This window comes from Numenius arquata, chromosome 3, assembly GCF_964106895.1.
Source record: "Numenius arquata chromosome 3, bNumArq3.hap1.1, whole genome shotgun sequence".
Taxonomy (NCBI): domain Eukaryota; kingdom Metazoa; phylum Chordata; class Aves; order Charadriiformes; family Scolopacidae; genus Numenius; species Numenius arquata.
This window is the reverse complement of record NC_133578.1, coordinates 41679789-42248740: the sequence shown is the minus strand read 5'-3', so window position 1 is coordinate 42248740 and position 568952 is coordinate 41679789. Positions and strand designations below refer to the sequence as shown.

The following is a 568952-nucleotide window of genomic DNA, read 5'->3' as shown; positions in this document are numbered from 1 at the left end:
TTAAAGATCTGCCATTGAAAACACAACTGTTAAAAACAACCTGAACGTTTTTGAGATTTTGTTGATGGTCAAAAGCTCCCAGTGCTATTTCTTGGTAATCAGGAGCATCTCCAGACTGTGCAAACGCATTCTAAAGTGTGATCTGAGAGCATCCAGACCAAAGAACCTGCTGACATAGTCTGGGCTCTCTCCACTCACCCAGCTCCAGGCTGTTCTCTCCTTGGAAGCCAAACAGAGGGAATGATGCACAGAGGAATCAGTTCCCAGCATGCAGTCAGTGGACTAGGACAGATCACAGAATAACATGGGGTTGGAAGGGACCTCTGGAGATCATCTAGTCCAACTCCTCTGCCAAAGCAGGTCCACCCAGAGCAGGTTGCACAGGAACATGTCCAGGTGGGTTTGGAATGTCTCCAGAGAAGGAGACTCCACCACCTCCCTGGGCAGCCTCTCCCAGGGCTCTGCCACCCTCACAGGAAAGAAGTTCCTCCTCAAGTTTAGGTGGAACTTCTTCTAATCAAGTTTGTGCCCATTTCCTCTTGTCCTGTCCCTGGGCACCACTGAAAAAAGACTGGCCCCATCCTCCTGACACCCACCCTTGAAGTATTTATAAGCATCGATCAGATACCCCCTCAGCCTTCTCTTCTCCAGACTAAAAAGACCCAAGGCCCTCAGCCTCTCCTCATAAGAGAGATGCTCCAGGCCCCTCATCATCTTTGTAGCCCCCTGCTGTACCCTCTCCAGCAGTTCGCTGTCCTTCTTGAACTGAGGAGCCCAGAACTGGACCCAGTGCTCCAGATGGGGCCTCACCAGGGCAGAGCAGAGGGGCAGGATGACCTCCCTCGACCTGCTGGCCACACTCTTCCTGATGACCCCCAGGATGCCATTGGCCTTCTTGGCCACAAGGGCACATTGCTGGCTCAGATAACTGGATAACCACCAAAAAAAAGCTCAGCAAAAGTACTTCTGCAGCTTTTGCAAGAGGAGTGAGAAGTCTCAGGTGCACTCTTCTCTCCAGTCACTGTGAGACAGGTACTGCAAGCCTGCAAGGACCTGCAGCACGAAGAGCCTAACCAGCTTGGCCAAGTCATTTTGCCAAAAGGCACTGGCAGAGGGAACAGAGATTGATTTTTCCAGCCAGCAGTCTGGCCTCAGACCGATCTTCTGTGACGGTGATAGCTTTGTTTACCTTAAATCTCCCGTTATCTTGGCCTATATACATCTACAATGGTAAGAGTTTTCACTTAGGGGCTCAACTTTACGCTGCAGCACCCAACAGCTCTGTGTCTGCCCTACGATACACACCAGCAACTAACAACTTATGGACAGGCAGCTACGACGTACTTCATTGCTCCATTTTCTTTCCTTCTTGGCTTGGTTATCCAATTGGTTCAACTAGGAAGTAGCAAACGGACTGAAGAAGCTTTGCCATTAAATGTTACTAGGATCACAAAATGATAACCACACAGAACTAAGTCTTAACTAAAGCCATAGCACCCGCAGTTTCATACACCTCTCTCCACCTCCCCTGTTGTGTCAGAGCCATTACCACACAAAGCCCACCTTAAGCTGACAGTAAAAAGTGGTTAAGAGTTTAAACCACTGGAGGCACGTAATCAACATTACTGAAGTACTGAACATGAATCTTTATGGTCTTTCATGGTTTATACCTGCAGTAAGCCCCTTAGTCACTGCCCTGTGAAACCACTCGGGCTGATAACTCTCAAGAAAGGAAACTAATGAGGACATAAATGGGGAGCTCAATCGTACCTTTAAAAAAAGCAGGGGCAGTGTTGGGGTTCTGTCTGGTCCTATTCCACATAGCAAACCTGGAGAGCAGACTTTGGGAGCCACTATACGGTTCTCAAGTGTAGCAAATCCCCCTCCCAATACCTCAAGTGAGAGAGTGGGCACCCCAACCATAAGTCAATGATGCTCTCTCAATGTGTCCGCAAGTTTTTAGTCTAGCTGAACAAAGATGATCAATATTTTCCAAAGACAAGAGCTCCTCCATTGGCAATAATTCACACTTCCCAGCATTCCTGAATTCTTGGTCTGAGAATACATGTGTAAGTATTCCAAACCTACAATAATTATACAAAAGTGATAGCAAATACACAAAGAGTTACCGTATTCTAGCAAAATGAGGTCTCTATCTCCAGGAGAGAGATTTCAGTGAGAATTTGCCAAACTCCAGAGAATTTGCTGGTTTTCCCAATTCATAGAAAGTATATAAACACCAGATTTGGATTAAATCGAGGTATTTGTGAACCATAGGTGCTACTATGGATTTCTCTTTCACATTCTGGCCAAAGAGCTATGTTTCTATGATCAATTAATTAAGAGCCTTCTTGCTCAGGATTAGCATTCAGACCACCAATGTCATTACCTGTTCAGGAATCAAAATACAGCAAGCACTTGTATTACTAAGAAATGGAAATGAAAACATTTTCTATTGTACTGAGCAGCAGAGACTGTAAGGAAGAAAGATGCTTCTGCACATGATTGAACCTTATGATCCCTTAAAAAATAAAGTATAATACAAGAGAGCAGGATTTAAGGCAAATAGTGCCTGAAGAGCTACAGGAATTTTCTGAACCCTGCAACCTCTGCTGTGGAGAAAGCCAGATGCTACGGGAATCATTTCAGTGGTTGGCAGTAAATCACTTTCTATCCCAGGACTTATAAGAGCTTAAGAAAAGGGCTTTTTATTGGTGAACGCAGAACGGATAGTCTACCCATGAAGTTAACCAATATATTAATTCTCTTGTAAAGTTTGTTTGGGTTTTTTTGGTTTGTTTGGGGATTTTTGTTAGGGTTGGTTTGTTTGGTTTGTGTTTGGTTTATTTTTAAACTAGTTTCACTTCACCACACGATGGATTAAAATTTTTAATGCTAATTAGACTTTCATGGGCTGACAGCACTAAAATCACCACTACCAGCCATGAAATTCTTTTTTAGAAACAAGGTTGTTTTGGCTAAGCTTTGAGCCACGCATTATTAGAAAAATCTTTAAAAGACAATGTCTTACTGGAGGTTTGTGTATGGGGTTTCACAGCATAGCCACCACAGAATTCAATGCCTGAAAGTATTCTTGGATCGCCTGTTCCCATCTGAAACTCAGAGAAGAGGCCAAGCGAAAACACAGATGCCTTTTGCAGCATTATCAAAACATGATGGATCAAACGGGCAAAAAATGTGAAATACTTATTCTGTTGAGTGTTAATCATCATCCTTCCTAGTCTAAATTCTCCCCATACATCACCAGAGAGAACAAAATGCCAAATACTGTCGTGGAACAGCCAGGGCTCTTACTAATTACAGAAGTTAAAACAACGTGTTACAGGGAGATTCACAAAGGACATTTCTATCACAGAAATCCCTCTGGATTTATTTTGCTTTGGATACAAGCTGTTAACGCTGTTCCTCTTTCCGAGCAGGGAACAGGGGCTTGTGCAATTGCACGGAGAAGCTCGTTTACTGTGTATGACCAGCCTTCTGCATCCCCCTCTACTGCTTGCCGTAACGACCCACTTCTCCCCTTTTTATCCAAAATGCAGAAACACACCTTGAGCAGGGGTAACAGCTTGTGTGGCTTCTTACCCTTTTTATGTTGTGATTTTGGATTCATAACCACTGGGGAGAACAAAGCTGTTTCATCATGTTTGCAGCTCAGATACTGCATTTCTCAGCAGTGTTAGGAGGGGGAGAAGGCAATGAAAATTATTAAATGTGAGCTACGAGATAATCCTTTAGCACTTCTCATCCTCAAAAGCACCTCGGTCGAAATTAGCATGAGCACAACAAGCCTGGGAAGAAATAAAGATAATTATCTGCCATTTCAACTCCATGCCCTTTGTCTCTCTACCTCACCTGGCTCCTTAAATGCCCAGATATTCTCAGCAAAGGTAAGAAGTTCCCTGCTTGTGTCTTTAACCATTTCCCAACTCTGGCTAGAGAAAACATCTTAAACTGCTACACGGATGGCAGGTCAATCCTCTAGCAACAGGCACCCCACAAAAGTGTTGAGATAAAGCAGAGGAAACTCTACAAATCAACCAAAAGGACAAGGACGGACGTCACACCCCCCCCCCCCCCCCTACCTTTTTTTCTTTTAGCAAAGAGAGATCCGACTTCTATTTCTGTGCATGTGTGGACCACTAGGATGCACCTACCAGCCACTACAATAAGTCTCTTTCATATAATACAGGTGATCTGTTGGCTTAACTTCTGGGTTACATTAAAGCTTAGAAAAATGAGCATCTGCAGAAGGTATTCTTAATTCCAAGAAAGGTCAATGAAACTATTCAAACTATACCAGAGTCCTACCCAAAGCATAGGTATGATAAGTCCCATTACAGTACAACTTTGGTAACAAAACCACAGATAGCAAAGCTTCTTTGGGGTTTGGGTCTCTAAGGATCTTGCAAAAGACTAAAGAGCACTTTTCTGTGGAGAAAACTGCTCAAGAGGCATGGTTCTGTGAACAGGCAACACTTCCCGGCTACTCGTTTCTTCCCATATTCGGGAAAGCAGGTGCACTGCTGGAAATAAACGAAGTTTCAGAAAAGATACCCAGCTCCAGGGATTCTTACTCATTTTGAATGGAAAACCTTGTAGAATGGCATCTTTCTGGCTGGCTGCTCAAGCCACAGGGATTCAATATTAATTACTGAAAGCAATTTTGAGTTTGCTAGCCATTTGCCTTTCCAAGGTATGTAACAGAACATCCTATCAAGTCTACAACGACACACTAAATGGCGCACTAAAGAGAACATAACATATTCAAAAGGGCAATATTTTGGCAATTATAGATATTCAAACTGTTCAAAAAGGGATTATTGACAGAGTTCAAATCTATTAGAAGTGCATCTGATTAATCCGAGCATCCAGCTAGTCTCACTTAAAGAGGACAGTCTCCTAGAGATTGCAAAAATACAGAGACCACATGTCACGGGACCTTGACAGCTGGGTTATGACAACAGAAAGCAGTGGTCCTACTCTCTCTTACTACATATACTGCTGTTTCACAAGCATTTAAAATCCTTTTTAACAATTTAGATTCCTAAATGCAGACACTTGTATTTACTTTAAGAGTGAGAGTGCATTGCACTTGGAGAACAATGGGTGAAATCATTCCTGATATGCATGTTAGCCCAGAAAGCTTTAAAAGTGCATTTTGGTGTGAAATATTAATAGATATGAACAGAACACTGACAGATTCTTTCTGTAAAAGCCTTAAAAATAAAAGAAATCCACCAAAAATAATTATGTAATTTTCAGCTTATGAATGTTTATAGAGTGACTAGCAATTGTGCACCTCAGGCTTTTATGCACTTAATTTGATGGAAATGTTCTGAGAAAGTGTTCATCAGTCTTCAAAAATTAGAAGAGAGGGAGGAGAGGAGAGGAGAGGAAGAGCTTAATACACTTTAGATCAGCTGAAAAAAAAAAAAAAACCCACCAAAAAAAAAAACAAACAACCACCCAACAAGTGAGCCCCTGACCTCAGACACATGAGTCAATTGAAGGCTCACTCCCACCAGTTTCAATGAAGGAGGCTCACAAGCTTAGCTTCGCTACGGCTACAGGAATTTCTTTGAATTTAGCAAGCACCAAAATAAAAATGTGCATTAATCCGGAATAATCTTGTGACATTGTTGCAAGATTCAGAAAATTATCTTTAGTAATAACAGGTATCACTCACTGTTGTAAAGTTCATAACTGAGACATCCTAGACAATATTGGTTTCCATTCTGAAGCTTTTTTATGCATAATATTCTTACGCCTATTTTGCATGCACCGAGATTGCATACATAAATCAAAGCTATATGGCACAAAGACAAGAGGTAACACTGAAGAGAAAGCTTTCACAAATTTTAATTTAATCAAAAGAAACTGCTCCAGTGAAGAAGTACATCTGTTTTTACAGAGACATATTACTAAAATATGTTGTCAAATTCATCTAATCATTTCATTCAGTCAAAAGGAACATATGCTTGTGACTATTTCACTCTCCATTCTCTGGAAACTGGGTGTAACATGAAAACATTGTACAACTACTCAAATTTCACACCACTATGCAGATAATAGTGTGCATCAGCAGTAGGCATTTGATTATTCCGCCCTATAAAAGGTACACTTCATCAAATATCCAAATACAGTATCTTAGGTAAAATGCCTTTAATCCATGGAAACCACAGAATCATAGAATGGTTTGGGTCGGAAAGAACCTTTAAAAGTAATCTAGTTCAACCCCTCTGCAATGACCAGGGATATCTTCAACTAGATCAGGTCGCTCAGAGCCCCATCCAACCTGACCTTGAATGTTTCCAGGGATGGGGCATCTACCATCTCTCCAGACAACCTGTTCCAGTGTTTCACCACCCTCATCATAAAAAATTTCTTCCTTATATCTAGTCTAAACCTCCCCTTTTCTAGTTTAAAACCATTAACCTATCACAAATGGCCTACTACAAAGTTTGTCCCCATCTTTCTTATAAGCCCCCTTTAAGTACTGAAAGGCCACAGTAAGGTGTCCTCAGAGCCTTCTCCTTCATGCTGAACAACCCCAACCCTCTCCTGTGGGGACAGGCTGAAAGGTGTTCCATCCCTCTGATCATTTTTGTGGCTCTCCTCTGGACCCGTTCCAACAGGTCCATGTCTTTCCTGTGCTAAGGACCCCAGAGCTGGATGCAGTACTCCAGATGGGGTCTCATGAGGGCAGAGTAGAGGGGTAGAATCACCACCCTTGACCTACTGGCCACGCTTCTTTTGATGTAGCCCAGGATACACTTGGCTTTCTGGGCTGCAAGTGCACATGCCGAGTCATGTAAGTGGGACAGTATCTCTACAGGTCCAGGAAAATCAGAACTGAATTGCACACAGCTCAGTTTCTCAAAGAGCATAAATCCCACAATCTCTTGAGACCCTTTTTCTAGTGTTTGACGACTCTAAGGCTGATTTTTTTTTCCCTACTATCTACTTACAATTTCTTTTGTTCCAACTTGTGTCCATTGCCCTATTCCTGCATACCTCTGAGAAGTCTGGATATATTTTCTCTATACTCTCCCATGTTAGGCAGTTACAGATACCATTAAGATCCCCCTGCAGCTTCTCATGCATTATGTGCTCAAGCCCCAACCCACCTTGGTGGCCTCTACTTTGACTCACTTCAGTACATCCAGGTCTTTTTTGTACTGATGAACCTCAAACCAGACACAGCACTCCAGATGTGATCTCAAAAATGCTGAATGGAGAGGAAGGATCACTTTGCTGGACCTGCTGGCCATATTCTTGCCAATACAGCCCAGGATGTCCAGCGACCTCTTTTGCTGCCACGGAACACTGTGAACATATTCAGCCTTTTGTCTCCCAGATCTTTCCATCCCCAGATGCAGCTAATGACATTTTATTAACCTAGAAAAGGATTTACCAGAGAGGGGACCAAAAGCATGCAGTCAGGCAATTACATACCACTAGCTAACCTGCATACAAACTTGGCAGCTTTTAGGAACCTACTGCCCATTACCAGTCCCTGACCAGGTGACAGGCTGACCAGAAAGAACTTGTCCAAGTCCTATTGCTCTCTGCTTCTGTTTGCCTGCTGCCACAGAACAAAAAGGAACAGCGATCATCAATCCCATAGAGGTAATGTAAGAAAAGTGCCAGAAGAATTGTTCAGCTGGAAAGTGTGGTTGGAAATGCAGGTCATCTAGAGTGGCAAATTTGTGAAAATTGCACTTCTGGCAGCAGATTCTGGATGCTCCAACAGCACAGAACAGATGTGAGCACAGGCTAAATTCACTGATGAGTCTGCAGTGGCTGGTGGAAACAGCCCAGGTGCAAATGCAGCTGTTGTAAAAGAGCAGGACTGTTAAAGACACTGATACTAGGTGGGAATGTTGATCTGCTTGAGGGTCGGCAGGCTCTACAGAGGGATCTGGACAGGTTGGATCAATGGGCCAAGGCCAATGGGATGAGGTTCAACAAGGCCAAGTGCTGAGTCCTGCATTTCGGTCACAACAACCCCCTGCAGCGCTCCAGGCTTGGGGCAGAGTGGCTGGAGCTGCCCGGCAGAAAAGGACCTGGGGGTGTTGGTCGACTGTGGGCTGAACATGAGCCAGCAGTGTGCCCAGGTGGCCAAGGAGGCCACCAGCATCCTGGCCTGTATCAGGAACAGCGTGGGGAGTAGGACTCGGGAGGTGATGGTCCCCCTGGACTGGGCACTGGTGAGGCCCCACCTCGAGGGCTGTGTCCAGTTTTGGGCCCCTCACCACAAAAAAGACCTTGAGGGGCTGGAGTGTGTCCAGAGAAGGGCAACGGAGCTGGTGAGGGGTCTGGAGAACAAGTCATACGAGGAGAGGCTGAGGGAACTGGGCATGTTCAGTTTGGAGAAGAGGAGGCTGAGGGGGGACCTCATTGCCCTCTACAACTCCCTGAAAGGAGGGTGTAGAGAGGTGGGTGTTGGCCTCTTCTCCCAAGGGAATAATGACAGGACCAGAGGAAATGGTCTGAAGTTGGGGGCAGGGGAGGTTTAGATTAGATATTAGGAAGAATGACTTTACTGAGAGAGTGGTCAGGCACTGGAACAGCCTGCCCAGGGAGGTGGTGGAGTCACCATCCCTGAAGGTATTTAAGAAATGTGTAGACATGGCACTTCAGGGCATGGCCTAGTGCCCGAGATCGTAGGGGTCTTTTGTGTGTGTATGGTTGGACTTGATGATCTCAGAGGTCCTTTCCAACCATGAAGATCCTGTGATTCTCTGATTTCATATTCATTTTTTCTCAATTCAGCCACTGTCTGGAAGAACCCTAACTTGCATCCTTCTCAAGCCCTTCTGTATAATAACACAATTCCATGGTACGTTTTGTGGGAAGCTGTAACCTGCCCCAAGAAGATGCTCTCAGATTCCAATAACCAGAAGGACAACACAGGCAAGAAGCTGGATTTATAGTCAGCCTGAGGCTGATATGCACAGGAGAGAAAGAACAACATTAGGCCAAGGATACCTTACATCTTGCAACAGAAAAGCTGGATTCAATCAAACGTGCTGAAATAGGAAATAATGAAAAAGTAGGTGGCAGGGAACACAGAATACAAGAACAGAACTCTTGCAAAGCCCACAGAACCAAAAATAAACCAAAAAAAAAAAAAAAAGCCAACTCCAGGCTTGAGGTGGGAAAACCTGGCTGAGTTATTCAGTTTGGGTGGTCTTAACACAGAAGGCCTGACCCTTTGAGCCTTCCAAAATGCTTCGCATTACTTAGTATTTTGTTCTCAGCACAACTGCTGCTGGAAAGGCAGTTTGAGAAAAGTAGGAGGATGGGAAGAGACTACTTCCAAGAAATTTAGCTCAGGTCAAAGTCAGCAAGAACTGCCCACCAAGACGGGAATGTTCAGAAAAGTTCTGAGCTAAAGAGAGTCTTAAAATAAGAAGCACTAAAGGCAACATTAATAGAGCTAGCAGCTCTGACAAGAATTTCAGCACGCAGGGAGAAGTGAGGAGGAAGAGATACAGTCAATGGAAAAAAAATCCCCTGGAGGCTGAGGTCAGACTGATTAAGACGCTGTTTCAGTCAATATCCGCTGAAAACCATAGTTGAAAGCAAACAAACACTAAATATACTTTTTGAGTCTTACAAGGAAAAGACTCTCATGGAAAATGCATGAAGAAGCTTCCTAGTAATTATAGATTAGCAAAGGTATATTTCTTTCATTGACCATTATTTTAATTATTAATCAGCTGCCGCTGTCAAGCCTATGTGCTTGAAAACACTTAGCAGTCTGTTCTTCATAGACGTACTTTATAAATTTGATTTTACGTCCATCATGCAGCATTATAATGAAAGATAAGCATTTTAGAGCAAACCATGACATTTGATCCACTCACTTATACATTTAATTGTTTTCCAAAGACCATAGGGAGCTTGGTGTCTGGGGAGGTGGGTGGCTTTGACAGATTTTAAGGGCAAGAACAGTACAAGTCTAAGGTCAGGCACACAGATGAAGTGCACAACCTGTCTGTAGTTACGCTTCTGGAGATATTGCTGCTTCTGAGACATCTCCTGGATGTCACATGCAGGGGTGGAGAAGAATACGAAGCATCACTCTCACCAAAACCAGAGTCTCTAGCTGCAGTCACAACCAGCAGCAATAAGAGGACCAGAAACACCCCTCTTACTCTCCCCAGTCTGAACAGATACCATTGATTCTAACAATAAATGACTCTCTAGAACACACTGGCATTGCATACAGAGCACACATTTCTCCAAGTCTGGTCCACACTTGCCTTTCTTCCAGTACGTCTTTAGCAAGTAAGCAATAGAAAGCATTCACTCTTTCTTCCTCCAATACGCTATAGTCACAAGCTTAAAAGATGACTCAGAGTCCCAGGACTGGAAATTTCCTATTAAGGAGAGCAAGTAAGTTTAAGCATGCTATAGTCTGGTGCTGTATTTATTCAGTGCTATATCTATCCTGATCTACTGGTAACTTGTAGTGAACCTAGGAAGAGCTCTCTGGCTTCTCCTGAGACCCCACCTGGAGTATTGCTTCTGGCTCTGGAGCCCCCAACAAAAGAAGGACATGAACCTGTTGGAACGGGTCCAGAGGAGGGCCATGAAGATGATGAGAGGGCTGGAGCACCTCTCCTACGAAGACAGGCTGAGATAGTTGGAGTTGTTCAGCCTGGAGAAGAGAAGGATCCAGGGAGACTTTAGAGCAGCCTTCCAGTATCTGAAGGGCACATGCAAGAAAGATGGGGAGGGACTTTTTACAAGGGCACGTAGTTAAAGGACAAGGGATAATGGCTTCAAACTGGAAGGGGGTAGATTTAGATTAGATATCAGGAAGAAATTTTTCTCTATGAGGGTGGTGAGGCACTGGAACAGGTTGCCCAGAGAAGTTGTGGAGGCCCCATCCCTGGAAGTTTTTAAGGCCAGGCTGAACAGGGCTTTGAGCAACCTGCTCTGGTGGAGGTGTCCCTGCCCATGGCAGGGGGGTTGGACCTTGATCTTTAAGGTCCCTTCCAACCCAAACCATTCTATGATTCTACGCTCCTGACAACCTTGGTCCCAGCTAGAAGCGTTCCCTAAGGAAAGAAGTTTCACAAAACAGCCACAATACTTGAAGAAGGTATCATCTTAGGGCAATCAACAGTGCTGAAAAAAGGCAAATATCCCCACAGTTAATACAAATCCCACAGTCACTTGTCAGCTATGTCCTCAGGGGCAAAGCAGTTCCCATCGATGCTCTCCTGATTTTTATCATTATAATTACTTCTACAACTAGAACAGACCTTAACAGAAAAGGTTCACCACCCTCAAAGTTGAACACGAGCCAAATGTGCCTTCAAGCTAAGGATCCAGGCCACCTGAATGACTACAGAGTTCTGGGGGCAGCAGTCAGGGACGTGGGGACGCAGGTGCTGTTCTCCATCCTGCTGCTGAGGAGAAAGGGCACGACAAGGGGGACACTGATATGCAGGTCAACAATTGTTTGCAGAGATAGTGTTGGCTGGTGTTGGTTTTGGTTTCTATGACCACAGGAGACCATCTGCAGATCAGCTTCTGCGTGGGAGAGATGGGATCCAACACTAAGTGTGGAAAGAATATTTTTGCCAGTAGGGTGGGAGAATTGATAGAGAGGACTTTGAACTAAGAATGACCAGGGAGGGAGAGAATTACCAGCAGCACTGTGAGGGAGTGATGGACAGAGTTGAGCAGACGAGCAAAAGTTAAAAAATAAAAAAATTTTAAAAAGTGAGCAAACCTGGTCAGACACACCAATTGATGAGGACATGTGAGAGTATGAGAATGTTTACTCCAGTGAAGTTATCTGATTGGGGAACCTGTTAATTGGAAAACCAAAGGAAAAAGAGGAAAGCCTGAAACAAAATGCACAGACCTGACAAAACCACCACGGAGTCAATGACAAGAAACTAACCTCACCAGTCCCGCTAATTGATGTGCTGGCCAGAAACCACAGGCACCACTTCCAGCAAGGTCAGCATGAAGCAGGAATGATGTGCGTCCCAAAAACCAGCTACTGGGGGGTGGACCAGTGTGAGTGATGAGAGTCAGAAAACTGGTGCAGAGGAACAGGCAGAAACAAAGCACAGGGGAAAGAAGTTTGCTGGGATTAACCTCCCTGCTTGCAATACCAAGCATTAAGACCTTTAGGCCTGTCCTTGGTCTGCCCAAGGGCAGACTTGGTCTGTAGGTAAATAAGCCAGTTGATTTAGTTACCTTCCAGGCCATTAAACTCTAAAGTAATTCTGTGAACTAAAAAATACTTTAAAATAAAGATAGGACAAGGCTGAAGTTCTCTGGATTCTTTAAGCCAGAGAGATAGTTTAAATGGGCGTTTACCAAATTCTGCAGAAGTAGCTGTGATTCCTAATGCACAGCTAATATCAAGAACTGTAAAATTACATAATGCCAGTTCTGGACTAGTATTTTATAACTATTTCTGAATAAGAGTAAGGGTATTAAAATGGACCCTTTTTACAACTGCATATCTTGCAAAGATTGCAAAATTTTCCAAGGTTCAGTGGGTTCCTGCCATTACACCCAGGTGTCTCACGCTCCCATTGCCCTGTGGACACTTAAGACCAAAGCCATACTTTGGCTGCTTCGCTGCAATTACCACCAAACACCCCATCCTTGTGATTCTCACCACCACTACATAAAGTTTGAACATCCAGTTCTCCATTGATTGAAGTCTGAGGACCTCAAAGTGGCTGTGGAGTCTTTGTCTGGTTCATGCCGAGAGCTGTGTGCTGTGAAAACTTTTTAAAGATAAAGCCTATAATTGGGCATTATAGACCATTTGGGAAAGCCTACATCAGGTAGCCATTTCTCACAGATCCTGTGGCAAGCAGAGCTTTATAGCAACCCTCCACAAAATGCTGAATTAAGGGCAAAGCATCCTGATACATTGCATAGACAAAAATAACCTAAGCATATCAAACAGCAGAATGGCTCCATTTATTCAACCTCCAAAGGTAACTGAGAGTATCACAAAATCCACTACCTCTATCAAAGTGCAGCAACCACCCCGTCTCTTGCTGAAGTGTCCTGATCCATCACGTCACCAACAAGCCTAGCAGTCCCGAGCGAAAACTTATTTCTACCTGCTACAGGACAAAGGTGATCATAAACAAGCAAAACCTCCTGTCCAGTCTCACAATGGAGAATCTCCAAAGGATGGAAGGACCACCCAGCTGCAGCAGCAAACGCCTATTACCTTTTCTTCCTCCTTCCCTCCAATTATCTACTTGCTTGCCACTGATGCTCTAGGCTCTAAGGGGAAGGGAGTAATTGTAAACAGGGAATGAGAAACTAGTGCAAAGCGGAAACTGCAGCGGATGTTAAGATGAGTCAAGTCAAGCACACCCCTGAATCAAACTCTCGCAGGTATGAACTCCTGTACTTCTCTGAACAGTGCTAAGTCTTGGAGTGAGTTATAATAGCATTAATCTTTCAAAGATTTGCAAGTCTTCAAGCTATCGGCACTGGTAACATTTCTTTGGTCCCAGACTCTCAGCAGAACATGCACACCCCAAAGACATGGCCCTAAATTTGATGAACGACTGCAATTATTGGTAATTAATAGGCCTTTGGGAATCATAGAAAAAGAAAGGCTGTGAGTAATGAACTAACAGACAAGGACCATTGAGACGTTTCACACAGATCTGTGGAAGGAAGGAAATGAAAAAGGTAATAAATACTGTTAAAGTATGAAACAGACATTAAAGTGACTTCAGATACCTAGATTATAAATGCGTATACCATCTGCTAGCAATTTTTTGCATCTCAAGAAGAGTCTCAATCAAGTCAGCATCATTCAGCTTTTCACACTGCAAGTGGCGGTATTAGAAAGACTCTTTCTAAACTTTCACATCATCTTCAGCTCTCCAGCTTCTCCAGTCTACCAGATGGCTGAAACCACAAAAATAAAGCATGTGTTTGGAGCTGCCGCTCCCTAATTTGTGAGAGAATGCACTCTTGATCAATTGAAAAAATAATGAAAACGTTTATGATTTCCAGCTTCTCTGAAACTCCAGAGAAAGGTTTTCACTCTAACAACTTGTATTAGCTAGCCTGGAATCTGCAAGCAGCAACATTTAAAAAGTAATTTGAAACTGAAAGAGTACTTTTAGGGAAAGTGTCTCAAATGTCAGACAGATCTATTAAAACAGCTCTTGACAGACTAATCCATAAGCCCTTCTTTTTTAGTGTGATATTTGTATTGATTTTTAAAATAGCAATCCCATTACTACACATTAACAGCATGGATAAGCATCTCTCCAAGAGTATTTAGTATTGCAACAGGACAAAGACAGAACACGAGGGCAGTAATTTTCCATCACATAGAAGGTGAGGTTAAATGGTGAAAGGACCAGCTTAACACTTGGTATCCAAAAATCAAGTCTATCTCTAAAGCAAGTTTGCAGCACAGCAGCAGCTGTGCCGACTTTTTTTGTTATCCAAACCCACTCCATACATGCCACTCTGCTCCCTTCCCATCAGTCAGCTCCAACATCCCTCTTTCTTTATTTTCTGTAAAGAAAGACTTTTCTGTCTTTCTGTACTGCCTCTCCTGCTGTCAGTCATGGAAATTCCCTTTCTAATGCATCCAACTGTCACAATTTTAGGGGCAATGGAGGAAAACCAGGAGCAAGTATACAAATACATGGGGCTGAATCAGTATGAATGTTGTAAAAGAGAAACCCTAGGGGATTTCCCTTCATAGAAGTTTGGATTTCCAGGGCCAGAAAGACCGGTTCCTCCTCTCAGGGAGCCCATAAGCTGCTCTACGGACTCGTCCCAGTCATCAGAACTGTGAGTCTGACAAAATCCCAACAGCACTGTCGTTACAGCCAAAATAAGTGTATGCTACTGCATTAAATCCTGCTGTTCTCCAGACCAGAAATTTCTTGAGCCAGCCCTTAGCATGCTTGTGCATGCGATAGCCTCAGAGTAGATACACGCTGTCTCCACCAGTTGTCAGAGTTGTGTAAGGACAACTTACCCCGGATTCCAGATATTTTTGTGTGATATGACCTGTCATATGGACAATTGGTAAAACCAGTCCAGTTAATATGACAAAATTTAAGAACTCTACCATTGAAGTTGTTGTTCAGAAACGTCTGCCTAATTTTTGTAATGAGGCAAATCAATAAAAACCATCCAAGTCAGCTCGGCTACCACTCTCACCCTAGGAAGTCACTTCAGTTATTAATGATACCTCTCTAATCAAGCAACAAAACACCCGGTGAGTCCATTGCAGCCTCTATCACAGTGCTTTCTCCTCTGTGGGCTCACAGTCTTGCACAAACCCCAGGCACAGGCAAATCAGCTGCATAAGTGACAGTGACACACCAGCAACATGACGAGGGTGCTTAAGGTTTCATGGGACTAGATTCCGTTTTTGAAGAAGATTCAGTAGAGCGAATAAGAGCTGCTTGTCAGAATTGTGCTTCAAATGCAACTTCCGACTGAATGCTATCAGATAGCAAGGAGATGCTGCCAGCAGAAATATGCATAACTAGGATTAGTAAGCTCCTAAGGTTCCCCTCTCAAAAACCAGCGTCCAAGTTATTATGTCATTCATACAGGCTTTCCCCAGTACATAGAATCATAGAATCGTTCAGGTTGGAAAAGACCATTGGGAACATCGAGTCCAACCATCTACCCCACTCTACAAAGTTCTCCCCTACACCATATCTCCCAACACCACATCTAAGCAACTCTTAAACTCATCCAGGGATGGTGACTCAACCACCTCCCTGGGCAGCCTGTTCCAGTGTCTGACCACTCTTTCTGTGGAGAATTGTTTCCTAATGTTCAGTCTAAACCTACCCTGTTGCAGCTTGAAGCCGTTCCCTCTTGTTCTGTCATTAATTACCTGTGAGAAGAGACCAGCACCAACCTCTCTACAGCATCCTCTCAAGTAGTTGTAGAGAGTGAGCATGTGCATCCAGAGCTCATTTTCAAACAATGCTTCATAACCGTAGTTTGGAAAGTCTTAAAATACAGAACAGCACCAGGTCTGGGAAATACAAGACGCAGACTTATCCAGTTCCTGGATACCAGCACATTGACAATGGAAGGATGTTCAGAGGGCTGCAACACATCTTAAACTCATTCAAACTTTAGCCTTTCAGCAACCAGAGATGTGGCATACCAGTCACCTGCAGAACCTGAATCCACCATCCACTGCTACCATTTATTGTGCACCATCATAATGGGGAGGTGCAGTCATGGGCTACTATCTCTTCAGACTGATGAACTATTGAGGGGAAGGGATTATCCAAGCACAAAGAAAGTGCTGACGATACTTTCTGCATGACAACTTGAATGGCCACGATCTCACAAGCAAACAGCAGAAGACAACTATAAGAAGGGTGAAGCCTTTTGATGGACTTTCAAAAAGAAAGAACAGCCTAAGGGAAGTACAAGGAGCAGGCCTGAAAGCTTCAACAACTGGGAAAAGTGCAACCTGACAGACTGCAGAGATTTTCTCTCTATAGAAAGATGGCTACTGAAAGATGGACAACCTGGGAAGCTATTGAGATCCACAAGAGACTTCTAGCAGATACTTTTACAGAGAAGCCCATGGAGGTCTGTGGAGGAGGGATGCTACTTTATCCAGGCAATTGTGTGACAAGATTGCCTCTGAAACATGAAAGCAGAAGACAAGCCAACCCCTCTGTGTAAAGAGAAACCTGTCTTTTATCCTAGTTTTACTACGGATAACACAGAGGCAACAGTCCAATTATAAAGGGAAGAAATACTTGGTCCAAAGGGTTCTCCAGGAAAAGCATTCCCTCCTTTTTTCAGAAGATGCAACAATACTATATGATTTATGTTTCTGTGTGACAAATCTGAATTCAAGTCCGCCTTCACATCATCTGGAAATGCCAGCAGATGATTTGTCGGGTGCACCACAGCCATGCAGTTTGGAGGTCACATCTCACAACAGAGGGCACCCAAGCTTGCCAGGCAGTCATGGAGCACGATAGCTGTGCTGCACCAGGTTGGGCCCACCCACCCTGGCTGCACACACACCTTTCCACCACCACCAATTACATTGACTGCAACTCAACATTTTACCACCAGGATGAAAAAAAGCTGCCATTCCCTACGTAGTTCCCCAGCTGAGCATGGATCACCAAACTGCGCAAGTATCAGGAAGACACCTAGTGAGGTAGTACTGCCTGGCACTGCTCCCACCAGATCTCAGCCTACATCCCTGCTCCTACAAGCCTGTTGCCTCCCAGGAACACCTCTTTCCTACATGCAGTATCCTCCCTTTCCCCTCAGACGACCTCTGCTCACATCCTGCAATTGCTTTCTCAAAGTCCACTCTTACAGAGCTGGAAAAGAGTAACACGAATGGACCTGCTTAATTATTGACCCAACTTCTCTTGGGTGGCAAACACCTTTGAATATCAAGGTAGAGACAGACAGCTTCACACACAGACATCCTGCCTGGCACAGCTGCAGCACCTTCCACCTTGTTCCTGCACAGGTTAGCAACCAGTGAGAATGCAGCTGGAGTGGCTGGATAGCCTCAAAGCCACTGGGATGGAGTTAATTTCCTCAAGAGCAGTTCACATGCTGCTGTCTTCTGAATTTGTGACTATATCAGTGTTGACAACACACCAGTGTTTTGGATATTGCTGAGCAGTGCTTGTACAACTCTTTTTTTCCCCGCACTGCCACCCTCAACGAGTAGGTCGGATATTCACAATAAACTGGCAGAGGACGCAACCAGGACAACTGACCTGTACTGACCGAAGGGATAGCCCATGCTATGTAGCATTGTGCTCAGCCAAGAAAAAGAAGGGGAATCTTCTTCTCTTCCTATTTTGTTCCCCATGCTGCTGGGGGAGAGAGGGAGTGTGTGCCTGTGTAGAGCTTAGATGCCTACTGGGGTTAAACCACAAGAGATCATCATTGGGCTCCCAGATCTCCCATCCTCTCTGAAGAAGCTGCCTACCATCTAAACGCACGTCAGCCCGCATTCAGGGGTGTTGTGCGGCATGTGCTGGTTGCAAGAGGAAGAGCCATGACCTTCTTGAGACTTCGAAGTGCAGAGACCTACTGACAGAGCACAGAAATGCTCAGAGAATTTTCAGCTAATCTTTCCATTAGGGCCCTGTTATATAAAGCTCCAAAACTTAGGGTCAGAGGAATATCAATTTGCTTTCTAAATGGATTCTGTGCCCTTAAGGCTACAGAACATAATGGGAAAAAAAAGAAAAAACCTTCAAACAGGTCACATACTAGAAAGGTGATAAAAACCACACCATTAAAGTAGAGATTTAAAGGCAGTCATATTATTCTACAGATCTGATTATGCTATGAAATATCCAAGGCTATTACGGAAGTTCAGATTAGCCCTTCCAACTCCATCGAAGAAGACAGCTTGCATGAGATTCGCTAAGAAGGGTAAAGAGTTAAAGAACAAAGAGAAAAAAAAAGAGAAGAAAAAAAAGGTTCCATTCAAATATGGAATTCAAATATATAGAAATAGAAAATATATCCATTCAAATATATAGGAAGTTCCATTCAAATATGAGGAAAAACTTCTTTCCGGTGAGGGTGGCAGAGCCCTGGAGCAGGCTGCCCAGGGAGGTGGTGGAGTCTCCTTCTCTGGAGATCTTCAAGACCCTCCTGGATGCAGTCCTGAGTGATGTGCTCTGGGCAACCCTGCTTTAGCAGGGGAGTTGGACTAGATGATCTCTAGAGATCCCTTCCAACTCTGACAATTCCCTGACTCCGTGAAAAAAAAAAAAAAAAAAAAGGGAAGAACATTCCCCTGTTTCCACAATTTTTCTTACAGAGCCATAGGAAAGAAGCGGAGCAGCTGAACGATACCCAGGAAAATTCTTGCTGTGCAAGCTCCCTGCCATGCAGAACCCAGAGCCGCTGTCTTTTAGAACACACCTCTTGTGTCCGTTTTTTGGACTGCACTACACCTCTCCCAGGCCTGGAGAGAGGAAAAGAGAACAGAAAAAGGGAGCTGTCCCATCTCATGTCATACCCATTTCACTGCATTTCACTGAATTTTTAGAGTCGGAAGGGACCATAAAGATCATCTAGTCCAACTCCCCTGCCGAAGCAGGATTGCCCAGAGCATGTCAGAGCATGTTACTCAGGACTGCATCCAGGCGGGTCTTGAAAATCTCCAGAGAAGGGGACTCCACACCCTCCCTGGGCAGCCTGTTCCAGGGCTCTGTCACCCTCACCGGAAAGAAGTTTCTTCTCATATTTGAGTGGAACCTCCCATGTTCCAGCTTGTGCCCGTTGCCCCTCGTCCTCTCACTGGCAACCACTGAAAAGAGTCTGGCTCCCTCCTCCTTCAACCCACCCTTCAGATACTTATAAGCATTGATATAAGCATTAAAAGCCCGAGCTGCTTTCTGCAGAGGCACTCCCGGTGATACCTTGAATATCCTGCAAGTATAGCAAGACTTGGGAAAAAGAGAGCTTTTCCTGCCCCTTGCTACTCACCTGCATTCCCACGAGGCTTACAGCCATGCACTCGGACATACAGTCTGCTCGGGCCGCTGAGGAGCCCCACATCTGCTTGTAGACACTCATGTGGGTTACATCTGAGAGAAACGTAAAATTTTACATTTTATTATGTAAAATAAAAGGTATAAACGGCTTCTGGAAGGAGCAGCTGGGTGTCATAAATGCAACAGAGCTAAGCTGGAACAAAGACCAATCTTGTTGCATTAAAATTGTTTCAGCGAGTCTTGAAGCTATTTCTCAACAGGGCAGCACTAACAAAAACAAGTTACAGTTTGTCCTGGCTGATTCCACACAAACTGCGTTTGTGACTAAGAGCTCAAACTGTTTTCAGATATCAACATATTGAAACCACACAGAATCACAGAATCACTTGGGGATGGAAGGGACCTCTAGAGATCATCTAGTCCAAACCCCCCTGCCAAAGCAGGTCCACCCAGAGCAGGTCCCACAGGAACGTGTCCAGGCGGGGTTTGGATGTCTCCAGAGAAGGAGACTCCACCACCTCCCTGGGCAGCCTCTTCCAGGGTTCTGCCACCCTCACAGGAAAGAAGTTCCTCCTCATGTTTAGGTGGAACTTCTTCTATTCAAGTTTGTGCCCTTTTCCTCTTGTCCTGTCCCTGGGCACCGCTGAAAAAAGACCAGCCCCATCCTCTTGACACCCTCCCTTTAAGTATTTATAAGCATTGATCAGATCCCCCCTCAGTCTTCTCTTCTCTAGACTATTGTGTCTCTAGACACAATTCTTTCAGCCTTAGAAATCAACATGCAGACAAAAATCGGGTTTCAGTGCCCTGTTTTTAAGCAGGTATCACTTTTCTAAATACCATTTTGACTTCCAAGATACCAATCTCCTTTCCGCCACTAGATGTCCCACAAGTAAGAGGAGAAACCCCGATGGGGAGCACTGTGAGCACGGACACTCCGCAAATATTATCTACAGCAGTAATAACCATGCAGGGAAACATGCTGCTGTGTTTACATTACCTGAATAATTAGTGGCTCAGACACGGCGGCAATGGCATAGATACAGAATACAGGATAGGAAATCCTCGCTATGGAAATCCTCGCGTGCGTGCAATTGGAGATCGTCAAACCGATCTTCCCAAACACGTAGCAAACTCCAATGAGCTGCATTTCTTAAAAACATAGCCTTTTCTAGGGTATGTATGTTTGTTTGTTGGTTTTGATTTTGTGTGTGTGTGCTTGGGTTTTTTGGTTTTTTAGATGTTTGGGAGCTTGTTTTGGGGTTGGATTTTTTGTTGTTGTTTTTAAATGCCCTGTATCTGTCTGGACTGCAATGCATATATACATTTAAGGAGCTATTCTACGGGAGCAACAGAATAGCCAAGCAGTATGCTAATTGTAATTTATGTGTTCGGTCAAGCTGCTTTGTATTTAGAGACATTATTTAGCTCAGGGAAAAGGTTTACTCAAATATAGGCAAATACAACAAAAGGAAAAACATATTAAGACTCTTGCAGCATTGATATATCCATTTGACAGCCATTTTGGTGGTATAATATTAGATATTAATTCCGTATTCAGGTTGTGTCTACTTTTTCATTATGTAAGTTTTAAATACAGTGCTAGCAGGGATGCATTATAATGAAGGTATTTCCCCCACGGGAACAGGGTGTTTGGGGGATTTTTGCTTCAACATTAAAATGAATTGTCAGGTCTAGACCTGCAAGTTATCTTTAAAGAAGTTATTTATTAGATCTAACACTATAAGGAGAGAATACTATAATCATATGACTCTTCTCCACTGTGACCGCAACTGCTCTAGCCTTCTTTTAAAAGCCTCTCCCATACCTCATGGCCATGACTACATACATAGAATTTGTTGGTTTGGGTCCTTTTCTAGACCATACTTTGAAAGAGAAACACTGCGCTGCAGCATATCTTGCACCTCATTCCCTGCAAGGTGCCAGCCCCTTTCAACCTTTCTGAAAAGTCTGGGGAGAAGACACAGACATTTTTGATGTATTACCTTTTAACATATTTCCTCTATCGGGGTTGCTTTTGACAGCAGGGGATGTAGATGAGATGTTTCTATGCCTAATTTCACTACTCTGATATGACTGGGCGGAACCTCCTTCTTGATGTGATGGACTTTAGAGATCATGCTGATCATAAAGCCAAGAGAGCTCTTTGCTCTGGAAGTGTAATGAGAACAAGAAAACACAGATCAGAGCACTGGGAATCTGCCCTGTAAGACTGCCGTGCTGTATTTCCTTGTGGACTTTAGTGGAGCTGCACCTCCTGGAACTGTGCAACAGCATTTCTAGCACAAAGACCTTGCTCCGCACTCGGTTCCTTCCACACACCTTCCTGCCATCCAGGGCCACAACAGGAACTCCAATTTAAAAACAAATAATTGTTCAAGCAGAATTCAGAAATCAGGACTACAGCTTAGTCAGAACAGACACTAGAACATACCCACCAGGTTTTCTCTAATACACAAAATGCAGTTTTGCACTGAGGAATGAGCGGCTCCCCAGCATTTCAAAAGGACTTTTGTGCTCTTCTATCTTTTCAAAAAGCAGAGGGATCTTAAATTGTGCACCTTGCCAAATCCACAGACTTATTTATTATTTATTCTTAATTATGAAAAGAGACATTATACTTACATAGCTTTGGCTCTACTAAAGTTCCTGGAGAAAACACCACTGTTTTCACAGGCAATCACAACATCATTATGGTCAGAGAACCATAAACAAATAAAACGATGGGGGAATGGGGACAGTTTCTGGCACAGATGTCTGCAAATACCCTTGGCACAGCCAAGGTCTGAGCCCAGGGAGCTCCCAGGAAAGAGGATGATGCTGCCCAGACCTGGGACTGCAGACTGGGCTGTCCTAAATGGGCAAGCTGGAAGCTTGTGACTTCTGGCAACAGGAGAGGTTCCCACCCTACATGCAGCTGCAGAGTAGACACAGTACCCTAGGCACAGGTAAGGATCAGCAAGACACGTCCCCATTACTGCTGGGGAGCTGCTGGTTTGCTCCAACTGCAAGAAATGGCCCCTCTGCTGGCAGTAGGGCTATTGGTTGTGGCTTAGTAAGGTCAAGCTCCAAGGTTAGTGGAAGGTTTGCAGAGAGACACGAATGGTCCACGCAGCTCTTCATATTGCTTTTGTTGACCATCAGAGTCTTCATCAGCCATAGCCACAGCAACCGGTTCCTTCCTCATATTCCCCACATCCCTCCATGTGCCTTTTGGTGCCCCCATAGTAATCCTTTTGCCCCTGGACTCCCTCAGTGCCTTCCCAGTCTTGGTGTAAAGCACAGGTTTGGGGTTGCTCTAAGGGCTTTGCATCCACAGGCAGGAGGGGGATCTGCCGTTCTGCCCTGCCCGAGTCCTTTCCCTCATTTTCAGGCTGGCAGCACCCTGTGGTTCCAACAGCAGCATCACCTTCTTGTGCATCAAGGGCAGCTGATGGTACCTGCCCCGCATCCAGCCTTCTCTTCTGCAACCCTCAGAGCCCCCACATGGCCTTACCCCTCCCAGCCGAGTCCAGGGACAGTGCTCAGCAACAACAGGAACAGCCAGCCAGATCCTGCTTTCACTGCAGACCCCTAAGAAGAGAAGGATCACCTTCCTCAACCTGTTGACGGCACTCCTCCTAGGGCACCCCCGGAGGGCTGCTGGCTTTCTTTGCTGTGAAAGCACATTGCTGACTCACGATCAGCTTATTATCCAGCAGGACTCCTTGGTCCTTCTCTGCAGAGCTGCTTTCCAGCCAGTTAGCCCCCACTGCAGGGGCAGGACTTCGCATTTCCTTTTGTTGAACTGAAATTCCTCCCTGCCCAATTCTCCAGCCTGTCAAGATCCCTTTGAATGGCAGCAAGCCCATCTGGTATACCACTTATTCCTCCCAGTTTTTTGCTGTCTGCAAATGTCTGAGGACATGCTGTGTCCCATCATCTAGGTAATTAATGACACTACTGAACAGTAGAGGACCCAGTATCCATCCCTGGGGAACCTCAGCAATGACTAGCCTCCAGCTGGTCTTTGTGCCACTGATCATCACCCTCTGGGCCTGGCCATTCAGGCAATTTTCCATCTACCTCACTGGCCACCTAGCAAAGCTGTATTTCAGAGGCCTGTCTATTAGGATGTTGTGGGAGACACTGTCAAAAGCTTTACTAAAGTTAAGGCAACCACTACTCACTGTTCTCCCCTCATCCGCCACCTTGTCACCCCATTGTGGAAAGCTATCAGATCGGTTAAACAAAATTTCCCCTGCATAAATACAGGTAGACTACTCCCAATCATTTTCTTGTCCTTCATGTGCCTGGAAATGGTTTCCAGGATTAGTTCCATCACTTTCCCAAGGATCCTCCTTCCTGAAGATGGGAGTGATGATTACTCTTTTCCAGTCTTCAGGAAGGTCTCCCAGTCACCATGACCTTCCAAAGGCAACCAAGAGTGGCCTCGCAATGACATCAGCCAGCTCCCTCAGCACTCGTGGGCGCATCCCTTCAAGCCCCATTGATTTATGTATGTCTAGTTTAAGTGCTCCCTACCCCAGTCCTCCTCAAGTGAGGGTGTTTTCCTTGGTGGGGAATGGCAGTGCCCCTGTCCAGGCAAGAAGCTGCCTGGCTAGCATCCCTGAGGCCTCTGTGTGTCTTTCAGTGGATGCCAGGGGCCACACATAAGAGAAAGGACAGAAAAGACAGTCCAAATGACAGCAGAAAGCTCAACTTCAACTCAATCCACAAAAGACTAGGAACAGATGAAGCTTGACTTGAACCGGTCAGCCCGTTACAAGGCAGCGTCGTTGCATCTCCCAGCCCTGCACGCAACAGATATTTTCTGCTACAACAGGTGCATCATTTCAGTCCAGTGTGAACACCAAACATTTTGACAGCCATAGAAATAAAACCTTCTTTTATTTCACCGAACAGTCTCCTGATTTCGCATCTGTCACTGCTCATGTCTCAGCGCAGAAAACGTATAAATAAAACAAGGAAGGAAATATTTTATTCATGAGCACAAAGCCCAGCTGAATTCTGAGAAAGCTTACTGTTGCTTTTAAGCTGTCTCAACTCAGGGCATTAAGATGTGCAGTACATCACATGGAAAGTGTCAGAAGTCCCCAGCACAATAAACTTGGCAGAAGATACACAGCCAACCACCAGTGTCTGAGTAGAGACTTCCGAGATCTATTGTCAGGCTGGAATTTTGTCTCAACTCTGTCTTTTGTGTGCTCTAGCTATTTGATCCAACTATAAGAGATGACCAGCTAAGGATGAGATGAGAAGGTAGCCAAGGAAGTGAGCTTTAGGCCAGGACTCGGCTGACACATGCCAAATTACATAGTACAATTCACTCAGTAAACCTGGATTTATTTCTGCAATAATTCTCTTCAGCCTGAGAGTCCTAGCCATGATAAACAACACAAAAGCATCTTCAGCTAATGAGCTTTGCACTCAAAAGACTATCTACTGTCAAAACACAGTTAAGCTCAGAGAAATCTCAGACTTCATTAAATTGGGGTGCTGACCTATGTAAGCAACGAAAAGCCTGCCTGTTATATTTTGTCTTTGATTTTCCAAGTGATACTGAGAACCATGCTTGAACGTGGAAAGTCAGAAACCAGGACTTCATTGCCTAATGAATATTCACCTGCAAAAACATTTCCCATTCTTACAAGCCTGGGGAGCAGCAAGCTTTACAGGTAATATCAGCATAGGGAAAAGTCAATGAAGATGCCATTGAAAGGAAGAGGTCGGCTGAGAACCTCAGAGATCAGCGTGCTACAAACTAGCAGGACCCTGATGGTACCAATAGGCCCTAATTGCCCTGAGAAGCCTCATCAGGGGCCCCAACCTGAAGTCCATGCCCAAGGAAGGGGCTGTCTTTCAGCTGAGCACTGGGCACCCAGTCTTGGCCTGAGCTATGTGGTAGGTGAGCCTGTCTCCAGCCCTGCCTCTGGCCCCATCTCTCAGGTGACCCCTTGGACCCTCGCTGCAACCTTGCCTGCCTACAGCCCCAACTCCTGCTGCTCCTGTCTGGACCCCTGGGTGGCCCACCCCCTCACTTTGCCTGGGGCTTTCCATAGACCCTGTCACCTGCATCCCCATGGGCCCCCGCACAGCCCACAGAGGAAAGGCATAGCGGGATGCTGTTCCAAAGCTTATGCATCTGTGACAGCCAGACGAACACCCAGCCCTAGCAGCCTGTTAATCCAAATTTCCCCTGGGCCCACCTAAGAGCTACTAACAGGGGATCTGGCCAACAGCTGGAGCTCCTACAGCATGCTGGAGACCAGCTCCATATTTGCTATAAGAAAACTGGCTGGGTTTATTAGCACTGCACACAGTATCACAGAATCTTCATGGTTGGAAGGAACCTTTGAGATCATCAAGTCCAACCATACACACACACAAAAAAAAACCCAACTCAACAATCTCGGGCACTAGAGCACGCCCTGAAGTGCCACGTCTACACATTTCTTAAATACCTCCAGGGATGGCGACTCCACCACCTCCCTGGGCAGGCTGTTCCAGTGCCTGACCACCCTCTCTGTAAAGTCATTCTTCCTGATATCTAATCTAAACCTCCCCTGCCCCAACTTCAGACCATTTCCTCTGGTCCTGTCATTATTCCCTTGGGAGAAGAGGCCAACACCCATCTCTCTACAGCCTCTTTTCAGGTAGTTGTAGAGGGCAATGAGGTCCCCCCTCAGCCTCCTCTTCTCCAAACTAAACATGTCCAGTTCCCTCAGCCTCTCCTCCTATGACTTGTTCTCCAGACCCCTCACCAGCTTGGTGGCTCTCCTCTGGACACGCTCCAGCACTTCATTGTCCTTCCATGTCCTTCAGTAGCGTATGTAAGTACCAGATCAATGCCTTACAGACAGAATAAAAGCACTGTACAGGGTAATAAGAGCAGATTGAATACATATTTCAGTCTCTCTTGCCTAGATATATGCCGGTTCTACAAGTTGAATGGAGAAGCAGGCAATGAATATTTTGATAAATATTCTAAAGGTTGTACCAACAGAACCTGATGGAACACATTTAAATAGGACAAGTCTGTATTTTGCATTATTGCCTCCTTATGAATTACTACAATAAAGAGGACCACAGATTTTCTAATTGAACTCTTTTGAATAGTGTGATTTACATTAAGTGCTTTATGGTTAGAGTACTAAAAGCTTGGTGGTCTCACATACATTTAGCTGTCCCCCCACATGCATACACTTTTTATTATAACAAAAACTGTAATTTCTTATGTGGATTATTTTGCCTTCAAAGATAGCACTATGTGTCAGGGAAGGTCACTGGTTTGGCAGTCGTTAAGCTTAACTCAGTTTAACCCACAAGCTCCAAACCTTGTTTTTCTGATTTGTTCAACGTCTGATCTGGCTGAAGGTGGAGCTATTTGGGTACATGCGCTATCTGGCCTGTGAAGCAGATGGCATTTTTCTTCCCCAGCTGAGACAAAAGGCATTCCCCTTCCCAGAACAGTAAATGCAAACCCTTTACACTGCCACCCTCTGGCAAAAAATGCATTTGCAATATTAATGATAGCTATTTTTGTCTTGTGACACATTCAGTCCTAGAAGAATAGTGTCAATCTTTTCCTAGTTATTGAAAATCTTTTCTCAAAAAAAAAAAAAAAGTGCTGTAAGCTAAGCAAAAACTCCAGTAAATTTGACCAAAATAGAAAGAAGAGGGGTGTTCCCCCCTGCTCAAGGTGCATGTTTCTAGTATTACTTTTATGAAGATCAACATATAATTATCTATACAGAGGTAACTTACCTTTATAACCACATATCTAAGGCAAACAATATTAGAACATGTGTTTTGCAAGCTCAAAAGTTACAGGGAAAAAAAAAAAACCTATCAAAGCAGAAAGTTTATATAGCAAGGAGTTTGCTTTAGGGATGTCTGACTAGAGCCAAATCCAGCATCTACATATACAACTCATCGGTCTGGGGGGTCTCTGTCCTGCACAAGAATGAGAAGCACCTCCGGACCTGCTTGAATTTGCTATAAACTGTATAAATACAGTTACCTGAATTAAGTGGACTAAAATGAGATCCTGTGGCTAGGTGGCATTGCCGGCTGGAGTTCCAGCTTTAATCCAGGTTGCCAGCAGAAATGCTAGCAGATCTCACCTGTGGAACGCGTTGCCTCAATCACAAATAACTAAGCAACAGGGTTTTCTGTAAAGCCAGCTACAGCAAACATACATTAAGCAATACTACACCGTCACTCTCGATTGCTCCGCTTGCTTTTAAGAAAACAAAACATGAGCTTAAACGTATGAACCAGCAGTGGAGTTAACAGCTGACAAGCGTGACGCTGCATAGACATTATGTCAGCAGAAAACCAGTCTCTTCCTCCCAGCTGAAGAGCCACTGGGGGGAAATAAGAGCTTCACATGAAACCAATTACAGTGAGCCCCTCCAGCTGCGAGCTCCCGTGTTCAGTCACGAGGAATCACTAGCCCTACCACGCTATACCATGTCTAGCACGGTGGCATGCCCGTATTTCAGAGCCATATGCTCAGCTGCCCTACCTAGGAGCACTCCCCAAGAAGCTGTCTGAGGGTAAGCATAGCAGAAGAGAAGGAAACAAGCTAAATGCAGAGCAATTCATTTGCTAAATTTGCTATAAAATGAGGAAGTCCGTGGCTTTCTCAAAGTAACCTCACACAATCAGTTCAGAAAGCTCCAGTTTCCATCTCAACATTGGGTATCGTTTCTGTTACGGCAGATATCCCACTGGATCTTCCCTAGCAGCCACAAAAACCTTTATAGCCACTTCAGCCTCCCCCCTCCCGAATCCGTTCTCCACCAAGGAAAGCACGAAGCTTGCAGCAACTGCTAGAAATCCGTCTCTTTCAGCTCAGAAGCTGAAAGGTTTTGGGAGAGAGGTTTCGGGAAGCCTGCCCAGGGGGCCAGACCAGGAAAGCAGTTAGGTTTCACAACTTGCTTCAGCTATTGACAGCTCACACATATTCCTATTTCTTAACACTATGTGGGCTTCCTGAAGAGCTGCACGAAAGCATTCCTGCTGAACTAGGAGCAGCAATGACAAGCACACCCTCCAAGTAGGGGAAAAAGGCAAGATAACAGACATACAGGTGTCAAAAAAGCACTGTTTTTTTCCTATAGGAAACTCAGGCTGAAGAAAGGTTTAGCTTTGTCCTACAGGCAATCGTGGCTTGAGTAATAAACGCCCTGTGTCCCTACGGAGCTATTTTTCAGTCCCTTTAACTCTCCCAGTTTACCCCACGAGAAAGCGCTTCTTGAAATACCAGCCCTTATGGTCATATATTAGGCTTTGAAAATGCAACGAGATCCTTTCTGAGACACTCTAACAAGTGCCCTGATAGAGATGCTTTTCCAACGCACAAAAAGCAGTTTGACAACTGCCTCCCATCTGCACTTCTTAAACATGAGGGAATTCCCACACACGTAGAGCAATAACTAAGCAGGGAAAAAACACATAGAAAGAACCTGAATAATAATAGTCATGTCTTCTGTTTAGCATCCTCCCTTCAAATTTAAAACTAGACACTTGCCAGTCCACTTCCACTTCTGAAGGGCAAAAGGGATCTCTGCAAAGCTTTCTTGTGAGGTCCCTCACGGTGAGGGATTTTCAGCTTTTTAATTTTTTTTATTCCAGAAAGAGAAAGAAAATTTAAGTATACATAGCCATATTATTTTCTCAGGAGTATTTTCACTACCCAATGGCAATATGATGTTATCAGAGGACAAAACAGAAACCAGATGCCAGTCGCGCCTACTTCCTTTGAAACTGATGTTACAGCTACTCACGTTAGGAGCCTAACGGTCTGAGATAAAAACAAAAGCAGATCTCGGAGCCAGAAGCCTCCACCCAGCATTAGGGGCTTCTTCAGTCACACGGGGTCAGTTCACCCTGTTCTGTGTCATCAGAGGCAAAACCATTTTCATCCGCCCATCATAAGATGCCATGGAACTGGGTCTCTCTTGAATCAGCATCTCCTGGCCAGCTCAGGAGGATTAAGCAGGTGTACAGTTACCTTCTGAGAGACTTTGGTCATCTCAATCTCAAAGACGGATGGACCACACTCAAGCAATATATATATACTGTTTCCGATTCTAAAAATAAAGCTTTCTTTCCAGAGGGAATCCTCTCACACATCCCTGCGCACAGAGCTCCTCTCTGACAAAGGAAGCCTTACACAGTCAGCACAAAATAGTCCAGAGCCCCAGTCAGCTGAGCTAGTAATTGCACACAAAATGCATGCCGTTCAAGACCAAACCCCTTAAAAAAAAAAATTAAAAAAAAATCATCTCACCTATATCAACCTTCACTCAGGTTCCCTGACAGTAGCCAGAGAAACACTTGCAAATATCTCCTGGAATAGTAAGGACACGACAGGCAATAAAATTAATTGTCACTGCTAGCCTGCTTTTTTACATTCTTTACACTGTTTTTTTTAATTCTTTTTCACAGATAACTCATAAATACATGGATGTATATTCTGACTTAACTAAAACATGAGCAAGCTATATCTTTTCACTTGCATTTAGGACAAATCTCATTTTTCAGGATTTGAACTACCACCTCATACCAGCTTCCACTTACCTGGATTAGATCCACTGCATCCAAAGCCCTCAGGGATCTGTAATGATACATATAGTGGTATATGTACCACTATATATATCCTGGTATATATCCACTATATATCCTGGTACCTACAGGAAAGCAATCTGGGCATTCAGCATTATCAGAATTAATTTCTTCGAATGAGAACAAGTTGCTTCATGCTTTCCGTTCAAAAAGTCTTGGTGCCTGTGCCCAGCTGCATCCTAGAGACATAGGTACCTCAATTCTAACACATGTTCTCCCATTAGCTTGCCAGGAGACATTTCAGCAATTAAAGTCCTAGTTCAATCATAATTTAAGTCTGATTACACATATGCAATGCAGAAAGTACATTCCACTCTGGAGCCCTCGTGTTAAGAAATTCTGGCAGGCACCGCTGTAATGAAAATAAATTTCCTCCAGGACTATGTCCAGGCGATGCTCTCCGCTATGGACCTCAGCCACAAAAGGAACATGGAGCCTACATCAGCAAATGAGAAAATAGACCAGAGCCGTGATCATACAGCAAGAATTGTAAAAGCGGCTTCCTTCCTGCCATAAGCCAAATAATCCTTGGTAGACAATAGCAAGCACACACTGAGACCTTGTTCTAGGATTAAAAGCTCTAACACCTGCTAGGCTTTAAGTAACACGTAGTAAGTAATAACCCAGGTACTACAGGAAGAACAAATATGCACAAAACAGGGATGTGGTCCAAACAGCTTATGCAAAGGTATAGTGTAGTGCTTGCCTTCTCGTTAACTCTTGGGTCTCACACTCTGCCAAAATTCAGGAGCAGTCTGTTTGCACTCCCCTCCTGACATCTCAAGGCTGTGAACCTCGGTAAGCTGCATAAACAGGCTGACAAAGAGCAACTCCAGGGGTCTGGACCAATTTAAAGCCACAAGATGTATAATTTACACAGCCAGAGTCGCACTGTGACAGCAATGTGTGCGTCCACTTCTGCACGGGTCTGGTGCAACAGAAGCAATTCACGTTCTCTTTGGGGGAGAAGAGAAATCCAGAAGCATGCCACCAAATCTCAACGTAGAGTCTAATTATACCTCTGTCTTCTAGCTCGTGTACGAACCCACTTGCAAATACAGTTTTCATCCTAGGATTGCATGTACTAGATAAAGCCAGAGGACTATTCAGGGAAGCGTGGACCCCCACACTTCAGAGTGCACAGTACCAACTTGCAAATTTAGTTACATTCAAGAGCTGAGACCTTAATTTGGCATTTAAGTCTGCTGCATTCACTTTAGTAGTTTTCTTATTACTGTGGTGAATAGTGTCTGTGCTCCTACATAATTAAGAGCAGCATAATGCCTACTGAGTGTTTCTAATTTGCTAGGCTGCTTTTTCATGCAAGTGAAAAAAATGTAACCAGACATTAGCAAGCAAGAGGCAGAACACCACACAGGCTGCTGGGGCTAGCGATCTTTAAGTTCTGCTTTGAGCAAAGACGTGAAATGATTAGCAAACTGCTTCACTGTTCGGCTGTGAAGCACCTTTAGTAATCTCAACTCAAATTACACTTTGTTTTACACATTTCCAGTCCAGTATCAAGAAAAGACCAATTAGCTGATTCAGGACACAAAGTTTCAAAACACCCTCTCCTCTCCACCAAAATAGTCTACAAAGACCCAACCGATATCAAGTTCAGAAAAACATGTACATGAAAGTATATATATTCTCCCTATATTCTTTATAAAAATTGCTTACATCAAAGGATTTCCTTGCACTGAAAGATGAGTCCATGCTCCTACGGTAAGAGACCATGAGTGTGGTCTAGCCTTCAGTTTTGAGACTGTACCATTTATAATGTGAGTTGCAGACAGATGTCCCATGGATGTCAGATGTCCCATGTGTCCCCTTTCGCCCCACAAAGGTCTCCCTGGCACTGTCCAGTGTCTACTGCTAGTACAGCCACTGTAGAAATTCCTGCTTCCCCGAATTATAGAAAGAATGCCCAGATTCAATGTCCCAGTCCCAGGGCTGCTCTTTCCTTTCAGGTGGCTATGCCGGTCTTCCCCAAGCACTCCACTCCTCATACAAATTCTCCCATGAGGCAATCTCCTCTTATTCTCCTTCCTGCTTGAACCTCTTTAATAAGCCATTCGCTTTTACGAGAATCCTTTTTCTGTATCTTTCTTCACTTTTTTTTTTTGTCCACCTCTTCATCCTTTCCCCCCCCTTTTTTTTTTTTTACTGTCAAAGAAAGTTTTCACCTAGAGTTAAGGCTTCACTAGTGCAGCTGCATTTAACTAATGATTTTGAATTCTGCAAGATGCTCTTGCTTGCTGTGGACAGCGTACCAAACCAAGACTTAAAAAAACAACTAGAAGCAGGATGCTGACAGTACTATAAAATCAGAACCATGCACACAGACCCTATATACACACTGCCTGAAATAATTCACATGCACTAGCTAAGAAAGCTAATGTTTTGTTGCAGCAGTGACATTTTCCCTTAGTCTAGGAATGGAAAGCAGCTACTGCTGTGTGTTTATCTTTTGGCAAATGTTCATTCCCTTCAGTATCAAGCGTGCCTCTTTTTATCTTCCCTGATAACAAGTACATTGTTTACAGCAAACATTTGCACAGAAGAATTTAGCTTGCACTGGAGGTCAGACTCTCATAGATGTTTATTAACACAACTGAAAACAGTCGAAGGGATGTACAGCAGGTAATTCTGGCTCTATTTTTCTCTGGTATGAAGCAAGCAATACAGAACTATATAGATTCTTATATGCAAGGTTTGATGTTGCTCCCTATAAAAGTGAGTTTTATCTGTTAAAAAAAAAAAATTAAGAAAAACGACTGCTCAAAATACTTCCAGCTTCATTTGTTTTACCAAGGAAATAGATCTTCCAAGAAATGAAAGAAACCTGGCACCAGTCTTGTGACTTGCACAGCAGCCTGACAAGCAGCTCCTGTCAGGAAATGGAAACCCAGGGTTCACCAACAGAGGAACCCCAGGGGGTCGGACAAGATGACCTCCAAAGGTCCCTTCCAACCTCAACCAGTCTATGATTACTTTTGTATGGAGATAACGCTGTATCAGGTGAAGGAAATGCTGCATGCTCAAGGAAAACAAAATAAGGAATGTATTCACTACTCCCTGTCAGCAGGCAGATGTTCAGCCACCTCCTCCTACTTTCCTTTAGCTTTTATTGCTAAGCACAACATCACACAGCAGGGAATATCCCTTTGGTTGGTTCAGGTCGGATGTCCTGGCTGTGACACCTCTCAATTTCTTGCCCATCGCAGCCTGCAGAGTGTGGAAAAAGAAAGCCTCAACACTGTTGCAAGCACTGCTCAGCAACAGCCAAAATGCTGCTGTTTTATTGTAACTGCATTAGTTACAAATCCAAAACACAACACCATAGAGGCTGCTGCGAAGAAAATGAACTCCATCTCCTCCAGACCCAGTACAGCAAGACAGGCATCATTCCTTTCCTTTTACATCCTTTACATGTTTGGGGTTTTTTTTAAGTAAAGACAGTCTAGTTTTGCCATTACTTTTATATTTTATCCCTGACCTTTCCAAATGACTACTGCTACCACAGGCGCTGAAAAAATTCCAGCCCAGAATTATTTTTTTTTTTAACATTAGATATTAAATGTCTTTAGCACTGATTTTCAAGATCAATCCAGCTGCAGTAGAGATTCCCCTGCATGTCAGTGCTTTTGTGCTGCACCTTTGGCAATTAGCCTATTCCTGAAGAATTAATACTGCCGTACATACCAGCAATAGCCACCTTCCTCACTTGATGGAGGTCCATTAACCTCATAGGGATGAGCATTTAGTTCAGTGTCAGTCCTCGATTGCCCTGAGTAGCCCCACCTGGGACTTCAACCCACAGGCCATTATCTCCACTCAAACCAGGGCACATAGTCCTGGCCTGAGTTATAGCAAAGGTGTGTGCCCGTCTCCAATACCTCTCCTGGATGAACCTCTTGGACCCACACTGGCACTTTGTCTCCAGCCCTGCCTCTGACCCCATCTCCTGCTGCTTCTGGCTTGACCCAGTTCATCTCCTCACCTTGTCTAAGGCTGTCAGTAGACCCTGTTTTAGCAGGTAGCACCCTACCACGTTCAGAGGCTGCAGGACCACAGCCTGGGAGTGAGGGCACTGCCTCACTTGGGTCCCCCCCCCTGGCTTCTGGTTTATCCCCTGCTCCCACTACTCACTGACACGAGTTTTTCAACCTCAGCATGCTTCAGTTAGAGTTTTTTTAGTTTGAGCTGCAGTTTAGAATAGAGGAATTGCCTCAGACCACGCCTAAGTTAAACCCTTTTATTTGCCAGAGACAGCCATGCTTAGACTAAAGCATCATTTCCATCTGAGAAACCCTGGTCCCTGCTGCCACCATCTCCACACATGTTGTTCAGAGGCTGATGGGGCCAAAAGCTCAGGAATGCTTCTTAAGGCGCTCTTCCCAGGAAGTGTTTTAGCTCCTGAAGGGAGTGCAGAGTGAGGCTGCGTTAGCATGCCTTCATGAGACAATCTCACAGGATGAACTGCTGAACTCTCTAGCTCACAGTGATCGATCTCGCCTGACAGCCACTCTGGTGCAACAAGCCAATTAAATCCCCAGGGCAGTGCTTCTTCTGGCTAGGGTCAGCTGTCGGGCAACCTGCCAGCCTTGCAGGGATTTGCCTTAATATCTTCCCCTCCCACTAATGTAATGGTTGTGAAGCACGAGGGGATGTGCCAGGGATGGCTCCAATAGATTCAGTGCAAAGCTTCTCAAAGTACATCTGACAGTAGGCAACAAAAGAAGGACCTTCAATCACTAGAGTGAAATAGAGCCCTCTTCAATGTGATTTCTTCAGCCACCCCCAAATCTTATTATAATAGCTCTTTAACTATAAACCCAGCTATACACCCTTCCTTCTCTAGCAGGCTGAATTCTCCTCTACACTACAGACCAAATCTGAGCAAAATTAAATTCCGTTTGAGTAAAAATAGCCACAAAACTACCCTCCTCCAGTAAACAGCAGCACCATTCAGTATGTCCATCACAGTTCTGACAGCAGCTTTGTCTTCTGGATAAACATGCATTTTAACAAATGTATAAAGGCACGTACATTTGAAGCGAGGCCACCGCACAACATTCACCCCTGGGACGAGGATGAAAGAACAAACAGCATGTGACAGATGTTACTCACGTCACCTAACACGTTGCTGGGATGGCGCTGGGATACTGCAGTAGCAAGCACAGCCCAGGAATGCATGAAACAAGCAGTTTTGCTGTTTTCTTTCCATTTCCTTCCCACGCTGCAGAAAAGACATCAGGATCTCCAGGACTTGAATGGTTCCCTGCAGCAAAACGTGACAAGATCAGGTACTTTGCTGGCCAAGCAATTACAACGATCCCCCAAAGTCAAATTGTACGTTCAGCCACTGCGTTTAGTCACTCAGCATGCGTGACACCAAATGTTCAACTAGGTAATTAGGACTCAATCTTTTATGTTACAGGGAAAACAATCCCCCTCCCCTGTCAAGCTAACAAGCTTCCTCAGCCAAATATGCCTGAACTCTTAATTATAGTTTGAAAGTGCCGAGGGCACAGCTTTAGATACTCCTCCTCAGGCTCTGAAGTGATGGCATACCTTTTTTCACCATTAAGTGTCTACATTTACAAACAAATCCAGTGCAGAGCTTTGGAGCCTGCCCTTTTAAGCCTTTCCCCTGTAGTCAAACAGATGAATCAAAAAGGATATTAGCACCTTGGTTTAACAAAGCCCAACTACAAATCGGCTGACAACACTGCTGTCAGCAGACTCATCGTAGTTAAGAGTGGAGGAAGCAAGTCTATTTTCGTAAACTACAGCGACATACTAGAGATAGGCTTGAGTGAGGACTGAAGAAAGATAAAAAGGACTGCAGCTTAAGGAAAACTGCCACTCCAGCTAGAGTGCAGCCTGGTACTTCCCGTGATGCTCCACTGCAAAAACACAGCTCTGTCTCCAAGATGTTGTATTTGCATGGATGATCTCTTGTCTACTTTGGAAACACTAAGAGTTTTAACGTATTCCAATAATAAATGCAGCTTTCAAAAAAGATGCTTTTAAGCCTAGATTTGGCACCAGCTGTAGAAATGGGAATTTAAAACTGCGTTGTTAGCCGTCCTTCCAGAGAGTTTCCTCCGCAGGACAAGACATAGCACACTGCATTGGCACCTCAGAAGCCCAGGCCCCTCCAGGTGCATCAAATCTGCCATTTGATTCCTACCTTCATTTTCTACTACCTGGCAAGTCATTGGCATCCTCCCCTTAACTTGCTCAGTAGCTTAGACTCAACTGACAAGAGCCTACAACTACAGAGTACTTGCACTTTTCTGGGATCCTGAAGCTTCCCATGTCATTTACCTCACCAAAGTTAAGAGGCAGAGGGTGTTCCCAGCAGAAGACAGTATTTCAGTCTGGAAAAGGGAGCTTTTAGGCTCAGAGCTATTCAACATTGGCATCTCTGTCAGTGGGTCACATCCTCAGAGCCTGCCTCTGTTGAGATAGTAACAGAGCCTAACACATTCTGGGCAGCTGTTTGCTCACGTACCATCACACTCCAGCACCAGGCAGGCCTGAATTCCTCATCCAGATCAGTCTGTGCTTGTTCTTACCCTGCTTGCTTCACACAGTTGCCATTATCTTTGATTTCCTTCACTGAGTCCCTGCTATTTTAGCCAGTCTTTTCAATGCTTTTGGTAAACTGTCTCACGTGTCTGCCTTGAGAAGGAGCAAGTCATCATCACCTATGCAAACATGCCTACTGCTTGAATGAACCTGCCAATGAAGCATTGCCAGCAGCCACTTCCGAAAGCTCTTGCAATGTTTTCTTCTCCACTGAGATCAGTCTAAGCTTTCTGGTCCAGAACAATAATTCCCACCTAGAAAAATGCTTACCTTCTAGGTCCTAAATCCTGAGTCAAGGCTGTTTAACTAGTCCTGAAAGAGAACTAACCCCTTTGTGTCTTCACCTGGACTGCCTCCAGTATCCCCTTGCAACATAATGCCAGAATTATCTCCCAGATAGGCTTCCTTTGCTTCCCTTATGCTCTGCCTTCCTTGGAAATCCAATTACATTTTTCCTTTTAAATGGCAAGAGCACCAAATGAAAGTCACAACAAATCTGTATGAGAAACACTTGGAAATCTTTCTAATCTTCTGTTTTTTTCTTAGCCTTTTGGAGGACATGCTCAACAGATTGCTAGATGTTTCACCAGATGCACGCCACTCTGGCCAGCCAGCTCAGCTGATCTAGTCGGCAGCAGGATCTCCCTTCTCACAGTTTTCCAAGACAGAAATATCCATGTTTCATTACTGTACAGTTTCTTGATGGTGTAGCCTTCCAGCTGCTTAGGATACACACTGCAAGGAAGGCGCTCACAGGGGCACTGACTGAGAGAACTTCCTTTGTCCAGAGTTTTTTGGACAATCTGTGATAAGCCACAAGAATCGTATTCCCTACAGCTGCAACTGTATAGCTCTAAGCGAAGCACATTACTAGATCCTGGTTCTATTTAAACTGCCTCTGTAGGCAAGGGTAAAAACATTTCAAGTCCCTTCCACTTCAGCACGTTTAAGCTTCCTGCTTTAACTATTAAACATTTACACTCATTAAGAGATGGGAATCATGCACACATGCAGAAGAGCAAGTTCCCCAGCGTTTCAGCTACAAGCTCAAAAAGCAGCTCATATGAAAGAACAAGACCAAACAGCAGAGATCCCAGAAAGATGGATGTGGGTTATCACATTTCATCACTATCATAGTAATTAAAAACTACGACAACACAGCAGACCAGCGCCCCAACCCTCCCAGAATGCCACTGACTTACATCTGCACAGTGCAAGTGAAAAAAATCCCTCACCTCTTCACTTAAAAAAAGGATTGGAAACTCATGAGGAAGGGAGTTTACCACCATCTTACAAAGGAGAGTCACCCAGTTCCAGGCAGCGGGACTAGCGGTGCATTCCATCACAGTTTAGCCACTGGAGTTCTTCCTTACAGCCAAGCTCCCAGTCGCCTTTGAATGTAAGACATCAAGCCCATCAACGGCAAGTCCAGCTTGCACAGCGATTACTTGGCAGAGTAATCAGAAGCAGTTATTTGTGCATAGCCACACTTAGGCACACTGCTGGTGCGTGCCACGGCAGACTAATTTAGAGTTTGGCATACTTGTCATATCTGTGTGCTCTGGCTGAAGCGCCAAGTTAAACTCAGTCTCTCCTCCTACAGAAAAATACATTAAGCCAGATAGTTCATTCACATTTAAAAAAAAAAAAAAAAAAAAAGAAGAAAGAAAAAAGATCCACCTTAAATCCCAGGAACTGAGTAAATGGACAGAGGCTACAATAGATACAGCGAAGCTATTGCCTATGTTGAAGTACAACAAACTCCATTGCGTGTGATCAGTGGTGACCATAGGATGGCTGGGCAGTGCAAAATGCAGCTTTTTTTTTATTTATTTTTTTAAAACTTTTACTTTTTTTTTTTTTTCTCTAGCCACATATTAGAGTCACACTGAATACCCCTATCTGCAGGCTAAAGGATGGTATCCAATGTATATCAGGGAAAGAAGGTAAGCAACTGTGGTGTGAAGGTTTGGTTTTTTTTAACTGTGCCCTGAAACATGAATGTGTAAGAACCAAAGCTGCATCTGCTTTTCACGTCTAAAAGCAGATTAAAAGTCTCTTCTTCCCTCAGGCTTGGGCATAGCACTACTCAGAGACCAGTCCCCCCACCTCCTTTATTACCCATTAGTGCCTGTAAAAGAAAAAACGCTCAGCTTGGCTACTATTATTTATAACAATTCAGGCCCATAGGAGATAAAAAAGAGGATTTATGCCTGCCTGGGTATAGAGGTTAAGTGATATAGTACTGAGCCCTACTCAAAACATATCTGACACAGGGCTTCATATATTTCTTAGTAATGAGCTCCAAATTTTGAGCTGTGCCAGCATTGTCAAAATCCTCCTAAACCAGTTGGTCCTCAGTAGAAGCCAGTCTCTAGATTTACCACAGGGACAAAAAGTTGACCCAGTAAGGAATTTCACATACACTGGGCTGCAGAAGTACTTTTGCCTAACTTGGCCCAGACATCATTAAAACAAGATCTGTTCAAATATTAGATGTATGTTTAAATCCTCAAGCAACACTGTACTGGAAGATGAGAGCCAAGGCAGACAGGGTTAGTCAGTGCCCTTTCCTCTGCCACCAGGAGCATGAGCTCCCCTGCCCACCTCCCTTTGCTCTACAGTAAGCATTGTGACCTCAAACTCAGCATATATACATTGAGATGAGAATATTCAAACCTCATCATAGCTGGCTTCCTCCTTCAACACACAGCACTCCCACTGCAGTTGCCCATTTTAGCTGTTCACCAACCTAGGTTTTATGCTATGAGAAAACGTCCACGAAATCCCCAAAGACCATGCACTAACAACAAACCATAGGGGTCTAAACATGAGGAGGAACTTCTTTCCTGTGAGGGTGGTAGAGCACTGGAACAGGCTGCCCAGGGAGGTGGTGGAGTCTCCTTCTCTGGAGACATTCCAAACCCACCTGGACACATTCCTGTGCAACCTGCTGTAGGTGGACCTGCTTTGGCAGGGGGGGTTGGACTAGATGATCTCCAGAGGTCCCACTCATATGGGTCCAACACCATATGATTCTATGATTCACAAACTGGTTGCCACAAGTTGAAGTGAAGAACCCATATGGGTTAAAAAAAAAAAAAAGGCAGCACAAAATAATCAAATAATTACATCCTAACAGGGAAAGCTGATATAGCTTAGTCTCGTTTATACTGCTGAACAATGAAAGCCTCAGCCTTTCCTGCTGATCTGCTGATTCTGACTTAAAATCCACTTAAATGAATACAATTCTAACGAGACTACTGGGCGGACTCTGTGAGGTTCAGTCAATACTTGCAACTTCTATTTAAATAGAATGCTCCTACCAGTTTGACCAAACAGCTCGCTCAAGTCAATTAATTGACGTGCCCGTTATCACACTGTCAGCTAAGCTACATTATATTGGCTATTTAAAAGAAAACTACTAGTTTGCTGTCATTTGGGGTGTAGTACAATAGAACAGTTTCTCTTGCTAGGTTTACGCTGCTCATTGCAGAGTTACGGGATGCAGCGCTAATGGTGCAAAGGGCTGCTCAGAGCCTACTGAGCCGGACCCTGTGAGATGGTCCTGCTTGAGAAGGTCTCGCTTCAAACCCCTAGCCAAGCACCCAGCCTAATCCAGAAGCACAGTAACTGCATGCTCTGCAATTCAATTAAAGTGCAGCTACTTTTGCTGAAAAATCCTATATATCAGCTCATAAATTCTGTAGATTTGGTTGTTTTGGTTTTGTTTTTTTTTTTGATAAATCGCTTATCTAGATATACAGCCTAAGGACAACACTTTTCGTTAAAGGATCTGTATTGAGTTAATCTTTCTCATTCTCAGGTAAAGAAAAAAAATAAATATTTCCAGAAGCCTAATTGAGCTGTATTAACCTCAAATTGTGAACTGCTTCAGATCACTATTTGTCTGCAGGCATGTCATCAACAAAGAGTTATCATCAAGATTTTGTTTCCTGTCAGCCTGAAAAAAGCCCTACTCAGTTGAACTAGATTGTCAGTGCTTCCCAGGAAGGTCTAAACTAATTATTTTTGAAGGTGAGAGGCAACAAACAACAAAACTACCATATTTTAGTGTCAAATACACACGCACCCTGACTCAAAACCAACTCGCCTCCAGGGAGCAGATCCCTGTGAATGTGGCAAGACCTAGTTTTCAAATTCACTCCATCAGCAGCTTCTGTTCTGAGCCCAGAAAACAGAAACCCGTTTGCAGGAAAACACATAGCCGAGCTCTGTTTCAGTATTTCAATGATTTCTGAACAACACCTGCAGACTCATCGGCTGGGTGCCATACGAATTGCAAATAACTGGAAAAGGGGGAGCAATATAAAATCCAGCTATATGTTTCATACGTGTACAACTTCAACTCACACTGAAGGCTTATAAAAATTGTTCGATTCAACTGCGCATGACCTATTTGGCATATTTAATTTTAATATTTGGGACTGGAAAGGAGATGGCATCAGAGCCGATAGAAACACACGTGTCCCAAATATAAAGGGGGATCTTTAGATGCTCAAAACAAAGTTTATTTTCTATACAGTATATCTAACAAAAGCAGCAATTGCAGTAGAAGCAAGGCCAGGTTGTTCTCTCCGTCGGAATCTCCCATAGGATGAGCTGATGCAAGGATACTCCGTAGCTGCCAAAGGAGATCTGGGCCAAATCACTCCCCTCTGCACTTTGTGGAAATGTGACCATACAGTAAAAAAACTCCAAAGCACAAAGTACCACGAAAGTTCAGTTTTGAAGTGCAGCCTCTTTGCTGCAGAGATGCAGACAGACAAATCCATCATGAGCATCACAGAGCATGCACCAGAAAACAAAGACATACACAAAGAGCCAGAGACGTGACTCTGAAAGGTTGTCTTCACCCCGCAGGTAGATAACTGCGTGCAGACACGGATGTGGAAAAGTCACTCCAGCCCACAGTGACGCAACTAGGGAGGACTTGCGGAAGCAGCATCTCCACTGCAAACACAGTAGGTAAGGACAGGTCTAGGACATGCAAGATAACCAAGCGACTCCTGTTTATCTGCTGTCAAATTCCACATGGAGCCTTACTGTCCCTGATGGTTTCACTGTGAAGCAACCACACTGAATTTCCAAGAGTTAGATACTTAAGGCATGCCATAGTGGACCACCACCATCTTCCTAAAAGGATATTGTTGGAACTTTTAGATACTAAGAAAGCAATCAAACCTTGTGACTTGAAAGCAACCTTGTGAATGTGAAGACACAACTGCATCACTTACCATACGGAAGACATGCAAGAATAAATTGTGAAGGTTAGAAAGGTGTAGTTCTACAGATGCATACTATTACACCGATATAAACTACAGCAACCAGAAACTGCAACATGCAATTAAGAAGAGTAGAGGTAAAAAAAGCTCACATAAACATGAACAAATATTTACAAACTATGTGGAAAGTTTATTGAAATAACCTGTATAAGTGGATCTGAGAGATACTTGTATTGGAGGCGGGGGGTTAAATCATAATGAGCAGCAGGATGCAAGGATCAAAATGAGCACATGTGTAAAGCCAACAGCTGTTTCTTTCTTGCTCCTCTCATCTTTATTTTTATTTCCATGACAGAAGATTGAGATCACACTGTAAACAGGAGATCAGTGGTACTAGCAACAAGCACCACAGGCTAGAGTCTTGTTTAAGGACAACTGACCAGAACAGTGAAATCCCTGCCATCACACTCATCTCTGAAGATACTACTTTTCACAGCATAGTATTTGCTACAGCAAACATGTTGGGGGGGAGGGATGCTATTTAAACGAAGTATTCAGTTTCTAGAGGGGACAGACGCATGATTATTTGGAAAATGCTATTTACCCCCTCTTCCCACCAGTTTCATCTCTGTGTGAAAACACCCTTTTTCATCAACTTGAGCCCACCACTAAGACTTCTTGACACTGCAGCTGAATGGATCGCCTCATATTAAATAGCTGCTATTTTCTGCCACTCCTACACAAACTGACATAATCACAGCACAGAAAACAGTCATAGAACCCATGACTGCCCCACTGCTGGCAGAACATCCAGTCTACAAAGATAGAGAGATGACTATAGAAGAGATGATCACTTCTCAGCTAGAAGTACATAGAACTAGAGGTGCAGGGTGCTTGTGCAAGTCGAAACTCAAAGTGCTCTTTGCCTTAAAGATGTCACTTTAGTCACTTACGGTATGCAGCCATAGTTAATTGTGACCAGTGCAGATGCCAGTGAGTGTAAATGAGCCTTCACAGAATCACAGAATGACACGGGGTTGGAAGGGACCTCTGGAGACCATCTAGTCCAACCCCCCTGCCAAAGCAGGTCCACCCAGAGCAGGTCCCACAGGAACGTGTCCAGGTGGGTTTGGAACGTCTCCAGAGAAGGAGACTCCACCACCTCCCTGGGCAGCCTCTTCCAGGGCTCTGCCACCCTCACAGGAAAGAAGTTCCTCCTCGTGTTTAGGTGGAACTTCTTCTATTCAAGTTTGTGCCCATTTCCTCTTGTCCTAGCTTCTTAGCAGCACTTCACGCTCTTCAGACTACTAGCTTAGCATCAGTGGTAGAAGAGGAGTAAAACATTGTATGTGGAGATTAGTGGTTTATTCAGACCTTGGGGAGAGCCTCATGTTTTCTGATTGTTAGTAAAGGGAAAAAAAGAAGAAAAAAAGAAAAACTGTTTCCCCATAGCTTTTGAAGGGGGACCATGGGGGCATGGGTTTAGTTTTATTACTACGCTACTCTATTTTTCATTGGCAATAAATTAATCTTCCCCAAGTCAAGTCTGTTTTGCCCATGACTAATCAGTGAATGATCTCCCTATCCTTATCTAGACCCACAAGCTTTTTTATCTTATTTTCTCCCCCAATCATGCTGAGGAGGGGAAGTGAAAGAGCAGCTTCTTAGGCACCTGGTGGCCAGCCAAGGTTAATCGACCACAGGTGAGAATGATGTTCTAGCCAGAAATGGAGACAGCAGATATTTTGCTTGATGAACAGCTTGCAGGAAAGTTGTTCTCCCCAGGGAAGAAGGTTTGCTAAAGACCTTAAAAAGTAAGAGGTACTAGAAGAAACAGCCACTCTGGGGTTTTATTCTGCCCAGGAGAGGAGCAATGATACTGTGTACATATAACTGAGCACAAAGGGTAGCTGGTACACTGGTTTATCAGCCAAATGGGCATCGCTGCTACATCCCTAAGGGACTACCTGCCCTTGTTCTCAAAGGGAAGCACATTGCACGAGGGAGTGGTTTGGCTAAACATACAAAAGCACCTACTTCTGCAGCCTTAGGGGAAATACTTGGCTACACTAGCAGCTCAGCATCCTACAAGGCTCAGTTCCTCTCTACCACAAAACTTGCGCAAGAGATGTTGGCTTCGCAAACTGTGGGGGCTTGTCTGTTGTTACTGGCACACAGCAAGGGAGTCACACAGTAAGTTATGAGTAAACATCCCGAAGCAGAAAAAAAACCACACCCCACCACAAACACCTTCTTTAAATCTTGATCCAAGGTTAGGGTTAGCACTGTACAAATTGTTATGCTTCCAAATTTCCATCTGCAAGCAACTGGACGCTACCCTGCTCAGCACATTCGACCATCGCTAGCTTTTAATCCACATCATGTCTGTACCTAACAGTTTCTGGGGTCACAAGGCCACATGCATAGAATCATAGAATCATAGAATCATAGAATGGCTAGAGTTGGAAAGGACCTTAAAGATCATCTAGTTCCAACCCCCCTGCCATGGGCAGGGACACCTCTCACTAGAGCAGGTTGCTCAAAGCCCCATCCAGCCTGGCCTTGAACACTTCCAGGGATGGGGCATCCACAACTTCCCTGGGCAACCTGTTCCAGTGCCTCACCACCCTCACTGTAAAGAATTTCTTCCTTATATCTAATCTAAATCTCTTCTCTTCCAATTTAAAACCATTGCCCCTTGTCCTGTCACCACTCTTCCTGACAAAGAGTCCCTCTTCAGCTCTTCTGTAGGCTCCCTTCAGGTATTGATAGGCTGTTATAAGGCCTCCCCGGAGCCTTCTCTTCTCCAGGCTGAACAACCCCAGCTCTCTCAGTCTGTCTTCATAGGAGAGGTGCTCCATCCCTCTGATCATCCTCGTGGCCCTCCGCTGGACCCGTTCCAACAGGTCCATGTCCTTTCTGTGTTGAGGACTCCAAAGCTGGACACAGTACTCCAGGAGGGGTCTCACGAGCGCAGAGTAGAGGGGCAGAATCACCTCGCGAGACCTGCTGGCCACACTTCTCCTGATGCAGCCCAGGACACGGTTGGCTCTCTGGGCTGCCAGTGCACACTGCCTGCTCATGTTGAGCTTCTCATCCATAAGCACTCCCAAGTCCTTCTCCTCGGGGCTGCTCTCCAGCCATTCTCCACCCAACTTGTATTTGTGCCTGGGGTTGCCACGTCCCAGGTGCAGGACCCTGCACTTGGCTTGGTTGAACTTCATGCAATTTGCACGAGCCCACCTCTCCAGCCTGTCTAGGTCCCTCTGGATGGCATCCCTTCCCTCCAGCGTGTCAACTGCGCCACCGAGCTTGGTGTCATCAGCAAACTTGCTGAGGGTGCACTCTATCCCACTGTCCATGTCACCGACAAAGATGTTAAACAGTACTGGTCCCAGTACCGACCCCTGCGGAACACCACTCGTTACTGGCCGCCACCTGGACATTGAGCCATTGATTGTAACCCTTTGGATGCGGCCATCCAGCCAGTTCCCTATCCACCGAGTGGTCCATCCATCGAATCCATGAGTTTCCAATTTTGAGACCAGGATGTCGTGCGGGACAGTGTCAAATGCTTTGCATAAGTCCAGGTAAATGACGTCAGTCGCTCTGCCCTTGTCTACCAAGTCTGTGGCAGTATTGTAAAAGGCCACCAAATTTGTCAGGCACGATTTGCCCTTGGTGAAGCCATGTTGGCTGTTTCCAATCACTTCTTTATTCTCCATGTGCCTTAGCAAGGATTTCAGGAGGATCTGCTCCATGATCTTGCCAGGCACAGAGGTGAGACTGACCGGCCTGTAGTTTCCCGGGTCTTCTTTGTTTCCTTTTTTGAATATTGGAGTTATGTTCCCTTTTTTCCAGTCAGTGGGAACTTCACCAGACTGCCACGATTTCTCAAATATGATGGAGAGGGGCTTAGCAACTTCGTCCGCCAGTTCTCTCAGGACCCGTGGATGGATTTCATCAGGTCCCATGGACTTATGCACCTTCAGGTTCTTTAAGAGGTCTCGAACCTCGTCTTCTTGTACTGTGGGTGCTTCTTCATTCCCAGAGCCCCTGTTCTTGCCCTCCGTGACTTGGGCAGTGTGGTTAGGGCCCTTGCCAGTGAAGACTGAGGCAAAGAAGTCATTCAGTAGCTCAGCCTTATCCACATCCTGGGTGACCAGGTCTCCCGTTTCCTTTCGGAGGGGACCCACAGCTTCCCTCGTCTTATTTTTATCCCTGATATATCTATAGAAGTTCTTCTTGTTATTTTTCACATCCCTGGCTAGATTTAGTTCTGCCTGGGCTTTCGCTTGCCTGATCAGGTTTCTGGTGACTCGGACAGCTTCTCTGTATTCTTCCCAGTCTACCTTTCCCTGCTTCCACCCTCTATAGGCCTCCTTTTTGGTCCTGAGTTTGTCCAGCAGTTCCTTGTTCATCCACGCCGGCCTACTGGCTATTTTGCCCGATTTCTTCTTTTTTGGGATGCACCTCTCCTGAGCTTGGAGGAGGCAATCCTTAAATACCACCCAGCTTTTTTGGGCCCCTCTCCCTTCCAGTTCTTTTTCCCACGCTACCTTACCAATCAGATCTCTCAGGAGATCAAAGTCTGCTCTTTTGAAGTCCAGGGTAGCCAGCTTGCTGCGCACCCTCCTTGCTGCCTTATGAATCTTGAATTCTATCATCATCTACCGCATCTGTTACGGTAAAGGATTTAAGACCTTTTCTGTTGCCCCTTTGGGGTCACCACCTACTTATGAAAGTAATTCATGCAAAGGTAATCTCCAAGAGGTACTTTGTCCTTTTAGGGTAAATTTAATTTTCAAAAGTGTCCTGGCAAAGATATCATGTAAGCTAACAGAAGGAAAGGATTATATAAGGAGTCACTACTGTTGTGTGCACAGGGGAAGTGCTAACCTGTCCTTTGAACCTTTCAGCAATGGGATTACTAACCAGTCCTTTTTTTAACCAACACACACTAAGCACCCTGAAGCACACATCAATACCAAAATACTCCTGCTAGAAGTCATAGGTTCATAGAATCGTAGAATGGTTTGGGTTGGAAGGGACCTTAAAGGTCATCTAGGTTCCAACCCCCCTGCCATGGGCAGGGACACCTCCTGCCAGACCAGGTTGCTCAAAGGCCCATCCAGCCTGGCCTCGAGCACTTGCAGGGACAGGGCTTCCACAACTTCCATGGACAACCTGTTCCAGTGTCTCACTATCCTCATAGTGAAAAATTTCTTCCTGATATCTAAATCTACCTGACTGTGGGTGAACTCAATCCCACTGTCCATGTCACCCAGAAAGACGTTAAACAGCACTGGTCCTAGTACCAACCCCTGAGGAACGTCACTGGTCACCACTTGGGCATCCAGCCGTTGATGACAACCCTTTGAGCGCGACCATCCAGCCAATTCCTTATCCACCGAGTGGTCCATCCACCAAATCCATGTTCTCCAATTTAGAGACCAGGATTTCATGTTGGACAGTGTCAAATGCTTTGCATGAGTCCAGGCAGATGACATGAGTTGCTCTTCCCTTATCCAACAACACTGTAATGCCATCATAGAAGGCCAACAAATTTGTCAGGCATGACTTGCCCTGAGTGAAGCCATGTTGGCTGTCAGCAATCACCATCTTATTTTTCTTGTGCCTAAGCATGGTTTCCAGGAGGACCTGCTCCATGATGTTTCTGGGCACAGAGGTGGGACTGGCCAGCCTGTAGCTCCCTGGGTCTTCCTTTTTTCCTTTTTTTAAAAATGGGGGTTGTGTTTCCCCTTTTTCCAGTCAGCAGGAACTTCACTAGACTGCCACAACTTCTCAAATATGAATAGTGGCTTGACAACTTTATCTGCCAACTCCCTCAGCACATGTGGATGCATTTCATCAGGCTCCACGGATTTGTGCACTTTCAGGTTCCTTAGATGGTCTTGAACCAGATCTTCTCCTACAGTGGATGGTTTTTCATTCTCTCAGTCACTGCTTTTGCCTTCTGCAACTTGGGCAGTGTGGCTAGACCACTTGCCAGTGAAGACCAAGGCAAAAGAGTCATTGAGTACCTCAGCCCTCTCCATGTCCCAGGTAACCAGATCTCCTGTTACCTTCCTGAGAGTGCCCACATTTTAGTTTTTCTTTTGACACTGACATACCTATAAAAGCTTTTCTTGTTGCCCTTGATGTCCATGGCCACATTTAACTCTATCTGGGCTTTAGCTTTCCTAATTTGATCCCTGGCCACTCAGACAATTTCTCTGTATTCCTCCCAGGCTACCTGTCCTTGCTTCCATCCTCTGTAGGCTTCTTTTTTGTGTTTGAGTTTGTCCATGTGTTCCTTGTTCATCCATGGAGGCCTCCTGGGATTTTTGCCTGACTGTCTTTGTTGGGACAGCCCTGCAGGCATGCAAACATCTCCTACTCCTCTTGTTTATTCCCCATACTACATATGTTTGTACAGAGGCATTCAAGTCGGCCCCCCAATGAAGCTTACTACTTGGAATTCCTTGGTGCTGCACTCCAGGTGCTCTCCTTCTGACCTGTGACCCTTCTGTGGGCTCTGAGCATCTATTGCTGACACTGGCATCAAACTGGTAGGAGTGGGATGGATTGAAGTTCCCCTTCCCCAGCAACTTTAGTTTAAAGCCCTATTCATGAGCTTGACAAGCCTATCACCAAAGATGATACGCTTTTCCCCTTCTCTGACAGACGGACCCCAGCAGCCCCCAGTAGACCAGGGTTCTCAAAGCAAGTCCCATGGTCTAAGTAGCCAAACCCCTGCCTGTGGCACCAGTCCTGTAGCCATTTGTTGATTTGCCAGATTCAACCGGCCCTATCAACCCCCTCCCCTTTGACTGCGAGGACTGATGAAAAAACTACCTGCCCTCCAGAGTCCCTGACCGCTGCTCCAAGGGCTCTATCGTCCTTCTTGATATTCCTCAGGCTGCTCCTGGCTGTATCACTGGTACCCACGTGAAACAACAGCAGCAGATAATAGTCAGAGGACTGTACGAGGCTCTTGGTCGTCCCTCGGTGACATCCCCGACACAAGCCCCTGGTAAGCAGCACACCCCTCTAGAAAGGGCATCAGGTTGGCAAATGGGTGCTTCCGGACCTCTCGGAGGGGAGAGTTGTCTACTACAATCAGCTGTCTTCTTTTCTTAGTTGCACCGGTCGTTACACGGGGAGCAGATCGGGCTCCAGTGTCTCTCCTGGTGCAACGGGTCTTTCCTCTTCACTCTGCAGGGCAGTGAAGCAGTTCTGCAAGGGCACCTCGGGCTTCAGGAGAAGTCTCTTCCTGCTGCTGCTCTTTGCCCTTGCAAGCTTCCATTCTTCTGCATTACTGGCCTCCCTGCCTTCTGTGTGTGACAGTGGAGGAGTTTTTGGTTGTTTGGCTGTGGTCTGTGGGACCACCGCAGATTGCGCTTGGAACCAGCTATCTACCTCCTCAGGTTCCCTGATGCTACGCAGCCTCCTCGCCACCTCCTGCAGGAGGTCCCCCACCTGGGCAGGTCCCCCACCTATACCTGCCCCCAGCGAAAGGTGGAGGCACCTCCTGCAGTCTGAGGTCTCCACTGGAGCCTCTCAAGTCCTTCAACCTGTTTATCAGTATGCTTGATTTATTTCTGCACTAGCAAATTTTTTTTTTATTTTGCAAGCATGATGAGGATTAGATACCTCACCACAACCAGCCAGTGTAATTTCCAAAATATTCACTGCATGATGAAGTAGTATTATTAGAGGAGATCTTAAACAGAGCAAAATTAAAACACTGGATTAGCAGTGGAAGACCACTGACATTAAAGGGCTTAGCAACCCTGTGTAAAGAACATCTCTAACACTTTTTAAATATGCTTGCATTCCATAAATCACTGCCCCACAATAATACATGCACATTATATTCATAACAGTGTAATTACATGGCAATTACCATACAACAGTAATTAAGGGAAAACCCAGCGTGCCATCCAACGCAGTGCCTTTCAAATGGACTAAGTATACACAAGAAATATAATTAAGCAACAGAAGGTGAGTTGTTTCCTGACAATAATTACATTACTGGGTGTATTTTCAAGTAGGTCACTTCTAAAACAACAGATTAGGTCAGGGGAAACTGAACTCATTCAGGATTCTGATGTCCACATGAATCTGCCACACAGTGTTTGTAGCAGTGAGGGCCCAGGTGGTCGTGGATTTCCCTGCCAATCTCATTTATAAGCTTTAAGGGCAAGAAGTAGCTTTTGCTCCTTGGCAGACTTTTGGGCAGCTGCGTAATTTCTATAATAGAGAGAGAGACTAACAGAGACTTCAGAGCCTTTCTAACAGAGACTTCAGCCAAAAGTAGGACTTGTTCCACATTTCTGAAGAAAACATTCAGCTTGGGAGAGTTGAAGAGTAAACATTTTTTCCACCTGAAACAAAAGCTTGCAAAGGTGAGCTGTAGCTAGCCAAATTTCTATACATCTTGGCAGAGCTTTGGCAAATAAAACAGCCTGAAAAGTAAACCGCAGGCACGGTGAACAGCTACCAATAACATATTTAACCCAGCAGCCATCAGAGGAGAGGGGAAGGTATAGGAAAGGGTGCGCAGTGCTCGCTGCCACTCAGTAGCTCCTGGAGCCAAAGAAGGGGTTTACGCACACAGCTCAAGCTGTGAGGATCCGCTAGCTGGGGACGTGAAACTGGCTTGGGAACCACAGCTGAGGTCTCCCACGCTGCCATCAGAGGCGCTGAAGAATTTAAGGACACCATTTAGGACAACTCATTTAAATGCCTCAGACTCCAAGGACCAGCCTAGAGGTGGGGGAATGGAGTCATGAACCTGATTTCCCAGGTCACTTCTATTACAGAAGGATTTTAACCTCTTTGGAGAAGCTGCACCAACTGACTTCAAACTTCAAAGCTGACCTTACAGCCATATGCTGTTACGGCTAGAGAAGGTTGGCTATTTTTATGTGTTCCTGGAAAAAGCCATATTTTCACAAACAAGTTCGGCTAGAGGAATCGCTCATTCTTTGCTGCCTCAAAGGGTGCAGCTTCTAGGATCCACCCTACGGAAAGCTACAGCGAAGCACAGATGTATGAACCTGGATTTACCCTTCCCCAGGCTGAGTCAGTAAGTTAGTTGTTCTCATCAGTATTATCACCTAATAGGTCACAGATGGCATAAAACATTATTGCATCCTAAATTTTGTGCTCATTCACACCACTGATTTTTTTTTTTTTTTAATAATTTCAAAGGCTGCAAAACCCTGCTTTTCTCACAATCACCTTTTCACCTTCTCACCATCTGCTGTTTGAGCCCTCACAGGCAAGTAAACGCGAGTCCCCGTCTCAGCTGCAACTCACTGAATTGCATAAAATTCCAAATCCTCCAGCACAAAATGTACCTCCTTGCTACTGATCCCTCTAGAAGAGGCATCGCTTCACTCTGTCCTATCCAGCATTATCAGGACCACTGCGAAGACAGGCCAAGGTCTGTAGCCTTGGCTTCAGTCCACCTATCATGAAGCCTCATCCAGCACAATCATCTTTTTTTTTTTTTAAAAATCAGCCAAGCCTGCCAATGTCCATTATCACCTGCATGCTCCACCCAGCCTACTCTTCTTTGCTTTCTATGGCATCAAAGAAATACAAAGCCACAAGAGACATCACAAACATCCAATCCAGACTCACCTGATCCACTGGCTCCTAAAACCTCATCAGGCAAGCTGATTTATTCCCCATTTCTCATTTGCCAGCAAGGATGCTCTATTGTTTTAAAAATCAATTAATCCCATTTATTTCAGGCCTTTGCAACTCAAAGAATTGCTGAGAATTCTCATCTGGCCTCCAAAAGTTTTTGTATGCTGGTTAGGCTAAAAGAGAGACATTTGTTACATGCTAAATAAACAGAAAAAGGGATGAAAGAGGAGGCCACAGTCCAGATTCCAGCAGAGAACATGCCATACGCAGCCTTTTCTGTACAAAAAGCCCAGATAAAACCAAAAATCTGATTATGTAGATTATTCTCTCACATCACACTTTTGATACTTTTATGCATTTTAAGGTTTCTAATTTTCTCCCTTTCAGAGGGCTGGGCTTTCAAGAGTCTCCTCAAGGGAGAGCTAGGAAGGGAACAAAAAAAAAAAAAAGTAGATTTATTCTATAATTCGGAAAGCCACCACAACCACAGCAGGAAGCTGGGGGAGCCTGGCATTCTGCCAGAAGACAAAGCAGAAAGCAAGCTGAAGCCAGCCACGCTGAAAATAAGCCTACAATTTCGGTACGCTGAAACCTGCTCTTCCAGCTGAGTCGCTATACTCCTAGAGACCTACTACACACGGGCTTCGAGAGGCGAGAAGAGAGTAGTATGTGTGGGCTTATTGTGTCTACCGCCCCCCCCAAACAGAGAAATCACGGTAAACAGCAAGTTTTTCTGAAAGTAGAGCTCATCATCAAAAAGGGAAAAATATAAAGCTGTATTAAAGCTGACTAAGGAATGGTGCTGTCTCATTTTGATCACGCAGAGCCCCACGTACGCACTCCTCAGTGTTCTCCAGCTGGCAGCTTCAGGGGTCTGGAGTCAAGCTCCCAGGACCAAGTTCTTACACCCTTCTCAAGTTCTACCAGCAGTTATCAGTAGACTTGGGGACAGCTGAAAAGCCAGGACCCTTCTTCCAAAACAATATTACACTCATCAGCTTCACAAACACTGCTTCGTTTAACAGTCCAGTACTTTTGACTTCTAAGCACCAACCCCGTCTTTCTCCACTCCTCAGTAAAAACGAGCAAAGCAGGAACAGTGATGCTTGCCCCTTTCCTATTAACACCTTAGCAGGACTCTGCTGGCAGAACACAATAATTCAGAGGCACACTAAATTCTTAAAATCCTTAGAAGAAAGTTTTGTGTTTTTTCCAGTGAGTCACTGGTCTGTCACCATTGCCAAAGGAAAGAAGGGGTAAGCCAAAGCCCTGCGGTTACCCAGGACTACCAAAACAGTTGTGGGTTTGGTAACCAGGGGTAGATACGGCTGGACTGGAGGGGCTGCGCTCACAGCTGCTCTGCAGCACAGCAAGAAAATGGCTCTGTTCCTCTGACCACCCTCTTCAAACTACCCCTCAACCCCAAACCCTATTACCAGCCTCGCAGATCTCGGATAAAAGTAACGTCTTTGTGGTAAGATGCTGGCTGGGGCACAGGACCCCGCACTAAGTACCTACTTCAACCACCGTGGAAAAGCTGAACAAGCCACTTCTGTGCTGCGCTTCCTTCTAGTTCAAAAGGGGGGGAATACTCTCTTACTGTAAGGTAAGAGCCATTAGCAATTGCAGGGGACTGATTACACATATAGCAGCAGCACTTCTGACAAAATGGGATTGCAGACTAGCTATTGCTTTACCCTAGAAGGTATAAACAGGGTTTTCCCTTGATTTTGTTTACTTTTGTACATACTTTCAACTCCCTCCAAGCCATCGAAGCTACAGTCAAGTCACTTGCAGCAGTTCAAAGTGACCTTTGAGACTGACTACTTTTACTCAGTACATTTAAGATTCTGATTTATTTACCTCAAGCTGCCTAAAGTCTGTGGAATTCAACTTGAATGTGCTAGACTTGGCTAAAAGCCGCACTCTTCTCTATTGAAGCCAGGAGTGCTATAGAAAGTAAGAAAGTAAATGTCATCCTATTGTCTCCAGGTTTCTGCTGGTCTCATCTTACCAAAAAAAAAAAAAAAAAAAAAAGGGTTAACAAAGGAAAAGAAAAAAAAAGAAATTGTATTTGCCGGTTTCTTTTTTACTGTGAAAGACCATAACACTCAGGCTGCACTAAGGCTTAAAACAAGTACTGCCAGCAACACCTTAGAACACAGAATTACACAACCAAAATAAGAATATAGTGAAATAGAAGTGTCATGCCTACAGTATTCTCACATGCCTGTTTGTTTTTCTTTGCTTTCTGCATTACGCCAAAAAGATTTTAGAGTGTCTTCCCATTTCACAGTCCTTGTTTGTTAAAGACTCATATTTTAACTGGAATTTGGCACTGATTTTACTCACTTCCTCTTTGCCCCTCTTACCTTTTTCCTTTGATTGTTATTCCAGAAAGAAAAGGGAGTGTAATCCCTGCCTTTTCACTGAGTGCGTTCAGTCTTTAAACTCCTTGGTCCTCCCCTCTATTCAGACCTTGCTCTGCAGAGCTCACCCACACAGAGATTCAAGCATCAATCTCTTTGCTTCTGCTTTCTCATCTTCCCACGCTGCGGGCTGCTATTGCATTTAGGTGGCTAACTCCACCTCTCCTCTTCTCACTCTCTTTCCTCTTAGATTCACTTCAAGGCCAACTTCCCATCCTTGCTGCTGGGCTGACACAGCTGGTAGCGTAGAAAAGCAGGGGGAGGGTAGCAGAGCAGGGAGCTTTTATTCAGCAACGCTTCCTTAACCGAGCAGCTGCTTTGAAGCCCCAAGGTCCAATTTCAACTGCTGGAGTTGCTAGTAATAAAAAACAGCTAAATATAACACCGCTTTCAAATGGCAGTTTCGAGATAGTAGACTACCATTAAAGCTCCTCGTCTGAAACACAATAAGGAGCTGTAAATAGACGAACCATGCCAACTTCTATGTACCAGCTAATAAGCACTTGCTAGGACACGTATCTGCAAGAGGAATTAAGTCACAGTCCTCAGCCCACCAGGACTCCCACCACTTTTTCCTGCTGTCCTCTAAGCCATATGCAAAGTGCTCCTGCTTGGACCTGCCGGCCCATCACTGGCTGCTCACCTGCAGATGGTACACAGGTCTGCAGCAGGGAGAGGCACGCCAAACAGCACGGACAGCTTTGCTCACAAAAGCCTGCGCATACACCCTCCTGAAAGCCAACACGGTGTGATTTCACCTTCAGTCCTCCATCCGAATGGGATTTACGCTGCATTCACAGTAGCCACTATTGATATTATTTCATTTGAAGTTCATAATATACAAACGCTTTGGTCTTGGAGGCAGAATTGTAGTAACATCATTCTCTGATTCCTCTTTCAGTGGCACTGCAGGTCATTTAATGTTTTCATAGAATCATAGAATCATAGAATCGTCTAGGTTGGAAAAGACCCTTGGGATCATCGAGTCCAACCATCTGCCCTACTCTACACCCCCAACACCACATCTAAACGACTCTTAAACACATCCAGGGATGGTGACTCAACCACCTCCCTGGGCAGCCTGTTCCAATGCCCGACCACTCGTTCTGTGAAAAATTCTTTCCTAATGTTCAGTCCAAACCTACCCTGCTGGAGCTTGAAGCCATTCCCTCTCGTTGTCATTAATTTTATCATGCTTTCCCTCGGTGTTTTCTAGTGTCATTTGGTAGTCAACAAAGGGAAACAAAAAAAAGTAAATCACAAACCCACTTGTCAATATATGACTCTAAAAATTTCATCAGAAGCCACTTATTTCAAAGGAGAGTACACCACTTGTGGCTGGGCAGCAGTCACAACAGAGTAGCTAAAGAGAAATTAAAGCCCTGAGGGATGCCAATGTACATCAACACCCCAGAGGTGACAGGTTAAACTGACAGGAGAAGAGAGCTTTGGCAAGTAAAGTTTCTGTTCCCTGCATTAAAAAAAAAAGTGTTGATGATCATCCTTTGATCTTGATAGTTTATTTGGGCACATAGCACTTTCCTGTAGGAAAGCCTGAAAGGCAGTGTTGAGAGGAAATAGGATGGGTGGCACAAGCAGAAAACTATACCAGTGCTACCGTCACTGCAAGGACCAGACTTACAGTTATGGGGGGGTATTACATTTGCAAACGGAACCCTCAAAACAACCTCACCTGGGGTGAATTTTGCACCTTTGGTTTGGGGAACATGGAGATAAAAGAGGGAAGGCTGGCTAGTTAAATACTGGGAAGGCGCATTCCAAGGGCCATTTGCCTTTTCTTCACAGGATCAGCACAACCACTCTGCTCAGTGACCACACATGAAGCTGACTTGGCAGCTGCTCACCTTTGCTGCTATGCCTTCCTGAAGCATGACCACAGTCATCACTACATGTGTGATTAACATCAGCAGGAGCTGCTGGTACTCAAACCTCTTCAGTGAAAGTTTCAGAGTGTGGCCTCCCAGGAACACAGGATTAACTTGACAACACCAGGTTGGGTGGGAGTGTTGACCTGCTGGAGGGTAGCAAGGCATTACAGAGGGATGTGGACAGGCTGGATCCATGGGCGGAAGCCCATGGCATGAGGTTCAACAAGGCCATGTGCCAGGTCCTGCACTTGGGTCACAACAACCCCTTGCAGTGAGACAAGCTTGGGGCAGAGTGGCTGGAGCTGCCCGGCAGAAAAGGACCCAGGGGCATTGGTCAACAGTCAGCTGAACATGAGCCAACAGTGTGCCCAGGTGGCCAAGAAACAGGCCAGGATGCTGTTGGCCATCAGGACTCAGGAGGTGATCATCCCCCCATACTCAGCACCGGTGAGGCCCCACCTCGAGGGCTGTCTCCAGTTTTGGGCCCTTCACTACAAGAAAGACATTGAGGTGCTGAAGTTTTTCCTAAAAAAAGGGCAATGAAGCTGGTGAGGGGTCTGGAGAACAAGTCTTCTGAGGAGCAGCTAAGGGAGCTGGGGGTGTTCAGCCTGGAGGCTGAGGGGAGACCTTCTCGCTCTCTACAACTACCCGAAAGGAGGGCGTAGCGAGGTGGGGGTCGGTCTCTTCTCCCAAGTAAGAAGTGATAGGACATAAGAGGAAAGGATCTCAAGTTGCAGCAGGGGAGGTTTAAGGTGGATATTAGGAAAAATTCCCTCACTGAAAGGGTTGTCAAGCATTGGAACAGGCTGCCCAGGGAAGTGGTTGAGGCACCATCCCTGGTGGTATTTAAAAGACAGGTAGACATAGTGCTTAGAGACATGGTTTAGTGATGGTTTTGTCAGAGTTAGCTTGATGGTTGGACTAGATGATCTGAAAGGTCCCTTCCAACCTCGGCGATTCTATGATTCTATTTACCATCTTGAGTTAGTGAAGATATGAACTATTGGAGAAGAACATCTATAGCAGCAGGGTTTTGTGAATGTCATCACAGATACAGTTTTGATGGGAAAAAAACAGAGATACTCACATCCCCGGTGTTTTTTTTTTTGAAAACCTAATCTCTGTTTTCCCCAGGTTTGTCAGCTCTCAGGTGCTGTATACTGGAGTTTGGTCATAGGCCTAAGTTGTGGCCAATTGTCAGGTAAAGTCCTTCTTTCCCTGAAAACCTGGCAGCTAGTCTCACGAACTTCATCTCTGCACTGCAAAGAAAGGTTGACTGCCAGGTCTTCTACACCTCCAGCAATTCACATCTCCAATTCACTAGACTCAAAATAACCCACTTAAATAGGAATAGCAAGTCCAAAAATGGCAACCTCCGAGTTTACAGTTGTGGACAAATGGCATTTTCCACCCATTTATTTAGCCAGAACAAGTTCGCACCCTTCCCACTATCTGGATTTACAATTCCTTGTGTCTATTTATTCATCCAACACTCATTTTACTCACTGTCCTTTATCTAGCTATTTCTTTGTAAAACAAACGCATTTTGCCCCCCTACAGCCCATCACTGGAACTCACATCACTCACAAAACCTATAGTCAGTATTTTTCTCTCTCTCCCTTCCATTACACGTATTTCTTTTCAGATACAAGAAGTCTAGCTTCATGCAGGCAACAAATAGTCTCATAAGACACGAGGCTAAGAGAGCTGGCACTGCTCAGCCTCAAGAGAAGGCTCAGGGATGACGGTATCAATGTGCATAAGTACCTGATGGGAGGGAATGAAAAGGAGGCAGGCTCTTCTCACTAGTGCCCATTGATGGGACAAGAGGCAACGGGCACACACTGACACATGTGAAAATCCACCTGAAAACAAGAAAACACTTCTTTGACTGCAAGAGTGATCAAATACTGGAACAGCTTATCAGACAGGTTGTGGAGTCTCCACCTGTGTGGATGTTCAAACCCCAACTGGACACAGTCCTGGGCAACCTGGTGACCCCGCTTCAGCTGGAGGTTTGGATTAGATTATCCCTTTCAACCTAAACAATACTGTAATTCAGAGTGAGTATGTCTGTGACATTAGGCAAAACATATATAAGTGATACTGCCCCACCAGTTATCAAAAAGGCCCCAAGCTAGGACCAGGGCTGGATTCTAGCTCATGCAGGAAACACTTCTGCAGCCCATGCCTCCTTCATGCACTGACCAGGGAGCAGCTGGAAAATCTCATCCAAACTCTCACCCAGTCCTCTCTGTGACTGGAAATGCCAATTACATGGAATTTATCTTTTCCTCACTGGACAGGAACGCTGATTGTCTGCAGCTTTTGATGTGCATTTCTCAGAGCCCAAATACATACCTCCCTGAAGAGCCGGGCGAAAGAGATAAATCAGCTTGCCTTGAGCAGCATCTGGTTCAGCTTTGGACACTTGTGTGCGGACAACAGCAGAGACGGTGTTACACATTGACTCCACTTATAAAAAAAAAAAAGAGTTCTGATGAAATGGCTATGGTTCAAACAGATGCTAGCCACTAACACACCCTTGTTTGAAGAATGAAGATTTGATAGGTCTGAAGGACAGATCCTTTTCTACTCCTATTTGTTTCTAAATGCTACCTGTGGCTGGTTCACAGTTCTTCAGTTAAGCAATAACGGATATATGCCAAGTGTCACAGCAAGCAAACTTACCTCCTGTCTTAACTGCAACTTCCTTAATTGCCTAACACAGGAGAGACCATCCAGTACTTCCAGAGGTTTTGGTTTTATTTCATAAATCTTAACCTGCAAGTCCCGACTAGTGGCCTTGACTATCGTCAGCCAAGTAAACTGCTCCGTTCTCACACAAGTTAGTGCATACCTTGAGTCAGTAGAGCTAACTACGCTCCTTTTAAAAGCTGGACAGACAGTGCATAAAAAAAAAAAAAACACTTTTTATTGGGAGTTGAAATTAAAGGCATTCATCACGTAGTCAACAAAATGTAGTTAACTGATTGACAGTTGAGTGGAAAAAAAATAAAATCAGATTTGGTTTCAAACCACACTTCAAAATTCCCTAGGAAAAGTTTAAAAATACAAAAATTGAACTAATATTACATCATAAAATCCCAAGGTAAGTAAAAGTTTAATTATTAAGAAAGTCATACGCATTATACAGAAAAAAGTTACCTTTTCTTCTGCCAGATGCCTCCCCTCATAGTGCGTGACCAAGCCAAAGCCTGACAACACCAACCTGCCAAAGGTGATTCCTCTTCACAACTCTTACAAAAGCATTATAAATCCAAATTATTAATTGCATCCAGAAACTAACACTGATGTTATCAGGGCCATCATGTGGAGCAGCAGAAGAGAGGAACCTGCGGAAAAGCACTCATGCTATCTGAAAAGCACACAACATGCAAAATGCTGTGTCTAAGTACCTGAAACAACTTGTGTAAACCCTAGTGAGCCCAAGCATACTCCATCCCATTGTACTGACCGCAGCTGCTCATGGCTGGGTGGCAGTCAAGTCACAGGTTGCACCTTGCTCTTCCCATGCTGAACTGAAGTGCTCGCTGCACCTGGGCTTCACCCTCCAGGGCTCTTCCGTGGCACTTCCCCAGGCCGCTTGAGCCAGCGCAAGCAGATATTTAGATCGCAACTGCAGAGACATCTGCACTGCATCCCTTAACAGCTGATGGCCTGGGAACCAGCCAGACAGTTTTGCAGCCCATGACCTTTCCCATTTGGGCTAAACTCCCCATGTGCTCTGAAGCAGCCTTTTCTTTCAGAGCTGGTTCTGGGGCCAGCTCTCCTCCACCTCCTCCTTCGCTCAAGGCAAGTCCTTTCACACCACCCCTCATCTTTGGAGCAGGAATTTACCTTTTCTTATACACCAATATGCACAGCACAAACACCTTCATTGCTACAAGGCATCTGGATAAGCAAGCCATGTGAAAGGGATAAATGCTACCAGCCATGAGCTCATTCACCTATCAGGAGACCACAAGCACAGACATCTTTGGGCTCAAAGCTCTTGAAGATGTCATGGTATAAAAACACATCCCTTTTCAGCTAGGAAGGGCGAAGAGTAGTCTCAGAGCAACACCAGCCAGAAGCTTACCTGTACATAAAGCTTCTGTAGGAGGCCCTGGCAAGAGGGGCAGTGAGGGCAATTATATTACAGAAAATGGGTTGAGTGTCAAATGGATGCCCCCAAGAAGGATTCGGCCAGGACCAAGTTAAACCTCTGTACACAGACTGCCACTTAAATTCATACCAGTTGAGCTCAAATACACTAGAGCTAAAGCTGTCCCTTTAGGGGCATAACAATGTTATTTTGCTGGGAAAGGATAGAAAACCACCTTTTGTCACACTGCAAGCAGTAGCCAGTCTTAAAGCCTTGATATGTTGTTGAGCCTAGAAATAGGAAATTCAGTTTGCCTTCTGTTCCTGTTTCTGCACGGAGCTTGAAAGATTTATTCTGTGCAATAATGAACAGAACTACAGTCCTAACTTCTTTCTTGGCAGGTTTATTAAAACATTGCATTGCTTGATTAAGTTGAACTATTTCATTTCAAGATTTACATCAACCCTAAAATAAGTCATTTTGCTATGTATGACACTTTTCTACTGAGTTTGGGGGAAATGTTCTCCAATCTCTACACATATCTGCAGTTAAGAGCTCATTGCTCATAGCCTCTGAAAAACAAAGGCTTGGCAGCCCCAAGCCATGGCTGCATTTAGGAATCTGGAAAACCCATGTCATAACAGATTTATTTCTAAAAAGAATATCTGACAAATAGAGTGACAGCTTCCCAACTTGGCTCTCTTCAGCTGAGCCCTGTTCCCTACTCGTTCCTGCCCAGCTCCACTAACAGCGTAGCAATACCACAGCCTCCAGACAGGCACACCAAATGTCTCAAAGTGTCCAGTTCAGGAAAAACAAGAAATTGCCAATGCTTAATGCCCTACCTCTCGTACTGGCATTTGAAACCAGTGCAAACAGAGGAAGATACAAAATTACTGCACATTTCATAGAATCATAGAATGGTTAGAGTTGGAAGGGACCTTAAAGATAATCGAGCTCCAACCCCCCTGCCATGGGCAGGGACACCTCCACTAGAGCAGGTTGCTCAAAGCCCCATCCAGCCTGGCCTTGAACACTTCCAGGGATGGGGCATCCACAAATTCCCTGGGCATTTTCTCATCTTATGAGATGTCCTCAAGTCTCACACCAGCTTCCTCTTTCATACCCGGTTGACTCTTGAATTTCCCCTTGCTTCTTCTTGAATGAAACACAGAATTTCACCACTAATCCAGCCTTTGAACAGACAAAGCACTTCACACCTGGGTTTGTGTCTAGTACTTCAATCTCACCCATCTGTTTACCAGAGAGATTATCTATTACCCACTGTACACACTCTTGCCTCTAAGATGTCCATTTCTATCCACAGCAGACCAAGTCCAACCAAGTTTTTTGACTCAGGAAGATCCTGGAATTCTTTGTTAGGCTAATTTAAACCTATTTCCTAAGGCAAGAAAAAGGAAAGCTCTAACGGGACATTCCAAGTACCCGAAAGTCAAGCATTGCCAGCTGGCACTTTGCTCCTCTCTGCATCAAAGGAACCAGCAAAGCAAGAAGCTGATGGCCAGCTCAAAGACAACAGACAACGTATTATTAGAACTTGTTAGATTATTGCAGTGCCAATCCCTTGAGTTTCTACGTGATTATTTTACAAGCTGAAACACACAGGGGTAGTGACAGACAGGCAGCAATAATTCTCAAAAAACAAACAGAGGAGCCTAGACTCAGCATGAGGAAATGACTTTTCTTAAACGGTTTTTAAAGGCACATTTCACCTCTTGCAAGGATTTTTCCCCTCGCTACGTAAAACTCCCTACGTGTGCATAGTTTGCATACATCTCTGCTCAAGACTTTCCAGGACACTTTACACATAGCAAGATTTTATTCCCTCCATAAAACAGGGAAACAAGGCTTTGAAATTATAGATGAAAAACATGGGTTAAAGACACCTGAAATTTTACTGAGCAAAGAAATTTACAATAAAGCAAGCAATAATCACGAAAATAAGTCAGTGATTAACTTATTCAAAAGACAGAGGAGCTTTGATCACCCACAGAGTATCTTCCAGACCAAGAAACATAAGGAACTTATGTTGGTCCATTTTCATTGCAGAATGCCAGCATGGGGCCAGAACACCACAAATGAGGCTGAAGCACCTCTCGCCATCCTTTCCAAGTTATGGACATCGCAAAGCTGTAAGACCTGGGTAGCTACTCAACTTACTTTCAGAGACAAAAAGTCCGCTATGGTATCTACATTCAACTCTTTGCCTTGGTGCGCTGATTAAACATTTGAGACTTATCTGCTGCAGTTGTTTTATCACTTCAGCAATGCCACACTCATAGCAGTGGAAAAGCTGTGGAATCACAGAAGGAAATCACAGCTCCTGGTGCTGTGGCCAATTTCCTCAGGTTTAAACACTGCAGGAGGTGCAGTGCCTCTCACAGGAGCGCGTTCCTGACCAAAGCAGGCAAAAACAAACCACAGACTTCAATAAAACAGACTAAACCCCTAAAGTGTATTTTGTAATCTTACAGCACATAGGGATCCCACTTGTGGTGGGATGTGTACCTGTCTTCACATTCAGGTCTAAACCAGAAATATTAAAGCATCTTATAGCAGAGCCTGTGGATCATCACAAAAGCCTGGAGTCCTTCAGCTCTCCCAACAGCACAGAGACCCAGGGAGTCCAATATCTGGCCAGGGGGATCCTCCAGGACACCAGGGACATGAAACTCATACTCCTGCGTGGCACAGAAGGTAGACCAGAACACAGAAAGTCAGGAGTAGGTTTCAGGGCCAGGGGCTTCCCCTTCCTCTCTCCTTATCCCTACCTACCCACCCCTGTTACAGCCGGCATACAGCCTTTCAACCTCATTTATAGCCTTGTGAAAAACGAGACACAGCTGGGGCAGAGCCTGAGTCTTCACAGCCACTTAAACCCAAATAGCTGCACCTGAAGGATCGTTTCAATCACATGAATAGCCATTATGCTCATTATGACTCCAACAGGGAACTACCAAGAGATAATGACAGCTTAATAGGCATAGCACCCACCACCACCATTACAAAGAGACCCAGGGTAACCTTGGGCTGGTTATTTCATTTGAGCCTGTAGTTACCCAGCTGTAAAATAGTCTACCAGTATTGACGTACAAGCTTTGTGAGGAAAAAACAGATCAGTGATCAGCACCCAAATTCCATCATAAAAAAAGATAATTCTGCCTTTCAGATCTAATCTGCCTTTAACACAACAACTTCCTAGCTTAATTTTTTGATAGCTTGGGTTCCAAGAAGAGTACGTAAAGAGATATCCTTGGGATTATACTGAGCTCTGGTAATAACTTTTATTTATTAAATTCCCAGTGAGCAGTCCTACTGCAAGTTTCTTTTTATAGCTGTTCAAATTAAACATGTATGACCTGTCACTTCTGTAGTCAGCAACAGTGTTATCTCTTTGCAGAGAAATACAATAGAGAACAACAACATTCTCTCTTTGGCAGCCAAATAATTTTTAACCACATTAGCCACAGGACCCCTATTGGTAATCTTTCCTCTGGGCCCTCCCAGTTCTTAAAGCAGAGCCTGATGGAGAATTCAATTAATGTGCCCCCTAAGGATTGCACGTTCAATCACAGTAAATGAGGAAAAGCATGTTCAGATGCAAAAGAAATTGCAGCCCCAAATTCCCAGTAGAAAGCCTTTGTCCCCATAGGCAGAATACCATTAGTCTCATGAAGTAAGGAAAGGCTTCGGGTCTTTGCCTTGTCAAAAAAAAGACCTGATTTTGCAGGGCTTTGTTGTTGCTGAGTTTTTTCCCTCTTAGGATGACCTTCCATCTTAATCCAGGGAAGCCCAAAGGAGTTCTCAGGGTCAAACCTTCAGAAGATCAGTGTTGGGTCTGTTGCGCTGATTCAGTTTTCACCATCTGTACAGCTAACAGTTGAAGAATATGTAAATCCTATATGCCACCACTTCTACTGCTCGGGTTGCCAGAGCCTAAAACATTATCCAGTCAGCACAAAACAAGCATGGATTAAATTCCAACCCTTTTTGAAGGGCACATAAATAGATTCTCAAAGGAAAACTAAGGCTTTTCCTAGTCGGAATTTTCTCCTGTAGTAAGACATCTAGCTCAGCTTCACCACATCATCTTCACACAGAAAACTGTATCCAAGTTACAAGCTCTGTGAGAGTTGCCATCCCCCAAGAGCAGATGACGAGACCTAGTCACGTAGACCTTGAACAAAGACAACCGTTAGCTCACTCATGCAGGGTAGAGTGCCCAACCAGAGCGGATGAGCATTCATGGAGATGGATGCCACATAGTAAGAGAAGAAATTAAGAAGAAGAAATTAAACTGGCCTTAACTAAGCATTCAGATTGCACAGGCACAACATCAGAGAAGCGCTAACACTCTGACAGAGGAAGCTGGTGGCTGATTTGCCTTCTGATTTGAATGAAGACCCCAGCAAGTGCTGCCCACCTTGAGGAACACAATGGCAGCATGCCGTGGAGCTAGGGGACACATCCTATTCCAGATACGAGCAGCTGAACTCTAAGGTTGTCACAGCCTCCTGAGCACCAGCAGTACTTGACTGACCCCACATTGACATGGCACGTTTTGCAAGGACTACGAAAACATCACTGTTCAGAGCTGACCTTTCCTGAAGAATCTGCAAACTACCTTCATCTCTCACGCCCCACACATGTTCAAAACCAACCCAAACACAGAACAAATCTGCAGCTCTTAACAGATTTAGTCCCCATATCACACAGCCTCTCTTCCTCTCCTTGTTTTCACTAGAGCAGAAGGCATTCTGCAACTCAAGAGGAGTAAGGCTTTAATAACATACATTTAAAATACGTTTTCCACATATCCTGTCACACCAAGCTAAAATATGCAGGCACCGGGTAGAAACACAGCATCCCAAACCATCCTGCTGTCAGCAGCTCGAACGCTGCATAAACATATCCAGGGACGACCGCTGAGTCACAGCAGCAGCGTCTCCCAGCCGCACAAGATTATCCAAGGTTTGAGAAAACCGGATTTCAGAACAGAAACCACTGCCATTGCTGTCAGTTAGCAGCAAAACAAAAAACAGCATTGAGAGGGAAAAAAAAAAAAAAAAAGAAAAAATGAAAACAAAGCTAAACTGTTGGCTATGTTGGGTAACTTTTCTAGTCCTCCCCGCTTGTGATAGTGGCAGATGGCCCAGTCCGTAAATTAGCAGCTACCAGATGGGCCCCCTAAGTAGCTTACTGCAGTAAATTGATTTGTTCGTGGATTTGGTATTAAAATGCCCTTCACTGTCTGGGTACTCTTTGGCCACAGAGCTGCAAATTCCAGTTGATTGTAATGAAGGCCAAAACCCCAAGCATTCCCATTGGGCAGCTACTCCTGCAGCACGTGACGACTATGGGAGAACCTTCCCATTCCCCAGTCGGGTAGGTGTACAGTAGATACAGCAGTACAGGTATGCAGCGAAAACAGATGACGGGACTTAATTCCATGGATGACAAATACAGAAAACTTCCCAGCGAGTAGCTGGGGCAGGACACTCTGACCTAGAGAAATATCTGTTGGGTTGATACAGGACAAAGTCCTTGTTACTGTGGCTGCAAACGTCAATGGGGAAGGAGTTCAGCTTATCTGATACTTCAGTGCCATCCCTCTACCTCTTTCCTTCTTCCTTCTATACCCTTCCCCCCTTCTCCAACCACTTGGCCCCCAGCTCTTCTGCTGAAGTTGCTTATGAATTGCATTTGCAGAGTTTTGGCCCTTTTCTGTATATTTTGCTGTTGAGTTTCTGTGCAGGAAGCACCCCCTGGCAATATGTGCTATGTTGTTATTCAGGGTGAACTTTAGCCTCTGAAAGGTTAAGGCACTTTTATTTTCTACTACTAACCAGATTTCTACTCCTGTGTCAATATCTCAAAGATGATGGGATTACTGGAAAGAAAAAAACATCGATATGTTTTTTTTTCCTCCAGTTCATGACAGAGGCTAATAGCCAACATTTTCTAGCTTGGTTGTTACCCTCCCAGACTTCTGCTCAAGTAAGAGGAAATTGTCTCAGCGGTAGTGAGCTGGAAGCCAGAGACTGACATTTATTGAAGTGAAATACTCCACATTCCTTACATTTCTTAATAAACCCACAAGCATTTCCATCTTCCTAGAGCTTCTTTGGCATGTCCTGGCATGATATCCTGTAAGTCTCAGGCCTAAAAGCCTTTGCCTACATTTTAGTTTGTATCAAAGATTGGCAAATCATGACTTAATCCTCCCAACGGCACTCTGCAACTGCAAAGGCTATAAAGCCACCAGAGAAGACTGGCAAGCAAAAAGAAACTACTCAAATTTCTATAAGAGTGCTGTCGTGCGATGTTTTATATTTCTAATATCTAGATAGCTGGCAAAACAAATCAAGCAGCCTTCCTTCTAAAGCCTAGATAGTTAAATTATTTGTCAGCCTGAAAGCTCAGATTTCCTCGTGTTACATTGCTGTCAACAACCGAATGGGCAATGGAGCCTTGTTCCATCTCCCCTTCTCCTCCAGATAACCTTTTTGAAACAAAAAGATTGTTACCTAGCAGGAAGTACAATGGCCTTCTAAGTAAAATCTAACTGCCAAAGGATTTGAAAAAGAGAACAATCTCTCCCATTTTTTCAAAAGAACTGTAAGGTAGATTCCTACCATAGGTGTAAGTATATATTACAGTTCCTAATTATTATTAAATTTGCTCAAACATCTTCACATGCCAAACTTGGTCCTTAAATTAACACTGAGTGAACAAAACCTAATCCACCAAACACAGGGAAAGAGCAGCGATGGCTGGCCATCAGTCTCTATAGACAAAAAGACTTTTTGTCTTAGTACCTTTGAATACATGTAGTACTGAGCCAGGCAGCATCCGAAAACACATGCTATAAACCATTGCTGCTGAATCTTGGGTTTTTCTGCAGCAAGTGAGGCAACAAGGTCATCTCTGAACAAAGTTTTTACACGGGGAATGTGCGGCTTAAAGGGCTCCATGCTCCAGCTGACGAGACTGTTAAAATTCAGTGAGCCATAACTATTATACACAAAATAACACATAGCTATTATTCTCAAAAAAAGCATTATGTTACACCAGTATCAGTCCAAGGAAACCACAGGCTGTGAGGACTGCTACATCAAGAGATGAAGCAAGTAAACCTTGGTCTCAAGGGAGCACTGGGAACTACAAGCAGCTCTCTCCCTCTTCTTCTGCAGTTTCATGACTCCTCTTCTATAGCAAGTGTTGTCATTCTCAGTGCAGATAGGGATAGTTCCCAGCTGGCATACAATTTGCCTTTGCGTGAAGTAGACTCTGTTCTCTCCATCACACCTCTCATGCAGTGGAGAAAGTTGCAGAAACGGGCTCTAGCCCTAGCTCAGTGCAAGGGCACAGGACAGTGCATATGTTTTTAGGGTCCGTATGGAGTCATTTGTCATTCCATATCTTTAGTTCAATCTAAATTTCATGTTTTTTTAAATCTGGCTTCAGCAGGAAGAGCGCAGCACTTCACCCAGCATCTGGACATTTGGCACATCACATTTCCCCCAGAGAATTAGTTGTTTCTTTACTGTCCTACCAAATGGAGTCCTACCCTGAGAACCAAGGCAGATATTCCTACTGGAATGACAAACAATCTGGCATTTTTCAGGATAAGGTTTATTGTTGTAGCTTCATTTCCTGTTGGTCATTCTTCCTTCTCCAACTCTTCTCCGCTGAATCTCAGTTTGCCTTCAGATTTTACCCATGACCTGGTCTGACCTGCCTTCTAACCTCTGTCTCTCAAACTGCTTTATAGTCATGTCATCCTGTTCAAAAAACTCAGATCTCTTGGCAGTGAAGCATACAAATTTGCATGTAACAAATTAAATAGCGGGAACAGAAGTCCACGTGACAGGAAATCTGTTTCTGCTGCTTGGGGCCCTGTCCGTCATCCTCACACAGATGAGTTTCTGCCTGTACTTCTCCTCCAGCTACGCCTCGTCTTTCTGCTACCTCCCATACCATCAACATGTTTTCCATGGAAGCCTGAACTGATTTTTCTAGATACTTCTGTTAGTCAAACGGCTTACTAGTGTGCTCTTACCAACTAGCTCACCTACCCTGGAGCTGCGTAGAGCAACCAGTAAGGGAACATGTTCCAGACCCTCTTCATTGAAATGGAATTCTGTTTTTTCGATAAGTAACTGATATGCAATGAAAATAATCAATTATTGTTCAAAAAGAAAAGTCTACTCTTTAAACCTGATCTGCTCGCTCCAATGCTAGTTATCCTACCTCACTACTAGCAACTATCTGTTCTTTTGTCCCACTTCCCAGACACCAAAATCACAGTATGCCCTTTTTATCTGTTTTCAGAGTCATTAATACCTCCTGATTCAAGTCCTTCCTGAAGAGACAGAAGCAAAAACTTGCTGTTAAGATTGCAGTCCAACCTGAGCACTCAGTTTAGTCTCATGTTGGAATCTTCCCTCCATTAACCATCCATTCCACTTCGTTAGTGGGATGGTAACTTCACTTTTGCACCTCCCATGACTGGTTCATGTTTGAGATCCTGGATAGTCTGTCTTGAGAGCAAGAACAATACTTTTATTCTTCTGTTCCCTGTTTTATTCTTGGCAAAAGCCTTTCTCTCTGCATGCTGCACCATACAGTGCTATGGGACATTAGCCCCTTAGCTGACTCAAAAGATTTGCTTGGATGGTTTAAGTCCCTAGAAGTACTTTCACTGGAAATCCATAAAGGCAATCCTTTATACACATTCCCAGGATGCACAGACTTGCATTGGAAAGTTGCACTTCACTGTTTCTTGCACTTATAAGTGCTAAATTGTAAAAGCAAAAGTTCTAAAGACAAAACCATCTCAGCTTAGAGCATGGCTAAGTCATTTGCTTCCAGAATGACCTTTACACTTGATTGCCACATCCTTTCTTGTTCTCCCAGCTGCAATGCACACTGTTGGTCCTGTATTATCTTAGAGAAGCCATGTAGCCCAGCTATTCTCCTTTTTAGAGGGCAGTAGTGATCTAATATGTTCCTTCTCCTATCTGCTGTCATCATCCTCCACCACACTCCTCCTTCCCCGTCTTACTTATTTCTCTTTTTAAAGGGTAATATCCACAACAACCTGGAAAAGTCAAAGCTGGGGATACTGCAAGCTGATTAATTTAGGTAGTAGCAAACAGCATCTCCTCTCCCACCAGGCATGCAGAGCTTCCCAGCAAACATTTCTGCCCTAGTTTTGCCATGAGGCAAACAGTACCAAGGGATCCTCAAACTGTACCAAGAAGGTACACATGTATGTGTTGTCTTCTTTATACTTCATCCTCCTGCAGCAGGTACTGGAAAGCAAGCTTCAGCTTTTCCTAGCTTTTCTGCATGTTCTTTCCCTCCGAGTAAAACTGACATTTTTGCACCACACAAATCAGGAAATAATTATTTAACAGTTTTTGAAATCACATATATCAACTTCAAGCGAGCAAGCTATCAACAGTTACAAGAAGCTTAAGCGACTACTCAAGAATCTATGTATTTTCACCATTTTATCAAATTTATGCAGTGAACCAGTATTCAACTGCCAACAGGCCCTCAGCGCCTGCACCTGCCTCATCGCCACTCAGGTCAAGCACATGAACAGCTTTTGGACTGTTACTTATGTCAGCCAGCATAGACTGTACGGACTCGTGCAGTAAATACACTTGACTGATAAACTGCATTGCCAGAGCATGTTACACAAGTACACCGAGAAAGCCACAGACTTCGCACAGATGGGCAACGAGATAAAAATAGCCTAAACATTGGGAACGTGAACTGTAACACTAGGGTCACCTTAACCTGAATTGTTCCTGGCTCAGTGGCTTCTTTGAACGCCATTCAGAGAGCTTGAGCTATAACAAAAAGCTTTCTATGATACAGCAGCAGTCAGCAGTACTGCGTGCTCAGCGAGTCCTTCCTTCAATGCAATCGTGACAGTTGGATACGTTGCTTTAACTGCCGTCAGCTTTTATAGGGTCCCTCACACAATCTGAATTGACAATAAAAGGCTTTTTCCTCTTCCCAGGCCGTAAGCTCAAAACTACTTCAAACTTCAGGACAAACAGTTTTATTTGCTTATACTTTCTATGGCAGTGGTTGAAGCCGCTGGTGCCCGTGAGGCTGGAAGCTCGCCAGCTGCAGCCAGTCACATTGCCCCACAGTGTCCTAACCTTTGGCGCAGCTTTGTCCTGTGTGGCATTAGCGTCACTTCCAGTTGTGCAAATGCTGGAGCTTATGCAGAATTATGCATAAGCTTATGCAGAATCGATCACATTTATACATTAAGTATTCATCAACTCACAGTGCGTAGGAGTGCTTAGCTATCAGAGCATTTGAAAATAAAGTACAATAACCAAGTTACTTATTCTTTTCCTGCGCAGTCTACAAACTGCGTAACTGCTTGATTCTGTTATCTTAATGGCAAAAAAAAAAAAAAAAAGAGAGAAAATGTACATCAGTAAATTTCCCCTTTGCAGAGGAAAGGGACAAACCATGAGTTATGAAAGTTATGATGAAGTTTGTAAGTTTGTAGAGCTCCATCCTAAGCACTCCGGCTAAATAGCTCGACTGTTCACAGCTACACTTCAGCCAAGTTTAGTGAACCCTTTTTTTTTTTAAACAGTGAACCAATCAAGACTTGAATACGGCCTGGTCCCATGCTGAACTGATTCCCAGAGCAGAACTATTTCACTTCACTCTTAGGCCAGGCATGAATTTGGCTCTGTTCTGTGGTACGGCACCGGGAGCTGTGTCTCAGCCTCCAAACCAGTGGTATATACACACCGTTGCGGAAAGAGGTCTTTGCAGGCGAAAGGAAAGGAAGCTGCTGTGGAATAATATTGGCAAGTACATACCCACACAAAGAGATAGTGGCAACAGATCATCACGTAAGCACAACTGAGTACGGATCTGTCTTGCTGTCAATAAGCTATGATTGTCAGAAAACCGATACACTTCAGATGGCTCAATACATTCTCCCAGCTGCAGATCATTTTGAGACTTTTCAGTATAGGATTCTTAGATACTCAGCTTTGCACATCAAAGGTTATTACTGATAATTGAGAAACACTTACTTAAAGCCTTCCTTCTTTTCACTGAAGTGACATTTGCATGTCAGCTTTCCCTTTTAAGAACGAAATTTTCTACACTGACCTTCCCTCAGACTACAAATCTGCAACTGAGAGTCAAAAAGTCGAGTTGAGATCCTCGGAGATTGAGAGAGGAATGCAAACCCTTAGCCACGAACACATGGCAAGCCCTGCTCAGAGAAAGGAGAAGCGCCTCTACAAAGCAGTTCTGGGGCTTAGTTCTCAGCTGGCTCACAGGAAAGCGTGCCTTTATGTGAGGATCAGAGAGTGAGAGACAGGAGGCTAGGTCTTTAAAAACTTCAAGATAAGAGTTCTGCAGTTAAATCAATACTTCCAAGCCTGGTGTACTGATAGTCACTTCTGCCAAGAAAACTATTCAAGCAAAGTACTGCAAGGGACTCAAATGTTAACCCTTGAGGAACTATGCATGCACTTCAGGGGTTCACACTACATTTAGTCACAAGTTTCTTATTTCTTCAAGTACCCCCGCCAGGGGAGCCACATGGGGGAAAGCTGCACAGCCAGGATTACAAAAGGGTACTAAAGGTTTACGCTGCTAAGTCCAAGTAGGGTAAACTTCTTATACCAGCTCATGCATTTGTGAAAAGTCCTGCCATCGGGGTGAAACACACGCTGACTTCAAACCAGCACCCTCTGCCACAGAGGTGGAGGAAGGGTCCTGACTCTGATGACTTGGCTGGAAGCAGCAAGCAGTCTTTAGTTAATGACTAGTTTTACTGGCACCCATGAAACAGTTTTTATTCACATTCTTTGTCCAGTTTAGCTTCTGTGCATGCTTAGACAAAAGTTCAAATTGAAACACCAACTCAGTCCCCTTGTAGTAGAAAATACTATTTCCCTACTGTTTTCTTCCAGCCTATAAACAGTTAAGATCCAATTTTATTAGTTTGCCATTACCACCTGAACTGTTACTTTGGCTTTTGGAGAGCCCAACTCCATTCCTTAAGCCATCAGCTAAGCAAACAATTACCTCTCTTCCTCAAAATATTGGGGAAAGGCTCAGGCAGTGCCCTGTTGCAGCACACACCATTTTCTTCCATAGCACTTAAAAGCCAAACAACTTCTGCAGGAAAAAAAGGGGACAAACCTCAGACTACATTTCCAATTCCAACCAAAACCCGAGCAAAAGGACATTAAAGTGTGGAATAGCAGAGAAGAATATTTTTTCCTTTCAGTGCATCTGATAAGATTTGGACAAGCAGAAGTTCCATACTGCTATCTATTTCCAGAGGCATGTGATTGTCTGTAATATCAAACATTCAATATCGTAAAGCTAACAAGTTACTTAACCTCTCAGGCATTTATAAGCAGGTTTTTAATTCATACTTGGTAATAGTTACAAAACATCGGCTGTTAGTACAAGCCTGCTCCTTTAGATTGACTGATAACCAAGTAGTTGCCCTTTAGCCAGATAGATATTCCTCTCCTGGCAAGTAACAGCATGCAAGAGAGGAGCACTTGACATTTGTGCCCTAACTCCTCCTGCTTTGCGCAACTTGCACAAACGGCTTTGCACAACTTGTGCATTGCACAAATGAAAGGGTTAGCACCCTCCGGAGGCTTTGACCGGACAGATCTCGGAAGCTACTGTATATCCACTTTCACTTAAAGCTTTAAGTTCTCTTGGAAAACAAAATTATGAATTGTCTGATGTTTCCTGCCCCAGGGTGCTCCACATGCATCTTCACTGTTATTCAGCAAGGGAACATTTCGTAGCTTCCTCTTCTGAGGAAATAAACATCGCTGCCATTCTTCTGCATGCGTATAGAGTCCTGCTCTGTTTAGCTGAGGGTTAAACGGGTCAAAGAATGGTAGCTGTCTAAAGGCAACACTGAGAAGTTTCTCCTCTGCAGAAGGCCACTAAAGTTTGGATTTACATTTAGTGACACTGTTTTTCATTAAAAACTCAAATGAGTCTTAGATTTCTTCTGTCAGATTAGGTAAGAAACACCCATTGCTTCCTACAGGCAAAGCAGTCACGCTGCCAGATCTAAGCTTTTCTTAATCTTCTCAGGGAATGAATTATACTGAGGAACCACTCGAGCTCCTCTGAAACGACAATTTCCTTGAGTGGCAAGCAGCCCAATTCTATAAAAAGTATCAGTATAGAGACAAATGTATTTGATGAAGGCTTCTTCTGTCAACAAGAGACATCAGCAAGGCTGAGGGGTCAAAACCTGCATGTGCAACTAGAAATAAAGCTGGTTCCATGTGAGATGAGAGTAAAAAACTGTGAAATACTGCCAGCTCCTGAGTCCTATTTGCATCATTTTAGTTTTCCACCTAAGGCATCGACATGCTTCATTTCAAAGTGGTTTATAGCAGCATTAAAAATTTGTCACTGCCTTGTTTTGTTTGGAATGTTGCCTCTTCATTATCAGGGTTGCCAAAGCATGTTTGTTGTGGATTGGCAGACTTCTCCCCACATTTAGGATACGGAGATGGAGATGTTTGGGAACACACATTCCTATGGTAGCAAGTTTCTTCTGGTCTTGAAAGAAAGAAGCATCATCAGGAATAACATCAAGGAGATAAATGAAGGTTAGGAGTCTTATTTCTCAGGCTGACCATCAAAGCAATGGCTTAGCAGATCATGTTTTGCTGGAGTCAAGGACCCATCAGTACAGGCATCCCATAAAAGATCGGCCTGTGACAAGGCTTATTAGTGGCAGTCTGTGCTTCCAGCTGACCTTTCAGCTGTAAAGTCGTCTGCAGCTCCAGTTCTCCCTCTTGCTACAATAAGACTGATTCTCCGTTAAGTCTCACGAACGTTTAAGGTAGCAGACAGCCTTCAGTCTATGTCAAAACCCAAAATAAATCTGTCAAAAAATGATGTTTTACAGCCCAGCAATCTGGCAGCGGGGTTTGCAGACCTTTCTGAACTTTTCAGTGAAAGCCACTGCAAATGGAGATGTTAGCACTGGAGTATTTCAAGTTCATGAACCACATTTTGAGAGCCTTGATGGCATAAAACTCAGGCACTGCAGGGCAAGCTTTAGTTGAACTGCTGCGGTTTTATGAATCACAGTCCTGCCTCACCAAGAACTCAAGTCAACCTCACCTTCCCGAAGGGTTGTCTAGAATGCCATTTAGCATATTTAATAAAGGAAAAATATACCCCCAGGGATATGAGCAACAGTTAATAACACCCAGTGACAGTAAATGAGTGGCATTGTAGAGTTTTTGGTAAAGGAGCTCAACTAATGGCTTTAACCACAGTAGACAGAGGCTGCTAGGAGCTGGATTTGAGGGGAACCTGATATTGCAATCTTCATTGATTCTGCGATTGCTAAGGCAGCCTAAGCACTGAGTGATAAACTCTCTAAATGCAAACAGCTGAGTCAGTGTTTATAGCTCCCTGTATGAGAGGGAAAAAAAGACACACAGTAAATCACCCTTGCTTTGACAATGATGAATGATGCAGTAACATCCTAAACCTTATCAACAGAAACCCTTCTACCTGAAGTTCAACATGTTTCTTGACTTCAGCTTTGGGTAGAAGAGTTTCTGTTGATAATCTGCCAGTGCCCTAAGGGTACCAATAGGTCCTAATTGCCCTGCATGGTGGGTCTATACCTGAACCCCTTCCTTTGGGTCAGGGGCTCATCCTTGTGTGCCTAGTCCTGGCCTGAGCACCTCTCTCCAGCATGCAGATAGCTTGTCTCCAGCACTGTCTCTGGCCCCATGGTTGGATTCCATCCCTGGTCCATCACCTCACCTTGCCTTAGGCTTTGGCCAGAGCCTGCTCCTGGCACATGGGCTGCTGCAGTGTTTAGCCCCTGTGGGACTGCTTCCCTTTGTTTAAGATTACTTCTTGTGCTGGGGGTTACCTGGGTTCCCAGCTTGTCCTGGCTATAGCCTGGGGTTTTTCTGTGGCAAGGGCACTCTAGCACATTGCCACTGACAGCACACTTGGACACCAACATCATTTGACCTCATGGAAACGCTACACAGACCTACACCTACATTCCCCATTTTCCATAATGGGCTTCAACACTTCAATTTCACTTTTACTCTTCTGCTATAATTAAAGTCAATCTAGTTTGAAACCCTCTTCGTCATGACCTTCAGTGACTAGGAAGTCACAAATACTGACGTTGTGCACCTTGTGAAAAGAACGAGTAACTTCTTCCATTCAGTAAAACAGCAATGAATACTACTGGTGCTCAAAATAAAACCTCAACTTTCTTGATATGCTGGTACTGAAAGCTGCTCTAGAAGGGTAGTGGGTCACTGAGGCAATGCTTGATCTTAAGGCCTTCCTCTAAGCCAAACCTCCGAAAAACCTAAAAAAAGCCTGCAGAAGGCACATATGAGTGGGGTGCCAAAACCAGAATTAAGATGGAAGAATCAAGTTTTATTTATTCACAAATGCTACCCAGGCTCGATCCTTCATTTTCCTCATTTCTCACTTTCTCTCCTCCCTCCCCCTTTGCCAGTCCCTGAAGGGCATTATCAGACTGCGAATAGCATAAACCATCCTATCAACCGAGCTGCAGCTGCCGCTTGCAGGCTAGCGTGGGTGCATTCCAGCAGTAGCAATGGAGCCAGATCCACACCAAGAGCTCCAACTGGGAGAAAGGGGTACAGCTTCTTCAGACACGACTTGCCACAGAAAGATGCTTGCAAAACCAGCCGAAAGATTCATGTCCCGGAACTGGGGCGGTGGCAACAAACCGGGAAGTTCTGCACGGCCATACACCCAATAAAATCCATCCGGGCGTAAGTTCGTATTTATTAGCATACCCAGTCAACAATCGTATTTAATTCCCTGATGGCTAGCAGGCTGCTGCATCTCACCGATGCATAAGCAGGCTTTCTGCTGCTATTATAAAACAAATTACCTCATGCATGAATGGCCTTAATATCAGTTCACGCTCCAAGCTGTTCTACTGTGCTGACATATGTACACCCCGTTCACCCTGCGCTGCAAAAGGCATATTTGCTTCAGAAACCACTGATCGGATAAAGCAGTAAATGGATGAAAAAATAACATGTACAACATTAGCACTGATATATTTCCCATTATTCCACTCCTTTTGCCATGGGAACCCCTGTTTGGCTGCTCAGCGTAAATACAGGGTTACTGGACAAGTAATAGGGCTTCAACATCTCTCTCTCCGCTTCCATCCCACCCTCACATAGTATGTGTTCCTCTACCTTTCACGGTTGCATAGCTCTTTCCCCATTAAGACAGTTACGTCTAAAGGAATAAATTTTGGCCTGAGCAGTACTGGACACCTCAACTAGTAAATAATCACGTCATAGAAGCACCAGGTACTGAAATGAGAATATTATAAATAGAAATATTCCCTATAAGCGGCTTGTGACTAAGCTCACTTTTGAGCTAATAACTTCCCATGGAGATAAACTCTGCAGGAAAGCTCACAGAGCTATAAATACTCAGAATTCATTAACAGATCTTTTTGTTGAAAAAATTCTTTTCCGGCTGCGCATCATGACACTGGTGCTCCCAACCCATTCTCTTTTCAAAAGCTGCAATTGTTTAACCTCCAGATCCAGCTGCTCTCAGAAATCCACAGGAAGAAAACATCGGGGCAGTTTTGAATGTTACAACCTTATTCTAGTGCCAAAAAAAAAAAAAAAAGAAAAGAAAAAGGAAAAGACCACAAGAAACATATACTATGTCATGAGCATGTCTAAAGCTTCTTACTCTTCATAAGTTTTAACATTTTGCTAATCTACCACTGGTTTTGAAGAAAAAAGAATATTTTTTAAAGACATACGATTTTATTCTATGGGTACTGAGGTAATGACACTTGTGGATTTATACTCAATCCCTGTATCTACTGCCTGCCCCGATCTGTTTCCTAGCACTGCTCTGCTGAAGTGTATGAACGTTCACTGGTTGGGATCACTGGAGTGACAGATCCTATGCTGAGATATTTTTGCTTCCATGCAGTTACCCAGCATCAGAGCTGCACACCAACATTTCACTTTTTAAAAGACACTTGTGAATCACCGCATTATTTGCATCAAAATAATTTCTCCCTTGAAGGTGTTCTCTTGCATCAACACAGAGATGCTCCCTTGAGCAAGTTTAGTTTATGCTAGTCCAGATTAAATCCTTTTAATTTTTTCACATAGACACAACCCACGAGAGCCTAAGATTTATTTTCTTGTGTTGCAAGCCAAAAGCAGAGCAGGCCATCTTTTCACCTCTCTATCTAACCACTGTTCAAAGTCACATCTCTTACTGGAAAGCTACACCTAGCATTATTTTTTTTTTTTTTTGCTCATGCTTATTTCTATAATTCACTTAACTTACTGAAGGTTAGCACTGAGACCTCGTCCTGTCGCTCTTGTTGCCATGTAGGTGTTAGGTGACAGCCTCCGCACAGGGATTGCAGTGTAATATTAATGAGTACTTTATCATTCAACTATAAAATCAGGACCTTCATGGTTGCTTGCCAGCAGGGCAAATTCTGCTCTTGCTTCACCCCTAAGAATAGTGCTGGTACAAGGGGAAGGCAAGAGCTGAACATAGAGTTCAGCTATGCAAGCCAAACTACAAGTCGGTCTTATGGCATCCTAATATTTGCCCTTTTGCTGCACAGCAAAATGTTTCCTACAGCTGTCTGCTCCAGACAAGGCTAGCAGCTGTGGCTTGGCCATTTTCTCAGCTCAAGGAAACAACCTCGACTCTGTCTTGTCCCAGACTCTTTTTCTAGTCAGCTGGGCTTTTTCCAGCCAGCTCCATTTGTGACTTCTAAATTTTAGTTCAGAAATGCCAGTGCCACAGAATTTTAATTTGATCACTTCAGTTTGATCGGGCAGCACTTCAGTACAGTCTACTAGCACCTAAACATAAGGACAGACTTCCAGATATCAGGCTAATTTTCAGGCATCTTCACTCCTATTAAATAGGACATGTGCCATAACATGAGCTTTAAGACACGAATACTGACAGTGCAAATGCATTAGCCAGTCCCAAGGCTGACAACCAGGAGTATATTGAAATGGGGCAGAAGAGTAAATCACAGCTAGGATAGTCAGCAGCACGCTGTAATGTACTGCTTGGCTGAGCTATTACCCTCCAAGGAAAGGGCATAATTATTTTTATAGGCTTTCATGAAGTGAAAGCCAGATTCTTCAAGCTTATCTAATGGCTCATGCCTGTAATGTAACACAAATACAGAGACTACCAGACCTCTCTACCCTGTAAGGCCTCTACCTTTCACATACATAAGTTACTTCAAGATCATCAGTGCTGAGTACTGCCTGTGATTGCGTACCATTGTGTATGTCTGTGCGCACAACCGGAGAACTTGCAGTGTAGCATCTACCCTGTGCTCTCTTTACGGAGGACTATCTTCTCATTTAATTTCAAAGCGCCTTCCTGCTGCTGTCACGGTTTTCCTCCTTGCCCCCAAGGGGTCCGCACATGGCATGTTGCTCTGCTCCAGTGGCTGTTACAGCCCTATGGCCGCTTCGCTGTTGGTTGCGGCTCCTGTGCAACAGCTCCTTCACCTTGCACACTCTGCTGTGGTTCCTACTCTTCTGTCAGTGCCCAGGCTTGTAGCAGTTGTGCACGGGGCAGGTGCCTTGGCAGCTATATCCCTGAAATTGGCCATAGCTTGTCCTCCAGCCTCTAACCTGCCCTAACATCTTTGAATAAAACCAGCTTTTCCTCCTCCAGGAAAAGGAAGGAAAAAAGGTCTGTGCAAACAATCTGCTATTGGAACAGCTAATTTTCAACAGTACTCTGGATCAGCTCTACAAAATTACCTAAGGCTCATGCGCCTCTTCATGTCCCCTACGATTATATTTATATTCATTTTATATCCTGTCTTCGTCAGCGTCCAGTTGGTGGTATAACACACATGATTATCCCGATGTCTTCTGGTAATTCTTTCAGCAAATGTATCTTAAGTACATATACTACATATATATATCTACTACATGTATATATACTACAAGTTTGGAGATGCTACAATTTAATTTGGACTATACAATCACTCCTCACAAGATCTACTGTCTTGTTTGCATTATTCCACCTGCTGAGCGTACAAACTGCAGTTCAGAAAACAGGGGGGGGACAGTAGAGAGTCGACTGTCTCAGCTGCTAAAGATGTTTTTTTTTCTAAAATCTGACCAAGTGCAGCTATGGGCAACTGCAAGACCACCTGCAGCATCAGGCCATCTTTAGAAGAATGTCGAAGTACACATCTAACAAATGTCCTGCTGTTGGCTTTAGGTAAAGCTCATGGCTAAATTCCTACTCACTGGTTCAGAACTACTTCAGAGCTGGTGGTAGTCAACCCAACCGATTCATAGTTAACTGACACCATCCCACTTTGTCATCTATTCTTTTTGACCCTTGGCTGAAGTTATTGAGGTGTCACTACTTCAATACTGGTTTTACTAAAAATCGCTGCCACTTCCAATAGCTCTTCAGTTCAGAGACAGTGCCTAGCTCCAGCTATTGGCAACCTTTCCGTGTTAAATTCAATTTGTCTATGCTTTTCAGACACTCAAGATTTCACTTCTTGGATCATGCTTGGCACCAGGGATAAGAGGATTTTACAGACATTTCTCATCGAAGGTTTAAGTTCAACAAAAGCCCCAATTCTTTCCATCTCTAATCAGGTTTTTGAAAACTATCTTTCAGGAGCTAGAAGCAGCTCTTTGAATTATCTTTTTTATAAGGATGAAGTTAATGAAAGTCCAAAATGTTCCCACTCATTTCATTATCGAAGACTTCATTTACATTCCATTTAGCTGAATCATAACTAAGCCTTACACCCACACTGGGCATGCAGCCTCCACTATTTACATGTGTGTTGGTAAAAGGTGAAAAAAGCTTTGCCAGACAATTTTCCTAATTCATTTATTATAATCTCTTCCCCAAGTGTCCAGTTTTTACTGTGGCATGCTAAAGGTAAAGGCTAGTTTAGAATTACATCTCACAAAGACTCAGGTTAATGCAGTCAAACCTGGCTTTTTCATTATTACTGTGTTTTTCTGGGAAAATAAGCATCTTTACCCACTACAGTTTTTCAATCAAGTATGGAAACACTTCACAAAAATGGTCATCTAACTCTGCATGCCTTTGTACATTTAATTCTCCTCCAGTGACATCATTCCAAGAGGGCAATGATTACTTAGCTACAGTTTTCCTACCCAATTTAAGTACCCGACATGGTTAGCTGTGATTCACAGCTCTGCACGCAGCATCTCAGATCCAATATTACAGAGGCAACAGCTGTCTCCAAATCCTATGCAGAACATATTCCCACATAAATAGTTGTCTGATAGCACAAATAATATCAAGCAGCTTATGTTATTTATTTCTGGCTTCTGACTAAAATCTGTCAATGACTACCAGGCTAGACTTAGGAGATGAAGGTCTCAGTAAGATGTAAGAATGAATTTTATCTGCACTCTTTCCTGTACAAGTAACCAAAAATACTGGCTTAAACAACTGCTAGACAACCAAGACAGAAGTGAACTCATTGGGAAGTCTCAAGCAATGTCCTTTTCCAGCTAGGAATCTGAGGATCCAAAAAAAAAATTAACGTATGGCAATCAGAACCCAAAGCAGACATTTGGGCAAGTTACCTGCTTCGCATTCACATCTGCTGCTGAACAAGCGTTTCCAGACCTCTGTCCACACTACTTCAATGGTCTTCATCTTAACCAAACCCCTCCTCTCCATTGTTATCTCCTCTACCTCCAGACTCCTCACAGCCTAGAAGTCCTTCTATATGCCTTATATAAATATACATGGATAGCAGCCAACTGGACTGTTAAATGAACAGATAGTAATTGAGGTGAGCCACTTTTGAGATGTACCAGTTCCAGTACAGTCTAAGAGAAATCTTTAAATTTTTTTCTGGAGATTTTATTCATGCTGTTGCATCCCATTCCAATTTGTACAGCTTGAGCATCCCTTAACTTAGTTTGCAAAATGACAATTCTTGAAAATGGTCATCAGCAAAGGATTTCAATCTTTCAATTTTTGAGCTTAGTCATGCAAAATCTGAAGGATATATAAGGAGAAATTTGTCAGGAAAATAGGCAGGATTTGTAGGGACTCCCGAGGATCTATTTATGGATCTGGATTAGAAACAGGTGCTTGTCACACATTACATTGCACCCGATATGTAAATCCCAACAGATCAAACTTCCCTTTTTCCTTACAAGTTTAGCAATGCCCTTAAGGAGACAGAAGCATGACCGACACCAAGGGCAGGATAGCTCCGTGTCACATCAACTGGGAAAATGAAGCAACCTACAGTTTATGGCTCCTAAAAGTATCCTCCATCTTCCCAAATTAACCACCATTGGACTAAATAGCTATAAGAGTCAGCTGTCAACTACGGTCGAAAATTGAGCAAGAATTTTATCTTCTTCATTGGCTTTCACTCTTTACTGCTAAATATCTGCCTGGTGGTTTTAGTACATTAAGTTTTCCAATAGCATCTGCCCCCTGAGCTGTGCAACAAGGCTTTCCGCACCCAGGTCTGGAAAGCCCTTTCAGTCAGGGCTTGCTCTCTGGACCACTCGTTATTTACAAGCTGCCGATGCCTTGTGCAGAGGTTACTAAAGGCCATCTGCCTAAAGAATTTTTGTTTATATTCCCCTTGTTTTATCCTTAGGAAAAACAGTTGCATAAAGGGAGAGGTATTTAAAGCTTGACCCATCCTCCCTTGTCCTGCTGGAAGCTATAATCTGTCTGTGCTATCTCAACTGATATTTGTGTTCCTGATTATTTCATCCAAACAAGGGATTATGATTCTGGTTTGGGGAGTAAGCAGCATGAACAGAGGACGTCTGAAGGGACAAGCATTTTTTTGTTCCAAGTAAGATTCCTTGAACAAAAGGGAGAGAGAAGAAATGCATCTTGCATAAAGAGCAATTGTTTCCCAATGGAACATTTCATGTTTTTCCATTAAGCATGAGCTGCTCTGGCTGTTATGGAATATTTTATTAGCAGGTCTGCTAATGCCATGCCCAGCTCCAGCACTGACTGCACGAGGAGAACAAAGCCAACACAAGCCATCCTTCTGTCTTTTGATTTTCTCCTTTCACACACAGAGGATTAATCAGAATACTATCTTTTAGTTTTTATGGATATTGGATGAATATTCCTGTCTTTTGCATAAAAGACAATTCCTCATACTTACTTCTCGATTTCTTCATGTCAATAAAGGGCAGAATGTGCCAGACTTGGCTTCCTGGGCATTCACCCAAGGAATACATTTGGTCCATGACACAACCTTTGTCACACAGCTTTCAAGTTCTTTAGAAGACCAGACAGAATCAGGGAAACAACTGCACAATATGTCTCGCAGGATAATTAAGATGCAAGATAAACAAGCTCTGGACATTTTACCTGAGGGTCTGGCCAACTGAAGAGAGCTGTCGTCATCCATGGCATGTTTTAAACCATTCAGTTCGAGCAAGGACAAGCCATGCTATTCATACAGGCAAGAACACCAAGTTACTTTTGGGCTGCATAAAGCCAAGCATGCAGTCTGCCTCCACAACTCTTTGTCATGTGCCAGGCCTCTGAAGACCATAAGTAGGATCTCTGCCCGAGGACAAGCTTTCTCTTCCTATAAAGCAGGAAGGATAGGGAACATGCTAGTTCTTTATAAAATGACATGACATTTATTGTATTTTACAACACAGGAGGTGGAAGGCATCACAGGAAACAAGCAGTTTCAATGAAAACTGAAGGCAGCAGCTATCAGGACAGACAAGCTGTAGAACACTTTGCTCCAAGATGTTATGGGCAACAGAAGTTTATAGATGTTCAAAAAAGACAGTGGACAAATTCACAGAAGATAATTGAAACACGAAGGGCTACTACATACATACCCATACATCTGGTTCAGGAAGCCCCACCTGCCACAGATAGACATGAGGAATATGACAATCATAGGTTACTTTAGGGCAGCAAGGACCTTTGGAGGCCACCTGGTCCAAGAACCTCCACTCCTTGCCCAAGACAAGGCTAATTTCAAAGCTAGATCAGACTGCTCAGGAATTTATCTAGTTTGAATTCTGAGTATCTCCCTGGATGGAAATTTCACAGCCACTCTCAGAAAGCTGTTTAAAGCTTTGACCACTCTCTTTATGAAGAACTTATTTCTTTTTCCTATCCTTATACTCTTCTTTATAATTCCCAGCCGCCAATGTCATGTTGAGCTGTACGACTCTTAACTATAGAATTTCTAAAGTACTACACCATTTTAGTGAGGCACCTCTGTTTGCTCCCAGGAAGGAGATAGTTACGATTTGACTTTTGTAACGATGCCAGAAGATTTCATGCTGGAGTCTTTTAATGCCCGGTGTGTATACCAGCAAAATATTCAGAATACTTGCCGTAGGAATCTGTGAACGAGACTTTTGACTCATTAAATCTGTTCAGTAAGTTAGATGGTGCAAGTTAGCCTGACAAGCTAAAGTGGAATTCTTACAAAAGCATTTCTCTCAAGGTTCACATTACATGATAGCTGATCCCATATCTGTTAGAGAATAAAAGCTATGTTTAAGATGTAATAATTTTTCACCTTGAATGTTAATTAGTCCTTTTATAGACATAGTAGCTCCAAACTAACAGCAGAGTCTGTCTCCACCAAGAAGTTCAGTGCAAACTCACGCTGTCTCTTCAGTCAGCTGCTGGAATTGCTCCCCCATTGCTTGGGGCATTATCGTAACCTCCAAACTATCGGCTATGGCTACAAAAGCTATTTTTCATGGCTTTTCAATCTACAACTCTTGGTCAGAGGGTAGAGCGCTCAAGAAGCCATCTCTCAGCTCTGCAAATGGACTGATTTAGGTCTATTAATGGCCGACTCTGATTCTAGGAGGGACAAACCCATTTCAGGTTTAACCTTGCTGAAACTAAAGTACTTTTGGTACATAGTATAGCTACTAAAAGAGATTATGCCTCATGTCTGTTGAGAACAGCCTGGTACATTACATGTGATGTGCTAGTGACTGAGTCTGTCCCATGCACAACCTGATGGGTTCACATTCTGAAGAACTGAAGTGCCCATTTAGCTTATCCAGTGAGAGGAGGAAGGAAACTTTGCAATGTGTTAAAGTGTGAAAGAAGCACAACCGTACAGAAAACTAATCAGACTGTCCTGTTGAACCAGATAAGAAGCAAAATGAACAATGCTATTTGGTTAGGTACATTTTTAAGTTCCTTCTGAGAGCGAAATTGCACAGTTGGAATACAAGAAAATAATTTGAGAGAAGTATTTGATGTCAGTTCTAGACGGCGACAGCATGCTGAGATAGGCTGGATTCCTAACCATTTTTATAGAATCAGGATCCTGTAAACTTTTAATCAGGATGAAGGTGTTTTTTAACAGGACTGTGCCTTGCTGCTCATGTCAAGGACTAAAGCAGAATGCCAGTAGTGCTACGCAAGACAAGCTAGACATTATTCCTGGAGTAAATTCTTATACAATCTACAGGTTTTAAAACATCTACTTTCCACCAAGGAAAGCTTTTAAAAGCTCACAAAAGCTTTTCTTTCACAATACTGGGCTGCAAGAAATATAAGGCTCACCACAACAGCTTGAATAATTAATTTCTTGTATGCATTTCTAATAGGACGACAGACAGTGCACTACATTCCAGTTAGAAGGACGAAACATGAAAGTCATGGCAAGCTATTGCCCAAATCCACTGCATTAGTCACAATTGATACCTAAATGTAAGTAAAATCAGGCTAATCAGAGTGGAACCGGTGGCGCTATTACTGCCAGCCCCCTCTGGCTTGATCTTTTCTTGGGGTTTTTTTTCTGTTTTTTAATCAATCAGTAGCACACTGATCTCAAAGAAGCTGCACAATTTTTTGCTGCCTTCAGCTAGATACACACTTCATGAGCTGCAGGGCTTCAGAGCTCATTTGACAGTGTTTCTGCTTCCAAGAAGCCACTTGCAATGTTGAGCTTCCTGTGCTAATACAACAGGCATCCAGCTCAACTCAAGGAAGAGATGCTTCCTAACTGCACAGTGTACGAAACGCTGGATATGGACTGCACACCTTGATTCTTTCAAACATTTGGATTAATTTTTCAGAGTCCCAAATAATTTGTCTCCTAAAGCATTCATTCTCCTAAAGCATACTGCAATTTAAAGGACAAGGGCAGTGGCTATGCTGCCCCAGAAACCAAATCATTAGTATGTTTGAGCTGTACTATTAGAAAACTGAGCAAGACATTTGCACTGGAGATTGAAGACATTGCAGCTGTGGAGACAAGCATTCAAAAGTGCATATTTGTCTGGAGATTTGAGATTCTGCCTTGTGCAGAGCACCCAGCATCAGCGTAATCCACCTAAACACAGTTAAGTGGTTGAGCTCTCCACTGGAAGTATCAACTCTCCACCACAAAGTATTAACTCAGTGCCTGAAATCTGATCAAATGAATTACCAGCCCAATGCTACATCACTTTATTTCCTCTTTTTTAGACTTTCCCATGTTGTTGATTTCATAGAATTTGTCTAATAAGCTTGTGTCATGCTTCAGTCTCACAGAATTGCAACAGAATAATTCATTGTCAGCCAGATCTAACCTTCCAGATAAAGTTAATGTCAAGGAAATATAAAGGTTCCTTTAGTAAACTGTTTCTGTGGAAGGGTCTTGGCTCTAATCTAGACTCAAATCAGTTCTCCTTGCCACTTAATTTTATTCTAGAACAAATGCTTTCTTCATCTTTGAGCTCAGGCTATAATAAGAGAGAGAGGAAACAGTGGAGCACAGGCCGGTATTAGTACTTTGTGAATATAATTTGGACACCACAGTTGATAATATTGTGGAAAAATACAGCAATAGGTTCAACGAAGCTCAGCGCGAGGAATGAAATGAAAGGCATCCACCCATTTCTAATACAGGCATTAGACTGCCCAGATGGCTACTTGGCCATGACTTCCTAGCATGTTTGATGAAGCAAGCTTTATAGGGAAAGGCAATTTCTTACCACTATATCTAGTAAATTGGAAAAGTGGCATGCAAAACTTTTGCCTGCCAAGTGGGGAGAGAAGACTGCAGGGAACACTATGAGACAGGTTGGCAAAGCACAGGGAGAAACTTGTTTGGCCTTGTGCTTCACCATATGCTCAGCCTCCCAGAATAACAAAAAATCAGCTGCTCCTTTTTAGCCAGTAGTGTTCCCACAAGCCACATTTCAAATGTCACTACAACCACCTTTCCCACAGGAAAAGAGCTGTTCTCATGTAATTGCAGATACCAGGCTTTGTACAGCAGCCTAGCATTATGCAACTTTTATTAGAAATCTCACAGGCTGGCTTCAATAAATCAAGCACTGAAGTTATCACAAGACTCAATCTGGCAATTATAGTAGATGCAGTTGAAAAGATTTGAGCAGATATGACTGTGCTTTTCCACTCCAAATGTCACAGTCAGGAATACAGAGGAAGGCTTTAGTGAATGCTCAAGGCTCAAAAATATTAGTTGCGCTCCCAAAGCAAACTTGCTCCGGCTCCATGGACCTGAAATTGTAATATGAAGTTCAAATAAACAGTTTACCACGTCCCTGTTTGCTAGTGGCACTTAAAATGCAGCAGGGAAAACTGGGACAGAGACAGTGTTATCTTCTTTTAAATAATTTCTTAGACAAAGGATGAGCAGTAGATTGTGAGATGTACAAATTATCTGGCTGCAACAGCTTTGAGTGGGAATCCCCTCCTAGAGCTTAGAGAAGGGAAGGTAATCCCCTATTAGCAATTACCAAGCTGTTAGGCCTTGCCTCTGTTATTCCCAAGATACTCTAAATCTTGTTTACTACAATGGTCAAAAAAACTCATCTGTCCTAACTGCCAGTAGTATATGGCAAATGTTGGCGATGACCTAGGGTCTATTATGGGAAATACTGTTCCATTGCTTGGTTAGAGACCATTAAGTTCTATTTCCTGTAATACCAGCAAAAAAAGACTTCTGTTAGTAGAAATGATTGAAGCTGTTGCCTGGGAAAGAGAGGACAAGAAAAGTCTGATTTTGAAGTAGTTTCAACACAAGATCGAAATGCACAACTGCCAGAAATTCATCATTAATGACGTACGTTTTAGCTGTGTTTTTCTGCAGATACATCTACAAAGGTAGTTATTCAACATTTTCATTATCTATATAGTACTAACAGAGGTACTAACACAACTGAAATGGCAGTTTCTTACACCTTTTCTCCAAAGAATTTAACTAGTTGAAGGCTTCCTGATATGACCAATTGAAAGCTTGAACATCTGAACCGCTATTCATAATTCTGTGTCTGATGGATCAAGTCTTTCTTGCTCTTACCTGATGTTTATTCCAGACAAGCATACATCTATTCCAGAAATAATCACTTCGTTAAGACTGAACTTTCAGAAGCAGAATCATCCCAAATAGCAGTCAATTACAAAAAAGGTTGTTGATACTGGCTTAGCAGAAATATAACAATGGGCATCTTATAAGAATGAGCAGTCTCCCAACCTTTTCAACAACAGATATAGTCACTAATTTGCTGCTGAGCTGGCTTTGATGCTTCACTAATGCATATGTATCAGTTATATATTTAATGGTTACTATAGAAGAGATACACGAAGCTATGACTTTCCTGCAGTCAAGCAAAGGCTTTACTCACTAAAGAAATACAACACTCATACTGAAGCTAATCTACAAATACATTTCAATCAAAGTTAAAGCTTAATTATTAATTCTTTTTTCATTGCAGCCCCATCACATCTATCCTTACCTTTATCATCTTATGTATCTTAATTACTGTAAGGCCACATAGGGTTCAAACTCCTGGAGTATGTGCAAGTAGTGGAACAGACTTGTCAGATATTGCCGTAAAAAGTTTGAAGTCTGCTCGGCCACAGCAGGACACCAAGAAAGAGAGAAGTATCCTGCTAGTGTCACAGCCAGAACTGAGACTCAGCCTGATGCCAGGTGAATTCACTCACTGCTAGGGCACCATGCTTGCAGAGGCAGGTCTGGTCCAGCACGTGGACATACCAGGTTACAAGCTGCCTGCCTCACTTCCAAAGTCCTCACGTGTTCTGCTCTGGCTGCTTTACTGTATATTAACTCATATTTTCTCCCTCACCTACTTCTCCTGCTTGTTGCTCCCTTAATGTTAACACACATAATTCTTGAACCTTCCAGACACTCACTTGGGCCCTCTTGAAGTCCCAATTTTTACTTTTCTCAAGAACAATCTGCATGCAGACAACATGCTGCACCCTGACTTCACTTCAATGCTCAGGTAGCCCTGAGGATCAAGGGAACGGGGCAGGGAAAGCTCACATCCTGCTTACTAAAACATGCTTTGGAAAGTCATCGGCATCTTCACTTTGGAGGGAAATTGCCACTTCGGCCCGAATTTCATTATTTTGCTTGGTGCCATGATATATGTGTATATGATTGCATCATAGCATAAGGGGAGCTGGAAAACTCAGCGTTGTCATGAGGAGTGAACAGCAACATCCCACAAGCTCACAAGACCGTATCCCATCCAGAAGGCAACAGGAAGGAGTGGGCAGAGGAATTTCTTTGTGATGACGGACGACACTGAACTTACTGTTTGTGGAGTATGTTGTCTTTCGAAGTCCATAACCTCAGGCTGCGCTTCCTGCAGCTTCCCAGGGCCATAATGCTGAGATTCATGAGCTATAAGAAAGTAACAGTATTTATGATAATCAGTCGAAAGTATGACACCTTGATACATCTGCTTTTTAAGCACCAACCAGTAACATCAAAGCAAACCGATTTTTCTAGTATGCCGGTATTTCCATATGAAGATGGACAGTATATTCTTTTTAATTAAGTCTCAAGAGAAAAGCTGGTAAGCAACTCCAAGCACAGCTGAAGAGCAGCACTGCTATTTCACTTCTAAAAATCATCATCCATCATGTTGTTCCTCCATGTAAAAGCATTATGCTCAGCCATATCTAAAGTCATAAAATCCTCAATAGAATCAGCACAAAATGCATTTTGCCGTTGGAGAGAATTCCTTTTTTAGTCTAATCAGTTCGGTTTGCTTATTCTTAAATTTAAGTTTCAAGAATGCATTTATTTTGCCCTATGTATTTGAATCTAGCTGCAAAATACCATGCCCAGAACTTTGTAAAGCTCATCGACTTCAAACATTAAAGAAACCTTATTATATAGAAACTAAATTAGTGTTGCTTTTCTCTAATCAATACTAGCTTTGTGGGAGGAGTAGCTGTCTCTAATAGTTCGGTCCACTATTCACAGAGCTCAGAGAAGACAGCTATAGTACAACACGCCTACTATGTAATATATTCTTAGAAACCTCCTGCTGCCACCACAACTACCACTGCTAGAATATTCCTTTCCTGTACACGCAGCACTTAACACCAACACTTAGTGTTAGTCTGACCTGAAAACCAGCATATGAAGCTGGATATTCAGGGAAGTTTGTGTGAAAGAGTGAAAGAAAATATGGAATGAGTTGACTTACAAAATTATTTGCATTTTGGCATAATGGCATTTCCCTTCCTCACATCAGCTATAAACTCATCAGTCAGGGTGGGATGGTGCAAATTTGGAAGAAGGGCTCTTCCGATGTGAGGGTCACATAACAAACATATGCCGGATGAGATAAAAATATTAAATGACTTCTCTCTGCCTCAAGCCTCTGATATGGTGGCTAAAGCTTAGCTATTGCCACAGTGCTCAGAGCAGTATTATCATACTGCCTTTCAAAAATGAGATGGAGCCATAAGAAACAACTAGATAGTAATAGACCCAGGGAACTATGATGCATTTGACTTCCTACATTTGAACCATCATTACCAAAATTATGCAGTAGTTTCCATCATTAATCAAAGACAAGAATCCTACTGGTTTTGCCAGAAGCTTATTTCGGTTTTCTTCTGAAGCTTCTTTTTTGCATTTCTCCACATGCTCTAGCCTTTTAGTAATTTTATTTCTCAGAAAGCAGCTTGCGTTTTTTCTGATCATGTAACTAGTCTGTGGCGATTGTATTTTCCAGGATAATACATGGCAAGCTTCTCATCTGCCAGTGGAAATGAAAGCCCACTGAGAATAGAGGTTAAATCCTCATGACAACCATATGGTTGTGGGAAATGAATTAGAAGTGTGTGAAGAGCAGTGAACAGATTTCATGGGCAGGGCTGTCAGCTGCGATGGTCGCATTCGGAGAGGAGTCACCGAATCTGAGACAAGTAAAAAGACAATACTCAGGATTTCAGGGGAAAACAGCTGGAAAAGACAGAATTTTGTCCTTCTATTCCCAAGTCCACCAAAACTCAGTCCATTTCATTCAAAAAGTGTCTTTTTGCTGCAATCTGAGTAAAGTCTGGCAAAGTTGTGACTGAATAACTGGTAGCCATGAATCGCTCTTTTGGTGTACAGTTAGACAGAAGCTGGCAGGTCCATTGTCAACAAAGTTTGTTAGAAACAGGTATTGCCAAAATCCAGAAGAAAGAGGCAACTGCAGTTGGACCGACTGGCCCACCAATGCGTATAACAGACGTGCTCTTGAAACACAGCCATTTCTCAGAAAGTTTTGAGTGCTTGAATCCACCCTTAGTAGTTTTACTTGCTAATCCATCTTAAAAAAGGGAAGGAAACTAGTCATGTGTTTATGAGACAGGCCTGCTAGCCAGGTTTAAGCTATGTTGACTATCACCATAGCATTCCCATACAGTAGATTAGACTCCCTGCTCACATCTCTCAAGTATCTTTACGAAAGATAAAGCTGTTTCCTGATGCCTGAGAAGAAACATTATTTCACTCCATACAAGTAAATTCCTGGCTGTCATTGAAGCCAGGGCAGACTGCTATTTGGGATGTTATCTCTTCATTGATTATTTAGCAATGAACTTCTGAGGTCTCCCCAAGCAAGTCCCTCCTGCTGAAAAAGCACGGCTGTACAAGTCAGCTTTTCCAGCACATAGCTGTTATTAGCAGTTAAAGGAACACAACAGCAGTCAAAACTCAAGCAAAAATGCAAACTAGGCACCCTAAAGAGAATGGAAGTAAGCAAAAGGGTCAGAGGTTGAAGGAACGCATGTCTGAACATAAAGTAATAGAGATGTGGCCACTCACTAGCAAAGTCTGCTGGCATCTCACATAACAGACACTTAGCACTGAGCTTATGTAAGGAAATTGATAGAAAATTTAAACGGAAACATATACAGACCAGACTACACTGGAGCACTAATGAGTGTTGGCTGCAGAAAAGATTACATGACAAGCTTTTCAGCCCACCATGTCATTTCATTCTGGTCATTCTACTATGTTCCTATACTTCACCTACCTGGACTTATGCAAAGTATTTGACACTGTCCCACATGACATCCTGGTCTCAAAATTGGAAAGTCATGGATTCAATGGATGGACCACTCGGTGGATAAGGAACTGGCTGGATGGCCACACACAAAGGGTTGTGGTCAACAGCTCAATGTCCAAGTGGAAGCCAGTGATGAGTGGAGTTCCTCAGGGGTCAGTACTGGGACCAGTGCTATTTAACATCTTTGTCGGAGACATGGACAGTGGGATAGAGTGCACCCTCAGCCAGTTTGCTGACGACACCAAGCTCGGTGGCACAGTCGACCCGCTGGAGGGAAGGGATGCCATCCAGAGGGACCTGGACAGGCGGACCTGTGCAAACCGCATGAAGTTCAACCAGGCCAAGTGCAGGGTCCTGCACCTGGGACGTGGCAATCCCAGGCACAAATACAGGTTGGGCAGAGAATGGCTGGAGAGCAGCCCTGAGGAGAAGGACTTGGGGGTGTTGGTGGATGAGAAGCTCAACATGAGCCGGCAATGTGCACTGGCAGCCCAGAAAGCCAACCATATCCTGGGCTGCATCAAGAGAAGGGTGGCCAGCAGGTCGCGGGAGGTGATTCTACCCCTCTACTCTGCGCTCATGAGACCCCACCTGGAATACTGTGTCCAGCCTTGGAGTCCTCAACACAGGAAGGACAGGGACCTGTTGGAATGGGTCCAGCAGAGGGCCATGAAGATGATCAGAGGGCTGGAGCAGCTCTCCCATGAAGACAGGCTGAGAGACTTGGGGTCTCCTGGAGGAGAGACGACTCCGGGGAGACCTCATAGCAGCCTTCCAGTACCTAAAGAGGGCCTACAGGAGAGATGGGGAGGGACTTTGTCAGGGAGTAGAGCAATCGGATGAGGGGTAACAGTTTTAAACTGAAAGAGGGGAGATTTAGATTAGATATTAGGAGAAATTCTTTCCTTTGAGGGTGGTGAGACACTGGAACAGGTTGCCCAGGGAAGTTGTGGATGCCCCATCCCTGGAAGTGTTTAAGGCCAGGCTGGATGGGGCTTTGAGCAACCTGCTCTAGTGGAGGTGTCCCTGCCCATGGCAGGGGGGTTGGAACTCGATGATCTTTAAGGTCCCTTCCAACTCAAACCATTCTATGATTCTAGTGCTCTATGCTAATAAATAAAGTTACATTCACAGTTACTTTCGCTGCAGTAAAGTACTGGTTTTCTTTTTGTGTAAGGGTAGTGGAGTGGTTTTGCTTGAACAGTGAAAACAAATTTTGAGTATAACATAAAAGCCGATCAGCTGATTATTTCCAGCACACTGTATCCAGTTTCATCTTCCAATTTGATGCTTCAACAAACCATAACTGGTGCTCCCTCTCATACCAAACCTGGGCGCTGTCATTATTTATGCTGCTGAATGTGTAAAAGACTGTGCTTTACTGCTTCCCTACAGAGATGAACTACCCAAGGGGGAAATCTTCTGGTGCCGATCTGATCTCTAACGTTCAAGATGCAATAATGTATCATATCTAAGTCTTCTTTAATTCTTGAAAGGGTAAGGGCACAGAATACAGTCTGGGACTCACGGCAGCTGCTAGGGAAGCATCTTTGCTGCTTCTGCAGCAGGCCATAAAGCAGTTTCAGCTGTTACACTCCAAGGTTGGGCAACAAACCACTGACAGAGCACATTTAAATTTTGCTTATGGACTCTGCGGGGGTAACAATCCCAGCTACATCAAAGGAATGTCACACCCAGGTTTCTGTCTGGTACATGGCAGGTCATGCCCCACATTAGGAATTACGATGCAGCTCCATTGTGCTCTCTCAGTGTGGCAGATGGCTTCATACGAAGTGGTGGATAGCAAGATCTCTGTAAGAGCTATCATTATGAACCATTATAAGCTTTCCTTCCCTTTTTGTGAACAGCTTTTTAAGATTCTGCTTGACAGCAAGTGTTAATCATACACCGTACGAATTTCCATAGGTCTGATGCGAGCAACTGCTCGGGGCCACAAGCTTGTTATCCATCATATGTCTACAGTGCCGTTGCCTCCTGCTCGATAATATTGTGCCAAATGCCATTGTTCAGTCCAAACATAACACTGTCATGCAAAGCAGCATGGACTACACTGGGGTTTTGTTCTGAAAAGGTTTTCCCCAGCAGCCACCTTTTGAATTTCACATACCACGACTCCGGTCCGGCCTTGGTGGAGTCTGTCAGAGGCAGAAACTAAGGCCTAAATAAGACTGCAGCCTTCGCTAGCTGCAGCAGGGCATCAAAGCAACAGACACAAGGCACAGAGAAACATATTGGTGAAGTCTGGTGTTTGCTCTCACACCTAGAAAACACTTCTTCATGCACCAGATTGGAGAAGATTGACATCAACAGCAGAATTGGGAGGGAGAAGGGTGAGACAGTTGAGTGAGTTGCTCAGCTATGAGAGTATACCCATGTTTCTGTATACTCTCACTTCAGATGTAGTACGTTTATACTTTAATCTTGAGTATTACAATTTTTCTGAACTCTCCTACTGCTTCACTTCTAAGTTTTAAGTCTGAGAACACTTGTAGTAGTACGAGGAGATCTGGACATACAGCTGTCATTCTGACCAATCTGTTCAAAGGTTTCATTGCTCCTATATTATCTTCACAACCTCAGCCTCCTTTGTATTTCATTCATCAACTTAAAAACATACCAAACTCACTATAAGCTTCGACGGGAATATTTTTTACTTTATCAAGTGATATAACCTTGAAAAAACCTTCTAGTCTGTTGAATATAGGATCAATAACTGCCAGACAATCTGAGTAGATTGCACTCATGATCAAGGATGAAGTGTTAAAACATCTTGCAGTCAGGGTCTTGAAAAATTAACCTGGCATTTGGCTAGCTGTCTAGACAGCTGGAACAACTACAACAACAACAAAAGATTAGCCATTTCCATATAGTAATCCTCCATCTCCTTTTTGCATTTGGCCTTTCTGTGAGAGCTAATAATGGCCAGGGTGCTGGATAAATTTTACTTTATTATTGCACTACTTTCTCACTTTGGGAGTTCAATTTTCATCACTGTTAGCATAATGAGGCCTCTAACATCACTGTAGTACAATTAAAGCTACTTAGAAGCTGCACTAGGGGCTCAGTGGCTCAATCTGGTCTGCGTATCAGAGACAGTGTGGTGACAGGGACATGCAACTAGATCTATCAATTACTGATTAGGTTTCTGCTCACTTAACGTCATGCTCATTTAGAAATCACTTAAAGCTTCATCTGGAGCATGGAGGACCTATATCGACTTACAAGATAAAGCTAACATGATTAATTCCTAGCAAACTTCTGCAAACATTTTGCAGCATTCTTACATTCATGTTGATCTCTTGCAAGGCTGTGTTATTACACTATCCCACTTTCTGTCAGAGCAATGGGTGGCTGATTGCATTTAAGAACATCATTTTACTGCATTCATTCACCCAGCTCAGATCATAATTATTGAGCTGTCCCAGTCAAAAAGAACAAGATAATTAGGAACTAGAGGCCCAGTTCTTAAAGAGACTTGAGAACAAGCAAGTATGTTTCTCGGACACCACCTAATTAAACTCCTATAGAGATCTTCATGTACAGATTACTGTTTCCTCAGGGACCTTTTTTAAGAAGCAGGTTATTAAACTGAGCCACGCTCTCAGTGAGGCATTAAGAGCTGATTACTGTTTCTTCTCAGTTTGCTGTTACCTGGACAGCATTAGACCTGTGCTGAGCCTGCTGCCTTCTTCAAGCCTGGTATAGGGCAGTCTCATTAAATGAGATGCAGAGTTTAGTTAAGCACAAAAGCCACACACCCTTTTCCACATTCAGGGCAGTGTTATTTAAATCAGGACCAAATTAGGGGATCTTCTAGAAGCAACTCCACTATTTGGACAGTAGGATCCAGACAGGTGCACTCTCAAGCTGCAGTGGCCCATGGCATGTTAAGGAATGCAGTCAGCTACTGGCCTTCTGGTATGGGGGAATCCTTGCTCTTTAGGGCTAAACCACAGTATTCACACTAAATCACTTTCAGAGAGCCGTGCTAAGGTGTGGCAGCTTGACAGAAATTGGATATCAGTTTGGAAAAGCACCTGTACTGGATTCAGGTACCAAGAAGCATTACATCCCTGCAAGCATTCAACAGAAGGACAGATTTTTCTCTACAAATATCAGGCCATCCAGCAAATTAAAAGGATGAGTCATACTGACCTCCTACCCAGCATATGAAATATGTTCAGTCAGAGACTGAAAGTACATTTATTTTATCCATTCACCCCTCCAGCTGACAAGGGCAGTCAAATGTTACTGTATGCTTAATCAGCCAGAATGAGTTTATCAGAGTGCTAGAGACTTCGTATATATTTTTTTATATAGTGCATACTTTTCCGTTTGGATGCGGTTAGAGTTCTGTTTTCAGAAAATTAATATGTCCATATGATGGCAAGCTGCTTGTTGCCAAGTTTTAAATAGGCATGGCTGTCCATTTCCCTGACCAACCCAAGTTAGTCAATGTCCAACCTAACACTAAGATTGGGAAATAGTCATTGTCTTATAACCCCTTAGAATTGCCCAGCAGTATTTCACTGCATCACTAACCACCTTGCCAGATCACAGGAAAGGTTAGTTCAGTCTACCAGCCTATTTTGGTACAGCCAAAAGAAGTTGCCTAGTGAAGAACATAAAAGGAATCACATCGTGACTCCTTCAGCCCCAACCAGCTTCAGCTCAGATAAGGCTTTTTGTATTTAGTAATTTACCTAAGAATGCCCAACTAAAAAAAAAAAATTAGAAGCATATCTATAGCTACACTTACCCTTCTGAGCTCTTTCCATTCCTGCTGTTAGATGCCACATGCAGTATTTAAATGCACATGTAGTACGGATTTATGCATAATGTTCTTTTCAATTCCCTTTTTGTCCTTGGTTGCCACAGAGCTCATGTTTCCATAGAACTAATGAAAAGCTCATTTCAGAATGCTAAATCGTCTGAAGAGAGCTCATTACACATGAAAATTAAGAGTGAGTAAATACAGGAGGTGACCACACTGAATTGCTTCTGCTGTTTTCCTGTCTAGGCAGCATGGCTGCAACCCTAGTGGTTCAACCGCTCAGCCTCAGTCGTCACTTCCCAGGCCTCAAACAAGTGATTTGGAACAAGGTAAAAAAAATATGGTGACAAACTTCATTGACATCACTAAGTTCTTCACTGAAAGCACTGAAAATTAACCAGGCTAGCTTCTTGTTTTACATGTGTCATAAAGCTTTAACAGGAAAGAGTACTGAGCCAGATTTGAAAAACAGAATAATCCGTGCAATGGAATGGGTTTTTCCTAGTGTGGTCCTGCCAGGCTCTTACCAGGGGACACCAACGAGTCCAAATGGTCAGACACATTTCTGGCAATGAAGCAGGTCCGAGGCCAAGCTGGGAAGTCAAGCCATAGGTCAGGGTGGGGCCTAATGAGGATCTGAGCATCAGACACAGCCTAGTGACCACCAGGCTGGTTCATAGCGACAAGATAGGCCCAAGGTCAAGCAAGAAAGTCAGTCAAAATGTTGGGGTTAAGATCACAAGGATACATAGTCAGTCACAGACCTTGGCACAGAAATGGATGGGCTGGAGAGCTGGGCAGAGAGGAACCTGATGAACTTCAACAAAGGCAAGTGTAGGGTGCTGCACCTGGGGAGAAATAACCCCCTGCACCAGGACAGGTTGGGGGCTGACCTGCTGGAGAGCAGCTCTGAGGAGAAAGACCTGGGAGTCCTGGTGGACAACAGGATGACCATGAGCCAGCAATGTGCCCTTGTGGCCAAGAAGGCCAACGGCATCCTGGGGTGCATCAGGAAGAGTGTGACCAGTAGGTGGAGGGAGGTCATCCTCCCCCTCTGCTCTGCCCTGGGGAGGCCCCATCTGGAGCACTGTGTCCAGTTCTGGGCTCCCCAGTTCAAGAAGGACAGGGAACCGCTGGAGAGGGTACAGCAGAGGGCTACAAAGATGATGAGGGGCCTGGAGCATCTCTCTTACAAGGAGAGGCTGAGGCACTTGGTTCTTTTTAGTCTGGAGAAAAGAAGGCTGAGGGGGGATCTGATCAATGCTTATAAATACTTAAAGGGAGGGCGTCAAGAGGATGGGGCCGGTCTTTTTTCAGTGGTGCCCAGGGACAGGACAAGAGGAAATGGGCACAAACTTGAATAGAAGAAGTTCCACCTAAAGATGAGGAGGAACTTCTTTCCTGTGGGGGTGGCAGAGCCCTGGAAGAGGCTGCCCAGGGAGGTGGTGGAGTCTCCTTCTTTGGAGACATTCAAAACGCGCCTGGACACGTTCCTGTGGGACCTGCTCTGGGTGGACCTGCTTTGGCAGGGGGTTGGACTAGATAATCTCCAGAGGTCCCTTCCAACCCCATACCATTCTGTGATTCTGTGATTCTATGGCTGAGCTGGAGACCAGCACTCTACCAATGGTGCTCGGGAAGTGAGCAAAGGCCCTGGCCTGAGCTTGAATGGGCTCCCAGGTCACAGCCAGGGGTGTGGGAGAGGAGGCCCTAGTGAGGCTGGTCAAAACCACCAAGGACTGTTAAAACCCTCGGGGCCCTGATAGCACTACCCTGTGCAAGATGAAAAGTTGACAGGTTGATTAAGAATAGCATAGGTTCCTATTTTACCAGCCAATTACCTAGTGCCAACATGAACCAAGCGCACCTTTTCATTTCTGGCAAAACACTGGGTTTTCTCCAGTAGCCTTGCAGGAAATACGCAATTGGGTTGTAGCTGTACAGCTGCCAGTGCTAAGTGGGTAAAATATAATGCCTGAAGTTAAAACCAAGGAGAACCTTCACTGACTAAGTTTAGGCCATGTTTACAGAAAGCTTTCTCTGGCAAAGTTTTAGTATTCTCCGAATCCATTGTTTTCAGGCTTAAAATTGTGTCCTCACAACAGACTTTCCTGCAAGAAAATCTACTCATAAAAAAGCATCTAAGGATGTGGAAGTCCTAAATAGCTTCTCCAGTTATTTTGTTTCCTTTTTTATCTTTGCAAGGACATTGTACACTAGACTGTAGTATGCAAGCAATTTACACGAGACGAGAAACTGTTCCAGAGCAAGAGCTGGGATGTTTTCTTTCTTTCAGTTGAGAGTTGAAGTCTAAAGTCTAATTCATGGAGATGACTATTCGCTTCCAAGAGTTCATCATTAGCTTGCCTAGAACTGATCCAGTTAACTTTTAACCCATTTTAACGGTATATTGCAATCAGACAAATGCTGAAGTGAGCATCACCATCAGGACTCTTCAGAAGGCAGCGTGCTGACTAGACACCCAAGCTTCTGCTGGAACTGAACTCCAGTGTCTTCTTACTTCAAACAGCAAGTTAAAGAGATAGAAAGAGCCAGGCAAGACACAGAAAGTGTTCTTCTATCATATGTATTATGCCAGATTATTACAATTTTCCGGATAATAGTCTGAGATCTCTGACAAATTAATAATTTCATTAAAGCTTATTGCATCATGGTTAAAAGCGGGACTAAAAATTGACCATTACTTTAATGCTAGCATTAGTTACAAAAAACCCACGAGATCTCTGTTAGCCTCTGTTGCCAGATAGCCAGTAACTTCTTATTGGAGAATCAACCTCTCGAGGGCCAAAAAATCGTGCTAAACCATGTGCATACTGAATTATTCCTCATGTTGCACTTCTTCAGCACCTTTCTTTACATTATACTCAGTACCAAGCACAATTCGACAATTGCTGGGCTGATTTTCTTTGCAATGGTACTCTGTTTCTACTGCTGTTACACAGGTACTTTGAAGCAGCTGAGAGAAGCTTAGAGCACTTTTAGAAGGTTCCCAGTTAATTTCTTTCAGGTTATGCTGATTTACAACACCCATGTGCCATAAAATTTGAATGTTGAGCCCTTCATACATATCCAGGCAAGCATTTGATTAATTATTTCCAGACAATCTGTCCCAGGAGACTGGGGTGGAAGCAGGATGCAAGCCTGTTGGTATCTCCTACTTGGAAAAAAACCCAAGTTTGTTTCATTCCTTACATTGCCCACACTGTTGTTTCAATATAGATAAGATATGATTAATGATATTTAACATGACTGCAACCTGTCCTGCAACCTATACAGTTCAGCAACAAGACAGATGCACTTCCATCTGATAGACATGTCAGATTTGGCTATCATTACATTTTGAAGCAAGTGGCTTACAAGTGGTTTCAGTATTCCTTTTTTACACTGAAAAAAAAAAACCTACTTGCTGTCACCCAGCTGTCTAGCAAAAGCAGACAACTCAACTTCCAAAGGCAAATGCTAGCCCAGTGCTCTGTGCCAGTGGCCACAACAGGCCAGATGCCTTTCCCAGTGCATTCATGTGCCAGGTGATCCATAAAGTGTGCATTGCAGTTGAAGATTCATAACCACTGGAACACTGCAAGTTCATGTGTGCCACATTTTGTCCTCACAGGTCCAGAACTGACCCATCTATTACATAGCTTGCACATCTGTTTTGCTCTGAATGCTTCCCACAGATTATATATAAACACTCAAGCAGAATTTTGGATCAAGTTTCAAATGTCTCTTCAGAGCAGTTACGGGGTCACAACCAGAAGGTGGTCATATACAGCCCCTGGAGTCTCCTGCAGAAACATAGTGTTACTGACTGCCCTTTATCGGTCCTGTTACAAAGATAGCCATTGGACAAATGTGATCAATTCTTGTATTTAACTGCTCCATTTCCCACTAAATACTACACTTCCGAGTTGATCCTGGTTTTTCTTCCAGTATCAGAGGCAGTGGTGATTGCCTCTACTGCTATGCAATGAAAAATCCCTTTGAAAGGTTTCTATGCAGACTGTTTAGAGGAACCAACAACTCTATATCACATCTTTGTCTTGGTTACTGTGATAGGGAAGCTCCAAGTCACTCCAGGACTGCTCAGTCTTGCCATAGGAAATGAACTGACTGTTACAGAGGGAAATTTTACTGGGAAGTGAATCTTCACTTCCCCGTATTTCTCTGCAATTCTGTAAAGCTGTTTTGGTTATGAAGTTGCTTCACTTTACTCTGTCCTTCCCAGTGGTTTCCCCATTTTCACACAGAGGCACACTTCCTCTTGGTATTGTTTTCACAAGATCTAAGATGCAGAGTTGCTGCTTCATGCTTTCTGCTTGCGATTAGGCACCCAAGAAAGAACAGGCTACTACAAGTATTGTAACATTCGATGGATTCCAGCCATAACCCTAGAGAAAAGACTAGGTCCTCCACTCTGCCAGGAACAGTTGATCTACTCAAAGAATGCAGTACTAGCATGCAATTGTAATCACTATTGAAGCTGTGCTCTTCACTGTTTTTCTATCCACTAGCAGACCTCGATACCTTACAGTGATCCTTGGTGACTAACCTGGCTCCTAGAGCAGTAACCAGCGTGAGTATTTGCGTAACAGTGAGCCTCCTAAGCTTTACAACCCAAGAGACCACTGGTCCACTGCACCCACTCCAGCTAGAACTTTGACCCCTGTCCCCCAAAGGTGGGGTCTCAGGCCATGAAATCAATTGTTTCCATCCACATAAGCTATTCAGATTGGCATCAGACAAACAGGTTTACTCCTTGGAGTACGTTCTTAAGGAAAGTCAAAAGTTTATTACAAGTTACAAGGGGGATCTTACAGTAGGCATCTGCTACCGACCTCCAAACCAAGATGAAAAGACCAATGAAGCATTATGTGGGTCACTTAAGCAAGCTTCGGGTCAACAGAACCTGGTTCTTACGAGTGACTTCAACTACCCAGACATTTGTTGGAAGAACAATACAACAGCTCACATGACATCCATCAGGCTACTGGAATGTGTAGAGGACTGCCTCCTTATACAAATATTAGACATGCCAACCAGGAAGGAGGCACTGCTGGACTTGCTACTCACAAACCAAGGAAACCTGCTTTGTAATATCTCGGTTAGTGATAGCCTTGGCTGCAGAGGTCACAATATTGTGGAGTTTGGGATCCTGCTGAGCATGCTGACGGTTAGTACAAAGACAAAGGTCTTAGATTTTCACTGAATTTCACTGAATTTTTTTTAGAGTTGGAAGGGACCATAAAGATCACCTAGTCCAACTCCCCTGCTGAAGCAGGATTGCTTAGAGAATGCTACTCAGGACTGCATCCAGGCGGGTCTTGAAAATCTCCAAAGAAGGGAACTCCACAACCTCCCTGGGCAGCCTGTTCCATTTTCGAAGAGCAAACTTCAGCTTGCTCAGAGGTCAGCTCAGAGGGATTCTGTGGGAAGCTTCCATGGAGGATAAAGGAGCTTGCAGGTGCTGAGAGTTTTTCAAGAACGCTCTCCTGGAAGGACAAAACCAGTTCATTCCCTTTATAGGTAAGGGAAGTAGGCAGAGCAAGAGACTCCCTTGGCTTAAAAGTGAGCTTCTGAGTCTGCTCAAAACCAAAAGAGAAGTGTACCAGAGATGGAAAAGCAGTCAAATACAAGTTGAGAACTGCAAGGGCATTACCTTTGCTTGAGATTTTACCTCTGTTAATTCCAACAGGCCATGACTTGCACCTAGAGGACCTATGCTATTCCTAAAAAACAGTTACATTTTTTGTCCTTTTGAGCACGATATGTCTAGCATAAGTATTACCTTCCAATTAAACCTATTTCTCTTAAAGAACTAAGTATAGAGCTGAAATTAGCTTTTGAGACTTCTGCCAAATATTTCCTGTTAGACAACCATTCTCCATCCAGATTTCATGTTCTACAAGGCAATAGCAATTCCAGGTCTATTTAGCATGCATAGCTCCAGCAGATGTGCACATGTGTTTGTCAGCTGTACAAGGAATGAGTTTTCTATCCCATTTTCCAGTCTAAGAAATAGAATCACTGCCGCAATAGTTTATCTCAGCTTCAAGAGCCCTCTATCCTGTGTTACATGTAGCTTACCACTACTTTAAATCTTTCTGTTGCGATGAAGACTTTGCAGCCTTGTGTGGAGCACTGAGCAGTCTGTAGTGGCAGCTTTAAACACTCCCCACACAGGTCATCAAAATTCAGCTGAGGGCCCAAGGATAATGAGACAATCATACTTGTGACAGCTCAGATGATTGAAAAGGAGCAAGTAAGAATCCATGGCATACTTTCATCTTACTTCATCCATCCCACTGTTTGGAAAACTAGTGCCAAAACTCCTCTGGTTTTTGACCCTTGAGATCTGGGTCAATAGCAGTCTGTTGCATTATGTATTGAACTAGGGACAAAGAGTAGACAGATGTCTGCATACTAGCCCCCTGCCTGCAAAATGCAAGTCCATCATGTCTGTAGTTTCCTCAAGTCAGCTGAGTTCAAGGAGACCTAAGTCTACATTTTATCTTGTATTTCAAAGTAGTGACACAAGTTGAAACTGTAGACGACAAGATAAGATGAGGCTAAACTTTGAGGTGTTTCAGTTTTGTGTGCTTTGAAAGCAACCGATTCCACACTGCAGCCGTGGTATTTTTGCAACTACTTTCAGGGACATGACAGTGCTTTTAGGACCTGTCCTAAAAGTAACAACTTAACTTTCTTTGAAGGGTGTAACAATTCAGTTTTTGGATTATAAATGAAGTGTTGTGGTTAAAATACCCAAGACCTCTTTCAAAAGCTACTGCACCACACTTGACCTCTCCTTTTAACACACTGTCCACCTTCAGATATTGGCCAAGCAGACCAGCCCTTCCCTCTTGGTGTGTCATGAAAGCTAAGGCAAACATTGCAAATAACTCAAAGGCAGGAGAGGGGATCTAAGCAGCCTCTACGAAGTAGAGGAAATGTTTTCCAGCAGACAAAATACATCTGAGCCCATACCTCTGTGTCCTGACATCAGTCTTCAACTGATCACTGTGGCAGTTACAGAAACAGCACCTATGAGCAACGTCCAGCTCTGAGAAGCTTCCCTTTTCAATGTAGAGCTGATGGCAGTGTTTTTGATCGCTAACATTTCCGTAAGGCCCTGATCCTACTTATTTTTCAAACTCCTCTATTCCTCTTCACTTCCAGTGAGTTTGTCTTGCTTTAACATGCAATACAACCCAAGCACAATATATTCCTTCTCCCCCTAAGCACACTAGCAAGGTCATCTGTATTATCTGCCTTCCCTACTAGCAGACCGTTAGTAAGACAATTCCTTTTATGCAGGACTTCTCTGCTGAAAGATCCATTTCTGGTGCCTCTGATCACTCCGCAGTGGAAGGCTGTGGGGTCAGGGATCAGACCCTCTCAACAAAAAAGCTCTATTAATCTTTTGTAACCTTAGGCTTTAAAATCTCATCCTCCAGCTTCCTTCAATAGTTGCACAAGAGATAATGAGCAACAAGTAATGCTGCTGAGAGGCTAGAACTGCACATAAATTATGCAATTTTTTTTTTTGAAGAAGGGGATATAAATTATACAGGGGAGCATTCATTGTAACTTCTAAAGTAGTCACTTCCATCCTAGTCACTTCCATCCATGCGAAGAAGCACTCCTTATACAGGAGTTCTGGCCTTTGCCGCAAACTATGTTGACTGAGTGATATCAAACATATGCCTCAGGTTGTGCACCTTGACTAGGAGCAACTTACCCTTCCCAAACTGTAGCATTTCAGAAAACCTTTCCTCATCAGGGCAGGGACCCAGCAGCTCCCAGTTTGAAATCCGTACGAGCTCGTGGCGTTAGCTCCATGCTTCTCAGTAAGCTGGAAGCAAGTGCAGCTGACACAGTCCAGGTCCAGGAAATCTCAAAGGAACCATCACAGGAACTGTAATGCTAGGAGAACGTTCCTCTACCATTCACTTAGTCAGTAGGTAATTTAAGCACATGAATGTTTTTTTCCAGGGAAATGAAAACCTCTTGGTTTTTATAATGCAGTAGAATCAATAGGATTTACAGTAGTCTCCTGCTCTCTCTGTTGCAGATGTGTGTACTAAATGGCACACTGGACAGAGTTCAACTATTAAGGGGAATCAGACACTACGTTTTGAGTTGCAGGTTGCATATTCCTAACAGCAAGCAGAAGAAGGAAACATGCATTTTAAACTGTAAGAGCTAGGGAAGCTTTGAAAGTTTAGGACCTGAGGTCCCTTGTGTAGTTTTTAACTTACTGACCCAGTAAATTCATGTACATGTTCATGGAAGGTGACCTGAGATTTGGATAAGTCCAAAGCATTTCTGGATGGAGCTAACCCTACATAGAAAACAGGACATTTCATTACTATGTCCTTTATATGATTTAGATCTAATGAGTATGATTTAGGTACCCTTAATTCAACCAAAAGTTGCCTCTTTGCTAGACGGTTAGTGCTAACAATTCTCCCTGTCAGTAATAATTGTTGAGCACTCTCCAGGGTATTCAAATTATTGTTGGGTATCAGGTTTCAATTTATTATATTTGTTCCCAAATTCTTTTTTTGCAAATGATGGAAAGTTACACTGGAATGAAAAATCACACCCAGCTTAGTAAAAACAATCCAAACCTTCATTTTACTCTGTGATAACAGTTCTGTAATGGGTACACAGGAAAGAGATTTTCCAGTTCAGTATGTATTTAGCAGCAAGCAACTGACGAGCAGGGTCCCATGGTGCCCTTGTGATATTGAATATAAGTCTCGCCACCATAAGAAGCTTGTTCAAAGCTTAGAATCACAGAGAGCATGGGGATTTTTTTTATGTTAATGTGATGATACATAGCTGGTGAAGGGCTTTTGAACTGCAATTAATTACTGCTGAGGGAATAGCCTGGCTTCAGCAGCTGGGAACATTTCCAGGACTTCACCATTAAGCCCAGTTTATGAAGAGAACAGAACTAGGTCAGACAAACCTGGTCAAACCATAAGCAAAATGTGACAGTGGAAATGTGCCAGAAGCCCTTCCTTGTCTCTAGACAAAAAGCCCATGGGATTTTATTACATCTTTATGAGCAAGCTACAGAAAGGGGGCATACAAGGTGATGCATACAAGCAGTGAGTATCAGACCCTTTCCAGGGAATTCTTCCTGGGATCTTTCCACAAACTGCGCCGCAGTGCAAGCAGGCCATGGGAGCTCTGTCGCTGCCATGACACTCCTTGAGCTGCAAAAATGTGAGTTGTTATCAGTGAGCTGTTAAGCACTTCAACGAACACAGACACACAGTAAATCCCACCGGTTTCTTTGGCGACCACGTCCTAGATGACAGTCCTTTAAGGGACTCTTCTCTGACACAGTGCAGTGTTCCCAAGTACTGCCCACTGGGGATGAGGGGCCAACTGTACTGCTACAGTATGCAAGTCATCCCATGGAGGAATTTCTCACATGGGAAAGCTTAAGGGCTGGAGTTACTATGCCAGGTAAATATCACTGATTTTGAAAGGCAAGTTCCAAAGAAAGGCAATTTCAAGTTACACTGATGTCAAATACATTCCTGAATAAACACCATCAGTAGAACTACTGTCTTTGGTACACAGCCAGACCTGTTTGTAAAAAGCAGCAGGGCTGGACTCCAGACATTGCTGCTGGGAGTCCATAGCTATCCTGTGAGAGCACAAGCACTAAAGTGAGCAATTCTACACACCCACCGCATCTTCCCATGGAATTTGGTATTACCTGACAGCACTGTTCTTCTTGGCCAGGCAGGGTGTTGCACAGCTATAGTCAAGCGCCTGCTACTGCCTTCTCAAGCTACAGTCTATTGTTGCTGGTTTTTTGATGTTAGTATTCACAGGCAGCACTTTCCCTGCCATGGCACGCACAAGTGTCCAGGGCAAAAAGAACAAGGTTTCCCATCTGAAATATAGGGAAGTACCATGACCAGCCCTGACTACCATCCTCAGCTTTGTTTTCATGTTCTTTTGCATCCCTTCACTAATTAGTAATGGCTCCCTGTAACACCAGAAACCTGGTCTAGTGGGAGGTGTCCCCACCCATGGCAGGGGGGGGTTGGAACTAGATGATGTTTAAGGCCCCTTCCAACCTAAACCATTCCATGATTCTATGATTCTTACCAGATGATGTTGAGATACATAGTTATGTTCTGCAGCTGTATATTTCAAATGCAATCTGTCACCTAGGATCCATATTAGGGAATGCTGGGTTAGCCACTTGCACAATGTCATACTCTTACAATAAGTCACATGAGATCTTCACCAGCAAGAGACACATGGTTCTGATTTCTGTCTTGCCCTCAGACTGAAGAAAACCTTTGTGGCAGCACAAAGTCTGTGAAGACTCCTTTGCTACCTTCCTTTTCTGGAGGGGGAGAGGGAAGACCAAGACTACCTCTCTCCCACCAGGAGGATCCATACTGCTCTTTAGACCTTCAGTAATGGAGCATGCTTACTGTCTCAGCAACAGGTACAACTCACTATGACAGTCCTAGGATCATGATCTTCCTTGATAGCCACCTACAGATCCTTGTCCAGGTCACAGTTTTGCCAGACTTAGTTGTCTTGACTTATGATATCATTTTTTTATCCTGTTTGTTCAATCCTCATCACTGGATGTTATAGCATTATGCATATAATACGTTAATCAAAATTAAGGTAATTGTTCTAAAAGATTAGTTTGAACTTATCTAGAGTGACTTCTCCTGTGTTTTTTTCTGCATTAAATCAATAGCACATGTCTGAAAGTTCAAAGGTAACAACTGAATCTACAATTTTCCCTAATGTTTAAAGCCCAGTCATCATACCACAGCTGAAGTGAGATCCAGGCTTCACATGAAATTATGTGGTGAATCAAATATTAATTCTCTGTCAAGAAAGTACGACATCAACAAGGTTAGAAACACTTTCAGTGTAGTCATATTTAGCCATGATAAGAGCTCAATAAAGTGCTGAGTATGTAGGTACTGGCATATGAGGCTGTCACTGGACTTGCCCCGGTATATAATTCAGGATCTTAGCTGAGACCTGATTCAGAGGTACCAATATCCCATAATTTGCAATTGAACAAGTTTTTTTACTGCATATGATTCAAGACTTTGCTGAAATGAAGCTCTCTAAGCTTTAAATAGCATGGGTAGAACTTAGGACTTAAAACTATCTTTCTTTCTTCATTTGAAGAAGCCATTTATTTTCACTGTAAACATTTTAAGTCCCTGTTTTAAAACTAGAACAGAGACAATTATCAGCCTAAGCAAAGCTACAGCACAACTCCAGAAACAATGTCCTTGGTTTAACGAAGATAATAGGTCTGTAAATCTGTACACACTGTAAATGGTTTTACAGTGAAACTTAACAAATAGCCAAAACTTGAGCAGTTTAAGTGATGGTTCATTTTAATATTTCAGGTTAGTGAAAATCCAAGTCCCTGGGGCTAGAATCAGGAGGTGGCTCTAGGACACCTTTCCCCACAGGGTAAACACATACAGTTATTGCTAGTTCATTGCTCTGCAGCAGAATGCTAGTATGTAGTTCACTTTTGAGTAAAAGACTTAAAGTCGGATAATTTGACCTTGCAAGGGATTTGATCTGTGCTCCCGCCTTCATAAATACAGGTTGCTTTTGCCTTCCCACCTTTTTACAAGCAGATTTGGTACAGAACAGCATTTTCCCAGTTATGACACGAACACTGAGGAATGATCTACAGATTCGACAACCACTTGTTGTTGCTACTCCGTAATTAGTATTGTTTGAACTAGTTGGCATTTCTCCTGGAACAGATTTCGCACTCTGTGAATGAGGTTAATTCATTAGTTACATTTGTTTCAAAGCCTCTTGAGCATTCTAATCACTCTGTAATAGTAACTGACTGACCCAAATCCTTATCCAGTGAAATAACAAAATTTCATCCCAATTTGTTACCAGAGGAAGCTTAACCTACTTAATTTTTATACTGACATTTCACTGCAGAATATGACAAAGATAATTCAGGATAACTTGGTGTTTCCATATCTGTTTTCCAGATAGGTTTGATTTCAGTCTTTATGGCAGTATCACTATTAATAGGCACAAAGATCCATCTCTCTCTCTCCTGTGTTTTTCCAGACACACCCTACATATTAAACAAAACACTGCTCATACTAGCAGTAATCACACAAACCGCCGGGGTTTAAGATCATAAACAGACACTGAAACAGTTTCAAGTTAAGTTAAATGTTGCTTACAACTTATCAGCTAGACTTAGAACTTCTCTTGGATGGTCCAGGAGTCCTTATGCTCTCGGTTTTCTCAGGTAATCCCCTTTCTGCTAGGTCTGCAATTGAGCCTCTGTGTCTAGCTATCTGTGATACTTGAGTGTATTTATATTAAATCCTTTCACCAATCAGGATAGGGTGCTTCAACTCCTTTTTTCTCCACCCCCCCCCCCCCCCCCCCAGTCAATATTTCAACTCCTGGTTTAGTAACTAAAAGCTATTCCTGCCTAATTTCCATTTCAGCAGCCAGGAAAGCATGCTCCGCCATGTCATAACAAAGCATTAGAGGAAGGTAACAGGCGGTGTTTAAATGAAATTCCACGAGAGTTCTCCCTTTCCAACATCTGTATTTGAACATCAGCTTAATGGATTGTGAACCCCGCCTGCGAGTTCTCTGTAGATCTTTTCTACAATCATACTTCCATTAAGGTCAAACTCTGCTGCTTGTTTCTACCGACGCATTCAGGTTCAGTTCCAAAAGCAAAATTTAATCGTCCGTATGCACTAAGTCCAAGTTCATCGATTGCGTATCCTCAAAATTGTTTCCTACGCTTTCTGTAGAGTTAGGCCAAGGCGGACAGAGAGGGAATAGCATGAAATGGATCGGCATAGTTATCTGACAGGAGATAGAGCTGTTTGAGATGTTGATTCAATGCTGCTTTCCAGTTACTGAATACCTTCAAGGAACAAGGTACCAAAATCAGAATGAAACCATCTGATTTAGCTTTCTGTAGTCACGGCAATGAGTAGATTTGCCATATGGGGAGGAGGAGGAGGAGGCCGGCACAGATGGAACTTTGTTCCAGACCTAAACACAGAACCAACTGCATGGGAGCATGGTGCAGTGGGAAGCTTCACCTTTGGACAGCTTTCACTCTCAGAAAGGAAAACCCGTGACAGAAGACTAACCTACACTGGGGCCAGGACCACCCTGTATGCTTTGCTTAAAGCAATCAGCAAAAAAAATATACTTGTAAAAATTTTTCTATACTTGTAATACTTGTAAAAATTTTTCCGAGTCTCATGACCTCCCCGGACTTGGGGACGGGCACCAGTTTCAGTGGTCATCTCACCTTTGATAAAAGCAGAATCAGAAAAGCTGTAAAGTGCCCAAGCTAGCCCTGTCCTAGACCAAAGAAAAACCAATCTAGATTTGTTAATGCTCACAGCAGTGGTGCCAAAGTCATTGCCTTTGCTAATTCACATTAAAGGATGACAGAGCACTTTAGATGCCAGACTCTCTAGAAGAGTTTAATAGCAAAGAGCAGAGTTTAATAGCAAAGAGATGTATCCAGTATCGCTCTGTGCGTCACAAGCAGTATTCCATGCTAATCTCAGCTGCAAGCATAAGAAAATGCTACTTATTATTATGGCCTGCTTACATGAGAAATCTACGTAAGCTGCAACAGTAGCTTATGTTTTGTTTAAATTTTACAAAGCTTATATGCTAGCTATTATGTAGGAAAAAAAACCAACAGGGTAGCAAAAGCTTCACAGAAGGTCTATGGATCAGAGCATTACAGAAAGGCTTTATATTAACGCAGGGTTTTAATGCTCCAATTATTTGTGTGTAGTAGTTGCATTCATTTACTATTGAGACTACTCTGGGAGTTTTTTTCCACATCTTAGCCTGCCATGAATTTTAGATCTGGAAGAATACAAAGCGTACAGCAGCAGCAGTGGAAACAATCAGCCCCCCCCCCCAACAGAGGCTATTGCCTAACTCTTTACTCTGCTGCTCACTTTGGCATTTTCTGGAAAGATAAGTAATGTGAGGTAATGCTTCTGCTCGAGATCAGGATAGAGGGAGGAAAAGGGGAGAATTATAGCTTTCATTTACTAGCTTTCTACATATCATTAGCTTATTCAAACAGTTTAAGGTAAATGAAAGCAAAAATCCTTTTATATTTCGTAAGTTTTTATCTTCGTTAATACCTTGAGGGGCATTCACTAGTAGAAGCAGCAACTATATTCTTCCCGCATTTTTTTTTGTCCACTCAAGAGTTTTCTACTAGGATTAGGAAATAAAACCAAGAAAGCTAATAAAAATGATACCAATTCCTGTTGAGAAGAAGGAAGATGATACACATATTGTGTCAACACGACCATATTTGTCCTCTCCCCCTCAACTGTTCAAATGAGCAGAAGACAACTCTTGCAGTAGACAGCAATGAGTGCTGAGAAAGCTTTAGTCCCTCAGCTCGAATTAAAGACTTCCCTACCTGATGATCAGAATGAGAAAATTTGCAGTATGTGATTACCTAGGGAAAAATAACCTCTGAAACTGAAACAAGCAGCTCACTTTTACTGGTTGTGGCTTTCCCACCTGCAAGGGGATAGGAGAAGTCACCACTGAGACCACCCCACACTGCTGACACCCCAGGGACGTGGTGACAAGCTACTTTGTCATATCTTCCCTCCCTCCTGCTTTGTCCCCACCATGTTCCCATCTGCAGATAACATCCTCAGAAGTATTTCTGGTAAAATTCACAGGCGCTGACCCAGAGAGGGAGGACCCTCAGCCCCACCCCTGTCCCCTTTACTGGTTGCAGACATAAAGGCTGTTCATTTCATATTCATGTGAGGCTGAAGGCTATTTGTTGTTAACTAGGTACATCTGTTCTTCAAGTAACACGTTCAGGAGTATCCAAAATCTCAGTCGCATATCACAGGTTCCTTTGTCACCATTATAGTTTGTTTTTTGGTGTGAGCCATCACATCAAGAAGCTTAATGCCCAAGTGTTACTGGGACTATTTAAACATCAGATACTGTGTGTACAGCATAAATTGGTAGCAACTGCTTTCCTCAGGCATAATAGCTCATGTATTATGTGACAGAATTCACTTAAAAGTGACTGATAGAAGCATTGCCATGGCCATTAATTGAAGGATCACCCTGCAGCCTTCATTGGGCTCTGTCAAGTCACCACGGGTTTACAAGGAATACCTGCAACAGAGCATCAGCAGATAAGCCAGAGAACAAATGCCTGCTATGACACTAAGTGCTATTGCTCATGATACAATTCAGCACCATTTTTTATGATACTCCCATTCTTCCTCTTGCTGCCAAGCTCACCAAGCTTTTCTTATCTTAAGCTGAACGGCTTAAGAATTCAGCTACAGCAGAAAAACAGCTATTTCCACCCTGGAGATGCCATAGTATACACTACTTACATTCCCAGATGTACTCAAACAATAAAGAAAACAAAACCAAGCAGTTTGATTTTTTTTAAAATACAGATCGATGAATTTGATAAATGCATTAATTTTTCAAAAACCTTAGGCTATTGCTTACCAAGGTGTCCTTATGCTGAACTGTTCTGTGTATGAAAGTTTGCTCCACATTTTACAACTGTGGAGTTTAAATCCATAAAATATTGATCCTAAAGAAGGGTTCATCGAGGTGAATTCCTAACCCTGCATATAGCTGTCTGGCAAATGATATTGTTAATAACAATTTTTTATGCTAACGATAGCGACGCTTCATTATGCCATAATTTATCTAGAGTAAACAAGATATTTCTGACCATTCCAGGCTTTTTGACTTGAGAACGCTGGTTTGTTTTTTTTTTTTTCAACACTTCTGTGTCTTTGGCCGGGGTCGTGAGGACGCTTTCAGGGCTATGGGCTATTTTACACGCTCGATGATGTACGATGAGACGCGACCACATTTTTGTCAAGGCTTGCCCAGGTTACTGCCTTCTAAGCTGCGAGACGGCTGGCGCAACCCTTACAGCTGCAAGTAATTCGGATAGAGCACTTTATGCACAAACCTCCTTTCCACGACTCCACTGTCCGGGGGGGAGGGGCCCACCGGGCTCACGCTGCGGGGCTTGGCCGGCGGCCCCTCCGGCCCGCCTGCCGCGGCCTGTCCCCCGCACCGGGGGTCTTCCTCCGCTTGTTTGTGGGGCGAGCAGCTGTTGGGAGCACGGGGCCACCGGCGGGGCAAGCACGGCGTTCCAGGCCTCCCGCGGAGGCAGCTGAGAGACCTGGTCCGAGAGGAGAAGGAGAAAAAGGAGGGGTGGGGGGAGCGACCGGCCCCGTCGCAGTCGTGCGCGACCCCCGCTCTCCCTCAGCGCGCCCGGACTACATTTCCCAGCGTGCCCTTCAGCAAGCACGGCACGGGCGAAGGAGGGCGGCCTGCGCGGTGACGTAACCCGGGGGCGTGGTCTGCGTGAGCGTGAAGCGGGCAGAGAAGGACGTAGAGGGGGGGGAGCGGGGGTGAGCGCGCGCGAGGGGAGGGGGTGTGTGTGGTGGGGGTTCGTCCCGGTGGGAGCGGGGCCGCGTGCGCCGCCGCCGCCGCGCGCGAGAGCGAGGCCGGGCCGGGGGCGCGAGGCTCAGGAGGGGCCGCGGCCATTGGCTGTCGGCGCGCGCAGGGGGCGGCGGGACCGGCCGCCGCTGCGGAGTTTGAGGCGGCGGGGGCCGGCCGGGAGCTCAGCGGCGGCCGCCGCGCTGCCGCCCTCCATGGGGCCGGGGGCGGCCGGTTTACCCTGCCCCGCCGCCGCGGTGAAGTGACAGGCGGGCGGAGAACGGCGGCGGCGCCCCTTGCAGGCTGCGAGGCGAAGGACTGCTGCCGGCCCGGCCCGGCGCGGGGCGGGCGGCGGGGGGGGTCCGGTGAGTGAGGCGGGCGGGCGGCCGGGGCTCACCCCCTCCCCCGCCCTGCGCGCCCCGCCTCCCCCCCCGCCGCTGCCCGCCGGCCGGCGCGGGGGGTCTGGGTGCGCGGAGGGGAAGGGCGCCGGGCCGGAGGTGGCGAAGGCGGCGGAGGGGAGCGGCCGCGCCATGAACTACCAGCAGCAGCTGGCCAACTCGGCAGCCATCCGGGCCGAGATCCAGCGCTTCGAGTCGGTGCACCCCAACATCTACTCCATCTACGAGCTGCTGGAGCGGGTGGAGGAGCCTGTGCTGCAGAACCAGATCCGCGAGCATGTCATCGCCATCGAAGGTGAGCCCAGCCGGCGGCGGGGGGGTGCTCCCTGTTTCCCCTCCCTCCCCTCCCGCAAGCCCGTGGCCCTGTGTGCGGGGGTACTGGCGGGCTCACTTGGAAGTGGGTGCCTGCGCCCTCCTGGCTGCCTTCCCTTCCTCCACCCCCCCGTGGCAGGCTTTTTTTGGGGGGGGGGTGTGTGTGTGTGTATATATGTGTGTGTGTGTATATATGTGTGCGTGTGTATATATATGTGTGTGCGTGCCTTGGCCTGGTCCCCATCCCTTCCTCCGCACCGAATACCCTTCGGTGCGGGTTTCCCGTGCAAGCCGGGCGCTGCGGGGAGAAGTTGTTTTTGCTACTTGTTCGGGCTGGGTTAAGGTGGGGAGGGTTATGATGCTCGCTTTGCCTGCCGGTTGGAGAAAATGAGAGATTTTATTTATTTATTTATTTATTTATTTAGGTGCTCCGTGCAGTTTCTGACATTTAAAGCGTAGGGGTTCCCGCTTTAGTGGCGTTAAGCGGGTAAACAAGAGGTCCAACTGGATTACGGAGCGGTAGTCTGTCTATGCAGCAGGATAAAAACAGGTTTGAAGGCAAGATGGAGATAACAGTCTTCTAAGCGTAGATTCATATGCATCTGTCCCCGAAGGAGTGCTGCAGTGACTCTAAATCGCTCAGGATGTGCAAAATAGGGAAAATTTGTCAGCATTGGGACCGCTGCAGATATTTTTTCTTAACTGTCACTGGAGGTGAAAAAAGCCAACAGTATTGCCGAGAAGATTGTATTTTAAGAAGGAATTTTTGAGTTATTTTGCCTGATAACTTTGTAAGCTTTGAGTTGTGTGCTTTTGCAGTTGAAATGGTCTGCCACTATTTTGGAAGGGATTCAAGCCGGCAGAGTATGAGGTACAGCAGCTGAAATAGAGAACTGCTTAAAACTGTCTTGCGTTGTTGGCCTATCCTGTCCTTAAATTATATGTAATAAAAACATCCTGCTGGGAAAGCTGCTAGTGAGATTGTTATTTGAAAGGCTGCTTTATTCGTCTGACTCGAGCAATGCAGCTTGGATAGACAGATGTAATGTTTAATACTGTTAACGTTTTATGGGCAGGGGGGCAAAAACCCCCTCTTTAAGTGTCTTGTTGTAGCAAGTCACTGAGATTGACAGTGCCTGTCACTTATTAAAGAACACAGTCCCCAGCTAAATCTCTGCATCCGACTGAGTATGCAGTAGAGTTTTGTGCATATTCTCTGTTGTATTAGTCACTTTATTGAAATTATGCTGTGTGGTTTTCAGCTTCTTGGAGTCTGGGTTGTCCCCTGGGAGTCCTTACCCTTTGGTCTCCTCTTTCACTGAAGAGATGGAAACTTATTAGTGTATATTGTGGGAAGGATATGGCACAGGCACCGCTGTTCCTTTCTCAGTGCTACTGGTGTTTGGATTTCTTCAGGGTAGATGATGGCTTCAGCAGAAGGTTTTTTTGTTTTATTTTTTTTTAAGTGGTAATTAATACATGTTTATGTGATATAAATATGTTTCTTGAATAAGATGCTTGGGATATAGCGATACAGCCAAGTTTGTGTGGAAGTGGGAGGAGGATGTGAAGCACAGTATGTCATTATCTTCATAGCATGTGACTTCTGTTAGTCTTTTCATGTATTGATAATTTGTATTGCCTGACTGTAGCTCAGTTCATTTGTCAGTCACGAAGACTTTAAAACCAAAATAGCAGCCTGCAAATGTGTTTCAAAAGCGGAGCCGATGAGTAAAATTTTCATAGACAATTTGCTGTCTAACTTAGAGTGGACACTGAGTCATGAAACCAGTAGATCTGATTCATGGGAAAGAGTTATCTAGAAGAAGCGTATATCTTAAGTCTTTTCTGTTCTGAGGGCTCTTCAGCTAACTCTTAAATAATAAACATGGCATATATTTTAAAAAATAACATCTCGCTCCTTTAGATTACAATTCTGCCAGGTTTTGTTTTTGGTAAACCTCCTTTACCTAACTATTTCCCACTGATACCAGCTTTTTGATCGATGTGGTAATGCCATATTGCATGTAGAACTTAGAGGCAGTAATTTGTTTTGTGGCTGTTGCAGTCCGATTTTGCTGCAAAGAGTTCAGTGTTATAATGGTACTCCCCAAATCACAAAACCTTTTTGAGTTCAAGGTACTCGGCTTTTTCACTGGCAGTGAGGAATCACGGTGTGGTTGGCGTGTGGCTGGCATGAGAACGTACTAAGTAACTCTGCTGAAATGGTTCCTTCCAGCAGAAGGAGACCTGTACCCTGTAAAAGAAAATAATATAATCTCATTAGTTCGGGCTGCTTTAAACCGTAACTCTAACCAATTTACCCGCTTGAGAGAGGTTGGACAGACGTGGAGGAGAATGTAGATGGAATCTAAAGTGATTTGAGAGTTATTTCAGTGGAGATGCTATTGCTTATTCTCACAATTTTCAACAGAGAGTGGCACTATCTTCCCAACACTTTGGACTTTATTGGCAGCGTAAATCTTTCTTTTTAGGTTTTGAGTTCTATTATAGGAGTGTCTGGACACACTTGCGGTACCAGTGATTGTTGAAATAATGTGAAAGTAAAACTTGAATACAATTCTTTGTATTCAAGTATATGAATTGTATCTAATCCTAAGAGAGCAACTGCTAAACATTCCTAAATTGGGTCCTAAATTGACATGTTGGTACATTTTGCACAGCTTTCTTTCCTTATGTTATTCAAAGTTAGATGTGATACTGGGTAAAACAAGTCTATGTGATACTAGTTCGTCAGTTTTTCCTCACTGGATAAAAATGCTAAAAATGGATTACTTGCAGGTTCTTGCATTTCACAGCGTTGCAAAGTCAACAGTTTAAAAGCATGCACTTTCATTCTGTTTTCTTTGTATGAAATTCATACTAAGTAGCCAAACAATTTTAGGTGATGACAGTTGACTGTAAACTGTGCAGTAAAAATTGTCTTCACGTGTTCAGTAGTTCATGAGCTTAGTTCCACCAGTAGATGCATCAGTACTTGATTAGTATTAAACTTATATCAAGTATGTTTTCTGCTTAGGAACGGGGAGAAGAAAACATGAATTGACTTCAGCAGTCTTTAAATTGCTGGAAACATCTTGGGGTTTCAAGGTACGATGGTTTTAAGGTGTGCATGTAGATTAGTAAGGGTAGGTAATAGCTGAATTTGCCAGTTCCAGTTTCTATCATCGATGCTGAGACTAGCTTCATACTCTTATAAAACTTGAAGAATGACGCAAAACCAGGGAAAGAAAGTTAAGCAGTCTGAAAATTTAGTTTCTGATCCTTCATGAAGGGATTTTAAAACAATTTCACAGTGTCAATGTCTTCTTGGCTGATAGTCTATAAAAACACTTTTGCTAATATACTCACTACTAGCAGATACTAATGCAGCAGACGCTGAGCATCTGAAATAGTTTGCTATCCTTTTACACAGTGGCAAGCCCATCAAAACAGATTCTACTTCATTATGGGGTTTGAGCAGATTTTCCTAACTGGAGAAGGTGGGGAGTATCTTGAGTCCTCTACTAGTAAAACAAAATTTTTGTGATGAAGCTTAAGATACTGGCTTCAGTGTACCTTGTGAGTCATTTGAAGATCTTCCCTGTAGCCTGTGCTTTTTAAAAAATTATTATTCCCCCCTCTAAATAAATAGGAAATATGATTTTTAAAAACTTTTTTTTTATATATACAGGGAGGTTGTTGCTTTATTTCTTATGGATGCTGTATGGGATGTTAGTCTGTTATGAATTGCTGTGTTCAGTGCATCTTGTGATTTCTATGCTAATGTTCCTGGTAAGAAAAAAAAAATTACTTGAAAAGTGTTGTGAATGCTACTCGTGAGTTTAAAAATTATGATAACTAAGTGTTTTTCTTTAGTCTTGGGACTTCAGATGTAATCTAAGTCTTAGAGAAAATATGAAATTTGTACACTTGGAAAGTACTTGTTCAGGGCAGTGCAGAGATCCTGATGGGGAGAGTAGGTGGGAGAAAATGGTGAAAGACTTATATTTTTTTTTTGCTTTATTTTTTTCTTTACTCACTTTTAAAAGTACCATTTCTTGAAAATAAAGTAATTTAGGATGGAGCTAAAACTCTTGAAGTGGATATGCGTTAGAGGGGTCTGTTATTAGCTGATGCAGGACTCCACTTCGGTGTTACTACCTGTTGTGGCCATTCTTTTCGTGGAGTCCTCTAACTTTGCAGCTCCTTAAATGCTGCTATCAAGTATGTTAGGGAGGAAATGCTGTCACGGGACTATCTTATAGCAGAAGTTACAGTCAATTTTGGGGTTGAGGTAACAATAGGATTTTAATGTTTCTGTTTTTAGTGAGATCTGAGATAAAAGAGTTGAAAAATGAATGTGCTGTAGAAGCATTGTTTGTTGGGACATACAAGACTATGGCTGTTTTTTCTGCTTAATGTACCTGTTCTCTCCTACTTGATGACGGAAAAATGGCAGGCACCTCAATGATCAACCTTCTTTGGCTCTGAATTATAGAATCATAGAATCCTTTGGGTTGGAAAAAACCTCTAAGATCAAATTCAGCTGTTAACTTAGTATTGCGAATGCCACCATGAGGCCATGCCCCTCAGCACCATGTCTACACATCTTTTAAATACCTTCAGGGACGGTGGCTCAACCAGTTCCCTGGGCAGCCCGTTCCAATGCTTAATAACCATTCAGGTGGAGAAATTTTTCCTAATATCCAATCAAAACCTTCACTGGTGCAACTTGAGGTGGTTTCCTCTTGTCCTATTGCTTTTTATTTGGGAGAAGAGACTGACCCCCCCTGGCTACACCCTCCTTTCAGGGAGTTGGAGAGAGCGAGAAGGTCTCCCCTCAGCCTCCTTTTCTCCAGGCTGAACACCCCCAGCTCCCTCAGCCTCTCCTCACAAGACTTGTTCTCCAGACCCCTCACCAGCTCCGTTGCCCTTCTCTGGACCCGCTCCAGCCCCTCAATGTCTTTTTTTGTGGTGAGGGGCCCAAAACTGGACACAGCCCTCGAGGTGGGGCCTCACCAGTGCCCAGTCCAGGGGGACCATCACCTCCCGAGTCCTACTCACCACGCTGTGTCAGGAACAGGCCAGGATGCTGGTGGCCTCCTTGGCCACCTGGGCACACTGCTGGCTCATGTTCAGCCCACAGTCCACCAACACCCCCGGGTCCTTTTCTGCCGGGCAGCTCCAGCCACTCTGCCCCAAGCCTGTAGTGCTGCAGGGGGTTGCTGTGACCCAAGGGCAGGACCCGGCACTTGGCCTTGTTGGACCTCACACAGTTGGCCTCAGCCCATCCATCCAGCCTGTCCAGATCCCTCTGTAGAGCAATCCTACCCTCAAGCAGATCAGCACTCCCACCCAACTTGATTTTGTCTGCAAACTTACTGAGGGTGTGCTCGATGCCCTCACACTTATGGAAGGAGTATCATTATTAATTGACTCTTCTTAACTTCCCAGCTTAGCGATAAGGTGAGGGTGAATCACTGCTGTGTGCTAGCCTCTAAATAACCTGAGCCTTCCTGCAGGTGTACAAATAGCTCATGACAAGGAGCAAAAGCTGATGCAGTACAAGACGTGGCAAAGAATTATATCAAGCTGCAAGTTGGAAACAGCAATTGTCACTCTGAAAACTGTTTGAATACCAGTCACTCCTTTTACTTAGCTATTTTGCTGAAACAGACTTAGGAGAACCAGTATCTGGGAACCTCCACGCAAGTAAATAATTAAGTCAGGCTCTTGAGGAGAGGAGTTTGAGTACACCTTGTATTATTTCAATAGATGAAAAGAATGATGATATAGTTGAGATATTTAGGCATAAATGACCAAAGCTGAATAAACCCAAGTATTGCATATGACAATTACATGTTGAAACATTAATAGCAATCACCGTTTTCAAGCTTTTGTTATCATGCTGCCTTTTTGAACTGTGGATCAAACTATATGATTTGAACTGATAAAGCTGATTCTCCAAACAGCCGCCTTGTTTCTGGGAGAGGGGGCATGCTTTCTATAGAGCATGCTGGGAATGTGCTTTTTTGTGTTTGTTTGCTGGGGGGTTAAATTTGTGTGATTCAGGTGTAGGGAGTCTGAACACATTATCGCTACCTAGCGTGTGAGTGCATTTGGTAAATCCTGAGCTTGCGTGTACACAATATACATTGACTTGGGTAGCGATCACTGCTTTGAAGAGCCAGTGCAATGACTTTGGAACAAGTCTCTTACTGCCTTTTTCTGCTGGTTGTGCACGTGCGACTTTGTGTACCACGTTGTGCGTTAACCTGGCTAAAAAGTACCATTTTTCTGCTGTGATTCTGTCTTGCTCTCTGCAGACCTCCAGTGTGGACAAACTGATGAAACACAGTATGTATTTTGTCATTTTGGTGGGTAGTATCAAAATGGAAAGACATTTCTTTTTAACGTGGAAGGTAATAGAGTTCATATGAGTGATGAAAAAAATTCAAATGCTTTGCTTTACTTGCATTGTGAGCTAAAAGTTTGGTTTGATAGTCGTGTCTTAAAGTTACCGGAATGTTGTATTCCAAATTGAAATGACTGTGCTTTCTGGCTTTAAGTTATATGCATTTATATTTTTATATATATATTTATATATGCATAAAGTTATATGCCATTCTTAGCAAAAGCTGCATCAGTAAATATCAGATGCTTTTGACTGAGTGCATAAAAGTTACAAATTGAGAGGAGAGCCTTAAACCATTAACTTCTGAGGATAGCTTTTTTTTTCCTGTGGCAAAGGAGGAGACATGCTGTGGATCAACTGATGTTGGAACAAATGTGTTGTGAGGCTTTAGGTTTTTCAGGGAGTGTGCCAGGCTTGTCCCACCGTTTGCTTTGGGGGATTAGTTTAAAGCAGCGTGCAGTAATGCTGAAAGAAGAGTTCATGCTGCTGTGTATACAGATCACTGTTTTTATTTCTATTTAAATTGGCAAATGAGTCTTACTCCCTGAGAAGAAGGGGCACTCAGCAATGCAGCAGATTAGACATTTAATTGGCTTTGGCTGATCTCAGGCGCTTGGGAAAAGGAAACACACCTTGTAAAGCTGGTTGCAATGTTTATGTTCTGCACTGTACTTTGCTAAGGCCAAAATGGCAATTGCTGTTTCCTGAAGGTAACATAGGTGCTCAAGCAAAGTGTGTTCACAAGATTTACTCTCTAATAAGGTTTATTATCTGACAGTTTGAGGTGTCTGTAGTCTTTGTCTGAACTTTACCACCCGAAGACAGTGGTTTGAATCTTGGATCACAAGGTGAAAACTGACGTGGGAGTACGGTGTATTTCATTAATTGCAAATATGAAGGGATGCACTTACAAACATACTGTAGTAGGACAGTTATAAGTGAAGTTAAAAACCCTGCCATTTTGAGAGAATGATGGGGATTGGGAATAGTGCAAGCAGATGAAGAACTCGTCAGACCTCAGGAATACTCCATTCTCTACTGCATCACTACTGGGGAGTTGGTTTTGTCCTTGCCTATAAGCATGGTAAATGGCAGTGTTGGTATTTTTGGCAAATCTTTGAAGAAAAGGTAATGTAAGTTCCAAAAATCTTAGTAGCTGAAATGGAGAACTCGCTTGCATCTCAACTGTGTAATCTTCTGCTGACAGTGCATTTCAAACATCTGTTTCTGCAATTGTTAGTTTTTATGTTGAGGGTATTCTTTCTGACCTTCATACGCATAGCTTTACATCATCTGTGGAAAAAAAATCTAAAATGATTACTTAGTAATCTACAGTGGATAAGTTCCCCTAGTCTGAGAGAGAAAGTATTGCATTAAATAGTTTTCATAATCTTAACGCCTCTGGGGATAAATGATTTGTTTTCTGTAATATTTAGTTTTATCTTTGACTACCCGTAAGCACTGTTTGTACTTCAGGTCACCTATACAGAGGGAGAACTGTGGCTAAACTTCTCTTTTGTATTTTCACTTGTTGTCATAGCATGAAACCTCCCTTGTTGGTAGGGAGTCCGTTGTGGGCAGCTGGCAATTCCAAAGCCCTCTGGAAGTGTTTCATACCCTTTTTTTTTTTTTTTTTTTTTTTCCAAAAGTGGATGGAAGCAGATGTGTTAGTTAACCAGTATGTGCATATTTGACCTCATCAACGCCACTTCAGGATTCTGACTAGTATCGTATTTGGAGCCTGTATAATGGTACAAATGAAAGGGTGTTAAGGTGGCAGTGCGTTTCAAACCCAGTGAATGGCTTGGGTTTTTTTCATTTTTCTTTTCCTGTTGTTTAAGTAAGCTTCAGTTAACCACTTAAGGAAGCAAGTACTGAAAATACAGGGTTGATGTGTATGAGATGTGTAATTTCAGTGTCTTGTTTAGTAGCTTTATTTGTTTACATAGTTGGATTATGAATGTAAACCTAATGATTAGACAGCCCTTTTGTTTGGTAATTTCCTCTTCTGTACTTCAGAAAAATACAGGCAAGCAATGTGACTCTTAGGAGTACTGGAATTGAATCTATAGCTTTAGCTGTATTGATTTATATTTGTATTTATTTATGAGAAACTTGAGATGCAAATTTTTCATCTTTTTTTTTTAATTTATTTTTTCATCATTTTGAAGGGATTAAAGGACTGTTTACAGTCTATCAAATCAACGGTCGACACAATTTAACTTGAAGCCTTGTGAGGGTGTTCTCTCCCCGCCACAACCCGACCTTTATCTCCCAAAACCCTGCCCAAGCGGTAACCACCCATGGGGGTCATCATGGGTGCGTCTGGTCATGATGGGTGCATCCCTCCCAAAAGCGGGTTGTGGGAGGCAGACAACACCAACAATAGCCAGGGGCTAACGGGATCAGTACACTCACCTAACCACTACACGGGTACTGTGGTTGATATGTACACATGACTAAGTCAATCATCTTACCTGTATAAATAGTGAACAGCCCGAGAGCCTGTTGTGCTCTCCTGCTGGGCAACAGGCTGCACGCCAGGATCTCCCCTTGAATAGGGACACCTCTAAAGGTTACTCCTCAAGGCTGAGAGATTCCTTGCCCCAACAGATCTTCGGTAAGTGACTAATAGCATGCTAAACTTTGAAGCTTCACTAAGATCGCGTCTTAGATTTATTGCGCACATAGAATTATTTAGACATAAACCATTGCCCAAGTCTGGGACTAGGATTGGATCCAGTCGCGTCTAAACTCCTCTCTGAGAAGGAGTTCAGAAGACAAGGGGGACCTTTCTGAACCTCATGACTCAACTGGAAGGTCTCCCTGACGGTTTTGTCTCACCCTGTCCTCTATGCAGTAATTAACCACTCTGCATACCATTCCTTGGCATGGAGCACAAACATTGGTCTTATCATTCTGAGAACGAGCAGTTTTCTCCACAATATGCCGTTAATTTCAGAGAGTTAGAGGAGGCCGAGCTAGGATGTAAAGTTACAGAACAGAAAATTGGTTTGGTTTTACTTCAAACCAGGACAGTACCTTACCATAGAATGTATTGCATTTATTATCAAACTTTGTTAAATCACTGTTTTATATCAATAAATATATGGCTGCTTCTCTTGTGTGAGTGAAGTGCATCACTCCATCTGCAACAAACCTGTAGGAAAATCCACTTTGACTTGAGCTTGGTAGCATTATGTTGTCTATTAAAGTAAAGTTGCAGATGAAGTTCTTCCTGTTTGTAAATTTATATGGCTATATCTATGCTTTGCAGCTGTATTTTTCAGTAACATAACCAGGAGGAGGACACAGCAATATAGACGCTTTTGCAGGATTTTGTAGCACCCTCTACTTTTACTTCTACCCTTTACTCTTACTGCTTCATTAAACAGATACAGTAGTACATGAATGTGTGATTTCCATTATCTTACTGCTTCAGCTTCCCGTGCTCAGGAGAGCAGCCAGGAAGCCTGTCTTTTAGGTATCACAGCAACTGTGGTCTCTAGAGGAAATATGCTAAAAGCATGGCACTCTGGGTGCCCAGACAGCAGTCATTTAATTGTATACCACTTTGCAAGTGCTTGTGTATCTGAGTTAACTAGTTGTGAACCAAAAGGAAGGCTTTTTGCCTCATTTGGTCAGTAACCCAAGAAAGATGTCTCAGGACCTTAAATAAGGAGGTGGCTGGTATGTCATAGAATCATAGAATGGTTTGGGTTGGAAAGGACCTTAAAGATCATGGAGTTCCAACCCCCCTGCCCTGGGCAGGGACACCTCCACTAGAGCAGGTTGCTCAAAGCCCCATCCAGCCTGGCCTTAAACACTTCCAGGGATGGGGCATCCACAGCTTCCCTGGGCAACCTGTTCCAGTGGAATGTTCCATATGAATGTGTACAATGGAAAGCAAGTATAGCAGGAAGACATATTAGATGTTAAACTTCAGCTGCCTATCTGAATACACCTACTTTGTGGTTTTATGTCTTTTTTTTTTTTTTTTATGGAATGTTTCATTATCGAAAGAAAGCTTATACACAGAATGGTAGTTCTTGGGGTAACCGCAGCATGGCACTGGACAGCAGATGTCATTTCCCACTGATGGCACATGAAAGTAGTTGCATTTGAGTGCAGGATCACCTGTGTTCTCATCGGAGTCTGATACGAATGAACTCAGTGATCTTAAGACACTGAAATGGCTGGCTGGCACAGGAATGAAATCACTAATATGCTTCTGTATTCTCTGCTGTCAGAGCTTGTTCCTCTCCATGGACTGGTTAGGTGGAGCACAAGCCTTAAGGCCTGGAATAGTCAGCCGGCATCTCCGATCGAAATGGCACTGCCTCTGGGCTGGGATAATAAAGTTCAGGAATACACTGTTGTAACACACTAATGCAGTGAAGAGAAGCAGAAAGCCAACTTGTAGGAACCTACAGCATTTCTTGTTGTGAACTTGGCCTACTGAATTACCTGTATTGCTTTCAAAATGTCAAGGTCCCTGTGCAGGATGCAAAGGTCTCCTGAAAACTAAGCCTTTAGTGATGTTCTAAGAGTATGAAAAGCTGACATTAGACAGTAATAGAGCTGACATTTCATTCTTATATTTGAATATTGTTGTCTCTTCTTTTGTAAACCTAATATAAAGGTATGAGTTAGGCTTTAGTGACTTAAATGTTTCATGATATGTAAAGATTAAATAATAACTGATACTTCTGCCTTAGTATTCCGGTCTGGTCATTGTACTTGTCATGATCACCTGTAGATTTGGTAGAATTCTATGTTCAGGCAAAGAAAAAATTGAAAGAACGTGACAAATTGGTCCTGATAAGAAATAGGGAAAAGTCAGAGATAGGAGCTATGCACGATCACTAGATTGGCATACAGCTTCATATCTGCTGTTCTAGCTACTTTTGGAGGCATATTATAAAACAGGTGTCAGGCTCTTCAGAGAAAGACAGGCTATATATCTCATATTTGGATAATCTCACTGTTCAGCACTAAAACTAGAATGACAGCTTGGAAAATCTTAATAGATCTGGGCATTTGATAGTGAGAATTCAGATAAAGCAGTTAAAACATTTTTGTTAATAATTGCGACGATCTCTGCTTCTGGCTAAAAGGTGTTACTACTTGGTTGTATTGCCAAGGGTACAAGTGTCAACTGTCAAAACTAATAAATAATGACAGTGAAGGAAAATAATGTTCCTTTGCTTTCATGAACATAAAATCAGTGATGTAGTAGAGTTTAAAAATGCTTTTATAGTAAAGCTTTCCTAGTAATTTCAATACACCCTAAAGTCTTGATAGGTTTATTTTCTTTTTTTGGTACCAAGAATAAAGCTGAGTGATATTTTTCCTTCAAAATACATTGCTCCTAGAAAATTTGTTGTAGACTGCTGTTCGAGCTTGGGATTGAAAGACTTCTGTGGGTTTGTAGGCAAGCTTCCGACCCCTCTGCCCAGGATGGTGACAGTGACAGGTAGCTGCTTTGCATTGTATGAAATTGCAAAAACTGACAATACTAGGGCTACTGGTATGCTCTGACTATGAAGAAAATCTATAGCTGCAGCCTTACCATGTGTGGGACTTTCCCGTAGTCATTTAGCACTTTTCTATGGCAATTCTGTTACTTAAACATCAATCTGTAGGTTTACCCTTGGAGTTGGGTAAATGAAAGCAGGAAGGAATAGAAACGAGCGGTGGAAAAACATCCCTGTACCCTGTGGCAACTCATCTATTTAGTCCCATTTCATTACTTTTCTCATGCAAAGTAAGATTCTAATTTTAACCTGCATTAATTAAGCTTCAAAAATACTTCACCGCTACGAGATTGCGGCATTTAAAGGCATCTAGATGTATAACAATACATTAGTTTATGGGTGGAATGATACTGCTATTGACTTACCTTGAAAAATTAAATTTGAGTAGGGTGGGGCTGACCAAAAGGACACGACTTGCTGGCGGCAAAGGATGCACTGAATCCGTAGGTGCATAACCTCTGAGAGGGGAGTGAAATGACGTGTGTTAATTGCCTGGGTAACAATGCCACCCAGGTTAGATGGACAAATACTTACAGCAGACATCTGCCTTGATAACTGCTTAATGCATTTTAAAGGTAGTATTTTAGCTCAAGCCAGGAGACCTACATGACTTATAAAAAGACAGTATTTCTCTGGGAATATTTTGCTTACTGGAACATCTTCCTTCCTGCATAATAGAGTGAATTCAGTTAGAAGGTTGCTGGTTTGATTTACGATGCTAATTGATGCGGTAGTTGATGTGAACTGCATGTACTAATTGCTCACTTGCTAATCCTCTCCAAATTATCTGACAAAAGCTTTTAAAATAGAGCATTACGTGGTTTTCTTAAAAACTGTTCAGCATACAAACATTAACAATTTGGGGCTCCTGTTTTGCTTGTAAGTGCCTAATTTAAGTGCCTAGTCTAAGTACGGGCCCATTTTAGTTGCTGTAATGTTTCAGGGAAACTTCAGTGGCTTTAATGTAGGCTCATTGTTGTTCTTTTGTGACGTTTCAACAACCTCTAGAAAATACTTTTCCAGAGCACCGCTGTTGTGTGGTTTTTTGTTTTTTTTTTTGTCTTTCCTCAACTGGATCCATACCATTATCTGTATGGGAAGAGCACGATACGTATAATGCTTGATTGTACAGTTCTGGGTAACGAAAGACGTGGTGTCCCATTTGAACTGGTGTTCGTGCCTACGTGCCAGCCAGTGCAGCGGAAACTGCAGCGGATAAAACATAAGGATAAATTAACATGTGCCATGGTGTTAAGATAATAAGGTATGTTGACAGTCTCTGATTCTGGTAAAAGAAATGTATATTAAGTATTTTATACACTGGGCAAACCAATTAACTGTAATGTAAACCGCAAAGCTTTTGTATTTCTGGGCTGGCGAGGGCAAATATTAATGTTGGATTATGGAATGCAGGAGTATAAAGAGATTACTTTTTATCTTCGTTTAAATAAGGGAATACCTGTTTGAGGAGAGCTTAATAATAGTCAATTCTTCAGTTTTGAGAGTTGTACAGGCTGCTGTATGTGTGAATGGGGTAGCTGGGCAGAATCTCCTCTGTAACTGCAGTTAATGTCTGTTATGATGAAATAAAAATATCTTCACATGTTAAATTAAAGTTCCTGACAGATGTGTTTGACAAAATGTACATTAATCTACCTTGAACTTAATATTCCGAGGTGATTTAGACACTTTGAGTAGAAGTTTTCTAATTTGAGACTTGCTGTGGGAACAAGCCAGTAAGCATTGAAAGGAGACTACAGTAGTGGCAGCTGGAAGAAATTAGTCAATTTGGAGGAAAAAATGCATTTAAACACTGGTCTTTGACTGTAACTTGAATATAGGCTGTCAACAGCAAGAGGCAAAATACCTCAGTGACCTAAAAAGTACAAGTATGTCCCTTTAGGGATTACTTGATGTTAGGTAATGACATGCTATTAAAATAAAAACTCAAATAAATACCCTTTGATTTGCTAACTAGGCCAGTCCTGTACCTTTTTAAAAGAACTCTAGTAGATAAATGGGAAAAATCAATCGCCAGAATTTGTAAAGAGCAGGGTAGCTTACTGGTGGTGTTTTGCGTTTATTTTTTTTTAATTAGTATGTAAATAGGGTAACTTACTGAGTCTGAGCCAGTTATCTGCTAGAAATGTGAATACAGGTACCATCATCTTGGAAGAAAGCGACAATGAAGCGAGGCATTTAGAAATTGTCTGATAGTCCTTAATTGCAGTGAAAGGTGCTGTTGGAGGAACCTCTGTTCCTGTCCAGTGTTTGTATTTTACATTTCTCCTGCATTGTCTGACATTGTGCAGCTGTTCTTGTATAGCTTTCATAATACTCTTCTACTAAGCAGATGGGAATTTTTCTTACTAGGTAAGTGGTGATATTTGATAAAAGCTGTTCATTGATGACACAGTAGACAAAACAAAGAGATCCAATTACAAGTGGAATTAGATCCTTTAGAAACAACACTGGTGAGGCTGTAATATAACAAAGTGGCTACAAACAGGTATGGAGATACCTGTATAAATCTATGTTCTTCCTGACTTGTATATTTTTGCTTAGTTCTAATTAATAATACTCGGTAGCTCAGTAGCCACTCAGGTGGCCCCAGGTGCTGTTGTATGTGATGTAATAAATCAGAGGTACTAAATCTAGTTTACTTAAAGAGATTTGGAGACAGCTTGGGCTGGGGGCGGGGGGGAGAGAAGCAGCACTAATTGTGTGAGTGTTATAATGTGTTAGAGAAAGCAATGCCTTTGAAAAGCCACTTCTTTCCCGTTGTCTACATGTTGGTTGTAAAGGTGACTTTGGCGATGTCTGTATGGTTATTGGAGTCGGCACGCAACTGTTTAGCTTGGATGCAAACGGTAATGCTAATGCCGAGGTCTCGGAGCAGATTGTGGGGATCATGAAGGGGCTGTGTACAGGATGGTTAGTCCGTGTTGATGTTGCATGCTGTCAGTGTTGCTAAAACCTGAGCTAAAAAGACTAAAGCGGGCTAAAATGCGTAGAGAAAGTACTGTAGTTTTAAATGTGATGAATTTTGAGATGTGTTTTCCTGCAAATTGTAGAACAGTTTTGTTTTGAAAAACAGTAAGTAACATGAACTATGTTAGTTCCCTCAGTTATCAGTCTGTTCGCCTCTGTGAACGTTAATCAAGGCAGTAACAAGGCTGTTCATAGCTATGTATGTCAGCAGAGAGAGAGAGGAGATTTATTGACCTCAGGGGAACATATTCCCCAGACAGTGATTACAGGTTTCGCTGGGGACACTGTGTGGAGAAAACTATAGGGTGCCAGAAAAACTCTCCAAGATCTTACGACTGTCTAGTCGGGTTGACTTCTCTTAGCCATGCTTGTGTTCTTGGGGTGGTTGGTGGGTTTCTGGATCACCTCTGGATTGAGAAAAGCTGTTACCTGTATGCTTAACAGGCACTTGTCGAAACATTAAAGTATAAAAAGCTAAAATCAAGAAGAGCATAGTGGGTTTAAACTTGAAGATACTTGATTTAAATTTCTTTATCGCTCTGAAAAAGCAGCAGAGATGGCAACATGATAATGCTGATTATGAGCTGTTCTTCAAGTTTTGTATCGCCTAGTTATTGAAGCAGTACCGTTCTGTACAGATTCAAATAAAAACCAGCGTCGGTTAAGTCTTTTGTCTAATTATAGTCCTGTATTTTAAAGGACTGTGGAATTAAATTAAAGTGGAACATCAAATTTGAGTCTTAGAAAGTAGTCCAGTAAGCTGCTTGAAAATGTTGAATTTGTGATAGCGGCTTGTTGGTTTGCATCCAAGGTGGGCTTTGTGTGTTGGACGCTGTGGCCAAGCTGTTCTATAAGCACCTCTACCTTGTACAGGAGTGATCTGAAAGGTCATTCTGTCTGGTCCTGGAGATCAAATCGATTGCTAAAACAGTTTCTATACGGATGTGGTTGTCTTGAGCACAAAAAAAAAAAGTAAGGGAAAGCAAATGGAATTTGAATTTGTGGGAGTTGTATTTGAGAAAACTGCATTAGGTTTAATCTTCTCCTTGGAAGGATGGACAAATAGAAACTTTGATGCTGACGAAAAATGTGAGATGCAAAATCATCACCTGGGGAGAGAGCACAGGATTTATTTTTTAACCACGACAGCTTGAAAGTAAGTAATTTCTATGAATCTGTAAAAATAGATGTTTATGGTCAGGATATCTATATACACCTGAGGTATGGGATAGTTGGAGGTTTCCTACCATGAAATAAGATTTATTTTTTTTTTCCTCAGCCTCCAAGCAGGACAAACAGGCCATTGAAATGTAGGTGATGACTAGAATATAGGGGACTTAGTGTAGGAAACTTTTCAGGTGGTTGTAGGCTGATGGCTTTTGGAAATAAAAAGAAGCAAAATTCTCACAATACTCAAAAAGACTAGCAGCTGTTCCATGGAGTCTTTGATCTGTTTGGACGTTATGCAGGGCTTTGATGCTGGACCTGATTCTGCTTCTGGTCTCCGTGAGTGCCAACTTCAGGACTGACTTCTGTATTTAGACATTTATATATACTGTGTCATAATGAGCATCTCATTTAAAATCAAAGATTTTTAACTACAAGTACCCTATGGCACTTATTTAATTTGCATCTTCCATCTACTTGTCAGGAAATATATGAATTTGCGGTTATTTTTGAATGTTTAAAAAAAGTAGTGTATTAATTTCCTGAAAATAACAGTGACGCTAAATCAAGTTGCTTTTATTTTGCATTCAAGTGAAATGTGACGGGAGTATTTGTAAGAAGGAATACCTAAAGTACCTCACCAATGACAAATAGTGATACAAGATTGAAATAATTGAGATTCAAAACCAATTTTACTTCTGATCCTGTTTAGTGAAACAAATTATCTCAAACCAGAGGTTTTTCAGCAGGAGTCAAGTAGTAACTTCACGTTTTTAGGTTAGTTGGGCGGCAGAACTGATGAAGTCTGGTTCCCCGTGGCTCTGTCCTCCTTCTAGAGAGCTTCACTGTAAAGATGCCAGTGATGCTGTGCTCTTCGTCCACCCTCTTGCGTGCTTCCTTCTGTAAGCCAAATGGCTGGTGGAACAAGAGGAACATCCAGGCTGCCTGTGTGTCAGCGCTCTGTGTTTACTCTTTAGGAGGTGAAAGCTTTATGTTGAGAAAAGGGTACAGTATATGCTGCCATGTTGTAACATGGAAATGATGTATTGAGCAGATGAGGCCTGATTAATAATGAATAGAATTGCTGCAGCACTATGAGAGTCTTTTGGGGAGGAAAAAAAAGCAAGCTTTTTTTTTTTCTTATTCTCTTAAAAAAAACAAAACCCATGGGGTAAAGCCTCTTTAGATTAGTCAGGCAAGTTAAGTTTGAAACCTGAGGGTTATATTTCTATGCTCCTTTGTGCCTTAGAATTATTACAATTTCCATTCAAATTGAAGTGATGTGCTTCTTAATTCCCAGTTCAGATTTAGCTGAAAATAATACTCGGAATGTGAGAGGCTTTTGGTATGTCGGGGCAACAAAGTATGAACTTGCTCAAAAGCAATGTAGATCCTTCCTGTCTTCTGAGAGTATAGCTTAAGAGGGGGTGACCTTGTAATGATTAATTTGCTGTTGCTAAAAGAGGAGGATCCTTCCACCCCACCAGCTCCCTTTCCCAGGTTCTAGCCCTTCAGAAACCTGTTCAGTGTAAAAAAAAAAGTTGCTTTTCTAGGGTAGCAAGGTGAACAAGCTCGCTTCAGAGCTGTTCCAGGAGTGGGTGTGGGATTGCGCTGCAGGGTCTGGGGCAGCTTGTTGGGGTGTCAGAGGGGTGCTGGTTCTGTTCATGGGATTGCTGGACTGCACCCAAACCTTGTTTTCCTTAAGCAACAGGGGCAAGGTAGCAGAGGGCTGCGCAGAAGCTACTGCAGCTGAACTGAGCAGCAGGCTGTAAAATAACTTCTAACAAACTTGAACCTGTTTCTCTAGGAGGTATCACAGAATGGTATGGGGTTGGAAGGGGCCTCTGGAGATCATCTAGTCCAATCCCCTGCCAAAGCAGGTCCACCCAGAGCAGGTTGCACAGGAACGTGTCCAGGTGGGTTTGGAATGTCTCCAGAGAAGGAGACTCCACCACATCCCTGGGCAGCCTCTTCCAGGGCTCTGCCACCCTCACAGGAAAGAAGTTCCTCCTCATCTTTAGGTGGAACTTCTATTCAAGTTTGTGCCCATTTCCTCTTGTCCTATCCCTGGGCACCACTGAAAAAAGGCCGGCCCCATCGTCTCGACACCCTCCCTTGAAGTATTTATAAGCATTGATCAGATCCCCCCTCAGCCTTCTCTTCTCCAGACTAAAAAGACCCAAGTCCCTCAGCCTCTCCTCATAAGAGAGATGCTCCAGGCCCCTCATCATCTTTGTAGCCCTGCATGGTATATGCATGTTCTCTTTATCTGCAGCTGATCATAAATATGTTGAACTGGAGTTGCTTGTATAATCAACAGTCTAAAGTTTTAATTAATCTTGCCAAAAGGCTATTATGCATTGTCCTTATGATTGTTTTTCATTTTCTGTGTGTGAATTAAAATACCATTAAAGTTGTACTGCATTCATGTCATGCAGCTAAACACAATTTTTATTTCAGCAAGAAGAAGTATATCATACAAATAAAGTGCTGAAATTTGATACAGCGCAGCCTATTTATGCTGGCAGGATGTTTAGGATTTTGAGCTGAACACAGTGAGACAGTTGCAGTTACTGGTAACTTGAGTGTCTGTGGCTTTCCTAAGTATCTGTTGATGTCTGCAGATATTAAGGAAAGGAAGTCTTGTCATCAGTATTTCTAAGCCATAATCACCCTAATCTTTTCACGGAATCACAGAATGATATGGGGTTGGAAGGGACCTCTGGAGATCATCTAGTCCAACCCCCCTGCCAAAGCAGGTCCACCCAGAGCAGGTTGCACAGGAATGTGTCCAGGGGGGGTTTGAACGTCTCCAGAGAAGGAGACTCCACCACCTCCCCGAGCAGCCTGTTCCAGGGCTCTGCCACCCTCAAACTAAAGAAGTTCCTCCTCATGTTTAGGTGGAACTTCTTCTATTCAAGTTTGTGCCCATTTCCTCTTGTCCTGTCTCTGGGCACCACTGAAAAAAGGCTGGCCCCATCCTCTTGACACCCTTCCTTTTTGATCGACCTTGACTATCTGCACCTGTTTCTTTTTTGGAGGATGCTCAAGTTTGTTAGTGACTTGTGAGCAGGGTATGGGCACCTTTGGGGGAGTATGAAAGGGGTGAAGTCGTTGCAAGCTTGACATGCACTGTAGTGAAGAATGAAGGATTTCTAAAACTCAGTAAATATGTGCTGTGTCCTGGGCTTGAATGAAGTAAGAAGCACATTTCTGAAGTTGAATTGTTGTTTTATGCTAATGCTGCTTGGGGTTGACTACTTTGTACGGTATAATTCTATGATTCTATTCTATCTTCCTATAATGCGAGTGATCTTTTAATTAATGGGTGACCGTGGTGATTTGTGAATGTTGAGATAACTGCAGCACTTAGAGGAACACCTGTTGGCCAAAACATGCAATTAAATTTTGCCTTGGAAAATTGACGCTTTATGGAAAATGCTTATTTATCCCTAAGTCTGAGTGCCTGAGTACCAAATACGTTTGACTGGCTCTGCTTACGTTCCCCTCATCTGATTTTTTTAATAGGACAAACAGACTGCTCTGTCACTGCTGCCTTCTGTCAGTGAGCGTGGAAGACATTGCTGTGCTGTAGAGATGAGAATTCTGCCAACGTACACGTTCCAAGGAAACATTTGTCAGGAAATTTTATTGAATGAAAAAATAAGCTGAGGGGCCAGAGTAGATGAACCTTCTCATGTGGTCTTAATACTTCCTTTTTCCTAGCTGACCTGATACTGAAGTGTTTTGGTAGTCTGATAACTGATGACTGTATATATATTCTAGTTAGAGCAGTAAGTCTGCTCAAAGCATAAATCTTGATCTTTTTAAGAAATATGATTTTGTGTTTCAGTAAATAACACAGGATTTAAGTTTTTAGGTTTTCAGTAAAAGTTAAATTTGTGTCAAAGATTCTCAACACCCCTGAACAATCACCCTTAGGTTTTTACCTGTATTTTAAAGGTAATCGGAACCTTTCTTTTACTAGTAATTAAGCTGTCTGCATATATTGAATTTGTTCCAAATGTAAACTGAAAGGGAGAAAAATACATGGAATGATGTTGCCTGAGAAATAAATACCTAGTTCTCAAAGCAACAGAACTGCAGAAAATGGCTGAATCACTCCGTGCTAGGAGGAATGTTGGAGAGAAACAATTCCAGTTAGCGTGAATCTTCTGATTTTAGTGGTTGTGGGTCAGTAAAAGTGGGCATCACTTAAAGCTAATTATAGCTGCAGGCGATAAGTAAAAGATAATTGTCATCTAGAACATGGAAGTGGCTTTTTTTTTTTGCTGATTTCTGCTGATTCAGTGAAATGTATGGGACTTTGTGACATTCGGTGCTTGTGAGCGCAATGCCCCGTCCATAGCTTCCATAGCGTACAGCAGTGAGTTTTCTTTGCTGTTCGACTTGCAGTAAAGCTAGACCTTGGAAACCTGCTTGGAAGTTTCATTTACTGTCTTTTCCGAATATTCAGGTTTCAGATGACGTAATGAGACTTTTTTTTTTTCTTATAAAAGTTCTCAGTATAGCTAGCTGTGGTATGTTTGCTGTTGATGTACTTTAAGTATTGTATTCTTGTGCTGCATTTCTGTGAAGCCTTTTTCCAGCTTATTCTGGCTGGGGCCTTCCTAAAACTTACGGTTTCCATGTTGATACTGTAAAACTCTTAAAGCATCGCAGCACAGCAGTGTTTTGTGTGTTGCCAGACACAAGGTAATCTGATTTCTGACTAACATGTTACTGTTGGATATTCAGAGTATGCAAGCAGAAGGAAATTTTCTCTTACAGCATTTGTGTCATTCTGACCATGATGGATGTTTGAGACAAATCTGTTGATACAACGTTATTGACTTTTTTCCAAGTAATTGTGTAATTTTCTTGATAGCCACTGTGGCTGTACTGATTCTAAAATCAGATTTGAAGACAAGCCCGAGAAATGCAGAAACGGTTAAATTAGATTTTCTAGCTCTCATTGGTACTTTCTGCCTTCTGGAAATGGAAAAAATGACCAAGTAACGCCCAAGAGGTATGAGTAGAACGCCATGTCTGCTGCTTCGATATACAGTATTATGAAAGTCTCCCTGAAGTGACTTCTCTCAGTTTGCGTGCATCTTCAATGACAAGCACTGTTAGAAACTAATAGCACTCCCTAGCAGTTCAGTAACGAGTGCTTTTCTCTATTAAATTAAAGCATCTTCCAAATGACTTGGAGCTGCAGTTGTAGGTGAGGCTTGATGAAAATACATTCCATTTTACTACTAGGGAGTGTTGGCCTTTTAAAAATGTGTACTATTAACTGCTCCTGCTAATTTTAGAACGTGTGTTCTTGAAATGCCAGTAGTAGCTGCATACTTACTAAAATTGAAAATAATGAGACTTTTCACTCCCTGGAAGATGTGTAAAAAAATTATTATGTTATGCAGAAGTTCTTGTGTTTAATTCTGTCACGGCTGAAGCTCAGGAATTCTTGACTGACTTGCACTCGGGTTTCTGTTGGAGTTTCAAGTAACTGCACAGACTGTGCAAAATTCAAGTAATGTAGCTATATCTGAACGTATATCAAATACAAGTATAATCCTCTGTAACTATAACCCTACACAAGTTCACTGGGCTTTACCATTCAAAGCCATAAAGACTTTGGACACCTTCAGAACCTTGTTTAGAAAACTGAGATGCCTATGAACTGTGATCTGTATGCAGATCAGAGGCAGGGATTATTCTTACTTTGCTACTGGCTACTACTCGGAGCTAATTTTTATTACATCAGGCTGTGGATTTGCAGAATTCCTTCACTGTTGAGTCACGTCTAAGATCAGTTGTGACTGAGTAGCTTGGAGAAGGTTTTAAGCAAAACAGTGATACTTTTTAGGCCTTTGTCAGATGCTTACTTGGCTATAACTGGTGCAAGATAATACATGGAATAAATATTGCAAAGAATGTGGATCTTCTTGCATTCTCTGAGCAGTTATGAGAATTACTTAATTAGATTTCTGGGAAAGGGATGAAGAGCAAGCTCTTGTGGCTGAGCGGGAATAAAAGCATTTCGACTTTGGCCTAGTAACTGTGCAGTGGAAAGAATTTATATTGACTTAGGTTACCCAAAGTGAAATGTAGGAAGTCAAGCTACCAGGAAAGTCCTGTGCTGCTAGAACTAATTGGGATTTGACTGGGTTGGCTGGTTTGTTTGTTTTTCAAGAATGACAGAATTGGCCTAATAATTATTAATCCTTTGCCTAAGATTAATAAAAATTCTTGTGGAAGAGTGTCTGATGCTTGTTTTTAAACACTAGTAAATACAATTCTAGAAAAAAGCCAATGGGCTGACACTCAAATGTGAATGAATGTTTTCAGTTTATGCTTAGTATTAAGGAGAGTACACTAATAGATGAAAAGGTTGTCAATAAGAATTGGATGTCTTTGCTTATTTTAAGTAGCTATAAGGGCTTGTTGCCTTTTGCTTTGTTACAAATATTAAGTTGGTGATGTTGAAGGTGATTGCTTTAAGATGAGTTTGCTTATTTGTTTACAGATCAGCCGTGTCTGACTTCTAATTTGAAACTCGGGCAGTGGCCTGAATGAAATGTGTGAAGGGACTCTGGCTTGCTGTCCTTATCCTACGCTTTTCCTTTCCTGCCTGTGATTCTCCTTATTGTAAGTCTTGAAGTAATTGATAGCCACTGCCTTATTGATCACCCTCTTCTTTTTAGAAGAACCCTCTTAATGAGTTTCCTTGCAACGTGCATCCTTTACACTAATAGCTAATGGTAGAGGTGGACAGGGGGTCTCCAAAAAGACCTTTAGGATTCTTCAGGCTTTTATTAGTGCTTATACTTGCATGGAAGAGCAGATGATAAGCAGAAGACTGAAACGGGTGGGTGTCCAAGCTAATAAACACATTCAGAAAAGTGCTTTGATTTTGTATGGAAGGAGAAAAGTAAGGCGCATCTGCAGCCACCCTTCTCAGTTCAGTGTGAGAGATTAATTATTTGAAGACAAATCTTCTTAGTGCGTTCTCTAGCTCTATGCTAGTGGAATCGGTGATGATTGGCATGAATTGGTTGATGGGTAGGGAGGAAATGAAGAAATGGAGAAAACATCTTGAACTACTAGGAATTGTTGCTGTTGAGAGTAGGTTCCAGTGAGGAGAGGATTCAGTTCAACCTCAGCTTACCTTAAATTGAACAACCCAGTTGAATTCAGACTTTGCTTGTCTTCTCGCATCTTTGCTGTCTTTTGCTTTTATTGGTGAACTTTTCGTTCCAAACTAAAGACATCAGGAAATTAGTCCAATGCCTTCTCCATAAATTAACTTTGTTACGGGAGAATTCCTTGTGTTAGAATGGGGTAAGCATTTTGAGGTGTGGGTTGTGGCAGCTGTGGTTGGCTGTGCCAAATGTAATACAGACCAATTTAATCCAATGCAATAATTGCATTAATTTCAAAACCCTTTCTCTAGCAAATTCCTGAATTTTGAATTTCAGTGGGCTTTGGAAATAGCAGTATATATCATAGTTTGTAATAATCAAGATCTGTCTTGCTGGGCTTGTTCTCATATTAAAAAAAAAATAAATTACATCAACTACTTCTTCCATACCTCTGTTAATATTGGGGATGGATTTCTTTGACAGGCTGCTTTGAGTGAGGCATGCTCTGGCAGGCAACTTTAAAAACAGAGCTATGGTAGCACCTAGTTTTCAGCGTAACAATTGCTGATAGATGAAAACTGTGTTGAAATACTGACTTGAAGCATAAGTCAGGATGATGAGGAAAGGGTCTATAGAAAAAGTTGATTTGTAGCTGCCATAGACTTTCTCTGGTGAGTACTGCACTGAGTGTGCTTGTAAAAGGTTGCTTGCAAGCATTGTTGCAATTACTAACATTGGGAGCTGACCCTGCATCAATAGGAATGCTGAGTTTTGGAAAAAATGTAAAGCCAAATCATACAATTTTGGAATAAAACACGAGGAGATATCTATCTATCTATCTGTCTATTATTCCTGTTAAGCAAGTATCAGAAGCTTTTAGAAGATGAGATTGCAGCATCAGTAGTAAAAAGATAAACATACAGAAAGCATTGTACTAGCCATTTTCCGAAGACAATACTGCTGGGGGGGTGGTTCTGAAATTTGCTCAGTTTTGCCGGTGTAGTTGGCTGAGGTCACTGTTAAAACCTGAAGTATTTTGAGGATAAGCTGCTCAGTTCATGACAGTGCATTTTGTGGTTTACCTCACATTCAAGGCATCTGTGGGAAGCGAGGATTGGAGATGGTGAGATGGTGCGTCCAAATGCGCTTGCAGAGTAGATCTCCAAACAAGCCCATGGTTTAATTTAGATTTACCTTTGGGCCTAAACCAGCAAAGTGCAGCCGCCTGTTTGCTTGAACTAGGAGCTATGTGTCATTTAAGTAGCAGGAACACAACTGATATGTAAAAGTAAGATAATTTAAATCTTGAAGTAGTTGGTCCAAAATTGTCTGTCGTATCTTGTGTATGAATAATTGAAATGAAAGCTTTGCTGTAAGGATGGGGGATATGTAGAAGAACTGAAACTGTTGCTGAAGGATTAGCCCTGCTGCATTAACAAAAAAACTAGCAAATAACCAAAGCAGTCAGTATACAATGCTGAGTAATAGTTGAATTACATTTATCAGATTATAATAACAAGAAAGCCTTTTAAGCAACGATGGTGACTTAATTCCATTGAGTTGGCTAATAATGTAATGCTCTAACAATCGGCTCTAAAATGATTCCAGCAAGTAGGAATTAATTTCCTTAACTGGTAACTAATGCTAAGAAATCACTGTCTCATACTTGGAAGTGCACGAGTGGTTTACTTAAGCATCATATATAACTGAAAAAAAAAAAGTATGTTTAGACCTAGGTTGACCTAGACTTCAGATAATTATAAAACTCCATCTTAGGTGTTTGGTCGGTCATGACTGCTTCAAATATATTAAGCAATTCTCTAATTAGGTAGTACTTGCTAAAGGATTGAAAATTAACCAAATGGTCATAATTTAGGAGTAAATTGAAAATCTTAAAATGGTTGAAAATACAGCATTTTGAACACATTTTCAGCTGGAAATAAATAGTAGCTCTGAGTCAGTAAACCTCCTGATGTGACTCATACTACAGAAACTAAAAAGCCAAACGTGAACTGTTAACTCCTCAATAGCAACTAAATGAGAGGAAAAAGACTGAAGAACTGTGTTAAGCTTATTTTCTTATATAAGTTGGCTTATTCGGTTTCATCTAATTTATCTAACGTAAAACTATTGGTGTTACGTACTTAAAGCTTCAGAAATGGATGGAAAGGGATGAGGGTATTTCTGGTTAGCATATCTTAAAAAAATATCGTAAATGGAGATGGCAAGTGAGAGCTAGTGTGCTATTGAGTAATGTTGGAAAAGAATCTGTGGGGCATTTGTAATCTGGGGAGGCAATAAACAGAAGGCTAAATTCTGTCTGATCCCTGTTCATTTTTCTGACTCAAAGTTATACCACTTCTTTGTAATAGCACGTAGGCTATAGCTGAGGTCAAATTTTACTTTCTTGCTGTGTACTAAAGATCTACTTCTTAAAGTACGATGCATATAGTTTTCAAATTGAGCTGAAATTTGCATGACAATCATGCTAAGAATTAGAGGGAGAAAGGAATAAAAGAAGAGACCTAGATAAGAGATTTTTGTAAGAAATAGTCAGAATATGACATGCTTTAGCTTATGTTTTGCCTCTGTAATACTTCTTAGTACTCTGTTTCTGTTTCTCTGTTCCACTTCAAATCATCTGAGGCATGTATAGGAGTCAGCACTAAAACTGGAAAGATGGAAGTAGTGATCAAGTACTCTCCCTCTAGGAAAGATAAAGTACAGGTGGTAAAAGTGGAAAAACTTGCAAATCGTAAAATGAGTGTAGCGTGATCTGCATTTCGTAGCTGAACCAATTAGTGGTGAACGTTAATGAAACATGAAACAGTGTGCTCTTGTGGCCAGGAAGGCCAATGGAATCCTGGGCTGCCTAGGGAAGAGTGCGGCCAGTAGGTGGAGGGAAGTCATTCTCCCCCTCTACTCTGCACTGGTGAGGCCACAACTGGAATACTGCATCCAGTTCTGGGCTCCCCAATTCAAGAGGGATAGGGAACTACTGGAAAGAGTCCAGCGAAGGGCAACAAAGATGATTAAGGGATTGGAGCATCTCCCTTATGAAGAAAGGCTGAGAGAGCTGGGACTCTTTAGCCTGGAGAAGAGAAGGCTGAGGGGAGACCTTATCAATGCTTTTAAGTATCTAAAGGGTGGGTTGAAGGAGGAGGGAGCCAGACTCTTTTCAGTGGTTCCCAGTGAGAGGACGAGGGGCAACGGGCACAAGATGGAACATGGGAGGTTCCACTCAAATATGAGAAGAAACTTCTTTACAGTGAGGGTGCCAGAGCCCTGGAACAGGCTGCCCAGGGAGGGTGTGGAGTCCCCTTCTTTGGAGATTTTCAAGACCCGCCTGGATGCAGTCCTGAGTGACATGCTCTGACATGCTCTGGGCAATCCTGCTTCGGCAGGGGAGTTGGACTAGATGATCTTTATGGTCCCTTCCAACTCTAAAAATTCAGTGAAATGCCTATTACAGTTAGTATAGGCTGGCTAATCCATCGCAAGCCTCAGTGATGCAGACTTTATGTACTTGCTTGAATTTGCTGTTCATAAAATTGAAAGTACCAGGCTAGGCTTTTTGCAAATATCAGTAGCTGTTCCAGTGAGAAAGGGGCTGTAATTACTTGAATGAAACTTGACCGACAGATGAACAAAAGTACCTGTTGAGGGCTTATTGCCAAATGTGGATTTGTACTTAAGCAGATAAAATTACATGGACTTTATACTGGATTGTTTAACAGATTAAATTGCTATGATAGTGCAAGATAACAGTAGGTCACAGTCCAGGAGTAAGGTTCCTAAGAATGTATATTCACAGCTGTGGTGATAATCTGAGTAATTGAAAACGGATTCAATTCATAACAAATTCATGTTTTTTGATGCAAAAGCGTCGATGACGATTATGTGTAAAGTCAGCGTGAGGACTGTGCATTCATAATGGTCTTTTGCAGTAGTGCTGGTAAAAGTGGAATAGGGTCTGCACTTTTTTCAACGTGCTTGGCTGCTTCTTGAAGCCTGAAACAGCCCCTTTGCTTCTAAAGTCTGAAGTAGTGACAACTGACATACAATGTTATGCTAAAAAAAGGTGTTTGTTGTTGTTTTGTTTTTTTGTTTTTTTTTTTTTTTTTGCCTTAGTTCTCAGACTAAGAACTAAATTGATACAAGACAGTCTTTTGCCAGCAGACGTGGAGAGCGATATAAATCTGCCTGGCTGTTGCCTGAAGTCAATAGGAGGTCTTATATGCAGGACTTCATCAGCGGTGCTAGCTATCGAGCACACGGATTCCAATAGCAGCTGGTGTTCTATTTTCAGAAGCCTCTGAGGAGCCATGATCTGAAAGCGTTGATCTGGTAGCCTCTCAGGGTCAGCTTGTTGGAGAGTGGAGCGTGGGCACGCAGCGAGGCTGCAGGGCAGCGGCAGGCTGCTCCTTCGCAGTCAAGGCAGTGGGTGGAAGCAGTGGTAACTGGGAATTCTTCCTGTTATGCAAGAGGAAAAAAAAAATAAAATATTGCCTGGTATAATGTAAGAGGAGCTGCATATCTTTGGATGGCTGAAGTTACAACCTTGAAGAGCTCTGTACTTCTCTTGACAAGTTCATTTAAAGTCTTGACGGTGTGTTTGAACCAGCATATATGCATATAGGTAGTGCACAAGCTGATTTCTGCACCTTGCTTTTTCTTGGGAAGGATGTTATTCATTGCAAAGGAACTTGAAGAAGATGACACGTCAAATATAGGTATGATATTTTCTAGCTTGCAGTACAGTCTCTGTGCTGAAAATAATGTCTTCGAGCACGTTTCCTATTAAAAATCAGTCTAAGATGCCTGTTTCTAAAGTAATGCACTAATGAAAGATTGCTTGGAACACAATAAGTTCATCTTTTCAGAATTATTTAGAGTACCTTGCAGCTATATCTGAATAAATTTCAGCCCCCTCTGTTGGTATTCAGCTGGTGCCACTCTAAAATGGAGATGTGTTTGGCAGAAAGAGGTTTAATAGAAGAAAATCCATTAAGTGTATTGTGGGGTAGATACTTAAACTTTTTGAATTACTGTGATTTGTATGCGTTCCTGAGATCTTTAAGAGGCTCTTTAGGCAGTGCATGTAATTTTATGTTTGTATTCAAGTTTTCACTTGTGGAAGTGATAACCTGCATACGTGGCTGACGTGCAGTCTGGAGTTAGAGGCTTTCAGAAAAGCTTCAGTGGGACACAACTATTGCTTACGGTTATGCAGAGAGTGATAGATTTCTATGAAGTCTTTTGAAAGCCTTCATAAGCAAACACTCTGTTAATAGTTATAAAGGAGCTCTGGACTGAAAACGCGCGAGGAACAGACTAATTTTCAGTTAAAAGATGTGAAGAAGGGTTTGTAGAAGTGGAATGTTTGGAAACGGTTAATTTAATTAATTCATGCGTCTTCTTTGGTTGTCTGAAAAAAGCTTTTGGAAAGGACTGCAGACATCTGCAGTGCTTTTTAATATTTGATGGGCTTGTACAATTCTCCTTACAGAAAATTCATGACCTGCTCTATTTCTGTGAGCCTGACTTGGAGAGGGCCTGACTAAAGGAGATTAGATGGATTCCTTATCTTCCTGTTAAGACACAGCTATTGAGAGACTAAATCTTTGGTTACAGATTTACTTAAAGTGTTTTCTTCTTATTTCTGTTAGCTTCTGTATCAATAGATAATTTTTAGGGATCTGAAACGGGACCGTGTTCTTCCAGGATGCTTGTTATGCTTATATCTGGAATAAATGCATTGGTAAGGTAGAGATTCACTGCCTGATGCTGTTAGGATTCTTATTGCCAAGGAACTTATTTTTAAATCTTTACAAAAAAATCTCGAGTACTATCGCAGCATGACTTATATATACAAAAAGACTTTAAACGCAAGTAGACGAAAGCAAAATTGAGTACTGAATCTGTAACAGGCTTCAAAACATTATGCTTTGAGTTTGAGAAAATTGTGAAAATAGGAGCTTGGTTTTGGTCTGTGGATCCCATAAGCTTCTTGGTTGATACGCTTGCCTCTGCTCTCCTTACTCTCCAACAACAGCAGATTTATTGACAGTTGACTTCTCCTGAAAACTACTTAGAAAATAGTCTGACTTCAGTGGTAGTAATGAGCTACAGAAGCCTACTAAGGACTGCTGAGGATTTTTTTTGTGATAAAGCTCTGTAAAAAGAGAAAATGAGCATTTCATCTGCTGAAATGTTTCAAAATATCTGTTCATAGGTTTATTTTTTTTTTCCTGAGTGACTGAGAAAAATACTGAATTTAGAAAGTAAACCCCTTGCTTCTCAAAGCTGTGTTGTTCTGGCTTCTGCCCGTTTCTTTTTTTTTTTTTTTAATTTACCCTATTTAGGTGTATCTTTTGTATACTGTAGCCAAAACATGCAATAGAGTTTTAGTTGTACAGATTGTAGATTTCTGGCACTTCATGTGACTGTGATACATACTGGCGAAGAATATGGTGCTGTATTTCCCAACTTTCACTGAATTTCACTGAATTTTTTTAGAGTTGGAAGGGACCATAAAGATCATCTAGTCCAACTCCCCTGCTGAAGCAGGATTGCTTAGAGAATGCTACTCAGGACTGCATCCAGGCGGGTCTTGAAAATCTCCAAAGAAGGGGACTCCACAACCTCCCTGGGCAGCCTGTTCCAGGGCTCTGTCACCCTCACCGTGAAGAAATTCTTTCTCATATTCGAGTGGAACCTCCCATGTTCCAGCTTGTGCCCGTTGCCCCTCGTCCTCTCACTGGGAACCACTGAAAAGAGTCTGGCTCCCTCCTCCTTCAACCCACCCTTTAGATAATTCTAAGCATTGATAAGGTCTCCCCTCAGCCTTCTCTTCTCCAGGCTAAAGAGTCCCAGCTCCCTCAGCCTTTCTTCATAAGGGAGATGCTCCAATCCTTGAATCATCCTCGTTGCCCTTCGCTGGACTCTTTCCAGTAGTTCCCTATCCCTCTTGAATTGGGGAGCCCAGAACTGGATGCAGTGTTCCAGTTGTGGCCTCACCAGTGCAGAGTAGAGGGGGAGAATGACTTCCCTCGACCTACTGGCCACACTCTTCCCTAGGCAGCCCAGGATTCCGTTGGCCTTCCCGGCCACAAGAGCACACTGCTTGCTCATTGTCATTTTGCTGTCTGCCAGGACTCCCAGATCTTTCTCTTCGGAGCTTGGCTCCAGCAGGTCCACGCCTAACCTGTATTGGTGCCTAACATTCTTCTTCCCCAGGTGTAGCACCTTACACTTTTCCCTGTTGAACCTCATGAGGTTCTTCCTTGCCCAGCTCTCCAGCCTGTCCAGGTCTCTCTGGATGGCAGCGTGTCCCTCCGGGGTGTCAGCCACCCCACCCAACTTGGTATCATCAGCAAACTTGCTGAGGATACACTCTGTCCCCTCGTCCAGGTCACTGATGACTATGTTGAACAGGACTGGACCAAGTATTGACCCCTGGGGGACACCACTGGTTACAGGCCTCAACAACAAAACAAAGTTGGCTGGCAGAGCTTCTCTGCTTGTGTGCTACGATTTCACTATTACTTATGCAGCAGAGGCAATCTTGCACTAATGTTCAAGTTTGAGCTTCTTTTTACAAATATTATATATGGAGAATATCTGCGGTTCTAAATGTAGCGGAAATAGTTGATAGTAATGTCTGCAGATTCTTCTGAATGTTCGCTTAAATTAGTGAATAATAAAGAACATGGGATGTGATAGAAAGTTTGTTGTTAATGATGAATAAATTCCATCTGTTTGTCCAACAAAAAAAAAAAAGAGCTCTCTGTTTTTGAAGGTCTTAATTTTTTCCTTTATGGAGTATCCACATAAAGAAATTCCATTTTCTGGGAGTTCAGGTGAGTTGCAAGCCTCATTACCTTTTGTTGTTATCCCAGCAGCAACTGGTGGAAGTAAATGCTAGGGTAGTGATCATGAACAGTGCTTGCTGTCTGCTGAGGGGTCTGATCATAAACAAAATTTCATGCCTTTGCTTCACATCGTGTTTTCTTGAAGACAAAAATATGCAAACTGTTACTTTTTTAAAAACAACAGTAGCACCAACAAGAGAAACCCCCCAGATAAATCCAAAATTCTAACTGTTATATTTTTCTACTATTTGCGGTAAGTGCTAATTAACTCCTGCACATGAACTTGGCTGTGCTTGGTACCTGTCAAAGCAACATGTTGTATATGATTAATAACACAAGAAAAAAAAAAAAAGTACTAAACCCATTGATGCTCCAATGCTTTTAACAGTTCTTTGCTGGGCTCTTGGTAAATATAAATACATGCTGACACTATTTACTGTGTTTGGTAGTGCAGCTACATAATGTGTTCTAATATCAACTTTTATAAAAGGTCCTGGGATATTTTCTTGATGTTTATCAGCTGCTTTTGCTCTCGGCAGCATTGGTGCCTGCTTGCCTCTTGGGACTTAGAGATCTTCATTATGAATAAGTTCGACAACATAGTTTAGGAGATGGGTACCGACTTCTTTTAAGGATTTTCTTAACTTTCAGAAGTTTAGGTGATAGGAACTGAAATACCTGTTTTATAGAGTGGGGTTTTTCCATTCGTTTCCTATTATGTAGGCGATAGATGCTTGCTAGAAAAGGATTTAGCAGATGCAGCCCTAATGTTTGGTCTCAAACGTAAGTGGTAGAGTTACAAATGAACTGGGGTTTTTGTGAACTCTGCTGTATCAAAGTAATATTTTCAAGCTGCTTAAAGCATCCTGGTTCTGGAAATGGAAAAGAGAAATCTTGATAAACTTCTGAATGCCCAGGCTATTCAGGATAATTGGAGCATTTCATTTTTGTAGGGACTTTAGTGATTAACTGAAAGTACTTGTGTGCTGAGAATTGTGCAGTAAACTAAAGAAAGAGAGGGAGCTCTTTAATGAGAGAAAAAACATTCCAGTTTGTCAAAGTGTTTTTAATAATCATGCTTAATGTTTTAAAATAATAAAAAAAATCTCATGGCTTGTGTGTATATAGATGAAAATTAGCACATGGGTGTGGAGCAGGATTTTTTATACCATGATTAGCAACATTCATAATATATATATCTTGTTATAAGGAGATTGGCAAGTGGATGGTCATGGTGGATTTTTTTGTTTAAGTGGACAATATGTATGTCTGTTGGTAGAACAGAGTAGCAAGGTGAATACTGTGCTGTGGGCAGATCATTCTTGATTAGTAGGTTGTGCCCTTGCAGAAGAGAAGGCATAGATGTTGTTTATGATCTCTGAAGGTGAAATATTGATTCCTGTTGTGAATAATCTCTTACATGGGGAAGAATTATGTTCGTTTGAGAATCTTTACCTAAACAGTATTTACCACTGCCACTATCAGGACATACACTAATCGTGGCTAAGAAAGTGAGACAAAGGCTAATGCATCTGTTTTCAGTTGAATTTTGTGGAGTCTTATCGTTCCGGTATCCTCAAGTATCACCTTCTATAAATAGGGATATGGCAAGTTAATTCACAGTAATCATTGGTACGCTAGTAAATGCAGAATTGGTTTGTACACAAGGAACTGTAATACCAATAATGCTGGTGACATTTGGAAGCAGAAGAATGCTGAGGTGAGAGTTTCCTGTGGTATCAGTGGTATCGGTGCGGTGAAACTCTGAAGATAACTGGCAAGTGAGGTTAGGGTCTTCTTCTAGGAACATAGTATTGAAGACCGTCATCTGCTAGTGGGTATCCAAGGGATGGGAATCCCATAACCCTTTATGCTGGCTCTAGGCCTTCAACGTCTCTTTTTTTTTTTTGGTGTGTCATCTAATTAAGAGCACAGCTTAATGTATAGTACAATACTCTCTTGTAAATGCAGTTCCTTTTCTCCATCCGGAAGAGCAGGTATACTATACAGCAGGCAAAGAGTTTTATAAATAAGCTATGTGCTGCGTATAGCAGAAGAAAAGTCTGTGTTCTGATCATGAACTCTCAGTATGTTAAGAGTGTGCTTCTTGGGGAGAAGAAAAAAGTATGTGCTTTTAGGGACCATCTATATTAAAGAACCTGTAAGTAACTTCATGCTTAAAGTACTATAAAATAGCACTTTAGGTTACCCTGAGAATTTTTAGTAGTGAAGTCAGGATTTAATCTGAAACTTAAAGGAATGGTGCTTAAACAGGCAGTACCTGTTGACCTTTTTCAAGCTCTAGTCTGTAGTGTGTGTTGACCCAGCTGGGAGCTTATAAAACCAGTGAAGATGGTATTGTGACAGCTGACCTAAACTAGAGATGCTTAGTTTTGTGTTAAATTAATTCATATTTTTATGGTAAGCTTGACCAGAGAAATCGATTTCTTATTATTTGTTTTATACCTTATAGTAATGATCAAAACAGTTCCTAACTATTAGTAGACTTTTATTTTAAATTAATGATGACTATCTCTTTGACAAAAGTACCAGAAGATTATAGCAATGTCAATACTTAATAAATGAGCAACAACATATAATCCTGGTAGAGGAGTGAAGTTACATTATTTCAAATTATTTTCAAACTAGTAAAAACCCCTATTTATCGAGATTGATATCTGACACGGTATTTATAGACCTGCTTATTTGATTATTGAAAGAGTGGTGGTTGCAGGAGAAGCCCAAAGGGGGAAGTAAATAAGGATGACACTCTCTATTTTTGTTCATGTGCTGGAGGGTCAGGTACCTCAATAATGAAGCTGTTGAGTAGTGGTTGAAGTGAGGTAGGTGCTTCTCGAACCTCTGTGTGAGATGCTACTTATGCTAAAAACGAACAGTTACAGTTCAGCAGCCAATTAATACATGATTGTAGAAATAACTACATACCTTTTCTTTAGCAGAAGTTAAATAAAAAGCTTTTTGCTTAAAAGCTTGCCCTGCGTTCTAAACTTTAAGTCCGTGCAAATGTTTTGCTTGAAGCAGCTTTTGCACAGGAAGCGCAGTTCTGGCGAAACATCTGAGGGGGATCATACAAATACAAAACTGAGCTGTTTGATCTCGGATCTCTTCGGTTCATGACCTTTTTATTCCTTAAAAGAGCTGCCTAATGAGTCGGCCTTGAGGGGGTAGCTTATCCAGTCATACTGGAAAAAATGTGAAACTTCATGTCCCCAACTCTTGGTATTAATAAGCTGGTGTAATGCCAGGCTATAAAAAGGACAGTTTGTGTTTGGAGTTTCCTACTGGATTAGTAGGGAGAGATGAGGCTAGGACTAGAGCATTTAAACCAGCGTTAGAAAATCAGTGTGGCCTTTCCACTTCAGTTTCTGTGGCTTAATTTTTGACTTTTTTTTTTTCAATACTACTTAAGTTGAAAACGTTGAGTTCTAGGAAAATGGCCTACTTTTCTGTTCTGAAATTTTGACTTTTTTTATTCTGAGCGAATCCCCTCCATTATGAAATGAAATTTGCTTTTTGTGGCATATGTTAAAAATATTTTATTGGGTTTTAAAATGCAATGCATCTGTAAACTATGGAGAATTTAAAGAAAGAAGCCTGATATTTAAATAAGTTATGTGTCTAGTTCTCATGAAAACTGGGCTAAAAATCGTGAAAGATTCTGATGCTGTCTCAAAACGCCAGGCATCCTGTCCTTGCATCCTCACACCAACCAATCGCCTCATCCATCAATCAAAGTGTTTCTCACGCTATTAGTGGGCGAGCGTTAGTCATACTCCCTGAATGCCTTCAGATACCTGCTTAGAAAAGGTGCCAATTCCAGATGATGAAACAGTTTTCCCCTGGCCTGGGGGTTTGCTCTGAGCCTCGAGCAATGGGTGTTTTGTTTGGCTGTGCTTCGTCATAGCTAGCACTAACCCGAATGGCAGCTTGAAACCTGAAACTAGGCTTTTTTTGGTTTGGTTTTTTTTTTTATTTTTTTTATTTCCTAGGTGTCAAAGTTAGCTGATTTGATCAAACATAGCCCCGTGTGAACAAGCCCATAGGTGCAAATTCTTTCTCAGGTGTAAGCGGTGCCAGGAGTTGAGGAGCAGCTAAAAATAAGACGTTTAACACCAGTATTCTTTCCCTCGAATGTATCTAGCACGTATGGTCCATTTGAAACTCTGTGTTAGCATTTATCATGTTTATTGAAATTATAAGGGAAATATGCAGTGAGTGAATCTCACTAATCGGTTTTCTTAAAAAGGCAAAACCTATTTTTTTGGAAAAAATGCAAGTAATGCAGCCTGTTATCATCCACATTAGGTAAAATAAACCTCAGGTGAATCCCAGGTTAAGTTCTCATCGATAGCATTCAGATTTTCTTGTGTATAGTTTTTGAAACTATTTTTCCATTATGGTAACATTTCTCTCCTGCTCTCCAAATTGAAATAGTCTATTTGAAAGCCAGAGGAGCTTTTGCCTTGGTTCTCCACAGTGGTTTTTTGGACGTAGTTTGCTTGTAAAGAGGCATCACCATAGCAGCATTCTCGTAGAGAATTTTTTGGCTCTGCTTTTGGATCAGTGAATAGTGCCATCTTGAAATGGATGGATCAAGAGAAATGCTGAATTTCAAAGAACAGCTAATTAAATTTTATTTATCGTGAGATGAAAAGTTTTTGCATTTCCCTTGTCTTAAAATGATAATCCGTTTGACTTCAGTGTGAAAGTTAAGCGTGTTACATGAAAAAATAATCTCATTCTGGGGCAGCTGTGCTAACGGAGTCTAATTTAGGAACTCGGTATGGTAAATAAAGAATCTGAAATGCTTCAGGAAAGGTCTCAATTTTGAACTTTAATTCAGTGCATGAAATAATGAATTGCGGTCATTTCCTTCAAGCTGACAGTGGTGTTTCTACAGAACAGTTGCTGTTCTTGAGCTGAAGCATCATAGCAGTGCACTAATTACGTAATTCACTGCTTACAAGAAGTTTTATGATCAAATCACTCATTGAAATTCTTGGCTCTGTAAGTAGAAAGAGGAAATGGAAATTTTCCTTTCATTATCACAAGTGAGGAGCTTTAAGACAACGTAGTGATTTTTACTTGGGATGGGAAGAGTAAGTATGTCAAATAGCTTGTCAATTGATAAAAATGGTATTGATTTTTACATACTATTTAAAATGTTGCCCCCTTCTGGTTACTGACAACTATGAGAATTGGGTATGGGGAGGAGTAGAATAAATTACATAGAAGTATCTGGAAGAAAAAGAAAGCATATGTGTTTTTGAATTAGAACAAATAGTTTTGATCTCTTAAAAAAAAACCCTAATACTTTAAAAAGAACAGCTGAATGTAAGGAAAGCTTTCAGGCATATATGAAGATCACATCTGATAAGAATTTATTCAGGGGGAAGCAAGATTTCGGAGACTACCAGGCTCACTTAGTACTAAAAACACTTATGTGACTGACTTGTAGTGTATTATTTAGTTTCTTCTTAACTTCTTTTGACTCCTAAAGCACTGGTTTGAAGAAGTGTGGCTGAGCAGGCTTGTAGTCGTGTGAAGGAGTAGAGGCTGTGTGCTGATGTATGGCTCCAAGGCGTGCTTGGCCCCTGAGGAGTTTGTACGTTTGTGCTAGTCCAGGAAAGATGCTAGGAGTTTTTTGAAACAGAAGCTATTATTGCTTCTTAGAGGTAGCACTTGGTGTAATAAGCGTATTCATGGCCAGTGCTGCTCATTGAAAATTTAAAGCTTTGCTTAGCTGTCTGTCGTAACACATTTAGGAATGGGTGGAAATACTTGATATAGTAAAGGAGGCACTGTGTACAGCAGTTTACAACCTAACCTGAGTTTTGAATTAAGCAGAATAAATAAATGTGATGGTACTTGCTTGCAAATAATTAAAAAATAAATAAAAATACAATGGCTTATTTTTATGTCATGATTGTGAAATTGTCTATCACTTCAGTAATGGAACTGACAAATGTAACTAGCAGTGCCAACAAGTAGCTACATTGACCAGTTATTTCCACTATGATGCTACTGGAGTATCCTGGTCAAAGGGAAGGGGGTTGAAAGAGCCGTCTCCGGGTTATGGAGAAGGCTGAGGTACTCAATGACTTTTTTTTGCCCTGGTCTTCCCTGGCAAGCGCTCCTAGCCACACCGCTGATGTTATGGAAGGCAAAGGCAGGGGCTGGGAGCATGAAAAACTGCTTGTTGTAGGAGAAGGTCAAGTACGAGACTATTTAAGGAACCTGAAGGTGCACAAATAGATAGGACATGATGAGATGCAACCACAGGTCCTGAGGGAACTAACAGATGAAGCTGACAAACCACTATGCATCATATTTAAGAAGTTGTGGCAGTCTGGTGAAGTTCCTGCTCAAAGGAAAAAGGGAAGCATAACCCCCGTTTTTAAAAAGGGGAAAAAAAGATTATGTGGGGAACTACAGGCTGGTCAGTCCCACCTCTGTGCGCAGCAAGATCGTGGAGCAAATCCTACTGGAAACCATGCTTAGGCATAAGAAAAATAAGGAGGTGATTAGTGACAGCCAACATGGCTTCACTAGGGGCACATTGTGCCTGACAAATTTGTTGGCCTTCTACAGTGGCATTACAGTGTTGCTGGATAAGGGAAGAGCAACTGATGTCATCTGCCTGGACTTGTGCAAAACATTTGACACTGTCCTGCACAACATCCTTGTCTCTAAATTGGAGAACATGGATTTGATGCATGGACCACTCAGTGGATAAGGAACTGACTGGATGGCCGCACTCAAAGGGTTGTGGTCAACAGCTCAATGTCCAAGTGGTGATCAGTGACAAGTGGTGTGCCTCAGGGGTTGGTACTGAGACCAGTGCTGTTTAACATCTTTGTGGGCAATGTGGACAGTGGGATAGAGTGCATCCTCAGCAAGTTTACTGGTGATGCCAAGCTGTGTGGCGCGGTCGACCCGCTGGAGGGAAGGGATGCCATCCAGAGGGACCTGGACAGGCTTGAGAGGTGGGCCCGTGCAAACCGCATGAAGTTCAACCAGGCCAAGTGCAAGGTCCTGCACCTGGGACGTGGCAATCCCAGGCACAAATACAGGTTGGGTGGAGAATGGCTGGAGAGCAGCCCTGAGGAGAAGGACTTGGGGGTGTTGGTGGATGAGAAACATGAGCCAGCAATGTGCACTGGCAGCCCAGAAAGCCAACTGCATCCTGAGCTGCATCAAGTGTGGCCAGCAGGTCGTGGGAGGTGATTCTACCCCTCTACTCTGCGCTTGTGAGACCCCACCTGGAGTACTGTGTCCAGCTTTGGAGTCCTCAACACAGGAAGGACATGGACCTGTTGGAACGGGTCCAGCGGAGGGCCATGAAGATGATCAGAGGGCTGGAGCAGCTCTCCCATGAAGACAGGCTGGGAGAGCTGGGGTCTCCTGGAGGAGAGACGACTCCGGGGAGACCTCATAGCAGCCTTCCAGTACCTAAAGAGGGCCTACAGGAGAGATGGGGAGGGACTCTTTGTCAGGGAGTAGAGCAATTGGATGAGGGGTAACAGTTTTAAACTGAAAGAGGGGAGATTTAGATTAGATATTAGGAGGAAATTCTTTCCTGTGAGGGTGGTGAGACCCTGGAACAGGTTGCCCAGGGAAGTTGTGGATGCCCCATCCCTGGAAGTGTTCAAGGCCAGGTTGGATGGGGCTTTGAGCAACCTGCTCTAGTGGAGGTGTCCCTGCCCATGGCAGGGGGGTTGGAACTCGATGATCTTTAAGGTCCCTTCTGACCCAAACCATTCTGTGATTCTGTTAGCAGCTTAGCATGATTTGTTTCATTTAATGTGTGTTTTGTTCAATTTAGGAAATGTAGCATCTGGAATGAAAAGCATGAAGTTCTGAGTGATTTCAGTAACGTAAAATGTGTGTGGATTTTTCTACACAGAAAACAAGGTGTAAGAACTTTAGAGGCTAATGGCTTATTCCTGTTTAAGAAGGAACTGAGATATAAGCGATACTATATGGGGAGAAACATGTCTAATGTCTTACCAGTAAAAGCCGTGAAGCTTAATGTTAAATCACATTGATCTCTTAAATTAACTCTTAGGCTGGAAACAAATAAGAGAACACACCTATGGCTGACTCCAGCTGTTAAGTTTCAATCCGAAGGTAAATTTCATATACTGTTAGGGGTGAATAAGTTCTAGACATTAAAAATGGTGGTGTGAGGTATATCAGCTTGTCTGTATCTCAGGGTATTTTGAATTGAATTTTGTCTTCTCCCCTCTCACTTTTTTCATTACCAATATCTCTGAAATTAAAAAATTTAAAAAATGGTAAAGCCTGTGAAATAGGTGAGATTTTTTTTGTTTTTTTACGAGCAGCAACTCTTACCAGTAGATGGAGGTAATGAGATATGTAAGTGAAACTAGGTTCTCTAATCCTTTGGAGATGGAATAAAAGCTAAGTGTTATGTAGCAGAAAGCAGAACTGGAAGTTTGTTTTTACATTTCATGGGACTTGCAGAAGAAATTAAGAAGGCCTTGTTTTTGATAGGAGTCGAACTGAAAAAGCTGCTGTGTAAGTATTCTTTATTGTGGATTTTCCCAGGTTTACTCCTTTTTCTTCACGGTTTATGCATGTCATAAGGATTCTGTAAGAGTGCCTTGGGGCTTTTCTAACAGTGTAAGTCTGGATGAGAATTCATTCTCTTACAGCAGTTTTTTAGTGTGCCTTTTGGTTTATAACTTTTAATCCTGCTTTTTAAAATGAGATAAAGGAAGGAAATTGGTTTAGCTGAATTCAGGCTCTTAGGGTGCATGTCGGAGTTGTGTGAAGGTTGATCTCGTGTGATAAGACTCTGAGACTTGTTTACAGTATAAAAATCCTCTGATGAACTTCAGAACCTTCAAATTATAACCCCTTTTCTCTGATTCTTAGACACTATTAATCTAGCAAATGATAGCAATTGCAGCAGCATAGTGCTGCCATTTTATTAAAGAACATTAGGACAGTCTTTAAATCAGTTTTGAGGATGACCCTATAAATTGTTTGCATGTTGCAGTTCCCATCGATGCTTTATATCTAAAGAAATACTACAAATCAGTTCTGTAAGTGAACAATTTTATAAGTTGCATGGTTTTGTGAAGGCTTTCAAAGGGCATTAGGATGGCTTGATGCATGATAGCTCTTTCATGTGCTGCTCTGACGGCTTTTGATTTGAATCCCTGAGATTATTCCATGCTCACCTTATCTTGCTACTGCATAAGATGAGACTTGAGCCTCTGAATCTCTCAGCAACTTGTTTTAATTGGAAAATTACGAAGAGGTGTCAGAAGTAATGGTATTAAGGAAGTATCTGTTGCAGAACTTCAGCCTCATGCTCAGTTAATGATTTGGAGAGACAGCTCAGATCCCTTCTCTCCCAACTTTTAAAACTGCTTCCATGAAGAAAGTTATGGGATGTATGACTGACACTTACACCTTACTGGCCAAGGTTTAAAACAAACAAACAAACAAAACCCACCAAAAAAACCCAAGAAACAGTTTTGAGATGTCAGACAGCAAGAGAGCAGTGTTTGAACGTGCCCAGGCCTTTTTTACTTAGTGAGATGTAAGAGAATGAGTTCAGAGATACTTTTTCTTTTTTAAAGAACAAGTCCTTGCCTAAGAAAGTGTCACTTCCCTAGAACTGTCACAAATTTCATAGGTGTTGGCACGAACTCTTTTTTCCTTATATGCAAAAGTAGAACTTGCCATAAGTTGACTGTCATATGGTCTTGTGGAAAGTTACCACTAAAGATGAACTATGGCAGTTACACACTGCTTGTGGAATAAATGAACTTAATATAAGCTAGAAAAACAATGGGTATGCATCTGTATTTCTCCTACTCTCCTGTTTCACAGCAGCGAAAATAATTGCAGACTTTCTAGGAGCTTGTTTCTGCCAGGCCATATGGGAAACAATGCCCTGAAAGGAGTGCTTGCTGATGTGGAATTAGCATCTGGAGTCACTAGTTTGTGCAAGTAACTCTCACTCAGCAGAAAAATGTGTAATTCTAATTTACGGATGTTTCTTTCAGCCTGCTTTTGTGTATGCAAGGGTGTTAATGCTTGCGTTCTGGGGGTATCTTGGGTTGCTGTACCAAAACTATCTAGAGCAAGTAAAGGCATTGGTAGTTGAGAATATCTTTTATGGCTTGCTTAATGTGAAAGTAATGTTAAAATGTCCAGAGTTCACACCTAGTGAAGGAAGGAATTACAGAACAGTTATGTGGAAATCACTTATGGACATCCTGGACTTGGACATCCTGGATGTCCCAAGTAACTTCTCAAGGTAGAGGTTTGTGAGTTGGCACTGGAGCAGCTAAATAAAATAAGCCTAAATGTCAGAAATAAAAGAATGGTATTGCCATAAAAAAACCATAATGCGTTCTCAAGTCTTTCCTCTTAGTGTTGTATTGGCCTGTGCACACAGTAATAGAGCTTAATCCATAGAAACGTCCTAAACCGTGTGATTCAGACTTGCAGTGTTACTATGCAAGGCATGGCATAGAAATTCTGATTGCAAACTGACATTGCTTTATTAGGTCAGCTTTTTCTGTGGTTTGTCAATTCAGGCCTTACGTTTAGGTAGGTTTAATGCTGCTGGCAAAAAAAGTGGTCCTTGATTATGTGAAAAGGACACCTTGAATTTAGCGTATCTTTGGGCTGATGCCCTAATAATTGACATCTCGGTGCGTGCTTGGTGACTATTTCTGTTTCTGAGCTTGTGCTGACGGTTCAGCTAAAGGGAGGGACTGTGTCCAATGTGCCTCATTCTGTATCCGTTTCGGTTGTACGTTTTGGTGCAATCAAAATAACCTCAATTTATGTCTTATGCTTGTTCCAGCTTTTCAAACTTTCTATGAGCAGTAATTTTCTCTGTAAGAATTCTGTTTCTATAATACTTGTTAAATCTGTTTGTAAATTTGCAGTGATAGATTAGAAACGTGAGGTGTGCTGACTATATTAATCCGAGACAGGCTCAGCTTGGGTAAGAAGTTTGACTTCTCATTACTGCTCAATAGCACTGAGAAGCTCATTGAAATGGTCGCTTGAATTTTAAAGCCATATTCTTTCATTCAAACAAGGGTGGTAGTTAACTGTAAAGATGCAGCCGTGTACAGATGCAAGAGCTGAGCTCAATAGTTCCCTTCTCTTGCCTGGGTTGCTGGGAGATCAGCAGACAGTGCATTACGTGAGAACACTTGTGGCAATGTACCTTCCAAATCCACAGATTTTAAAACCTTGTGTATGCAAGGATTGTTAACTGAATGTACAGGGTCCTTTCTCCTTTGTTTTGGGGGAGAAAGCTTGTAGAAGACAACTGGTGACTGTTGCAAGAGAGGATGGAATATAGAAATCTGCGGGGAAGGCTCTTTGGCATGGTGCTTTTAAAGGAAAGCTGGTGTTTTGGGGAGGGTCTTGAGGATGTAAATGGTGGGAATTAGAAGATTTGGAAGAAGGTAGGCTTTAGGGAGGGCAAAAATAGCAAAGGGTTGGATCACAATGTTTGTCTCAAGTGCTTGACTAATTTTAGGTGTATCTGGTAGCAGAGCAGGGACATCGGAGTATTTTGCATTTGCACCAACAGTTTTAAAAATGTTCTTTGTGTCTATTTGACATATGAATGTAGTTTTGTGTAATTTAGGGAAAACTAAACCTTACCACCGTAAACCTAGAAAGTAAGATAGCAGAAGTCAGTACTGGTTTGTTTTCAGGTGCTAATGTTGTTATTCTGTGCTCACTGCATGCAGGAGGTAACCTGAGGTGTTATTCTCTGGGTATATCCTGTTTCTCTGTGGCTGCTCTCAGCGTGTAGATAGGTTTTCAGAACAGCTTGTGGACATTAAATCCCATTGCTTTTAAAAGATCCCCTGTGAGATGTCTAGTTTGGTGGTTAAAATTAACAATGTAGAATGCTTACAGATCCCTAGAGGATGTGTTCCCATTCCTTGTTGGCTTGATAATTGCTCTGTGCCGTGTTTTGGATGTAAATATCTCCAAGTTGATAAGGAGTTCTGAAGAGGTACTATAAACAGATGTTCCTCCTGGTCCACCTGGTTAAGCTGCAGCATGACCAATACAGGCTTCCTTTTCCTCCTCCTTCCCTGTGGCCCCTCAAAAAAACTCTGTGTGTTTGCTGTTAAGAGCAAAGGGAACAAATTTGAATGTGTGCACTGAACATATCTGAACTCTTCACGGGGTGGAGTTGTGCTTTAAAATAGGTGTTGGGAGCTGAGCTTCTTTTTCTATTTATTACACGTGTACATGACTTCTCGTCTACCTTCAGGGCAGTGTGGTGTTCACTAAACAAGGGAACAAAGACTTGCAGTACAATTAAGAGTTCCTTGTATAGGAGCAAAGGCTTTGTGTTGCACAAGTGAAGGCTTTGGAAAAGGCAAAGAGGTTACAAATTGTCCAGAATTGTATTTGCCTCCAAGTCCTAGGTTTTGATTCAAGAAATACTGTCCCGGGACTGGGGGCTCATTCTAATTTCTTTTACTTGGTGCTGTACCTTCAGAAATTTTCTTCAGTCAACTCAAATGTGTGAAAACTCACTTGTGGTATCTTAAATCAGCCTAGCAAAGTGATGGGAACGAGCACCCCAATGTTCATTTGACAATTGTCGATTTTCCCATTCAGGAATGACTGTTGTATTCATGCGTACTTGGATTGTTTTTCAGGCTAGTGTTAGAAATATCCTAAATTCTTTTACGTTAAATTAATGATTCTAAGTAAGCTTAAGACTGGATTTAATACTAAAATGGAAGATACCACATTCCTGTTTGGCAGTCACCTTGATGGCTGGAATAGGCATGAAGACGCTGTATGAAGACATCCCACTTTGGTGATGTTAATGAAATGAAGCAGTAAATGAACCTGAATGCATAGTATGGTCTGAGAGAAATAAGTAAGGTTTCATTCTGTTTATTTTAATGAAACTGTGGGGAGGACACCCACTTACGTATGGCTGCTGTCTGGTGGAGGAAGAAGGGGAAGAGATGGGGCAAGCCCTGCTGTCTGAGTTCGGATGCTGCGGTTCGTAAGCTGTCAGGCAGTGGGCCTCAGCTGGGTAATAGATTTCCTTCTGAAAGCACGCTGTAGAGGATAGAAACAGGCCTAAAACAGAGGAGCGTAATAAGAAGGAGTGAATTTTGATGTCTCTGTGTCTCCCTGTGTAATGTCACTCAGATAAATGAAATAAATTACTTTGTGCTTTGGGTACATGTGATTAAGACCAAGAATTTTATTTTCTCTCAGTTTGTCAAAAGAAAAGGAAAGAAAATGCATGTATTCTCCAGCCTATTATCATTTACCTTCAGGTTGAATTGAAAACATCTGTGTACTATCACATGTGATAGGTAAGCTTCATCTTATCAGCCAAGAGCATCGTCTTGTTTTGTGGAATGAATGTTATATTTTAGCTCAGTTTCTGGCTTTGTTTCCACATGGTTGTTTTAAAACTGGGGCACAGATGCACCTTCAGCATGTAATGCATGTGCATAATCAAAAGCACTGGTTTGCAGTAAATAATTCATGTCAGCTGGGGCACTTGGTTCTGATAATGAGATCTCAGGGGCTTGGCTCTTTCCACATGATGTATGAAATATTCTTTGCTGTTACTCATTCACACTGACAAGTACTTAGTTAGCAGCTAAGGATTTGTGTGTCGAGGGGAAGGAAATTCCTTAAGTTTTCTAGTTGCTTCTATACTTCCTTGACATCTCTTTCCCTGCCTGCCTCAGCTTCGAGCAGCTCTGGCTGATAAGACTTGGAAGGACAAATGACTACCACCCCTGGGTTAAAATCTCTAGGAAGCAACATAGGTAGGGGTATAAATCTAAATTATGTTTTTATTGACAAACTGCTCTTTACCAAATCTGTTGGCAATTCTCTTTGAAGAGGAAGAAAGTTGATAGATACATGGAGAGGTGTTGATCTTTCTCTGCTTTGAGAGGGTTGTGAAAATATTGATGGAAAAACTTCATCTGTTTACATACCCGCTAAACTCTTTAGGAATATGTAGCTCTGGTTAGCTTTGTTCCTCCATTTAGGCAAATTTGGGCAGGACAAATTCAGTAATTTGTGTTATGGTCCACACTGATAGGACGCTGAGGTAAGAAATTGTGAAGTAAGCTTTAGTTTTCACCTGTTGGCGTATTTTTCTTACCAACTAGTGAGCAAGCAAAGCAATGAGTGACAACATTTGCTTAAAATCTGATCCTCCTGAGCTTTCAAGTCAGCACTCCAAAACCTTCATAAAGGAGGCTAATACAAGGAAGGATTATTTGGGAGCAGGTCATGGTAAATGTTCTACCCTAAACCAGTAAGGACTGGGTTTAGCATTTGAGCTGATGCCTTGCATGTCTTTTTCCAGTCTTGGACATCCTACTCCGTGTGTGTAACAGCAAATGTAATCACTGTAGGTTCCCTACCCTATTGTTTTGGTCAGTAAAAAAAAAACTTATATTTTTATCAAAAGCTGCTGTTAGTCAAAAATGTTTCTTAATGGATGTGTTTAATTGACGCCCTTTCTTAGTGTATAGTACTGCAGTAGTCCTGACAGCTTCTGTAATTAATAGCAAATTAGCATATGGCTGAGGTTTCTGCTGAACCTTATCCCATCTGCTGCTCATGATGCTTGGCTTGTCAGTCTTCTGTGCATGGATCTGCTGAGGTTATTAAAGATGAGATCCTTGTTTTTTTTCTCTTCCAGAATGTTTAAAATGTACACCACATAAGTGAGCATGAAAGACTTTTTTTTTTTTTTTAAACTTCTGTTAAATAATTATCATCTGGTTGTGGTTCTTCGATAACAGGTCAAAAGTGACTTTCTAGGAACTCTTGTGATTCTGTGCTTCCCTGCTGTTAGTCACGTTCACTTCTTTAGCTTTTTGTTTAATGCCGTGATATACATATCTGTTGGGAGCAGTAAACTTGAGTGTGTTTCTAAGTGCAGTTAAGAATAACTCTTCCTTACAGGTTGTTACAATGCTTACAGTGATTTTTGGTTTTTTTGGTTGCTCTTTTCCCTCACTCTAGGCTCTCCTTACAAGTCCTTGTGGCAATATACTTCCAGGATAATGGTGTCTGTTAGGTAACAGTGCAATGTATGTAAAGACACGTAGAAGAGGAGGTGAACCCAGGGAAGGTGATTTGGTCATCATTTTAAATCAAGGTGTAGAGTTTTTGATCAGTTGTCTGTAACTGCTGAGACTTTGAGTCAGCTGAGGTCAGCGTGGGGAAACCAACTCTGGTGCTTGACCTCAAAAGAAAGGGTGTAAGGCTCTTAAGTGTTCTAAGATGGAGAAAAGAATAATGGGTTTGTTACAAATGCAAGGTATTTGAGGGGACTCTCCTCAGCGTCTGCAACTTGAAAGAGCAAAATCGAACATATGCTTGATATGTCAGATTCACCTGGGCTGTAAAAAGATGTAATGTTTTTCTTGAATGTGGAAATATCCTATATTGCTTGCATGCAGGTAGCTGCTTGGTTTTGCTATTGTAATAGAAAAAAATGTGCTGGCGGGTGGGTTGCTTTAAGAATAAGGACAAAGCTGGATGAGAAGGGATAGCTCAATATATGTAAATAACCCGCCTTTATTCTGGTAACTCTGTTACTCTGAGCTTCCATATTCTCAAAAGCAGTTATCAGTATTCCGTATCTATACTGATGATTATTCACTGTAAGTGTTGCTTTTGCAGGAAAGTAACCCTAGTGGGAATGATACACACACTGCTGTTACAGTGAGGATTTTATCTATCACTCTTGAAAGAGAATTGTGATTTTGTTTTTTGATTCTCTCCAAGCTTTTCCAGTAAGACCTGTGCTATGGTACTTCTTGTCTGAAAATAATAATAATAATCTTGATTTTTATTTTTTTACCAGAGATAACTTTTGTGAGCATATTTACAAGTGAAGAGAATTAAAAATCCGTTAGTTTCAGCTGTTTTCTGCAGAGAATGAGTTAACAGAATGGGAATGCATTCTGTTTTCATGTGTGCTTAACATGGAGTGGTCATATGGGTTTCTGCAGAAGTGGGTCAAAGCTATTTTTCCTCTTTGCCTCCAGCCATTAAGGAAAAATTGGACACCTGGCTTTCTAATATGTCAGGCTTTTTGTGTCTGTTTTAATATGCCTTTACTACACACACACAAAAAAAAAACCTTTTCAGCTCATGCTCTCACTCTTAGAAGAACTGTAACTTTAAAAATTGATGGACACATTTTTAGAAACTGGTTTCTGGCTCAGTTAATATTGAAAATAAATTTTACTCCTAAGAGATAAGGGATAATGGAATACATTGGTATTTTAACGAAGGCTTAAAAAAACCCCCAGCAAATATTTAAGGGACTTGGAAGTGGTCTTTAAATTGAACATACAGCTGTACTTCTAGAGCAGGTGCCCTATGGAATATCTACATGACCTTGGAGCGGAACTAGGAGAACCTAAGGAAAATTATGCCAAGGCTGTGATAGAGGCTGCCTTGAATTTTGTTAATGTAACCTAAAATATAGCACAAGATGCTTTGACTTCTGGCCATCCAAATTGATTGAAACCAAACTGATTACCAATGTGATCAACTGTTATTTGGAATGGAGATGAGAGGTAACAGCACTTCAGAAGGAAATAAAAATTAAGGTACCAAGTGTGTATGAGTCTCTTAGGAGCATATACCAGATTCTTGTTTTATTCTCTTTCCTTCTGATTTTGGAATGATCTCAAAGCTTTCCGTGGTTACACAGTTCGTGTGCTGCAGCAATACGGTGGATTAGAGGTGAAATAGTACCTTTAAGGTGTTGGTTTTGAGTAAATACAGTGCCACTACTCATCTGGGGTTTGCTAGTACATTTTCAGTAAGGCAAGGGGTTTGATCGAGCTTTAAAATTATTTTTGGTGTGAAGTTGGATGCCCCAGGCTCTTTTCTTCCCCCGCTTGCTTGTCCCTTGCTTCGGAGTATGAAAGGTTTGTGATGTTAATAAAGCAAAAGAATTCATATTTATTTTTAAAACCATGCATAGTGGAGAAGCAGGACCTGTTGTTTTCTTGGGAAATATGATGATAATAGCTTATTATATTTCAGAGCTAAACTTTTATTAGAAAGCAACTAATTGTTAATTTTTTTGATAACTCAAGCCTGTTGGATGAAATGACATAATTACTGCTGTATGATCCCTGCTTTGTCGTTTCTTGAGCATTCCATGCTACGTATAAACTTCCACTATTGCTCACAGTGACTTACTGAAGCCTAATAATCACCTCCTCAGTAGTTCTCAAGCAAAGAGCCTCCCTTTCTGCTACCTACTGGCTTTGAAGTGTGAACTGAGAATCAGAATGGTTCCTGGATGGATCGATAGACCAAAGCAATGGTTGTCTTTAAATTTTGTTACTTCCCTATCCAGAACTCCATTGTGGATTTCCTTTTTTTAAAGGCAACTTGCCAGGTTTAGTATTAGTGAAATATGTGGAAGATACACTGTCCGAGTACTTTCTTTTGCATTGACTGTTCCTTCTCCAGTGTTACGGGTTGTTTAGATAGATTGGTTTTCAGAAAGCTTATAAATACATGGAGAGTAAAAGTAATGTGGGAGACATATAAACAGTGTATTATATAAAAAAGGCATATAAAAAAAAAGTGGTGTTCTTGTAAAATTAATGCTGAATACTTGTGTAATTTTCAGAGTGTTTTTGTACTACTTTTGCTATGAGAGAAACTTTCAGATATAATTGTGATAAACATCTATATTAACTTTAAATGCTGTCTGCTCCAGCAGGTCATCTACCAATAGCAGTAACTTATCTGAAACAACTGGTTTGAAATCCTGTGTAAAATACTGTGTTTGTTGCCTCCAAGTGTGTGTTCTCCAAGATAACATGGGTATATTTTATTTTACATGTTGTTTCTTTTTTTTAAATGGCTTCTTTTAGTAAAAAGTCTGCTTTTATCTGCAGAAGATAACCTAGATTTGGGATATTTGCACTCAATTTCGAAACTTCAAACATCATAGAAGTTCTGAATTTAATCAGATTTCACCAAAATATATACAAATGAAAAGATTTAGTGCCTGTCTCTTGAATCAGCTTATGGGTGGTAGCCTGTAAGATCATGTCTAGCTAGTGCACTCCTAATATTGGCCCATGCTTCTTGTGCTGTTGTGAAAAGCAGTGTTGAAGACAACAGGTCGTTTCTCTTAAGGTAGGTTTTCTTTTTCTTTCCCCCAGCATCTAGGTCTCCTGTAGCAGTGACTTGACAGAGTTAACAAGCCCCATGGCTCTGACAAATCACAGGCTTTGAATACCTGAGCAATTTTCTTCAGAAATTGTGTTCATAGCAAGGGTCACAGAGCTCCCTAGATTGCAAGTTTTATGTAATGCAAAAGCTTTGTTCGATTGACTCTGACCTTTTGCAGGCTTCCTTCTTTACAAATGATGGCATTTGCTCACAAATATTGCTGGCTGCTTCTTTCTACAGTAGAACCTCCTCAAGGTTGTAGACCGTACCTTGTTTTTGTCCTCTTGGACGATGGATGGCATTGTGCTCAACTACCTGGACACAAATGCCAAGTGTCATGGGTACATAAAATACTAATTTGCTTCTTAATCCATTTTTTGTTCTTTTCTCAGGGACCTTGTCCAATCTGGTTTGGGAGCAGATAGCTACTGTTATAGCTCTAAATAGTTACGGAATTATGTTTTATGAAGGGAAGCGAAGGGAAGGAGGCTTTTGGAGTAATTTTCTGGTGATATTAAGAAAGGAGGACAGACTTGCTTTGGATTCAAGGAAACTGTGGGTGTTTGCTCATTCAGGTTCAGGGTGCTGGCTGTGATAGCATTGTGTGGTTTCCACCTTGACATTTAACGTGGTGGTTTCTGTGTTGCAGTTTGGCTGCCCTGTACGCGGGTCAGGGGCTCGGGACTGATGTGACAGTGAAAATACTCAGTGTGATTTGAAAGCATGCTGTTACGTTGTACGTAACTACTCTGCACTTGTTTGGCCAGGTCCTGCCTTCCTCAAGAAGGTACTTCAGTGCCTGGAAAAGCCTTTTTTTTGCTAGGTTAGTAAGGACTTCCTAAACTGTGGTGATGGTCTATATTCCTTATTAGGTTGACAGGACCAGTCAGCGTGTGTAGGGCATTCCTTTGACTTCAATCACAGGCCAGCATGTGAAGTTGATGCTCTTAAGGAGTGAATTTTTTCTTTGTAAGATGAAGCTCTCATTTTTATCGAACACTGCTGCTTCAGCCTTCAAAGGCTCACATGGCCAAGCAGCAAGATGGTACTGACACAAAACTCCACAACAGAAGAGTTGCTGTGAGACAGTCTCTCTTTGTCAGAAAACTGTTGATCTTCCAAGAAACTTTTGTCTCCTGTTGGATTTACATAGCAGTGGCCTCTTTTTGGGAACCCTGAATAAACTAGTGAAGAGCTAGTTACTTTAGGCTAGAGGGTCCACTTCCAGAACTACCATAGTTCATCTCTAGGATTAGAAGTAGTGCAGGTCAACCTCTTCCAGTAGAAAAGAAGCACCATTTTTGCTCCATGGACAACCTCTCTGGGCAACATGTCGTCTTGAGCATGTACCTGAGCACCTGGTGGAATTTGACTTTTCCCATGCTTAGTGAAGATGAGGATAAGATAATGGTTGGCTTGATAAGAAGCTGATGCAGTCTTTATCTACTGGTCCAGTTGACTGGAATTCATCATCATCTTCCTCTTAACCTGCCTCTTTGGGATTCATTTACGAGGTGTACATTATTCCATCATGACTTCGTGCTGGGTGGATGTTGGTGTCAGAACCCGTTGTCTCTGATAAGATACATCCTGTCAATGAATCTTCTACTCTTCTACCTCTATAGTAAAAAGGCCTGGAGTTTCCAAGTCTGGTATTTTAGTTGATCTTTATCTCCCTTGAAAGTCTCTTCCCTTTTGATAAGGTCATGGACAGTGGTAATTTAAACAAACAACCACCCCCCGACAAAACCCCCCAACATTCTATTGTGATTTGGGTTTCATGTTTTATTTCTGAGATGCCCGTAGTTTGCCTTGCTGACCTTCCAAACTACAAGGTAGCTTTTAATTTATTTTCTGTGGCAGGTAGTAAGAGCTGTAGCCAACAAATTTGGAGTTCTTGGCACTGAGGGTAAGCTTTTGGACTTTGCAGGTTTGTGGTGGTTTTATTCAACTGAGCAGATAATGACTGGGATTTTATAGAGACCCTGAAGTCTTACTATTTTGCAGTTGATTGTAGTCAACTACTTGGACCAAGCCAGGTTTTAAAAAGTTACTAATTATTCAGATGCCTTGGCATGCCTGTAAAAAAAAGAAAAAGTATATGTAAAATTAAAAACGCATTGGTGCCGCCCATACAGTTTTAACTACACATTTAATATCACTGTTTGAAGTAATGAGGGATTTTGTTTTTAACTGGTTTTGTGGACTGACTCTATCGTATGTTGTTTTCTGCATGACCATAGGAGTTGTTTTGTTTTTGTTTTTTACACTAAAAATCATTTCAGGAAGGAATTGGTCTGAACTGCATTTCCTTTGTTCTGTAGCAGGTACTAATTTCTCCGTTATACCACAGTGGGAAATGCTTAAGTAGTATTAGGATGGGGGGAATGTATTTAAATCCCATCTGGTGCCTTGTTGAGTGTGGTAAGAGGGGTCATTCTAGGTAAACAGACATACACATCCTATTTAGGATAAATGGTACTGGTGACATGTTTTTTCCTTCTTGATGGTACTGCATCCTGGAAAGATTATATTAGTTTTTAGCTGGGAAGTGAAGGCATATATATGACTGGGGTCCAAAGGTTATTACAGCTGCAGGAGCATTTTCGTTTGCCAGCTGAATGAAATATTAGGAAGTCATGTTTCTTTTGTGAGTTGACCTCAATTTGTTGGTTTAGAGAGTGTATCTGCCCAAAGCGTACTCTGATGTGGAGACTAGGAAGGGAGGAGTTGGACTGCAAGTAAAGCTGAATGTGTGCTACAGTATTATTTCAAGTGTAGTAGTCTGAATATCGGGTTTGTAAAGCACTGTTTTTTATAATTTTCTTTTTAATTTTTTTTTTTTAGCTCTTTGGCGTATGATGGTTGTCTATAAACAACGATTTGCCACGGTTCTGTGAGAAAACTGAGAGCAATGCGTTGTGGTGAAGGCTTAGTCTTAAAAATGCTGTTGATATCCCAGAAGAGCTAGTGCAGATCAGCTGAAGCTAATGGGGACCTGGGGGCCTGGCAAAAATGTCTGGACTACTGTGATTCAGAAGTTTGGAAGTAATTCTTGGTTTGTTTTTTTTTCTTGTCTAGAAAATAGTGAAAAGTAGTCAAATACGACCTTTTCATGAGTCCATATGTATGCTTTCCAAAGCACGAGTCCAAATTCTTGTGGAACACACCTAGATATTTTGTGTAGCACACTTCTGAGAGTTGTACCTCTTAAGTAACATTTTGAATAAATAACATTCACTGCTATTACGTTAGTGCAGTGGGGTTTTAAGAAAGATGACTATATGAAGTCAGTTTAATGACCTGGACAGGCTGGAGAATTGGACAGAGAGGAACCTGATGAAATTCAACAAGGACAAGTGTAGGGTGCTGCACCTGGGGAGAAATAACCCCCTGCCCCAGGACAGGTTGGGGGCTGACCTGCTGGAGAGCAGCTCTGAGGAGAAAGACCTGGGAGTCCTGGTGGACAACAGGATGACCATGAGCCAGCAATGTGCCCTTGTGGCCAAGAAGGCCAATGGCATCCTGGGGTGCATCAGGAAGAGTGTGGCCAGCAGATGGAGGGAGGTCATCCTCCCCCTCTGCTCTGCCCTGGGGAGGCCCCATCTGGAGCACTGTGTCCAGTTCTGGGCTCCCCAGTTCAAGAAGGACAGGGAACCGCTGGAGAGGGTACAGCAGGGGGCTACAAAGATGATGAGGGGCCTGGAGCATCTCCCTTATGAGGAGAGGCTGAGGGACTTGGGTCTTTTTAGTCTGGAGAAGACTGAGGTGGGATCTGATCAATGCTTATAAATACTTAAAGGGAGGGTGTCGGGAGGATGGGGCCGGTCTTTTTTCAGTGGTGCCCAGGGACAGGACAAGAGGAAATGGGCACAAACTTGAATGTAAGAAGTTCCATCTAAACATGAGGAGTAATTTCTTTCCTGTGAGGGTGGCAGAGCCCTGAAAGAGGCTGCCCAGGGAGGTGGTGGAGTCTCCGTCGCTGGAGACATTCCAAACCCGCCTGGACGCATTCCTGTGGGACCTGCTCTGGGTGGACCTGCTTTGGCAGGGTATTGGACTAGATGATCTCCAGAGGTCCTTTCCAACCCCATACCATTCTGTGATTTGTGAGTGACTTCTGAAATGCAACGTTTTGTTTCCTATCTTTAAGTGGATGTGCTTGGTTTGACCGTCATGCCCACACCGCTAATGCTAGTTGTGTTTGTAATGTGGTGTTTGAGGGACTGTAAATGATTTTTGAAGCGGCAGGAGTGACCTACTTCTTAAAAGCATTTGCCTTCTGGCTCTGTCGTGGGTTCTGTGGATTCCTAGATCCCTTCCATGTAAGGGCAATCTTCTTTCGGTTTTAATGCTATAAAATAGTAAAAAGAAGTGTAATTTTAAATATTATGCAACTAAAATACTGCTTGTTTGTACAGTTATTATTGTACTTCCTAAAATGTGTTCAGCATAGAAGCGGTGAATAACGGCTGTGTAAACTGTGAATTACTTTCTTGAGTACAGGGAATAATTACAAGCAAAATTTTTGTATATTAAGGTTTTCTTTACTGCTGGTCTCGGTCACTACTACTTCTATTAAACAATAGTGAGTTTCTGTTTCTTGCTCTTTTGATAGCTTTATGAACACTAGATTTCATGACACAGAATCACAGAATATTTTTGGTTGGATGGGACCTTTGAGATCGAGTCCAACAAAAAAAACCAAACCAAACAAACAACAAAAAAAAAACCCCACACACCAAAACCAAAAAAACCCCCAAAAAATTCCAGAACACCAAACACCAAAACCAAACCAAAACAAACACCCACAACCACACACCATCCCACCTACAAACAGACACAAACCAACAAATCTTGGTTTATGACGGGCTTATGACTTAGCTGGGCTGCGTTACTGGAAAATATAGAATTTTGGCTAGAGGTGAGATGTGATCCCCAGTTCTGCCCTAACTCTGCTCCTCTCCCCCTACTAGTTCTTCGTTGCTTATTGGCACCTCTTCCTGAGTTCGTTTCTGGGGATATTTTGCTGTTTCATATTTTTATTCGAATTGAAGCACACTAATTCCACTGGATTTAAAGGCATAGTACATTCCTGGGGGAACCAGCCTCCCCTTCCGCAATGTTTTTGTCTGACATGGTGGATATTCTTTGAGTTTGAGAAGCTTGTATTTTAAGCAATGACGCTATTTGCAAAGAATGTCATTTACCGAGTTAAACTCGTGTAAGGTATGGAATGTGGACAAAATGAAGTGGCGTTGTCTTAAGTAAAACAACGGGGATGAGGTAAAAATTCATAGCATAGTAGAGGTCTAATTATATAGTAAGGAAATGGAAAACATCCAGTAGACCTTGGAGTACTGAGGTACATGGCTGAAATTACAAAGTAACCCTAAAGAGGTCTCAAAGCAATAATTCATTTCACTTACAGATTGCTGAAAAATGTCTAACTAAACCTCAAATAATAAATTTAAAGCAAAAGACAAGGTTAAGAGACCCGGCTTTATCTGAACCACTAAACTGGGAGTAAGTCTTTTGACTTGTTTCTAGTTAGCACGAGAAAACATGGACTTCAGAAAGGTAATGGGGCTTGATGCCTCTTCTCACATCTCTCAGAAGAGCTGCTGATGTGTTTAGGAAAGTGAAGGAACCTATTTTTGGTTTGCTACCACTACTGCTGCCACCTGGTTGGTTTTCTGGGACCGCTGACGTTGCTGTTTTGCACAGACCCGTGTCACGCTGCTGCTCCGGGAGCCTGCATGGTGGTGCCAGAGGGATGGACACTTTTCCAAGCTTGTTAGAGAAGCAGTAGCAGCTCTCTTCACTGAAGAGTCATATCCTTTTACTAGGTCCTCCAGAAAGATGAAATCTTTCGAGACGGAGAAGTTCACTGGCTTACGATGTCGCTTTTGATTTTTGAAATTATATGTTCCTGTACTTTTCAATATCTTAAATGGGTTTCAGAAGATGAAGTGGGTCTACTTACTGCTCACTCGGATTGCTTCTGAAAAATGAATCCTAATCATACCTTGTCACATCACCTCCAGAAGGCACCTTCAGCCTTAGCAGTAGGCAGTGGAATGAGAACATTAATTTACATTCCTTTCAGGAGCAGAGTTGAAGGCCAGTTTTGAAGTGTGACCTCTTGGGCTTGCTCTCTCTCCGGAGATGCTCAGTATTGCTTTTAAAGATGTTCTTTATTAGGCTGAAAGCTGGAGTTGCTTCAGATTCTTGGGCGCAGGAGTCCGATCTTATCAGTCGCTTGTTTTGCTTCCTTCCCTTCTCGGTCCTCCCTCCCACCCAGCCTCCCCTCCAGCGCAGGCTGACCCAAGGTCTTCCCACAGGCAGGTCTCCTGCTTGTTTTTCCACACCGCCGCTTTTGTAATTAAAAGTCTGAAGCAGAACTCCGTGTTGCGCTGGTTTGCAATTACTCCAGATACCTTCCTCCTCTTATTCCTCACCGGGGTTGTACTTTTCTACAGTAAGCAGTAAGAAAATCCATTTTTCAAGTTTTTTTGGTTTAACAATGCTGGCTGTGTCATGATGGCTGAAACAACTGTACTTGGAATTTATCGGGCTTGTGTTTTGGCACTTAATTTTTTAGCACTTAGATGGCCTTTGCTATGCAGAACACTTGAAATCCCAGCATTTAACTTGTACCTCTGAATTTTTCTCTCAAATTGATGTGGGAATACCTGGGACGCTTATCCATTGTTCAGCACCTGATCTTGGAATCTGTGTGTCTCTGTGGGCACATGTTAATATTTATTTTGGCTGACAGATCCTCAGACTTGCCTTCCAGCAAGTATATGGCTTTTTGCAAGCTTTGTATTCCTGTTCACTGTTTATCAACATACATCAAATTCAATTGTCTTTCCTGTAGACAATAAAAGAGTGTCACTTTTGTTCCTTGTGGCTGGCAAAAAGCACCTTTGTTTGGGATACTGGAGTGTATTTTAAAAAAAAAAATCGTCTTTTTCTATTTTTTTTTTTTTTTGGCACTTGAACTTTTTGAGGATTTTATATCTTTAAGAAAGAATGATGGAGAAAGATAGTCTTCCGGCAGTTTGTTTTCTTCCTCTGCAAAAAGCTTGGTACAGTGGGGTTGAAGGTCGTCCTGAAAAAAGTCATGCTGGGTGATCATTTCTCTTCTCTCTGGATATTATGAACAAAGCGGGAGGCTGTTCCACTAAGTTTCACTAAGAGAATTCAAATAATTGCGTTATGGGGAGGGGAACTAACCAATGTTTCCCGCAGAAAAGCACTGCAGAAGAACACGCTTCTGGCTGGTGGGAAGGACAGGGGGAAAAAAAAAAAAGTTAATTTAGCTGAAAATATTTAAAATACTTGAAAAAGAAACGAATGCTTGTAGACTTCAGTGTGGATAAGGAAGTGTAGAATTGGTTTCTGTTGGAATGATGGACAAGGCAGTTAGTAATTTTAAGTAGTTGATCTGAACTTGGTAGCTGTGGATACTGAGGCATAGAATCCTGTTACAGAATACACATAGAAAATATTATGAAATGGGAAGGTCATACTGCTCCTTCATATTCTAGCAGGCACGTGAGTGTGTCTTTTCTTTCCCTGTGCAGGCGGTAGCGACGTTTGAACTGAAGGAGCCACTCAATTACCTGCAGTTTTTTTGGTATTGCAAAAACCTGCCTTGAAGGGCTGATTATACCAAATGAAATACAAATCACTTTTCCTGCCTTGTTTGAAAAAAATCATGTAAGAGTAGAAATATTCTGTTGTACATGTGACTGAGCGTATGCACCTGAAGCACGTCCTTAGTATGCTAGGTAATATCACGCAGTATTGCAAAAGAAATGAAGGTCAAATGATAATACATAGCTGTAACAAACTTAGGGAAGATGGCTTAATGGATATTACCAAGATGAACACAGGAAAATATACGTATGCACGTTGGCAGGATGAGGTAGTTTGTGAGTCTCTTGGGAAATAGACTTCTACAGCTTAAAATGGTCATATCTGTCTTACAGTTTGGCTGGAAAAGCAAACAAGCAGTCATAGTATCAGTGATAGCAATTGCTAGCAGTGATAGCAATCTTTTTTGCTGTTACAGAGTTTCTGATCCATAAATTCGAAAATAGGAAAATGAGATTTTTTTTTTTTGTCTTGGCAGGTATACTACCAGTTTGCAGAAAATGAATGCTTCAGTTGGAAGCAGCTACTTGCTAGAGGCTTTTTTGTGCATATCAAGTATTGGAAACAAGTACTTCCCACAATGAATTGGGTGGTACATGGGAATGGTTTGATGACACTGTGTTTGTAGTATGGGTATGTCCTTTACAGTTTATTTGGAAAGACAGTGAAGTGAACATTCCTGTAATATTTGTAGATATGAAAGTATCTCCTTCTGTGAAGCTCTGAAAGGGTTATGAATTTTAAAGCGACATCTTTTTGACAGAAATGTAAAACATGTTCTTTTGCTTTTCCAAAGTAATTATTGGTCAGTTTTAGTTAACTATGTTTGGAGCATTTCAGAAAGGTTAAGGTATAAGATGTGCACTCTGAAGTGTGGTTCAGTTGGTATGCTCTGCTATTTTTGCTGATCATTTTATTATCGTCAGCAACCTTAAGCTGCTCACTAGGCTGTTGAAACTTATTTCTCTTCCAGGTGTGTAAAGTTTTTGACAGAGTCTCCCACAGCATCCTCATAGGTAAGCTTAGGAAGTGTGGATTAGAAGAATGGACAGTGAGGTGGATTGAAAACTGGCTGAAAGACAGAGCTCAGAGGATTGTGATTAGTGGCACAGAATCTAGTTGGAGGTCTCTAACAAGTGGTGTTCCCCAGGGGTCAGTACTGGGTCCAGTCCTCTTCAATATATTCATCAATGACCTGGATGAAGGGATGAAATGTACCCTCAGCAAGTTTGCTGACAATACAAAACTGGGAGGGGTGGCTGACACACCAGAAGGCTGTGCCGCCATACAGAGACCTGGACAGGCTGGAGAGTTGGACAGAGAGGAACCTGATGAAATTCAACAAGGACAAGTGTAGGGTGCTGCACCTGGGGAGAAATAACCCCCTGCCCCAGGACAGGTTGGGGGCTGACCTGCTGGAGAGCAGCTCTGAGGAGAAAGACCTGGGAGTCCTGGTGGACAACAGGATGACCATGAGCCAACAATGTGCCCTTGTGGCCAAGAAGGCCAATGGCATCCTGGGGTGCATCAGGAAGAGTGTGGCCAGCAGATGGAGGGAGGTCATCCTCCCCCTCTGCTCTGCCCTGGGGAGGCCCCATCTGGAGCACTGTGTCCAGTTCTGGGCTCCCCAGTTCAAGAAGGACAGGGAACTGCTGGAGAGGGTACAGCAGAGGGCTACAAAGATGATGAGGGCCCTGGAGCATCTCCCTTATGAGGAGAGGCTGAGGGCCTTGGGTCTTTTTAGTCTGGAGAAGAGAAGGCTGAGGTGGGATCTGATCAATGCTTGTAAATACTTAAAGGGAGGGTGTCAGGAGGATGGGGCTGGTCTTTTTCCAGTGGTGCCCAGGGACAGGACAAGAGGAAATGGGCACAGACTTGCATAGAAGAAGTTCCATCTAAATATGAGGAGTAATTTCTTTCCTGTGAGGGTGGCAGAGCCCTGGAAGAGGCTGCCCAGGGAGGTGGTGGAGTCTCCTTCTCTGGAGACATTCAAACCCGCCTGGACACGTTCCTGTGGGACCTGTTCTGGGTGGACCTGCTTTGGCAGGGGGGTTGGACTAGATGATCTCCAGAGGTCACTTCCAACCCCATGTGATTCTGTGATCTGTCCTTAGTATGATCATGCTGCTTCTCTAGATGCTTGAAACAAGTCATGTCATGTCCTGCTGCTGATGGATTTATACAGAATGAAACTGTGATGCTTTGACTGAAAACAGTCTAGAAAAAACAAAATGGAAGTGAAGCTTTTGGTTGGGTTTTTCCTTACAGCGGTAATGCCATTAACAGTGTTAACGACCTATGTCAAAGCCTGTATAAGGCTGGTGATGTTGGTCCACAAAATGCAGTGCATTAGCAGAGAAGTCCTATCTAGAAGCTGTCTATTGCTACAGACTTCCCCTTTCCCCCTAAAAAAAAAACAACCCAAAAATAAAATACAGATGCTAGGTAGCCCCAGTATTAAACATGCTAGAAAGTGGTTTATGTTTCTGTCATACTTCTGCCTAAACACTTATATGGTGATTATTTAATAATACTGCTTCTACTGAGAACTTCAGTAATTTAGTCCTTCTAGCACAGGCTGGAAAAAAATGTGTGTGTGTGTGGTGTTTTGCTTTTTTCCCCTATCAGTGATACTCATATCACTGACCTAGATCACAGTTGATACATATCACTCGTTTTAATTTTAGGACAACCAAACCCCATTAATAGATTGGAATGAAAGCAAGGTTTGACCAAATAAGACTCTGGGTCCCACACTACTCCTTCTAGGGTTGTTTCTTTTAGCCAATAAAATTGTGCTTGCTTCTTAGCAGATGTTTGGGTTTTTTCTTTTGCTTTGACCTATCATTTTTTGTGTTTAATATCATGGCCTTAGTTATGAGTTCTAAAATATTCAAAATTTTTTTTTGTAACATCTTACCTTCTTTTACGATGTATAAAGAATGCAAAACCTAAGTTCTTTTCTCAAATTTTCTTTTGGGCTGACTTACAGGATATGACACTCATGTTCATACCACTAAATTATAGGTTTTATAGCTTTGTAGTGATTTGATGATCTTCATCCTTCGCAATGTGAGCATGGTGGCTTGATTGTAAGTACCAGTAGGCTGACCTTTATATCTTAAATCTCTAGCTGTTGGTTATTGTTCATATGCTAGTATCATATTAGCCTCAAATCACTCACATTTTCTCTTTATGTGGTTGAACTGTAGTCCACTGTATAAGCCAAATGTTGCTGGCATGAAGAGAACATGACAAGCTTCTCTTCCTATTCAGGTTTATTTGCTTTGTCCTTGCCATACCTTCAGTGAGTGTATATACCTGAATACTTAACGCCTGAATGCCTGCCTCTTTTTTTTTTTTTTTTGAAAGCTTTATTTGTTTTATAGGCTGCTTTTTGTTTTTATGTTGCAGTATGAGTTAAATACGAAAGAACTTCCAAGCTTATTTGATCCTACTTCCTTTCAAATTACTCTGCAAATGATTTCCTTTTTTAAAGAACTTTGTGCAATTGGGTACTGACGATCTGAAGGTCAGGAGTTGAGTACGTATTGTGTAATTAGCCACAAACTTTATATTTTTCCCGTTTGCATCTTGCCTTCTTCAGCTCCTCTTTTTATGCACAGTGGCTTGGTGAAGAGCTCTTTTGTTCTGTCGGATTGCAAAATATCTTGACGATAGGACGCGTTAGAGCCACGAAGGGGTTTAGAACTGTTTTAAAGAGCATCCCGTCATTAGTGGGATCTGGCTGTAAGATGAGAAACCCTAAATGAATATCTATTCCTCTTCTTTTGGGGGATAGATGTTTTATCCTCATTTTGAAGGACAGCCTTCCACTGTCTCAAGTAACTGAAATGGCTGTTTGCAACTGCAGTTGGGTGCTTGCCAAACAAGGTACCTTGATATATATTTCATGTTGGCCATTTGAAAACACTGAAGTTGAACCAGAGGTAAGCTCGTAGGGTTTGCAAGCTAGCAGTGTGTGTTATGATTATATTATGTTATTATGGGTTTATCTAAGTATTTTTTTATTTCCCATGCTGAACGATACAAGATATGGCAAGTACAAGGGGCTGAGCTCAGCATAAACAAAAATTCTGCTAGGCATAAGAAACATATGTAGTAGACCGTGATATGGTAGTCCTTCACCTAGCCTCAGCCTTAGATTACTTACTCCTAATGATTGCCATAGCTGTAAGAAGTGAAAGGCACAATTTCATTCCTTTTCTGAAGAAAGACTGAAGGAGGTAGCGGGAGGTGATTCTTCCTCTCTATCCAGTACCGGTGGGGCTGCATCTGGAGTACTACCATTAATTCTGGGCTTCCTTGTACAATTAAGACATGGATTTACTTGAGCAGAACCGAAAGAAGATTAAGGGACTAGAGCATCTCTCATATAATGAGAGGCTAAGAGAGTTGGGACTGCTTAGCCTGGAGAAGAGAAGGTTCAGGGATGATCGTATCAATGGGTCTAAGTACCTGATAGGAGGGAGTGAAGAAGAGGGAGGCAGGCTCGTCGGTGCCTACTGATGGGGAAAAAACGCACAACTGAAACACGTGAAACTCCATCTGAACACAAGGAAACGCTTTTTGGTCACGGGAGTGGTGAAATACTGGAGCAGGCTTCCCAGAGAGGCTGTGGAGTCTCCACCTGTGCAGGTATTCAAACCCCAACTGGACACAGTCCTGGGCAACCTGCTCTTGGTGACCCCTGCTTCAGCAGGAGGTTTGGACTAGATGATCTGGAGATGTTCCTTATGACCTCAGCTGTTCCGTGAGCAGTGTGAAGAGGGTTCCTGTGAGTTGTAAATGTCTTTGGAACTGCTGGCTGGTTTTGTTTGGTTGGATACTGTAGCTGTAACTAGCTAAAGAAAAAAAATACCCCTCTTCCTTTTGTGAAGGCCTTCTTCCGCTCTTAGCAAGCTTATCCAATGGTGTTTAGCGTACCTGTGAAATGCTGTGCTGTTTAGAAGCCAGAGTGCTCTGTTTATCGTTTAAACTTAAACAACTCAATGGCTTGGCTTTTAGACTAATGAAAGTTTATTTTGAAGCTTGTAACAAGAATTATGTTGTCAACAGAAAGTGTGTATGCTTAGTATGATACTCACATAAGTGCTTTATAATGCTACGTGCTGAAGTCCTCAAAGTTGGTATTTCTGCTATATACACAGTTAAGTTGCAGGCTAATTCATAATTTTTCCCAGTTGGATAAGTGTGGTGGGAAATTTTGTGGGCGGGAGCAGATTGGAAAGACAAACTTCCTGGGTATCTCCTCTTGAGAAAAATTGCCTTTTGACTGAACATCTGTTTCCCTGTCTCAAGATTAACCTTTAGCATTATATTTGCCTAACAGTTAAATCATGAGTACATGCGAAACTGCTAGAGGTTTTTTTTTTTTTCTTTCCATTGTGAATATAAATACCTAAAGCAATAGATGAGCAAGATTATAATTTGCTGTAAAGAAGGAATATACATAATCACTAATATCTTAAGCTAGGATGGTATGTATTGGAAAAGGCTTGAGTTCTTGAAATGAGCAGTGAACGTTGTGTTAGGTGTCTTCAAGTAGCTGCATAAAATCTTTCACGAATTAAGGGTTTCATATCCATGAATATGCATTTTCAATACATCAGAATGCCTTGTGTGAGCATCAGCTTTTATCTATTGGTGAGTCATTCTGAGGCTTGTGTGAAGAGAAAGCTCTTTGTACGTGTTAAACAATTGAAAGAATGTAAATATCTAGATCGGTCACTTCTTATTTTGCCCCTAGTTCTGTAAGCTCCCCAAAATGTAGATGTATTCTGTTTGAGTGCAGTTTCAGTTCCTGAAATCCCACCACCAAAACCAAGAATACTTGTTTACTTAGCAATAGTAAAATTGAATTCAATAGTATTATGAAGGTGCTCCACCAGCTGACATCTGGTCAAAATGATGTATCTGAGGATGCTGAAAATTGGCCCATGTAATTACAAAGCTACTTTGTCGTCTTTGAAAGATCATGACAATTTGGGAAGCTCCTGGTAACAGGAGAAAGGTGAATGCTGCACTCATCTTAAAAAAAAAAACAAAACAAAACATGAAAGGGGAAACCCAGAGAATGACGGGGATATTTAGCCTAACTTCAGTTAGGGAAGCTTATGGAGTAAATTCTCCTGGAAGCCATTTCTAAGCAGATTAAAGACAAGAAGGTGAATGGGAACAGCCAGGGTAGGTTTACCAAGAGAAAATCGTGCCTCACCCAGTTGCCTTCTGTGATCATGTGGTTGGTTCTGTGGCCAGCAGTGGAGCAGTGTATGTTGTATACCTGGGTTTTAGGAAGGCCTTTGACATGATCTCCTGCCATACCCTTATAGGCAAGTTGGTGAGATCTGGGATGGACAACAAGCCAAATGGGAGTCAGCAGCATGGCCTTGCGGAGAAGGCCAAATGCACTCTGGGCTTGTTAGCAAGTGTGTAGCCAGAAGGTCAAGGAAGGTCATCCTTGCCCTGTATTTAGTACTTCTGAGATGACGTCTGGGTAACTGTGTCCAGTTTTGGGCTCTCCTGTGCAAGAAGTACACTGACATATTGGAGTTAGTGGAGAGCTGCCAAGACGGATGGAATGCCCGTGACCTGTGGTGAGATGTGAATTGGACTGGGTATGTTCAGCCTGGCAAAGAGAAGTGTGATACTTCTAAGAGTAGGAGTAATAAGGGCAATCTTACTGTTGTCTGCACCTTTTTGGGAGCATATGGAGAAGAATGAGCCATACTCTTCTCAGAGGTGCACAGCAATAGGACAAGAGGTGACAGACAAGTTGGGAAACGGGAAGTTCTGGGTAGAGGTAAGAAGAAACTTTTTGACCATGAAGATGGTCAAATATCGGAACAAGTTGCTGAGAGGAGTTGGAGGATCCTTTGAGATATTTAAACTTGAGGGAGCAAGGACCTGAGCAACTTGCTGTAATTGGACCTGCTTTGAGCAGTGGATTAGAGTAGGTGATCTTCAGAGGTCCTGTCCAACCTTTGAGTTTTCTCTGATTGTATGACTGGAAAGAGCAGAGGAGACAAGGTATACACAGCTTGTTCTTAAGCCAGTGGCTTTAATATTTTGGGTAGCAAGCTAGTGTGACTTAATACTCAGCTTCTAAGAGAAGAAACATCTTGCACACAGCAGAAACCAACGAAGAAATTTAAATACATTTCTGCTTTTAGGGTCTGCTTGACCAATGTCAGCATGTTTGTAAGAGGAGGTGAAGTTGCATGTTCCTTGGTCTGAGTAGCAAGTTCCAGTTGCATTGAACGTTCAACATGTACTCACCCCCCACCCAAGAGAAAAGCATTATTGGCTGCTGTGTTAAATCCTGCAGCTGATGCTCAATGTTGAGTAGTGGGCGATTCGGAGGAGTGCAAACCTTTAGCGTGACTTTGAGCTCTTGGATATTTTGTTAACCTCAGAATATTCTGAAATTATCTCAAAGCTTACTGTTAGTTGCAGCTACAGAATTATTTTTTTTCTTAAAGCTACCTGTCTAAATACCTGTGTTGAATATTTTAAGTGTCCGTCATGATTCTACAGCAGTTGTTAATTAGCTTTTACTTGACAGGGTGCATGAGCCTTCCTCCCTGCCCCAAATGATATGAGTGTGTACAGATTTTTAATTGTAATTAAGAAACTGAAAAGGCGGTTCTACTGATTGACAACTTGTGTTTTACTTCAAGTACTTGAAAAACTAGTTAAGGAAAACTGTCACGTAACTAGCAGAGATGCCAGCAGACTTGACAGTCTCTGAAGTAAGAGTATTGATGATCCATAGATTACTAATTTTGCCAATGGAAGGAAGTGTTGTGTCTTGCAATTGCATCTTGTGTGATGGACTTGAAACTGCTTTTTTCATAGGATTAATCTCGTACGTAGTTATATTAACCTAGCAATTAAGCAAGCTAGTACATTTTATAGGAGTACACACATCTTTTAGCAGTAGTAACTGGGTTTCTCTGCAGAAAATAGTGTAGCTAATTAATAAGGAATTTTTATAAGCAAATAAAAAATAGGGGCTAAAAGAGGTAGACTGCTTTCAAGCAGGAAGGAATACCTAATGTTACGTGTTAAATCAAAGAGTGGTGTGTTGTCCCTGCTCTAGAGCTGCTGCCTTAACACTTCGGTTGTCAGGGGGGAAAATGGAGAGAGATCAGGCACAAATGTAATTTCAGTCTCAATCTTGAAGGGCCAGAGAGAAGCTTCTGGGAAGGGGGGAGCGAGAGGAAGGGAAAAGCACCTCCATGCAAATTGGAAAAGCTTCAGGGTAAAACATTACCTGTGGCTAAAACACTCAGTATTGCTTTTCCAAAGGTAAGGGTAAGTTCTTCCTTTCTCAGCACTTTTCTTCCTGGGAGGTGATGGGAACTCAACCTAGCAGCCTTTCACATGGTGAGCATATGATTGAATGACCTCTAATTCCACGCAGTAGTATCTAGTGTTTGATGTAAAGCCTCTTTAGTTCTGGTACTGAGCAGTTGTTTGTTTTTGCTTCCAAAATATTTAAAGAAGAGGGTTCAGTGTCTTTTGTGAAGAATGTTACTCTGAACATGGTTCTTCTCTTCTGTAAATGATATTCCAAAATAAAATAGAATTTAAACGTAATCATTTTTGATTACTTGCATCAGGAGGCATTGTTGTAATATTGCTATGGCTTTAGAGAGATTTTTTTTTTTTTCTTGTAACATTAATATGTTACGAATAGTCCTTTTTTTGTTTTCTTAAGCTTGAACCTTCATCAGATATGTGTGCTGGTTAGGAGGGGTGCAGATCTCTCCTTGAACTGCTTTCTGATCTAGGATTTGGTCATCTATTGTGATGCAAGGATTCTTGAATTTACTGAAGGAAAGGGTGGTTGAGGGTTGTTGGTTTGTTTTTTGTTTTGTTTTGGTTTTTTTTTTTAAAGGCATCAATTGTAGATAGAAGGGAACTGGCTTTAGCCTTACTCATTCAGTAACAGCGTATCCCTTGTGCTTTGGTAGCCTTTTCTATCTGCAAATGCTTTGCAAGAACTAGGATAGTAACCACAAAGTTGGTTGAGAGGATGTTTCGCAGAGGAGCAGTCTCTTTGCCTTAAGAGGCGATGAACTTAAGTTCAATATACGAGAATTTCACACGATGATCCAGAAGCAGGGGAGAAAACATTTTTGAGTAGCTTGAATAGAAGAGTCTTTCGTTGCAGAACACCTACTGGGGAAGACATGGAATGCATTTTGTCTTCAAACATGAAGGGAATGAAGCAGGAGGAGCAAAATAAGGTAGTATAAGAGTAAATTACTGCTGCATCTATGTAACGTGAAGATTGAAGTAATCAGGTACTCCCTTTGCTAGGATAAGAGAACCAAATGTGTACAGGCAGTCTGGACTCTGAAATTTGTGAGGTGATCTTTCTAGGTTTGCGTGTACTTTGACAGCATCTGCTGAGCGGATGACTTTCTCTCCAGCGGAGCATCGTACCATTTGGTGCAGAATGTTAAAAAGGAGGCAGAGACAAGTTAGTTTTCCTTTCTTTATATAAATACGCAGATATGGGGGGGGGGGGGTTGAGTTTTTCATTGGATGTGAAACAAAAAAGCAAAAATGTATTTGACAATTTTAAAACCTTAACCTATACATCATAGCATCGTAGGAAAATTTGGGTTAGAAGAGGTTGCAGAAGATCATCTAGACTTGCCTTCAGCACAAAGCAAGGTCAGACCAAGTGTTTTAAAACTTGGGTAAAGCGTATCTTGTTTGTTGCCTGCAGCTGGAGAAAAAAAAATGTAACTTTCTTGGAAGTATTCTCCATTCTCTAGCCCTCCTCTGCTCTATCCCCACCCCTGGTGTTTTGAAAGTCAGCAAAGCAGAAAGCTTCTTCAGGTAGGTTTTCTGTCCTATTGTCTTACCTCCCATGCATAAACAAGAGTATACATGAAGACTGAGATGTGAAAAGGAATGAGCCCCACGTTAGGTCCAGCTGGCCCAGGTAAGCAGTCAGTAATGCTTTTCCATAAGTTGCTGGGGTCTCAGTCTGAGCTGTAGGCTTGCGAAGGTAGCTGTCTCTCTCTGTTCTCCTGACTTCTCTGAATGTGATCTTAATCTCCTGTGAGAGTAGCTGGAGGCAAGGAAAGGAAGATTGCCTGGTGATTGCACAGCCTTTTCTGCTACAGCCGTCAGGTGCGTTCTTCCCGGTTGCTCCAGGAAAAGCCGTGGCTGTCAACTAAGTGTAAAAGGTGACGGGTACATGGTGAAAGCAGTGTGTGACTGTAACCCCACACATCTATTTATGTTTTTTGAACGTGAGACCCTCCAAATTCAGATTTGAGGGCCTTCTTGCTATTTGCTTTTTCAATTTTTCTTTTGGTGAGGTCAAAGTTATATATACTAATTATATATACACACACACTATTATATATATGTATATGATAATGTAATATATATATGTATATTATATACTCTGACCAGCATGTCGAGAGAGGTCATCCTCCCCCTCTGCTCTGCCCTGGGGAGGCCCCATCGGGAGCACTGTGTCCAGTTCTGGGCTCCCCAGTTCAAGAAGGACAGGGAACTGCTGGAGAGGGTACAGCAGGGGGCTACAAAGATAATGAGGGGCCTGGAGCATCTCTCTTAGGAGGAGAGGCTGAGGGACTTGGGTCTTTTTAGTCTGGAGAAGAGAAGACTGAGGGGGGATCTGATCAATGCTTATAAATACTTCAAGGGAGGGTGTCAGGAGGATGGGGCCGGTCTTTTTTCAGTGGTGCCCAGGGACAGGACAAGAGGAAATGGGCGCAAACTTGAACAGAAGAATTTCCACCTAAAGATGAGGAGGAACTTCTTTCCTGTGAGGGTGGCAGAGCCCTGGAAGAGGCTGCCCAGGGAGGTGGTGGAGTCTCCTTCTCTGGAGACATTCAAAACGCGCCTGGACACGTTCCTGTGGGACCTGCTCTGGGTGGACCTGCTTTGGCAGGGGCGTTGGACTAGATGATCTGCAGAGGTCCCTTCCAACCCCATGTGATTCTGTGATTGCTCAGCAAACCATGTGTGTTCTGGAAGTCAGTATTTCTTCAGCAGATCCATGTCTTTTAGTTAGCAAAATTACTTTATTAAATTATTTCCCAAATAGACTGAACTTCAGATCACTTCACAGTTTGAATAAAGAAGGGTTTTTCACAGGTAAAATGTGCTTTTAAATATACCTTGACCTGATAACCTTTGCTATGGCATTTGGGTCTTCATTAGACATTATTCAAAAGTGTTCTGATTATACAGTTCATAATGTTACAAATTAATCGAGATACCAAGTATCTTAAAAGTTCCCAAATATAACAAACTGTCAGATCTTCAAACCAGCCTACTCGATTCATCTGTTTTTCAATGAACTAGTGAACAGTAGTGATATTTTTTTCTTCTTTGTCTTCCCAGAAATCCTTTTCTGAAGGCTACTTTTTTTCAGATGTTTAAAGTTAGGGTGGGAAACGGGGGAGTTTTATCAGTGCTTGCCTATTCTGGCTGCGTGTACAGCCCAAATCTGGGACTTAATAATATTTGTCTAAATTGGCATAACAATGTCCTGTAACAAGATGATCTTTAAGTATTGAATAAGCGTTAAAAGACCTTACTGCTCGCAACTTGGTGACATTAAGTGAGTGTTTGCACGCACTCAGTCACTCTGGTGGGAAGCAGCACCAGTTTGCTTTATTCACCTACTGTGGTGCTTCATGTGACTCTGTCTTAGTTCGTATGCATTGGGTAAGAAATAGTGCACAGGCAGTCTCGACTGAGTTGAATCTCAACACATTTTACAGTATCTACTATTAAAATTGCTATATATAGTAAGCATATAAATAAAACTGCATTAACCTATTAAGTATTAATGGAGATTGTTGTTAGAATCAAGAGGGTGTAAATCATCCAATTAAGAATTTCCTTGCAGTCATTAGCTGTCAGAATTTGATTTCACAAACGCCAAGAGCAAACTATTTAACTTGGACATAAAAGCCATAGTAAAAGTTGAAGCATACTTGAAAATCTTTTCCTGATAAGAAGGGGAGGAAAAATACAGCCATTCATTGTTTTTCAAGGTGGATGAGACTTGAATTTTTGAATGAATTTTTGACATATCATGTTCTCTCCTCAGAAAGGCAAATGCATTATCTTTTCAGCTTTCATCTATTATGACTAATCTTAGCTTAGAATAAGCCTTTTAATCTTCAGCTTTGAAACTTGTGTCCACTTTTATTTTCTTGTGCTTCTTACAGTCTTCAGGACTCCGGTTCAAAAAGCTTGTTCTATGCCAAGGTCATAACTTCAGAGACTCTTAAGAAAAAATTACTTTCTGCTAAGTAATCTGGACCATTAGAAAATGCTGTGACTTCAAGTTAAAAGAGTAGTTCAAAATAATCAGCAGTACTCTGCTGCTCCTATCAGGAATTCTTTTTTTTTTTTTTTTTTCTTTTTTGACAAGGACTTTAACTGGAAAACAAATCATATGAAGAGCGGTTGAAGGAGCTGGGACTGTTTAGTATGAGGAAGAGGAGGCTGAGGGGAGACCTCATCACTCTCTACAACTACTTGAAAGGGCACTGTAGAGAGGTTGGTGCTGGTCTCTTCGCACAGATAATTAATGACAGAACGAGAGGGAATGGCTTCAAGCTCCAACAGGGTAGGTTTAGACTGAACATTAGGAAAGAATTTTTCACAGAAAGAGTGGTCAGACACTGGAACAGGCTGCCCAGGGAGGTGGTTGAGTCACCATCCCTGGATGTGTTTAAGAGCCGTTTAGATGTGGTGTTGAGGGATATGGCGTAGGGGAGAACTTTGTAGAGTAGGGTAGATGGTTGGACTCGATGATCCCAAGGGTCTCTTCCAACCTAGACAATTCTATGATTCTATGACTTTACTCAACCCCCTGTCTGGTATACTGGTATATAAATGTCAGTTAAATGAAAGGGTGCACATCATCCTCTTGCAACAATTTGTACGACCCAGTCTTCAAATACGTGTTGGGCACAGTGCTTTGAGGTGCTAATGAATCACAGTTGGTTAGGTGGCTAGCCTTTTACTAGAGATCAGAATGCTTACTAGCATCTCTAAATATAAATGGTAGCTTAAGTTGATGCGGGATGAAACGTGAATGTTTTGGAATCAGAGAAAAAAAGATGGGCTTCCCCTTATTGCTAAAGTTACATATGGAAGTTGCTAACACTAGGAATAGCTTGACTTCAAAGTGGTTAAAAGTCAATACAAAACAAAAAATAGGAATCTGGTTAGTGCGTATGCAATAAGTTTGTTTTAATGCTGGTGATGATTAAAAGGTTCTGCTTGGACTGACTGTCCAGCACTGAACTCTGGTTCTTGCTGTATTTCCTTCTTTCAGCTGCATGTGAGCTTTGTTTAAGAAGTTTTGCTTTTGAATCCTGGGCTCTCTTTCCAGTCAAGCTGTGTGTGAAGAGCCCACAATATGAAGCATTGAGGTGTGCCTCGTTAGATTTCTAGGTGTGTAGATGCTGTAGTACCATAGTGTGGCTTCTTTGTGTTTGCGTTGCAGCATCTCTTGTTTACTTGCTGCACTACGTCGTTTAGTAGATGTCCAAGTTCTGAATGTTCCCGGATGAGCTGTGAGGATCACTAATGTGGTCCTGGCCTGAAAGAGCGCTGATACAGAATTAGCACTGTCTGTGTCTTCTGGACCTCTGGTAAATCTGGCAAACTTTTACTCATGGTAGGAAGATACGACCCAGTTCTGCAAGTGAAAAACCAAGCGTTCTGTAGACCTCGGTCATTAACGTGACTTTCCATTCGGAATTGAAGGTTGGTTCTGTGCAGCTCTGCCCTCTAGAAAGTAGGAACAAACTTGGCAAAAATGCTGTGGCAACTAACAGGTAAGACAGAATAAACTGGCATTCATTTGGAGTTGAGGCATCTTTCCATGCTTACACACTCACTAAATCAGAGTGAACATACCTATGTTTCTGGAGCATTTGCTGGAAAATTTTTTCCCCCTTTTTTTGTCAGATTGAATTGTACCTTTCCTGGCTGTGTGTTTAGGGAGAAAGAAAAAGGGGGCATTGTATCTAATCAGTTACAGGTGTAGGAAGGGCAAATATTTGTATAAGGCTGACACCAGTTATACCCAACTCTGCCTTAACCTCGTTGGCTAGATTGATACGAGAAGCTTCTACAGAATTTTCAGAGTAGGGACAAAGAAAAAACACTGAATATCAAAATGCTCTAGCAGACTGCAAAGTAAATTCTTGCTTAAATTGAGCTTCCATCCTCTTTCTGATCATGTTGTTGGTAGCTAGGAGCTGTCTTCGTACAAGTTGTTCCCTTGTTTAAGCTAGTCTCCGTGTACCTTTAAAAGATTCGTTTAGGATGAATGCTGTCTGGATGTTACAGGTGACAGTTGTGATGAAGGAAGTAAAGCTGAAGGTCATAGTTCAAAGACAAGAAGACAGTGTATATGGCACGTATATGTACGTATATGTATATATGTACATATATGTACACCTTTGTATATGTACGTATATGTACACCCTTTTTTCACCGAAGGGTTTGCATCATCGTCTTTACCTCTTTCTGGTCTGTGTCAAGAATTACAGGCAGCAGTGCGAGAACCCATCCGGGTATGTTTCAGTTCATATATTTTAGGAATTCTATAAATCAAATTTACTTCGCGGAGAAGTTCTGATGAGTCAAGTATTTCTAACTTGAAAATAAAAAGGTGTTAAAAGCAATGATTTCTTCTACAGAAAAGTCAGTTTAGAAGAATAACCTCGGCAGCCAAAATTATTGGGTTTATTACCAATAATTAATGTGACACTGGAGTAAGCTGGGGTGACTGGTGTTGGAGTGGACGTGTAACTCAAGGTGAGTGACTGACTTCCAAGCCGGTGTGTCTGCAGAAGTTGAAAACCAGGAGCCAGGGTGCGTTCTCCTTAACCTGATGAGGAATGTGCCGCACAACTTGAACTCTTTTGAATGCTTGATCTTGCTGGATGAATTTAGAAACTCATGTTTGCATCCAGAGAATTATGTCATGGAATGGCTTTGTTTCTCTCTGTACTTAGCGTTAACAAAACTGTTGTAGAGCAGAATGTAGCAAAAGTATACTTGTTAATATATTATAAATATATATTATATACATTAAAAAAATATAAAAATATTATATATATATTAAAATATATAAAAGTACATGCCCTCGTCTATCCTCCATATAGTCAGGAGTATTATGTACATTATTTGAAGACAAAAAACCCTGAGCTCCGTTGTCCTGAATAAAAGTCTGAAAATGCGTAGTTGATGAAGTTTGCGCTGAAATATCCGAAGATGATAACGATAATGCAGAGCTGTCTGTGAATCTCTTAGGCTTTCCTTGTGATAGCATTGATAAAAAAAGCTGTTGTGTGTAAGTGTGCTCTCCGGTGCACTGTATTACACGGGGTCTCTCCATCCGAGTGAAAGCATAGAAGTCAATTTCTCCGAATAATTCATCTGTGTTACCCCTTAAGAAATTGAAGACCTTTAAATTAAATAACTTCTCAGTTGTCATACCCTACCTGCTAATAACAGCTACTAAAGATTCTTTTGCTTAATTGGCGTTAGTTACTTCTTACTGGCACATAGGCTTGTCATAGCCCAGGGTGGCTTTCTGACATGACAGCAATTCAGCGTGTAAGATTTTCGGTGGATTAATGTACGTGTGCCACTGTTTCAGTGGTGTTTCTCCTATTATTGTAGTGTTCTGCATCTCGCTTGGAAATTCATCTTTGATTCCTAAACATCAAAGCGCTAATAATGACAGAAAAAGACAAGCGTTTTCTTAGCTTCTCAAGCTGTGAAATAATTACACAATTACTTGACTACTTTGTCCAGTTGTGTCAGATACTCTGCTTCTCATGAGGCTTTTCAATGGTCCCTGTAGAGTCTTTGCTTTTATTGTATTTTAAGGGATTCAAATATCTTAGAATACATACAGAAATCACCCTTTAATAAGCTGGTCTTAAAGTACCTGATGGTTCATCAAGCTTCTGTGATTAGAAAATAGATAAGGGATTTTAAACATGCTTGTTCCATGAAAGGAAAAAAAAAAAAAAAATCACCGACTGCTAACTTAGGTGTTTGTGTGAATTTAGATGAGTTTAACATCTCATGAGCAACGGGAGGAGACATCAACATGCAGTGCAGTTTAAGGGCTGGCTATGCCTCTATCAATGTGAAGTTATTGTGATAGCTTTGTAGAAAACACTGTATAAGCAAAAAGTTTTGGGGATCAGTGGAGGAATATGGGGTGGAAAAGGCTCTTTGGTATTCTTTTGTTCTCCCAAAGAACTTTCTATCTTGATGCTGGGGGGTGAGAAGAGAAAAAGGTAGGTGGTTGAGGGTACTTTTCTGTTCAATATACTGTGCTCTGGGGGTTGGTTGTTCCTTTTTCATGATGTGCTAGTTTTTCCTGTGGAAGTAGATAGTTTCTGAAGGAGGCGGCACCTTTGCTAGGAACAGTTGAGTAACTAACCACACAAGATATTAGATACTAAACAAAACAAAAACTTCAAATACTGTAAAATAAAATATCCTAGAACTATATTCTATGAGATGATAATGCAGTATGGTCAACACAGTCGACAGAAAAATAGAAAACACAGCAAAATGTTGTTATTTCAGCTTAGTAATGGAGGAATATATAATTTGCAAGAACTTCAGTTTCACAATATCCTCCTTTGTGTTGCAAGATCTGAACTACAGGATTTTGAAAGTCACCAAAAGGGCTCTTGGAAATTAGTAAGAATCCCAACGATTTGCTTGGAAAAGGAGCTGAATAGGCAGTTATGTTCCATCTGCTCATGCAAGGAAGAACAGACTTGCTAGAGATGTTTACCTCAGAGTGGCACAGCGTTCTGAAAATCGCAAGTGAAACCATAAGCAAGCCAATCTGTTGCACTGGTACGTGTGAAACCTGGTATTTTAGGCAGAGAATGAGAGCAGTTGGAAAGGAACCTCTGGAGTTCCTGGATCCAGCCCCACAAAAGCAGAGCCACCACAAAGCATGGAGGCTTCACAACTTGTCTCAGCAATGCGTTCTGATCTATGGTGACCATGGTGGTGAAGTGTGGTGTTAGTGTTTGGTTTTTGGTTTTTTTTTGTTTTTTTTGGTTTGGTGTTAGTGTTTGCCTTTTTTTTAACTTTTCTTCCACTATCTAATTGGTATTTCACTTGCTGCCAGCTGCGCTGCTTTCTGCCTTGTGCTTTTTGCGTGCAGCTCCAATAAAAGTCCTATTCTGTGATTCTGCCTTGCCATTAGGTAGGTAGCTGTAGATGCTTTATTTACCCTTAGCTTTCTCATCTTAAGACTGATGGAAGTATTTGTGACATTGAATTAAAAAATTTCCGGATAAAAAGCATACGTGTTCTGGGAAATTTCTTCATCGGAGCTGTAGTGGAGAGCCCCAGGCAGCTGTAGGAACTTTGGCATCGTAAAACTGTTCATCACAGTCAGCTGAATAGGAGAAACCTCCATAGTATTAAGATATTTATAACGAAATAGGCTGAAGTTGCCCTCTACTAATGCAAAATGCCTTTTTTTGTTTTGTCAACAAATGGGTCAGTAAGAAGAATCCAAGATGAAACCGGTCAAAAAATGAACAGGTTTTGCTATTTGAAAGGAAGTAGTTTTTTAGCTAGAACTTTTTTCCTCATTTGATCTGGAGTAAATGCAGTATCTAGGAAACAGTAGTGTTCTGTCAGGTGTTAGGAAGCCAGGAGCTACTCCTCATCGCTATTGAAATTACTCCAGTTCTTTTATGTGTGACTTTTTTTTTTTTTTAAAGTAATTTTGATCACGTGCCTGAATTTTGATAGATGAAGTTGTTAAACATGGCTGAGAGGTATTTCGTAAGAGCCACTTGATTGCTGGCCTGTTCGCAGCACGTGAAATTTTTGACAGAAATCTCGATTGATTCTTCCATGTTCAATAATGTGTTCATTACAATGGTATTTCCTGAGCAGCTGGGTTTGCTTAGCTTTGGAGCTAAAACAGCAAAAGCAAGGAAGTGAATTTTCCAACCCCCCCGCCTTTTTTTTGCGTGTTAGAAAATTATGTTAATTTTTTTTTTCTCCTGTTAATGAAATGGCATGGAAAACCATTTGAATAATGGGAGAGGGCAAGAGCAGAAGTGGAGGACAGGGAGGAAACGGCACGTTCTCTAGTCTTGTGTATGGTGAAAGGGCTGGCTTCAGGAATTAGCTTATCCTTTAAAAACTAGTCTGATCAAAAGTGATAGATAAAGCTGCGTTTCCTGATGGTCTCGGAGTTAATAAATGCTTCTGTTTCAGACAGGTCTTCTGAAGTGATGAAAGGTGAGACTTCTCCGTTAAAACTATTTGGTATGTCTTCAGTTAATAGCCAGGTCATCTGTCGTAATGCTTCTTACCAGCAACGCGATGTGAAAAATAGTATGTGAAATGGTATATCTGTAAGGGAGAACTTGTGTACCGTCTTACTGCATTGAGACAAATATATATGTTTTAAAGGTTACTGTAAGAAGTGTCTTTCATCAGTGGAAAATACTGATCTTCAGGGTTTAATCTTGGGTTTGAGTAGTATCTCTCTCTATTACTTAGAGACAGACTGAACATTACAGAAATCTGTTAAAAGCACTGGACTGCTGGTATTTAATAGGATTTTCCAGCTGATGTAAACTTGTTTGAGATATCTGCCTCCTGTCACCCATCCCCTGCTTAGCAGTCCTGCAAACGTGGAAGAAAACAGTCGAGCCCCTCCAGCTTCCTTGGCTGCTGTCTCACGTTGTTGCACCTTCAGCGTAAAAAGGACTTGAAAATTTTCCACTGTATTGTGATATCTAAAGGGCCTAAAAAAAGTGTGCGGAATCGGTCCCATGGCCTTTTAAAGAGTTACGGAAAAACCTGTCTCCATGGCGCGTGCTTGTTGTGTCGGATGAGATTATTGCAGTGAGTGCAGGTGCTCGTAACTTGACTTGTTTCTCACCTCTGATCTTGCTGCACTGTTGAGAAGACCGATACAGGATGGTCCGCTATTACCCAAAGCTAGCCAGAGGTTTGGGTTTTTTTTTTTTTTATCATGTTCCCACCCCCCGGCTTTAAAATTCCCGTGTCCTGCATTACTTTTGACGACTCAACTCCGACAGGCTCTCAGGGCTGTTATTAGCTGGCTAGTACATACGGAATCATGGAATCACAGAATTGTGAGAGTTGGAAGGGACCTCTGGAGATCATCTAGTCCAACTCCCCTGCTAAAGCAGGATTGCCCCAGAGCACATCACTCAGGACTGCATCCAGGTGGGTCTCGAAGATCTCCAGGGAAGGGGACTGCTGTTGGGGTTGCTGGCATTTCTGTTTAGATGCCGAGACCTTTGCCTAAGAACAGCTGTAGCTTTCTAGGATGTTTCTTATATGTATGTAAGAGCTTCTATAATGCGGCATGTTGGTTCTGTATTAGCTTTTCTCGAAGCGGTTAACCAGGTGAAGCCGATGCCTGTGAAGCCCCTCAGGGATCTCTGCAATGGATGGGAGGCATAGTTAAGTCTTATGGACTTTGAATGGGCTTACCGCAGCCTCACTTTCCCTTAAATACAGATGTGCAAACATCTGATTTCTGCTGAAAGACAAATTACTGACTTGCATTTTTACTGCACATCCCCATCACCCTTATTCCCTTTTCTGGTCAGCATCCAGTGTTTTTAGGATAGGAATCTGGTTTCATTATGCTGACAGTAAGATCATTATTGACAGCGAATGCTGACTTCTGGCTGGTAGCTCCTATTCTCTGCATTGTTATGAGATGTCTCAGTTCTTCGTCTTTCAGTAAAGAATTGCCTGCAGTGGAATTCAGGCCTGGTTTCACGGACAAGTGCGTAGTGACAGAAGAACACAGATCAGTGGGCTTAATGCAAACCCTGTGGCTTGAGAGAGACCTTGAGTTTGGTCTCTGTATTGCTGGTACCCTCCAGCACAATGTTGTTCTCGTCCAGATGCCTTCTCTTGTTTCCTCGTCAAACGCTGATCTGTAATGACAAACAGCGGATGGAGCACTGAATCTCTAGAAGAGAAAAGTGAAATCACGTCCGAATTACTGTAAGAATTGTTTAGGTGACCTAATTTTGTCTTCCACAATCAATTTGTTAAAGGAACAACTACTTGGAACAATACTGCGTGTCTGTAGTTTAACCTGCAGTGTGCAAAAACATTAAATTTAGGTCTGTTTTTCTTAAAGAATGAGAGCAGTGAAGATTTGAATGACTAGAAGTTGTCCAGTAAAAAGCAAAACATGGGCATATAAACAAGCAGCATCACAAGAATTGTGCACCCCTAAAGGTTTCAGCAAAACAGGCTAACCTGTAAATGCTGTCTCAGGATGGAGATTGTGACGGTCAGATGCTACCAAGGTATATATGAGGTATGTTCCTCCTTGTCTGGGCTTTTACATTTGAATGGTGATTGTATTGAATCAGCTGGTGGAATGTGAAACTCTTGTAAGGAATTAAAGAATTATTCAAGAATCTTTTTGCAAAGAGTTCTTGGGGAAAAGAGAAAATGCAAAGCCCATCTTACATCACTTTTTGATGATATAAGAATTCCTTGCTTTATTAAGTCACTACCAGTGTAATATTAGTTACTTACAGTGAACTTGCTTTAAGGTTGTTGGAGAGTAATAACACTTCTCCTCGAAGCACTGTCATCTCTGCAGTTGTTCGTGTTCAGCAGTCAGTGGTGGGCGCTGGTGACCCGGTCAGCAGTGATGTGAAACTCAACTCAGGAACATCATTCAGAGTGGGAAGCAATGAGTGCTTGTAAATACTGAGAGGGAGGGTGTCAAGAGGATGGGGCCGGTCTTTTTTCAGTGGTGCCCAGAGACAGGACAAGAGGGAACGGGCACAAACTTGAATAGAAGAATTTCCACCTAAAGATGAGGAGGAACTTCTGTCCTGTGGGGATGGCAGAGCCCTGGAAGAGGCTGCCCAGGGAGGTGGTGGAGTCTCCTTCTCTGGAGACATTCCAAACCTGCCTGGACACGTTCCTGTGGGACCTGCTCTGGGTGGACCTGCTTTGGCAGGGGGTTTGGACTAGATGATCTCCAGAGGTCCCTTCCAACCCCATATCATTCTGTGAATGCTGTATTCACAGAGCTCTCTGCACTTTCCCTCGTCATTTTAGTTTTCATCTTCCTTTTATTTTTTTTATTTAATTTGTTGGCTTCCTTTAAGTGGTGCCCAGTGTCTCACTACAGACGCAGCTGGTACTGCAGCACTGTGGTTTTACAGCAAAGCAGGCTGTGCGAGGCAGAAGTCTGTGAAGATTTCTTGAAGCATTTTAAAGCTTTGAGACACTCGTGTTACCCGTGTTTCACCACATGAATTGAAAGATATGATTGGGTTTTATTGCTGAAAATTGTGAGACTGAGTGATAGTAGAGTGCTTCTGTTGTATGGAACATGTTGGTGAGGCCACAACTGGAATACTGTGTCCAGTTCTGGGCTCCCCAGTTCAAGAGAGACAGGGAACTACTGGAAAGAGTCCAGCGCAGGGCAACTAAGATGATGGAGGGATTGCAGCATCTCCCTGAGGAGGAAAGGCTCAAAGAGCTGGGGCTCTTCAGCCTGCAGAAGAGAAGGCTGAGGGGAGACCTTATCTATGTTTACAAGTACCTAAAGGGTGGGTTGAAGGAGGAGGGAGCCAGACTCTTTTCAGTGGTTCCCAGTGAGAGGACGAGGGGCAACGGGCACAAGCTGGAACATGGGAAGTTCCATTCAAATATGAGGAAGAACTTCTTTCTGGTGAGGGTGCGAGAGCCCTGGAACAGGCTGCCCAGGGAGGTGGTGGAGTCCCCTTCTCTGGAGATCTTCAAGACCCGCCTGGATGCAGTCCTGAGTGATGTGCTCTGGGCAACCCTGCTTTGGCAGGGGAGTTGGACTAGATGGTTTCTAGAGGGCTCTTCCAACTCTGACAATTTCCTGATTCCGTGATTCATGTTTATGCGTTTTAAATCATGAGGCTGGGTTTTCCCAGTTTTCTGGCAATATTGTGAGATGAGCAAACTTCTTATGTGAAAAACCAAAATACCCTATTCCACATATGCAAAGGGCTTTACGTTTGTTGCCTCCAGAGGTGCACTGGGGTTTAGTTTTGTTGGTGATGAAGATCCTCAAAGTAGTGTAGATAGGCTTGGCCTCGGCAGTAGAATGAAAAGTGGCAAACATGACCCTTTAATAGCTATGTTGAGTGGGGGATTTACATGGTACTGCTTTGCAGTGTGAGTATCTTGGAGGGACAATGAGACTTCGTCAAGCACGGTATTTTGGAGGTACTTCATGTACTTGGCAGAAGGTAGTATGGCAATTTGCAATTTTTGAGTTAGGTGGGATAAACGAGGGGTTATATACCCTTGTGTCATCAGGCCCTGTTGGTGAAGCCCCATATTTATTGTGTGTGTGCATCGTGCTCTGTGCTTCCAGCCACCTGCAGAATAAAAGGTGCTGCTGCAGAGGGCCCTTCAGGACACAAGGCGTAGGCTTTAAGCCAAATGAGTTGTTTGGGTTGGCTGCCGTGACTTCTGGCTGCTCTTATCTTGGGGCCTGAGGGACTTCTCCTGTTCTGGGACCGGATCTGTGCTAATTGCTCAACGGGGAGGAGTAGTAGGGCAGGAGGGAATGCGCCGCTGCTGCAGCTTGGATCTCAGCCCCATTGGGGTGGGCGCAGTGAAGCGATGCTGCGTGTGGGCTGTGGGCAGAACCTCTTGAGTTAAGGTGTTGCATAGGCCTCCATGGTAACTTTGGAGCTCTTAGAGAATATTAAACCGTGAAATCCTTTCTGTGAGTCTCACTGCTCTGAGATAACCCAATATTGTATGGCCAAGTAATGACAGATTTTTTTAAAGCTAGTGTGGTTTCTCTGTCCCATGGTCCCAGACGGGACCTGCAGATGATGGTCTTCGGACTGCTGGCAAAGTTGGTTGTGTTAGAAGAAGTCCTATTTACAAGGAGCGTTACAAGAAGTTGCAGGGCGGTAGGTTGTGATGAGCAGTCAGCTTGAGCAGCAGAGCAACCTCTGAGTACGATTGATAACCTGTAGAAGAGCTGCTGCAGCATCCTGGACCAATGACCACGGAATCATGGGATTGTCAGAGTTGGAAGGGACCTCTAGAGACCATCTACTCCAACTCCCCTGCCAAAGCAGGGTTGCCCAGAGCACATCACTCAGGACTGCATCCAGGAGGGTCTTGAAGATCTCCAGGGAAGGGGACTCCACCACCTCCCTGGGCAGCCTGTTCCAGGGCTCTGGCACCCTCACAGGAGAGAAGTTTCTCCTCATATTTGAATGGAACTTCCCATGTTCCAGCTTGTGCCCGTTGCCCCTCGTCCTGTCACTGGGAACCACTGAAAAGAGTCCGGCTCCATCCCCCTTCAACCCACCCTTTAGGTACTTGTAAACATAGATAAGGTCTCCCCTCAGCCTTCCCTTCTCCAGGCTAAAGAGTCCCAGCTCTTTGAGCCTTTCCTCCTCAGGGAGATGCTCCAATCCCTTAATCATCTTTGTTGCCCTACGCTGGACTCTCTCCAGTAGTTCCCTGTCTCTCTAGAACTGGGGAGCCCAGAACTGGACACAGTATTCCAGTTGTGGCCTCACCAGTGCAGAGCAGAGGGGGAGAATGACCTCCCTCCACCTCCTGGCCGCACTCTTCCCAATGCAGCCCAGGATCCCGATGTAAATAATTTCCACCCCCGGCGTGACTGTAGCGCGGGGAGGGATGCGGGGGGGTGTGTGTGTGAGAGTGTGTGTGTGTGAGAGTGTGTGTGTGTGAGAGTGTGTGTGTGTGAGAGTGTGTGTGTGTGAGAGTGTGTGTGTGTGAGAGTGTGTGTGTGTGAGAGTGTGTGTGTGTGAGAGTGTGTGTGTGTGAGAGTGTGTGTGTGTGAGAGTGTGTGTGCATGCTCCGGAGAGGGTTGAAGGAATGTGCCGGCTATTTGTCTGCGCTTAAAAGTGGTTGCTCTGAAGGAGTGGGGGGGGAGGATCTGTCATCCCGGGCGGATGAAAAATGGTTGATTCCAACTCCGGGTAAGGAGGCTGTTTTCCTGGAGCCGGGCGCGCTGGAAAGTGCGGCCCGGATTCGCTTGGAGGATGCGATGGGCAAGTGGTAGATGTCGGCGTGCTACACTGCCTTATGGCGGCTCAAGGCTGGCGGTTTTAAGTATTTGGCGTTTAGTAAAGCGTGTATCTTCCCCTCCCTCCCCCCCCCACCCCCTTTCTTTTTTTTTTTCCCTCATTAGACCCATTTTTCGTAACAGGCTCTGCCCTCCGTCCTGTTTCCCAGTACCTGTTGGAAGTGTCCTCTGAAGTGGGAAATTCTCCCTGCCGTTCTCGGGTAGCCAACAAGCATTTAGAGGGAACTGGAAACTTTTCAGGCTGGTCAAGTGTGAGCTTACATGGGCTTGTTCTTAAGACTTTTTCTCTACGGCTGGTCTTGATCAGGTATCTGCTGTACAGATCTATTCAGTGATGAATAGCGTCAGGATGAATAATAAATGTTAATTATCCAATAAATGTTAATTATTCAAGGTTAGAGACAACAGATTAATTAAATTGGAAGAGGGGAGATTTAGATCAGATATTAGGAGGAAATTCTTTACCGTGAGGGTGGTGAGGCACTGGAACAGGTTGCCCAGAGAAGCTGTGGATGCCCCATCCCTGGAGGGGTTCAAGGCCAGGCTGGATGGGGCTTTGAGCAACCTGGTCTGGTGGGAGGCGGGGTTGGAACTCCATGATTTTTAAGGTCCCTTCCAACTCTAACCATTCTATGATTCTATAAAAGCATCTGTCATACCTGGTGAAGTGGGTTTAATCAGCAATTCACTGTGTTCCAGCTGGGAATTGACCTGTGGGGTATGTCGTAGGATCCTAACATCATCAATAAACTGGTGTGGATGGTAGCTGGAACCCAGAGCGTCCTTTATTCTTGGGTGCATCTGGTGTGAGGGTACAACCTCCCGCCTGGAAAGTCTCCCGAGGGCATGTCCTGCCCAGCTCATGCCGTGTGTGACTTGTGAGCTGGAGCCGTGGTACTTGCCTGGGAAGCACCTGAGTAGAAGCTTTTGCCTTCTGTGCTCTCTTCTGTCTGACTTTTGAAGCCATCCTGGGAGTGAATTGCCTCGAGAGCTTTGGGTTTCTCTTCTGTTTGAGCTATATTTTCATTTTCCTTCTTTTTCACGTTCACGGGTTTTGAACGTTACTGGCATTGGTAGAAGATGTTTGGCTGTAGACTTGGAAGGGATGTGCAAGGCAGCTGAAGGTAGTTTGTGAAGCTTGATTTTTAAAAGCATATTATCCATGGGACCTAGAAATCTTATTCCCAATATTGTATCATTTTTGGTGTCTGTCATCATGGCTCACTAATGACTTTTTTTACTATAGGCATCTATTGGTTGTTAACAATTTCAGTATCCCTGATCTGGACTACTAGAGAATGGGCAAGCTGGGTGTGAAAGGAGTGGTTGGGTTTTTTTTTTTAATTGTGCAAAGTGTTATGGTAAACAAACATTTATTAAGGACAATCACAGTTGTCATGGATGAAGAATATAAATAAATTCTGTGAATTTTGACTCTTTGTTGTCGAGAAGGCGGTGTTGCCCTCGGTTCAGTTGCCCTGGGTGTTGCCATCCCAGGAGGCATCCACGATCCCAGGATGCACAGCCGACTCGCCTCCGGTGGTGTCTATGTCTTGGCCCAGGTTCATGGGCAGTGTACACCGTGCCCTTGCTTGGTCCTGGATCGATTCTGGGACTATTGGCTGGTAAGCACTGGAATTCCAGTAGGCACTGGAACAGCTTTCCCAGGGAGGCGGTGGAGTCACCATCCCTGGAAGTATTTGAGACGTGTAGATGTGGCACTTCAGGGCATGCTCTAGTGGCTGAGATTGTGGGGGTCTTTTCACGGAATCACAGAATTGTTGAAGTTGGAAGGGACCTTCTAGAGACCAGCTAGTCCAACTCCCCTGCCAAAGCAGGGTTGCCCAGAGCACATCACTCAGGACTGCATCCAGGCGGGTCTTGAAGATCTCCAGAGAAGGGGACTCCACAACCTCCCTGGGCAGCCTGTTCCAGGGCTCTGGCACCCTCACCGGAAAGAAGTTTCTCCTCATATTTGAATGGAACTTCCCATGTTCCAGCTTGTGCCCGTTGCCCCTCGTCCTCTCACTGGGAACCACTGAAAAGAGTCGGCTCCATCCTCCCTCAAACCACCTTTTAGATACTTATAAGCATTGATAAGGTTTTGTGTGTGTATAGTTGGACACGGTGATCTCGAAGGTCCTTTTCCAACCATGAAGGTTCTGTGGTTCTGTGGTTCTGTGGTTCTGTGGTTCTGTGGTTCTGTGGTTCTGTGGTTCTGTGGTTCTGTGGTTCTGTGGTTCTGTGGTTCTGTGGTTCTGTGGTTCTGTGGTTCTGTGGTTCTGTGGTTCTGTGGTTCTGTGGTTCTGGTGAGGTGTAGCTACATTGCTCCCCTTCAGAGGGTGGATCTGGGAGAAGGGGGAGAACCACAGACACTACTCCCCCTCCCAGGCCAGTCCGCTGACCGCCAGACGCCTCTCTCCACCTTTCCATCCTGCCGCGCCGCTTTCCTCCCGCTCCTCGGCGGCGGAGGCTCCAGTCCGGCGCTTGGGAGAGCCCCGGCTGCCGCGGCCCAGCGCTCGCTCGCCCGCCCTGCCGCCTCATCCCCTCCCGTCCTCCCCGCCGCCGCCGCTCTGCCCGCCCAGGGGCGTGCGCCTCGGGGCCGGGCCCTCCTGCACCCACTGCGGTTGGGAACCGGCGGCGTTTTCGTTTCGAAAGCGGACCCCCCCCCCATCCCTCCCTCCCCGCCCCGTCCAGCCCAGCCCGGCCCGGGCAGCGGGTTGCCGGCCTGACGCTGCCCGCCCTTTCCTCTCTCCTGAGGAGGGATATTAATCGGATTTACCCGGCGGAGGGGGGGGGGGGTGGGGGGGAAAAAAAAGGAGAAAAAAAGAAAAAAAAGCCGCAAGAGCCGCAAACGTGCCGCCTTGCTGTAAACAATGAGATTGAAAGCTGCTGCTGCTGCTGCTCTAATCCCTTGAACACCGGACCGTGCGCTGCGTTTGGGGATCCGCAGGAGGATGCGTGCGGTCGCTGCACGGATTTAAATCGTCCCTCGGCGTCTCTTGGGAAGGGGCTGGATGGCGCTTACACGGAGGCCGTCCGCCGGCGGGGAGCGATGCCGGAGCGGAGCTGCCGCCTAACCCCGCCGCAGCCGCCGTGCGACTCCCCGAGCGGGGTGTGACAGGGGAGGATTTATTTTTTTTTTATTTTTTTATTTTTTCACGGGGTTGCAGTGGTTGGTGGTTCTGCATTCCCATTCGCGGCTCCAGAAAACCCACCTCTCTCCGGCACCTCCATCTCCGGCGGCGGGCGCGCTGCCATGCCCGGGCTGGATGCTGCTGCCTGAAGGGAGGAGAGCGGCGGGGGGAGACATGTATCTTCTGGACAGCAGCGAGCCGCCGGCCGCCGCCGCCGCCTCCTCCTCCTCTCCGGAGAGGATGCAGCGGGGGACCCCCCAGCGGAAAACCGTCTACCGCATCTCCGTGACCATGGTGAAGAAGGAGCTGCTGGGGCCGGAGAGCGGCCATCCCGGCCCGGAGCTGCCCCGCCGCGGGCGGCGCGGGGGGAGCCGGGCGCCGGGCTCCTCCAGCCTCACCAGGGCCGGGCTGCTGCTGGTGGAGGAAGAGGAAGGCGAGGAGGAGGAGGGCGAGGAGCGGGACCGAGTCCCCAGCCCCTGCGGCTTCCGCAACTTCAGGACCCTCAGCACCGGGCAGCTGGAGCTGGGCCGCCTCAAGGTGCCGCGGAGAGCGGGGCAGCCCTTCCCCGTCGAGCTCGCCCTCGGGAGGCGGCGGGGCAGCTCTTCCCCGGAGGGGAGCGGCGGGGAGCCGGCGGCCACCTGTGGCGGGACTGAAGCCACAGCCTCCCCCGAGGAGGAGGATGAGGAGGATGGGGGGCCGGCGGCCCGCGGCCCACCGTCAGGCCGCTCGGGTGGGGCCCCGCAGGCGGGGGAGCGGGGGCAGAGCCCCTGGCGGCAGCCGGGCCTGCTGCGGCGGAGCTTCAGCTTCAGGCACTGGAGCAGCGGGGGAGAGCTGCCGCGGATGCGGGCGCTGGGCCGGGTGCGGCGGCACAGCAGCTCCGGCTGCCTGCCCGGGCCGCCGCCGAGCCAGGGGGCCGGGCCGCGGGGCTCGCCGCTCGCCGCCGCCGCCGTCCTTCCCCCCCCCGAGAAGCGCAACACGCTGGACGTGGGCGAGGTGCTGAGCCAGGCGGACCCGCTCTCCCAGCTGGAGCGCTGGGAGCGGAGCAAGAGCAAGAACCGGACTCTGGATAACAGCGACCTGCAGCGGCTCTCCGAGCGGCTGGGCCGGGAGGGCCCCGCCGCCGCCCACGAACACCGGCTGCTGCGCTTCTTCAGTGGCATCTTTGCCCGCAAGGACGGCACCTCCGCCCTCTTCGGCAGCCCCCACGGGCGGTCCCCCCGCAGCAGCTTCTCCAGGTCCAGGGCTTATTTTAGCAGCCTCAGGAGAGCCACCGTGGACATGCAGTCTAGCACCGAGAGCATCAATGGGTCTCCCCACAAAGGTGCCCTTCCTTGTTTCATCTTAGGGGGGGGGTGGGTGTGGGTGGGTGTATTTGCTCCAAAGCTCTGAATGGGTGGTAAAGGATGGTGGGATAAAACCACCTTTACGTACGAGGAGGAGAGGGAGATGCTGCGGTGGGATATGTGACGGCTGTACGCGGTAGCGGGGATGGCGCGTTTTAAAGCGTGTGCTAGTGCTTTCTTCTCAGGTGTATTGCCTGGCAGCTCTGATGGGAGCAGGTTGGACTGTACGAACCAAAAAGTGCTCTCTGGGTTGGTTGATTATGCGTTCTAGGGCAGGTGGGTGATGCAAGTGTCGCTCGTTTAATTATGGAGTAGAAGCTGAACTCCAGTGCTGCTGTATATAGGTCACTGGGTGGCCCAGTGCCGTGCAACACTAGGACTTTCCCCTGCTGGAAAGACTTTTGTGATCCTAAAGATGGGTTATGGTGATCAGAAATATGCCTGCTTGCTTTGGAGTAGGTAAATACTGATGATGTAAAAGTATTGTAAACCCAAAATGCCTTAGAAACAAAAGAACTTAAACAGAGTTTGATATTTTTTTAAAAATACAGCACAAACTCAGAAGCTGTGCTCTTTGAATTATTTTTATAGGTGTGTACAAATCTTTAATTAGCCAAAGTGTTGCTAATGCTAGATGGAAAGCAGATTGGGAAGTTCTGGGGTTTGTGAATCCCTAGGATACAAGAAAAACTTGAAACTTAACCTTACTGTGGGATGGAAGTCAAGAGCTGACTAGCTGCTTTCTGTGAGGATGTGGAAGGATCACAGTATTGTTTAACCAGAAATGCTGGTTGTGGAGCTTCACTGTAAGACATTGTGCTTTCTTCCTAGCTGCGCTTTTCGAATCTTTAACAGGTATATGTGATGAAACATTTAACTAGTAATTATAGCAGACGTTGCTCACTGAGTGCTTATCAAAGTGGCAAATGATCTGTAAGTCACTGCTTTTCTGGAAATACAGTTCTCCAATTAGAAAGATCAAGCTTTCTGTAAGCCACAGGTATGGTATTGGATGGTGTAGAATTGGGACAGGGAGGTTTATTGTGGGGAAGCAACAGCAGGAGATGCTTGGTGGTGCTACCAGCCTGTTACACATCCAGAAGTCTTGCTGTGAGCGGAATATGCCCGGAGTTTGAGGCACAAGGAGCAAAGCCAAATATTTAGACCTAGTAACTGAAGACTGTAATATTTTATTGATGTAGAGGCATTCATGTGGGCTTATAATAATCTTGACGGAAATTGTGGTCTGACCTTGGTTAAAGTTTGAGGTAACCACAACAGAGGGTTACTTCATACAACTATTTATGCCTGTCCTGTGCCAATACGCTTAAACTGTTACTCTGTTTTACCGGCGTACAGCCATATACTCGGAGCACAGTCCTTACAGCCCAGGATAAGTTGAAGATTTCAGTTAATCAGTAACCATTGATACGCGGCATTAAGATGTTCCACAGCGGCTTTGCCTGTATATGCTAGTATCAAATTTATCTGGTGAAAAAAAGCTTTGAGTCTTGTTTTCCAGGAAAAAAAAATGCGTCTTGGGACCAAGCCTGTGGTTATGGGTTAGTAGGGGTGTTGCAGGCTTGCGTTACGGGTTAGCAGGTCTGGTGTGCTCTGCCACTTTCTGCCTTTCTCCCCGGAGAAGTGCAGTTAAGGCTTTTGCTATTGGAAAGTCTGTGCACAGTTTCAGCTGTTGCTTATTGGTGTCCTCCAGAAAGCGAAGTTTAAATTAATTTGTCTTTAATTTCTTCTGTTATTTCTTAGGAAGTAAAGTTTAATGAGATAATATGAGTAGCATGCCAAATACATTTTACTATTTTAAGATTGGAATGAGTGGCTATTCGGCCAAGGCTTGTCTCTTGCTTCTTTTAGTTGATGTGAAACTGGTATGCTCTTGGCAATCCTGTGCCTATGTTTTAGGGTAATGATGGAGGTCAAATCTTGATTTTAATGTTTGTTTCCCGCCCCCCTCCGTGTAACCAGTTGCAAAAGGAAGTTTTATTACTTTAAACTCGCTTCACTCATGCCGTTGGTGTTCTGTATGTTTGGTGCTGTACGTGAGTTATTTGACTTAGGCAGGCCTTGTATAGAAAGTGCAAAGGTCTGTAGAGAAAGTAGAAGTGTTAAACTCTGTATTTGTTGGCATTTTCAACTGGAAATAATCACCCAGACATCACAATATCTTCTTGTGTGCTATTTCTTGGAAAACTGTTCCTAACTAGCTTAGGTAATACGCTTTCGAACAAGCTGAAGGTATGGAATTTTTAAAGCAAAAATGTAAAGAATACAAAAGTAAAGCAATGTCTGGTTTTGATGTTACTGTTACTCATGCTGTAAAGTGGGTAAATGTTGATTTTTCGGGGGAATTGTTCTTCACAGTGTCAGTAAACGGTCTTTGGGCATCAAGCGTTTTCCTTTTCTACTTGCAAACCTCATTTACTGTGGCATCCTTGGCCTCAAGTTCCACCTAAAAAACAATTCCCAAAGCTTTTGTTAGCAGTGGGAGGGCAGGGGGTTCAAACACCTACTTCTCACCTAAGGTGGACTGCCGTTTTCCAGGTTACTTAAGTGTTGACCAAATATAACAAAGGTAGCTTGTAGGAAAGAAAAGAAGAAAAGCTGAAGGTACGGGTGGGGAAGATGAAGTGGTCCATCTGTCAGCCAGGCTGGTGCCTATCTTTTGGATGTTGTTCATTGTCTCCTCTTTTTTGCGAGGATTGCAACGTGTTAATGGAATGTTTTCTAGACTGTGGCGGTGATGTTAGCAAGCCCCCTTCTTCATGGCTAGCTTTGTGTTAAAAACACGGAGTTCTGTCCGTTTTGAAATAATTGTTATAAAGTAGGCTAATCCTCTGCCAGTGCTGCTATTCTAATATTGGCATATTTTTTCCATCTTAATATCAAATGATTGGTTTTGAAGTTCACTTGCCGCTGATTTTAATAGTCTTATGTCATGGTGTTCAACCTGTAAATTAATTTATTTGAAGCGAGAAAAGTTTTTACATATTCACCACCACTAGTCCCAAAGGAAAAAAAAGAAACTTCCGTCAACTTCAAGTCAGAGAAGCAAAAGAAGCTATTTTGGCCTTAAAACTATTTTAGAGAACTTGTCAAGGAAAATGTTGTTTCTGGTTTGTTTTTTTTCCCCCTTTGAAGTCTTCTTGATTCTTTCATAATAAGAGGAACTCTTGCTGCTCCGGAGGAGGACGGCTCTGGGGCAGTGGGGTTTTAAAATAGCAGCTTCTTTTTCAGTGGTTCTCACTTGGGGCTTTTGTTTTGAGATAACTTTGTTTGAATAACCCTTCTTTAGGATGTATTAAGCAGATGGGTGAATCAAAATTGTAGACTATCAAAAGGAGTATCATTATAAACTCGCTCTTTTGAGATATATATATATATTTTTTTTTTTCCCCCCCTGAGGTTTTAGAGGAATTAGTTTTAAGCTCTTATCTCAAATTCTCTGCAGTTTGTGGCGATGGGAAGTAGAAGCAAGCTGACAAGTGATCTCTGTTGGAGACCTCCAGTCTTTTCTTGCAGAGCTTCACTGGAGAGAATTCTTGTTAGTTCTGTGTTGTCTCTTGCTTGTTACCCCAGTACAGTTGCCACACTTAAAACCACTGGTATTTCCAACACCAGCCCAGTAAACTCCCTGTGCACTCATGTGGGTGAGCAGGCAAAGCTTTGAGGCACATGAAATTTGGGCGATATGATGCAAATGTATTGGAACTAGTCCCGCATTGTTCTCCATCTTGTAGCTGAAGGTTTTTGATGGCGTGCTGGTATAAGAATATTGTTTTTTCAACACTGGAGAGTCCCTTTCTTTAATGGATTAAAACTCTTCTGGGACTCTTCTAGCTGTTTCAGTTGTTGTGAGTGAGTGTTGTCTAGGCATTGTTATGAAAACAAAATCTAGCAGATAAATAGATTGCAATTGGGGTTAAGCGTTGTGAAGCGTTGTCTAAGAGGGTTTTTTATTACTATTTATTGGGTAGGTCTTGTGTCGAGCAAAATGAATGCCAGCTGCACTGATATAGCCAGATGATTAAGAACTGAACTGGTATTAAGGTCACTGGCTGAATTAGAGAATGAGATGGATTAATGTTTGCACAATATTGGAGTGTGTGCCAGATGCTAGCAGTCGTGGTCTTTGTTTTTCAGTTGAAATTGAAAAGAAATGTAGAATTTTAATGTTGTTCTATACCAACTTGGCAGTTAAATACCTGATGGCTTGGGTAGTGGGTAGCTTTCTAGGGACAGGTCGCTGAAGGCTTGTGTAAAAGCGTTGTACAGGCATTCGTCACCATTCCCTCACAAACCAAGCTCTGGGAATTAAATTGACACACTTCTTCATTTGGCAGAGATCTGCCTGTTGCTTGGTTTATCGCTGTAGGTAAAGATGTGTTGATCTAATGAAGCTCATGTCGATGACCAAGGAAAAGAACATTTAAAACATGGTATTCCTGTTCCTCTCCTCGTGATCGCTTGCCCTGAATTTGAGGGTGCTCAGTGTGGCATGGAGGATAAGGTTACTCTGGAACTGTTTCATAATCCTAGCGAGTCTCCAGTTAATGACCGAGCATTTGGTTTTTCAGAAGTGGAATCTGTATGTGGGGTTGCACGTCAGCTCTTTTCTGAGACCTAAGGAAGGGTTTAAGTTGCTCGTAGTTGCTGCAAATAGAGGAGAACTTCAAACTTTTCAAATGCTTCTTCAGGCATTAGCAGTTTTTTACTGGATGTGATGGTCGTTTTGCCCTAGAAGGTGGAATGGCTTGTACCAGATGCTGAACCCTTACTCTGTGTAGTAGTTAATCAGCCAGAACTTTTAATTGCTCCATTTGACAAAATAATAATTTCAAAGCAGTATGTTGCATGCCACAGCGTGTGAGCTTGGTAGTAGTGTTGCTTTCAGGTCTTGGATTCTTAGATCGCCCCTGAAGAATCGCTTGGGTGCGTTTTGAACGAACGCTTTGGCTCTTTGCTGCAGAGCAGAGCTAATTTTGATACTATTGCGCCGGTGGCCACTGGTAGTTTAATACTGATTACTCTCCAGTTACCAAATGATTTGTGAAAGATGATAGCTGAAATAGCACATAACTAGTGTTTTCTCTGGCATGGTTATAACCTTAGAAATAGAGATTTGGAAAGTGGAGAGTCAGTGCAAATCTCTTTCAAATGCCTGCATGTTCATTTTCACTTTGAGCTGCGTAGGGTTAAAAAAAAAAAAAAAGGCATTAATGCAAACTATTAATGTACTAGTGTTGCTTTTGATAATTGGTGTTAGGATTTCCCCTAGGCAACTGCAGTAAACACACAGTGAAGGCAGCGTCTGCCAAAAAATACAGAATGGGCTTTTTCATGTGTGAGGAAAAAGAAATGTCAGTATATTGAACTCGAGAAACTATCATCTATTCTGTTCGTGAAAAGCGTCCAACATAAAGCGATTATCTTGATGGAAGTTTAAAATAGGGTGTTTGATGATTTTGATGTTTCAGGCTGGTATATAATGACAGTGTTTGACAAATACGTCTGCCTTATTGGCAAAATAGCACCAAATGTTTTCTCACAGCAAAACAGGCCACAAATACCATCAAGATAATAAGCATACAGTGCCATGCAGCTTCCTACAATTTTATTTTACTAATTGCAGAAGACATTAGTGAAGCTTAAATGGTGGGCCTTGTTATTTTTGGAGGTTTTCTTTGGCGGGGATGAGAAGGCGAGCCAGGCGGAGAGACTTCCCGTGCTGCAGCTGCTCCTCTTCGGTAAGGGCTGGAATGGGTTTGCAGCGGGCAGGGACTCATTTGTCATGAGTTTAGTCACCTTAGTTCCCGCATCGGTTAATAGTCTTGAACTTCTTGAGCAGCCTAACGCGGAGGAGTTATCCGTGCACTTCAGTTCACATTGAACTTCATGGATAGTACTTGTTTTCGTGTGGTTTTGGTTTCCTCACTTTGAGGTTGCACACGCAAAGACGTAAAGGTCACTTGTCTGAGGTTGTAGTACGGAGTAAATCTCCAAGCGTTTTAAGACATTACAGAAAGGTCTTTATGAGGAACCCCCCTAGGATCTGCCCATAATGCCAGATACAGTTATTGTGATTTATGAGGTAGGCGCATCTGTATTTCCTGGTTGCAAATACTCCACTTGGGTGGTATACAAAGTTATATCTAACGGATATGGAGATGTTATTTGTAAATTACCCGAGACCTGTTATTTGTAACTTTATTTTCACTAGCTTATAGAGAGAACTATTAAATTAAATACAAAAACTCAGCAACGTCAGTTCTAGTTACGTCAAACAACTTCTCTATTTTCAGATGGCGTATGATGTATCTCAGCTCCTGAGCTTGGTGAAGTTAATTTCAGCCTTGGAGGCACTTATTAAGAAATAACGTGGAAGTTTCTTGGAAAGATCCTAGTGTTTGCAAAGGGTTCTTGTTCTTTGAAGCGCCCAAAATGCACCGCGGTTGGAATGCTTCTGAGCTACTCTCCCATTTTGTGAATGAAGACCCAGAGCAGATCTTTTCCTTCTTGGAAGTGTTAGATGCTGGTGTTTTGCAACTTGCATATGAAGGGGAGCTCAAACACTGTGCTGACTGCTGCCAACTCTGGCACTTCCAAGTTATTTATAATCCCTCTTTATTTGTTTACATGTATTTGTCAGTCGGCTTGTCTGGCTGATTTGATGGAGAATCTGGATTCCTAAAAATACTGGTTTACTTGTCTTGGACTTAGTGTGTATGTACAAACAAATGCGTGGTTTTTGAGGAGAGAGTTCTGTAGCACTGATGCATATGTTTTTTTCCGTCTTATTCCCATGCAAGCAGTCAGTCGCTGGCAGTGCTTATGTATTAAACATAAGGGAAGTGGGTGATAAACCACTCAGTGCAGCTGTATTTGTGGTTGTATTTGTAGGGATGTGTAATGCATCCACCAAGACGCACGCACTCCTTAGTTTCTCTGCTGCTTTCTGTGGGTGCATATGTTATTTGGGTCCTAAGAGCATCATGTTTCATCTTTGTATGTGAAATTAATGAGTTACTGATTACTCTCACTATTAAGTAGCGTTTCATTTATTTATTTATTTATTTTATTTATATATTGAACCCCAAAAAATCAGTGGCCCTTAGCACCCTAGTGTTGCTATTACAGATTATTCTTGCAGAGATGATGCTCTCCCTGTAGCTCCCGAAACCCAAAGCCTTCTTTGGAATGAGTGTTAGAATGACATACTGCCTGAAACATCTCCCGCTCTTCCAGGGCTGTTACTGCATTTGTACCAAGAGTAGACTGGCTGGGAAACTGGGATGTTGACCTAACTGCTCCTTATGCAACATCCTAATTCAGAAGCTCTTCTGTTCAACGATACAGAAATATTTTTGTTGGCAAGGCAACGACTTTTCTGTCTCAATCTCTGTGTCCTGCATGGGGGGGGAAGCTTATTCTGTGCTCATGGAAGATGCAAGGTTTAACTCTTCAATTTTAACAGCTTTAATAATTAAAACTACAGAAATGTGCATTGCTCTTCACAACTTCCAGGGGATTGTGCCCAGGACTTTGACAGAAATTCGGTATTTTTTTTCCTAACCTCACTTGAATTGAAAATCACCCATTTTGCCACATCCTCTGTGGCAGATTGTTGGTTTCCTTGCTCAGGCTGCTCTTCCAGTCCATGCGCTCCAGTATGGCAGCCACTGGCCACCAGTACTGGCTGTCATTGGTGTCCTTTTCACTCCCTCCACTTTGGCTGTCCTGTATAATTCCTATCTTAAAGTATATTTCTTAGTTTACTTCTAGTTCCCTTGCTGGTCCTTTCTGTATAGAGGTTGTTTTCCAATCCCCCCAAACTTGTGAAGCCCCAAGTATTATCGTGATAGAAAATAGAGTAACTTTTTCCGGCCAATCACTGATTTTGAGCACTGACTTCCATCTTCGTTTCTTGAAGATGAAGGTAGTGTTTTTCACTAAATAGCTAAAAACACCAAGTTGGGTGGGAGTGTCGACCTGCTGGAGGGTAGAAAGGCTTTGCAGAGGGATCTGGACAGGCTGGCTGGATGGGCTGAGACCAAAGGGATGAGGTTCAACAAGGCCGAGTGCCGGGTCCTGCCCTTGGGTCACACCAACCCCACGCAGCGCTCCAGGCTTGGGGCAGAGCGGCTGGAGCTGCCTGGCAGAAAAGGACCTGGGTGTGTTGGTGGACTGTGGGCTGAACATGAGCCAGCAGTGTGCCCAGGTGGCCAAGGAGGCCACCAGCTTCCTGTCCTGTGTCAGGAACAGCGTGGTGAGTAGGACTCGGGAGGTGATGGTCCCCCTGTACTGGGCACTGGTGAGGCCCCACCTCGAGGGCTGTGTCCAGTTTTGGGCCCCTCACCACAAAAAAGACATTGAGGGGCTGGAGCGGGTCCAGAGAAGGGCAACGGAGCTGGTGAGGGGTCTGGAGAACAAGTCTTGTGAGGAGAGGCTGAGGGAGCTGGGGGTGTTCAGCCTGGAGAAGAGGAGGCTGAGGGGAGACCTTCTCGCTCTCTCCAACTCCCTGAAAGGAGGGTGTAGCCAGGGGGGGTCGGTCTCTTCTCCCAAGGAACAGGTGATAGGACAAGAGGAAATGGCCTCAAGTTGCGCCAGGGGAGGTTCAGGTTGGATATTAGGAAGAATTTTTACACTGAAAGGGTTATTAAGCCTTGGAACGGGCTGCCCAGGGAAGTGGTTGAGGCACCATCCCTGGAGGTATTGAAAAGCCGGGTTGACATAGTGCTCAGTGACATGGTTTAGTGATGTGTTTTTCGTTTTTGTCAGTGTTAGGTTGATGGTTTGACTAGATGATCTTACAAGTCCCTTCCAACCCAGACAATTCTATGATTCTGTGATAAACCCCCAAAGTCTTGTTACCTAGTGACAGTTCTCAGGTGAGAGACAAATCACTCTGTTTGTAATAATTTTCCTGTGAAGGGACAGCCGGTTATTCTGCCTATTTCTGGAGTTAGCTTTAGACTTTTGTGACTCCCAAGTGCTGGACAATGAGGATCTCTGTATGAACGCTTTCCCTGTTGAAAAAGTTAGTCTGCTGTAACCTTTTGCTTAGAGTCAATTTGAAGCTAAACTAAACAGCTAGATTTATTTTCCGACAGGTATGATTTTGGGAACCGTTAGGGAGCCCGCTAGCTGTGAGCAGTGTGCTTCATGACACGGGGTAAGCAAGTGTCAGTGGTGCCACGTAGAGTCAGCAGAAGTATGTGTCTTCTTCCATAGGTAAACCTTCCTTGAACTATTTGTATGGCTTTGCTAGTCCTTCACGTTTGTATTTCCCATCTTTCAGAAGCCGTACAGGTGGACCGTCAGTTTTGTAACCCCAAGTGACTCGCGTATGTTCTTAAAACCGAACCTCAGCTGTTGGATGTCTCCCGCTTTGTGAATGGAGATTGCTCTTTGCTGGGGGAAAGCTTTTGCTGAAGGCAAGGGCAGGCCTTGTTTTATTTAGGAGGCGTTCAGGAGGTATTTGAAGTGCTGGGTCAAAAGCAGTTGAGAGCTTCTGTCTGCCTACTTTTGGTCGCCAAGTCAAAGCGTAGCTAGGAGTCTGTTCAGGTTGCCTTGCTCCACTGCTGTTATTCGGAGAAACGCAACTGCTCTGCTGTTGTTGTGGGGTTCTTCTTCCCCCCCGTATTACAGCTAGCCAGGCTAATGCCTCTCCACCTTCTAATGGTAGCTTTGTGCTACGGGGAAGGTGCTGATGGTTTCTTCTCATTTCCTCAAGTGAGAACCGAATCCGGTGCTGTGGTGTTAGGTACTCACACCAGTGCTTAAGAAACCTTGAATTTGATTCATAGCTTGACACTAATAGTCCTGTTTTTCTGCTAAGGTGACTCAGTCAAGTGTGTTTTCCAGTGAGATTTTTTGAAGCTATTACTTCGTGTGGTTACTTCAGAGAAGTGATATCCATGAAATAATTATTTTTTTGGTTCAATGTCTTCAGTGTGCCTTGCATGTTGGCTGCCGGTTTCCTAGTACCAAAAATGTCCTTCCTTGTTAAATTTCTCAATGAAGAGTTTGTTTTAATAAAAGGAGGCTCATTTCTATCCTGCGGAGAATGTGTTACTTTTGGGTTTTGTCCTGTTGGTGATGGAAGTTCCTCCGATTTTCGGCATTGTATTTGGTAGCCGTGTGATGCTCGAGAGTTAAGGCGAGTGGCACAGCGCTAGAGGAGTCATTTCTATGTGGAGTTGTGCGTGGCAGCAGCATTGTTTGCTGCATGTCAAAGCAGGAAGGTAATGCTAAAGAGCTTTTTCTGAAAAAGACGTTTTGAAAGCACTGGTTAAAAGTCCGTGGAAGCAAACAGCCCCTTTCAGCTCACGTTTACAGTGCTGTTGCAGACGGAGCTGTCTCTGTTCAGGTGTATGTTCCAGGTGGCCATCAAAGGTGGCCTTGGCTATTTATACCCACCTTGCAGAAACCAAATCGATAACATATCTCATCGGTTTGGGTAGTGGTGAGAAAGCAGAAGCTTGGAAATGTGAGAACTGGGCAGTTTTCAGTGCTGTTCGTGTGGTCTGTATTTAACGCAAGGAAGCCCTGCAGGACGGGAACTGTCTTTCAACAAGTATAATGCTGGCTCTTCTCGGTGCTTTCTCGTCGATGGCAGGCGCAGCCTGTATTGCTCAAGGCATGGGCTAACCTGGGCGTCAGCTAAATGCCATTGAACGTGAGCAGTCCTGGGTAAAATAACATTTATTCCTGAATTCAATTTTAATCTCTTAAAAATATTTGAGCATGTCTTACATCTAAGACATTCTTAGATATTTGGCAGGGGGTTGGGCTAGATGATCTCCAGAGGTCCCTTCCAACCCTGTACCATTCTGTGGTTCTGGGATTTTGAAGTTAGCTGAAGATTCAGTGCTTAGTGCGGGTGATGCTGTTTGGCATTACGATGTCGCTGTGAATGAAGAGGTGCACTCCGGGTGCTGGGTTAGGTGGGGATGGGGCCTTCTGGGAGGGGACATGAAGCTCTCTGAAGAAATTCTTGATTTTCAGTTTAGATATCTGCAAAGCTTCCCGGGTGACTCAAGGTGAAGTTGTTATGAAGTTGTTTGAGAATGATAGGCTATGAAAAGAGTAGGTTGAGATCAGATAAGAGAGATCTATGTTTGGTGCCTTGACTATGTATAAAGATTTGTAAGCAGGCTTGATTATTGCTGTATGTATGTACCGTAGGCATGGAAATACTGGGAGTACGTTTAGCTGCGTTGAAAACTTGATTGTGGGAATCCTTGCCTTTTCTTGCCCCTTCTTATCTCCTGGTCTTGTGAACATAATGGGTGGGGAGTGAAAAGCAAAATCACGTAGTTGGTTTGCTTTATGTTCAGACTTAGGTGTTCCTGAGGTTATTGCCACCTTTTAATATTACCACCTGCTTTACCTCTTCACTTGGGTACCTTGGGTTTGTGGAAGGTCTGCAGCAGCAGAGATTTATGTGTGCCTTCTGTTTTCTGTGTGGGAGTGAATTACCTGCTAATGCAGTTGACCTCCAGCCCTTGGAACAGACTCTTTATTTTTTTTAACCTGAAGTAAGGAGGAGACTTCATGGTAAGCAGAGGCTGATCACAGGGCACTGCGGTCATCTTAAGACTTGTTACTCTAACTGCCATCTTCCTCCAGTAAACAGAACTGATACAATCAAAGAACTTGTTCTGAAAAATATTTTGAGACATTCCCAAATTTTAAATACATAAATAATTTATTGTGATAGAATCTAACCTCTTTTTTTTTTTTTTTTTTTTTTTTTTTTTTTTACTTCAGTCGTGCCTGTGAGATGCAAGGACAATGGTTGCTGGTTTAGAACAATTCTGTTAAAACTCTATAGTTAGAATTTGACAAGTGGTGTCATTCAATTTAACGATGGTTTAGGTATCGGAGGTCCTGGACAGACATGCTCTTTTCTGTCATAAGGTAGTTGTGCTGTGTTGCCTTGTCCTCAGTTCTGTGTATTTCTGCTGTGATTGCCAAGTTATATTTCAGTGGCTAAGCTAAAATAAAGAGGAGATCTTTTTTATTAGCTCTCTCAGTCTGTGTAAGAACAGTTCGTAACCCAAAATGCCCTACTCAAACTTGCACCTTACTAGCAGAAACAAGTATCTTACCTTTAAGGACAGTGAGGACTGAAGTACAGGTCAGTTTTTGTCATTCAGCTGTAGGTACGCCTTTCAGAAGTGGTCATTTTCTAAATGCATGCTTCTTGATGTGCTTCAATAGATGCTTCTTGCACGTGAAGTGTTCCAAATCTGGGTCTTCCTGGGTAGGTGAGCAAGATACCAGTAGCACTCATGATTTTTTCCAGAATCTTCTACATAGGTCTCAACCAGAGTAGCACCAGTATTTTTATTACCTGCACCGGATGCTTTAGTTGAGGAAGAGAAGCTTTCTTTTGGATGTATTTTACCAGAGCTGTCTATGGGTAGTTTTCATCTGATGCATTTGAAACTGTTCCTCATTTGGGTGCAGTGAAATATCAATACTTGATCATTTTTTTTAATTTTTTTTTTTTTTTTTTTTAAGTTCTGAATCAAGTCTTGAAAGTCTACAAGGAATGAGGTACTGGTGATGATTTTTACCCGGAGACTGGAAAGCCTATTAGTTCTTTTCATTAGCCCTTTCCTTCTGCTCCCTTGCTACAGAAAATTCATTCCCAGCCCAATTCCTTAACTTGGTTGTTAATCCCGATCAGGAGCAGGAAGAAGGTGATTCTGCTGCTGAGCCAGGTGGTGCAACTCTCTGTCTTCCACCATCTGTCTTTGCTGCACACAACCACTGGAACATCTGCAGAATGAATATGATCCTTGCTCGCTGTCCTGAGTGCTCCTGAGGGTACACGGGAGCATGTGGGAAGTAGGATTTTTCTGGAATTATTTTGGTAGGGGAAACAGAAACCTGCATTTAAAATAAGAGACTTTTGAATGAAGCGGGATTTAGTTGCTGTGTTAATTACAGTTTTACTCTAGGTAACTGCTAAGTGATACTATGTTAACTCTCTCCTATGATTATATGGCTTTTTCCCATCAAAATGGAGGTTTCATTGTGCGTGCGGATTATGTACTTTGTCATGTGTGTTAGTATTTAATATAAGCACACTATATTATTCAAACTTAGCTATGAAATCCCTGCAGGTCCTCAGTGTGCACATTGTGGGCCTTCACCTAGGAATCCTTTTAATAAGATGACTTAAAGAAATAAGCCCATGGAAGGAAATCGTTCTTAGTCACTCCTGGAAGTTACTTTGGCAGAAGCACGGATGGCGCGCATCAAGGTTTTCTGCAGCGACCCTCCCATCCCCTTTTTCCTGTAAGAAGAGGTGCTGGGACGGGGCTTCTCCTCTTTATACTTATAGAGTATGTTCCTGTCACAGCTTGCCTTAACCCCTACCCTCGCAAAGTATGCAAGGAATTGACTGATAACAAATCCCTTTCCATCCCCAAATAAAGAAGAAATCGAGTGTGTTTTGAGCGTGCGTGCTGGTTTGTATTTTTAGGGCCCCAGGTTGAGACATCAACTCTGCAGTCGAGGTGGCGTTACCCAGCTGTAGCGTGGATAAAGGAGACACGATACCTCTTTTGTGTGAAAGTACTGCGGGTGAAAACAGTTTGACATCGGGGGCTTGATGGCGTTTAGTAGTGGGGGGGGGTAGAGCTGGTTACTATGTACTGCCGACTTCCAAAAATGTGCAAAAATAATCCTGTTTCCGCAGGATTTAAACCAGTCTTTGTTTGGTTCTACTTTTCTTCAAAGTTCATATCCCTGTCCCCAAATACTCCACTCTTTGCCTGGTTGTGCTGCAAGCGTTTTGCTGGTAGTTTCTGAAGAATGTGTAGGACTGTCTCTTAGTCTGTATTGGCTTTTCCAGCCCTCTCTCCTCCTATGGCTGCTTGCAGGCTCCTTTGCCAGCCCACTCACATGGCAAAGAAAAGGAAAGAGAAAAAAGAAAAAGAAAGAAAGAAAATAATTGTGAAATCATTCAGTATATGTACTGAATATTCAGTATATTATATATATTCAGTATATTATATATATTCAGTATATTATATATAGTATAGTATATATAATATATATAGTATATTATATTCAGTGTATATATATACTGAATATTCAGTATATATACCTGAATGTACTGAAATTCAGTATATGTACATTCCCAGTACCGCTGTCTCCGCGTAGTGCTTGCACTCCGTTACAACAGGGTTACGTGGTTCAGACTCAAAAGTTAAAAAAAAAAAAAAAAAAAAAAAAAAGAGTTCATTTCTTTCTGGACCTAATCCGAGCTCCTTTCTTGCAGAATAATCCCAGGAATGTGTCACTGCCGTCATCACAAACACTGTTTTCTGTTTACATGTGCTGCTCCTTGTCCCCCACGGTAGTACCGGCGTGACAAACAGCTCTGGCAACACCATCGGGGGAGGATGCTGGAAGTTTTTCTTGCAGAACTGGGCAGTAAAAACTCAACAGCAATCACAGTAAAAACTTTTTTTTGTTGTTTGTTTTCTTTTTTCCTGTTAAGGTTAGTAAAAACGTAATTCTTGTGTATTTTTTTCAGTCAGTCACAGGACTCCCTCTAATAAATACCTGACTAACAGGCTGTGAGTGTGATGAGAGCTCAAGGAGCTTCACGTAACTTCCACAAAGGGCTTCCCTCGTACACCAAGGCTACGCTTGTGGTCAGACCACTAAAATTTAGCTTATATGTCAGCTCTTGTATCTTTTTCCGCCGATCACAGAGGAGGTGGTTTTTTTAAATACCTTTTTTCCATGGCTTAGCATTTTGAGGGGATGTTAGGTATAACGTATTGATGTATAATACATTTTATATACCAGTTTTTCTATAATAAATTCATATATTAAAAAAAATATAAAGTCTGGTTGCAGGTTTTTATTTCAGCCACATTTCTGTGCGTATTTATAAACGTACGGTTGTGTCAGGCTTGTGGGCTCTGTGATGATGATTTTGGAGTCAGCACACTCCGTTTCTCTCCGTTCCTGTGCGCTCCCTTTCCGGGCTCGGGAGGCAGGGAAGCTTTTGAGTTACAAAAGCACTCGTGTTAAAACTCCAATCATGAAATCATTTAGACTCAGTTTTACCCCCCTGATTTCTTCATCATGTTCGCTTAGCAACACACGCACTCGGCAGGCCAAACCTAAGAAAATATGATTGCAGAACCAATAAAATTAGCTGAAGATTCACGGGGTGTTGAAATAAGCAGTCTTTTAACGCTCATTTTTTTTAATTTTGATGGCTTGGGTTTTTTTCCAGCAGATGACTTGAGCCTGAAACCTTGGGCCTCAAGGTGGTTGTGAGGCTTTCTTTGGTTGCTTTGTTGGGGGTTTTAGGGTTGTGGGGTTTTTTTGTGAGAGCTGTTGGGAACACTTTTAACCGGGAGACTGTAACTAGTACATGGAGCGGAGACAATTCATGTAAATGCAGCCTGAATTGCAGCATGGCTTTTGAAGTCTATGAGTTTCTGGTCGCCTGAGTCTTCGGGAATGAGCGTGTCATTTGATTTCTGCGGCAGATTTTTGAGCTAGGAGCTAAGGCTGTTTAACTTCGTATAAAGCGAGAGATTATTTAAGTACAGGATATTGAGAAGTGCAGCAGTTGCGTTGTTATGCCACTGAATTGTGATTTCTGAACCCGTAGGAGCAGTGGTTCTGAACCCGTGGCAGCCTGGTTCGGGTCTTCTCATCGACATGTTGGGCATCTGACTGGAGTTGGGCATGTGTCGAGCATGTTCTAGTCCTGCTATTCAAACGGCATGTGTGAAAAATGAAACACAAAGTTCCAGTTTTCAGTAGACTCTTCTGGTGTTTGTAGCTTTTGTCCCTGGGCATGTTATAAATCACTTCTGGAAATAATTTGGAAATTACTGAAGAGAACTTCAACAGGCTTGGAATTGCTGCAAGGCGAAAACATCCTGCGCTGAAGGAGCCTTGAAAGAAAGGCATCATATTTCTCCTTTATTGTTGATTTTATGTTTAGGGGGAGGTGGGGGATTTTTGTGGTTTGGAGTAGCTTCGCTCAGGTTTAGGTATTGCTCTTTTGATAAAGAGTCTCCTTTAACATAGCTTGAGGGGCTCAGTCTCCCCGTGAGTTTTGGCGTGGGTATTGAGAGTTTTTTACTGCGGTGTTACAGCACGTTTCGTGTGAGGCTTTGTCTGTTACGGTGGCAGGTGTTGTCTTCACGTTCTGGAAGAGGTGACTGACTTTCTGTGGATCTAGCTGGCAAAAGTTTTCATGTTAACTTCAATACTTAAAATAATGCTTACTGCGTGTCTGTGCAGTGTTAACAGGGTTAAAGATGCCAACTTTCACATACAACGTCTACAGCAATGTATTTATATTGTTTTATTCTTTGTCGGAAAAATCTTATAGTTCCTAATCTGACTAACTTTGAGTTTTCTTTTCCCAGTTCGAAAGGGGTGATACCAGCTTTCCATTTTAAAAAATGTGATTCGCAATAGTTCGTTTTGAAATTCGTAATTTCATATAATTACCATAATTACCAATTTCACATAATCCCTTTTTTTTTTTTAAAAAAATGATCGCTAAGTATTATAGTGAATTTCTGTTTAATATGAAGGATAAGGTGCGTGACTGCAGATGGACATGGTTTAGTAACGTGGGTGTGTTTTGGTTTTTTTGTTGGTTTGGTTCTTTTTTTCTTTTTTTTTTTCAGAGTTAGGTTGATGGTTGGACTAGATGATCTTAAAGGTCCCTTCCAACCCAGACAATTCTATGATTCTGTGGTTCTGTGGACTGTTTATCTGTGTCAGTCTGCCCTTCAACTTCCATAAGCTTGCTTCTTCTCTAGATGAAAATGCCCTCAACTTTAGTTGTAGTTACTGCTCTTGGGCTGCAGCTGTCTAGCTCCCCAGTCATTCTGGAGATAAATTTTTCTTGTAGCATCCTTTGGGAGTCATGGGAAGAAGAGAGTTGTCTGGTTGAATGGTCTTGGAAAGGGCAGCATCATTTCATATTCTTATTATTGCATTAGGTTTCCTGAGAACCTGCAGCCCCAGAGCACTGGCCAGTCCCAATGATATGTAAATATTACGCACTCGCACTGGAGGCTGGCACTGAGGCAGATAAGGTGAACAAATTGCCACGAGATACTACAGAATCACAGAATCGCCTAGGTTGGAAGGGACCTTCAAGATCATCTAGTCCAACCTTAAAAAAAACCAAAAAACAAAACCCAAAACCCACCAACACTAAACCATATTCCCGAGCACCATGTCAACTCGTCTTTTGAATACCTCCAGGGATGGTGCCTCAACCACTGCCCTGGGCAGCCCATTCCAATGTGCAATAACCCTTTCCATGTAAAAATTGTTCCTAATATCCAATCTAAGCCTCCCCTGGCACAACTTGAGGCTGTTTCCTCTTGTCCCATTGCCTGTTCCTTGGGAGAAGAGACCGACCCCCCCCGGCTACACCCTCCTTTCAGGGAGTTGGAGAGAGCGAGAAGGTCTCCCCTCAGCCTCCTTTTCTCCAGGCTGAACACCCCCAGCTCCCTCAGCCTCTCCTCACAAGACTTGATATTCATCTTATTGTCTGAATAAGAGGAAAGTGAGGTGGGCACTATGGATTATCTGAAAACCATATTCTTTTGCCATTTTTACTGCACATTTTGCTAACTGGAAAAACTGTTTTAACAGAAGTTAAAAAACTAAAGCTGTAGATTCTGATTTTATTTTATAGTGGCTATTCCTTTATATGCTTAGATGTATCTTGTCAAATTGTTAATGTTAGCTGTGGTCTCCCCTTCTTCAGGAGTTGGCAGTAATTTGCATAATATGGTGGAACACCACCTTTTAAAGGCTGATTAATATTTCTGTGCGTCAGCAGAGACATGAGCAATGGGTGGTTCTCAGCCCATAAGGAAATACTTTCGCAAGTGATAAAGGTGAAGTGTTAATTGGAGCCAGCTGATAAAAATTGTGTTACCTCTGCCTTATATTAAATGGTCTGGAGACTTGTATTTCAGATGTTGTGAATCACTTACCCAAACCACCTATTATAAAATGAGTTGAGTTTCCTTGGGTGGTTCTTGTTGATATTTAGGGTATAAAATATTTTGTTTATCCATAAACGTGGAAGAACAACATTACAATTGTGCAGAATGGAGAGGTTTCACTACTGGGAATATTTAATTTTTAGAGTTATAACGAGAGATAAAAGGCCTGTCCCATTATTCTCCCGCATGTGCGTTTAACGAGCGCATCTGCTTAATTTGAGGACTTTTGTATTAAACTAGCTTTGGATTTCTCTAGATAGACTATGCTGAGCAGGAGACGCCTTGCTTTTCCAGCTCTCTTTTCTGTGAGCCATGACTTGCCGGGTTAACTATCCGGCTGTGCTTGTTGGAAGTTTCTCGTCACCGTCTGTGCCTGACCCAGCCTGGCGAGGCAAGTTGAAGACAACCATGGACGCTTGCTGGCTCCAGTTCAGGAATGAAGACCTGGGTGCTGCAGAAAGAAATCCCTGTATTGTTGAGATTTTGTTTCTGCAAATGTCCTGTGGCATTTCAAATCAAGTTAGGTGAAAACCCACTTCCTAGGTAGAGCTTTTAATGCTGCTGCAGGGGTAGTCGGGCTCTGGCTCGCACACACCGTCTTTCCCTAAAAATGTTGGAAGGACTGAGCGCTAAAAATACGTCCTTAACCCCGCAGCAGTGGTTTATGTCAGCCTTGCTGAAGAAACGAGTCCCTTTAATTAGTAAGACGGTGAAGTTTATTTCGGGGTTTGCTTTGTTTTCAATTTGGGATGTGAACTCTTATGCACTGGAGTTTAAAAAAAAAAAAAAAAAAAAAAAAAAATTTATAAAATGATGTAGCTATGACAGGGCCTACTACAGCTGTTTGCATCAGCTGCGCTGTGCACTGTGCTCCTCCTGCTGCCTGCCTTTGCCTGGAGAAGAAATACATCTGTTTAAACGGGGAGAAGGAGCCAAAAATTGTTTTGATCTGTACTAGTAGCTGACTCGATGTGCTAACCGCATGCTGTTCTCTCTATGCTATCCTCAAGATGGTTTGAGTTCCCCCTTCGGGCAGATTCAGCTTTTGGTAGCACCATGGAAGGTTGAAGAGAAATTGTCAAACTCGATTCAACTGCAAAAAAATCAGCAGCCGTGGATCGGGTGAATATGCTGAACCCAGTCTCAACGTCCTGTCAAAATATTGTCAAAATTGTCAAAATATTTGAGATCTGGCTGGCTGGTGTATGTTGTCCTTTGTTTGCCCTTTCCCGGTGCTCCTGTCTAGCAGAGGGTGATGTGGGGAGACCAGAGGATTTTCATAGCACAGTCTTATTTTGCAGAATCAGAGGGGAATCCCTAAATGGAAAAAAAAAAATGGAGAAATTCCCATTTTTGCACCCCGAGGATGAAGCTAGCAGCGTGTGAGGCAGCACTGCAGCCATCTGAAGGCTCCAACAGAACAGCTTCACGCAGTGGGTAGATCCGGTCCCTCTGATGATTTTGAAGACACTGGAAGTGTGCATTTACTGTAGTGTGTTCTGCTGCGGCTTTTTGAGTGATTTTGTTGAGATACGTAGACTGTAGCTGTTTGATTTCAGTTTTTCCATTGTACTGCTTCCAAACACGGCCGTGTTTTATTACAGTTTTAAGGCTGCGCTTTTTTGTCTTAATTATTTTTTTAAGAGCGTGTGCTAGTGTTGCTAGGGCAGAGCCCGACACCTTTCTTGTTAGCTTTGAAATAGGTTTTAGATCTTTATGTGGTTTTGACTTTCATTTTTTTTCCCCAAACATAAAGAAAATTTCTCCTAATGAGTTTCAGTCACTAATGCTGTTGAAGCGATACAAAGGTGGAAAAGAATAAAAGCCGTGATAGAATAACTGGCCTCCAGCTTTCTTCTCTCAGCTCGTGAAAAGGCAATAAGACGTCATAGCATTAATAGCAAACAGAATATGAAGAGAGAGTTATTTCTTAAGTGTTTGGATGCAGGAGTTAACAAGGGGTCAGTGTCATAGGTCAAGCCAGAACAGCGTGAAGATGCAGCAAGAGAACTTTTGCTGAAAGTGATTCTTTTTCTAAATTGCCCTTTTAATAGGGCTCACTTGCATGTTGTAAAATAGTCAGTACCAAACCCATTAGAGCAGGTTGGTAAGGAAGGAGGTGCAGGTCTCTTAGGTGTGGCTAAATTGTTTCCTGATTCCTGAGCTCTGCATGGGCTTCTTTAAAGATATTATTTCTAGTACGGTCATTTGAGTTTCAAGTACATGCCTGAGGTGATGAGAACCTGATGAAGCTCTGAAAACATACTTGAATTTCTTGGCTTTGGCCAGGAAACGCTAATGAGAATATAGCCAGAGGGCAAGATTTTTGCAAAGACCAAGGAACAGTTTTATTCCTGGCTGAATGTTGTTTGGTCGTTGGGGTTTTGTTTGGTGGTTTTGTGGTGGTTTTTTTTTTTTTAAAAAAGTGATATTACCAGTTTTAGCAAAGCTAAAAATTCAGCTTTATAAATCTCAAATGGAGAAGTATCAGTAAATTCATATTAGTGTGTAGCCTGGATTTTTTTGCTTCCGATAGAATATCATGATAGCCTCAGCGGCGTGTCTGCTTATGCCTTGATTTAGGTCCCAGCAATTTGAGGTCTTGCACTAATTCTTCATGTGATGGTGATAATGCAGTAATGATGATAATCTCCATCTCCCCTCGCAGGCTTATGTGATGCATCAGACCTTTCGAACTTCGCAGCAACTGTTGAGGTTTGGAAAAAGTTTAATTTAACATGAGCTCACGTGTGGTTTGCAGCATCTTTTTTTTGCCAGGTTCTCTTGCTGCTGGATGAGGCGGAGGGGGGGTGAGGGCAGGATACCCGCAGCCTGGGAGGAGAAGGTGAAGGAGTGGTGGTAGCGGATGGTTGCGGGTCTTGGAATCGTAACGACTGATTCCCTTGCCTTCAGCTCCCTGCAAACTTTGCGGTTTTATCTGTGAGTGGAAGTTGAAAGAGGCTTTGTGTTATGGTTAGTCACGGAGTCTAAAGTTCATCTGGCAAATGTTTTGAGTTTCCAAGATAAATAATTCCTACTTGTATAGGTCTGCTGTTTTCTGAAGTGCCTTGTACTAGCAGGTGCTTTTTAAATGGGAAGCTGGGGAAGGAAGCCGCTCTTCCAATGGAGTGTTTAGTCACATATTACCTTTTTTTAACTGTTACATTATAAACAGTTTTAAGGCAAATGATAATGGCAGCCTGGAGTCCTTCCCTCTTTGCTTTCTCTCTGCTTCAGGCCCCTGTCTCGTGCTCAGCTGTGCGGTGTTTTAAGACACAGTTTTTTAGGGATGCTTTGATGGGTTCTGTGGTGGTTTATATGTTTTGCTGGTTTAACAGTCTCTTAGGCAAAATGGTAACGATATTGAGTAAGTGGACGTTATCCTTATTACAGGAGAATAAAAACTAATCAGGCTTCTGAAGGACGAGGTGAGTATCTGCACCATTTCAACATGTGCTGAGCGGTGGGTGTCCCTGTGCAGTCGTGGGGATGGAGAGGGAACGGGAGAGCATCCAGGGCACCTGCCTGTCCCTCAGCTGCCTTCAGGGGAGGCCCTCTCCTTGTCCCACGAGGTTGGGGAGACAGTCTGCCAAACAGACACAAACCAGGTGTTTCCAATACCTGCACCCATCCCAGCTTCCTGCTCCGGGTTCTCAATCTCAGCTATTAGGAAATAAACCTTCTGCATTAGGGGATCCATTTGCAACAGAAATAAAAAGGGCCCCTTTTCACTGTTTCCTTGTTGCTGTAGCTAAGGCTTTTGCGTTGGTTCCAGTTCAGCATTAATTCCCTTGGAGAGCATGCCTTGGATCGCATTAACATTTTTTTTGACGTTTGACGTTTTGCCTTCTTTAAACAAGTTAGATGTGCATCAGGCTAATAAATATAGAAACATCGGATTATTCCTGCTGTGCTGTTCTCTGAAGAACAGTGTCTCATTTGTGTATTTTCCACTAATCATCTCCAAATCTTGCATGGATGATATCGAGTTAGGGAAAGTGGACTTAGTATTACATATGGTATAGTCAGGGAAAAAAAGGCTCTGTTTTGACAACCAACATAGCAATCTCAGAGACATGACTCTAGTTCTAAAAAATGTTTTCAGAAATGTGTTGCATAAACAAGTCATAATTTCCCTTGTGGAGGGGAAAATGTTTTTCTAGATGTACTTCTGTACAAACATGCTGGACCCATTTTCTGCAGCCACAATTTAAAGAACTGAAAAAGTAAATCAATGGTTGTATGATGCCAGAGCACAGATTTTGGTTGACAAGCAAGGAGAAGTTAGGCCATAAGTCAATTTTTAAGTGATTGAACTTTGAAACTGCATATTTTTGCATTTGCATGCTGTGAGTGCGCCAGATGGTCCAGGACAGCGTTGATACCCCGCAGAAAAATAAAGCATCCCTGATCGCACCATGGCTCACTTCACAGTCTCAGCACTGCTTGCTTGCGGGTTGCTTGAAAGGGAAGAGCATTTAGATAACCAGGCGTGTAGGGGAGTCTCGGTTTGCGAGCTGAGTTACTGGATCACACCCCTCTTAACCATAATGACTTCATCGTGGCTGCGGGGGTGTCACAGGGTAGAATCTGCCTCCGGCCACATTAGTCACACAGCATCCCACAACCCGGCTGAGAAATTGAGAATAAACCCTATACCTGGATGGATAAATAATGTGCTGGGGAGGGGTGGACTTGGCTTTTATGGGGCAAATCATGCCTCGCATCTCACATCTACTGGAGTCCCTTACGGCAGGACAAGGGAAAGGTGTTTATTTTGGTGAATGAAAGAATTGCTCTTGCTAGAGACTTGAGCTGAGCTGCCATCAGATAAGAGGGAGGGTCCTCTTGCATATATAACTTTTTAAAAAGTAGGAAATAACATTCAGGAATAAATAGTTGATTTTTCCCTTAGGAAAACAAAACAAAACCCAGCATCGAGTCTTGGAGGAATTTGTGCTGCAGTCTCTTCTCGTTAAGTGCCCTGGGAAAGGGGATAAAATAGGGCGGCAATTTACTGTTCATTCAAGGTATTAAAAACAACAACAAAAAAAGGAGCTAGTTGTGCAGATTTGCAGAAAAATCTTGTGATGGTTAGCGGCTGTACTGGCAAATTAAACTTAATGTGGATGTGTGCAGAGTCGCATGGGGAGAGGGCAGTCCTAACTTGTGTATTGCAGCTCTGAATGAGCTCTAAGTCTCAATAGAGATCCCGGCATCTGTAAGAGCTTTGTGGAAATGGTGAAGAAATGCTCTGCAGGGCTCAAAGCAAAGAGTGTTAAGGACAGAAAACAGAGCAAGTTGTCATGCCTCTATTAAAGGGGAATAGCGTGCCCATCTCTGGAGGTGGTGACGATTGTGATCCTCACATCTGGAAATAATATCTTTATCTTTGATATCTTTATCAATGATCTGGAGGAGGGGATGGAGTGCACCCCAGTAAGTTTGCAGATGACACCAAGTTGGGTGGGAGTGTCGACCTGCTGGAGGGTAGAAAGGCTTTGCAGAGGGATCTGGGCAGGCTGGATGGATGGGCTGAGACCAGCAGCATGAGGTCCAACAAGGCCAAGTGCTGGGTCCTGCCCTTGGGTCACACCAACCCCCTGCGGCACTCCAGGCTTGGGGCAGAGTGGCTGGAGCTGCCCGGCAGAAAAGGACCTGGGTGTGTTGGTGGACTGTGGGCTGAACATGAGCCAGCAGTGTGCCCAGGTGGCCAAGGAGGCCACCAGCATCCTGTCCTGTGTCAGGAACAGCGTGGTGAGTAGGACTCGGGAGGTGATGGTCCCCCTGGACTGGGCACTGGTGAGGCCCCACCTCGAGGGCTGTGTCCAGTTTTGGGCCCCTCACCACAAAAAAGACAGGTGCTGGAGCGGGTCCAGAGAAGGGCAACGGAGCTGGTGAGGGGTCTGGAGCCCAAGTCTTGTGAGGAGAGGCTGAGGGAGCTGGGGGTGTTCAGCCTGGAGAAGAGGAGGCTGAGGGGAGACCTTCTCGCCCTCTCCAACTCCCTGAAAGGAGGGTGTAGCCAGGGGGGGTCGGTCTCTTCTCCCAAGGAACAGTCAATGGGACAAGAGGAGATGGCCTCAAGTTGCGCCAGGGGAGGTTCAGGTTGGATATTAGGAAGAATTTTTACACTGAAAGGGTTATTAAGCCTTGGAATGGGCTGCCCAGGGAAGTGGTTGAGGCACCATCCCTGGAGGTATTGAAAAGCCGGGTTGACATAGTGCTCAGTGACATGGTTTAGTGATGTGTTTTTCTTGTTTTTGTCAGTGTTAGGTTGATGATTTGACTAGATGATCTTACAAGTCCCTTCCAACCCAGACAATTCTATGACAGAAGTGTAGCAGAACACAAAGGTGCATTAGAAGGGCAGTACCTGTGGTCCAGGCAGGTGGTCCAGCCTGGGAAGGGGAAGGCAGGAGGGATCGTTGTGGGAGAGGAGCAGGGTAAAGATGGAATCACTCTTGGTTATCCCTTCTTACACAAGAATTAAGCAGTGTCTTGTGAGACTAGTAAGAGGCAGATTAAAAACCAGCTGAATTTTTTTTTTTTTTTGTGTTATAATCCAACAGGTGATTGAGCTGTGAGTCCCTGTAGGACCTTGGGAATGTCAGTCCTTAGCAGGGATGCACAGCTGTTAGCTGACGGATAGAAGATGTGAAGGGCTGTATTGATATGAAGAGGCTACTTCTATCTGAACTGCGCGTTGAGCTAAGTTGGGGGGAGAGCAGGGGCAAGGTGTGTGATACCACCTTGTCTGTTCATGTCTGCTGCTGACCTGCGCCAAAACAGGACGTTGAATTATTAGTCTGGGTTCTGGTGTTTGCCACTCTTAAGAGTTTGTGATGGCAGTTTTAAGGAGGACATCACTCTTAAGGACTTGATAGTCCTGTTATTTCCATTGTCCTGTGCCTACCCATCCCCAGCTGCTCTGGTTTTGCTCATTTACTGCTACCTGCTTCACCTTCTGCTGCTTAGATTTTGGTGATGCTCAGATGTTGCCCCAGTATAATCTCTTCCGTGGAATCCCAGTGGTGGGAGTCCTGAGTAGGCTGACTTACTCACTGCGTACTTGGTTTTTATTTAGTATTGTTGCTGTTTTACCTATAAAATACCTATTTTCTCCTCTACAAAGCAGTCACCGAGTTCCCCTTTTTTATTTTTTGCTCTGGTTTTTGGTTACAGCCATTCTTATCTATCTGAAAAGTGAAAGTCTTTTCAGTCTGCCGAGCAATGAGTCTCAATCATTTCTTTGCATCTCTGTTGTGACTTTTTATTTGGCAAGCCAGAAGGAAGAATCTTTTTCCTATATTCACTTAGAATGTTTTTATGATTTCCCCCACTTCATCTTATTTTAATTTATACTTTGACATTGATTCTTCTTTTGCCAACTGTATGAGCTGTCCCTCTTCATCTTTGATGCACTGTAGGAAGGTTTCTCATTAACATTCAGGTTTAAATGAGAAAGGCTAATTCCTTCTTTATGCCTGCAGTCAGGAAAGACAACGCAGGCTATGATTTTGGAAGTGTCTTGTTTTGGGTACTTCGAACACCTTTGCTACGATGTGGGTTTAGTCCTGTGTTTTCACCACTGCTGTTCGGCAGTTTTAAGGAGGACATCACTCCCTTGATGTTTTGAGCATGGCTCGTTACAGCTCAAAATCTTACCGCCACATCTTCACTTAGTGACATTTGGGGTAATCTTTCCTGTGCTGGCGTTAACCCTGCCCTTGGGACAGGAGACGGTATAAAACAGACCTCCCCTTTCACACTGACCTGGGTTCTGGTGGGACCCACCACAGTAAGACATTTACCACCCATTTCATCTCCGGTGGCTTATTTTTCTTACGGGAGTCCAATGTTACTGTGGTTACTTGTTTTACAGAATCACAGAATCTTCTTGGTTGGAAGGGGCCTTTGAGATCATTGACTCCAACCACGAAAAAAAATGAAAAATAAAAAACCACAAAAAAACCCCAAAACCACAAACAAATTTATCTGCATTCTCTGAGGCTTTGGTGAAATATTACAGAAATATTGTGGAAAAAAAAAAACCCAAAACACTACTGGTCTCAAAATTGGAAAGTCATGGGTTCGATGGATGGACCACTCGGTGGATAAGGAACTGGCTGGATGACCGGACTCAAAGGGTTGTGGTCAATGGTTCAATGTCCAATTGGCAGCCAGTGATGAGTGGTGTTCCTCAGGGGTCAGTACTGGGACCAGTGCTGTTTAACATCTTTGTCAGAGACCTGGACAGTGGGATAGAGTGCAGCCTCAGCCAGTTTGCCGATGACACCAAGCTCGGTGGCGCGGTCGACCCGCTGGAGGGAAGGGATGCCATCCAGAGGGACCTGGACAGGCTTGTGAGGTGGGCTCGTGCAAACCTCATGAAGTTCAGCCAGGCCAAGTGCAGGGTCCTGCACCTGGGAGGTGGCAATCCCAGGCACAAATACAGGTTGGGTGGAGAATGGCTGGAGAGCAGCCCTGAGGAGAAGGACTTGGGGGTGTTGGTGGATGAGAAGCTCAACATGAGCCGGCAGTGCGCACTGGCAGCCCAGAAAGCCAACCGCATCCTGGGCTGCATCAAGAGAAGTGTGGCCATCAGGTCGCGGGAGGTGGTTCTGCCCCTCTACTCTGCGCTCGTGAGACCCCACCTGGAGTACTGTGTCCAGCTTTGGAGTCCTCAACACAGGAAGGACATGGACCTGTTGGAACGGGTCCAGTGGAGGGCCATGAAGATGATCAGAGGGATGGAGCACCTCTCCTATGAAGACAGGCTGAGAGAGCTGGGGTTGTTCAGCCTGGAGAAGAGAAGGCTCCGGGGAGACCTCGTAGCAGCCTTCCAGTACCTGAAAGGAGCCTACAGGAGAGCCGGAGAGGGACTCTTTGTCAGGAGATGTAGTGATAAGACAAGGGGTAATGGTTTTAAATTGGAAGAGGGGAGATTTAGATTAGATATTAGGAGGAAATTCTTTGCTGTGAGGGTGGTGAGACACTGGCCCAGGCTTCTGAGAGAAGTTGTGGCTGCCCCATCCCTGGAAGTGTTCAAGGCCAGGCTGGATGGGGCTTTGAGCAACCTTGTCTAGTGGAGGTGTCCCTGCCCATGGCAGGAGGGTTGGAACTCGATGATCTTTAAGGTCCCTTCCAACTCTAACCGTTCTATGATTCTATGATACTTCATTGCAGGGGACAGATGTAACTTGGGGCATCAGGACAGCCCGGAGCCCTGGTACGTAAGCAGTGCTGCTTTCTGCTGAGCCTCCTGGTGCAAGAGTATGAAGCAACGCAGTAGAGTTTAGCCGTGTGCATTTGATAGGATTGCTCTAGCTGACGTAACTGTAGAAACAGTTTAAGCCAAGGATGTGTTTTATTCCCCTCCGCTGTTGAATGTGATGCCTCCAGGTTTGCTTGGGAAAAGGGCTTTCTCCGGCGTGCTTGGTGGAGGCCGAGGGGGCGGTGGGATGGATGGGGTGGCACCGCCAGCTTGGTGGAGGCGGGCTGGTTTGTATGAATCTGCTTTGGCAGGGATGTTTTTTCTCTTGTGCTTAGTGAGGGTCTTTTTGGTAGCACATTTTGCATTTAAAAAAAAAGAAAAAAAAAAAAAGCTAAGACTTGATAAGGACTTATAAGATTGAAAAAAAAAATATATATATCCTTAATTTCAAATTGATCATTTACTTTCCCAGTTTCAGTGGGGTAGGGAACAGCTTCGCTACAATGATACTTTAATTTTTCTTTTTTTCTACTTTTTATATTCCTTTCAACTTCTTGTTGTGGTCAGCAGTGAGCTGTTATAAAAGGGGCCAGCTGGGACCAGTGTTTTTCAGTGTCACGTTTCTCCAAAGGCTGCTGCTGAGTATTAAGGAACGTGCATTTTCTTAGAATTAAGTTGTAATCCAGATCATCCCCACTCGGGACATCCCTCTTTGAGGTGTACTTCTCTGATGGCAGAGAAAACAGTGGCTTTATCTGTGGGATTTTAATTTTTCTTAAACTAATTGTGCGTCAGCTCCAGAACCTGACCCGCTGTGAAAATACAGGGAATGTGAAGCTTTTTCTTGTTGATCACGTCATTTATTTAGACTGTAAACTATTTACAATGAAAAAATCACCTATTTGTTTGTTTTCGCTTTGGCTTTTTTTTGGGGGGGGGGGTGGGGGTGGTGTATGTTCAGATGATTAGTCTTGTTTGGAACTATGTTATAGTTCAGGACAAAACAAATATCTTGGTGGTGTTATGTGTAAAACTTAAAGCGTGAAACTGGTTTGGGGAATATTCTTGGGAACATTATACATCATCTCAGTCCTGTTGTAGGAAGGGTGGGACTTTTTCCAGCTGTGGACGCTAAGGAGATCGTGTCTTTGAAATCACCCGAAAGCTGTGTGTTCAGCGAGGTTAAGTATAGCTGTAGGTAATAAAACAGATGGGGGGGGGAGTGGGGAATATTATCGGCAACAAAATACTTTTCAATTTCAACAATTTAAAAATTCAGGAGAAAACCAAAGTGCTGTGGTTACAGAGAAGTGCTTTTTAAATGCCCAAGCCCAAAAATGTATTTTAGGAAAGACTGATGCGTTGACTGTTAAGGTTATATAGCTCTTTCCATCACTGGTCCTCCTTTTGTTTCCATGGCAGCACAAAGGATAACACTGTTGCAGCTGCCCGTTGCTATTGGAAAATAGATTTTGGGTTTGACCTAAATATCTGTTTAATGTAGTTCTTGGTGACAAGTCATGGTTTTTCACATGTTAAATATATGTGTGGCTCTAATGAGTTTCAGCTGAGATGCCTGATGCCTTAAAGAAGCTGACTTTCACTGAATTTCACTGAATTTTTAGAGTTGGAAGGGACCATGAAGATCATCTAGTCCAACTCCCCTGCCGAAGCAGGATTGCCCAGAGCATGTCAGAGGATGTCACTCAGGACTGCATCCAGGCGGGTCTTGAAAATCTCCAGAGAAGGGGACTCCACACCCTCCCTGGGCAGCCTGTTCCAGGGCTCTGGCACCCTCACCGGAAAGAAGTTTCTTCTCATATTTGAGTGGAACCTCCTATGTTCCAGCTTGTGCCCGTTGCCCCTCGTCCTGTCACTGGAAACCACTGAAAAGAGTCCGGCTCCCTCCTCCTTCAACCCACCCTTTAGATACTTATAGGCATTAATAAGGCCTCCCCTCAGCCTTCTCTTCTCCAGGCTAAAGAGTCCCAGCTCTCTCAGCCTTTCTTCATAAGGGAGATGCTCCAATCCTTGAATCATCCTCATTGCCCTTTGCTGGACTCTTTCTAGTAGTTCCCTGTCCTTCTTGAATTGGGGAGCCCAGAACTGGATGCAGTATTCCAGTTGTGGCCTCACCAGTGCAGAGTAGAGGGGGAGAATGACTTCCCTCGACCTACTGGCCGCACTCTTCCCTAGGCAGCCCAGGATTCCGTTGGCCTTCCTGGCCACAAGAGCACACTGATTGCTCATTGTCATTTTGCTGTCTACCAGGACTCCCAGATCTTTCTCTTCAGAACTTGACTCCAGCAGGTTTGAGCAGTTTTCCATCTCATAATTAGCAAGAAGGATTTGCCAGGGATAAATCTGACCAATATCAAACATTTATGTTGGAACTGTAAGAGCTCATGGGATTTTATCCTTTCTGAGAGCGCTGGGAGGAATGGAGGAGTCTTTTAAACTGACAGCTCACAACAATCCCTCTTGTTTTATGATTGTAATTGAATTGCTTTGGGGGGGACGACTTAACTTTTCCTCATACTGATATGGATGGTTTTCTAAATGTTTTATTTGTTACTGCTTTGTAGTTATTGTTTGTGTATGGAACTGAATGTATAAGCAGAGAGGATCCATATCAAAAGCTGCCTGATTTCTTTTAAAGCAAGTATAAGATGAATAAGAAAATTAGTATATAAAAAGGGCCTTTTGGAATATGGCACACTCTTCCAAATAATATTTTATGCAAAGCTTAAAAATAAGCACGCCAGAATGGTTTTTCTGTTGTAGTGTGTTGGAATTGCGTTGGTGCTTTGACTTAAAGTACTGGGAGCTGAGTTGGAGAGGATGTATGCCGAGAGATTACCCCTCCCCTGAAAAATGCATGTTTTATTAGTATCACAAGTCTCGACCCAAAAGTTGCGTGTTTCCCTCTTCGCTGAGAAAATTAGCACACGAGCTTTGGGAAATACGTTCTGAAAGGGCTCCTTTGATACGGCTCCACCAGAGAGATGCTTGGTTTTATCTGCATCTTCATGGACGAGTGGGAACTTGTAGGAATATTTTCTGTGCCTGGTTGCTCTCAGGTTTTTATTTCAAAGAAGGGAGTAACTCTAACTATTGCTTCTAACGCAGAAATTATTGGGGGGGGATCAGGGTGTGATGCAGTTATTGGTATTTTAACTTCATTCATGCGTTGTTCAGGGCTCCTGTTCTTATCAAAAAAGAAAAGGATCTTTTGCTGAGGGTTTCCAGAGAAATCCCTCGGTTTTGCTTTTTTTTTAATAGCTTTTCCTCATTTAGAAGGACGGCAAAGGGACTTTAGGATGGCCTCAGGGAAGCTCTTACTAAGAAGCTTTCCAAGAATCATGGAAGATTTAAGTCTTTTCATGTTATACTGCGGAGACATCTGCCTGCTCTTCTTTTGGACGCGTTTGCCACGAGGTTTTCATCTCAATCAGACAAAGAGAAATCTGTGAGCTTCTCCGGTTTTGGATTAAATTGCTAGTCCAGGGTGAGGCATTTTGGTGCCAGTAGAGGACAAAACAAGGTTAGTGGAGCAAGGACCAGTGTGGGTACAAGGAATGAGGCAGCGGCTCCTGACAGCGGGCCGTGGACTGCCATGAGAGCACTGGGGCAGTTCAGGCTGTCCCAAAGCATTAATCGACAGACAGACTTTGTTGGCGCGTGTGGATTTTTTTTTTTCTTTTTTTCTTTTTTTTTTTTTTTTAAGCGAAAGGGAACCCAAGGATGGTGAGGGTGGTGTAAGTCTAATTGGCCCCAGTTAAAAGTGTTTACTCTGTGGTCTGATTAGCTGCCTTGCTGCTATTGCCCGTGGCGGCAAATTGAGTTCATTGAGGTTAGCAGAAGGCCTCCAGCGTTAAAAATCAAGTATGGGATGAAACAGGCTGCTGAACACCTAAGACAGGCTATTCCTGTGGTTATTTCTGTAATTGCTACAGAACTTCTAAGGTTTTCATATTTGACTTCCCTCCCATCTTCTGAATCATGGGCGGTTGAATTAACCTTGAACCTGTTGTCTCTCAATAACGTTGTTTTGCTAATAATTATTTAGGTTTTAGTGGTTGTTACTGGTGTTTTGAAGAAGGAAATTTGTTTTTTCTATTTGAAAAGTTATTCTAAGCAGGACTTGCGTATACATGTCCCGGTTTGAAGTAAAACCGAACCAATTTTCTGTTCTGTAACTTTACATCCTAGCTCGGCCTCCTCTAACTCTCTGAAATTAACGGCACATTGGGGAGAAAACTGCTCCTTCTCAGAATGATAAGCCCAATGTTTGTGCTCCGTGCCAAGGGATGGTGTGCAGGGAGGCCCTTGCTTATCCTTATTGCTGTAACAACCAAGGGCAGCCAATTTCCTTATTTGCCCCCTTAGAGGGTCGGAAACGGAAAAAACGTAAAGGGGTCACATCGGTGGGGAGGAGTGGACAGGAGAGGTGACCCAAACCTGACCAACTGGGGTGTTCCATCCCATGTGCCCCATGCTCAGTATAAAGGGTGAGGGATCAAAGGGTCAGCCCCTTCCTGCGATGGCTGACGTCCAGAGAGGACTCTGTCTGTTCATCTGCCTTTGATCCCAATCCGTGTGTTCCTGACTCCAGAGCTGGAATCTGGTTCCCATCCGTCGCAGAGTCCAGTCTGGGACTTCCCCAGTGCCTGCCGGTGACGTGACCGTCATCCTGGGAGCTTGACACGGTTTTGTATATACTGTATCTATTTCATAATTTTCATCTTTATTTTTATTTTAATATTAATTCTTCATTGAAGTACTTTAGTTCATTCTAAACTTCTGAATCTCCTTATCTCTTTCTCCTCCTCTCTCCTCTTTTTTTTAGGGGGGGGGGTGAAGGGGGGGGGTAGGGCCATCTGTCGGTTTGGTTTTGGTAAATTTGGCCGAAACCACACCAATACAGAGTGGTGAAATAGCCAGACCTCCTGGGAAGTCTGCTGCTGCGCTCTGCCACGGAGTCCGTGGATCTTGCCAAAAGCGGCCATTGAGTCCCAAGATTTCACCACAATGTTGTGTTAATGGGAACCAAAATAGCATGTACATCTGATTCTTAATATTGGTACTGATAGCGAAGGTTCCTCTGGCCGGAGCTAGGTTACTAAACTGAGGTTTGAAAATAGCCAAGAATCTTATTGTAGTTTGTGCTTTGGTGTAATGATGTGTAAGTGGAACCGAGAAACTCAAAATGTAGAAATTGAAGGGGGAAAAAAAAAAAAGGAAAGGAAAAAAAAAGAACAAAGGGAAAAAGAAATAAGAAAAAAAATGATGGCTGTTTTGTGGAAAAGCAAACTTGGTGAATAAAATGCAATTTAAACTGTCGTCTTGGTGCACATTTTAAAAATAAATGATTGACACCATCCATATTTGAAGCTTTTGATCATTGATGCAGAAGGTAAATGAACAGGACATACAACTGTGATTAATTATTGACAAGTCATTCCTTTCATATGTATAGTCTGTAGTTAGATGTGAAGGTTGAGTTCACTTGAATTCCAAAGTCAGAAAGTAATGCAAACAAGACTCCAGTTGATCAACTTCATGCATGTGGTTCTATTTATTATGCAAATCTCTTCCAATATGTTTAAATCAACATGCGGTAGTGGGGTTTTTGTTTTTTTCACCAGAATATGTTTATGGACTACCCAATTTGTGCTTTGCATGCTGCAGTCTGATGCATCCAATATTTCATAATCATGCCATAGTTATAGGTTTGGGTTTTTTTTAATTAAAAAAAAAAAAAAGGCAAATCCCCAAGCTTGTTTGTCATGTTCTGTCTGCAAGTATTTGACCTTTTCACCTTAACTTCTATGGGTCTTGGGATTAACTCAGAATAAATCACTTCTTTCTGAGGTATTTGTACTAGAACTAAATTGGTTAGCTGGGTGCTTCAGCATCCATACAAATGATGGTACATTAACCTCTTTTTGCTAAAGAGACCAGATGCTGTTTCATGACATGTTCTGGTTTTAACTGTCGTTATTCCTTGTAAACATGCCAGTGTAAATTATACTTGGGAGGGAAGATCAACTCGTAGATCTCCTAATAGAAATGTGTTGTTTTGTTTTGCCTTTTTTTTTTTTTTTTTTTTTTTTTTTTTTCAGAAGGGCAGTGGAAGACCTTCTGTAATTTAACTACAAATAGTATTCTGAAATTTTAGTTTAAATTAGTTGGGTTAAGGTCATGCTTTTTCTGTTTCAACAGGCATATTTTTGCAATAAAATGGTGCTTCAAATACTCTCAACTATTTTGGACACTCAAAACTCCTGTACGTAGCAATAAGCATGTACTTAACAAAAAGAAGGTAGCTGTGTCAAGAAGTCCAGCACCTTGTCAAGTTACTGTTATTATATTTCTTTTACCCTGTAGCTGATGGGAATTAAAGTGCATATATTTCCTGTATTGAGGGTACAGGTTGTCTGAGACCAGATTGTTTTGGAAAGTCATTGTGTAGGTTCTTGGTGCAGTTCAAGGAAGGAGGGACCAAGCAGGCTGAATAAATCCCTGTCCTCAGGCTGGATCGTTCTACCTCTATAGTCAGCTGCCACCCTTCTGCTTTGTCTTTTGGCCTCTTGGCTTTTTGGAAACTTACCTTTCATTGCCTCTCCTATCTGATTTCTGCTTTTAAAATGTAGAGATCTTACAATTTTTTTTATTTTTTTTTTTTAATTGAAGCTTGTTGACATTAATAGGGAGTTCTCATGTTTTGTTTCACAGGCATAATACTTGCCTGAGACTAATGGTTTTCCTCAATACCTGAGAATCTGGAGATAAGCTGAAACTTCCTTGTATTTTATGGCCATGGCTAGTCCCTGGAGCTTTTCAAAAGATGGATTGACATAGTTCTTAGAGACGTAGTTTAGTAATGGGGGGAAGAGGGTTGTATGGTTTTCTTTGGTTTTTTTATCAGAGTTAGGTTGATGGTTGGACTAGATGATCTGAAAGGTCCCTTCTAACCTAGACAATTCTATGATTCTACGATTCTAGTTCTTCCTGCTGCTGAGTGTTGTAGATAAAATGGCAAGTTTAATTTTTATCTCTTTATCCATCTTCTAAGTTGTATCCATTTATCCATCTTTTGCAGATAATAATGAAGAAAGGAATTATGCATGCACAGGTATGGGGAAGGGAGAGACAGGCATGTTCAAATCATGCTATACAAACGTATCATCAAACCGTACAAATGCATAGTTCTGGAATTAATTGTCAGGAGAAAGTGTTTTGGAACAGAGCTTTGGAATATAAATGGTACTTAGGGTTATGAAGAGAAACACTGGGTAACTTCGATCTGTCATGCAGTTACATGTAATTAATATCTAGTAAAAACCGTTTCATGGAATCGGGCTTAACTGGAACAGTCTTTCTTGATCTGATACCCAGGTTTTTGCAGTCAGTTCTTTCCTGTTGTGGTTGGGCTGGAAGGCAATTTCTGCTCCTTTTTCACTGCTTCCCAAGCCAGCAATAGTTCAAAGCAAAACCATGAAAATTGGTAGTTTACTGTCAGGGAAAGTTTGGGAAGGATTCCCTTCCTGTAAAAGACTATATCCGGTTTCTGGAGCTGGCGTTTGATTCCTGCAGTTTTAGTCCTTTACGGGCTTTCCAGGGAGTGTTGGAGAAGCTCTGGGACCTGGAATAAGGCAGTGACAAGGGTGGTTGTATGTTCAGCTCTGCCCTCTGACAGCAGGAGAGGAGCCCGAGTGTCCTGGTTTAAGCCCAGCAGCCGCTTGTGCAGTTCTCCCGCTTCCCTCCCCCCGAGAAGGGGAGGGAGAAAAGGAGGGAAAAGGAAAGGAAGAAACCAAACTACTAGTGGATTGAGATAAAGACAGTTTAATAAAACAATGATGAAAAAGGATAATAATATCTTGTACATTCTTTTACCATTATTGCTAAAGTAATACAACACGAGTCGCTCTCACCACCTGGTGGGTGGGTTGCCCAGCCTGTCCTGAGCAGTGATTGCGGATTTACAGCCCGGGCCAGCCCCCATTCCTACACTGAACATGACGCCTATGGTACGGAATATTCCATGGCCATTCCATTGTTCTGTCTGTGCTCCTTCTGAGCTGCTATGGGAAGCTGGAAAAAGTAGTAACAACTAAAACAATATGCATTATTGATATTCCTTTCTTACCGAATCTGAAGCACACAAAAGCCACTAGGCAGAAAGGCACTGATTGTCACCTCAGTTTGGGCACTCCTATCCACGCTTCTGTGATCCGATACCTTCCATTGCTCACTGTAAGGGAAAGTGTTCCATTCCACAGGAAGCTAGGAAAACATCTAGACCAAGTTGTCGTCCCTTTTGAGTGCCTTAATCAGAAGGCTTCTAGAGCAGGACTCACAGGCAGCGTTCCTGAATTTCAATTGCTGCTGCTTTGTCTGCATTTCCAGTTATTTTCAGCTGGGCGAGCTGCAAAAAGATCTTCCTGACTTCTCTGGTCTGAGGCTTGCATTTTCATGCATTTCTGGTTTTCAGATTGTCTCCTGGCTGGGGGCAAGAAAACAGGGCAGTGGCTGCTCAGCTCAGGTATCTGTACCTGGGCGAACCCCGTGTCCCTGCCTGTTTAAATGGAGGGACACCTTTGACTCCAGAAGTCTTTGGACTCAATTGCTGCTGGTTTGTGGGGAAAAAATATATTCTTACGTGTCTCCTGTCCTTCAGTAAGTATCATCTGCTGGTAGTAGTAGTAAAAGGATACTGCCAGAGCTGAATCTTTGGTCTAACCTGGTGCAGCCTTTTTATGTGCTGACGGGGTAGTTTCTAAGCCATGCAGTGAATAACGTATATCCCGGCTGCACTGAGTTACTTAAAAAGGAGGAATGTTTTTGGAGAAGAGGACTGCAACAGCTCGAGACGTACGTTTTTCCTCTTCACCCGGACTCTCAAAGCACAATTCAGACTTTGCCATCCTCTCTGTCCTCATCTTTCCCTTTCTTGGCTTGGAGCCTTTGTTTGGTCTGAGACTGTGATGATGTTTGACAAATCCTTCCCTGCTATGTCAACATAAACAGCTCTTTCTGAGCTCAGGATGAGGTGGTAACTGGAAGGTGCTGTTCATTTCCACCGTTTGATAGCGCTTCAAGTCGTTGAAATCATAATATTTAGCTCTAAAATGCTTAGTTTGCTTTTCCCAAGTGTATTTAGTAATCCTTGGGCTTTCTTCTGTGGTAAGAAATACTGATATAATAATGGAGGAAAAAAGAAAAATACTTAAGCAGTATTTGCTTTTTGAAACCTTTACTAGGTAAACCAGAATTGACGAGCTTTGGGTTGCGGAAAAATTATTTGTGTGCTGCCTCATGGTCAGGCCTGACTAACACGAGGCACTTGTTTTAAGTGGTGTACAGCCCCGTTCAATAGAGCCATAAACCTGGGACTTCAGGTATTGATCAAATTGGACTTCTTCAGATCATGCAACAGGAGCCTAGTGACCATAAGTGTCTTCTCTTGCCGCTGGAATACCGAAAGGTTTACCCAAGCCTTTAGAGTATCTTAATCTGCGGCTTTATTTTTCCTTCTCCTTCCAGGGAGTGAGTGGGAAGCAGCTCAAGATTGTAATATACTAAAATACTTACTCTTTCCAAAGTGTTTTCGTATAAATACGCATATCATAGAATCATAGAATGGCTAGAGTTGGAAGGGACCTTAAAGATCATCCAGTTCCAACCCCCTGCCATGGGCAGGGACACCTCCACTAGAGCAGGTTGCTCAAAGCCCAATCAGCCTGGCCTTGAACACCTCCAGGGATGGGGCTGGTATCCAGCTAGTGCACACAAGGTTCTGTTTGTAACTGAAATAAAAGCGATATGTTAAATAAAAATGGAGAAAGCATCCAAATTCATGGCTAATATGTCTTTTTGTAATATTGAGCAAAAGTAATGTATTTCGTGGGGAGTAGAGATGCAGTGCAAAGTACAAGTTTGCCTTGAGGTTGTTTTTAGTTGGGTACTGGGAAAGCTTGCTTACAGCTGATGGTTTCTTAAGTTAATGAGGATACCATCTAGGGTAGGAAATTGCTTCCAACTTATTTATTCTCTAGATCAAAAGATAAATAACCTTCTCCTTTTCCTGGTGGGTCTATCGGAGGGGAAGCAATGGCTTGCAAAACCTTTACTTGCTTACGGACAATGTGGTGAGGTGTAACTTTTCACCTGTTATTTTCTATAACATTAGGGATTTGTTGTAACACCAGGACTTCTTCAGTGCTGTTTAAATACTGTGGAGTTGCATCTAATCTGCTTGGTAGGAGCATTCCGTGCACGCGACACGCGGTTATTCATCTGGTTTGCATGGTTTTGGAGAAGGTTAAATCAACGATTTGGAGTAATGCTGCCTGGGTTTGTAATGGAAACGCCATTACCTGTTTGCTTTCGATTTCCTTCCTTTACAGAAGGAACAATATGATAAATGTTTTTGGAGATAGAAAAAATGGAGCCTTATTTCTATTCTTTTGGTGTGGAATTGTCAATGAGGATGGTGAGTGCTGCCATAAGGACTTCATTTCTCTTGGGGGCAATGATGAACTTAACTTGTTGGTTTTCCAGAAATCGACCTCCTTCTGCCCCCAAGTAGTTTTTATTTAATTTCATAGGAAGTGGCTCTGTGGTTTATTTCTCTCTAGATTGTGCTACTGAGAAATAGCATGTTTCTGGAATAAGCCGATACTCTTCTTACCTGGGCAGGGATGGCGCTGGTAGTTGCAGTTGTTGACATGAAGTATGACGTGCAGTAAAAAATAGCGTGTTTTTAGAACAGGCAAATATTCTTGTTTACCTGAGTGGCGAAATAACTGCTGATGGTGGCGACCGCAGTTGCTAGATTTAGCCTGATGAGCCATCCAGGGCTTTTCTTGTAGAGAAAAAAATGTATCGTGGTGGATGGGAAGCAGTTTAACTGCGTTCTGGTATTCTTGAATTTTTATATAATTTATCCAAGCTCCCAGTGTTTTTCACGTTGGACTGTCAGTCTTGTAAGATTGGGTGTGACTTTTAGTCTCGTGTCCCCAAAGTCTCGGCGTGAAGTTCTGTGCGGCAGACCATTAAATGTCACTGTACTGATTTTGTGAATGTTGTCCACTTTTACAGATGCCTTTGTAAATAGCCAGGAATGGACACTAAGCCGATCTGTGCCAGAACTGAAAGTGGTGAGTTTATATTTCTGAATTCTTTTCTATCTCTGAAAATGTTATGCACAAGTGAAAAATCTTGTAAGTTTTGTTGAATCTACTGTTGGGAAAAAAATATGGAAAGCAATTCTAAAAAGTAAAGCGTTTTCCTTCAACAAAACTTTCTTTATGGAATTTATGTATTTTCTATTTTTGTAATCATGCATCTATTTGTATTGTATTGCTGTTTCTACTTGTTTGGCTTCATGAGCCAGTTTCCTAGGGTGGTCTTTTGAGTAGGGAAGTCTTACGCTTCTGTAAGAAAAAGCTTCTTCTTTATCACTGTAGTAGTTTTTCAAAATTTCTTCAAGGACCAAATACCTTTTCCCCCTCTCTCAGAAGAATTAAACTGAATTTATATGGAATAATTAAAAAAAAAAAAGATTATTTTGAAGATTCATATAGTGAACCAAAACCTACATTTTACTATAAGAATGAAGAGTGATCTAATAGCTGCTTACAATAACTTTTCCCTTGGCTGAGCCGTTTTCCCTATAGGTGGAAGAAAAGGCAAAAATAACACAGAGAGAGATTGGGGGAATTTTCACGTATTTGTCCTTTGAAACGTTATGAATGTGGAGGCTGGAGATGAGAGCTAAAACCTCCTCATAGTGGATACCAAAATGACAGCTTGTCCACCATAGCGGATACCAAAACGACCAGCGGCACAGAGCTGTTCAGGCCAGATCACTCTGATGTTTACCACATGGAAGTGTTTTAATTAAACACAAATCACTTTCTCAAACCCTACGAAACGACTGCGGGACACGAGATGGAGAACTTGGTAATGCTTTCGGTAGGCGTCTGCTTAGCTCCTGTTGTCCAGCTGGAGCTGGACCATCTGCTCGGATCCAAGCACCCGTTTGCTGAGTGGCAAAGTGAATGGGACAAAACCATCGGAGTTTAAGAGTGGGCAGCTGGGACCTTGCTTCACTAATCCATTTCTCATGTGGTAGATGTCTTTTTCCAAATCTGAGTTGATAATAGTGTTTGCGGAGGGGAGAGAAAAGCATAGGTCCCTTAACATGATAAATGCACTTATCACAGAATGGCATTTTAATTGAAGCAGCTTCCTCACGGCTGTAGTTACGTTTCTGTTTTGATTTTAGCAATGCACGAGGTAAGTAAAAGAGAAATAGGACAGTCAGTGGATGTAGCTATATAATACAAGAAAGGCCTGCAGAGCGTCACCAGGTTCAGTTCAAGTGATGACATAATTTGGAAGACAAATATCTCTTAAAATAGCTCACACAAGAAAATATGAAGAACGTAGGACTGGAAGGTGTTGGTTGGATGTGAGTCCCGTCTGCTGTGGCATTAGCCAGCTTATGGTGTGGAGGATCTGGAGAGTATTTCCTTGTCCATCCCTTCCCCTTCTTTTAGCCCTACCAATTCACAACTCCCAGCGATAAGCTTAGGGCTCGCGGGTGAGACCAAAGCCGCAATTATGCGTGTAATAGAGAACACAAACGATTGCAGAGCATTAGCTAATGGCCTCAGGATACAGGTATTTCTGTGATTCCATGGCTGTATTATGTGAATACTTTTCCTTGGGTATCTTGCCCCCATGTTGTGTGAACCAGTGGTAGGAAAATAAATTTCTGCTGAACGGCTGCCATAGAGAATTGATTTTAAGTGGTCAGCATGCGTGAGTCGTCTGAGGCCTCAGTTTGTATCATCCTGGATAAAAGAACAACTCTTACCATTACAAAAATAATAATTCGATTATACCACTGCAAATTACTGAAGCTAGCAGCACCAGCTGTGGCTGTGAACTTACGTTCCAGCAGAAAGGGCAAATTAAGGAGCTCCTTCTGAAATCCACTCCGCCTTTCCTGGACATCTGCCCTTGGGAAGGGGTTGGTGCAGTGGGTCATCTCCGTGTCCTTCTCCTGCTTCCAGCCTCGTCCTTGGCTCCCGCTGGTGGCTGAGGAAGGCAAGGGCCACGTTAAAAGCCAAACCTGCCTCTTCTGCCACAGCGCTATCGTTACGTTCACCGCCAAGGGTAACCGTGGGTGGGTGGCTGTGTCGGGGGTGTGGGAAGTGTGGGGTATTTGCCCCCGCCGCTGTGCCGTGTGGCGATGCAGATGGGGGGATGAGGCTTAACATTGCAAGGTTATGAAGGAGCCCCAGCTTTAGCTGCTGGAGTGGGCTGTGCTCCTCAGGAGAAGATCATAGAATCATCTAGGTTGGAAAAGACCCTTGGGATTGTCGAGTCCAACCATCTATCCTACTCTACAAAGTTCTCCCCTACACCATATCCCCCAACACCACATCTAAGCAACTCTTAAACACATCCAAGGATAGCGACTCGGCCACCTCCCTGGGCAGCCTGTTCCAGTGTCTGACCGCTCTTTCTGTGAAGAATTTCTTCCTAATGTCCAGTCTAAACCTACCCTGTTGCAGCTTGAAGCCATTCCCTCTTGTTCTATCGCTGTTTGCTTGTGAGAAGAGACCAGCACCAACCTCTCTACAATGTCCTTTCAAGTAGTTGTAGAGAGTGACGAGGTCTCCCCTCAGTCTCCTCTTCCTCAAACTGAACAGTCCCAGCTCCCTCAATCGTTCTTCGTACGACTTATTCTCCAGGCCCTTCACCAGATGGTTATTAGCTCACCGGGAGAGATTGTCTTCTCCGTAGAGGCCTGAAATTGAGGTGGTGGTTTGATTTTTATAGCGGCTGTTGTTACACCCTAAGGCTCTACAGAAGTTTGAGGGGAATGGAAAGGAACTCTGGGAGAGCAGAGAAAGCACACAGCATTGCAGTAAGGAAAAGCCAATGGATGTATTTTTCAACATACTTCTGAGGAAAGTCTTTCCCTCTGCCTCCTTTTTTAGCAATATGCGTTGGGCTTGATTTCTGTCCAGTTTTCAGAAGGATATTTGTTTCTGCTGATCAGATGCTATCACAGAGTTTAACTTATGGATGTTGATGCTTCTATTCCGGTCAAGAGCGTGCTGGGCCAGCTGTGTGAGACCATTCCTGAGCGATGGTGGTATTCCTGGATCCCCTTTAGCCAGATGTAAAATAAGGATGTGTTAGGCAGAATAAATACGAGATCTTTTTGGACAAAATAATTTTAATTTGTTCCAAAAAAACCCATGCAAAGCGCAGTCAGGCTTCTGTGCTGGGTAGCTTTAAAACGCCAAATTCCATCGATACATTTATGCATTTCTACAAACAGGCTTTAGTAGGATGAGGGCAGAGTTGTTTGGATTTATTTTATCTGGCACATGCAAATAAATGATTCAGTGTTGCACAAGTCGTAACTGACAGAGCGTTGCGTTGTAGCCTTGTTAGTTGAACTTTCCCGTTTCTGAACTGGGTTAGGGTGGTATTTTTGTTCCCTAACATGCTTGTCATAACTGCGTGCATTTCAGATTTATCCATAAATAAACAGAAATGACTTGGATTGTTTGTATATAAAACATGACAGGAATATGACTGCTCTGAAAACACGCTGGCGTATTTGTCATACTGTGAGGGATCATCCTTAAAACAAGTATTAATCCTGATTAGGAAAGTAATTGTATTGGAATTCAGATTTTTCCAATGTAAAGTTTACTGCTCCTGATTTTCAGAGGTTAATAGCATGCAGAGATCTGGCCGATTCTGCTAAATTTTAATTTCATGTGCTGGTTTCATAGCTGGTAGAAAAGAGTTCATAGAATCATAGAATCGTTCAGGTTGGAAGAGATCCTTGGGATCATCGAGTCCAACCATCTACCCTACTCTACAAAGTTCTCCCCTACACCATATCCCCCAACACCACATCTAAACGGCTCTTAAACACATCCAGGGATGGTGACTCAACCACCTCCCTGGGCAGCCTGTTCCAGTGTCCGACCACTCTTTCTGTGAAAAATTCTTTCCTAATGTCCAGTCTAAACCTACCCTGTTGGAGCTTGAAGCCATTCCCTCTCGTTCTGTCAAAGAGTTGGCTGCCTTGTCTCTTCAAATGCAGGCACTGAGGTGAGATCTTAAGGAATCCTCTCTCTCTTTCCAGATGAGGAGGAGGAGGAGGTAAATGTCTCCTGAATGCTTTCTGAAGTAGTTGTCTAGCGAAAAAAATGAAGCCATGCTGCAAATGTAGATTTTATAGTCAGGTTTTGAGGAACGTTGCTTTGGGTTCATGTGATTTTTGAGAAGTTAACATTAGTATTCCAACACAGAACTATTGTGTTTGTGCTTTTTTCATGTTCAATTTTTTTTCTCCATTTAAGCCCCTAAGGAACTTTTGTCAGTTTGGTGGGTAGTTTAAAACTGATTAAAGCAAATCCAGGAACTCTATTAAGAAACAGATGAATATTCTGCTCAAGAAAATCAGTACTGCGTTATCTTTAAAATGCCAACACTTTATTCTCAATCTTGAGACAATCTGGGAAATGAAGAGTGGAAACTCACTGCCTTTCTTTGAGGATTGTCCATGGTTTTTAATAACATATCTTAAGGGAAGAAGACTCTAATTTTACTACATGAGTTCGTGCAGTGGTTTCATAATTGAAATTACATATCTTGCTCCTCTTGATCACTGCTTTCTGCATCAGTTTGTAGCATCGTGTTTAATAATGCTCTTCTGGCCAGGCATCTTTTGTCTTTGTGGGAGCCTGTATGAAAGAACGTACTGGAGAACCTGAAGTGCTGTAAAATTACATATGCTGATATGGTCCTTGGATTTCTTGAAAAAAAAATAACATAAAATTGTATTCTCAAATCACTGGACATCTTTTAAATATTCAGGGTCTCTGACTAAATACAGTGACACATCCTAGCCACGAGGAAAGGACATGGCGTGTTTGCTCTTACTGGAGCCCAGGTTGATGCTTTTTTGTTGTTTCTGACAGTTTTGCCCTCTGGTTATATTTTTGGCACAGGTCTAATATAAAATATCATTAATTTGCATACACGCAGGACTAATCCCTTTTAAATGAAGGTGTCAATATCTGCTGTGAAGGTGTCTGCATGACTGATTATATCTCCTGGTGTAATGGAGGCTTTTTATGGATGCGTTGGTGCTCTACTAGCTTTGGTATGTTGTTCCCAAAGGTCTAGAGTGACGACTTCTGAAGTGAAAACATAAGACTCTCTTCTCTCTTAGTATTTTCCCAGCAAACTCGTGTGAAGCTTGCTTGCTTTCCAATTCGTCAGGAATTGTGATGCTCAGAAAGTACCTTAGCCTGGCTATTTATCTGCAGAGGTATGTCTAATCTGTTGATTTCCAGACGGGATTTTTGGTTTGCTTGCTGGTTTTGGCCCAGACTGGTCATAATACAGAGCTGGTGGGGAAGCAGGAGAGGGGGACGCTCGCCTTGAGAATGTGGTGTTGAGCTTCTGCTGTAATGAATACAGCCTACTGATGAAGAAAGCAGGCAAATAGCAAGCAGCTAAGTTAATCTCTTTTAAAACAATTGGAAATCCGTTAAAATGTGGAAAACTGTGCCTTGACCACTTTGATTTAATTTAAAAAAAAAACCAAACAGTTAAATAAGTTTTCACATACAAATCTTAACTATTTGAGTGGTCGTGAATCCTGAAGAGTGAGGAATATGTCATTCAAGGTGAAGGGAAAGAGATGGGAAGTGACCTCTCACTGGGAGGCTTTGCATGGAAAGGGAGAGGGTGTCAGTTCTGTGATGAGAAAAGGAGGGGTGCAGAGGCTGTTATTCACAGGGTTTCCTCAGGCATCACGTTGGGTTTTGTCTGAGAAATATGGAGAGTTATTTGAATATTTTGCTTGTATAGGGAAACATATGAGTAGACAAGCTTCCTGTAGTTTATTGGCATATAATGGAGGGAAAAGTCATTCACTCAAGAGGTTGTTTGATGTTTTAGGGTTAAAGGACAAATGTTAGAGATGGTATTTGCTTCCTATTACCTCTCACTGGATACCTGGTTGAACATTGGAGAAAGCTGAAGTTGTGGTTAAGTATTCAGAGTGGAAATACAGGATTTGGATGTCTGTGCAATATTGCTTTAGTTTTTGTTCTTTGTATGAGTAGATGGAAGTCCCAAGCTGTTTTTCGCCCCTTCTGATTATCATCCCTATACATTGAATGGAGGAATTGGGGATCAGTGTTAATAATAATAAAAAAAATTAACTAATAAATATTGTCGGTGTTCTTGTGACAGAATCTTAGGGCTTTACTTATTGCCCACTATTCACATTCTGGTTTGAATACAGCAACTTGTTTCTGTATTAATTCTTGTTTAGGTCTCGTCGTTTGATTTTCAGTGACACACCGTATACATTTCAATGCCCCTGGGAGGTGAAAGAAAAATCTTGAAAATGTGGGTGCTAGAGAGAAAGATCACTTTCACTTCTTCTACCACTCATGTGTAGCTGTTGTCTCTCATGTTGGCAAACCATGGGAGTCATAGTGACCTCATGTTGTAGTTTTTTTCTGAATAAATTGCCCAGAGGACTTAAAAAATCTGTGTACCCAAAATGTTTTTTTTGCTCAAACCAAGGGACCTTCTCTCTAGACTCTTTCAAAACCTCTGTTTTCAACCAGTAGGTGTGGGCATCTTGCAGGCAACAGCCTTGGTCACATTGCAGGTCTGACCTGCTTGCAGAGCAGGGTATGGAGAGCATACTAATGATTTAGGAGGTTTTGAGGAATCAGCTGTGTCCTTGTCTTGTCAGTATTTAGCATCCTATATCATGAAGTTTGGGTAGATGAAGTTGGGCACCTGTAGAAGTTACCCTTCTCCTTAAAAGGATTATCGGTTGCTTGTTCTTTTCTGTGAAGTTGCAAAAGTATGTCTTGTTCAGAGGGTATCTTCTGTAACTTCTTTTTTTCCTGGATTCCAAGTGAAGCTTGTTAGTCTTGAAGGGCAAATCAGATCTGATTAATAGGTTTGTCTCAGCCAGACTTGAGTGAAGCCCTGCAGTGTGTTTCCAGAGAGCGTTCTCCCATGGAGGTGGGATCTGAGAACGCAAGTGGTGTTTGCCTCGGTCACAATCTTGCACTCGCTTTTAGGTGTAAATACTAGCATGGCCTGTAATTTCTCTTAGGTATAGGTTAGATTAAAAGCTTCCAGTATGGTACACTGGTTTAAACGCTCTTCAAAGTCAGTACAAAGCCCAATAAGCAGATGTGTGTTGTCTAACCGCTTGGGCTGTGGCTTCCTTTTTACTTTTGTGGGACTGCTCTTCGATAGCAGCTGTGCCTGCTGTGGGTTTCCTGGTTTATATTTCTTTTTATATCTCTCTTTTTTTTTTTTTTAATTACAACCTGTTTTCTTTCCTGCAAACCTGAACAAAGAGAGGGTGAAGCTTCTTGTAGCACTAGGCCAGTGTAGGATCCGGTGTCTCTTCTTTTCCCTGCACGCCCCCAAGTTGGGTCATGTTTTTGTCTTGTTGGCTATTACTTTCGAAATCTGTTTTGGGGTTCCTGGTTTTTCTTTTTTTCCTTCGCTGTAGCTCCTGCTGTTCATCATGCTTAAAGCCTATGGTCAGCCCATGGTTTCTACCTGAGAGATGCAGAAAGCTGTGTCTTCTGTGCTTGCCAGAGCAGATGTAGCCACATAGATGGAGCTCCTGTGGAAGCACGCAGCCACCCAGGTCTCTGGCAGCAGGGAGTCTTTAACCTCTCATGGCTAATGGGTGGTAGAAGGGCTGACAGCTGTGTGAGGTGCAACCAGGTGGATGATCTCCTCAGCCTGGTAGCAGAACTCAAAGAGGAGGTAGAAAGGCTGGGGAGCATCAGGGAGGGTGAGAAAGAAATAGATTGGTAGAATCAGGCTCTGACCTCCCTGAGAGAAAAACCAGGAGAGCCACCAAAAAAACCCTGAGCTGAAGGAGATCTGGTACCCTCCCCCTGCCAGACTGAAGGCACTGGCCAGAAGGAGAACTGTGAATGAAGGCAAGTCCATGCTAGGGGTGGCAATCGAACCCCCTCCCTGCCCACCTCCCCTAACCAGGTGCCTCTGTACAATAGGTATGAGTCTCTCAAGGAGGTAGGGCAGCCCATGGATGATATGGAAGATGGTTCAACTAGGCCAGAAGAGTTGCCAGGACTGGCAAGGCCTACCCCCTGTTTAAAAAACACCTCCACAAGGAGGAAGATGTGGGTTGTAGTTGTGGGTGACTCCCTTCTGAGGGGATCAGAGGGCCCAATATGCCGGGCTGACCCTCTTCTTAGGAAAGTCTGTTCTCCTGGTTAAAGGCAGGGACGCCGAAAGAAACGGATGTATGTAGTCTGTCCATACATGGCTCCGTGGTTGGTGTCACCACCACAATTTTGGGTTTTTCAGCAATGGGATGGCCTACACGGCACCAGGCTTGCTGGCGTCAGATGGGGTTCGTCTTTCTGAAAGGGGGAAGCGAGTGTTTGCTCATGAGCTAGCGGGGCCCATTGACTGAACTTTAAACTAGGCTTGTTGGGGGAGGGGGATATTATCCGGCGTCCTCGTGACAAGCCATGGGATGATGCTCTGAGATCTGAGGGATGGGTCACTAGCGAAGGCCCTCAACCTGTTTTTCTGAGATGTGCTGGATCATGTGCTGCAGCACACTTGAAGTCTCGTGAAGGTGAGCCAGGAGCCCCTGAGGCAATAGGAACTGGGGAGACACAGATAAAACACCTCAAAGGAAGGCCACCCGAAGAGCAGCGTGAAGGAAATGCAGCCACTCCAGCCAGTAAGTCAGCTCCATCGGGTGCCCAGCTGAAGTGCCTGTATGCAAATACACGTAGCACAGGAAACAAGCAAGAAGAGTTAGAGATGTGCGCACACCTCCAGGGCTATGATCTTGTCACAGAGACATGGTGGGATGGCTCCTGTGATTGGAGTGCTGGAATGGAGAGGTACAGACTCTTCAGGAAGGACAGGCTGGGGAGATGAGGAGGGGGTGTTGCCCTCTATGTCAATAACCAGCTGGAGTGCATGGAGCTCCACCTGGGAATGGATGAAGACCCAACAGAGAGCTTATGGGTCAGGATTAAAGGGAACACAGGGGCAGATGATGTTACAGTGGGGGTCTGCTACAGACCTCTTGACCAAGACAACAGAGTGGATGAGGCCCTCTATAGGCAGACAAGAACAGCATTGCGTTCACAGACCCTGGCCCTCATGGGGGACTTCAGCCACTCTGATATCTGTTGGAAGGACAACACAACAGGGCACAAGAAATCCAGGAAGTTCTTGGAATGTGTTGATGACAACTTTCTTCTTCAAATGGTAGAGGAGCCATGCTGGACCTCATCCTTACCAACAAGGAGGGGCTGGTGGGGAATGTCAAGCTCAAAGGTAGCCTTGCCTGCAGTGATCATGAAATGGTAGAGTTCAAGATTCTTAGGGCAGCGAGGAAGGTGTGCAGCAAGCTCATTACCCTGGACTCCAGGAGAGCAGACTTTGGCCTCTTGAGAAACCTGTTTGTCAGGATAACACGGGAAAAAGTACTGGAGGGGCGAGGGGCCCAAGAAAACTGGTTAATATTCAAGGGTCACCTCCTCCAAGCTCAGGAGTGGTGCATGCCAACAAAGAGGTCAGGAAAAAGGGAAAGTCTGACTGGAAAAGGGGAAACATAACCCCCATTTTCAAAAAGGGAAAAAAAGAAGGCAAGGTGAACTACAGGCCGGTCAGTCTCACCTCTGTGCCTGGCAAGATCATGGAGCAGATCCTCCTGGAATCTATGCTAAGGCATGTGGAAAATGGCTTTGCCAAGGGCAAGTCATGCCTTACAAATTTGGTGGCCTTCTACAATGTTGCCACAGCATTGGTAGATAAGGGGAAAGCAACAGACGTCATCTACCTGGACTTATGCAAAGCATTTGACACTGTCCCACAAGATATTCTGGTCTCTAAGTTGGAAAGGCATGGATTTCATGGATGGACCACTCGGTGGATAAGGAACTGGCTGGATGGCCACACGCAAAGGGTTGCGATCAACAGCTCAGTGTCCAAGTGGAAGCCAGTGATGAGTGGTGTTCCTCAGGGGTCAGTACTGGGACCAGTGCTGTTTAACATCTTTGTCAGAGACCTGGACAGTGGGATAGAGTGCAGCCTCAGCCAGTTTGCCGACGACACCAAGCTCGGTGGCGCGGTCGACCCGCTGGAGGGAAGGGATGCCATCCAGAGGGACCTGGACAGGCTTGAGAGGTGGGCTCGTGCAAACCTCATGAAGTTCAACCAGGCCAAGTGCGGGGTCCTGCACCTGGGAGGTGGCAATCCCAGGCACAAATACAGGTTGGGTGGAGAATGGCTGGAGAGCAGCCCTGAGGAGAAGGACTTAGGGGTGTTGGTGGATGAGAAGCTCAACATGAGCCGGCAGTGTGCACTGGCAGCCCAGAAAGCCAACTGCATCCTGGGCTGCATCAAGAGAAGTGTGGCCAGCAGGTCGAGGAAGGTGATTCTGCCCCTCTGCTCCACTCTGGTGAGACCCCACCTGGAATACTGTGTCCAGCTTTGGAGTCCTCAACACAGGAAGGACATGGACCTGTTGGAACGGGTCCAGTGGAGGGCCACAAAAATGATGGGAGGGCTGGAGCAGCTCTCCCATGAAGACAGGCTGAGAGAGTTGGGGTTGTTCAGCCTGGAGAAGAGAAGGCTCCAGGGAGACCCTACAGCAGCCTTCCAATATCTGAAGGGAGCCTACAGGAGAGATGGGGAGGGACTCTTTGTCAGGGAGTGTAGTGATAGGACGAGGTCTAACAGTTTTAAACTGAAAGAAGGGAGATGTAGATTAGATATCAGGGAAGAAATTCTTTCCTGTGAGGGTGGTGAAGCACTGGCCCAGGCTTCTGAGAGAAGTTGTGGATGTCCCATCCTTGGAAGTGTTTAAGGCCAGGCTGGATGGGGCTTTGAGCAACCTGCTCTAGTGGGAGGTGGGGTTGGAACTCCATGATCTTTAAGGTCCCTTCCAACCCAAACCATTCTATGATTATATGGTATCGTAGGGTCTGGAGGGTGATGCAAGTGCCTTCCAGATGCTCTCTGCTGAAGTTTCTGCTTTATCATCTGAGGTGTTCTTGCACATCAGCCATAGAGATAAAGTGGGCTTCCTATGCAGCACTGTTACCCTTCTTTTTTTGAAGGTTGTTCTTGCTTGTAGAGAATAAATAATTGTTTTGCTCCCCATTCCTTCCACCCGTCCTTCCCCCGGTTCTCCCCGCCCCCCAACTGTCATTAGATTAGTTTAAGGTGGCACCACTGTGCTGGTGTAAGTAATTTTTGGTAAGGAGGATAGTTGCTCACCAATTAGGATTATGAAAATGGAATAGGAAGTGCCTATTAACGTGTGACTTATTCATGCTGCCTCTGTCATTTGGCAAACTCAGATGAGCAGAGTTCATTCTGTCTCCAGGGATCTTATGTTCTGAACCTTTTGGTTAGAGTCAAGATAAACATGTAAGAACAGAATAGGCTTAGGTTTGTTTAAAGGACAAAATAAGTTCCCATCTCCTCCCCCAAAAAGTATAGCATTCTCAGAGTTGGGTTCAGCAGCGGGGAGGGGCGTCTGAATAAGCAAACGACAACTGAGCAAGGAAAAAAAAAGGACAAAAAACCACACACAACATTTATTTAAAACGTGGAGAAGGTATGTTCTCCCAACCCTCCTGTCCTCTGGAGCGTGCAGAGCAGGGCAGGCAGCCAGGCTTGGATCTTGCTTGCTGCATCTCTCGGTCTGCTTTTGGTCGACGGTCAGGCCCAGGGACAAATCAGCAGGACTTGTACTGGCCGGCAACGCGAGGCTGTGACTTGAGAGGGCTAGCTTGTTGGGTATTGTGGGAGTAACACCGGCACGCTTCATAGCTCCCTGGCACCCCTTGTAAAGCAGGAAAAAAAACAAACTTCCGAGTCTTTGGCATTTGAGCACCTCTGGGAAGAAAACTGTTTTGGTGATGGGCTGCCTGGGTTTTTAAAAGAAAATGCCAGCTGACCAGCTTAACGGAAAAACCACATCTGCTTTAAGATTGAGTCCATCTATTTGATTGTTGGGTGCTCCCAGCGCTGCAGATGTTTGGGCATGGGTGGTTGGAGCTGTAAGCTTGTCGGTGAAGTAAGGGACTTTGAGTCGTGCTTAACGTGCCAAGATCTATCTGTGTGTAGCCATAGACGTACCATGTGTGGGCTGAAGTAGCAAGTCCTTGTGAGTATGAGATTTCCAGGGTGAGATTTTTTAGTGATGTTTTTATGTTTTTCAGTAAAGAGGTGGCAAGCTTGCTCCGAGCTTCAGGCTTCTTCCCCAAAGAACATCTGTGTGTTGCCTGATGTTCCCACTTAGCATTAGTGGCGAGGTGAATACAGGAGCGCCACTAGCATAAGCTGGTTCTGGTTTATATGTTTTGTCATCTATACGCTCTCCTGTAACCTTAAGTTTTTGGCAGATATTTTTATCTGTTTGGTATATTTCAGTGCGGTTTTATTGTGTGGGCTTTCTCCTTGAGTGCAGAGAAGTTATTTCTGCCTTAAGGTTTTGCTTGAATATACTGGTTTTTATAGGGATTAACTGAAGTTTAACTTTCTCCTTTCTTTCCCCAGGGGATTGTGGGCAACCTAGCGAGTGGCAAGTCTGCGCTCGTACACCGGTATCTGACTGGCACGTATGTCCAGGAGGAATCACCTGAAGGTACGTGGATATGCGAATTTCACTGTGGGGTTGGTTTTTTTTTTTCCCCACAAACTACATCTTTATCCATTTATGATCATGCAGAAATGAATCGGTAAAGAATCCAATTTACTATTTCAGCATTCGTGGAGATTTGTTTTGCTTTAACATTCTCCAGACTGAGATAAGTATATGATGAGTATAATTGTACCTTTTTCATAACTCCTTAGCATCCTTAAATACTTAGGCATCCTGTGGGAAGCTTCTGTTCCTGTATGGAGAAGAGTTGATTGCTGTCAGTCGTGCTGCTGCTTTCAGTTGGGTTGTTGAAAGCCCCAATTGCTGTATCTAGCACTGGATTTCTGCAGAATCGGGCCCTTTGGTTTGTGGTGTTGGGAGAATAAAAAACTTCACAAGCTTAAACTAAAGAAGTAACTTGTTCCTTGTTTAATATATTAACTCTTTGCTCTTGAAGTTTGTTTTGTTTTTTTTTTAAAAAAAAGTTCTTATTCCACAGAAAATTAATTTCTACCTGAAAACGTTGTAGTGTTTAACGTTAATCCAAGTTTATAGCTTGAGATCAAAAATATCATAGTTCCTTATAGAGGTGTATCTTACACTAAATACTTTTTGATTATTTTTTTTTTTATCTATTCTCCTTATGAATTTTTAAATCCAACTCTGAGACACTGAATTTCTGGTTCCTTCTTTTCCTTACTGGCTGTTCCATTCTTTGCAGATATGGATGCAGGTAACTATACATTGTCTTCATGGCAGCTCTTGTTTTGAAGAGACAGACGGCAGTTTCTGTACTATAGTGTTTTCCCCTTGTTTTGTGTATCATTTTGATTTGTTTCCTTTTGATTTCAAGTCTTTAGTACATCTCACTGTTTTGTCTCTTGCTGTAGTTGTCTTTTCAGCAATAGTTTGTAGCTTCATGCATTTACAATAACATTTGTTTCGAATTAACTCTTACCCAAGGAAGCTATTAAGCGTAACACTTGACGTTTTAACAGCCTTAAATTGTAGTTAAAACAGGAGGAGAGGGAAAGGGAGGGATGGACAAGGCTTTTTCTTGTGAAATTGCAGTAAAGTTGAAGTCTTCCACGTTGTAAGCTTGCCTTAAATGTTTTTGCTGCTTTGTAGCTAGGGCTGATGGGGTGGTAATCGAGCCGTGCAACAGAACTGCCTGTAGGTCACCTTTATTTTATGCCCCCTGCTTCTGGATGCTGATAGTGAGAAATGGTTCTGTAATATGTAGATCCACCGAATACAATAAGGCTTGAGCAAATAGGAATATCTCTGCAGAGCTCTTTCCTCATTTCATGAACACCAAATATTTTGGGGTTGTTTTTTTTCTTGTAAGATTCAAATGTATTGATTGTTCACAGGTTCAACAGTCCCCTCCTCCTAAACTATGAATGTTTTAGATGGTGTTCCTTGAGAGTGTTGCCATCTGTCCTCTTTGTCTTCAAGGATTTTTATTTACAGTGTTTGAGTGATGTTCAGAGTGTTTTTCCTGAAAGGATTAGATGACAAAAGCAGTGTCAAATCATTTCTTTGCACATAAGTGTAGCTGACAAGCCTCACTAATGACACCCATTCCATTTCATTAACAGTGAAAAAACTGGAATAATTAAGAGCTCTAATTCACCTTGTAAGGGATAGGGTCAAGATTTCTAATCAAGTTAGTACTAAAGGAAATTCAGCTCATATGAATTATGCTTAGTAAAAATCTGCAATAGTTATTTGTTAGTGTTTTCTTTCTTTCTCATCCAAGCGTAGGTCCGTTCTGTAGAAAATACAGCAGCAGTGCAGGTGGTTCTGTTGCGGTGTGGTGCGGAACTTTTGATTTTTATATTCTGCATGGGAAACATAGCTTTTGATAAATCGAGGATTTATGTTGGAGACGCGTGAATCTTCCTCTTTTCCTTCTTTTGAGGTCTTTTAAATGTGCCAGATTGTTAGATTGGTTAAAGAATAGTATGTGTATGAGGCGTTAAGCTGTCAGCTGCTTGACTGTTTAAGAAAAACCAAAGTTTATTGACTTTGAATGGCTTACTAACAGCAAAATTTATCAGGCATCATTTAATTAGTATCTAATTGGTATAATGATGGATGCATACTTCAGGTGAAAATGGTGATTATGACCCAGCACCGCTATTTCTGCCATCCCTTGCCTTCGAAATTACTACAATTACCGTGAAACCTGCCCTGAATTAGACAAGTGCCAGAGTTCCTGTAGACCTTTAAGGTAGCTTCAGCATTCCAGTAAATTAATCTTAAGTATATAAAGATGGTTTCATGTTTCCTTCAGCTCTTTGCTTTAAGACAAAACATTTCTCTTGCTGCCTGATCCTTCCCCCCCACCAAGAGGAATCGTAAAATGTTAAAGTATAAAGCAGCTTTCTGTCATTGTCTGGCCCAACTTCTGTTTTCTCTTCAGAATTAATTTTGGTCTCTAGTGTGATTGTAACATGAAAAACTTTTGTCATGGAACAAGTTTGTCTTGGGGAGAGGATTAACTTCAAGGCTCTTCCTTTGCATATTTTTACATGCACGCAGCTGTACTCCTGTGACATGATTTTAAATCAGATGTGTTTTGATATAAGAAGAAAAGCGATGCATTGCCCTGTAACAAGTGGGAATTTCAGTAGTCTGGGACTGGCAATTTTTTGCTGTAATGATACAACGAGGAAGTGATGGGTATTTTAGTGATTTGTGATCTTCTAAGAACTTTCCAAGTGACTGGAAGAAAAACTGCTACTAAACAGTGTGCTGGGTTTTTTATATAGCTGAAAGAAGGAGTAAGATGTGTGGAACCTGGTATCTTTTTTCACCTGTCTAAAATTTAATTTTACCTGTAGGAACAAAATGAAACGTGGCGTGCACAGAATTTGAGACAAAGTACTTTGCAGACCGAGGTGAATTGAAGTTTACAGGAATAGTGAGTGTCAGAAGTATTCTGTTACATGACATAAAGGCTTTTGCACATCTCTGGTGTGTTTGTGAAAACCCCAGTTTATGTCATGATTATTTCAGTATTTGTTTTTTTCCAGTGAACGTAATAAAAAAAGCAAATAAGTTGTGGTCCAAGGTGTCTCAGCTGGGATGAGGAAGAAGGAGGGATTTTTTTTCTCTCCCCCCCCTGCTGCCACAGCAAAGTGAGGTGCTAGAACAGACAGCTGATGTGAATGTGAACTGCTAAATCTGTCCAGTATATCTTCTGTTTAAGAAAACCAGGAAGGGGACCTGAGGTCAGGTTGACAAAATGCCCTTTAATTTGAAGATGCAGAGTAGTTGAAATAAGAGTTCGGAAGAGAGCAGTACAAACAAAGGGAGAAAGCCAGCGTGGGAGGCATAGCAACTGTTTTGGTTGTATCTTTAGCAGTTCTGGAAAAAATTTAAGGGTGCACGTCTCCATTGTAATGTACACTTATGAGTCTGGCTTTAAAGTAACTTAAAGAGTAACTTCCCTCTTGAAACTGGAAATTACCTTTTTCTGCTGCTAGTTTTCCCAGAATTGATGATTATCTAGTGGCGATCTGCTCTACTTTGACGTTAACCTATTTAAAACATTTGCGTCCCATTTTAATAACTAAATGTTGGGGTGTATTTAAGATCTCCTTTACACCCACCACCACCCCTTCGGAAGAGCGAAATGTTTTTGTCCTCTCAAAAACATAAAGGCAGCCCAGTGCCAGCAAGTAGCTCCTGCAGTTGGTGGAAGGTTCATGTATCTGTGTGGAGGAACTTATAAATATATAATATAAATGACAATGTAGTATGTGAATCTTTGCAATACTGTCTGTTCCTTGTTTTCTAGGTTGATTGAGCTTAGACTTCCCTTGTAGTACACGGTATAAAAGACAGACACTGGAAGCTCTTACAGAGAGTCCTTTTAGCACTAATAAGTATCTTTTTTTTAACTCTCTGTAGTTTTTTTTATCTATGTATTTCTTTGTTGCTTATGTGATATAAAGTTGTTGCCTTTGGTTTCTTCTTTCCCATTTCCTTTTTGTAGTTATAGCCTATTTTAATTCTTTTTCTCATCAGTAGAAAGAGTTGAAAGCCATTGCATTGGGTGTTTAATTCTGGTTGGTGTATCGTGGCTGTGACCAGGCTATGGTGTAGCCTCTGCTGCGTCCCAGGTGAGCTACAAGCCCAGCAGAGTACCAGCACACCGCAACCCTTAGTCTGTCCCAGAAGGGTAGGACACATCAGATTTAAAGTTAATTTCAGTTAGAGGTCTCTTACGTGTTAAGGGCTACAATAAATATATCCCCCCAGTCAGAGGTATAGAATGAAGCCTTTATGTGTTTTCCAGAAAGCTGTGATCATTTACTTTCTTTCCAAAGTTGACCTGAAAATAACTTTATAAGGTAGCATCCTTCAGTGAGTAACTTCTTTCAGTGCTTACAATGAACAGTGTATCACTTGAATAGTAAGAATGGTCATAAAACTTAACATTTATTATTAAAATACTAAACAAAGCGTCACCTTCAGTCTTTCCTTTTAAAGAAGGAGGAATGTAATGAAAGTAGCATGAAATTAAGTTTCTAAACTATTACCAAAACGTGTAGAAATTCCATATTGGGGGATGGATGTCCATGTTTTTCAATTTCCATCTAGTAACTATTTCCATATCGTGTTACTTCAGCAGAGTGTAATTATGCAAGGAGGATTGAGAAGAAGGCTACTTCCAGCTGCTATTGTTCAGCATCCCCTCATGAGATTTTTCTGTGGCCATAAACTCTTGACAAAATATGTATACAAAAAGTATGGGCATAATCTATTAACCTAGATAACCTTCCAGTTGGCTTCATTCATGGAAAAGGTCTAGTGCTTCAGTTGCTGGACTCTCAGACGAAACCAACCACGGAGCTTGTTCTCCTAGGGAAAAAAAAAAAAAAAAAAAAGAAGAGAAAAATATGATTCTTCTTTCCTTGCATTGTGTTAAATGAAGTGTTCAGACAAGCAGGACAGGAAAGGAATACTATGTTTTGATATTCTTTGTACCTGGATGTGCTAGGAGGTTTAATAGTGAGATATGGGGGTCGTTGCAGATTGGTGTTTCAGGTTGGATAGAACATTGGGGCTACAGCAGAATTGGAAAGCCTCTTCTGTTACAGTGATTGTTGTCCCCTTCTTCCCATGATTCGTGTGCAGGGTACAAGAATGCAGGTAAAATGTAATTTTGGGTAAAATTACATTTTTTAATTCTTCCTTCTGCTTACAAAGGTTCCCAAGGTTGCAAATCTCTTCACAGATATTTTTTCTTCACAGATAATTTTTTTTCGAATAGGTAGGAACCTGGAGGGCAGATTTACTAAACAATTTTATCTTTCATGAGTAAAAAGAGGATGTGTCCCAGACTAATCTGCGTGTTCTGTTCTCGGTGAACAAGCTAGCTGAAATGTAAATGAAGAGCAGAGAGATTTGTCCTCTCAGTATGTATTTGCATGCTTTTCCTAAAGAGAAACTCCCATGCTTTTTCATAGAATCATAGAATGGTTAGAGTTGGAAGGGACCTTAAAGATCATCGAGTTCCAACCCCCCTGCCATGGGCAGGGACACCTCCCACCAGACCAGGTTGCTCAAAGCCCCATCCAGCCTGGCCTTAAACACTTCCAGGGATGGGGCAGCCACAACTTCCCTGGGCAACCTGTTCCAGTGCCTCACCACCCTCACAGGAAAGAATTTCCTCCTAATATCTAATCTAAATCTCCCCTCTTCCAATTTAAAACCATTACCCCTTGTCCTGTCACTACACTCCCTGACAGAGTCCCTCTCCGGCTCTCCTGTGGGCTCCCTTCAGATGTTGGAAGGCTGCTGTGAGGTCTCCCCGGAGCCTTCTCTTCTCCAGGCTGAACAACCCCAGCTCTCTCAGCCTGTCGACAGTCATAGGGGAGGTGCTCCATCCCTCTCATCATCTTCGTGGCCCTCCGCTGGACCCGTTCCAACAGGTCCATGTCCTTCCTGTGTTGAGGACTCCAAAGCTGGACACAGTATTCCAGGTGGGGTCTCACGAGCGCAGAGTAGAGGGGTAGAATCACCTTCCACAACCTGCTGGCCACGCTTCTCTTGATGCAGCCCAGGATGCGGTTGGCTTTCTGGGCTGCCAGTGCACATTGCCGGCTCATGTTGAGCTTCTCATCCACCAACACTCCCAAAGTCCTTCTCCTCAGGGCTGCTCTCCAGCCATTCTCCGCCCAAAGTTTTCCCCGAGTTTAAATAATGTTGGTTTATGGCCTGCAGGAAATAGGCATTGCAATAGTCATGGGCCGTGTTTTTCAATCAGATCTTGCGTACGCTCATGTAGAATCATCTGTTTAAGCTTGTTGGGAAGAAAGCAGCCCTGAATCCTGTTTCAGAAATCATAGAATCGTCTAGGTTGGAAGACACCCTTGGGATCATCGAGTCCAACCATCTACCCTACTCTACAAAGTTCTCCCCTATACCATATCCCCCAACACCACATCTAAACGGCTCTTAAACACATCCAGGGATGGTGACTCAACCACCTCCCTGGGCAGCCTGTTCCAGTGTCTGACCACTCATTCTGTGAAAAATTCTTTCCTAATGTCCACTCTAAACCTACCCTGCTGGAGCCTGAAGCCATTCCCTCTCGTTCTGTCATTAATTATCTGTGAGAAGAGACCAGCACCAACCTCTCTACAATGTCCTCTCAAGTAGTTGTAGAGAGTGATGAGGTCTCCCCTCAGCCTCCTCTTCCTCAAACTGAACAGTCCCAGCTCCTTCAACCGCTCTTCATAGGATTTGTTTTCACTCGCGATTTCTTGGAATTCCATAAAACTGTCATCATGCATGTATAAATTTTCACTTAGCTTAATATGGGGGAGATTTTGCAAGAATTCCAAGTACATAGGAGTTTAAAAAAGCAACATAAATCTTAGAGTCCTGTGCCTGTAAAAACACAGACAAACGCTGTGTAGTGCGCAGGAGACAAGGGTGCCTTTAGACACGTGGTTCAAAATTATCTCTTTGCAGTTCTTTGTCTTCTGTTTTGCTATAATACTGTCAGCTGATTATTTTTATTTGGCATTTCATGCTGACATCCAGATATAAGATAACACTTGTCTCTTTTGATAATTTTAAAGTGTTGCTGCAGTTGGCTCTCTTGGGCTTTTGGAGCCTTTCAGGCTTAGCATAAAAGAGTGTGTTTATATATTCCACCATCTCCCCTCTCCAGCCCTTCCCTCTCCTTGTCCCCCTGAGACTGGCTGTGTGGTTTAACAAATTCTTTGAAAACCTCTCTGTTCTAGCCGTCAAGTTGGCTGCTGTTTCAAGTGTTGCACGAATAAGGAACTATGTTAATTAAAGGAAGAAGTGAAGTACTTGCTCTTTTCCTGGGGAGAAGGTGCTGAAAAAGCAGTTTCCTACCAGGGACCTACCCTTTCAGTTGTGCGCCTTGAGGGTTGACTGATCTTTAAGATGATGTCTTTTTAATGCATGGCACCATGGATACTCAAAGGTTTTAACAAATAACGTCTGTAGGATTTGTGCCCTTCTCTTGACGGGCTCCTTTGAAGGTTGCGTCCCAGGTAAAAAACTGCAATTCAGATTTATAGCTGCTATTACAACTTCAGGCTCTTAGATGTCCGATGCTCTTTGCTTTCTGCTGCTGTTGAATCAGAAGCCGGTCTGGAGTGGCTGCAGCTAGAGGGGGCCTGCCTTCCACTTTATTTTTCAAATATTCCTTCTGGATGTATTTCTCAATCACAGCCCAATGTTTAGCTCTTGATATTAAAGCAGAATTTTAATATGTTCTTTGAACATGCTTCTTTTTCAGCTTTTGTTGTTTTGGGAAGTTGTATCGGAAAGTAGGGCATAGTAGTTAGCTGATTTTATTCACAATATGTTTAATTCTCAACAGATTTCTTTATTTTTCTGCTATAGCACAGGCTGTCACCGGGTTTTCCACCCGTTCTAGGATTGCTAAGGGCCTCCCAAGTTGCAGGATGGCAAGATTAGATCTTGACTAAGTGATTGACTGCACTCACAGAATCACATGGGGTTGGAAGGGACCTCTGGAGATCGTCTAGTCCTGCCAAAAGCAGGCCCACCCAGAGCAGGTTACACAGGAACGTGTCCAGGTGGGTTTTGAATGTCTCCAGAGAAGGAGACTCCACCACCTCCCTGGGCAGCCTCTTCCAGTGCTCTGCCACCTCAAAGTTCCTCCTTATGTTTGGGTGGAACTTCTTCTATTCAAGTTTGTGCCCTTTTCCTCTTGTCCTATCCCTGGGCACCACTGAAAAAAGAACGGCCCCATCCTCTTGACACCCTCCCTTGAAGTATTTATAAGCATTGATCAGATCCCCCCTCAGTCTTCTCTTCTCCAGACTAAAAAGACCCAAGTCCCTCAGCCTCTCCTCATAAGTGAGATGCTCCAGGCCCCTCATCATCCTTGTAGCCCTCTGCTGTACCCTCTCCAGCAGTTCCCTGTCCTTCTTGAACTGGGGAGCCCAGAACTGGACCCAGGGCTCCAGATGGGGCCTCCCCAGGGCAGAGCAGAGGGGCAGGATGACCTCCCTCCACCTGCTAGTCACACTCTTCCTGATGCCCCCCAGGATGCCATTGGCCTTCTTGGCCACAAGGGCACATTGTTGGCTCATGGTCATCCTATTGTCCACCAGGACTCCTAGGTCTTTCTCCTCAGAGGTGCTCTCCAGCAGGTCAGCCTCCAACATGTACTGGTGCAGGGGGTTTACTCCTCCCCAAGTGCAGCACCCTACACTTGCCTTTGTTGAAGTTCATCAGGTTCCTACACTCCACCTTCACCACCCTGCTGCAAAGGCAGGTAATTCGGCAGGAGGTGTGGAGCTGTCCCTGCTCCATCAACACTACATGTTGGGGGGAAAAGGAGGAAAAAGGGATGGAGGGAGAGAGGTCCTGACTCACGGTCTGGCTTTCCTTCATAGTGAGACTTTTATATAGGGAACCTGGTTTCCTCAATGCTGCTAATTTTAAAATTTTCCATGTGTATTTGTAGGGCTGCCACTTGGCATTAGGTAACATCCATCTGAAAAAAAACTTGTAATTTACTTTAGTATTGGTATTCTCTTTTCGGCCTCCTAACTCCCCCTTAGTTCTGAGTGATAGCAATACGAAAGGTGTTGAGTGAAATACAGAATACAGATGGAAAATAGATTTTCCTACCCCGTAAGATGTGGTATGCTATTATGTAATGACTCTTCTGTGCTCATATTTGAATTAGAATATTTTGGGAGGCAATTTAAAAAAAAAAAAAAAAAAAAAGATAGTTGCTTTTTCTGGATTTCCTTAGCAGATCTCAGTATGATTTTTTTTTTGGTGTGTGTTCAGACAGATTATAGTATAATCACAGCTAGCTAAGTCCAATTTTAACTTCAGGCTTACTATTCGTAATGTAATACTGTAATGAAAGGACAGATATTATAGAAGGCAGCTATAAACTAAGTATAAAAAATGAAGGGGTATTTTAAAAAGAAAAAAGAAAAAGAAGGGGTGGGGGGAAAGCCTGAAATCTGTGCCTATAGGAGTTAAGTTTTGGCTTATTTTGGTTCTGCATTTCAGGGTTTGTTAGCAGGTACGTTAAGATATTTGAAATTTTGTTGGAAACTTATAATGTTGAACTTACATACAGAGGTTTTGAGCAGCTGTGGACAGGAGATGATTTATGTTAGACTGAGAGGTAGAAGCTGTTTGAATATTTGGCTGAATGAGTTAGTGTACGGAAGATGAACTGTGTGATAAACCAATTTTTAACAGTAAAAAGTAGCTATGATATTTTAAGTCACTGGGCTAATTTTGTAAGGACCTTTGTTTGGAAAGTGACCTTTTGGGGTGTATACTTTTTAAACTTGAAAGGGCTGGTGATGGAAACAGGTAGGAATGCACTAAAGTAGTATCACATCCTGCCCAGAGTAGTTGTTTGCTGCTGTTTGGTTTTTGTTTGTCTCCAGCTGTCTTGCTAAAAATAAGTTTTTAAAATTAGACTTGTAGTGTATATACAGTTAGTGTGTCTGATGTGTGTAAGCATCTGTCTGCACCTGCTGTCCAGAAAATAAACCAAAAAAAAAAGAGAAACAATTAACAATAAAAAAAGCTATGATATATGCCTGATTTCAAACCATTAATTCAATTGTAGGCCCTTCTCACCTGACGCTATTGGGTCAGACAGGTCCTGGGCAGGATGATGGCATCACTATGTATGGCTGTTTGCCTTATAAAATGGCATTAGTTATGGTGACCAGGGCTCAGGAGCAGGGGACACTGGTCACAGCCCTATAAGTGTAGAATTACCTTTTTTTTTTTTCTTTCTCTTTTCCATTTTAATACTTAATAAGGCATAGCTTTTAAAATACTTGAGCATGTTCATCTGAAGAGTTTTACTGTCTGATTAAGCTCAAACATCTGACATTCCTAGCTGTGTCGTGATGAAATTTAAATAAAGCTGTGCTGAGTGAAGAGATTATGGTGCTGGAGAGCATGCTAAATTCAAGGAACAAAAACAGCGGTGCAGGAATCTTAAAATACTTTCGGATTGTAGTGGCAAAATTCAGTGTACAACCAAAGTCCTGGAGGTGTTGCAATGGTAAGCGTGACTGCAAGAGGCTCCTGGTCCTCGGGAGGTTGGGGTGAATACAAGGGATCTGGGTGACCGTTGGAGGAGGAGGTTCCTGCTGCTCATTTTTCCTCTCTTTCAAACCGTTAGAAATATTTTCTGGTGTGAATGAACTATGAAGAAGGGCATACTCACAACATGTAATGTATTCAGCTTTTATTTGCTCAGTGCCGTAATTTTTGTGTATTCATGTGCGGTAGGTGTCAGATGAAAATGTGTTATTCATCATGTGGAATTGATGGATGTCTAATACCTTGTTTGTGGAGTAATTTCAGAGATGTGAGGGCTTACGTGCAGGGCACGGGTGCTTTATCACTTTGTAGAAAACGTTTCAGAATTTTGCAAATTCACACTACAACCTTGAACACCATTAAAATCTTAAACCTATTTATCCTATTTGAAAATCATATATAGGTTGGTGGTGTGCCTTTCTTAGGAGGAAAGACAACTATAGATTCTTTCCAGGCAAGCGTGAAGTGACAGGTGTAATTCTGGTGTATGTGCTAAAAACCAGTGGGCTGCTTTGAACCTGAATACTTTTGTCTGTGATGCTAAATGTTGAGGTCTGTATGGTGCCATGGGACTGCTTCTGCTGTGTCATATACTTCAGTGTTACCTAACCACCTTTTTTAAGCTGTCTTTGAGAGAAGTGCTACCTCTACGGCTTCTGTAGAAAAGGGAAACCAAGTACTGGTCCCTAAACCAGACAAGTTTAATAGAGTCTCTAGTTTGTCAAACAGTTAATCAGATAACTGATTATGTGATAAGCTGGGCACCCCGAGGTACAGGGATGCTTCCAGCCAGGAGAACTGAAATCATACAAGATTTTAAATGCTCTGAGGGAAAACTGTTCTAAAATGCCCATTGGCAGCCTGTGCTTTCCAGAATCCCATTGTGCTTACCAGCTGTGCTGCTGGGCTATAGATCCCAAGGCTTATACCTAGAATCGTGGTGACTTGACTTTTGAGTAGAGCTTTGTATGTCTACTTCCACATGATACTTTTGCCTGTTTACCTGGGATCGCGATAAAATAGGAACTGAAAAAAATTATAATGTCTTTCCCTTGCCCTAAAATGGGATCGGCAGATTATTTCTTAGTAAGAACACTCGCCCCTTGTCTCTTTCTAGTCTGTTCTCTTAAATAACCACAATAAATAACCACAATTCACAGGTTTATTTGTCTTACTGTGTATTTTCTGGGCAATGTTTTGTTTGGTTTCTTTTTTTCCCCGAGTGCTTACAAGCGCTTTTCATTCAGTCCTTATCTTCTGTGTAATGCACTACCCGGAGCAATACAGGGGGTGCCAGCTGAGGCTCTGTGAGCTGCTGGCAACGTGAGGGCTTGGATGGGCTACCTGCTTGTCTGCGCTCCTCAGGAATCCACAGTTGCTGGTCTTCAATGCCAGTGGTTTACCATCCCAACCCTGTGTTTCTACAGCTGGTTGGACCTGCTTAGGTGGAAGACTCTCCATTAGTCCTTACGATGCTGCTTTTGTTTTTTCCACTCTTGTTTTTCTAGCTTGTTACGGTCACGTTGAAGTACAATCAAATTTTCTAATATAATTGCAGTCCCTCCTGCTTCATTATCTAGAAGTTAAATAGCCTGTTACTTCCGTCTTCTAGGTTATTAATAAAATACTTACATGAGGCTGGAAACTCCCGCAGAAACTTGCACTGGTGTCATACTTCTTTAAAAGATGAATCGTTCTACGAGTACCGAGTGCGGCTTACCTCTCCTCCTGCCCTCGCATTACAGTAATGTTATTAGCACTGGGCTTTTCTAATTGGCTTACAAGCAGTATTCCACTGACTGTCAAAAGCTTTATAGTGAAAATATAACATGCACTACTCTCCCAGTCCTGTCTCCATGTAGTGAAGAAATAATTGCTCAGAGGCTGGCTCTTTTTTTTTTTTTTTTTTCTCACTTACCTTGGTGGTTAGTCCGTCATTTTCTTCTCCTATCTGAAATACAACATTGGATGGGAATCTCAGCCTGTTTACTGTACTTCTGGCTTCTCCTTTTCCTTTCGCCCAGCTCTTCTAACGGAGAGGGCGTCTGCCTTCCCTGCGCTCAAATGTCTAATAACTGCATTTGTGTGTAATAACGTGGGGTTGGCTCAAATAAATGCTCTTTCCAGACTGGTCTGTGAAGCACCACAATTTTTTGTTTTCTTTAGATGCTTGCAACTGCTTAAAGTTAATGGAAGCAACTGCTGTGTACTTCATTCCAGTTGGCTGGTGTTGAGCCAAGGGGGGGTTGCAGCAGGATGTCCTCCTCTCAGATGACTGCTCCTTGTTTGCTAAATTCGCAATCTCGGTCTGTTCAGGACCGCATTGCTCTTTGTTAAACAGTTTTATACCACTTGGAAATGAGACCAATACCTTTGCAGAAACGTCATTCAGCATCAGTGCCTTGACAGGTCCCCAAGATGACACCATCACACACCCCGCCTCATTTTCTGTCTAAACATTAATTATTGTCTCTGATTCTGTGCAACTTGAGTAGTTAATAACTTTTTTTTGAAATGTAAGAATGTAATTAATGAAATGTAATGTTTTCCTGAAAGCTTCAAAACTTAAAATTCAGTTATCTCCATTGAAATTGCTGCCAGGTTTTGTGGACCCATGAGATCTGGCCTTCTGTAGAAGCACTGCAAAGATGTCAATGAATGTATATCAAAATTAAGTTGTTGAATGTCATTGCAGCCGCTATTAAAATTCCAGCGGTAAAGGGCTCTAAATCTTTTTTTATGGAATTGCAAAATCATATATTAGTGCTTCCTTGCCAGTTTTTATGTAATGAGATTATCTATATGATGTAATAATATTACATCATACGTGGTGCCCCTGGGTGGACCTTGCTTTGCTTGGGTATGGCTTGATACTTCAAGGAGAACTCATATTCTAGCTCATGATTTGATCCATGTGTCTTCTAAAACGTATCATAAACCTGTTGAGAGAAGCAGATGGTGGGTTTTGAAAGGCTCAGTCTAGGTTGCTTTGTTGGTTTGGGGTGGGTTTTGGTTTTTTTACCCGAGTACTTTGTTGGGGGGCTGGTGCGGTTATCTGCTTGCGGCTACAGTCTTGTTGTGAGAGGGATGGTTCCCCAATCTTTGCACTTCTGTGGTCATACGCCCAACCCAGCTTAACCACATTTAGTTCCTTAAGTATTGCTCAGCACAGTGTTTGCGTTAAGGAAATACCCCAAAGCTAATTTTCCGTGTGGCTGAATAATAGCTTGTGATAGCTTCCCTGCTGCTAATACCAATATGAATTGACATCAGGCACCGAGCGCAACTTGATTTGGTGAAAATTCGGTTTTAACTCTTCTTGTGTAATAATATGCTTTCTTGGAAAATGCTGAGAGAAACATTTTTGAAGTAGTTTATTTAAATAAAAAATTGGGGTAACAATGAACTGCAATGCTGACATTTGTTACTGGGCTGTTGCAGTCGTCATTCTTTAGTGCTTCTGTTTTAGATGATCTTGCAAGCATTTCTTTTCTTCTGAGCTTAGTCAATAATTTTCATGTATTTGGTCCCGAAATGAGGTATGTATGAATGGAGGGGAAAAATGACTTCTTAACGTGTTTCCCTGAAGAGGAGCCAGATTCTTGGCACTGCCTTTTCTATCATAGGGGGGAAAAAAAGGAGAGAATCTGAGCATGTAAGACAACTGATCGCTGTTGTCAAAATTCACATGGCTTTGGGAATATAAAATAACAGGCTTCTACGTGCTACTTATCTTCTCTCTCTCTGCTCCCGCCTGCCCTGCCCCCATGGTTGTGGTAGACATTCAGCTGCTGCATGGGTTTATCATGTGGCCAGCCCCCACCTCCAAATTTATCTTTCTCATATGGCCAAATAACTTCATCCCCGTGGCAATTTGCTTGAATAAAGAGCCTGGCGAATGCAGTCGAGCCTGGGGATACAGTATGAAAATCAGTGGTTGCTTCAGCGAGCAATTATGCAGTGAAACAGCTATCAGCTAGAGGAAGAGGCAGCCAGGCTTTCAGGGCTGTATGAAAACCTTCATCCAAGGAATTCCCTGTGTAATACAAAGCTTTCGCAGTGCAGAGCACCTTTGATGGCAAATGCGTGCGGTATTTAAAAGGAGTATCAGTTTTTACTGAAGGACCATTTCCTCCTACTGCTGATTCAAGGCACTAACCTTTGCGGGATGTCGTGCATAGAAATGAGATTAAGAAGCTTTTGTTGATTCCCTCAGCCTGGTATTCTGACTTGTGCTGGGTCTTTAGCCCTGGTTGTAAATCGCTGATGGATAGAATTTATTTGGCTTGATATTGATTCAAGCTTTATTTTTTTTATCTGGAGCATTTTCTAGGAGGAATCTGGGCTAGTGCACATGAGAGACTGGGTGGGTTTACGGGTTGCATCAGAGGCACCACTCTATCTTTTGGTGGGTATCGTGTGTGGTTCCAACGCAGGAGTGATATTTGCCGCCTTCTGGGAAATTCTGGATGTGTCTGAAAGGGAGCCTGTGCAAACTGACAATGATCTTGTCCTGGAAAGCTGAGAAGAATGGAGTGTTTTAGAGAAAATACAGAGTTTTAGAGAAAATAAATAAACCACGTACTAAAGCACTCCCAAATTAAAGCTTCCACACAGTTTCAGTGATTTCATTTTTACAAATTCGCTGTGATATTTCATGAAAACAGTTTCCAGCTCGGTCTGTCTGGCCGTAGAGAGTTATTTAGCAATTCACTGGCACGTCTTTTCTAGGGCTTTATGGACGGGGTTGGGGCTTGCGAGTCAGTGCAGTTCAGCTGTTGACCGCACGCCTTGCACTCCAGCGTCTTTGTGCTGCATCGTGCCCGTTAGCACATAGCAGGAGCGAGCACTCCGTCCCTCCGAGCGGTGGTCCAGGCTGCCAGGCTTTCTCTTTCAATGACTTCCCTTTGGCAGGTACATAGGGGAGTCGAGAAACTCCCTCGTTAAAAAGCTGCGTGTGTCACGATACTGATGGGGCTAGAACAAAGCTAGCGACCTCCCGTGGGAATGCTGCTGTGGTTTGATGAGCTCATTCTTTAAGGTCATTCCTTTGTTTTCAGTGTCATCAATTTAGACAGTATTTTGCGGCTTCATCAGGTATTTCAAAAAATACAGTGGTATTTTGTAGCTGTGAGAGACTTGACGTCTTTGGCAGGTCGCGGCAGTTCAATATTTGAACTGGCTGATCTGTTGAATTCATCTTTCCTGATGGCCCTGTGATGCTTTACAAACTCCAAAGATGTGTTTTTTAAAAAAAAAAAAAAAAAAATTACTAGTGCGGTGCTGTCCAAGCCAAACCATCCCCAAATCACTGCCCTTGCGCTGCTTTTCCTTGCCTGGCCTGGAGATGGGTCACATCAGGGCTCATCAAGTCAAAGGCAGAATAGCTCTATTGTTTCTCTTAATCTTATGACCACAGATGTCTGCAGGAAACCCACGTAGCCTTGGTTTCATGCGCTGGCAGAAGTCTGTATATTCTTCAGTGTTTATACTTTTGGATGTGTAAATTCTTGGTATCGAGGTAGGTTTTCTCAATCTCTGCCCTATGTAGTACCTGCTGTTCTGATGTGCTCATGATACGGGCTCTTTAATGGTGTAGAAACATAAGTTGATGGGGATGCATCCTGCTTTGATCTCAAATTTGCATAAAATATTTTGTATTTGGGGAGTGAGCGTGAGTCTGCTGTTACATTTTTGGATCTTCAGATTTGATTTGAAATACCACAGGTTGGGAATGCAGGGCAGTCTTTTAAATATTTTGGTTGAGAGGGTTATTAAACTATTTATCTTGAAATACCTAAACTCAAACATAAATAAACAAACGCGTGAGGATGTGCAAGGAACTAGTGTGTATTCTAGATAACGAGCACATTCAGCCTTTAAGGGCAAAGGAGCCACTTGAATAGATTTGAATTGACTGTATGCTTGTTGACTGCAGCACTGCTCTTCCAGCGTGACAGACCGTGAAGTGCTACAGGATGTCAAGATCTGAATTTAATAATGAAAATAAAAATACATTGCCATTGTACCAAGCTCCATGCGCAGTGTTTTTGGGGAAGGCAAGGAACAGGTATACAAGCTGGTCGCTTACTGTGGATAACTTTTTACTGTATTTGTTAAATACGGTACGCTTGTCAAACCTGCTTCTGCAAACAAAACCTTTGGTGACCATGAAGTAGCTCTCAATAATAAATCTTGTAGTGCTCACATTTATGATCTGCTTATGTACATTTTAATACTACATCCATAGATTTTATTTCTTTTTCTTCAATTCTCTACTTAAGCTTTTTATTTCACCTTGTCTGTACCTTTGTTATGCCTCTGAGGACAGTTTGAAGGTACAGTGAGACTTGAAAGGCATCCTATTGGCAAGAGGGAATAATGAGTTGGCTCTTAAATGTATTCCGTTGATGGTATTTTATAATTAGGTGTGTGAACTTTCAGTGTTTAAAAAAAGGAAATGGGAAATGGCAATTACACAGAACTTTCACTCTTCGATCACATATATACTGCGTTTCCATTGTTACTTACAGCTTTAAAGGGCCTCTCTGGAGGGCTGTATATTAGGTAATTAATCGTATTTAATATTTCATTATGAATTATATACAATTAATTGATGACATATAGGAATAATGATCTGCTTAATAGAAATCCAGTTCCTGAGACCTGACGCTAGTTTCCTTTCAAAGTTTTACGCTTGGTTTTGATTATTCTTTTCAAGTTCACTAATGATATATGTTTATCTGCCACTTGATCTTCAAAGGCAAAATTGAAATCCAGTTTGTGAGCAAGGTAATGAAAATCTATACATAGCTTTTCTACTCCTGTGCAATTAAAGAACCAGAAATGTGACAGTGTTAATTATTGCATGTTTGGTACTGCTAACCTGCTCGTAATAGGGTAGGTTTAGAAAGAAAATAATGTAAAAAAAAAAAATTAAAAATTGACAAACACCCAAAAAACCCAAAAAGCCAACACAAAACCACAAACAAACCCCCCCTGTTCTTACGTCTTCTATTAAACATGAATGTTTAAACATGCGTAAATATTGCACATAGCTGAACTATTGAGTGATCTTGATTTACAGCCTGCTGTAATGGTTGGACTGGGGGAGTGGTGGGTCTAAGCCAGTTTGTTGTTTCCCTAGGGCTAACAATTTTTGTGCAAATGTTTTGAGGATCAGCGTTAGCCTATATGTGCTGACTTAGTTGCTTAGAGGGCTTCTTTGGAGGAAAAAGAGTTGTTCACTCGCCTATCACGTGTTTAAATGCATTGATTTTGATAGTACGACAAGTTTTGAAGTAAGTGTAGTTGGGAAATAGGGTTCCAATTGGAAATAATTCCAGTTTAAAAAAAAAAAAGGGGGGGTGAAGACAGAAGTTTAGCGTGTGGCAGTAGGTATGTTTTATCTTCGTCTGGTAAATTCAGATGTGAGGCAGTTGGATGATGCTATTGGAGGATGAGGCCTTGGGGCCTTTGTGGCTTAGGTGGGGGGAGATAAAGGTGCTTTTGCTTCCAGGAGAGGACCCTAAATGTAACCCAACTACTTAGGCAGGCCAAGGTTGCTAATCCTGGCTTAGGCTTGGTCACACCAGAAATCCAAAATGTGATTTGTCATTATCTGAAGGCTGTCATGAGGCACAGCAGGATGCCCAAAATATGCTTAACTCCAAAGGAAAGCTATCCTAATTCTGCCCTTGGGTCATGCTTGAAGTCCCCATCAGGCCAGTGGTGAGAGAAGGTAACGATGCAGCTGCATGCCCCTGTTTGGTCTCTTAGGTTCAGTGCCAGCCCTTTGGTCACCACAAGCACTCAATGCTCTACATCTCCCTGAAATAACAGGGTCAGGAATAGAAGCCGGCTGAAGGCTGTGACTCTGCTCTTTTTATCTAAATCTCCAAAGTAGGTCTTTAATTCATCCTGCTAGTAAGTGGCACAACATTCTCCGTTAGTTTAGTACATCTCTACAGAGGTACCACCATTGTAGTTTTTTTGTCTAACATGTGTCTAGTATTTTCCCCTAACTGTGGTTTGTGAATATAGAATTACCATTTTCATAACATTACATGTGTGCTGTAAGAACTGGGCTTCTCTTGAGGAAATGCTGATTCGCACAAGAAATTTAGTGTAGTTCTAATACACTGTTTATTGTATGCAACTGTCCCATGTTTGCCTTTTAGAGGTACATTTCTCACCATTACATAAAACAAAGGTGACTGTCTTTTAACTGTATGTGTCAAAACCAAGTACACCTGACATGGGAGTTAGTGGGGAAAAAGCCAACACAAATATTGGCTTTTTCCACATGAGCCTTATTTTTAAAGTATGGGAGTTACCTTTCTTGCGTAATTTCTATGCGTATGAACTTAATTTATATTTACACTAGTTCATTAATTTGCAAAAGATCTTAAGGACACCTTTTTTTTTTTTTCCGCAAGCGAAGCCTTTTTCTGTTGTATTTGTTTGCCTTTTCTGTTCTGTAATGAGTTATTTTGTGTGACAGGTGGGAGATTCAAGAAAGAGATAGTAGTTGATGGACAAAGCTATCTGCTGCTGATTAGAGATGAAGGGGGCCCTCCAGAGGCACAGGTGAGCATTGCATATATAGAGCTTTATGAACCTAACACCACTGTTTCCTTTCTTTTTTTTTAAAAAAAAAAAAAACCTTCTTTAAAGAGAACTGGCTTTGTTTTGTTCTTTCCTGGGTCCTTTTCATCTTTCTGCTGGCAAAATGTATACGTCAACCTCGGGTGAAAAATACTCTGGTTAGAAAATACTTGGGATTTCAATTAGAATATGAAACAGTGTAGTAAAGAAAGATACATGTTTAACTTATATTGAAGGCCTAATCAAGGCATTCAAATGCCTCGGTAGTGGCAAAGTTACATGTTACAGTTGTAAGTTTTGTTCTGAGTGTGAATCTCTAAATTGTTAAAATACAAAGTACCTGTTTGCACAATGACACATATACTTGCACACAAATCTTTGCGTTCCCTGTTGCTGCCGTGTTTTGCTCCCTGTGCCATTTAAGACTCAAGTTTGCGAGTTCCAATACATCACCACCGGGTTCTTGGATTTTTGACTTGGTTTTTGTACACGGTGTGTTACCTCCTTAGAGGTACCTTAAAGAGGTTACCACCTTAGAAAGGTGGCTTATCAGGATTTGCCTTGAGAAGACACTTGGGGTTTGGGGTTCTTAACTCCATTACTCTATTCAGAGCGGTGTGAAGCGAAGCGTTTGTCTAGGGGATGCTTGAATCACCACGCGCTGTGCCAGCCCGTCTGCAGACATCCTCCTTGTATCTCCTACGCCTCTTCTTACCTGAGCTCTAAGGGGTTTCTCAAGTGTGTTGGCTGCCGCTGGCCTTGCTTTGCTCGGCTCTTCAGTGGTGGATCAGCTTCAAAATAAAAATAAATTAAAAAAAAAAAAAAATTTAGCAGGAGGAGGAACTGTGCTGTCGCCAAACAGCTGAATGGGAGCGGTGCCAGCAGCAGCAGCTTGTGTTTCAATGCTCCATTATTGCTCGTTAGCTGCAGGAGGAGAAGAGCAGGGGGGAAGGTGCCTGGACAAAGGAGAAGAGAAAGGAGATGGAGGAAACGGAGACCAAGAGAGACATCCTGGAAGGAAGTTAAAATAAAAACAAAAAAATTAGTGTCACTGACACATCTGCAGCCGTGTGAGGCATGAGCCTAAAAGAAGTGCTCTGTTTTAGGCTGTGAATAATTTGGCTGCAGTACACAACAGTTTCCAGGCCCCAATGCTTAGAGAACATTCACTCATGTGAAAACATAAATACTGGAGTTGTAAAGGTACACACAGCAGTACAAATATTTTTGTATCTGAAGAATTGGTTTTGCAGAGTTCAAATGAACTAACTGCAAACTAACGAGCAGCCAGAGTTTAGCTTGTGATCTATGCTGGGTAAATTTGGGGTTTTTAATTACTGTTGTGGCCGAGGTTTGTTCTTCAGCAAATAACGAGCATGGAAAGATTTAAGGTGTTAGTGCTATTACATCTTTCAGAAGACATGTTTCACGTGTAAAATATTTTAGGATTTTTTGGGGTATAATTTCGAGTCACACGTATATTGAAGATCTTTAATCTGTTCATTAATTCCTGGAATAAAAAGTTTACTCCCGGGTTCATGAGTATTTATAACTCTATAATGAAAACGGTATCACATTATTAAAAGAAAACCGTTTACCTCTGGCTATTTGCTTATGATATAGAAAGCATCATGGTTCTGCTTTTTGCAACTGCACAGTATAATTTTGGGGACAGTTGGGATAGAATTACAGCTTCAATAAGTAACAAGGTGAACTGGGGTCTTCCTGGCACTCCAGTGGCCATGGGGTTGGGGAGAGGTCCCCAGTTGATGTCTTCTTCGCTTCAGTGCGAAGAAGGCTGCAGCTCAGGTCTCAGTTGACTATCCCATATTTTGGCAGGAAGGGAGGGAAAATGAGCTCAGCTGAAGACTCGCTTTCTGGATCTATGATTTCTCTTGTCTAACATAAGATTGTCCAGAGACAAAAATAATTAAAAAAATAGCTCATTTCAGTTTCACAGAACAAGAAGATGGTGAGAAGCACTAGCGGATGCTGCTTCAGTCTTGCCACTAAAATATTGACCCATTTCTTTTGCTCACCAGGTTTGACTTTACTCTTGCTGTGATCTGTTACAAATGTCGTGGCCTCCTGTTGTCAAACTCGATTAACATAACTGAGCTGTAATGAGCTGTCGCGTGCTATTTTTTTAAATTTAGAACTTTTATATGTGGTTTGGTTTTGTTTGGACTTACCTTGAACAGAACAAACGAATCTGCTCAATCCCCGTAGTAAGTATCAAAATGCATTTGTGTATCGGCAGCTGAGCTATCCTTATTTCAAGCTGTTCTCTGCACAGGGTTGTGGATAAGACATCCTGGGTTTCCAGACCTTCTGCGTGTTTTCCAAAATTCCTTTGGTTTTTAGTATCACAGGTCTGGTATCCATAGAGCTTAAACTTATGGTAATATAAATATAAAGTAAGAAATTACTGGGAACGTTTTGTGTCTGGAAGACACTGCATTGAATAACCAGCCTCTGGATTTTTTTTTTAAATAATTTTCATCAGAAGGCTCCTGCTGCACGCTGATAAAACATTCAGAAAATTTAGAGAGACTGTTACCTTCCAAACTGATGCTTTAAGGCTGTTGTAGCTGTAAGGAAGAATTCTTGGCACGAGGCTGCTGAGTCCAGTCAGCGAGAACCATTCTATAATAAGACCCAAAACCAAGCCCACAGTAATGACTCCGGTTCCTTTGGTTAGATCTTCTGGTTTGAATAGTTCAAATTTAATAGCGTGGTAGTTGACCGCACTACTCTGGCAGTAACTATGTTGTGTGTAGATAGTCCTATCCTTAACATATAGTTGATTGTCCTCCTGACTGTCTTGAAAACCTCAAAACATTTTTGGCTATTTTTACGCTGTAACCATAAGAGATGTGTTTGGTTTCAAGTACAATACAGTCATAAAACTTCAATTATTAGCTAATGGGCTCTATGAAAAATAGGCCAGAAGTACTACTAGCTCCTGCTTCTGAAAAAGGAAAATGTAATGAGCTCAGCAACTTCAGTATGTAACTTCATACCACCACCTTTTTTGTTTTTTTCTTCCCTTCGCATATGCCAGCTGGGGATGCCTCACTAAAAGCTGAGATGGTGTGAATCTACAAACTAGTGATTGAAGCGGTTTAAAGCAGAAAGGTTGAAGCAGTTCTGCAAGAGCAGAAACAAAACCGCCAGAGTCAGTAGGGCTGAAGTAAGAGCTTGCAAGCCTAGGCTAGTCTTGTGAAACTCAGCAAAACGTATATAAACGTTTCCCAAATGAACCTTCTTGCAGCTCTTTGAATGTTCAGTGTGTCCCCAGTTTACCTGGCATATTACAGTAGTAATAAAATAAAAAGTATGAATATCAATGGCTGAAACTTGCTCTAAATTTGGGTAGGAATGGAGTCACTTAGGGAAAAATAAAGGCAGCGAGGTAAGCTTAACTTCAGTCTTCTTTTGATGTCCTGTGTGCGTTTACTATTGCATTAAATGTGTTTAAACAATCCACTTGTGAGCTGAAACTTTTTCACTTGCATGGTCACTTAAGCAGCACCTTGCCTTGGCATGTAGATATGCATGGGTTTTAGGAGATCACTGATGCCAGGAGAGAATAATTTGCTGTCACGCTGAAGGCCGAATGAGACATTCGGTACTGTTTGCTCAGTTAGAGTGTCTGTGTAGTGAAGAATTGGGAATTTGAAATGAATGTTTTTGGACATGGATCAAGATATGGGAATTAACTAGCAGTGCTTGTAAAACCACAACCGTAATACTTGTCCTGGCATTAACAGAAACATCAGCCCGCATGCGTGTAAAGCACGGGGTGGGAGTGGGGGGAATAACACGCCAACTAGAGCATTTAGGTGCCTGGAGAAGGGGTTTTCATTTACAGTTCACAAATTCAGAAATCTGAGGCTGCGGTGTTTTCTTTTTCTGTGAATCGAAACCAATGTGCACTGATAGTAGCTGGGCTTGTAATACCATATACCAGCGAAGAAGAGATGCAGTTGTGAGCGTGGGGAAAAACCTTTCTGTATCCCAGGTCCCCACTACTTACAGGGTGATGAATGTTGATTTATCATTTTAGTAACAATATGCCACTTTTAAGGCCTTGGTTGTTGTCCCTAACAAAGCTTCTCTGACATAAGTACCTCCAAGTAAGGTAAAAATGTTTCTCTGTTTTGTTTTTTTTTTTTCCTCTTGACTTTTTTTCTCACAGTATGCCTTTTCCATTTTTATTCTGCAGTTTGCCATGTGGGTGGATGCTGTTATATTTGTCTTCAGCTTGGAAGATGAAATTAGCTTCCAGACTGTTTACCACTACTACAGCCGTATGGCTAACTATCGTAACACTAGTGAAATTCCAATGGTACTAGTGGGAACCCAGGGTAAGTGCAGTCTTGATTTACAAATCTTCTTTCTGTGATCGTATAGACTGGTTCCAAGCTGGCAAAGCCGTGTCCTGTCTTTTCCCCTCTCTTGCATCGGCGCTGCCGCTCATCGGGATGATGAGAGCTTGCGGATAAACGGGCAGTTAATCAGCAGGGTGGTGGTCTGCCATCTGGGCATCCTCGGCTGCCTGGCCCTGGTGTTGCAAGGAGTGGTTTGAGATGGGAGACAAATGTCCATGTGATACGCTTGGAGCAGGGAGTACAGGACTTCGGTAATGATGATTTAGAAGAATTTTTTTTTAAAAAAAAGAAATTTTAGTGCTTGCCAGTCATGGTGGTTTTCTTCATCAGCAGGGAAATGCTGGTGTTGAATTTGGGCAGGTGAATCACTTGTGTAACAAAGTTCTGAAGTGAGACTGGTCTCCTTTAGCTTGGCGCTCTAGAAGTGATCATTACCTTGGCATTCCAAGGAGGTGGATCAGGATCCCAAAACCTTCAACACCGTGCGAAGAAACAGAACTAACTGTGCCCCTTGCGCGATCTCTCCGGTGTAACATTCTTCAAACCAAATGGAAATGCAGCGTTTAAAAGCCTCTTGCAACACCGCCCCACCCCCCAATTCTGTTTTTCCAAAACCCCTTCTGGAGCAGCAGCTAGCTGCAGTTATCCTGTGGGGACATGTGGGAAGGGAAAGGAACCAGCAATATTTCAGTTTCTTTTGCATCTGAGCTGCCTTTTGGATATTCCCTGCCTTGTTTTGTCAAGGTGAACGTTTCAGCAGTTTCCCACACTCCAGTTGTTTTGCCGCAGGGGGTAGACACGTAAGAGTTGAGGCTGCTTTGCATCTAACCGTGTAGATGTTCCTCCTGTGATAATTCTTACCAAAAAACCAGGAGTTCCTGCGTCAGTGCTGGACTTCAGACTCCTTGCTTTACAGGGCTGCTGGTTTGGAAGCACAGCACAGACATTTTTGCGTACTGAAGTATTGCGCTCCAGACACCGTCAGGTTTCCGTGCTGCAATAGAGGGGCAGCACAGGCCCCGAGAGTTGCTCTATGCATATTTTATTTTGGCCATATTCCCTTTTAGTGTATTCCCCCTCTGATACTGGTGATGTTGTGAACCTTTCCGCTGCTTTCTCGGTTTAATCTTTTGTCAGCCTTGTGTTCAGAGAGCAGTTTACTTTCCCCCTGCCTGCCTGCAGGGCTGTGACACCAGCAGTGCCACGTGAAGGCAGGGGAAGCGTGGGCAGCACCGAAGGAGAAATTGCAACTGGGATTTAGGCGGAAACAGATGATGCAAAATGAAAAGGGAAGTAGGTACACAAAAAGTCCTAGGATAGCAGAAATTACAGCCAAAAAGCAGAAAAGAAACTGCTTTGAAGGGCCACGCTGTCAACTTAAAACTGGAGCTGAAAAAGAAGAGATGCAAACGATGCTCTGACATGCTCTGGGCAATCCTGCTTCAGCAGGGGAGTTGGACTAGATGATCTTTATGGTCCCTTCCAACTCTAAAAATTCAGTGAAATTCAGTTTCCATGGGGTGCTTCCCTTTCTACACTTCTGGCACTTTGGGGTATGGTTTTCCATCTCATTCTACTTTGTACTAGAGAGGAGTTTGTTTCTCAAAGTTCATTTTCTGTTGCGGCACTGATGCAAAGGGGATTTATTTAAATATGGCTAAAGTTGGAAACACTACTAATTCTGGGATTAAGCATCAGAAGAAAGTAAAGATATTTGGCTACGCTCTCAAACAGTGCAATGAAATGAAATATATGAAATAAATAAATACACCTGTTAAAATCGTATTGGAAATATAGCTGCTTGACACCCAGCTTGTTGTTTTTCGCCGGTATTCTTGAAACGAGCTGTGAAATGAAGTCTCTCCCAAAATGTTAGCGCTTGCCTGATGCTTCCTCTGCCCTGTTGTTCTGCTGGGGGCGGTGGGCCTGGCTGCAGCACCGAATTTGCTTCAGAAGCCAAACTTTTTTGAAGGCATGCTGTTGCTTATCAATTCCTTTCTGGTTAAATGTTTTCAGCGCCCTCTGCTGATTACAAAAAAAAAAAAAAAATAATCTGCAGTTAGCTCTCCAAATAACTGCTCTGGTGTTATTAATTAGATCTTGTGAGAAGTTAACCACAACACCAGTTGAGTTGTGGTCGTGTCGCACCCAGAACTGAGCCTCAAGTACAGCGTTGCAATAGTCACGGATTTCATGCTCACGTTCAAGTGAGGCTGCTTTTCCAAAGGACAAAGGTAGTCTTGCTACCACAGAAAGTAGCAGATTTTTGGGAAAACTTTCTGAGCAGCTCTAGATGCTGAAATCGGTACCTCTTGTGGTGGGGAGGTGGCAGCTGCAGAGTTTTGTAGAACAGGTTGTACTGCTGTCTCCCCTTAGAACTTTTTTTGCCACAGCTAATGATTACTGTGATACTCCTGGGGGGGAAAAAAAAAGTTGCTTTTTAAGATTTGTTCATAGTATTATCACTTATAAATAGTCAAACTGTGTAACCTCTAACTGTAAACCTTCTTCACTGTGGTGGAATAGCCATGAAGAAATTTCTTCATTGGTTAGTATAATTTATATTTTTTTCCCCTGATGTAAAGTCTTTTCCAACTCCTGTGGATAGACTCTAGAAATTGGAGTATAAAAGCATGCAGAGAGGTACAGAGCATCATTATTTGTTTAGAAAAATATCATTTTTGTTGGCTTTTGCGGTATGCTCACGCAATGTCCCATGGGTGCATTTAAATCAAGGTTTGAGACAGTCATTTATGATGAGTTTCCTGGATCCAGTCTTGGCTGTGACTTTGCAAGGTCAGCAGGTACAACCTGTGAATATATGAAGAAATCTCCATTTTACGTTAAACTGCCAAGTGTTTGCCTCGACCCGAGGCATAGCGTGTGCTTGCGGGGTCAGGGGCAGGGTTTAGCAGAGAGCTTTGCTGGAATTCCAGCCCAGCCTGGCTAGCACACTGGTGGCTGGCTGTGCCTGAGCAAAACGCTGAGAGAACGAGGCTAGAAAACGAGGGGGACCGAAAAAAGCACTCATGAGGAACTGAGGAAAGAGCTGGACTCTAGATTGTTGGGTTTTTTTTTAGCTACATGATAATGGCAGCCCTGTACGACTTCGTTATTTCTTATCTTTACCCTCACCCCTCTGGTCTTAGTGTTGGTGAGGTGGTTTTTGCTGGGGTGGGGGTTTTTTCGGTTGTTTGGTTGTTTTTTAAGGAAAGCATCATGTAAATTTGACACTTTCCCTGAGTGTTACAGTAATACCTGGTACCTTTTCTGTCCCCCCCATCCCATTTCTCTACTGAAAATGTTTTTATTCTTACAAACACGTCAAGTTTTGTGCTCCATGTTTTACAGGTGAAGGTTACTTGTAAGCCACTGCTGATGCTTAGAGGAGGTCTAAAAATCACTTGGCATGTTGAAAATCATCAGCCATTTGTTTTTATAAGTATCTTTTACATCAGAGCTCACGTTCTTTCACGTGATTGTTTATATTTTGCAGTTAGGGACTTCGATATATTTTTAAGGTAACCAGAAAGCATTTTAGTTTTCTTCCTGTTGTTTAGAGTCAGTCAGTGGTATTCAGCAATAAAGTGTAAAATTGGAGTGATGTGCACCACTCTTGTTTTCCAAAAATTCTGAAAGTCTCATGGTTTGTGCTTAGATTCACTGGGACGGTACTGGTGTTGTTTTCAAATTATATTTAAATATGTTTTTTTTTTTTTCCCTGCCATTGCTGTAGATGCTATAAGTTCCAGTAATCCACGTGTCATAGACGATGCCAGAGCGAGGAAGTTATCAAATGATCTCAAGAGATGCACTTACTACGAAACCTGTGCTACTTATGGACTCAATGTGGAAAGAGTCTTCCAAGACGGTAAAGATTAATTTAATTTCTTCATCCACCATGTCACACAGTACCATAGCTGGTTTTCTAAATAACGACAAATGTCTAATAGCTCAGGTACTTGCCTGTTTTGCAAGTATTCATTAATGTGTAATTAAAGACAGCACTCGTTTTTAGGGATTTATTTTGTAATGCTGCCTTAAAGTGAGTTAGAGGGCTCATTGGGCTGAATGGCACGTGCTTGGTGGTGTGTTCCTTCCCAGCACCTTTAGTCTAAAGTATCTTAAGCTACTTGATTTAGTCTTCATTTATTTTTCAGTTATATTTGATGCTTGCTTTTAGCAAAATTTTCTTTATTTTGATTTAGTGCTTGTGGAGGTGCAGAGAAGCTATTTGTGCAAAGTAGTTGAAAATTGTCTTCCACACTTGAGAAATTCAGAATAAATGGAGAAAATAGATAGGAATAGAGTAATCACGAGAAGTAACGCATGGCATTCGTGGAGTGTTAGAAGCTGGCAGTCTTGTGTGTAGGTTTAGAAGTAAAGTTGGCTGCTTAAGGGTCATTTAAAACATCATTAGGAGCAACGTTCTAGTTTTCCTTGTAGGAGTCAATTGGGATCATCGTGTATCATCTGAAAAAAAGGAATATCAAAAGTGCTTTCTGACCAGCTGTAACTATCTTGGATCAGTTACCCTTTGGAAGAACTTCTGTGCCTGGAGAAGCCGTGCTAAACGTTCTCTTTGCTGCGTGAGATGGGCTTCGTGCACCCTCTAGTGGAAATTCAGCCAGGTGTCTTGGGGCTTTGCTGTCCTCTCTTCTAATCATGGTTGTCTAGTGGCTGAACCCGTCCGCTCTTAGTTGCAGCAGTTCTTCTGCATGTAAAAACCTTGTTAATTATGCTGAAATACTTCTCAAAGGTCCTTAGTTTTGGGGTTTCTCTGTTGCCAGCTTTTCATTCTTCACAGCGAAGACGTGTGCGGTGGGTGGTAATGATGTGAGACAGTGTCACTTCAGATTTGTAAAAAAAAAAAATTAAAAAATCTAAAATTTAAAAAAGAAAAGCAAAACACTCATATTTTTAAACTGAAAATACTGACACGCACTGTGCTAGGTGTAATTCCAGTCCTACCATCCTGTTGGTAGGATTTTGGAGAAAAGCATTTGAAGCTGCATCTTTGTGCTTTGCTCACTCTTTTCGCTTGAACGAGTTGCAGAAATTACTGTTTTCGCCGCCTAGATTTTTCTATTTTGAATACGAGTTTCAAAGAACCATTAGTGTTTTTTTGTTAGTAAATTTATTTTTGAATGCTAGCTCTAATTAGATTTTTTAATGATATATTCCAAGTCATGGTGTTTGTGGATCTTTGTACAGTCTACTTCTCTTCCCCCCCACCACACACACACCCCCGCCTCTCGGGGACCTTTGGAGAGAGAAGTCTCTTGGCACAAAGCTAAGTGAGATAAACTTATTTGTCTCTCTGCTAAAGTTCAGCGGTAAGTAGAAAGGATTGAAAAAGATCGTGAGTTTAAGAAATACCAAGGTTTTGTTTTACCTACATGGCAGTCAACCAGCTATTTATCATTTGCCAACTAGTAGGATTAGGAATGCTTCTGTATAAATGTGTTACAGTTGCCAGACATGTCTGGGACTTAATCCAATTCCTGATTATAATTTTTGCTGTTTATTTCAGCAGGAAATAAAGCAACTTCTTAACCCCATTGTGCGAGGGGATGTGAATGAACAGTGCGAGTTGTTAATAGGGAGCGCTTGACTAAATGACGCTTGATTTCTGCAACTCTAGGACGTTCAGGCTGAATGTAGGCTTAATGATGTTTTTAGTGGCTTCTTCAGGGGGCTCATACAGTCTATATGCAGACCTTTGAAAGGCAAAGGGGGGGAAGTGCAGAAGTAGTTTAAAGAAAACTTCCAAATTGTCCTTCCTTTAGAAAAAGGTTGTGAAATATCATTGTAATGTGTAGGTGGAACCTTTGGGAGGGTTGTCACTTGGCACCAGCCAGCGCTGTAGGTGCTGGCTATATCAATCACCATTGCTTTAATGACCATTAATAGCGTGAAAGCCTTTGACTAACGACAATTACTTTACTTTTTTTTACTTTTTCGGCAAAAAAATAGGTTACTACTTTAGTGAAATTGTATTCAATAGGAAATAAAAGCTAGGGTGACGAAATGTATGCATGTTTTACACAGTTACTGCAATTTTGTTCCAAATTCTTTGTGTGTTGATAGGCATGGAATTTAAAATGTGTATAACCACACCTGATGTAATTTAATAAAATTGCCCAAAATTACTTGTGACTTGACATTGCTGGCACGTCAACTGTAGAACATTTTAGTACTTTGTGAGTCTGACTGTGTGCAGCCAAGCTGCTACCTTGCTGGCTTCTGCTTAGTATGGCATCTTCTCTGAAGCTGCTGTTAAACTGGAGTGGCTCTTCCTCATCTTATGCTAAAGGGATTGGGCCTCTTCTTCAACAAGGGAGCCAAACATCTGCCTGGTTGCATGACTTGGACCCCATACCCATGGTTTTATTTTTTAGTATCTTTTTTTTTAAATGCAAATGAGTTCTGCAATACAACCTTTTGAGGGACAGCCTCTTAGGTCCCCCTCAATGAACTTTTCAGCCCTGTTTGCTTAAAAGCAAGCAGCACACACCGTGGGTTAATAACTTCTCTTTGTGTTCAGATTCTCTCCAGAATAAATGAAGCCCCTTACCCAACATCAGAAAGCCTAGTCTGACTTGAAAAAAACACATCTTGATGTAAATATTGTCAATGAACAAGGAAAAGAAGGGGTGAGGGTGAGGAGGAACGGGCTAACTAGACGTCTTCACATAGTATGGTCTTAAGCATCTCTTACTGTTTTGAGGAAACCTTGAGTCCTTGCCAGCAGCCTTCATAGAAGAACTGCATTTTTCAGCAAACTTGAAAGGGATACAGACCAGTTATTGCATTTCATGAATAGATGAATGGGGTAGGACAGGTTTTTTTATTGTGTGTAGCTGAGGAAAAATAGTTGTTGATGGGTTGGTAGCTGTATGCAAGACATGGAGCTACTACGCCTATTAAGACTACTTTCTGTGTCTTTAAATTTGTTTTAGAATCATAGAATTGTCTAGGTTGGAAGGGATCTTTAAGATCATTGAGTCCAACCATCAACCCAACTCTGATAAAAACCAGCACTAAACCATGTCTCTAAGCTCTCTGTCAACCCATCCTTTAAATACCTCCAGGGATGGTATTAGACTTTGCTGCCAGCTGGATGGGTATCTGTTCTTGGGATTTAGGTATAGGATTTAATCGCTATTTGTTATATTCCAGGGTAGGTAACGCTTGGTGTTTATGTGCTCCGAGTGTTTGCTTTGGTCGGTCTCTGAGGCTATTTCAGTGTGTTGACCAAGGTCTCACAGCTTTTGCTGGCTTGTAACTTTGAACGCTTCACTACTTTTAAATTTTTAAAATAATGTTGATTGCTCCGGGTTGTTTATTGGGTTTTTTTGTTGTTGTTGTTGTTGTTGTTTTTTAAATGTGGATATTGCAGCGGATGCAATAGGTGAGATTGGGTTTGGTTTAGTCATGTTAACTTTAGTGCTCTCATTTTGCACACTCCTATTTTAGTCAAGTCAAACACTATGCAAGGGCTTGCATCAGCTGGGATTTACATGCGTAATTTATGGTCCAAATGCACCCTGTTCTTCCTCTCCTCTTTCTGTTTTCAGGGAACTTTGGATTGCCAGTGATTTGATAAACCTGAAACTCTCTGTAAACTTCCATTGTCCTGTTACCTGTCCCTGTTACCACTCCCAAGTTAGAGTAGACTTTTCTTTAACATACCAATTACTGGCTTGGTTACAAAGGGTGCTGTTTTACAAGCTTTTTCTAAAATCTAGTTTCTTGTTTCTGTTTTCTGCCGTGATGTGATGTAGACCTACCTTTCTGGGGAAGAAACTGGAAATGACATTGAAGGGTCTTTTACTCCATTGCACACGCATTAGAAATTAAATTTCTAATTTTTTCCCTGCAAGCATCCACTGAACTCTGTGAGTGGTTGCCTATTTTAACTCATTTTCTATTTTCCCCACAGTTGAGTGGTAGAATAATTTAACTCGAATGAATATGACGATGAAAACGCTGCTTTCTTTAGTTAAATCCAAATACGTGGTTTACAATGCTTGATAAGCTCCCTATTGATTGTAACAGTATAGAATCATAGAGTCATTTAGGTTTGGAAATGATCACTGACTCCATAGGTTCATATTGTGTAATACAAACTGCTTTACAATAGTATTTCCCTTCTATGTGCAGAAACTTTTTATGAAGGCTGGTGTGTAGTTAATGTACATCTATGTGGTTTTGGATAACTGGTTTTTAATGCTTGACGAAACTGAAAACTAATTTGTAAACAGTAGTTGTCAGGATGGTTATTCTTAGTTCTTGGAAATGTGCATATGATCAATCACTCCTTTTCTGATGACCCTAATAATAATTTGCAAATTAAACTGCCTAATTCATAGTATGATAGAGCTTGTAATTTCCCCGAGTGTGATAAGTATTCAGGCATCCTGTGAGGCGATGGTCAGCTGTTTTGTGTTAAAGTTTGTAGTCTGAAGCAGGATTTTGAACGTTTCAGAGGGCTGTTTTTAACTTTCAGCATTTTCCCGCTGGGTCTAATCTCTGCCGCTTTGAAGTCAGAGCTGCACGAGCAGGCTCTGAATGTCAGTCTGAAATAAAAAAAGAAAACTTCCAGGTTCCAGGGAATTGGCTTAATAACGTGCCCAATGATGGAGGGGGATCCTGCTTATCAGAATGGATTTTATCAATGACGTTGGCAATGATTATTTTAATATTTCTTGTCAGCACAGTATTGTAATGACTGTGTACTGCCCCAGGATGCCTTTTTAATGATTTTAGCCTTATTGAATTAGCTTGATGTACCATTAATGCATAAGAATGACTTTTATTTTTGTTCATGATGTATTCATAATTACATGTCTTTCCCTGCTTTACGTTCAGATTTTCTTTGACCCATTTAACTGTCTGCTGTGCAATTTTCTGACATCGCAGAGGAGAAGCAAATGTTCAAATATTTAGAGGATAAATTTTTTACTATCAGTATAGCTTGCATCACTGGGTGTGAAACAAAAGGGTTTGAATGTAATTTCGATTCAGAGTTGAGCCTGTTACTGTAGCTTAGTGGTTCACTTAGATCACTAGCAGATATACAACCGAAGTAGAAGTTATTTACATCTTTCAACATAAACTTTCAGCATGGACATCCTTTATATTGCTGTGGTTACTTCTCTAACTCTTGTATGTGGAAGGCAAAATGATAGGGCCTGGAGAATAAATCTTATGAAGAGCAATTGAAGGAGCTGGGACTGTTTAGTTTGAGGAAGAGGAGGCTGAGGGGAGACCTCATCACTCTCTACAACTACTTGAGAGGACATTGTAGAGAGGTTGGTGCTGGTCTCTTCGCACAGGTAATTAATGACAGAACGAGAGGGAATGGCTTCAAGCTGCAACAGGGTAGGTTTAGAGTGGACATTGGAAAGAAATTCTTCACAGAAAGAGTGGTCGGGCATTGGAACAGGCTGCCCAGGGAGGTGGTTGAGTCACCATCCCTGGATGTGTTTAAGAGCCGTTTAGATGTGGTGTTGGGGGATATGGTGTAGGGGAGAACTTTGTAGAGTGGGGTTGATGGTTGGACTCGATGATCCCAAGGGTCTTTTCCAACCTGAATGATTCTATGATGAAAACCTGCTGGTTAGTCATGTGGGTATTACAACTTTAAAATTTCTTAATTCCCAACCTTAAGGGCTTGCAGCCTGACCTGCCTGTGTAGTTAGTAGGAATACACAGAGCTGTATTTCTTTTTTTCTTTGTGTGTATATACACACGTATGTGTTGGTGTCTGTGTGTCTATACATACATGTGTCAATGTATGTTCTGATGAACCCTGCTTGGAAGTGATCTCTGCAACATCAGGGTTTAGAGCCTTCCTGTCAAGGTACTATCGGATAAATCACATCCTCTGAAGATGCACTTGGTGGAAGATTTTTGACGCGACTCACTTGTCTCAGATAGCACGGATGGCATTGTTGCTGCCACGTCCCTCCCAAGAAAAATGCATTGGTAAGGGCTGGGGTTTATTTGCTGTTCAGGTCTGGGTTTTAGTACTTTGGCATGTGCGCTAAACAAGGGAGAAGGCGAAAGCTCAAATACCCCATTCTGTTGTGCAAGCGGTATAGTATACGTATCTGTTACATGAATCATCAAACACAGATTTGGGAGATTTTACCTTGTATGGATGGCTGTAACACACAAATTTTGAAATAAAAATGCCCAGAATAACAATAAACCCATGAATATTGAGGCAGGAGTTGCAGGTATATAATGACAGAGGCCATTGCTGCCTCACAATTTGGACCTTTAGCTCTGGTGTTGTGCTGTTGCTTGTGGATGTTTTATTGGCAAACTAAACTAATCTTTTATTATTGCGTGTGTCTGTTGTGTGTAAACATTTACCAGAAATATTTTATTTCCAAATCCTGTTTCTAATGTTGCGCTGAACAACTCCGTCTAAAAGGGGGACCTTGAAGTACAAATTCTCCATGAAAGGACAGAAGATGACAAATTAATCCTTGTACAGGCGGATAGTGGGGAGAGGCTGTCACTTGCTATCAGCATTATCAAGCCAGCTTTTATAGATGTATTTTCATTAGGAAATGTTAATCAGTCTAACGGGAAGTAAATAAAGTCTCGGTCCTATTCTGCTGAGGGCTATTTTAGGAAGAGGCAATATTCCCTCTTGCACTAGATATGGCCCGAAGGCAGTTAATGTTTGGGAGAGGGAGGCTGGGGCAGTGGGGAGACCCGAGTGGGATGCAGGGCTGGGGAGCAGGTCCTCTGCAATTCCTACTGGAATTCCTCCTATTTCAGAAAGGCAGAGCAATCCCAAACCCAATCTTTTGGGTTGTTAGGTCTAGGTATTTGTATTTTCCTTTTTTTTTTTTTTTTTTTTTTTTTTTTTTAAGAAGGAGCAATAAAAGGTAATACTTGTCCTTAGTACTATGACTTAGCCTGGGGCAACAAACCACCAAAGGCTGGTGCCGGTGAGCCCGAGTGGCAGCAGCGTCCTCCCAGCTGAGAACTTGGGGACAATGAGCCTTGGTAATTCGTTAGTGCAGCTCGTTTGCTGGGCAGAGGGGGGCTGCCGGCAGCCTGGCTGCGTGCCCTGACTCGGAGCTCCCAATTTCACGGGGCGCCGAGGTTATCTGAAGCGGTGGGAGAGTTGGATTTTACCTCCCTGCCTGGGCAACGCATGGCAATTGAGGAATGACTTTGTCAGCTCAGACCTCACGCTGTCACAGCTCCGCTCCTGACACTGATGGGCAGTATTTCTACACCTGCTTATTGCTCTTAAATTTGACCATCAGGGACATTTAAGATGTTAGCGTTCAACAGAGGTTTCCCAAATTTCAATTTGTCTTCATTGCATGTGGGAGAACTTGGTTTTTTTTTCTTTTTTGGATGCCTTGTGTACTTCCCAATTTAATAAAATAGGAAAAAAAAATTAAAAATCAATTTTTTTAAAAAACAAACCAAACCCTTTTGTGGCAGTAGGACTTTAGGTCCAAAATGCAGTGGAACAGCCGTTCCCAAGACCTTTTGCTTGTTGGAGGATGTGCCTCTGTTTTGCTGTAGCCCCTCTGAATAAGCGGCATTTTTTAATATCATGCAGAAACATGCTTTCAATTTTTTGTGCTTCAGTTTTAATTTCTAATCTATTCCTGCTTTGCCATTTTACGGTTGGCGTTACGCGTTTGTGTTGCTGTTGGGTTTTGTACCTCGGGAAAATAATGCTGCTGCTAAGTTGCCTTGCATCTTGCAGAGTTTTATTCTCAATAGAGAAAAAAGAAAAGAAAAAAAAACCAGAATAGAAATAAGTCAGATGTCCTGTCATCTTAGCAGAGGTTGAATTATGGAAAAACATCCCTTTGCTTTTATTTTGTCGTGCTGCGTTTCCTGGTGGAGCTGGTGACAGAAGCTGAAAAGAGCAGTGGCAATTTCTTCGATTCTTTTCGAGCCAAGTGACCTGAACAGCAAACTGATTGCATGGTGAGAAAGGCGGTCACAGCACGGCTGCTAACAGGGCTCGATTGCTGGGGGTGTATCCAAATGGGAGGATGAAAAAAAATAAGTAAGTAGTGCTTGGTAATATCTGTTAGCCAGATGATTCTTCAGCCCTGCTTTCTTGCGGTTGCTAATGATGCTGTAATGGAGGGTGGCGGAGCTGACCACAAGGTTAGATAAGGCCCAAAAAGGGTTTCAGCAGAGTATGAGCTTCTTAAAGTGCCAATTTACATTTTCTTTATTACAGCTAAAACCCTTTTCTTGCTTGCATCTGTTTTACTTCTAAGAGGCCTGTCTAAACTGTGGCTTCTTTGCTGTATTGTGATATAGCTTGCCTTGCTAGCAGGTCTTCAACGCTCTTCCTACTGCTGTGCTCTTTATTATGGCGTGATTGCTTAATCTGATTTTTTTTTTCCTTATTTTTTTTTATTGCCAAATCTTAAAAGGTGTTAACACCTCAACTGCTACCTTACAGCATGTCTTCTGTACAGCTTGTCCAACAATTCTCAAATACAGAGGGCAGCACAAAAAGTCTAAAGCTTGATTTCTTTAATTATCCCTAATATGTTGTCCCTTGGTCATTGGTTTTACCTGCCTTTTATGGATTTAACTTAAATTTTTTTGGCACAAAATGACTTCGCTGGCTTAGCCTTGTTGAATGAAAGAATAAGAGCTAACATGCAAGGTGTCTGCTCTTCAGACAGACGCAAGGGAAAATTCCCCCTGCCCCTTGCTATAAAACTGTGAGAATAACACCAGCCTGCTCAGAGCATCACCAGAGAGTTTTGGGGACACCTGGAAACTAAACTCTGTGCTGGGGTGTTAGAAAGTAGAGGCTGTCAGAGCAAAGGCAGGAGGCAATACCAAGCCTGGGGATCCTTGTGAGAAAATTTGACTTCACTTTGGGGAGAGCCCTGGCACGCACTGTTCTGTTGGTGCATCGTGCCATAGTATTTCTTGCCATCCCTTGAGGTTCCCAAGAGTAATTGTTGCTCTTACATGTTCGTTATTTCTGGCGTACAGCCTACTGAAGCTCTTTCATCTGAGCTGCCAAACGAAAAACTCTGTCAAAATGCTGATTTTCCATTGATACCTCTTAGTTTCTATACTTTTGTCTGTTCCCGGGTGCGTTTGCAGTGTATTGAGTAACATTTATTAAAGAGAATACCTTGCTCTTTCCTCTTCTAATAAAGGGATGCTTTTGTCTGAGCTATCAAACATTTAGAACTGGTGTAATAAACATAATCCTTTTGTAACGTTCTCTGTTGTGTAACAAACACGTTTTAAACATCAAAGTTTATCATTAGCATAGATTGTTCTTCAGAAGTGATTCCTGAAATGCATTGCAAATCGTTCCCTTTCAACGAATCCTTATGCATATGCAAATCCTATTGAAGCTCTTTGCTTCTCTGGGATTAGCACTTGTGTATTCAGAGTTTAAAAGCCTGCGCGAGTGTATGGGGGTGGTGTGTGTAGTAAGGCAGAGTGAGTATTGGCATTAGTCTTCTGAATTCCTATGCCAGAAAACATCCAGCCCTGCTACCGAGTTTAAAACACATGGGTTTTCCTCACTGTCTGTAGGAGAATCCTTAAACGAATTGCGTAGATTTTAAGTTTAAAAATGGAAGTTTGATCTGATGAGGTTGCTTGCGGTGGTAAGTCCCTAGCGTTGCGGAAGGAAACTTGTCACTATTAAAAGCGGAACTTTTGCCTCTTCCCACTTTGAAGAGAAAAAAAAAAAAAAAGCGTTTGCATACTGTAATCCTGTTAATGTGATTTTCATCAACAGTAAACGCGTAGTGAATTTTACCTGTAAACTGCTCAGGTTTTAGAGAAGGTGGGATTGCCCTGTGTGTTGACCAGTCATTTATTTATAATATAGTTTATTTATTGTCCTTTATCTACTGGCAGTCATAAAGACTTCTGGTGGATGGCCAGGCCCACTAAGTTGGGGTATTTTGAGATGCTTGTCAAAGGGATAAATACCTGACCTGGATGCAGGGTTGGGCTAGGGATAGCTCTTGGCATCCGGGCATCCCAAATCCTTTGCTAAGGATGAAAATATCCCTTGAATGCGACAGACACAGAAGCTTGTTGTCCTGTTCATATGGTTACTTTAATGATGCCTAGATTCTTGGGGTAGTGCAATCTTTAAAGTGTATTTTGTAAATCAACGTTGTTCATTTACATCAAGCTCTTGTGTTTCTTTTCAGTTCAGCTGTATGTGCATGCATACCCAAAGCAGCATGGCCACACTATGTTCATCATAAGATCTAGTTAGTGTTTCGTGGAAAACGGAAAATACAGCATAGTGTTGTATTGTACAACTCAAGAGATAAGTCTTTACAATATGAAACTACTTTCTGAATAACCCCTCTTTATGTATTTTGGCTTTTCATTAATTTTGTTTTTCCAGAGGTAGCAATTTCCCTGTGATCCATGGAGACTTGTTTTAGCAGTGCATGCTCTATTTTGCTCTAAGAAGTAAGCTGGAAAGTTAGTTGGCAGAGGGATGGGACCGTGTTATGAAAATTATCCCGACTGTTAAGTGCATCTGTTGAGCAGAGGAGCTCAATTAGTTTGATTTGGGGATTACAGAAACTGGGGACTCCAGCAAACTTGTTTGGTGTCAACTGGTTGCTCCTTGTGTGCACCCTAGGCTAATAAAGCATTTTGAGAGTTTTGGGGTTAAAATACCTGGTGCTGTGTTTTCTTGGATGTTACTGCCTGCCTTGATATTGGCAATTGGTTTCTTTAATGTCCTCATCCTTTTCTTGCCAATGCCTGTGGGACTGCAAATGTCATAACAATAAGCTGAATAAGCTGGCCTCCACCAGTATTAGATGTAAAAATGTGGAGGATATGTAAGGAAGAGATGATTAAAATTTCAAGCGTGGTACAGAAATTTTGCCAGGAAGAGCTTTTTCTTGCTCATCTGAGCTGCCTAGCATTGGTGATTTGGCGGGGCACACATAACCCCCGGGTGGGGTGAGAAGTGGTTTCTTGATGGGTGGTTTCAAGATGGGTTTCTTCCTGACAGTCAGCACATCTGACTTAATTTCGGTATCTGCTGATAATTGGTAACTAATGTGGAGCGGCCCAGCTGTGTGCTTTGGCTCTGTTTGCTGTTGTCTGCTTTTCTTAGATTTTTTTTTTTTTTTGGCTGTTTATTGATAACCCTTGAATGAAAGATTCTTTTTTTAAATTTCTTTTGTGCCTTACACATACGTGCACAACTGAAGCCTTAATTTCCAGCAGAGCGTCTTCTGAGGGAGACAGTCACAGAATCACATGGGGTTGGAAGGGACCTCTGGAGATCATCTAGTCCAACCCACCCTGCCAAAGCAGGTCCACCCAGAGCAGGTCCCACAGGAACGTGTCCAGGTGGGTTTGGAATGTCTCCAAAGAAGGAGACTCCACCACCTCCCTGGGCAGCCTCTTCCAGGGCTCTGCCACCCTCACAGGAAAGAAGTTCCTCCTCGTGTTTAGGTGGAACTTCTTCTATTCAAGTCTGTGCCCATTTCCTCTTGTCCTGTCCCTGGGCAGCACTGAAAAAAGACCGGCCCCATCCTCTTGACACCCTCCCTTTAAGTATTTATAAGCATCGATCAGATCCCCCCTCAGTCATCTTTGTTCTTACAATGGTGGGGTGAGATCCAGCTGACCTGGATCTCCCTTGACTGAGAACAAGTCCTAGATACGACTTCTAAAATCCAAGATAAAGGACATTTGTTACACAAACAAAGCACAAGCCTAGTGAGGGCTAGGTGCTAGCCTAGGTTATGGTGCCGCTGTGGCTGTGGGCACCGGACGGAGCTGGTGGCACCTGCAGCCACAGTGCTCCTATGTGTGAATGAGTTGTCCTGCCTTCCGGGAAAGCCAGTGTGGTCCCTTGGCAGTGGATTTAAAATCAACGATTAACGTAATTAGGTGCGACGCAGATGTGGTAGGAAAATGGAAATGTGTTTTCATGTGATTGTGATGCATTTGTGATTTGTTTGTGCAACAAATTTCATTTATTTCGAGTTTTAAAAGTAGTATCTAGGACTTGTTCTCAGTCAAGGGATCCTCTGTTTTCCTTGGAAGAAAGTAAAGCAGTGTCCTGCTGTCAGCCAGGCTTGGAGGGGTTGGTACCAGCTGTAGAGAAAGCCATTCCTCACCCAGAGCATGACCCCTGGATAATCGCCTGGGAGAGCTCTAATTCAGGAGAATAATCATTATAAAGATGGTATAAGACTAAAAAGCTGATAGTTCTGTTAATAAATGCATGAATGCATATTCTTTAGGTTTCAGTATAATAGACCCCACGATCTCTAGGCACACAAGCTACTGTTGTGTTGGGAACCTTCTGGAGTGTCTCACCATGTGCGTGCCCTTTGAAAAGGCTGAAGATGGTTTGCAGAGTCACAAAACCAGTTTTAACTGTAGAGCTTTAAGAAAAACAAACCGTTGCGGATCTGCACTTAATGAAAGAACATTACTGGCAGATGCTGAAGGAAGTATCTTTTCCATAGAAGATTGGATTTTGTGCTAAACCTTGTTAATATTAATAAAGACAGGTCATTACTGATTTTGAGTCGTATATGCGAGCTCCAAGAGATGTAGTGTGTTAGTGGTGCTTCTGTTGGCAATACTTTTTATATTAAAAAAAAAAAAAAAAGAGGAGTAAATCAGCTTGAGTTTAGCAGACATACAATTGACTTGCTCTCATCATTTATGTATTTTCTGATGGCTGATACAGTTGCTTGTGTCTTATGCACCATAATTTACAGTCTCACAGAAAGGTATGCTTAGATTTAAGCTGTGCAATAGTGTAACTAATGAGAAATGTGGGAAATTTATAGCACTTGATGATTGATTGGATAAGTACCTAGACATTAATTGAAATCTGAAGACTCCCAGCTGTCTTCCAGTTAAAAAAATAAAATTTTGTTGGACAAGCAAAACTATTGCAAGTACTTTTCACGTTTATGGAAAACATGGTTAGTTGGAAAGATGGCAGGCTGGTAGGTTTTTTTGGTAATTTGCTAGTGCTTAGGTAACTAGTGTGTGTTCCGTAATCACCTGTAGGAGCTGATTAATTTGTACCTACAGCAGTATCGCTTAGCTCCTTATTTTACAATCTCGGTGTGACTTCAGTTGTCTTCTCCCAAGATTGTGCATTTTGGCCCCAAATCAGTACGGAAACATTCCTGTAGTCAGCAGTTTTGGCATATCTTCCCTGTCCCCGTTTAGCAGAGAGGCACCAAGGCCCAACTATTGTGTGACAGATTATCTGGATAAATACTTTACATTACTCTCTCTATTAATAACGCCGTTGAACCGACCATCTCTAAAGAGATGGCACAGCTTTCTTCTTGTGCTGTCATTCTGTAAATGTACCATTCTTGCTGGAGCTTAGTCTTGTGAAAATGTCTAAATTTTCCCATTAAGTGCTTAAAAAGTAATAAAACTAAGGCCATTAGCCTTCACTCGTCAGATCTGTATCAAGAGAAATATTCTTCAGTGCAATAAATCTGATCAAGTGTTCGACATTTATATCATTGGAATTCATTCTCTGGAAATGGACCTTTAAAGGTAAATTGCATTAAGTAGGGCAGTTTAAATTTTTAATACAATCTTATTGTAACTGTTAGCAAATGATTAAAGTGCAAAGGGGGGGGCTTATGTTTTGTGAGATTTATGTTAAATGCTGTGTGATGCTGCGACTCTGGCAGGCTACCGCTTCTATGACAGCTGAGTGTGCATAAAAGCCACAAAAAAAAAAGCAAATAAAGAATTTAGCCTTTAGAAATAGAGTAGATGACTTTATATCTGCTATTGGATTTGTGGAGATGATTTTTTGGAATGGGATTTATTTCACCTGTGAGTGAAGCAGCGCTCCTCGTAACAATAAGCGTTACAGTTCTGATGGGAATGAGTGTGTCTGAGAGGTGGGTTTTGATGGCTCCATGGACAATGAGCTCATCAACTGAAGTGTTTTATTTAATCTCATTTAGATCCTTGGTCATTTGTTTTGAGGAAGTTCTTTTCTTCAAAGTAAAACACCATTGCTGTATTTCTTGATTTTGATGGTGAACAATGTGCATTTACTTGGGCTCCGGAAGCGTTGGTGTATTTGTGCATCTTCCAGATATTGCTGTAGCATTATTGTTGGTTTTGCTTTGCGTGGTGTGTATGTTCTTACATTGTAAGTCAGTTTTATACGATACAAAACTGGGAGGGGTGGCTGACACACCAGAAGGCTGTGCCGCCATACAGAGACCTGGACAGGATGGAGAGTTGGACAGAGAGGAACCTGATGAACTTCAACAAGGGCAAAGTGTAGCGTGCTGCACTTGGGGAGAAATAACCCTCTGCCCCAGGACAGGTTGGGGCTGACCTGCTGGAGAGCAGCTCTGAGGAGAAAGACCTAGGAGTCCTGGTGGACAACAGGATGACCATGAGCCAACAATGTGCCCTTGTGGCCAAGAAAGCCCATGGCATCCTGGGGTGCATCAGGAAGAGTGTGACCAGCAGGTGGAGGGAGGTCATCCTGCCCCTCTGCTCTGCCCTGGGGAGGCCCCATCTGGAGCACTGTGTCCAGTTCTGGGCTCCCCAGTTCAAGAAGGACAGGGAACTGCTGGAGAGGGTACAGCAGAGGGCTACAAAGATGATGAGGGGCCTGGAGCATCTCTCTTATGAGGAGAGGCTGAGGGACTTGGGTCTTTTTAGTCTGGAGAAGAGAAGGCTGAGGGGGGATCTGATCAATGCTTATAAATACTTCAAGGGAGGGTGTCAGGAGGACGGGGCCGGTCTTTTTTCAGTGCTGCCCAGGGACAGGACAAGAGGGAACGGGCACAAACTTGAATAGAAGAAGTTCCACCTAAACACGAGGAGGAACTTCTTTCCTGTGAGGGTGGCAGAGCCCTGGAAGAGGCTGTCCAGGGAGGTGGTGGAGTCTTCTTCTCTGGAGACATTCCAAACCCCACCTGGACACGTTCCTGTGGGACCTGCTCTGGGTGGACCTGCTTTGGCAGGGTGGGTTGGACTGGATGATCTCCAGAGGTCCCTTCCAACCCCATATCATTCTGTGATTCTCTGATTTAGTTGAGGAGTCAAAATGCTGGGTTTGATTAAACGTATGCATTACAGCTTTTCTGCCTATGTGAAGTTTGGCATTAAAAACATGGAAACAAAAGAGAACTAACATCTTAATGGCAGAGCCACCTCGATAGATTATTTCCAATACATTCTGGCTGAAAATGAATTTTGAAGCGTGTTACAAAATTGCCACAGAGTACCAGTGCAAAGTCCTGAGTATTCACTGTTTAAGCAGTTAATACCTAGATGTAACAAAGCATAAGTGAGGCTGGATATTTAAATGTTAAATAAAATTAGGTAGTTTTCCAGAAGACCCATTAGCAGAGCATCAGAAAGGTGGACAGTGTGGCTTGTGTTTGGAGTGCCCTCAAACCTCGTTCTGGTTTTCATTCTGTCTTCCAGCCGCACCGTACTTGTCTGGCAGCTTCAGAGATTAGCATCTTGGCTGCTTTCTGCCAGTTCAGGCTGAAAAATGAGTTTATATCAAAAGTTTGTGGACCATCTTGAGATGGAGCAAAACAGTGGATTGGGTCACCCGTGCTTGCAGTGGTCACTGAGTCTGGAGAGTGCTTTTCATCCTCTGTAAAAGGGGGTGCTAAACCCTTAGAGCATCCAAACTTGCCTGGCTTACAAACAAGCTAGTTCTAGGGCTGCTGCAATACTTCAGAATTTGAAGATATATCATTTCTATTCACAAATTAATTTTTTTTGCTCATCTACACTGGGCACACAGCCTTTGTTTTGGGACCAGGTGTGCTGTGTATGCACATAGCTCTGTGATGGCAAGGCACAGTTACACCTCTGGATTCAAAGACTTTGGATTTTTAGGAAACTATTTTACATCATTTTGGCAGTTTTAAAAAAAAAAAATAAATAATTGATTGTTCTGGTGGAAGGCCTTATTTTGTAACAAAACCTTTATTTACTTCACAGGTGAATTAATAGAACTCTCTGAATGAGGCATAAATTGAGTTTGATTTAGTAAATGGGACTAAGTGTATTTCTTTCTACAGGGATGTGTGGATATGTCTGATTCTCACTAATTTAACCAGAAGCTTTCTTTCATTTTGTGCCATTTTGTGTGCTATTAGGGAGCTCACTGGATGTGCCTATATCTTTAGAAAGTATAAAATATTGTCTATGAAAACTATAATTCAATAGCATGCCCTACAAGATAGCCTTTCCAGGAGGTTGTTTCAAAACGTAAATGTGAAATTGCTTGCCAGGTGGTAAAATTCTTGAGCGTGGTGGTGTTGTATGTTATTTAAGTCTATGTTTTGACATGATTAATAAAAAATTCTATGTTTTGAGAAATAATTAAATAACACACAATGATATTATGCTTAAGAATGTTATTCTTGAAGGATGGCTAAAAACCCAATTATTTTATTTTATGGGCATTTTATGAAACATCAATTTGTCGACATTGTATTTGAAGGTGCTGTTTTCTGTTTGTTTGTGTTTTTCTTGTTTCAACATTTTTTAACCACCTATGTATTTAAAATTGCACCTCTGTGTGGAAAATAACAGGACGTATTACTTGATGCTGTTGTAGTGGAAAGATAACAGAACTGCATGGTTTAATGGTTAGGTAAATCCATGCGCAAAGTCTTTACCCGTGTGTCCGACGTAGTGTTTGCCTCATAAATCCTCAAGCCTTATGCTTCGACGTGCAATACACTTCAAGTTGTGAAGAAAACATAGGTTTATATTTTAAATTTCTATAGATGCCAGATGCTTTCAAGATTGTCTAGCAGATTTATTGACGTATTTGCTTACCTAATCTTGGGAGACAGTCATTTGCATCAAAGTTGGAAATACGCGATATGCAGTGTTAATCATAGCTACCTGTGGAGGGGAAAAATATATATTGGCATTGATTAGAGAGGTATTTAATACTGAGTCTTATAATAACTGTATTTTTGTATCTGGTAGAAAAAGAACAGTTTTTATTTTGAAGAGCCAGAGCTGAAATGTGTATTTCGTAGAATCATAGAATTGTCTGGGTTGGAAGGGAGTTTTAAGATCATCTAGTCCAACCATCAACCTAACTCTGATAAAACCCCATCACTAAACCATGTCACTGAGCGCTATGTCGACCTGGCTTTTCAGTACTTCCAGGAATGGTGCCTCAACCACTTCCCTGGGCAGCCCATTCCAAGGCTTAGGAACCCTTTCCGTGTAAAAATTCTTCCTGATGTCCAGCCTGAACCTCCCCTGGTGCAACTTGAGGCCATCTCCTCTTGTCCCATCGCCTGTTCCTTGGGAGAAGAGACCGACCCCCCCTGGCTACACCCTCCTTTCAGGGAGTTGGAGAGAGCGAGAAGGTCTCCCCTCAGCCTCCTTTTCTCCAGGCTGAATAACCCCAGCTCCCTCAGCCTCTCCTCATAAGACGTGCTCCAGACCCCTCACCAGCTCCGTTGCCCTTCTCTGGACCCGCTCCAGCCCCTCAATGTCTTTTTTTGTGGTGAGGGGCCCAAAACTGGACACAGGCCTCGAGGTGGGGCCTCACCAGTGCCCAGTCCAGGGGGACCATCACCTCCCGAGTCCTACTCACCACGCTGTTCCTGACACAGGCCAGGATGCTGTTGGCCTCCTTGGCCACCTGGGCACACTGCTGGCTCATGTTCAGCCCACAGTCGACCAACACCCCCAGGTCCTTTTCTACCGGGCAGCTCCAGCCACTCTGCCCCAAGCCTGGAGCGCTGCGTGGGGAAGCGTTTCACAACATGCATGGGGAAGTTTCACAAAGCAGAAATAGAGTAACAGCACTTATTGTATACATACAATATATATGAATAAATACAAACACTTACAATTGAGTACATAAAATGTATACAGTGGTTTAAGCATCTACTTGCTTACCTTAGTCTTATCATGGAAGAGACATGTCTTGTGGAATACCTTGCTTCCTTGGGAACATGAAGGCTGTGTTGAGACGCTTTTCTTTCTAGGTTGTTCATAGGTGCTCGAGAAGTGCAGGGAAATAATAGGAGAATAAAAGCTATCTGGTTCATATGAATACTCAGTGCTTCAAAGGAAGGTGTGTTTGAGTCAAGTAGTAAAAACACAGGTATCATGCATGTAGGTAATCAGATTGGTTTTAAGAAGTAAAGATTTTCTGTCCAGTGAAACTTTCTTATGTTTTTGGTGCCTTGCACGATAGATATTATTATTTTTTGTCAGAAAGACTCTTCTCTTGCTGTGCAGGGTCGGAGGTGAGTACCCGCACACTTCATTCTCCCACCCTCGGTGGTCACACTGTAATGTGCAATAGAGGTTACCCTGGCAAGTACCACCGTGGTCTGGTAGAGCATTAAGTGGTTTTGTGTTCAGAGGAGAATAGTAACTCGTCTCTACACACACGACTTCACAGCCCACTGTTTCTACAGGGAAGAACCATTTAAGAAATTTCTGGCTGTATATTGTGCTTTAGCTGTGTTTATACTGGCTGGTTGTTGCACCATGGCTTAAACTGGATCACTGCAAAGATCTGGGTTAAATAAGCTGATTTTCCTGCTGCAAGTGGCATCTCATGCAGCTACATACTACATTATGTACTGGTTTTGTGCATTTGCTTGCCTCGGCTTTATATGCTTTATATTTGCTAGGTTTCACATATATAGATGTATATACACACATGCACACACCCAAGAATACCACGTTAAATTCACTGCTAATAATGCTACATGGAGCAGATTAATCATCGTTAGAAAGAACTGAAACAGGTAAGAATTCTGAGGATGAGACTTAGGGTTGTTTGGTTTTTTTTATACACTGCCATTAAAGGAGAGGTCCATTGGCAGAGATGTCCCCCTCCGCAGGACAGGGAGGTGTATGTTTGTCACGGCATAGAGCAGTGCTGCGATTGTTGCAGACACCTCAATCTTCTCCTGCCCTGGAACAGCGAGACAGTCTACAAACCTAGCAAAAAGTTCCTCTTAGTGCATTTGTGATTTTTTTTTATTTTTTTTTAATTATTTTTAAAGTTTAGTTGTTGAAAACATTGAATTTTTATTGGCAACACATTTAGGACACATGCAAATACATACTGGCTTTTTTTTTTTTATCCCCCCAGAAAGTAGCTTGAGAAATTACTACATCCAAGCCCAAATACTGTAGGAATCTAGTACTTATTTCTGTATTAGAGCTGGCACGTGGGATGCCAAGCTCTCCTTTTAAAGGTAGAAATATAAAAGTTGTTTAGCCTAAAAAAAAATGGATTGAATTTAAAATAGGCACAATGGCTTTAATAGCAGATACTTACATTAATGTTTCCCATTCAAAAGCATTTGTTGCTGTAATATGTAATTGTGGAATAAATTTATTTTTATTGAACAATTATTTATTGTAAACATGGAATATTAAGCTAAAGAGCAGCTGTCATAAAAATGTAAGCTGCTATATATCTTAACTTCCCACAGTGTGTTTTCCCTAGGCAGGGCTTTTCACATGAAACCAGTAATCATCAGGGCTTATGAGGAGAAGCAAATTATTTTTGTTCATCTGATGAAACATGGTTTTGTTGATTTATCGGTTATACTAGTTATGCTGCTTCCACTTTCCTTCCCTGTCTCCCTGCCGGGCTCTATTGAGGTTACTGGGATTTCTCAGGGACCGGGACTTAGACACGTATTAGTTAAGGTATATCTAACGGTATTTGTGCCCTGATGTTCGTATTGTTGGCTGGAGATGCTAATTGGGATGTTTCCTGCTCTATCAGTTTCTCTGTTCTATAGGAATTACAGCAATAAAGTCTGGTGACCACTACTGATACTGTAAAATATTTCTTCAAAGCAAGGATTAGTCCATGGAAGTGTTAGTTTATCAACATGAATGAGGGAGTGACAAGTCTGAAGTGTCAGATGTGTCTCTCCTGAACGTTGTTCAGACCAGTCTCTGGAGGCCCCTCTAGCAGAACGTGCAGACTGTGAGCGCTGGGATATGCCTGAAGAACTACAGCCTCAGGGTGATGCATCTTCCAGCAAAACCAGATACCCATCTGGGGAGGGAGCAGGTGACGAGCACGTTGGCAAGCAGAGCAGGGTCACGGTTGTCCTCATGCCTGGTGTCTGACAATGATGGGTGACAGTTTTGTGATGTTTCTGAAACTCTTTCCCTCCTTTGCAATTTTAGGCACTAAGCGGGTATTTTGACCTTGTGCTCGTGTAAAATTCATTTTTCACGATTTTATCAGATTTCTTACGTAAGCCTTTGATGAAATGTTGGTTTTCTCACGCTTAAAAAATGTCACTGTGGCCTTTGACTGTCCAGTGAGAGCATGGCCTTTCCAGAGATGCAGTATAGCGCATATACTGCTCAGCCTTCCTTAGGAATCGTGATCTTAGCGAGAGTCTTGTTTTCCCCCCCCTTGCGGCACGGTTCACGTTCTGTGCCTTTTGTAGGCAGAGATCTCTCGATGGTCCGTAAAAGCATCAAATCAGTGACCGTTGTGAATGTTACTGCAAAGCACCGGTTTGCAAAGAGAATTAAACATTGTTGTGTGTCGTGGTTTCGGCCGAATTTACCAAAACCGGACCGACAGATGGCCCTACCCCCCCCTTCTCCCCCCCCAAAAAGAGGAGAGAGGAGGAGAAAGAGATAAGGAGATTCAGAAGTTTAGAATGAACTAAACTACTTTAATGAAGAATTAATATTAAAATAAAAAGAAGAAAATAATGAAATAGACACAATATATACAAAACCGTATTGAGCTCCCAGGATGACGGTCACATCACCGGCAGGCACTGGGGAAGTCCCAGACTGGACTCAGTGACGAATGGGAACTGGATTCCAGCTCTGGAGTCAGGAACACACGGATCGGGACCAAAGGCAGACGGACAGACAGAGTCCTCTCTGGACGTCGGCCATCGCAGGAAGGGACTGACCCTTTGATCCCTCAGCTTTTATACTGAGCGTGGGGCAGATGGGATGGAATACCCCAGTTGGTCAGGTTTGGGTCACCTCTCCTGTCCACTCCTCCCCACCGATGTGACCTCTTTACGTTTTTTCCGTTTCCGACCCTCTAAGGGGGCAAATAAGGAAATTGGCTGCCCTTGGTTGTTACAGCAATAAGGATAAGCAAGGGCCTCCCTGCACACCATCCCTTGGCACGGAGCACAAACATTGGGCTGATCATTCTGAGAAGGAGCAGTTTTCTCCCCAATGTGCCGTTAATTTCAGAGAGTTAGAGGAGGCCGAGCTAGGATGTAAAGTTACAGAACAGAAAATTGGTTCGGTTTTACTTCAAACCGGGACATTGTGGAATTTCAAAAAAAGCAACATTCTTTTTCAGCGGTCTGGGTGTTCCTGTTAGCAAGAGCATTTGGATTTAATTTAAAAACAATCTGATCACTGATGGGTGATGTGAGTTGAACAGAGACTTTCTGCAAAGATACTGTGATGTTTGTCATTCAAAGTGATCTGCGAGTACAGAAGGTGTTGGTTTAAGCTGAAAGGTAATCTTTGTGTAAACTTCCAGCTTACTTCTTTTTCCCCCAGCAGTTAAAATAGGTATTCATGAGCGTTTGTCCCTTCTGCTGTTTTTTAAAGTCAGCCATGAGCGTCCTGACTTCAGCTGAAAGCTATTTTCTCCCTGTCAATAAGTGGAAGAAAATTTAGTGCACAATTCTTATATTCTCCTCTTTTGCACAGAGTGGCAGATTTTACCTAAACCTGGTGTTTACTCATACTCGGGCGGACAGCAGAGATAAACGACCTCATTATACACATTTTTATGAGAAACCGATTCTGATTTAAATTAGCGGTAATTCAAGAAGACTGTTTGCCTCTCCTAAATACGCAATACTCTTGTACCCGTGATAATCAAGAAGAGAAATACCGCCAGATGTTACAGGTGTTATGTGCCTGGAGTCTTCTCTTTTATTATTTCAAGTGCTCCTTGGCAAAAAGCACTGTAAAGGGTGCAGCGGTAACTCCATCCACTGTCTTTTGGGAAAGAGGGTAGTGGTCAGATTGTTGATACTTCTGGATGTTTTCCAGGACCTCTCTTAAAACCGAGGAGAGATCAGGTCCTGTGAAGAGGTTTCCCTAAATGCCTCTATGGTGTGATGCAGAGGTACCTTTGTATTTTGTTTTAATAGATTTGGAGCTAGATGAGACATTCTTACCTTGTTTCTTGAACTTGTTGTAAGGAGTATTTTCCCTCCGGGTCTCTGCCTTTCTTGTGGTTTTTGGTTTTTTTTTTTGACTTGAATTAAGCTGTGCTAATGAGATTTTAGAGACCCGGCTGCCCCCCGCCAGAGCAGCCTTGCACTGCACAAGAAGTTGACGTGTGATGAACAAGCCCTTTGAACCAGGGAAAGACAGCTCTGTCATTTCAGTTACTCTGGCAACAGTATTTCTAATGGTGATTAGCTCCCAAACGGAGCACAAAGAGTCGGGGGTTCATTATGGAGGTGCAGCTCTGGGTTTCGGGGAGAGGAGGTGACTCGCTATTCTTCCTGCTCTTCCTCCCAGGAGTGGGTTTAGTCCTCTGATAGCCCACTCTGTCCAGAGCGGAATAGGAGAACTTTGGAGAAAATTAGTGTAGGGGTAACTTTTTTTAATTTTTTTTTTATTTTTTTTAAATGTGCAAATGGAAGAAGCCGTGGTTTGCAACGCGGATGTGCTGTGCTTGAACCAAGCTTTCCTGCTCAGCCCTACCCTTCTTCCAATAAACAATCCAGGGAGAAGTTAGGAGCGGCTGCTTACCAATGAGTGGTTTGCCTAACAAAAAGTGGCGCTATGGATGAAAGTGGCAGGGGGGTGGGAAGGTTAATTTTGTTTTGGTGAGCTAGGTCAGGCATGGAGGGAGAGGCATTCAAGTCAAAAGCTTTCTCTCCAAACTTGGACATTTTATTCATCTTGCAGGCCAGGAATTTCGCATGCTTTTAATTTACAACGCCTGAAAGCAAAATATAGCTTCTGGTCATTCTGGCTCCTGAAATTAAGTTTAAATGTATTAGAAATCAGCATCAGTCTTCCCCAAAGACCAAATATTTGCTAAACATCAATTCTGCTGGTTTACAACTCCAGATATACTTGGCGTACCCCTGTTTATCTGCAGAAGAGTTCTTGACTTTGCAAATAAATTTTGTTTAGCTTTTCATACTTCGGATAGATGGCTTCCAATAAAAATCTCTCAGAAATTGATAGCTTAATTGAGTATACGTAAGTAGAGAGAATGCAATTGATTTTTAAAAATACTTGAAATGCTTGTCACTATCTTGATTATTTTTTATATCTGCCACATAGATTAAGTCAGTACCCATCTGTTTGAGAAACAGATCTTAGCAAGTATGTTTACATTAAATTCAGGAGCACTGAGTCATCTTCGGATGAGGTGGAAGCTGAAAGCTCTGGGGCAAAAATACTTCTGGTGTCTTGTGTTCTCTTCACTTTGTAGAACATTTGTTTTAACTGTATAACTTCCACTGGACTGACATTTCTGTTACAGCCACTTCAATATTTATCTGAAGATTTTGACTTGGAGTAGTCTTAAATGGGTTAATGAAGTACACTAGTTGGCTTCCGTTAACAGCAAAAAGGATGTTTACGTAGGGCCATAGCTTACATCAGGCATTCCTGAAGAGTAATATTTCTTGCTGTATGTTTTTCCAGCAGAGATCCCACCTAACCACTCAGCTGCCGAAACTGTTGTGGTGGTGGTGGTGGTACTGCCTTTTGGGGAAAAAAAAAAAAAAAATCACATTTGTGGACATAATCTAATTTAGGAATACTCTGACAAGGTTGCTCATACATCCAGTGTGAACTTGTGTATAGTTGTAGTCGTGGAAACAAAATGTGTTGGTTTAAGGATTTTTCCTACCTCTGCTTAGTGCCTAACGGGTCGTCACTTTGAGTCCTAACAAAGATGTAATAACAGAAACAGGTTTGAGGGCTGAACGAGCAACATTGCATGGCTTTTTGCTGGATCTGCCGTTAGTTCTTATAATTATGGTGTATTTCTCTCTTGCTACACAACCATTTAACTGTGTGGTTGGTTTTTTTTTCTTCTCTAACTACTGTGTCTGAAGATGTCAGCAGCGGGAGTTAGCAGATCTGTGGGGTTTTCAGTACCAGCCATTTTAAGTTTTGTGTATTTCAGGGCTTTCTTCTCTGAAATAGAAGATGTAGAGAATGTGAATTTGCAGCAGCACCGCTGAGGAGATACGTGCTGAACCCCTTTTATTGACTTCTGATGGGCAAGATTTAGGTTTCATCTCTTCTCTCAAGGTAGCTTTAGAAAGAGCACAGTAGGTCTTTTGACAGTCCAGCGCTTGCCCCACAGATGATCAGTCACGTCTTTCATATGTGGCAAACTTTGAAGGGTCAGGGTACTCCTTTAGGTACTTCTGAAGCTTCTATCACCGTCCTATCCGAGGGCAAGTAGCCCCGAGCACTTGAATATTGAAGGCAATCTAATTATGGAGTGATGGTTACACGAGTGCAATGAAAGAAGGAAAAACCTGTTTGGTGTCTCAAAGGAGAGCCCGTTGCCTAATGAAGAGAGGGGAGAGGCAGGAGGAATGGGGCTCTGGGAGGGGATATTAGACTTGTTGCTGAAACGGAGGGGGAATTGGGAAGGTTTGGCAGCTCAGAAGGGGATTTCCATTAGGGGGCACATCATTTTTCTAACAGAGGGAAGAGCTAAGAAATTTGAGGGTAAGAACATTCTATTCTAGAATTTGTAGCACAGTTTTAAGGAAGTAACGTTAGATCTTCCGCTGCAATTTTACCATTTTTACAGCACACAGAATAAATTGTCCTTTGTGCTGCTCTGTGTGAGCTTTAGTTTCTAGCTTTGTGGATAATAATAATAAATCTTTGTGGATTACTCTTCACAATTCTAGTTATATACTAATCTGTCTATTTCCAGAGTAACAACTTGTGCTTTTTTTTTGCTCTTTAAAATTATATTTTTTTTTTTATGTCTGCTTTTGTAGTACCTAGTTAGCATGCAGGCTGTGTGTTTGAGTAGGTGAGTCCAGCCTGTCGTGGGGTTTTTTGCCTTGTGCTTTCCTCGAGTGATAATTTGGCAAGACCGAATGATGTATGTCAGCGTGATGCTACAAACACACCTATATTCAGATTTGAGGGAAGGAGGTAAATATTTTCCTTGACTAATTACCTCTTCAGTGTGAGAGTGGAAGCTTTTGCTGAAAAGGTAGTTTTCATTCACATGTGGTTTTAATTCAGTTTTGGTCTTAATTTAGGTCTTTACCACATACGACGAAGACCGATCCGTGTGCATGTGTTAAAATCTGACCTTCGGTTTGCTCTCTGCATTCACTAATGTGTGTTAAAATATTTTAATATATGGGTTTCTAGGCTCCAGATCAATAAACCAATGGGTCTGAGATGACAGAGTGCTACGATATTCCTCTGTAATTTAAACATGATTAGCTGATGAAGGTTATGATCAATATGCCGGGGAAAGATAAATTAATTGATATCATCCTTTCAGGATGATAAGAGGCCTATTGGAGGTGGGATGTAACTAATGAAGCTGCTTCTTCATATATAGGAGCCATTTTTTATACAATGTATTCTCACTAAATCATGGTTATGCCGTCATTCGTTTACATGAAAAACATAAGCCACAGACCAGGTTGTTATTAAAATTCCATTCATTTGAGAAGAAATTGTGTGCTTACTCTGCTAAACAATATCTCTGTCTTGTTATAATGTACTGAGGAAAAAAATAATCTTGGAATTTACATAAAATCTTTTTGTATTTTCTGAACAAGACAGATTGAAGGCCGTTAGTCTAATTACGTCAAGTTTCTGTGTGACTTTTTAAGTAGATGCCAATAAGTGGTGCCATTCTGCCTCACCGGCTGGTTTTGGTGGAGACAGTGCAAGTGACTACGGGCTCCTCTGCACAAGTTTCATAAAGGGCTTCACTTCGTGAAGATTGATGCATGCAAGGAAGCTAAATTTAGTTAGTAGTAGTTTTGATTAGCCGCTACACTGGTCTCTGTTTCTGAAGACTGAAATTTTTAATTTGTGACCCGAAAGGTAGGCAACAAATACAGTGTAAAGAATTTTAATTTTTTAGGCATTTATGACCTAAAAAGAACTCTTTCCAAAGCTGAATAGCGGAAGGAACTGAAATTCCAGTGTGTCACAAAACAAATTACTGCAATAGTTTGGCTTTTTAAAGTTGAAAAATTATAGCAGAGGTATGGAAGTTGCTGCATTTCAGATCAGCTCTGTTTTCATTTTTTATTATGAGTCTGCTAAGCTGTACATAGAGGTGTTAACGACTGTGGTCCTTGTCTCCATTTCCTAAATGCTGCTTTTCTGTACGTGTTGTAGAAAATGTCTTAATAAATTACAAAATAAATTTGTCATTTTTCCAGCTGTGCTAGCGCTGCTAACTAACTAAAGCTATAATAGGAATCATGATACGGCTTCTTTCCATAGTGAATTTGAATGGGGTGTGATGTGCTATTCTACGTCAGGGACCCTTTATCAGTTTTATTGTTGTGGTTATTCTTTGTTTCAAGCGCTTTAAACTTGTGGTTTCCAAAACTGATGCAGTGCCTGGTAATTAAGAAAAGTCCACCTTATTCCTCAGCAGCAGCAGCAAGTACGCACCTTCTTGTAAACTAACCCTGCTTGGATGGGGAGTGATAGCTTCCCTAATGAACCTTCACCCTCTGATGTAGGACACCTTCCAGGATCATACTAGGAAATAGCACTGAGATGCACTTGAGCTAGATTAGCTCCCACTTGTTCTTCAAGCGTGGCTTATATTTATCTCCTATCTGCAAGGAGAACATAGAACATCCCGAAGAAGAACGGGAAATGTGTTCTGCTATAAACTTTATTAGTGTGATTTTACAAGCATATTCTTACGGCATTCTTGGTATTGCTTTCTGTAATTTGCACACCTGACTTTTCCCTTTCTTGGATGTCACTGGTTCTCTGGTGCTTATCTGGTGGAGTGAGAGTTCTGGAGCAATTTCGTCCATGTGGATAACAGAGCCGATGTCTCACATGGAGCATATTGTGGAACACCAGCATCTGTCACCTTAATTGGATATATTACAGATATATTACAATGAATTTTAGGAGCAAGCTTTGGCAATGGGAAACCCTATGTTATGTTTTGCGTGTTCTGTGTATTTTTGACATACCATATTTTCCAATGTGTGCTGTAGCTTACCTGCCTGTATGTTTTGTATTTATTTAGTTGCTCAGAAGATCGTTGCAACAAGGAAGAAACAGCAACTGTCAATTGGACCCTGCAAATCTCTACCCAACTCTCCAAGCCACTCATCCGTGTGTTCTGCCCAGGTTTCTGCCGTACATATCAGCCAGGTACAGACTACAATGAACGCTTGCTTGAAAAAGGAACTGATAGGTTGCTTTTCATCTAATGCATTTAATACCAGTGCTCTTTTTGCTGCATGATAGGTAGTAGGCATTTTTATGAAAGGTATCGGCGATCTGTAGTTTGAAGCAATATTTTTTTTTTTTCTTTCATTGGCTTGACTTTGTTTCAAGAAACTGCTGCAGTAAAATAGTTTGGCTTTAAAGGCATTTTTGATCACACTGATTTATGCCCAGCAGCCTGCTGTTCTAAGTAGATCAATTGTTACGATGGCAGGATTTGCTGTACTGTGTTTTAAAATTACCTCACTATGGTTTTGGTTATTGTTCTCGTTCAGTTGTGTGCCGAGCGATGATAGCTGGTGTATCTCAATGGTTAGAGTGCTAGAATTTTACATTTGTGAGCACTGTGCACAGTTGTAATTGCCTGTCTCTGTTATGCTCGACTGAAATGATTCCCCTTTAATGACATAGCCTTATATATTGCTATTGACTTCTAGATACTATGTGTAAAAACAAAACAAAATGCTACCTTAATGTATGGCAGGAAAGTCTCTTGTGGCCTTGATGGTATTTTTGGAAACATGTGGTTAATACCAACATTTTCTAACTTGCACATTTTTAACCCACGTACATTAATACACTCTTCTGTATTTCCCTTGTGACACCCTTCCTCAATATCTTTGTTTTCTAGCGTCCAGTGCTCATCTCTGTGTACGTTCACAGTTAGGATGTGTGCTCTACCATTCAGATCCAAGACCTTTGCAGCCAGGCAGATTGTGTTCCCGCTGTGTGCCCTCATTCTTAGCAGATGGACATGCAAGGCCATCATATTGACCCCTACAATCTGTGGCCAGAACTGTGGCCCGGTTTCCTCATTTCCACTATCGCAGTCTGAAATGTCTCATACCTGCCAGCTTTCCTGGTGTGTTTTTCAGTCTAAGCTCAACAATGTGCCAATAGCATCTTCTAAGGTTACGTTGCAGTCTCGGACCACCCATGTGAGGTTTTGTTTTATCTATGAACCTTTCTCCCACTCTGAAAATGCCTGCTTTTTGGCAAAAAGCAGTATAGTGAAGAAGTGTTCTATCTTTGGGAGCAAGTTTGTTGTTTTTTTGTTTTTTTCTTTAATTTGAAAAGCACTCTGTTTAGATTTATACCACAGGATGAAGGCTGTAGTTCTTTGTTCACAGTGAACAGGCTCTTTCTGTGCCCTAGAGGAAACTTCCACCATTGGGTTAGCTCTAAAGATGCAGATATCAATTTGGTCTTAGAGTTCTTTGCTGTGAGATGTTCTGCCTTGAGCTGAGCCTAGATACCAGCCTCAGACTGTGACTCTCACTTTTGCTGATTATGCCAAAAGAAAATGCTGACGTTCAGATCCCCTTTTCTAAAGCAGATCCTGAGGTGCGTGACTCTTCTGAAGAACCCTGTCACCTTCTGATGAAGTACAAATTCCTCATATGGAAGAGGTTCTCCCCTTCCATGTCATATGTGACATTGACCAAGTTTCCTCAGCCACTCTCTCTCTGACCAGGTCATTGCCACAAGTGCTTGGAACTAACCCTCTGTATGAAATGCTTTTCTTCCAAGCAATTTCCTGCAGGTAGTTGTGTGTGTTCCTACTTTTAGACCGAGGGGAATTATACTGTCTGTATCTGAGACCCATCCTGTTCAGTGGTGAAAGAGGAAATGTGCTGTCACAGAAATGTGGAGAACAAATGGCACCATTTCCAGTACTGATCTTACTCATGGATCCAAAAATGACCTAGTTTACTCAGTCTGATGATGATTATATAGTTTTACAAGACTTTCTAAGGAGGGTAGATGGTGCTTAGCACAACCCAGTCTTAGCCAGCTGCATCTCTGTTCAGTATTGTCTTAAAGCAGTTGAGTTCACCCTTCTTGTTAATGAAGCTTGTTTGGTTAAAGAACGTCAAGTATGTAGGTTCTCAACAGTTTCCTGCCCAAATCCAGTTTGGAAGCCAACAACAAATACCAAATTCTAGACAAGTGCTTCACCTACACAGCAAACTTCTTGCCAGTGATAAGAACTGTTTGGGAAAATCAAGACCAAGGTAGCTTTTGTCATAAGGATCCCTACAGTCTGTTTCAATAAACATGAAATAATATTATTCCTTTACCAGCTGGCATAATTATCTAACAAGGCAATTGCGACACCAGTCAAAGATATCTGTCTTCTGAGACTGATGTCATGCTTAAGAGTATAGGCCATAAATCTGTTTCATGTCCTATCGCCTTTGTGCCACACTTAAAGGCAGTACAACCTTGTTTAAGGAAAGGAAGCTGAATCCTTATCCTAGACTTAAAAGAACTTTGCAACTGCAATTCCAAGTTTAAGATGATCTGGGGGAAGATTTACCATCTCTGATCTTGGCTGGAAGACTGGCTGGTGTCTTGCCCTTTAGAACATCTCTTTTGACATAATGATGTTTCATTGAAGATTTCCTCCATGAATCAAAAGTGTTGTTATTATAGTGCCCTGTCACTTGCATTCTCCACAGGAGTGAAAGCCTTCAGAAGTAGTGGTTACACAGATCACTTCAGAGAGAGTGAGATATTGTTCCTTCTCTGATTGCATCACTCTGGTGATCTGACTCCTGCAAACTCTTCAGATGACTCTGCAGTTGAGAGCTTAGGCTTTAGAGAAAGAAAAAAAAAGAAAAAAAAGAATAGTGTCACCTTACCCAGTCTAGTCCTACTTAGCGTACCTTGGGGGAAATTCTAAGTCTTAATATCTACAAGGGCTTCTCCACCCAGTAGTTCCAGTTTTCAAATGGTGAAAGACTTGTTTGTGTGTTTGGGTGCATGTTTGTTCTCATGTCCGGTTGTCCTGGGTGGTGAACACCTAGATAACGTCCCCTTCTAGCAAATCCTTTCAGATACGTCTACACTCATGCACTTCCGCATTTCCAGAGACCTGTTTCACAGAATGAGATGATTCCAATGACAAAATCCACTTGTGTTTGCATTGGGTGCTCCTTCTGTGTTCCTTCTCTGACTTTTTGTTTATAATGCCTGTATGTCAGTCAAGGTGACTGACAGTCAAGGTTTTACTTGGAAGCAGTTCACATACATGTGTTGGCTTTCAGGGCAGCGCAGAATGCATGCAAAGAATTTTATTCTCAAACCCAAGGATCTCATTCATGATTCATGATGGACAGAACTATCGCGTACTCTGTCAACAAGAAGGATGCTGCAATATTGCTTATATTCTGCTAGGAAAGAATTGATCTGCCTGATGCATTGAGAAGTGTTTCGGTCAGCAGCGCACCTTCTGTTTTTTCTGAATGCTTCAAGAGAGGGTAGACTGAGTTGTTTTAAGAGGAAGTTGTTTAGTGTATAGAAGGCCTCTTATTGGCCACAAGGTATTTCAGGATAGGTCCTTTAACTTTGGCCATCAACAAGAAACGCACACCGGGGGAGTACAGACCAGTATCTTGTGTCCTCCCCATCTCTATCCCACCTTTCCTTTCCCTCTACCCCACCCCTTGCCCATCTTTCTAGACGTGATATGCTTGTAGACCATGCTAAGTCTTATTTCAATAGAGCATGAGTTTCCTTTGCATCACAAAACTGTATAGGCATTCCCTTTTCCTACTCATTCCTGCGCTGATGGGAGTTGCTTGTCCTTTACACCTGGCGTATCAGGAAGGCATTTTTGTGATACAGTTTAAGATACTTTAGCTACAAAAATAGAGCTAATATCCAGCAGTTCCGAAGGACTCTTCTCTCTGCCCTGACTCTGAAAATGGAGATCATCTTGTTCCAGAAACCATGAGGCTGCTCAGGTGGGCACCACCTTTGGTCCTCAGTGCATTCCACCTGAGCTCAAGATGCATCAGAACACGCTGTGTGAAGTAGCCCTGTACTGGATAATGGGTTGAGTAGTTACCTGGAGCTGTGTCTATTTTTAAGTTTATGCAGTTGTGAAAACATTTGAAAATCGCATGGGACGATATCCGTAGTTGCTGTTTGTGTGAAAGACTTTGGGCCCCTCTTGAGGCAAACCGGTGATGTAGAGATGCCAGCTAGGTGTCCCCAGCGGGGTGAGCTTACTTGTGGACTACAGTTTTGAAGGTAAAACGACAACTTGATTTACCAGTGACTGCTTCCTTGAAATCTATAGTCTACACGTATTTTCACACTTGCTGTCTTTCCTGGAATTTGGCTGTTTGTGTCCTGCTGTGAGAGGGGATTGAAATGGCACCATGTCCTTGCCGTGTGTGCCTGTGCTTTTCTAGGTCTGCCTGTGCTACATGTACCCCGCTGTGACAGAGGGGGGCCTTAGACACCACACCTTCCCTGCCCTGAGTGTTAAAAAAATGACCTGAGCGAGTACTGAGTGCTACTGCGTAAAGTCATCCTTAAAATCATTATACATGCGGACTGCAGCGCAGAGGAATGGGATTACTGGCCAGCGGCGTCGCTCTCCTGGGAGATTTGCATTACACCTGAGAAAGCTGTGGAGCTTAACCTAGGTTTTACTAAACTGCAGCTCAGGTACGGCTAGTGCGCAGGCTTGCTCCCTTCTACCTGCTGCAAATCTATAAAGATGCATTATTGACGCTTGCCCCATGCCTCCATAAAGTTTTTACTACAGCACGATTGTCTAAATATGTAAATTAAGCTATTAAAAGTGCAGTCAGCTTAATCAGCCGTTATTTTACTGTATGTGAGACCCGATTATGGATAAGCACTAAATAGTAGGATACAATTATCTTATTTATAGCAGGGGGCGTTTGGGATTAAATACTCTGTTGTAGTATTTTGGGCACTTGAATAAAGAAGAGCTTAAATAGCTTTTCTTCTGCTTTCTCATGGAATTGCAAAACAGAAACTAAAAGAGAAATGGAAACAATATTTAATACCATTGCAACATACATCATAATCCTTTTGTATTTACAAGATTATTTCTAAGTATTTAAAATAAGCCATTTTATATATGTATATATGCGTATGTGTATATATACCTCTTCATGTATGTGCCTAGTTTCACACACAGTACACATGTATAAGGAAGTGCATTCTCCAGGACTCAAATGTTAAAACTCAGCACATCTGTAGGTGTACTTTTTCCTTCTCTCTTTACCTTCACAGGATGGCAGTTACCTTCCTAATTAGTTTTTGTTATGCCCAGTGTTACCTTCTCCTTTCTAAGGTCTCTTAAACTTCAGGCTCAGACTTGCTCTTCTTTTAGATTTTCCAGTTTACAGCAGAGTTGCTGCCACTGTAACATTGAAGCCCGTTGTCACACTTGGTTAACTAAATGTTATTAGTAATTTCACTGAGATGACTTTTTCTTTTTTATCTACCAGCTTACTTTGTCTTCAGGAATTGTCTTCAGAGTCTCTTGGTACTCTTTGGTCTTTCTGAGAGGACAGGTCTTCTCTTTCCTCTACCTTGCTGTTGCAGTGAGAAAAGACAAAAGCTCCTGAAGGTGCACAAGTTCTAATATGTCCCAAAGGGTGAGGTTTAACTGCTAAATATAGGGAAATAATACAATTATTACAAGACGATTTGGTCTTAATGGGGAGGCTAGACTTCTGAAATCTCCAGAGTCATTTATCTGGACCTAGGTTTGAAATCTGCTGTCAAATTTGTGTTCCATGGCAGCATGCTCAAAGCTCCCTGGCTTTTGCTGAGGCAAGGACTAGTTTCCTCCTTGATCTGTCTTCGGATGCGTGGCTGTATATCACCAAAATCCCTTGAATAAATTGGACTCCCACCTATAGCGTTTCCAGATGAAAGACTGAGATAACGTGACTTTCAGAAGATAAATTGTACGCAAATGGGCAAAGAAAAATGTAGCCTGACTAAAGAATTTTCCATGAGGCTTCCCTGTTTCTACCGAAATAGGCTTTTCCCTGTTTTCCCCAAGAACAGAAGGTGCAGATACCAAATGCATTTTGTCATAGGGTTTGTAATTCGTGCTTTTGATCAAGGCTTGCTTTATTCCAAGCGTTCCCAGGCTCCCTGAAGCTCTGGCAGTCTCTTGCCTGTTTTAGAAGTAAGACCTGCTGCCTTCGTTTTCTTCTCAAGCGGTGGTTAGAGGTGGTTTTTCTGGAGGGCATGCTGGTATATCCAGAGAGCAGAAAAAAACCCCATAGATTCTGTTTGGATCGGGTTACTCGTCATGAAGAAAAATTCCAGCTTTATTCTTCCAATGCTCTCGTTCAGTGGTTTGGCCTGACATCTGTACTATGTAAGCTTTATGAATCATTTGGCAATACCGAATTAATTTATATAAGATGAATATTTTGTTGCCTTCGTATAATGGGCCAGTCAGGAACGTGCCCCTAGCAAACATGAGGACAAGTCCAACCTTTTCTTAATGCAGGTCACTGCTGAGCTCCTGTCACGCCGGGTAAATTACTCACTGGTTTGTTTACTGAGGAAATCTGAAATATGTAGAAGCTTTGAAAGTGTGGGATTTGGATTGATTCAATCCTTTTTCTGCACAAAATTGTGGCCGTTTTATACAAAGTTGTTTGGTTTTTTGTTGTTTGGTTTTTTTTGAGGTACCAGCAGGAATCTCATTAAGGGCAGTGTCTGCCTTTGAGGTATTGAATGGACCTGTTTGGTCAAGTTACGGCAGGTTGAGTTGATAGCTTCATCTGAGCTTTTCTTGCCTGGTAACAGCGTAGTGACAATATTCTGCTAAATCTGTGCTTGCTGCCGTGACCTTGCGTTTTTTACAGCATCGGTCTACGTGGCAACAAAGCTAGAAGCCGGTATAGGTACTAAAGGCATACATTTCTCTAAATGAAGTATTGGCCATTCACACAAGGTGTGTTTTAGAAATAACGTGTCCCCGAGATGGAGGAGTTCCAGGGCTTTCTGTAGCGGTGTGCTGAAGTTCACCGACCACCATCGGGCTGTGCATCTTCCTAGCAGGAAGGGAAATTCAAGGTTGTACTGTGTATGTCCAGAAGCTGAGCACGTTTCAGAATGGGCACATTGCCTTAACGAGGACGGGAAAATGTGTCACCTGAGAAAGCCAAACGGGGGTATAGCTGCATAAATGGTTCTACTGGGGCTAATAGTTTCCCTACCTGGAGTCGTTTGATTGACCTCTGTCCCTGTTGCCGTGACTCTGGTTGGAGCAGTGACTCACAGAACTGGCCCTTTATGCTGACATTTCAGGGATGTCCGACTCTTGAGAGCAGCTTAGTGGAAAAACTTGATTGAAAAGGTAATGTTAAGCTGTGCAATGTCCCGGTGGGTATTAGAGTCCTTATTTGATTGGTTTTGACTGCCACAAATTTGACCAGTTTGTCTATTGTCAGCAAATGGGTTTATATTTATATGTGATGGGTTACATGTGCTGCAAGGAACATTGCTCTTCAGATTTGCTGACTTGATTTTTATGGCTTGGTTTCGTGAATTCCAGTTGTTGCCATGTGTCCTAAATTTGCACCTCACTCCAGTGAGCTTGTCATTCAGTGCTTGCATACCAGTGGCAGAAAACTGCTCTTTTACAGTCTTAATAAGGCAAGAATTCTGTTTGGTGCAAGCAAACAACCCGACAGAGACCTCTCAGCCACCTTTTCTTTCCTTCATCAGTGCGTTAGGTTCAGATGTTACCAGAAATACGGTTTGCAAGTGCTTGGCTGGTTGCATTTTTCACTGCATTACAGGCTGGAACTTGGCTGAGCTCTTTCTTGTCAAACTCATTCTGTCTATTGAGGTGCTTCAGAGCAGCCATATACTTTTGTATGTTTGCTAATTATTGGCACCCTCAGTAGGAGTTGGAGCTTGTTCAATATTGGTAGCCGTGCTTTTACTCGGTAGAAGCCTTGAACTTTTGCACTTTTAAGTCTTTCATTGAAATAGATTAAATATTTTATTTTTTTTTTCCAGCCAATGGATTTGACGTGGCTCATTTTGAAACCACCTCAGAATTTTATTTACAAAATTGGAAATGCAGTGGGGTTAGTATGTGTGAAGAGAAACGTTGCCTGAAGGACTTCTTTTATAGAAGCTGTCTGTATAGGAATGTTTGTCTTTGGGGACTAGAATGCCCAACATGTATGTGTTTTCCTTTAGGAGTTACTCACTCCTGGAAAATAAATCACTCAAAAATCCAGGAGACAGTGCCTTACTGCAAAAAGTATAAAATGATGGTATGAGATGATAAAAGATTAAAAAGGTAAAATTTTAGGGAATCTGTTATGTGCTCTATCTGGGAAATAGGCACTTAGAGTGGAAATCTGTTATTTTTAGCTTAAAAAAAAAAAAAAGGTGGAATTTAAAAAAGAAAAAGGTGGAGGTGCATAGTTATCAAGTTGGTCAATATTATGAAACAGAACATAGCTTAATCCTTTTCTTTTACGCAGCTTGTGGTGCAAATCCTGTCATCAGCGTACCACATCCGAATCCTGCCTTCTTGCCTTTTTCCTGTCCTTTCTGTAGAAGACGCTTCTAAATGCCTTGAGGCATAACCCTGTTGTGATTATCCTTCTTTTTCCACCATTTTCATTGCTTATTGTCTTCTTTTTTTCTTTCTCCTCGGTGAGCCTTGCAGCTATATGGCTTTAATCTCAAATGTGTTTGGTGCCTTTTCCTATTAAACTTCCTTCAACTTCCTTCTCCCTCATTTCTCCCACCCCAGTTTGGTTCATTCATGGCAGGATGGGAAGTAGGTCCCTCACCACTCTACTCTGAAAACCATTCCTTGACACCAGTGTCTTGGGTCTCTTTCTCTACTGGCGTTACACGGTTGATGAGCATTCGGATGTCTTCTCCTCCACTTCTTTTTGTCAGCCAAATTGTAAGGCTTCCATTCCACCTTCCTCCTCTCTGACAAGTTCAATGCTTTGAGTACTCATTTTCAAAGTCTGGCTGTTTGGAACTTGGGCAAGTTTTTGTCCATTACTTTGTGTCCTTGTTACATGGTTTTTTAATTATATTTTTTTTCATGCAAGACTCTTCTATGTTTCTTTGGGGAGGTAATCTCTGCCTTCTGCAGGTTTGGTGTGTGTCTTCCTGCAGGTTATTTACTGTCCTGTGTGTTGTTTGTGGTACTTGGTGTCTTAGCAAGATGCCATAGAGAAAGGGAAAGCAAATGCTTTTGGCGTAAATTAAGGTCAGTTCTTCCCAGGTTGTCCTGCCCGTGTCTCTGGTGTTACCATTCTCTGTTAGGACACTAAAAATAATCATTTCAGCTCTCATTGTTTCATCTCCCTTGTTTCATACTCTTGGGTGGTCCCCAAATTCTGCTTGCTACTTCCTCGGGCACTTGAAAATCTTGTAGAAAAACTCAAGATCCTCTGTTACTCTGGCTTCCTCACAGGCCACGCTTCTCCAATTCAGTCAGAATGAAGGGAAGATGAAATTTAGTGTCCTTTATATATATGGATATATATTTATTTAAAGAGGGGAAGAGGAGAACTTTCTCCATCAAGAAGCTCATTTGCTGTATTGTCAGTCCTGTCCTGTCAGACAGAAATGAGATGAGGAACATGTTGTCATTTACAGAGAAAGAGTGACTTTCAGAGTGGCGTTTCTGAATTTCAATCTGCGTTGAGTGGCTCTTCAGCCCAAACATGAGCTGCTTTTCTCCTGCCTCTTCCTTTTAATCCTTTGCTTCTTGAATTTAAAAAAAAAAAAAAAAAGGGCAATTTGGCGAAGCTGGAAGAATCAGAAGAGGACTTGAAATCCTTAAAAGAGACTTCAATGGGATGATATAAAGGATTGTCTCCTTCAGCCTTTATCTTGACTGCTTGCAACTTGACATCCTGGTCCTCCAGGATACGGCGACCTCCAAGGCGTGTGTGAGAAGTCCCACGGCGCTGCTGGTGCCTCCCCTGTATGGCAGCTTGGCGTCTGTGTAAGACCAGTCACTAGTGCAGGAGTGACACTGAAGAGTAGACATTGGAGTGTCTGCTTTTCCTCCTGAGCTTTCCCTGGTGAATTCCTACCTACAGCAATTAAGATGAGACCAAGTCACATGTTAAGTGTCATGGGGGAATCCTTCTCCTCAGGCATCCTGGGCATCTCTTGCCCTCTTTCCTCACTTCTTTTGGGAAACTTGGGTGATGTAAAGTTGCTCTTTCTCCCTTTTGTGTGCGTCGCAGACCTTTATTTCCCCCCTCATAAGTTAAGTGTGAGCTGCTCTCCCACCCTTCCCCGCTGCTGCTCCTCTGGTGGGCTTTTTGTCACCAGCGTGGAGAATTGTCCACCTTTGCCCTGCCTCAGTCCCCCACTAGCGTGTACGCTGAATCCTCAAAGAGTATACTTGTATCTGAGAGGAAAAAAAACTGTTCTTTTGTCTATGCTAGATGACTTCTGCATCCTTTTTAATGATGTTCTTAGCACTCGCTTATGTTGCCTGTAGTAACTAAAAAGAAGGAAAAAAACCCCAAGACTTCGTTCTTAATCGCCTTTTGGTTCTTTCCATTCTGTCCGTTTTCCTCACCTTCCTGCTATTAGTAACTTCTTACCTCAATTCATGGTTTTATAGGCTGAGGGACTGCTTTATTTCTGATGAGACTATGATGTAACTTTACATTTTTGGCTACTTTTGACAAACCAAAATGTCTTCCTTTAAAGTCTTGAACCTCTGTACCAATCGCGTCGGGAGCTATCGCCACGGTAGCCGTTTTATCACATTGAATTGTTTTCATTTTCTTGATTAGGTCTCGGTGAACTGATGTCTCCAGACTAGGATGAAGTCTAGCAGTGCAGTTCTATGGCATTAGGTATTTTTTTTCTTAGGCTTGAGGCAGAATTTCATTTAGCAGTTTTGAAGTAGAAAAACAGAATTTAGCCTCGCTCCGATGTTTTGCGTGCTCTTACACTAGTGAAACAAATGAAATTGTTTATATCCAGTTAAGGTTACGTTGTGTAGAATGAAAATGTGCCTGCCAATATCAACAGAACTATCTAAATTTAAAAAAACCAACCAAACAAACAAAAAAAACCAAAAAACAAAAACAAACAAACAAAAAAAACCAACAAAAAAAACCAGCAGGGAAAATATTTAAGAGTTTGGAATAGAAATGTGTGGAAAAGTGGCAGTAGAGCAGTCCCGCTGTGCTCCTGAGCCTAGGCTGCTCTTCTTGCATATCAGGGCTAAATAAGATACAGCTGTGGATTGTAATTTCTTGAAAGCAGTGTATCACTGTTTAAAACTAACTTTAATCCTTGCAGACCAGTAATGGAGGAGGGAGTTTAAGTGATTATTCCTCCTCTGTCCCATCAACTCCAAGCACCAGCCAGAAGGAGCTACGGATTGATGTTCCTCCCACTGCCAACACACCAACTCCTGTCCGTAAACAGTCCAAGCGCCGATCCAACCTCTTCACGGTGAGTGAGCCAAGGGAGAGACTGTTGCTGTGTTTTACCTAGTGCTCTGTGGTGACGGCCTGAACTTCAGACCTGTTGAGTAGTTGAGCTGGTCTAATCCACACGGAATCGTTGAGGTGAATCCATAGGCTTGAAAACTGAAACATCTTAGAATTACCATCTGTTCCATTCAAGAACTTAAAAGAGAAACTAAAAGTGACAGGACAAGGGGTAATGGTTTTACATTGGAAGAGGGGAGATTTAGATTAGATATTAGGAGGAAATTCTTTCCTGTGAGGGTGGTGAGACACTGCAACAGGTTGCCCAGGGAAGTTGTGGATGCCCCATCCCTGGAGGTGTTTAAGGCCAGGCTGGATGGGGCTTTGAGCAACCTGCTCTAGTGGAGGTGTCCCTGCCCGTGGCAGGGGGCTTGGAACTGGATGATCTTTAAGGTCCCTTCCAACTCTGACCATTCTATGATTCTATGATAAATACAGTGACGTTATCCTACTGGGAATTGCAGTGAAACAAATGAATCCGTGGTTGAATTCTGGAGCCTTTGTCTGACTTAAATTCTCAGACCTTTCTAGATTCCCTGGTTTGGCAGTAATCAAAGAGAAAGCTGGGCCTCTGCTCCCCAATCCTACCCTTATTCTGAATAATACTGCTGACTCGAGGCTTCCTTCTCAAGTCTCCCGTGTTTGTAGAGAGGTCTCAGGGTTTACTGTGGGAATATCATGCGGTCCTGCAAAGTAACTACCCCAGGCTACTTTTATTACTATACAGTCTCAACTTGCTTTTCGTTTCCAGGGTTAAAAGAGGTGACGGAGATTAAAAAAGACTTTTTTTCTTCCCCAACCATCTGGGTTTTGCTTCATTGATAGGCAAAAAAAATAATGTGCTAAATAGAAGGCTTGACTGGTCCTATATGATAGGTCTTTGTTATGCATAAGTTTGGGAAATGATAACGAAGCCTTGAGTGATGATTTCCTTAGTTTCGCAGTCTTGCCAAAAGCTTTGGGTTTGTACTGCGTGTGTAGTTGTGGGTCTGTAAGCAGTTTTTTGACACTATTGACATGCTTTACAGCAAACACAGACCCCCCCGTGGGCTCCCATATAAATCCTTTGGTAATTGTAGCTACACGTCAGTCGCATTTAGAAAGCCATATCTTCCCTGTCATCATGTAAAAACTTTGGGGTTTTTTATTTCAAAAGTGATGTCACGCTGACTTCCCAAAGCTAGCTCACTCCCTTCTTGTGTCCAGGGAGCCACGTACGAAAAAGAGTGAAACCATTTCCTTCTACTCTAAACAAAATCTGACCTCCCAGCCTTCAGCAAGTAGAAAGTTTTGTCATCGTTTTGGAGCACAGGGCGACAGGGAATCGTAATTCATGTGCCCATCTCACCAGCGATGCTCTGATTTAAAAACTGTAGGTCTTCAAACTCCTACAAAGGAATGAAAACCATACATTTGTGTTCAGATGCAAAAGGTTGGGTGAAAAACGTGCAAAAATGAGTGGTAGGTGAAAACGTATCCCATTTTGACACTGACATTTTATAGCAATCGTGTGGATTTCCTTCCTCCTGTTGGTGGTAATATTCGCTGCTGTTTGGAGGTACTCAAGGAGTTACCAACCCCACTAGGTGTCAGTGTCAGCCTAGAAACTGCCAGCAGAGTTAATAACCTCTGGAAATAGAGCCGAGACGCTACAACAGCCCTTAAAAGCATTTGCCCGACGGTTTCTGGTCCGAAGGGCGCGTAAAATGCTGTAAGGGCTGTCTAGATGTTGTTGACATTTGGGAAACTGGGGATGTTTTAAATTGAAGTTGGTGTAAATTTGAGAAAGTGAATAAAGAGAAACATACACCATCTCCAATCGTGGAAAAAGGTTTGAGAAGAAAGTTGAGAGCTGCGTTTGCTGGAAACAAATAGAGTAAAGCTCTGGTTTGTGAGAATAGCATAGTAAGAACCAGATTTGCTAATACGAGAGAATGTTGATAGCTATCTTAATGGCTAATAACTGGGGGAAAATTGGGGGGAAAACAAGTCCTACGGGGAAAAAAAAAAAATTGAATTTTCAGAATTAGTTCTGTCTTCTAAGATCTGGGCATATTGAATGCTGTGTAATGAGTTGCCCTGTAATCCGTGTCCTGAAGTATTTAACACTGACCCTGCAGTAACTCAGGTTTCATGCCATATCGTCCACGTCATAACCTGGAATTATTTAATTGAATAAATAGATGACCAGTATTTTGTGTCTAGTTATGACCAGAGTGCTTAATCAAAATATTTTACTGTTTAGCTCTGAGTTTCTTACTGTGCTTCTTTACTAGCCTGTTACTTGCTTATGCCTTTATCACTTACAGAATCAAATATATTTCTGTTTAATTGCAAATTACCCCTTGTTATCCAGTATAGGTAATATGTTTAGTTTCCTACATTAAGATCTTTTTAGTGTTGGAAGAAAATTAGGCTAAGTAGAGAACAGATGTGATTTTTTAAAACCGATTAGAGCTTTTGAGTTGGAATAGAATTGAGAATTTTAAGTATGTTCATGTTTATGTGCATTAAGTGCAGGATCTGATTTATTTTTTTTTCTTTGAATATTAATACCTGTGGTGTTTTAACAGAGACAACAAAATAATAGTGGATAGCACAGGTGGGCATTTAAGATGCATATGAGGGCCACTTCAGCGAAGAACTGATTGTAACTATGTTCAATCCCATATGGGGTGAATGAACTCCTGGTACACTAAGATGCATCTCCTTTCCCACATTCATTATTGCCTATCTTAAATCTTTGCAGAATTGCAAGCAAGACTTTTTTTTAAAGTTAAAATGAACTCTCTGTCTCTGTATCTACTATTAGAGATCAGTGTTTCTACTTTTGGGACTCTGGATTGCTGATACAGAATTCTGATTGTGCCCAAACTCAGGTGCTGTATCCTTCTGGGACTAATCCTTATTTCACAGACCTTACCTTGGGTAAGGTTTAATGTTGACGTAAGTCTGTGTATGCCTTCCAGTGCAAAGGAGAAATGAGTCAAATTATATTCATGCAGGTGTTTTCATTTTTTTGGACCCTTTCTGGTTGAAAATGAAGTTTTGAATAGAACGACTTAATGTGTTGATGTGACATCAGAAAAAGTCCACGCAAAAGTCCTGATCCAGTATAGTTTAGAGTCTGTTTTTTTAAACTATTGGATGTAACATGCATTGTGTGTGTCATAGGTACAAAAGCGTAAAAGGTCAGCATATATCTCTATTTCAGTGCATGATTTGTCTTTATAAATAGCAGAGCCTGCTAAGATTCTCCTCTTGAAAATTTTATGTATTCTCTGATTACAAGAAGCTAGAATATAATTTGCTTAACAGAAATTCCTACGTTTCTGTATTTTGGTATTTGACAATATCTTGCATATAGATGTTTCCCTTCTATATGCAGATGCACATATTTCCAGATGCGGTTACTTTTACGGAATGGAAGACGTGATGATTTTAAAATACAAATGAAAAATAGCGTATAGATATTTAGCTTGCTTTTCAGAAGCGGGATCCTTCCTTTAAAAAAGTCAAATAAAAAAAAGAAACGTTCAAGTTGACAACTTCCCTTCCAAGGATTTGGCTACCCTCACTGAGTTTCTTTAAAATGTCACTTACGGGCACTTTGCACCATTGAAGCATTGTTTTGCCTTGTATTATTGGGAAGTGGCACTTTCAGATTCAGAAATCTGTTTTGAAGGTCGGGGAACAATAGTTATCCCCAACATTGGATTTCATCCCTCCCACTTGTTTTGCTTTCTTTCATTTATTCTTTGTTTAATTCCCCGGTATGTCATTCCATTGCCCCAAACCATAGTAACTAGTGATAGGAGCCTGCTCCCGGCGGAGCGGGGAAAGCAGCACGGGATCCCTGCTGGGGAAATGTGTTGCTTAGAATGGTGTTACTTGAAGTCCTCCTCCGTGGGTTTTCTCCCTCCCCTTCTCTCCTCTCACGCCTGAAGACAACTGATTTGGGGATTTTTATTTTTTTTTTTTCCCCTTCCTTCCACCCCTTCATATAATAACGGAAAATGGATATTAGCTATCCACAATCCTAATCATTTTCCTAATTTCAGTGTCTTTCAAACACGGCTTTCTACCGAAAATGAAAAGCAGGATCTTGTGTCACTCTGGTTTTCATTATCTTCCCATTGTGGCGCTGGACATTGCAAATGTATTCGTTTCATATATCATCTCTGATTTGAAAAGCACATGAAAATGTTTTCCCATTTTCGATATTGTGTGAGTAATGTTCCTATTGAAAAGTAATGGAGTGAAGTTGTCACTTGTCAGTTCAGTTATTAAGGAGGATGACTCTCAGGTCTTCTTTTTGTAATAAAATAAATCTGTCACAATCATTATGCTGGTGCGTTCTTTCACAATAATGGACTGGAATCTCAATAACTTCTTAAAATTATTATATAACTTTAAAAAGTCACAAAGTGAGCGCTGTGAGCTTACTCCTAGGGCAGTTCTAGCATTACAGAAAGCCAAGATCAGACAATTCAGGTTTTTAACATTGGCTAAATTTTCCTCATGATGATTTTTTTTCATTGTGTTCAGATAACTTTTTTCAGCATCAGTCGCTACCTTTTCCTGCGGTTCCAACTTTCTAACCATCCAAAAGTAGAAAAAACCAAAAAGTTAAAGACAATATGATCAAAACCAACATTATAAAATCGCATTTCTAAGTCATTGATAACAATTCTAAAAACCACACAGATGTAAGTTAAATGTATGCATATATGTATCCCTGTTTTTTTTTATGAGAAGCTGGAACCTTCATTCCTCTTTGGAGCTATTATTGGAGACTTCAGAAACGTATGCTCTGATCTGTTGGGTCTTCAGGCAGTGAAACTCTAACTCTTTACACTCAAATGCCATTTCAAACAAGTGGATGGTTGAAAATTAGAGGCGTTGTTTTAGTATTCAGAGTTTGGGATAGTTGTGTACTTTTGTAGATTCTAACCTACGCCTTTTGAGCCTATATTTATGTGTCAAAATACCTTCTTTTTTTTTTTTTTTTTTAATTGCTTTAAAAAGAGGGGAAAAAAAGCATCCTCTGTGTGAACTGCTACATTTAATGGAGCGCAAACTTTCTTTTTGCTCTGCAGTCTCGGAAAGGGAGTGACCCAGACAAAGAGAAGAAGGTCCTGGAGAGCAGAACAGATAGCATTGGAAGCGGTCGCGCAATCCCAATTAAACAGGTAATGCCTAAATCCTTTTTTTTTATTTTATTTTTTTTATTATTTTTTTTTTATGTTTTATTTTTTGCTTTGGGTAGTTGGAGACACACCTCGAGTCTTAAGCACTCTGATGGCAGGCCCATGCGCCAAGACGCGTTTGATGTGCTCCGGTGATGAATGTGGAAGTCACTCACTTGACATCAATTAGGAGAGGTTCCTATGTGTATTAAAATAGGATCATTAGAATAAGAAGAGGGAAAAATGTGACAACAGGCCTAATGAAGTGCAGTCTGCCGGCCTGCATATGGAGCGGGTTTCTAGGCTGTGCTGGCTTCAAAGCTGCCTTTGTAGAGGGGGCTTTGATTGGGCCGTGTGCTGCCAGTCGGCGGGGTAAATCAGATCGCTCTACAAGAGCCCCTTGTGATCGCAGAAATAGCCTGATGTGGCCCTAATTTGCTACTGCAGACGGACATCTGAACACAGTTTCAGGCTGGTTTGTAACAACGAGGCAATTAGTTGTGATAATCATAGCCGGTGTGTCAGCTGTGCGCTCTTGTTTGTAATTTGCTAATGAAGGAATTGTAACTTTGATTAGGTTCAGTTTCATTTAGACCTTATTATATAAGAGAACATTTACAGCTGTAATGTGTGGCCTTAATTAAACTTCCTCATTACACAACAGGACTTGAATTCAAGGATTTGTTTTGGTCTGTTTTACTAGCCTAGATGCACTTTCATTAGCCCGGAAACTCAATGCTAAATTGTAGCTGTGAACACTCCTTTGAAAGGCAAAAGCAAGGCCAGCATCTGATGCGAAGTATTTTGGTGAACGAGATCGTTTACTTTCTCAAATTAAATTACATTGAATTCACACAGTTAAAAACACCGCGCTAAGCGTTTGTACGGGATGCTTTACCAACAGTATCTATGACAGTGTTTGCAAGTATTTAGTTTTGTGTGAGTTACTTCGCTGGAGACAGCAAAAGTGCCGAGGGAAGGGAGCAAATTTCTTCCCACGTGGTTGTTTCCAATATAGTTTGGTGGTTTTCCTGCCCTCCAGAGGGTCACTTGCCACTTCTAGTCCTCAGTCCGTGCTTCATGTTTCCAGGTGGCCCTGGGTCTCCTGTTTGGGTGGGGGTTCATGTGTTGTGGCTTTTTTGGTTTTGTGGGGTTTTTGTTTGTTTGTTTGTTTGTTTTTAATTTTTGGAGATGAGGGAGAGATGATTTTGTACTTTTAACTATCTGCAGTGATTTTCTTTCTTAAAGGCAATTAAAAAGACCTTTTGGGACCATCAGGCAGCAGAAGTGATGTCGTGTCTGTGAATCTCTAGTAGAAAAATTTTAATCAAACACACTGCAATTCAGAAGAGCAGTTTGACATCAGCTAAGCTCGGTATTTGGCTCTGCGTTCAGGGGAGGAGATTCCAGGCATTTAAAACAAGATACAATTTTTTGTTCTACAGCTTTGGTACGGGATGAGATGGGTTAGATCAGCTGAAATTCTTTTGCGTAATGCTAATTAAACAAAAGTGTCTGCGAATCCAGCTGAGAACGAAAAACTGAGGAATATACTTTTCAATGGTTATTCAAGGCGTGCGTACTGCTCTTTTCTAAAATGCTGTTGTATGAAATCAGGTTGATTAAAAATGCACTCATAGGAAGAGTATTGTAAGATAAGCATTTTAAGTGTGACTGCACTATACCATGTTATAATGGTATCTAATCCCCTACAATCTCTTGAATTTTGGTATGGAAAAATTCTCCCTGCAACCAACCCCTTGCTTGTGTACCGAGTATGACCAATCTTTTGGGAATGTGTACTTTTTGTTATTAATCCCAATTATGGTAATTTCATTTTGTCACATACAGGCAATTACCAGCAAATACCGAGCAGGTCTATAGTCAGCAGATAGGCGCTATTCATCAGGGTTTTGGAAGGGTGTTAGAAAAAGGGAGGTTGAATGGCATGCGGTGTTGTAGGATGGCTGCTACCAGTGGTATTTCACATCATGCTTGTGTGTCATTCTACTTTATAGATGGTTGTCAGTAAAGTGTAGGAAACCAGCATCACTTCGCAATTGAAGCAGAAAAAGATGGAGTAGGAAAAAAATACTTTTTTTTTTTTTTTTGACGTGGAAACATTTAATTAAAAATTGAAATAGGATGTATAATTCATACTGACAATGTTTCATTGCTGTTTAAAAACATACATTAGTTTGAAGCGGTGCTTGGTTACAAACTACACTATTTCAAGCAGAAAGGGCTCCTGAAGTTTGAGCAGGGGGATAGCTTTTTGCCTACCCACTGATCAGATGGAGGGCTCCTATCAGAAGAGATGGCACCAAGTTAAATCGTTGCCCTTGGTGGGCTCTACAGGTGCCAGATACTTGGATGTTTCTCTGAGGCGGTAGAAATTCCTGCTAGAAAAGGTGGTGTCTCTTTTATTTTATGCAGTAACTGTGAATAAGGCAGAGACATGTGAAAAGGAACTTTTTGACCTAAAAACTCTAGGATATTACGCTGCTGCGCTTATTTCAATGAGAGACCCCTTCCATCATGGTATGTTTCTGTGACAAATGGTCAGGGAATAGAAAAGTCTGGTTTCAGGAAGTTGAATGCAGGTTGCACTATTCACAGAGTTGCTGCGGGAGAGCTATTTTCTTATATCATTATGTCATTGAAAGGCTTTTCATTTTAATCTTTTTGTCACCATGTTTTCCAGTGTTTTTCCTCCCGAGAGCCCCATTGCTGCGGTACCCCATGCTAGAATCAGGAGTAACCTCTGGTTGCTGTTGAGCAAAGCGCCTTTGCTGGCTTCATGCACATACTCTTCTGTTAGGTCTTCAGGACGTTTTCAAAAGCATTCAGTGACCAGGTCTTCTTAATATCTGTTGCCGGTACTTTTGTTTTATTCTCAGTTGGTCCTTACTCTACGTGCATGGCAGCAATACTTTAAAAGGGCTGCTGGCAAGGCTGTTCTTCTGGCGCAAGGCAGATGGCCAAGCTCGTACTTGTAGGTTAGTGCTTCTGTCGTGTTGGTTGAGCTTATTCGCAGATTTACCATAAAAAAAAAAAAAGAGAGAGGAAAAAAAAAAAGTAAGTTGTGGTTGAAATTCAAATACAGTGGACTTTGTGTTCTCAGTTCACTGCTACTTGGAAAAAAAAGTCATTACAAAATAGCAAATAAAGAAAAGTCTTACTATTCAGATGTTGAAACCAATGGCTTGGTTATCCGGTGTGTTTTATGGTGCCTGTGGGTTGTTCTTATCTGCCTAGGATCTCCCAAAAATCAGAAATGCTATTTCCCAACTTCGAAACACCACCAATAAAAAAAAAAAAAACAAACCCTCAAAAAACCCCACAAAAGCAACACAAGTTAATTGGAGATTAGAAATGTTCTGGTTTTGAGGAAAACAATGAAATCTCTTCCAGCACGAGAGGCGCACATGAAAGGGGGAAGCGGTGATATTAGTCAAGTACGTTTGTGTATGGTGGGGACAGAGAACACAGAATAAATATGTGAAAAAATCTGGGAAGTGTAGAAAATGTGGGGACGAGGAGTTTGTCATTCATCTCAACTGCAGGTTTTTTCCTGGATCAGGTGTGCGTTGCAGCCGTTGAACCAGCGTAGCTATGGTTGATGCCTGTTGTCGAAGTGATGCTTTTGTGTATTTGGAAACGGATTAAACTGATAGAGAAGCGGGGCTTTCGTAGGGGCATTAAGTTTCTCTCCTGGTTTCTCTCTGAACGCTCATGCACATCTTGTGAAGCGATCTACGCTGGCATAAAGAGTTGCTTATAATTCTGTATTGTGGCCTTTCTGGGACCCAGATACTGACCTACACAGCTACTAGAGTTTGCTACGGGTTTTGGTCAAAAGAAGCCAAGAGTTGCAACCTGCTCCTGAGTTCGTGTTCTTGGTCCCTGAAACCCTGAGAGTTTGGGGGAAATAGGTAAAATTGTCAAACAGCGCATTTTCTTCCAAGGAAACACCTCACTCCTTCAGGGCTTTATCCCTAACTCAAAGCAATCTGATCGAATAGAGTTCATGTTCTTATTCTTTCTGTCCTTTCGAAATGTTAAAAATCACTTTTCATTGCAGTGCTAAATGCGGTTTTATTGGGCTAAGCCATATAAAACTGTTCTGACGAACCTCCTCGCTCCCAGCAGAAACCCAAAATGAAGGCAATGAAAAGCAGGTGTGTTTTTTAAAATGCGGCTGCTAACTTCTGCCAAAAGACTCTAAAGTGAGTGAAATTTTGAGAAGGCAAAATCTCCCAGGGAGGTGCGAACACCTTCTGCACGCGTAGCCGTGTCGGCATGCCTTAAATCATAGAATCATAGAAGGATTGAAAGAAATACTGTGCTTTTGCCATCCCTTGAGAACTGTGAATGCTGTAATTTTCCAAAACGAAAAAACAATGTGAAAGAATGGTAAGATTGCATGTTCAGTGCCTCTAGTGTTGTGGAGGAGACAGCAGAGCTTCTTCGCTTCTGCTTCGTTACCTGTTATGATCTAACTTTGAAACGATTGGATTTTATTGTAATTACTCTTTCTGCAGTCTCACCTTATAGGCTATTTAAATACCTTCTGCTAATCAAATGGAGTCGGAAAACGTCTGAAACAATATTAGCCAAAAAGTTAAAGTCCATAGAAAGTTCCGTACTTCTGAGAAAGGGGTGCTTAAACTAAAAATATTCTGTAGCACTGCTAGTGCTGCCCTTAGAGCAAACTCAGGGTGAATGGCTTGCTCTGTTTAGAGTATCCTCTGTGCAAAAAGATTTATTCTGAAAGTGAAGACGTGCTTCTGGTAGCTTGAGTGAATATTTTGAAGCATGTATTAGGCTGTCCAGTCTGGAATGGCATACTTTCCAGGATTGGGGGGGGGGGGGGGGGGGGAAGTTTGCAGCATTTTGGGAAGATTACTTTGTTTTCTGTGGTCTTGCTAAATCTTGTAGGGCATATTCAAATAAAATTAAAAAAAAAAAAAAAAAGCACAACAAGAAAAATAAAAGCAAGAAGCTCAGCTCAGCGGTGAGTGGGCTTGTCATGTATTAATTTTTCATTGCTGTGGAGAATTGTACATACATAATCACTTGATTGCAGTGGGAGTTAGCGAGCTCCTATGGTGTCATTTGCATAAATCTTGTTAAGTCAATGGCAGTTAATGAAGTACAAATGAGCCTGGAGAAGGTGACATGCAAATCGTGGGTGGCAGATGGGAGGTCTGTTTTTGGGATGGCAGCTGTGTGCTTGCTCTTTTTTATATTTATTTTTTTCTCTCCTGCTCCCATCCCCCCCCCAGATTAGAGTGTAAATAAATACGTAAGAGCTGGCCTTGACTTTCTGCTTTCAGACCTTCTTCTATTTGCCATTTGCACTCGATCACAGATGCTCATATTATTATATAGTCCAACTACATAACCTTGACTGTTCTTTTACCAAAAACTCGTCAAAATAGCTTTTGACAGGTTGCCTCAACCCGTGGCTTACCCTGGGATGTGCCGCACCTCTCGTGTTCCCAAATTCCTGGATCGTTTAGGAATAGCAAACTCGAAGTCTGGATTAAAAATAAATGTTCTAATGGTGAATCTTACACTGATGACATGGTGAAAAATTTGCCATCCATGACTTGCAAAGGTGAACTTCAGAATCCATTTGCTTCTTTCAGTTTGCAAATGGCTGTATTAATGGAAAAAGTTGAATATCTTATTCGGGCTTTAGTTTTCGGTGATATTTCAAATGACCTTCTTTGCCTACTAGCTTGGCGTATTTAAGTACATTAAAATAATCTTAATTAAATGAGGTATTTTGTCTTTTCTTTTTGACTCTGAGCTAAGAATGACAAATACTTTCTTAGGTCAGGGCTAAGATAGGGGCTTTGCCAGCAAATGAGGGTGGCATCACTGATTTGCTTTTCATGAAGAAGAGTATGGTTCCTGGATGCCCAAGTTGCAGCTTTTATTTAAGATGGGCGTAAACAAAACTGGAACTTCACAACATACATCTGAATTTTATCAAAAAGAGCATTAACTTGGCAAAGATAACTATTTAAAAATGCTTTCAACAGATGTCAAACTTTGCATGAAAAAATGTCACTTTGGTTAAGTAGTTTCTGAAATATTTGAGAAGTTGTGTTGCGACTTATGATTCCCTATCAGCAATTTTTTTAAAGTAACTTTTAAAACGAGTTGTGTAGTCCCAAGAATTTCCTACTAACTTTTTTATTTCAAGCCTGGCCATTGCGCTGTCAGTTTTCAATCCTTTCCCGAGTATCCTAGTCTTAGAAGAACGTAACTGAAGCAATTTGTCAAAAAAAATTTTCCTATTCAGGGAAAAATCTTTGCTGTTTCCTTTCAGTACCTAAAGGAGCCTATAGGAGAGATGGGGAGGGACTCTTTATGGGAGAGTGTGGTGATAGCACAAGGGGTGACAGTTTTAAACTGAAAGAGGGGAGATTCAGATTAGATATCAGGAAGAAATTCTTTCCTGTGAGGGTGGTGAGGCACTGGAACAGGTTGCCCAGAGAAGTTGTGGATGCCCCATCCCTGGAGGTGTTCAAGGCCAGGCTGGATGGGGCTTTGGGCAACCTGGTCTGGTGGGACCTGCCCGTGGCAGGGGTTTGGAACTAGATAATCTTTAAGGTTCCTTCCAACCCAAACCATTCTATGATTCTGTGATTCTGTTTTTAAGATGCACTTAAAGACAAAATACAGAATTTTTATTTAATTGTGGGGTTTTGCTAGTGAACTCTTTTAATAAGGCCATGAAAATGATCAGAGGGCTGGAGCAGCTCTCCTATGAGGACAGGCTGAGGGAGCTGGGGTTATTCAGCCTGGAGAAGAGAAGGCTCCGGGAAGACCTCATAGCAGCCTTCCAATATCTGAAGGGAGCTACAGGAGAGCTGGAGAGGGACTCTTTGTCAGGGAGTGGAGCCATAGGAGGGGAGGGGTAGTGTCTTCAAACTGAAAGAGGGGAGATTCAGATTAGATCTCAGGAATAAATTCTTTCCTGTGAGGGTGGTGAGGCACTGGAACAGGTTGCCCAGGGAAGTTGTGGATGCCCCATCCCTGGAGGTGTTCAAGGCCAGGCTGGATGGGGCTTTGAGCAACCTGCTCTAGTGGAGGTGTCCCTGCCCATGGCAGGGGGGTTGGAACTCGATGATCTTTAAGGTCCCTTCCAATCCGAACCATTCTATGATTCTATGAATACATTGTCTCTGTGAAAAGAATCTCTGGGAAATGCTTTATTTCTCTATTTTTTTATTTATTTTTTTTCCAACCCAGCCTCACCTGGGCACTCCTCGCTTAGATTGCCAACACCTGCGTGGCAGCCCCTGGCCTAAGGACTTTAGCAAGTGCCCTTTCAAATAAAAGGGAAGGATTTCAATTTAGTTTATCTCAAACTTTGTTTTTATTAGACTAAGTTCTAGCATGCACTCTTGATATGTGTCTCGGGGAGAAGCTTTGTGAGTAAACTTGAGCAGTGTGCCTCTTGCAGCCCGACCAAACAAACGCTTTGCAGCAGCCGTCTGTGCTGTGGAGGGTGAGGAGGAAAGAGAGCTGCAAGGTGAGGCAGGATCTTCCCTTCCCTTCCCTTCCCTTCCCTTCCCTTCCCTTCCCTTCCCTTCCCTTCCCTTCCCTTCCCTTCCCTTCCCTTCCCTTCCCTTCCCTTCCCTTCCCTTCCCTTCCCTTCCCTTCCCTTCCCTTCCCTTCCCTTCCCTTCCCTTCCCTTCCCTTCCCTTCCCTTCCCTTCCCTTCCCTTCCCTTCCCTTCCCTTCCCTTCCCTTCCCTTCCCTTCCCTTCCCTTCCCTTCCCTTCCCTTCCCTTCCCTTCCCTTCCCTTCCCTTCCCTTCCCTTCCCTTCCCTTCCCTTCCCTTCCCTTCCCTTCCCTTCCCTTCCCTTCCCTTCCCTTCCCTTCCCTTCCCTTCCCTTCCCTTCCCTTCCCTTCCCTTCCCTTCCCTTCCCTTCCCTTCCCTTCCCTTCCCCTTCTTGCCTTCCTCTCCTCCCCACCTTCCCTTTCCTTCCTTCCCAACTCAAATAGGTGGGACTGAAGCACATTTATTCCGTAGTAGTCTGCATCGCTCATCTGAAAAAAAAAAAAAAAAAAAAAAAAAATAGGCTTTTTAAGCTTAAGTTGGGTTTTAAGGGGCTTTGCCCCATGTTGTCCTTCTGACTTTGTCTGCCTACTACTCTGTGCCGCTCACTCACCTTCTTCCCCTCGGTTCCCTACAGGTACAGCTGCTCGAGTAGTATTTTTCCTCTTCCTAACCTCCTTTTCCTTTGTTAATTTTTAGCTCTGGCTGGGGCGTTTATGCGTACAGTTAACATGATTCTTGTGCGGAATAACCCTCAACGCTGTGTTATGGTGGTCCTTCCCATTGAACTAGAAAGAACGTTGTACCCGAAATCTGCTTTCCCCTAAAATACCCAGGGCTGTCTGCACAGCTCTTGGAGCATTTCAGCCGGTACGGCGGCGTCTTGGAAATAGGTTTTGAAAAGGGATCGTCTGCCACGTCTAGTCGGTCAAACTGATGTCCTCCTCCCTAGCAGAAGAGCGCTGTAATGCTTCAGGCAAGTGTCAGACCCGAGACCCGCCACCGTCAGGAACAACAAATGCTTTTTCCAGCAGGTTTCCTGAATGTTAATGTTTACTTTGAGACCGCTAAAAAAAAAAAAAAAAAAAGAACAAATAAGCCACCGCCTTAGCGTCTCTTCTTGCTTAATTCATACGACTCGACAGGGCGAAAGAGAAGGGTAGAGCAGGAGGAGCAGGAGGGACACCCGGCGCTACGGCTGGTGCGTCAGCACGCCGAGCGCTAGGGCTCATCTCTTCCCCTGCAGTACAAAATCAGCTTACGCTGTGAAGTAAAAACGGCTAATGCACGTAATGGCCAAAAGAAGGACGGCAGAAAACACCTGGGAGAGGGGCACACGCAACTCCGGGATTTACTTGCCTTGGTTATACGGGGGTCTTCTGTATGTAACCCACCCCTCTGCCGAGCTCCTACACCAAACCACCCATCCCGCTGGCACAGACGCTCAAACCGCTGTGATGCTGCTTCTGCTCCATCTTCTACCCCGAAGCATTCACCGAGACGACAACAGCTTCGGTTTTTATTTATTGATGTTCATTTAGGCTCCTAAATAGTTGTTAGCCAGCCAGTGTCTGTGTCTCCGGAGAGCAGCTTTTCCAAAACACAGAAACAATGTGACTAACAAAGAACTGGCAGATGACATAGTTTTATTTATTTATATCTAGCGTGAGGTGTAATTTCCTCTGTCACACTTCTGCCTAATCACAGCAATCAGTATCCAGATCTGCTTGTACAAACACGAGGCTATGGTTTTTAGCCAAATGCTCTTAGTGCTGAAATCTTCTGTGTAATTCCTCCTCAATTGTTTATAATCAGAATATACACATTTTGCTGTGTTTTTAATTAGCTGATTACTAGTTATAAAATGTTTTGTACTCGCTGTGGTTCTGTAAATTGTTAACTGGTAGCTACCAGTATAATTAAATATTTCAGAGCACTTGGCTGTGGTTGCATTGAACTGTGAAGAAATAATGTTATATAGCCAATCAAAAAGAGATACTTGTAAACTCATTTAAAGCGTCAGAGTGTGTTAGGACTATCATGGTGATGCTTATTGCAGGAGAAATTAAAGATACAGTTTTGTGCTAAGAGGCAATACAGAAATTAGTTCCTGAATTAGTTGTTAATTGATTTGGTAATTCCCTCGGGTCTGCATGCTCTTTTTTCCTTTTTCGTTGTTGCATTCAGTTAACAGTGACTATTCCCAGTGCACTTGAAATATTTTTTCCAATTAGATCAAATGTGCCCTTACATCAAAGGAACGGCTACAGCTACGTGTACCTGCCTGGAATAATGTTTCATTTGACTGCAGCAGCTGGTTTTGCGCGTTTTACTGTTGATGATTTTTCAGATATCATCCCAAGAAAAGCAGTAGTTCTAAGTAATTGGCATAAAACAGCATTTAAGAGTTCCTGGATTTAAGAGACTACTTTTTTTTTTTTTTTTTTTCCAGTTTTGGGAAGCTTGCTTTAATTTGTATCTCTCTGGTTCCGAACAGTGGAAGGTGATGAGAATCCCGTGTGGTTCAGCTCGGTGCTCTGCTCTCTCGGACAGTTAGCACAACCCTGTGAGCTCCAGGCGTTAAACCCTCCCCCGCCTGAGGTTAAGGCTTCTACCTGCCAATCCTTGTGGCCCGTAGCCAAAGCAGGCAGGCCTGGGCAAGAATCTCAGCATCTCTGACTGAGACAATTCTTCTTTCTTCCTTGTCAGTCTGTCCCACCAGCTCGTCTGCTTCCTCCTGCTTTCTGGATTCTACAGGTTTGCCTTCCCGATGTGTCTAAGGGCTGCAGGAGAAAGCTGGAATTTGGGTCTTTAGTGTATAAGGATTGGATTTCTACTGTGGTTCTTTTGGTTGGTCTCTTCCTAAATTTTGAGGGTCCCTAAAATACAAGTTTTTTCTGTCCCATCTTATAAATTGCCCTTATTTTATCTCTAAATGCCTGTGAAATTGTGGAGGGATAGTCCCAAGTGTGCTATAAGACCAAGGTGAGCAGCCTACAGGTGCTCCACAGACATACTTAAAGGTATCATTTTATCTACTTCCAATTAATGCTTGGTAAGCTGTTGAGGTGATGGGCAAGAGTTGTAGGGACCTCACAGTAATGCCTTTTTCCTAAAATTTAAGTTTACATTGGTGTGTATATTACTTTCAAACCTCTAAAGATCTACAAACGAGATATTGATAACTTTTCAGAGAAATTAACTTTCTATCATTTGGGTTTTTTGACTGCGGATGGCTGAACTGAAGAAGCTACAACTGTTGCTGAAGCTAATAGGAGCCTCGGGTCCTTGTAGTGGGAACAAGCTGGTGGGTTTGTGAATCATTTCAGGGTAACTGGATTCATAACTCTTCCCAGATCAAAAATTTGTCTTTGTGGTACAACGCATTTGATAATAAACATAGTATTCTATTTTTTACTGAGTTTTACTTGATAAAGAAATGTATTTGAAAGTTTATTAGTGTCAATTTTGGCAGGGGGCACGTAGTTTCAAAAATAATATTCCATTTGTCTGTATGACAGCCTCCAAAGTGAGCAAAAGGAGAACGTTGCCTTTTAGGGCAATGATGGAAAGTAATAGTATAAAACAACTTAAAGAAAAAAATATGAAAACTTTTTGTTTGCTTAATGTTTTGTTATCCACATTAACGCTGTAAGAGCTCATAGATTGCTTACGATTGCCAATAAGAGGTGTTTAAGTTCATCCTTTTTCTTGTTAATGTTGTGCTCTTACTTGCTTCTTAAAAGAGAGAAGGAAAAACTTCTGGGTTTGACTAGTAGCTAGTGAATTCCTAGCTGACACGTCAGGTGTGATTGTAGCTCTTGCACATCATTAAGATTCAAAAGAAGATATTCCAGCTTCTGTTTGGAACAGAATGTTGATCAGGTTAAGCATCCTTTGAGAGACTGTGGAAAGAGAATGGAAATAGGGAGGAGAAGAGTGCCAGAAGTCCTGTCATCCTCTACAGAAATAGTAAGGCAGGAGCTTAGAATCATAGGATCGTCTGGGTTGGAAGGGACCTTTAAGATCATAGAGTCCAACCATCAACCTAACTCTGATAAAAAGAGCCTGCAGAAAGCAAACCAAGCAGTCTCTGCAGAGAAGCTTTGGAGAATTTAATCAACTTGGGGTGTTCTCATCCTGTTCCGTGTGCCAGTGTATTGCAAATCCTGGAGCGTGTGTTGAAAGTGAGTACAGAACATGGTGAAGTGGTGTCAGAATACTTTGAGGGAGAGGAGGAGGGAATGATCGAAAGCAATGTAGGTATGAAATAGAACATCAATAAAGCAAGCCATAATATGACTTTAAAAAATTTATTAGAGTTTTCCAGTGTTGAAATGGTGTAATATATCAAGGTGGCATCTCAATGTGACATGCAGAGATTGACAGCAATGAGGTCACTAAGGCATCTTCACTGTTGCCCTTAGGCTAAGAACTGGCTCCTGGCCAAAAGCCTTTGACTCAAGGTGGTTGTGTCTAGATACTGCTCTAATCGTTGCATCTAGAAGATGCTTACAAGAGGCATTCTTTTTATTTGAGCCATCTACGTCTACCTAGTAATTGGAAAAAAAAAGCCCTATGACATCATTCGGTGGCTTATTGAGTGCATGATTTTATAAACGGAGAGTAGAAATAATTGTCCTTTAGTTGTTTTTAGTAGATGAGACCTGGAGATGCCTTCATAGTAGTGATCTTTCATGGAGTGATAATGATGGTAAAGAAGATGACAGCAAACTCTCTCAGGACCAAGATGTGCTTTCGGAGCTGTGCGTATTGCCTGTTGGTTTCCAGTTTGGAGAAGCTGGTTCAAGGTATCGGTGTAAAACAAACATTCCTCTTGCAAAAATGCCTTTGTTTCAAGGAGCCGCTGTGTATTGGGGAGGAGTCCACGTGCATCTGGCCTAACTTTGGTGACGGGAGCTCTTCCTCTGAGGGCATGAGGAATTAGGCTGGAGAAGTGACATAACAAGATTAAGTAGAAAGCTTATGACAGTTAGCAAGTGAGACTGCCTGATGGACTTGGGTTGACACAATGATTATTAATATGTTGTAAAGATGTTTTGGGGATTCCACCATATTTGTATGGTTGCCAGCAAAATGTTGACAGTTGCATTGTGGTTAATAAATTCATTTAGATTTATAAGCATTGTTTACAGAACCTGTTCGCCTGCTGAAACTCTAACAGCATCTGTTCCTTCTTACTAATTAACTGCTAATTACGAATGAGCTTTGTGTGTTTGTCAGTATAACTGGCTCATGCATTTTGTAAGGAACATTAACAAATTGATTTACATAGTGGTAAAGCAATCAAAAGAGTAAACTGAACAGCACGCATTTAAAGCCCTTTAGCCTCATTTTTTGAACGAGGCAAACTTTGGACATTCCAAATATAGTAATTATTCTTTTGCTACCTTTAAATTGTATGGTAAATGCATGTGAATCTGGATCTAGGGTATTGGTCCAACATTCCTTGTTTCTTGTTTGGATTTCCTAAAAAAAGCGTTGGCACTGTTAGTATTTAAGATGAGTGAGCAAGCATTTATCCAGAGCGTAAGTAGCAATTGCAAATTAAAAATAGTAGATGGCATGAAGAGGGAATATTACTGGGGCGGGAACAGGGTGGCTTTGAAATGTAGGTACTCTGACTATCTGTAGGCAGGAAATGTAGATACTCTGATCTTCAAAATACCCACTATGGCAGTCCTTGCACTTTTGTGAAAATACTGTTTTCTGTAATCCTACTTTCATTCTTCAAAAACCTTCTGACTGCAGTAATCATCAACACTTCTTTAGAGCAGTCTCAGCAGACAGACCAGATGTTGGCACTTAAATATTTTTAATTGAAAGGGAATAATTCAGTAGTGCAATTCTTAAAATAAAATCTTAGTTTATTTTGAATGAGTTAGAACAAGGAGGAAAAATCATATATTTGAATGTTGTGCTTATTATAAAGCATCCTTTATGTTATGATAAATTGGAGATGAGTGATCTGATTAGATGACATGGGTATATTTCACTTACAGTTGTCCTAGAGCTGTAAAGCTTGAAATAAGCCTTATAACTAGTATTAGAGAGAAGACTGAAGTAATACAAGCACACAGCTGCAGGATTTAGTTTTTCTCAGCAGCTTAATATAACCGTGAGGAATAGAATCATAGAATCGTCCAGGTTGGAAGAGACCCTTGGGATCATCGGGACCAACCATCTACCCTACTCTGCAAAGTTCTCCCCTATACCATATCCCCCAACACCTCAGCTAAACGGCTCTTATACACATCCAGGGATGGTGACTCAACCACCTCCCTGGGCAGCCTGTTCCAGTGTCTGGATACCAAGTGGTTTATATAGACTAAAACTTGCCAGAAAAACTCAATTGCTTTTTTGATAGAATTTCAAAATAAGTGCATGAAGCAAACATAGCATTTCGATACTACCTCGCTTTGTCTTAATTGAGGGTTTATCCAAATGTGTCTGGCTAAAAACTGTGGCGTGGATTGAAAATGGTGTGTAAGATCGTAAACAAAAGCTAAAGCCAGGTCTGAGCTGGCTGGAAGGAGAACCGAGCTCCAGGGCTGGTGTCATTCAGCAATGCCATTAACAGCAGTGTTGGAAGCGCAAGCAAACACATAGCAATCACACCAAGTCATCCCTGGGATAAAGCTGAAACATAGGTAGAGAGAGGCACAGCAGAAAGGGGACAAGGGTTGGAGTTGGTGACTAAATGCATGAGACGCTATTCACTAATAGAAGCCAGATCATCCTAACTCCTTGCGCTTTCCTTGTTCCTTCATTTTCGCTGTTGATAGCCAATTCTTGACAAAGCACTGGGTGCTGTCTCTTGCCAGTGCTATGTGTCTGCTTTAAAAAGCGTATTTTCATCCTTGTTTAAACTAACTATGAAAACAAAGGCAACGTGGTAGAACAAACTAGAATGGGAGGTGAAGTCAGGCTAACTCAAGTTAAAACCCAGCTGCCCAAACTTTTGCTGGTCTAACCCAAGTTTGGAAGGTATTCTGCTTATGGTATCTCACCAAGACACTTCTCCAGCAAAAGGAAGCTGTGTGTGGTTAGAACAGACACTCACCATGTTTGTGGTGGGCTGCTGCATGGGGAAATTGGGCAACTTTCCTTCTGAAACCCGTGTCTGGTTTCTCTCTCATACTCTTGCTGAGATAGACCTGGAGGTGACAAGTGCCTGCGAGTTCGTCTTGGTTTCTGTTTGAGAAGTGAACGCAAATTCACAGAATTTCACAGAATCTTCGTGGTTGGAAGGGACCTTTGAGATCATCAAGTCCAACCACACACACACACACCCCCCAGAAAAAAAAAAAATCCACACACAAATCAGAACACCCAACCCAACAATCTCGGGCACTAGGCCATGCCCTGAAGTGCCATGTCTACACGTTTCTTAAATACCTTCAGGGATGGTGACTCCACCACCTCCCTGGGCAGGCTGTTCCAGTGCCTGACCACTCTCTCAGTAAAGTAATTCTTCCTAATATCTAATCTAAACCTCCCCTGCCCCAACTTCAGACCATTTCCTCTGGTCCTGTCGTTATTCCCTTGGGAGAAGAGGCCAACACCCACCTCTCTACACCCTCCTTTCAGGGAGTTGTAGAGGGCAATGAGGTCTCCCCTCAGCCTCCTCTTCTTCAAACTAAACATGCCCAGTTCCTTCAGCCTCTCCTCCTATGACTTATTCTCCAGACCTCTCACCAGCTTGGTGGCTCTCCTCTGGACATGCTCCAGCAGCTCAATGTCCTTCCTGTAGTGAGGGGCCCAGAACTGAACACAGCCCTTGAGGTGAGGCCTCACCAGTGCCCAGTACAGAGGCACGATGACTTCCCTACTCCTGCTGGCCACGGTATTCCTGATCCAGACCAGGATGCCATTGGCCTTCTTGGCCACCTGGGCACACTGCTGGCTCATGTTCAGCCCACAGTCAACCAACACCCCCAGGTCCTTTTCTGCCGGGCAGCTCCAGCCACTCTGCCCCAAGCCTGTAGCACTGCAGGGGGTTATTGTGACCGAAATGCAGGACTCAGCACTTGGCCTTGTTGAACCTCATCCCATTGGCCTTGGCCCATTGATCCAACTTGTCCAGATCCCTCTGTAGAGCCTGCCGACCCTCAACGCAAATGGTGGGTATGCTTTGAGCATAAAAAGCCATCACATCGCAGGGTAAAGGAGATCCAACATGAGTGTTGGGAATGACACGTGGACCATTTGGGTCATACACTGCATTGATGCACACAAGCTCGTTAAAGACTCCCACTGATTAGGCAAAGGGTTCAAGGCAGTGCTGGGGAGAGAATCCCACCTCTGCAGCTCTGGCTAAAGGTGTTTTCCACTGGCCATGGTGGTAACCAGGGCACATTAGCGGTAGCAATGCAAGTTCCCATGTCAGATCACTGCTTATAAGATGAGATGGCTAATTACAGACGGCTTAGCTAAACTAAGACCGAACAGTTGTAATTGTACATAGGAATCTACAGTGTGTTTGCCAGGAAAAAGAAGTGTTGCTGCTATGCTCCGAGATGCAGGAGCACTGGTATGGGGTGATAAGGAGACGATTTCACACTTAATACTAAGGGAAAGCTTCCGGACTTTGGGGCCTATCAGACTGTACAATGTTCTCTATAAGGGAACAATATAAGCTTAGTGACTTGTTTTTTTTCTAGAAAAAAGGGAAGGGGTGGCCTTTCTTTTGAAAGGACAGGGGGAGGAACAGTTGAGACAGTGAGATCCCGTAGGTAAGTCTGAGCGCTGAGTACGTTTCTTTCGTCTTGATAACTAATATGATCCTTTGTCACAAAAGAAAAATACCAAGACGTCCCATTTGCAAAAGGGTTTATAGTACAGTATATCACCCTATTATGAATGACAGTGTTTAAATGGTTGGGTAGAGAACTGGAGAACTGCTACAAATCAAGTAGCTAGATTAACATCTAATGTTCTCTTCTCGTGTGAATATTTCAGGGGGAGAAATTAAGAAATCTTCGAGTGCGGGAGGTATTGGAAAGAAAAAATCAATTAAAATAGCAAAGAAAGTAGTTGAATTGTTTAGGAATTCTACTGTCTGAAAGTGAGCAATACATTGGAACAGAGGAGAATAGGGTCTGTTTAAGAAGGCAGGTATCATCACTTTAGGAATCAAAATTTTACAAGATGTTTCATGGCGAAATTAAAAACAAACAAAAAAACTTTTTGTGGGGAGAGGAATGCGCTGTAAATCCTAGACTAAAAGAAAAGTAGTGGGCTTTGAGCAAACTGGGTGAAAACAAATTATTCTCAGGATGCAGACCTAGGAAGTATAGAAACAAGTATTGTTGGTGTGCTTCATGTAAAAATTAATACTCAAGTCTGATTCTTAAAATATATGTGTATGTTTATTTTTTTTGTGTGAGCTAGGTGTCCTGAACTACATAGATTTTCAGATTCCCGGCGCCATGTCTGGCAGATGAGCTGCGCAGACCCTTTCTGCTGCATGTGCATCCAGCCATTGCTGAAGTGTACTCAACATTTTGAAGACTGACGTGTCAGTTTTGTTTAAGCTAAAGGCAAGGGAAAGAACTTCTTCCGAGTACTTTCTGAATTGGCCCTTTTGTACAGCAAATGTTGCTGTCAGTTTGTAATTCACGGCACTACTGTATTGGTAGGTGAGAAATAACACATGCATGAGCACTGTTAGTGCTTTAATCTTGCAGCACGGTGATTTCTGTAAGTAATTCCTGATACAGATTAAGTCACACTTAATTCAAATTAAGTGACGCTTCTTAATGTCAATGTGATGTTGTGAAACAGAGGTTTCTGGCACGTTTATGGAGCACGAAGATTGCGAGCTCCCTCCTTCTGCAGAAGGTGAGGCGGCAGACAAAAGCAAGGGGCTTTAAAGGTAAGAGAGGAGGGGAAAGAATCCCAGTGGAAAACAGAATTAGAGGGACAGAACTCAAATGGAAAATTGTGCTGCTGTAAGGAGCCAGGTGGGAACCCAAATCTGTATTAAACAGCTAAGAAGAAGGAGAGCAAATACTGAGCAAAGACTGTGAAGGAGATGGGAAGTGAGAATAAAAAAACAGGTGTCATTTTCAGTAACGTTAGAAGTCTTGAACGTCTTTCAGAAAGTGGCACTTCAGTGCCAGGCGTCTGGTTCTTAAGGTGCTGATGTCTTTAAGCATGAATCATGGCGATCAATTGCTAGCTTGAAGCAATGCATCGGTGCCTCCGGTGCTCTGCTACTTCAGCCCCTTGTCAATGCCTCTGAGCTGGTTCCAATTCAACAGTCTTACGAGCATCCGGTCTATAGATTTCAGTAACACGCGTTGGAGTTGATGCATGGCATGCTGTCAGAGCCCTGATTTTTCCACCGTTGAAATCGGAAGGCAAGGCATCCAGAATGGTTCTGGTGGTGTTAAAATATTTGCCTAAATAACATAGGATGGAAATTTGAAACTGCAAAGAGTAAACAAAGAGGGGCGTAGGAGAATCAACGTCCCTCTGCCTAGAGTGTAGAACACCTGCACGGACTAGGGCTATTTTCCACTGCAAGACCAGTTCAGAGAAATGCTGGCATACTGGATTGAGCGAAGGGGTTCAATGAAATCGTTTATACTAGACAAAAGCTTCAGGGAGCAGTAGGTCTTTTCTGTGTAATACGTACGCGTGCTTGGAGAATCTACACGAGGAATCTCATTTCTGAATGCACGGCAAATGTAGGACTATCTTAATCCCAGGATTGTAACTTCTAAAATCAGGTTTGTTTTAAGTTTTAATTTTTTTGCAGGAATGCTTTTTTTTTTTTTGCGTAGGTAATTTTTTCTCCTGATTTCCTGAATGGTGCCAGTGTCCTAGTCCCAAAGAGCTCTTACGTGACATTGTCAGCGATGGCACAGAAGTTCTACTCTTCTGTAACGCAGCAGTGTTCGCTTTCCTTTGCTCTTGCCTTCTCCCACTCCAACACTGAGAACATGCATAACGATAATTTTTTTAAATCTAAAATCCTGAAGAAGATCATGCTGACCCAGGTAGTGGAAAACTCTTACTGCCGGGTAAGGTGTGCTTATTCGTTCCTTCTAAAAACAAATTTCAGTAAATGCTAGATGAAGCAAACTACACTGCGGTCCTTAGCAAAGCTGTTTTGTAAGATCCTGCAGCTGCTTCCGTGGTTTTGAATAATTTGGTGCCACAGCTGTTTGTGTGCGTTGTATCACAGAAGAAGTAGCAGTGACTGCGCAATTTTATTAGAATCAGCATCTACTTGATGTAGAAATTCTTGGGTTTTTTCTGACAATGGGTCATCAAGCAGTAGGCAATTTTGCTGGCCAGCAAATGCTGCTGTGTCGTTTTTCCTTTTCTGTTTGCTTTTAGTTGTTCTGGGTTTTATAGATAATGCCTTTTACACTTGGAATTTTAAACTTAGTTTTGGAGGGGAGATGAACAAGTGTCTCTTGGGTTTTCTATTAAAAATAGAAGTAGAACAAGATGCAGTCCCCAGATGAGAGAATAAACGAGGTGCTCCATGAACAGTGAAACCAGCGAAGACAAAGATTTTTTCTGTGTGATGTTCTTCTCTAACATGTTGATCTCAGCCCCCATGAGCTGAACCCTCTACACACCATCTCCAGTCTTCCCACCAGTGATGTTCCCTAAAAGACTCAGTGGCTGGTACCAAGCTGCAGGCAGGCTCATGGTCCATCCTCCTAGCAGAATGGGCCAAGCTCGTAACTGCAGCCCTGTTTTCTAACTTAGAGACTTAGAGTTTTCTAGGCAAATACGAAGTTTCACAATACGTGCCAGAACATCCCTTTGGTATCCCTGCCACTCCGTCAAACTTGGTTGACGTTGAACTTAAAAGTCATAAAGGACTGCAAAGGAGATGTCAGGTGTTGTCTCTTAGAAACGTCCTGAAAATACAACCTGAAACACCATTCTAAAATGGTTTGTGTACAACTGATAACAATTACAGCATGCTTGATAAAATAAGGAAGTAATCAGTCCTTCTAATGATGTGGGCTTTCTTTCTCCCTGGACCCTTTCCTTGCTAATGCCACAAGTATTATAGCAACCTTAGCGCTTGTCCCCTGTGGATGGAGTCGCCAGTGCTGACCCGTGCCGTTCCGTACTCAGGCCAACCTGCTTTCCACGTAACACAGCCCCTCACACTCTCACTGTATGTCAGCAGGAAAAATAATCCTTGTGTTGTGCACAGAAAAGTGGGAGCGTTAATTTGCGATGAAGTGTGGGTGTCAAGAGGATGGGGCCAGTCTTTTTTTGGTGGTGCCCAGGGACAGGACAAGAGGAAATGGGCACAAACTTGAATAGAAGAAGTTCCACCTAAACATGAGGAGGAACTTCTTTCCTGTGATGGTGGCAGAGCCCTGGAAGAGGCTGCCCAGGGAGGTGGTGGAGTCTCCTTCTCTGGAGACATTCCAAACCCACAGGGGTGGTGGAGTCTCAAAACCCACTTGGACACGTTCCTGTGCAACCTGCTCTAGGTGGACCTGCTTTGGCAGGGGGGTTGGACTGGATCCTTCCAACCCCATGTGATTCTGTGTGTATTTACATTTCTTTTTGGACCTGCTGTGTCATCTGCCTTGGTTTTATTGTCTGCTTTCACCAGCACAGTCAGGATTTTGTAAGAGCGAGCCTTTCTGGTATGCAGGCACTAAGGTGGCTGTCCTTCTTCAGATGAGCGGTGATAAAATACCTTGCTGTTCTTTCCCTGTGCAGACACACGGGGCCTGTAGCAGTTACCAGACGACAAGATTTCAATACGAGTGCATTGAAGGGGTTTGTGTCCTGTAGAGGTATTTTTAAATAAAATTTAAACATCATTTAAAAGGGGGTGGGACATCTGCACGCACGGAACAGAGATATTTTCTTATCCTTTTACAATTGTGCGCATGTCTAACAGCCCTATGGGCTTCATAAGGCTGTCGGGAAGGTCTTCCCTCAGACCTTCTGGGAGCTCATGGTCAGAGTTCAGAAGAGCATCCAGCCCGCCCTCCTAGCCTGGGGTGCTGTGCAGAGAGAAGGCACCCTCTGTATCTTGTGTTAGAGGTTTGGAAGGATGGGCATAGGAAATGGGATGGGTAGCTATACTTGCTTTCCATTTCCTTTAATTATCTATCCATGGTGTATCTACCCCTCATTAACGGGGATTGCGTTTAGTACTGTCTGTGAAGAGCTGTCACCATTAAACTAGTTATAATAGTAACAAATTCATGCATATCTGCCCTTCTTCTTGGGGTGTGTAAAGAATAATATATTAGCACAAACTACTTGGAGAGGCCACGATTTCAGTGTTTTAGCGATGTGACACCTACTGCTTATCTGACCAATTTCTGATAGCTTGTTGGCAGTGTTGGCTTTTTAACATTGCTGCACAATGGATGGGACTTTTCCCTGGTTATTGCGTTTTGAGGCTCTTTGAGTTGGTTCCCTTTCAGCTGAAAGGTATCCCAGCGGTGATGGTGTTCGCCAGAGCTCTAAGTAAAAATGACTTTGTTCTCTGCTATGTTAAATTGGCTGGTTAATTCTGGTGTTATTTACCCTGTAATTCATTAGTTTTACTCTACCATTGGCAGCTGACAGGCTGTAATTTCATGCCTTGCAATAAAAGATGTCTCATAATCTGCTTCATTTAGCAGCAAGAGAATTTAATGAAATTAACTGCAGTCCTAATTATGCCAGTGAATACTAAAGACTGCTATCAAGTTTCCTCAGAAAAGGACAAGGTCCACCTCATGAAGGATTTAGAATATAATTTCCTGGGGAAAGTTGCAAATGTCTCCTTCTATTGGCCAACAAGGGCCAATTACAAGTGCTGATACGACTTTAATGAACTAGTTTGTTCTGAGTATGTCTCACAAGGAATAATAATTTTTTATTTTTGAGCAAGTTTTTAGAGGTTTCCCTCCTTAGAATAGCTGGTCTAAGAGCATTTGTTATTTTGCTTGTTTCGAATAATTTTTCCTCATCTTTTGTGATGCCTTATGCTGAAATGCTAGCAACGGGGAAGGCAGCTCAGATGTGCTACGTACTTCAGATACGGAGTGAGGATAGTGATTTTTTTGGAGATCTTCATCCCAGAGGACATTAGACAATTTGTTCTCATACGCCATAATTCATTGGAAATTTGTAGTTGAATTACACGGACACTACAATTGAAAAGAAATAAGAAAACTCACAGGTAAACATGATGAAAGTGTGCTGATGTTGCACGAATGGAAAAGAAGAATTGATACCAAGGAGCGTTCCTAGGGTTGTGGAAACTTTGAGGCTGTTTTTCACAATTTTGTAAAGGATTTCTTCAGATGCATGCTTTTTGGTTTTTTTGTGCCTATTCATAACTTTGTTTTGAAAAGGTCTTTCTCTGTTTGCTGGCAGGGTTTTCTTAATTTCCATTCCAAAGTATTGGTTGATGTCTTCGCCGAATGTGCACTAACTGCTTTCTAAGCACTGCCTCACTTAGACAACATGATGTGAAATGTAACCACCATTTTATGGCTTAAATGATGTTAAATGTAGTTAATTGGAAAAACTTTTAACTGCAGAGAATTTCCCTATGAATAGCCTTCATAATAACCATCTCACTATAAAACGCAAAATGCTTTGCTCACAAGGACAACTGTACTATAAAGGTGAAGTGTATTGATCAAATTACCTGAGATAATAAACTTCGGATGAATAACTCCTCTATTGATGAATGGGACAAGTCTTCCTTTTTACCTAATACTGTTAGTGTGATGGGAAGGCAATTGAGAGAACAGTATTATGGACTGCGTGGTTGTTTCAAGCATAGTTTATGTTTTTAAGTTAAATAGCTGTGTGAAATTGTTGATGTAAAATGGCATTGGATTTTTTTACTGTTTCTGTTCCTGTTTCTTGGGGGTTTTTTAGCTGTAATTTGTTCAAAGTTCTTCCTTCATCTTCCTTCAGATAAAAAGTTATAGGACTATATAAAAGTGAATATGTATGGGGAAAGAGACTTAAAATGGTCAGTATTTGCAACAACTTGTAAAACTGAGAGCAATTAACTTCTCCATGCACATTAGTGAAGAAGTCAGAACACAGCTGGATTCGAGTACTGGAGACGTGCGTGCCAAAACGGGGAAGAGTTTAGGGCCCCAGAAAAGAGGAAGAAATGTGATGGAAGGGAGCTTAGAAACAAGTGAGATGTTCTATTTTTTGTTGCTTAGCACCTGCTCATTCCTTTGCTTTCTCCTGAGTAGGGATTTCATGAATTTGTAACATTTCTGGGAAAGAAAAGCAAGATGATGGGTGTATCTCCCTTTTGTAACAGCTCGAGTTTCAGATTTGACCAGAGATGTCAGCTACCTAGGCAACTTCAGATAGATAACTCGCAATAAACGTAATGCATACCTTTTTTATCTTTCAGAATACAAACAGAAAATTCTGTGTTTTTATTCAATATATAGTATTCACCTGTAGTTGCGTTTATGGGTGAAGAATTAAGTGAGAGCTGAAGAGAATGGGATGGCTTAAAAAAACTGGCTAACGGAGCATTGTGGAATGTCCTCGAAATTGTTGGTCGAAGTGAGTAGAGACAATACAGAGTGTTCAGACACACGTGTTCTTGAAATGTGCCATATGCCATCAAGTAAAAAAGACTGGAAGTTAAAAAGAACCACAAGGAGCTGATGAACAGTAGTATTCATATTACAGGCTTTAAGAGTATTGCCCAAAAAGAAAGATGGACATATTTCAGGGGGACGTACTTTTCAACTAAATGCAGAAGGGGAGCAAGGAAGTAATATGAAATACTAAAATAATAATTGGATTTAAAATTGGTTATGGTGAGGGAAAGTGTGGATTTTATATTCGTAATAGACATAGAAACTTAGGATGGAAAGAAGGCTATATTATTGTTTGATGTTTTATCTAAAAGATAGCCAAAGTTGACTTGGCTACTTAATGCGATTATGGCGTTCAAGAATTTTTCTTCTCGGATTTTTAAAGGCTCTACCAAAGCAGGCAGCCTTTAATTATGGTTGAATTTGTCCATGTGATACGCTTTAAGATCATTAGACATACAATTTGAATTAAAGTTCTTAAATTATGGAGTGAAAAAATACATGTCTTAAGTTTGTATAACAATAGGCTTCATCTTCTTAGGAAAGTCTCTAAAGATTGAACTGAGCAACCAGGATATACTGAAGTTTTCAGGTATCACCAAGGCAAGCAAGGAAGGGAATCAGATGCAGGAACAAGTTTTAAAAAGGCATTGCCGCACGTAAGCATCGTGAGAGTGAAATGAACCATTGGACTGAATCATTCACATCCCAAACCATAAGTATTAGTAAAATAAATCCTTTTTAATAAGGCAATAACCAAGACTAAAATATTAGTTTTAAATACTGTCACATAATCATGTCTTTGTGGTGAAGAGCTTGTATAAGGTGTGTTGGCTGGCCCTGATTATTTTACTGTTTTGTTCTTAGTTCATTTGGGGTATACAAAGTATGAAAAATTGACCTAAAAGACTGTACATCTTGAATGAACCGCAATATCTTGTCATAAATATACTGTAAAGGAATTTGAAATGGGATATAATGTAAGAAACAGACCCAAAAGAGTTGGGTTACTTCATTCTACATATTGGAAGAAATTATTCTTTGAAAAAGTTCTGAGACGATGTGAAATATCATGTGAGCATGATCACCTTGTAATTTCATATATAGATAGGTACAGATACACACACACACATATATTTTACACCCCCATATATATGTAAAAAACATTCTCCTGTAGAAATGGAAAAGCTAGAGCAGAGGGCAACCAGAGGGAAAGAGGGATTTGAGAATATCCATGTATTCAAAAGGTGAGAGCGAGACGGGTCTCTGCAGTCTTTGGAAAGAGATTAAGAGGAGCTTTCTTTTAATGGCCAGGATGGATTCTGCGAGGCTGTTTGAGCTCGTGTCAAGCGCGAGGCAAGGGGGCAAGAACTTCAGCTGGAGGAGAGGCCAAGCGCCACAGGAATGCGAGTGGAATCTGAATAGCGATAAAACAAGACGTCTTTAATACGTTACATGCAAAATTCAGTTTGGATTATTAGCAAGCGTTAGCTTGGCTAAGGGTTTTTAGAGTTCATTCCTTAACGCAGTTCATTTTTGCTGGCTGCCTTCGAACTTTGGGAGAATAATGTTTAGTCGACACCGGTGAGCTACACTTGCCAAACTTTTAGCGCCCGAAATTAAAAGCTCAATTTAAAATGTGAACCAGATCAGAAGCCCACAGAGGCAGAAACTTGGCTGTGAAAAGGGGGCTTTGATGTCCATAATGTCTATTGTTTAATGTCTGGTTTTTGCTTTTAAATGCCAATGCACAGCATGGAGGCCTGGCCCCCCCATTGTGCAACAGAGGGTGCTTTGGGTGGTAGGGGGGAAAAAAAAAGGAGAAACCTTCCATTCTGCGAGCACAAAGTTGACAGGTACGAACGCTTTGGGAGATCTTTTTTTAAGAAATTGTGCGCTAAAGTGTGCAAATCCAAAGTGAGCGTGCTGTGCGTGCGTGTGTGCAAGAGAAAGTTAGCAGTCAGTCAGGTTTTATCTCTTAATGAATAGAGACTGCTGAAGTAAGGGTTAGGTAATTGAGTTTATAATTAATTAGCCATAACCCTCATCAGATAAAGCAGTTGTCGAGATTTTTTTTTTTTTTTTTTTTTTTTATCTCCTTTCTCTCCCCAGGGCCTGCCCTTCTTTGTCCTTGCGGTGACAGCCAGCACTTATCTTAGACCTTCTCCAGGTCCGTGCCCATCAACCCCTCCTCCCTTGGGGCTGATGTTTTGGTGGTCAGCCGAGACCCTCATTGTCCCGTAAGGCTCACAATCAGCCTAGCTGTCGGGTGCTGGGATGATGAATTAGCGGTAGGAGTTAACGTGTAGGTGAACTCCAGATTGGACCCCCGATAGCTGGGAGAGCAGCTTCTGTGTGTTAGTCCCTTTCCCCGGCGCTGATACGCCGCTGACACTTTGCAACAAAGAGGTTAAAAAGGTGGATTTAGTAAAAGAAACGGTGCATTTCTCCAGAAAGTTAGGATGCTTACAAAGAACCCTTAATTTCTTCTGCCGTGCAATTCGCCGCAACAATACCAAGAAAATAAATTAGATTTTACACTGTTTCTTTTGGTGACCTTATCTCCTTTATATTGTAGGTTGAACTAGCTTGCTTGCAGTAGAGGTAGAAACTTTAGACACGTATCTTAAAAGCGTCAAGATTGTAAAAGGTGTCTAGTCTCTCTGCCCATTGAGCTAGATTAAGGGGATTTGGACGTTGAATTTACCCTCCATCAAAGCACTGTTCTTTCATGGATGCATCGGAGGAAAGGAGCTTTCTTGCTGTGTTTACAGTAGGCTTGTGGCATTGAGCTGAGGTTTTTCAGACGGGTTCACCTGCTGGAGGAGAAAAATTTTCAGAAACAAGTCTGTGGGTTTTCTCTTCGTCTGGAGTTTTTGAATTAGAGATGAAGACTCCTGTGTCTCACAAGATTGACTTCAGGTTTTAGATGAGCACCATTTCTTCTTAACGTGGGTGTTAGCACTAGAAAACATAACTAAGTCTCTTGGTGTAAGAAAACATTGATACGTTTTGAAACTGGATAAAGCGTTATTCTTCTGCGGTCTCCTTAATTTCCAAGTAGACTGGTAAAGCTTTCTTTTTTCATTGTCATTTCAGCAGCATTGTGCATTTTTAGTTTGACTTCAATTCTTTCTGGACTCAAGCAGCAGAAGCTTCCTTGGGCACCTGTATGTCTTTCTAGGCTCTTACTGAAAGTTAAGTCAGTAATATATGAGTTAACCTCCATTTAAGATGATAGTGTAAGTGCATGAAAGGTATTACTGATGGCAGAACAAACCTGGTCCATTTTGGAATAGTAACTTAGCGATTGTTCAAAGAGCCCTGCAGCTGCTGTGCTGTGATGCTTGGGGCTTGTGAAGCTCTTCCGTTATGCAAGGTGTGTACTTCATCCAGGCACAGGAAGGCAAGTTTTCATAAACCTCACTGATTGATCAAACGGAGGAGTAAAGGAAGCAATTCTGTGACTTATGTTTTGGCATGAGTTGTGAGAGGGGAAATTCCAATAAGAGATGCAGAAACAGCCAAGAGGTGGTTCATATATTTAAGCGGATATCCAAAGTGGCTGTGAAATCTCCATCCTTGGACATGGCTCCAAGGATGACTTGGAGTTGGACTTCTCCAGAGTCAACTGGACAAGGACCTAAATCTGATCAGGACAAGAGGAAATGGGCACAAACTTGAATAGAAGAAGTTCCACCTAAACATGAGGAGGAACTTCTTTCCTGTGAGGGTGGCAGAGCCCTGGAAGAAGCTGCCCAGGGAGGTGGTGGAGTCTCCTTCTCTGGAGACATTCCAAACCCACCTGGACACATTCCTGTGGGACCTGCTCTGGGTGGACCTGCTTTGGCAGGGTGGGTTGGACTAGATGATCTCCAGAGGTCCCTTCCAACCTCATGTGATTCTGTGATCCACGTTGGCCTGGCTCCAAGTAGCGGGCTGGGCCGAATGACCTCCAGAGGTCTTTCCAACACGCGTTGTTCAAATTCTCTAAATCTAAGTGATGTTCAGGTAATCTAGTGAGCGCAGTCATGTTTTATACATTGCTCACATTGATGGTTCTGGAACACTAGTGACATATATGTTGGTATTTTGGAGAATTTAGCTTCTCTCAAAATAGTTAAACTAGGAAGAAAAGATTGCTGGAGTATCACTTCTGAGTAGAGTGAAAATCGATGGTGGCCTGGTATAAGGTGATCTGTTCTCAGTGGCAGAGTCCTGCTACGTTGCAGGTTCTGCTCGTTTCTGATTGGAATACTCCTGCCGTTCTTGAAGGGCTTCATCGAAGCAAGAACAAGAGGGAATGGCTTCAAGCTCCAACAGGGTAGGTTTAGACTGGACATTAGGAAAGAATTCTTCACAGTAAGAGTGGTCAGACACTGGAACAGGCTGCCCAGGGAGGTGGTTGAGTCACCGTCCCTGGATGTGTTTAAGAGCCGTTTAGATGTGGTGTTGGGGGATATGGTGTAGGGGAGAACTTTGTAGAGTAGGGTAGATGGTTGGACTCGATGATCCCAGGGGTCTTTTCCAACCTGAATGATTCTATGATTCTAACTTGCTAGCACTTTTCACTAATGCACAGGTGAGAAAAAAATACAAATATCCAAGGAAGTCTGAACACAAAATAGTCTCTGTACATGAGTCTTAACAGCCCACCCCACCCCAAAATACACCCCCCCCACACACTACATACAGTTCTTAGGCTGTATGTAGTATATGGAGACAGAGTTGCTACTGGGCTATTGGGAGTACCTTGACCAACCTCCCCAGCCCCATTTCACTAATTCTGTGGTGAAAAAATGAAAAAGCTTTCTGCTGTGATCAGCAATCTTTCTGCCCTCTTTCAATGCAGCCAGGGGAGCCTCTTGTAGAACGCATGGATTTTCCTACGCGCCGCTCTTGATTGTGGGTCGGAGGGGCTGGTTTTGAATCTTGCATCCCAAAGTGAGTCGAAGGGAGCAAACAGCCTTCATGTCGCCCAAAGAGGCGCTTAGTTGTGTTTTATATGTGAGAGAGACCAAGCATGAATACAGTGGAAGAAGATAATGATCATCTCTATAATGTAAGAACTGTGCCAAAATTTTTCCAGGCTGAGAATTTGTACTTCAAATGAATATCAACCTTGTATTACACTGTCTCGTGCAGAAGGATAACTAAGTGCGCATTACTTTTAATTCTAGGAAACACTAGGGGGAAGAAAGCTTGTGCTTTAAATTTGAGTCTGAAATGTAAGATGAAGGGAAATACTATCCCTGAACAACTGTTTTTTAAAGAAAAGTTGATGTTGTTTTCTGGAAAGTGGGTGTGGATTGTTAGGATGGATTCAGTCTGGATTGAACTATTGCTTACTTGGTTGGTTTTATGATAGAATAACATTTTTCTTGTTTGGTTTTCACTGGGACATATTTTTTTTTATTAACAGTGTATTGTGTATGTATATTACATATATAAAAACTAATAAATCATACATATAGGACTAATAAACTACATATTAGTGTAGTTAATGTAGTTGTGGTTTCAAGGTTTTTTTTTATTCTAAGCAGGACACATTTTCTTCTCTAATACCCATTTTCCTACAGGTATTAGAGAACATTTTGCGTATCCACTCAATTTCAGGCTTTGTAGTTGCTGTTGGTAAAGGAAAATAGCATACTTTGTTCCTAAAGGAATGTTTAAACAAAGTTTTAGCTGTCGTCTTCAACTGTTCCAAATCTTCAGGAACAAGCGGAGTATGTTCTAGGACGTGTTAAATAATGTCCTAAAGAATGTTTTATATCAATACTGAGGTTTACTTATACTAAATAGAGAAGTATGGAGGAAAGAGATAATGAAAATTGTGTAGCCTGTCAAAACCTAGAAGATAGTAACGTCTCCAGGAAGATCCCGGGGGGATGTTTAAAGCAGCGGGCTGCAGCTGAGAGGTACCTCGCTCTTACAGACTCGGCCACCAACCGTAGCCTTTGGTCAAATGAACAAAATTCTTGGTTCTCCTGTCAGCAGTGTAACGGCTTCGTTATTTTGCTGGGGTCGTGGGGAATACCAGTTGATTATTTTTTTTTTCATTATGCCAGTACCCAAAAATGTCTCGTCCTGGAGCTGCGGCGCTTCACTAGTATGCTTGCTGCAAAATTGAAGCTGCAGTTTAGATGCCGCCTGGTCTCGCGTGCGTCCACGGTCCTCGCATCTGCTGTGCCATTGGTGACTTCTGTGTCGTTATGTCCCAGGAGCGTTGGGGTGATACACTTAAGTGAAGCTTCAAAATACTCCAGTGATTCAAAAGAAGCGCTTTGCGTTGAAAACGCAGAAAACAAGGCCTAGAGATGAGTGGTGTAACCTAATTTTCTTTGCTGTTTTCAAAGCTGTGATTTTCCTGGTTTTTGGTTTTTTTGGGGTTTTTTTTGCTAATTGCTGATAACAGTGTCACCATTGTTTCAAGTGTCTGTGAGTATGGAAGACAGGAGAATTTTTCTGAAACCCTAGGCAAGAGTCCTGAACACAAATAAGCATCCTTTTGAGACTGTAAGCCAGCAGTGATGCTGACGGCAGCTTATACCGTGGTATTACAGGCAGTTCAGCATGCGAGCGATCCCGTTACCCTAGAAGGGTATGATGTGTCGCCTGTGGTGGTCAGATTTCTGCTCTTCCAGGGTACTAATTGGACCAGGATACGCCGTTAGGTCCATACCGTTTTATTTTGCTTTTTAAACACTCAAACGATGGTACGGTTTTACAGGGTGTTCTCCTGAGAGGTGCTAGGGGCGGTGATGGAAGCTTTCAAATGGTGAAAGCTTATAAATATTTTTTTTTAAATAACAAACTTGATGTGATAAGAGGAAAGTTATAATGACTGATCTTAAGATTTACCGCTTTACAGTTAGGAATTTGGGTGCCTTTGAGGCATTCAGACTTGCAAAGAAGCAGTTTAAGGGCAGGGATAAGACAGCAAAACCTTCTGTCCTTGCAGTAGACAGCCTGGATAATGTTGCAGGGATAATTTAAACTACGACATATTTGCAAATCTCTTCTGTTTATAGGAAACAAAGAAAGTGGTTTTTTTTTCCTGGAAGGTGTCTTTGAGAGAAAGATTTTATTTCCTGGGTGACATCAGTGCTTTTTTCCCCACTCGGGTGATTTCTGCATGGGAATTGATGGGCCCTTCTTCCTTAACAAATTTTCTAAATTGATTTGATCATTGTTTTTTGTCGCTTTTGTAGAACTAACATGGAAATGACAGAAAAAAAAAAAGTCAGACACCCGAGCTTGGGGTATTAAAGTTGGTAGTACCAAGTATCATCAGCAGCCATAATTGACAAATAATACCCCTCATAAATACTGCCAGTCTTTTCAATTAGTTTTCATCTCAAATTCAGGATGCAAAATGATGGCCTGTCAACTGACAATGGATGACAAAAATTAATAAATTGTCTTCTAAATAGTATGGACGCTTAAGAAAAATTGGGCAGCCAATTTAGCACAGCATGAACCGGGGGGAACCTTTTGTACTGTTGCCGTGCCACTAATGTTGTCTGGGTCTTTATTAATGGTGCTTGGCTGCTGCTGACAGTTTTGTTGCTACTGGCAACTTTCTTCATTAAAATTAAAGCCAGCGTCAAATCCCATTAGCTGCACTCTGGGTCCCTTGCATTTTTATTTATATAATTTTTTGGGGTCTTTACAAACACGTTCTTTATCTATAGAAAGTTGGAAAAGGTGGTTAAAAATTAGTCTTTCCTCTTGTCTGTGGCTGATTACTTAACTAAATAATGGATTATAGTTTTTTTTGAGGGAGACTGTCTCCAAGATGTTATAACATACCAGGTCTACAACCAAGTAACTGCACACAGAAATCCATAAATGACCTTTATAAATTACCTTTTGTGAACATTGTGTTTTTCTGTGTTGCCTGCAAGCTGGTTGGTTCTCAGATACTCTCTCATAAAACGCTAATAGCCTCTGGAGAAGAGTAGCTTACTTGTGTGGTATTCTTCTGTTGCCTGTTCAACTAAAATATTAATGATGTGGCGTATATGCTTAAAATTGAGTGATCAACATGTGTGAAAGACTCCTCTTACAGGAAAGAGATACTGTGATCTCTAGATATCTCCACATGATTTATTCTATATTCACCTCTATATCTCTACGTGATTTTTCAGGGGAGGGAATATCTTTGTTTCTGGCAAGATCTTTTTGGGTTTCTGCTTTAGAAAGTCCTGGGATGATTCCTTCTCGCATAAGTCTTCGTTTATAGAAATATATAGCACCGGGTAACAGCCTTTGCTGTACCTGCTGTTGCTACCGAGTATTGTAAAACGTTAAAATGCTGAGTGACCAGTGCATTAAATGACCTGAGGTCTGTGTTACAGATTACGCAGAAAGAGTTGACCCCAACTTTAAGGCTTCACGTGGAAAAAGCTGACGCTGCCAGAAATGTCTCAAACAGACCTGCTGCCAAAAAAAAAAAAAAAAAAGGCCTAAAGCTGACAATGGTCTAGCTGCATGCTTTTACAAATGGGGTGCTCTTTCTGAAGCATCACGCTTTGCCGCCTCCTTAGGTACCAGCCATTTCCAGGGGTGGATATTTCCAAGAGAATTTAGTCACTGCCACCTTCATTACAACATCTTGTGTTAATTACACTCTTCTGGGCTTGTGGGCCAGAGGGCTCTAGGTAGTGCCTTTTCTGGCACCATTTGGGCATGAGCAAGGGATCCAAAAATGTATCCTGATTCTTAAGGCTTTTCTGATGGAAATGCCTTGTGAAACGCAAAATAAGGCTTGTATTTCCATCCACGTGATGGGTCGGGCTTACATCCCAAGTGCACTGTATAACATGCTCCTGAGCGGGTAGAGAGGTCGGAGGAGATTTCCATTGTCACCTTGGTTTTGCTGTTATGACAATAAAAATGTCCTTTGTTCAGTTCAGAAAGTAGGAGGTAGAGATGGTTCCTCTTGTGTCCAGGGTTTGAAGCAGTAGCACCGTGAAACTGCAGGTGAACCCAGGCTGAAGTGTAAGGGAGCGCCGATAGTTCGTTGCAGAAAACTGGCAAACGGCTCCGGATGCTGATACCTTCTCATGCACTGTCTTCCTATCAGCCTAAACAGAGCAAGGGCTGTAAATGAAACGCCATTTAAACGTTCGCTTAAGTGATTATGTTTGGGAATGATCTAATATGGTAAGTGAAAAACAATTAACGGTTTAAATAGTCTTTGAACTGATGCGCTCGCAGCAATTTTTTGACCAAAAGATGCGCTGCGTGGCTCAAATCTGAATTTCAATTCAGCTGAAATGCAGATTAATCCCTATCATTGTCAGGAATGGATACTGTATAGAAAGGAAATAAACTAGTGACATTGAATTAGCATCCATCTAATAAATCCGAGTTGCTCCTTAGCTTTTCTGCTAAATCTTCTTGGTTTAAAAAATTTTAAAAAAGGTGTGAGTAGCTAATTGTTGACTGACGCTTAATATCTGTTGAATCAAATGAGCCATGAAATATACTACACAGGAAGTATTGTATCTGGAGTGATTTTAACATTAAAACATTATTACAATTTTTAACTTGCTGACACAACATTCAGAATCCTTTATTTTGAAATTGCAGTGATTAATGCTAAGCTTGGTAAGTGGGGGAGAAGACTGTATGCCGTATATAAGGCAAAGCAGGCTCAGACAGAACTAGCCTTTTTTCTCAGAATTACTGGTTCGAGGCATATTTATTACATTTTGGGTGGTCTTAGGTTATTACTTCATAGGCTAGAGGAATCCTAATATTATCTATGTCAAAATCATTGATTTATAATTTCTCAGAAAAGTTTTTTCAGATGACTGTCCCTGGCAATGTCTGTCATATTTTGTTAACTGTAATTTCTCTACCACCTATCACAGTCAAAATGTGTCACTTCTATTAATGACAGAAGTAGCTTTGCCCCTTCGCGGTAACAATTTAAGAACACGGTATAATAAACCTGTATTTGAAAGTTGTCTTTAGATTGTACCCTTAAATCCCTGGAACTGGTCTTGGATAGGTTTTCACTTGGATTCAGGGAGGCGTTGTACGCGTGAAGTTACATTGATATAGAAGAGTCATCAAATATATAGTGTAAATTAGGCAATGAGGAGGCTTCAGAAACGTTAATTACAAGTTTGTGCCAAAGAGAGTTGCCAGTCTCCTTGGCAGACCCAGCTGATGCTGTAGGTTGCTTTTGGGAACTGGGGAGGTTCCTTTCTTCTCCACTAGACATTGAGTTGGTCTTTGACAAAGGCAAAAACCCACAGACCCTTGTTTCCTGTCTTCTCCTAGAGACCTGTTGATCAGGAGAAGTCATCTAAGGTGTAGTGTGTTGGGTTTTTTGAAGGAAGTTTTGCACCCAGTAAAATGCATTTCCTCTCTCAAAGCTCCCAACAGTGCAACTCAAGTTGTGGCCCTTGGCCAGTGCGAGGAGATTTTTGGGTGAATAGCTACATATTTTTATATATTTCAAGCTGAAGCCAGAATGATTTTGTTTTCCGATGATAAAGTACAGATTTGCTTACAAGAAAAAAAGATAATTGTATATGTTCTGAAAATGATTATTTAAGAAGACTTGTCTCCGCTGCCCCTAGTAAATATATAATTTATTTTTTTAAACAGTTTGTTGAGCCCAGTGTCTACTCGCATGTCAAGCATATAGCAAAGGGATGTGGTCGTAGCAGTCTCTTTTTACAGTGCCTGTTTGTGTCCGGGTGTGTTCTACATTTATCTAAGTATTTTCCTCCTTGCTTAAGATAAAATTGAGTGTTTCAAGTGCTTGAAGGCGTTTGCTTGAATGTAGGCTCTAGTTGGCAGGTCATCATGTCCAGAATGGGCTGTGGTCTTCAGAGTATATATTACGTCTCAGGTGTCACAAGATGGTGACTTTGCTCTTCCTTGTGTCCTCTTGGAACAGCATGGTGGCCTCCATGTAACCAGCTGGGATGTCCTCTCAGCGTGGAGTTGGGTAGCGTCTACGTTTTTGCCTCTCTTCATAAAACATGAAAAATTGGATCAGAGAGTCTATTCTCAGGAAAACAAAGTGTGTATTTGTTACAACTATGATAAAATACCCTTTCCAAAGTGATCCTTGTTGTAACAATCAGGTAATATGACAAATATGGTTATGACTGAGTGGGTTTTCCCGTCTTCTGCAGCTCTTTAAGAACATAAACATGGTTTTGTGAACTTCAGGAAATAGGATCTGGCTTAAACCCAGTTCTGTCATGTTTAACTCAACCATTTTAATAGGTAAACCACTTTAGCCCGTTAACATCTGCTTGCACAATTTCCCTTAGCAGGTAAGGTGAGTTGGTTGAACAGGATGAAGGAATGTTTTCTCATTAGGTTCCTTACTCTTTCTTTTTTTGTCTGCTATAATGATGAGGGGGTAGTAGTTGCCCAACATACATTAACTGCCTCTCTGAAAGATTGTCATCTTCATTCCTGTTCCTCTGAGTGAATTAGGCACCTCTGGTATATAAACACTAGGACAAGATAAAGCATGCAGTTATTGTTTCTGTATTTGTATACACACACATGCGTATATATATATTAAAAAATATATTTTTTTTAAATTCTTTTTTTTGTTGGTCTTAGGAGAGATTTGAGGAAGGAGAATGGGGTGGGTGGAAGGAAGAGTGATGGAGCATCTTTGCAGTGTGTCCTGGGAGGCTTGTCACATCATGAAGCAGTCCAGGGAGTGTCACTACCTATCCAGCAAGCGTATAGAGTGGGGTTATTGATGCCAACGATCCTGTGACCAGTGGACAAGGCATAAAAGTGAAATAAAATGAGACAGTCAGGAAATAATTTAAACTAGAATCACAAAGAAGGTATTCTTCTACTGTAGAAGAAAAAAAAATAAAATTTGTTATCTTACCCCTACAAAGAGTTAAGGGCTAGAGGTATAACTGTTCAGTTAAATTATTTTTTTTTTAATGCAGGACACTCCTTTTGATTAAAAAAAAAATAATTAAAAATCCCATTATAGTGCAGAGTTTCTGAGGGTTGTTCGCGAAGACCTTTTTGGTCCCAAAATTTCACAACATGAAGTGTGAATCCTTTCTGCACAATAATATGGAACACCGTTTAAAAAAAACCCCACACACATACTTTTTTTTTTTTTTTCCCCTACCCGTGTTCTTGGTTTTGTTATTCAGTAGATGCTGTATTAAATTGGATTTTGTGTCCATCATTATTAAAATGTGAAGTGTGTCGGTCACAAAGCATACATTTCAGGGCAGTTAGCTGAATAATTCTTTTCTTTATTATCCCAAATTACTGCTGAGCTCTGGAGAGGTGAGCAGTTTAGCCAATTATTGCCATTTGAGCTGGATTTGTGGGTGATTAGCTCCTGGTCGAATTCAGTCCTGGCAAGGGCTTTGAAGCCTTGGCTTGTGTGATTTTCACAGCAGTGAGGTAGGAATAGACGCGGCTAATGACAGGAAGGTCGCCTGGGTTATGTGACCTGCGAGGGGGGGGCTCGGGTTTAGCAAATAGGGCATCCACAATAACAAGTGTGTCACTAACCCCGCCGTGCATAATCGGAGTTTTATAGGATTGTTGGAGATGCTGACAGCTCAATTAAAGTGTAACCCTTTGTACCATATACCCTGGCAGAATGACAGAAATATTACCAACAAAAAAGGGAGGGGGCCACAAGGGAACTGGTTAAAGATCCAGTATTCTTTTTCTTTTCCCCCCTTCATCAGAGCCTGCACAGAACAAGCTGCAAAAAGCATCCATTTGTGAAATAATAGGTTGTCCGGGGGAGGGGTACGGTTCCAAACATGGCTACAAAAAAAAAGCTGCTCTTAAGTGGTCTTCCTGATGTTTCTATGGAAACACTATAGTATCAGGATAGAAAGTTAAAATTGGGTTTTAAGCTTTTCATGGCTTTTCTCCCATGAACCCCCCTCCCCCCCAAATCCCTATTTTATATAAAATATGATAAAGAGAATTTCAGGGTTCAGGAAATGGAGCACTGCTGTAACGAGAGCCGTATCATCTACCTAGAAGTAGTAATGTCTGCACGATGATTCCTTTTTTAATATCACACCCCCCCGCCCCCAATCCTCAGTTTGTTTCTTAAAGAAAAAATGAATGTTTTGTGACTTCTTTTCCACGCCTGACCTTGCAGCCGTTTCTACTGCCACGAATGTTTCAGCTTTTTAGAGCCTTTTCCGAATTAACCGTGCCACGCAGTCGTGTTTGCTTGCTGCCCAGTCAAGTTTCCCGATGTTGTTATTCCTTTTAATTTCGGTCTAAGATGCAGCAGCCTTTCCCCGAGCTGATTGGCGTGGACGCTAACTTCATTTGTGGGCAGCGTAGGGAGAGCACGGGGTGCGCGATGCTGGAGCCGCAGCAGGAGGTAGGAGTTTCAAACCCAGGCGAGCGCTGCCGGCTCCTCGGCTGCTGGCTGAGACCCCTTGGCATCAGCCGTCTGGTTTCTCCCACGCTAAGATAATGATTTGCATCGTGGCGCATTTCAGATTAGCGCCGACGATGGTGTCAGGGAAACCACAACTGCCAATGCCAAGGGGTTAATAAACCAACTACTTGAGATTATTAAGGGCTGCGATTATTTTATATATATATATTATTTTTTTTTTAACAGTCCAGGGTAAGTGGAACAAACCTCGGAAGGCAACAGAGGCAGGAACTACTGTAAGGCAGAAAAACATTGTGACTTGCTAGATGCTGTGCCTTGTACAGAGTAGTAAACTGGGTTTAGAGCGAGAGAGATGCTCTTCCTTTAAATACGTAATTGCATTTTGTAACACACTGGAATATCAAACTCTGTAGAAAGGGCATATAGATAACTAGAGTATGCAACGTGCTATTGATTTTATAAAGTCTAATTTTAGAAATAAACGTAAATGAGGGCTAACAAAAGAGTGCCTCTTTCACAAAGCTGTCAATTGAAGGAGTACTCACAAAGTCTCCTACTTTGCTGAGCATCTCTCTCCTTTAACTTTAAATGTGCCTTTCGACGTGCCGGGTCGGGGCTCTGGAGTAATATCCTGGTCGTTTTGCAGAGGGGTGCAGCTTTGGGCTTGCGGTGCTGTGCCAGAGTGGTGTGTTTATTGCTCCATCCTGCAGCAGGCCTAAGTCTTTAGCTTTCCATTCACGTTCTTCTTTGGACACTAGAGTGACTGCTCTTGCGTGATCATCTTTCTGCCTCTTAAGAAATTTGCTCGTTAGGTGGGTGAATGCGATGTGCCAGGTGATGGCTTACTGTTCTCTAGTCCCCAGATTGCAGTGCAGTTGCCTCTTCTTAACCACATCATGCTTATAAGTAAGCTTAGTAGGTTCCTGTGCTCAGCAACGTCCTAAGGAATGCTTGTCCGTGCCATGTTGGAAATAGGTCTTTTGAAAGGTCCGTGCCATGTTGGAAATAGGTCTTTTGCCTTTTGAAAAACTGCAGCTGCAAGCTGGGGAGTTGTGAAAACTTGCTTAGAATTATTTGCTGCGTATCAGAGGAACTTGTGCAGTACCCCCAGTTGGCAGGTAAGGTCAAAATCTGGAGGCTGAATTGTTGGAGCAGTCATTAAAAATAAAAACATCATAATAGCGAACACCGAGTTTGTTCTTCTCGTTTACCATGTCTTTAGGGCTGAGGTTGCTTGCAGGAATTCAGTAGCCATTCTTCATAGGAGGCAGCATTCTTCATTGCCAGTGCTACAGTGAACTTTAAGATTTGCTTCATCAGCATTGGGATATTTATTTTTTTTCATAAGGCTTTCAAATATTTTTTTTCTCTTATTAGCCTGTGTGCAAAGAGCTTGGAAAGTGATGGGTTGTGGGTTGGTTGTCCTTCAAGTTTTAGGGAAGCTATGTTCTTTTTCTTCCAATCAGATCGTGGAGCCTCTCTTTTCTTTGGCTCCAGGTGGAAGTAGTGGTTGATGAGCCTCAGCACTAGGTAACCGTTCATGGTGTAATTACCTGCTGCCCTGAGTTACTGCCTTGTGTTTAAGGAATGTTAGAAGAGCATTGGGTTCAATGTTCTGATTTTGTTTCCTTGTAAAGCTGGTATATAACATAAATTTGAGTAGTTTCTTCAATAGGGAAGCATCTCTGTAGCAAAACTCTGCTACTGCTGTAGTGCCAGTTTTTAAGGAAAACGTGGAGTTTTTCCTGTGTGCCTGGCTGCAGTAAGAACATACAGGGTCTTCTAGGGGGTTTTTTGCAATGTTACTGTTAATTACTGAAGTTTGAGAACATAGGAGGTCTCCTGGTTTTAGATCTCTTTGGAGGACCTTCACTTTCTTGTCTTTGTTTTGTGGTTCAGTTGGTCCCCGGTTGTGCACTACTACTGTAAGGGATCACAGAACCTCAGAATGGTAGGGGTCGGAAGGGACCTCTGGAGATCATCTAGTCCAACCCCCTGCCAGAGCAGGTCCACCCAGAGCAGGTTGCACAGAATTGCAACCAGGCAGGTTTTTAACATCTCCAGAGACGGAGACTCCACAGCCTCTCTGGGCAGCCTGTTCCAGGGCTCTGCCACCCTCACAGGAAAGAAGTTTTTCCACATGTTCAGACAGAACTTCCTGTGTCCCAGCTTGTGTCCGTTGCCCCTTGTCCTGTCACCAGGCACCACTGAGAAGAACCTGACCCCATCTTCTTGACACCTGCCCTTTAGATATTGAGAAGCATTGATGAGATCCCCTCTCAGTCTTCTCCTCTCCAGGCTAAACAGACCCAGGTCTCTCAGCCTTTCCTCATAAGAGAGGTGCTCCATTCCCTTCATCATCTTCCCCAGCCCTTTGCTGGATTCTATCCAGTAGTTCCTTAACTTTCTCGGACTGGGGAGCCCAGAGCTGGACACAGTACTCCAGATATGGCCTCACCAGGGCAGAGTAAATGGGGAGGATGACCTCCTTTGACCTGATGGCCACGCTCTTTTTAATGCATTCCAGGAGACCATTGGCCTTCTTGGCCACAAGGGCACACTAATGCCTCATGATCAATTTGTCTACCAGAACTCCAAGGTTTCTCTCTACAGAGCTGCTTTCCAGCAGGCCAGCCCCTGCCTAACCTGTATGAGTGTAAGGAGTTATTCCTCCCCAGGTGCAGGACTCTACGCTTGCCCTTGTTGAATTTCATCAGGTTCCTCTCGGCCCAAATCTCTAACCTCTCCAGGTCTCACTGAATGGCAGCACAGCTTTCTGGTGTATAAGCCACTCCACTCAGTTTTGTATCATCAGGTGTTTACTACAGGTTTCCAACTGTAGAAAGTTAAACAGCTTCATAGCTAATTGTCCCTTAAATTCCTGGGGAAAAAAAAATAAGTTTGGGAGATCAAGAAAGCAAGTTACTTTTCTGTGGAAGGATTCTAAATACATTGAGCATCTTCAGCAGTTTATTCCCTAGAGGGTTAGTTGCATACTCTGATATCTATTCAAATTAATAGTTGAAGAGAGAGCAGTAACAACCATAAGCTTCCTCTAGCGTGCAAGTATTGTTTGTAGGTAAAATAGTTTGAGCTGGTGTCTACCATATGCTGGAAGAATGGACTTTAAGAGTAGAAACCTGTTACAATGAATTAAGAATTAATCTCTTGTTCGTTATTAGGATGGGAGAAGCCACGCTAGTCCTAGTGCTGCTGGGCAGGCTACCTAGAATTGGCCAGTCATGCAAACCTGGAGGATTTACCAGCATTTAATCATCATATCACAGAATCTTCATGGTTGGAAGGGACCTTTGAGATCATCGAGTCCAACCATACACACACACACAAATCAAAAATCCCAACAATCTCAGGCACTAGATCATGCCCTGAAGTGCCACGTCTACACGTTTCTTAAATACCTCCAGGGATGGCGACTCCACCACCTCCTTGGGCAACCTATTCCAATGCCTGACCACCATGTTAATAGATTTAAAGGAAGCGGACGTTTTATTGACCAGAATTCATATGCTAACAGCTAGCTTGTGATGCTGACTATGAATGGTTGCCTTTGCAGTTACTTGAGGGAGGATGTTTCTGACAAACGTGAGTTTTCAGTTGTGAACGGGATGCAAATGATGGAGCTGGAGAAAATTCATAGCACTGCTAATCATAGTTACGAGAACCAAAGACCTGAGTGTAAAATTAAGAATTTATGCTGTTAATGATTAAGTGTGAGATTACATATTTCATTCTGTCAAAACAACACCAGGGTAACAGTGTGGGGTCGGCTAAAAATTAGGGATTAGAAGAAAAAAAGCCTTGCACGATGCCAGTACCTCAGCCATGGCAGTGGTGTAAGCTTCTGAAGGAAAATAGAAACCAAAGTACTGTATTTCCTTTTCCAGAAGGTCCAGGCTTGGCTTTACTGACTTCAAGAACTCTACCATTTTTTTCTTGGCATGCCGAGAAAGGTCAAATATACCAAATCGTACTAAAATAAACAACAGCAACAAACCAACCAACCAAACAAACAAGAAAAAAAAAAAAACACAACACAACAACAACAAAAAAATGGCAACACAAGAAGTGCTACCGCTGGAGCAAATGCAAAAAAGTGCAGTTAGTTAAACTGTGATCACTGGTGTTATCTTGTTTGTGGAAACCATACACTGGAAAATCCAAAATACATGGGAAAGTGAGAAAATTACAACGGAACACAACAGGGCATGCAAAGTACGTTGCTCCACACACGATATTAACTCTGCGGGCCAAGCAGCGGCAGTAGATGTCTCTGGATGATCATCAGCACGTGTATTTTGATGACCATTTATTTGTGGGAAGTATGAAAAGTCTGTGCTGGTACCATCTGTCCAGCCTGTCTGAAAAATGAAGGTCTCTCACCTACCAGCATCTTCCATGCAGTATTAAACAACTTTAAGAGGTCGCTTTTGAAAATGCTGATAATCTGCTGCTTAAAACCTGAAATATTTCCGTAAAACAAATTCATAATTGTTTCACCATTTGTCTTCATTTGTTTAAGCAAGCAAGGTCTGTAGCTCCCTGGAAGGCAGCTGGAGCGGTGAGATTTAGCTGATGACTGTGTATTCAGATGAACGGTGTGTATCGTACCTGCTGGTCCCTCGGCCAGCGTTGAGGTGGGTTTTTTTTTACTTTAAGTCCAATCAATCCTGCACTGGCGGCTTTTCATTAGCTGCTGCTGCTCTCGCAGCAACGATTGGGATGCAGAGCCTGATGGCAGTCTGTAACTTCTCCTGGTGCCCTGAAGCTCAACAACATAAGCTGATTGACTCAGTTAGGGCCCCAGTCTCTAACAGCAAATGCAATCAATAAATCTTTGTTGGTAAATAATTGCTATTGAACAGAGTTTTAATATAAATTTATGAGTGGTGTTTTATCACAGCTTGAGGCTACAGCAAGCCACTGAGTGATGGATTTCAGATAACACTTACATTCATTACATTAACTTTGTAAGTTATTTAAAGCTTGTACACTTAACATTGCTTTTGGCTTGCAATGACCTCCTGGGACTAGACGTAGCATACACATTACTAATAAAGAGCTGGCGGTACGTACAGGCGGTTCCTCCATTTGCTTTGTAAGGGTGATGCAGTTCCTCAAGCAAAACCCAGGAAGGGAAGTTTCGTGCACTCTGGTTGAAGTCTTTTTCCTGTGGCTCATTAAAAGTAGAGCAGCCTGGTAAGGAGAGGCATTCCTCCCTTAAACAGAGAATTGCAGTTTTGGAGGGAAGGTGGTAAAAAATTTAATTTGAAGCGTGAAATTCCTTTCAGTTTGTGAGCAAATTGGAGGTGTTAAATTCTTAGTGTTGGATCTGGAGGCTTTGGGTCAGTTAAGCCCAACTGCAGAGCTATAATTGCAGATGGAAGACTGTAACAATGAAAGATTTCATACGAATTAGGGGAAATAACATTATGCGATTAATAATAATTTGAGGCAGAGGTTATTCTGGCAAAAGAAATCAGAGTTTTGAAGTTGGCTTACTTACTGCGTAGTGATTTTTACAACGTGCTGTGCATACGTGGGGGCCTGTTTGGCTGTGGCTGGAGATGTGCCCAAGCTACCTCTAAATTGCCTCGGAGGTACCAAAGGTCAGCGAGAACCCACGTGTCTCGTTTCCCAGGCAGAGTATCTGATGTGACTTAAATGTAGACATAATGTGACTGAAGTGAAGGGCTTTTTCTTTTTTTTAAAGTAACATTTCTTGTCATATCTGGGCCATTTGTGGTTTGTTTTTTTTTTTTAAGTTTAGTTAATGTTAAAGTGCATTTATAACTGATCTAAACTCTGATACTAAGAGCATTTCTCCAGACCATTCTATGTAATTACCACAGACAAAGTGGCGGTCTCTGGCCTTGAGGAAAAAACGTGTGGTTTATATGGGCTTCTCTGCTGCATAACAGTTTAAGTTAGCTCTGTGTATTCAGAGCAGCTTCCTCTGCAGGTACTGGAAGATATTTTTAATTCTCACATAATACAAAAATCTATTCTTTTTGCCGAAGTAGTGCCTAAGGAAAATGGTTTGTTAGTTAGGCACAAATAGGTAGATGGTACATATTTAATGCTGAGTATTATATTTTACATGAAAGCACACAATTTCATTTTAAAAGCAAGGTGAAACCCCGCTTTGAATAATTTTCTTCATTTAGATCCAAAAATAGAATTTCATAATTCACACCTACAGAGTAGCAAAAGCTCTATGTAGTAAAAATCATGAAAGCAGTGGAGTTTTACTATTTATTGAGTTGATAATTGCCAGGAATTGAAAATTTTGTAAGTAATGACATGTTTTCTGTATAGCAAAGGGACAGTTTAAAAGGTGTGAAATATATATTATTACTTTCTTTAAAACTTCAAAAAAAGGCAAGGAGCTGGAGGGGAATCACCGTTGTGATCCTCACAGCTTTTTCCCCGTTAAAAGGTCTGAAGAACAAACCAGTGCAGGGAAACAGTAATTTTTGATCCCCATAGCACAACGATAACTAGTATTGGGTCTCCCTAAATGCGAGCGAACGTGCTACAGGTGAGGTATGAAAGATTGGAAGGTGAAGCGACAGATCACCTACTATAGACAAACATACAAGTCAAAGGCAGAAATAAGCTTTCATTTTTTAATAGAAAAAAACAACGTCTCTAACCACTGGAAGACGGTAATTGGGATGTGCGACTCTCACTCACAGAAGCTTTTGTAAGAAAGCGCTTCAGAAACCCCATTCTCTCTTGTAAAAGTTTGAGTTGTAGCAAGGAACAGCACAAAAAACAGAAACCTGACCTCCAGAGGGTCAGAAAGTTCGGAGTTTGTACCGCTGTGTAATTCAGTCACCCAACACAAGCTTTTCTTCACGGTCCCATCCACAGATTGCTTTGAATCATGACGGTTTGTTCTCTGAAGTTTTACTCAAAGTGTGTGTCCAGGAACAGGCGGTTGTGAACTTGGCTTTTCCGCTGGGATCATCACAGCTTGCAAAAGGAGAGTTGTTAGTTGGTGTGGGTTGTGGTGAGGGACTTCAGCCGAAAGTTACAACCTCTGGAACGGAGGGAGGAGAAAATTTGCCTAGCTCTGGACAACCTCTACTCGTGCCCATTGTCCCCTCGTGGCTTTGGGATCGGGTCTGCAGAGAGATGGCTTTATAAAGCTGCAGGTTTAATGGAAAAACAGCATAACTTGCTTTCAAGGTTTTAACTCACTTCGACAAAAACAACGGTATGGGAGTTGGAAGCACCGTGTTTGATAGTGCATCTTTCTATGTTATGTTTTCCCATTTTTTTTAAGTCCATGGAAAACCTCATGGGAATTCAAGAACTGAAGTTTGTATTAGTTCAGATTCCTGGTTATGATTTAATGAAATGAATTGAAGTGTCTGTTTTTATCTGAATTTGATCTGTGGAACTAGTGAGTCCCCGTGGTAGGTGCTGTACACGGTGTTTCCACTGGGACGTTTCAGTAGGACTTTCAGTAACCACAGCACTGTGTGAATTCATTAGGAATTGCCTTCTGATTTGGTTTTGTAAATCAAAATTTCCTAGGGAAGTGCATTGTTAAAACATGGCTTGATTTACCACCTTCGCTGTCCTACGGCATGTTATATTTTGCTTTTCAAAGTGACTTTCTGTTTTTAAGCTGAGAACAGGTTACTGTGCAGTAGTAGTCCTTGTCCATTTGAAGACAGAATCAGGGAATTGTCAGAGTTGGAAGGGACCTCTAGAGATCATCTAGTCCAACTCCCCTGCCAAAGCAGGATTGCCCAGAGCACATCACTCAGGACTGCATCCAGGAGGGTCTTGAAAATCTCCAGAGAAGGGGACTCCACGACCTCCCTGGGCAGCCTGTTCCAGGGCTCTGCCACCCTCACCGGAAAGAAGTTTCTCCTCATATTTGAATGGAACTTCCCATGTTCCAGCTTGTGCCCGTTGCCCCTCGTCCTGTCACTGGGAACCACTGAAAAGAGTCCGGCTCCCTCCTCCTTCAACCCACCCTTTAGGTACTTGTAAACATAGATAAGGTCTCCCCTCAGCCTTCTCTTCTCCAGGTTGAAGAGCCCCAGCTCTTTGAGCCTTTCCTCCTCAGGGAGATGCTCCAATCCCTCCATCATCTTAGTTGCCCTACGTTGGACTCTTTCCAGTAGTTCCCTGTCTCAGTGATGATGTGATGAAGAGGGTGATGACTTTTTATCTCAACTGTTGATTGGTAGTGTTCATCACTGATGTTTAGCATTGAATATGATTTGTGGAAAGGTGAGTCACCTTGCCCACTTTCCTTTCCTTTCTTTCATTAAATTATCCAGAACTTATTGGGAAAATTTGTATTTGTCCTGTTTCAATTTTGCTACGCTTGCCTGGAATTGGTGTCTTTTTTTGCTGGAATGAATAGCAAGTAGGATTGCCATTGCAGTGTCAGGGAACGAGAACGTAAACATACGCTCTTCCCTGCTTGTGGAGAGGCTGAGCCTGGACAACAAGGAATCACCAGGAACATGCTGAAGGGAGTACAAATCACACAGTAAGGATCCTCGCTCAACGTTGGGTTCGTCATTTATGTTAGGGTTGGTGTCTTTATCAACTAGGAGCGCGTATGGGTAACCTTACTCTATGTCACATGAAAGTGTGCTTTCCTGAGGCATGGAATTCAGTGAAAAAGGTTTTCTCTACCTGGTGGATAAAGCCAGTCCTGATAAAGTCTTTTCTGTTTATGTGACTTGCTTTATGAAAGCCGCACTTGGGAGATTTCCTTCTAAATTGCAAGCGCTGGAGCTGCCAATGGAGAACATGTGCATCATGGGAAAACAGGGGAAAATGAGTAATTCGCAGGAGAAAGTATATCTAAAAATGTTGGCAATTATATTTTTCTCTTTCTGCGTCTTCAATAATTGTGCATTGGCAAAAGAATATTTACTCTTTTTTCTTTTTTCCTCTACCAGGGTATGCTGCTAAAGCGAAGTGGCAAGTCATTGAATAAAGAGTGGAAGAAGAAATACGTGACGTTGTGCGACAACGGTGTGCTGACCTACCATCCTAGTTTACATGTAAGTACAACTGTGCTGTCTGTGTGTTCACCAGTGTTAGGCCCTGAAAAAGCAGTGTTTGTGAGTTTGTCCTGACATGTTTTAGTTGAGCCCTTTCTGGTCGAGAAACTCCTCTCTCTCTCTCTCTCTATCTCTTCATTCCTCTCCCTCTCAAAACAGCATAATCCAAAATAAAATTAGCGGGTGCAAGTCTGTGAGTACAGTCAGGTTCCTTTGAATCCCCTGGAACAGGGGTTGCCTTACATCCCAAGAGGCAGCTGAAAAGGTTTAAGCTTTTATTTTGTGCTGATGCTTTTGTGGAATTCTGGTTGATCCCAGGAGTACGAAACAACAGAAAAAACTTATAAGAATAAATGTCCTAGATGTAGTAAAGAGTGAGGAAAGTTTCTGGTATTTTACAGTGCGCAGTGGTTATGGTTTATTCAGAAGCAATTCTGAACAGCCTTTTGAAAATGGCATAGCTATTAAAATATATGCCATCAAATATTTTCACTGTAAGGCGTCAATTGTTGTCTCTGCTCGGGGATCCTGTCTGTCCCTCTCAGTGCGTGTAGCTCAGTCCCTGGATACAGTTTTGGGGGTGGAAGGAGCACAGTGATCTGACTCAGAACTAGCCTACTCCATCTGCCCCGGCCATGCCAGCGGGAGGAAAGGTGTGATTCATCAGAGCTCGTTCCATGCTGGAGCAGTTCAAAGGACAGAGCCAATCTGGAGACTCCCAATCTTGAAACTCCTAGGAGATTCCCAGCTCTTTCGCTTGCTCTGTAGTACAGGCAACGGTAAAATACAAAAAAAGCGGTATGACCTTCACCAAGATCTTTGGAATCTTATCTGGTCTTATACTTTACCATCATATCCCATATGAAAATCAGAGGGTTGCCAGTTGTAACATTTTAGGGTTAGTTGTTTCCAAGCCTGTTGGTGTCATTTTGAGCTCCTGGGCAATTTTTCATTAAGGAGTGAAAATCAAGGTTTCAATCAGATGCATACCAATTTGCTGTTACCTGTCTGCTGAATATTAGCACTTTCTCTGGCTTGACACAAGATTTCGTAATCTCAGATCCTGCCATAATAATACTTTGCTATAGTTTCTGATGTTATGTCCGTGACTCTTTAAAATTATTTAATAAGTTAGATGACAACTAACTTCAAGGCATTGCTGCTTTCCATCAGAAATCTGGTCCCTCAGCCCTTGTTTTTTTGGAGCAAGGGTTTCACTGTTCCTTTTTGTAAAACTCTACGAGCCTGTCTGTCCTCTTTGGCCACTTTTAGTGCCTTTAAATTTGGGGAACTGCTGTGAAGTAGACCCAAAATACCTGAATTGTATATTGCTGCTGCTGCTCACAGAAGGGAAGCATGGATACCGCATGCCTTTGAGGCAGCCCCTACGGAGCATGAGTTTCCCTCAGATTGTGTTGGCCAACTCTGGGTCATCGAGCAAGGAGGAGCAAGCTGCCATTGTCTGCGCCCAAGTCCCTTCCTGGCTTTGTAAAAGTGTTCTATTGTTCCTGGTGGTTGGTGTGCATGTGTTAGTTTTTCATTGCCTCTTGCAGACAATAGAGTACTCCTTCTCTGTAGGCTTCCCTGGAGCTGCTTGGTCTCCCCTAGAGTGAGAATCCATTGAGATTAGAGGTAATTACTTTGAGATTAGAGGTAAATCCATTGGAGATTAGAGAGAATCCATTTAAAGAAGAAGTAATTACTAGCCTGTAATTGTTTCCCTCTATCCCCACCGTGCCCCCCCCCCGGCCCAAGAAAAGGGTACACAGCTCCCTATTTCCATTTGCTCAGACTTCCTTGCGTAGATGGGAGAGGTTTGTAACGTACTTCTCCCTTGGCTGTATGTGGGTAGGTGGTGGTGAGGGACCATACTCAGCTTCAAGCTGACAAGAAGCTACTGGGGAAAATGTCGTACTCATTTGGGGGCTTCTTGAGACACCTTCACTGAATCCGCTCCCTAGGAGTATCTAGGGTTCTGCTCATTCGTGTTAAAATCTTACTATGATGTGATTTCTCTTACAAATTTTGCTGGTATAATGCCTTATTTCTGTTGCCTTCAGCCTTCAAAGAATCACTGCACTACATTCTGCAGCACATTTCCATACTGTCAACAGACTATTGCCAATTAACAGTTGTTAATATACCGTGCAGAGCATTCTTCATCCATCAGGCAATAGTATGTGAGTAGGATCTTCTCTGCCCTGTGCAAAGCACGGTGGGCGGAAGAGGCAGGACCACGTATTTTAGGTCAGTTGCACTCCCAGCAAGGATTGTGCAAAAACTTTGTAGGCAGAAAAGCAGGAAAGTCAGAATTTCCTCTTGGGTATTGCAGAGTGAACGGGTTTTCCCACACGCAGGACTCTGATAATGTGCTTCTGGTTTGGTTTTGCCAGTTTTTGTTTATCCGTAACTGCCTGTTGCTTTTTCACAGCAAGCCAAAGAAACTTGATGAATTTTTAATATTGTGCTTGCGTTGCTGTTTGGGATAATTTCTCACATTCCTTTGAAACATAAGGACCTTATTCCTACCAGCCTTCCCATTAAATAGCATTGAAGAAAATAACTTTTGTTAACCGCCTAACGTCAGTTTCCTAAACTTGAAAAAAGCCTGGCTCTAATCTGACCTGTTAGCTAGATTTGGGTTATCATCTCAATTATGTAGGTCATTTTGGTTACACAAAATTTTGCAGTTGTAATTCTGTGAAACGGAAGGTGAGCTGGCCTCTAGTGGTGGCCAGAAGCAGGGAATTTAGAAGATAATTTGGTCTTTCCAGAATGCGATTTGAGTCAGAACATAACACCTGCATTGGAAGAACCTATTATAATATTTAATGGCTGATAGTGAGCACTGTGTTAAATACAGCTTGAGATTTGGCCAGAAGTGTCTTGGTCGTCTGTCGGATGCGTTCAGCAGCAGGTCAGACATGAAGGCAGTGTTTTTAATATAGGGAATGTGTCTGTATGGCAGAAATCAGTACTGTCATCCTCCTTGAAAGGGTTGGCTACAAAAATGAAAGGTTTTGGGGTAAGGAGTGAAAATCAAATTAGTACCGTTCTTACAGAGGAGGCAGCCCTGGAAGGGTCAGGCCTGTTTGGCGGGGCAGCATGTTGAAATGACTGCTGTATTGTGCCAGCTAAATGAGTGACTACTAATGCCACCAGGCTGACGTTTGACACAATAGCTAAATTCATATCCCTTCTTTTCATGAAAGTGGGGGGAGAGAAAAACGGGGAAAGAAAAATATATGTACATAAGCACCCTACAGTTTTCTGACTTGGTCATGTCAGTTTTTTCAAGAGCCTCAAACCCTCCCATCCCTTGGGACACTGAGGAGCTATGCCAATAGAAAATGGTGGGGATAATGAGAGAGAACTTTGACCTGCAGGCTTCAAAGTTCACCATAGCTACCTATTCATCTTACGCTTCTGGAGTATAGCCGTTGAGTGGATGACTAAAATTCTGGCTGACAAATTCAGTGTCAGCCTCCCCAAGGGGGCCCGAGGGAATTTGTCTAGGCATCTCTTGGCTTTTAGTGGCAGGATGCCATGTGCGAGGGCTCCTGAAGTGTATTCACCGGGATACCTGCTGGGCAGCATTACGTGCTGCTTCTTTATCTAAGCCTCATCCTGATGAATAGTAGCTGATGGTGTTTCGCCACTGTCTGTCTGCCAGAGGGTTGCCATCATGCCACAAGTCAGTAGATGACAAAGCTTTAGCTGTGGATGTCCATTTGCTGCTCTTGTATCCCCATCATCATCACTGCCCCCCATTTATGAAATGAAGGGGGGGAAAAAAAGCCAAAAAAAAAAAAAAAAAGCTGAAAACGGGTCTTTTTAGGGAAGGACAGTTTTCCTCCTTTTATACCGAATCTGCTCTAGATTTGATTTCAAATAAAAGCCCAGTGCTGTGGTACTTTAGGGGGGAAGAACAGCTTCTTAAATGCACGAGAATGAAGGTCCGATCCATCTAGATCATGCATGGTGTGTAGATCCGATGTACCTACACAACAAGGTTGGTTTTTTTGCTTGCTGAGGTCTGTGTTGCAGTATTGCTGCTCTTTAACCTTGCCTCCCATCGTCACTGATCTGGTTTGATAACTTGGGTTGTGGTGATTGAGGAGGACGGAACTTACCTCTGATGTCTCCTTGAGAAGCGTGTGGATTCAGCTGGTCTGCTCAATTCATCTGACAGTAGCCATAGTTTCAAGTCTTCCTTAAATACAGTGCTGGCTGGGTGAGCAAGCCTACATGAGCTGGCTCAAAGGGAACATTGGCAATGTCGTTCTATCCTCAAATAAACTGAATGTATTTTCTTTAAAAAGCGCAAAATTTCAGCCTGGTAAGGAGTCATATCCACCACTAGCCTAAACTTTGTGCGAGAGCTTCAGGGAATATATTACATGGACGCACCTTCTCTACAAAAGATGTGCTTGTAAAACTCTTTCAAGACTTGGGATGGTGGACTTGGCTTTCAGTTGAGCTTTTCTGCTTGGCCGTTTCCTACAGGAAAAGAAGACTTGGTGAGAAGTGGAGGGCTGTTGAAAATGCCCTGTATGTTGGTGTCTGGAAGTGCTGCAGATCCATGAGCTTTTCTCAGGTCCCGTAACATGCAGCTTTTTTTTTTTTTTCCTTAGAGCTACAGTTGAAATTTTTGACCATTATTAGTTCTTACGATTTTCTGGAATAGTTTGAAAACGGGGAAAGCATGCTTGCACAATAAAGCATTCCGTCTTTCCTCGTTTTTAAGAGAACACGGTGCTCTCTGGGCTCCGTGGTGTCCCCCCGCGTGGCCGGTGGGCAGCGGGGTTGTCTGGTGGCGGAGCTGGGTGTTGCTCCAGCCAAGGGAGCAGCCCTCACCTTCGTGTTTATGAATAACTGCCTACAGACGTCGTTTAGGTTCAGCCTTATTTTCAGGGTTGTGTTACCTCAGGCTGTTTAGTAGCTCCCAAGTGTGTTGTTTGTGTTGCTTTAATAGAAATATTCATGCTCTTTTATATTTCTAAAATACCATTGTGTATGTCCTTTTTTTAATCCCCGTTTTTCCTTTGAAGGAATGTGAAGCTGGGTATTGGCTGGCTCTGCAAGCCCTTCTAGCTGGCCTTTCCGATGAGCAACTCAAATCAGGCCTCAGTAAATACGTATTTCAGCTGAAAAAAGGATATGCATATGTTGCTTTTTCAGATAAGATGATCTCTACCTCCTGAAAGAGTAGTGATCAAAGCAAAAATGAGGATACAGTTTGAGTGGTGATGAAGATAAACCTGTCTGAAGTGTGTGTTAAGTTTTTATTATAGTTATTGCATCCATTAATATGCCTAAAACATTGGTTTAGATAGAAAAACGGAATGATAGGAGCAGTTACGTATCTGTATAATTGCTTATTACAGCTGATGAGTTGATGCTGGTTTTTTTCCACTCACCACAACCGGCACTCTTTCTGGAAGCCTTCTCATTAAAGCCGGGTTCAGAGCAACATTGTCCTTTCTAACAGTATTGACTTAAATTTCCCAGAGATTCCCTTTCTTAATTCTAGCATGTTTCACTGTGGATTTGTTTCTAGGGACAGATAGAGGATAACTGGCCTTCATGGAAAAAGTGTTACTCATGCTGCTGTAACTTTATTTTGGTAAAAATACCAAATATAAAACATATAACCTATGATATTTTAAAAGCAAAAGAGGCCTTTATGAAGTGGTATAGCTGTAGAGATCACTCATTCACTTTACAGCTTCCTGCAAAACTCCTTTATTGTCTTAAAAGATGTAATGGAGATTTTGATTATTTTGAAGATTAATTTGAAGATCAGTTTGGGAGAAAAACTTAAAAACAGCTGGGGAAAGTAGAAGCTAAAATGTGTTTGCAGTCCCGAAGTGAGATCTGTCGTTTGGGATAGCTGTCAAGGCAAATTATTTTCCACCCCCTGGCTTTGTGGCTTTTCAAACTAGAAATATTCTTGCCTAAAAAGTGCCATTGGCATCTGTTCTGTTTAGTGCAAAATCCGAGTGTAGTTCCTGGCGGTCAGACGCAAGCCGCCCTGTGAAATGCTCCTCAAATACGTCCTCCCAGTCGATGGGGACGGAGGAGAACATCCACAGTAACTTCTTACAGTCGCTCCTCTGACCGGTTACGGGTACTCGCAGGTCCCCAAATGCACGAAGGAGGGGAACGCGAAGCATTTGTTGTTTCGAGTCCGTTCGTTTCGGAGGGCACGACGAGGTTTTTTATCGCGTCGTTAGCGTGGGATATTGTGACAAACGCTGTACAGCCATTGCAGAGCTGGGCAAACTTGCGGTATGTAGTAAGGAGCAGCAAACATACATTTCAGGCTGGTGTCTACTCCCTCTTCAAGAAGGCAGGGAAAATTTTTGGTATCAGAATGAGTTGCAATTTAAGTGGCAAAAGCCAAGCTATTAATTAATCGCAGGGTTTTATAAAATTAGAGCTTCCTGTCCGGCAGAGCTAACTGCTGAGGATATAAACGCTTCATAAATTACTCCTGATGGTAAAACTCTGATTCGTCTTTTACAGTCTTTCTTGCTACAAAGTCTGAATGAGAAATGCAGATGGAAGAATTTTCTGAAAATGAGTGATCCATTTAAAAAACCACAACATTTTGTGAAACTACCTTTGTATTGCAAGCGTTGCCCTGACTCCTTCCCCTGCCCCTGCCACACCGATCGAACTGATTAACACCGCAGTATAGATATACTCAGTGCTTTTTATTACTGAAATTTAATGTTCTTGATTCCCGATGTGAATAAAACAGATTCGAGATGACCTTCTTTTTGTCAGGACAGAGTGCTTTAGCGTGATCGGTGTTTTCCAGAACGCATTTTCATTCCTGTGTTCTCCTCCGAAAATAACATTTCATTGCTTTTCTTAAGATTAACTATATATTATGAAGCCGAATGATATTATGCCTGTATTTAAATGCGAGAGGGGAGGATGGCTAATTTAACAGGAAATTTGATTAATATATTCCACTGTGGCTCATAACCTGATGGTGGGTTTGTTGCTCAGGTCCTTCCCGGGAAGGGGGAGAGAGGAGTTGGAGACTTTTTGTTTCTTCTTAGGTGTGCCTGTGGCCCCAAATGGAAACCAATCAAGGAGCGATTTATGTTCATTAAGGGCTTGTCAAAACTGAAAAATTTTCTAATCAACAGCAATCTAGCTGAGGCCCCTCAATGGCTGGGAGTGTCGCCTCCGCAGTATCGGCTATTTGCCTGTTACAACTCTAGGCTAGAAATCCGCTGATGATTACATTAGGCTAAGCTGCGAAGTAAATGAACCATGTCTTATTTAGGTGCAACTAGCTTCAGTGTAGTCCTGCCCCGCAGGGCACTTTATAGCGTTTTATGGCTTTAAAATTAGTGTAGCTTCCCATTTGCTGCAGGGTGCTGCATGTTATGCCTTTGAACTCAATAAGCAAAGGGAAGGGGGCCTTTTGTGGTGGTGTTTTGTTGTTGTGGTTTTTTTTTCTCCCCCCCTTTTCTTTCTTTTTTCCAGTTTAGCAATTTTGTTTTGCATCTTTTCCAGACGGCGTTTTGCAATAAAAATGTCTGACTGCCATGTAGAGGCACAAAAGTCAAGGCTCCATCCATTTACTGGTCTGCCGGGGGTCTGGGGGTTTTGGTCTGGTTTGGAGGGAAGGGGATTGGGGCTTGTTTTTTCGGAAGCAGTTGTTGCTGAGGGTGAACAATAGGTTTTGTGGGTCCAATAGGTCAGCTCACGAGATCGGAATTGTGTCTTAAAAAACAGGCCACTCACAGTATTTAAAATGTCATCCAGAGGTGCAACCGTAAACTTTCTTTTCCATTAATAATTTTTATTTCACCTCAGATCAGGAAACACTATCTCAACCTCAGTAAACTCAACCTTAGGAGTGTTTTGTCCAGTTGAACAGTGAGGAAAAACTGGCACAAAATGAAGGCCGTTTTTCTTGAAAGCTGTGTAAACCAGAGGCGGATCCTGGGCCTGAACCCAATTCCTAGCGCTGGGAAAACGGGCTTCGTCTGAGAGATTTTAACAGCTCAAGATGAGAGAAAGTGTGACATTTGTACTCGTGTACCGTTAAAAAGACACGGCAAGGCATTGTTCTCTCAGAGTCTATCCTGTTTGGTATGTTGTGCGTTGGAAAACGGAGGCGGTGGGAGAGGTACGTGGAGGAAGAAACACACGGGGAGGCTTTCTAGGAGAGAGATTATTTTTTATATGTTAATCTTAGGACACACGACAATCCTGAAATGAGGGGTTTTGATGTGAGCTTTGAGTCCCACTCGCCAAGTGCCACGATTTAGAAATAAAAAATATAACTTCAGTGAAAGGGATTTCTGTGCAAGGTGGCTTTATCCACAGTCCAACTTCACCCAGCCACAGGAGGCCCTGGTTGTTGTCTTCTCCAGTTTGATCCTTCTGTCTCCTTGGTGAGGTTTCTTAGCCGAGGAGACTAGGTTGCAGCACTAGGCTTTTCACTGCAGTCCCAGGATAGAAGTACAATCAAAAACAAGTTTTCTGTTACCTTGGAAGATGTTTTGCAGTTGTGCAAATCGAGAGGAAAATACCTACCTTAAGGACAAAGGGCTATGCGTGCAGGCAGCTATCCAGAAAAGCACGGGGGGTTTAGCTCTCTCGGTACTAGCTGATGAGTATTATAGTCGGTGACTTTGCATTCATACACATTTTCTTGCTTAATACACTGAGAATCACAGAATGACACGGGGTTGGAAGGGACCTCTGGAGATCATCTAGTCCAACCCCCCCTGCCAAAGCAGGTCCACCCAGAGCAGGTTGCACAGGAACGTGTCCAGGTGGGTTTTGAATGTCTCCAGAGAAGGAGACTCCACCACCTCCCTGGGCAGCCTCTTCCAGGGCTCTGCCACCCTCACAGGAAAGAAGTTCCTCCTCATCTTTAGGTGGAACTTCTTCTATTCAAGTTTGTGCCCATTTCCTCTTGTCCTGTCTCTGGGCGCCACTGAAAAAAAGACTGGCTGAGTGAAATACTGTGTTCTTTAAATACAACCTAGGTAGCAGAAGGGTATTTCTTGGTGTGTGACAAGGATGACCGTCTCTTGTATTAGAGATATTTGAAAATCCTCAAACTCCATCACGGTTTTGATATCCACAGTGTTACATACCTACCATAAGCCACATCTTTAACTTAAGGAACATTCTAGGGAGGAGCCATGCTGCCACATCCTCTGTGGTCCTTCAGTGAAATGTTTGAGATAACTATGGTAGAGAGATGATGTGAGTTGGAGTTGCAGCTTTGTGGAATCAGCAGCCAGCACTTTCTTCTGCCGTTCCCTCAATCTGACCCATATGTCCTCCCACTCCTGAAAAAGGGGCCAAGCAGGCAGCAGCACTAAGCGTGGCTGTGGAAGAAGAGGTATCTGGCTGTTGTCTTAAATCTTCTCAGCTAGGAGAAAGTAGGCAAGTAGCTGGAACCGTCAGGTAGCCGTGGTTGTGCTTGTGGCCCTCGGTGGAGTGTCTTCTCTGGCTTTGAGAGCAATCAGAAGCCATTATGATGTATGGCAGCAAATTTAACAACTGCTGACGATGAGAACAAAAGAGGCCCCCCCAAAATAGCAGTTGCTTTTTGGTAGGTCTGTTCAGAAAACGACATCATACTCGTTTCTCAATTTGCATGTCTGAAAGGCTTCTGTTCAGTTAATTGGTTAAATTAATTTCTGCTGTTGTAAACAGCTGTATTAAGAGCAGAACTAAAGTAATCTTACTTTACATTATTCTGTGTCATGGCACATCATTTTTTTTCTTACTCAAGGCAATTCATTTTGTGGTGCTGTCAAATAATATTTTGTGTCATCTTCAGTCAATGTAGCTTTTATGATTTTAGCTGATATTTTAACAGTTTATTTAGTCCTCTAGATAATGGTCAATGGCCTTGAGTAGTCAAATTAACACCTCAGCAGCACTATATTTGAGCAAACCGCTAACGGTAACCTCAGGATGAAAAGCAATGAGAATCAATAGAGCAAGCGTATTTTTAGGGATTATTGATTGATTGATGCGTTCTGGCCTTAACTTGAAGAGGCAGCATTGCCCCACAGCTGACTAAGATTAAGTTGCCAGTTACTGATAACCGCAGGCCATTGCCTGCGTGGTATTTCATGAGCTCAGAGATTAGATGGAGACCTTTTATAGTCCTTAGCTGAAGAAAGCGTGGTGTTCGCCGGGTCTGGAATGCCTACCCGGCTGCAGGAAAACGCTACGCTCTTCTCTGGCTCCTACCAGCCGTCGTCGTGAGAATTGGAGACGAGGTCGATTTGATTCAGCGCTGCCCGTTATTCCTGTAGGGATCTATTTGGGACAACCGGGGCACTAATGTCTTGTTTCCCCCATCATCACCACCACCACCACCACCTCCGCCGCCTCCGAAGGCGGCTCGGCAGAAGGTGGGAGCCGCGTTAAGCTGTGCTGCTGTCAGCAAGCTGAGAGCAGTGGGTCTCCCCGCCGCAACTCTCGATTGCTGGCAGGTTTCTCTCATTGCACCTCATTTGCATCTGGGACATCAATTAGCATGTTTGTTGAGGCTAATTGAATGAAACTCAATCATAGCTCTTAATTGCTTGACTATGTGAAAAGAAATCACATTAATGCAGCTAATTAAGTGTATGGCAATAGATGCAACATAATTAGGAGTGAAATGTAAAAAACAAGTGATGGCGAAGGTGCAAGCGCAGGGGTGCGGGGGACCGGGGGGCTGGCTTCTCCTCTTATCCTCACGTTTGGGGAGGGTTCCCTTTCCTTTCCTGCTTGCTGCTTTTTTTTTTGTCTTTTTTTTCTTTTTTTCCCCCTGTGTTGCTGAATGATGAACATGGACAAGTTGAGAAGAAAAATGCAAATGGATTTGCAATTACTACTTTTTCAAGCTGTTGAGGGGCAGAAGATGGCACTTCTGGGGTGGCCCACTGTTGAGTGGGCTCTAGGGACTTGTTAAGTGCTGTTTAAAAGTACTTGGCTTTGAATTACCCTCATGCCTTGTTAGAGGGTTTTTTCCCCTTTTTTCTCGGATCAGCATTTTCTACAACTAACATCTAGGGGAGTTATATCTGTAACATTTGCATATCAAAATCAGGCTTGCTGTCTTCTCTTTAACACAGCATATTCCAGATGACAGCAAGACCCTCATCTGTTCTAATCTGATCAAACCCTCCATTGCGCTTCTGAAGCCGCGACGTTATTTTGTAGTTTTAACTTTTATTCCCCAAGTGCAGATCTGAAGGGAGCACGTGTGGGGGCGGATGCTCCGCCGACTGGAAACTTGGTGCTTGCCTCTCCTCCTCAGGGAAATGCAGAGATTATCGCTATGCATCTTGCACAGTGAAGGAGGCTTTATTATTTACATTTGATATATCCCCATAAATATTTAAGCTGACATTAATACCTATGTGGCATCTGTTGTGTTTGGGCACTTTCGTATAATAATGGTATGGCTACAGCGCATTTATTTCCTGTTTCCCAACATTCACTTACTCTCTCAAATGGTTTATAGCTCACCTAAGCCTGGTTTACTCTCAATTAAAAGGGCTTTAATAATGCCCTGTCACATCTCACAAGTTGGCAGCGTAGCAGGGAAATTGTGCGCACTATTCATCGGAAGAATTTGGAATAAACTTCTCCTCCTTAGATTTAAATGGGAGTACAGTGGTTGTTTTACGTGAAATAAAACGTCTATTAAAAAGAGGACATGCTGAGGTTTAGTCACTATCTGATTAAGCTTCATTTTAGAGCCCATAAGCAATAAATGCTCAATTATGTTCTGCTTATTGTATTTTAATTTGTGAAGAGCTGACACCGAACAAGAAAGTTACGCCAACTTGATAATTTATGGATGAAACTGTCTTGTTCATTTCTAACACCTAGTGAATGAATTTTTATTAATGAATTGCCTTCATTTCTTTTGGCAGCAGAGCTCTGCGTCCTCACCACATGAATTGTTCAGATCCCCCTTTTTACTGTTAATAATTCTCAAACGGCTAGGGAAAAATAAGCTGGCTTGATGGCTCAGTTTTGGGGTTTTATCACAGATTAGTGTCAGCTGTGAAGAAATGAATGCTGGCCCCCTAGTAGATTTTTTTGAGCAGAATATATAGTTTGTATTGTAAAAACTGTCAGCGGTGGAAGGATTTTTATGAGGGAGCTGATTGCTCCCCATATTGTGGCAGCAGTGTTGTGGACCTCGGGTATGCTTTTAGGCCATTCAGGTATTTACTTGTAAAATTAATGCTCTGGTGGTGTATAGGTCTGTATGCTGCGGATTTGGAAGCAACCTAGTTAAATATTGATAATCTTTCATACAGCACCTTGTAATCTGGCTAACTCTTGCCCTAGACAATTGGGCAACTGGGATTTATGTCTTTCCTGGCAGTCTTTGCTCATGCAGACATCCACAGCATCACCCAGGACTCTATTAGTTGATCAAGTTCTATCTGAAAAGGAATTAGATCTTGTGCCCCAGCTGCTCCGCATAGAAGATGGCTCAAGAATACCATTCCCTTGGTTTCCAGCTTAACTCTGCAGCTTAAGCCCAGATCTTTCCCAATCTTGAGTTCAAATTGCTGTTTTCCTCCCGGGGTACATATACCCAGATGTATTTTTGTGCAATGCTCTTACCTCTTTTCATTCTTTATTTTGGTATCCTCTGCTACCCACCTTGCATTTCTTCTCGTTAAAATACGGTCTGTTTCTTGTAGTGTCCTCATAGTTTCAATTATTTTTTTCTGGAATGCAAGTAACCACAACCATGTGTACCAGGAGGTGACAACTTTGGTGTTTTGTGTACTGGCTTTAACGTTCACTGTCTCTGCTGGAAATATCTTCTCTGATGTATCCCAGGATTGCAGCCTTAGTGGCTGTCTCACCTTAACGAATTGTTATTTCCCTCTGATAAAGACACCCCTGTCCACTTGCTTTTCTGTTGTCATCTGAAGAAGCCCACAGGCAATTTAGGGAATGCCTTTGAAGCTGGAAAGCAGATTCTCAGAGCCTGTTTTTCCAGAAACTATTTACAGTTTGAAGAGTTTCTCATGGATTTCTTGGGAAGCGGTGGCTTGGCTCCAGTCAGTTGACCACTCACTGTCTTTCCGTGGCTGACTGGGTTTGTCTGCTTATTTCCTTTTTGTGGGCTCTCCAAGAATTAGGAAAAGCCTTTTCCACTTCTGGCTTCCAGCTTTTAGTGGGTTTACTCTAATCAGACACAATCTGCATGATTTTTTTTCCTTCTTTTTTCTACGTCTGGAGGAAGGATCATGTTCTAAGAAACAGTGTTGTAATTGCAGAAACCTTAACCAGTCAGTGGCCTTTCGTAACTTTTGTGCCTGCTGACCAATTTCAGCCAAATGTGAAGGAGAAATAGATAAGTGCAAAAGACATTGGCAGAGAGGAGACATAGGTAAGTGTGCTCATGGGGGACAGTCAGCTTTCTCTTCTCCTTCTGTTTGGGACCTGCTAGGTGGTGAACTCCTACGTGTGGCTCAGAACTAGCTGCTTTGTGAATTGCCTCTTATCCAACTGGTAGCTGGAGGATGTATTAGAAAGCTCCAGAATTTTGCGAGTATTTGTTGTGAGAAGTGCGGAAGGGATTATCAAGAAAACGGAAGGAAGGGGAAAACTACATCGTGGGTGCTGGCAGATGATGTAGGGCAAAAGTCTTATAAAAACAGGTTTCATTAATTCTATTGCTTACAGAACTACCTGTTTGATATTGGGTTTGGGTTTTGTTTTGTTTTTTTTCCTCTTACCAGGACTATATGCAGAACGTTCACGGGAAAGAAATCGACTTGCTGAGAACCACTGTGAAAGTCCCTGGGAAGAGGCCACCCCGAGCTACGTCAGCTTGTGCACCCATTTCCAGTCCCAAAACAAACGGCCTCTCCAAGGACATGAGCAGTTTACACATCTCACCGAATTCAGGTAAGAGAATACCATGCTAGGGAAAAAAGGGAAAGACTGCATTTCCAGTGTCTGTAGGCAATTGTCAGGTACTACTGGGATGGGGATGACATCTATTAATAATTTACAAATCCAAATAACCACTGATGTGTAACATTTTACGCCCTAACTGCTGATCTGTCCTCCACAAGAGATCCTAAGTTTCTGAGTAACCTTCAATGTCTGTCTTTTTATATTTGTTACCTTATACTTGCCAAAACCCTACATAATTTCACAGAAATTGACATAAGTGAAGAATCGATGCTGCCTTATGACTGATCTGTTAGGTCTAATACTTTGAAAAAACAGGAGATGTATCATTTGAAAAGGATTTTTGTAGATTCCTGGTGGGATCCACAGCACTTCTTTCCACCTGTAGAAGGATGCATAATTTTGGACTTTCTAACAGAAAGATTCTTCTGTAGAAAGATATTTTAGTTCATTTATGGAAGTAGTTTATAGCTCCTTGTGAGCTCTAAAGAAAGAAGTTTATTGTTTGCTGAAGTAGTTGTCCATGCAGCTAAGTGGATTTAAAAATTTGCATTAAGGAAGAACATTGAAGACAATTTATCTTGTAAAATGCACGGCTGATAAAAAACTCCTAGTGGTGTAGTGTTGGTATGGAAGTTTTGTCAGCATGTTTGGGATAACGTCCACAAAGTGCCGAGTGCCTTTTGCATTTATGATTGATGCAGACACTTCCAGCATGTACCAACAAAACCATCCAAGCAGACTTTTGTTCCTGTACGGTACACAATGCACAGGTGGGATGGGCAACCACAAGAAGGAACTCGATCACCCTGCTATTCAAGAGTCTTCTCTTGGATACTAACAGTTATCTTATGCTTCAAGTCAAGGTGTAATTCCCTGCATAATCACAGAATCTTCTTGGTTGGAAGGGACCTTTGAGATCATCGAGTCCAACCATACACACACACACGAAACAAAACTCCCAACAGTCTCGGGCACTAGATCATGCCCTGAAGTGCCACGTCTACATGTTTCTTAAATACCTCCAGGGATGGCGACTCCACCACCTCCCTGGGCAGGCTGTTCCAGTGCCTGAGCACCCTCTCAGTAAAGTCATTCTTCCTAATATCTAATCTAAACCTCCCCTGCCCCAACTTCAGACCATTTCCTCTGGTCCTGCCGTTATTCCCTTGGGAGAAGAGGCCAACACCCACCTCTCTACACCCTCCTTTCAGGTAGTTGTAGAGGGCAATGAGGTCTCTCCTCAGCCTCCTCTTCTCCAAACTAAACATGCCCAGTTCCCTCAGCCTCTCCTCGTATGACTTGTTCTCTAGACCCCCCACCAGCTTGGTGGCTCTCCTCTGGACACGCTCCAGCAGCTCAATGTCCTTTTTGTGGTGAGGGGCCCAGAACTGAACACAGCACTCGAGGTGAGGCCCCACCAGTGCTGTTTTCACGATGCGCATTCCCTATATTAGGGGAAGAGGGAGAGGGATTTTCCTTCCAGCTGTGGATGCTACTCATTGAGTTCAATGTTTAAAAAAGGGAAGAGGGGGGTTAAAAAAAAAGCCTTGTGGCTTTATAGTGGTGCCATGGAGCAGACATCCTTGGAGATCTTGTGTGGCATGTTATATTAGTTTTGCTGGGGACCTGAAATGTCTGAAACCATGATTTTTATCAGACTCTTTTTCAAGTTGTAACCTACCCCTCGAGAGGCACAGTGCCGGCATTGTCTCTGGAAGAGCTCGTTGGAGAAAATTATTCATGGTTGGTTTGTTTTTTCCATTTTGCTATTTAATTTAGATGACTGGGTGCAGGGAGTGTTTTTGTTTTTTCAACGTATTTCATAATTTAGGGAAGAAAAGTGCTGGACTGAGTCAATAAACTAGCGGTAAGACGTTTAAGTAAGAGATCTCTGCTTTTAAGAACATTTGAACACAGACAAAAATTACGTGATTGCTCCAGAGAAGTAAGCTTCTAAAAACATGCTCAGGTATACATGCTGATATAAAGTTTATAGCATGGAATTTACATGTTTTGGCATAGGCTTAGATTGCCAGGTCAGAGGGAAACAGCTTGTACATGAGTTAAATGAATATTGCGCGTTTCATTTTGTTTCAGGACTCCCTGCACATGTAATGCTTTCCTCGCACGAAACCGTACAGTAGGCAGCTCTCTCTGGCAGTGGTTGTAGCCACTGTGTCTCTATCCTGGCTAGCCCGAGGTTTTATTGCACAGCAATTGTTTTAAGAGAGAAAAGTGAATTACACTAGAAAGCACAAATGCTGGAAAACAGCTCTGCTTTTACATAGCGTTTTTCAAATAACATGGTGGGAATCGTTGGAAACTCTGTCCCCTCTCTCGGTGTCTTTAGCATGTTGCTTAGAAATACCAAAAGACTTCTCTGCTGTTGATGTCTGATTAGCACAGCTCAAGAGATCTACTGTGGCTAAGTCTTAAAATAATTAATGCCCTTCTAATGTATAAAAGAGTTGTATCCAAGGGAAGTTTTGCCTGATTTCTCTATCATTACCCACTTGAGTACCTTCATTTCCCCTCTCGTGCAGCTGGGGCGCTACACTGATCCTTCTTTAATTTTAAGCAAGTTCTTGACCTGCTGATCTTTGCATGCCACTTTTCCCATAGATAAAGCAAGGATTGATATCTTAATTATATTACCCCTATAGCTGCCTGGAAGCTTAACAGATTTGAAGCATCTTCATAACTTGCCGGGATGAGCAGGTGAAGACAGGCTGGACTGAACAGCTTTATGCTCTGCATGGCAGCCATCCTGTTCATACCTCCCTACCTGCTGTCTGGTGCCCACTTTAGGTGTCAGAGGATGTAGAAAGGGGAGGGCTAAGGTTTTGGTGTGAGAGGAGGGTCAGTGAGGATGCAGACGTCTCTGTAACGTTGCATTTCATGAGCTCAGCTGCATACACAGCAAGTGCTTTCAGACCCGCTATGGTATTTTTCCTTGCAGCCATTGCTTCTGAAATTCAGGTTGGTACATTCAGTGCATTATCAGCCGTGGTATCTCTTCTTTGGGGTTTATCTGCACAGAGTGTGTTTCTTCTGAAGAAGTTGCCTTCATTGAATCTTTCTTGACCTGGACGGACTGGAGAATTGGGCAGAGAGGAACCTGATGAAATTCAACAAAGACAAGTGTAGGGTGCTGCACCTGGGGAGAAATAACCCCCTGCCCCAGGACAGGTTGGGGGCTGACCTGCTGGAGAGCAGCTCTGAGGAGAAAGACCCGGGAGTCCTGCTGGACAACAGGATGACCATGAGCCAGCAATGTGCCCTTGTGGCCAAGAAGGCCAATGGCATCCTGGGGTGCATCAGGAAGAGTGTGACCAGCAGGTGGAGGAAGGTCATCCTCCCCCTCTGCTCTGCCCTGGTGAGGCCCCATCGGGAGCACTGGGTCCAGTTCTGGGCTCCCCAGTTCAAGAAGGACAGGGAACTGCTGGAGAGGGTACAGCAGGGGGCTACAAAGATGATGAGGGGCCTGGAGCATCTCTCTTATGAGGAGAGGCTGAGGGACTTGGGTCTTTTTAGTCTGCAGAAGAGAAGGCTGAGGGGGGATCTGATCAATGCTTGTAAATACTTCAAGGGAGGGTGTCAAGAGGATGGGGCTGGTCTTTTTTCAGTGGTGCCCAGAGACAGGACAAGAGGGAACGGGCACAAACGTGAATAGAAGAAGTTCCACCTAAACGTGAGGAGGAACTTCTTTCCTGTGAGGGTGGCAGAGCCCTGGAAGAGGCTGCCCAGGGAGGTGGTGGAGTCTCCTTCTCTGGAGACATTCCCAACCCACCTGGACACGTTCCTGTGGGACCTGCTCTGGGTGGACCTGCTTTGGCAGGGGGGTTGGACTAGATGATCTCCAGAGGTCCCTTCCAATCCCATATCATTTTGTGATTCTGTGATTCTTACTTAAAGGCCACATTTGAGGTCTGTCTGGTTATTGCATTACTGGACAGAATGACTAACAGCAGCAGGACAGAGGAGCGTTTTCTTAGGAAGCTGATTGATCCAAGCAGTGGTTACCCAGTTAAAAACAAACAAAAGAAGGAACTGCTAGTCAGTAGAGTACTACTTAAAAAAAAAAAAAAAAGAAGTAGTTGGACAGACTGGATCTGGGAAATAACTTTAAGCAGCTCAACTGTGCATCAGTCCATGTATTGCTCTCAATATTCTTGCGTTCAGGTAAGACTGAAGAGCTGCATTGCAGAGAGTGATTTTACAATATATTGTAATATAAAATATACATATTTTACAATATGTAATATTGTAATACAATATTAAATATAAAATATTGTAAATATATATCACAATATATTTACAATATATATGATATTCCCCTAATATTTTAAAGAAGATATTGTCACAAGCTGTGCCCGGATTGTTAGTCTGAACTTTCATGTGGTCAAGTATATTGACAGTGGATTTTACGCAGAGGGTCTCCCATCCAACAGAACCTGTGACCTGTAGGGCCTCGGCGCTCAGCTTCTGGAGTGTTGGGAAGACTTCTGGTATCTCTGCAGCTACCTGTCATGCGACTGAAAACATTTGGAAGTTATCCCTTGCAGTCTGTGGTGCTGTCTCAGAGGTTTTTTTCCTCAGTTAACGCTGGCAAAATGTTGTCATCATCTTGAGCGATGCTTTTAAAATTGATCGCAAGGCTGAAATTGTCTGTTACTATTTCTTCATTGGGAGGTTTCTGTACACGGACCTGCTGTATGGAGGAGGTTTGAACCAAGCACAGAAAAAATCAGCACTTGCTATTCTTATTTTTAGGCATGCAAAAACCATTACATTCTTACTGCTTCACATGTGGCCTCTAGCCCCAGACGGTGGTGTTTTCTGTTCTTCTCTGCTTTTTCCCAGTGCAGACTTGGTACCTGGAATAATATTCTCCATGCTTAGAAGTGAGGACAGTATTTAGTATAATTGTTTGATGTGGTCAGGAACAGACTAGTTTTCCTTCTGCTGTTATGTAATTGTGTACAGTTTAGTGAAAAAGCTAAGATATTAAAAGAATACTATGGCTGAATTAAAATGTCATGTTTAAGATTTCCCCTAGAAATAGAATTCATAGTCTTCGCTTATACATAGTGATAGCACAGGCCCACTAAAAGCATTTCTTGGCTGAGATTACCTATTTTCCACTAACTTGTGTTCCTAGAAATACCTGAATTTATTTTCACTCAAACATCAAAAAAAATTCAGTGCATTTTTTTGTTGTCAAATATTTGAAAAATTTGAAATCATCAGTGGTCTATTATTAAACACTGTTCAGAAGATGCCCCTTAAATATGGATTTCAGTGCCAACTTTGCCAATAAATATATGTACTTGATGTCTTTTTGATTGCCTCTGACACGTTACAGGTGTCCCTGCCCATGGCAGGCAGTTTGGAACTAGATGACCTTTAAGGTCCCTTCCAGCTCAAACCATTCTATCATTCTATGTTTTAAACTCACTCTCTCATGAGTGCCCAACAGATAGTTTTCTCTGTCTCTTAGTGGAATTTCTCGTATTTTGGGTAGTTTCCAGCGCATCATCTGGTCTGATCAGGAGGCAAAGGCCAAGCCTTTGGCCTATCAACTGGTGGGTTATAAAATACATGCCATGAGGATACAATCTCAGATACAGGTACCCTTCAGTGTAGGTGTCAGGGATAGCATGTGGGCAGACCTGGGACAGCTTGCGTTAGGGTCAGGGAGTCGGAGCAGTCATCTCACGAGAGACACTTTGGGGGATAGCTTTTATCTCCTAGCTCCCACTTGATTTCTGCAGGGATGACCACTTGCTGCTAGAAGACGTAACACTTAAAGACGTAAATCCATAAGAGAGCTCAAAGCTTCATTGAGCTTCTCTTCTAATTCCCATCACAGTCTGCAGGGCATCTGTAAATGTGCTTACATCCCAAACATCTGGAAGCAGATACCTCTGGGAAATAATCATCTTAACAACAAAAGCCCAGTTCCAGTCCTTCTTGGGAGTTTCCATTTCAGAGATGTTTAAAAAAATAATAATAATAAAATACATATATGAGAATTTATTAAGAAAAAGACCCAAAGATGACTCTTTCCTGCTCGGTTTACACATAGGCACAAGAGCTGGGAGAAAGTGTGCCAGCAGTGTGCCCAGGTAGCCTAGAAGGCCAACAGCATCCTGGCCTGTATCAGGAATAGCGTGACCAGCAGGAGTAGGGCAGTGATGGTGCCTCTGTACTGGGCACTGGTGAGGCCTCACCTCGAGTGCTGTGTCCAGTTCTGGGCCCCTCACTACAGGAAGGACATTGAGCTGCTGGAGGGTGTCCAGAGGAGAGCCACCAAGCTGGTGAGGGGTCTGGAGAACAAGTCATACGAGGAGAGGCTGAGGGAACTGGGCATGTTCAGTTTGGAGAAGAGGAGGCTGAGGAGAGACCTCATTGCCCTCTACAACTCCCTGAAAGGAGGGTGTAGAGAGGTGGGTGTTGGCCTCTTCTCCCAAGGGAATAATGACAGGACCAGAGGAAATGGTCTGAAGTTGGGGCAGGGGAGGTTTAGATTAGATATTAGGAAGAATGACTTTACTGAGAGGGTGGTCAGGCCCTGGAACAGCCTGCCCAGGGAGGTGGTGGAGTCGCCGTCCCTGGGGGTATTTAAGAAACATGTAGAGGTGGCACTTCAGGGCATGCTCTAGTGCCCGAGATTGTTGGTTTGCATCTGTTTGTGGGTGGGGTGTGGTTGTGGGCGTTTGATTTGGTTTTGGTGGATTTTTTGGTGGTTTGGTTTTTTTGTTGTTTTTTTTTTGGTTGGACTTGATGATCTCAAAGGTCCCTTCCAACCAAGAAGATTCTGTGAAAGATTTTTCCCTTGATGTGTCATGATAGGACAGTAACCAAACTGGAAGTGAAGCAGCAGTGTGAGGAAGGAGTATTTTCTGTACTCTATCAGAAAACAGACAAGTGAGTAGAAGGAAAGACTGTTTCTGCTGTTGCGAAGCCAACCTCCTTGGCTGGAAAAAGGTTGATTTTTGTCTCCCTATAAGTTTTGCCATGACATTTTAAAAGTGAAAGCTGGTCTCTGGGCTTTTCTTGGGTTCTTGGAGGTGCAGTTTGGGGTTTATCCCGTAAGAACAGGGATTCTATGTCGCTACTTCTCCCAGACAATACAGAGGGGTGGGAGGTTGTTGTGGTCTGTTATATGAAGGCTTTCAACAACAGATCTTTAACTGTGACTTGATGAAGAGTGCCTGTGCTTGTATGCTAACTTGGTAGCAACCTCTGAGTTGGGGGAAATGGAAGTTCGTTCCCTTTCATCTGAAGTGATGTTACTTTTGTGTTACTTTAAATCAAAGTTGTTGAATGATGCTTAAGTATCGTAAATTTAAATTAAATTTACGTGAGAGCGAACATCGTTCTGTTGATGTTTTTCAGTTGGAAGTACTTCAGAAAAGGGTAACTTGTGGACTTAATCGGTTCCAACTTTATCTAATAGTCGGTAGCATATCGCGACAATGTCATACGGGCCAGCAGTCCTGTAAATCAGCCTCTGGCCAAGTCTCTGTGCCTTTTAGAAGCTGACTCAGTTCTTGCTGACTTTGGAGCAGGATTGGGTCCAGGTTTCAGTTACTCCCAAGTTGGGTTGGATTTGAGCCAGTGACCTGAAGGTGAACTTACTCCTGAAATCTCTCCCAGGAGGTGTTTATTTCTTCTCCTCTACAAACAACCCAAAGCCTGAGCTGCAACAAGAGCCACTGATGTAGAAAGTTCACGTCTAAAAATAGGTTATGGTGTAGAGAGAAATTGTTTCCTGATTAACACTTCATTTAAATAATTTGGTGCTATTAAATTTACTTACAATAGTGACTGTACAGTATGTGAAGTATCCTAAAATGTGTTAGCTACATAGCCATCGTTAAGTATGCTAAAGGTTGTTACCCGCTAACTCTATGTGACACTTCAGACATGTTATAAGAACAGCATCTTCACATTTTAATAAACGTGAGTTTTCTATCCGTTATTAATTGTGATCATCTATCAAATCAACACAGTGGTCATTAAGTAATCTTATTTTACACTGAAGTGCTTGGAATGAGGCTGAGTTGGAATGGACTGCCTCCCGGACTTTTCTTTTAAAAAGGTAGAGAATTGATGTTTCAGTTAGACTGATGTACTTTCAAAGTAAGATTTCTGACATGGTGTCTTTAGATTCTAGTACCTGTCTAATAATTCTGTTCTTTAACCGTTGCATTTATTTTATTTTATTTTCACTGAATTTCACTGAATTTTTAGAGTTGGAAGGGACCATAAAGATCATGTAGTCCAACTCCCCTGCTGAAGCAGGATTGCCCAGAGCATGTATATTTATTTTAATTATTTTTTTTTACCTTTTAAGCCTAACTTACAGCTACAGCCCTACCTGTCCATTCGGTAGCCATTTTCCGCAGTATGTGAATTAATAGCTACTGAGTCTGACACCGGGATCCAGTACACTCTGAAGTGTGGCGTGCCATCTGCAGGAGGGGGAGCGTGATGGAAAACCTTGGGTGGGATCCCTGCTCTGTTGTGGTGCGTTGTAAATTCAAGTCTCGATCCACACTGTGCTGAATTCATCGGTATTTCTGTAGATCATGTAATAACCTTTCTTCCATTGGAGGTTACTGTCAGGATTCAGGTGTTACGATGAGGCTGACAATCCTGTATCAACGTGTATCAAGCCAAGAGCTTGCTAGCATATGCAATTGCTCCAAAGCCTATAGATCTTGTGTGCCTTTGCAAATAAGTGCAGAACTGAGTCCTAAATTCTTGAATGTGCTCTGAACTCCTTCCTTGTAGGTGGCTGAGGTTGTGCACTGGAGCAGTGTGTGACTTGACAGTGCCGTATTTTCTCTGGTGGCGTTCCCACAAGGCCAGAGGTTGGTAGTTGATAGTTCTTTGCTGATGATTTTGGAGCCTAATGCGGTATGTGAGATGACTTGACTTAACACGAAACGTTTACCATGCTTCAACTTGAGCGTGAGTTTTTATGGTTTTGCCACAGATCACAAATGCAAGTTTGTGACTTACTTTTGTCATTAATCACCCAAGTCAATTTTCCATTTGATTGGGTTTGCTGTTAGTTCAGTGATATACAGCTGTAGCAAATGAAAGAAGTTGTCAGTTTGCTTGTTTCAACAGGGAAAAAGCCCAATTTTAAGTGCACTGGAGGTTGCCCTTCCATCCCACGAGAGGGGGACCCCTCAAGGTAGTCTTCTCCAGTTCCTTTGGACCAGAATTTGCCCTTTTATTTATTTGAAATAAACTTTCACTGTTAGTACCCTATATTCCTTAATATTGCGGAAAAGAGCAAGGCAAGTATTAGTGCTGATGAAATAAATATTTGACAAAAACACTGCATTTGTTAAATATTGAAGGGGGAGGAAAAAAAAGAGTTTGCTAAGCTTCTTCTCTTTCGGGAAAGAAGGAAACAATGAAGTGTCTTACAGTGGGCAAATGGTGCCTGTCTCTAATGATGATTAGGTAGATAAAGGGTAGATATGTGCTGTGAAGCTTCAGGCAGATGACTGTAGATGCCGGACAAGATACAGTCGTCGCTGCTCAGCCTGTGCCTGCTTCACTCTGGTTGATTTTCATGCCTGCGTTGCGCCGTATCCTGAATAAAATCACAGATCTGTCTTGTCCACCCAATGCGATCTCGCCGAGTTTTGATGGTTACACGTTGTAATACTAACCGGTTGGATGTTAAGACCTTTGCGAAATTGCTCGTTCTTTTTCCCCCAGTGATTTTAAAATATGAAAGCCATCAGGAGGGTTGAAGCTGATTTACCAAAAGGGAAAAAAAATTCACAAATGTGTTTTGAGTATTGAACTGCCGTTGACATCTAAAGTCCCAACCATGCTGTTTTCCTCCACACTCCAGCAATCAGGACATCCAGCAAACCCATAAAAAACCAAACTAATAGCATGAATATTCAGTGACCTAGAATACTAATTATTGTCATGAATATTAATGTGATCGGACTTGCTTTTTCCTCTTCTCTTTCTCTGGCTCTTTTTTTTTTTTTTTTTTTTTTTTTTTTTCTCTCCACTCAGCCGGCTCTAAAGATGGACCATAATGAGAGCATTTAAGAGAGAGAGCGCTCTCCGCCGTGACAGGGACCGGGGTAATAAGGAGAGCTTGATTAACGTGGTGCACTTGGGGGAGAGATGAGAAGATTCACGTGGGCCTGTTGTGGGGGAGGCAATGAGGCACCAGCGGCTGTGTTGCTGCTCCCTCAGATTAATGAGGCCTAAGAGTGCATTAGGAACAGTGACAAAGGTTTGATCTAATGGGCTCAGTCATTTTTCCTTTGAGTGACAGACGCACAGAAGTAATTGGCTGTGCAGAATGGCAGCTCATTGGCAGTACTTAAGGATACATTATCCCCGTTGTGTGGCCCGCAGAGGCTGTTTATCAAAACTGCTCACACTGCAGACATGCATTCACTTAGCTGCTGTTACAGTGGCAATAGCTATTAAAAAAAAAAAAAGTCATCTCGCATTCGTATCTATTGTCTCTTTTTCAAAAATAAAGTTTCTTTGTTCCGTTTTCTTAAGAGTCTGGAGGGTGTTTGAATGCCGGCAGTCATCCTTTCCCCGTCCTGAAGAGGCTCTGGTTGCAGCTCGCAGGGTTTGGGGAGGTTTGGAGGCTCATGGAACGCTCCTAAAGTTAGTTCAGTTAATCTTACCGGGTTTGATACGGATCCGGCGCACAGGTAGGACACACACACACACCCCCCCACACCCCCTTTCCAATCTCGTTATTAATAACTCCCACAGACAGTCAAAGGGATTAGGAAGCATTTTATATCTTTTGCCTCAGGCCCCTACACGTGCATTACTTGACATGCGAGCAGCATAATACCATAGAATTACTTGATATTGTGCTGTTATTTTTTTGCGAAGCTAAATTCACAATTGTTAACAGGATTCACAGTCAACAACAATACAAAGTGGAGCATTTGCCGGTGTAAAATGGGCACCTCCGGGTCTTAAAGATGCAGTGCCTTAACAAGCAGGTAACCTTGATCAGGACTTGGCCAGAAAGTGAAGGATACCTTCTTTATTGCTGTTAATTGATAAAACTACTGGAAAAATAAGTAATATGCCTACTGGGAAAGGAAAACACGCTTTGATCTCAGCAGAATAAATAGTCTGGGATCTTGAGCAGAAGACCTTGCTGAAGATCTTGGGTTTGACTTTCTTTTAGAAGAGATGTCTCCTCTGATGACTTGATTTTCCTCCACCCTTGCTGTGTTGGTTCGGCATGCTCTGAGAATAATAACTTTTCTCATTATGCTCCCAGCACCGTGTCCTTCACCGCCAGGGTATTTCTTGGCATTGCCTTGTTTGTTCATTAGGATTGACCCTTCTCAGTTTGTACGCTACTGATCAGGCCTGGTTCTCAGAGGCTGCCCTGCCAGGCTGCGAGAGGAAGGTCTTCTTCTATTAATAGCTGCTTATCTTCAGGAAATTTGTTCAGATAATAAATGCTTCTGTAGAAAATAATAAAAATAAGTTAAACCCAAAGCAAGTAATCTGCTGCAGTATTGAAAGTGATTGTCAGTGCATTGGAGGAGAGTTTCAGTGCTGAAACCAGTGTGTTTTGGGAAGATACTGTTGTCTCGCTCTTTCTTGTTCCATGTACGAGTAACCCCAAGTTACTTAGGTCCCCAATAAGCCCAAGGCAGAAATTATGTGCTGTTTGCACATTGCTGTCAGATCAAAACAAAATCCATAGCAATACTTTTTGTAGGGGTTTTCCCCCATTAATAAAACCACTCAAGAACCTGGTTATGGAAGTTGGAGCTCTCCAGTCTTGGTCCCACAGACGATCTTCCTGAGAACATGGCCAGATGGTGAGTGCCCTGACACCTGGGCAGTGCCTTCCATTCCCATGCAGACATTACGCAATTGGAGAGGCAAGAAACTGTAAGTAGCAGTTTTCCCAGATTTCAGTGCAGGGCGTGATCTCCAGAGTTGGCAAGAGAAGGAGGATGCATCTGTCAAAGATGGATGCTGGGGTCCAGAAAAGCCATTCCTAAATTTTCCACAGCTAAAGCAGGCATTACCCCAGCATTCATACTGGCAAAACAGATGGCAGAAAGTGGCACTGCTTGGATGGATGGTCAGCCACTTCTTAGGAAAGTTTCGTCCATTGGGAAGATTTCTTCCCAACTCAGGGAATTAATTCATAAACGTAATGCAGAATTGAAGGACGGGGAAGGGAATGCTTTTCATCATCTTGCAGGTGGCAGAGGAGCCTCTCTCACTTTCCTTTTGCCCCCTAATGCCTGAAGAAACTTCAGGGAGCAGTGCTGGGTATGGTTTTTGAACGGGCGACCAACAGCCAATCTAATCTATTTGACAGTGCCTTTTACTGAATTAGAGGGCATTTCAAGAATAGGCAGTATTCCTGCAACATAAATTGACCCAACGTGATTTGAAACAATTAACCCTCTGATATCAAGAGTCAGGATTTCCTGACCCACAACTCTAATGCATTTTTCATTAGTTCTAACAGCTGGTGAGCACAGCCCTCTGGCCTTAAGAGGTTTATTTCTTTTTTTGGAAGAAAAACTTGTCGTGAACATGAAGAGCGTAGCACAAATAAAACATGGCCATGGTGAAAGCGTAGCAGTAGGCTGTAGTTCATCTGATTCGATCTTTCTCTGCTTCTGTGCAGCCGCTCTCTGTGGGTGTCATACGCTGCTGCTTCATGGAAAAATATAGTTCTGCTTCACGACTCTTGCAATGTCTGCTTGTCTCATAAATTCAAGAGTATATTAGTTGTACTCCTGAATATAGAACTTCTCATAACTGATTTGTTTGGGAGAAGTCACAGATGTCTCTGCAGCAGGAAATGGAGACCACCTCCGTGTATTTAAGTCACTTGTATCTCACTTTTTTAGGGTATAATTGTGAATTATTCTGCATTTGTAATTAATGGGTAGCATCACTGGTGAAGGCTTAGGTTCAAGTGATGTGTCTGCTAAAATAACCTGTCCTGCCCAGTGATGATTCACTATATTATTTTTGTTAAGTTGAAATAAAGCAAAAGAGGAATTGCTAAAATGCTGTCCAGCCTACTGTTCTGTTACAAGGGTAACATGACAAAAACCCTGAATAGTTTATTTTTTTTGGTTGGACACTTTGCTGCATACCTGTAAAATAACGTTTATGTTGCACTTTATTGAATATTTTATTAAAACTTGTGTAATACCCAGATTCTTTCTCTTTTTGGTTTTACTGACTCCATGCGCACTTAGTGTCTTGCATGGTCCAGTGTCTATAAATCTTTGTTGTTTTCATAATGGTTCTAAGTATTGTAATCTGACATTGCATTTATGGTCTGTTGTTTTGTAAATCTGAAACAAGCGTGTATGAAGAGAGGCCCTCTGTGGATAGGAGATGGAGACGCGTTCTGCCCCCGGTGTGTCTGTTTCTGTCAGCCTCTTAATGCATGCGTACGTACACACAGGCACGCACTCCTCTGCTTAATTCTTCTTATGCTGAGTCTCTTGTCTTTACTTGCTCTTTGCTGTTGGTGGCTGTTTGCACTGAATAGATGGATGTGTAAATTGGACCTTGTGGGAGCACTCTCACTTTTCTCAAAGGCTCTTCTGCCGAGCGTTGGACAAACCTGGAAATTACCTTGAATCTTAATTTGGATGGATTTTGTAGAGCTTAATTGTTTGAACATTTTGTAAGTGCGATCATAACGGGGTATTTTATAATATCAGAAAAGATAGTTTTAATAAAGCTGTCTAGAGCTAGAAAGAGGAACTCTTCCTTTGATGCTTCTTTGGTAGATGAAAACATTTTTGTTCAATAGGAGACCAGCATCTTTTTTTCCTCATTTGAGACCAGTTCTGGCAACATACTGATATTCATTCAAATATAAATGCCATATTCACTTTGAAATGCAAATTGTTTAAAGAAAAATAGCATATGGTAGAGGTAAGTACCTTTTCAAATCAGCTCCCACACTTTAGGGATGTGAGTACAGTTAAAATTATTCTTTGGAAAGAATCTGGAGCCTTTGACACATTGAAGCTTGAACTAATCAAGGCTTCCCAGTAAGCATATACACATATCCATATCAAGGAAGCAGTGCTGAGAATACATGGATTAGCATAGTAATTTAACTGCCCCCTGCTAATCAACTTAAGCAACCAGCTGATGCATATATGATGTATTTGAAGAGGCACTCTTTCACAGCTCCAGAATGGGCCAGGTAGCTGACCATGGATTTCATGTTAATGTTGAGATATCTATCTAGCTATCTGTCTACATATAGATATATACACATATGTGTGCGTCTACATGTACAGATGGGGGAGACAACAGATGCAGAATGCATCAAGGCATTGCTTGTAAGAGCTTGATGTAAAGGCTTTATATGCCTAACTCAAAATGCAGTGTTTACTTTTCCATGAGTACTGCTGGCCTCCTCTTTTCAACTGTCTCTTGCTTGTCTGCTAAAAGCTGAGATGATTTCTGCTGTTGAGGCTTTATCCTTGAGCAAAAATAAAGGAGAGTTGCTTTGTGGAGGTCTGGATTTGGGTTTTGCCTGTTATATATATTATAGATGGGGAAAAAAACCATGTATATCTATATATTATAGATGGGGAAAAAACGTAGGACTGTTTCGTAGAAGCTTTGTGCAGCATACAAAGTGTGCAAGAACTTCTACTACTGCTTCCAGTAGTCCTTGTTTTTCTGTGACAGCTTTAGTGCCTGCTGGTGTGGTGGAATACATTTCCTGGGCATGCTGCGATTAGACCGAGAATTGGAAAAATTAGCAATGGGTTGGGAAATAACGATTTTTAAATAAGGTTGTAAGTAACAAGTTTGTGCTGGAGTGGAACACGTTCAGGAGGGGGAGAGGAAAGGGCACACTGTTTTCTGTAGTCCAGGCCTCCTGATATACTCTACCCATGAGTTCTGGCTTGCATGGTGTGATATATCATGAAAATCTTACAGCACGTGAAGAAAGTGGAATTTAACCTTGAGTAAATGTTATGCCAAGGGTTACAGGTAGGAGAGTTATCAGACTGTGGCAGTAGAAAAGACAGAGGTGAGCTGGGTTGCATCATTCGTCATTAAAGTATTACATGATGGGACTTGGCACCTGTTTGTTGCTAGCAGCCCGTGCCTTTCAGAAATGTGAAGTGAAGGAAAAAATCCTATTTGATTTGCAGAGTAAGTCACTTCCTCAGCAGGCTAAAGCTGTAACACGGGGTATGGAGTTCCAGAAGAATGGCACTAAGGTAAACGTAAAGCTTTTGGTGCTGACATGGTGATGTAGAACTCTTGATATTATGCTGGATATCGTATTAAATTTTTGATTTTGCATCATGGTTACAAAGTGACTGGACACTTTTGTTCAAAAATTTGTGAACTAGGTGGAAGATGTCAACGTACAATTACTGCAGCTCTCTGCAGCAGAGTAAAGGGGATGTGTCATCCAGGTGAAGAGGCCCAGTAATTGTTTCCAGCTTCCTGTGATACCTAGGAAACGCTCCATCTTGGCTTTCACGTACCAGTTTTCTCCTTCGTGATCTTTGTTCGGAAGGTGCTCTTGCAGGAATTCATCACATGTAGCTTCCCGTTTTACTAGGCGCAATGTGAAAGATGGCTACAGGCTAAACGTGCGCTTTTGTGGCATTGCTCTTGAGTCTGGCAGGGCTAGATGCTTGTGAAAAAATAAGTTGTTTCCAAAGCCGTTTACCACTAATAATCCTAGGATGCCCCCAAAGATGTTACAGCACAAACAAAGCAAAAGAAAGAATTTGGATTAATCTGCTGTGTACTTGTCATCTGTAAGTTTGATTTGGTAAATTCATTTTCGAAGTTAAAGGCTAATAAAGAAAATCAGAAACAAGACCAGAAAAAACTTGGTAACTTTTCTGTAAGTTCTTTTAAAAACAATAAAAATTTCAAGGACCTCTGGGTATCTCTTATCCTGTGACTGCAACTCATAATGCAGTCAAAGGAACTGCAGCCATTTTGCTGCTTAAGATGTACCAAAGTGCAAATTGTCGAAAATATTTTGAATCAAATGGGAATACAGAGTAGCTTCTGAGCTCAGAAAGGTTGTCTTGTTTCACTTTGGGATGGAAGAAAAAAGAAAAAGCCTGTTTAGTAATTCAGAGACCCCTGGAAATTTTAGTTGAAAGGGACCTCTGGAGATCACCTGCACCATCCTTCTGCTTGAAGAAGCAGGACTGTCACCGGTGTTGGGTAGGTCCAGTTGTGTCTTTGTGTAGCTGAGCTTTGGAAATTTGAGAGGATGGAGATACCCCGGCTTCTTTTGGTAGCTTGTTGCAGTGCTGCATATGAACTTTCCAAGCTGTAGTGTTGCTGCTGTTTTATATCATCTTCAACTAAAAAGCTTTTGGCTCCCCCATCTTTATAAGTGTCCTTCCCATAGCTGTCAGCAGCTATTAAATCAGGCATTATCTTCCCGTTCACCAGACTAAACCACCCCGGCTCGCTCAGCACTCATGGACCATGTGTATATCAGACTTTTGGCTGTCTTGGCAGTTCTTTGCTGGCTCTTTTCCCATGTCCTGACAGTCCTCCTGAAGTGGGGGACCCAGAACTGAGTACAGCGTTTCAGATGCCCATCGTGTTGTGCTCAGCTCGTGGTTTGTGTTGAGTACAGTGTTAACACACATTATGGCATCCGTTGTTGACGTTTGAGTTCTTCACAGCTGGGCTGCTACTCAACCAACTGGTCCCCAGCCTTTGCTACTACACTGTCCCAGGAGCAGAGGTTGGGACTTCTCCGTGTTCAACCATGTGGTGTTTATATTGGCCTAAATCTCAAGTTTCTGGAATCATAGAATAGAATCATAGAATCATTCAGGTTGGAAAAGACCCTTGGGATCATCGAGTCCAACAATCTACCCTACTCTACAAAGTTCTTCCCTACACCATATCCCCCAACACCACATCTAAGCGACTCTTAAACTCATCCAAGGATGGTGACTCAACCACCTCCCTGGGCAGCCTGTTCCAGTGTCTGATCACTCTCACTGTGAAGAATTTCTTCCTAATGTCCAGTCTAAACCTACCCTCTTAGAGTCCATTTGGTCTCAAGCTTTATCATTCATGTCAGTCACTCCCTTTAATTTGGTGTATCATTAAAATAATTAGTTAATGTTCGTAGTTCTTCTGGATTGTGAAAACCAGAGGAAACCCCAGTTGGCTATTTCAAAGTGAGCATCAGCGGCATCACAGAAATTCATTTGGAAGGAGGTATTTCTTATGAGACCTCAAAATGTGTACCGTTACATAGCGTTTCCATTTTCTATTGTGACTTTAAGGTACTGAGCTATAATTTGATCCTCTGCTTTGTACCTTTGTTTCTGTAGGCCTGATTTCTTTGCTGGATGTTTCTTTGGAAAATGTCTTTAGAAGGTGCTAAACCACCAGTACTAGCAAATTGCTTTCAGCTGATGGGGTCAAGCACACAAGAGGAAGAGGACCAGTTGTTCGAGGCATACTTTTTTTTTCTAAAGTTTGGTAGATGATGCTCTGTGGAATCCTTTTGGACAAAAGGGTTGCCCAGGGAAGGTGATTAGAGAGGAATTATGTGCCAGTAGCTAAAGCGCTGCCTTGGGAGGTCCCAGCATAGTTCCAAAATCCACCTTAGACTTTGCATAATTGCACACATTAGTTTTTCTGTATGTATTTCATGTGTACTTTGTAGAGATTGCCAAACAGAAGTTCTTGAGACTGAGTAAGTGCATTCGAGACTCAGGCGTACAGATACTGTAGTGATGGATCTGTGTTAAGGACTAAAGATGAGATTTAGTCTTGGGAAAGGGGAGGAGAGAAAGGGACAATTATGCCAACTCTAATAAACACAAAGTAGTTCACTAAGCTCTGCTGTCTTCCCAAAGGCTGCTCTGGGAAAAGACATAATGATAGAACTGGGAGTCAGGAGATGTGGGTTTTATTTTCAAGTCTGCCACAATCTTCCTTTGTGGCCCTGGGTCATTTAACCTCTGAAAAATGGGGAAAATGATAGCAGATAATTAACAACCTCACAGGAGCATTGAAAATTAATTCATTAATTTTTCTGAACTCATCAGTAGAAGGTGCAATAGAAATGCAGAGTGTTAGGGTATTTTGTAAAATTGTGTCTGTTTCTTTCCCATTACATGTGTTTTTAAAGAGTGTTCTTAAATCCACAGAAGACCTGTGGGGTACCTTTTGAAAGCCTGTCAGGAGGAATGAAGTAAAATATTTGTATCTTTATAATAGGCAAGTCCTGTGCTAGGTATGGAGTAAAATGTGCTCAGAAACCAAAACTGTAGAGCACCCTTTGGTCCATATCAAGTTGTGAGTAAGACCAAGAAAAACCTGAGTTTCTGGAAAGGGTGTTAATTGTCTTGACTCTCAAATTTATTGAACCAGATCATGCTTCTCCTGTTTTATGGTGAGAAACCTGTCCCTGTTGCTCCCCCTCACACACACCTCCCAGCATTTTATTGTCCTAGACCTCGATGATCATGAAAATACTAAAATTATTTCTAGTGCTTACGGGGTAAAGGCTATATTCTTTGTATCTCACCTTTTGTGTTGTAGGCCTTCCATTAGAGTTGTGAAGGGTGTGTTCCTGTGGGACATGACACAGGAATGATATTTGCAGTCAATGGAACAAGCCTCTAGTGCGTGCTTTGTGTCACAACGTTGTTTGAAGATTAAAAAATGAGTAAGCTTTTTGCTTGGTCTCGCAATGCTGGTAGTTATTTGCCTCCCCATCACTGTGTACTTGGCTTCGCTTGGGGGACATACTTAGGTGAAATATTATTTAGAGGTAGATTGTTTTGAACTCCTTAAGTTGGCTTAGTTGTCTCATCTTGGTTGCTTGTGTAAACAGTGGTTTTCAGGAATAAATTTGTTTTCTGTGCACAGTCTGCCTTTCGTGCTCTATCTGTAACAAGCGGAGAGCCTTTACAAAACTGGACTGCTAGCAGGGTTGTGGAAGACAGAGTTTTCCAGAAGGTGAATGAACAGAATGAGCTGACATCTTGAAATTTTAGGCTCTTTTGTCAGAAGTTCCTAGATGAGTTTGAGTGGGCTACTATTTGGTGCCCCACGCTGGTCACGGGACTTTTGTCTTCAGAGTTTCAGGGAGGGCTGCGGTGTTTTTTGTGTTGGTTGAGTAACCTCATTTTCTGCCCTGTAAAGATGCACCCATCCATCTTCATGCAAATCAACTTTTTCTTCTCTATTGACACAATTTGTTTTCCATTTATGTCTAGGGAACGTGACTACTAGCACATCTGTGTCTCAGATGGCAAGTGGGATCAGTCTAGTCTCCTTCAACAGTCGTCCGGATGGTATGCATCAGCGCTCTTACTCGGTCTCCAGTGCAGATCAGTGGAGTGAGGCAACAGTCATTGCAAACTCTGGCATTAGCAGTGGTAAGAAACCTGGAGCTGGGAGGGGTTATCTGCTTTGGGGTGAAGGGGGAGTTCGGTGGTTTGCTTTTTTAAAAAGAGAAGAAGGAAAAAAAAAAAAAGACCTGATGTTCACCCAGGTACTCTGTGGGAGGCCAAACTTCCAGCATCTGAGAGAAAATGGAGAAATTAGATAAAAGAGAACAGGTCAATACAGTCCTTTTCCAGCAGGAAGAGCTAATGTAATTATAATACTGCTTAATTTTAATTTCAGGTATGTAATGTAGGTTGATCACTTGATATTCTTGTTTCCTTACTCTGCGTGGTAGGTAGTAGCAGTAAATTACCCCTCGCACCTTTTCATGAGCATGTCCTTTCTCGGCTGTGATATTGCTTTCATGAATTCACACTACTGATATAGCTGTAGCGTTTTCTCTGTGGAGTGTTTAATGGTATTAAAAGGAGCAAACGCCATTCCAGATGAGGTTTTGCAATGATCAGATTGTAACAGTGAAACAGGCGTTGTTGTTTTTAATGGGCATGCATGGTATTTGGTAACAAAATGGTGCATCTGGCCTCAACAGAGTGCCTGGTCATCTCTCACGAACAGCAGGTTGAGAGAGGTCATCCTTCCCCTCTGCTCTGCCCTGGTGACCTGGGAGACCTGGTGGACAATAGGATGACCATGAGCCAACAATATGCCCTTGTGGCCAAGAAGGCCAATGGCATCCTGGGGTGCATCAGGAAGAGTGTGACCAGCAGGTGGAGGAAGGTCATCCTCCCCTCTACTCTGCCCTGGTGAGGCCCCATCTGGAGCACTGGGTCCAGTTCTGGGCTCCCCAGTTCAAGAAGGACAGGGAACTGCTGGAGAGGGTACAGCAGAGGGCTACAAAGATGATGAGTGACCTGGCGCATCTCCCTTATGAGGAGAGGCTGAGGGACTTGGGTCTTTTTAGTCTGGAGAAGAGAAGGCTGAGGGGGGATCTGATCAATGGTTATAAATACTTCAAGGGAGGGTGTCAAGAGGATGGGGCCGGTCTTTTTTCAGTGGTGCCCAGGGACAGGACAAGAGGAAATGGGCACAAACTTGAATAGAAGAAGTTCCACCTAAACTTGAGGAGGAACTTCTTTCCTGTGAGGGTGGCAGAGCCCTGGAAGAGGCTGCCCAGGGAGGTGGTGGAGTCTCCTTCTCTGGAGACATTCCCAACCCACCTGGACACGTTCCTGTGGGACCTGCTCTGGGTGGACCTGCTTTGGCAGGGGGGTTGGACTAGATGATCTCCAGAGGTCCCTTCCAACCCCATGTGATTCTGTGATTCTGGGAAGGACAGAGATATAATGCTCTTCACCTATACCTGACCTGCTGCCTATGCAAATGAGAGCATCCTTGGAGCAGCCGCAGTGGGTGGGTTGGGATTCGGGTGTTTCTGTCGCGGTGTGCTGCAGAGATGGTTCATACAAGTGAAACCCATGTGTCCAGGAGCATGGGTTTTAATGGGCAGTTGGACCAAGCATGGAAAGTTCATCCAACAGAGGGGAGAAGGAGATGAGTGTATGAAAGAGAAATAAAAACTGAGAAGAAAGTGGGAATATGGATAACGGGGAGAAATTTGAATAGGACGGGAGAAGGGGGGAGGATAGCTGTTTCTGATGGCTATCCCTAAAATACGGAGAATTATAGGAGTATGAGAACTATTTCACATGTCCCAGATATATATATATATATGTCTGTGTGTATTTAAATATATATGTAGGTATCTGTATAAGCTTTGAATTGACTGTAGCCTTGCTACTATCTCGGGGTTTTTAAGAAGCTTTGGACAGTTTTTCAGTGCCACCTTATGAGAACAGAGAGTTTAAAATCTTGGTCAGCTTGGCTCTGAGTGGCATTCATTCTCAAGTTTGTAGTTCCTGAAGCACATACACTTCTGGAGCTCTAAACTTGTGGGTAGCATCTTCAGGAGTGTGATATTTACATCAAAATGGTACAGATTTTGACCAAGAATTTTTTAAAGCAAGCATCCCTTTTTTTCCAGCCTTGGTGATAGCCAGAGATACTGCTAAACGGCGTGATAAAATGCTTCAGCACTTCTCTTCTGTGTCAACCCAACTCACCCCTTCCTTTGGAAACCAGTTAGTCTTTTAGGGCAATCAGTACTGCCCTACATGGATTCCTTCAGACTGAACTGGTTTCACAATTCAGGCGATTGTATTTCTCTCTCTTCTTCCCGAGCTGCTTCGTCGTTTTATTTCACCTAAGTTCCACTTCCCTTTTAAAAGGTTGTATCAAAGTTGTGTCTTTTTGCGACCTTCTTTTATGCCGCAGCTATTGTTTGCACTAGAAGGAAGGCATGTAAAAACCAAGATGTAGTCTTTGGTCCTTGACAGCTGGCATACCTACGGACAGGTGAGCAGATGCCATCCCCTTGATTCTTAGTGCCAGATGTGACAACTGAGGGTGCAGTAGAGGATAGTCTTCAAAATGCAGAATTCAAGAGTTCCTGAAGGTGGCAAGTAATTAATATGTGGAAAAGTGGAAATCTAACCTAAATTCCTGCCTCCTCCCTCCCCTTTTATTTCATAATGCTGTTTCTGTTTTTGTGATGTTTGCTGGACTTTTCTTTTGCTCCTGATGCTGCACTTCAGCTAGTTTCAAATTCCTGTGAAGGAAACCTTTTCTCCTACATGAGCTCTGTACTCCCAAGTCTGTGCAGTACCTTTTCTGACTTGACGTTCATATGTGATTACTTCTGGATCAAAAGAGACGACAGCTAGAATTATCTATGAAATATGTATTCAAAAAACGCACATGGCTGGTGGGTACTTCTGAATAAGCCTGACTCGAATAGTTTCTTGCAGAGGTTATAATTTAAAAAAAAAAAAAAAAAAAAAGAAAGAAAGAAAATAAAAGTTGCTTTTTTAAAAAATATGTGGGGAAAATTGGACTAACAGTGAGTTTTAGGCAACTAAGGGTCAGCAGAAACAGAAGTATAGCGATAAAACTGCTACAAAGCCTCAAGAATAATTCATTGCTATCAGTGTATCATCTTTCGATAAGCTCATAGATGTGTCCTTTATGCTGGCAAGTTGACGCATGAAAAACTCTTTTTAATTTCAGGGGTTTTTTCCTCCATTAAAAGATTTTTGAATTTTAGTCATAAAAAGATAATACTGTGAGAGCAGCAGGTGCGGTGAGAAGCTAAGCATCTTTTGGAATTCAAATGCCAATGTACTGGAGAATATGCCTGGTTATTGTCACATGGTTTTATTGTAGACAAAATAACATATTGGGATTCAATTTTTCTCTGCACCTTTTTTTCACATTAAATTAATACTTTGTGTGGCTCTGGAGAACTTTTCAAAGTCTTCCAAACCAGACCTTTGGTTTCCTGGGGCTTCTGTCTTTCAAGCAGCTGTGAACATCTCCTAATTAGATAAATTACTTTGTAGTGGGCAGAGCCACAAAACAGGAGGTGCTGGTTAAATTAAAGGGGAAAAATAGAAAAATCCATTCTCTGAAATGGAATGCCCCACTGCTTTATGACTATTACTGTTGTAAGGTTTTACATTTAAGTACCTGAGGTTTAAAATTAAATGTCTAATATAATTTGGCACTGGTAACATGAAGCCTGTGACTGCCCTCAGAGAAAATCTAGACAGCTTAGTTCAGTGTTTCAAATTGCTGTCTGCTTGATAGTGAGCAGATCATGCAAGTGGCTCACTATTTAGCTAAATACCACCCGCTGTTCAGCATCATTTTAAATGCAATAACATATTTGCCTTAAAAACTCAGAAATTTAAAAAGGCTGTTCCAGCAGCACATGAAAAATTAATTCTTTTTACTTTTTTTTTTTTCCTTAGTCTTGTAAGTACTGACAGAAGTAATTTTTGCAGTAAGAGAGAATAAAAACTGAGGGCAGTAAATCCCCGTCCACGAACCTCTTGTGTAGATTCTTTATGGACCCAGAATTGATCTACATGTCAGATCCTGATGTAGTTTAAACTGTTTATCACCCTAATGGTGGTAGAGAAAGAATGAACATCAACTTATAATCCTCCATGAAAGAAATTGGTGTTTGCAGTCAATGAAGGAGCAGCTTAGCTTTATTGATAGATTTAGAACAATTAGTGCTGCTGCAACTATTGGCCAAGAGGTTTTCCTGGATCGCATTGGAAGCCTGCAATTTTTTTTCTTTGATAAATCTTTTCCTTGATGGATTTTTTTTTTATTATTTTTTTTTTTTCACCCGGAATTATCTATAGTTGCTCACTGCTGGGGAATAAGAGGGTTGTGCGGTCTCAGGGGAACCATTTGTAACCTGTTCAGGTGTTAGTTCGGTTCAAGAATGTGAATCTGTGTGGTTCCTCCTCTGCAAATTCACTTCTTATTTTATTCCGTACATTCTTTTTCTTCTTCAAATTTTCTTAGCTAGGAAAAGCAGGACTGTTATAAGGAATTGAGGAAAAGCTGGCCAGGAGTACTGTGGTGAGGCATCTCAAACTTGAGTACAAAATGCAGTTTTTTCTGATGGAAAACATATTAATATTAACAAGTGGTGTTGCTGCCATTAGTAAGAGATGGTGCTGTTCTACAGTCTTCACAATTTGTACATCTCTAAAGAACTTGAGAAACATGCCCTCAAACTTAGCATCAGAGCTTGCTTTTTTTTTTTTAATGGAAGAAACCACAGCCAGCTGTGTTATATTGCAAAAATTAGGTTCATGAGGCTTAGCTCACAGAAGACTGAGGATGCTATTCCCTGCCTGGGGATGAAGAAGTAGCTTGTTCATTCTCTTTTTAAATGTCAGGTTTTATAGTTTGGCTTCCAAGACTGTGTCCTGAGAATATCAGAGGGAATAGTTTCTTTCTTAAAGTTATAAAATTAAGCTCTTCTGAAACAGTGCTGCAAACAGTAGTTTGCATGGGACAGGGATTTCTTTCCTCTGGACTTGTAAATTGTCATTTGAATTCTAGCATGATGTAAAATTCTGCAGTAAATCAAATATCTGTTTAAATATCAGCCACTTAGGCTTTATCACTGTACAATTGCTTGTACGGGCCATTTGATCTTGGCTGTAATTTATGTAAGTTGTAATACCTGGTGTCTTTTGAGTTTCTAACAGTTTGGTGTTAGGGTTTATTAATGTGAAATTGAGTTCTCACTGTGCCATGGAGTATGAGAGGTCATTGGAGTGTTTATAGTAATGCAGACCTTACAGCTTGCCTTCCTTTTCTGATCATAAGCACTTGGAATGATTAAATGATGGAGACTTGCGCTATACATTGAAAAAGAAAATGGTTCAACTTGTATTGACAGGCAGAACACTTTCATTTCAAAAGTGAACCAGAAAACGCTGTTTAGAGTTGTTTGAATTCAATAGACAAGTTCTTGCATAGGATTGTCATTTTATCATTCCAAATAGATTTATAGAGTTTCAGAATTATTTGTGTCAAGTGTATATAGATGGTTTAAGTTGGAAGAGCTTTTCCTCCTTTTTAAAGAAGGAAATAATTACTTAAAATCAAATATGAAGTAATTTTCTTCTTTTTTTCTAGCTACTCTAGAGCTACTCTGGGGTTTCCTGCAGTTAATAATATTTAATATTGCAAAATTTGCCACGTGCAAGACAGTATATGTGCAAGTAGTTTACACTGTCTTTAAGAAAAGGAAGGGAAAGGGAATATTCATGTAATTTTCACAGCCTTTTGTTATCAACAGACACGTTGCTTCTGACAAATACTTCCGGAGGGAAACTTTGTCAAGGTAAACTCTGCTAACGGCTTTGCTTTCTGAACAGCCGAGCATACCTTGAGGAAACTTGAGTACTATTTTTTAGCAATTTCTGAAAAATGATCCCCTTTCAACAGGAGGTTGCATACACAAAAAAAATCCAGTATTCAAATTTAGTAGGCATTTTTAATGAGCTCGTAGTTGAAGTAGCCCAGTCAACCAGAAATACTGAAAAAATCACAACAACATCCTAGGAAGGTGGACTCCCACCATTGTAGTGTCTATACCTTTACTAAGTCAAGAAAGCGAATTAGGAAGCAGGTATTTTCCCAGAATTGCTGTAGCGCCTTCCTTGTGGCTAATACTACATGGCAAGAGCTACCCTGCAGGACTTCACATTTCAGATCAATTTTAATTTATACAGGGGGAAATGCAGTTTTGCAACCTATGGCTCCCTGAAATAATGTCAGGCTTGCAGGGCAAGGTTGCAGGCTTGCAGGTTGCTGTGTGTTGGATGACAAGTAAGTTCTTAAAATAATAAATTGGTCTTGAACTTCATCCTTGGTTTCAAAGCAAATTATGAGTTGCTGCTCCTCTTTCTTGAGAAAAAGGACAGGAATATTGTTATCACGTTTTCACAATTAACGGAATTTGCCAAATTGCCCAAGCAATCTGCCAGCACCACCTTATTTAGATTATAATTTCAGCAGTTTTCGCTTGTGCAAATTTCATTCTCTCTGAGCATTGTGTATCTCCTTCTGGATCCTCACCATAAAGTATGTGAGGTTGAGACAAGACATTTGCAGCTAGATATTCTTATTATTATTCTCATAGTTGTGTCACTCATCATTTTTTCATTGCAGCATGAGGAAAAGGAGAATACCAAAGACAGCCTGAAATAAAGAAATAAGACTCTAGAAGTGGTGGTGTTTCATGAGGGTGTCAAGAGGATGGGGCCGGTCTTTTTTCAGTGGTGCCCGGAGACAGGACAAGAGGAAATGGGCACAAACTTGAATATAAGAAATTCCACCTAAACATGAGGAGGAACTTCTTTCCTGTGAGGGTGGCAGAGCCCTGGAAGAGGCTGCCCAGGGAGGTGGTGGAGTCTCCTTCTCTGGAGACATTCAAACCCACCTGGACACGTTCCTGTGCAACCTGCTCTGGGTGGACCTGCTTTGGCAGGGGAGGTTGGACTGGAATGATTTCCAGAGGTCCCTTCCAACCCCATGTGATTCTGTGGTCCATACTGGTTTCTAGAACTTTTTAAAGGAGGAGAAAGCAGTATCATTCAGCACTCAGCTAGAAAGAGGAGGTCAGCAAGAAAATCTGATTATTGTCTGACAGCTTGAGCATTCGTCAGGAAAGCCTCATGTTGCCTGTGCCCTGCCTGAGCCTGAAGGCAGGTGGAGAGGGGAAACGTGAAGTTTCTGAGATGTGAGCAGACATCCCATTTGTTTTTTCACCGAGCTTTCTTCTCCAAAATGGTGTTGGCATAAGGATAAGTTCTCTGAAAAGGATTTCAGAGCGTTAAACTAAACGATGCTTTCTGCCCATGGCTCTTGTAGGAATATGTTAGTGTCCAGAAGTAGGAGGAGCCAATGCTTACCCGTTCCATTTTGTAGACCATAAGAATCTCAATTGAACGAGAAAGTAAGGTTACATTTCTTGAGGAGATTCCTACCAGGTTCACAAAATACAAGCGCTTACCTTATGTTCTCTGGGTATGTGCTTGTTGTCGAAATGATGGAAGAAAAGATGGAGGAAAACCTGTCGTACAGAAGAAGAGCACTGAGGTGTTCCTGAAATTCTGCCTAAGTGGAGTGCTAAAAATAAAAAAAAAGTAACCAAGGGGCAAAACCTCTTGGGTCTGCCACCTCTGTGCCATAGGGGTTCAAACGCTGCTGGCTTGCTTACTGCTTTCACTACGTCTTTCACCAGGTCGTGCAGGCTGTGGGCTGCAGCTCAGTGTACCTCAAACTGTAGATGAGCTGTTGCCATTTGGTCCCGCTGGACTTCGCATCCGTTGGGGAACACGTTCCTTCACGATGACTTAAAAGAATGAAAGATGTGAAAGTGGTTCTTCTGGTTTTGTGTCCGTGGTGGACAGGGAAATGGTACCAATAAGCCCTTGAGGCTTAAACTGAGCTGTGTCCTGATGTTGCTTTCAGGAGGAAAGCAGCACTATTGGGTATGTGGGAGTTTCTACACAGCTTTGCTGGGTTTCAACTGAGTAATTCTCTATTTACCTCATCTTGCTGTTTAGATCCTGGACCGTATTATATGGATTTTTACAATTCTGCAGTCCTCCAGAAACCCATCTGCTTTTCTTGTTTAAGATCCTCTTCTTTCCGCGCCCTCCCTCCCCCCGATTAAAATATAATGAATTGTTGCATTCAGCAATTAAATCCTGTGCTTGATTCCAAAATGGCAAGAAATGTGAGTTTTCATCTTCAGATAATTTGACACTGGCAACCTCCTGCTCGTCTTAATCTTGTTCACAGCCTGAAGTGCCAAATGTCTGTCAGTAAATTGTTTATGTGACTAAATTAACTTTTTGAGTGGAACTATAAAGCTTTGTTTTTTCCTGACATTAACTTATGGATGTCTAAATGTGTATTTTGCATTTAGTTTTGCTTAAAATTTAAACTGAAATAGGAAAGCGTATGGCATGTTCCTTATAATAGGGAGAAAAAGATGATTTTTTTTCTGGTTACTGATGTTGATTAATCTGACTTGATTGTCTAGCAGTGTTCAATAAATCAGTGGGTTTTGTGCCTCTAGCTGGGTTTAGTTGTCACACCTTCTCCATTTGTCCCCACGCATGAGAAAAGGGGGAAAAAAAACCCAAACGCCTCAGACCAAAGCGCTTTATTTTTATTACGGAGCATAAACTTCAGCCTGACAGGACAGTGAGAATAGTGAAGGTTCTCTTTACCAGGTCTTCAAGCTCGTGTCTGGGAGACGCTCCTTGCTCCTGACCTTTCAGGCGCAGGGTTCGTGTGTTGCAGTGATCCACTCGTGGTATTTAACCACTGCAGGAAGTCAGGACTTACCAAGTAAGGAAAGTAAGTAAGGATACCCAGTACTGATATCACTAGAAACAGGGGGACTTAACTTCAGGTTGTGTTTTAAAATACATATATATAGATATGTGTATCCATAGCTGTCTCCTTGTCTGACTTCAGCTGCAAGCTGTTTCTCTGTAACTCGGGTGCTTGACGTTTGACAGATACTGCGCTTAAAAGCCTGTAAAAATATATTCCGTTCTCTTTCTATATTAGTATCTGTCAGAATGGAAGGGTTAATACTGAAGGTGATCGCCCCCCTGTACAAAGTAAATTCTTTATCAGGGAAGCCGTCCTGTAATCTCATTTGTATAAAAAGATAGTTTGGGTTCTTTTATATGCTTTTAGTTTTAAGATTGCTTTACCTGTAAATGGTTACAGTTTGGAATGAGATTTGCTGTGATATTTCTTGTCTGGTCTGTCACCAGATAGTTTGAGATAGAGGATCAGCTGTGATTGTTTTTCCTGGTATCTCAAGAATAAATGTGACCCGTGGTCTTAAAATGCTTGAATAATGGCTGAGACATCAACACATGGACTGTATTCAACAGCAGCAGCAGGACGAATCTTCTGGCACTAGCTATTTAAAGCTGAAGAGCTGCATTTGATGTGAGGATGCCTGTATGCAGTCAGGAGTGATGTATTTTGATAAATTATAATTGCAAGGAAATAAGTACACGAGCTGGATTCACACAGTGTCCTATGGGAGTTTATGAACTTTGAAAAATAAAATCTTGTTTACAGAGAGTAATATAAATTGAGAGATGCATTCTCAAATAAACATAGAGGAAAGACATAATACTGCAAGAGCTAAGTGTGACACTCTATAAACTCAGCTAATTCAAATAAAGTGACTTAAAAATTTAACAAGCCCAGTGCATTACGTATTTAAGGACCTTATAAGTAAGACTTAAGCAGGGAAATTAGTAAACTTCCCAGATCAGTATACTTGTATTTTTCTTAATATTTTTATCTAAATTTATATAATAATAATGTAAATTTTAAATTTCTATAAAGTTTAGTAAAGTTTTACACATAAAGTTGAGAAAGTAAGAAGTTAATGCATAGCTACCATTGGAGTAAATCCTGATTTCAGAATTTCTTCTTTTTATGTCCATACTTTGGTAGTTCAAATAGATGCTTGTAATGATTAGATTTCTTTTCCAATGTATTTCCGGAAACACACTGCTTTGATTTGGCAGGATCTGGGCAAAGCGTGTGCAAGAAACACACACGATGCTTTTATTTCTTCTCCAGCTTAGTGAAGTTCGCGTTCCAATTAACGTGAGAGCGGTTGTCTCATCAAGCATGTCTATTTGCAGGCTCAGTTTCTTTCCAGTCCAGATCACAGAGCACGGAGTACAAGGATGATATGTATATGTTACCTATGGAATCCAAGGCTTCAAAGCTGCTTCACAGCATATACAGTTCAAGGAGTGAAAGAAGCCTCTGTGTTAAATCCGATACACAACTCCTTCACAACCTGCTGATTGTTGGGGGGACAGCTGAAGCACAGAGATCTGGCCTTCCTTGCAGGTGGAAGAGCATCTCCTTTCAAGTCTCTGGGCCCTTCATTTGTTACAGTTGATATCATCTCTTAATTCAGCGATCGTGTGTGCCACCCACCGTCCGGGTCAATGAGGAGTATCCAGTTCACAAGTTTCTCTAGGCGAGTGGCTTTTCTGGTGCATGGATTTTGTCAGGGCAAAAGAAGGGCCCTGACTTGGGTTATCTAAACCCTTAGAAGAGCTGGTTAAGAGCTAGAAAGAGTGCTTGATTAAATTTAAAAGTTTTAAAAAAAAAAAAACTTTGTCAATGGCAGTATGTCATCTGACACCTATAAAAGGTAGCAAAGACATAGCTTTATGTTAAGAGCTTTACTTTTCAGCTATAGGTTTCTGCAGTAGGGAAATGTTCGGGTTTGCCTTTGATTAAGAGTATCTCTGCTGTTGCTTCCATTATTTCTTTCCCTTTATGACACTGGAGCCCGTGGCATATGTTACCAGGAAAGCCTCAGCCTTTTCCTACCTAGCATGATGCAATTAACTGCCTATTTGCTATACAGCTTTAATTGTAAAATGTTAATAGTGGAAGTCTCGATTTTTCCCAAAACACTGATATTAGGGCTTGTCACTGAAGTCTTGTGGACTGAGAGTGGAGAGTTTCCTAACCTCTTCCCAATTACCAGTGAGTGGGTTTGATGCTTGAAGTTATCCACAGGTTGTACAGACTGAAGGTTAAAGTACAAGAGTAGAGACAAGAGATGTGGCTCTCTTTCTGCCGCTGAGCATTTCTTTGAAGAGAGACAGTTCTTCCTTTCTGTCTTATTTTGCCTATCTTGAAATACAAGGTAAATATTTTAGTAGGAAGTGATTCAGTAAGGCTTAGTTTCATTATTTTCCAAGTGCCTTGAGACCTCAAAGCTCTATTTCAAAGCAAAATATTGTTAAATGAGGGGTTTTTTTGCAATTTAGATGACAATGCTGATCGTTAGATCAAGGCGGAGCTCTCACCCTTTGTATAATTGAGGTGAATTTATTAAGCATATCATTTTGACCAAGGATATAAAACAGTATTTGTCACACAACGTTGTGTGTACTTGATCACGGTGTAGCTTGTTCATCCAAGATGTATTCTTTTAGTTGTGCTCCAAGTGTTTATTTTTCTGCAGATCACCATTACTTGGGATGGTCTTGGTGGGTTCACTAGGTCCAGCACGCTGCAGTTGGTAACTATTCTTGAGTTGTCTGAATATCTACGTGGCTTCAAAAGTGGCAAACAGACAAACCAACACATGACCTGGAATCAAGCCAGGAGATGCTGCCCTGAAACCATACCACAGCTGTAGGGTTTGACTTCAAAAGGACCATCCATCTTCTTTCTCCCTCGTGGGGTGGCTAAGAACTAGTTACCTGAAATTAATCCTCATAACTAGCTGCCTTTTGTAATATTCCTCACCTCTCTGTTTTGTATACAGTTGATGGCCAGGAGAAACAATGCCCATAGCATCATACAGACAGTTTGTAGCAATTCAGTGTGACACCATGTAAGAATCTCATCTTCTCAACAGATCTGATGCTGCTCAGTGAAAACGTTATGCCAGAAGAATTAGAGCCATCCCTTATGCATCTAGACTGGAGATCTATTCAGCAGGAGCCACGAAGTTAGTTTGCCTTGGGATGTGGTGGCATCCTGCAACATCTAAGACTTGCATCTCTTTCTAGTTTGTTGTCCTTATGTGTTCAAATTGTCATTCTTGATCTTTCCGCAGGGCATGCTCAGCATACAGCACAAAGGAGGCTAGCACAAAGATGCATCTGTGTAGTGCGGGATAAGAAAAATTAGCAAACTGTGTTAACTCGGGGAGTGATTTATAATATCTCTGCCCCTGACCTGAACCTGCTTTAGGCGAGATGTGCAGGGAAAAGACTAGTATTTCTCTCCTGGTTCATGTTCTGAGGCTCGCTGATCCTCTAAAATACAGTTAGTCCTCACTGCTGATGCTCGTCACCTGACTTGCAACACCAGGAGGGTCACTTAGGAATAGATAGTAAATTCCTTCTGTGATACAAGGAGCTTTCTTTGTAAGATGGCTTTGAAAAGGAGTTAACAGGATAGGATTGCTTCTTTCCCTGCTAGCAATACTTAAGCTTTCTAGGGAGCAGGATAGTGTTTTGCTAGCGCTGTAATGCGTTGCTCCTTAGGAGGGAAAACGTAGTGAGCAATGTACTCTAGTGGGTGGGTTTTTTTAAATGCTGTATTGCATTTTTGCTTTCATGCTTCCTTTACGATGGCCAGACATTGCCTGTTAGTAGGAAGTGAGCTAGAGGTAACTTTTTCTTTTGGATAAGGGAGATTGTAACAAGGGTCTTACTATCTCTGAAATCATTGAAGACGGTCCTTCCGATATCTGTGCTTTACTGTCATGAGACTGACTTCCTCTCACAAGTCTGTGGATGATGTCCCTCGCTTGTCACAGAGTGGCTTATTAGGCTGCCGAGTGGAAACGATCCCGTCAAGCCAAACATGCCTTCAGGTCTGCTTTGCTGGAGGCATGCTACCACGTATCAAAAGCCAGACCCTCCAAAAGCAGGGAGATCTTTTTCTTTTGTCAAGAGGGAAGCTTTGTTTTTCTTATTTAATTGAAATTGCTAATAGAGGAAAGGAGGCAGTAACTTGGGCATTCAGTGGGGCTTTCTGTACATGACAGGATAGCTTTGTGATTTACAGGCTCTAGGCACAAGGCTGGAAAAATGGTAGGCGCCGTGGAAAGAGAATACTCCTGAGGCTCTTTCATCTCCATCCCCCAGTTCTGCTCAGAGCTTCCTTTTAATTTCGTTCAGTGCAGCAGGTTAATTTAAGCCCTCGATAGCTTGAGTGTCCAAGCTGAATTCAGCTAAATGATGACCGGATATGCCTAATTCCTGTGAAAGGTATGAGCTCTGTGTATTTTAAAAGTATTTGCTTGGTTTTTGGTTTGGGTTTTTTTTTTTTTTTTTTTTCTGGAGGCTGTAATCTCATGCTACCCCTTCTCCCCGACTCGCCAGTGTTTATTACCATCCGCAGACTTCTGCCAAGCTGCAGTTTTGACAGGATTTTAATGTCAGTCCTGTATGTCCGCACCCGACTCCAGCCTTCTGCAGTCATTGTGCGATTGCAGCATCCCTTTAACTTCGGTTTGAGGCAGAAGAGGAATATAAAGAACTTGATAGAACGTTTATGGTAATAGCTGTAAAGGGAAGCTGTAGAGCATTGGATTTCACAGCCAGAAAAATCTCAGCTTGGGGAAATGGGTCTGAAATACAACTACAGATGGTTTTAGTCTTTTGCTTCCCCTGCTTAAATAAAAGGATTGCTTTTTTCACCTCTATTTAAAACACATGTGTAGAAGATGAAAGTGTCCAGCTATTTTTTTATTATTCAGTCCACCAGCTACCGACATCTTTGCCTTATTTCATTTCAACACTAATGGCATAGTAAAAGTTCTGAAACACCCTCTTTGGATTCAGCCTTCCTTGGGTTGCAGCAAAGATTCCTGCTGCAGTCAGAGCTGTTGCTGTTGTTTTCGTCATCAGCGCTTTCTTTTTCCCCTTGAACCTGGTGCTATTAATTGTGTTGCTGCTTCTGCTCTTTAATTGATCCCATTCACTGGTCCCGCTTTTGTAACGTCTGACTTCTTGTCACTTCAGCAAATCAAAAAACCCAAATTAATCAATCTCCAGCTACTTGAGAATAAGGCCGCATTGGGGAGCTGGGCTTGACAAAAAAAAAGTCTAATTTCACTTTGAAAGCCTGTTGGAAAATTTTAACAAGAAGATGCAAGAAAAATGTAAACCAGATCAAGCTCGACTTTGGTCTGTGGAGAATAGTGTCACCTGTTGAGTTTGTTTCAAGTTCTTGTAAATAGGTGATTTGACAAAAATATGAAATAAATCAAAAGACACGAAGATAGAAGAGGTCAGAATATCCTTGTTTCCGCTGCAAATGGTTACAGAGGAGAGAGGTTTGTGTGTGTATGAGAGAGAATAGGAACCGTGGGCCAAAGCTGAAGCTCTGCTCTCGGATCTTTGTATCTCAGCCTTTGTGCTGTGCTATTCCCGTACCTTATATGTTGCTTCCTTTCCTCATCTTTTTGCACACCCGGCCCTTTTACCCTGGCCTGGGGCACTCATACCTGCTTATTGTCCCTCATTTTCTTTGCCTCCTTGATTCTTGTCTTGGTATCTTCTGCAGCTCTGCCGCGCAGGCACAGCAAGCGGTGAAGGAGGAATGGCTTCAATCCGAATCTCAGACACGCTCTGAGCAGATGCTTGGGGGTTTGGGATGCCAGGCCAGTTGTGTCCTGTGCTAGGGGCACAAAGGAAGCACATGGGTTTGGGTTTGAATTGGATTTCTTTCCCTTTTCAAATCCAGGAGGGCTCCTCGTTGATGAGAAGGGCACAAATGGAGTTGTCTTTGAGATCCTTTTCTGGAGCGCGTGCAGCTTCCACATAATAAACCTATAAAGAGAAAAGAAGTGGGACTTGTGCAGAATATTAAGTTTTACAAACATCGTATAATACTGGGAGAGGATATCAAACATAGCTATTTCAAATGGCAAATAAACCGCGGTACAACAGCACAGCCCTGGAGACTCTTCTGAGAAGGATTGGTTGGTTTCTTTTGTCATTTAATGTTCCGTCTCGTAATTCTGGGTTGTAGTTGTAGAAAACATACTTTTTCCCTCGCGCCTCTCCTTTCTCCTACCAGAATTTGTCATAATTGAAAGGAATTTCTATTATGACTGTAATTACAAAATGCATCTAGGGGAGTTGCAAACATGGGACTTGCTTTCTGGAATAAAAGCTACATTGGCTTTTTTTTCTTTGTTTTGTAATTTCTAGGAAACGAGGGTCAGACCTGAACACGCAGAACCTTTGTCTTACCCCACGTGTCATGCACCTACAGAGAAATATCACTGCTCTAATGGCAGAGTGCTTGGGTTTTTTAATATCTCATCTCTTGATAACTTAAGGGGTTTGGCTGCTACGTGTCTCTTGTTGCTCCTGAGCGTGGAGTGAGCTACTGCCTATTTTAGAATGGCCTCAAATAACTTGCATAAATGTAAACTTACCCTCAGTATACTCTGAACTGACTATTTTACTACTTTTTCTGGAATGGGCACCTATACTTTGTCGTACCGGTTTGCAAAGAAGCTCTCCTACCCCTTGGTATGAGTTTGGAATTATTTCACCACCCTGCAAAGCTAGAAACACCTTTCAGTGAGAAAGGTATTTTCGTGTTGGTAGGGAAAGTGACTGAACGCGCGTGTGAGATTCACGGCGTCCTCCTTGATGCATCGTGAGCGTGCAGAGGTAAACTGCAAGGACGCGGTTCCTGTCAGCTCTCGCTTACAGCTGAGTGGAATTAATAATTACAGTGGGGAGAGAGGGCAGTGAGGAAGGCTGGCTGTTTGCCGGGAGAAGGCATGGGCGTCTCTAGCTCACCTCTGTACATTGCAGTCGGCAGCAGTCGTAGGCTGGAGCAGGGTGATGCTCTGTTTTGGAGGAGGAGATGACATTTTTCAGTGGTGTGTTGCCATACATCACTTAGAAACGTGGCCCAGCAGTTGCAGGACAGAGGATGTGCTGATCAGGACAACCCCAGCGACGTGGCAAGGGGAGAGTTTTGTCCCTAATGTTGTATAATGTATATATAGATATATAGATATATATATACCCTGCAAATGATGACCATCATCAAGGAAAGCTGCCTGTACCGTCAATCAAAAACTGCAAAGCTAATGATGGGCTGGGCAGATAATCGCGGGAGAGTTAATTGTAAGGTTCGATATGGCATCTTGTCAGCAGAGATAAGTTGTCACGTTTTCCACTTGAGCTGAAACTAAATGATTGTAAAATAAGTTATGAGTGTCCTTGGGCCTGTCTGCCAGAATGATGGCTAAGAATACATTCCTGGCCCATCAGTCTCAAGCAGCCCGCTTGATATTTATGCGAACTGAATGTTATTTTATTCCCCCTCTAGTCATGCTTGTCAGCTTCCCGAGTGAAAAGTGAAACTGCTTCTTTGACTCATACTTCAAGTATTGAAGCTCGGAGAGACTGCAGATTGTTATTATTATTACTGGTATTATATATTTTTTTGGGTGTGCGTTGAACATTGATGCCCGATTGGGAAGAACTAATGGCTGACATTGAACGCGCGGGATGGCTGCAAAACAGCCCATCCCAACCCAGTGAAACGCGTCTTATGAGTTCCAGTGCCTCTGTCAAAGCTGGTTTAGATGTGGAGTAATGAGGCGCTTGCTTTTTTAATTTGGCGTGCCTTTTTCCTTGCCTTTTTTTTTTTTTTTTTTTTTTAATATATTTAATAGTGCTAGCAGTGGTCGTCTGTTCTCAGGCGTGGTAATTGATACAAAATAAAATGCATTATTTGTATTCAGTCAGGAGTATGAAATTGCATTCAGTGGGCTGAAGCCTGAACTCATTTACAGTTTTCCGAAGCCGGGCTTTCAGGAGCCCTCTTTTCAATTTGAAGAATACCTTGTCAGGCAAGAGAAGTAGTGGGAAATGGGAAAGCACAGCGTGGAAGGCCCTAGCGCCTTTTGATTGCTCATATTTTAAACTGGGAGAATGTTAAATAGCTTCCATCTTCAAAGGGTGGTTTCCGAAGCTGGGAATATGGGGCATTAATACACCAACAATCTCAGCTCCGCACCTGTTTATGAGAGACTTGGCGTTTCTTTTCTGGTTGAGGGGGAGGGAAAGCTTCAGGCTCTTCGCTTCAGAGACGGTTGGCCCAAGGACAGCAGGTTATTTCCCAGAAAGGGCTGCGGGTCACGAGGAGTTACCGTAGGGAGTTAATTCTTCAGCTCTCCGACGTGAGTAGTCAAACTGTACCTTCCTTATTTCCCAGAGCTCAGGAGCAGGTTTTGGTGGGGCAAATTATAGCCTAGAAATTAGACCAAGTCGCAGCGAGCGTACAGATCTACCTGTTGAGAGACACAGGACTAACTTTTCTTCTAATGCTGGGGAAAAATTGCACTTTTAGAAGACTCTAGTGCCTGAATTTGTGAAAATATTTACTTTATAGCCAGCCAGGCTCTGTGGGATTCAAGGTTTTAGTGTTTTCGAGCCTTGCCAGGTGCAGGGACAAGGAGGAGCAAGGCCTGGGCATTTGACCCAGGCTGGCCAACAGGAGTATTTCATACCATGAACGTCACATCCAATATAAATTAGAAAAGTTTGCTGCGTAGCTCTCTCTCTCCCTGATGGCAGCGGGTCCAGACAATTCCTTGCCCCGGTGCCGGAGCCCTGAGGCCTTCCCTTCCTCCTGAAGCCATTGCGCTCCCAGTGTCCGCCATTTGCTGTCCCTGCTGGGAGCGCACAGCTTCTGCTGAGAGAATGGGCTGAGTATCATTCCTGTATATCTCATATCAGTATCGGGATTAATACTGGTTCTTTAGTATTATTGTTTTATCTAGTCTTAGTCTATTAAATCTATTTATATTTCAACCCTTGTGTTTCTTTGTGTTCCCCGATTCCCCTTTCCGGGTGGGGAGGGGTCATCGGGTGATAGAATAGTTGTCTAAACAGCAATAGATTGTTATGGGTTCTCTCAAACCATAGCACTACCTTAACCTTTTTTTAACAAGGATTCCGCTGGAAAAAATATGTTCTGTGGTTTCGCATCAGGGTGCGTTTCCTTCACCATTTCGTTTCCTTCGCCGTTTTCCGGGGCATGGTGGTTGATGCTGGAGTCGCACGTGGGGATGAATGCAGCCCTCGTACACCTTCCTCAGGGACCACAGCACTTCGGCACGCGGCTCAGCATTGCGAACAAGCTTTTTGAACCCATGAGAGAGAGGGTGATAGAGCTGTTTTCTCCTGGATTTTTTTTTTTTCTCCTCTCCTTGAGTAAAATAGGATAATTCTTTATAAAGTGAAAGCTGGGAATGAGGCCTGTCCATTGCCTCGTATTTTCTGGAGGGGAAAAGTGAAGCATTTTGAGAAATTGTGTTAGATCTGAGTAAGCTTTCCTGGCTGGTGTGCTCTCTCGGATTTTTTCCATTGTATTTATGAATTTTCTGGATTTTCACAAGCAAACGAAAATCAATTAGGTACATTTTTGGGTTTGGTGCCCCATGGCAGCCGCTGCCACAGCCAGGCCCCTTCTTTGCCAGTGCCTGGCCTGTGGCTGGCCTGTCTCAACATGACAATTTTCATGTCATTGCTGCAAAGAAGGGGGTTTTGTGTGTTTCGTTGGTTTTTTTCTTCTTTTTTAGTACCCAACATAGGAAACCTTCTTAAGTCTCAGCCTGGAGGTAAATATGACACATCAGTGACCTGGATGAAGGGATGGAAGGTACCCTCAGCAAGTTTGCTGATGATACAAAACTGGGATGGGAGGCTGACACACCAGAAGGCTGTGCCACCATACAGAGACCTGGACAGGCTGGAGAGTTGGGCAGAGAGGAACCTGATGAAATTCAACAAGGACAAGTGTAGGGTGCTGCACCTGGGGAGAAATAACCCCCTGCACCAGGACAGGTTGGGGGCTGACCTGCTGGAGAGCAGCTCTGAGGAGAAAGACCCGGGAGTCCTGCTGGACAACAGGATGACCATGAGCCAGCAATGTGCCCTTGTGGCGAAGAAGGCCAATGGCATCCTGGGGTGCATCAGGAAGAGTGTGACCAGCAGGTGGAGGGAGGTCATCCTCCCCCTCTGCTCTGCCCTGGGGAGGCCCCATCTGGAGCACTGTGTCCAGTTCTGGGCTCCCCAGTTCAAGAAGGACAGGGAACTGCTGGAGAGGGTACAGCAGAGGGCTACAGAGATGATGAGGGGCCTGGAGCATCTCTCTTATGAGGAGAGGCTGAGGGCCTTGGGTCTTTTTAGTCTGCAGAAGAGAAGGCTGAGGGGGGATCTGATCAGTGCTTATAAATACTTCAAGGGAGGGTGTCAAGAGGACGGGGCCGGTCTTTTTTCAGTGGTGCCCAGGGACAGGACAAGAGGAAATGGGCACAAACTTGAATAGAAGAAATTCCACCTAAACATGAGGAGGAACTTCTTTCCTGTGAGGGTGGCAGAGCCCTGGAAGAGGCTGCCCAGGGAGGTGGTGGAGTCTCCTTCTCTGGAGACATTCCCAACCCACCTGGACATGTTCCTGTGGGACCTGCTCTGGGTGGACCTGCTTTGGCAGGGGGGTTGGACTAGATGATCTCCAGAGGTCCCTTCCAACCCCATGTGATTCTGTGATTTAGGGCTAGCAGTAGCCAACTTGCATCCTTGGCCATGCCTCTGTACTGCTGGCATCCTCTTTGGCATCTTCTCTTCTTCCAGTGTCAAGGGAGCCACAGCTACCCGTGTCCCCCTTACCAAGAGCATGCTGAGCACTGGCATGGATTCTCATCAGGGTTTGCCGCCTTCTTCACCTGGAGAGACAGCAAACCCTTGTAGGATAGCTGCTTTGAGCATTTCTGAGGCATATAGTTAAAATCTCCTATACAGATATACAGTAAATACGTTGCCATGATTGCCTTTTGTGGTTAAATATTTGATGATTGGTTTCAAAATAGTGGACGTGGGGAAAAGAACAAAAATCCTAAATATAAAGCTTATGTTTGATTTGGTCTTTATTGCCAGGCAATTAGCTACATAATTTATCCCCCACTAATAACTTGCAGCACAACTGTGCTTAGCGGGTAATTATTAAGTAAACTTTATTCGAAAAAAAAAAAAAAAAAAAGGGTTTCTTTGTCAAATAGACAGTTATATGGGGATTTAACAATTCAAAAAATCAAAAGCTACTTTTTACGTAGTCTCTGGCTTTATAATTTTCTAACATATTAATTGATCGTAAGTACAATCCTGGTATTGCACTTAAGTGCAATATGGTGTCTAACTAAGGTTCTGGAAACAGCTTCACTTTACATGACAGCAAACAGTTTAATTGAAGTGTAGGACGGTATGTTAAATTTTATAATCAACACCAAACCAACAAAATAGAAATGGATTTAGCACTGATCATAACCAAAAGATTGGTTGCAATTAAACTAAAATCATCTTACCAGCCTTGGGGAATAATACTGGATTGAGGTTACTTGGGTATTTGCTATGTGAAAGGACCCAGACGGAGAGTGAAATTTAAAGTACATCCTCATTTGCTACACTTTTCTTAAATATTGCTGTTAGATGTTTTCTGACTGAAGAAAAGAAGAGCTACTCACGGAGAAGTCATTCATGTGTTAGCAGCCATTCCATGGACCGGGGGATAGACTGTGGGTCTCTGCTTATGGGAAAGGGGTGTCACTGACCTTTAATTTTGATTTGTTTGAGCAAGGTAGTTGGTGGGAGAAGGTAGAAAATGACTCTGTCGTTAGTTCTTAAAATTGTTGGATGTTATGCTACTGTGGCTAACTAGTTTAGTGAGAAACTAAACACATGAAACATGGGATTATTTTTTTTTTTTCTTCATTGGGGGCAGGTAGTAAGTCAGCCTTTATCACACAATATTAGTTGTACCAGGCATACATTTGTTACTTTGTTTTCCCACCTTTATTGCCATCACCACCTTTTCTATGTGTGTCTGTCCCGAATATTAAGGAAGGCAGACAGCATTCAGAGGATGTTGGGATATCTCAGTTCCATTACGTATTAAAATGTCCTAGGATTACACGAGTTAATTTGAGGATCAGTAAGATCTTTGTAAGAAGCAGCAATTGGAAGTAATAAAGTGCATTCAAACTGACCTGCTTTTAAAATTGATGCAAAGTCCTGTTGATTTGATAGGACTTGAATCAGAACTTCAGCCAAGTTGGGGGTTTGTACCTTTTTGAAAAAGTAATGGATATCATTAGGAAGCTCTCCTGTAGCCTTTGTAAGTCATTAAGCTCACGAAGTCAGCTGCTAACAGACAGCAATGGGTTGTATCTTGGATTCTAGCAGTCACTAATTTAATTTGTGCAGTATTTTTATTTTTCCCTCTGTTTGTTTTGTTGGGTTTTTTTTTCCCCAAAAACTGCAGATACTGGATTAGGAGATTCTGTGTGTTCAAGCCCAAGTATATCCAGTACAACGAGCCCCAAACTCGATCCACCTCCTTCACCTCACGCCAACAGAAAGAAACACCGCAGGAAGAAAAGCACGAGCAATTTCAAAGCTGATGGTATTTCAGGCACAGCCGAAGGTAAGCGTACTCTGTGGTGGAAGTCTGAATTTTGAAAAATAACATTCCAAAGAGCCTTGTTACGTACAGCTCAAGCTCACCATTGGCTTTGCGTACGGAAGGTAAAGAGAATTGTACTAAAGTAGAGAAATTAAAGACTGATCTTTTAATGATGAAGCCAAATGGTCTGAGGCATCGCACACTGGTGAATTTGACTGTCTGAAACATGTTTGGGACTGATTTTTTTTTAACAAATAAAAAACTGTCCCCAAGTTAATATGGTGGAGCATCGTTGGCTATAAAGTTAAGGAACAGGCATACTTGTAAGGTTAAAAAAAGAAAGAAAAAGTCGGATTCACTCATAGCTCATACATCACGTTAGAATTTTTGTATTTTTCCGATATTATTAAATCTCGTGTTATCACTTCTCCTTAGACACATCCTGAGCTCTAGAATCGCAAGCGCTTCTGATGCCTGTTATTGTTTAAATATTCAGCTGCTCATGGAAAGATTGTGTTATTTGAGGATGAAAAGGAAAAGGGGAGAGTTTAAATGTTTGGGTTCTTTTTTAAGAACCAGAAAGCAAAAGCCAAAAAGAACTTCTTTTTTTCCTTAGTTTAGCTTACTCTTTCCAATGTGAACACTGCTATAGCTTTCAATGCCCTTCTGAAGGGGTAACAATGTGTACAGTAGCCAGATATGATATAAAACATGCTTGTATCTTTAGAAAAGAAGAAAAGAAACATGCTAGGATTCAACCAAAAGAGCTCCAGAAAAAAGATGAACAAGGGTAGTTGGAAGGCTCAGAAACTGGGGAGTCAACATATAAGGAGAGATGAAAAACAGAGACAATGGAATAACATTGTTGGAAAAGGGGAGTGTTGAGTAAGAAAAAGATGCAGTTGTAAGCATTGGAGAGTAAAAAACAGCTAATTCAGTATCAAAGACCATTGGAACAAGTTCTGAAAAAAGCATGACAATTGCAGACAGCTGACAGCACATTAAAAATAGATGTGATAATAGTATACAACTGAGAAGGGGCATGTTAACTACTACTTAGTCATCCTTATTTTCCATTTATTTAATTTCTCAATTGCACTTCTATCACATACGGAATTTATTTCCCCAGCTATCTATACAAATCCTTTTTTAAAAGCTATCAGCTTTTTTTCATAATAGCTCCTGTTGCGTTCTCTTTCCAGTCATTTAACTATCTTTACTGTTAGTTCCCCCCTAGTTTATGGCCTGAAGCCAAATTTTATTTTAACCTTTCATTTTTAATTTGTCATCTTTTTCTTTTTTTTTTTTTTAACAATCCTTTTTACACCACTTATTTTCATACCTCAGTGGCAAGTTATAGAGGGGATTTTTCAGAGTGCTAACCATTGGTCCAAGATTATTTTGTTGAAGTCAATATGAATCAAGACCAGCTGGATATCAAGAGCCTTTGAAAATCTCTTTCTAAGTGGTTAATACGTGTATGTTTTCTTTCTCCTGGGGAGATTATTTTCACAAGTCACTGGAGCTGGAGCCTGTGTGGTCCTGGTCTGCAGGCGCAGACTTCTGACCTGCAGCAAGTAATGGGGGGTCTGCAGTTTTGTGCATCTTGCCCCTGAAATCCCTGTTCTGCTTGGAGTGGGGAGAAAGTGCTCTTTCATCCTTCCCCGTTTTCTCTTGCTCCTCTCCTTTTCTTCCAGTATCGTAAGATGCTAGTCTGAAATCTTTTTGCGATAACTCAACAAAATTGTCCCCTCTCGTATAAACGGGGAATATGTTTCCAGAAGGACAAGAACTGGCTGGCAAGCAGCAGCTAAGTAATACACAGGGAGTCTTAGAAGTGGTAGTGAGTGCCAACACTTGCTTTTACAGTCTTTGTATCTCTACATTAGCCCATCAGCTTTCTTTGACCTGCCTCTTCTTACACGTCTTCTGAGATGGGCACTCTTTTCTGGCTTGGGGCTCACAGTTGTGTCTTGGGTGGGCCACGGTGGTTGTTAAATTCTTTTGTTTTATAACATCTCTTTGAAAGCACAACCCAGTGAAAAACAGTGATTGGCCGCAAGAATAGAATTGCAACTTTCTGCACAGCGTTCTTGCCATGTGTGAGAGGAACTCTGGGCATCCTTCAGCAGACAACTAATCTTACTGGCCCTTGAGTCCTTAGCAAGGTTGGGAGGAGATGGCTGACAGGACAGTGAGCCTTGTCTGTCAGCGGTAGCTGAAGGAGAAAGTCATGAAGCCAACAGCTTGAGTTCCCTGTCCTTTTAGAAGAATGACATCTCAGAAAAAGTAACAGTGATTGCAGATTCCCATGAAGTACTTCCTAGCAAGAGTAACGAAGGCTGGGGGTTGCTTTTTCCAATTCCTGGTATGTGGGCAACTTGCAACCTTTGTCTGTATTTTCTGGTATTTGTGTTGGTGTGAGCCAGAAGCTATATTTGGTATGGTTTAACCATATGCGTGGTCAACCAGACAGGTAGTGTTCATCTCTCTGAGCTTGCTGTGATGCTGAATGATGGCAATAACTTCAGTCCTGGGACAACGTATGTCACAAGCCAGTCTGCTGTGTGTCTGAGATGCTTCAGGCTGTTAGGGTTTTTTCTCCAAGTAGTTTAATGTAGCATTTTTACATCTGTCTTGCAATTCAAAGCAGTTTTCCGTTCAATAATTCAACCTTTCCTCAGGAAAAGGCTTATTTCCTTGTTCCTCAGCGCTTGGCTACAAATCTGTCCAATGACCTAAAAGATTTCTTTTTTGATTTTTCTTCCTCTGTGCTTGCCATAAGCATAGATTTAAACCCTCAGAAGATTTCTACAGTTTTGAAGACCACAAAGCCAAATTAAACAGTAAAAGGAAGATGTTCTGAGAGATGCACTCTTTGCCTTGGCAACTTTGATCAAGTGTTGGAGATACAGCAAGTGACTTATTGAAAATGGGCTACAGAAGACTGTGGTTATAATCGTGGGAGAACCATATATTTCTTCGTTCTGGAAATCCTGAGCTCACTGTGAAAAGGAGGAGGAGGATCCTCTTGCAGTAGCTATTCTCAGACAGTTACAATGGATCAGAGTTAAATGATTTGGGTAATTCTGGATTTTGTAATGCCATCCTTTGGGTCCAGGCACATTTCAAGTGTCAGCTTTCAGACAGAAATTCTGGATTCCCTCATTTTTGTCTGTAGCAAAGCTTAGGTGTTCAGTGAGGTTTAAATCTGGTCTTCAGCAAACTAGCATTTTTACTGCACTTCGCTGTCTTTTTTTTTTTTGTCTCCTTGAACATGCCTGCTTTGATCAGTGACCTCTGCCCAAGTATTCAGATACCACGATGATGGACACTAGTGAGCCCAGGGTGATTCACTAATTCCAAGGACTGATTCTCATCTCTTCTATGCCATTCCATAAAGATCTTACCGATCCTTCTTTCTCCACACTATCTGCACACACACAGCCCTCTCTTTCTGGGATTGATTCTTTCCTCTTACTTGGTTTATCTTTCTGTGGGTTTTCCAAGACAATGTTTGAGGCAACAAGAATACTACAGCAACTGTGCTAGAGTTGGATGAAAATTAGAATTCAGTTCCTATTTTGGAAAATCAGATTCTTGTGAAATTTTTCCAGTGCAGGGAAACCCAGAGAGAAGTTTATAGTTCTCTGTACAGGACTTGTCACTGAAAAAAATTTCTGTGTTTTTGAGGGTAACAGCAGGAATGCTTACATTAGGCAAGGTGCCAGCAACCAGCAGTGTTTTTCCCACCGTGCTGTCTAAAACTTGCTCAGAGCAGGATTATGCAGTGCTGTGTTTCAAAGAGGAATAGCTGCTCAGAGCCCAGTCTGTTTTGGTACCCTTGTGCTGCTGCAGTTAGTGGAACAGCTAGTGATAATAGGAAGGTTTTTCAGCTTGAAAACAAGTAGAAAAATTAAAAAGTTTTCTTGGAGCTACTCTTCACAGAAAGATCCTTCCCAGTGTTTATTTTTCTTACTCTTGTTAGACAGTTTTAAAACTTCGTGGCTATGCCAGCTTGAACCTGCCTGCCCTCAATCCGTCTGTGAGCCCAAAGTATGGCCATCTTTCAGCATCAAATCTAGATCATCCGTGCTCTGCAAGTGTTTCGTTGTCTAAGAGCTCTGGCCAGCAGGGCCAGCGTTGCCGTCTGCTGTTGGCAGGGTTGGTCCAACTGCATCCATGTAATGGGTGAGTGGGCTCCTTCGGTCAGGGAGATGCAAGGCAGAGCGCTGTAATTTATCTTCTCTCTCAGCAGGAGAGGCAAAATAAGCATGGATCTGTGTTCCCATTCACACAGATGGAGCTGAGAAACAGGAATTGATGAGAAAGTAATAAATGTGATTATCAACTTGGTAGACTTTCCAGACTCTGTGTTTTCTCTGCAGATCTGTGTTCCACCTTCTTCATCACTGGTTTCTAAAGAACATTTGAAGAATGAGGAAGGACCTTTTATGTTACTTTTTGGAACTTTTTTCTGAACCCCAAAGATATTTGTTCTCTGCCCCTTGTAAAGTAATTGTTTTTCCCTGTACTTTTCTGATCTGTGCAATCCAGCCCCCAACTCTTAAGTGTACGCTTTCTGGTTTGTAGCTAAGGATGAACCCCAGTTTACTGAGAATTGTTTGGGTTTTTTTTTCCCTGGGGTGAACTGGTAAAGGTATTTCAAAAGCTTGTATTCTTCACATGCATGTTTTATAACACTAAAGTCATTCTTCTGTTCCAAATCTCACAGAGCGTTGAAGATGAACTGTATTAAAATTTGAAATGAAAATATGTTTATTTGTTTCCTGTGGATGGAAGAGCAGGGTTTAGTCAGACTTCTTATTTGCACTTTAAGCGATAAGCAAAAATTTCACTGCTTTCGTCTGGTTTCTCAACTGCATGGGGGCTTGAGTCCAGGAGGGTGGGACAATGTGCAAGAAGCCAAGGGAGGTGCCAGTTTATTCCCAAGACTTCTTGGCCCTTTTCAGCCATCCCAAAACCAGAATGACAAAGTGAATTAGGGAAATGCAGTTCTTAGTATTGGTCTCTGGAATTTGTATAATACTGTATAATACTTAAATACTGTATAATACTTAAAAATTGGCTATTTTTTGTAAATTGGAAGCAATACTGAATGTGCAGTATATGATGCATGAAAAAAACAGTGTGCATTTTACCTGCATCTTCTCACCCTGAGCTTTCCTTAGTCTGATCCCTCAAGCGTCCCCGTGATTTACCTGCTGGCGTTGTATGCTGGAATGATTTAAACATGCTTGTACACGGCATGCACGTGCATGGCTCTGTGCATAGTCTTCTCCAGACAATTTTACTGTATGTTTCCTTAGGTGCAGAGTTCTAGTAAGCGTGCTGTGGCCAGACTGAACTAAAAAACAATGAAATTTCTCTAGCCACGTATAAAAAAAAAACCAACAAAAAGTTAGTGGTAAATTTTGGAAATTTAGTGGAAACTGAGGCCTGTTCAATGAAACAGATGCAAACAATGAGCTATAGTGCTTGTGGGAGAGTAGATTCTTCATTTGACAAAGGGACTTGACTTTGGTAATGCTAATACTTACAGATAATACATCGAATTAAGCACCATGATGAAGGAATGTACTTGGTGCTTTTTTTGGCTTTTTGTGGTCTGAAAGAAACCTTCTGACATTATCAGGGGACAGCATGTTCAGAAACCTTTCCAGCACAAAAAGTCACAGCATTGTCATTCCTTTTTCTGGGCAAAGAAGATGTGAAATCTAATATCTTGACCTGCAGCTGCAGCAAGGGCAAAACTACTCCCCTATTAAAGAGTTTGTAACCTTTGGAATCAAATCTATTAGGTGTCAAGGTCCCTGTGTGGATTGTGTTGCTTGAAGTAATGCACAGAACTAAGCTGCCACCAAAACTTCTTCAAGTAAAAACTCTTTCCAGTTCGTTACAGGATAATTAATGCTGCTATTGTGGTTGCACGGGCAAATAGATGTTGCCCATGTAGGAACGCCACAAGAGTTATTCCTGGTAATCTTATCATCCTAGTTATTTTACTTAGTCCCTATAAAGCAACTATCATTAATTACAAGTAGTAGGAGTAGATACGGAGGTGTTCTTGGAAAAGTGTTTTTTATTTCAGTAAGAAGGCAGGTTTTTGATATTGTGAGGTGGGTGAAATGAAATGAAGCATTAGCGCTGGCACTAGGGAAGAGTTCTCATCATATTCCTGTGGCCTCTGTGTGGATGTATCACAGTTAATTTAAGGTAGGCCATTTAGAAGCTGTTCCTCCATCTAGGTCTATGCTGGCTGTTAAAACCCATCCCAGCACCCTACCGGTGTGCGTTGCCTACGCTGGGATGCTGATGCTGGTGCAATGCACGCGGGGGCTGAGCACACTAGCTTGGGGCAGGGTGTTCCCCACGTGCTGTAAAGCAACAACACAAAGTCTGGAGATAACTCAGTAGTTCCAGTTGTAGTAGTAACCAGTTGTTCCTTACTTATTTCCATACCCAGTGGTTTTTTTTACAGTTACGCTCTCCTTAAAGTTATAAGAGATATCTTAAGCTTTTTCCCCTCTAAAATAAAAAAATAAAGTATCAAAAAAACCCAAATGCAGACCCATGTCATAGAAAGGAGGAGTGTGTTTCCCTCCTGTCATACAGTATTTCTGTGCATCCTTTGATGGACAGTTCAGTGAGAGCGGGTTTTCTTTCTATTTCTGGTCTCTTAAGTGCCTGAAGTTTTAGAAAGTAAATGTTCCATAGTTTTTAAAAATGTTAAGCGTTATTTAAAGTGCGATTGATACAAAAGTGGCATTTTGACTGCAATGTTGGATGAAGAAAAGAAGCATTTATTTGGAACTGAAAGAGTTTGCAGTATAAGCATGGTTGTGGGGTTTTTTTTTAAATATATCTGTAATTCACTTAGAACTACTGCTGAATTCTCTTCGTACACAATTTGTCATAGTGTCATTAGTGTAGTCCTCCTGTGCATGAAACATTTCAGAAATGTCAGTGTTTTGCTGAATTTCATACTGCACACACAAAACCCCGAGTTTTGCTTTGCTCATCATCACTAAGTCTGGAGTTTAACAAGCTTGCTTTTAGTAAGATTTTAGGAGTGTGGTTTGATAAGTATCAGCATCCTTATTTTGTGGATTATCTTGGAAGAGTTGTAGGCCTTGCCTGGTCCAGCTGTTCTCTGCTCTGGCTGCTTTGTAGGTAAAAATCTCTTAAAAAAAAAAAAAAAAATTAAACAAAAGTGAGCAAAATATCTAGCTGTGTTTTCTGTCTGCATGAGAACTTCAAAAAATAATCAACAGCATGTGACCATATTTGTTGTCTGTAATGGCAAATGCTTGTTTTGATTTAAGCACACTGTAAGTGTCTCTGAGGTTATCACCTATTGTGTCAAAACACTCTTTGGTTGTAATTCCACTGATCATCGGTAACTTCATTCACTGCTTCATAGGAGATACAGTACAGGCCGATTGCTGTACTCCTGAGAAACAGGAGGGCAGAAATTAATAAAATCTAGACCGAATCTTCAGAGACTTACTTTCAACCGAGGCCAAGGTCACTTGTTGGGAAACCTTCAGCCTCGGTCGTCACAGCCTATCTGACATGAAAGGTTTGCTGCTGAAAGACATTTATGTTGATGCTGAGGAGTGAAAGACAAGGGAGGTGAAGCTCATCTATTGTTTTAACCTACTTCATTGCAGGCTAAACAAGTTGAAAGATTCCTTCTTCTCTTTAAAACCACTGTTAGCTCAGGGTCAGAAGAGGCTGCTGGTTCCGCCTACCTGGTTGAAAGGAAAAGTGTCACAGTGGTGGTCAGCAGGAAAGGGGATTCTGGAAAGGATGAGTCCCAGGATGAATTGGTGGTGGTTGTGCACAGGGGCACATCTAGATAGCTAGAGAAAGAGAACACTTATTTTTTTTCCCTACTTTTCTCTGAAAAGTGGTCCCACTCTTAGTACATTAAGTGCTCTGTGTTGTGACTGCAGAAGGGAATGCTCTGTATCCTTGGTACAAGTGCTGCGCTGTGATTTGGCATGATTTTTTGAGAAAAGGAAGAAGTTTTCAGTAGCTTTATAGTTGAATGAAAACAAGTGGCACCTTAGTGTTTTAGTGGCTTCAGGTAATTAGTATCCATAGAACTATTCTGTCAGCCCGAGACAGAGACCCTGATTATGAAAAGGGTTCCTAATGTTCACAAGGTGATGTTTACAAGATGACAAGAAGTACTTGTAAGATATTAATCTTGCTAGAGAAGTTAGTTCCATTTTGTTACTTAAGAGTGTCTACTTTAAAAGTTACTGCCAGTTTTTCCAGAGTGTAAGACCATGCAATTTTGTTGTGAATCTATATACTGAAGTTAAAATATCTTAAAAAAAAAAGATATTATTATGTATTATAAAGCCATAATAAATGAAAAGACTAAAATACGGTCATTGTGTTAAGTATAACTTTATTCTCCTGTTCCCCACAAAACTGAACTCTTGAGTCAAGGTGTCACAATTTAAATGACCAGGATATTTTGATGTGGAAGGAAGATTTAGTTTTTGAAGGATGCTTTGTCCTCAGCTTTCTGCATGCTTGGACTCATAAGCTTACTGCAACTGAGCTACAGAGGTACATTGGGAAGAAGCTGCCTTTAAAGAGTAGAAGTCGTAAGTAACTCCTGTCCAGAGGACCTTAAGCAGCTAAACCAGAAGCAATGGACTAGACAAATATGAAGAAGAAAAATCCATGAATCCATAAAGATCGCAACCTTTCCCAGGAAGTCCCCAACCATGGACTGTTCTGGAAGGTATAGCAGGGTACATGTTTCTGTATCTGTTGCTGTTCTGCTTTTTGTAGGCATCTCCCAATAGCTGCTGATGAAAGCAAGCAGACTGGGTGGACCTCCTGCCCCGACCTGTTGTGGCTCTTTGTATGCTCTGCTTCTCTGCAGCAAGCCTTGTTAAACTGATGTTTGCCTTAGGAGGCACAGGGCAGATTGAGGGTAGGGTTAATGGGATGCCAGTTGATTATAGACATGCTTTTTTTACTCGTAATATGTAACATGAGATTAATGACACTGGCTTGATTGTGGAGGTTTGCCATGTATAGCTCAAACCTGGAATTCAAGGGGGAATGTGTCAATAGATCTGATCAGCCCTAGGGTTATAAAACATGCTCTTGACATTATGCTAAAAAGGACTCGTAGTCAAAAGGTACACAGGGAACAGAATGTAGAAATAACAAGTGAGGGTTGATTTTTTTTATTGCAGAACCCTACATTTTAGTCAATTGTGGGTAAGCCCTGAAGAATATATGCTGCTACTCCATGCATTCTTAGGGCTAGGAACCAGCTGAGTATAGTGTCGGAAAATACTCCTTGTGTCATCAGCCTTCTTGCTCCAGGTCTGAAGAACCTCAATGAGCAGTGAAACCACACCTGCCTTTAAATCCAAGTGAAACAAGTGATCATCTTTCCCAAATGCACAGCTTTGCCGGTCGTCTCCCCTCTGTGCTCCAGATGAAGGTATTCCAGACATGGCATCTAGCAAGAGAGATGTAGAAAGCCTCATTTGATAAAGTTTGTGAATTTAGGTGTACCTAATGCTGTCTGCTTACAGGGAAGTGAGAGTGAAGATGACATTGCCAGGTGATTCCAATTCAAGGGTCTGCATACCCAGGGTTTGCCCAGCATCAGGAGTCTGACACACTCTTTTGTACCTTGTAGGCATTACAGGTTTGGCAAATTTGTTGGTTTTACTGCACACAGATAGACTCTTCACATTTTTGCAGTTGCAGCCAAACCCTTCCTGCCCTCCCTTGTAATGCTGGTGGCATTTTTTTTGCGGCTTTCCAGACTTTAGGATTTAGTAACAACCTATAGATCAAGAAATATTTTTGCCCTTGCCATTATGCTTCTTTGTCAAAATATTTGTGATGCCTTTTATAAAGTAGGTCCAAATCAAACCTGAGGAAGGGGACAGTGCGTATGAATAATATTACTAAACAAGTTGTTGAATAAGTATATATTTCTCCTTGGAATTTTTCTTTAAGAAAAGTGCACAAAGTGCAAAAGTCTGAGCAATTTCAGGTTGTTTTCTGAAAAGATGGTGATTCTTCTTTCCTCTCATTTTCCCTTTGTGATTTTGTTTCTTGGAAAGAGAAGATAGACTGATGGTTTTGTTTTGCATTTCTGTGCACTAATGGATGTTAGTCTCTTCATGCAGTGATTTCCGAAGCGTAGGCAAGGGTGAAATATGCGTGATGTTTCAACCTTTCTTGGACCGCGAGTCACAATACCAGCAACGTGTGTTGGCCAGTGCTGTGGCTGTGAACCTCGGGTTCTTGCTTGGTGATAGAGCCCATGGGAGCCTGTGTTAGTGCAGCGTGACCCGCTTTGAAGTGTGGAGCTGGACATCCTCATCCTGCCCTGAGGAGGAGTCTCCAAGTAGTATGTGTGTGAAAGGGTGAGCAACTAACATAAGAAGATGCTGGGCTTCTTGATACTGAAATGCCAGGTGCAGAGAACCATGGTATGGGCTTGCAGATGGAGGGGCTGCAGATGGAGGTTCACATTCTTAACTGGGCTATTCCTATGCTTTAAGCAGCAGACTCTTGTCCCATCATAGCAGCCTTCTACATTTGAAAAATGCGGCTCTGGAGCAACTGCAGTTTTGATGCTCTCTGGTATTGATGTCAGACATTTACAGGACAACCCTGTAACAGTGATGTAGACCTCTTTTTAGTTCCAAATCCTGACCAGTCAGTCATTTCAAACCTGTGTTGTTTTGCCAACTTTTAATCAAATAGTTGCCTTAAATTAGCTGTCAAATTCAGTGAGCAGATACTTGGTGTCTTTCCATCTGAAGTCTCTACTGCAGATACACGTGCTGTGCATGAGATTTCAGTGGTGAGCTGGCTGCATGTTTGTTTTATACTCTATGCTTTAATCTCTTGTTTTCAATTCCTCCACCTTTCTCTTTACAGATGGGTGACTTGCGATAGATGTTATGCATTATATGTGGTGTGCAACTCCAGCAAAATGAGTAGGTAAAAGGAAAACTTGAACAGGCCTCATAATTGACATTTTCCACCACTTCCCCCTCTCAAAAAAAAAAAAAAAAAAAAAGAAAAAGAAATTAATAAAGGTTTCTTTTGTGAGCGTGAGATGGAGAAAATTGGCCATTTGTCTGTGAGGTAATAGGCTTTGGTATAATATGAAAATCTATCAAATGATTAAATTCAATGACATTAAATCACAATTCATGAAAGGAGAATACTGCACAGTTTAATTCTATTTAATTTTTGAGGGGGAAAAAAAAAAGCCAAAAAAAAAATGTTTGAGTTTCTCTTAAGCTGATTTCTCTGTGCTCTTTCTTAAAAGTGCCTTTCTAGTTGCCACACAGTGATGTGATCATTATCTGTCACCTCGTCGCCTTGCTGCCTCAACACGCAGTAAAATACAAAAAAAAAAAAAAGGGGGAGAGAAAAAAAAAAAAAAAAAAGACCAGAGGAGCTTGTGAAGTATGACTTCCTATCCCAAGACTCATTGCCTGCGATTCGTACCGCTTGACAGTAATGATCTTATTACAGTACTCTGGACCTTGAAGAGATTTCATGAGGAGAGCGAAAGGACGTGCCTCCATGTAATCAAGTGGCGCTGAATATTCCACGCGTTTTTGATCACACACTGATTGGGCACAGTTTTAGCCCATCTTCTAGTCAATTATGCATGGCCCCTTGTGCTCCTTGCGATAGTCAGAAACATTGATAGCTGTTGTCTGGGGGGGCTGGCAGCCAGCCAGGGGTTTGAAGTGCAGTCATTCCGGGAGAAGTGCTTTTTAGTTGGAATTGATTACCTTTCTTTAGGTTTTTGCTTAATGGCAAAACTGTATTGGAGAGGGCTTCAGGTGAAAAATGGACGTATTAGCCATTTAGAGTAGCTGAACTCCTAGTCAATTTTTAGCTTTCCCCTGTTTCCATCTAATTTATATTTAATGATGTAATGTTTGATAATATTTAAGATATTTTATTTTCATTTCCTGCTGAGCACACATTGAGCACATGTTAAATTACAGCGTATCAATTTTCAGGTTTTCAAAATTAATCCAGTTTAACCTTCGGGCTGTGAGAACGTGTCTTCTTTGGCATCTGTTCCAGCGAGCATTCAGTTTATCTGCGAGTAGTACGAAGATGATGTTCCCAAGCCGAGTGAGCACTGTTTTCATCCTGTAATGAGGATAAATCTGTCTGCTTTAAAGGAAGCAAAGGGGTCGGTAGCTGGGTCCTTAGTTTAGATTGTCTTGTCTCAAAGGCTGATTAGGCTTCTGTTAATTTCTTGCCTATAAAAACATCACATCTTTCTTTCTTCAGATTCCTCCTAAAATGAGAAGATGGTCATTAAAGGCATGCATATCGAACTCCAAGCTCCATTTAAGAAAATATTTAATCATAAGTGATGCTTCTTGTTCTAGTACCACCAATCTTGTTTCTCACATTTGAATATCCTGCAATATATAATTTGTGTGTGTGTGTGTGTAGTTTGGAGAGATGGGAGTAGGACTTTATAGCAGGCTGAAGTATGACATGTTACCACGTGTCAAGTGAAGAGCTTGTATTTCCCCTGCTTGGAATATGCTGTCACTGGCAGTGAAAAGATGCAGTCAAAATACTCCTGTAGCACCCCAAATTTTTATTTCCACTTGTCAGTAGAATTCTGCTCTACCTGCCTGCTGCTGGCTGAAACAATAAAGCAGTCCTGCAAAAAGACATTGCAGGCTTTTCACCTTTTTTCTGAAGGTGTTTCTGCCGCTAAATAACTCCCTTGCGGGACTGCTTCATCCTGAGGCCCAACAGAATTTACAGGGCTGCTTAAACAGGCAAAATTTGAACAAAAGCTCAGTTGCTCCTTAAACTTGCAAGTGAGATCTTCCTTATGGATCCTACCCCTCTTCTGCTACTTCCCTTTTAATTGGATTGTGGTTTGGTGGGTTTTTTTCCCCCTAAAATTAATCCTATCCCCTTTAAAAGCAGCTTTGATAGTTATTTTTTTTATTTCTTCCATACTTTAAGATCAGTTTTCACTTCCCATTTAGGGGCCAAACCAGTCTTAAGAGAAAAAAAAAGGGGGGGGGGGCAGTCTTGATGGGCTTTCGCTTTTTAAAACAGTTGTTGGGTTTTCTTCCAATGATTTCGAGTTCAGCTGTTGTCTGAAATTCCATGTCCTAGTTTGGGGGGATTTGTTTGCTTTATTTTGTAGTAATGTTTCACCACTTCTAGGCGGCCCGCAACAGGGAATCTTCTTTTTTCCTTTTCCTTTGGAAAATGAACCTCTAAATGTGTGTGTTTGGTGACCTCTGTGTCTTTGATCCCTGTACCAGCAACCAGGATTGCCGTGTGCTCTTCAGCCTTCTGCAGCCTGCACTGAGAAACAAGTTCTTCAGGCTGAGGGGGGCCTCAATGTCTCTTCCTTGGTGAGGTTTTGAACCAAGCCTTTAGTGCCCAAGTTGTTAAAACCCAGAAGGCTCGTGGTCAGCTCCTACTTTTCTGATTTTGTCTCTGTCGAGGAGGTTCCTTTCTCCAGCAGGAGCTATTTCACAGGGATGCAAATCAACCTGGTAAACATCAGACTAGTTGATGGTTTTAATACTACCACAACAGTCTATCAAGTACATCTGTGGACTCGAGGACCTCCAGCTTCTTGGCATTTGCTAATCAGGATTTACAAGCCTGAGATAGTCCTGAGAGTCTGCTTGCCTAGATGGATTTAAACCAACATGTATCATTCCTTTCTGTGAACGTGGAAAGCTCGTTTTCCTCTAGCGGTATGGCAACCGACTTACTGCTTCCCAAGTCCAACCCGCTGATAGCAGGCGCAGCAGCAGAGAGACACTAGTGTCTTCCAACCTTGCTATGAGATAAAGGCCTTAGAAAGGTAAACTTTTAAGGGGGAGAAATTCTACCTCTCTGACTCTGGACTTTCTTCAGTTGGTGGCCTCCGTTGTTTGAGCCTGCTACCAGTTCTGCCTAAGGGAGTACATACTTTCCCCGAAGGGTGATTTATCTAAGGGCTGGGAGGAGACGATAATGGAACAGATTCCTTATTAGCAGAGGGTACCTTGTAAGCATCTCATAACGTATTTAACAGCATGATGTGTGCAGTGACATCAGCAACTCCTGTGAGGCTCAGACTTAGTACAGCAAATTTTCCATTTGAATGGGATGCTGAAATCTGGGCAATATTTATGGGTTTGTTTTTTTTTTTAAAATAATGTCTAATAGAACATGATTCTCACCTGGTAGACTTCATTTTCCAGGGTACATCTGAGAAGACGCTGGTGCTTGTCAGCTCTGCTGCCGCACAGGCGGCATCTTCGTTGGGGTTTTCAAACTGATATGGCATTGACTTGACTTTGACTTCCTTTGCACCTCCTTCCCCAGCGCTTTGAATCTGTCTTTTTAATCTGGGGAGGAAGTGCTGCAGTTTGTGGTGATGGATTACAAAGCCAGGATAGGGTATTTCTGACTCTGCTTCATTTGACAAGGAATTGGCAGCTCCCTTGAAGACCGTTTCAGCTCCCTTTTATTTCGCCTTTCCCGAGCTCCTCCTTTTGGGACTTCGGTGGCTGTGTGCACAGTGTGCAATTGTCACGCAAGCTAGTATTTCAAGGGAAAAAAAAAAAAGGACATTTTAGTTTTTAAATCATCATTTAAAAATTGTTAGTGATGGTGACTGGTTCGTGATTATCATAAATGCCAGTGCTTTTCAGCCAAGGTAATACTTTGTAGTGATAAACAAAACACCAAACTGATCTAGACTGTTTCCAGACAAACGGAATGCTTTAACAAACATATTTATACATGAACGTACAGTTCATGATTTACTTAACCTTAAAATTGGAAGCAGTCGGACTACATTGGGCTTAATATCATCATTGTTGCACACATAATTACTTTTTGGTTGGATGGCTGCCAGTCAGTGGGCTGTGAGTGGTCAGTTATAAATAAAATTTAAAAAAAAAAATAAAATAAAAATTCAAATTTTATGGTGAGACATGCTTTTTATCACCTGAACGTCGCAGCAGTCTGAGCTTAGAAAGGTGCGTTTAGTGAAGGAAATCATACAGTACTTACCCAGTGACTAATACACATCTTTCTGCTCGTTACTGAATTTTTAAAAATATTTCTGCAGTCTCTCGAGATATCTCACAGCCAGTAGCGTTAATTGACTTATAACTTTTTTTTTTTCCCCCTGGTACTCCTTTATTTGGGTCTTATTTGGTTAAGGGATATGCTGAGTTTCAAATTAATAAAAAAAAAAAAAAAAGTATTTTGAATATGAAGTTACCAAACGTATTTTCCATTTCCAGTAACTCATGCTGCTAGACTTACAGTGCATTCTTGCCATGTGTCATCTGCAGTGTCAGAGGAAAGTGGGTGGGTATTTCTAATCAAATTTTACACAACTGGAAGAACCAGCCATCACTGTAAGACGGGCTGGGAAATTTTACATGTGGATTTTCATATTCCAGCTTCAGCCGCAAGTTAATGACTTCACTTCGTCAAGGGGAAATATTCTGCATGTGGAGTTGACATTTCAGCATCGTGTGGATATAATTCAGGACCATAAGGGCTATGGCCTGTGGCCTATAGCTCGGGGTGCTTTACTGTCTCCCCGTAGTGAAATGCCATCCTGATACCTTTCTGTAGTGATAACCTCAGCTTCCTCCAGGTAGTAAACATGTTTGGTCTGTCAAAACTCTCTGAACCAGAACGGTGTCTGGAGAAGTTTCATTTTCCTTGCGCTGGTGCTCATTTAATATTCCTTTTACCTCTAGATGAACAGTATATAAAGGGGACTCATAAGAAAGATGGAGAAATATTTAAATTTATTTTTTCTAACCAGGTACTGTATTGAGAGGAAAAGGGACAATGGTTTTAAACTGAAAGAGAACAGTTTTAGATTAGAAATATGTGAGAAATTCTTCATGTTGAGAGAAGTGAGACACTCGTATGGATGCCCCATCCCTGGAGGTGTTCAAGGCCGGGCTGGATGGGGCTTTGAGCAACCTGGTCTGGTGGGAAGTGTCCCTGCCCATGGCAGGGGGGCTTGAACTAGATGAACCTTGAAGGTTCCTTCCAACCCAAACTATTCTACGATTCTGAGTTTCAGCATACTGCAGGAAATTTCATGAAACTTTGCCCTTTTGGCCCTTTCCATCACTTCTGTTTCCACTACCGTTTTCTCTTTGAGCCCGTCTGTATCCTTTCAAACTTCTTTGCAACGAAGTGTTGCTGGAGAGTTCCCTGTATAATGTAGCTCACCCCAAAGATATTTACATTTTCTGCAGTTCCTTGTTTAGCTGTGCTCTTGGGGCTTCACTGCAGACTATACAGTAAATTACATACTGACTTATCAGATAGGCACCTGTAGAACCATATATAAAATAGTAATTATGGAGATTGAAGACAATATTTTGAAGGGAATATACTTTTTAGAAACAATGCAGTGAGAGTTCAAGTCTTTTTAAATACAAAATATTTCTGTAGCTAGAGCCTCAAATGAGAGATTCTACTGAAATACTGTGAATAACAAAACGTGTACATTTTCATCCTGAAACTAGACGCCCATCAATGGTAGATAGTCTGCAATCAAGAGCTTTAAAATTCCTCAAGAACTGTTTTCAGAAGATCCCCACTTGCCAGGCAACATCCCTGAGTTTCATAGAATACTTAAGAGGCCTCAGTGTTTAACTAAAATAGAACAAAACTAATTGTAGTAAATCATAGATTCATATGTGCTTAACGTATTTAATAATAAGGTAAAATAAAAGTTAATATTTGCTAGATTACTTAATCTGGTACGAGGATCCATAGTGATTATAAGGAGAATGTGAAAATCGATTAATTTTTAGGGATTTGTCAAGTATATTCTTTATCTCTCAGACCCGCTGCATACAGTTAGATACCAATTTGCCTAGGCAAAATTCATATTAATAATTAGGTCACCATTGCGTATAGATAACCTTTTGATCTCTGCTGCGCAGTGAGAAGGTAAACTTTGGTAACAGATTATTAGTGTCCCGTGGAGTAATGAGGTGTACTAGAATGATGGGGCGGGGAGGGAGGGGGGCAGTTCACTATGAAAGAGAAGACTCAGGCTTTGACTTACGTTGTGATCTTAAAATAAAATAAAATTGAGTCTAATGGTGGACTAGTAGAGTGGATGTTTATCTATAAAGTTGTATTGTTTACCCAGTCATCTTAGAACTGTTAAGGGTGTTTTGACTCTGAAGATGACTGAGGTTTGGGTAAGAATTAGCTTCCTAATTACTGACTTCAGTGTTTTCTAGAGGCATGATTGTGAGCTAGGGCTGAAGTTCCTAAGAGTAGGTCTACGTCAGCATCTGCTTCTGCAAAACAATATATACCGAAGGTTTTAAGTGCAGTCCTCTGGTTTATTACCAACTAAAGAGTACAAGATATGTTCAGAGTTATCGTGACATGACAAAAATAGATATGGGGGAGATTGGAAGTAGGGTTTTGCTTTTTTTCTTAACTGCGTCAATTATTACTTGCCTTTAGTAATGAAAATATCAACACAGTTCATAGTGGTTTTTTTATTTTATCAATGTTATTAAAAAGCTATTCCCAGACAAACAGCTGATGACACTTAGAAAATATTTGTAAATAATCTATTAATAAAGAACTGTACTGTTTCTCTGCCTGCAAAATATCGCAACAGCTTCTTCACCAGCTAGTTGACATCACAGCCAGCAGACTGTTGCTTTCAGCCGACAAAGGCAGAAGCAGGTCGACTCCAATCGAAACATTGATTTCCTACAGATTATTTCCATAATGAAGAATGACAGTGAAGCAGTACAGAAAATACTATGTAAAGGCAACTTTGCTTTGAAATAAGATGATTTTCAAAGGTTTTCACGTGTTGTCTATATAGCTCCACAAGCAAAAGAAGAGTTTGTGTCTTCTACATGCTGTCTCAAGTGAATACAAGGAAACCCTACTTGGTGGTTAATTGAAGTATTTCACTACCTACAATTCCCTATACTAAAGAAGAGGAAAAAGTTTCTTTTTTTGCCCAAAATATTTCTTTCGGGCTTTTTATTTCCTCCACAGCCTTTGACTGGAGGAGATGTTCTTGTTACATATCATCAGGTCCCATAATTTGTCATAATGCTACTCAATGGCTCGTATAAAAAATGTAAAGGGACACTGTCAAGGTTGCTAGGCCCAAAGTTTAACCTACGATACTTTTGAAAAAAGAAGAAAAGATTGACATAAACTGTCCCCCAGAGCCCTGAACAGAGCCAGAATAAAATCCAAAATTATTTTCTGAGCAACGCAGGAGCCAGTGCATCGGTCTCTTTGAGGCTCTGCTTGTGAAAATTGTTCTGTGCTTTAGTCCTACTTGTAGGAGGACGTTGAATATACAAGAAACTTAACTCTGCGGCGCGTTAAGAGGAGAGGATTCTTGTTCATTCCAGTTATCCTTCCGGAGCGAAGTAGGTCACGGAGACCCTGCGAGGTACAGAGGGGTTTTGTCATTTCAAGGGCAATGCCACGTTCGGCATCTAGGAATTGTCACCCCTTAGCTCTTAGTCCCTACCAGGTATGCATTTTTCAGTGTTTTATGTCTGTCTTAACACATCAACCAATATGTATGCTGAAGCCTGAGATCTTGATTAACAAATCTGAAATGTGAATTTTTATTTTTTTTTAACACCCCCCCCACCCCTCCCTTTTTTTTTAACTCTTAAAAAGCTTTGGGGAAAAAGGAGATGGAGATTTTTATCTGCAAGTAAAGTGTACTGCTAAATGCCTTGCAGCATCCGTAAGGGTAATACAAGTCAGAAGTCCAGCCACTTTCGCAAGGGGGTAGAAGGAGTGGACTAGGTTGAAATGAGAACTGTGGAAATCCTTAGAGATTTACTAGGGAAACTTCCCTTTAAATCCCTGTTTATATCTCAGCTGTATGTCTCTGGGGATGGGTTTCATTATTTCCCCTCCACTTTTTGGCTGAAGCTGCTTTCCAGCCAGGTCTATGTTAGATCAATCAATAGGGTGCGGTTCTCCTGTTTACCAGTTATACTGACGTGAGAGCTTAAATCAATTACTCATGATTTTTCAGTATATCCAGTGTACTCCCATTTCAAGCAGGAAAAGCCAACTGTATTGGTTACAGCATTTTTAAAGATTTTGTATCCTCTCGGTGACGTTATGGCCTACCTGGGGAAAAAGTGTTTTATTGCTCTGGAGGGAACTCAGCCAATCAGTCTCTGGTTGATAGCTCTGATTTTCTCGTGAGCAGGCTTTCTATTACCTGTGATAGCAGCTTGCTTTTGCTTGGGTTTTCATATTTAGTTTCTTTACCAAACCCATTTAATCTTGCCCACCAAGCAAGCAGTCCTTAACTTGCGCGCACATGCAGACATGCCCAATAAAAGAAAGAATCTGCTAGTCCATCAACCTTTATTATATCTGATTACACAGTGTTTTGGCAGTAATCTCATACTATTATGTGTCATCGTTTTTCTGTGCTATCAATTATTGCGACTACCTGCACATTAACTCCACGTGGAAGGGTGAGAGCCTCTGCTTTCTTTTAGAGAGCTGATTGATGGGTTAGAAGAATACAGCGGGGTCATGCTAATACCTTACCATGCCTGAGAGATGCAGAGTAAATAATTAAATGTCGTTAGTCCCACTCCACCTGGGCAATAAGGCATGTGCTTGAAGTTGAGATTGTATAGCACAAGACAAGCCTAATGCCTCTGCCTTGAAGAAACACAGCATAGTTCTCTTAATGCATATATATGTGTACACAAACTCGAACCTTTATTAGGCTTATTCTCTATAATTGTGAACAATGGTAAGAGAATTTGTATGGGAGAAGAGGTTAAACGTAATTATGTGAGTAATCTGAAAATGTTTAGGAAAGATCATGTGCAAAAGACCTATGGTTCTCCACTCAAAAGGATGCTTGTAATTTAAAAAGCATTATGAATAAGAGTGGAAGAGGAGGAAACAATTTAAGGAAATGTCAATGGGAAGGATAGTGAAGGTGATGACAAGGAATATGAATCAGTAGATAGAAAATGTATATTGTTGATAAAGAAAATTAAAGATGTTAGAAATAATTGATGGTCTGTAGAATGTGAGGTTGATGAAAAAGGAATTTCTTAAATTCATCAGCAACAAATAAACTCTAGCCATGATACAAATCTAATGTTTGACAAAAGACTATAATAATGAATCCTGATCTCAAAAAGGAAAACCAAGAAACTTTTTATCATTGGAAAGAATAAGAATTCACCTTAACTTAAATTTGTACTTCTAAACAGTTAAGCAACAGCTAAACATCATCTACAGTGTTTAGTTAGGTTGTTGTTATTATTATTAGTTATATCTGCACAACCAGATTAGCTTATTTCTTAAGCCAACTACAAAGTTGGCTTGAGAGCTTTCTAAGGAACTGTCCTGTAATCTTCAAGGGATTTTGTAGCAGTGAGAACGTTTCAGAGACCTGGAATAAAATGGCTATTATGCTTGTAGCTGAAAAGAAGGAAGGGATCCTGAAGAATCTGTATATTATTTAACCTCACATTGATTAGGTGCAAAATAATGGAAAGGCTAATATGTGATATGATCAGAAAATAATTTCCATTGGCAGAGTAAGTATCAGAATTGTCTAAGTCTCTTATAGGAGATTGTCAAGTGATAAAAAGCTGAGCAATTTTTAGTGCTACCTTATAACAAATATCTTTCAAGAGCAAATATATCGAGTTAGCCCTGCCTGATGAAGTGAACTTAAAAAAAAAAAAAAAGAAGTTGTACAAGCACTAGAAAAATAATCAATGTGATTTAAATTAAAAAGATTGAAAGGGCTAACCAGTAGATCACAAGAAGCGGGTGTAAGTGGGTATCCATCATTCAAACACAGAGAGGAGTTGACTTGGGATTTGTTTTCAGCCACATGCTGTTTGATGTCCTGGGTGATTTTTCCTCGCTTGCAGTGATGTTAGTCATCTCCGTTCTCCATCCTCATTTCTCCTGTTAGTAGGGATGTAGCCTCTAAGATTTTCACCTGGTCAGGGATCTTATACGCCTTCAGAAGAAAATTCTTCTTGCATCAGATCCCCTTCTCTTCCTCTTCTCTGAGCAATCTCATGAGTGCACATGCAAACTGAGCTTTTGCCCTTCTGTGGCCGACTGAGGCAGATTCGTCTGCATGGGACTTTCTATTCTCTATCCAATCTCACCCATCTCCTCGTGCCTCTAACCAGCTACCTTAAACTCCCCATTGCTGTGTTCCTTCCTTGTCACTGTGACCAAGAAAAATGCCATCTTTAGCTCTTCGGGTGTCACTGAACAATGTGATCTGGGCTTCCTCTTTTGACTCAGACCTCTTTCACCACCTCGTATCTCAATTGCTACAGCATCTTTTTTCCTGCCCTTGATGAATGTGGTACCCATTCAGCTCCACCCAGATGCTGCTACAACGATCACTCCCTCAGCCCATCGCTTTTCCTGTGTCACCTTTCACTTGGCGTCCTTCCCAATGGCCTCCTCTGCTATATCGCATCAACCACGAGCTGCCGCTCTTCGCTTTGAAGACCCATCGCAGCACCCAGTCTTTGTGATTCGCTTCCACTGCATTGGCATCTGCCTCGTGTGAACCTCAACATCTGTTTGTTAAAATCTTCTTTTCTTTCACCGCCTGAGTGCAGGTGATCAAAATACATTACCGTAGGCCCCCTACAGCCTAAAAATATTTGCAACTTTGCAAAGGGCTGCACTACTTTATATTTGCAAACAGTAGAGAACCAAGTGAAAACTTTAGTTGTCTGTGTAGGCTGTAGTTTAAATGGGCACTTCAGGTGTTGTGTAACCTTTACAAATACGACGGGACTGCCTGACTCTATGGGAGCGGTAGAGAAGGTGGTTTGTATTGTGGCTTAGCTGGCTTGTAATATGCTGTTCATTTTATACTTAACTTTTTTTAACAACCAAATGAGATAAAGAAGTAAGTTATCATCTTGCTACTGTATGTGAAACTGCTTTTAAGACTAATGGGATTGCGTTGGGGTTTTAGTTAATCATTTGCAAGGTGTTGAGCTATAGCAAAGTACATACAAGAATGTAAAAATCTTTGATCTGTCACTTTGTTCAATTGGCAAAATTGGAATGCTTTTATTCTCCCTCTGCATGTTTGGGTTTTTTTCTTTCATTAAGCTGTTTTTCCTCATTAAATAGAAGTAGGCACCATTTTTTTAATATAAAAAAATTAAAACTTTTGGGTGCAAAGTTGAAAAATAATGCAAGAGAGGGCGAATTCCAGGAAGCTTAGCAGACCGAGGGCTTTACTGCTTTTGAAAGACTGGCTTGATAAAACACGTTTGACTTCTGCAGGAAGTAGGATGATACCGATAGAACCAATGAGATAAAGCTACTGTTGATGGACTGCTTATAAATCTGAAGCTTTGTTCATTTCTCAAGGGGGGGGGGGGGGGCGGGAATCCTGCCTCATACTGCCTAAAAAGCAGCCACATCCTTCTCTCCCATCTGAGAGGAAAATGGGATTTGTGGTACGCAGCAGGCTGTTTGATAATACGCTATAACGTAACGGTCTTGACAGCTCTGTATGATGCTGCAGTTCGGATTTTGCCATCAAGAAAAATCTATAAACTATACTGAGCTTTCTGAAATCATTAATGCCTTAGTTGTATTGATGATTTCATTTCTGCGCTAGAGGAGCGTGGCTAATCCACCTCGCTGCAAGCTGCGGCTTCCCATTTCTATCATACTCCTCCTCTTTCTCACCGTGGTCTCCCTCCCCCCACCAAAAAAAAAAAAAAAAAATCCATCGCGTAAATTGATTTGGGGATCAGCCTTGATAAAATACCAGCATTCAGCCCCTCACGACAGCGTGGCTGTATTGTTAGCTGTTCTTGATTATTTGGCTGCTCCAGCAGAAGCTGCCACATCGGAGTTGGAAGTGTGCAGAGATTAACTGGTGTCTGTCCAACCATTTGTCATACAAATAACAGTGCCAGTAGAGTGAAATACTATAAATCATTTTTTTCCAGGATTGAAACCTTTTATCAGTTGTGTCACTTTCATTATTCAATAAGCGATTAGTAACAGCCATTGTCATTTAGCCATTTAGTAGTTAACAACTCGGAGCTTTGGCCAGTAAGGAAGCCTTTGACACTAGCATCTGATGTAAATGTAAGATTTAATATTTATCTTTCCAGGCCAAACGCAGTTGTTACTCAGGGTTTTACTGAAAGATGAAAGGCAGCGCAACTTAGACATGAGTCTCTTAATTTGTTCAGCCTCCTGGTTTTGCTTTATCACGCAGCCATGTGGTGTTTGTGTCTGCCCTGACAAAAAATGCAGTATTTAAAATATGGAAATATAAAATTGCATCCTCCTTTCCCCAGCTTTTCTAAAGCTGATCACAGTACCTCCCAAGGGATTTTTTGCAACCACAGCTTTTAAAAAAAGTCAGATTACAGGAATGATAACCTTTATGTAAGAGCAGTTGCAGAAGTTAACCCGGACCTTGTTGGATTTGTTCATAATGATATCTGGGCGGATGTTGGGTAATAGCACATCAAGAATGTCTTAAACTTATTTTTACATTTTTCACTGGTAAATCTGAGGAGCCCCATCCAATACAAACATAGATAATAGTATCGTCCTGCATGTGAAGCCCTTTGAAATCCAGATGGAATCTACGGAGAAGAGACAAAATGTTGAATCTGGCACTGGAAAGAATTTTTCTGTTCCCACCATAGGTTTAAAATGGAAGAGTCTTAATACTTTGTTTCTCCATAAGAGGAGACCTGGGTTAAGACTACCTGCCCAAAGAAATGGAGACCTTCAGACTCCATTGTAGGTCATTGGTTGAGCAGCGAGTTTTGAAAGTTACGTTGATTAATCCACAAACTGCTTCTGAAAGGTCCACGGTTCTTTGCCCCATTGCCCTCATTGAGCTAGCTATTTAATTTTGCAGGCTTTGGGGAGTCCTAAAATGCAAATTAATAGATCTACTGCTAGCACGCCTAAGTGCAGGTGTTGTGGGTATGCTACTAGGTACAAACTTCTACTCAGTTCATAGCCCCAGTGAACCCTCTGTGCCTCAGGTTGTCCTCCTTGTAATGTAGGACCCGACATCTGTGGGTCTGTGTTTTCTAGTGAAGCCAGGGGAAGGAACTGAAAGTCGTCTTCCAACTGTGTTGGTGCAGCCTGATGTAGAAGCTCAGGCAAAAGGGGAGACGGTGGCCTTCCTCTTTTAGCACAAGCATTCAGGTTTATAGAGAAATAATAATTACAGATGGCTTAGTAGTTTGTAGGAAAAGACCTTGACACAATAAATCTCCCCAACTAGAATCTCTCCAGTGAGGAATCCCTGTACTAACGTGGCAGGTTGTGCCACGAGCAGAGTAAGATGCTAAACTATGAAACACCTAATACTGGTGGATTGTCTTGTGCTTATTTTTACAAGTGATGAAAATTAACGAAGAATTTATGTCACGTATGTAGTGCCAGTGGAAAGTAGGGCTGTGTCTGCTCACATATGGACATGATTCCCCAAGAACAAACAAAAGCGGTTTGTGCGTGCGTGCTCCTCAGACGTGCCTGTCACTGCTTACCCTGCTGGAGGGCAAACTGCTAATGAGCCTGGATCATGGGGTGGATTTTTGCAAAGGATGGAAACACTTCAGATAAGCCTAAATAATCTATATTTCTAATGTACGGATCGCCTTTTCTGAAATGGTGTAGCACAAGGTGTAGTTTTGCACAACTTGAGCTGGCATGCGTAGTTGAGCGAGGTTTGGGTCTTCTAGTGGAGTCATGTTGCCTGTGCTTTATGGTTTTGCTGTCTAATGATCCTTAGGAGCTGATATGGACAAGAGGAGCCTGCTTGTGAAGTCTTATGCAGCTGTGCTTTTTAGTCAAGTTTTTATTTGCATAGTGTGAGCTTACCTTTTACAGTAGTGTGGATGGTATGGGTTAAATATGGGAGGTGGTAGGAATGGAAATTCTGGTTTCTATTCAGTTTTATAATTGTTTTAAAGTTCAGAAAAAGTCAAAGCTCAACTAACAAACTGACTATAATGTCTAATCCAGCTTTATGCTATCTTAAAAGACTTCTGTAGATAACTCATACACCTCCTTGGATAACAAATGAGGGTAGTGGGAAGTCTCCCTTATCACTTTAAGATCATTTTATTAAATGCTGAACAAAATAAATTCAAGATAAGCAGTATGCCCAGGTCTTTGGAAAAATCTAACTCTTTATCACCTGTATCTACAAAAAATCTTAAGGAAATAGTTCTTATTTACAGTTCTTGTAAGAATTACATAAATTTAGGTGTTCCCTGCTGCCTCCATACTAGCTCAGCTTTGACTTGTTTCTTGTAAGGTACGTTGTCAGAAGTTGCTGTGAAGCACATTGATCAGTGCAGAGAGTACCTTCCCATCCTATTTCGTACATAAATATTTTTTACCTTCAAACAAGTTATGGTTTGTGTTCTTTTTGGCTTTAATTCAGCACAATGATACTACTTTATGGTAGTATATTTTATTTTTAGTTTGCGGTATTTCCATTCTGACACCTAATATACATTGGAAAAGAAATTTCATGAAAAAGCAACAGCCAAATACTTGGGAAATTCCAAGATGCCTGCACGGAGTGTGTCTTTTCAAAGTGAGCAGTGAGAATATAACTCCTTTGAGCAGAAACAGCTTTTTCTGCTGTTTTGTAACTGTTTTCTTGACAGTAATTGCTCATGCTATCAACAAAATGTGGCTGCTTTTTGTTCAGAGGAAGAAGGGCACAGAACAATGCACCTTTGGTTAATGGATTTAAATGCTCCTTGTTTATCAGCCTATAACGGGCAAGATTGTCCTCTCCCTATCCGTAGATGAAACTGATGGTCCGAAACAAGAATAAATCCATCATGCCGTAAAAGTAGTGGTTCTCCATGGGGTAAGCAAGGAAGCGTTGTCTCTCTTCACTGAGTCAATACTTTGTCTATAAACAGCAGAAAGAAGGTGGGCTGATGGTGAATGACAGGCGTCCCCTATATGTCCCACTCTTGCTCCTCTAATCTTCTCCTCTCTGTCCCAGATGCTTCCCCCATGCCGTTTCCTCTTCAGCTGTCCCATGCGATGTTTCTTCCTGATCTTCTTCAAAATACATTGGCTTGTTTTCAGGGACGGTGCCTTTTACATTATTTAATGGTGGCCTTGTCAATAAGGATCTCAAAACCCAAGCGGTTTGGATGTCATCCCAAAGAGAGGTTTTGGTCACAAATGTAATTTTGGCTGCATGTAGCGATATGAAGAAGTCTCAGTTACTGTCTCTTTTCATCCTGGAGTCATATTTGGCTACAGGGTGCTGAGTTGAGAAGGGTGGTTTCCTTACCATGTCGGGTTTTTAAAAGCGGCGTCCCAGGTGGGGGTGTCACTTGAGCTCCAATGGCACTAATTACAAGCATGAGACTGATCTTGAAATCAAGATGTTGACTAGATAATTGGATAGGAATTCAAATATCTTTGAAATTCCAGAGGGCCCAATATCTTGTATCAAATCTAATTGTGTAGGGAAAAAAAAAAAAAAACCACCACCACAACAGTTAGTACCACAGCAGAAGTGTAATAGCAGTAGGTCATATTTAACATTTGATGCTAAGATATAATGACACAAGCTGCTTTTCTTTAAGTGCCTTGTTACTAAACCAAAAATAAGCCAACACGCAATGTGCACTTGCTTAGCTTCTGAAGACCTCTGGTAATTAATACATGATGATGCTAGGTTATTTTTCTCGTATTTCCAGTTGTAAAAGACATGATATAAACAACGGATCAGAGTCAGAAGGTCTGCTTACACACTGCTCCACCTCTCTGGAGTAGTTTAATACGGACAATAAATATTAAAATGCAATTAAAATAAAAATATAATTTTCAATAAGCACATTTTAAGTGGTTTTTTACATTTGAATTACTAGAGTGGGGCCAGCTGGGTTTTACAGAAAAACTGTGATGTGGCGTTAAAAGTGGAAAAAATCGATGATGATTTTATTTTGACAAATTACATTCTGTTGGGGAAATATTTTATTTTATGTTGCAGTTTGGGGTTTTTTTTAGTACGAATGTGTACAGAAAAGCGGAGGCAGGGTGAAAGGCTGGTTCTCTAATTCCATAATAACTCAGCTAGCCTTGTGAAGTCAACCCAATTGGAGAAACTAACCTTAGAAATTGGTCGATCAAACGCTAGAAGCAAAGTACTTGTTTTCCAGTATTGAAGCTGGTGGTCTAGTGATCACAGCCAAGCAATTACGGCCCTGTTAGATAGCATGACTAGTAGTCATTAAATAATTATACCTTTGATTAGCTGCTTTAACTGTTCGTTGCCTTTGAAATATGATAGTATAATTTAAAGCTTTTATTAAAAGACAATTTTTCTAGGTGGTTGAAAAGGATTTTTGTGTGTGTATAAAGGACCCATAATTTTCTGCTTCAGATAATGAAAAACTGAGAAAAATGTTTCCAATTAACATTTACTTTTGTCGATCTGAATCTTGTGTGTTTATAGGGTATTGGAAATGCACTGAAATAGTTCATGGGTCCTTTACCTACTGCAAAAGTTTTGATGCAGAAATCTTACAGGGGAAAAAAAAATAATTAAAAACCTTTTTTAGAAACGTTCAATTAAAGGAGGTTTTTTCCCTGTCACGAGTAGAAGTATGAATGTGTTTTCATTTTTTTTGCTTTCATTTGAAATATTCAAACCTGAATCTAAGCCAAATGTAATTAACTATTAATGGGATTTGAAGTATTACTTTTAGAGTGTTTTGTGGGTTTGAAATAGAGCACTGGAAAGAATTTTAATTTCAGAGGGAAGGTTGGGGTTTTTTATCAGGCATACAGTTTTACTTGTGTTTGGGCTGGGCAATTTTTGTAACTCAGCACTTTTAGTAATTTCTTTTGATGCCCAGCAGTTTGTTTTTCTGAGTATTCTGGTGTCCAAAAAGGATGTGTTAAGGGCTGTTACCATATGGAATAACTGGCAGTCGTTAAATCTTTTGTATTTCGGCTCCATTATTTTAGTCTGTTGGGGTATATGTCCTATTAATACGAATGCAGTAAATAGGAATGTTTGGGAACTTTAGAGTCGCATTCGAGTGTTTAAATGTGCTTTACTTTGGAAATCTGGTTTGATAGATACGCTGTATGCATTTGTTAGGAATTACAGAGAAGTAGTGTACATATTTATGACACCCTTGCACTTTGGGTTTTTTTTTTTAAAAATTAGTGTTGGTTGGATCTAGAAACACAATGTATCCAGATTATTTTACTTTATAAATGTTACATATTGATATGCCTAGTCGTCTTGTTTTGTTTTGTTTTGTTTTTAACCCCTTTTGAGGAATTTTTGTCATTACTTTTGTCATTGCTACTTCTACGTAGGGTAAAACAGACAGCGTCAAGCCCCTTCACAGTCACAGAAACAAGTTTACACGGTGTAAGAATCCCCTCAGTTGCATCTTACTGAAATAATTTCAAGCCTCTTAATGGAAGAGCATGGTCCTCTTAAGCAAATTGCTGTGCTACTGACCGACGAGAAAGAAAAATCCCCAATCTGCCATTTTACAGCCCCTGATGAAAGCACACACGATGCAGAGTGAGTTGAAAAGGAGCAGGACAGCTGAAGGGCAAAATACTTTCCCCGGTGGGGTGGCAACTTAGATGGTCCTGGAGTTTATCCTTAAATACCCCTCTGATTCTCAAGTTACCTCTGATCTAGATCTTATATACCCCAATTTTTCTAGATAAATGTTGCACAGGTATTATATGAAAAATGTTCCCCTGGCCTACGCTATGGGAGAAGGTTTTCCCTCATATATCTTCGCAGTCTTTAATTGTTGTACAATAAGAATAAATAAACAAGCGTCCTTAGGTGAATGGACAGTGTTATTTATTTTGTGCAGATGATGATGAGATGTTCTGCAAAATGAGTGGCACGCCGGCTCCATCCCCAGCCCCCTTCCTCCAGCATAGGTGAAAAGATCCTATTATTTCTGATAATTGATGCTGAGGGCTGTGGCGTGCCTCATTTAATCAGCACTGTTCAGCACACTCTAGGGATGTAATTCATGCACACTTTAACATCCAACATGGCTGACAAGGCTTGGACACACAACCTAACGGCTACATCATTTTTTAATCAGCTATCTGAAGACTATTTATCTAATCAACAAAGAACTCCGTCACATGGAGACCAGAGGTGACATTAACACATCTGTAGTTTCTCAGTACAGCAGTGGAGGAAGATTTTTAGGGTGAGGCTGTAGACATTAAGACTGTCCTAAGAATAAAAGCATATTTCTGCTTATCAAAGTGTATAAAGAACTGAATTTGAGTGAGTCAAAGGGCGTTAATCTGGTGGTTTGTCGAGTATAGTATCTGAAGCATCCTTAGAGAACTTCACAGGTACCAAACAGATGTATCCTCAGATCACACATGGGTAAGCGTGCTTTCAAAAAACGTTTATCTATTGCTTTTAGAAATAATGGTATGTGATTGTAGTGGTGGTAAACATATTTGCTACAATGCTGAACTAATCAAAACTAGACAGGAAAAGGAGATTCATTAACATAGAATAAATAGCATCCCTATTAAAGAAAGCAAACACAGAAATTCTGTCTGCAAGGTGTTGGTCACAGATGCAAAGTTACTGCCTGAACAAATACAAAGATATGTGGTAATTGGGAGTCATTAAGTTTAATTGATTCCCAGTTACTCTGTATCTTAACAAAAGGCTGTACTGAAGCCTAGTTTTCTTCTTCGTATACCTAATTACCTACTCTCTCTTTTAAGATGTACACGTTAAAACATAGAAGCAAGCTTATTTTACATACAGCATATACGTTAATGAGTATAGTTCAGCTCACAAAGTGGGGTGTTCAAACGCATCAGCAAACAAAGGCTTGCCTGTGTCTCCAGGTACAGCTGGATGTCCTCCCAGAGCTTCAGCCGAAACGGCAAGCTGTTACCAGCTATTTTATTGTAATGGACAGAGACCTAACATGTAATCATCTCCCACTAGATTTAAGTATCTTCTATTTGGACTCAGGTTTTAGCGCTCTCTTTCAGTGGTGTTTGGATGTTCAAAGACTTGTACAGCCATTAAATGACCTGTATAGCTTCCACTTCAGAGTGTGTGCGTTAACAGTTGTTGCCTTACAAACTGCAAAATTGCAGATAAGGACCTAGAAGATTAACATAACAAGAGTTATTGCCCCTGCTCAAGCACAATGAGTCCAGTCAGTATTTACAAAGCCATGGCAAGGACCTTCACGGCTCCCATGCCCGATGTGCTCTACAACCACATATCCTCTCTCCGTTAGCAGTGACCAGTCTGTAGCATTTCAAGTGTTCTAAGTCATGCTTGATTTAAGCAGTTTGGTAAGGCTCTTCATAGGAAAGCCACAGTAGCAACCATACGGACCCTCCCAGGTTGGTATGGATTTTTAAAGGTCCGAGAGGTAGATCTGGAAGCCGAACAGTTCTCGTGTGGTTAGTGAAAGAGAAGGGCAGATTGGTGGGAGTAATAAGCAAGCAGGAAAAGTTTGTTTGGAACAAAAAAAAAAAAAGAGTGGGAGCCTTTTTTACCTTAACTCTGGAAGAGGTCAAAACCTATTTTCTGGAAAGATGAGTTCATTGAATCAAGATGAACTACTGAAATGACGGGGCTTTGTTGAGCAGGACTTGGTGAATCAGCACGAGGGTTTTGAGGCTAGAATGAGGTTTATGTGCAGACAGTTTGAACTGGCTTTCATATCATGTTATGTGCAAGAAACACTGAAGAAAACTTGACAGCTGTCAGGGGTAACACAACACAACCCCCTCTGAAATGACAGATGTGATAGCCTGATTTAACTAGGTGATCTTTAAGGTCCCTTCCAACTTAAACCATTTTATGATTTTATAGAGAGGATGCCCATTGAAAAATACTTATCACCAGTAGCAGTGCGTTTTGGTGTCTCCGCTTCCCAGCTGCGTATAAGGAGTGTGCAACCAGAGAAACTGCTTGGTGATAGAAATTATGCAAAAAGACACTTTTCTAAGCGGCTCGACCAAGTGTTCAGCCCAGAATACTTCGCCTTCTCGGTCTTAATTCAGTGCAGAGTCTGTGGGTGCTGAAGGTGGAACTCAACTCCTGACATCTGGGCACATCTGTCCTGACCACAGCTTTTGTGAATTCTTGAGGCAAGATGCAAGACCAACATCTGGGAAATCTTTATTCTTGATTTTTGGTTTGGGTGGGGTTTGGTTTTGTGGGTTTTTTTGCTTCTAAGTTGTCATAGATGAGGCCTGAATGAACAATACCAAGTGTTTTGTCTTACACTGTTTGACTGAACTGGGCTTTTTTAGGTGTTTAGATGGAGGGGTGGCAAGGGACTTTCTAAGAGTCTGAGCTAGCGCATTTCAAATATCTCTGAAACACAAAGCTGGGAGTAAAAATAAATAAAAAAAATTGCAAGAGCAGCTTGGATAAGTAAAGCAGGAGTGAAGGAGGGAGATGCGAGGTTGTCTGGAGAGGCTGTGGTTGTATATATGCCTATGAAAATCCCTTTGATGGGGAAGGAAACAGGCTTATCCAGTCCTCCCTCCTGAATACAGGAATGGCAGTTTCAGCACAGCAAAAATTTGCAATTGCTCACATTCATTAGTCGTAAAAAAATTATGATGAAATTTAAGATGACGTTAAAACAAACAAAAAATAAAAACCCAATTAGGCAGTTTGATTAAACAAGCTAGCAACTGCTTGTTTGTCAGGCAGATGCAAACTCAGGAATTACCTCTTTCCAAATGTGTAGCAGCATTGCCAGCCACTGCAGGTGACGTTCTGGTAGGAGAAGGGAATGATTTTCTAATTTCTACATTACTGAGATGGGGGAAAATTCATGTGTGACTTTCTAGGGCTGAGCTGACGTGTCTGTTTAGGTAGTGTGTGGTTCTTTTACAGCATATGGAGATTTTCAGCTAGCTGCTAAGTATTTTTCCATTAGGATTGAACCGTTGCTGATCTCTGTCCTAAGTGCTATAAAAAAAATTAATATGCAGGTGGCCTGTTGTAATACTCGACACAGTTACATAGGAGTGCATCGTTCTTTCTTCCTTAACAAATCAGTCAGGTAGATTCCAGGTCCTTAACTGGTGCATCCGAACGAGACACTCCAATAAGTACACACCACGCGAGTGATGCATCCCATCATAGATGATGCAATGGAAAGCAGCTTCCTTGCAAGAGCTCAAGAAATCATTTTAACCCTTCATTTTTAAAAAAAAAAAAAAAACAAACAAAAACAAAAAAAAAAAAAACCAAAAAAAAACCAACCACATGTCGGGCTCCGAGAGTCAAAGCTTTCAGGGTTGGGTGCTTTGTGATGTCTTCCTGTGGTCACTGCTGGGAGGAGTGGCCGGACGATGGCTTGCGCCGAGTCGAAGGTTGCCACTATCCCGGCGTTGTTTTGCAGTTGTTAAAAGCCGGGCTCTGTGCTGTTGGGTGACAGATAATGACTTCTTGTTCTAGTCCAGGTAGAGCGTTAGGATGCACAAATTAATTTGCCCAGCCAAGACAGGAGTTTAATCTTGGCAATCTAAATTTCTGGAGTTAATGAGCTTGGATAAGAACAGAAACCGTGCTGCTAACTCCATGTCTACATACTGGTCGGGATGGTGGGGACTGCTTTGATTGCTGCAAGATGTTGTTTTTCTGTCGGCAGTGAAGCCAGAGATCAGGGCAAGTGTCAGTGTTAATAAAAGATTTTCTTGAAACATTATTACAATACATTAGTCATTCAGATTGTGGTAGCACAACACACTAGACGGAATACCAGTTGCCATTTCAGTACAAGCTAAATTAAATACGCGGTGTCTTCTGGGAAATAGTTAACTTTGTTCCAGATATTTGACATTTCAGAGAGGTTAGTATCTCTAGTTAGAGACACTTCTTGGTGTCTTTTTTGAAGAAAACGGGCTTCCAGAAAATACTTAAATCTCCCTTAAAGATCTTTCTAATTAGGGAGATTTGTTGCTGTTAAAATAATGAAGTACGTATTTCTTATAGCTTTTTATTGGAAACCAGTTGGGGTTTATTTGTTTGTTTAAGTGTATCTGTACTGTATAGACACAGATATCCAGAGTTGGCAACAAGAGCTTTCAATGAATTAACTTTTAAACCCGCAAGTGAAGCCAGACCGGACAGAGGGAATATTCTGGGATGTAAGTCAAAGACAAGCCAGACAAGTAATGGCTTCCAGTGCTTGTTAAGGCCATGTTGATAGGTAACAAAAATGTGTAGATAGTGTGTAATTTTGAAGTCAGGCAGGGTAGGATGGCTAAGCTGGGCCCTGGTGTTTGCACGCACATCAGTGCTTGGTGCTGCCCAAACCCTGCTGATGGTTTGGGAACCAGGGTTGGGAAAATAATATTCTCGAATCCTCAAAGACAGCAGAGCACCGCGAGGAAGCAGGCTGAAGCCTAATCGATGCTAAAGGACACACTTGGATGTATCAGGACCTCAGCGTCACTGGGAAAAAGTCCATTTGTTTAAAGAGAAGGAAAAGGCATGACACTTAACACATTAAAATGGATTATTTCATCAATAGGTTAATAGAAAACCAGGCTGCGAGTTCACTTCCTGCTCATACGGCCGTACTCTAACATGCCATTAAAGTGTGAAAAATGAAAAGGGACTGGGAAAGGGTCTTTATGTACTGGAGACAGTCTTCCCTTTCTGAGCGTTGCCAAACCTCGGTTTTGCCTATTTATATGTAAATTTTTTTCAGGAAAAACAAGTTTTCTGCTGGGAGATTGTGCCTGTGTAGTTTGCTGGTACCTGTTAAACATGTTGTAAAACTGAAGATTTTTTTTCATATTGAAGGATGCACACAAGATATTTTTAGATTTGATGAACTTTAATTTTTAGATAGATCTAACTTAGCCTTCCAGATGATGTTACCTATTTTAATTTCGGTGACATGCGTTCTAAAGGATGTCACTCAGACATCCAGTCCTCCGTTTTCGCTTTGAGTATATAGTATTAAAGCCTGTGGATGACTTTATTAAAACAGTATATAGCTTAACAGTCTAGGGTGTTTAGGCATTTCTCTTCCAGCCTTAGCTCTTTAGCTGAAAACAGAGCTTTTTGTTAAAGACTGGAATGATTTTATGTCACTGTTCCTTTTCTGTGGAGGCTGCCTTTTGGTCTGAGCTCTGTGGGGCATTAAAGAAGTTCTCTCGTAAATATAGAAAGAAAATTTTTAAATGATTGTATTGCAGTACTCGCTATGTTTTTGCCGTGTTCGTGTCATCCTGAAGGGTAGCGAGTACCTGTGGTGAGAGGGAGAATGGTCTTACTCCAGATTTACCACAAGTTTCTTCATAAGGGACTCTAAGCTGAATGGGAGTGGAAGACTGCTCGGTTTTCAAACACATCTTAGAAATTAATCATAATTAATGTAACTGATATTGTCCTTTTTAGAAGTCTCACACCCAAACACAAGGCTCTCCACTGTCTGTGGGCAAGAGGGCTGGGCCACCTGCTGAGAAAGGCAGCTCAGAAGGAGGTCTGGATGCTCTTCCACTTGTCATTGACCCCCGTGATCTCTTCCTGGAGCCTATAAAACAGATTTTACACAGTAGTTGCACACCAGGCAGTGCTGCCTCATTATTTCTTGACTAGGTAAGCTGATGCAGTGGATGGAAAGCCTGTAGAGATACCGCTCTTATCAGATGTGCCTTTTCCTACTCGAATGTGGGGATGTCCGTGGGTGAAGAAGAGGGGACATCTCTGTTATTTCGCTGTAAGTCGCTGTTAGGTGCCAGCAGTGTCATGGTGTACTCAGATGTTCCATATGGTTCCTGTCTGGTGAAACTCGGGCTAAACATTTTGTTGACTGAACTCACTTCTCACACTGTGAATTCACTCTTGAGGCAAAACACGTCGATTTTAAACAACGTGAAAATGTCCTCTCTCCTAATGAGCTCAGGAGTGGAGTGCTTTTCAGCAATACTTTCTGCTAATTGTGAAACGGCGGCTGGGAGCTCAGAACCTTGAAGTTTGGTGCAATTCTAATAAAACGAGGCTGTTGCCTCTTACATAAAAAATATACTACTTTTTTTTTTTTTTTTACTTTACAAATAAATACTTTGATTTTGCAGTGATTTGCCTGGGGGAGCAGGGGAGGACCACAAACATCATTTGCATCAATGTCTACTTGACACTCTTCAAAATAATTATCTAATGCCTCTGAGCTCAGTGCTACAAATAACAAACTTTGTTGTTAGAAGGATTTAAGACCTTTACATCATCACTTCAACTTTTAAAGATGATGATGTGAAAAGATGTTTGTTCTAAAGGTGAGCTACAGGCACCAAGTGATCGATACGGGCTTTTGGAGGAAAAGGAGCTCTTCTCTGGCTGTGTTTTGTTATTAATTAAATCATGTTTTACAGTAGCTGTTTTGTCTAGTCGTGTATCCTCTGTACAAATACTTCCTTACTTCTACTGGTCTGTTTTTGTCTTTTCCAATAGCAGATCCATTTAATCTTGTCAAATCGTGTCACGTTGTAGAGACTTAAAAAATCACTCTCAATGAGAGGCTTTCCCTATCATCTGTGGATTGGAGAGGCTGTGTAGTCTGGTGTGCATTTTCTGTGTGTAGCTTTTCACGTGTTAACAGGCTTGTGCTTGTATTTTACTTCACATGCTATTTTGATGTTTCTTTTCTCCCCTTTTTCATTGATATTTTTTTCCCCCCTCCTTTTTCTTTATTTTTATTCTATTCTCTTTTTTTTCTCTTCCCCTTCTGCTCTCTGGACGCAGCCAAACGCAAAGCTTGGAAACTAAACCGTGTTGGTAGCCTGCGAAATATATACAGCAGCAGCAGCACCAACACCGAAGGTAACAAACCCACCCGTTTTAGATGAACGCCTCCTCTCTTACCCCTTTTTTTTTTTTTTTTAACCTGCTTTTCCAAAAATTGTCCTCCTTGAGTCTCTCCTTTACCCAGCGTGGGCACAGAAATCAAATTTGCCCAAAGCATGCGTGCTTTCATCTTGTGTTTGCAGAGTCATTCCAGTTGGTCTTTTCATCTTTTTGTTTGTGTGTTTTATTTTGCCATTCATGTTCCTTTCAGCTTACTTAAATTTTGACCTTTCCCTCTAGTCGTGGATTGGTGATGTTTAAATTACTTCAGGAACCCATTTTCTTCTTTTATTTATTTTTTTTATATATATATATATATATATTTCCCTTTCTACATGTGGGCACTCAATGTAATATTTCCCAAGTTATTACAGTTTTTAAAAGTGTTAGTATCAGGTGTAATGATCTGTAGCCAAATACAATAGTGTGCCGTGACATTTAAGTAACAGTCTTAATTTGTTTTCTGCAAGCCTTCTCCATAATGCTCTTTGCAGCTCTAATCCAAAGGCGAGACAGTGCCGGGTCATTTGCATGTGCTACTCTTGCTTGTAAATTCTGTATATTGTTGTATTTCTAAAGGTCACCTGGTGCCAAAGTTCACAAATTGACTTACATTGCTTTTTTTCCACCGAAGACAGCCGTCATGGCTTTTGTATAATAGCACATTGAATTTTATTTTTTTTTCCCCCCCTCCACCTTCATTTGAACAACACAATTATAAACTTCCTTCTTTTTTTTTCTTTTTTTTTTTTTTTATTACTACAAATGTCAAAGGTCAGAATTACTTGGAAGCCAAGCAAGGAGAGAAAAAAAAACACCTTCACCACTATCTCCAGCAGCATGTAAGAGGGCTGGTGCAAGAAATAGGGAATGCAAATAGGTCACAACTCAGTAATCTGGGTATAAAGGAGGGGGATTTTTTTTTCTTCACTTAAGTGCGAACCAAATGGGTCAAGTAATCGCAAGCGCATGCCCTAACACTAATTGACTTATTTTGGAATGATTATAACTGTAATATTTTTCTTAATGTCACTGTTTTCTGGGCTGTTGATTTTAGTGATTGCCAAGCGGTGGCATTAAATCTCTTGTAAATTTTAAATTGCATGCTATTTCTGTAAACAAGTCCCTCTGTTCACATCCTGATCATTAACCTTTGGTGATTTATATCACCGTCCTTTTTTTTGCACAATTACTGCTATATTGCTGTCGGATGCCTTGCTCTCGCTGCCAAACACAGTGTATGTAGGAAAGAAAAGTGTGATTTTACTGCAGCTTGTTAAGGAAGCTTTTTTAATTATAATTTTGTTTTATTTCTCAGTGTAAATGTAAAATTATTACCTTTCAGAGTAATAGTTGCAAAATTGTCTATTTTGATCCTTTTGTCGTCTTTTCAAGTATGAAGTTTGAAATATGAAATGAGAGAAAATGATTGTTGGACATTAATAAGCTTGGGTTTATTTTTTTTCAATTTAATAGGCAACTAACTAGATGCTTCTTAATTATTTGTAATTTTGTATGTATTTGATGTTTTTCATTTCACAGCCAGATTTTTCTTCAAATCATTGTGCAGGCATGTTTGTTTTTACAGGTTTACTGCTTGAGAATCTTGTGATTTTGCATCTACCTGTTATTAAATTGTAACAGGGAAACAAGTATAAATTACAGATAAAGACTTCATTTTTTAGGGCCTGTCTAGTTTGAGGAATCTTTTATGTTACTGATCAAACTAAATATCAAAGGCACCTTGGATAAGCGTGTGGGAACATGTTCCTGATGGCCGTGGTCCAAAGAGTTTTGAGACGTATCATCAAAATGAAATTCTGAAATCAGGCAAATTAATCTCTTTTTGCAAGTATCCCCACTGAAAACTGAGCACTCCATGTTCTCCAGAAGTTTGCATCTTTGAGCTGGTACCTTAAGCCTTTGTGTGAAAGCTAGAATGGTGAGACATGCAAATGTCGAGTTAATGAGGATTGTAAGTATTAAAAGCCGCATGTTTAGATAATTACACCTTCAAAGAGGAGAATGGTGATGGGAAATGACAGTCCAGAATAACAAAGCTGCTTTAGTTTTTAGCGCACACTTGCTCAATTGCACTGCACTTACGCCTTTTTACAGACCAAAAATATTCCCATCATGTACAGTGCAATTTTTGAACGCTTAATCTAGAAAGCAGCCGTTCTGATAATTTTTTTAATGCTGGTCCTATTATTTATTTCTATTTAGCAAAATCCAATTAAGATGGAGAAATCTGCAGCTCGGGTGCTGCAACTCTTTTGTAGATGCTTGGCAGAAGCGGGTATATGGATGGTCCTCCTCATGGTGGATCTCCTGTGCTTACACAGAGTCACCTTTTGCTGTTCATCGTGCAAAGCTGAGAGTCCTCCCTGAGTGTGGCTCCTCTCTCTTGGCTATTTGAGAGCAAAAATAGGGCATTGCTGATGTGTCTGGAGTGAGGAGGGGCAGGATCTTCACAGAGTTGGCTGGGTGTAAGATCACCACTGAAGAGCTTCTGAGGGCAGAGAGAAGCAGGATGTTGTACAGTTACGTCCACTGCCATCCCTTCATCAGTTTTGTATGATTGCACAAAATTGTACTCTCTTTAATTTTAGGGTTTGCCTAAAACTTAGTTTCCAAACTTTGTGGTTTTTTTTTCTGTAGGGAGCCACTGACATGAAAAAGTCCCACCTGCTCTTCATTGCAGGCGGCCAGGCTTTCAGCAATCCTTTGGTTTTCTAGGGGGAAAGTATGTAATATCGGTGTGTTATACTCAAAACAGACCCCACTCTGGTTTTAAGACAAGCTGGAGTCGCTTTTGCCTGCTATCATAGCATTATTTTTAAAATACGGATTTATTTTTCCTATATCAACAGATTTTGCAGCACAGCAGAAAGGAGTATCTTTATGAAATTAAATGACTGTGCTCTGCATGCTATGGTTTATCATGCATAAATAAATGAAATCCTCCTTTTCCTGCTCTTCATGGTTACGTATGTGAGGTGTAACTCAGTGCTGCATCTGAGTTGCCAGGCTTCCATGGAAAACTTTTATTCTGCATATTCGTTGAAGTGGTTGCTGCGGTGGTGCTCTGCCGATGCAGAAAGTTGGGTTTTGCTAACTATGATGGAGGAGATGGAGGGGGGGGCGCTATTCAGGGTACCCGAGATAAGCTCTGCCCCGTAGACTTGGCTTCCCAACACCTCTCAGTTAAGCAAGCTCTTCAGCTTTGAAACACATCTAATTTAAAAAGTAAAGCGCAGGCTTGAGACAGGTTAGGAAACACCTAACGCAAGTATAGATTCACGTATTGTGCGATCTGAATGTGAAAATGACTTGGTGGATTTCTTCAAACCGTGTTGTCTTGACATCCAAATAAAACAACAAGTAGATATGGCAGGGGGAGCTTAGTCCCTTGAGCTAGAAACCAGTTTTTCATCACCAGTTTGTCACTCACGGGCAGCAATATAAAAAACAGTACCGCTGAAAAATTCTTCCAGTGGAACACAACCTTTATCAAGAGCTGTGGGCAACCGATAGCAGAGCTATATTGTCCTGATAGGGTTGATTTTGAAAACTAATTAGATTTAGACACTGGGTTTGGAAAGGGGAGAGAAGTATTAGCATAGTCATGCCCAGTGGGACATGGCACAAATATTTCCTTAATTGAGGCTGCTAATAAACATACTTATCTTCCAACTCACAGGGATAATTTACACCGAATGGCAAAAGGTAATGATAGTTAACATTATATAGTACGTAAATAACACGCGTCTGTTGTAAACAAATTGTGTATTGTAAACATCTAACCTTGATTGCTAGGGCACCTCGGCAGTTCTTCATTCTCATCCTTTTGACAAGATGAAGGGTTATTAAGGAAAAGTGCTCGAGCAGAAGCGATTTTTGAGAGAGGGAGGAGGGCGTGATGAAAAGGGAGTTTAAATAGGTCTCAGTGTTACTTGAGGCAGGCTTGACTAGGTTTCAAGCTGTAACCTCAGCTATTGAAGGTGCTTTATGGGTGTTTGAAATACATCATTGAGAATCTTTTGGTTCTGCACTTGACTTCTTCTTTTGGAAAGTGTTTCCCGTGCGAGTGGCATCATCCACCAGACGTTTACAGTGAGTTACTATTAATTAGCAGCAGCGCTGGGATGCTGTGATGACAACTATGTTGGGCAAAGATGCGAATGCACAATCCGGCACCTAGTGAACGAGGCTGGTTTGGTCCAGTTTTAACTTCTCATTCTGGCAAAATACTCATGTATGCGTATGAGCAATGCCTTGAGCCTGGCAAGTCTTTGTTTTATAACCATGGTAAAATAGACTTCGGTTTTGTTTAAAAGCAAACTCTTGGGATGGGTGTAGTTTCTGACTGTAGAGTGCTTGGTGGAGAGAGACCCTTGTCTTCTGTTGACTTCAAGCTGTGCTTGTGGCTACCCACCACTGGTGCAAGGTGTCAGTGGCTATTTATGCAATTCTTAATATTGAGAATAAAACATGTGGGAAGTGGAAATTTTGAGCAAACTGATATATGCACACCGTTTAGAACCGCTCTTACAGGATACCAAGAGGCATAACTGCTTCTGGACATGTGTTTTCCCTACCACATTTTAGTCAACGTAATTGAGTTATCTGGAACAAGTTATAGACAAATTGTATCCTGTAGTTATTTTCAGTGTAGTTCTCTAAATCTGATCTCTGTTACATACCATAAACACAGGCATTGGTATGGGAATGCAGTGAGACCATGCCTAAATGTTTGTTTTCCCTCATACAATCCTTTGCTTCTAAGAAATTGTATATCTTGTTTTCCGTAAGTGGGTGGCTTGTAGCAACGTCTGCCTTTTGGCAGAGCAAAATAAATTGGATTAAATGCAGTGACTTTACTGTCAAAAGATAATGGTGAAAATAGTATATGCAGCATAAACAGTGATACTGTATAGCTTCTTGAAAGTGGTGTGGTGGTTTTCCTAAAAATTACTTATGCTTTAGGTTCCATATCATCATAATCTTATAATTTCAGCTTATTTCCCATCCTAGCCACCCCTTCCCACTTAAAAAAAAACCAAAACCACACAAACCCAAAACCAACAACAACATTTTAGACATCTCCTGTTAATAATAACTTCCAAATGGAAAACAGTTGCAGCTGGTCCTTCGCACTTTAACCCTTTGTCTGCTGACCTTCCAGGAAATAATTGATGACTGATTGGCCCATTAACCTTTTTTTAAAAAAAAAAAGTTTGACAGCCTGGACTTGTGTAATGAGGAGGGATTCATAGTGAAATCAGGTTGATGGCCGGGTTGCTTACCCCTGAGGATGCAAAATTAGCCCCTCAGGACCTCGTCTGCATAGAAACTGGACACAATTAGTGTAATATCCGGTGTTATTAATGTAGTTTGGAGTAATTGGGCAGGTTGATTTCGACAGGTTGATGGTGCTAAAATACTATTATAGTGGACCTTTCTATGAATAACTGTTAAACACGGAAAACTGTTTAATAAAATTTTGTGATTAGGCTCACAGGGATTTAAATAGCACAACCTATAATTTTTCTGAAGAGTAAAAGTGAACAATTTCATTCTGCTGCCTGGATTTTTCTGTTCCTATATGCAGTGATTAAGGATGTACACGTTCTCTACTCTTCTTTTGTAGGCATTGCCCTGTGGGTGATGTGGAGCAGACGTTGCTGCTTTGTTTCACAATTGTGCTTACAAAAAAAAGAATTTGGTGTATTTAGGCAGAAAATGTATTATTGAACACATCTTCAGCTGGCGCTGTTGCTTTTCATCTGAGTTTTTTAGGGAGTAAACCTGAAGCTTCACTGGATGTAAGAGAGTGTGAACTTATATGTTCTTAATGTATCATCAGCAATGAACAAGTTGTCAGCTAACTTACTGATGAACTGAAAATTATCCTTCCAGCCCAAACTTAAAATACACTGCAGCCCTCGTAACCTGTGGCGGGGCCATACCAGGACAGACTCACCGGCGTGTTATGTGGACTTTGCAATCCCAAGCCACAAAAGGCTGCGCAAGGATCTTGACAGTTTTTATCATGGTGTCAGCTGGTCACAGCAGAAAAGGTCAGGAGATGAAACACGGGAGCCTCTCCTTTGGGAAAAGGAGACCTGGCGTATGAAAGAGCGACCACGGGAAATGGCTGGAGGTGTTTCCTGAATTGCACTCCAGTCACCTGAGTAGCCGGGCTCGTGTCCTCTGCCATAGGTCTCCCGTAAGCAGGGGAATGGCTTTGTGTAGTGTTCCTGGAAAACAAAGCTTGCAGAGGTACCACAGCAAGGACGAGATTTCAGCTTCGCTTTTAAAGGGTACGCTGGCTGAATTGCAGGGTTTTTCTCACAAGCCCTTCTTGGGCAAACCAGCTTCATGTATATGATAAGATAGGAGATAGGAGGATTTAATGATGCTGCATCTTGATTGTATATATTTCTTTAAAGGTCTGGAGTTGTAGTTCTGGAAAATCACCTAGTGCTTTAATGAGGGGATGAACTGGTTCAGGATTAGTGCAGAGAGACTCTAAAGATCCACTGTGATATACTTGTTGAGTATTAGTTATATACCACATGTACTTGTTGAGTTGTTAGGCATTGAGAAGTCAGCCCTGCCATGTCGCTGGACAAGTCACAGAATCACAGAATGATATGGGGTTGGAAGGGACCTCTGGAGATCATCTAGTCCAACCCCCCTGCCAAAGCAGGTCCACCCAGAGCAGGTTGCACAGGAACGTGTCCAGGTGGGTTTTGAATGTCTCCAGAGAAGGAGACTCCACCACCTCCCTGGGCAGCCTCTTCCAGGGCTCTGCCACCCTCACAGGAAAGAAATTCCTCCTCGTGTTTAGGTGGAACTTCTTCTATTCAAGTTTGTGCCCATTTCCTCTTGTCCTATCCCTGGGCACCACTGAAAAAAGACCGGCCCCGTCCTCTTGACACCCTCCCTTTAAGTATTTATAGGCATTGATCAAATCCCCCTTCTCTTCTGCAGACTAAAAAGACCCAAGTCCCTTAGTTTCTCCTCGTAAGAGAGATGTCTTCTTTCTCCTTGTGCTTTTCTGTGTCTTTGCATCCCTACAAGGCCTCCTCCCTGCCTGGAAAGGAGGCGTGGGGACTTTTCAACTCGAGGTGGCAAAATGACTTGTTTTCTCCACTAGGCAACTCCTTTTAGCTTACACCAAGCCTTTGGCTTCCGAAGAAGCGGTGTGGTGTATGGTCAGGGGAGAGTGATGCGGGGAAAATAGGATGCAGCCCGGAGCAGGGCGGCGAGCGCAGAAGGAAAGGGCTGAGGTAGAAGGGCATGGAGTGTAGAAAATGGGGTGAGGCTGAAGAGGGCCTTTGTGTTACTGCGTGTTGCAGGATCCCTGCTATAACAACATACGTGTCTCAGTACCACCCACACTGCGCAATTTATGTAGAAGGATTTTCTGAACATTTAGTGACCAGCATTTGGAAATCCTCCTTTAGTAAGACCTCAGGAGTACAAAGTTTTATCTCTTAGTAGCCATTTAAAAGCCTAAGAACAATTAATTTCCTAAATTGGACTCTCTGGGGGGCTGCTTCATATGGGATTCAGTTTTTTATGTTCTCTTTTTTGCCATCGTTCCCTGTTTTCATCAACATATGTGTAACTGCATGTTCCTGTACCCTCCCCACTGACCATGTGCCGTACCACTTCTGCCTAAGTAGAAGACCATAACTGTGTTGTCCTACAGGAGACAGCACACAGGACTGAGGATAATCTCCTTTATCATTGACTAGTTCCTATTAATTCTTCCTCAAACTCTTGAAAGTTCTGTTTGATAAATGTGGCTTTTTCTGTGATTTAATCTTAGCATTTTGGATAATGAGTCTACCTGTTTGTTTTTAACACAGTGTTGCTGAAGTGAAAGGTAGTTATAGCTGTACAGTCGCATCCTTTCTCTTATCTTTCTTTTCCCACCTGTCCCACACACTGTTTTTTTAGTAAAACTGCCGCTTCATGCAGCTCGTGCACCTGGAAATAACCTTCACCTTCATGTTTATTCTCACCTCGAGGTGCAAAGTAACCTTCTGCTATTTTTTGAGACATCATTAAAGCAGCGTAAGCTCTGGCCTTGCTAGCGTGGGGTTCATCAAAGAAAACCAGTTGTCCCACAGGTTGGGAAAATGACTTCCAGTGAGCAGCACTACTGTCTTTAAAGCTAGTGCTAGATTTGTCACTTATCTGTGCATGCTTATGGATGACAAGGTAATGCAGGAACTGCATGGCTCTGAATATATAGTGAGTCATTAGCAGACAAGCGAATGTAAATTCTGTTGCTAAAGCCCATTATGGCTGATGTTCACCAGAACTTTGTGCTCCATTATTCTGTTCCTTTCATGCTTCCTGCCTGCCCTTCTCAATTCCAGTCGCTCTGTTTCAGCTTCCCTGATGTTTTTTTTTTTTTTAATTTGACTTTGTTGTCCCATGTGTAGTTAGACTATGTGTCCATTTAGTTCAGTTCTGCTGGCATTTTCGTATGCTGCGGTCCTCTGGCCTGAATACTTGTCTTTATACTCTAGTAGCCCTAAGGATATTTAATTGACCCTTTCTGCTAGCTTCTCAGATCATTTTCTCATCTCCCATGTCAAACATGAATATTGAATAGGTTGAACTGATTTTAATCCTGTATTATAACCCAGTGTATCGATGTTGTAGACAAGAAAATGTACGCATCCACTTTTAATATATCTGTGCATGTAAACAACTGCTTGAAGGAAGAGGGTAAATTGTCAGGTTTTCTGTACTGTCAGCTTTTTATGGTCCATTCATCTTTTAAGTTATTTTGTGACACACTTTGATTTTTATATTATGTAGCTCTTAGCACCTCAGGTTTAAGTCTGAGTAATGCTTGTTACCCACTTTGTGCTTGAGAAAGGTAATTTCAATTCCGAAATCACAAATGCACACAGGAGCTGAATATTTACCCCAAACAGTAATTTAACTGCATAACATTTGGAGAGAAAAAGCAGTGGATCCACAAGTCATTTTCCGATGTATTGTGCAACTGCAGGGTAGTTGGATGTATCTAACCTCAAACCTCCAATGTCCAGACCTGTGTTTGATTTTTACATTGCAGAAATGCTCATTTAACAAGATTGTTTGAGCCTAGCTATCGATATCCTTAAACTTAAAACTTCTTCCTATTGCATGTTTTGGTTTTTTTTTTCAGAACAAGAAGAAAACTTTGAGTTTATCATTGTCTCTCTCACTGGCCAGACTTGGCACTTTGAAGCTACCACATATGAAGAAAGAGATGCGTGGGTACAAGCCATAGAGAGTCAGATCTTGGCCAGTTTACAGTCATGTGAGAGCAGCAAGAACAAGGTATTGTACACAGAGTAATACTAAAATAAGTAACAGGTGGATGATCATTAAAATGAAAGCAAAATCAAGAACTCTGGATTTTAAACCTGCACTCCTAGAGCCATGCATGCATTACGCACCAAACAGAGCAGCGTTAGAGCTGCATGCGTAACAGATATTTCAAGACAGCTGATGCTGTAGCCTATTTTACAGCATATTTTTCACGGCTATTGAATTAATGGAGCTCCTGGAGCTCCTGTTTTGCCTTTGGTATCGCTCTTAAAATTTTGACTGAAACTTAGGGCTAGGTCATGGACTCTCCCTACTGAGAAGCCGCATAGTGTAGTCAGTGCTGCCCATTCAAGTTTGTTTCAGGTTAGAGGTCTGCTGAAAGCCCTTGAGGAAAAGCCTGTCTTGGAGAAGAGTGGAGACAGACCCAAAAATACATAGGAGGCAGCATATTCACTAGACAAATCTGTAGTTAAACCTACTAAGCTCCTGCATGGCAAAATTTAACTAAATGTTCAGGTTGGACTAACTGTAAATGTGCAGTAGCATTCAGCCATAGGATTCTGCCATGATGAAGTAATACAAATTACAGAAATAAGCGTTTAAAATCTGAGACTTCTTCAGCCATTGCTCATTTTTGGAAGGGCAGGTGAACTTCTGCTTCTTGAGTCTCTGTGTTTGCAGGCATTTCACAACTAGAGAGCAAGGTGTTGAGTGGTAGTGGAGGGAGTGAAGCGAGGGGTAATTATTCAGACCTTTAGATCCTTTAACATTTGCCACCTAACAGATGTCTTTAATGATTTTATATTGCGAGGAGACTCATATTTTGAAATGAATGCTTGGTTTCATTGCCCTGATCTACCAGAGTAGATCAGACACCAGTAATTATCATCATCATAATATAATTTACTTCCCATTTTGTTTAAAAAATGTATTTACTTCCTATATGCATTGCTGAGATAGAGGGAAAAATGACTGCTTATATGGCTTTTTTGGCTTTCATGGATTTACACATTTGACTATGTATGCTAAGGGAGTGCAAGAGAGGAAATTTGTACACTAGCTATTACAAAAGAGGATAACGTGTGGCTGGTAATATTTACTATCCAGTACCCACAGAGAACATTTGCCTTTGTGTATATTAAATATTCTTTTAAAGGGAGAGTCTGTTTATAAGATTATGCGTGTAGAGGGAGCTTTTTGGGTTTTACATTCAACCCACTACAGTGCTCAGAGAGTTCTTTTTTTCTCTGAAGTGTTACTGAGGTCTCAAAATATGTCAGAAGAGCTAGCTGGGATAGCAAAGTGTAGTTAGTTCGACAGGCTTAGTAGATGTCCTGTTAATCAATTAGGAAGATCTCCTCGTGGCCATACTTAAGACCAGGTCCTAATCCTGCTTAAATCAATTAATTGCAAAGAGTCCCTTATTTGATACAGCTAACAATTTTCTTCTGAGAAAGCCCGCAAGACAGTTTAGTTGGGTAGAGCTGAACGACTTGTACATCGTGACAGTCTCTCCAGGTCCAAGTAGAGGTCATTGGCAGGTCATCATGGAGAGCCGTCTGATTAAATCTGACCTTTTGATGATAAAAAGGTTTCAGTTGCTTTTGCAAACCACCCCTTAGTCTTCATTAGCAAAAGCATAAACATCAATAAAAGACATTGATTTTATAAAATAATATTCTTATCTAATTTATCTTAAGAAGTGAACCTGCACAGTGACCACTTCATTGTGAGTAGCAGGGTTCATTTTGAAGCTCGGTTTTCCTTTGCGCAGTCTCCCCACTTTTTAGAATCCAGACTGGAGACCTCAGAACGCTGGGAGCTCCTGGGCAGGGTGGAGAGCGCCCTGGGAGAAATCCTGACCTGTCAGAAAGAGGAGTCCCTGCTTTCCAGGCATAGACTTAGAGTACTTGAAGACACCAAAGGACCACCATTTCTTGAGAGGCAAACCAAGGACTTGGGTTCCTTGATCAGGTTCATTCCACCTTAGTCTAAGCTCCGGGTTTTGCCATTCATTGGGCTGACAGTTGCATCATCTAACTCTTTTTATTAGGTTTTTGTCTGTTGCTTATGCATTTCTTTAAATCTACGCAGTCCCGTCTGACAAGTCAGAACGAGGCCATGGCCCTTCAGTCCATAAGGAACATCAGAGGCAACTCCCACTGCGTGGACTGTGAAGCACAGAGTAAGTATGGCTGCTTGGCTTCCGAATATTGACCTTTTCTCCTTCTTGGCCAAGACCTCTTCTTGGCTGAGACTTAGGTGAACGCCCACCATGGGCTTTGTCATCTTTGGTATTACATTCCATATGTTGTTTGAACGTTTCTTCTTTGTTACGGAGTTCGCTTAATCAGATTGATGTTAATTCATACTTAATATATGCTGTGTCAGATGCATCGTAATTTTTTCCCCTTGTTGTTTCTCATGCCACTTTAAATGTCAGCATTTCTTTACTTTCCTTTGAAGAAAAGGAAAAAAGGAGTTTGCTGTTTGACATCAGTTACTTCCATTTTCCTCCTGTTTTGCATGGAGAGGACACATTTGCCATGGTAATATTTTCAAAGACATAGAGCTTGATTGGTGGTTTTTTGGTTTGGTTTTTTTAGGTTTACTTGTCAGAAGAAACTGAAGTCATTGCTCATTATATCTAGATACGAGAAAACTGATTTGGGGTTTTTTTCTTCCTCCTCTTTGTGTTTCTTTCCCTTTTTTTTTTATTTTTTAAAACATATACTTAGTGTTCAGAAAAGTGTTCTCGAGAATACTTTGAGCTGCGGTTCACCTCACTAACCCTGGCTGAGGTCATTATTCTGGTGCTCTTTAGTTCCAGGGGTTTGCAACAAAGCCACAAAAAGGAAGTACTCTTGCTCTAAGCAATTAGTTGTAGAAGCAAAAGGACTGAGAACTTGTGCATTTTTATTTCTTTGATATTTGAAAGTCAGAACTTTTCCTGTGATTTTTATATATGCTTAAATGGAAAAATATTCATTTATTTTTCTTTGGGTATAATTTTTTTTCAAGACTTGCTGTTGAGGATTTTGACTAGTGGTCTAAGCCATTCTAACATCCCAGTTAACTCTAAAATGAACATTAATTTGGAAGTGTGAGTGCTTTTGCATGACTAACTTGCTATCTGGGTATTTAGCAATCTAGTTGACTCCGTCATCCACCAAACCAACCTATTATCCCTTGCCTCATCATCAGAAGGCTTGAAGGGATGGGAGGGCACATTAACAGCCATTTAAAATAAAAAAGGTTTTTTCATACCATCAAAATGTGCTTCACATGCAGACTGGTTTTAATTGCTTCTTTTGAAAACTGTCAGACATTCATATGCTGTCCATAGGAGATGGATCAAGGAACTGCCCTGTCCCCAGTGGTTCAGCACACAGGAATGTGAGCCCTGGCTGGACCAGGCTTTGAGTACCAGTACTGGGATGCTGTCAAAAGAGCTTGTTGACCTGCTGGAGGAAGATCCCAAGGAGAAATTTCACAGGGACTTTTCACAGACAGAGAAATAATAGCAACATGAATAAATTCAGGTCTTTACATTCCACTGGCTAGTAATCCAGCAGGTGATAAACAAGGAAAAACATTGCTTCAGCTGGTATTTTAACATATACAGCCCAAAGTGACTCTTATTTATTACTGTTCTTTCATATTGACCTGGTAGTCATTCAGATTTACGCCAAAGCTTTGATATAGTTCAGGTAAAAGGTATATAAGATGCTGTGCTGTGTATGAGAAGAACGAGGTCTTCAAGTGACCTAGATGTATATTTAGCTCATTTGAAGTCCTCACTGCCGGCTGTGAGCAGACCGCCATGGGAGCGTTACTGATTTCTGCTCCAGTCTCTCTGTACAGCTGTGGGTGGCATTTTTCCAGACTCTGCTAAGTGGTCACCCAGGCAGAGTAGGAAAGTTCAATCCCTTCGCTGCAGACAACTTCCCACACCCACGCATGTCCTTTCAACATATCCATGATCCGTTCCAGAGTCCATGCTATCCCTAAGATTTGTGTTTCTCTCCCCAGTCTTGCACATACCCCAGTATTTATGCAGCCAGACTAGATGTTTAATCAGGAAAATGATTGTGCAAGAAAGCAGCAGGTTGGGTTTTTTTTCCCCACCCCATCAGCCAGGTTGTTTTTCATCTGGATAGCTTCATGGGTCAAGCTGGCCACACGTGCACAGTGCCAGCAGAAGGGATGTGCCAAGAACATGTTGCTGAGAGAGGGCAGGGTGGGACTGCCCTTTTTGGCAATGCTCAGCGCTTCCTTGTGGAGCTCTTTGGGGGACAGGACGGTACGGTTAATTTTGGAATCTCAGCTGGAACCTCTCTTAATAGTTTGTATTCCCATAGACGATTTAAACCCTCTTTGACTCTTCTTGCCGTTTGGCCTTCCTAATCTTAAGGCAACCATCTTTCCTTTTGAAAAATTTGAGGTATTTCCAAAGTAATGTATCTTAAAATGTAAACATGCACATGAGATGAGCCTCAGCCTGCTGCTTTTTCTGCCAGGCTTTGCTTTATTTCCTTCTGTGCCTTTCTGCCTTGCCTGGGCAAGTCCTTACCCCTGGAGCATTTAGCATCACAAACACCAGCTCTCTTGTGGAAAGCTTACGTAGTTTGCATCTTCACAAAGCCAGATGTTTAGGAGCAAAGGAATATGAGATGTTCCTGTCCCTCAGCTCTATTCAAGAGCCATCAATCTTCCACTTCAGAAGTCTCATTCTTCCTCTTTCTAGAGCTCTTTGCCTTTTTAGCACTTCATCACAGCACTTTGTTTCACCAGGGAATTTCTGCCTTGTTGAATGTTAATCAGCAGCAGTAGTACCAGTAGCATCTGTGTCCCACCAGCCTTCTAGCCCATTGGCAGTCTCAGACTAAAGTTTTTAAGTCCCTTTTTTTAACCTTCCCATCCCAGAGCAATAGATGAGGCAAAGTGCTCTTTAGGTGCTGGAGTTTTTTGCCCAAGAAGGTCCTATTTCATGTTTCAGAAGGAAACTGATGTCGCCTTTTCTCAGAGCATTGGACTCCCAGTCCTGACTTCTGTCTGGAGAAGGCACTGAAGATGGTCACATTGCTTAGGCAAACCTAGCTAAATTCCTGCCGCCAAAGGATTTTAGCTCTTCTAGTCTCACTGCTTAAAGAGCAGATGGGAGGAGAAATACGAGTCACTCTTTCAAGGTATCTAGAGAGCATGGAATATCAGGTTCTTTTCTGTTGTAGAAGAAAACAGGGCGGGAGAGTCTCATCATGAGTTTTTCAGTCCAGGAGTCTAATAACTTACTATGGTGTGATTTGTATTTGAGAGCCAAACGCTGAAGTACTGGCCACTGGGTGGCCCTGGGAAGCCTATCAGACTCATCACAAGGTTCAATTTTATGTTCAGAATAGGAAAAAACCCAAGACTTTTAAAGATGTAAAGTTTTCTCACTCTTGCTGCAACTCTTTGCAAGGTGCCTTTGCCCCCTGTTTCTCCTCCTTTCCCTGGCTCTTCTGCTCCTCCCTGCTCAGCCCAGCACTGTCTTGCACATGCTAAACTCATCAGGAGTTACCATGGCAAAGCCTTTCATCAGCAACCTCATGTCCAAAAGGATGAAGGAGATGGTGAGGAGGGCTTATTCCCCTAAAAGAGCTGTTCGAAGAGCTTTCGTCTTCAAATGATCCATCTGATTGAGGTGCAGGTCAAGGTGGGGAGGAGGTTTTTAGAGAAGGAGAGAGCAGAACACCTGTAAGAATATGGGCAGCTGAAAATTGTAATCTGGGAATATTCAGTGATTTTAAAAGGTCATATTTTGTTTGATGGATTGTAACTAAAACAAAGAAAGGAAACTAGCTTTACAGCACCTACAGCTGCATTGAATGGGCTTTTTCCTTCTTTTACTATCAAATTTGGATGTATACATTATGGAGAAAAGCCGACCACATGCTTGTAAGTATTCTGAGCATCCTCCAATTCAGAATTACTCTTAGCATCAGCAGGAAAAGTGAGCAGATTTTTGACGATCTAAAAAAAGCAAGGAAAAAACCCAGCTTGAATAGTTACAGCTTACTAACCATGTCTGGTTCTTGTCAATATAAACCAGTGGTAACAAATTTCAGGAATGAGATTTTAAAAGTGTTCAACTACGTATGAGAGGAGGAAGATGCAGATAGGAGCAGTGAATTGAAATCAGGGACATCTGTGACATGTAGTTTACAAGAGCTTGCCTTTACTATTGGTGAGTAGTGACTTCTGTAATCCAGCATACCTCCTTTTAAGAACAATTTTTCACGTGCATACACTAAAACAGATGTCATAAGTGACATCATGTCAGTTTTTTTCCCAGAATCTATTGGACAATGGCACTTGTCCAAACTCCTTATTAGAGCCCTCTATTTCTCCGTATTATCCAGTTGTAACCAAGACCAACAAGTCTGGTTTTTCACTGGATGTCCATAATGAGTTCAGCACTTGCCTTTCCTAGTTTGCCACCTTCAAGCTTAGCCATGTGTTGTCAGGTTATTGACATTTAAAATGCTGCCTTGAGAAAATGTTATGTAATTTCTTGGCTATGGCTTTAGTGGACTGCTTCAGTTGTACCAACGCTGTCAATTGGAAGTCAGTGAATATTTACAAAACTTATTCAGTAAAAGATACAGAATCACAGATTGATGTTGGGTTGGAAGGGACCTCTGGAGATCATCTAGTCCAACTCCCTGCCAAAGCAGGTCCACCCAGAGCAGGTTGCACAGGAACGTGTCCAGGTGGGTTTGGAATGTCTCCAGAGAAGGAGACTCCACCACCTCCCTGGGCAGCCTCTTCCAGGGCTCTGCCACCCTCACAGGAAAGAAGTTCCTCCTCATGTTTAGGTGGAACTTCTTCTATTCAAGTTTGTGCCCATTTCCTCTTGTCCTGTCCCTGGACACCACTGGAAAAAGACCAGCCCCATCCTCTTGACACACTAGATGTGCTTCAAGTATGCGGAAGTATTTGGTAGGGAGGTCAGGTTCTTAACATCAGTTCTCTTGGAATAATTGGAAAAATATTAATCAGTATTTTTACTTGTGCTTCTTTGAGGTCATTGCACTTTTTATTTTTGTGAAGATAACCGTGGCCTTCGCAGGTCGGGGACAGAGATTCCATTCTGAGACACAAATTTTAAATTATTGTGTGCTCTGTTTAAGCTTTTACTGACAAGTCAGTGTGTGGGGATTTTTAGCATGTTTCAGATATACTGCTGGTTCCCCCACTGGCAAGACACTGGAAGTAACTGGTGGAGGTGGCCTGAAATGAGGAAATGAGTTTGTCATTATTATTTTACCAAGGACTTGGAAAGCATGGAAGGAGTTCTGTCTCACCTTATTTTTTGGAGATCTGAAATGCTGTATATTCCTCGTATAAGACTTGGTATGGACAGGAACTTTTCAAACAAAAGATCTGTTTTTCTGCTTAAGTGAAATCAGATGGGAGATTTTGCTCGTTGGGGATATGTTTACATTTCTAAGGACCAACTGAAAAATATCAATCAATGCCTTCAATGAAATGTGGGACTTTGCAATTATTATTATCTGCTTTATTTTCATATTTTTTGTTGAAATGTGACATGGCAAAGAACGAGGAAATGTTTTGTTTCCACATATTTTAGCTGCCAAAAATAACTTTTTGATTTTTGGGTTACGTGAAGTTATGAGTCTTTAGATGAAATTTCCCCAAATGGAAGGGGACACTGGAAATTCATTTTCTATCAGCTCTGAATGTTGTTTAGATTTGAATAAAAATTGTCTGCCCTCTCAATTAATCACTATTTTCCTGCTTGGCTTTCGTGATAGCCTACTAGTTCTTTGGGAGGCCCAGGGTAAGGCGAGAAGAAAAGATCTGACCGCAGGGGGTAGAAAAAAAAGCCACCAAAAATTCCTCCCATATGTCTTCCAATGCATTTGTTAAAATGAATGTTTGTGGGAAAGAGAGAGATGCATAAAAATTTAGATGTAAATAACACAGGACAGTGACAAAAAAGTGAGCATCTTGGGAAATGACTTTGAATTTCCCAGCTTTTGTCAGGTTTGTCACAGCCTTATCATTTGGAGGGTTATTTGTGTGTGTGTGTGTGTGTGTGTGAGTAGAATCCTTCTGGCTCATACACTAAAACTAGAACTGTTCAAAGTGTCACATTTTCATCTTAGTACTTATCTCCCTGATCTTAGAGATGAAAACATGCCCCATAGTGTGTTAGATGTGAAAGCCATATGTAGGTGATGATGATATAGATGGTTATTAAGGGAGTTGATTTAGTTAGCAACAGAGACATTGTATCTAGTTGCTCTTTTTTTCTTTTTTTCTCCTTTTTCCCTTGTAATTGGCTATGAGTGGCTCTAGGTTCCCGAGGAGGGGCTTTCTCCACTACTTCCTCATCAGCTGCCTGCCACTGAGTTTATATTTTCTTTGTTTCTTCTTTTCTCTCTAATTCATATTTTTCTTTTGACTAAAGGTGGAATGATACATCTTTTGAGACCCCCCTCCACAATAATTTTTTTTACTCCTTGAGGGTTTCTCAGGAGTGTTAGTATCTCCACGGGGCAAAACTGACCCTTCTGTAAAACCTTCTAACTGTGCTTTTGGGCAGGACTCCTGCATTTTTTTTTTCCCTGGAGCCAAAATATTTATCGACAAACATTAACTAGAAAGTTTTGTTAGGTGTTTTGTTGTACTAATTGCTTGTCTCCCTTTTCCTCTAGACCCCGACTGGGCCAGCTTGAATCTGGGAGCCCTCATATGTATTGAATGCTCAGGTATACACCGAAACCTTGGCACGCACCTCTCCCGGGTCCGCTCTCTCGACCTGGATGACTGGCCTATCGAGCTCATCAAGGTGATGTCTTCTATCGGGAACGAGCTGGCAAACAGCGTCTGGGAGGAGAGCAGCCAAGGCCATATGAAGCCTTCTTCAGACTCCACAAGGTAGCCTTTCCTATTCCATCTTACTGTGGCACGCGGCGGGCAGGTAGTATGTGATACTGTGCGTGGCCAAGGCTGTAAGCTATGAGGACATAAATCCTCATTTTGGCATTGCAGTCAGAGGTGGTAGGGCGTGACAGCGTTTTACAATATGGACTTTTAAAATTCTCCCCTGCAGCAGGCCTTGTAAAAATTATTGTGTGTATATATCTACACTGTATGCCCAGGAAGATCGTGTGATAAAGGGGAATGCGGGTGTCAAAAGTTGAGTGACCTCGTTACTTTTTCACTCTTGTGAAGGTTTCCTCAGCAGCTCTGCAATTATGGGTTTTTTTTGTTCAATTGACTGACCGACAAAACAGCAGGAGATTGAAACCTCCCGCCTGGTCGTTCCTCGATCTAAATTATAATGCGATGCATCTCTTTTTGTTTCGATGAGCCACAAAGTTCCTGGCTCTTGGACTGTCAGTTTGTGATTAATAATCTGCCTTCAGTAGTTCAAGCTCACCCAGGAGCTGGGTACCTGGCCATCAGGTCTTTGGGTTCTCATCACATGTTGAAAGTCCTGCTTACTGTGGGCCTGCTTATTGTTTTTTATGTGATATATCTGGAGGCGTAAGTTGATGGGGGAGCATGTGTTTCCTGAGAGAACAGTGTTTCACCTACCAGTCATAGCTCAGCACAGTGAAAGTCTTCTTTCTGCAACATGTTGTCCTACCAAAAGCCAAAGGGTTTTTATGCTTTAATTTATCTGACCAGTGTCAAAGGAGAAAGATGTTCTGAAAATACAAAATATAAGTGCTAATAGTTCTAACTAAGGTATTGGCTTGGGGGAAGCAGAGTGACCTCTGGCAGACTGTATTTCAGCAGGGGGGTTCAGGCAGGTGAAATACCTTCTGGACTACCTTGCACAGCTGGGCCAATCTTTGAAGTCATCTTCCGAAGTGCATTATAACTGTCTTAGGGTGAGCTCGGTGGGGGCAGCCTGCATCCGAGCACTGGCCGGTCCCCAGGTAGCAAATGGCACAATGGAAGTTTAGCTCTTGGTGTTTGCCTCCTGCATACGAGAGAAATCAGAGAGAATTATATTCTGATGATGTTTATGTGTGTTTCCTGATCCTGCTTTTTCCACCGCTGCATCAAGTAAAATTATAACCTGGGAGCATAGACCTGGGCCACCTCCTACGGTGCAGGAGTAGGTTTATACTCTTGTCTGTAATAAAGTCAACTGTTTCTTATTGCATTATTTCGTTAGCACTGAAAAATGAATTTGTGGTGCCACCTTTGGTTCATCTTCGAGAATGAAGCCAGTACATTAATCAGGTTACTTAGATGAATGACTATGCATATGAAAATGTTTAGGGAGACCTACACAGAGATTTTGTCCATACATAAACTGTATATCTGCTCCATACCTGTGTATTATTAGACAGCTAATATAAAGATTTCCTCAGATAGATTGAAATGAACTTACTGCTGCCTTTCAGTCATTAGTGTTACTTTAATCCAGACATCTTATATTGTTGCACCTAACAAATATATGTTGCTCCTTACTGCTGAGGTGAGCTGGAGGGATACCTCAGTTCTAAATACTTTTAAAAGGAAAAGGCATACACTCAATTGGATATTTTTTAAAAATATTATTTTAGTACACATATAATAAAGACACTATAATGAAAAATCTAAAATACGCGTGACTGATTAAAAGAGTGCCATGCATTTGAATTAAATTATTCAGCTTTTTATGTTTGGAAGTGAGTTTTACAGAAAATCAACTTTGTTCTCTTTGTATTTCATGTTCAGAGATTATTTTAGTTCTTCTTTGTTCTGTACATCTTCATGTTTATATTCAGCTGTTTATGTTTGTTAGTAACATAATGGCACTTTTCTCCCTGGGCTCTAACATTTTTGAACAAAAGGTATAAAGGTTCGTGTTGTATGTATGCATTTCCATCTCTGTGTCCAAGTGCACATGATGGAAGAGCTGTTAGAAAACGCAGAATTAAGTTTATGTGAAAATTTTCCCACAAAGAAATTGTAATCTTGGTTTGCTAATCCCGTTTTTCCCATTGTTTGCAGTGGGGACTGAAGTGATATTTTTCACATAAATATCTGAAAGGTCTCCTTTTTGAAAGTGTGCTTTACTTTGGTCTGTACTAACATAGTCCTTCTGTCAAAGATGTGGCAAGAAATACTTCCAGGTTCTTTAGGTATAAGTTACGCATTACATTTTCTCACTGCTGTTTGGAGTTTTGCATGAGGAATCCCATCAGAAGAAACTACAATGGATCTGAAGTGGGATTAAACAAGCCCCCCTTTTTTTGCTGTTGAGGAACAGAAGGGGGAAGAGGCAGCTGAAGCTAAGGGACTGGGGGAAGAGGCAAGAAAGTAAGCAAGGAAGAAAGATGACTGGGGAGCTGAGATTTGGAGAGCTGGTGGAGGAGGGATCGAGGGAGTCCAAGGATATTTGGAGAGCAGAGAGGAAAGAATCATTCAGCAAAACTTCTCCTGAAGGGGAAGAGAGGTGATAGCATGTGTTCTGGGGCTGTTCCTGCCCGTGTTGGTGGGCTCTGGGATCAGCTGGAGTCTGAGAGCTGCTGTATGCTCCTGCTTTGATGAGGTCTCTCCTCGCCAAACCCCCGTCGGATGGGAGAGAGAAGTACTCCAATGTTTTCCTCCAAGTTTCTCCTGAATTTTTTCATGTCCCTGTTCCCTTCTGCAGCTCCACTTACGCCATCTGTCCCAGGTAGTGCCGCCATTTTCAGTTCCACTAAATATACTCATTAATACACCCTCCATGGCTCCTGCAAGCAAAGCATTGAAAACACAAAAACAAAAGATTTCATAACCATTCCCTCATCAAAGGCTTAGCACAAAGAATCAGTAAAAGACCTTAGACAAATACAGTTTTTTTCATGTGTTTCTTTATGAGAGGTATGTCTCTTAACTCTTCTGTCCCTACTGTGCCTCCCTGCAAAGCATCAGAAGTTGTCGGCACAATTATGGACCTTCTGTTAATAGGCATTTGTAGAGGGGATCAGACATACATGGGTTTCACCATTTCAAGTTGTGTCTTTCTGTTGGAGATGAAGCCATCAGTGGAAACCCACAGGCTTTCTAGGGGAAAAAAAAAAAAAAGGATTATTGACTGCTCCACAAATACTGAATCTTTTGGGCTGGGGGGTCTGAGGAGCTTTGACATGCTGGACTAAAAGGAACCTGGAAGTCTGAAGACATGGCTTCAAAAGCAGTGGCTTCAGCTTGGGAGAAGTCTGCACTGACCACTGAATTACTGCAGGGGCATCCCACATGTTTCTGTTGAGTAGAGGGAAGGGTGGAGAGGCCCAGGGAGACCGATGTTCTGCAGGAGAGATTGCCAAAAGGCAGCTGTAGGCCATGGTATAATTAAGGAGTCTTACTCAGGAAAATATCACCAGTGTTTACAAGAATAGAGCTAAACCAAGCTTGTGAGTACAGCTTGCATTTTTAATGTTATACATTTAAAAATAAGTTGAAGCTATACCAAACAAACCACATAAAACATACCATCCTGCTGCCCTTTCCTACTCCACTCAGATTGTCTTAAAAACTCTTTCTCCAAGAAAGTCACGGGGGGAGATAAACCTGAAAATACATTTTGAAGGTCAGAAAGGCTCTGGGACTGGAGGACGTGAACCCAAAGCCTGAGAGTTTTGTAGCAAAAGGCGTTACTCCTGTTGCTTTCATCAAGGGTATATTGCCCAGGTACGTCCTCTAACATTAAACACGCGCCAGGTCTCATCAAGTCTGAGATGCTGCTTATAAAATAAGCGGATCTCCAGGTCATTCGGTGCCTCTGGATCAAAGGCGACACCTTGGATGGCCTCTAGCATGGAAGGGGAAGGCAGTGCAGGTTCCGGGAGCACAGGCGCAGTGGGATCCCCGAGGAAGCAGCGCAGAGTAAAGCAGTAGCACGAGGCAAAGTTCAGAGTGAGGGTGTTGCTGTGATCACGGGGAGGAAGGCGGAATAAACAAGAGCTCCCAGTGAGCATGAGAAGTTGGCAAAGTGGCAGAAAACCCAAACGCGGGCAAATACGTGCATGTGGAAGGGAAAGGGGACCAGCTGGCCTCTGAACGGTGGTGTCTGTGGGTCCCTGATTAGGTCAGCTTTGGAAGGCTGGTAATTGGTTCCAGCAATTACCAGCAGCCCTGAGAACTGCCGCTCAAACTTCGGGAGCTCTGTGACAAATTGAAGCTGACTGCTGGTGAAGGAGTATCGACTTCCCATTTCTAAACAGGGGGATCATTAGTCAAGAAAAGCATCTTTTAATTACTCTCAGTAAGAAAAAAGAAAGGGGGGGGGGGAGCGAGATCTTTCAGTATGGATCCTGCAACAACTGCCAGGTTTTTTCCAAGTGTATTCAATATTAAATTTATTGTCTTGGAGGGGAGGGGTTGAGCAGGGAGAGTTTGCCTGAGGTCCCTCCTTTAGTAATGTGGGTTTAATTTCAAGTGAGAAGTCAAATTAGAGTAAATCAATGTTGCAACAATTAACTGGGTCTGGGGATGAGATCAGGATTTTCCCCTCTAATTGCTATTGATACTACTTAAGCACACTCTTAAAACATTGATTTGGAGTGGTGTGACACAGGAGGAGCCCAGTGGGGCAGGAGCAGAACTGTTCCATGGAGGAATGTCAGAGATGTGGTGAAACCAGCTTGGGGAGTGTGCGCCATGTTTCACCTGGGCTTTTTGCACTGGTATGTAGATCTGCCAGATATTTAGTTGTCTTCTGGACACACCTCACATATTTTGCTTTCTTCACATGCTATTCTTGCCCATGTGGCTTCTGGTTTGCAGATTTGCTTGCCACCATCAACTTCCTAAGATGTTGTTGGCCTTTTCCAGATGACACAAGCTGCTACCATCCCTCTGCCCACTCCAGGAGATGATTATCTTCTCCTTGTCCCTCACCCTCTTTCTCTGAGCTCCCAAGGTCACCGTCTCTGTCTTGCTGGGAGTGCTGGGATGGATGTGCCAGCAACAAGACCACCTCCACCAACTGGAAGCCGCTGGCCAAGGGGAGGGAGGGCAGCGTGGTCCAAGCACCATCCCAGCCATGCTTTTTGTTTTGCTCAAGTAATGGTGAATATTTGCATTAACTATGTGCAAACCTTAAAGTTACCTTAACCTTAAAAGACGCTGTTTTGAGAATATTCATAAACAGGAAGAACCTCCAACTCCATTAAAAATGTATTTATAAAGTGAGGGATGAGTGGTTAGTGGCTGAAGCCCAGGCATAGTTTTAAGCTCTGCCACAGCATCCCCAAGCAGCTGCTCTTTAAAATGGAGCTTGGAGGTTGGAGCATCCACCGCGGTTTTGCTCAGGTAGTCTGTTTGCACAGCAGTCACCCTGTTTATTCTGGTTACCAAAGGTTATAAGAAAATAGAGAGGTTCTTAACACTGAGTGAGAAGTCTGGAGTTGGGAGCCGGCAGTGCTGGGAATTGACTTTCACCTTACAACATAAGATCCAGTTTGATCCCTTGCTCACTAATGAACTGAATTTAATGGTGTCAGAAAAAACATTATGCAGCTCGACTATATTTAGCAGACACTTAAAATCCTAAACTGAAGCCTGGCTTGCCATTTCAAGGCTAGCGTCTGCTTATGCTGAGCGTGCACTGGTTTCTGAGGGCTAACTAGGGAGTGACTTATGAAAAATATTAAACCACACCTTCTTTTTTTTTTTTGTAAAATAATTATTCCTTCATTATGGACAGTAGAGATGAAGGGAAAGCCCAGGCAAACTGAGTAGTTAAGATCCCGGTATCGTATCCTGAATCTTGTAAAGATGCTCCATTTCGTGTCTCTCTCATTTCTCGTTCCTTTTGGCCATCAGATTGCTGTTAGAGTCCTGTTGGTCTCCGATTCCTGGCATAAGGCTGCAGCGTTACAAATAGGGCCTGGGGGAACATCGGTACCTCTCTATCTGCAATTGTCAGGTCTGGTTTCTTAGCAGTTCTTGGCCTGATGAGGTCAGTGTTTTGTGCCTTTTGAATGCTCCTCCATGCTTGACACCTTTCCTATTTCAGGGGTGGGGGAAGGGTGTTTTTAAAAATAAATAATAAAAAAAAAAAAGATTTTATTGTGAAGGGCTGACCAGAACCCATCTGCAGTTGGGTGGCATCTGCTCCCCACATGTCACTTCCCTCATTAACAAGCAATTGAATTAATTAAATGCTACTCAGAACACGCATAACAAGCTACCGGCAGTGTCCAAATTAGCACTGATAATCAAGGATGATTTCCTTTATTATCCTGCTAAGTGGTGTGCAGGCTCTGATCTCCCTGTCTGCCCTCATCTATTTACATACCCCCAGCTTCTGCCTTTAGAAGCTGAGGTTATCTTACCTAGTTAATTTGCCACGATCACCAAGCATGGCGGATTGATATTCCTGCCTCTGCTGAAGCAAACCCCCCCCCTTTCTCCCCCTTTCCTTCCTCCCCAAGCCTGGTCCTTTGTATCTCAAGCTCACTGATAAATTAAAAGCCACCCCTGTGGTCTCTCAAGTGAGTAATAGAGGCAGAAATTTCATTTTGCAACTGGCTGATTTAATGATCCAAAGGGTAATTAATGGCCTGATTATCTTAATGTTAAATATGTCCGGCAGCAATTACTGTGACCTCCCGCTTGTCAAGGTCCAGGCTATGCTCTTCTTTCAATTAAGTTCTCTGGGGCTTAATGGTATGAATAAACTCCTCTGATTCTATCATTCCGGACTCTGAGATTTAAGCGAGCTAGGGGCTCGTTTGGAGTTTTAATCAGCCCGTCTTCTACTTGAGCGATCAGAGTTAACAATTATAACAAGGACAGTTTAACTTTCTTTCTTCCCTCCCCCCCCCCTTCTACTTCTTTATATTTTATTTTTTTTTTAAGCGCTCGGAGGGAATTTTGTTGGCTGCAGCGGCAGCTTTGCTGGGCTAGTCTCTCCCTATATAAATTATCATGTGAATGCCGCTGTTTTTCCATTTGACAGGCTTAATTAATTGGCAGGAGCGCCCAAAAATGACAGTGCCACTAATTGCAACTCCAAGTCCATTTCTGTCATTGCGGCACGCTTGTCAGCGGGCATGCCCCACTCCTTGCCGCGGCCGGAGTTTGTTGACGTTTTCCATTTCGGTTTTCACATCTCGTCGGGGAACGTGATGGGATGTGATAGCCCAAGATGTGCCTTTGGGTTTTCCAGGCATGCAGTCGGTGTACAAGAATGACATTTACTGCCAATAAAGTTTAGACAGCTGGGCTTCTGCCGAACCAACAGCTGCTAAGGGACTTAAGATTTGACTTAAGATATTTCAGCAAATCCTATGAACAGGGGAGACTTTGGGAGGGAATTCATTAAAAAGAGAGAGAAAGAAAAAAAAAAAAAAAAAAAAAAACCTCAACAAAACCAAAACCCTGAGAGTCGTAACTCACTCCTCATCTTTCTGGTGGCTGATCCACGCTGAACAGCACATCTCCCAGTGAGCTGGAGTTATATTAGCTCTGTTTTGGTCAACAGATATTTCATAAAGATAATGAGGAAAATGTATAAATTATTAGTACAACAGTATTGCATTCTGAAATGCACACATAAATAAAAAGACTGATTCATTGCTGCCGGTAAACTAAAACCTTTCCCCGTATGGCTGTAGAAATGAACTGATTCTGACATGCTAGATTGCATGGTTTCAGATTAGAGTAACTGGAATTGTTTTAAAATTAAATCTAAAAATAAAAAAATAAAAATAAAATTTGTCACTTACCAGTAGCTTCCAGGAAGTGCATCTAATAAGAATAACTAAGTGAGGCAAATGAAATATCAGCTTGGGTGGCGGCTGGTCAAATTTCACCATTTGGAGGCCGCAGAAGCTCAAATGAAATACTCCAAAGATAAAGGTTAGTAGTAGTAGTAGTACGGCATATTTTATTGTCCTTGTAGCTGCTTGGCAGACCTTGTCATCCAAGAGCTGATCCAGTAAAACACTGATGCCTACGTAGAGACGTGGGAGATGCCTGGATAATTAAAAATAAAAACAAAACAACAAGAAAAAAAAACCCTTGACCCCAGTTGTCCAAGTTAATGAGCGCTTTAGATAAAGTGCTCCCTGGTTCAACCACATGTTTCTTATGTGCAAATCTGTCCTTGATAAAAACTCAAACACTTTGTAAACAGAAGCCTAGTTTGCAATTATTGCTATAATTGTTATTCTTCTCATTGCCTGTGAAAGAAAAACCTGCAAAGAAGTATTTGTCTCCTGCAGTGCATTAGAGCTTTTGTTAAAAAGCAGAGGTGTAAAAGCCACAATACTAATTTTTTTTTTTTTTTTTTTTAAATCTAAATAGCATAGGTACCACTTTTTTTAAAATCTCTGAATATTCAATTTGCATATGTATATAGCCCTGACACATTGCTCTCTGTGTTCATACCTCGTGTGGAACACAGCCACGCGATGTGGGCACTGTGATGTGGTATGTTATTGACCTATATAGCCCGTGACCGGCAGAGATTTCCAATTACACTCGGTTTATAGTATGTCCTTTTCATCTTGCTTACCAACTACCTTCTGGAGAGTTTGCCCCAAGTATTGCTGGTGTAGCCTATAGAGCTTTTGGAGAGAAGAGCCAAAGAAATTCTCGTTGCTTTTGCTTTTGGCTTTTTCTCATTTTTTCCTGATGACTCTCACATTAGATACACACCCATCTGTTGTTTGTCCTTTGAAAAATGTTTTTGAAGAGGAGAGCAATATGTTGTGGCCTTGTTTTGATACCTGCCAGCTAAGATACCTCCTAGCTAAGACACTAAGATTCTTCCTCAAACCCAGGTTTTTTTTATGGGTATGGTGACAACACAAAAATGAAGATCAGAGTGGTGGGCCAGAGGCAATGGTCAAGCTTTGAATACTGAACTAAAGATAAAAAGATGGCAAAGGCCTTCAAGGGGCCTTGAAATAGAAGACAAGTAAAGGAAGAGGAAGGGAACAGTCCATATTTTAGCAGCTTGCAAGTCTTGTGACATTCAGTGGGGTTTTTTTCAACATGCACCCGTTGCTTTTGAAGGTATTTTTCAGTGTTGATAAAAAAAAATGAGAAACCCACTCTGAATACACCCAGAAGACTTGAAGAAAGACATCCTTGAGTTTATTAAGCTTACAAGTAAGAAAAAAATATTTAAAAAGCAAAAAAGCTGCTTGAGGACATCTTGCCTCTTGAAGTTTCTGCAGAAGGACAGGTGATAGAGACTGAAATGTTTTACCTTGGAGGGACAATCAACTCAAGGTACCTTTATTGTGCTGATATTCTTGACAATTTTTGGTTCTATTTTTGTGTGTATTTGGCTACCACGCTGAAAAGCACCTAAAGAAGAAGTTGATGAGCTGTTACACTTTGGGAAATCCAGGATTTCAAGTTCAGGACCCAAGCAAGGAGGATTTCTTTCTATTGTAAAACAGTGATAAGTTAGACAGTTGGGGAGATATATTGGGAAAACAGTATTCAGAAGTCAATAATCAGCTGTCAGAAAAAGTGATTATTTTTTTTGTTTGCTAGAATAAGAACCAGTCTGTTGGCTGAGTGCCTGTTCTAAAGGTCTCAAAACAGTGTAGGATCTTGGCTTCAAAGTTAACTTTCGGGTTAGATATGGACTGATTATCTCTTGTTTTGCATTAGTTCTCTCCCAAACACCTAGCAGAGCTAGACAGTGTCTCACATTTGAAAACCAAAGTGTCTTCACTGTGACTTCACATCTGCTCGGCCATAAGCTACTTGAAAAGGTCAGCACAGAACTTACCAATAGAGAAGCATTGCTGCCTTTATTAGAAACTACTTGGGCCAATGTTTAACTGTGGTACTACAACAGAGGAATGGAAGGGCTAATTACAACAAGGAGATTAATTTCAGATGAGAAAAAATTGGATATTGTATATATAAATTGAGGAGAAAATGTGACTCAGACCAAGCTAATGGCCAAAGGCAAGTACCACTTGAAATGAGTCAGATGCCGTGGGCTCGTCTTTCCCCAGAAAATTCCTTGATACCTTTTTAAGCATTTAGAAAGAAAGTAAAACCAAGACTGAATCGCATGCCACAGCAAATTGAGCCATAACAAAAGGTGGACCACAATACGCTGTGTGACAGCAACATTTCCCATCCTTTGGTGACTCTAGCCTCCTACCCATCTAACTGCAGCCCACAGTCATTGCAAAGAGACAGGTCCATAAGCAAATGCCATATTTAAGTCCAGAACCCAGACCAAGATGATGGTTAACAGTTCTGCAGAAGTGTGAAGACGACCAAGTAAGATAGTTTTCTCTAGGGTCTGGGAGAGATTTGGAAGCCTTTTAGTGAGAAAGCAGCATCAGGCTTGGGTAGTGTGGTTTACGTGCCATCCATCTTTTCCTCCCTCCACTGAGAACCGCATGTTTCTATCTTTTCCCCCATAGTCATTCAAGCGTGAGTCCGATCAGCTCAAAATCTGTAGCTTTGGTGCATTAAGTTTTTTTTTTGGTTTGACAAACGGGACTCTTCCACCCTGTAGCCTGTGTAAGCGCTATATCATGGTGGGCCTTCGTGGCCAGGGGCAAGGGGGCAGATGGAGGTAGATGAAATAACATGAAATACCTGAATTTGGAGTACAGTGTAGTGCAGCTTTACAGTCAGAACTCTGATATGGGGCAGGCACGGTGTAGATGAGTACTAAAAAAAAACTGAAACACCGCCAGAAACTTGATTTAAGCTCATGTGCTCCTTATTTTCAGGAGTTAGCATCTATCAAATTGGGTGGGTTTTTACTGGGAGGACAACAGATACTTCCGTCACTTCAGAAGCAATTCCTTGTCCAAAAACACAGAAACGATGAAGCTTTGCAACAGAACATTTGCAGGAGAGTACATTTACATTAGCTAGGCTTACTTGAACCATTTTTTTTATCATTTACACTGAAGTTAAGTTCCACGTCACTCAGTGTATGTGTGCGTGCACATATCTGCTACTCCACAACACCTGAGGAATAAAGATGGAGAGTTTCATCTTAAGTGTGGGAAGCTAAAAGCAACTGAAAAATGAAATTTATTGTATAAAGCATTGGGCAGCCTTACCAAAGCGATCTTTGCCCTCACTGTCTTTAATACTAGCTATTTAATCAGTTATTTCTGAAAGGAAAAGCATTTAACACTTGTGTTGCTATCAAAATTCAGACGTTTGTGAGGCTGAAACTTGTAATAATAGAAAGGCCAAAACAAAAAAGCTCTCAGCTATTATGGGCTGCCTCGGGTCATATCCGAAGGCTCATCCATGAGATGCATTCAACTTCAGAAAGTACTGTAAGTCAAGCACTTGCTGCTGCTGAGGAACTCAGCTTAGCTGGCAAGGGAAATAATCCAGCATATTAAAAAATACATGTTTTATTAAAAGAGATCGTACATTAAACATTTTATTTTTATTTGAAGCTTTTCTGTGTACTTGGTATTTAGCCTGGTCTTTTCATTTCTCCTGCCCTGAGGTCATGGCTGTCTCTCTGGATGTCAGGTGTCATCAAACATGAAGTTGCATTACCTAAACGTACAGTTCAAATTGGTTGCTGTACGTGGTGTAAGAGCAGTTACTCTAAAGCCGGTCGGTGCTGCTGAAGCTTTGTTATATAAATTATTTTTAACATTTCTGCATACATTTTCTGCTGTTAATAGATAGAAAGCAGGTGTGGTTGAATATGAGGACAGACTGTTGCTGGTTAGGCTCAGAGTGTGGGAAGGTGGTCCCCACATCACCTGGGCTTATCTCAGTCGGGATGTTATGGGAAGGTTGCGTTGCATGGGCAATAAGCTTTCAGTAGCGGTCACTAGTGATGGTGGTAGTTATGTTCCTTCATCCTCTCGCATTGTTTTTGACCCTTTCAGCCTTTGGAGGTTGTTTGGATGGCAGATCGCTTTGTTTGAGCTTGTGGTATAGCGGAGAAAAGAGCATGCCTAAAATCAGCAGTGGTGATGCTTAACAGTACTTTTAAAAAAAGGCAGTGCCTTGCCGTGCTACTGGTGGCTTTGCTGGCCGGTGACACTAGGCACAGAAGCAGCAGCATGTCTTTGCTTTGGTCGTGGCTACAGAACCTGCAGGGCTCCATAACAGTAACTGTGACCAACTTTCTCTCTTTTGTGATTTTTTCCCCTTTTTTTCCTTTGTTTAAGACAGAGCTTTGTTTCTGGCTCTGCAGGAAGCTGGTAGCCTATGGCAAGGGACTGGGGAGATAAGACTTCAGTAAGATAACTAAATGAAAAGGGCAGCAGTGAAAAGATGGTGCTGGCTTTTGACTGGACTGAAACTTGATATACACATCAGCCCAAATGCAGTTTCCCCACGGCTCTCAAATATTATCCGTTTGTCAGACGCGATGTGCTTACTGCTGGATTTTCAGATGTGCGGGTGCTGGTGGGGGAGCCAGCAGTGAACCCCTGAAAGAGAAAAGTGACCAGAAAAATAACACCATCGTCACTCCAGCTTTAAAGTAATTAAAATAGCAGGTTAAAATGTGTTGAGGTGAACACAGGTGACAAATCGGAGCCTTTAGAGAGTAGGAATGAGAGTGAAATGAAATGCCTTACTGTGCCTATTAACTAGATTGTGCAGACAGTGCAAAGTCCCGTCGCTGAAGCATTTTTTGTGCGAGTCTACAGAGACGTACAGTAGTGAGAAGAAGCCATCTCTTAGTAATTGGTAAGCCTCAAAAGGTACGGATAGGATATGCTTCAAAAAGTCTTCATGCTGAACAGATGATTATGTCATGGCCTAGAAATCTTCCAGCTAACTTTTCTTTTTCCCCCAAAGATTTAAATTTTCCTGGTTTCACCCAGGTCAGAATTTATAGTGATGTTTTTGTTGCATTTTCACTTCTCTACAGCACCAGCCAGACTTGGAAAACCGAGGTGCATGCACAATTAACACTTTTAACACTGCTCCACGTGTGGGAAGAATAGGATTGTGTGACTGTGTACTAAACCTGAAGGATATCTTCAGCCTCTGGCTGGAGATAATATCCAGAAGTTGACTTTTTTCTTTGCTCATCTCAAGAAGCAAAAATTTGGAGCTCTAATCCTTTGCTAATCACGTGCGTGTGCTCCTGTCTGAGTCTTTCCAGACCAGATTGTCTTTGGCCACTTGTGCAACTCCTGCAGCTCAAACCAGCCATAGATAGATACCTCCAGTTGCTTGGATTGGCCTGTTGCATTAAGGCAAAAAAGAAGTTTAAAAAGCAGCTACAGAAATCAGTTACTTGTTCAGACCTCCAGTCAAGAGGGAATAGAAGTTTTAAAGGATTTAAAATACTATTGCAGTTGCAATTTTGAGAAGTAGGCAGAACTACAATTTGGGTTGGTATACATGCACACAGCTGTGGTTTCAGCTGGCTGCTGTGGACACCATCACCAGTGGGAGAGCATTGGTATAATTCAGTGGCTGCTTTGGCTGGCATCCCTTGGGGGAAGACCAGTATTTACTGGTGTGCCCATGGTGCCTGCACACTGCAAGTGGTTTGCATGGATGCAGATAACCCACAGTCTCTGGCAAATGTCCAACCCTCTGTCTGTGCGTGGAGTGACTACGTGCAGCACGGGTTTATTGCACAGAGCCTTTCCTTGCTCTTCGAATAATCAGGTATTTGTGAGCCTAGAAAGACTGAGCGTTGCTGCCTTCAGTAGGGCTGGCTAGTAATCTCCGCTGCAATCTATAAAAGAGGGCAGGTTTCCCATCTGGAGAGATGTAGACCATGATCTGCAATGCGTTAATGGGCTGTGGTGGTCAGAAGAGCTGCTCGTGTCCTAGCGAAGGATTGGGCCCCTTTTGAGACACATAGTGAAGCCATACAGCTTATCATGTCATGTCAGGAAATAATAGCTATTCCCTCCTGTAAAGTAAGTCCTATGTTCAATTATAATTTGGTTGGATCTTTTCTTGTTTGCTTTCTTATTGAAATAGAAATCCACTGGCACTAGCATTTTGCAGACAGATACAGGGTTTTCTCCATGGAGCCAGACTGTAAAATATTGATGAGTTTACATGTTAAAGAACCATGTCAATGAAAAAAAAAGTAGAAAAAAAATAAAGGGAGAGAGAGTAAAAGAGAATATCCCACAGCTTCAAATGCAAGGATAGGAGCTGTGCAGAGGCAACTTGCTTTATACTTTCAGGAGTTCACCAACCTCATTGCTTGGCTTATTGCTCTAGGGCAAGTTAATTAAAGCCAGTGGAGAATTTAAAATTGGGAAGGGGGAACATTTCTTAATTATGTTGTGGAATTTCTCTCTAACTCATGTCCTTTCAAAACGCAGTCTTCATGAAGCCCCTTGCCTGTGGCACCCCGTGCAGATCAGGCCGGACCGGTACAGCAGTGTGTAGCGTGCACACAGGTTTGCTGCTGGTGCCTCCATGAAACGTATTTGGAGCCTAGATAAACTCAGCTGTGTAAGGTCCCTTTGAAATGCAAAGTACCTATTTTGTATGACTGATGGCAGTTCTGTTACAAATAAGTCACCAACATTTTGACCATCTGAGGAACCTGAAGGTACACAAGTCCGTGGAACCTGATGAAGTCCATCTGCAGGTCCTGAGGGAGCTGGCAGATGAAGTTGCTAAGCCACTTTCCATTATATTTGAAAATTTGTGCCAGTCTGGTGAAGTTCCTGCTAGCTGGAAAAGGGGAAACATAACCCCCATTTTCAAAAAGGGAAAAAAGGAAGACCCAGGGAACTACAGGCCAGTCAGTCTCACCTCTGTGCCCGGCAAGACCACAGAGCAGATCCTCCTGGAAACTGTAAGGCATATGGAAAATAAGGAGGTGATTGATGACAGCCAACATGTGTTCACCAAGGGCTTTCATGCCTGACAAATTTGGTGACCTTCTATGGTGAGGTTACAGTGTTGGTGGGTAAGGAAAGAGCAACTGATGTCATCTGCCTGGACTTATGCAAGGCGTTTGACGCTGTCCTGCACAACATCGTGGTCTCTAAATTGGAGAAACATGGATTCGATGGATGGACCACTCGGTGGATAAGGAACTGGCTGGATGGCCGCACTCAAAGGGTTGTGGTCAATGACTCAATGCAAGTGGTAATGAGTGATGTTCCATAGGGGTCAATACTGGGAACAGTGCTTTTTAACATCTTGTTGGTGACATGAACAGTGGGATTGAGCGCACCCACAGCAAGTTTGCCGACGACACCAAGCTGTGTGGTGCAGTTAAAACACTGGAGGGAAGGGATGCCATCCAGAGGGATCTGGACAGCCTTGAGAGGTGGGCTCATGCAAACCTCATGAAGTTCAGGCCAAGTGCAGGGTCCTGCACCTGGATCAGGACAATCCCAAGCGCAAATACAGGTTGGGCAGAGAACGGATTGAGAGCAGCCCTGAGGAGAGAGACTTGGGGGTGTTGGTGGATGAGAAGCTCAACATGAGCTGGCAATGTGTGCTGGCAGCCCAGAAAGCCCCCCTCATCCTGGGCGGCAGCAGCAGCAGCGTGCCCAGCAGGTCAAGGGAGGTGATTCTCCCTCTCTACTCCACTCTGGTGAGACCCCACCTGGAGTACTGTGTCCAGCTTTGGAGTCCTCAGCACAGGAAGGACATGGACCTGTTGGAACAGGTCCAGCAGAGGGCTAGGAAGATGATGAAGAGGGCTGGAGCATCTCTCCTATGAGAACAGGGTGGGAGTGTTGGGGTTGTTCTGCCTGGAGAAAAGGCAGCTCCAGGGAGACCTTATTGCAGCCTTCCAATATCTGAAGGGGGCCTACAAGAAAGCTGGAGAGAAGCTTTTTACAAGGGAATGTAGTGATAGGACACAGGGTAATGGTTTCAACCTAGAAAAGGGTAGATTTAGATTTTAGATATCAGGAAGAAATTTTTCACTGTGAGGGTGGTGAAGCACTGGAACAGGTTGCCCAGGGAAGTTATGGATGCCCCATCCCTGGAAGGCCAGGCTGGATGGGGCTTTGAGCAACCTGCTCTAGTGGAGGTGTCCCTGCCCATGGCAGGGGGGTTGGAACTCGATGATCTTCAAGGTCCCTTCCAACCCAAACCATTCTATGATTCTATGATTTTGCATTTTCTTTGTGTGGACGTAATGAGGTTTACAAGGGGTGTTGGGGTGTTTGGAAGGGAAGTGTGGAGAAGCAGACAAGACTTAAGGATGTGCAGAATGTGCAATGGGAACGCTTGAAATCAAACGAGAGAAGAGAGTATACAGAAAATGAGTTTTCAGATAAAGTTTTGGGACTCATGAAATTAGTATGTGTCCAAATCCCATGTTTTAGCTGACGTTTGTTGTCACATTTGCAGTTTTGTGGAGCCAGACAGATCATTGGATACCAATGTGCGTGTTAAAATGTGGAATAAGAGAGAGGAGAACATGAGATGTCATGGTGTAAATTTTACTGTAAGCTTCAGAAAAGATGTTTCAATAGCGCAAAAAAAATACTTTTCCAAAAATGACCAACGTCAAACGTGGTACTGTATTAAGAGGCCAAGTGCATGTGATGTCTTGGGGGAGCAATCAAGAGGTGACAGACCATGTCACTGCTGTAGTGGGACATACAGGAATCAGCCAGGGAAGGCTTTCAGGGCTAAAAATAGTATTGACAGCGCAAGAGTAATAAAGTAGTAAAAAAAAAGAAGCTGGTTTTATTATTCCTCAGATTTGAGACAAATAACTTTGACAAATAAGACAGAGCTGCTTGACTTGCAGAAAGGTGTATAACGCACCAGAGTTGAAGCTCACCAAGCAAGAGCCAGGACTACGTGTTTCTGAGGAGGGGAATGGGATGCAGTGCCTGGCTCCTCTGCAGGGAAACTGGTTGAGTTTTCAGTTAATCACGAGAATAATTTGTCAAGCAGTATTTAACGGACATCTTATGAGTGTGTATGTGGGCAGGATAGCTTGTAAATTTGAATGTGCCTATTTTCTTTGACAGCGATCAATAACTGTGCTGTTTATAAATGTACTTTGAGAGGTCTTCTCAGACTTTTTATGATCGGTCTGGGCTCTCAGATCCATTAAAAAGAAATGACAAAGCAGAGCGGGACTTCTGTGTTTACAATCAATATCGCGCTTTTGTTTTCATGCAGATAGAGAAACTGTAATACGCTTTCGCATGGGCCCGTTTGTACTACTCGGTGCAAGGCAAGAGACTTGGTGAGGAGGGTTGGATTGCAAAGTAGGTGCCAATACCCACACGAGTGTTTTGGTCTGGAGCAGGAGAAGGCACTAGTTTGGTTCGTGGGATGGTCTTGGTGCACATAAAAGAGATTCCCTTTGGAAAAACCTAACTGGAAGCTTCATGTGCACCCAATGCGCTCCAGACCCTACTTTGAACGTAAGGGTCCAACTCATGGTGATTTGAACCTCTTGTACAGTTGGGACTGTTTGATTCAAAGGATGAGGCTGGATTAATTAAAGGTAATGCGCATGGATCGTTAATACATAAGGTCCTTGGCACCACCTGCTTCAACCTACACATCTGTTTCTGTTGCACCAGTTTATTTGCTGGTGTAGACAGAGCCTGAGTCTTCCACAGAAAGCAGTAGATTGAATTATGCCACCTGGCCAAAACCCAGCAATCGGCTCTCATTTGAAACGCTTGCTTCTAGGTTTCCTCAGGTTTTGCAGTGTAATTTGGGGGCCTTTTGCTAACATCCAATTCTTGCTAGCTTTAGCGTATTTGATTCCGGGTTTTTAACGGAATCTTGGTAAGTACAGTTTCCTCTGAGGTGTGTATATTTACCAAACATACTTACCAAGCAGAGCAAAATAGTATATAAAATACATAAAATATTAAATACTATTTTATATATTTATATAGTACCCTTTCACTGTTAGTTCAGCATTCAGGAAAACTAGTGTCACTGCTTTTAAAAAAAAAAAACATTAAAAATTTTCTGGAATATGCAGATTTTTATCCAAGAATACATTGGGTAGCAGTTTGCAAAGCATGTAAATACAACTTGGCTCACTGGGGGCAGAGGGGTGGGGGAGTGCGTATGCATCTGGAGCTTCAGTTAAAAATCTGAGCTTCCTTTAAGCCAAAACTACATCAGCAGTGAAAGTGGGATAAGACTCAGTAATTTAGCTTGATACAGGGATCGAGGTGAGTGCGTGTCATGACCATAACTTGCCAAAATAGAAGGGGAATTCTGGAGAAGAGCAGTGAGAAAGATTTCAAGTCTTCAGTGAGTATCTTCAGGAGGAGGTGCTTAAGGGGGTTAATGAAATTATAATAATCGTGGGGCAATGAAGGGGTTCACAGGCATTTGGAGTTGATATGCTTCTTGGAAAAATGGGTTCTTGTAGTTCAAAGAAGCGCTTCTAGGAGTAGGGGATGAAATTGAGAGGAAATGTTTGGACTGGTTACCTTAAGCTGTGTAGTCATCTCCCAGGGAAAGCAGTGAATTCCACTGCTAGTAAACACATGATCGGGAGCAAGGCAAGGGACCAGGTGATCTAGGTGGCCTTTACTTTCTAGATTTGCTGAACCTCTGATAAGGACTCTCACAGCCTTCAGCGACTATAGCAGATTTTTAAAATATTTTTTCCTGTTTCGTGTTGAGTCCTCCGTTACTCCAGAAGACTACAGAAATCAGCTGGAATCAAGATCTAATTCCAGTGCTCTTTCCTCTCGTGTCCCCTGCTCCCCTCTTGCATCCGCTGGATGTCCATTTCTGTAAGTTTTCCCTTCAGAACAAACCTATCATTTTTCACCACAGGATATTTACAGCTTCAATCAGTGCCAAATTCAATTGGCTTCTGATCTCATCGCTGGAAGTTATAGATGCAGATATTATTTGCACTGCGGTTAATTATGGAGCAATCAAACTTTGGCTTTTCCACTGTAATTTCCTCTGCCAGCTAATTTAATTAATCACCCCCAGCTCAGCTCTTCCAGCTGCGACCGGCAGGGTCATTAATTAGACATGTGGTGGTAGCTCATAGACCAGTTCCTGTTAAGGGGGCTGCTGCCCACTTGATCACTATGGGAGCAATAGCTTTTTTCAAAGCATCCAGGCAGGATCCGAGGTAGCTGCCAGGTGTATTATTCCTCAGAAGCGGAAGCGATTCCCAAAAGATGGACTGCAAGCAAACAGCGGGATTGCTGGGACTGCCGGCACTCAGCTCACAGGGCATGGTTCGGTGAGGCAGGACTAGGATCAGTTCCCCACCAAGGTGCAATTTAGGGTCTGACCTGGCAGTTCTCAGTGGTCCATCCTTTCTCTTCTGATCCGGGAGCTAAAAAAAAAAAAAGCCTTGATAGACCTCCTTCTCACTGTTTGTGGGAGCTGCCTGGTTTTTGTCAGATGGAAAATACAAAATTTCCTAATGCAGACAAGAAATTAAAACATCCTTTTTAATTGCTAGATCACACCAATAATAGGAACAGTTTTTTCACTATAAAAGCTGTACAAAATAGCCAGCTAGGTCTGTCACATTGTTTGGATCTCAGAATACCCAGTAATTAATATTGGTTTTTTGAGGATAGAAGAACCTTTTACAGTAAACAAGCTGGATGGATTACTTACAGCTTAAGAATCTCATCCTGAACATTATCAGCGGAGGGCAAGCGATTTGGGACATGTGATGGCCCAGCTTAATAGCCCTGGAAAGTCCAAGCATTTTGCAGGGAAGATCTATAGTCTTGCCTCTCGAATGGTCTGTTTTGATAGTCAGCAATAACAGACCCTGCCATTGGGTCCTACTCTGCATCTGAAATACCAAAGTATCCTCCAAAGCCACCCTGTTCTCAGCCTGCAAACGCAGGCGTAAGCATCCTTTGTTTTGCACCAGGATCTTCTTTGTCCTCCTTGGAGCGCCAGCAAAGCCCCTGGTGTTCCCATCACACCACATACTGGTTCTTGGAGTAGGTAAGCTAAAAGAGCTGAAAATCACCAGGATAGTTGCGGCTCTCGGGCAGCGTTTTCAACAACATAGGACAGCTAGCTAGTTTTACTGCACTTTGATTTCGAACCTGTTGCAAAGCTGTCATTTCTAATCAGTGCATCTGTCCGCCAGCGGTAGATTGCTGATGGATTAGTTGGAGTCTCCCCCGCTTCTTTTCAGAATAGACAAATTCTGCTCAAGACAACTGTTTTAATCATCTTGGGTCACAAAGCCTCCTTTCAGACTCCTCTGTCCAAAACATCCATCAACTCCACCAGTAATAGTAAACTGAAAATAAAAACTTAGTTCTCTTCACCGTGTAACTGTAACTGTACTTTTTTTAATAGCAAAACAGCACTGTGGACTCCGGTAAGCTTCCTTTTCTGAAGGAGGAGAAGGTGCTTCTGGTGCAACCCTCCCTTCAAATGCATCATACTCTTCACTGGTGGCTTTTTTTTCCTTCCTTGTGTCTCTCAGAAGATTCCCTGAGTCTGAACTGTTTTGGGAAGGTGCTTTCAATACAAAGTCCCCTCCTTGCTCACAGTCAGGGAGAGCTTTTGGGATTTTCACAAAGATGCAGTTCAGCAACTGTTTCAGAGTGGAAGGGTCACATCTGCTTTTACCATCACAAGAAGACGGGGAAGACTGTTGACATGTTATCGCCATCGAAGACCCGAATAAGAGAGATTTGTAATTGATAAGAAAGCAGCCTGTCTCTTCAGAGAAGCTCTACACCGTGCTGTGGAGCGAAAGTTAGTACTTCTACTAGACAGCAGTGCGTACAAATTTCAGCAGGTAGCAGCCGTTTCACCATGCTAGGAACGCTCCTTTTGGAAAACCTTTCTCAGCTTGAAGTCGATATTTTCATAGCTGGAAATGCTGCCGCTGGAAGGAGCAGAGCCCATGGGGATCTTATATCTTTATCTTAAAAAGGTACTGCTAAATAATTTACCAGCCAAAAGTAGAACAACTGCCAGCATTAACCAGAAGATAATCTGCTATGAAGAACTGAATCTGGAATGATCCTCAGTTCCTCATTGAAGAAAGGCAGCATTTGAAATTCCTGAAATAACCATCAGTGTTCTATAGACAAGCTGGAAAATTAGTTTGTTTTTGCTCTGCAAAAATTAGAGTTGCACTTCGTCTTGATCAGCAGATTGCCATCACCCTGTGCTACTTCACCTACTCGTCTCACTTGGTTTTGTTTTATTTGAGCAATAAATACCTTGAATCTTCCCAGAGCTATTGTATGTCTTCTGTGTAGACTCATCATAGTCCTGCCAGGCATTCATCAAGGCTTCCAATGAACCACTGCATTAAGTATTCCTCTGTTTCTTATCAATCAAAACTGTTTACTTATAACTTTACTTTTTCCTCCTGAAGTAATCAAAATTTGATATTCCACAGATTGCAGAAAATTGTCACTGCTGTATTCTGGGCTAATCCATCACATGAAACAGGCATAATTTGGGCATCAGAAGAGCATTAAATGTTTAAATAAGCAAGAGCCAGTCAATGAGAGAGCCCATTAACCGCTCCAGATGACAGGGCAGAAAAATGTTTGGATCACAGGTATGGTGGGAATTGCAGCACAGAACTTAGAGCAATGGGGCATCTACCTTCTGCAACAGGCACGAGGTTTTCTGTGTCTTTCATTATATTGCTCAAGTATTCAAAAGACATCTGTAAGCCAACAGCATGGCATGTGTTTGCTTTTTTTTTAACTTAAGCTGCAGTATGCAGCTCATTCAGAGCTTTGTGGAAGATAGTCCAAGAGATAGTTAAAGACTTCATCATTTCTTGTAGCCTTGTTTTCTTCTGTACAAGCTAGTAATAGCTCTCAGGAGAAGCTTGTCTATTAATGTTGAGAGGGGGCGAAAAGTCATTTTTATCCTGTAGACTTGAGCAAAGCATACTCATTTGCTATCTTCAGTTCTTGAAATAGCTGCTCTGATAGTAAATGCAATGGGCAGGCCCTGTGTGATGAGACTGGCTGATGTAGACGTGTGTATAAGATGTTTCACTAGCTCCTGAGAAGTGCTGGGAGACTATGAAAGGTGGTGACACTTCTCACATACCCTTCTCAGCCAGAGGGTGGCTGCTCTATTTCTCTACGAAACGCCAGTTCCAGTGGATTCAGGAGATAATTCTCCAGGGAGAGGCTGTGGATGTGGGGTTTCTTGTGCCCGAGGCCAAAGCCTCCTTGGTGGAGGAGTGATGGTTTTCTGGTGAGCATTACCATCCTTTTGTGATTTGGCAAAGCATCAGCAAAGTGGACGTTGAGTTGCGCTGGGTCAAGGATATGATTTTGTGTGTACTCACAGCCCTCAGTTCTTCTGTCCTCTCCTGTTGGAGTCAAGGTGCATTTTAAACTGATTTCCCCTTCTAGTAGTAATTACGTGTGTACCATTTCCCTTCGCTTGGCGTTGTAAAGCAAGCTCTTACTTTTCAAGGGGAATAAATACTTTGTGCAGCCGATGGAGCTCTGCAGGGCCAGGGTATTTTGCACCAACTCAGAGCAACATCTTCTCTTCAAAATAAAAACAGACCTATTGTAATTAGAGTGTAAGCCTTCTTTTAAAAGGGTGGCTGGCAAGGGGAAATTATCAAGACTTGAGACAGTAATTATCAGCCACTGAAAATAGCAAATCAAGCTGTCCATACCAATATCCCAGAGGAAGGTGCCCCGGGAGCCATGGAGAGGGGTTAGATGAAAGTAGCCTGGGCGCGAGCCCTCGGAGACACGGAAGGTGCTGATTGTAGTTGTCAGTTTTCTGCTGTTATAAGCTCTCCTGCTATAAATACAGCCCCGCCACCCTCGTCTTGAAAGGATCCTTAAACCTTCCTTTTTTCCCCTTCCACCGCTTCAAAAACACAGCGGCTGACAGTCCAAATGTTTGAAATAATTGGATTCTGCATTCTAATTCATCTGTAAAGTATTCGTTGATTAAATTAGCCTAATAGATATTATTTCTTACATGACTGCATAATTTCATCCTGATTGGATCACTATGGCACTAACGAGTCCCCCCATTTACTATTGACTTGAGAATCACAGAAGGCTAGAGATAACTATCATATTGTTTCAATTTTTTCTTTCCTAGGCTAAAAGTTAAACTGATTTATACTAAAAGGGCATGCGGCTGATGCTCAGGTACAGTTGTATTTTAGTCTTCGAGACCAGTGTTAGAATGAAAAGAATATTGGTTTATATAATCTTGAGCCCTCTTTTATTTACTCAGTGGGTTGTTCTGAAGCAGAAAGATTAACTGACCATTTAAATTCCTTTGGGAGAAAGCGGATATATTTTTAAATAAAATACATTTTATTATCTCATCAAAACAGATAGGCGCATTGCAAATGAACCTCGTAAGGCCTGCACCCATTTGGGGAAATGAAAATACTTCTTTAGAGATAATGTTTCAACAAAAGTGGTTTTAGCTTCTATTAGTAAGATTTTTCTTTGAGCTGCAATTTGAGTGTAACCAAGAGAAAGGAAGAGGAAAACAAAATTATATTCAGTTTTCACGCTAAACGAGAGTGGATATTTCTTTCCTAAGTATGAAGGAGCTACCTTGGAGTTATCTGCTGTAAGGATGACAGGCTCGCACCCCTCCAGCTCTCCGCATGCAACCAACCTCCCAAACCCAAGCAGACCTCCTTCTGCAGAGGGTTTTTGTTGGGAAGGGGTTAACAGTGTGATTGGCTTCTTCCCCCTGCCCCAGTGGCTGGAAACAGCTGGTGGGTTTTGTATAACGCCGGTGAACTGAGCAGTCGAAAGACGTTTTTTGGCAAACACTCGGCCTGCCCGGGACAAGAAGAGGTGGGTCAACTCAGGAAACCGTTTTCATGAGCAAACGGGGGAAACAATGACCGCTCAGCAGGAACAGAAGGGAGACCCGCTCCCGCTGAATAGCTCCCCCCAAAAAAAACCCAGCTCAAAAGGAAGAAGGTCCATTCGCTTCTGGGAATCCAATAAATTGTTTCAGGAAGTGAAAGTCTGTCCAGGCTAATGGAGCCGTGATTGACAGGTGGTTCTCATTACAGTGCCCATCAGGGGACAAAGTGAATTCCAATGTTATTTAAGAGGTTAAGTAGAAATAAGATGCAGGTGACAGCCCAAGGCTGGGGCATCATGCATTGCTTTTTTTAAGGGTCTTTTTTTTTTGGTGAAGAGCCTCCACAAAATTTAAAATGAGTGAGTGCAGGGGCATTTTGGCAAGTAAAATTTGGTCCTACCACGACTAACGATGAGCTTACCTGGCTGCATGTGAGAGGGAGCAGGGGAATGGAGGTTGCTTTGGTAATTCTTGTGTTGGAGAGTTCCTGTACCTTACATCCACGTAACATGGATGTTAACGTCTGTCAAGGAGGCAGAGCAAGGTGAGCTTCCAGAACTGGCTACCATGGTCCTGATGCTTTTGCACATCCCAGTGGAGGAGGAGGACAAAGTACTATGAAAGACTATGGTGGTTTGTTTTTCTTGTCACAAGCTCAGAAGATCCTGTGACCCTCTTCCTGAACCCCAACAAGCACATCTCGTAGCGCTCGGAGCCAAAACAACTACAGTCATACAACGTTTGTCTGCTACCCGTGCTCGTGCTGTGGCAGCTGACGAGAGCAAATCACAAAGCGTTTAGCTCAATCAGAATAAATTTGAAGTAATTTTGAATTGGAATATGCCGAGGACACCTAGGGTTGGGTCAGGTTTCTGGGTGCGCTTCTCCAAGGTCTGAAATTAGTTTGAGAAGGAAAAGAAAAGGAAAATGGATTATGAGTGACTCAGGTTGCCTTGTGTTCCTGACCAGGAGGCATCTTTGTACCACCATAGGCTACAAAACTGAAACTGAAATCTGTCTCTAGCCTTATTCAGCAGAAAATGAAGGTAAACTTGCTATGCAAAGCATCCAAAACATAGCGTTGTTTGCATAACCAAGATGTGGTTTAAGCTGTGGCAGAGGTTTAATGTAAATCTGTACATATGCTGAAGATGCTAAACCCTACAGAGTACTTATTTCTCTCTGCTTCTGCGTTTTTCCTTTTTCTGAATGCCCAAATAAGCAGCGCCGAGTGTCTTAGCACTTGTGGATGTCATGGGGTGGGAAGCTGAGGGATATGCTCTGAGTCACAGTATTGATAGAATATTGCATGGTGCATGGTCAGATACAAGGATGTAATTTAAGCAAGAGATTCACGGCTGGCTTGTGAATGACGGTGAAACTCCCAAGTATGACGCGTGTAATAAATCTGGTTCGATGCAGAATTAATGTGGTATTCAAAATGATTATTTACTATTTGAAGTTCAGACGTGACTGTGTATGAAAAGTAAATAGCTGTGCACAAGGCATTGGGAAAGGGCACTTAAAGGGGAGAAGAAAAATACCCACTTGCATTGTTCCACAAGTGCATTCCGGGTAATACTAATGAGAATTGCACTTTAAATGCAGGATTGATTTGTGATGAGATCGGCTCTAAAGAGTGCATTTGTGGAATGATAACCTGATTGGTGGCACTGCCTCTTGGAGAGCTGAAGGGGGTCTAATTGGCATATAACGCACTATAAATTTATTAGCAGCTTCTGCTTTCCCATTGGCAGACCTTCTCCTGCTAACCACCAGGAAATTACCAGTTTTCAGGAGTTAGTCACTCAAGTCGCACCGCGTCTGGGTTTTAAAAAGAAGCCTACATCACCGCTCTTATAAATCCTGCCTTAGAGCTTGTACATCAACAGCCAGCTGGAAATGGGTCACTTCTGTAGTGAACAACTTGATGTGTGTTTCCTATTCAACTTCTGTCCTCCTTGGTTTGTTCCTCCTTCCCACCTCCTTGCCACAAATCGGAGTTGCACAAAGACCATTAGGAGGTAACTAATCAGTTTGGCAGCCCTTGGGCTGCGTCTGCCACAAACCAGAAATTACAAATTTTTGGCATTTCACATTCAGGGCTTTGAGGTAATTATTGATACTTCAGCCCTGGGGCATATCAGGCAGAGGACATACCCACTATTCACTTTTTGGGGGGGGAGCACAATAGAAATTGTGAATAGAAATTTGGGATGTAATTATTTCAGTGACTTTGCTTTTAAGATTGAGTCGCAGATTAGGAAATAATATTCACATGTTTCTTCTAATTGGTAGCAGATTAGGGGTATTTTATCTTTTTAAAATAATTTCCAAACCTGTCCTGAAGAGGGATTTGCAGGGAAGTAGCTGAGAGGGGGCACTGATGCACTGAGAGCGCTTGGGCAAGTGACTTTAATTGTGGCACATGGCTTTTAAATCTCTGCACACTTCTCTCCTGAGGTGCTCTCAAAGTGGAACTTGCTGTCACTTTTGGCAGGTGTCTCCGGTACGGATTTTCTTTGCTGTCAGGTTTTATGCGGGTTTCCCACTGTTAAGCACCAACCGTATGGCTTGTAAATCATAAAAGCCTAAAGGTTTGCAAGTGATTAATAGGCAGAGGTGCGCAATTAGAAATGCCTCAGAAGTACTTCAGCACTCAAGCGTCTTTTGAAAGCCAAGTCCATTTCTAATCTCACCTTTTGTGGCACGTTTGGGCAACCGCAATGTTGTGTGTCCCATTGTTGAAAATATGCAAACAAAAAACGACCATTGAGGTTTCATTTCTTGGGTACAGAGGAAACCTCATGGGTTTTTGGAGGTGTCAAGCGCTGAGGATTTCTCAAGTCTCTTTCTTTTTTCAATCTTAGTTACTCCAGTTAATTCTTCATCTCCTTTGCTTTTTCAGAAATGTGAGCTGATCTACCGTCAGCCTTTTTTAAAACGAATTATCGTTTGTGGTTTCAGAAAGGGATCAAACACCTGCAGCCCACTAAAACTGAGGTAAAGGGAAGTCTCATTGCTTGCGGAACGAGGAGAATACCTCAGGAGATCTAAGTTGCCAAGATAGGCATCATTTTTACTAAATAAAAATAGTCACTAAAAAATGCAACTAATGGAAGAGTCTGATGACATTAACAATTTCTGTAGAGTCCTTAGCATCGGTGAGATGAAAGAGGTGACCCAAGCAGCTGAAGAAGTAACCATTAGAGGTGGCATAGTGGAACAGGCAAAGGTGTGTTGATGGAGAAGGGAAGATGTGTCTAAGAGGAGGGTATGGGATATATTGGAATTGCAGAGGAGGAGACATTGGAAGATGAGGGGAGAACTCCAAGTCACTGGAGTTGGACAGCAGTGAGGTCCCTGTAGAGTCTGAAGAACATGGGTCACAGAAGTGCTGCCCACAGGGATGGTCCAGGTGCTTCCCAGCCCTCTAAACCTTCTGATGCAAACATGCCTGCCTTCCACTACAGACTTGTGCAGAGCAAGCAAGCATTTGTTTTTATTTGCTTGCTGCTCCAAATGAGTTTTTCTTCACAGTCTATGCTCAAATACAATGTTTATTACTTGTATTTTCTCTTTTATGTCTTAGATAAATTCAATGTAATGTTGGGGTGTTTTTTTCCAAATACTCCAGAGTATCATCTTATTCCTTCTGCTGGAATTAAGATAATATTAAAGCCCCCTGGAAAGGCTTTTGTTGTTCCTTGTAAACCAAACTATAGGCTTGCTCAGGAGTTATTGGTAACAAAAGGATTAAAATTGTCAAGAAAATTTTTTAAGGTCTTTGTTGTAATTAGACTGTCCTCTTCCACTTCCTGATCGTCAGGTAAAGACTGTGTTCCCCTTCTGCAGCCCACAACGTATTTTTTTCTCTTTTGGATCATTGAAGCCACTTTTGTGCGCTATGCGAGCTCTCATTTGAGATCTCTTTTAATTTCTACACTGCAAGTTTGTCAGCCCTTTGGGTAGACCTCGGAGGGTTCCCCCCCCCCATTATTTATAAGGCATCGGTGCACTCCTAGTTATGCCACTTCTCTACTTTACAGCGTTATAAGCAGAGGGAAAGCTCCATTTCTCTCCTCTCATCTGTTTATGATGTGATACGTTCCAAAGCAGATCACATCAGCGACTGTTATGGTATCCTTAATGCGCTGTGATAGTCGCAGCACGGGAGGAGCCGCTGGAAAGCACATCGCTGATGTACGTCCCTGTTACATGCCACATTACTCAGGGTCTGTGGGAACCTCACTCGGCAACTTCGCTCCGTCTCTCACCTGGCACAGATTATTGAGATTTATGCATTGAAATATTTGTATGTCACTTCCCTCCCCCCCCCCCCCCCGCCTTGAATACTGTACAAGAGCTTCCTCTGATATAAATATGAAAGGAGAAAGCCTGGTTTGGGGTGAAAAAAGCCAGATTTTTAGACATAAATAACCAAGATAACAGACTACCTTCATTTCCAGAAAACATTTCCTAATAGTTCATTTTTAGTTCCGTTATCTGTTCAAAACTTACTTCCATGTTTTGTGTGAGAATTGGTTTCAAATGCAATTTTCATATTTTTTCCTTAAAAAGGGGGGGGGAAGGTATGTCACGATTTGTTGAACTACATTTACACTCCTAATATTGCACTAAGTGTAGCCTTTCTGTTGGAGAAAATTAGTGTTAACAAATTGCAAATTAATGGAACCTTCTAAACTGAGTGACTGTATATCAAATTGTAAACTGAAATTTCCAGTGTTTAGGTGCTGGCACAATGCCATTTGATTTATACGCTGAAGGCACCAGGTTAAGTATGGCCACACATGAATACTGAAACGCATTAGATACATGTGTGCAATTACTGTACTCTGCATATATATATATATATATATATTACTGCAAACAAATATACTCCTTGGCCTTAGCATTTTCATGCAACTGTTGTAGAGCAACTTTTGGCTTTTTTTTTAGGTTATATTTGTAGCATGCACAAGTGTTGTGGTTGATCGCCCAAAAAATGGAAGCTCTCCAGGTCTGTATCTAGAACCACACATGTGATAACTCACTTATTAGCCTTTTTTTTTTTTTTTTTTGGTAGCCAGCACAGTGATACGTTTCGGTTTAAATTTTCCATGGGTGTTTATGTGCTTGTACATGAGTATCTAGGTAAAAGGAATTGGACCGTGGACTCGGTAGTTTTTCTTTCGGTCAGCAGAGGGTGGGTGGAAGGGAGCGGTCACTCATGGCTGTTGGATTCCAGATTCTTATAACGTCTCTCCGTGCATATCTTAGCAGAAACCCATCTTCGTCAGCTGTTAACAGTGCTTTTTTAATTGTTTTCACCAAGCTATGTGTTTAAAATCCTTAGAGTTCACCATTGTTAGGCTTTTTTCCCCTCCTGAACATTTCTGGCAATGCTGTTTAAAAAAATTCGGAGGCTTTTGGGGTTAGTAGAAAAGTACAATCTGAGGCATTCTTCAGGCTTTTTGTTAAATCTCTAGGGACTGTTTTCATTTCTCGTAGTTGCATGGAACAATAAAAGCTTGGATTTGTATTGAGGAAAGACTTGCAGGGCTCACAGTTGTCACACGATCTTTATTCTCAACTTAATAAGCCTTTTCTTAGTCTCGGCAGTATTCTGTACTGCCGTATGTCACATAGCTTTTGCTTAACTTTATACAGAGTAAATGTCAGATGTGATATATTTTATCAACTATACCTTAAAAATTATTAGATTGAGTGTTGTGCAATGAAAACATAAGTTTGCTGCAATTCTGTGTGATATATCAGAGCCTGCAATTGCAGGATATTTATCTGAAAAGCCTGAAATCCGTAAACCTTGATGTCTCGGCCAGGCTGGTAATTAATGTTGTGCGGTAATAAATCCTGCAGGTGTCTTAACACCAAAGGGAGAGCTGCTGGTTACTCGGTGGCATGACCAGAAGGCTAACCTAGAAGTGCAGAAATAACAGCTATTTTGGAGCCCCACGTAGGGGGATACTGTCAGAGGAGAGGGCAAAGAAAGTGGAGCAGCTCCGCTGAATCCAAATTACGATTATACTGGCAAGTGTCATGCAAGATGTGATTAATTTGGAAGCACGTTCAGCTTTGCACGTATGAGCGATCTCTGTCCGTCTTGCTCAATAGGGCTTTTTTTTTCCTTAAACACACAGCTATAAAAGGAAAACTGAAAAATGTAGTAGTAGAGCTAATGGTGAACATCCTGACCTGCGGGCTTCAGAAAACAGCTTCCTGACAGCGCAAGGGGCTTTGGGCATGCTTCTGGTGGAAAAAGGACTTTATTCTTGTCTTTTGGGGCTGATGTTTTGTTTTGGTTGCTTCAATAGGTCTGATGGTAGGAGAAGTAACTTGAATTTGGGATATTACTACAGCACTGGATTGTCTCCCTCTGCCCCTCCAGGCTGACGGACAAAACTTTGCAGTTTTGGCAGCGGGTTGAACTCTGTCTTCAGCCACATAACTTCCCCGGCAAAGACTAATTAAATAATTTCTCAGCTGGGTTACTACGCCGCTCACCTGGAGAGCACTAGTCCAGATTCCAAGACACAATGCACGTTGGCTTATCTGCAGCTTTCCTATAGGGCTGCTCTTTGTCCATCAGGGATGTTTAACTTCTAAGAAGTAATAAGCTTAATAGGTTGACTTTATTTAATTATTAATGATCTCTTTCTGTCCTTACAGCTCATAAAACACCCTGTAGGTTGGCAAAACACTCATAATATTGATCAGGAGCCAGAGAGATATTTATTTCCTCTTTGCCCCAGCGCACATAAATCTTGGTCCTTAGCCTCCTTTTCCTCGGCAGGCAGGATTTACAGTGGCCTGTTTCTTAAAAGCTTTTCGTAATTAAGGAATAAATGCCCATCGGTCTTTGTTTGCTGTCTGGAGCCCTCTTGTTTGCCGGGGACCTATATATCCCCAGTGGGCTTGTGCGCCTTCCCCCTTAGCAACGCAGCTGGGGAGAGAAGGCATGCATGCTAGGAAGCAGTCAACTGCTAAGCACTTACTTTGCAATAGAGTGGGGTCTTCTCCTGCAGAGAGAGGAAGCCCCTGTGTTTTCCCAGCATATTGTTCCCAGCTCCTCTTCCATGCCTCTCCTCCCAGTTCCTGCTTTGCTTGGGGCAGGAAGACACTTTGGAAATTCCTTGCTGCTAGCCCTTTCTTCTCGCCTTCTCTTCTTCTCCCCTTTTTGCTAGTTGCAATTAAAAACATCATGAACCTTTCCCAACATTTCAGTCCTGTCTCTCCCCACTCCCCCCCCCGATGTTTCTCTTTTACCCATCCCAACGTTGCATCGCCGACTCTATCCAAAGCGATGCAGTTTATTGGATAAACGCCGGGTCATCGCAAAGGGGTTTGTTTAAATGGCAAGCCCAGGCACAACCAGCTGCCCAGCACTGGTCATTAGGTGATGCATGCTTCTTGCACGCTGGACCACGAAGCTAATGACACATTTTGGGACTCTCCAGGAGTTTGGGAGGTACGGAGGTTAGATGTACTTAATTTTCTTGGAAGAGACACATTAACCTTGTCAGCCGGCCAACAGGAGAGAAAATTTGGCAGTGCTCTTGCTGAGCTGGCCAGGTTACTACTGCGTTAAATGGTTGTACTTCAGTGAGCAATCAGAAATGGCAGCACGTGAGCATGGCACATGTATGGCAACACTAGAGAGACCATTTCGAGGCCTCTACAGTTAGAGAATTATTTTCTTTTCAAGAGCTTTTCAGTGTTGTCAGCAGTGTGGAGGATAAAACTTCACTTCAAAATGCCTGCACCGAACCTGCTCAGTATTTCTGATTGTGGGAAATCAACGCTCTACCGTGGTAAATACCCGCTGTCCGTTATGTTTTTAATGCAACCCTTCAAAATTTCATCAAGCCTTTTAACAAACAGCGAGTCATTTTAAATAACAAGCAAGTGATACCACATTTTTGTCATCCTTGTTATCACTTTGTTAAGAACAAGGCTGCTCCTGCACTGGAGCTGTTGAATTTTGATGGCAAGATCTCAGGCTCTCCATCTGCATGCTGTTGCCTACACAATCAATTCTGAGTCGCCGTGTGAACATGGCTTTTATTTCCACCCTGCACATCCTTTTTGTGTTCGCCTTTCATGCCTCTCCGCCAAGTATATGTGAGGGACAAATGAAGTTGGAGGCAGAGGTGGACAGGAGTGAGGAGGAGTAGGATGGAGAGTCGATATCAGCGGTACAAGGTTCCTGCTTGGGTTTGTCCGGTGTTAGACCACATGCATTTAACGGAGGTGGGAGAGCCACACACGGATGTCTATAATGAGTTCAACACTTGCCTTTCCTAGTTTGCCACCTTCAAGCTTAGCCATGTGTTGTCAGGTTATTGACATTTAAAATGCTGCCTTGAGAAAATTTCGTGTCACTTCTTGGCTATGGCTTTAGTGGACTGCTTCAGTTGTACCAACGCTGTCAATTGGAAGTCAGTGAATATTTACAAAATTTATTCAGTAAAAGATACAGAATCACAGATTGATGTTGGGTTGGAAGGGACCTCTGGAGATCATCTAGTCCAACCCCCCCTGCCAAAGCAGGTCCACCCAGAGCAGGTCCCCCAGGAATGTGTCCAGGTGTGTTCTGAATGTCTCCAGAGAAGGAGACTCCACCACCTCCCTGGGCAGCCTGTTCCAGGGCTCTGCCACCCTCACAGGAAAGAAGTTCCTCCTCATGTTTAGGTGGAACTTCTTCTATTCAAGTTTGTGCCCGTTTCCTCTTGTCCTGTCAAGACGAGCTATGGAGGACATGGTGTCCTAAATGAGCATCTCTGGTGCAAACCCACAAGTGGAGAAGCGCAGTGTAGCTCCTGGAGCGAAGCTGTGCTCTAAGCAAATTTGCTTTTTATATTCTGTCATGCTACCTAGTTAGCCCTCCCCCCTTACAGTGCCCGGTATTTATGTTTCCAGATAATAATGATGTGATGTGGCTGGCAGAGTAATTTAAATAATTGGACATTATCTTGAGAAGCAAGCAGCTAATTAGATCAAAATAAACTGAGAACTGAAATTTTCATCTGTTTCTAATAACCTTTTACCTATGTACAGTATCGCTGCTGTGGCAGAGATTTCATTATTCACACCATCATGTGTATTTAGAGTTCACTAGTGATGGAGACTCCTGCAAGAGCAAAGAGCTTGGTGATATTTTTTGGCCAAGGCTTGGTGGCTCATTCCTCTCCCGGTACCACAGAGTATTTTGCAATCGTAGTCTGTTGTATTTGGCCCTTGTATAATATCAGCAGGCTGAGTTTGAACGCATAGCTTCAGAGATAAAAGGCTCAAAGAAAGTCTGATCTTGTAACTGTTTTTTCTTTCTCTTAAGTTTATTTAGGAGCTTATAATCTATTAATTCTTTGCAAGCATGTATTGAAAAAATAGCAGCTAGCATGATCACTGGTGAAAAGAGAAGTCATTTTAGGGCATATGAGGAAGAGGCAGCTCGCGTTCTCCAGCGTTAAGTATCGTAGGGACCATCTGAGCGCAGGGTGATGGTGTCTCTCCAGCACACTCGCTTTAATCTGCTCCTGAGAATAGGGCTCCACTGGATTTTTAAAAGTTCAGTAGAAGAGTCTTATTTTGGCTTTCACAACTACAACTGAAAGTCACTGGTGTTGAGGGGGTCATTTAGAGTGGAAGTTACCTGGATTACTGCTGAGGGAAGAAAACAAGGGAAATATTTACTAGCTGATGTACATTTCCTTTATTTTTAGGGATTGGTTCGGTGTCTTTCTCCTGATTAGTTGCTCTCCCTCACATTTCCTCATACTCTTTTCAGTTGATTTATTTAAAAGTATGTCAGCACTGGCTGAAATGAAACACTGTGTCTCCTCTTCCTGCTTATTGCTGACCGCTCCAATAATTCATTTTTTAGCTCATTAGCTAACAGGGGATGTGAACAGTGGTCCTCCAGGGAACTGCAATGAGGTTAAGTGATCTACTGCTGACAACTCTGATCTTGGACTGGCCTTCCTTGGGGGAAATGAAACCTCAACCAAGACAAGCTGTGGATCCCAGAAGTGAAATTGGGGCATCAGAGCAACAATTACAGTATTTATGTCTTGTTGTCGGGATTTCTAAGATGAATGTGAGTGGCAGAGCTCACGGGACTTTCCCATTCAAAATGAAGCGTTTTGTGCCAGAGATGGAGGGAGGATGTCCATGGATGACTCATTCAAAAACAGTTCCTCTACATTTTGGCTGTCTGCGAGACATGGGCGAGCGTGCTTTTCCTCCTACCTCTGGGATAAAGTTTCATTTTCTACCAGAAAATGCAAATGACATATCTTTCTTGTGCCCACTTGGTACAGTTGAGTAAGATCTAGATCTCATTTGATAGCCGATGTCAGTGACGTGCTGCCCCCAAATGTCTGAGGCCTTTAAAACACCTTTATTTTTGTTTGTTGTGTTTGCTTTTTTCCCACCGCAACCCTCAGTGTGGCTGCAAAGGTAGAATTGGGTCTTAATGAGTTAAGTCTTTTGGTGCCCTGCGTGGTCAAGAAAAATTAGGCAGGCTTTCTGAAAAGGGAAACTGAAGTGAAGTAAAATACCCACGTGCGAAGGTTGAGTTTTTAGGTGACCGTAGCCCGGTGACACAGCCTGCTGCTGGCCAGCCATGCCGGCGAGCATCTCCTGAGGGACACAACATCTCCCTGAGCTGCTGCCCGCTCTGCAATGAATTTCCTCTGGTGGAGGGATGAGTCCTGGCTTACTTGATCATACTGCAAGAGGGTGCTTTAAAGAAGGACCGTTTGCATCCTCTCCATCACTAATGCAGATGGCGGCGTGTTCCCCTTCCTGTTGGATTTATTTCTAAAAGGGGCTTTTTTGTTCTTCTCTCAGCCTTTTGAGACAGTAGGATGAACCTGAGCGGGACTGGGTCATTAGTGTCTATCCCGCTCTCTTGCAGCCTTGCCTAGTCTGACCTGCCTTTGTCCTGCTCCCGTGCAACATGAGGCAAATGTGGAAACCATGCCCATGAATCTGTAAACTGGTAGCCTGAAGCTCTGAAAGCCTCCACCTGAACGTGGCGCTTACTGTCTCTGTTTTGCTACATACCATCCCGTTGTTATTAAGGTTTGAGATGAATTAGGAGCGGAGGGAGACTTGTGTGAAACAGCTTGACTTCCAAACAGAAAGGGACTTCCATTCAAGCGATGGTGATTGCCGCGACCAATGCTCTGACGAGAGCCAAAAGTTGCTATCGCTCGAAAGATCGTCTGGAGGAGAGGGGGAATTCATTTGCAGACTCTTGACTAGGCTAAAAAAATTTTATTAGTTAACGTGTCTGAGGTATATTTTGCCTTTAGGAGGATGTATGGGCGTATGAGAAATAAATTCCCTAAACCCTGATGTGTGTCACCGTTGTAGAACAGTGCAGGTTGAATCACTTCATTTTTCAGTCTGGGACATTTTAAACGTAGTGGATGTATTGATTATACTCTCAATACCTCGATACGTGTTTAAAAAAACATTAAATGTTTGCTAAAATTTCTTGAAGATACTCTAGATGGATGCTGGAACTAGAACTGTTGCAGTGTTGCAAGAATGCCCATTTTATGGTAAATAATTGCATGTATGTTGCTTTATCCTCCTCATGGCACTGGTTCTGATTTGTTTTTTTACCTTAAAAAACTACAAATGCAAAAAACATGAATTAAAGATGCAGTAGTTACAGAAGTCCTTTTCTTCCTCCTCTCCATCTGGAATACATGAAATGATACTCTTTATCAGATCCTGCCATCAAAGGTTAATTTGCATCTCCCCAAATGTGGGATTTTTTGGTGTGTCTTTTAGCTTGCAGGAGTCATTCAAAGGTTTCATTTAAACGAAGCGCTCTTTGTGTTAATTTTCTGTTTGTACTTTTTCCCTGAGAAAAAAAAAAAAAAAAAAAAGCCCTGGTGGACCTGTTTGTAAGTTAAATTGTGGTGGGGTAGAGAAGCGGATGCTTTGGGAAGCTGTGCCTGAAAGCATCCAGGGAGGTCAAAGCAAGGTCACTCCACATGTACCAGGAAATGATGCAAAACTAATCCAGATTTGCTGTTGGAAGGATCTGTTTACATAAGTATTTAAAAACAGATTAGGGCTAACCTGACACTAGATTACTGGGAGCAGTGTAAACACGGCTGAAAGGCGTAAACAGAGCTTTGCCTTTTGTACTCCAGGGGAGAAGATCTGTCACCAGTAACAAGTTGCCTGGTTTAGGTGATATATATGGTTTTCACAGGCTGGACAGATTACCTGAGGTACCTCTAAATGGGACTTTGTCTAGGGCTAGATCTCTTAGATCGTATAATTGTATGGTAATTTTTTTAATGGAGAGTTGAGAGACTTGTTTGTAGTCCTTGTTACCCTGTAACATAATAGCATCCAGAAAGCTTCTGAGAGTTCTTTGACATATCAGGAGGAAATGGTGCTTCAAAGTATTCTTTTGGTGGGTTTGCGTTTTGGAAAAACAAACAGAGGAACTATCTTATATGCCTTTAGCATTGGAAACATTGCTCCACTTGTAGAAGGAAAAAGCACCCCTGCAAGCGAGGCTCTCATCTGAAAATGCAAGCACAGGTTTTTGGTTACTTCTGGTCTTAGATAACAGAAATTTGGTGCATTTTCTGTAATATATTTTGCAGCCCACCTTCACCCTGTTGTGGAACCAGGCTGCCTGTTTTGTCTTTGGTCTCCGTGATGGCGAGGGCTTGTGCATTGACCTCTTGCCAGCCCTCAGGGAAGTCCAGGGGTTTTTAAGACCTCCTGGCTGTTGTGGTCTTATGACCCCACGCTCACGGCATCTGCCTAGGGGGATCTCAGATATTGCAATAATAAGACTCAGTAATTATGAGGAGGGTAATGTCACCGCGAAGATAAGGTTTGGATGAACTGTTTCTGTGGGGGCTTTCTTGCCAAAAATTTGAAGGGAGAATAATTTTCTTTTGGGTTAACTGCTGTTTGCTAGCATTCCGATACCAAAACCGCCACCGTTTAGAGGCAGTGAAACCACGTTAGTGTGACGTATCTCCTTTGGCTTCTCTAGGGAAGAAAAAGAGCGCTGGATACGTGCGAAATACGAGCAGAAACTCTTCCTTGCCCCACTGCAGTGCCTGGAGCTTTCTCTGGGCCAGCATCTCCTGAGGGCTACAGCCGAGGAGGACTTGCGGATGGTCATCCTGCTCCTTGCCCACGGGACTCGGGAAGAGGTGAACGAGACCTGCGGAGATGGTGATGGGCGTACTGCCCTCCACTTGGCCTGCAGGAAAGGAAACGTGGTATTAGTGCAGCTCTTGATCTGGGTAAGTACTTGGTGACCAGGCAAGGGGGCTGGCTGGGTTGGTTTTTGCTTGGCTGTGTCCTTCAGCAGAGTATCCCAAACCTGCTACTTGCAGGTTCCGTAAAGCCTTTGCTGGTGTCCCAAGTCTAGACGTTCCTCATTGCGTGCTCTCAAAGGACAGCAATGTGATAAAAAAGTATATTTCTGCTTGTATGCTGCTACCTGATGAAAAGTAAAGGAGAGCGTAGGGAATAAGGAAGGAGAGATTTCCCTAGCACCTGTTTGAAACACCAGCGTGGCAAATTTTTTTCCACATGTGAGCCTCTCCCCATAGAAACCTTTACGTATCTAACTGGCTTGTATCTATCGTATTTATGTATCTATCCTGGCTTGTGTTAGAAATAGTGTGACCAGCAGAAGTAGGGAGGTGATTGTCCCCCTGTGCTCGGCACTGATGAGGCCACACCTTGAGTATTGTGTCCAGTTTTGGGCACCTCAATACAAGAGAGATATCGAGGTGCTGGAGGAGGGCAACGAAGCTGGTGAAGGGCCTGGAGAATAAATCGTATGAAGACCGATTGAGGGAGCTGGGACTGTTTAGTTTGAGGAAGAGGAGGCTGAGGGGAGACCTCGTCACTCTCTAGAACTACTTGAGAGGACATTGTAGAGAGGTTGGTGCTGGTCTCTTCTCACAGGTAATTAGCAATAGAACAAGAGGGAATGGCTTCAAGCTCCAACAGGGTAGGTTTAGACTGGACATTAGGAAACAATTCTTCACAGAAAGAGTGATCAGACACTGGAACAGGCTGCCCAGGGAGGTGGTTGAGTCACCATCCTTGGATGAGTTTAAGAGTCGCTTAGATGTGGTGTTGGGGGATATGGTGTAGGGGAGAACTTTGTAGAGTAGGGTTGATGTTTGGACTCGATGACCCCAACGGTCTTTTCCAACCTGAATGATCCTATGATTCTATCATAACTCGGTGCTGTTCGTGTTGTCAGGCTCCCTTGTCATGTTGCCTGCTCCCTTGTTCCTCTCCCCATCCTCAGTTACATTCAAACCAGTCTGTCCCGAGTTTGCTCCCTCCATTTTAACGCTCTGTTGGCACTGCAGCTTCCAACAACACATCTCTTCTTTCTGTAGTATGGAGTCGACGTGATGGCACGCGATGCCCATGGAAACACAGCATTGGCCTACGCCCGGCAGGCCTCCAGCCAGGAATGCATTGACGTTCTTCTCCAGTACGGCTGCCCTGATGAGCGCTTCGTCCTTATGGCCACTCCAAACTTGTCCAGGAAGAACAATAACCGGAACAACAGCAGTGGAAGGATGCCCACCATCATCTGAGGAGCTCATTCATGTATTCGCTGACCTGAATTACATCCGCAGCCTCATATTCCTCCATCCCCATCACAGCTCTGCTCTGTGAGTCTGGTAACTCTCCTTTTCCCTTTTCCCTTTGGTACGTCCCTGTCCCATCCAGAAACAGCACAAGGGGATGAGAAGGAGCAAAAGGGGCTGCAGGGAAAGCAGTTGTTTCAGTGACAGCTCTCGAATGATGGAAACAAGCGGGTGAGAGCGTGTGGGTTGAGCAGGACACGCCGTGAGTGGCACCAGGACCATGGGAGAGCGGTCGTCCCCAGGGGGGATGCAGGCTCCCCAGGTGTGGAGGGAAGGGGTGGAGGGAGAGGCGAGCAAGAGAAGAAGGAAGGAGAGATGGTGACTTTCCGTAACTGACAGTTAAGCACATCAGTACATTTCACCTCTACCAAACGCGACGCCTGGATTTCATTCTCTTCTCTGAAGAGCTTGACGGCATAAATCAGAAGCAAGCACAGAGTTTGTCAGGTTTGAAGCTCCTATGATGGTATGTGTCAAATCAGTTGTAGCTAATCTGTCCAGGGAGAATACTGGCTTCATTACACTTGTATAGTTGAGTTCTTCCAGCATTACCGCTGTTTAATAGAACATGATTAGTCATCACGGAGAAAAAAGCATATTAGCTGAGGAGGTAGTTACATGGCACGCTTCGGTGATTGCTTGGATGTGATTGCAATATTCTTAGAAGCATCATATTATCTCAGACATGTTCTTTCAACCCCTTGGAGCCCTCCTTTCTAAATTCACTGTCATAATTTAGTATCTGTTTAATTTTTCAGTCCAAAGAGAGGAAATGAGTTGCTGAGTGTTATTTGACTGCAGTCTCCTTGGTGTAAAAACAAAATGGAAAAAATAAATAAGAGTAACTATGAAACACAAAAAGGAATAATGAATACCGCTAAGGAAAAACATTTCAAGTACGTTTAGTGAAATTAATAAACGCATTAAAGGCTAATATTTTTTCAGCCAGCAGAAATAGGTTCTGTCATTTTGCCAAGGTAAATGTGTTGAGTTTTTGGTCACTCCTGTGATGCATTGCCTAACTTATACAGATTTTTGTATTGTGTCTCTAGATTATATGTATGTAAAATCTATTTGAATAAAAAAAAACATAAATATGCATTGATTTTTTTTTTTTTGTACAGAAAATGACATCTCTGTTAATTTATAAACTGTAATGGATGTGAACTAAATAATGTGCAACTAGTTAGGATCTGTGGGTTGCAGATCATTGTACATTGAAAATATTCCCAGCAGTGAACTCTTGTTTTCATCACAAGCCTTTGAGGAACATATCAGAAGGAGATTGTGGCACATTTGGCATGGGAAAAAAAAAAAAAAAAAGTGTACAAGACCTTTTAGAAAGGAAAAAGAGGCTGTTTTTCAGCACTGTAAATATATTTTACTCCAGAAGACACAAAGCTTTCACAAGCTAAGACAAAAAGCCCTAGCCTGGCTGTGGGAAGATCAGATTTGATTAAGTTCAGAATTGATAGCCTTCACCGCGGCGGGCAGGACATGGCTGTGCTTGACTCCCAACTTGGCTGCGTTCTGGAAGAAAAATGGCTTGTGAAAGTAGCCTGGACAGTTCATTTGAATTCCAAGTTTTAATACTTGATTTGATTATTTTGGTATTACCGGGCAGATCCCAGCTTCTCCTATTTTCAATGAAGTAGGATTCTGGCGCAGGGAAGCAGGCTGTACAGTTTTCAGCAGGCAGAAAAGTGATTTTTTATTTTTTTATTATTTTTTTTTTGAAGTGGCATATGGCAATGTGAAGTGGGGGAAGGGTATATCACAGAGAAAGTTGAAAACTCAACTGAATTCGATGGCAAAGGAGCAATTATGTGAAGGCAGTGAGGTGCACACAGCATAGTAATTTGCAAATCTACCTGCTCATATGTATTTCCCAAGCCTTCAGTGGTGCTCTTCCTTGGGGCTCTGGATTTCATTTGGCATACAAATGGCAGGAGCATAGCGATTGCTAAATAAACTATATGTGGACAAAATGTGAAGGAAAAAATGTGATCTAGTTATCTTAAGGGGAAAAAAAAAAATCAAGAAAATTATAAATTTGATGTAAAATCATCAAACTGTAGAAGAAAAGTGAGCCTCAAGGTGGAAGCACAAGAATATTGACCAGCTTTTCCTATTCAGTGGTGTTCTTATTTTGTACTTTGTTACTGTATAGACCTTTGACTATTTGGGGGGGGAGGGGGGATGTGATCTTTCTTCAGCCAGCCTAAGCTGGCTGCATCAGAGTAAGGCTACAGCTGATTCTCTTCATACTGGGATAATTTTAATTTTTTTATTTTTTTTTTTTAAATTGAGGAAGGGTGTCTGTTATAATTGCTATTTCTCCATCATTCCCATACAGCTCCCTGGTCTTTGGTACTGACGGGTGGTCCTTCAGCAACGGGACAACCCGTCTAATGTGCAGCTGAAGGGGATGCTGTGAAGCCCACTGTGTCTTGGTGCTCACGAGCTTTGCACCCCTTCCCAGGGGGACACAGCAGGGATTCAGGAATCGCGGCTCATGGTCCCAGAGGTGCTATAGCTGCCTGCTGTTCCCCTGGGAGCTTCAAGGGCATTTTTATCCGAAAGCCAAGTCCACTGTTTCAAATACATGGTAGGCACGTTTGCTACCGTTAAGTTCTCAATGCGTATTCCATTTATGAGCTTTTTTTCCTAATTGAAAATATTTTCTGTATATAATTTAATGCTCTCTTCGGGCCACCTTCCTCTTACAAAGCTGAGAGTGATATTTGAGAAACAAGGGCAACCAGGCTGTCATGTAGATTTCGGGTAGAAGAATTATACACTCCTTTCATAAAAAGGCGAACATTGAAAAAACACAGAATATTTTTAGGAGAGGAAATTCCACTTTATTATAGGAAAAATTATATATCCAGGCTTGCCAACTAATAACCTTATACTTCAATTAGGCAGTAACCAGTTGCTTTTAACCTAAACATAGGTTTTTTCCCTTGGACGTGTAAGCATTCGCAATACCGATGTTGAAGTGGCATAGACTATGCGATGACTTCCCCCAAATGGTTGGGAGTCTGCAGGGAGGATACCGGCTCATGCACGCAGCGGTGATCCCTTTGAAAGAGAGAAGATTGTCCAGCACTGTCTCTCCACGTCAGGAGAGACCTTCTCTGTCATTCCAGCTGGTAATGCTCCGGTAATAGGAGAACAGACCCTGAGAGTCCATACCTCTCAGGGTGTGGACTTACAGCATCCTCTTTTCAAATGGGTTTGGTTGGATGGCTGTGAGAAATTGAGTGGCACCTCCTGAGCTAGTGGGACAGGCCAGCTGGTGAGGAAGCGGAACCAGCATAGACTCCATCCCCTTCTTGCATGGTGAAGCAGAGCAGGTGAACCCCCTTCCCAGCACAGCTGAGAGCCAGGAGGAAGTTCTTTATGGCTGGAGCCCAGCACGGCTTGACTTTGTCAGCCGAGGTCTCTGGGCTATGTTTGCTTTTCAGGGGATGCGTTTGCACTTTGAAAAGGGTGTTCTTGAAGCCGTCCAGGTGCAGAGACAGGCAATGTATACTGACACTTGGAGAACCTGCAGAGATCGTTCCCCTTGCTTTCACTCTGTTAACCCATCTCTTTTCTGTTCTTCGTCTCGTGTTTAGCCCTTCTCGTTGCTTTTATGGAACCCACTTGCCAGGCTGTTTATGCCCTTTGAGCATGTTATGAGCAAATTAAAAACAAATTGAGATTCAGTTAATAAGAAATCCCAGCAGAAATGTGTTAGCTAAAGCTGTTTTCTCCAAAAATGGAGTCTGCAGCTGTGATTTTCTTTGCGTCCCCCATTTAACCCTTTACATCATCCCAGGTACCTTTAAATCCCCCTACCTCTGCACTTTATCCACGATGACTAAAACACTAGAAGCAAGTCAGCCTTTGCTATTAACATCAGCACTTTCCTTCTATTTTATTTTAAGCTAATTGCTGTTGTTGAGTGGTAGAGATGAATCGAATGTGTTGTATCTGGCATCTGAACCTTGATATTCTAGGAGTTGAGGGGGGTTTACTTCTCCTCGCTGTTTATGAAGAAATAAGATCTAACCTTGGGAAAATTCAGGGTCCTGCCAGTGCAGAGATTTGGCCGAGGGCTCCCATTACCAGATTTCCAATTTCATTGCTAAAAGGGGGCAGAAGAAAAGCTGGTTTTGGAGAATCTTGATATATTCTGGGCTAGGTGCTGCTCAGAAAGCCAGGTGAGCTCCAGGAAGGTAGAAAGGGTTTTTAAGCATTTGGCATAGTCTGTAATAACTGTGTAAACATTAATGTTGTTTAATTTGCCGTCTTTTCCCTATTTCCTTAAATTATGTGTGTTAGTGCAAAAAAGCTTTAGCTGCACTTGGAGATTTCCCCTGGCCAGAGGAAGCTGAGTAACGTAGGGAGAGGAGTAGAGGTGGGAATACACATACGGGCTTAGGAATGATCTCTGGCACTGTAATGTAGTATAATTAGATTGTTGGGGTTTGGATAGCTTCATCTTTTATATTTGTATGGAGATCGGGAAAAATGAAGTAATTTGTAGTTTCTAGTATAAAGTAGTAATAGTGGAGACAAGCACAGATTTCACAAGGGGGTCCCGAAGGGGCCCTTTCCAAACGTCTCGGGGAGCCGCGTTTGCACCTTAAGAGGGAACAAATGGTCATTGTGGCTGGAGGGACTCGGGGTAAAGGACAGTGTTGGAGACCAAACTTGGGGCAGTTTGGCTGGATAGGAGACAACTTGTTCATTCCCATCTCATTATCAAGCATCTTCGTTTCCCCTCCAGTGGCTGCTACAGCAACGCGTACATGGGATCTCTGGCTATTAGTCTTGGATCCTCAGTTCAACATCTCCTTCCATTCTTGGTGATTTGTGGGTAAAATTTGTTGTGTAGAAAACTGGTTTTGGATGTTCTTGTGTTCACTGCATAGCAGGAAAAAAAAAAAAAAAAAGCCCTCCAGATTAAAGTTATTTTCAAGGTAGAAAAACACTAAACTACCCCAAATTAAAAGGTCCTGCAATGAGTTTTGACTTCTTACATTCTAAGCTACAAAAAGAAGGTTGGTTTGAATGGTTTTATTAGAGAGTAATCTCCTGTTTGAAAAAAATATAGAGGTAATAGAGGAAAATGTCCAAAGCTGTAGGTAGGTAGATTTGTTGTATTCCAACATTCTAGGTTTTGTTTTCTTGTTTAGCGTGGGCCAGTTTTTAAAGTAAGTATTGAGTGGTCTCATCTCATGGCAGTTTACCTTGAGTTGACTGAATCTGTCTCACGTTTTAAAGGGAGGTTTGAAAGGCTTTGGCCAAGATTTTCAGGAGCTAAGAACAGTTCATGTTTTGAGGGGAGGATAGCATGTTTCTGAACGTAAAAGGTTGGTTTGGGTTTTTTTTATTTTTTTCTTTAAGAGCCATCTTAAGCCCCAGATCACTAGGCACGCTTCTGATCATCTTGGCCCCTGCGTTTCGTTTCAGGTGACAGCAATATGTGGGTGACTCAACTCCCATCATTTACTGTTGTTCCCTGAATGTTTGGAGGGGCTTTTGCTTATGGGCAGATGAAATAAAAATGTCTTTGTGCATTTCAGCTGTTTTAGCCTCTTCATCTCTGTATGTCCACCTACCTCCCAAATCCCTGTGGCATAGCCAAGCAGTAGCGGTCAGTTCTGTTGACAGGCAGAGCTTCAGCTTTCTCTTGACCATGAACTTTCTGGATGTGCGTTTAGCTTCCAGTACTAAGGATTGACTATTTTGCAGTGCTTTGGAGCTAGTAATTTTTACCTGTGTGTCATGTACAAAATGTGAAGGGGTGGGGGGGGTGGGGAGGCAAAGCTTATAGAGGTCTAATGGCATGCATTTGGGATGACCATGTTGCTTGCTGGCAGTGAATGCACCATCAGCTCTTTTGTGTATGCCCTGTTTTCCAGAACTGATTGGTGACTTTTTTTTTGTTTCTGAGAACCGAAGTAGCTGACAACACTTTCCTGGTCCTCTTGAATGACAAGGTACAGGGAGTAAAACCCTTCACGGCAGTCAACTTGCTAGGGTCTGATCTGTGCTGAAGGCAAACCCTAAGCTCATGCAGGACCAAGGAAGGATTTTGGTGCTTAAGGTGGGTTGTTATTTGGCAAATAGCTCCCAGATCTGGGGTCTGAGTTGAGTTGAATTGGTGGATGAAGTTCAGTCGAAGTGGTTTGAGTCCGAAGGTAAAGGCAGTGTATCACATGGAGGTCACTAACTACAGGTGCTTTGTATTTGGTGTGCGTATGTGTGCTTATATATGCATACATGCTCTACGTACTGCTATTAGCAAGTGTGAAAATGTACGCGCGCGCATTTACACATTGATCAAAATCAATAGCTAGAGCCATGTGTTCAGTTAGATGTTTCTAAATGGACACGTTTCCCGCTTGAGTAAGACCAGCCGTTTCCAAGAGCGCAGGAGGCAGGCGCAGGACGGGGGACACCTGCTTGAAGGATGGGGAGATGCAGGAATACAACGTAGAGGCTTACTGTGGCTCTTGCGAGCCATCGGATGCTCAGGACTCGCACAGATACCTGCCTCAGAGGTATTAAAACAAAAAACCACAGCTGTTTAAGACAGCGGCACTCAGCTTCAGAGAATCTTTAATGTGGCCAGCAGGACTGAAGTAGCCCCTTACTTGAGAGAAGAAATCCCAGCTCACCAGTCCTGGAGGTATTATCGTAGGAAACGCTGGGCAAGGAGATGCCGAGGGTGAAAAGGACAGAGGATTTGCTGCTCAGAGGCCCTGTTTTTAATATAAATCTTCTTGAAACTCATCTTACTGACTGAATTTAAATATGTGGGACCAATGGGCTGCCCTCCTATAGCTGATTCAGCGATGCTTCGGGTCCTGATGCGGTTTGTGGGACCACTGGGGATGACACTGGTGAGATGTTTCTGGAGAGCGTTTTCCAGGTGGGTTGTTTCCCAAGAGCATCTCCTCATCTCTCCCTCCACACGTTCTTGGCCATTAAACTCTGGCCCCAAGATCTCGCTGTGAGGGAGCCACAAACCTCAGCTGAGGTGTGCTAAGGCTTTGTGTGTACCGAGTAGTCCAGGAAGACTTGACCAAGTGGTGTTCACACCATTTCTACCCTTGCTTTTGGCTTATAGTCCTGTCAGGGGAAATCAATAGAGAGAGGGCAAATCTGGCAGGGCGAGAAGGGTGTTTGCTGGAGCTAGGCAAGGTATGGTAGAAGAGATGGCTGGGTGCGCAGAGATGATGGGAAGATCTCTAATTCCCCCTTCTTGCACCTGTGACTAAGTAATTTCTTTGAGATGCTGTTGAAAACCCCTCCAAGCATTTTTTTCCGAGGTATTCCAGAGATTCAAGACGCATTGAATCTACGGAGCTCATTTTGCCAATGCACAGGGAAAACAGGGTGTACCGTCCTCTGAAAGCACAGCCCTTTGCTCCGTGGAAATACCCAATTTCCAAGGGACCACACACATTCGGTCCAGCTCTCTGACTATTTTAAGGTCAAGAGGGTCTTTCCATTGTAGATGGCTTGCGTAGGTGGGTGCACAAACTGAAGGGGAATTTGGGAGAGGGGAGTCTTTTAAAACACTGGGGACTTGGTTTGTGTAACAGATGGCCTTTGGACTCTGGTTTGGGGTTGCCAACGGCCTGATTCTGCAGCTCCTGCAGCCTTAAACCTCTCGACTTCAGGGGAGTTTGAGGGTACACCGAACGCTTGGCCGAATCTGAGGCAAAACAGCTTTGGGACAGCAGAGTTGGGTGTGGGTGGGCTGTATTCTGACCTCTCTGAAGTCTGAGTCCAGCCCCTGGTTTCAGCAAGGTTGTGATTTGAGGTTCAGTCTAGCCGGCACCTCTAGTTTGGGAAGCACCTTTGGCGCCACTTTGGAAGCAGATGGGTACGCTCTTTCTTTCTTTGATTCCTTAATACCCTGTGACCGCCCGCGAAGGCTAGATTTTACGTTTGGCCACGTTTAGCCCCCAAGTCTTTCAGGTTTTCTGCTTTGTGATGTTTGTCTTTCATGGTTGGGATGGGGGGAGAGGGAGCCCAGGTGAGTAGGGACACCTGAGACCCGTGTTTGGGGTAGAAGCAGAAGATACCTAGCACATGGCAGGCTCCATAGCAAGTTGCGGGGGGGAGGGGGTGTCTGTTTCTGTAAATAGTAATGTATAAATGATGACAAGGCAGTGTGGAAATTATTAAAAAAAAAAAACAAAAAAAAGACATCTTTTGTTGTTGTTTTTATATTACCTCATTCAGCAAGTTTGTTTTACAATGATTCAATGATGCTTTATTTATGTTGTTTGTACTGTAATTAAACCCATTGACAAACATTTCACTTTGCTTGTTGTTTCATATGATTTTGGTTTGATTAAGTATGCCAGTTTGTATTATGTTTCCCTTTCCTCTCTCTCTCTCCACGTTGAGATTTTTGTGTCAGCTGTACAGTATTCTGAATAATTAAGAAAAAAAAAAAAAAGGAAAAAAGTTGTAAAGTACTGCAGAGAGAGGCTGCTATATTGTATGGGTCTCTTTCTAATAAAGACAAGAAAAATTGTTTGTCGCAGTTTGCTTCTTTGCTTGAGTCTTCATTGCCGTGTTCTTGAGAGACACCTACCCTGGCCCCACTTCCTTCTGGTGTTAATGATGACATACTGTCACTCTTCGCCAGTAATAAAGATGAAGTATTATCCGAGACCTGGGATGTCAGAAGAGCCAGTAATGGTGCAAATTGATAAATTAAAAAGCAATAAGTCAACCGGACCGTAATGGTGTATATCTAAGAGTTCTGAAAGTGCTTATGAACTGAGTGACAGATCTCCCAGCAAAAATATGCGAGCTTTCATTAAAAACAGTTACTCTCCCCGAGGAAGAGAGAGTAGTAAGTGTTGCACCTAGGCTTTAAGAGTCTCTGGAGGAGATCCAAGGAATTAGGCCAGTAACGGTTACATCTGTATCTGCTAAATTGGTTGAAACGATCATTTAAAATAATAATAATAAAACATCTTTAAGGTCATGATATGGTATGGTCTAATCCCTTCTTTGAAGGAAAATCATGGCGCTCTGTTAGGCGTCCCTGAACAAGTTGTTAAAAGCACTGAGCAACGGGCAACTGGTTGACATTTATTTACACTTTTAAAGGTCTTGGCTGGAGTGCATCACGAGAAGAAATCAGGAACCTAAGTAGGCCCAAGGAGAAGACAAAATATTGCCCTGGTGCAGAAAGTGGAGAGACGGGATGGAGAGGGAAGCAAGAGATGATGGGGTTTCACCTGAGCAGCCTGGTAATTAGCCACATGCCAGAAGAGTCCCTGTCAGGACCAGTGTGTCTTGATGGGTCGGTGATAGGGTTAGTGATGTCGATGGCTACAGGAAAACTAAGTAAGGCCAAGAGAGCTGTGGGTGGGTACATAGACAATAGCAGATGAAATTTAGTGAATGTGCATTAATGGGGAAGAAAAGGAGGATGGCTTAAATAACATGCCCTGGGGTGAAGAAAGAAACTTAAGAATTTAAGATCCATAAGGGCACCGTGGAGCGAGACAGCCAGAGCTGCAGTTTGGCCACCTATGCTTGTCCCACCTTATAAAAAACATGGAAAAATTGGGGGTGTTCAGAAAACAGTGCAGCTGTGAAGAGGTGAAAAAAGTGGGGAATCTCCCTCAAAAAGAGGCGCAACGAGTGGGGATATGGTAGCCACAGATAAGCAGTGGAGAAAGAGCAGATTGGGGATGTCCCTTCTCCTGGACCTGCCCCCAACATGGTGCATGGTCTGATACTAAAGGGCAGCCCAGTCAAAACCAATGCCAAGATGCATGGGCTCTCCGATGCGTCACTGGACCGGAGACCTTGCTGCAGTGGGATTTTGCTCAAGAGAAGACCTGGCCAAGATTAAAAGGTGAGCTTGCATCTTCATGGACTGAGCTGGACTGCCTAGAGTGTGGAATTGGGTTGTGGGTTTTTTTTTATCTTTTGTGTCTGCTTGTGCCTTGGCCTAAATTTGTTCATTCCTCAGGTTATTCCCCATCCCATTAGGTCTTCCACCTGCAGGGAGTTGTTGGTTCTGTCCTGTCTGATAGGGATTTGTTTCGGGCTTGGGGGAGGTTTTCAGTTTCCTTTTCTGTTCTTCAGTTCTCCAAGTGCTCCAGGGAGGCTGGAGCAGCACTGTGGGGGATGAAAAACTACAGGACTGCTTGTCGATTTTGGTTTTTTTTTTTCTTTTTTGGGGGTCTACATCACTGTTTTGTCATGCAGCAACTGTATGCTTTTGTTCTTGCAAGGTTTTCCCACCCTGTTTAACCCCATCATGCGTCCAACCAGCATCAAAACGGAGGTGGGTGCTTTGTGTTCTCCCCTTCTGCATTTGAAATGTGAACTTTGAATGTGGGAGAACTTGTTTTGGATTCCCTCTGGGTGTAAAGCTAGGGTAGCACTTTTTTTAGGAATCATCATCCCTCCCCTCTTTCGCCCTCCTAAAGGGTTTGATTTTGTGATGGGCATGGCTGGCCGCTCTCTCTCTCCAACAACCCTCTTAAGCTCTGGCTTCTCCTGGAAGAACTTGGTGCCAGGGATGGTGGAGCAGATTTAAGGATGTCTTTCATTCCCACATTTCTCACCTACTCCAAGCCCACCCCTGTGTACCCCTGAAACGCTCTCAGCTGGTGGCATTCACAGTTGCCTAGGAAGAAAAGAAAATATCCTACTGCAAAGCAACAGGGGTCAGAAAGAGGTTTTGAAGGAAAACTATTGATTCCCATAATAAGAGTAGGGGGAAAACCCCCCTTTTTTTTTTTCTTCTTCTTCTTCTTTTTTTTTTTCTTAAGAAGAAAAGCAATTACTGTAAAGACTGGACTGTTGCTCTGCCATAAGGGCTTGCTGTGCATTTCCACCCTTGCCTACAAAGGATTAGCTTTGACGGATGCTGGGAGCATCAGCTCAAGAAACCTGCTCCGGAGCCCAGAAGACGCTTCCTCTGTAGGTACCGCATCCTTTTAGCCCTCATTCAGAACATTCCCTTGGCAGTTTTGCTGTTTCTTATTTGTTCTTTAGCCCAACTCCAAACTGGTATGAAGGGAGCAATGGGGTGAGACGACGGAGGACAGCACACACATGCAATGCAATGATCTGATGTGGCCGACCCTCCCTGGTGAACAGCTTTGTTTTCCAGAAGAGAGCCAAGCTCATCCAAATTCAGCTGTTTTCGTAAACAAAAGAAAACCTTTTATGCTTCATGAATATCAGGTAAGAGTAGCCTTAAAGAGCCAGGTCGAAGATCCACCAACAATTTTTCTCCACCTGTGGCCAAAAGGAAATGCTGGAGGAGAGTGTAAAATCAGATTATACGAGGCTTTTACTATACCTTTCCCCAGCCTCTAACTATTTAAAATCCAGGTATTTTCAAGCCACCTGTTTTCGGTGAGTTTAGTAATCCTCAGTGGATTTCTCTTCCATCAATTTGGCTGATCCTCTGAATCTCTTGAAAGCTTTGAGCATCCACAGCATCCCGCATCAATGAGTTCCTCAGCTGAACTGCAATGAAGTGCTGGTGAAGAAACCACCACCATCTTCCTCCCTCCTCCCCTCCTTTCTTTGCAGTACCCAGGAGAGAAAGGGTAGCAGTGGCCCCCCCCCGATTTGGCGTGACTTGTCCCAATTTATCTTCCTGAGGGCCCTTCCTGGGGCAGTACGTGTCACTCATGCCCAGAGTTGCGCAATGACTTGATGGCAGGAGGTGGAAATGGTGTCCAGAGATGCTGCTCAGAAAGTTGACGTTACCCTGACTGTGAAAAACCCAGCAGAAATATGGGCTGGGGAGCAGGGTGTCCCACACAAAGCTCTTCTGAGCCCAGCACCACTTGCCTTTGAGCTCATCATTTTGCCCTTTTTTTCTCTGTTTCTGTGAGGGATCTGAGGCAGGTGATGCTTTGCAGGGAAAAGCAGGCAATGTGGTTTTTCCCCAGCGAAGTGTTCCTATAGCATTGCAATTCCCACCCGAGCGATGCCCAGAGTATGACTTCGGAGAATCATTTAGGTTGGACAAGACCTTTAAGATCGTCGAGTCCAACCATAAAGAGAAAGCGCAGACTGCAGGAGTTACTGGGAAAGCACATTAGGGAAACACAGTCACTCCTGGTGACACCACTAAATGTGCAGTAGGAAAACCACAAACCTACAGCAGAACTGGGAAACCCACCAGGCGGTCATTTATCTCGCCTAAAGTCCAGTAAAGCCCTTAATTGGCCAATAAATGTGGTCACAATAACTGTGCTCAACACGCAGCACCACTGCCAGCAATTAGCACTTATTTATTTGCATTCTGCCCCCACCGATCTCCACTCCCCGACTTCCAGGTCTGTTTGTTTTTAAGCCAGAGAGACTCCTTGTGTTTGACAGAGAGCATGAGAAGAGCTAAAGCAGTGGAAGAAAAAAAAAAGTGCTGCTGTGCCATGGGGTGGGAGCGATGGAGGGATGCAGAGCTGCAAAACCATCTGCAGGGCTTTCCCATTGCTTAGGGAATTAATGTTGGGCTCTTAGGGAACATAATGGGCCTGGGGCTTGCTCAAGCTTTGCCTTTTAAGAAATGGCTTGGTGTCGGTGCTCCTGACACCAAGGGCTGCGTGTTGCTCAGTTGGAAGAGAGCCTCCTGATCACCGTTTGCAGTAGAAAATAATCATTTATTGTCATTTTGGCGCAGGAGCAAACAATTCACATCATTTTGGAGGATTAACGGAAATCAGAGGCCAGGTATTTCCATCTAATGAAGCTAGGGCTGGCATCCCAACCAACCTCAAGTTGCCAGAGCCGGAGGAAAGACACAGTGAAGAGACGAGTGAATGCTTGATGCCTATCAGCAGCTGCCAAGATGGGGGTCCCTGAATGCCAAAACACCTTCTCCTGCAATGTTGACAGCCATGGATGGGTTTGTGTCTTGAAATCCTACCTCTGCTTTGGGCCGTACAGGAGGGCTTTCATCTATTTGCAGGCAAGAAGAAACTACTGAGAGCCCTTGGCCTCTGTGCCAGGACGAAGATGTCCATCAGCATTTTGGTGCGGATCCCCAAAATGCTGGCTGGGTGCAGGAGGGAAGAGCTGGAAGCCAGAGTGAGGTGTCAGAGCTGCACGCTGCCATGGGAAAGGTGGGGAAGCAGCCTGGCCCAGCCAAAAAAAAAAAAAAAAATATATATATCTATTACCCTTCCAGCTCTGTGTTTACCCTTCCGAACGGGCTGTCTTTGGAGGCATTCTGCAGTTTCTGGGAGTTTGTGGACTGGAAAGGGACTATGCTGCCAAGCAGCTCGGCGACTGAAACAGAACAGGGCCATCCCCCTGCGCCACCCTGACAGCATCAGGGCAGAAGCCCAAGTGAGTGTGGGGACACCAAAGGCTGCCAGGAATCACCCCAGACAGATGAGACTCTCCAATTGCTGCTGAGGAAAGCAGATTTCGGTACCACCTTCCTTCCCACCCCCAGCATGCTCCCCTCCTCCTCCTCCCCACCAGAGATGCAGCATCTACAGCTCCCGCTCTGCAGATCCAACTGGTAATGGCTGGGCTGATTGACTGCAGATTTCCCTGTAACTGAGCTTAATTAGCAAGCTAATCAGGTCTGGAGATGGTTCCAATTTATTTATTGGCTGATGGCTGCCACTAATCGGCCTGGCCAGTTAATACTGGCAGCGCTGAGGTTTGTGCCAGGTGAACAAATAATGTCAGGATTTCACCATTTCTAGTGCTCGGAGCTGACAAAATTTGCCTGTCGAGCGCCTGAGCTCGGATGCGGGCAGGGTGTACCTGCAGAATCCTGTCCCCGTGGGATGAGGGAGTGCCCAAGCACCGTGCCCAGTTCAGACTAGCTCTGGCTCACCGGGAGGATGATGCTTGCAGGCAAGGACAGAAAAGGGGCACGTTCTGCCCTTTGCACACCAGCAGCATAACAGAGCTCAAACACCCAAAATAGTCCTTGTGGCAGGGACAAGGCATCCAAAGGCAGTGTCATCTATGGGTCACCTCTTTTGAAGGTGACCTAGAGCAAGCCTCTTACAACTTGCTCTTCTTAGTTCCCTCCAGCTGCGTGAAGGTGATATAAAAGAGAATTTTATTTTGCTTTTAAAAAAAAATATATATATTAAGGGGAATTTTTCTGTTGTGGGGGGGTTCTTTTTCCCCCCTGCAATTACCAGGAAAGAGGCATTAGTGTTCCCTGGGTTTGCTGGAGCATCTCTGGACTGATGTGGGATATCTCTTGAGAGGAGACAAGGAGAAAGGGGAGTGCTGGTGCTGTGGCAGGACCTGCCTCTCTCCCTAGTGCTGGGGAGCCGGGGAACCTGGACTTGTTAATTAAAGCATGGCGAAAAGGTCCCTTTCCTCAGCTCCAGCCCCAGAAGTCCCACCGGTGTCTGGATGTGGGATGGGGGACATGCGTGTGGGATGGCACCAAGCAAAGGAAGGAAGGGAATGGGATTTCCACACCTTCATCCCCCACCATAGAGAGGAACCAAAGGGAAGGAAGGCAGGATGAAAGGGGAGACATAGCAAAACAGCCGGAGAAGGTTCTAGCTATGGCAAAAACCTGCCCCTGGCTAAAGCATCTCTTCCCCAAAGGCATCCAGCCCCAAGCTTAAGACCCCAGGGGCTGGAGAGACCCCACACACCTTGTTAGGTGGCTCTGATCTTTAATCGCCCTCCATATTTTAAGCAAAAAAAAAAAAAGGAAGGAAAAAAAAAACCCTTGCTTCTAATTTGAATTTGTCTGGCATTGATTCTCACGCTGCCGTCCTCCTGTTGATTCAAGAGCCCTTTAGTGCCAATATTTTCTCCCTGTGAAAGCACTTACGAACAATAATGGAGTCATTTCTCAATCACCTTTCTGTAATAAGCCAGGAGATGGGTGGGTGAGCGTTGGGCATTTTGAGGGGCTGCAAAGCCCCTCCAGACCTTGGAGACTAAGGGTGACAATCCCAGTGTGGGACCTCACAAATGCAGCCAGTGAAGGTGGCCGGCAGGACTGGGGAGGATCTGGATGGAGCACCCTTCTCAGACGGCTGCAGGGCATCCCGCCCTGGGGTTTTTGGGTGATGGAGCCAGTCCACGTTGGTCAGGGAGAAGGGGAACGATGAGCTGGATGAGGCCAGGAAGCCCTGACACAGACGATGCTCATGGCACCGGGGGAGCAAAAGCAGGCGGGCGCGTTTCATGGCTGCGACTCTGAAATCTCTTGCTGGAGAGGGTTATTAGAGGGAGTAATTGGGATCACCTTACTTTACAAATGTTACTTTGCAGAATGAGGCAGGAAGACAGATCGATCTCAACTATTATTCATTAAGGAAAGTCCTTTATAAATCCCAAATTAACAATTTCTCTTAGAGAGAGACTTCCTATTACCCTTCTTCCGCGGGAACTTATTGCCGCTTTGGAAATGGGGAAATATGAAAATAATTGGGGAGGGGGAGAAATAGCAGTTGTGGGCTTAGGAGCCGAGCATCTGTTTAAAAAAAAAAATAATACAGATGTGTGTCTTAAAAATGACCATTACCTTAATTCAGAAAGGCAATGTTTTTGATAGATACTATTAGGCCACGGCCATAAAGACGTTCATAAAAGCCCAAGTGGCTTCTTAGCAATGAACAGGCTATTTGTAAATGTTCGGCGCTCGATGGCACATCTACAGGCAGCGATGGTTTGCAGGAGGTCTCTGCTGTCATTCGTACTCCCTGGTCAAAGACATGAATGTCAGCTGGGGGGGGGTGGGGAGGGACCAGAAAGCTGCTGTTACTGGTGCCAGTTGGACTGGGTAACTGCTTGCACTGGTCCTTGCCATCGGGGCTGCAGAGTGTTTTAGTTATTTAGGGTATGTTGCTGCATGCTGGGGGGGGGTCTGTCTTGGTGTTGGGGGTGAGGGGGAAGAGGGTATTTCAACCCAAATCCTCTTGATGTTTTGGGAAAAAAACACTGAGAAAAAGACGTTTCACAGAATCACAGAATCTTCATGGTTGGAAGGGGCCTTTGAGCTCATTGAGTCCAACCTGAGCAGTGGAGAAAAAAAAACCCAACAGTTAGTACTGCATAAAATCTCTTAGGTGCCTTCCAGCTTTGGTGCAGGGCTTTGAAATTTGGCAGGAGGGTGACCTGGTCATTTTACTGTAGGGGTTTGTATTTCACAGGGTGCGTTACCCCCAGCCACCAAATTTGGGGTGATAGGACATGCCCTAAGGATGCTTCAGGGATGTGTGTGAGAGGGCCTTGGGTAAAGAGATGTTCCCATTGCCCGAAGAAATCAGCCTGATTCAGTTTGAATCAAGGTAGCCAGCAAAAAAAGCCAGCATCTCTGAAAGGGGTTTTTGGGGCCGTACTGACGTTTTCCTGTATTTTCCTGAGTTCAGATGCTTTTGCAGCAAGAACAGACAGCTTAAACAAGATGGCAAGCGGAAGGAAACCAGCAAATATTTCTATTTAGACTTGGGCACTTGGGCAGATGCAGTTTTGGTCACCCCAGATAGCATCAGGGTATGTCACCTTAAAGGAAAAAAAAAAAAAAAAAAAAAAAAAGAAAAGAAAAATCTCTGCTAGTGCCCCGTTTCGGGGTATTGGTACCCTTTAGAGCCGCTTGGGGCGTTGAGAGGGAAGAGCTCCAGGCATTTATTCACCCTGTGAGCTCCAGCTCCTTGCTGTTGATAACACGCTCCTAGAAAATTATAAATGGGAGTCCCTGGTTTGTCTTTTGCTCTGTTAATTAATAGGATTTGAGCATTAAAACCGCTCCCCTAGAGTCGGCGATAGGCCCTTTGCCACTAATTCAGGCCCCTTGCCACTAATTCAGTCATCCTGGCAGGTCAGCGTAAACACCCCATATTTTACTGCCATTTTTAGATTATTCCCCTGCCTTGTAATTATTTTCCCGGGGGACGGCAGGGGATTAATTCCAGGCACCCGTTTCTCCGCAGATGGTGGCATGCCCTAGCACCGAGGCGTTGCAGAGCATCCCCTGGCAGTGAATAACGCCGCCGATTCGAGGGCCGTTCACTCGCTGACGAGGAAAATGTCGTTGTGCCGGGTCTGCGCTTCTCTTCCTCCGCTCTTTCTATAAACGAGAGGGAGGAAGGACTCGCTGCTGGGTATGCCTCGTCTGCGCCGGCGATGCAGTCCTCTGGGCGCAGAGGGAAATCGGCAGGGAGATGCTCGCCTGGCTGCACTGGGGGTTGCAGCCCCAGTGGGTACCAGAGGGGCTTGCGGGCACCTGGAGCGTGGGAGCCCCCACTCAGGCTTCACTCCAGCACGGTCGGCATCACAGCCAGGGGCTGAGGCTGTTTATTCCCAGGGGTTTTCTCCGCACAGGGATTTTTTTTTTTGCAGAAGGAGGACCACCAGGAGCCTGCACGCCCCTCAAACAAGCTGCTTACCAAGAGGAGGGATAATTGTTTTGCTTACAGCTAAAACAGCCCTTTTTCTATACGGTTTAGCTATATGACTTAATCTCCTGCCAAGGCCGGGAGTCGGAGAACCCGAGAGACCAAGAAAATGCCACGTTTTCCTTTGGGGCTGAGATGCTAGGAGGTAAAGCCAAGGTTTAAAATCCACATGGGTCCAGGGGGAAAAAAAAAAAAAAAAAAGCGCCTCTATCCCTCCTTCATCCCTCAGGCCTGCTTGGAAAGGCGGCCTCTTGCTTCTCCTCTTAGGCTGAGCCCCGGGGAAAGTTGGGCGAGTAAGTTTGCCGAGCCAGAGGGAGGGCGGCACAGATCGATTGGCAAGTTTAATAGGATCAGGTCAGTGTAATCCTGTTTTAGCCATTGTAATTCAGGCAGCCAAGGAGACCTCAAACTATAGGGGAAGGGGCTTTTAAAACCTCAGTGGTCCTGCCACAAAGCCAGAGGCTGGGGCTGGGACAAAAGCGGGAAAGAGGATGAAGTGGCTTGAAATAAATAGATTAAGGCTCTCTATGGGCCGGGCATAGCGGGAGGGAGAAAAGAGCAAGCAAGGGGCGGGTGAGCATCCTGCAGCGGTGGGGAGGGGGACGGGAAGGGACCTCGCACCCACGAGGGATGCGAGCTGGCTCGGCAGAGCATCCCCTTCTGCTATGGGGCAGCCGGTTCGGGGCACAGGGTGGGTTTCTCCCTCCTCTCCCCCCCCCCCCCCCACCACTCCTCGTATGTTTCTGAAGGGTTGGGATAGGCAATCAATTTTTATGATGCAATTTATAATTCATACAGGTTGTCTTCGTACATATGGTGTTGCTTTTGTGTGTCAGGGTGCCGGATGCTTTATGACGGTGACGGCGGGAATTTGCATTGGCGACCGCTTACCGGCCTCATCACTCTCCTCCTCACATGTGAAGATTGATACAGCCCCGGTGGAACGGCGCGGGGTGGGCCCGATCCTGTCGGACAGCAAGCCCGGAGGGGCGGGTGTCTCTTGCAGGGGGTAACTTGTGCCTGTTGGGGAACGGGGAAGATGCTCAGTCCTCGGAGGGGGTTCTTTCTGGCAGGAATATGGACCCCCTCACCCATCTCTCCAGATACCGGGGTCAGCCCCACTCGGGGGGGGACGCTTGGCCGGGAAGCCCCTGCTGTCACAGGGGGATAACCCCAATGGAGTGGGGAGGGGGGGGAGGGAGAGGGGTCCAGCACCACCCGTCCGGGCACAAAGGGGTCCTTGTCGGCAGGGCAGCCGCATCCCCGGGGGCAGGAGGGGCAGGTAAAAGGCACAAAGCCGAGCCTGGCCAGTCCCAGCTGAAATAATTAAACCAATTAAGTCAATACAAACAGAAACAAGGTGGAAGGCAGAGCTGCCGCCTCTGAGGAAGCGGGGGGGGGGGGCGCAGCTCCCCACCCCCCCATCCTGGCACGCACTGAGTTTGTCCGGTCTCTGCAGCAGCCCTGGCATGCGGTGAGTTTGCCAGGTCGCTGTGGAGAGGGGTTAAGGGAGGGGCAAGGGGGGGGATTTAAAAGCTCTGATGTCTTATTCAAGAGGGAGGCAGCGCACTCCTCACCCCGCCGGGGAGGGGTGGCCTCCTCCAGCCACCACATCCCAGTGCTGCTCAACAGCAGTGACCGGGGGCTTAAATATATATATATATATACACACACACACACACACTTTATATATACGTTTAAAAAAGGGGGTTTCCTGAGGCAGACGGGAGCGGGCAGCTTTCCTTCCCCTCTGACTTTGGGCTGCTGCAAAGCAGGCCGGCGTTTCTGCTGCGCTCCCCGAGCAGTGCAATTATTTGATCTGCAGATGTAAGAGGAATTTATTGTAACAACAAATATAGTGATGTCAAAACCCAACCTTGGATTAAAGCCGGCAGCCAAAGGGGAAGTGTATTAATTTCAAACAGCATCAGAGGCCAGTGCCTATTAGGACGAGCTATTCTTCAGACCCCCCCATCAGAATTAATCATTGGGAGTTAATTTGAAGCTCAGACAAGTTGCTGTTAATTTAGTGCAGGGAGGACGGGATGGAATAAAAAGCTGAGGTGCTGGCCGGGCCTCCTGGGTCTCATTAATCAGCGAGCTGAGACGGCCTGGCTTGATTACAATTTGCAAAAAAATTCATTAGAGCCTGGGCGATTGACAATTTTTCTCTCTGCCTGTGATCTGACTCATTAGGCAGCCAAATGAAAGCCATGATGATGGTGATGATGACAGCTATCAACCCCCTCGCTTGTTTATCTCCTTCTCCTCCGGTCCCCGGCCCGGGGCTCCCCCCTCCAGCCCCAAAGCCCCACTCCTGGGGCGGGGGGGGGGGGCGATAGGAGACCCCAACCCGCGGAGCAAATAACTTTCCTGCGCCTGGGGCAGATGCCGGCTTGTAGAGGGAGGGGTGCCCCGGGGGGGGGGAAAGGGGTGAGGAGCAGCTGCTCCTCCCTAAAATACAACGCAGGCACACACAGCCCCCCCTCCGGCGGTGGGGGTACAGCCGGGTCGCCGCTCGCCCCAGCCGGCTCCGGGTTGCTGTGCTTTCCAAGCAGCATCCCTTTCGCACCAAAACCAAATCAAAGTAGATTATTATTATTATTATTATTATTATTATTATTATTATTATTATTATTATTTTCTTTTTAAAAAAGGCAAGTGCTCCGAAGAGGAGCAGCGCTGGGACACCCGAGGCGGGGGGGGGGGGGGGACGACACACGGGTGGGGCTGCGCCACGCGTGTCCCGGCTCCCTGCTCCCTCCCGTGTGGAAACGAAACCAAAAATTATTAATAATAATAATAATAATAATTTTTTAATATTTTTTTTTTAACGAGCCAAAGGAGCGGGCAGTGGCGGCTGCCGAAAAGCCTGGAATTACCCGTGGGTTCCCCCGTTATTCCGCCCCCCCGCCGCGTCCCCGGCTGCCCGTGGGGTCCGGCGGGGGCTCTGGCAGCGATGCTGCCCGCGGCTGTTCCGTTTCGGTGGTGGGAGAGGGGAGCAGGGACACCCCCCCCGCCCCGCTCCACCCCCTCGGAGGCGCCGTCAGCTCCCCCCCCCCCCCCCCCCCCCGAACCCGGCGTTACAAAATAATAATAATAATAATTAATAAATAAATTATGAAGTGCGAGGGCTAGAAATGATGCGACCACCGCCAAGCCTTGAGCTACCCGCCGTTACCTCGGGGGCGAATCGCTCCCTTGAATGACCCCCTAGTTTAATTTTAATAGACGTACCACACACACCCCCCAGCCCCCCCCCCCCGCACCCCTCTTTTCCTCCAGAAATTAATGCTTTTTAATTCCAAATAGCCGCCGACGCCAACGATAAGGGTTTCACCGGCGCGGATGCAACCGGGATGCGTAAAACGGGGAAAAAGAAAAGAAAACAAAAAACAAGGATGAAAAGGATGGGGGGGGGGGGGGTGCAACGCGGGACCCTCCGGCCCCGGCCCCCCCGCCGCAGTGCCCCTACCCCCGGCTGCGCTGGGCTGGGGGGGAGCGGCGGGGGGTGCAACACGAGCGGCCGCCGGAAAGCGGCTGTGTGCCCCCCCCCCCCCCCAAAAGCACGGGGCTGGGAGCCAGCCGGCTGCCCGTTGGGGGTGGATGTAGGGCTGTTTCCCCACCCCACCCCCCCCCGGCCCGTCGAGGCCAGCCACGTTTATTCACACAAAAAGCATTTTTCCAGCCTTCCCACCCCGAAAAAAAAAAAAAACAAAAAAAACCACCAAACCAAAAACCAAACCACCAAACAAAACCCCCCCAAAAAACCCAACAACAAAACCCAATAACAACTACAAAAAAAACCCCCAAAACCCCACAAACACGACACTTTTTTCCCTTTTACCCTTCTTCTCCCCGAAAATAAATGTGGCTTCGCAAAAAGGCGAGAGCAGCATTGCTCCGCTCCGGCAGCGCAGGAGGGGAAAGGAAAATCAGCTCAACGCCAAATTCTGCACAGAACAGGCGGGGGCTGGAGGGCTTTTTTTTTTTTTTGTCTTTTTTTTTTTGTTTGTTTCTTTGTCAGTTTTTATTCACAAGACTTAGTTTGCTTTAAATTTCATAACTTATAAGGAAATAAGCTACATTGAAATAAATTAAACACAATAGAGAAGATCGTGCTTTTCCCCCCCCCCACCACCACCTCTCTTTCTCTCTCTCTTTGAAACATGGCTTGGCAGAACAGGCAAACCAAATCGACAGAAAGCCAGGCAAAAAATATATTTAAAAAATCGGTCCCCAGTGCTTGCCACTCAGCCATCGGAAATAAAACCAAACAATAAAAAAGGCATGAAATTAAAACTCTTAGCTTTCTTTCGTTTTTGTTCTCTCATCTTTTTTTTTTTTTTTTTTTTTTACCTGTCGCCCCCGATAAGAAACCAAACCCAAAAGATGGCTAAAGGCGCGCTGCGGGTTTCGCTGGGGATGTCTCTGCCGGTGAGGTGGGGGGTGAGGAGGGGACACGGGCAGATCTCTGCTGGATCCAGCGCCGACGCCGTACCGCATCTGTGGTCCCCATCGCAGCCAAGACAGCACGAGTTATGTACAAAGTGGGGGGGGGGGGGGGGGCAGCATAATAATAAATATCTGTGTCTCTCTTCTAGAGTATGATATTCCTGCTCCGAACCAAAACAGTTTCCAAGCCTCTTTCCTTCACAGACTCTTGCTTGACTCGGTAAGTGGAAAGTTTCACTTTAAAGTTCGCTCATGGTGGGGATTTGCCGTGTGCTCGCATGGGATTTTTTTTTTCTTGTTGTTTGTTTTAGGGGTTTTTTTTTTTGCTTCTTTTTTTTTTTTCTTTTTTTTTTTTTTTTTCGGGTGGGCTGTTTTTAAACCCCGATTTGGAAACTTTTTCCCCTCAAAAACTTGTGGTTCTGAGTGTAGGGAGAGATCAGGGTCGGGCTTGCTCCAGCTGCTGATGCTGACTCCTGATGGCAAACCTGCTGACGTGCACCGGGATGGGTACCACGATCTTAGGGTTTCGGGAGGGCTCCCCTGTCTTGGAGTTGGCGTTGCCCGCCTTGACCCGTTTCCATTTAGCCCGTCTGTTCTGGAACCAGATTTTCACCTGCACCTCGCTGAGTTTGAGGGCATGAGCGATTTGGGACCTCTCCGTCAGGGACAGGTACTTTTTGCAGTGAAATTCCTTTTCCAGCTCCAGCAGCTGCTCGCTGGTGAAGGCTGTTCGCCTCCGCCGGTTTTTGCCCGTGGATGTGGTGTTGGTGGAATTGGGAGGGTTTTGGGGGTTTTCTTCCAGCGCGTTGCCAGAGTCCTCTTCCTTGTGAGCTGCCTGGCCGGGGATGTTGTCATCCGAGCTATAGTCTAGATCGCTGTCCATGGAGAAACTTTCCTCTTTGCCTTTTGCATCCTCTTCTGCTTTGGGGTCCTCCTTCCCCTGGCCCCGGAGAGCCCCGGCTGGAAGCGAAGCAGAGGCCTTTCGTTAGTATTTGGTACCCTCCGTCCCGCGGCCACCGCGCCCCCCCGGCCCCCAGGTCCGTCAGCTGAAAATTGTTGAGGGTTGGTTTTTTTGGTTTTTTTTTTTTTTTCCGCGTGTCTTTCAGTCGGATTGATTTTTTTTAATTATTATTTTTATTTTTCAAGCGGCGGGGGCTCGAAACCTCCCTCCTCCTCCTCCTCCCTTCTCCTGGGCCTTGCGGCCACCGGACCCCGGGGGCCAGCGCTGTCTCCTCCCGCGGGTCCCCCGTCGCCGCCCCTTCCCCCGACCCCCTCCCAGCCGGCCCCGCCGGGGCGCGATGCGCGCAACGGGCGGCGGGACCCCGCTCCCCCTCGACGGCTCCGGCGCTCACTCACCGAGGGAGGCCTGGACGGCGTCGGCGGCGGGGAAGGGCAGGAGGGCTCCGTCCTTCCCCAGGAAGGCTTTGCCGTCGTCGCCGCCGCCGTCCGGGGGCATCCCCTCGGCTTTATCGAAGTTACCCGGGGGTGCGAACTTCCTGGAGGCCTCCTGGTGCTGGGGGGAGGCGGGGAAGGTGCCGGGCAGCGTGGCCATGAGGGTGGAGGTGAGGGCCATGCCCTGAGCCAGGCTGGAGCAGAAACCCGTGGGCAGGCTGGGGAGCTGGTGGTGGTGGGGATGCGCGGGGGGCAGCGCCGGCTGCAGGGCGCCCTGCGGCAGCGCCGGGGGCGGCGGGGGGGGCGGCGGCAGCACCACGGGTCGGTAGGGCATGAACATGGGGTAGCCGGTGTAGACGAAGTGGCCGGGGGCGGGCGGCGGGGGGCTGCCGATGAGAGAGTCGATGCTGAAGGCCGTGCTGCTTCCCAGCGGGCGCTGCATCATCATCAGCGAGGGCTGGAAAGCCGCGCTCATGCCGGAGCGGCGGCGGCAGCGACCACCTTCCTCCTCCTCCTCCTCCTCCTCCTCCTCCTCCTCCTCCTCTTCTTCTTCTTCTTCCTCCTCTTCCTCCTCAGAGCCGCGCAGCGCCCACGCGTGGGGCACAGCCGGGGCGGAGGGGGGCCGCGGCCCGCCGCCCCCGCCCGCACATCGGGGCTGCTGCCCCCCACCCGCCGCCGCCGCCGCCGCCGCCGCCGCCGCCGCCGCCGCCGCCGCCGTGCGCCCCCGCGGAGCCCGCCCGCCGCCGCCGCCGCGCCGCTCTGCCCGCCCGCGCTCCCCCGCGCCCATTCACATTTTGCCCGGCTGGGAACCCGGCCCGCCCCACGTGGCCGCCGCCGCCGCCCGCCATTGGGCAGGAGGAGGGCTGGGCGGGGCCGAGAGGTGAGACCACGCCCCCAACTCCTCTTCTCCCTCCCTCTTCCCCTCCCACTCCCCTCCCACCCCCCCCCATTCACCTCCTCCCGGCCGACGGACGGGGCGGCCCACGCGTGAGCCCCCCTCTCTCCCCGCGGGTCGCCCGTGGGAAGCCCCGACGGGGACCTACGCCCCGCGGTGCCGCTGGGGACCTCCCTGGGGTCCCTCACTCCCCCGGGGCGTGTGACATTCCCCATCAGACACACCAATTTGGTGCCTCCAAAACCCTCTTTTTTTTTTTTTTCTTTTTCTTTTTCTTTTTCTTTTTTTTTCCCAACTACTTTATTCACGCTTTCTCTCCCCCCTCCTCCCTTTTCTTTTTTTTTTTTTTTTTTTTTTTTTTGAAAAGCCCCCAAATAGGCTCCATGTGGTTCTGGGTAAAGTCAGCCCCTGGCTTGGCTTTGAAATTGCTTCTGCAATTATGTAAAAGAGCCATTCAGCAACACGGCGGAATTAAAAGCGATGGAGGGCTGCTCCCTTTTCTCCGGCGAGCCTCTCATGTTGGCCGGCTCAAAGCCTTTTCCAACACGATGTCTTTGGCGAGGACAAAAGCTAGAACAAAAAAAAAAAAAAAAAAGAAGGGGAAAAAGAAAAAGAGGAAAAAAAAAAAAAAGCCCCCAAACTTGTAAATTGAACGTCAAGGGAACTTTACACAATTTCAAAGGCCATAAATAATGATAAAGGGACCAGGCGAAGAGGCAAACCCAGGCAATTAATGGAGGTTCCCAAGCAAAGATCAAGTGGTTTGGAAAATAAAATTAAATGCAAAAAAAAAAAGGGGGGGGGAAAGGAGAGGGGCTGGCTGGGGGTGGGATCCCTCCTGCCTTTGGGAAGTTGAAGCCTTCCCAGGACAATGGCACTGGCTGTGCCTCTGGGTTCAGTTTCGGAGGGCTTTTGGGCAGAAATCCCGACTAAAAGTGGCTTTTGGCTGAGGGGGTGTCCCCCCCTGAAAGCCAAGGGTCAGCAGGAGATCCCTCTCCTGCCTGGCCTGCCCACTTGGGAAGCTCTTAATGACCTGCCACTCGTTTCTATCTAATTGATGCTCATATTTTCCGGGGGAAGGATGGCAGATGTCAGGCTGGGGGGGCCATGCACCCCAAGAGGAAGGTGACCCCTGCTGTGGCCAGGCCGGTGGGCGCCAAGGATGGGGAGAGCAACGCTCTGTCCTCCAAATCCTTTCCCTCTTGGCCAGCTGCCCTCCACCCCCCCCGAAAACCCAGAGAGCACGGCAAGGGGTGAGGGTGGTCCCTCGAGCATTGACACAACTGCACATCCCAGCAGACACCCTCCTCAAGGCAGTGGGGGGCTTTTACCCCCCCCCCCCCCCCAAATGTACCCATTAGAGTTTGTCCCCTGGGGAGGTCATGACCTCCCACCCAGCCCTCAGCAAGTGGCATTTTCAGCACCCTCCCCCCAAAAAAATCCATTTGCTGCTAATTCCTACCACTGAAGCTTGGTGGCTTCTCCAACTGGGGGGCTGGAGGCTGCCCCCCACCCTGTGCCCGGATATCTGGGTCAGTTTATCCTTCCACATTTCCAGCCAACATCTGAAACCGTTCTTTTCTTGGCAGAAAGGATTTGGGGGGGGGGGGGGGATTATTGCTTTTGGGCCTTGGCACGGTTTCACTGGCCAGTCCTTCATCTGGCTCCTCATCCCTGGCTTGGTGCAGCTTTTGGGGTACCGAGCCCCATTGGTCACCCAGGGCATGAATTTTGGGAGTTTCCCCACCACCAGCACTATTTTTCTGCTGAAGAAACAAATTTTTTCCCTGCAGCGTGGCGAACGGGACAGGGTGGACGGCCATCGAAGCGGCTGCTGCTGAGGACAGGGGGGTATGTGTGTGTATGTGTGTGCCTGCGCACGCTTTTTGGGGCCCATCTCTGACTTCAAGGGAGTGGGAAAAGTTTACTTATACAGCTCATTTCCATATGTCCCGGCTCCGTCTTGCAGAGGCCACCATATGTGCAGTAGTGTGGCGCTGGGGATTTTTCCCAGCACAGCCCTGGCGAGGTTTTGCTCTCCCCCGTGGATGCTTCGTAGCTGCACGCGTGGTTGTTTCTCTCCAATTATTTTTTTTTTTTTATTTTTTTTTTTTCCCCCTTTCCCCATCCCTATCGCCCAGCAGGCACGGTCAGATTGGGACTCCCCTCTCCTGCCTGCCGCTCCTTCCCACCGCGGCGGATGGAGCCGAGCTAAAGCCTCCGGCTCCCCGAATCGGCAGCATCCCCGCTCCTTCCAAAACCAACCAGAGAGGGCTGGAAATCCTTGCGGAGAAGTAAAGCTTTCATTTAAATAGAAAAGTGAGGGAGGGGTGAGGACGGGGAGGGGGGGAAGAATCATCTCTTTTCAGGAAACTGCTTTAGATTGCGGAAAGGGGAGATAATTAGGCACGGTAATCTGGCAGGGCATGGAAATGTGTACCAACACCCAGCTCCTGCAGCTGTTTTTATTGTCAGCCCTCTTCAAAATTTGCCCACAAACAAGTGCCTTTGCAAGACGGGAGTATTATTTCAGACAAGAATAGGCTTTTTGTTCGGCACATAATTAGCTGATTTTTCTCCCGGAGAAAAAACGTCGGCGATCTCTGATTGTTGGAGAAGCAACCGGAGCGTGATTGTGCCTGGGAAGTGTAACAGGCGGGAGGGAGGCGAGGGGCAGCCAGGGCAAGCGGGGGAGCCCGGCCAGTCACCCCTATGCCCCACGGAGGGACCCCCACCACCGGTGGGACCCCTGGCTTTTCCCAGGGGATGTAAATCTGAGTGTATGGTATCAGTATTTCAGAGGGGCAGGATTGGCTGGTGGGGCAGAAGCCCTTTTCCCCCTGGGCCCTGGTGTGGGTGCAGACCTGGTCCTGCATGGCCCCAGTTCAAAATGTTGCCCCAAAACACCGCTCAGGGAGGCTCCTCCACCACTTGGAGTAGGGGCTGCTGAAGAACAGGTGGTTTCTGGCAGGTTTTGCCTCAGAAAACCTTTCCAGGAAAGGACCATCGGATACACAGAGGCATGTTTGAACCGGACAGATTTTGGGTTGACAGCTGGGTGGATGGAGAGAGTGCGTTAAACAAACCACGGGCTTTCCCCAAAAATCTGGGTAGTGGGCAGGTACAGCTTTTTGGAGCAAAGAAGTGAGACGTGGGAGCTGTGGAGGAAGAGGAAAACCATGAGGTGCTGGAACCCTTCCGGGCCTGAGTCCGTAGGGTGGCAGAGGTCAGAATATCCCTCCACACAGGATGGCAGCTTGACACACACACACCCCCACACCCCCCGTACACCCAGGGGGCTGCAGATGCCTCCAGCCTGTTTGTAGGGAGTTGTGCTGTGGCTTTCCACAGGGGACACGGGCTCGTGTCCATCCTCCCACTGGGCACCGGGGGGGCTGTGCCAGTGGGATGTGTTATTTGGAGCAGGGTGGGTGCCGCTGCTGGTGCCCGAGGCTGCTGGTCCACCGAGAAGGGGTGGGGTAGGGGGCACAGCTTTTTCTTTTTTTTTTTTTGCAGCCAATGATAAAACCAATGACTTTATCAAAAGCAAATCTCAGGCTTGTGGAGACCCTAGCGAGGCAATTCATGCAAGACCCTCTGCCTTCACTGGGGAAATTTTAATTGCATGGGAAATGTTTCCAAAAGCATCTCATCCGACTGTGCTTTTAAAGTGCTTTTAATTTTTTTTTAATTTTTTTTTCCTAGGGAGGGGGTGTGGGCAAGAAGGGAAACCATGAGCAAAACTAACCCCCCGAAAAATCAGTGTGTACTTAATGATGCAGGGATTAGATGTGGTTGCTGGATTCCAAAATGCAGCCCGGGCTTTCCATCCTGTATTCCACTCATCCCTGCAGCGAAGGGGAGCCAGGGTTTCTTTTTTTTTTTTTTTCTTTTTTTTTTTTTTTCTTTTTTTTTTGCGTGGCTGTGGATTTATTTCGGCGTTTTGGGGCTGCAGGAGCTGGGAGTAAAGGGGGAGCAGGATTTGGCCCTTGGCAAGGTTGTACTGTCTGTGAGCGGAGGGGTGCGGAGGGGTGCGGAGGGGAGGGCGCCCGCCGCCCCACGCCTGCCCGCGGGCGCCGTTGCAACCCCGGGGAAGCCCCCCCCCCCCCCCCCCTTCCCGTTTCTCCCTTCTGTTTCCAAGCAGGGAATAAAATCCCAAACCCCCTCATTCGTCGCTTGATCCCGTCAAATCCTCCGCCTGTTCCCATTTGAACCCATTTCAGGCTGGGAACCCGGCTCGGGCAGGGAGCTGGGGGTGCCGGGCAGCTGCCCCCCCCCCTTCCCGGGAGCATCCCCGCCGCCTCGGCTCTGTCGCGGCTCCGGAGCGGAGGGTTCCTCTCCCACAACTTCCACCCCATGCACGGCAGATGTGCTGATTTTTTTTTTTGTTCGTTTATTTATTTTTTTTTTTCCTGTTGCCCCCTCCCCCGTTTGTGTTTTGGTTTTCCTTTTTTCTTTCTTTTTTTTTTTTTTTTAACAAACTTGAAGGCGCTCGGGATTTTCAGGTTAGAAAAAAAAAGGAGGGTATAGGGGTAGAAATAACGCCGTGCCGGCAAAAAAAAAAAAAAGAAAGAATTTGGCTTCGGTAATCCCGGTTCATATCCCGAAATTCGTTCGGATGAGGGGAAACAGGTTATCTTTTTTTTTTTTTTTTTTTTTTTTTTTAAATTGATATGTATTTAAATAACCTGAATCCAAATATTTTAAGAGCACTAAAGAAAACCTTAATAAAACGCATCGGTACGGAGAGATTATGTCTAGCACTGGAAAACCACACGCGCTCACACACACACACACACTCTCTCCCACTCACGGCTTTTCTTGGAATATAGTTGAGAAATCCGCCAGTTTAAAAATCCCGAATAAAAGTCTAAAATATTCCCAGGTCAGAGGGGCACCGTCTCATTAAAACCAGCGCGGTCCTGAAACTGCACTGCAGACATTAAAGTGCAGTATTTTTCAATTAGAGCTGACGAATTCAATCAAAATTCCATAGATTAGGATGAAATGAGGCATGGGTCATTTACAGGGGAATTTAATTGCAGAGCCATTAGACAAATAGTATATTTGCCATTCTCACATTATCCATCATTTTAGACATCAATAGAAGGAACTGCATCTCTACTAATACAGCAGCACTTCCCAATCTCTGCCTGTAAACACTCCCTTTCCCCATAGCTCCTGATTATATCTGATTTCATTTAAAGCCATGGGGGATTATAAATGTTCATGCAATCAGGTTCATTAGGACTTCAAAAATCTCATTTCTGATTTGTATTGCTTTGCGGATCGCCCGCCTCAGCGCAGGCTGCGCGATGCCTCTCTCTTGCTTTTTTTTAAAAAAAATAAAAAATAATATATATATATATAAATAAATCAAATGCTATTTCATTACCGGGGACACTTCGGGGCTTAATTGAGCCCTGATGAGCCCCTTTTCAGCCACCAAGCAGGTTGTAGGGAGCAAACCCGGCTTCCCACCTGGACACCCCCTATTCCCCCCCCCGCGTCCAACACCCCCTCTGTCCGCGCAGCCGCCCCGGGGGGGCCCGATCCTCCCCGCGGCTCCGGCGGCGGCTTCGGAGGGACCCCGGGTGGGAAAATACCCGACGGGTTGACAAAACCTTTTTTTTTTTTTGGGGGGGGGGGAGGGGGGGCTCCTTAATTCTCCCCAGCCCCGGCTGTTTAACCAGCTCCTTGCAAACAGAGACGTGTGTGCACCGGGGCGGGTAATTCCTATTATTTGGAAATAATTTTGCAGCCGCTGCCGGTCAGGACAATCGGCGTTTTTCTTGTTGCGGGGTGAAAAACCGAGACGGACCAGCCCCTCCACAAGAAAAAGGCGAGGAGCGAAGGTCTCTGACATTTTTTGCCTTAATAGCAGCTTAATATTAACCGCCTTTCATAAAACACGCGCATCCAGATAGACTTCCGAAGGAAAAAAAAAAAAAAAAAAGGGAAAAAAAAAAAAAAGCAGAAAAGCCTTCATTTCACCCAAATGTATGGTACGCGCAGCGCTGTGTTAGCTGCCTCAGTAATTTAATTGGAATGAAACGTGAAAAATGTGTCATTTTTTGAAGAATTTATGCATCGCTTCCTGGAAATCTCATTGTCTTAACTAGCAGCCTACTGCGTTCTGTTTAGCAGGCATAATCGCATTTTTATGTGTCTCCGTATTATAAGTTAATGTGACCTCCCGTCTTTAGCTGCTGGAGAAATAAATAAATAAATGAATAAAAATAATAAAAATGATCCTTTCCCATAACATCTGCATCAAAACAAGGCGCCGGCAGGAGAGAAAAAAAAATAAAATATACGCGTATATTTTTTTATATATATATATATATATGTTTATATGTGTGTTTGAATATATATATATATATATATGTACCCAAACGCTGCTTTGCCCTCCCGCCAAATTTATCAACGCCTGGAGCATCATCCCGCCCCGCGCCGCTCCCGCAGCGCTCTCACCGCCGCCGGTAGAACCGAGGGGAAAAAAAAAAAACCCAAACCCCCAAAAGTACTATTTTTAAACATTTTTGCCCCCTTTCTTTGGTTGGGGGTTTTTATTATTTTTTTTTCCTTCGACCTTTTTTTTTTTGTTTGTTTGTTTTTTTGCCGTCTCCCGTGTCCCCCCAACTCCCTTCTGGCGTGGGCCCCCGGTGCCGCCGCCGCGTCCCCCCCCCCGCCCCAGCATCCCGGGGGGTGCCGACCCCTCTGCCTCCGACGGCCCCGCGGCGGCGGCCGTGCCCAGGGCGCCCCCTGCGGGCCGCGGGGCGCCGCGCAGCCAAGCGCGTGGGGCGGCAACCCACGCGTGATCCGCGGCCGTTCCCCGCCTCCCACCGCCCCTTCATCCTTCCCCCGGACCCTTCTGACGCCCCTCTGTGTCCGTCCCCCCCGTCCCCCCCCCCCCCAGCCCGGCGGCGAGGCTGCGGGCCAGGTTCCCCGGCGCAGACCTGCTTTTTCTCCCACTCCCTCTTTGATGTGCATCCTCCCCCCCAAAAAAAAACGGTAGCCGCAGGATGGCGAGCCGAGGTCACGGATTTTGGGGGAGGATGCGATCACCTGGTGGGACACTATCTCCATGCAAACTTGCCCAATACAGATGTAAAACACGCATTCTTCCAGCTCAGGGACCACACAAAAGATGAAAGACTCATTAGAGGCACCAAAATTTAGATCTGGCTGGTTCAAACACACAGTGACTCAGCCAGGTCCTGGTTTTTCCCTAAATCCCCTTCAATTCCCCTCCCCCCCCAACTCTGACCACTGAAACAAACCATGAAGGAGAACAGCCATTAAAGTCGTGAAGTGCCAGGTCTCCAGGTGTCATGGAGATTTGGTGTGGGTCTTTGCCGTGGGGCACTCCCCACCCGTGCGGGACAGGGCTCAGGCACCAAAGATGGGGAACACAAGGGGCTTGGCAATGCCTTTGAACAGCTGTATACAACTTAAAGGGCGAGGGAAGCTGCGGAAGCAGAAGATGGAAGCCGGGAAGGTGTGTGTGTGTGGGGAATTTCCTTTCCCTCCCCATTTCCACGCTCCCTGCTCCGTGGAAAAGTGGCTCTGGGAGCCATCCTGTGCACATCAGCTGTATAACCCACGATGGTGCTGGGTGCCAGCGCAAAGTCCAGTAAAACATGGCAAAAAAAAAAAAAAAAGGCTGATTTATTTACATGTACATGTTTAAATAGCGAGTGTAATTAAGCAGTGGAACAATTTGGCCGGTGCTGTGGCAGAGCTGTGAGCATAAGGACAGCTGTTCTTCCAAGGGGCACGTGCACGCTTTTCCTTTGGCTCAACAGAAATTAATTTGGGGAGCCCGAGGGTCCAGAAAAACAAACCCTTGCTCCTCCTGGTACCTTTTACCAAGCCAACGTGTGAAATGAGAGCCCGAACTCCGCCACTTTGGGTTGCCACCGGGCTTTCCAGCCCCTCTGCGTGCCAACCTTAGAGTAGCGATCAGCGCAGGAGGTGCTGGTGCATCCCTTGGACCATGGGGAGCCCGGAGAAATAGGGGGCTGTGTCACCTCCCCCCGCCTCTAGTCCTGCCTGGAGTAACCAGCTCATTCTTGGTGGCTTCTACATCATAAAATAGATTTTTGGTCTATTTTACAGTCTGTATTAATGCCGCTGGATATTGCATTCTGCTAACGGCTTCCATGGTGCACCTCTGGTCCCAGTTCTGCTTGTGCCATTCACGGGAAAGATCTATCCAACGGGATTTGATGCCCACGTGGGCTGATTTTAGTTGTCTGCTGTGTGTGCTTGCCTTTGCACACCTGAGGAGCCCCGCTGCTTTGTAGAGGTGGTTTATAATGAATATTATTCATATCTGCAGCACGCTTGTAACAGCTACTAATCATTTTATTACTCTTTATAATCTATTTAAAACACAATTAGAAAAAAAAAATCTATACAAAGTTACAGCCGAAAGCACATTTTAGTTGTGTTATAAATCCCTGAAAAACAACCATCTATCATGAAAACTGGCGCTCCTTCGCCCGGCTGACAGAAATGGATGCTCTGCGCTACACCGAGGGAGGGCTGGACGGGCAGACCCTCAGTGGGCTCCTCTCGGCCCTTCAAAGCACGACTCCTTCAGGCTTTAGCAGCAGGTAGTCGTGCAGAGGCTTGGGCACAGGCAGCAAGGGGATAAGGCAGTGGCATTTGCTGCCAAACTTTTTCCGAATGGTGGAGCGGCATAAATGTTGCAGGGACCGGACTGTGCCCGCCAGCCGGAAAAAGGACTCGTAGAAGAGCTGGTGCTGCTGCAAAGAGAGAGGGGGAAGAGAAAAAACATGACCATCGGTTGAGTTTATTTATTTTTCTTCTGATTAAGCCAAACAAGCCAGAGATAATCTAAGGAGAGGAGGTAAGAAACCCCTCAGCGATGTTCACCTGTGGGTTAGGGTTCTGCGCACAACTGCGGCTAGCAAAGGCGGGATGAGGAATTCTCCTGCGGCAGCAGATGGGAAGAAGCCCAGCCTTACTGCAGACAGTGTTTGGGGACAATGCTTTCATGCCCAGTGGCAACAGCATCCCTGCAGAAAGCCTTAGAGCTGACGTAGAAAAGACCTGCTTGTTTCCAAGATGAAGAAACAAAGCAGGTTCGGTCTGTGCAGCCTCAGCCTTTCCATGGCTGGGAATAAAAGTCATGTCTCCCATCCCCTGGAACGCGCTGAAGAGCTTTATTTGCATTTCAGCAGCCATCCTCCCTGGCAGCCAAGCTAACCAAAGACCTACGGGGCCAAGGCAGCCACCTGAGATCACTCAAGGGCAGGCTGGCTGTACCCGCAGCACAGCTGGGGACAAGCTTTTTAAAACCAAAATTAGTGGTGTGGGCTCCTGGATCGCTTCCTGAAGCTGGGATTGCAGGCCAGGGGCAGGAAGGGGTGGGTTGGGTGTTGACAGAGCTAGAGAGATGCAAAGCAGCTGATACGAATCAGGTGGGCAGTGGTGCTCTGAGACCGATTCCTTCCTCCCCTGCCCTTGCCCCAGGTGAAGTTTGGGTGGAAAAAAAAAAAAAAACCACAACCAAAACCACTCAGTGGGTAAAACCCCCTCCTTGGGGCTCAGCCCTTCCCTGCCAAACTGCCAGCGCCGTCTCACCTGAAACACCTCCTCCGGCACGGCCTCGATCCACTTCTCGGAGACGCAGATTTGCGAGTAGGAATTGACGAGGACTTCAATGACCTCTGGCACGGCCGCGCAGGACTTCAGCACCTAGTTGTGGGCAACAGGGTGGGGGGGCTCAGGCTGAGATGCATGTCCCAGAGGGGAAGAGCATCCATGTGCTGCAGCTGAGGCTCGTCCCACCCCACCATGCGGTCCAGGCTGGAATGGTCCCGTGGCTGAACGAGGCAGGCGCAGGGTTTGGCAGGCGCAGGGTTTGTCCTGACGTGCTTTGGAGATCTTTCTCCATCTGTAAAGCAGCGTGCCCCTTTGCTTCTTACTTACATTTTTGCCTTGTGTGTGATAAGCCAGGATAATATTTTCTTTACTGTTTGATGTAAAATCAATGAAACGCAGAGCGATAAGGCTGCTGCACTGACAGCTGATGTACCAAGCCTGTCACTGACATCCCTAGGCAGGAAAAAAAATCCTCCTTGCCGGTCCCCCACACTCGTGCTGGCTGCATCCTGCCCTTCTCCCTGCCTGCTTTTCCCCGCTGCCATCCTGCGTGGGTGTTTTCATTTCCATCATTCCCAGCAGCATCACCAACCCCGATGCCGTGCTCCCCTCTCCCTGCCTGGATTGGGAGCCTCTCCCAAACCCTCTCCAACCACCCGGCTTTTTATTTCCCAAATATTTCCCCCACCCCCAATTGCAAAATCCCAGGTGGGAGGGGATGTGCGAGGGCTGTTTTGAAGTTGGTACCTTGACAAAGGCAGGGGGCCATATCTTCTGGGAGCCGTGGTTGAGCAGCAGCTGGATGGCGAGGTGGGGCCGCAGCTCCCTCTTGAAGGCGGCGCTCTGCAGCGCGCAGCCCAGGGGGGAGATGCCGTTGTAGTCGATGGCATTGACATCGGCCCCGTGCTGCAGGAGGAAGCACGCCAGGCTGGCGTTGGCAGCCCCGCATGCCTTGTGCAAGGGGCTCCTCCGCGTCTCATCCCGGGCATCGATGTCAGCGCCGTGGCTAGTCAGCAGCCGGCAGAACTGCAGGCAGCCCTCGCCAGTGCCTGGCGCCTGCCCGCAGAGGATGTTAAGGGCCGTCTCCTCCCGCAAGCTGCGTGCGTCGACGCACGCCCCATGCCGCAGGTAGAGACGGGCATGGTCATAGAGGCAATGCCTGGCTGCCACGTGCAGTGCCGTCTCCCCCCCATCCTCACTGGGCAGGTCAACGATGGCCCCGTGTCTCAGCAGGCGCTTGGCACATCTGCAAAGAGACGGGGAGGTTTGGAGGTGCACCACCTGGATGGGATTTGGGGAGCATGAGCTGGAGTGGGAGCCACGGGGAATAATGGGGTGGGTGGCGGAGCGGGGTGAGGATGGGGATCAGGCTGGAGCTGGGCTCCCATGGGAGTTGTGGCACTCAAAGGTTTTGGGAGGGAGCAATAGAGGCTGGGGAAGGTGACTTGGTGCCCTGGTGCCCACCATGGTAGTAGTGGTGATGGCGGTTTGGGCAGTGTCTCCCTCTTGCTTTTGACCAGCATCATGCATGGATGGTCATCCCTGATCATCCAGGGTCCCACCATCCTGGACCCACCAGGGAATGGTGATCCTTGTCCTAGCTGTACCAATTGCCGGGCAGCACTGGGAGAGGTGCCTGCGGTTAGCCATGCCTGAAGGGTCTGTCCTGGATGGTGAGGGTTCTGGGATGCATCTAGCCATGATGAGGACACATAAGGTGATGAGTCCCTTCGTACCATCAATCTGTGAGCTGCAGTTTCATCTCCCAGCATGGGAGCAGCCCTGGGGTCTTACGGAGATGATCTATACGATCCCGCCCTTTCGCTGACATCTACAGAGCTTCTCAGCGGAAAACATCCTAAAATGCTGCCTCTATCTGAATCTGTGCTGGGACTGCACTGACATGGAGGGAAACCCCTGGTAACACCTCTGTGCCGCAGAAGAGCTTGGTGTGGGTTTGCTTGGGTAAAAAATGAATTCCTCTTCTTCTGTTAAGGGATTCAAATACCTGTGTTGGGCTCCCAGCCCAGAGAGGACTAAAGGATTGTGTTTTCTACCTGTCCTGAAACAAAACACTTTTGCAGATGGTTAAAGTCTGCAGAAACGAGTTTTGTCAGCTTGTTTGGCAGCCAGTGATGATGGAGCGACAGCACCTGCAGTTCCCAGCAGGAATAAATCAAGGTAAGCAATCCTTCCCATCCTGAATCACTGCTTCCCACCTCTCCTTCCATCTCACATCACTGTGCGTGGTTGCAGAGAGGGGTTGTGGCCTCTGTGGAGCAGAGACACCAGTTACTGTCAGAGCTTTTCCCCTGCATCCTTCTGACAGCAGATGGGGGTTAAAGATGCCTGGTATGCCCTGATGGCTTTTTTTTTTTTTTTTTTGGTCTATATGTGAGTAAACGGATGTGATCAGCCAGTCTAAATGAATCAAAGTGACTGCTCCATCTCCTGCCGGGAGCTGCCGGGGCCGGCGTGGCTCAATGTCACCACCCAGGCAGGGCTGATGGCAGCCGGGTTAGTCTGTGGGGCTAAGCTGACTGCTGTGGCATGGAGGAGTTATTTTTTGGAGGGGAAGACAGACCTGCATGCTGTCCAAGCGAGACCTTGAAAACGTGGTGAGCTCGTGTTTCCTAAGAGATGCTACCGGGCAGGTGGGAAGAGTAGTCCTTCAGGAAGCCTTGGCAGTCCACTAGGAAGCCTGGAGTCTATGGAGGTTTATCAACCCTTAACCGCCCCCTCCCTAGCCTGCCTGTTTTATTTTCCTCTAATAAGATTTTTTTTTTTTTTTAACTCGGGTATCGCCCAGAGCCCTTGGAGAGGTTCTGGGCTGACACAGAAGCAAAATGATGGGGATCTGTGGGGGAGCAGAGTACCAACCTGACCACTTCAGCAGGAGGGATGGGGAAGAAGAGGAGGAAGGATGGTGCCAGGGCATTGAAGTTTTCTCCTAGTCCAGATGAATGCTAACAAGCGTGGGGAAAATAACAATAAGAAAATAGAAATAATAATAATAATAATCTACTTATGTCTTTCTGGATGTGCAGCGTTATCTCCCCCGAGATTTGATAGGAGCTGCTGAGACATTCACTGTCTTTGGCGGTGCAGGATCGGCAATTACCTCCTTGGGCTGCTTTTCCCATGCGTATCAGGTCTGAGTTTGCCAGGAAAAAAAATCTGCAGGATCTGTGGGGACAGGCTATTTCTGCAGCCGTTGCAGGTCTAATGCTCCCACATGCTGCCACATTGGACCTTGCTGGAGGGATCTACTGGGGATGTAGTTGTCAGTGAGCAGATTGAATGTGGGGTTGTGCCAGACCCAGAAATCCTCAGATCCTTATTTTACAATTCCCATTTTACTCTAAAACGTGCTGGATCTCTTTCTCAAGTAATGGCTTGTCTTGCTGAGGGTGGTTTTTTTGGCACTTGCTGTCTGCTGGTTGGTAAAACTTTGTTGGAGAGGGTCTGTTGCTGGAGCAAATCACACTGTGGCTTGGTCGTGTTTACCAGTCTTGTCCATCCTTGATAGCAGGGAATTTGTAGCCCTAATTATAATGACTCTCTTGGGACCTCTCCAGGTTAGCTTAATCCTAGTGTCACAGTTAGCTCTGGCACTAAAATAACGTGTTTGGGGCAAACCAAGGGACCGCTCTGCAGGGGAAAAATGGGAAAAAAAAAAAAAAAAAGTATTTCTGACTTGGTTGCAAAACATGCAGCAGCCTAATCCAGGAGAAACATCTCTTTTGTTCTTCTTTTTATAGATCATGTTTAAAGCATCTCTGCTCCTTCCCAGGCAAGGAGGCAGCTGTGCCCAGAGACCCTGAGCATAAGCACCTTGCTGGTTTTGGTTAGTGTTGTGTATCGAGATAGCCCAGGCTGAAGGTTTACATCTGCATAGGCAAGGGAGAGGGAATATTCTCCTGCCCTTAATTTCCAGGTGAAGCGTGGTACATCATGGGTTGCCTAGCAAAGCCAAGTGCTGTGCCCAGTCCCTCCAGCCCAGCACCCTTGCTCTGCCATGGGGTTTTCCCCTACTGAGAATGGGATGGGAGTTCAATACAGGGAGTTTAGTTCCTCTTGGCCTCCTGCTAGACTTCCCAAATATTCTTCTAGAGATACCAGGGTGGAAACGCCATCCTTCCCAGACGCTGTTTTGCTGAAGGGTGGCTCTTATTTGTTATCAAGTTCAATGGCTAATTTGTTGGAAGAAACCCACGTCGGTTTATAGTGAGTTTTCCCCCTCCTCCCTCAGCAAAGAGGGAATGTTAGTGAGGAGCTATAAATAAGGGGTGATCTCCTCCACTTAATGGAAATGACGGGCCCCCGTGAGGAGCATGCACCTCCTGTTTGGATGTATGGGGCATCAGCAGGTGCTGGATAGATGCCGCTCATATTTGCTGGCTATATGTTCTTATTTTAGCTTCTAATCTCTGCTCATGAACTCATACACTCTAACACTTTGCCAGCATTTCTGGCTCCTTGGTTTTTTTTTTTTTTATTAACACCCTGTTGTTCACCATCAGATTAGGCTAAAATCCCATTAAATAAGGGCCAGTTACTTGTGTTTGTTACTTTTTGAGGGCTTCTCTCCGATGTTCTGGGAATACTGCAAGAAGCCATTTAACTAAACTAAATATTTAACTAAACCATGGGTTTAGTTCAGCAGAAATTCAGACACAAGGTGGCAAAGCAAACAATTTTGTTTTCCATCCAACCTGGTACCATTGACCTGGCCGAGCAGCTCACCAGTGACAGCGATACCCCTGAAGCAAGTCCTCAAAAGCCACCCTGGCACACAGCTAAGTCTAATTTTGACTAATTTAAATTCACTTCCAAACTCTTCCTAACTCGTTTGTGGGTGATGGGCAGCACACCTGAATGTCTCCTTGCTGGGGCAAGTTGCTCATTAGGCCAAAGACACACTAACTTGTGATAACTGGTGTTAGTGCTACAGGTTTGCCTTGCGCTGGCATCCTGGCTCAAATAAATGGGATAAAGTGATGTGGGTGGTTTGTTTTTTCTTCTTCACCCATCAATAGAGTCAGGGCAGACATCAGTACTACATCGGTCAGGATGTGCCCGTTGCCGCCCTCCTCTGCCAGGACAGCTCCCGCCGGCCACGGCTCCCAGCATCCCATTTGTCAGTTTGGGATGAAAAATGCCCGGGCAGGTAAAATGGCAGTTAGCTTGAAATGGGATGCAATGAATAACCAGCAGGAGGAGCAGGAGGTTGGGGCATCAGAGGCTGGAGGAAAATTCCTGTCCCAAAATCCTGCACTGGCCCTCAGTTTTCTTAAGGAAAAATCTCCTCTTTGTGTTTTTAAACCCCTCCCTGGGGATGGAGTGAGGCTTTCCCGTCCTTTGCTTGGTTGTTTTTCATGGCATCCAAGTGACCATCTCCTGATCGATCTGTGATTTCTTGCGGGATTGATCCTGCTTGGAAAAACAGCTTTTCCCGGGCCTGGCTCTGAATGCAAGGATTATTCTTATCAATTTCCTAAAAGGAGGAGAAAGAAAGCCTGTTCTTCTTTAAAAGATGAAAATCTTCCTGGGCACTGCGAGCCCACTGGTGAGCCATGGCAATGGCAGCGCAGAGGGCTGGTCGTGGCAGGGCTGGTTGTGCTGGTGTGGGGACAGCTCTGTCACCGCAGGGCGAACGCCAGCCCAGCAGCATCGCACTCTGAACCGTTTCTTTGCCAAAGCTCCATGAGCCGTGGATACGCAGCTGTGTGAGCCCTCATTTCGGCACCCCCAACTTGGGGAGCAGCTTCTCCAAAGAGCAGGGTCAGGCCTTGGGTTGTGCTCTCTGTCTGCTTTTGGGCTCTTCATTTCTTACTCGGGACCCATTAAGGAGCTGGTCTTCCCTGGCGGGGGAAAGACTTTCCAAAACAATGGCTCCAAACGCTCTTGAGTTTTGTATTTCAGCAACACTAAATGGAGCAGAGGATGAGGTTTAGCACTAGATGATGCTAAATGCTGGCTTTTAAAATCAACGGTCTTCTTTATTTGTGGTGAGGCTTCCTTCCTGCAGCCAAAAGTACAGCCTGTCTGGGCTGACGCTGGAATAGCTGGAGGGTGCCATGGGAGTGTATCCACCAATGGTGGATTAATGTCCAACTCCTCAGCTTTTGGGAGCCTTGCTATCTTGATGGTATTGCCTTTTTAGGTACCTGCCTTCCTGCTTTGCTCCATTTTTCTGCTAATTCCTTCCATGATGAGCTCTCCTCATCTAACACCCCCTAAGCAAAACCCGTCCTGTCTCCTCGAGCTGGTTGCTCTTGCGCTCGCTGCCTACCCCATCGTTTCTTGCAGAGAAGCCCTTGGACACCGAGTCTCCTCCTGCATTGGCTCATCTCGCCATCTGTCTCTCGGAGCTGGAAGGTGGGAGCCAGGAGACAACTCTGGTTTCAGGCTCCCAGGGCTCAGAGAAAGCTTGAAGAAATGAAGGCAAGGGCATCGCTCAGCCATAAGCCAAGTTGCACTGAGGCAGGGGTGACATCTTCTTTTCTTATCCTTTAGTTTGACTAAGCCCCTTCCCCCCATGGAAGGCTGGTGAAGGCAAGCCCTGGGGGATTTCTCTCCAGGTAAGCTCTCCCTGGTTGCACGGGAAACCTGGAGTCTTCAGAGAGCTTTTTCTGACTTGCAGATCTGAAGGAGGACTCTACGAACACGGTCCCTTCTGCTGCGGGTACCACAATGGGAGGCGGGGGCTACATCCTGCATCCCTGAGATGCGCCTTCCCACCGCCCCGCGCCTGTTCTTCCCCCCAGCACCACCGGGAGAGTTGAAACTCTTCCTCTCCCCCTCAATTATTTTTATTTTATTTTTTTTCGGGGTGCCAATAAAGGCAGACTCCTTTAATCATCCCAGCTTTAAGAGGGAAACAGGAGAGCGCCAGGGAGAGAGTGCAGTGAATTTAGAGACTCATCTTACCCCACCATGTTAATTATCTCTGCTGTAAAAAAGAGGTCAAGGAGAGGAACTCTACTAAATAGGCCGACGTTGGCATGAACAGCTCCTAAAGTGAAGAAGGTAAGACTGAACTTTACTGGAACTTTTTTTTTTCCCATCTCTTCAAAAAGCTCCTAGATTAAAGCTCTGATATCCTTTTTGTTGAAATCTCATGGATTCTGAAGCTCAAATGGCTGGAAGGAAGCCCAGATAATTTTTTTTTATCCCAGTCACTGAGAGGCTCAAAGGTTTTAAGTCCTGCCCCCATGGTGAATTGCCGAGTATATAGGAATACAGAAGAACCCGGCACATAGGTGTTCTGGCCATTGTTATCGAGAGGGAGAAAAATAAAATAGCTCTCTATGTAGGTCAATGACCTGCTCTTTATTGTCAGTAAAAAATTAAGGATGACCTAAAATCTACTACTCAATGAAAAAAAAATAAAATAAAAAAAAAAAGCAAGGTAAAGTAGTCTCCCCCTAATCAAAGAGGAAATGTTTGTGTTACCTAAAGCTTGACCTCCTCAGTCTCTAACTTTAGCAAAGTCTTTGCGATTGAAAAGCAGTGGTCGAAACCTCAAAACCTGTCTGAAATGTCTATTAATTTTTGATCTTTCAAGGGAGTTGGCTTAGTTATTGTAGAAGCCCCCGTAGCGCCAGGTAGCGTAGTTAAGGGTCTCTCAGCATTTCCATTATAAAGCCCCAATATTCAAGGGCTTATAACTCAGCTGTTTCCACATTGCGTCTGTCTGATCCCCACGTCGCAGTTTGCTGGCTCACCTGCCATCCCCCTCAGTTCTTCTGGGGGAAATAACATGTAAATTGGTGACAACAGATCCCTTGTATATATATAACTTTTTTTTTTTTTTTTCCCCCAAGCTGGGAAGCACTTGGCCAAAACCAGGACACCCGGACATCTGTGGGCCACGGGGTCCCCTCCATGCACCAGATAGGTTTCACTGACTCACTCTCCCCCTGTAGAGATAGGGCAAAGAAACCAAAAATACCTGTCTGGGGCTTTTAGGATGGCTTGGGGTTTGGAGACTGAAGTCTCTAAGGTCAAAAGGGACCTCAGGTGAAGGAATTAAAACCTGCTCCTTATTAATGATGAGGGCTGCTGGTAGCATCCTCCCTCACCCATCTCGCTCCTTCCAACCTTCATTGCACTAAGGATGCATTTGGTTAATCTCTAGATTTTTGGCTGAAACAAAATTCGATTAATACCTGATATTTTTTTTTTTTTTTTGCCATCTTGCAAAGACTTGTATTTATATTTACATCTGCACACCTTTTCCTCTCTAGCTGCTATTCTTTTGCAGAGCTCTTTGCCCATGATACGCTGGAGCCGTAGCGGGAACCCTGCGTTCACCACCTGCTCCTGGTTAAGCTTGCTGCCTGCCCAAAGGGGAGAGGATTGAAGCTGGGGTGGCTTTTCACTGAGCTGGCAGGTGATGAAATTTGGTATGGCCCTAAGCAGTTTCATCAGGATACCAAGGGGCTGAGCTCTTTATTAAAAACCAAAACAAACCAAAAAACCCAAAACCAAACAGCAAACCCCCAGTTCCTTGGGTCTAATGATTTAGGCGCTTAAAGTCCTACTGAGACACATGAAAAGCTTATTTTTCAAGCAATGTTTATGCTCACCTCTGTGTGACGCTGATCCAGGGTGAGAAGGGAGAGGGGGCACGTCGCTGAGCCTTAGCTCTGACTATAAACCATATAAACCCACGTGTGGCAGGGGGGTGAGGAGGTGAAGGGATTGCTCTCCATCCTGCAGACCTCGTCCCTTTGTTACGGCCCTGGGGCTGGGATTTTAGGAGGAGGGAGAGCCCTGGTCAGCACTGACATCCCTTGTCGATGGGGTCAGCATGGGCTGAGGAGCGCAGGAGGTCCGTGACTGGACCCAGCCTGAGTGTCTCCTGGGGGAAAGCATGCTGGACCTGGGAAGTGGGACACAGTGATTTTTGGGATAAATCATCAGAGAAGGGGAGGAAGGAAAAGCATGTGGAGCTAGACTGGGCTGCTCCTGTCCATGGGAAGGAGACCTGGGCTGTGCAATGTGCCTGGCACCAAAATGTCCCTTTCTGTCTGTGCTGAGTGTGCCACAGCAGCTGATACAGCTGGGAGATGTGGGAAGCCTTGCCAGGGATCACGGTATCTGTTTTGCACCTCACAGAGGCAAAAGTGCTGCGGTCTGCGTGCAGGGGATGCGGAGTGAGGTTATCAGCTGGGGGGATGCTGATGGCGGGGGGGGGGGATGTTGTCCTTACCCCAGGGAGTCTTGGGTGGTGCAGAGGTGCAGTGGGGCCAGGCCCTCGTCGCTCCGCAGGTTGGGATCAGCCTTGTGCTCCAGCAGCAGCTCCACGCAGTCGGTGTGCCCCCCCAGGCAGGCTTCGTGCAGGGGCCCGCGCCCTCCCGGCGCCAGGTCAGGATCGGCCCGTCGGCGGAGGAGATGGCGCAGGCAGGTGGCATGACCCCAGCGGGCGGCGAGGCAGAGCGGGGTGGTCAGGTCCTGCTTGTACTCCAGCGACCACAGCCCTGCGGGGGGGAGGAGGAGGAGGAGGAGGAAGAGGGATGCCTGGGACTGACCTGCTGGGTTCCTCTCCCGGCTGCACCAGCCTTGCGAATAAACCTGACAAAGACACTGCTTTTTCCTATTTTTCTTTTAGTTGCTCAGCAGCTTTAGGTGTTTAAAAGGGCCTGGTTATAGTTGGTGGCTGCTCTGAGCGTTGTTGGCAAGAGGGGAAGCAAAACTCCCCCGCTGTGTGCACATCCAGGAGCAGGATTTCACATGGCACGAGCTGGGTAAACCAATACCCTGCCCACAACCAGCTGCAGAGGAGACCCTGTGTGCAAGACCTTGCTGGCAGGAGCTAAAAGGCTGCTCACAAATTCCTCACCTGCACCAGGCTGAGCATGGGATGCATCAGGTTTGGATTTGGCTGGAGCAAAGGAAAGGACATCCCCCGGCAGCTCTGGGACTATCCGTAGATGCACGGTGCCTGGTGAGCATCGGGGACCGTGGGGACAATCTGGGGTTGGGAGGAACCGGGTACCGCTACCACGGGAGCATCTTATTCCTGCCAGATAGGACCAGGCTGCTCTTTCTGAGCTCCTGCATGGGGAATTTGGGCTGCAAGCACCTCTTGCAAGCATGCCTAACTCTCGGAGTGCCCCATCCCGACCTGGAAAAATGATGCGGACACGCACTTTTTAAACTTCCCTGCCCCTTCGGTGGGTTAGTGTGTGCAGAAGAGAAGAAGATAATTTTAAAAGTGCTGAATATTTATGGCTAGGTCTGCTGGGCACGGTCAGCTAACCAGAAACCTCGGGAACAGCCTCTATAAAAGCAGTGTTAGGCACTTAAATGCAGTGCACCTCTCCTATTTAGAGTTAGTAAATACCTGGGTTTTAAAATTTTTTCTGGACTGGCCTTTAAAGGAAAAGTACCTGAGAGTCCATAAGACGCTGGGCTTTTCACCTGCCACTCCAGCTCATTTTTATTGATCTCAAAAACCAGGTTGACATCTTGATAGTATCGGTCAGTCAGGACCTCGAGGCTTCTCAGGTCTCCCGTGACCAGGGCTGTGTAATACTTGGTGGCAGGAGCGTGAGCTGTTAGAGGATGCGCCGAATCCAATTTGGGGGAAATCTGTAGCTTTTCTGTTACAGGTCCTGGTAACTCGCCCATTCCAGTGCTTCCCATGTGTGTAGGTCCTAGTTGGGAGGATAGACAGGCTTTTATAGTTCATTGTTTCCATCCTCCTGGGCTCATTGTCTAATTATAATCCAGTTAAGGCTCTATTGTTGTTGTATTTATAACTCCGGTGGGGTCAGATGATAACGGGCACACGATACAATGAGGGTCAAACGGTCACTTGGCTGTGTTGTTGCAGCACCTCTTGGATTAAATTGCTGGTTTAATTGCAGGCAGCAGCTTGGGACATGGGTGTTTTAGGCTAGGAGGAAAACAGTGCCTAGCATTTAAGGGGTAAAAAAAAAAAATAAAATAAGATTTAGTTAGCTCCTGTCTGCCCAAGCCCATATAACCATATATTTGTGTGCTCTGAGACAGTGGGTTTTTTCCCTCTGCCTGACACGGTATTTTACTTTTTTTCCTTTGATGCACTCATCCCTGTTTCCAGTCTTGTGCTGCTATATGGAAAAATCTGGGCATCATGTTAGTGGCCAACAAGATGCAGATTGGCATGCTGGTGTGTCCCTGCAGGGATGCAAAGCACTTGGCAAAGGCCAGTGAAGTACAAAACCTCCTGGGGCTTTGGCGCGGGGAGCTGCTCTCACCGCTGATGCCTTGTATAGGAGAGAGAGCACGCTCAGCCTCTGCTGCCATTTAAGCACAGGGACGGATGCCAGCAGAGCGTCCCTGGCTCCTGCTGCCCTGAGGCTTGGGGCTCCTTTCCTCAAGGTCACGGGAGAAGTCTGTGGCGGGGACGAGAATAGACCTCGTCATCTCGTGACTCAGTGGCTTCACCATCAGCCTGAAGCTCTGGGTGGCACAACTCCCTGACCTCCCCAGGGAATAAACGTGATTAAAGCAGATCTTGAGAAAGATATTAAACTATATCAAAGCAACCAGACGTGGAGGGATTGGTGAAATGTTTTGTGGTTCCCTCCACATGGAGTCAACCTGGGGCTGGAAGAAATGTTTGGGACCTTCTCCATAGCCCCTTGCAAGTGGGGACCTTGCTGGGCTCCTGCAGGTGACCACGAGCATGCTTGTGCCAACCCCAGGCCAATACATCTGTATTGCAGGAGCCATCTGACGTTTCTTTGTGGGTTTCCTTAGCACGGCTGCGGTGATATCCAGCCACCTGGTCCTGGAGGCCATGGGAAGAGTGCAGAGCCACAAAAAACCCACAGTGTGTGCATCCAGGATGGGGGTCGCACTGAGCTGGGGGAGGTCTAACTTAGAGTCCTTGTGTTAAATTAATCCCTTGTGCAAAGGACCCCCTGCCTTGAGGTCCATGTTCACAAGCAGCTGCCATGGGAGCTAATTTGAGGTCAACCTATGTGTTCTTTCCCGTTTTCTTTTTCCAGCTGAACTGAAGGTTGGCCCTCCCACCTAGCTGGCTGTCCACAGCTGCTCGGTTGGTTTGAACCTCCAAATTCCATCGTCTTTCTCTCTTCTTTTACCACCTGTTGCTCTTCTGCTACCTCCAGCCTTTCTTTGCATCTTCACCCTTCTGGTATCAACTGAACCACCTCTTAAAAACATTGCGTTGTTATGAAAATTAGCCTCATAATCCCCTGGGGTCCCTTAGCTGGTGCAGGAGAAGGTTTGGAGACACAGGGAGCGGCACAGACTGGGATTATTTTCCCCCGGGGGGGTCATGTTTTCACAGCCCTGGCTCACTTTCCCTCTCCACTCGTTAGCAATCCTGAAATATTTTTGTGGTGGCATGGAGGAAGCCTGCCTTCACGTGCCCTTGCTCACACGGAGGGGATCGCCTTCCCGCGGCACAGACCACCTCCCGTGCTGGCAGCCGGGTATATTTAGCAGGGAGTCTAGACCTTCGTGGTCAGATGTGGGCTAATTTTGCAAGAAGGGGGGTGTGTGTGTGTGTGTGGCGTTAAACTGCTGTTGAGAGTGTGTTGAAATACCCTGTGACCCCTTCTCGTGAGCCTTTTAATCGGTGCCTATTTGCATATAGCGCTCACTTCTCGGGTCATGGCAATGACAGGATTAACAGCATCACTGACGGCGGGGGGTTAAAAACAGCCAGGGCCAGCAAGAGTAGGAAGAAAAAGTCCTCGTGTAGCTGAGTGGCACATATAAACGCCTGAGCTCCTGCCAGCCAAGTCAAGTGCTTTTTCCACCAATGAGTGGAAAGTGATGTCAGGATGAAACAATATTCCCGTGTTTTTAAGGGAAACGCTGTCACACGGGCAGGGGTGATTTACTGCAGAGAGGAGCTGGCAGCCAGGACACCTGCAGAGCATCCTGGGGCTTGCCAAGAGAAGGGACGGAATCCCTGGATGGGTTTAGAAGGAAAACAGGGGTTTTTGACTGCTTATAAACTACCTGTCACCTTTGGGAGGTGATTTTTGGGGGCCAGAGGAAGGTTGGGACCTTGCAGCCCTACCCTCTGCTCTGCCACTGGCACGGCCTTGGGCACATCACCTGTCCTCCCAGCATTCCGGTCCCCACGCCTGGAGACCTTGAGGATCTGAGGGACTGATCCTGCAACCAATTAAATCTAGGATCATCCTTATGCGTCCTTACTTCAGTAGAGATGTTCCTACACAGACTCGGGCCCCAAACGTCGGTGAGGATGAGTACTTCATTAGCAGTAACCTCGCACTCATTAATCTCTAACGCGGGGGTAGCATCTTAGCCTTCTCCCTGCATACGACTGTTTGCAGAGTACACCTCATTTAACAAAACATTAAGCATTTTACTTCCCCAGATCAAGTGTATCTATTAATAATGACTTAAATTGTCTGCGCTGGCTTCGCATTACGAGGAAAACTCATTCCTGGCACAGGGAAGAGCAAGATATGCAGAAGCAAAATGACTTCAGTGCGAGCTTGTTCCCCAAGTTAAGCTGCTGCGTAACAACTTAGTGCTCGCACCGAGGAGATTGCAGCCCATAATAACTTGCCCTACCAGTTCAAAAAAAACCCATGAGCCTGCCTTAAAAAGTCTGACGAGTCCAGATGTGCCCGTGCCGAGTGCTCCTGGTGTCACCGCCGTGATTTACAGCTGCCCTCCGGCAGTGGGGAATGGTATTATTTTTTTTTTTTTTTTTCCAGGGAAATTTCCAGTGCAGTGAAGGAGCCCAAGGGCTGGCAGCCTGCGGCACTGCCTCCTCCAGCTGCTCTCAAGCGCGGATGGCAATGCCTGACTGATTTAAAGCTCGCACACACACGCACCAACCCCTCTTTACCCCCCCCAAAATAATTAAAACGAGCTGGCTGAATGGTGGAGCTCCCTGTGATGGGGCAATGGCCGTGCCCCCCTCAGCACCCCGCAGCCATGGGGAGGAGATGTTGTGCCCACAGCTAGGGGACCAGGAGGTGGGCAGGTGGAACGGTGAGACCACCACGCTGTAGATAAACCATCGACTGCCCAAGCCTACCTTGGAGGGACGTCGACGTGAGGGCGGCTCTCCCAGATGATGCTTGCTTGTCCCCCCAGGGCACCATGCCTGGCTGGGCAGTGCAGGGCAGGGACGTTTAATCTCCTCTCTCGGAGCCAGGTGCCACCTTTCAAACAGCCAACCTGTCGCCAAAATGTCCCTACGTTTATATTTCCAGCCCCCTCCGCCCCCCCACACCCAGCACTCCATGTGACAGCGCTGCCCAGCTATGTGGCTGGTGGCTGAACGAGGGGCCAGACCGCAGGATTAATGCCCATGAAGACGCACATCTCTGTGCCGTGGAGGGGGGACAGTGCTTTACACCCCCTCCCCGCCCCCCCCACCAAAACTTTTGCAGATGCAATTGGATGAGCAGAGCCAGCCTGGCTGCTGCTGCTGGACCAGCTCTCCTTTAAAAACTGCCACCCAGTGAAATATAAACTTGTCCTGAGGCTGCATTGATTTTGTCCGGTTTTTATTGGAAATTAGATAGTATTTAAATAGTGCTGAAACATTTCCCTTTAACAGCTCTATATAATATGGAAAGGTATTCTGTGCTATGCTGGTTTATGGTAGCCCTTCTTTGCCAAACGTAAATAATTTGTTTCAATAACAAAAAAAAATAATACCCTTTCCAGTTTTCATAACTGTGCAGTTCTTTCCTTTGTCCCCCTTTTCCCATCAATTATAGGAATAAAAAAAATAGTTCTTAGCTTAACTAAAAATACTCAGGTTCTCTTTTCCCCCTCCCCGTGGAAGAATTGCAGCTGTGTTAATTATCCCCCTGAGAATTCAATCCTGGTGTGCATCCTCTTTTAAAGGCAAAGGGGAGCCCTACCAATTATTTAACCCCTCAGTAATGCACTTGTGAAATGTCACCCTGAGTACCAGCCTGGAAAACCATCTCAGGCTGACCCTCTGTCACGTGGCTCCCTTACAGTACGAGGCTGGGTGATGGCATTTACTAATTAGCAGCTGCCCAGCGCACTCGCCGCTCATCTCCGGCAGCAAGGGCACTGGGTAATTTTTAGAAACCACCCTTGAGGTTGTTGGTTTGTGGGTTGTAAGGGTTGTGTATTTCCCCCCCTACCTTTACCTTAAAACGTTAGAGCCTCTTTGGCAAAGGAAGGTACCGAGCATCTCTGCCTGCCGTAGTGCCTGTGCTGCCCTGGGCTGCGAAAGGCTCTCGGTGAGTGGCACAAGTAGATACAGACACAAAGCTTTCAGGTTGGTTTGCCTTAGATTTGGGGATCTCAGGGGCTTGAGTTCCTCCCTGCATTATTTTTTTTTTTTTTTCTCTTTCTCTTGTTGCTCCTTTCTCTGAGAAGGCAGATGGCCGAACGCTTACGTGAGCAGTGCAAGGGCTGGTCCCTCCCCTCGCGAAATCACAGAATGATGTGGGATTGGAAGGGACCTCTGGAGATCATCTAGTCCAACCCCCCCTGCCAAAGCAGGTCCACCCAGAGCAGGTTGCACAGGAACGTGTCCAGGTGGGTTTTGAATGTCTCCAGAGAAGGAGACTCCACCACCTCCCTGGGCAGCCTGTTCCAGGGCTCTGCCACCCTTGAAAGCTGGTTTTTGCTGCATAACGCCTCTTTTTAATGCCCACCTCAAACCTCGATGCCCCAAGGCTGCAATCTAAGCACCTGTCTGCATACGGAGGCTATAAAAACCACCACCCCTCCTCTGGTTAACCTGGGAGGACTTCAGAGTGGAGAAGTAGCCATTGATAAAGGAGATGCTAAAAAGAAATCTGCACAACAGACCTTCTTCTGAAGAGCAGGGACAGTTTTCTTTTGTGAATGTTGTGTGTGGTGGGGACTTGTCCAGGACATGCCACCAACCTTGACACCATCTCTCAGAACAAAAAAAACCAAGAGGCATCTCTCGAGAGCTTGGGGGAGAAAAAAAACCTGTTTGATCCTGCAACTACAGTTTCAAAACCTCTGGATTCAGCAGGGGACTGGGCTCCACTGTGTGCTTAATGGGATCAGAACATCATTTTCAGTATGCCTGGGTCTGCTGAAAAAAGGGAAGGAAAGGAGACACCTGAAATATCATGGTCCTACGTAAGAGGGTGGGATGGAAGAGCAAAGCAAACGTTTCGCCAAAGTGGCTCGTGGGGCAGCACGAGGTGGCAATGGCTCTGGGCAGCTCAAAAAATGCAGGTGTTTTTTGGTGAGCTGAGGCAGGGGAAGGTTTATTGTCCCTACAACACAGGTTTGCTCTCATTTTAGCCAGTGCTACAGTCGATGCTCTCCCACAGCTGCTGGGACAGGGGGATGCAAGGTGGGTGGCTCCCTCCACTTGCCAGGTGCCCTGTGGTCAGTGGATCCCACCATGGCATCCCTGGGGAGGCTGTGGTCCCAGGGAGGAGGGGACAGGGTGTGATTGCAGAGGGAGAGGAGGAAAGGGCAAGGAGGATTAGAGGCTCCTTGTAGGGTCCGTCATGCAGGACCCCCTCCTTGGATAGGAGGCAGCAGGGATGTGATGTGCTACATGTCAACACCACTGCTCGCAGGCTGACCACCTAAAAAGGGACTTATAAACGGTATAAGGTGAGGATCCAGGGCTGGGTACCTCAGGACTCAAACCCCAGTCCTTTTCCCCAAACTCATGAAAAATGAACTAGATTCACGCTGTTTCCTAGCTGAATCCCCACCGGGAGCATCAGTGCCACCTAACAGGCTTTTCTTTGCCAAAATGCTACTGGAGGTAGAAACAGAGGTGCTAGATGGCACCATGAGCTTCAACAAGCCCTTCTCTTGGTTTCATGCCATCCTGTGCTGTTTTGCTCCTGAGCAAAATTAGCTTTCGACACCTGAATGTGTAATGTATTTGTGGAAAGAAGGTATTTATGGGTCGGAAGATGTGTTTCCCCAGCACCCTAACTAGAAAGTTATGGAGATAATTGCTTGCCCTCTGGGACACAGAAGAACAAGCTCAACTATCCCTCATTGGCTGTATCCATTTCTGGGGGATTGATTTATTCCTTACCAGTGGACACATCTGAACTTCACTTGTCAGCGTTAATTAGTGGGGACTCGGCCCGATTCATTATGGCTACGACCTCTCCTTGGCGCAGCTGCACTTTAACGAGAGAGCCATCTGGTTTGCCTGCTCAACTCTGCCTTCGTTCCTGCCCCCGCCTTTCCATCACTGGTGGGGTACGGGCTGGAAACACCGCCTCGGAAATTACAGGTTGCTGCCATGGTGGGACGAGGCAGCCAGTTCTCAGGGCCCGTCCGAGGCACCTGGACCATCTGTCATGCTGGCAGCACCCGGTGGGGTGAGCTGTCAGCTCATCTCCCCCACCACTGCATCTCCTGCCCTCCTTGAGCTGCGATGCTGAGGAGTTCAGCTGAACACGGAGGGTGGCCAGGCAAGCAATGTGGGGGGCCGGGTCTTTGGGCTGCCCCCGAAATCCCCCTGCAAGGGGCTTTGTTGGCAGGCAGAGAGGGATGCATTGACTGCTGGTGGGGTGGCACGTCACCGACAGGCCAGGGCCATCCCAGAATTGGGAGCTTTGTCTTGGTGATGGAGCAGGGATGGCTTTGTAAGTCTAAAATGAAATGTTGGCTCAGGGCAGGACCCTGCTTGAGGGGCTCAGGGATGGAGGCATCTCCTGGGTGGGCTGGGGAAGATGATGTAAGGATGGGGCAATTTTTTGGGGCCATCAGGTGGCACCATAGTGTGCCCATATGTGTGGCCCCCTCCAACCCACCCCAATGAGTTGCTCCCAACTGGGTGTTTTTAGACTAACGTGGGTGGGGGCATGGGAGGACCACCAGGCCAGCACAGGCTTCCATTGGGTTTTGAATCACTGATGATGAGACCTCAAATTTCAGGCTGGCTGGCTGCATTTTAGCATTTCTCCCTGCCTATAATTTCCCTTCTGAAGGGCTCTACTGTGACAGGCTTTTTTTGAGCTGTCTGAGCACACCTTTAATTAGAGCAATTACGGGTGTAACTTAGCCAAACTTTGTGCTGAGTGGGGGGCTATTGGCTTTGCTGGCCAAAGGGCTCATTTGCATGATTTCCATCTCCTCCTCCTAATCCTCCAGTCTATTCACTGCTCCAATTGCTCCTAATGAGAGGACAGGATTGCACCCAACCTTTAACCTTTTGTCAAGCTTTCACTAGGGCTTGGCCCATCACAGTCTTGGTCTTAATGGCTAATGGCTAGATTTCCTCTTGCTCTCCACATGTTTTTCCTCTTGTTTCAGCCCATTCTCTTTCCTCTCCGTCTTTTTTTTCTTCCTGGCATTTGATCTTGAGTTCTTTTTACTTAGAAAGCAAAATTTCCATTCCATTAAGGAGCCCTTGGGTGGGCAGGTGTGGTGCCTTCCTCTCCTATGACTCAGGATACCAGGAGCTGGGACAAATAACAATGTGCCTGGAACTGAAAGCAAGCACCTCTGGTCCTCTTCTGTAAGAGTTTATTACCCTGAAACGCGGATGGAAATGCTGCTGGAGGTGGCTGGAGCAACCTGATTCCCAGACCTGAACTGCCTTCATTTGGGAGAACTGGGAAACCCCTCAACTGGTCCAAGATCAGCCCTTGCCCACCAGACCGTACTGTGGCTCCAGGGCAGGACGGAGGCTGGATGGAGACGGATGGAAACTCATAGCATGAGGGAGGAGGGGGGCTGCAGGTGAAGAAGGTCCTGTACCCACACCCATGTCTGGCCCTGCTCCATGTGGCAGCTCCACAGGTGGCCATCCTTTAGAGGGCCTTTCCTTCTTTTCATGAATGGGTCAATGGGGCAGCAAGGACCTTGCAGAGTTTCTCACACCCCCTTGTCCCATGCACTCAGGACCTGCCTTCTCACTGTTATCATCAAAATGATTTTTGCTCCCAAAGTGCACTTTGGAAGGAAACTTCTAGAAAAGGCTCTAACCAGTGCTAGACCCAGCTGAGATGCTGTGACAGCCTCATGTGGACAACTAGGACCTCACCTGGACACCTGCTAGAGAAAACAGTAGAGGAGAATCAGCTGAAGCCCCCAGGTTTATGACCTGCTTGCCCTTTGGCTTTGCTGGAGGCCCATTGCAGCAGCTGGCAAGTGTATCCTGCTGTGAGGGCAGCAGGTGATCTGGGTTTCCCATTTTCAGGGGATCCACTGAGCCCCTCAGCTCCTTAGGGTTTATTAGTTGGATATGGGCTTCAGATGGTTTCTCGGGCAGCGATGGGTAAAGCAGCACTTGCAGTCCTTTTCCTTCATGCTGGCCACACGTCAACTATGTCCACGCAGAAGCTGTGGTCCTTCAAGGTAGAGGGGAGATCCTTGCGTTTGATTTTTTTCATGATGCTGGTCTCCGGCTCTCCTCTATACGTCATCCTCATTCCAGTTCCTTGCTCTCTGTTGCTTATTTTGGGCCGTGATGGTGCTGTTGTCTGTGCTGTGAGATGTTCTTCAGCCCTTCCTAGTGTTTGCATTGATCCTTGCTGCCTGCTGCTGCTGGTCACCTTTTCCCTGTTGGAGAAACTGAGGTAGGGTAGAGGACTAAAGTAGGAAGTCAGAAGAGGACAGTAGGGAATGCCTTTTGCTGCTGGCTTGCAGCTGCCCTTCTGACAAGCCTTGTTTCATGCCTCTCTTTCCGTTTGCTGTTAGGTGCACTGAGTTGTCTTGTTAATGCTGATTTTCTTGCTAGCTCGAGCCACTTCAAGCACGGATGTTTTTAAGGAGAGGAGCATCCCAGGAACGGGAAATTGTGTAGCGTTGGCGTTATTTGAAGTCGTGCAGAGGAGATCAGGGACGTGCTCAGCCTCTTTTCAGAGGACTCGCAAAGTGGGAAAGGGTGTGGAGTTTGCATTTCCCATTCTTTGGCCTCAAGGCTGCTGGGCAGGTGCAAGCAGAGCCCGGCAATGCACTGCCCTGGGACAATACCTGGTTGAGGAGGGGGGCCAGGAGCGGGGTGTGAGCCTCTCCC

At 43.2% G+C, this 568952-nt stretch overlaps 3 protein-coding genes across 5 annotated transcripts; 1 reads left to right on the top strand and 2 right to left on the bottom strand.

The window, feature by feature from the left end:
* The first annotated feature begins 113453 nt into the window (after positions 1–113453).
* AGAP1 (ArfGAP with GTPase domain, ankyrin repeat and PH domain 1) lies at positions 113454–516497 on the top strand. Of its 2 annotated transcripts, XM_074145831.1 has the most exons (18): positions 113454–113616; positions 237729–237787; positions 250290–250377; positions 269498–269583; positions 273830–273971; positions 277732–277866; positions 305275–305402; positions 316590–316745; positions 321883–321975; positions 367508–367612; positions 381376–381544; positions 400843–401004; positions 422300–422461; positions 467647–467801; positions 469887–469977; positions 476516–476738; positions 513559–513814; positions 514934–516491. In XM_074145831.1, exons 1-18 carry the CDS (start codon positions 113454–113456, stop codon positions 515135–515137), a joined length of 2577 nt encoding a protein of 858 aa, XP_074001932.1. In that variant the 3' UTR covers positions 515138–516491. The 2 variants fall into 2 exon arrangements, with proteins under 2 accessions (XP_074001932.1, XP_074001933.1); XM_074145832.1 differs by lacking the exon at positions 400843–401004 and having other exon boundaries at positions 514934–516497.
* Positions 516498–537481: 20984 nt separating this feature from the next.
* Positions 537482–538912, bottom strand: GBX2 (gastrulation brain homeobox 2). Its single transcript, XM_074145622.1, has 2 exons — positions 538402–538912; positions 537482–538005 (listed from the first exon to the last, which is right to left on the bottom strand). The coding sequence occupies exons 1-2, from the start codon at positions 538910–538912 to the stop codon at positions 537482–537484; spliced, it is 1035 nt and encodes a 344-aa protein (XP_074001723.1).
* Positions 538913–546986: 8074 nt separating this feature from the next.
* ASB18 (ankyrin repeat and SOCS box containing 18) lies at positions 546987–563193 on the bottom strand. 2 transcript variants are annotated; one of them, XM_074145158.1, is made up of 6 exons: positions 563019–563193; positions 559369–559635; positions 558189–558456; positions 549716–550214; positions 548948–549061; positions 546987–548106 (listed from the first exon to the last, which is right to left on the bottom strand). In XM_074145158.1, the coding sequence occupies exons 1-6, from the start codon at positions 563083–563085 to the stop codon at positions 547921–547923; spliced, it is 1401 nt and encodes a 466-aa protein (XP_074001259.1). In that variant the 5' UTR covers positions 563086–563193; the 3' UTR covers positions 546987–547920. The 2 variants fall into 2 exon arrangements, with proteins under 2 accessions (XP_074001259.1, XP_074001260.1); XM_074145159.1 differs by having other exon boundaries at positions 559369–559895; positions 563019–563190.
* Positions 563194–568952: the final 5759 nt, after the last annotated feature.

Excerpts from the sequence above, each read along its gene's own strand:
- AGAP1 (XM_074145831.1), top strand. The coding sequence starts at position 113,454 with ATGAACTACCAGCAGCAGCTGGCCAACTCGGCAGCCATCCGGGCCGAG. Across the intron at positions 113,617-237,728 it reads GCATGTCATCGCCATCGAAG|ATGCCTTTGTAAATAGCCAG; the intron begins GTGAGCCCAGCC and ends CCACTTTTACAG. Across the intron at positions 513,815-514,933 it reads TAGTGCAGCTCTTGATCTGG|TATGGAGTCGACGTGATGGC; the intron begins GTAAGTACTTGG and ends TTCTTTCTGTAG.
- GBX2 (XM_074145622.1), bottom strand. The coding sequence starts at position 538,912 with ATGAGCGCGGCTTTCCAGCCCTCGCTGATGATGATGCAGCGCCCGCTG. Across the intron at positions 538,006-538,401 it reads CGCCGTCCAGGCCTCCCTCG|CCGGGGCTCTCCGGGGCCAG; the intron begins GTGAGTGAGCGC and ends CTTCGCTTCCAG.
- ASB18 (XM_074145158.1), bottom strand. The coding sequence starts at position 563,085 with ATGGTGCCCTGGGGGGACAAGCAAGCATCATCTGGGAGAGCCGCCCTC. Across the intron at positions 550,215-558,188 it reads ACCACCCAAGACTCCCTGGG|ATGTGCCAAGCGCCTGCTGA; the intron begins GTAAGGACAACA and ends GTCTCTTTGCAG. Across the intron at positions 549,062-549,715 it reads GGCCCCCTGCCTTTGTCAAG|GTGCTGAAGTCCTGCGCGGC; the intron begins GTACCAACTTCA and ends GCCCACAACTAG.